The 501,570-nt window shown below is 47.8% G+C and overlaps 1 protein-coding gene, 1 long non-coding RNA gene and 1 pseudogene across 2 annotated transcripts; 1 reads left to right on the forward strand and 2 right to left on the reverse strand.

Annotated features, from left to right (window-relative positions):
* Positions 1 to 102,656: 102,656 nt before the first annotated feature.
* Positions 102,657 to 103,078, reverse strand: LOC126936539 (elongin-C-like; annotated as a pseudogene).
* Positions 103,079 to 112,808: 9,730 nt separating this feature from the next.
* Positions 112,809 to 476,284, forward strand: GRIK4 (glutamate ionotropic receptor kainate type subunit 4). Its single transcript, XM_050759371.1, has 21 exons — positions 112,809 to 112,961; positions 136,625 to 136,729; positions 143,178 to 143,309; positions 288,760 to 288,924; positions 301,456 to 301,553; positions 305,844 to 306,009; positions 317,898 to 318,076; positions 322,849 to 322,902; positions 348,398 to 348,559; positions 360,193 to 360,345; positions 361,266 to 361,370; positions 386,637 to 386,744; positions 393,719 to 393,922; positions 428,140 to 428,253; positions 440,733 to 440,842; positions 444,626 to 444,799; positions 448,797 to 448,962; positions 450,324 to 450,549; positions 455,150 to 455,278; positions 469,549 to 469,667; positions 473,411 to 476,284. The coding sequence occupies exons 3-21, from the start codon at positions 143,228 to 143,230 to the stop codon at positions 473,765 to 473,767; spliced, it is 2,871 nt and encodes a 956-aa protein (XP_050615328.1). The 5' UTR covers positions 112,809 to 112,961; positions 136,625 to 136,729; positions 143,178 to 143,227; the 3' UTR covers positions 473,768 to 476,284.
* On the reverse strand, positions 297,085 to 305,202 carry LOC126936596 (uncharacterized). The gene is made up of 3 exons (XR_007719451.1): positions 305,048 to 305,202; positions 301,410 to 301,537; positions 297,085 to 297,604 (listed from the first exon to the last, which is right to left on the reverse strand). It is a non-coding gene; the product is annotated as an uncharacterized LOC126936596 (long non-coding RNA).
* Positions 476,285 to 501,570: the final 25,286 nt, after the last annotated feature.

Below are 501,570 nucleotides of genomic sequence, written 5' to 3' on the forward strand. Positions count from 1 at the left end.
CCTCTTGGTGCCCGCTTGTGTTGTCAAAATGAGGCTGGCATCGTTTGCCCCAGGGAGGCCACGGGCAGGCCCCCAAAGGCAAACGGTGTCCCCATCTGTGCAGCCCTGACTTCTGCCTAAAGTTGGAGAGCAGGGAGACCCGATTGGTGAGGGTGATAGCTGTGCCGTGCTGTGGGGTGTCGGGAGAGAGCACGCAGACGCCTGAGTGCCGAGTCACAGTGGGCATATCGGGAAGGGCACAGCTGGGAAATAGAAGGCCAGGCTAGGATTGCTGCCTCAGTTTCCTCTCTATAAACAAAGGCATAGAATAAACTCTACGTCACGGAGTTCCCAGTTGAGTTGATAGTCCTGTGAAGGCCCCCAGGAGGAAGCGGGGAGGGGCCGGCCCCTAGCGCAGAGGAGTCGCAGTGGTGGCCTGGGAGCGTGACTGGGGAGTAGACACAGGTTTAGAATTGGAGTTTAAGGGCCAGAGTTAAAGAGGAGGATTTAATGGAATGAGAAATCAATAGCCCAGAGGAGGTTAAGATGTGTAAGTGAGAGACTGGCTGCAAGGCACACTTAATGAAAAAGAAAAGTTTAGGAAGGCTTGGAGGATAGGGCACATCTGGAGGCAGGGGAAGCCGGTGTGGGTTGGTTTCCGCTCTCCCTGTTCTCCGGCCTGGGGAGGCTGCTAAGAAGGGAGGTTGGGTTCCAGGAGTGAGTGAAGGGCACTCCCTGTGTCTCCCTCTCTGCTGGGGTAGTCTGGGTGGGAACCTCCGTTGCTCCCCCTGAGGCTGTGTGGTACAGTGGTTGGCCTGGCCACTTTCAGGTCAGATACATAGGACAAATCCCAGCTCCCCCAGTTCCAGCGGTGCAACTTTGGGCACAAAGCTGTGCGAGCCCACCCTGGCCTCCATGTCTCTCGGCAGCTGTGCTGAGCAGCCGTCTGTGGCAGCAGTCGTTATCAGTCGTTATTACTGTGTTGCCTCCTCATAGCGTCTCTTCTAACCCAGTCCAGTTCCTAGACTCTACAGAATAGTGTCTGTAGCACGGCTGGTGAAAGGATGGGGATTTGGGAGCAGCAAAGCTATTGTACTTTTTTTTTTGTTTTTTAATTAGAAAAGTCTATAGTGGGTTTAGTCCAAGCCCCAGAGAGATGAGGGGCCCAAAGCCCAGGGTGTTTAAGTCACTTGTCCACGCAGTGTAGCAGGGAAGTGGCAGAGCTGGAGTATAAGCCCAGGCCTCCAGGCTTCCCAGCTTGTGTATTTTTAAAGTTTTTTTAATTATTATTTTTTTTGAGACGGAGTCTCGCTCTGTCGCCCAGGCTGGAGTGCAGTGGCACAATTTTGGCTCACTGTAAGCTCCACCTGCCAGGTTCACACCATTCTCCTGCCTCAACCTCCCGAGTAGTTGGGACTACAGGCGCCTGCCACCACGCCTGGCTAAAATTTTTTAAAATTTTTTTGAGATGGAGTCTGGCTCTGTCGCCCAGGCTGGAGTGCAATGGCTCACTGCAACCTCCACCTCCTGGGTTCAAGTGATTCTCCTGCCTCAGCCTCCTGAGTAGCTGGGATTACAGGCACCCATCACCACCCCCGGCTAATTTTTTGTGTTTTTAGTAGATACTGGGTTTCACCATTGACCAGGCTGGTCTCAAACTCCTGACCTCGGGTGATCCGCTGGTCTTAGCCTCCAAAGCGCTGGCTTTACAGGCATGAGCCACTGTGCCTGGCTTAGCCTGTGTCTTTTGCTGGGTCTTGTGGCCCTCCATGCAGGAGCGAGAGGGCTGGAAAAGAGAGGCTTCAACAAATTGTTTGGTCCAATTGCAGCATCCAAACAAAATTGGACTAGAACTAAGCAGACGGATGATTTTGATTCTTTAAGGCACTAGACAGAGGACTCCTTAGGGGCACGGATAGGGCCTTGTGCTTTTGTCTCTAACACTAGGCTGACACATAGGTGTGAATTCGACAATGATGACAATAATCATAGCTAATAATTATTCAATGCTTATTATGTGCCAAGTACAATTCAAAGTGCTTTCCATATATTATCTTAATCTTCCTAATAACTGCTATGAACTGAATGTTGGTGTTCCCCCAGAATTCATGTTGAAATCTTAGCCCCCAAAGTGATAGTATTAGGAGGTGGGGCATTTGGGAGGTGATTAAATCATGGAGCTGAGCCCTCATGAATGGGATTATGCCCTTTAAAAGAGAACCCGCAAAGCCCCCTCACCCCTCCCACCATGTGAGCACACAGTGAGGAGGCCCCATCTGTGAACCCAAAAGCCCTCACCCGACACTGAATCTGCCAGCACCTTGATCTCAGGCTTCCCCACCTCCAGAACTGAGAGACACAAACTTCTATTATTTACCATCTACCCAGTTTATGGTATTTTGTTACAGCAGCCCAAATGCACTATGATAATAACTTTAAGTTTATTATACTCATTTTACAGATGAGGAAGCTGAGATTCAGAGTAGGTGATTCATTAGCCCAAAGTCCCATAGCTGGTAAGAAGCAGAGTTGAAATGTGTACCCAGGCAGTGTGGTTTCAAGCTCTGGTGGGAAATCCTTTGTGTGCGTGCATGCATGCTTGTGGGTGCATAAGTGTATGGGAAGTATGCACTAATCCCTCCCTAGTTCTGAGATTCTACCTCTGGCTACCTCACTACTGCTTTTTTTTTTTTTGAGATGGAGTCTCATTCTGTCGCCCAGGCTGGAGTGCAGTGGCGCGATCTTGGCTCATTGCAACCTCTGCCTCCTGGGTTCAAGCAATTCTCCTGCCTCAGCCTCCTGAGTTGCTGAGACTACAGGCGCCCACCACCACACCTGGCTAATTTTTGTATTTTTAGTAGAGACAGGGTTTCACCATGTTGGCCAGGCTGGTCTCAAACTCCCGGCCTCAGGTGATCCACCCGCCTCAGCCTCCCAAAGTGCCGGGATTACAGGCATGAGCCACTGCACCCAGCCTACCTCACTGCTACTTCTATACTTTGATTCCTCATCTCTTAGGCAAGGAGGCCAATGCTCATTTCCAGAACCAGCACCCTCAAGCCAGTCCCAGCCCATCCAGGCATCAGCAGGCGTGGAGAACGGGCGGTGGCACCTCTATGCATTTTGGGACTTGCCTTCCCTTGGCCTGATTTCTTTGATCCCTGAGTGAGAGGGTCACTGGCTGTATTGGGGAAGTGATTAAAGAGCCACCTCCTGAATCATGTGCCATTCTTTTCCACCATGGAGGCCATCCAGGGAAGGGCCTGGTGTGGAGGCAGGAAGAAGGCGGCGACATCAAGCATTGATGAGACCCTCTCCTGGGCTGCTGAGTCTGAGTGCTGAGTAGTGCTCAGGTGAGACAGGACTCTAGGAGGTTAAAAGCAGCCCTGCTCCCACTGGACCAACCACGGTTGTGTCCACTCACCACCTCCTCCAAGGGCCTGGCTGGCTGGCCTGGCTGCCCCAGGTTAATAGCCGAGGATTAGAAGGCGTGGAATCTGACTGGGGTCTTGGACTCTCAGCCATAGCAGCAGAATAGGGAGTCTCTTTGGAAGAAACCCGATAGTAGCATTGTTCGAGTCATGGTCGTTATTGCTCCTGACAGCATCTCCCCCAGCCTAGTTCAGTTCCTAAGATCACAACAGAACGATGGCCCTAGCAGGGCTGGTGATGGGATGGAAACGGAAACATCGCTCTTTTTGGAGGCAGCAGAGGCATCTTCAGAATTAAAGAAGACAAAGGTGGGTTTGGGCAGGGCACAGGGTATGCAGAAGAACCTGTAGAGTTATTTCCAGGTGAGAGGTCAGCACAACTCTGCCCTTGTGCTGAAGCCGCAATGCTATTTTCTTTTTTTGTTTTGTTATGTTTTTTGTTTTTTTTGAGACAGAGTCTCACTCTCACCCAAGCGGGAGTGCAGTGGCATGATTACAGCTCACTGTAGCTTGAACCTCCTGGGTTCAACTGATCGTCCCCATAGCTTGGGACTACAAGCATGCACCACCACGCCTGGCAAATATTTTGATTTTTTTGTAGAGATGGAGTCTCACTGTTATCCAGGCTAGACTCAAACTCCTGAGCTCAAGTGATCCCTCCTCTTGGCCTCCAAAAGTGCTGGGATTACAGGTGTGTGCCACCACACCCGGCCCACAATACCACTTTCTGATGGTAGTCACATACCCAAAGGCTTATTAGGTTCTTGGTGATTTGTACCCTCTGCCCCAAAGTGCTCACAGGACCACAAACCTGAGACACAGAAGGGTGGTTAAAATTATTGTCCCAGACTCTCGGAATTTCAGTAACTAGCTGAAACCCACATAGTTTGATTGGACTCCTACCCCTTGCCAGGACTCCCACCCCTTGCCCAGGGCTGCGTCTGCCACCCTGTGCCTTCCAGTTTGTGCGATGGTAGAGGCAGTGGTCCCTGGGAACACCTGCTCTTCCCAAGGTAGAGAATATCACGCGGAAGAAAGCAGCATTTGTCAGGTAATGATATCGCCTGTTGTACTGCTGGGAAAACTGAATGCAGCCCAGGGAATCCTAGAATCTTATTCTTGAAGGCTCTCGAGATCATTGCATTTGACGTCCTACCTGAGCTTCTATTATCTCCCGTGGGTGGTTATCCCGCCTCGGCTGCTGCCACCTTCTCCTCCTCTTCCTCTTTCTCCGTTTTCCCCTTCTTCTGAAAGCTGACATCATTGAGTACTTACCACCTTCCATTCACTGTTCTAGATGCTTTGTATGTATGAAGTTGATTCTCCAGCCAACCCTATGAAGTAGGTACTTTTGTTGTCTCACTTTACATATGAGGAAATAGACCCACAGAGGTTATGTAGCTTGCCCAAGATGACACATGAGCCAAGTAATAGAGCCGGGATATGAATGAGGCAGGCTGGGCAGTGCTCTGGAGTGATCCAAAGGCAGGCCATCCTCGAGTTGGGTGGCTGTGAACGAGGGAGCAACACGAAAGCACCCAGTGCCCTGTCGGGCATAGGGAATGTGCTCTGTCAGTGCAAGTGATTTCTAAACATACTGGGAGGTTTTACCTTAGATTGAGCCAAATCGACTTCCCATGGATTGTTTTTTTTCTTTCTTTTTTGAGACAATGTCTCGCTCAGTTGCCCAGGCTGGAGTGCAATGGCACGACCTCAGCTCACTGCAACCTCCACCTCCCGGGTTCAAGCGATTCTCCTGCCTCAGCCTCCCAAGTAGCTGGGTCTACAGGTGTGTGCCACCACACGTGGCTAATTTTTGTATTTTTAGTAGAGACAGGGTTTCACCATGTTGGCCAGGCTAGTCTCGAACTCCTGACCTCAGGTGATCTGCCCACCTTGGCCTTCCAAAGTGCTGGGATTACAGGTGTGAGCCACTGCGCCTGGCTCCCATGGGTCTTTGTTCTGCACCCTCCTTGGAACCCCATTCCAGCCTTCTGAATGTGAAGCTACCTAATGAACAAGAAGCAAAGCCAACTTTGTCTCTTCCTACCTGAGTTTCCAAGACTCTTTCCCAAAATGAAATCCCCTGGCCTGGGGGGCCTAGAAAAGAAATGTCCAAGGCTGGGACCTGCCTCATGAGGGAGATAGATCCTTGGCCACAGGGCTGCGCTGAGGGGTTGTCACACATGTGTTCTTTCGCACATGTTTCCAGAGTGCCTCCTATGTGCCAGGCACAGCCACAGAGCAGCACAGGTGGGCCCATCCCAAGGCTGGACCCTTGCAGATGTGTGCACAGACACCTGCCGAATCTGTCAGATGCCAGATTGGTGGTGGGGTCCTGGGGGCAGGAGCCTGAGGACTAGGCAAACTGTTGCTCCTCTGCTGCTCCTAGGAGGCTGGGTGGGGATGCAGACATCCCATCAGGGGGCCAAAATTTCAGTTGACCCAAATCTAAGAGCACAGAGTAGGCAACTAGATGGAGGAAGCTCACCAGTTTATTTGTGCTAAAATAGCACCAGCCGACTCTCCTTTGAAAAGTAACAGTCCTGCCAGAGTCCAGAGTAAATAGGCCGGAACATGAGATCTGCCAAGTGGGGTGCAAATTGGCAGTAAACAAAGCAATCGGGCTGTCTGAGTAGCGGAAGTCAGCTGAGAAAGTGCATTTCTCCTGTGCGGAGCTGCGGGGTGGCAGCTGCTGGGCTCTCTCTTCCCCTCACCTCCTTTGGAGAGGGGAGTGGGAAGGGGGATGTCAAGAGCTTGACCTTGGGCTCTAGGGTGGAGGAGGAGCTGACTTTTGTCCTGTATTCCTGGGCCAATAATGCGGCTACTTCTCTCGCTGCTTCTCCAGTTGCCATCCTGCGTTACTGCAGGTCCTCACACCAGCCCTCCATGGCAGGTCTTATTATTCCCATTGGACAAGGGAGAACACAGATGCCCAGAAAACCTGAGACACTGGCACAAGGTCACACAGCTGAACCTGGGCTTTGTGGGTCGGTGTTGCCTGGGTCTACCTTCGCCTCTTTAGCCACTGCTTCTCCGTGTGGCCAGTGCCTTTCTAAGGAACTTTCACCTCCCAGCAGGGGAAGAACCTGAGCAGCCCAGCTGGGAGATGATCAGGGTGGGGCTGGTAAAGCAAGATCAGGCCACCTTGGATGCTTTGGGGAGGTCACCAGAGATCATCATCTGTCGCCCCACAAGGCACGGGCTCCACTGCACAGGGCCTGTTTGCTTCTGCATTCTTTTTTTTTTTTTTTTTCCTGAACGGAGCCTTGCTCTGTCACCAGGCTGGAGTGCAGTGGCATGATCTCGGCTCACTGCAACCTCTGCCTCCCGGGTTCAAGTGATTCCCCTGCCTCAGCCTCCTGAGTAGCTGGGACTACAGGCACGCACCACCTTGCCGGCTAATTTTTTGTATTTTAGTAGAGACGGGGTTTCATCATGTTAGCCAGGATGGGCTCAATCTCCTGACCTCATGATCCACCCGCCTTGCCCTCCCAAAGTGCTGGGATTACAGGTGTGAGCCACCACGCCTGGCCATTTCTGCACTCTTTCCCCAACAGCTGAACAGCACTGGGTGCTCAGTATGCATTTAGTGGGTGAGCGGCTGCTTTGGTGAGCTGCTTGTCTGCAGAGGCCCTGGACTCTGGAGCCCTAGACTAGGATGAGCCTTGGCTCTGGAAAGCTTGGATGGGCCGCCTTCGACTCGCAGGTGTATGGGATTGAAAAGTCGGTTGTGTGATCTCAAAACACATTTCCGCAGTGGATGACAGGACTGGTTTCTCAGGTTAGTGTAGCCGGCGATGGAGCTGAACTAGTACAAAGAGTAACCCTGGGCCTTCCTGGACCTTGGCCCCAAGCACTTTACCCCTTCCTCGAACCCAGATGAGCCTGGCATTAATGGGTCAAGGGGGACTGTACTGGGGTGACTGGTGAGAGCAAAGGTGGCATTTGGGGTGACAGCACTAACTTCTGGATCAGGCTGTGGGCACTGCAGCTGCCATGAGTCAGGAAGAGGCTCTGGGAACATGGACTGGACCTGGGGTGCTCCTCCAGACATAGCCAGTGTGAGCTAGGGGCTGCGTGCATCATGGGGGCATTTATCCTTATGCGGAGTTAGTTATGTGGCAGAGCACTGGGCAGCTCAGGATTGGGTGCTGTGGTGGCAGAGAGCCCTAGGAAGCGGTCGCCTTTGTGTGGGGATGACAAAGCTCCGTGTGGTCTGCAGGGTGAGCTGAGGTCCTGTGCCACCTTCCGTCTTCTTGGCTTCTGGAGCCCATTAGGGGCTGCAGCATGAATGTCCAGTGGCTCTGGACCTCCCTGGTCAAGGCTGCTGGGCAGGCTTCCCCTTCTTACCCTTCTCAGTGGATCCATGGTGCCTGCAGTGCTGGGTCGAAAGAAGCCTGAGGCCAAGTGTGGGCTCCCTGGGAAGGGGCCCTGGACTCACTGTGATGTCTGACATGGCCACAGGGTACCATGGCTTTGTCAAGTCAGATTGAGTCCAGCCATCTCATTTTACAAGTGAGGGTACTGAGGTTCAGAGAGGGGAAGGAACTTGCCCGAGATCATGTGACTTGAAGAATCGGGGTTTGAAATGGGGTCCCCTGGCCCCTAGTGCCTTTGGTCTCACACTTTTCATTAGACGAACTCACCAGGAGCCTCTCATCAAACCAGGGGAACATGTGCCCTGCTCCCCACCTGACCTAATGCAGTGACCATCCCGACCCCAGCTCCCAGCCAGCCCCATTCATACTGGGGAGGGTGTGGAAAGAGCTGCTTTTCTTCTGGGTGTTGTGACTCTGAGAGGCATGTGGAGAAGAGACCAGCAGGGGTGTTGCAGAAACCGTAGCAGGCAGTCAACACACACCCATAAGACCCGCACCAAGGTTAGCCTCATGCTAAGTCCCCGTGTCTAGGCTGGGGGTGGGGGCAGAGCTGATGGCTCTCTTCTGAGCCATCCAAGGAAGCTTCCTGGAGGAAATAGGGCTTTGGGGAGGAGCGGCCTTAACTGGGGCACAGGGAGAGGCTGGTTTGATGTGTGGGAAGTAGCTGGGTGACGGGAGGGCTTGGACAGCTGGAGTTAGAGTCCCTCTCTCTACTCACTGTGTGGCCTTGAACAAGTTTGTTCATGTATCTGAAGCCTCTGTTTGCTCAGCAATAAAATGGGGACAATAGAAAACCTAATCTCACAGGGGTTGGGGAAGACCAAATAAGATACCGTCTATAAAAGGGCTTCTTTTTTTTTTTTTTTTTTTTTTTTTTGAGACGGAGTCTCGCTCTGTCACCCAGGCTGGAGTGCAGTGGCCGGATCTCAGCTCACCGCAAGCTCCGCCTCCCGGGTTTACGCCATTCTCCTGCCTCAGCCTCCCGAGTAGCTGGGACTACAGGCGCCTGCCACCTCGCCCGGCTAAGTTTTTTGTATTTTTAGTAGAGACGGGGTTTCACTGTGTTAGCCAGGATGGTCTCGATCTCCTGACCTCGTGATCCGCCCGTCTCGGCCTCCCAAAGTGCTGGGATTACAGGCTTGAGCCACCGCGCCCGGCCGAAAGGGCTTCTTAAGTCTGAAGGTGTTTTCAGTACATACTGTGTGATTTTATTTATATAAAGTTCAAAAACAGGCGAAGTAATCTATGGTAATAGAAGCTGGAATAGCAGTTAGCCTTGGCAGGGGGCCTGAGAAAGGACCTCTAGAATACTGATAATGCCTTGTTTCGTGATCTGAGAGCTGGTTCTGTGGAAATTCCTTGAGCTGCACACTTATGTGCACTTCTCTTTCTTTTTTTCCTTCGAGGCAGGTCTCACTCTGTCACCCAGGCTGGAGTGCGGTGGCATGATCTCTATCTCCCAGGCTCAGGTAATTCTCCTACCCTAGCACCCACCCTCTCACCCCAGTAGCTGAGTCTACAGACATGCACCACCATGCCCCACTAATTTTTTATATTTTTTTCTTTCTAGAGACAGTGTTTCTCTATGTTGCCCAGGCTTGAACTTCTGGGCTCAAGCGATCCTCCCACCTTGGCCTCTCAAAGTCCTGGGATTACAGGAGTGAGCCACTGTGGCCAACCATGTACACTTTTCTGTGTAAACAGTACACATCAATTTAAAAAGTTTGTTTTTAGGCCAGGCACAGTGGCTTACGCCTGTAATCCCAGCACTTTGGGAGGCCGAGGTGGGTGGATCACTTGAGGTCAGGGGTTCAAGACCAGCCTGACCAACATGGTGAAACCCCGTCTCCACTAAAAATACAAAATTAGCCGTGCATGGTGGCACACGCTTGTAATCCAAGCTATTTGGGAGACTGAAGCAGGAGAATCACTTGAACCTGGAAGGTGGAGGTTGCAGTGAGCCTGAGGTTGCAGTGAGCTGAGATTGCATCATTGCACTCCAGCCTATGCAACAAGAGCAAAACTCCATCTCAAAAAAAGAAAAAAAAAGTTAGTTTTTAAAGTGCTTATCACAGTCAGGTTATAAATGGCTAAAGGTTTGACAACATATCCAAGAGGAAACCTGGAATGATGTTAATAAAAATAGTAGTTGAACACTTTAGGCAGAAGAAACATTTTCTCATTTAAACCTCAACAACTCACATTTTACAAGTGGGGAAACTGAGACTCAGTGAGATTGCAGAAGTTGCCCAAAGTCACACAGCCAGCCCGTGGCAGAGGGTGTGCCCAGAGCCAGTGCTCAGTCCTGGGGAGCCTGGAGGACACAAAGGCAGGTGGGGTTGCCCTGACCCCACCTCGTCTTGCCAGGTCTTTAGCTTCTGGAGCTGTCTCATCTTTGTGGCTCTGCCTATGCCGGGGTCCTGCCAGGCCTCAGCTTTCGTGGAACGTGGAGAGCAGCCTCAGCTCCCTGCAGCCCCAGGGTGGAGATGGTTCCAGAGTGGGAGGAAGCAGGGGCAGGAGCTGGACAGCATCTGTCTGCAGGGTGTGCTGGGTGGGGACCCCGGGGCAGATGGTGTTTCACTCACTTAAAACCCCTCAGGGCAGACCCCTGCCAGTGAGAGAGGGAGCATGGCAATGCTTTTCCCAGCAGAGTAGGGGAGCAGGGAGCTGCTGCAAGTTCCCCCCTGCCTCCCTGGAGCCCGTACTGGGGATTTATCTCCTCCCAGAGACCTCACTGTGCCCCAGACACTCGCACTTGCATCCCCCAGGGGTGGGCTGGGGGCTGGGAGGAAGACGAGCATTCAGGTGCTTTTGTTACCTTTGTGATGTGGCTGAGCCAGACAGCCTAGCTCACACTAAGCCACCCCTGGCGTGTGGCCTTGTCTGGTGAGAGAGAGGTGGCATTGTGCTTGCATTTATATGCAGCTGGCAAAGTAGATACAGCCTCATTGTTGTCCAAGGTTTCCAATCAGGTGGGGAAAAAGAGGGCCTGGTGGTCCCACTCAGGGGTGGAGGAAGAAGCTTCTTTACCAGCTGAGCCAGCCTCACCTCCTCTGGGAGGCCTGCTCTGGTTAACCCCTTCAGCTACTTTATGCTGGCCCTCAGGAGGGACACATGTGCTGTGAATAGAGCGAGCTCATCAACAAACAGGTCCTTTTATTTTATTTTTTTGAGACAGGGTCTCACTCTATTGTCCAGTGGCGGGATCTGGGCTCATTGCAGCCTTGATCTTCTGGGCTCAGCCGGTCCTGCCGTCTCAGCCTTTTGAGTAGCTGGGACCACAGGCATGGGCCGCAATGCTGGACTATTTGGGGTTTTTTTGTATTTTTTTGTGCAGACGTGGTTTCACCGTGTTGCCTAGGCTGCTCTTGAATGGCTGAGCTCAAGCAGTCTGCTTGCCTCAACCTCCCAAAGTGCTGGGACTACAGGCGTGAGCCACCACGCCCAGCCTAAAAAGTCCTTCTTGCTTATAATTTTTTTTTTTTTTTTGGGAGACAAAGTCTTGCTCTGTGGCCCAGGCTGGACTGCAGTGGCACGATCTCAGCTCATTGCAAGCTCCGCCTGCTGGGTTCATGTCATTCTCCTGCCTCAGCCTATGGAGTACCTGGGACTACAGGCACCTGCCACCACGCCTGGCTAATTTTTTGTATTTTTAGTAGAGATGGGGTTTTACTATGTTAGCCAGGATGGTCTCTATCTCCTGACCTCGTGATCTGCCCACCTCGGCCTCCCAAAGTGCTGGGATTACAGGCGTGAGCCACCATGCCTGGCCCTATAATTTTTTTATATTAAGTCTGTCTTAAATATGTTGGTCCTGTCACCCCTGTTTGACTGGATGCTGACTGATGGCAGGGACTATGGGGGACCCTTCCTTCCTCTGAGCCTGTCTTAGGGATCCCATCTGTATTAGTCTGTTTTCATGCTGCTGATAGAGACATACCCGACACTGGGTAACTTATACAGGAAAAAGGGTTTAATGAAGTTACAGTTCCACGTGGCTGGGGAGGCCTCACAATCATGGTGGAAGGCAAAGAGGAGCAAGTCACATCTTACATGGATGGCAGCAGGCAAAGAGAGAGCATGTGCAGGGAAACTCCCCTTTTTAAAACCATCAGATCTTGTGAGACCCATGAGATCTATCATGAGAACAACATGGGAAAGACCTGCCTCCATGATTCAATGACCTCCCACCAGTTTCCTCCCATGACACTGGGAATTGTGGGAGTTACAATTCAAGATGAGATTTGGGTGGGGACACAGCCACACCATATCACCATCTATTGAGCAGGTGCCTGTCTACAGCACTCTAGTTTCCCAGGGCAGCTTTGGCTCCCTGCCTCAGGACCTTTGCACTTGCTGTTCACTCTGCTTGGAACCCCTCCTTCCACCTCCTCTCCTTCTCTTGCTTCACTACTCCTTATCCATTCCTCTTCCAGGAAGCCCTTTCCTGATGCCTCTCTGAGCCTGCATAACCCCCCACCCCCACCCTCATGTGTTCTTGCAGCCCCAACCCTCCTTCCCTTTGGAGCACTCCCACCTTGCACTGTAACCTACAACTTGCATTGTAGCACTGAGCTGTGGGAGGCCAGGCATCAGGCCACCACATGCACACCTGTGCCACACTTTAACACAGTACCTGGCTTACAGGAGGATCTTTCCAAATGTTTGTTGAAAGAAGCAAAGCCATTGAGCACCAAAGAGAGGAGCAAGCCCAGCCGCTGTGCCCATCAACATTGGAGGGATTCCCCTTGGCTGAGACCTCCTCCAGCTAAGTCTGAGCCCCTAGCAGCTACTACAGGGAGGAGCCTACAGCCCAGCCTGGGCACCAGTGACCACATCTGTTTTGCACAGCACTGGGTTCCTGAAATCTGCACAGAGATGTAACATAATAGTGTCTCTCAGAGGTGCCTGGATAGTCACACATGTAAGTCCCCTGTTGGGAGTGGTGGGGGAAGCAAGAAAAGTGCTGTCCATCACTTATCCTTCTGTGGAACAATGTGGAGATGATTTCAATGTATCTCTTGACTCCTGATAGGGAGTAGCCTCCCTCGCAACCTACCTTTTCCACCTCAGCCACCATGCCCACTATGTGCAAGTACCCTTTTAGTTGCTTTCACATCCAGCATTCATTTAATCTCCCCAACAACCCTGGGAGGCAGCTGCTGTTGACCCGTTTTATAGATGAGGAGACAGAAGTTCAGAGTGGTTAAGTTGGCATGCCCCAAGTCACACAGCTGGTAAGCAGTAGAGCTAGGATCCCGTTCTCCTTTTTCTAGCATTACAGCTCCACTTGCCTTTCCTTCCTGGTGGCTCACTGGCCTGCTTAGGAATAAGGGTGCCCCAAATGTGAGTCCTATGAGGCCCCCTGTTCTTGCTTAATGCCTGAGAGTCCCTGACCTTGGAAATGCCTGTGTGCCAACCACAAGGTGCGGGTGTGGAGAAATGTCTGCCTTTGACAAATAGCCCTGTGGTCCCAGGACATGCAGGGCTAATTCAAGTGCAAACAGTGTATTAGTATTTATTACTCATGCTCCACTGCTAATAAAATTTGAGTTTAAAAAATAATGGTGAGCAAATGAATCGGTCGATGGCCTGTGGGGAGAGGCTCCAGGGGAAGAATATTTCATGGAGAAGAGTGACAGAAGCCCAAGCTATTGCAGGCTCTAGAAGATGGGTCCTTGCTGGGGTGGGGGTGGGGGTAGGGGGACTCATCCTGGGGGCAGCTCCGTACTCTGGTCCAGTTTGGTGAGTCGTTAATCTGCACAGTAAAATTTGTCAGGAAGCACATTTGCCAACGGAGGCAGCATCTCCAGGCTGAGGAGGTGGCTGTTGGCTGGGTGAATAGCTTTCAATATCTATTTCAGTCATCTTTGCTTAAAATCCTTAATTTGGGAAGCCATTTCCTGCAAAGTCCCAAAACTGGGTTCCAGACGGAAGCCTCTGTCTTCGACAACTGCATGATTACGGGGCGGGCTGGGTTCTGCCACGCCGGGCTGAGAATGGGGTTCAGAGACCTAAGAAGGTTCTAAGTCTCTGAAAAACCAAGAGGCCTGCTACAGGTTCCGTGATGTAGGAAGACAGAGATGGCCCTGCGTTGTGGAGGGGACTCAGAGCTGGATGGCATTTTGGGGTGAAGAGAACTCTGATGTTAGATCCCTCTTCCCTACAATGGATGGTACCTGTGTCCTACCGATGTCTCTGGAGCATCATCGGCTGGAGAAAATGCCAATTCACAAACAGGAGACCTGCTACGGTGTGACTTTGAGCAAGTCATTTTACTTCTTTGGACTTAGTTTCCTCTCTGCAGAGTGGGGGTGATGAGTCCTTCCTGGTTCCCTTCATAGGCTCAGGAGGGGAAGGATGGAGCTGTCTAAGCAGAAGGGTGTGACAGCCCTTTAGATATTTGGAGACAGCTCTCATGCTTTCCTTGAGAGAGTGCTTTGCTTAAGACTAGACTTTTGGAGGGCTTAGAAAATGTGGGTGGATTTGCGATTCTTATATGTAAATGCTACCTTACAACCTCTTTCAGAATTCATCCATCAAGGCCAGAAAGATCACGAGTGAAACTCAGAGCTTGTCGTGCCTGGTTCATGCATGTTTGTTTATGGAAGGAGAAACGACATTTTCCTTCCCCACATCCTCCTTTCATGTCCTCTGCCCCTGCCACAGGCACCTGCTCCGTAGCGCTGCCCAAATAATCATTTAGACACCAGGAGTTTCCAGTGCTCTGTACATGTGCTTTCCAGTGCTTACACCAGCCTCGGGGTGGGTGCCAGGATCATCCCTTGTTACTGGATCAGGAAACTGAGACTGGAGCAGTGAGGGGTCTACCCAAGGTCATAGTTACAACTGAACTCAGCCTGTTTCTTTTTTCTTTGTTTTGAGACTGAGTCTTGCTCTGTTGCTCAGGCTGGAGTGCAGTGGCGCAATATCGGCTCACCGGAACCTTCACCTCCCAGGTTCAAGCAATTCTCTTGCCTCAGCCTCCCGAGTAGCTGGGATTACAGGTGTGTGCCAGCATGCCCAGCTAATTTTTGTATTTTTAGTAGAGATGGGGTTTCACCGTGTTGGCCAGGCTGGTCTCGAACTCCTGACCTCAGGTGATCCGCCCGTCTTGGTCTCCTAAGGTGCTGGGATTACAGGTGTGAGCCACAGTGCCCAGCCCACCTGTTTCTCTTAGCAGCCTGCAACCTCATGGTTCTGGCCCGAGGATGTCATACCAGTGACCTTTCGGTGTCCCTGTGGAGCAGGTGGCATCCCTTCTTCTCCCCTTTACTCCCAAATGGAGACCTTCCCCCTGCTCCCACCTCTGGATGTGAGACGGGGGAAGGTCTCCACTTGGGAGTGCACCTGGCAGGTGCACAACTGAACCCAGAGCAAGACAGCCACAGGTGGAGCCAGGCACCTGTGGCTACTCAGGCCCTGGGCTGCTGGCGCAAGGGTGATTGCATAGTCCTGAGTTGTGCTCCTGAGTCCTTGCTTGCTCCTCCCTAGTCCCCAAAGTCACCTGGCCTCGCTGCTCTGAATGTCCATCCCCCAACTCCATGCTGGGTTCTCTGCAGCCCCCTGGGCCCTACCCCACCCCCAGCTTCCTTTGATCTGGCTGGCCTTGTGCCCAGGGGTTCGCCCTGGGTATAGACCCAGGAGTCGGGTGGCCCTGTGGTGTTGTCAGGGAATGTCCCAACAGCTGAGAGGCATTGAATCAAAGTCCTCTCAGAGGGGAAAGGGTATTGTTTAGACATTTTGTGTAAATTAGTAATATTGTAACCATTAATTGAATGTCTATTGATTGCCTGTCAGAGGTTTGATTTAATCTGTCCTTCCCCCTCTGAGCCGGCTGCCTGCTTAAATAGTTTGCTCGCTTTGCCTGGTTTTTCGTTTCTCTAGTGTGGACTGTTTCCCCTCAGCCCCCAAACCTTGGTTTCATTTCACTGGCTTCATAATTAGCATCTTTTGCTTTCTGGTGCTGGCCTTGCTCTCCCTGCAGCCACTGGTCCCTCCCAAGTGGACACCTGTGATTCATCCCTCAACCAGAGTTTTCTGAAGTATCTGGAGACTCAGGACAAAGACAGAGTCGGCCTGTCTTTGTCACCTTTCTTTCGGGGTTTTAGATGCTTTGGGCGTCTCCTTGGAAGGGAGCGGGAAGGGCAGTGCCTGGAGACTTAGGGGATGAGCCCGGTAGGGCTGCTTGCTTCATTCACTCAGTCATCCATCTATTCAGGGGATATTCTTTGGGGCACCAACTCTACACCAGGCCCTGTGTTCAGCACTAAGGGGACACATTCCTGAGTTCAGCACCTTGTGGTGGAGACAGAGAAGTAAACAGATGATGCAACGCGGTGTGATGTGCCAAGGTGGAGGCTAAGGGTGGGGGGCCCAGAGACATGGAAGAAAATGGTAAAATCAGATGTGGCAGCATGGAAGGCTTCCTGGAGGAGTTACCTACAGTGCAGTGGGAACTGCATTTCAAGAAACGAGGAGGGATTAGCCTGACAAAGGAAAGGGCAAGAGCCTCCTAGCAGAGGGAAAAGCACATGCTACAGCTGGGTCAGAGGGGACTTCTAGAGTGAGAGATGGCAGAGAATAAGGTAAGGGTTAATAATATCTACAGAATGATAATATACTGCACACTCCCTAAGCATCGGGCAGGGTTGTGAGGGCTTTCCTTGTATTATCTAGCTTATTCCTTATTACAACCCTGTGTGCAGGTACTGCTAGCATCCCTTTTTGTAGCTGAGCCTAAGATATGGGCACAGGCAGTCTGATTCAGGGGTGCCGGCTCCCCCGGTGCCCCTGCTGCTTCACAGCTGTTGTCTGGCTCACGGATGTGACACCAGGGTTGGGTCATTGTGGCATCCCTACAGAGCTGAATTACGGAGGGTCTTACGTGTACGTTCAAAAGTTTTAACTTGGCTGGATGTGGTGGCTCACACCTGTAATCTCAGCACTTTGGGAGGCCAAGGTGAGTGGATCACTTGAAGCTAGGAGTTCGAGACCAGCCTGGCCAACATGGCAAAACCCTGTCTCTACAAAAAATCCAAAACTTACCCGGGTGTGGTAGTGCATGCCTGTAATCTCAGCTACTTGGGAGGCTAAGGCAGAGAATTGCTTGAATCCGGGAGGCAGAGGTTGCAGTGAGCCAAGATTGTGCCACTGCACTCCAGCCTGGGTGACAGAGTGAGACTCTCTCAAAATGAAAACAAAAACAAAAGCAAAAAACGTTTTAACTTTATCTGGAAAGCAACTGAAAGCCACTGAAAAATTTTAAACAGAAATAGCTTGACCAGATTTATTTTCAAAAATAAAAATGATGACTCTGGCTGTAATGTGGAGGATGGTGGCCCCAACACAGGCTGGAGGCTTGGAGGCACCCACTGAGCCTGGCAGTGATCCTGCCAAAAGGGCCGGGCACGGGGTGACAGAGGGGAGCGTGGGCCCAGAAGCACGAAGGAGGTGGGATCGCAGGACACCGAGGGGCTGGTGGATGTGGTTATGGGTGGTAGGTGGAAGGCAGGTCTTTACGTGAGGCTGAGATTCTTCATTCGGGGTAGTTTGGAGTCAATTACCAAGACACTGGAGGTGGGAGGACCAGATTGCAGCAGAAGGTGACGGATTCAGTTCCGTTTTAGGCTGGTTGGCTTTGAAGTGACTGAGGGACATCTATGTGGAATTGAATGCACACACCCAGAGCCCAGGATAGAGACAAGGGGTGTGGCTGGGGATTTTGAAATTAGGGCAAGTAGGAAGCACAGGGGCTTCGATGAGCTCCCCTTGAAAGAATGTTTAACGCGACCAAAGAGGAGCTGATGACGGAGCTCTGAGAACCATGCACACTGGCGCCTGAGTCCACAAAAGAGACCAGGAGGAGCAGCCACGGGTAGCACAGCCAGGAGAGAGGTTGCTCAGAAACCCAGGCAGAATGGGGGATAGTCCATGGTGGAAAGCGCTACAGTAAGTACAGTAAGAGTCAAACAGTGTCTAGTGGATTGGGCCACTGGGAGGTCATTGGTGCTCTTCCTGGGTGTGGGAAGGAGGTGACTGCAACAGTAGAAGATCATTGGATAGGCCCAGAGGGCACATGGGGACAGACAGATGGCCTCTGCAGCCCAGCTGGGGAGAGACCAGGAAAATACCTGGGAGCAGAGGCAGAGATCTGAGGAGGCACTTCCCAACGGCGGGCACTCAGCAGGGATGAAGAGGTTAGGGTGACCAACCATCCTGGTTTGCCCAGCTCTGAGGGACTTCCTGAGACACGGGACTTCAGCGCTAAACCCAGGATGATCCCAGGCAACCCTGATGGTTGGTTGCGCTAGGAGAGTTGACTCCTTGTAGTAAGCTGGCCAGTATTCAACAGCGGGCTCTCCTGGGGGAAGCCCTGACTTGTAGGGTTTGCTGATTTCCACGGTGTAAATACCATGGTCAGTTTTAAGCTGCCAACATGACGTCACTAAATGCGGAGCTGGGAAGAGGTGCGTGCGGCCCACTCTTGTGAGCCTGTCTGAGCCGGCTCCAGCACACCGGGGAGAGAGCCTGGTGGGTGGGCAGATGGGGGCCCTGAGGAGGTGGGGGATCCAGGGAAGAACCCTCTGGGACCAGAGGGAAGAGGGAAGGGTGGGTTGTCTGCAGATCTTTGCAGGGAGGGTTGGGGAAGGCTTGGGGGCATGGCCACACCATGGCCTTGGTGGTCTCAAGGAAGGAAGAGAGGAGTGTGAAGGGGGAGGTAAGAGGGAGGTAGGGAGGGAAGAAGGAGTTTGGAAAAGCCTGCAAAAGGAGGGGGTAGGCAGCATGCCAGGACCCCCCACCCAGGCCCCTGGAGCAGCATTGAGGGCAGGGTGGTGACACTGTCCAGGCACCACACTGCTGGAACAGCCTAGAAGTGGGCGTGTGGGAGGGAAGGAGCTGGCTAGGCGGGGTGTGTAGGGCAGGGTCGCTAAAGGACAAAGGAGCAGGACAGCTCAGGATCCCAGTTCTACATCCCTCACCTCACAGGACTGTAGCGAGGATTAAATGAGTTAAAATACATGAAACACTTACTACCTGAGCAAAGGCAGTGGTCTAACACATTATTGTTATTACAGCAGCAACTCGGTGAACGTTGCCTTTTTTATGTGTATATCTGTGCACATTTGCATTGCTGCACCTTTTCCTACCTTGCTCCCACGTAGCGTGCAGTCCTTAAGATGTGAAAGGGACACTGTGCCTGCCCTCAGTCGGCAGGCATCACTGTACTTTTTCCAGGGTAGGTATGCACGTGCATGAATACAGTCCCAACATGCTTGACTGGCTCCTCCTGACCATCTCGCTGCACATAGCTCATGCTGGGCCCAAGCCAGGGGTCGGAAAAGATGAGAAGATAGACACGAGTGAACTCTCCTATCAGGCTTGGGGGAGCAGTGGAAGATTATAAAGCCATCCTTGAAGTATTGTGCGTGACATTAAGAAGGTGAGAGGTGCCAAAAATCAAGTCAGGCAGATGTTTTCACAAAGAGCAGAAAGGTAGATTAAAAAATATTCTAAAGCAATAAGTGTTCGGCTATTTTCCTGCAACAATTCGAAAGAGTGTCTGAAGCAGATGGTCCTGCAGCTCTGAGAACACAAAGAAGAGCTCGCAGGACCAGCAGCAATTCCTGAAGGACAAGTCAGGCCCAAACCACCTCATTTTCTCTGTTTCAAAAGCCTTCCGTGTCTAAGTGTCTTAGTCGAGGGGTGTCCTAATTTCAGCGAGGCTTAAGCCAATGCTTGATGGTGTCTGTATGGAAAAGGTGAAAAGCTGTACATCGCCCTGGGCTGCAGACAGGTGGATGCAAAGCTGGTTGAACAATTGGACCTGGAGCCTTGATTACAGATCAGGGTGGGCATGGAGAGAGGTCACATTCATCTCTTTATTTATTCAGGTACTCGCTTAATCACGTGACAGATATTAACCAAGCCCTTCCTTTGGGTCTCTGGTGCCAGAGGGTGTCGTCCTTGGGCCTGTTCTGGTTGGCGTATGTATTGACGGCGCGGGTGAGGAGGGAGAAGGTGGATTATCCAGTTGATATGAGGCTCAGCGGGGAAAGAAGCTACCCTACCGGGTGAGTGGGGAGTGATCAATAGGCAGAACAATGGACCCACACCAACAAGCTGGAATTAACCACCAGCAAAGGAAGAGTCCTGCATCTAGAGTTCTAAAAAGTCAGTTACATAAACAGAGCATGGGAAACCTGATTGGCGGAGGACTTGGAGGCAGGCTGACCACCAGCTCTGCCCGGCCCAGACCCCTGCTGAGGAGGTGGCCAGGGGTTGAGGCCTAGGCTGTGCTCCCCATGCTCCACCCTGTGAGCCTGTGCTCTGGGTGCACTGTGCCCTGTGCGTAGGGCCTCACTCTGAGACACGGTGATAAAATCCACAGTTCTTTCAGAAGAGAGCTGGCAAGAGGGCGAGGGAGCCGAGACCTGTTTGCTGGGAGGCGTCCCCAAAAGACAGAGGACTCAGGGTAACTGATCCACAGACTCAGCGGGCCACAGGAGAGCCTAGCTTATTCATGTTGCTGTCCCTTACTCTTCGCCCCCAACTAGTGGACACGCAGGACCTCTTGTCTCTTCCATAGCTCTATTGTCCTCTCTTGACCTGGCCCACAGGTTCTTTAGGAATGAGAGATTGGGAAGCACGAGAGCCTTGGGGTTGTGGTCAGAGGTGGAAGCTCAGAGATGGAGATATTGAAACTCTGCAGAGAGCCTCAGCCTCTTAGGAAGCTTCAATATCAAAACTACTATCCTTAATAGGGATGTCTCCTTCTCTTTATTGGGCATGAACAGAAGGCAGATAGATGGGTGTGTGCAAATGAGATATCTGGGATCTTGCCAGGCAGCTTCTGTACTGCCTGGAGGAGTCCTACCTGGATGCCCACAGTGAAGGAAGCAAACACACATGCCTCCTGGAAGCTCCCCGAAACCCTGAGGCGGAATTAATCATTCCTTCTTCTTAGGCCTGCAGACGCTCTGCACCCACCCGTGTGGCGGGCGCTCACAGTGCACTGGGGATGGGCATGCGCCTTCCTCCTTGCCGCTCTGTGCAGCTTCCTTTACCTACAGCCTCAGTCTTGGCCCGGTGCCACCCACAAAGTAGACGCTCGTAATGAATGAAGGGATCTGTTGTAGAATAAATATATGTTCTTCTGTGTACCGGTTGGAACACATACTTGTTTGTTCTTATAAAAAAAAAAAAAAAAAAAAGAACCAACAAACAAACCTTGAATGAGTTTTCCTTGTGGAGGAGATAGACCTAAGGTGGAGGGCAGGGAAGTGTCTATATCCTATGACAAGAAAAACCACGTGGCAAGTCCATGATGTGTGGCCATGGCCGAGGTTTAAAGAAAAATATTTTCTTCGTTATTTAGCTTTAATAAACAAAAGTGTATGACAGCCCCAGACTTTCTTATGCTGCACTTTCTAACGAGGACAGAAGTCTGTCCTGAGGAATACAAAGAGGCTTGCTTTCCGGCCTGACCTGCTCACGGCCTCTGGAGCGGCACACATCCCACCCCTCCCGCCGTGTGCTTGTCCCCAGGTTGAGGCTGCTTTCCAAGACAGGGCCGCGCGTCACTTGGGTGTCAGGGCAGTGGGAGACGACCTGTTTCTGGAGATGGCATCTCCTCCGGGGGAAGAAAGAGGGGAGAACAGCAGTCAACTACAGGTGGGAAACTTCAGGGAACTCAAAAACGTCCAGGCGACCCCTAACCCCCGCTCCACCAAAGTGTCTGATTCCCTCCTCAGGGGCTGTACATTGTAAAAGACCTACTCTCTCAGCACAGGCACATCCAACCATTCCAAATCCTTGAGACTTAACATTCCAAGCAGGTTTCCCTTTTCTTTCTCCGTGAGTTAGAATCAATTTTCACATTAGTAATGAAATTGCATGTATTGCATTAGCCATTATCATTGGCTTCCTGGCCGCTTAGGGCTGGCTGGGCAGACTGCCTCGGGTCCCTTCTCTGCCTGAGGTGCAGCGGCGGGCCGGGTTCTCAGGGTTGCTGCTGGTCTGAGATCTTGAAACTGGCCGCCCTCCTGGTAACTACCTATCTGTCCTCAGAGGAGGAGGTCAGGAGAAGCAAAAGGTTGGATTTCTGCAGTGGCAAACCAATGCAACACGTTGACAAGGAAGTCTAGAGGGTGACTCTGCTGATGCCAGGCTGGGGGCTCAGGGCTCTAACTGTATTTCAGGGATGACTGGCATCTTCCCAAGGGAGGTACCAGAGAGAAGGTCTAGTGTCCTTGTTGGGCCAGGGACCAGACTAGACATTTCTCCTCTCTTTACTCTCCAGGTTGGGAAATTCCGTGAGAGGGAAGGAAAGTGGGGCTGAGTACCTGCCCCCAGAGCTTCTTGGGTGTATCCAAGGCCAGGGCCACCTCCAGAGCAAGTGAGAGGCACCCAGCCGAGCCTGCAGCTGGGGGGAGCTCGCTAAGGTTTTGGAGGCAGCACAGGGAACACTCTATTAGGGGAGGTACCCCTCAGAGGGACCAGCTCGCTCCCTGTGGGAGGAGAGGACAGCCCCTTTGGTGATGCTGGGTGGTTTTGGGGGGCCTGTGGGACAGTCCTGGACCTGTTGTCCAACTTGTGTTCCCTCTGTCCTCAAGAGCTTCTGAAGAACAGGTCTGGGCAATCCCAGGGCAGACCCCCGAGGGTGAGCCGGGAGCATTTTTAACCATCAATGATAACGATCCCTTACGTTTGTATCCACTTCATAATAGGTCACAAAAGGAACCACTTATGCGAACATGATCTTATTTGCTTTTCACAACAGCATGAGGAAAATAAGCACTATTTTCCCCTTTGCAGATGGACTCCAAGTTCAGTGCTCTTCCCAGGACACACAGCTGTCCCATGTGGCCATCTGCTGTGAAGGAAGCTGGCCAGGGAGTTAATTAGTATTTTAGGTTCAACAAATCTTATTTGATCTGGAGTTTAATTTGAGCAGCCCTCAGCAAAGTTATTGCTATTACCAATGTCTTTAAACTGGTTAAATATTTGAAGCCATGTCAGCATCTCCCAGCTGAACAGGGTCACCAAATACATAAGCAAAACGCCTCCATTGGGGGCTGGACGGTGAGTTTCTGCAAAGAAAATGTGTGCCAGGATGGTTTAATGGAGCTCCTAGGGGGCTAAATAGGCAGCCAGATAAAGGGAACCAGGAGCTATAATCTGTTTGGCTTTCAAAGGCCTTTTCAAGGTTACCCACCAAAGGCAATGTTAAAATAATCGAGTTACCGCGGGGCTGGGGCTAGGACTTTGTCACAGATGGAGAAGCCGTTTGGCGACAGGCAGTAAGTCGTGGGACTTATGGGACCAAGAAGGGAGTGTTTCCTGGGCTGGGGCTGGTCTTAGGTTTATTGAGCATCTATATAAATGACGGGAAAGGTGCTCACAGGGTGACTGCCAGGTTTGCAGGAGCCTCTTCCAGGCCTCTAGGGAGACATCACTGAAAGGCTTCACTATCCTGGGCAAGCAGCCGAGTAAGAGGAGGGCAGCTTGGATGTGGGAAAGTGCACTGGGATGCTTTTAGGGATTAATCATTCAAACCAGAGTGCAGGGTCTGAGCCATCTGACAGATCTGGCAAAGGGACAGGGGCATATTACCAGGGCTTCTTCCTTAGGATCCTCATGGGAGCTTAAAACTTGGGGCTCGGCTGGGCATAGTGGCTCATGCCTGTAATCCCAGCATTTTGGGAGGCCGAGGTGGGCAGATCACTTGAGGTCAGGAGTTCGAGACCAGCCTGGCCAACATGTCAAAACCCCATCTCTACTACAAAATTAGCCGGGCATGGTGGTGCGCACCTGTAATCCCAGCTACATGGGAGGCTGAGGCAGGAGAATTGCTTGAACCCGGGAGATGGAGGTTGCAGTGAGCCGAGATCATGCTACTGCACCCCCGTCTGGGTGACAGAGCGAGATTCCATCTAAAAAATAAATAAAAAACAAAAAACTGGGGCTCACTGACACCCAGGGGGTCATTGGTAGAGTTGAGGGGTGGGAAGCCTTCAGAGTTACATGCAAAGATGTGAATACAGTAGAGGCATTTTTGGATACAAGAACAATAGCTTTCATCAGATTTTCAAAGAGGACTTTGGCCCCAAAAAATACCAAGAACAGCCAGGCACGGTGGCTCATGCCTGTAATGCCAGCATTTTGGGAAGCTGAGGTGGGAGGATCTCTTAAGCCTGGGAGTTGAAGAGCGATGATCACAAATCATTGCATTCCAGCCTGGGTGACAGAGTGAGACCCGGTCTCTTAAAAACAAAACAAAGAACAGCTGTTTGTGTGCTACACGTGGCCCTCCCCAACCTGCCCCAGCCCCTCTCTCCAGCATATTTTTACCACATACTGCCCTGTAGCCTGGGGCCCTGGCCCTGGACTGAGGTGCAGCTACCGGAATGTGCTGTGCTAGTTCACACATCTGGGCCCTTGCCGGTGCAGCTCTGTCTTTGCCTCCTTACCCACCTGCTGAACTCCTGCTCATCCTCTAAGACCCAGCTCAAGTCTTTTCTGATCCATCTCCTTAGAGCAGAGCTGACTGCCCCCTCCTTTGAGCCAGCATCAAACTTTGAACAGTTATATTGCAGCACTTATCACACAGTGTGTTGAAACGATTTATTCCTGTGTCGGTTTTGCCCAGAAGATTAGGTACTTCTTAAGGGCAGGAGCTGTCCTATCTATTTCTGAATAAGCCTTTTGAGTAAGTCTTCAATAACATTTGTCGATTGACCTGGATAAGCTGTTGCAACCAAAAGGGCCATAACAGGTAGGTGTCAGGAAAAATACTCTTTTTTTTTTCTGAGATAGGGCCTTGCTCTGTTGTCCAGGGTGGAGTGCAGTGGTGTGACCATGGCTCACTGCAGCCTAACCTCCTGGGCTCAAGTGATCTCTCACCTCAGCCTTTCAAGTAGCTGGGACTACAGGTATGCCATCATGCCTGGCTAATTTTAGTATTTTTTTGTAGAGATGGAGTTTTGCCATGTTGCCTAGGCTGGTCTTGAACTCCTGGGCTCAAGCAATCTGCCTGCCTTGATTTCCCAAAGTGTTGAGATTACAGGCATGAGCCACCATGCTTGGCCAAAAAAATACTCTTAATTGAGAAGATAAATGGAAAGGTATCCCATGTTTTGGAAGATATCCCATGGATTAGAAGAATTAATATTGTCAAAATGTCCATACTACTCAAAGTGATTTACAGATTTAATGTAATCCCTATCAAAATTCCAAAGGCATTTGTTTTTACAGAAAGACAAAAAAAAAAAAAAAACCCTAAAATTCATATGGAACCATAAAATGCCTCAAATAGCCAAAACAATCTTAAACAAAGTTGGAGGCATCATATACTTCCTGATTTCAAACTACATTACAAAGCTATAGTAATTAAAACAATATGGTACTGGCATAAAAATAGACACATAGACCAATGGAACAGAATAGAGAGCCCAGAAATAAATCCACACATATATGGTCAACTAATCTTCATCAGAGGTACTAAGAATATACAGTGAAAAAGGACAGTCTCTTCAATAAATGGTGTTGGGGAAACTGGATATTCACATGCAAAAGAATGAAATTGGTCCCATATCTTATGCCATACATAAAAATTAACTGAAAATGGATTAATGACTTAAACATAATACCTGAAATCATAAAAATCCTAAAAGAAAACATAGGGAAAATGTTCTTTCACATTAGTCTTGCCAGTGATTTTTTGGGTATGATGCCAAAAGCATATACACCAAAAGCAAAAATAAACAAGTGGAACTACATCAAATGAGAAAGCTCCTGCACAGCCAAGGGAACAATCAACAAAATGAAAAGGCAACCTGTGTCATGGGAGAAAATATTTGCAAGCCATATATTTGATAAGGGATTAATATCCAAAATATATAAGGAACTCCCACAACTGCACAGCAAAATAACAACCCAGTTAAAAAATGGGCAGAGGATCTGAATAGACATTTCTTCAAAGACACATAAATAACCAACAGGTATATGAAAAGATGCTCAACATTGCTAATCACCAGGGAAACACACATGAAAACCACAATGAGATGACATTTCACAACAGTTGGGATGGCCATAATAAAAAAAGACAAAACATAACAAATATTGGTAAGGATGTGGAGAAAAGAAGACCTTTTTATGGCCCCTTTTCACCAAAGGACCATAAAGAGGAAACTGAAGACCTAGGGGAAGGGGAAACTGAGGTGTCTTGAGCACAGCCTAGGCTCTCGGCATGTGCTTGGTGTGGTCCATTGTCACAACAACCTGTGCTGCAGGGTTCCTGCTCTCTCTAATTTGTGAATGGGGAAACTGAGGCAGGGTGCTTGCGCAGCTGGCTGAAAGCCTCATATCTGGTACAAGTGTACCCCTGTACACTGTTGGTGGGAATGTAAATTGGTAGTCATTATGGAAAACAGTATGGGGTGGGAGGAGGGATAGGAGCTGAAAAAACTATTGAGTACTAGGCTTAGTACCTGGGTGCTGAAAAAAGCTGTACATCAAACCCTGTGACATATGTTTGCCTGTTTAATAAACCTGCTCATGTACCCCTGAACCTAAAAGTTAAAAACCTAGGGCCGGGTATGGTGTCTCAAGCCTGTAATACTGGTACTTTGCTGAGGCAGGTGGATCACAGGAGGTCAGGAGTTTGAGACCAGCCCGACCAACATGGCGAAACCCTGTCTCTACTAAAAATACAAAAAAATTAGCCGGGGACGGTGGTGTGTGCCTATAATCCAGCTACTCGGGAGGCTGAGGCAGGAGAATCACTTGAACCCGGGAGGCGGATGTTGCAGTGAGCTGAAATCACACCACTGCACTCCAGCCTAGGTGACAGAGTGAGACTCCATCTCAAAAGAAAAGAAAAGAGTATGGATGTTCCTCAAAAAATTAAAAATAGAACTACCATACAAGCCAGCAATCCCACTTCTGGGTATTTATCCAAAGGGATTGAAATCAGGATCTCGAAGAGATACTACATTCCCACGTGCATTGCAGCACTAGTCACCATAGCCAAGAGAGCGTTCCTCTTGGAAGAATGGAATCCAGAATATGTGGTCCATACATGCAATGAATATTACTCAGCCTTAATAAAGAAGGAGATCCTACCTTTGCAAAAACATGGATGAACCGGGAGGACACTGTGCTAAATGAAATAAGCTAGGCACAGAAAGACAAATATTGTTATGATCTCACTTATGTGTGGAATCTAAAATAGTTCATAGAAGCAGAGCGTAGAATGGTGGTTGTCAGGGGCTGTTGGGGAGGGGAAATGAGTTGTTGGTCAGAGGGTACAAAGCTTCAGCTATGCAAGGCCAGTCAGTTCTGGAGAGCGGCTGCACTGCGTAGTGCCCATAGCTATCATTACTGTGTTCTATACTTAGAATTTGCAGATAGGATGGATCTGATAGTAAGCATTCTTATCATACACATATGAAAATAATCATAAAGAGGGTAAGAGAAACTGTGGGAGCTGATGGATGTGTCTGTGACCTTGGCGGTGATAGTAGTTTCACCAGTGTATACTTGTCCCCAAACTCATCAAGTTGTATACATTAAATATGCATGACTTTTTACACGTCAATCATACTTAATAAAGTGGTTAAATAATACTATTATTTTTTAAGATGGAGTCTTGCTCTGTCACCCAGGCTAGAGTGCAGTGGCATGATCTCGGCTCACTGCATCCTCTACCTCCAGGATTCAAGAGGTTCTCTAGTCTCAGCCTCCTGAGTAGCTGGGATTACAGGCATGCGCCACCACATCTGGCTAATTTTTTTATTTCTAGTAGAGCTGGGGTTTCACCACGTTGGCCAGTCTGGTCTTGAACTCCCAACCTCAGGTGATCTACCTGCCTTGGCCTCCCAAAATGCTGGGATTACAGGCTAAAGAGTACTATTTGTTTTCAACTTGGACATTTCAGCACAGCTGTTATTAGGAAGTTGTGTCCCTCCACCCCCTACCTTGTGATGTTTCCTAGGGTTGAGTTACCACAGGGACACGGAAAGGAGATGTCCTGTGGGCCGTCAGAGCTCTGGTCCTAATGTACATGTGAGAGGTTAAGGCTTGATAAGGAGGGTTGGGAAGAATCGACAGATTCTTCAACGGATTCACTGAAGCTGTATTTGTCCTTTTCCACCAAGGGACCATAAGAGGAAACTGAAGACCTACAGGCAAGGGGAACTGAGGCTTGTTGAGCACAGCCCGGGCTCCCAGGGTGCGCTCGGTATGGTCCGTTGTCACAACAACCTGTGCTGCAGGGTTCCTGCTTTCTCTAATTGGTGAATGGGGAAACTGAGGCAGGGAGCTTATGCAGCTGGCTGAAGGCCTCACAGCTGGCCGGAGGCAGGGCCAGCCCTCTCTGCTACAGTGGTCCCCTCAAGCAGCGTGGGTGTTGCTCTCTCCCATGGCTCCGTTAGGGGAATTGTCATAGAACCTGAGAGGGGTGGACAAACCAGGGGACATCCAGGCCTGGCCCGGGGGTCACTGGCCGGTTTCCTGTGGCTCTCTGCAGCATTCCCACGATTCAGCCACAGCTTTGAGCCCTTTTGTGTGTCTCTTACTACAAGTCCTTATGTAGTCAAACCAGAAATGGAGCTCTTTCCCTCAAAACTGCCTTATCTCTAGTCGTTAAGAGTGTTCATTTGGCTGAAACTATATTAAGTGAATTTAATTGAAGGTTATTTTCCTAAGATACATTTTTTTTCTTGTTATAAAATGATATGGGCTCATTGAAGACAGTTTAAAAAATACAGTGAGGTAAATGTAAGAGGGTGGAAATTGCCAACAATCCTGCCATGTAGCCCATTATCAATAACAATAGTAACTGGCATGGAATGAGTAATTGCCGTGTTATAGTGAGTGCTATTCGAAGTGTTTTGACATATGATTATTGTCAACCTTTCTTTAATGTATGAGGAAAACAGACTCAGGGACGTTAAGTAACTTGACAAAGGTCACACAGCGAGGACGTGATGAGATTTTAATATACACCATTTGACTCTAGGGCCCAGGCTCTTGACTACCTCTATCTTGTGTGAAACAGCAGTGGCAGTGGATTTTAAATGAAAGGGAGGAGAACGGTTGATTGAGTTTCACCTGCCCTGGAATCCAGAAATCTTGATTATAATGGTCAGGTAGGGAGCACCAGTTTTAGGGATCTTTGAATAACAACACCTAGACGTTCTTTAACTCAGGCTTGATGGAGGCTGAGAAAGAGTTACTGAGAACTGCAGAGGCGTGTGCTATGCCCTGAGCGCTTTCCTGCATGTTTTCAGAGAGCCACGGGCGGCACCCAGGCTCCACCCTTTCCGCTCTGACCAGATTGCTTCACACTTCTCCTGGCTTCTGCTCTGTGGGTCAGTGCCCTCGGTGTGGCTGGGTACCCTTGGTTTCTCCCCTTGATGTCTCTGTGGCTCATGAACCAGAGAATCCATGGTCTGTGTGGGTGTCGGCCCTGAGGTACAGCCATTCTCTGTAGGGCTGCATCCTCCATGGGGGAACCCCTGTGTGGAAGAGACAGGAGATTTTAGCAGCAGGGACCCTCCTTGCAAACCAGCCCTTGCAGTGTTGGTGCTGCCGCTCCTGCTGAATTGGTTTGCCCCTAGTTGCTGTGGGTTTGCTCCTGCAGTCTCCCTTAAAGTCCCGGGTTAGTTCTCAGGACTGCACCTTGAGGGAGACGGGCCAGAATGAGATCTGCTCCGGAAAAGTGGTCAGGGGCGTTTTTCAGTTGGGAAGGATTCTCTCTGGAATGGCAAAGGGCTTCTCAAGGGACCGCGCCTGCCTGTGTCCTTCTAGGTGGTGGAGACTGCACCTGCTGGGCTGGGGCAACATGGCTTCTGTGCCTGCCCCTGCAACAGCCTGATTCCTTCTCCCTAGAGATCCACCTAGAGGAAGGTGGAGGCAGTCTGGATGGGAGTCCAGCACTGTGAGGGGCTGCGCACAGCATGTCCCCATGGGAGTCCTGCCCCAAAGTGCGTCCAAGGTGAAGGATGGAGTCTAGGGAACGTGTACTGTGTGGAGAGGGCCTGGGACATGCTTCTGGCTCAGCTCTCTCGTTAGCCTTGAGTTTTAGTATGTCACTCCCCTCCCTGAGTCACAGACGCCTCCGCCCACCTCCTGAAGTCCCCCGACTCCTGAAGTAGCCACTGTGTGGCTACTAGGAGTAAGGAGGGAATTTGTGGGGAGCTTCAGGCCCAGAACTGGGCATGAAATGGAAATGCAAGAAGATGATTCATAATCTTGCTAGAGAAACCAAATGCGGCTTTGCTTCCTTTCTAATCCCACCAGGTTCTGGGGCTGAGCGCAACTTAAGAACAGCAAGGTTGGGGGGTTGGCATTGCCTGATTGTCCGGCTTAAGCCTTGTGCATACAGAGCTCCGTGTGCCTCCCTGGCACCCTGCCCCTTGGGCTCTGGCAGCGCTTCCTCCACACCCTCCTGTCTCGCATGCCTCAGTTCCTTTGCATGGACAGTCCCTTCGACTCGAAGTCCCCTTCCCTCTCTTCCCTCCACTCATCCTCAGGAGCCAGCTCAGTGGTCATTCCTTCCACAGTGCCTCTCCTGGGAGACTGTCCTGGACACACTCACCCTCCTCTCTGCCTCCAGGGTACCCTGGGCCCTCCTCTATCGTGGTTCTTGGCATCTTAGACTGTGAGCTCCCAAAGGCCAAAGACCTTGCCTTGGGCGTCTGTGGATGTCTCGCCCCTAGCACACAGTGACCTCAGCGGGTGGGCGAGTGGCTGCACGGGTGGAGTACAGAGGGATGAGTGAACGGCGTGGTGAGATGGAGCAGGGCTCCTTTAGACTCTGGTCGGCGGTGACCACATCCTCACACAGGCATAAAATCTCACCGACACCTTCGAGGCAGCAGTTAATAAGGGGAGGGAGAAAGTGTTTGAGGGACTGGCACCAGGGGAGCGAAGCAGGCAGCAGTTAGATAAGGGGAAGGAGAAAGTGTTTGAGGGGTTGGCACCAGGGGAGCGAAGCAGGGAAAACTTCTTGTTTCCAGACATTCAGGGATTTTTTTTTTTTTTTGTCCTGACATAAACACTTGGTTTTTCCATGGAAACGTCTGACATGGGAAATCAGAAAACCTTTCTTAGGGAGGGACCAGACATTACATGAGCTTGTCATCATTATTTTTTAATTAAAAGACAGCAACTGCCTAGTGTTTGGTAAATTCAAGCCCCTCCCCATAGGTCTACTAATACGCTGAAATCTGGGTTTAATGTGCTGAATTTATTTTTTATAAGAATCTGTTACTGAACCTGCTCGGTGGAAAGAGCCTTGTTAGAGCTTTAAGAACTCATTAGCGGGATAAATATGCTGGCTGTGAGGGGCGTCTGCAGCCCAGGGTTGCTGGGTACCTGCCAGGGTGGGCGGGGCTGCCCGGCCTATGACTCAGAGGGTGGCTGTGGGAGGGCACACATGGGAACTGCTGTCCACAGGGTGAAGGAAGCTGGGAGAATGCATGCATGGGCACCCTGCCTAAAGCCTGTGTGTGACAGTGATCACCTGTTACTGGCGTTGGTAGGTGACTCAGCCCGAATCGATTGCAGGCCTGCTGGGCTCTGAGGCCCACGCTGTCTCCCTTGCGCTGCCTGGCACCCAGGGGCTCTCGAAGTATGAAAATAGACACCATGCGTGACACATGATAAATACTGGCTACAGCAGGAGTAGGACCCGGTACCATGGATGCTTAGTGAGGGGTCTTGAATTCTGATTTGGGGGTGGAGTAGGCAAGGATGCACAGGGGCCATGTGGGCAGAGGCTTACTTACAAAGTAGATTGTGCGAGTGGAGACGTAGGGCAAAGAGGCAAGGGGATTGCAAGGAGAGGGGACGGCCCCAGCAAAGGCATGGTGGCCTGGAGACAAGGGGTGTGGTCAGAGAAGGGCAGGGTGCCTCGCTCAGCTGGCCATCAGCTTGCAGGGGGAGTGGGAGGAGATGAGGCTACAGAGGCACCTTGGTCTCCACAGCCTGCTGAGGGATTCAGACTTCCTCTTCTAAGCACTGGGTTTTAAGAGTGAATGGCACGACATGATCCTTTTGACATTTTGGGAAGAGACCTCTGATGGCAGCTGGGAGGATTTTGGAGAGGGAAGATTTCTGTGCCCTGTATGACAGTTCCAGAGCAAACACCCCAGCGCAGAGGCACATCTGTCCATGGGGCCGCCTACCTCAGCTCCGAGACCCCTTCATTTTATACATGACACCCTAAAGTCCTGAGAGGTGAAGTAATCCATCACACTCACTCAGCAGAGGGGGCCGAATCTGCAGGGGAGAGAGGGCTGTCTTGCACCGGAGAGCACTTCTGCTCAGGGGCACGTGTTCCCCGTGAAAGTCTGAGACCATATAGTGCCTGTCTGACGTGTGGGGCTGGCGTGGCCTCAGGCAGACTCGGCCTAGCTCCAGGCAGCCCCAGGACACAGCACCTCGTGCATGACCAGGTCTCCCCTCTTCCTGGCTTTGTCATCCCAGGCAGCTGTGGTATCAAGGGGGCTCTGAAGGATGCCTGTTTCCCGACTGTTCTTTTTTTTTTTTTTTCGGAGAGTCTTGCCTTGTTGTCCAGGCTGGAGCGCAGTGGCACGATCTCAGCTCACTGCAACCTCTGCCTCCTGGGTTCAAGCACTTCTCCTGCCTCAGCCTCCTAAGTAGCTGGGATTGCAGGCATGTGCCACCACACCTGGCTAATTTGTGTGTGTGTGTGTGTGTGTGTGTGTGTGTGTATATACATATATATATACATATATATACACACACATATACACACACACACACACACACACACATATATATTTAGTAGAGATGGGGTTTCACCATGTTGGCCAGGCTGGTCTCAAACTCTTGACCTCGTGATGCACCCACTTGGCCTCCCAAAGTGCTGGAATTATAGGCGTGAGCCACCACGCCTGGCCCTGGCTGTTCTTTAATAGAAGGAACATGTCCTCATGTGGTACCATTAGGTGGTCAATGTGGACAGACACACACACTAACAAACAAGGAGTGAGCCCTTCACAGGGGGGCTCCAGTGGCACCTGTGTGCAGGTCCCTTTCCTGGAAGAGGTGAGGGTGGAGACAGGATGGGGAGGGGTACAGCAGGCATCCCCTCCCGGCACCTGGCTAGGGGATGTGCAACAGTGAGATGCTTCTCAGCTCACAGCAGGGGCCTGGGACAAGACAAGCAGAGGCTGAGGGCCAGTCGTGGGCCGCTGGGAGATCTGGGGTGCAGAGAAGGAGTGGGAGAGGCAGGCAGCCGCTGCAGAGAGGGGACACAAGGGAATCCTCAAGGAGGACAGAGCCCCCAGGGACCAAGGAATCAACTGAACGGCCAGGCGGCTGCCAGTCTAGCAGCCCCTTTGTGGCCCTTAGAAAAAGGCTACGCTGGATATTGAGATGTGAACCTGTGAGGCAGACGGCAGCCTCAGCTATTTTGCTATCAATAAATTACCCTTTATCATTTAAGCCAGTTTGAGTTGTGTTTTCTGTCACTTGCAAGGGGTTTGGCTCTAAGTGCAATGAAAAGCCATTAAAGGAATTTGAGCAGAGGGATGCCATGGTCTGATTTACATTTTAACAGGATTTCTGTGGCTGCCTGGTAGGGGGGAATGGGCTGCAGAGGGTCAGGAGTGGGAGTGGGAGGCTATTCAGGAGGCTGGTGCAGCGCTACAGGGGGAAGAAGGGGCTTACACCCAGGGGTGGTGGCAGAGTGGACAGATGCAACAGTGCTGGTGCCTTTGGACCTGGCGTCCCAGGTTGCTGCTGCCGCCAGGGCTGAAAGAAGAGGTGGATCAAGGATCTGGAGTGAGTGGGAGGAGGATGGGGCTGTTAGGTGAGACTGAGTAGGAACAGGGGTTGGTAGGGGCGGGGTGAATTGGGGGTGGGGTGGCGTTCTTCTTTGAGCCGATGCTGATTAGACAACTCAGCAGAGAGATGGCGTCAGCAGTTGGATACCATCAGTCTCTCGGCCAGGTGAAGGGTCTGGGCTGGAGATGTAATCTTGGAGTCATCAGTGTTTAAGAGGAAAGGAAGAGGCAATGTAGGAGGGGATACAGATATTGAGGAGGGGCAGAGGATGGCATTCTGGGGTATGCCAATATTAGAGTTGGGCAGAGGTAGGGAGCCCTGAAGTGGACATGGAGGAGGAGTGGCCAGGGAGGAGGCAAGCCAGGGGGATGTGGCGCCACACAGAGCACAGAGGCCAGCTGAGTCCTGAGGCCCAGGGAGTCACACGGGAGAAGCATACAGACGTGAGTGGAGGGTTTGGCAACAGTCAGGCGGTCACTGGTGACCTGATAAGAAGCCAGACTGGGCCGGGCGCGGTGGCTCAAGCCTGTAATCCCAGCACTTTGGGAGGCCGAGACGGGCGGATCACGAGGTCAGGAGATCGAGACCATCCCGGCTAACATGGTGAAACCCCGTCTCTACTAAAAAATACAAAAAAAAACTAGCCGGGCGAGGTGGCGGGCGCCTGTAGTCCCAGCTACTCGGGAGGCTGAGGCAGGAGAATGGCGTAAACCCGGGAAGCGGAGCTTGCAGTGAGCTGAGATCCGGCCACTGCACTCCAGCCTGGGAGACAGAGCGAAACTCCGCCTCAAAAAAAAAAAAAAAAAAAAGAAGCCAGACTGAGGTGGTTGGAGAGTGAGTGGGAGGAGATGAACGGAGGAGCGGGCACAAACTGTTCTTTGAGGAGTGCTGTGCACAAGAGCAGGTGCACAGAGCGGTGGCTGGACGGGCATGTGGGGCTGAGTGGGGTCTTTTATTTGTAAGGGCAGGAGACAGCGGAGCATGCATGAGTGCACAGTGATAGGAATGATCTAGTGTGGGGGTATTCATGGATAACTCAGAACAGAGGGGTGACTTCCAGAATGAAGGCCTTGAGAAGGTCAGGGGCTGGGATTCACGAGACAAGTGGTTTGGCTTCTGATGGGAGCAGGAACACTTCTCCCAGCGTACATGGAGGGAGGGCAGAGAACATGAGATGAGAGTGAGGGAAGCCGGTAGATTTGATGGTGGGAAGTTAACGAGTTCCTGTTTGCTTATGTATGTGTATGTTTTCATCCCCGGTCCCTGGCTCATAACTCCCATAGCCCTTGTTACTGTAAGCAGAATCTCTCTGTCTCTGACCTTCTCCTGCCCTCTTTTCACCTGCCCAAGGCGAGACTCTGATCTGACTATGGGTCATGAAGCCCTCATTCCAGAGTGGGTCCCGCCCTCATACCCAGGAGGAAGGAATGCTACACAGAGAGGCCAGGAAGAATCTGAACAGGCGGACGTTTTGCATCCACATCATACCCTTTTTGTCCAATTAAATTTTTACATGGTTGTTGGCCGGGCGTGGTGGCTCCTGCCTGCAATCCCAGCACTTTGGGAGGCCAAGGTGGGCGGATTGCTTAAGACCAGGAGTTCAAGACTAGCCTGGCCAACGGGGCGAAACCCTGTCTCTACTAAAAATACAAAAATTAGCTGGGCATGGCGGTGGGCGCCTGTAGTCCCAACTGCTCGGGAGGCTGAGGCAGGAGAATCACTTGAACCTGGGAGGCAGAGGTTGCAGTGAGCTGAGATCACACCACTGCACTCCAGCCTGGGAAACAGAGTGAGATTCTGTAAAATAAATAAATAAATAAATAAATAAAATTTTACGTGGTTGACAATCACGTCTATCCAATGACGTCTCCTTAAAAGGCCCAGGAGGAACTGGGTTCTAGGAGCTTCTGGATAGCTGAACATGTGGCAGTTCCTGGAGGGTGGTGCCTGGGGAGGGCATAGAAGCCCTGCAGCCCTTCCCCCATACCTCACCCTACACGTCTCTTCATCTGTATCCTTTGTAATATCCTTTATAATAAACTCTAAACATAAGTAAGTGTTTCCCTGAGCTCTGTGAACCACTCCAGCAAATTAATCAAACTCAAAGAGGGGGTAGTGGGAATCTCAACCTGAAGCTGGGTGGCCAGAATTTCCCCTGGGATCTGGACTTGCACCTGGTGTCTGAGGGGTGGAGGGCAGTCTTGGGACTGAGCCCTCACCCAGTGGGATCTGAGTTTATCTCCAGGTAGACAGTTTTGGAGTTGAATTGGAGGATACCCCATTGGCGTCTGCTGCAGAGCTGATTGCTTGGTGGTGGGGAGAACCCCCCCACCCCCTCCCCACACATTTGGTCACAGAAGCCTTCTGTGTTGGGGATTGTTGGGATGAACAGCAGAAGAAAAATAATTTGAGGGTTTTCCCCAACATCTTGTTTTCTGATGGATGGAGAGACAAGGCAATGAGCTGAGGGTGTGGGGAAGGCTGAGGCGCAGGGAAAAGTGTACTATGGCAGCGTGAGGGAATAAAGTGACAACTTTGCTGCATCTGTAGGAAGGGCACAGGACGCTGTTGAGGGCCTGGCTAGAGGTTGTGGTTGTAAGTTGAAAATGCAAGAAGTCAAACTGGCTTTGTGGTTTTCTATAGGAACCTTCAGTTGCTGGTGCAGGCGTGGAGAGGGTGGGTAGCTGGGTTTAGCTGGGCTTGGGATTTAGCCAGGAGAGTAAAAAAGAAGGGAGAGGCCAGGCGTGGTGGCTCGTGCCTATAATCCAGATCATACCCTTTTCGTCCAATTAAATTTTTTTTCCCAGCACTTTTGTAATCCCAGCACTTTGGGAGGCCGAGGCGAGTGGATCACCTGAGGTAAGGAGTTCGAGACCAGCCTGGCCAACATGGTGAAACCCCGTCTCTACTAAAAATACAAAAATTAGCCGGCCATGGTGGCGGGTGCCCATAATCCCAGCTACTCAGGAGGCTGAGGCAGGAGAATCGCTGGAACCTGCGAGGCAGAGGTTGCAGTGAGCCGAGATCGTGCCATTGTACTCGGGGACAGAGCCTGGGGGACAGAGTGAGATTCTGTCTCAAAAAAAAAAAAAAAAAAAAAAAAGGGAGGAAGGGGCAAAGGATTGGGGGTTATCTGCAAGGGAGAGCTTAGAGTGGGCTGCAATCACGCATCTCCAAGTACCTTCTAGATAGAAAAGACGCTGGACATAAAGATTTGGGGCCATCAACCCATAGGCAGTAGGTAAGGGGTTTGGATGAACTTGCCCAGCCACTCACTGTCTGTGGAGTGACAAGGAACAAGGCCAGTCATGAAACTCTGAGAGTCAGTGTTGGAGGGTCCAGGACAGGAACCTTCTGAAGAGACAGGGGAGCAGGAGGAAACCAGGAGATGTGGCACAGGGGACACCCAGAGGAAGGAAGAGTGGGAGGAGGGGCCAGCCCTGTCGTGTGCTCCTAGGAAGTCACGGGGGACTGGGATCTCTCATTCCAAAGCCACTGCTGACCAAGGAGAGAACATTTGCAGAGGAGAAGCGGGGAGTGGGCTAGAGTGAAGAAGGAAAGGGAGAATGTGGAAAGAGAGGGTGGAACAGAAGGGATTAGAAGTCTCGAACTTACAGGAACTTGACCTGGGCCTGGAAAAATGAGAAACTGGTTCATTTTCCAAGAGGTTATAGGGAAAAGAAGGTTTGACCTGAACTCAGGGGTTATATCTGGAACTAGCAAACAGCACTTGGCCTCCTCAGGGCCTGGAGCTGTGAGCAGAGAGAGCCCTGTGGGCCTGGGGAGGGGAGGAGAAGTTAAAAGGGGTCAGGGAGCAGGCCGGGAGTGCGGACTGCAGTACTGCTGGATGCAGAGCAAGCCCAGGAGCCGTAAATTGCCTGCCTGGATGTCACTTGTGCCCTGAGATGTTTCTCTCCGGAGTAGAGTGTGCCGTCTCAATGCTAACAGAGTGGAGTGGGGGCAGAGGAGGACTGGGAAGGTTCAAGTCACAGTGTCGAGGTCAGGCTTTAAAACAGGGAAGCCTCCTGAGACTTGGCAGGGTTTTAAAAAAACAAAACAGAGAAACTACTTTGGAGGCTGATGCAGATGAGACTAAGATGGATTTGGGGACACTTATGGATGATGTTAAAGGTTCCACACCCCCACCCACTCACACCCCCACCCACTCACACCCCCACCCACAGCATCTATAGTAGCCCAGTACTGTAGGCACCCATAGGGCTGCATGAGTGAAAGGTAGGTGAATATATGAAGTTTCAAAACTGGAGTTGGGCCCAAATGGGACCAGCAAAAATATCTGTTAAGTCTACAGATGAGTTTCTGAGCCCAGGATATCATCGGTAGAGAAGGTTTGTGTTCTAAAACAGCCCCGGATAGATGCTGGTGGCAATTCATTATCTTTAGCTGTGAAAGCCCGTGCAGCCTCTCCCGGCATGGTGAGCGCAGGTGGGGTCAGGCCTCAGCACTGGATGACGACGTCTCCCAACCTTGCAGCCCCTGCATGGGCTCCTGCCTCCGCTTAGGTTTTGTGTTCCTCCGAGTTTCCTTCCACACTCCCCAAACTGGTGAGTGGTATGAAGTCAAGGGGAGAGGTTTGGCTTCCTTTTCCTTCCAGTCTGTCTCTCTCTCTGTTTTTTTCTTTTTCTTTTTCTTTTTCTTTTTTTTTTTGAGCCAAGGGCTCGCCCCGTCGCCCAGGCTGGAGTTCAGTGGCACGATCTCTGCTCACTGCAACCTCCTCCTCCCGGGTTCAAGCGATTCTCTTGCCTCAGCCTCCAGAGCAGCTAGGATTACAGGCGTGTGCTACCACGCCTGGCTAATTTTTGTATTTTTAGTAGAGATGGGGTTTCACCATGTTGGCCAGGATGGTCTCGAATTCCTGATCTCAAGTGATCTGCCTGCCTTGGCCTCCCAAAGTGCTGGGATTACAGGCGTGAGCCACCACACCCAGCCCCTTCCAGTCTCTTGAGAGTCAGTTAGAGAGTCCATGAGCATCTGTTCCCCTCTTTTCAAATGAGGAATGTCTGTCCCGCCTGGTGGGTGTGGTGAGGACCGCGCTGGAGGAGGTAGGGAGAGGGAGACCGCAACCACGCTCCCACACAGGCATCCCGGAACGGTAGTCCACGCGAGTCCACAGAAGCTGGTTGCCTCTGAAGCCTGTGAGGCATGAGAAAGCACTCTGCAGCCCGAGACCACAGGCTGCTGCCCAGATGTCCTCTGGGCCATGCACACGCAGGTCACCGTGTTATCTATCCATCATTCCCATGACTTCAGGCTTAACTCCTGCAAATGGAGACGGCAGGCCCCAGAAAGCTCTATGCTTTTTGCTGGCTGTCCGAATTCAAAGCCCAGCAAGCGGCTTCCTGTTTATGCATTAGGTCTGGGAGCTCTCATGACTGGGTGTTGAACCAGAAGCCACTGTGAGGTGGCAAGGGCCAGATGAGAAGTGGAAACGTGGCTCTGGAGCTGACACAGCAGGCGTAGGTCTGGCTTTTGTTTCTCCAAGTCTGATTTGCATAGAGCTTGCTAAAAAAGCTTTCTACCGGGCTGCTTATGTACTTGCCAAGCCAACACTCACACACTTTCTCCTCTTCACTCAGTAAAATTTGCTCTGGGGCTGAGGCTGCTGCCAGATGCACACAGCGGGTGTCCTCTCCCTCACGGTCCGCCTGCCCTTCCTGACCTACCCACTTCTGGAGAGTTTCTTTTTTTTTTTTTTTGAGACGGAGTCTCACGCTGTTGCCCAGGCTGGAGTGCAGTGGCGCGATCTCAGCTCACTGCAAGCTCCGCCTCCTGGGTTCACGCCATTCTCCTGCCTCAGCCTCCTGAGTAGCTAGGACTACAGGCGCCCGCCACCGCGCCCGGCTAATTTTTTTTTGTATTTTTAGTAGAGACGGGGTTTCACTGTGGTCTCGATCTCCTGACCTTGTGATCCGCCCGCCTCGGCCTCCCAAAGTGCTGGGATTACAGGCTTGAGCCACCGCGCCCGGCCTCTGGAGAGTTTCTTACTTGGCAAATGCGAGTGAGACGCATCCAACGCCCAGGAGGTGAGGTGGAGGAGGGGCACAGGGGAGGTCTGCCCTCCCTCTGCCCAGGGCCCTTTCGACTTCTCAGGAAAGCTGTGAGTGGCACAAAGTTTGCAAATTCCTTTTTTCCTTCGTCCTTGTCCTCAGAGGCCTTGGGGCTTCTTCCCACCGTCATTATTGATGCCCCTGCCACCGAGAATCATGGCCATGCTGGGGCCACGCGTCTTGGGAGCAACAGAAACTGGCTTGTCTTGGATGTGACAACTGGGGCAACGAACAGGTTGACAAAGGCACTTCTCACTACAGACAGGTCATATTTCTCATGGTTTACTTACATGTTAGACTGTCGGCTACTTGAAACCAGTTCTTCTCATGGAAATACATTTTCAGGAGGTGGCAAGGTTGCCATGCCAGCACACAGAGCGCTGTCTAACATGGGTTAGAGGAAATGATCAGCTGGTAGGGATGGCAGGTCTAGGTCAAGGTTTACATTGAAGAGAAGATGGCGGGGAGTGCGGGTAAGCCTGGGGGAGGGAAGAATCAGTGTCCCTGGGTCCCTGTCACAGCACGGTCCAGGAGGGAATTCATGCATGCATGCATTCACCCTTGAGTCCTTTCTTTATCTCACACCCCATTTCCAATTCCTCAGTCTTGTTTGTTCTGCCCTCAAAAAATACCCCAAATCTAACCACTTGTCACCTTCTGCTCACTCCTAGCCTCATCCAGACCACCCGTCCTCTCTCCACTCCCCCAGTCTGTTCTTCACATCACAGCCAAAGTAAAGCTTTTAAAATGCAAGTCAGATCAAGTCATCTCGCAAGGATAACTCCACGTGCATCCTGGAGGCAGCACCTACCTGCCCTCCACCCCCGACCCCAGTCAGTGCCACTCACCTCCTGCCACTCCAGAGGGGTGCGTTTAGGGTTTCTTGGGTGCGCCCACATTCTTTTGGATCAGCCTGGTTATCTTTCGGCCCACCTGATCTCTCCAAGGCCCCAGGTTCCTCAACGTTCTGGGTAACACCTGTCTTGGGAATGGGCTTAACCCCTGTTCTTTGCTTTAGGAGGGGAAAAACGTGCACTCTCCTGTCACCTCCTGCATATACACAAGAGGAACACGCTTTTAAAACTGTGCTCCATAGGTTCATAATTACAGTAATCCATCTCCTCTCCGCTCCTTCCTTAATTGTGACTGGCAGTCACGTCCCCGCCCCCTGTGTCAGTTGAGCTCAACTCTGCACGGGGCCTCTCATTCCTCCTCATTAGTCACTCTCCCTCCCCTTGCCTTGTCACCCTTACCTGGGTTCTGGCCTCCCTCCTGACAGCGGGCAGCTGCTTGCCTCCCCTTCTTGGTGTGAGCTAACATCCCTCCTGAGCTGACCCGTCCAGTCTCCTCTTGCCCACAGAAGGCACCGACCTCTGACTCCTGCTGCAAAGTTGTCCTGACTGAGGCTTCAGTTACCCCGACTCAGGGCAGGCGGCTTGTCCTTGGAGCCTGCTTGATGGCGGCATTCGGGGACTCAGGGCTGACTCTCTTTCTCTTGTGGTCCATTAGTGCATTGGAGGACCGGATAGAATTCAGAAGGAGCCCCTCCCTTGCCTCTCTTGTCCCCCCACAACCCTTCGAGGACTCTAGTGTTCAGCACACCGTCCCTTCCCTCTACCTGCAGTCTTTCTGCTGCACACCCTAGTTCTGCTGCCCTGGGGGAAGGAAACGGCACCTCCTGCCGTCCAGTCTCCTCTCAGGCTGCGCCTGCCCTGGCCGCTGCTCTCCTGCCCACCGCAGCCTCTTCTCTTGACCACTTGTTTATGGTTTCCCAGCCTCTCCTGCTGTCTGGGTGATGAGAGTACCCAGCCAAGACAATCTGAATTAATTTTGCAAGTAAAATTTCATCAGACGACCTATCTAGCGCTTCCCTAAATCAAGACATATTACATCTCGTGTGTGCCCTGAGCCCATTCATCATCTTAAGTCAGCCCCTGAAATGCCAGCCAGGCTCAGGCCGAAAATGAGCAGCATTTTCTTCTGAAAATGCTGGAAGGGGTCTTCTTTATCCCCACATTTGCCACGAGAGAGGCTTCTGTCTGCTGTTTTGCTGGTGATAACATCAAGAAGTCATTGACGGTGGTCCTTAGAGTCAGAGTCAAGGGACCTGAAACAGAATCCCTATTTTGACACTTACTAGCTGTGCAACTTTGAGCAAGTTACTTAACGTCTCTGAGCCTCAGTTTTCTTATGTGTAAAATGGAAATAATATCCACTTGAGAGGGCTATTATGAGGTTAAATGAGATAAACCTACATGAAGTGTCTGTACTATAGTAGGTACTCTATAATGGGAGCTCCTTTTCCTCCATATGAAGTAAGTTAAAACCCTCAGGCTGGGCGCGGTGGCTCACGCCTATAATCCTAGCACTTTAGGAGGCCAAGGTGGGTGGATCACGATGTCAGGAGATCGAGACCATCCTGGCCAACTTGGCGAAACCCTATCTCTACAAAAAATACAAAAAAATTAGCTGGGTGTGGTGGTGGGCGCCTGTAGTCCCAGCTACTAGGGAGGCTGAGGCAGGAGAATCGCTTGAACCCGGGAGGCGGAGCTTGCAGTGAGCTGAGATCACACCACTGCACTCCAGCCTGGGCGACAGAGCGAGACTCTGTCTCAAAACACAAAGCAAAACAAAACAAAACAAAACCCTCACAGATGTGTTCAGTTCTGACAGTTGTGCTGATAAAGAGGTATTTATACACAACATAAATGATGGAAAATTAACAAGTGAGTAGATTGTATACAAGCATCAATTGCATGTATTTAGTTTATAGAGAGCGTTGGGGGGCATTTTAGGTTCACATTGAATGTGAACAAGAGTTTTCCCCTTGTGGACATGGTATGGGTCGCATAGATTGGTCCCTCTCTTGTGTCTTACTCTTTTTCTTGCTCTGGCTCATTACCAGTGAATGTTGGTTTTACCGAGACTGCTAAGATCCTTGATAAGGCCTCACCATGGTGATGCTGAAGGACACTCATATTTTTGCTGTGTTTACTCTTCCCATCACCTTCCCTGGCAGCAACTGACCAGAGCCATTTAGGACCAGGCCAAGGGAGTTGGAGAAGGCTTCTCTGTTCTCAGCTGGGGGTTGGCTACTGAAAACTTAGATTAGGACCCTTTCTTGAGAAGCCTGGGAGTGGTGACCGGCGTGGCATAGCAAAGGCCTGCTGCTGAGGCTACTAGGTGGCAATTCTGCCCTACGCTTGGCCTCCAAGGAGCTGGGGAAGTGAGATCTGTGGTTTCCCAGGACAAGCTTTGGAGGGGTCCCAGACTCCCTCGCTTCGGCTAATCTCTTGCCTGTGGATGAATGGGCTCGTGGGCACCAGCATCCTGGTGACAGCCATCCTTTGTTGGGTGCTTACCCATGCTGGACACTGAGCAGAGTGGGTCAGACAGAACCTATTCCTGTCCAGCAGGGGCTCCTAGTCCTGACCAGCTGGACGTTTCATTACACATTGGAATCTGAATTTCAGCTGGCATCTCAGGAGAATGTAACTTACCTCTTTCATCACCAAAACATTAAAAAAAATTATTTTGGCCACTTAAATATTTCTATCCAAATGGACATAAGAAAAGTATGCAGGCCTTCCAAAACAGCATGCACGGAACACGGTTTGATCATTTTTTCATTACTCAGGGTCATCATTATAAACACCAGCTACTATCCTGTGCACTAACAGACACTTCCGGGGCAAGTAGGTGATTCTGTTTTCCCGCACACCAAGTGACCCAAGACAGCCGACTTCCTGAGTTCTTTATTAATCAGCTTTTTATGTTTTCCTCTTCATTTTATCAGTTGCCTCTTACTTTTGCCAGAATGCCTGCCTCCTCTGTGTTCTGCATTGAGTGCATATTAACTGTATCCACATTACACCAGCAGCGAGAGGAGACAGGCTTAGAGGGAGGCCTGAGAGGGTCTCTCTGGTTCGTTCTGAGGTCTTCTGGTTTCCTTCTGTATCTCAGGAGAAAGTCGAGTCCCTAGCAGCGACATTCTTGTACTCCTTGTGTTGGTGCGGCATTGTTTTGAATATATGCCCAGTTTTCCAAGCAGATTTTTTTTTTTTTTTTTGAAAGATCTCACTCTATTGCCCAGGCTGGAGTGCAGTGTTGCGATCTTGGATCACTGCAACCTCCACCTCCGGGATTCAAGGGATTCTCATGCCTCAGCCTCCCAAGTAGCTGGGATTGCAGGTGTGCGCCATCACGCCCGGCTAATTTTTTGTGGTATTTTTAGTAGATACGATGTTTCACCATGTTGGCCAGGCTGGTCTCAAACTCCTGACCTCAGGTGATCCGCCTGCTTTGGCGTCCCAAAGTGCTAGAATTACAGGAGTGAGCCACGGCGCCTGGCCTCCATGCAGATTTTAAGATCATGATAGAAAGGGACCTAGCCCCACATTTGTTATTCTGGCCACACAGCAGTGCTCTGGGTGTAGCAGGGACCCTACACAGTGTCCTCATTGAATTCATCAGTGAGTCTCCTTCACAATGATATACAGAATTAAATTGAATATAGTATGTTTATGTGTGTATATGATATACATAAACTTGTATACAAGTCTGGGAAGAAAGAGTGTTTCCATCAGGCACACACAGAGACAGTATGATAGTAAGAGTCAAATTGAGGTTCTAATTTCAGCTCCTCCATTCATTAGTTGGGTGGTCTTAGATCATTCGGTGCCTCAGTTTTCTCATCTATAAAATGGGATAATTATAGTGGTTACCTTATTGGGTTGTGAGGATTAAGTGAGATTGTGGCTGTTAAAATTGCTTAGCACGGTATCTGGCACATAATAAGCATTCGGTGATGTTAATGACAATAATTAAAAAGCTTTAACATTTGTTTCAGTGGAAGAGCGGTGGGGATGGTATGATCTCGTGGGGAATTTTCTGTGGGTCCTTCCTGTCTGCCAAGGATTTCATCTTCCTCCTTCCCCGCTTCCACGCCTCTGGGAAGATCTTTATTTGGCCTCAGCCTTAGATGGATATTAATGCGGAAATGTTAGGGCTGGAGATTTCCACAGCCTTTGAATAATAGACATTTGGAAAATTAAATATTTCTGTCAAGTGTGCCATAAATCTTGGCTGTTTAGGAAGGTGAGAAATTAAAATTTCAAGACAGCCAGGGAGGGAGTGAGCCTGTCCAGTCCCCTGGTGTGTGGTCTCCGGGTAAGGAGGGGTGAGGCAGGGCGGAGAGGTGGGGCAGGAGCAGGCCCTGGGTTTAGGGGCAGCCAGGGGAGGGTGGGTTGCTGGCGGGTCATCAGCCTGGCTGACTTTGAAATCCAGAAGGTTTTGATGGAGCGTTTCTCCCTGGTGTTCTAGAAGATAGCTCTGCATCAAGGCGCCTGATGCCGGGCTTTGAGCTTTCGTCTCCCTTCTCTCCTTCAGGCTTTTGCCTCTCTTCCTGCACGCCCACCAGCAAGGCCTCTGCTTGGGAGGAAGCAACATGGTGCTGGTGACAGGCAGCACTGTAGGTTCCTTCTGCTGCTGGAGACGTGGGGACTAGGGTGGCGTATTCCGGGACTCCCCAGAATTCCCTGTGGGCATATCCCCGATCCAGCAAAGGCAAAAGCGATGAGAGGGTCTCATATATAGAAAGGGTATCCCAGGCCACACCTTCGGGGGCAGCCCATGTATGCCTAGGGGTCAGGAAACAGCAAAGAGAAGGCGATGTGGGTAAGGCCTCTTTACTACCACATGATTCTGTCCTCCAGAATGTGGCCACCCCCACATCTCCTCCCTCTCTCCCAAACCCCAAGATGACCCAGAGGCTCTAAGCCACCTTCAGTCTTAGCTGTTTTCTTTTTCCTGCCTTCTTCTCCAGTCATGTATCGGGATCTGACTCCCAACTGCAGCACTCTACACATCCGATGATGGGACTGTGACTTGGTCAACACTTCTTTGTGGCCCACTTGAAAAGGGTGCCAAATAAAGCAAAGAATATCCAGGGGGGTACGGCCAAGGTGGTGAAGAGCCCCAGAAGGATGTCGTGTTCTTCCTGTCATCATTCATTAGCTCAACAATTAGGAAGCAGTTGTTAGAATGTGCCAGATGGGCTGACAGTGAGGGAATACACACAATAAGCGGAGGGAGAATCTGCTCACCATGGGCCAGGCGCTGTGCTAAGTCCTTTAAACACATTGATTCACGTAAGCCCAACAGCCCTAAGATATTACCGTTATCCATTTTAATAAGGAAACTGTGATTCAGATAAATTATGTGACATCCCAGATGGAAGAGCTAACAATCAAACTGACATTTGACTAACTCCAAAGCTGAGACTTTTAATCATTTGCCAATAAGGCCTTGTGAAAAAGTCAACAGGGACCCAGGCCTTGCCCCTAAGAGGCTCACAGTCTAGTGAAGAAGCAAAGTATATTTGGGAGGCTAACTCAGTCTTGGATGGATGGCAGGGAGCTGGGGAGGGCTTCCTGGAGGAGGTGATGCCTGAGCTGAGCCTGGAAGGATGTATAGGAACCAGTCAGAGGAAGAAGGGGAGTTAGGGTATTGTGAGGCTGGTGGGGGCTGGGGAAGAGCTTGCACACACAGAAGTGAAGACTTGTGTTTGAGTCATGGCAAGCAGGCTGGAGCCAGGGTGCAAGGGGAGAGAAGCTGGAGACGTGACAGTGATCAGGTCATGGGGGGCCTTGTATACCAGGCTAAGGGTGCCAGGAAACGGCTGGGGAGATTTATACAAAAGGGAACAGGTTGAGATCCTCTGGTGGTGGTAGGGCAGTGTTGGTGAGAAATGTGTGCAGCTTTGACTAATTTGAGAGACTTTCTAGAAGGTAGAACCCACAGGACTTAGTGATGATTGGGCATGGGGGGTGTCATGTGTGGAAAAGGGAGGAGCCAGGTCAGGGGATCAGAATGGGCAGCCAGCCCTCTTATGCAGGGTCCAGCTGCCTGGTGGCAGTGGGGGACCCCATTTTGACCTTCTGGCGGAAGCATGATGTCCACTGGGCTGTGGATGTATGTGACTGCCGAGATGTCAGTCATGCAGGCTGGCACCCTGCTGGTCCAGCTTCCAGAACAGGGATGGTGAAGTGCATCCTTCCACTTCACCGTCTCCCTGGGGAAAACCTGGGAATGAGCTCCCTTCGTTTGTCAGTTGCAGAGGAAGTGGGCTCTTTCTCTATTAGACATACTCGCAGTGTCTAGTATCAGCCTCTTTGTCCGTGTGGGATAGGGATTGCTTGGCCGGTAAGCACTGTGTTTGGGTGTAGCATCTCCTAGGATACTAGCATGTGGCCATTTGGAAGGCGGCTGCCTGGCAGCCCTCAGCCTAGCTTCAGGAGAGGAACTATGGGATCCAGCTTCTCTGGGCTCCAGAGAACAACTTCTGGGGCCTGGAAGAACCCTGTGCCCAATGACAAGCTTGTAAAAGGAGAGAAACAATCCCTATGTATTTCGTCCCTGGGAAGGAAGCAGGGTGGACAGCGGTCTTAACTTTCTGGAGCAAAATGTGAACTTTTGCGAGCTGAAGACCAAAAGTGAATTCAGCTTTTGAACTCGCTTTTTTAAAACCAACCTAGGCCAAAGGCTGGGAGAAGGCAGCAGCGGCCGGCCCTGGGTTACAGGTGGAATGGATGGGTGCTTTGCTCATGGTCCAGCTGGTCTTCCCCCAGCTACTAGACCCCAGGAACTTATGGAGCTCCGTCCTTGGAGCCTCCTTTCAGGAAGTTAGATGTGGCACTCAGGGTTAGTAGGCTCTGAGTTCCCCTCCACTCCTCCCCCGGGCATTCAGAAGCCTACCTCCTGAGCTACCCAGAGCTCTGGAATCTCCACCTGCTTTTTCACTTGTTTGCACCACTTCTGGCGCCTCCCACACCTGGGGTCGGTTGTGCCTCCAGGCCTGCTCTGAGCACAGTCACCGTCTGGGCCCCTTCCCCAGTGACACCCCAGGCCTAAACATTATCTTCCCATCGCGGAGGAGGTGTTCCCGGTGGGTCTCATGAATTTAACACAAGCTGCCAGAGAGCCTTTGAAAGGCTAGCGGGTGGGTAGGGAGGCAGCTTGTGTAGTGGGGAAGTTGGGGTGGGGGAGGCAATGTCCCGGAGGAGTGGCTGCTGGCCTGAGGAAGGGCCCGGTCGCGCAGGCGGCGGCTAGCGCTGGAGCCCCAGCCAGCTCCCTCTCCCCACGTGCGCGCTAGGCCTTGGTTACTCTGGCAACTCGCCCCGCTCAGACGGCACCAGGCAGCTGAATCCAGCCCCTTGTTACGGGGGAAAATGCTCTCATTGAAGCGCCGGAGCGCAGCTTCTGCCTTTTATTGCAAGCGGCGCCACCGGCTTCCATTTGTAAACTTATTAGTGTGCGCTCGCGGGGAGGGGGCTCGGGAATCCGGGCCCGTGCGACTGGCGCCGCATGCTAATCAGGGGCGCCCGCCCCGCCTTGCCCGTGGCTCTCCTTTCTCGATTCCCCGACGTTTCGGGAGGAGTGGGGTCGGAGCGCAGGGCTGGGAAGGTCTTAGGACCCAGGAAGGAGACGGGTGCCTCCCGGAGAGGACCCCACCCCCTCCGAGGTCCGGGCAGCTCCCGGTCTCTCCCTGGGGTGCCGTAGCCGCCCTCGACCCAGCTTCCCGCAGCCGCAGTCGTTCGGGGCTGGAGGTGGCCGGGCCTCGGTGCCGACGCCGCGAGGGCAGCGCCCGCGGCGGGAATGCTAATGCGCCCTAAAGGGCACGGCCGCCGCCGCAGCAGGTAATTAGCTGGACCGCAGCGGAGCGCGCGGAGGTGGCTGCTGGTTGCAAGGGCTGCGCCCGGCTCCCGCGTGGGCCGGCGGGCAGCGCGTGGGCCACCGGAAGCGGGCTGATTGGACCCGGCTCAGGACTTCGCACAAGGGCAGCTCTTTGTTTACAGCTCCTCTCCCAGCTCCCCGCTTGCCTTTCGCCCACCGCCTCCCTTTTCCGGCGATCTGCTCCGCCGGCTGTGGCGGGGGGTGTCCTGTGTAGCCGCCCCCCTCCCGTCCCGGCCTCGTGCTCCCGCTGGGGACTGTTTGCGGTGAGTCTGTCGCACGCACGTCAGGGCCGAAGCAGTGATGCGGGGCAGCGTGGGAGGACGGGCTGCGGAGCCCGCGTCATCCTGCCCGTGGGGAGCGCTGTGCCTGCTCTCCTGCCAGCGCGCCCAGCTGCCCTGGCCGCCGCCACGCGGGACTGCCTGCCATGTCGCCATCGGCTGCTGACCTCATTAGGCCTCATATCATGGAGGAGCCGGCAGTTGAAGGACTCTAAGAACCAGAGCTAAGTGGCTGCAAATATATTGACAGCCTCCCTAGAAGCCCACTTTCCAATGAGCTGCTGCATTCCCTCCTCCTTTAATTAGCAGGAAGGCGCTGGACAAGTTGTTACAACTGCAGGGAAAACGATAAAAGATGGCTTTGTATTAGTGTGGTAAATTTTATTAAACCGGGAGAAAGGGTAACTGAAACATGACAGCCGTGTGTGTAGTGCCTCCTGAATTTGTAATAACCCAATCTTGTTCTGAATCATCCCTGCGTTGGCTGAAGGAATATAAAGCGTTTTACAGATCCAATATTGTACGAGGTACAACAGAACACAGCCAAATGGGGAAGGACAGGTAGGAGAAGGGGGCCTCCAGCGCTGGGCAGCGCTCACGGTTAATCAGAACAGAGTAGAAATACAGGGTCTGTCTGCAGGCTTTGTCTCACTAATTACTCCTGCCCCCTGGCTCTTTTCTACATCTCAGTCCTTCCGCTTATAATTCAGAGGTAATACCTAGCCACATGAGAAGACTTAACTAATACCACGTTAGTTGCCAGGGAATGGACAAAATCATCTTTTCCTATAGAGAGTGAAAAGCAAGACAGGAAATCTAGCAGAAAGGCTTGAGACACACGTGGTTATTCTGGGCTTGGGGTGCGACGTTGGTATTAGGCTGGAAAGATGATGCTGTTTCCTACCCCTTGAGCCATGTTGAAAGTAGGCATCATTATTTCTAGGATAAAAATCTGAGCCAGGCCCGCAGAGGTTAAGTTTTACGTCCAAGATACAGTAAATGGCAGCCTGGATTTGTACTTTGCACTTTAAAGCCTATTCTTTGTCTATTACCCTAGGCCTCAGATTTTATTTGACAAATGAAAAGGCAAAAAATTCTTCATTTGTTGAGGCCGTTTAGTGAGCAATTGTGGCTCTTGAGCTGTAAGGGATTTCCAGAGATCTTCTGATCTAGGCAAGATATTCTTTATTCTGCTTTTCAGAGGAAGTCACTGGAGTCCAGAGACATTAGGCACCCTGGTCCAGGGTCATCCAGCCAGGAAGTGACTGAGAAAGGAGGCCAGACTTCAAATTCCTTCTGACTAAGTAAGGTCTCAGGTGTCGGATAAGCCCATGCTGGTGTTAAAGCAGACTATTTAAGGTGATTGCTAGCTAATCTGTGGACTAAGTTGAGCCAACATATGATGTGGTTTGAACCCTCCAGATTTGGAATAAAGAAGGTGCTTAGCATATGTGGCACATGCTGTTCCAACAACTTGTAAACCCTTTTTCGTCTTGAGGTTCAGTTTTCTGACTGGGTAGTACAATAAAGTGGCTTCATTACTGGTGAGCAATTAATGGGTTGACATCAACTAAGAAGGAGATTCTAGGGACATATCACAATATTGTTTTCTTGTTTTTACCTCGACTTTTTTTTTTTTTTTTGAGATGGAGTCTCACTCCGTTGCCAGGCTGGAGTGCAGTGGCGCCATCTCGGCTCACTGCAATCTCCACCTCCCGGGTTCAAGCGATTCCCCTGCCCCAGCCTCCCTAGTAGCTGGGACTGCAGGTGTGTGCCATCATGCCCAGCTAATTTTTGTCTTTTGTATTTTAGTAGAGATGGGGTTTCACCATCTTGGCCAGAATGGTCTTGATCTCCTGATCTCCTGACCTCGTGTTCTGCCCACCTCGGCCTCCCAATTTTTTTTTTTTTTTTTGGCCCCCAACACAGGGTCTTGCTGTGTTGGCCAAGCTGGAGTGTAGTTGCTCTTCACAGGTGTGGTTGTGCTGTGCTGCTGCCTTGAACTGCTGGGCTCAAGTGATCCTCCTGCCTCAGTCTCCTCAGTATCTGGGACCCCAGGCCATGCCATCACACCCAGCTTGTTTTTTGTTGTTATTTTTTTAGAGATGCGATCTTGCTTTGTTGTTCCCCAGGCTGGAGTGCAGTGGTGCGATCATGGCTCACTGCAGCCTTGACCTTCCAGGATCGAGCGATCCTCTCACCTCAGCATCCCAAGTAGCTGGGGCACACCCAGCTAATTTTAATTTTTTGGTAGAAATGGGATCACTCTTTGTTGCCGAGGTTGGTCTTGAATTCCTAGGCTCAAGCAGTCCTCCCACCTCGGCCTCCCAAAGTGCTGAGGGTACAGGTGTGAGTCACTGTGCTGGGCCTCCAGTCACTCTTTGGAGATGTGAAGGCTGACATTTAAGTCTCACTTCTCCTCTCATGCAATCCTTCTTGCCAAAGATGGAGTTAGACCCTCAGAGGGGTTCCCTCCCCACCCAGCAGTAATTAACATGTCCCTTTTCCCAGCATGGAGAGGAAATGAGCAAAACCCTTCTGTTAAAAAAAGAAGACAAAAATATGTAATACAACCCCAGGCTCCAGTTTGGGTTTGCAAAGTGGAGAACAAAACAGAACCATTTTCCAGGTACTTTTATGTTATTGCCTCTCTAATGTGCCCCAAAATATTTTTCAAGTGATTCATCTACAATCCAATAAGAACAACGGCTGTTGCCATTTGGATGAAAGGAACCGAGGAGCATTAGTGAGCGATTTGATTTTATGAAGGGGAAGTGGCACAGGTGTTTAGAGCCATTTGCTTGAGGTACCAAGGTCTATGCCCAGAGCATCTGCAACTCCAGGCAGGGCAACTGGCAGTGCTGCAAGCTGGATAATAGACCTACCAGGCACGCCCCGCCCCATGGTTAATATGGGAAAGGGCTACTCGCAATGGAGGCTTTGAACTTCAGTGCATTGGTCCCCACCACTCAAGGATCTCTGTAAGGTCTGCTGATTTAGAAAATTGCTGTTATCAATGATGATAATATTAATAATTCACATTCATAAGGGACTTTCTAGTTTATAAAGCTGCCTTCCATCCATTATCTAACTTGATCCTGATAACCACTCTTGGACTGGAGCAGATACTATCATCCTCATTTTACAGGTCAGAAAACTGAGGCTTCAAGATGTTTACAGCTTTGTCCAAAATTAAGAAGCTCCCCTTCTCTCATGCCCCCATTTCTGTGTATGGGTATTCCTTTGTGAATGTCAGGGGTTGTTGTTGTTGTTGAATTATAATTTGAGAGAGGGAAGAGTAGCTTCCCTAAAGAGTAGTGATGCATAGAGTCAGTTTGGGGATAACAGTAGGGTCATTAGCCCGGGAACAGGAGTGGCAAGAGGGACTCCACAGTGGCAGAGGAGAAACTCCGGGCTCTGCTCTTGCGAATACAGACTTGGAGGAGGCTGGGTGTAGGGAACAGTGGTGGCCCCTATGTGGTGGGTGGGGAGCTAGGTGGGGTGAACTGGGACCTGAGGGAGGGTCTCATCTCCCATATTCCCAAAGGCCACATCTGCTAGATGCGTATGCCTCTTGTTCCTTTCCCATTTGTATTTCCAGGCTGTTCGAAAAAGTCTTATTTAATCATTCTAGTCTCATTAGTTGTGCTTCTTGGAATTAAGACCAGGACCCATTTCCATAGCAAAGGAGTTACATAGAACTCTCCATAGCAGAGTTACATGAAAATGGTGTTGGCTGCCCTGGGAGCCCATCCTGTTGGTGGCAACAGTGAAAAGTGAGAGACCGCCAGGGCGAGATGAAGCTTAGGCGACGGGGATCAAGGTTGAAAAGGCTGCAGCTTTTCTCATGTGGGGAACCTTGCTCTACTGCCAACCACAGAGGATCAGGAGTTGGGGATTTTAAAAAGCTGTTGTGATAATTACTCCTAGTTTGTAAGTCAAATCGTATTTTAAAAGGCTTATAACCATATTCACTATTTCTCTGTCCCAACCGTCCTGTCCCCCAGCCTCCCTTTTTTTGAAATAATGGCTTTCAACTGTTTAGCTGCTTTTTTCTGAGATTTCCATATCTCTCTAGTTGTAAATATGTGTGCATTGCTATATTTTAATGTATCATTGTATACATTATTAGTTAACTTTCTGTTTTTGCTTTTTGAGAGGGTGACTCACTCTGTCACCCAGGCTGGAGTGCAGTGACCAGTGACACAATCACGGTTCACTGTAGGCTCAAACTCCTGGGCTCAAGGGATCACCGCGCCTCAGTCTCCCGAGTAGCTGGGACTACAGGTGCACCATCACACCTGGCTATTTTTTTGTTATTACTTGTAGAGACAGGTCTTGCTATGTTGTCCAGGCCGGTCTCGAACTCCTGGGCTCAAGTGATCCTACCACCTTGGCGTGCCAAAGTGCTAGGATTACAGGTGTGAGTAATGTGAGTCAATTATCTATTTATGGTCATGAGGATTTAGTTTCTTATACTACCATCCCGTCTGACACTTACCTTCACCCATATGTAGTATTTAAACTTTAGTTAAATGAATATTCAGAATTTACATTATATCTATGTGAATATTATTTACAATTATTGTGTAACAGTTGTTTCCTTACCTCTCATTTTGTTCTGAAGTTGGTAACTGCCTTGTTTTATCATTTGCTTAGTTTTCTTTCGTACTTACCAAGAGCCCCTCAGAATGATTTTCCACAAGGTCACTCTCTCCAGGTGATCAGTCAGCCCCTGTGTCTTGGAGCCTTCACTCTTGGACGCTTCTGTTCTTATGTATGGACTGCTTGCCTTCTCGGCCTGGTGCCTGGCTGCTTTCCTGGGACTTCCCTCTTCCGCCCTCCTCCCTGGACTCCTTTTGCCTTTCCCTGATGTACATTCCCTGTTTCCGAGACCTTGCATCTTCTTCTTTCTTGGTTTACTCCATTGTTTTGATGGAGCGTGCTCTCCAGGAGTTTTCTCAGATTGAAAAGCTGTGCAGCAGCTGAGGACGTGGTGACGACTGTCCTCTGCATGCCGCTGCATACCCTGCAGTCTGGCTGGTTGCCTTCCACACCTGTGCACAGCGGTCTCTTTTCCCCTGGTCTGGATCTCCTGTTTTCGGTAGCCCACATGTTCCTTTCGCTTAGGTTAGTCCCTTATCTTGCTGGAAGATTTTGATTTTTTAGGAAAGCTGATTGGTGGCAGGACCCTCCTGCATGCCACACTAGTAAGTGGCAGAATTGTGACTCAAACCCAGGTCTGCTGGTTTACCTCAGGTGTTCCTCCTCCCTCAAGCTATGATTCTAACTCCTCCTCCTGTGGGGGCCCAGGAGCCGCACCCTCCCCTGGCTCTCACCACCCCTCATCCACCTGGCCTGGCCCACCCCCCTCATGTCTCCTCTTCGTCCTCTCTTGCCAGCCCCCATCGTGGATGTCTGTCTCTCTGACAGCCTGCACCTTTGCCTAGGCTGTGTCTAGGACCTGGGTTGCCAGGACAGAAGCCCCAGGTCTGTGAGGTGACCTAGGTTCTTTAAACTTTCCCAGGTGAACGACCTACTTGGTGGTGGGGAACATGTTGGGGAACATGAGGACTGAGGCCATCACTGTGGCACAGCCCTGCTTGTGGTCCTTTGGCAGGAAGTCACCAGAGGCATCCTGTCTATGTCAGCTGGAGCTGCTGTAACAGATCATTCTACCGTAGACTAGGTGGCTTAAACAACATGCATTTCTCACCATTCTGGAGGCAGGGAAGTCCACGATCAAGGTGCCGGCAGATCCAGGGTCTGAAGAAGGCCCCCTTCCTGGATTGCAGATGGCCATCTTCCTGTCGTCTTCTCACATGGCGGAGAGCAGAGAGAGCAAGAGCAAGTTCTGTGTCTCTTCTTTGAAGGGGCACGAGTCTCCTTCGTAAGGACTCCACCCTCCTGACCTAATCATATGCCAAAGCCTCCATCCCTTAATACTTCAACACCAGAATTTTGAGGGGGTGACAAAAGCGTTCAGTCCATAACACATCCCCACTACAATATGCCTGATAGCCCTTGTCCAGAAAAATCTCCATCTGGATCGGGCAGATCAGGGAGTAAAGCTTTGGGGAGAAGATCAGGTGGGAACTCACCTGAAGTCCCTTGGAACGTGAGCGTGTCGAGGTGGGGAGTGGAAAGAGGGCGCGCCTGTCTACTTCGTAGGCTATCTTTGGGAGGATTTGCCTGGCCTGCTTTAAGGAGGCTGCCTCCTCCTGTCTGGGCTCTTTCTCTCCCTCCCGTCTTTACAGTCATCACCTCCTAAAGCATTGCCTTTCTTGGGAAGTTTTCCAGGCAGAGTGGGAGCAAAATGGCAATTCATGCCAGAAGTCATGCATAAATAAAATCCACAGATAATTCCCAAGCCCTGCTTTAGCCATTAGCTTCAATCTCTCTTACCCGCTAAACCCTCTCCCAGAACTGCTAAAGGGAACAGCACTGATGGATTTGTATCTTTCCCCTTTTCAGTTCCACTGTTCCCTTCTTCTTCTGATTGAGGAACAAATTAGTAATGAAATGACCCAACTAAGGCCATTAAATATTGTGCAAGAAGATTGGAAAGCCAGAGGCGTTGGTAATCTCTAAATTAGACCATCGGGCCCAAAGCCGTTGAGAGGTAACCATACTGCATTCACTCATTCATTCATTCATTCATTCACTCATTCGTTCATTCAGTAGTCTTTTATTGATCTAATACAGTTCTAGGCCCCGGTGTTACGAAATCACAGTGTCTTTTAATTTGAAGTTTTTCGAATGTATTTAAAGCAAAGTGTTCTCTTGTGGATTGTAGTTACCTTGAGGCCATGAGCCAGGCTGGTTTGGCCAGCTTGGTGTGGTGTCCTGGGTGTTTCACTGCTTGGGTTGAAGGACAAGTGGTCTGCTTAGAGTGAGTCCCATAAATGTTTGTTGTTGATGATGGTGGTGCTTGATCAATAAAGTTAATGCTGCCATTGTCATCAGGGTATAAATCTTTAGTTGCCTGTGTGAGAATTTCTCCTTGAACGTGATGCTAAAGATGTTTAATCAGACTCTTCACAGCTTCCAAGAGCTGGGCCATGATGAAAAAGACCTTGGCACGCGGCTGTTGAGGGGAAGCTGTGTCCATAACGAGGAGTCAGTCGATTAGTCATGGCCCCATATACCCACTCCCAACCTGCGACCACCCCCACCACTGCTGCGGACCCTTGGCCTCAGCTGTCCTTTGCTCTGGCTTGTGGGTCCCTGGAGGTCCAGCTCAAATTCGTCTCACCGGGTGGGAGAAAGAGGTACACAGGGGATGGGGAGACAGAGTTGGAGCACTTGGGACTCAGAACGGTCACTGAGCAGGTAGACAAGGGCTGGCAAGACACATGGGGAAAACTAGGACCAGAGAGAGCAGTGGGGTGTGGCCGGACTGGGAATCAGCAGGTGCTGGTCCTGGCTTGCATAGACAGTGTGTGGATGGGCCTGACTCGAGCCAGTTGGGCACAGAGCTCCAGGATTTGGGGCTCAGGGACCCTCTCCCAGCCCTTCTGGAGGTGGCCTGGACTTACAGCCAACCCAGGCTCTCCTTGGGTCCCTCTACATCCCAGAGGCCCACACAGAGCCTGGCTGCAGCAAGGCTGATGGCAGGGCCTTCGGGCTCCTGCGGATTCATCTGGCTGACTCCAGGCTTGGGACTGTGACCCCAGGAGGGCCTTAGAGTCCTGAGAGCATCTCCTGACCAATCAGTCCTCTCTCCCCTGAGACCGACACCAGTGACTCGGATAGAGTGCACGCTATGAAAGGTAGCATTTGTTGTGTGTCTCCCTCCAGCCTTATCCATGAGCTTCTTAAGAGCAAGTCACACACCTCCTCCCACGTTCCAGGTGCACGGTGGGGCTCTGTCATGCTGGTTGAATTGAGCAGTGGTTGTGCTGTGTGATTATGCTGAATGTACAGGGGACTGTGCCGGGAGCAGCCATCCACGATCACATCGCTGGGCTGGATGGTCCTCCTTGGTTTTAGGTCTTCTCCCAAAGAGGGAATGGTGGAGGGATGATCATAACAATAATAGCCAAAATAGCAAACAAGTCGCAGTACCAGGGGCTGTGGTGACACCTTATGTATATGGTCTCTTTAATTTTCCCAGCAGTCCTATGAGACGGGCACTGTTACTTCCTTTTTACACATGAGGACATGGAAGCACCTGGCTCACTCTCCTTCATTCTTCAGGCCAACATCCCCTACCTCCATAACACTGCATTTTTGATACTTCCTGGCTTTTGATGATTTGTGTCTCCTCCCTGCTCTGTAAGGGCGGGGGCTACACCTCTCTTGCTCACTATTGAACCCATGGTGCCAGGCACTTAGGTGGTATGGAGTAGATGCTTAATAAATGTGTTTGAATGAAGGAATGAACCAATTCTTAGAGCATCACTTGGTGTCTACAGAAACACTCCATCTGTGGGGAGTCTGTGGGGAGGGGAGGCGCTTTCCTCTGTGTCTCCCTGCAGTGCCCACCAAGCCGAGAGGTGTCCCAGAACCAGGCATCTCTTTAATAAGAATTCATTTAGCACCTACTGTGTGCCTGAGTCTACACTGAGTGACAGGAAAGGGAGCCCTGACCTCAAGGAATGTCTAACATTGAGGACATGGGATCTAGAGACTGTCTTCTGCAAAGGACTCCCTTCACTTGGACTTCTCCTAAAGCTGGGTCATGTGTTGAGAATGCATCCTGCGCAGCCTTCTAAGAGTTCTGAGAAGAGAAGAATGGGCTCCCTGCTCAGCAGGCTTCTCAGCTCCAGAGGACCCCGTTGTGGCCACCATGCCTGAGGTGGACCGGTGGAGGTGATTCGGTTATGCACGTTCATGCTGGGATCCTTCGCACCCTCCCTTTGAGGACATGAGCATTTTGGCAAATTCTGAAGAGCACACGTTTTCCGCTTAGCTCAGTCTGTGACGGGCTTACGGTACCTTGGTGCTACTATCTTTCCATTTATCATCTCAGGCCTCCCTGCCCTCTTCCTGCCCAGCCTTTTACCTAATTTAATTTTAACACCTTATTCAGTGACTTCTCACGGAACTTGTCTGCATCGTTTTACGTTTCTTCCCTCTGGCTCACGGGTCCTCTCACCATCTATCTTCCAGGCTTCCTCCACCCCTCAGAACATTTTGCAAGAAATACAAAGAGCTTTCTTTCCACTGTGCATCTAGGCAGGTGCTGGCCACCGCTGAATGGGGTGTGCTCCTGAGGGTGTGGGTGTGGGTTTGGGGTGTGTGTGTGGATTTGGGGCATGTGCCTCCCACACCTACCCGGGCACAAGTGTAGACCTGATTCCTGCTCTTGCCCCATTCTCCCTCCAGAAACCACAGGTCACTCTGACTTCCTGCTGGGCATCCCTACAGATGTTGGTGGCCCCCTCCTGCCTTCTCCTTGTGCTTATTAACCAAGCAGCAGAAAGCCCCCCGGTGTTGGGGAGGGACCCCGAGGAGCGCTTGAGGATGATCCAAGGCCAGGCGTGGTAGCATGTGCCTGTCATCCCAGTGCTTTGGGACACCGAGGCAGGAGGATCACTTGAGCCCAGGAGTGCGAGGCTGCAGTGAGTTATGATCATACCACTAAATTCCTAGGTAACAAAGCAAGATCCTGTCTCTGGAAAAAAAAAAAAAAAATGCCATCTAGACAGCATCCTGCTGCATGCAGCTGGAAGATGCAGCCCCTTTTATTTTCTGGGAGGCAACCATAGGAAAACAAAGTGTGAGTGGCCATAATTTACTGGGCTCCTGGGTAAATTTGTATTTCATTCTGATTATTGAATGTGTCGCCTAATTGCAGCTATAAAAAGGAATAGTCCATCTTCCCCATGAAAGCCCGTTGCTGGCTGATTGTTGTTTAATTAGTTGATTCCAGTGGTCGAGGGGTGAGTTTGGAATTACAATTACAACTGCTATTATTTCAGGGAGATTGCTGAATTAATTAGTAGGACAATAGGATTCCTTATAGTTGACATCTTAAGAATCCACAATGATAACTTTAAAAATGGTTGCAAACATGAAAGTAGGTGATAGATTTGTCTTCTCTGCCAGGTGAGGCTAGACTTCAGGCGGACTACCCATTTCTGTTCCCCTCCTGGGCTTGGAGAAGAGTACAGCTGCTCTTGACTGGTGGGACCTTTGCTGGCTAGGGGTGATGGGAGAAGCAGAGAGGGATCCACGCACCTGCGCTTAGCCTTCTATGACCTGGGCAGGTGGAGGCCAGAGGTAAGGTGGGATGAGAGAGAATAAATACAGGAAGGAAATGGCTCAGCCAAGAATGTGTGGGGTTTAACGCAGTGTCGATGAAGAGCTCTGCTTACACATCTGATGGTCGTGGGCAGCCACCCTAGACAGGGGCAGGTGGCAGTGCCCTCAGAGAGGGCCCAAGAGGTAACAAGGCCTCAGTCATGCTAGGAGCTCTGGGAGCTGGATGGGTCACCATAGTGGAGCCTCTGTTCCCAAGGCCTCTATGACCAGCAGCCTGTGCTGGGCCCGAGGCACAGCTGGCTGTTGTTTGGTTCTGGGTGACCTCCAGCCTTCTGGTCAAGGTCTTGCCTTAGCTCCTGCCCAGGTTGGGGTGGGGAGCTGGAAGGACTCAGCTCCCTGTTCTCCTAAACTTGCCCTCTCCTTCACTTTCTTATCGTCTTTCCCCTCTCCCCAGGAGTCACCAGAAGCATCTTCTCCTCTGGATATAAAAGAGAAATACTGCACTTTAGCTGGCTTCAGCAAGAGAGGTGATAATGAGAACATAAGAGAAACTGTTTATCCGGGTGGTTAATATTTGAATAATCCTGAAGGTCATATGGCATGTTTCTTTCAAAGAAAGATTCTATCCTCACCTCGGTGCATGTGTGGAGGGCAGGGCAGGCACGGTGCCGTCCTAAACTTGCCTCCTGTGGAGTTGCTGTGGTCTAGAGACATATGTGGAGCTTGGGGTGGAGGAGAGCCAGGTGGGTTTCTGAGGGGGTGAGTGGCCTGTGGCCTGAGAGGGGTGTGTGGAGGGCAGAAGTCCTATGGGAAGAGTGGGATGATGGAGATCTCTTGGGTTAGAAGGGGCTGCTTCTGGTTCTGAAGGCAGTTGCCCAATAAAAGACGGAAGGGAGCCCATTCCAGACACCTCGGGGGGTTCATCTTTTCCTTTTCTCCACCAGCCTCTTACCCTGATCTTCCAGGGCTAGGTGTCCTCCAGGGGCCAAAGGGGCTGGGGAGTTTCTTGGAAGGCAGATCGTTAAGATTTAATGGGACATTTCATGCCAGGCAGAGGGATTATAAAATGCAGCTAATTTAGAGAGCCAGGTGACCACAGAGTCATTTTGCCTGTCGTTGGGAAAGGCCAGACATGAAATTATGCCAGTCCCTGCCCTCCCGTCTTTAGTCCTCCCCAACTACACCACTGGGCAGCTGCTGAGTTGGCCCAGAGTATCGGCTGGACAGAGCCCCTCCCTGCTGGTGGCAAGGGCAGGTGTGTGTTTAGCTGGCTGAGGGCTTAGTGAGGAGGGTGGTGTTGGAGCAGGGTCTATGCAGCCACAAGCCCTTGCAGTGCTTGGATTTCTCAGCTCAGCCCCAGGACCATAGCCACAGCCCAGACTTCCTTTCCTCCATCCCCTGTAGTGGCTTCTCAGAGCCTTGGTCTGGCAGGGTCCTTTCCTTTCTGTAGAGTGAGTTGGACAGTTGAAGGAAGTGAGTTGGAAAAGGGGTAGTGGCAATTGTGTATGTGTGTGTGCCTGTGTGTGCAAGCATGAGACAGAGACATAGAGACAAAGGCAGGGAGATGAGGCAGCAACAGGGAGGAGGAGAGAAACAAGACCAGAGGGCAGGGAAGTAGAAGGGCACCTGTTGCCTTCTCTGGGGCTGGGCTGTTTGGTTGAAGTTGATCTCAGCTGTGTGTCTTTAGCCACAGGTGACAGGAAATGAGGACATGGAGGGATAGATGTGGGCACAGCCCAGGGAGAGGAAAGGGGAGGTGAGAAGTTACAATAGCAGTGGGATCCTCTGGGGCCCTTGGGCTGAGATGCTGATTCAGTGCTGCCCAAGAAGCCGGAGTTTAGAGCTGCCCCTAGATGTGCAAGGGAAATAGCCATGGACGTGGACACCAAGAGGTTCTGCCACACACAACATGCATGACCTCTGTGAGGTCCCATAAAAATGAGGATACCATTGCCAACCTTACAGGCAACACAGCTGAAGCTTCTGGTACATACAGGGCATCCAGTAAGTTTGTGTTCCACCTTTCCTCCCTCCCATAGTGGGGGATACACTCAGTACAACTTGGTGGAATTGGATTCCAAATCCCAACAGCCACTCAGCCTCTGCCCCTCGGCCTTGGGAGCTGGAGTCAGGCAGAGCTGAGGGTTGGGCCCAGCTGGCCAGTGATCTCCCATCCCGGCCAATGCCCCCGCCTGGTCCCTGGTTTCTGGTATCACCCTGCTATGCCATCCCGCTTCCTCACTTGGCTCATCTCCACATATACTCAGAGAGGGAGGTAGGGAGGGTTGCAACTGTCCCCAGCCCCATGGGTGGCTGGGTTTGAGCCCCGACTCTGCTGCTAACCAGCTGTCAGAAGTTGCGGGTTAAGTAGTGGGGGTGAGGCGGGAGTTCCTGCAGACAGGGCCGTGCTTCTGCCATGTGGAAGCGATACCGTGTCCCTCTGTGAGTGCCCAGGAAGGCTCGGAGGCATGCTCCTACCTGAATATGACAGCCCAGCTCAAGTGGTGTTTATTGAGCGTGCACTGTATGCCAGGCCCTGTCCCAGCACTGAGGATCCGGCTGTGAACAAGGCTGTGTGATGGTGGAGTGGGGACAGCCAGCTGTAAACAAGGATGATCGGGAAGTGACAGCACACGACAAAATAACCCTCCCCCCTTTTTTTTTGGATGGATGAGGCATGGGGGTGCGGAGTGATGGGGGCAGGTGCTTTGTAGGGTGAACTGAGGAGGTCACACTTATGTCAGCCCCTTTCAGAAGGAGCCAACCACACGGAGTTCAGGGCAGAGCCTTCCAGGCAAGGGGAACAAGGCAGTAAGGTGGGGACAGGCTGAGTGTCTTCGAGAGAATGGACAGATGGCCAGGGTGGACACAGGGCTGTGGAATGAGAGGAGGTCACAGAGCCATGCTGGCCTTGTGCGCCAGGGAAGGAATTTGGATTTTATTCTAAAATAAGATGACTTTGGAGGAGTTTAAGCAGGCGAGTGACAGTCTGATTTATATTTGAAAAAGTTATTTTGACAGCTTATAAAGGATAAATCATAGGAGAGGAAGAGTTAAGCCATGAGTAGCTGTAGGCTGGGTGAGAACTGACAGAGGCTTGGACATAGTATGGCCTTGGAGGCAACAGACATGTGTGGGTAGGTCCCGATCTGTATAGTTTCAGGTTTTTACGCACAGTAAAATTCCCCATTTAGCATAAAGTTCCATGACTTTTGACAAAGTCCTGAGTTGTGTAACCACCACCACAATCAAGATATGGAACATCTCCGTCACCCCTCAAATTCCCCCGCACCCCCGGCAGTCACCCTCCCTCCCCACCTCCCACCCTTGGCAACCGCTGATCGTGTTCAGAATGTCATATAAATAGAATCACATAGTATATAGCTCTCTGAGTCTGGCTTCTTTCACTTGGCATAATGTGTTTGAGATTTATCCATGTTGCTGCATATGTGAGTAGTTCATTCCTTTTTATTGCTGGATAGTATTCCATTGTGCGGAAATGCCGGTTTGTTTATTCATTTACCCGTTGAAGGACGTTTGGATTGTTTTCAGTTTTTGACAATTTCAAATAAGGCTGCTGTACACATTTGAGTACAAGGGTTTTTTTTTTTTTTTTTTCTTTCTTTTCTTTATTTGTTTATTTATTTATTTTTTTGAGACAGAGTCTAACTCTGTCACCCAGGCTGGAATGCAGTGGCGCCATCTTGGCTCACTGCAACCTCCACCTCCTGGGTTCAAGCGATTCTTCTGCTTCAGCCTCCTAACTAGCTGGGATTACAGGCGCACACCACCATGCCCAGCTAATTTTTGTACTTTTAGTAGAAACAGGTTCCTCTATGTTGGCCAGGCCAGTCTCAAACTTCTAACCTCAGTGATCTGTTCTTACCAAAGTGCTGGGATTACGGGTGTGAGCCACCATGCCTGGCCTCTTTTCTTTTTTTTAGAGACAGGGTTTTGCACTGTCATCCAGGCTGGAGTGCAGTGGTACGATCATAGCTCCCTGCAACCTCTACCTCCTAGGGTGTAGTGATCCTCCTGCCTCAGCCTCCCCAGTAGCTGGGACTACAGGCATGAGTGACTGCACCCGGTTTTGAGTGCAGGCTTTGATGTGAACCTAAGTTTTCATTTCTCTAGGGTAAATACTTAGATGTGAGATATACTGGATTCTATGGTAAGTGTATGTTTAACTTCCTAAGAAGCTGCACACCTGATCTCTGTGGTGGCTTCCTATCACCAATGCATGAGAATTCCAGTTGCTCTGCATCCTCACCAGTATTGTCCTTAAAACAAATCTTACAAATTTTGTTTCTCCATTTTATGAGGTATATGGTTGTATCACATGGTAGTTTTAATTTGCATTTCCCTAACAACTTAAGATGTGTCTTTTCATCTGTTTATTTGCCAACCCTATATCTTTTTTTGGTGAAGTATCTTTCAGTCTTTCGTACATTTTTATATTGGTTGTTGTTATTGCATTTTGAGAGTTCTTTATATATTCCAGATACAAGTCCTTTATCAAATGTGAGATTTGCAAATCGTTTCTCCCAGTCTGTGGCTCGTCTTTTCATTCTCTCTCTCTCCTTTAGATTACAAGACTAAGTGTACTTATGAAAATAGAACAAGGATTAAAAACATACATAATTCCTTGATCACAGACACTTCCTTTATTGTCATTTGGAGAACGGTTTCAGAAGACAGTCTCTTTGAGATTCTTATTTTGATGGTCCAGATTTTGTAGTTTCTTGTTTTTAATTGTAGTAAAATACACATAACATAAAATTGCTTATCTCAGCCATTTTAAGTGTACAGTTGAGCAGTGTTAAGTACCATCACATTGTTGTGCAGTCAGTCTCCAGAGCGCTTTCAATCTTGCAAAACTGAAACTCTGTACCCCTTAAATAACAACTCCTCATTCCCTCTTGCCCTCAGTTCCTAGAGAACACCATTCTGTCTGTCTCTGCGAATTTGACTACTCTAGATGCCTCATGCAAGTGGACTCATGTAGCATTTACCTTTTTGTGACTGGCTTATTTCAGTTACAATGTCCTCAAGGTTCATTCATGTTGTAACATGTGTCAGAATTTCCTTCCTTTTTTTTCTGAATAGTTCATCATGTACAGTTTTATTTCAGTGAATGGAAGATTTTTCTTTTCTTTCTTTTTTTTTTTTTTGAGATGAAGTCTCCCTCTGCCGCCCAGGCTGGAGTGCAGTGGTGAGATCTCGGTTCACTGCAAGCTCCAGCTCCCAGGTTCAGGCCATTCTCCTGCCTCAGCCTCCCGAGTAGCTGGGACTACAGGTGTCTGCCACTGTGCCCGGCTAATTTTTTTATATTTTTAGTAGAGACGCGGTTTCACCGTGTTAGTCAGGATGGTCTCGATCAGGAGATCGATGCCTTGATCATGATCTGCCTGTCTCGGCCTCCCAAAGTGCTGGGATTACAGGCGTGAGCCACCGCACCCGGCCTGAATAGAAGATTTTAAACACTAAGAATAGTTTGTAGGCAGACTTGAGAAAAACCTAGTAGAAGTTTCTTATACCATGAGCATCTATAGGGCCATCCAGATACCCAGGCCTGAAAAGTAATAACAGTCTGTCTTTTTTTCTTAAATAATATGTATATGTATACATATACATATACATTATACATATGTATATATGTGTGTATATATAAAACTTGTATTTTAGGTTTAGGGGTACATGTGTAGGTTTGTTATATAGGTAAATTGAATGTCATGGGGGTTTGGTGGTCAGACTATTTCATCACCGAGGTCATAAGCATAGTGCCTGATAGGTAGTTTTTCAGTCTTCTCCTTCCTCCCACCCCCCACGCTCAAGTAGGCTTTGCTGTCTGTTGTTCCCTCCTTAGTGTCCTTGTGTATTCAGCATTTATTAGGTTGGTGCAAAAGTAATTGCAGTTTTTGCCACTAGTAGTGTATTAGCACCCACTTATTAGAACATGCAGTGTTTGGTTTTCTGTTCCTGCATTAGTTTGCTTAGAATAATGGCCTCCAGCTCCATCCATGTTGCTGCAAAGGACATTATCTTGTTCTTTTTTTATGGCTGCATAGCATTCCATGGTGTATATGTACCACATTTTCTTTATCCAGTCTACCATTGATGGGCATTTAGGTTGATTCCGTGTCTGCTATTGTGAATAGTGCTGCAGTGAACATAAGCATGCATGTATGTGTCTTTATGGTAGAAAAAGTTTTATTTCTTTGGGTATATACCCAGTAGTGGGATTGCTGGGTCAAATGTTACTTCTGAGTTCCTGGAGAAATTGCCACACTGGTTTCCACAATAGCTGAATTAATTTACATTCCCACCAGCAGTGTATACGTGTTCTCTTTTCTCTGCAACCTCAGCAGCATCTGTTATTTTTTACTTTTTAACGGCCATTCAGACTGGTGTGAGATGATATCGCCTTGCCGTTTTGATTTGCATTTCTCTAATGATTGATGATGTTGAACATTTTTTCATGCTTGTTGGCCATGTATATGTCTTCTTTTGAAAAGTGTCTGTTCATGTCCTTTGCCCACTTTTCTTTTCTTTTTTTTTTTTTTTTTGAGACGAAGTCTCACTCTATCACCCAGGCTGGAGTACAGTGGCGCAATCTCCACTCACTGCAAGCTCCGCCTCCCGGATTCACACCATTCTCCTGCCTCAGCCTCCCGTGTAGCTGGGACTATAGGCATCCGCCACCACGCCCGGCTAATTTTTGTATTTTTAGTAGAGACGGGGTTTCACTGTGTTAGCCAGGATGGTCTCTATCTCTTGACCTCGTGATCCGCCCGTCTCGGCCTCCCAAAGTGTTGGGATTACAGGCGTGAGCCACCGCGCCCAGCCCCTTTGCCCACATTTCAATGAGGTTGTTTGGTTTTTGCTTGTTAATTTAAGTTCCTTATAGATTCTGGATATTAGACCTTTGTTGGATACATAGTTTGCAAATATTTTCTTCCATTTTATAGGTTGTCTGTTTGTTGATAGTTTCTTTTGCTGTGCAGAAGCTCTTTAGTCTAATTAGTTTCCATTTATCAATTTTTGTTTCTGTTGGAGTTGCTTTTGGTGTCTCCATCATGAAACCTTTGCCAATGTCTATGTCCAGAATGGTATTTCCTAGGTTATTTTCCAGGGTTTTTATAGTTTTAGGTTTTACATTTAAGTCCTTAAACCATCTTGAGTTGATTTTCGTATTTGGTGTAAGGATGAGGTCCAGTTTCAGTTTTGTTCATATGGCTAGCCAGTTATTGAATACCATTTACTGAATAGGGAACCCTTTCTCCATTGCTCGTTTCTGTCTACTTTGTTGAAGGTCATATGGTTGTAGGTATGTGGCTTTATTTCTGGGCTCTCTATTCTGTTCCATTTGTCTATGTTTCTGTTTTATGTACCAGTACCATGCTGTTTTGGTTACTGTAACCATGTAGTGTAGTTTGAAGTTGGGTAACATAATGCCTCCAGCTTTGTTCTTTTTGCTTAGGATTGCTTTGGCTTTTCAAACACTTTTTCGGTTGCATATGAATTTTAAAATAGTTTTTCCTAGTTCTGTGAAGAATGTCATTGGTAGTTTGATAGGAATAGCATTGAATCTGTAGATTGCTTTGGGCAGTGTGGCCATTTTAATAATATTGAGTCTTTCTATTCATGAACATGGAATGTTTTTCCGTTTGTTTGTGTCATCTCTGATATCTTTCAGCAGTGTTTTGTAATTCTTGTTGTAGGGATCTTTCACCTCCCTGGTTAGCTGTATTCCTAGGTATTTTATTCTTTTTGTGGCTACTGTGAATGGAATTGTGTTGGCTTTCAGCTTGGACGTTGTTGGTGTATAGAAATGCTACTGATTTTGTACATTGATTTTGTATCCTGAAACTCTGCTGAAGTTGTTTAATAGCTCTAGGAGTTTTTGAGCAGAGACTATGGGGATCCTTTCTCTTGTCTGATTACTCTGGCTAGGACCTCTAGAACTATGTTAATAGGAGTGGTGAGAGTAGACATCTTTGTCTTGTTCCAGTACTCCAGGGGAATGCTTCCAGCTTTTTGCTCCATTCAGTATTATGTTGCCTGTGGTTTTGTCATAGATGACTGTATTAGGCCATTCTTGCATTGCTATAAAGAAATACATGAGACTGGTAATTTGTAAATAAAATAAGTTTAATTGGCTCACAGATCTGCAGGCTTTATAGGAAGTATGGTGCTGGTATCTGCTCAGCTTCTAGGTAGGCCTCAGGAAGCTTACAATTATGGTGGAAGTTGAAGAGGGAGCAGGCATGTTACATGGTGAAAGTAGGAGTGAGTGAGATAGAGACAGAGAGGTAGGGGGAGGTGCCATACACTTTTAAATGACCAGATCTCATGAGAACTCACTCACTATTGTGAAGACAGCGCCAAGCCACAAGAGATCCACCCTCATGATCCAGTCACATCCCACTAGGTTCCACCTCCAACACTGGGGATGACATTTCAAGTGAGATTTGGGCAGGACGACTATCCAAACTGTATTAGTGGCTCATTAGTTTGAGGTGTGTTCCTTCAGTGCATAGTTTGTTGTGGTGGTTTTTAACATGAAAGGATGTTGAATTTTATGAAAAGCCTTTTCTGCATCTATTGAGATGATCATATGGTTTTTGTTTTTAGTTCTGTTTATGTGATGAATTACATTTATTGATTTGAACCAACCTTGCATCCCAGGGATAAAGCCTACTTGATCATGGTAGATTAGCTTTTTGATGTGCTGCTGGATTTGGTTTGCTAGTATTTTGTTGAGGATTTTTGCACCTGTTAATATGTTTATCAAGGATATTGGCCTGAAATTGTCTTTTTTTGTTGTGTCTGTGCCAGGTTTTGGTATCGGGATGATGCTGACCTCATAGAATGAGTTAGGGAGGAGTCCCTTCTCTTCAGTGTTTTGGAATAGATTCAGTAAGACTTTCCTTCTCTTTTAAGGTTGAATAATATTCCATTGTATGTTTATACCCCATTTCGTTTATCCGTGTATCTGTCAATGGACCCGTGGGTTGCTTCCACAATTTGTTCCACAACTTGTGAATAACGGTGCTGTGATCATGGGTATACACATATCTCTTTGAGACCATGCTTTAAATTCTTTTGAGTTCTTTTCATTCTCTCTCTCTCTTTCTCTTTTTTTTTTTTTTTTTGTGAGACAGAGTCTTACTCTGTAGCCTAGACCAGGGTGCAGTGGCCCTATCTCAGCTCACTGCAACCTCTACCTCCTAGTTCAAGCAATTCTGGTGCCTTAGCCTCCTGAGTAGCTGGGATTACAGGAGTGAGCTACTGTGTCCTGCCCTTTTGATTGCCTTAATTGTGCCTTTCGAAGAGCCGTAGTTAATTTTGATAAAGTCTAGTTTATTATTTTTTCTTTTATAGATTGTCCTTTGGGGATTGTATATGAGTGTTGCCTAATCCAAGATCACAAGTGTTTTCTTCTACTCTGATCTAGTTTGAGTTATTTTTGCATATGGTGAGAAGTATGGATTAAAGTTCTTTTTTTTTGGCAAATGGGTATCCAATCATTGTAGCACCATTTGTTGAAAAGTCTGTCCTTCCTGTAAATCTGTTTTTGAGATAGGATTGACAGGATGTGATTTTGGATGTGGAACATGAAGGAGGGGGAGGAACTAATGGTGACTGAGTTTTGGCTTGAGAAACTGATTGGGTCAGGGTGCCATTTCTAAGATGGGAGAGTCTTGGGGAGAAGCACCTTTAGCAGTTGGGAATTCACAGTTGTGTTTTAGAGATGCCCATGAGGCATAAGAGTGCCCAGGAGACAGCTGGACATATGAGTCTGGAGTTCAGGACAGAGGTAAGAGCTGGAGATACGCATTTTGCAAAGCATTGACACACAGAGACAGGTGTTTGAGCTGACGCTTGGACATGTGTTGAATACAGCCATGGAGCTGTAGCTGAAGCAGGAGCTCTGGGTGGAGTACATGGGGGAGTAGTGAAGAGCCTTACGGGAGGTCATGTGAGTGGGTCTTGAAGGATGAATAGGAGTTTACCAAGAGATAATCTAGGGGGTGGTTTTTCAGGGGAAGTACCAGAATATGCAAAGGTTTAGGGGCATGAAGTGTAGGGTGTTGAGGAAACAGAAAAGAGTTTGGAGCAGCTGGGGGAAAGGTGCAGGGGGAGGAGGACAGGTGATGAGGCTGGAAGAGAAAGCAGGGCCAGTTCAGGAAGGGCCTTCATTTAGGGAGAGCGGTTTGGACTTTCCCACATAGACACTGGGGAATCAATGAAAAGCCTGCTGTAAGGGAGTGCTTATTGCTTCCTTCCTCAGAGGTGTGTTTTAGGTGTATCACCAGGGCCTTGGTGTGAATTAGAGGAGATAGGAAGATCAGCGAGGGCCTCTCATTCACTGCCAGATGCCGAGTGTGTGGACTCAGCGGTGCTTTTAGGGATGGGAAGTGAGAGGTGACAATGGGACATTTGGGTGACTGTCCTTGTCCTCCTCTTGTAGTCTCCCTTCCCTCTGCCCCACAGCAAGGCTGCCCTTCCTCCAACCTGGAGAGTGTGTTTGTCCCTAGGGATCCCTGATTCGATCAAGCCCCAGGGTGCCGAGAAACCTCTCCCTGCTTTAGCCTCTCCATTCCCGATGTGTGGTTGGGATCAGGCCCTGTGGTCATGCTGCCCCAGGCATAGTAGTGAGGGGAGGTCCAGATACTGGCCTTCAGTGGACTGGCGTCAGGTCTGATGCCTCATCCATTGGCCTAATCAGACCCTGTCAGCCCTGACAGGAATACAGATGTGATGCTGCTTCTTCGCTCTGTCTGAAATTGCTTTGTAATAACAGTAGGAGTTAGAGAGGCATTTTTATTGATTAAACAATCGAGGCGATTTGTCTTTACAAAACTGAAAATATAGAGGTGTCTCTTTCTCTCTCTGTATGCATTACACATGCTTATTTATTAGAGGCGGCAGTCTCTGCTTGTAATCAAGCTGATGTTTATGATGGGGTTGTTTTATAAAGCCAGGCTGAGATGATATAAGGGGAATTGGAATGTAAAGAAGTCCTAATATAACGACATCGACAATCGGGGTGAGAGGCCCCTGGGGAAGACACCGCAGCCGGTGTGAGTGCGTGGTTGGGGGGAAACTTGGAGCCACTTTGACATGGAAAAAATCTTATAATGTCACACGGAAAGGAGACCGTGAGCTTTGGATCAAATGGCTCAGGGTTTGAATCTTAGCTCTGCCATTTATTGCATATGTCACCTGGGAAAAGTTACTTAAAATCTGTGACACTCAAAATAGGGATAATGGTATCTAATGAGATAGCATATGTGAGTTACTTGGCACAGTGTAGACATACGTAGTTATTATCATGATGTCTCCAGAATGGAGTTCTAGATAGGAATGGGCATGTTAAGGTGTTTGGACCAGTAACTTGTGAGGGGAGCAAGTCAGGAGCTGTTTAGGATTGATTTTCGGGCCCAGCCCATTCATCCCAGACTCTGTTTGCAAGGCCAGCCTGGCCATGGCTCAGCCAGTGGGATTTTAGGCCTGCTGGACTATGTGGTCAGGTACCGGTCAGCTCTGGTGCTGAGTCAGTCTGCGGGGTGGCACAGGCACCGGAAGGCTGATGAGCTGCTTTTTGAATTGGGTGGGAGGAGCAGGGACTTGTTGGACAAGGATGCCACTGCCGGAGCAACTACCCACATTATTAAGAGATCTTTCTAATTCCATCCTGATATGGCGTAATTATTCCAGTTCTGCAGGGCTCAGTATGAAAACCGCTGTCAGTCACTTGGCTGCCGGGATTTGTCAAACTGTATTCATGAATTTAATTTATCACCCCAGACTGTGAGCTGTGGCACACTGACTGGGGGTGGGCTGCAAATTCAGGAGGGCAGGTGTGTGGGCGGCCAGAGGGGCACGAGACAGAGATGTCCAGAGCACCTGTCTCTGCTGGTGTATGGCTGGGCTTGGCCTGCTCCTGGGGCCACCCAGAATCCAGGGAGAGGTGAAACAGCTTCTGGCCCTCTGGTTTCTCAGTACCCCAGTTCAAGATCTATTTGGGGGAGGCTTCTTGGAGTATGGTGTTCTTGAAGTGGGAGTTTTAGGAAGAGGTGATCATCCTGCTAGCCAACTCCTTTCCTTTTTGCCTGGCCACCGTCATCCAGCACATATCTGGTACTTACTGTGTTCAGGCATAGAGGGAACAAGGCAGTGGGCCCTCTATGGTCTCAATGGGATGGGGAGACCACAGGCACGACACAGGGTCTTTCCCTGGCTCGTTTTTGAGTAGGTTTTCAGCAGGGACTTACTGCGATCCAGACTGGTCAGGAAAGCCTGACAGCAGGAGTGGGGTTTGCGGGAGGACTCAGTTGAGGGGTGGTGGCCCGGAGGCATCCCAGGAGGTCAAGGGTGTAAGTCGAGGGACCACACATTTGGAATAATGAACGGAAGAGTTTGGCAGCCGGGGAGAGTGTAGGGCAGGGTTCTCAACATTTTGGGCCACATAGTTCCTTGTCGTGGGGGTGCTCTCCTGTGCACTCCAGGGTGTCCGGTAGTATCCCTGGCCTCTACCCACCAGATGCCAGTAGCACCCCCTGTAGCCCCCAAGTTGTGATAACCAAATACAATTCTAGACTCACTGCATGTCTCCTGGGTAGCCAAGGTGTCTCCAGTTGAGAACCGTCGGTATAGGGGACAGAGCTAAGAGTGCAAATGTTGGCTGGGTCTGGAAAGTCTAGAAGAGACTTGGCTTTCAGGTCAAGAAAGTTGGGACTTTATTCTAGAAATAATGAGGAGCCTTTATGAGCAGATGGTGCAGAGAGGCTGTGGTATCAGGAAACTGCCAAGAAGTTTTGCTCAGGATAGAACTACCTTCTCTGCTAAGGGTTGGAAAAATCAGATGCCCTCTGGGCTCCAGCTGAGTGGTGACACGCACCAAGCAGGCCAAGCTGAAGGCAGTAGTCGCTAAACATCTTGTAATAGGCTCAAGAATTTGCATTTCTAACAAGTTTCTAGGTGACACCGATGCTGATACTGCTGGTCTGTGGACCACACCTTGAGAGCCACTGCACTACATGATTTTAATTTACTGCCTAGGCCAACCGTAACGCAGTTGGCAGGCTGTAGGTATACAGCCCTTATTTCTTCCTAGTAGAAGTCAAAATCCTACCTTGGCCACCATCTAAATGCCAAGGGCTTTTCTAGGGAGGACTTGATAGATTGGATACACCTGCTTTTGACTCAAGATCCAGCTTGGGAACTCCTGCTGGCTCAGCCCTCGGAACCTCCACGGTGCTGGCCACCCGTGTCTCACTATAGCAGTCGAGTCTGTTGAATTAGATGCAACCCCTACAGGACAGGGCTCAGGACGCTGGAAATCTGAACAAAATCCTTCAGCCAGCAGCCACCGTTTGCTCTGGGAGCATTCCGTTTGCATTCCTTGGTTCCTGGGGGAACTCAGAAAGCAAAGCGTAACCCTCCCCGAACCCTCAGGTCTCTCACCACCCCCTGCCTGTCCAGCGCCTCCTGTCATCACAGTTCCCGGCCTCAGCAGGAGACAAGCACATTTGTCTCTTTTCATATATATTTTAAAGGTATTGATAGCCAAAAAGGCCAGAGGGACACACACAGTGCTGCTTGGGCAGCTGGCATTTTCACACTTCTTTCTCCCTTCACTCCTAGAAGGCCAGAGCAGGAAAGGACCTCAAAGGTCATTGGACCCAATCCCTTGAGGCCCAGGGAGGGAGGTGAGGGTTGCAGGGTAGCACAGTCAAAGAGGGGCAGAGGCAGCTTTCAGTGCTTTTGACCCATGTATCCTGCTGGTTCAAGGACATAGCTGTGTTCAAGGCCAAGGTCTGGAGCTGGGAAGGAGGGTATGTTTCAATGCGTTTTTCATCCATGAAGGATTCCTTTCATTGCCTTTTTCTTCTTACTCTTTAGTATTTCAACCAGAGCCTTCACCTTACCCTGATCCTGCGCCCTACTCCTGACCCTGCACTTTGTCCCTAACTCCTTGCCTTCACCTTGACCTTATACCTTACCCCTGCCTCTACTTCCTCTCATCTGGCCCCAGGAGGCCTCCACCTGCAGGCCTTAGCAATGAATTCATTCTGCCTGAGCAGAACATTTCCTCCCAGCTGCAGGCTTTGTCTGAATTGGAATGAAATCGTCTTGCAGACTCTGCTCCCTTACCTGGAACTAGCGCTTGGCCTTACATGTCAGTCTGGTGGCCTGGGTCTGCAGCCCTAAATGAGTCCTAGTGATGCCTCCCTGCACCCTGACATCCAGGTGCCCCCTGCTGCTGGCGTAGCATTGTGATTATTGCTATATTTCTAGGCTGAGCACAGTGCCTGGAATGTAATTGGCATTCGCTTCAATTGTAGAGTGAATAAATGGATGAATAAATATGCTTTGCTCATTCCCTTGATTTGGACTCAGGCCTCTTCTTTGGGAACCCCAAGGCTCACTGTATGGTGACTCATGCATGACTCAGGGATTTTAGGCCCCTCAGAAGCAGCTTCTGCCACAGGGTCGTTGCCTCTAGGCCCTGGCTAGCCTTTCATTTGTGGAATGCTTAGTGTATGCCAGGCACCTTGCTAAGTGATTTATACAGATTGTTGATTCAGCAACCTCTGAGATGGGTACTGCTATCTCTGTCCTCCTGGCAGGTTAAATGAAGCTGTTGAGGGTTAAGGGACTTAACGAATCCTCGGCTTCCTCCCTTCCTGGGGTTTCTGTAGGCCGACTCTCACCTGAGGCCCAAGACACTCCCAAATGATGATGGTCATTGCCAAGAGGTGTTATGTGCAGTGGTTAGATCACAGGAGATATGGCTGCTTCACCTGCTTCCTTCTCACACTGGAAGCATAAACTGAGGCAAGTCACCATACTGCGCAATCCAGCCACATCTGAAAGAATAGGACCGTGGTGTCTGAATTTGTGGTCCCTGCTTCCCTTGCACATCTCCTCCCTTGACTGTGGGAGATACCCAGCTGGCATCTCCCGCAGTCAAGGGAGGAGATGGACTTGGGCATGGCTGTGCACCTGGATGTCAGGGTGCAGGAAGGCATTTCTAGGACTCGCCTGGGGCTGGTGGATGCCCCTTGACCCTGCCTCCCAAGCCTGTAGCTGGGCTGTGATGCTGGCAGATGGGCCTAGGCATGACTGTGCTACTGGTTGGCAGGGAAGCTGATACCTCAATAGGGCACCATCCCATGGCCACCTTCTCAATCCAACTCCGTGCCATGTTCACTCTTCCTCTTGGTGTCTTCCCACTAGCCATAGCAGTAATAAAGTTAGAATTTAACGTAAAAGTGTGTTGTAAGGGTTAACTGTAGCATACACTCGGTGTGCACCCCACCTGCCTCCTGCCTCCTCTGGTCTTTTCGCCTTCTCCCCTCTTCCCTCCACCACAGCCTCTTCTCAGAAGTTCTCCTAGTCAGTACTAGGGATGAATTCACCCAGCTTTTTCCTCTGTCTCTTTGTCCTAGACAACTCTGTTTTGTGTGTTTGCCTGTGGATTGATGCTCATAGACAAACATTTGGGTATAAGTGAAGTGCTGATGCTTGCATTTTTATAATATAAGCTGCACAATGCCTAGTCCATGCCTCTTCCTCCTGCATCCCTCCTCCTCTTCTTGCATCCCTCCCTCCTCTTCTGTATTTGCATCGGCACAGGGTCTGTTATTCCCACCGGATGAGTCAGGGGAGAGATCTTGGAAGAGTAATTAATTTGAGCAGATGTGTGTCAATGTCTTAGGAAATAAAATATGTCAGTACAAACCACCTGTGCAGGCTCCACTTGGGTCACAAAGCCCTGGAATGTGGGTGGACCTCTCTTTAGGAAAATCCAATAGGTGGAGGTCATTTGCGTCACAAAAGACCTCGCTTTACTGAAAAAGATTCGCTGCTGGGGTCCTTAAAATCAGAGCTCTTTTGGTTTATGTAAGTGTTTTCCAGGTCATTAAGTACTTGACAGAGAGGCTTTAGGGACTGGAAAACTTTATGTTCAAGCTTAAGAATCAGTGCCAATTACAGATCCTTCAGAGATGATGATGAAGCAGCCCAGAAATTGTGCAGAAGTCCATGGGGAGATGCAGTCTGACCTGCTAACGAGTGTGTGCACACGAGTCTTTGGAGATGGCCGCCGTCCTACGATGGCCAGGCCCCCCCGACGTGATTGTGCCTGTTTTTCTTTAATGACGAACCCTGAGAACAAGAACGAAGCTGGCTGTGTTAGTTTCCCAATTGATCCTCTCCTCTGCTCGGCACCGCATTCCCTTGGGCTGGAAGATTTCCTAACTGAAAATCATAGTTCAATGCAGGGGCCTTTTAAGATTTTTTATCGAATGATGTTGCTCTAGTAGACTCCCTTTCTACTCCCCAAAGCTTGGATTTCCTACCTTCTCTGGCTTCAGATCTCCCCCGGCACTTCCCACACCCTCCCTCTGAGCGCGGCATCTCACCTCAGCCTTCACGGAGGAAGCCCCAAGACATCAGACTGGAGCCCCTTTTCACCCTGAACTCTGCAAACCCGCCTGACCCCTCACCCACATGCGCCCCTCCTGCAACTCCGAGGGCCTGGTCCTCTGCATGGCCGCCTCCCAGCCCCTCACCTTCTCAGGGATCTCACCCTTGGGTCATTCGAAGCAGGGTAGGGATGTGCTCTGTTCTTTTGGTCGTATTTGAGAAAGCTGGCTGGGTGTGGTGGCTCACGCCTGTAATCCCAGCACTTTGGGAGGCCCAGGCAGGCAGATCACCTGAGGTCAGGAGTTCGAGACCAGCCTGCCCAACATGGTGAAATCCCATCTCTACTAAAAATACAAAAAATTAACCGGGCATGCTGGCACACTCCTGTAATCCCACCTACTCGGGAGGCTGAGGTGGGAGAATCGCTTGAACCCGGGAGGCAGAGGTTGCGGTGAGCCAAGATCATGCCATTGCACTCCAGCCTGGGCGACAGCGCGAGACTCCGTCTCAAAAAAAAAAAAAAAAAAAAAAGCTGCCCGCAGTTGTGCCTCTTCTTCTCCTGTTCCATTTCTGCTCCCTTTTGTAGCTAAACAACTCAGAAGAGTTGTGGGCCCACACTGCCTCCACTTCACCTCCTGGTCACTCTCCTGCCCGCTTCAATCTGGCGGCCACCCCACTAATCCACTCAACAGCTTGTGCAGGTCGCTAGTAACTTCCATGTTGCCCAATCGCGTGGACACTGCTGTCCTCATCTTGGTTCTTAGTGGCATTCGACACTTCCTTCCTCCCTTGAGACACTTTCTCCAGGCTCTGAACACTCCATTCCTCCTGTGTCCCCACCTCAGGTCTGTCTTTCTCATGTCCCTTTCTGTTGACTCCCCCTTTACTCCTGTCTAAATGTCGGATGTCCCACGCCTTGCCCCCCGCCGCCTTCTCTAACTGTGTATTCTCTTTAAGTGAGCTTACCTGTTGCCACACTTTCAATACCATCTATACAGTGATGACCTCCAACTTTCTCTCTTGAGTGCAGCTCTAGCAGTTCCATCTATCTACTTGACTTTTTCATTTGAATGTCCTCCATAGATCCTAAACGTGGAAAACCACTTTATTCCTCTTCCCAAATATGTTTCTCCCTCTTTCCCCATCTCAGGAAATGGCATGATGGTTCCCCAGTTTACAAGACCAAAAGAATGGGGGTCATTCCTGATCTGTCCCTTCTCTCACTCTCCACATCGCATACCCCACCAAGTCCTGACAATTTACCTCCAGCAGGTGCCTCAAATGTATACCCTTCTCTCTTTCCGCTTGCTCTGCCACCCTTCCGTCCAGGCCACCACCATCTCTCTCCTGACCTAAGACAGTAGCCACCTAATTGTTTTTTCTCCTTCCACTTCTCTTGCTCCTTGTTCTTCACACAGCACAGCATTTTAAAAACTATGCATTGCAAATACATCATTTAAATTGTTTCGTGCTACTCCTGTGCTTAAAACCTTTCAGTAGCTGTTCATTACCCTTAGAATAAAATCCTGCTGAGCGCAGTGGCTCATGCCTGTAATCCCAGTATTTTGGGAGGCCAAGGCAGGCGGATTGCTTGAACCCAAGAGTTGAAGACCAGCCTGGGCAACATGGTGAGACTCTGTCTCTTAAAAAATATATATACAAAAATTAGCCAGGCATGGTAGCTGTTGTCCCAGCTACTCAGGACCTGTTGTCCCAGCTACTCAGGACCTGTTGTCCCAGCTACTCAGGAGGCTGAGGTAGGAGGATCGCCTGAGCCTGGAGGTTGAGGCTGCAGTGAGCTGTGTTTGCACCGTTGCACTTCAGCCTGGGCAACAGAGCACAACCCTGTCTAAATAAATAAATAAGTAAATAAATGAATAAATAAAATCCTAACTCCTTGCCATGCCTTATAAGGCCCTCATAATGCCGTATAAGGTATGATCTGGCTCATCTAATTCTCCAGCCTCCTCTTGCACTCTCTCCTTGATCAGTTACCCTCCTAACAGCTGTTTCCTCCCATCTTCCATGTTAGCAGAAGCCTGATTTTGTTCAGATATAGGGAACATTTTTTCCATGAAAGAGATGGTGATATTTTCAGGGAAGGTGTACCCTCCTGCGATTCACCGCAGTTGGGCCACGGTTAATCTTGGCCGTACCATGACTCCATTGCCACTGATTGGGGTAAGTGGTGGGACTGAAGAGAACGTCTGCTGGTGGCTGTGGGAAAGATGGGCTGCCCTCATACGAGAGTGACGCGTGAAGAGGAGATGCCTGCATGCGTCCTTCCTGCTTTAGGGATGTGGGAGGGTGAGGTGCCACCCCCAGCGAGGAAGACACTGTCCACATACTGAGGAAGGCAGATGGAAGGAGCAGGCCTCTAAAGCCACAGTTGAGTTTCAGGATCAGCCACAAAGTTGCCATCCTCCTCTTTAAAGGGATAATGAATGCTTCTCTAGTCTCAGCCACATTTATGAAGGCCGTCTGTTGCGTGTGGCTGAGCACACACTAACCGGTATCTTTCCTCCCGCTCGCCGTGTTCCACTCTCCCTGGCCTTGCAGCCCGTGGTCGAGCCACGCCCTTTCCTGCCTCTCCACGCCCACTCCTGCAACAAAAGAGTGCTCCCTTTGTTTGGAGCACTCTTCGTCCCGCTTTTCACACATCCTTTAAGTCTCAGATTATTTTCACATAAGGGTTTCTCTGTCCTATTATTTTCTTTATGTCTGCTTCTTGTTAGTTTCATCCACAGCCACTAGCACATTTTGAAATTATTTTTTCGGTGTACTTTTTTTCTTTCCCTCTAGACTATAAGTTCCATAAAGGCAGAGACTGTATATATCTTGCTCACCTTATAAGGTGCATGGCAGAGGGAAGGTGCTCACCACCTGTTTACTGACTGAGGGCGTGAATGGAGGAGTGATGCTCATCTTCCTGACCTTATGCTCTGCTGCTTGATGACCTCTCACACTTTCTACTTTAGCCACACGGAATGGTGGTTTCTAGAATGTTCTTTAGTCTCTGTCACCTCTGGGTCTTTGCATGTGCATCTCAGTTTGCTGGAACAGCTCTCCTCCTTCACCCAGTCACCTCCTACTCTTCCGTAGGTCTCGCCTGAGCTGCCACTTCTCCCTGGAAGCGTCCCTCCACTGACCATGTGCCCTTGGGATCCTGCTCTCAGCAGGCAGAGCACCTCCCAGTTTGCACTGTAGGCCCCTGATGGCTTTTTTTATTTATTATTTTTATTTTTCGAGATGGAGTCTTGCTCTCTTGCCTAGGCTGGAGTGCAGTGGCATGATCTCAGCTCACTGCAACTTCCACCTCCTGGGTTCAAGTGATTCTTGTGCCTCAGCCTCCTGAGTAGCTGGGATTACAGGCGTGCACCACCACGGTCAGCTAATTTTTGTATTTTTAGTAGAGATGGGGTTTCACCATGTTGGCCAGGCTGGTCTCAAACTCCTGACCTCAATGATCTGCCTGCCTCGGCCTCCCAAAGTGCTGGGATTACAGGCATGGGCCACTGTGCCTGACCAGGATGGCTTTTTAAAATCACCATATCCCTAACATGCAGCCTGTAGTAGGTGCTCACAAAGTATTTGTTGAATTAATTCCTTTGATTAATATTTTTGAATGCCCACTGTGTGTCAAACATTGTGTTAAGTGTTGAGAATATAAAGATGAATAAGAAATTGTCTCCATTCTTATTCTAGAAAGGGAGACAGGTCTATTAACCAGTAAATAAAATGCAACGTGATGAGTGTGGTAAAAGAAGCTGTGGGAACACTGATGAGGGAACAATGAAATCTTCCAGGGAAGTAGAAGATGGGGTGTTAGGGAGACTTCAGAGAGAGGTAGGAGAAAGATAGAGTGGGGTTCAAGCCCGCAAAATGATTTCCAAAGGGGAATGATGGATGTCTGTGTCTACGTGTCTAGGTCTATGCCTTTGTCTATGTGTCTATGTTGAAGTCTATGTGTAAGTCTCTATGCCTAAGGCTCTGTCTCTCTGTAAAGTATATGGAGAAGGGGCCATGCTGGAAAAGTAAGGGAGAGTATGTGTAGGGAAAATGAGGGCAGAGAGTCTGAGAAGTCTAGCTTCAGCAGCTAGACTTTTTTTTTTTTTTAAACAGAGTGTCACTTTGTCGCTCAGGCTGAAGTGCAGTGGCGCCATCTTGGCTCACTGCAACCTCCACCTCCTGGGTTCAAGTGATTCTCCTGCCTCAGCCTCCCGAGTAGCTGGGATTACAGGCACGTGGCACCATGCCCGGCTAATTTTTGTATTTTTAGTAGAGATGGGGTTTCGCCATGTTGGCCGGGCTGGTCTCGGACTCCTGACCTCAAGTGATCCACTCACCTCAGCCTCCCGAAGTGCTGGGATTCCAGGTGTGAGCCACCGTGCCTGGCTGAGACTTGTGTTCCATCCAGTTCTCCCTTCACTTGGGGCTTCTGTATATGTAAGCACTGGGGACCTCGGGACCCCTGGCTTAGTCAACGGCTGCTCCCAGAGCTGGGAACATGACAGCTTCATGCCAGGGCAGCCCCAGGTAGCTTTGTTCTTGGGACGCTGAATGCCAGAGGCAGCTCCACTCACCTTGCAGGGCTGCTCCCTCTCCGCCTGGGTTCCAATCTGGTTCTTCTCCTCACCTGCTGGGTGACAGGGGCAAGTCCCTTCCCGCCGCGATGGGGTGCCGATGTTTCCCGCAGAGGGTTCTGGGAGGATGCGGTGAGATCATGTATGCAAAGCACCTCTCTTGGGGCTGCACGCGGTGGGAGCTGGGCAGTCGCCAGTTCCCTCTCCTTTCTCTCCCTCCTCGACTGACTACCCAACAGGTGAAGACCTGCCCTGCTCTCTGACCGAGCCCCGGGCACCCCCAGCTGAGCCCCGTGGCAGGCAGCAGAGTCTCAGTGTCACACAAAGGCAATTTCTCTAGCTGCTGCTTTTTAAAGAACAAAAAGCAAATTGCCTCTCAGTCTTCCTTGGCTGCCTCAGCCGTGCGCTTTGCCAGTGTGTGTGCATTCAGGGATCCGTGGGGGTCCCGAGGCGGTGGGCCGCGCGTGCTGCCTGTTCCGAGCAGCCCCCACTTTGTCTGATTTCCTAATACAGTGCAGCATTCGAATTTTTCTCTAAGCGCCTGAAAGGGAAAGGGAAATTGTGACTGTGGATGAGTCCCTCTTTAGCGGCCTCCGTGAGATCCCCCCCAAAGTTGTTCTCCAGCCCAATTAGAAACCTGCCTGGCTTTAGGAGCGGGAGTGCCTGCCGATGAAGTCTCCTGTTGTGGGCCCTAATTTTTACTTACAGAGTTGCTGATGCGGTGAATGTTGGATGAAACATCTCTTTCCTCAGAGCGATGAAAAACTAAGTGCCTCAGCGACAGAGCCAAGCGACTGTTTTAGCAACAGACTTCCCCTCCTGCTCTCCCTTGGTCTGGCAGTGGGAGCTGGTCTGGGCCTTTTCTGTTGTTTCCACTCCTGGAATCAAGGTGGAAGGTGCCTCGACCATTGAATTTGGCTGGTTAGAAGAGAGACACAAGCATCTATTGATGTGTCTTGCTGTGCATCTGAGCTTTTGCATCCATTCTCTCATTTCCTTCTCACAGCAACGTTATGAAACGGCTTGCTGTGCCCATTGTGCAGATGAGGAAACTGAGGGTCACAGAGTTAGTGTCTTGCCCAAGGTCACATGGCTAGCAGGTAGCAGAAGGGTGGTTTGAATTCAGCCTCCAGTGCAGAGTTTGTGGTCTTTCTCCACTGGCCCCAGGGACACTTCCTGGCCTGAGGGGTGGAACCTGCCCACGCCCTGAGGAGCCAACCAGTTCTTTTCCTTGACAGAAAATGGTAGAGTATGGTGGTTAACTTCCACCATATGACACATCTCCCCAAAACTTACTGGCTCAAGACAATGAACTTTACTTTTATTCATGGCTCTGTGTTTGGCTAGATGGCTCCTTTGTTCTTGGCCAGGTTGTCTGGGGCTGCAGGAACTGGGATGGCCTCACTCAGTTTCAGCTGTGGCAAGGAACACATGGCCTCTTGTCTTCCAAGAGGCTTGCCCAGGCCTGGCCTCTTCCCCACACGTTCTCCATGTCCATGTAGATGTAGACAACCATTCTTCCTCTTTGAAAGTAACTGAGCTGGGAGCTTGGACCCTGTTTGTCTTGCAGAAGAGGGAAGCCTGATGCATAAGTACTTTTTACATCCTCTGTTATTTCACGTCTGTTAATGTCCAGTTGGTCAAAGGAAGTCATATGTCCAAGTCCAGACTCAAGGGATGGACAATGGACTCCTTCTCTTGATGGGAGGGGCCAAGAAGCCCCATTTCAAGGGGTGTGCCTGCAGGAACGGGGAAGGCTTTGTGGTCATTCGCAGCTGCTGCAAAGGGTAACACCCACTCTTCAAAGGCCGTTTCACAGCTCCTGGTCCTATAAACTAAGGGCATGGAGAGGGGGCTTGCTGAGCTTCCACATCTGGACAGGATATCACGAGGCTGTGCCAGACAGATGCCTCATTTTGTTGGTTTGGTGCGTGTGTTGTTGTTGTTTTTAAACAAGCAGAGAATGTGAAAACATAGCTTCCCTTTTGAGTTGATCCTTGTTCTCACAACTAGTCATCACTTTTCATGATTGTTATTAATATTTCCCTGGACCAGCTGCTGCAGATGAGCCTGGAGTGCATGTTTGGAGTTGGTGGTGGGGAAGGTCCCTGTTCTGGGCTTGAGGCTTCAGGGATGGAGGAGGGGACATTAGTGCCCATGCCTGCCCTCTTCTTGGGCTCAGAGTGTGCCCTGGTTTCTCCACCTGGACTTAACAGAGTTTCTGCCGTCACCTGGGAGATGAAGACCAGAGAGTTTTAGGTCCTTTGAAGGAAGGAGCGGTTCAGAAGAATGAGTCAGTGATGGAGTCTCTAGATGTCTTGCCAGCTCCATCTCAGCTTCTGTATTCTCGGCCCCCTAGCCTCCCTCTTGTGCTTCCAGGGACATAGTGCCCTGTTTTCAGTGCAGAAAGTGCTTTGATCAGAGGCTTGTGAAAACCAGTTTCAAGGCTGCCAGCTTCGGGTATTCCTGGGGTGTGGGCCTCAGTTCCAGGTTGCCCTGAACTCTCCTTTTCAACAGGCAGAGAAAAGGCAGTAGGAGCTACAAACACCTTGGGCCTTGTTCCCCAGCTCAGCCTTCTCAGATGACTGACCCAGGAGCAAGTTAAATACAGCACAAGGGAACCCCTGCCCCAGGGCCCGTGACATAAAGGTGAAAGAAAGGCTTTTGGTGCCTCTTGCAGCCAGAGTATGTTTGAACATTAGAGGCTGGTTTTAGGTTTGACTCTTTCTCGTGTTGGCATGAGCACCTAGCATGGGGCCTGGCGCATGAGAAAAGCTCTAGAAGTGACCTTGCCATTCGCCCACTCTTCAGGTGGCCAAAGCCCTTGGGTGGAAGGTTCCAGGGGGGGTGGTGCGGGCAGCCCTGATTCAGGTGTGTTTGGGGAAAAAAACCTGAGGCCTGCAGAGTTTGTGGTCTTTCTCCATTGGCCCCAGGGACACTTCCTGGCCTGAGGGGTGGAACCTGCCCACCCCCTGAGGAGCTAACCAGTTCTTTTCCTTGACAGAATATGGTATAGTGGTTAACTTCCACCATATGACACATCTCCCCAAAACGTACTGGCCTCCCCAAAACACCTGAGGCCTTTTCCTAAGACCTGCAGAAAAATGAGACTCTTAAAGCTGCTGCTCGCACGGTGGAAGGGTACCTCCACACCCCAGGCTTCCAGCTTCTCAGCGTGGCTGATTCCTGGTGCACCGTCAGCCTTTATGGGTCCCATTAGAGCAAGAGAGTAAGAGGTTTTATGAGAGTTTTTCCCCCTCTGTCTTAAAAAAAAGAAAACTAGAGTTTTCCTGCAAATTAAACAAATGTCAAATCAGCTTTGGTTGCCTGAATGGCAGCCTTCCAGAAGCAGTGCCTCAGGCTCACTCAGGGAACTACTGGTTCCTACTCTCTGGGCCTCCCAGCAAAGCCCACCTGGGTTTTGTTCTGCTCCTTGAACAGAGGGCTGAGGAGGCATGCTGCTCTTTGTTTTCCTCCTACAGTCAGAGCTGGAGGAGATCCTGTTCAGGAGTGCAGAGGAAGGGGTCTGGGGCCCCGCTCCCCACCAAGAAGGTCTTCAGGGGTTCTGGGAGCCCCTGGCATTACAGGCAGCGTTGCAAATATGTAGGGAAAGTGAAATTGGAAGGGGCAAATCTGTAGCTTTGTTCCGATTCTCAAAGCAGTCGGTGACCTTCAAAAAGATGAAGAACTCATGAGAGGCTGGGCACAGTGGCTCACACCTGTAATCCCAGCACTTTGGGAGGCTCAGGCAGACAAATCACCTGAGGCCAGGAGTTTGAGACTAGCCTGGGCAACATACTGAGATCCCATCCCTACAAAAAATACAAAAAGTAGCCAGGTGTGGTGGCATGCGCCTGCAGTCCCAGCTGTTCGGGAGGATGAATGGGAGGATCACTTGAGCCTGGGGAGACTGAAGCTGTAGTGAGCTGGATCGGGCCACTGCACTCTAGCCTGGTGACAAAGTGAGACCTTGTTACAAACAAACAAACAAAACTCGTGAGACCTGTTACAACACCTGCATTTTGGACAAGAAGAACTTTGTCCCGGGGCTGGGTGTGGTGGCTCACGCCTGTAATCTCAGCACTTTGGGAGGTCGAGACAGGTAGATCACTTGAGGTCAGGAGTTTGAGACCAGCCTGGCCAATGTGGTGAAACCTCATCTCTACTAAAAATACAAAAATTAGCCAGGCACGGTGGTGCACTCCTGTAATCTAGCTACTGGGGAGGCTGAGGCATGAGCATCAGTGGAACTCGGGAGGTGGCGGTTGCAGTGAGCAGAGATTGCGCCACTGCACTCCAGCCTGGGCAACAAAGCGAGACTCTGTCTCAAACAAAAACAAACCCCAAAAGAACCTTGTCCAGGAAGGCCTACACAGGGCAAATGACTTGATGATTCAAGTCACACAGCACATTAGTGGCTTTTTGTTTAAAGATCAGATCCCTCTGTTTGAGGCCGGCGGGGCGGGGGGTGCAAAATTGAGGAGGGAGGCTTTTTCTCATTTGCAAGCAGCTTGTCTCTTAATTGACTAGTTTTTTTTGGTTTTGTTGTTGTTGTGTGTGTGTGTGTGTTTTTTTTTTTTAAGTTGGAATCACTCCCAGAAGTAAAGGGGCTGAGATGAGCAAAATAAATAAGGAATAAGCAGGCTCAACGTGTGGGGGAAGTATAAAATACAAAGCAACTGAGTTTGGGGTGAAACTGACTCAGAGCTGAACGGGAACAGAAGTGAGCTGTGCCCTGTGTGTTCCTGGTCCAGGCTTAATGAGAGGAAGAGAGCAGCATGAAGGATAAAGAAGCCAGGTGAGCTTCTTATATAGTTTTCTGGTACAGTGGACTAAGGGGCTTCTTTTTAAATGGGGAGCCTGAGGCTTAGGAGTGTCCCCTGACTCCTGCAGGTCTGGAGGATTGAAATGGAACCCTCACCTTCTGGACCATTGATCTTCTCTCTTTGATTCTGCCCGAGTCCCTCTCCCCAGCTCAGTCCCAGCCAGGTACCCCGGGGCTGCCTTCCCGGGGCTCTCATCCTCCTCTTTCATCCAGCGGCTCCTTACAGCATAGTTCAGGAAGCCCCTGGGAGCCAGCTCCGTAGATTGCCCCCTCTTCCTTCTTTGTTGCCTTTGACAAGCTGTGGAGGCCCCCCTCCTAGTTTCTCTGAAATGATAAGAAGGTTGAAAACATCCTTTTGCTATTCTCAACTGATAGTTTTTTTGCTCCGGGAGCCAATCTCCATTTAGTGGACAAATAGAGCCCTATAGGAATTGATTACCATCCTGCTGGCTCCCGAGGGGACTGTTCAGGGAGTGCCAGCCCCTCTCTGGGAATGGGTGGGTAGTCGTAGGAGGACCCACCTGAAGAGGAAGGAAGGAATTGGCCTGGCAGCTTCTAGACATTCCCTCAGGCCCACCTCATTTCAACCCTTTTGGATAGGCATTGATAGCCCATTTTGCAGATGACTAAACCAAGGCACAGAGAAGTAAAAGAGCATGCTCCAGTGTTGACAGAGGAGGCTCTGAACACAGAACTGGCTGAGCCCAAAGCCCATAGTCCCGATTGAAGGCCTATCTGGGTATGAGGGTATCTGCCTCGCCTTACTTTTCTGGCTGCATTTTCATTAGTATCTTCTTCTTCTTATTATTATTATTTGAAACTGAATCTTGCTCTGTCATCCAGGCTGGAGTGCAGCGGTGAAGTCATAGCTCACTGCAGCCTTGGACTCCTGGGTTCAGGTGATCCTCCCATCTCAGCCTCCCCGGTAGCTGAGACTGCAGGTGTGCACCACCAGGCCTGGCTAATTTTTTTATGTTTTGTAGAGATAAGGTCTCACTATGTTGCCTAGGTTGCTCTCGAACTCCTGGCCTCAAACAGTCTTCCTGCCTCAGCCTCCCGAAGTGTTGGGGTTACAGGCGTGAGCCACCACACCCGGCCAGTGTCCTCTTAATATTAAAAGTATGTCCACTGTGTTGAGTGCTAGATCTGGTGATAGAGGCCTGAAGGCAGGAGAGAAGGAGGAAGGTGGCAGAGGGATGATCTTCCGATGGGGCATCTCCAGAGCTGAGGTCGCAAATGGGGAGACTGACTCCCCCTGGCAGATAGGTCATGTGCAGACATGCTGCTGTTTTGTTTGGCTTGGCAATGACTTTCGGTGCCTGTGGGTAGGGCAGGCATTTTCCCACGGGCCACAGGCCCACCTCTCCCTGCTGCCACACGCCTGCCAGGCTACACTTCCTTTATTGGCTTGATCGGCTTGAGAGTGCGAATCTGCATATCTCTCCCTGATTCCGCATTCAGTGACATCAGGCTGGCAGCTTGAAATTGGCCAGCTTGGGTGTATTCCACCATAGAAGTCAGCAAACACTGCAAATCAGGGCTTTTTATTTCTTCAGTTCGTTGTTTATTTTTTGAGAGCCACTTTACCTGCACAGTACTGCCTGTAGGCATTTTCTTTCAGCCCTCCTTTGAAAACTCTCTCCAGTTTGTACTAGGCATGGTCATCCACCTTGCTTTATTTAATTCAGTCTCATTTACGCCTCACGACAAGGCTGCCATGGAAGATGTCCCTGGCCCCATCTTGAAGGTAAAGAAACACATGCCGGCCATAGGGGCCGGGGCTTGGGTTCAAAGACAAGTCCTTTGCCTTCAAGCATCATACCCCTTGATGGGGCTTAACTTCTTGGTTTTCATTTCGGGGGAAGGTTTGGCAATATCTGAGGACATTTTTGTTGCCACAAGTAGAGGGGGTGCTACTGGCACCTGGTGGGTGGAGGCAGGGGAAGCTGCTAACATCCTACAGTGCACAGGGCAGCCCTGCCACAAAGAATGATCTGGTCCCTGGCTGGGCGCGGTGGCTCACACCTATAACCCCCTTCCTTTGGGAGGCTGAGGCAGATGGATTATGAGGTCAGAAGATCGAGACCGTCCTGGCTAACATGGTGAAACCCCGTCTCTACTAAAAATACACACAAAAAATTAGCCAGACGTGGTGGCGGGCATCTGTAGTCCCAGCTACTAGGGAGGCTGAGGCAGGAGAATGGCATGAATCCAGGAGGCGACGCTTGCAGTGAGCCGAGATCTCGCCACTGCACTCCAGCCTGGGCGACAAAGCGAGACTCCATCTTTAAAAAAAAAAAAAAGGAAAAAAAGAAAGTGATCTGGCCCTCTTCGTTTGGAAGCTGACATCCTATCGTGACAGGGCAGCCCCGCCGCAAAGAATGATCTGGCCCCAGATGCCAGCGGTGCTGAGGTGTGGGGAGCCCTCGCTCAGCAGGTGGTGCTCCCTGGGCATCTCATTGCTTTTCCTATCTCAGGAAGGCATGAACTAAATAAAGTTAACACTCATCTTGGTCAGGAACGGGGAAGCACCATTTGGGCAAAGCTAACTGTGCTACCAAGGTGGCTTTCCAGATGGGCCGGCAGGCAGGTTTAAGACCTCACTGGGCTTGTGCCCAGACCTGGGAGGTTAAAGTCAGGTAGGAGAGGGTCACAGTCATCGCCCAGCAGTGGGAACTGTGACTTGAAGACACATACAGACAGGGGAGGAGTTCATGAGAAAAGAGAACACGGGAGTGGTGAGAAACAGCAAAAGCCCTGTCCCAGGAAGGGGCCAGCTGGCTCCTATTAGCCATAAGCCAGAGCTGGAGAAAACAGAATCAAGATCCAGATAGGTTTACAGGGCTGCATCAGTGGTTCCCAAATCTGCCTCTTTGTCAGAATCATCCAGAGAGCTTTAATAAGAAGAAACAATGTATATGGCCAGACCTTGTATCAGACTTATTTGGAATGGCCGGAAGTGGGGCCTGGAAGGCTGATATATATATATATATATATATATATATATATATATATATATATGTATGTATGTATGTATTTGAGAGAGGGTCTCACTCTGTTGCCCAGGCCAGAGTGCAGTGGTATAATCATGGCTCACTGCAGCCTCGACCTTTTGGCCTCAAGGAATTCTCCTGTCTCAGCCTCCCGAGTAGCCGGGACCACAGGTGTGCACCACCGTACTTGCCTAATTTTTAATGTTGCCCAGGCTGGTCTTGACCTCCTGGGCTCAAGCAAGCCTCGTGCCTTGGCCTCCCAAAGTGTTGAGATTACAGACATGAGCCACTGTGCACAGCACAGCCAAGTCTGAATTTTAAAAAACTTTCCAAGTGATACTGATGACTGACCAAGTTAGGGACCCCTGGGAAAGATGAACATGTTACTTGTCAGTGATGGCTGTTAAATATCAAAACGAGTATTTGAGGGAGGCTAGGCACCAGCATCACTCATGCAATAAAGTGTTTGAAGACTTGACACTGCTCTGCCCTTACAGCAGTAGGTGGGCCGGTCTCCTGCCCTCTCCAAGTGTACAGAATAGAATTAGGCACAGGGGACGAAATCTCTCTTAGCCTCATTTTCCTCATCAGTTAAATAAGACAAATACTACTTACAGCATGGGGTCTTTGCGAGGATGACATGAAGAAGCAGTGTGACAGCCGTCAGCAAGTTCCCGGCTTACTGTCCGGGTGGGGTGCGTCCTCTGTAGCTCTAGTCCAAGGCTTTTGCTGCAAGAGCTTCCTTTTCCAGTCTAAATTCTATGTGGATTGTGGTTCTACCTTGTGTCAGGGACGTTCCGGGCCCTGAAGGATATTGAAGTGAGGGAGGCTTAGTCGTCTTCCTCAGAGAGCTTACAGCATGGCAGGGAGGTAGATGTGTAAAACCGCCTGCCCTTTAGCCACGCTGTGCACAGAGCTTGCCGTGGGCCTGGCACAAGAGGGGTCATGGGTCAGGGAAGCTGCTTAGACAGAATTCCAAAGAAGTTACAGGGTTTTTGCAGGATGGAGAAAGTTCTTTGGGTGTGCCAGGTGAATGAGACTGGTGGGCAGCAGGGAAAGACTGCGCAGACGGTGGCTGGGGAGAGGGCGTACCTGGGGTCTCTGTGCCTTTTCTAATAGGCTCCTGGTTCTTGCCCTCTTTTGCTCTCTTTCCTCCCGTCTCCCTTCCTGAGAAATGATACCCATCAGGTGCAGACACTTGAAAAAGTTCATCTGCTTGGTGCTTGATTTATCAATCAAACCTTCAGTAACTGATTTCCAGTCTCGTAAAATATTAAATACGTCCATTTATTGAATATCGCATTTTGATATGTTTTCACGCCTCATTTGCCACTGAAGTCAAGAACAGATTCACATTTTTCATGGCGTGGGGCCCAGATTTGTCCTTGTACAGTGTTTTATTATACCCCTCCCCACGCCCCTCTTCCGCAGACCCGCACTCCTCAGCGTCTCACTTGAGCAGCCACCCTGATGGCCCAGTTGGCATGGACCATGGCAAGCCCAGGGCAGAATGGCCACATATATCATCCCCAGGGAGAGTTATTTACATAGCACTGTAAACATTTGTGGAAGGAAAGACAAAGTCTCTATCAGACATCTCTAGATTCCGCATCAGACAGTGGCCAAACCAGGGGTAGAGCCCGAGGGGAGAAACTGTGACCTCCCACAGGCCTGTGAGCACACTCATTCCATCCATTCATCCGCTCATGCTGGCAACTGAGGTTTAATGAGCACCTACTAAGTGTTAGGTACTGAGCTAGGCCCTGGGGATTTTAAGATGGAAAGCTGTTTTGCATGAGAGTGCCGCAGGTGTGGTGGGAAATGTGTGTCGTTAGGAGCTGTGAGCATGGAGAGGAGGGCACGCAGTTCTCCCACAGAGGCGACTGGGGGTGACGGGGCCGTGGAAAGACTTTAGAGAAGGAACAGCCTTTGAGCTCAGGCTTCAGCTAAGAATGAGTTTGCAGATGGCAGAGGAGGATAAGGACGTTCCAGTCAGGGCGTGCTGCCGGAGCAGCGGCATGGGGGGGAATCTGCATGTTTTGGGGCTGCCTGCTATTCTGTATGGCTGGGGTTGGAGGGTTCCGGAGGGGCCTGGTAGGAGTTAAGAGTGGCCAGGAGGTAAGGGCAGGTCACAGAGGGTTTAGAAGCCGCAAAGGTGAAGGAATTTGGGTGGTCTGGAGATTGCGAGGGAATGCCACAATTCATTGAGATGAGAGGATGGTTTGGAGCAGGGCAAGACCAGAGGCAAGGATGCCAGTTGGAAGGCTTGGCTCAGTGGTCCAGGTGAGAAATGAGGAAGAGGAGGAGGACAGGCTTTGGGAAACATTCAGGAAGTCAATTGCATGGTGGTGACTGGTTCAGTATTGGTGGGCCCTTAGGCTACGTTTCCCCAAAAGTACACCCTGAAAAAATGACTTGTGTTGTAACGGGTTTGGTTGAGGAGTGATCACGGGAATCAACAATGGTGTAGTGAGGCAGGGAGGGGCACCTGTGTTCAGCATCACAGCACATTGGTGTGCAGGAGGCCAGGAGAAGGCCTTCATGCAGAGAGCCCAGGTGCTTGCAGCTCGGGAAAGGGGCTGGGGCAGGGCCCTGTGGGCATCTGCACGGTGGGTGGGGGAGGGAGGAGTCAAGGCTGATTCCCAGGACCACAGGTTGGGTGGAGATGCCATTCAGATAGGAAGAATTTGGGGGAGTGGCCATTGGGGGCAGAAAGAGGATGAGCAATTCAGCTTTGCCATGTTAGTTTGGGGTGCCTGTAAGCCGGCCACATGGAAGCACCCAGCAGGAAGCTGATTGATGGAGTGTGGAACCCAGGAGAGGGGTGTGGATGTGAGACACAGATTTGGGCTTTATTTGGGTAGAGATGCAGCCAAAGCCACGGGCCCAGATTATGTCACTTATAGTCACTTAAGAAGAACAGAGAGCAGATGAGAGAGGAAAGAACTGGGAAACATAGGAATTTATGGAACAATCTGGGGAAGAAAGCCTGGCAAGTCAACTGAGGAGCAACTAGAGAAGGTGGAGGGAAAAATGAGGGCAGGTGAGACCCCGGATTCCAGGGGGTGGTTGCCGGTTGGAAGAGATTGGAAAAGACAGTTGCTACCGAGAGGAGTCAAATCAGTTGAGGGTGCAAAAGCGTTAATTGGGCAATGAGGAGGTCATGGGGCTTTTGCAGGGAATATTTTCAGTTGAGTGGTAGGAGCAGAAGCCAGAGAGGCAGCTGTATGAGATTTTTGAGCAAAGAAGTGTCAATGTCAAAGTGGCATTTTAGATTATTCTGGAAAATGTGTGTAAGGTCAGAGATAGGAGAGCCTGAGGTCAGGAGACCAGCAACGAGGCTGCTGCAGGCTTTCAGCCAGCTGGGAGTGCAGCAGTGGGCTTAGAGAATGTGGGAGGCTTGCTTGAGCCCAGGAGTTCGAGACCAGCCTGGACAACGTAGTGAGACCCCATCTCTACAAAAAGTACAGGAGGAAAAGGAGACGTCTGGGAGGAGGAGTGCAAGGAAGACTTGCTAGGGCTCAACATCGCTAGGCTAAGGGGACACATTTACAAAGGATCTTGGGGCCAGCCCCACTGGCCACACTCTACTCTGTGTGTGTGTATGTGTGTGTTTGTGTGTGTGTGTATTTTTCAGGGCTAAATGCTGTCATTGGTAATAGTTTCTGCCCCTACCCATGCTGAGAGGTGACCTTGGTTGTGATCCTCACCCCTCTAGGGCTTTTTCCTCATTGTGGAGGAAGCAGTGACCCCCCGTCCCAAGTTGTGAGACTCACAGGAATGATGCCTTTCAAAGCACTGCATAGGTTGTGAGGAACCATGTGGGTTTTTAACTACGGTGCAAACAACCGTCTAGGGCTTGTGTCTCTGCAGGGCCCAGGAGGTGCCCCAGAAGCTGACCTGATACCTCCTGCCCTGATCCTCTGCCCTGCTGGGCCACAAGCCCCCAGCCCCACCCTTCTGGAAGCACCTGTGTGTCCTGACCTTGGATGCTGCTTCTTCAAGGTGGATAGGCCCGGCTGGCTGGCGGCCTGTGGACAAAAAGTGACCTGCCAGCAGGAGGCTTTTCTTCTTTCCTCTTCCATTCAGAGCTAGTCTGCAACCCACTGGCAGGGAGAGTGTTGACTCTGATTTGCTGAAATACAATAGCAGATTGATTTTGTAGCCACCAGCGCCTGTAACAAATTCCAAGTGAAGTTTGGATCGCACGATTGTGGGGTAATGACATTTTAATTGCATGTCATATTTAGTCTGGCTGAGTCTCAGAAGCCTGGGGTGGAGGCCCAACCCTGCGTGCTCCCAGCGCCTCCCCTCCTCCTTCAGTTGGGCCTGTTTGGTCCTTCTCAGAGTTTACTCTCCTTCCCCCAGCCCCTCCCACCTCAGGGATCTGGGTGCAGGCAGGTGGCGGAGAAGTCGAAGACAGTCCTGGGCTTGCATCTGTTTCAGATATTTTTTGTAGAACTGTTTGTTTTTGCTGTCTTGCTGTGTTGCCCAGGGTGGCCTCAAACTCCTGGGCTCCCGTGATCTTCCTGCCTCGGCCTCCCAAGTAGCTGGGACCATAGTCGCATGCCTCCACTCCTGGCTGTTTAAGATATTTTCCCCCTTTCACCTTTCCCAAAGGTAGCTTTCCCTACCTTTGTTTTTTCCTCTCTGCTTTCCCTTTTCCTCCATCTTTACACATCTTTTTTTTTTTTTTTTTGACAGAGTTTTGCCTCCTGGGTTCCAGCGTTTCTCCTGCCTCAGCCTCCTGAGTAGCTGGGACTGCATGCATATGCCACCTGCCTGGCTAATTTTTGTATTTTTAGTAGAGACGGGGTTTAACCATATTGGCCAGGCTGATCTCGAACTCCTGACCTTAGGTGATCCGCATGCCTCGGCCTCCCAAAGTGTTGGGATTACAGGCGTGAGCCTCACGCCCAGCCTGCACATCTTAATATCTTAATGGACCTGCCTTCTACCCCCTTCTCCTATTGCTTTTTCTTTCCTCTTCTACACTTGGTTTTCGTATCCCTCCTTTCCTCGGCTCTCTCCACTAACCTGCTGTTTGATCTTGGGCACGTCACTTCCCCTCTCTGAGCCCCAGTCCTCTCATTTATGAAATGCAGGGTTTAGACCGATTGGTCTCTGTGAGCCTTTGACGTGCATGTGATTCCTCCCTGTGAGAATCCCTCCTTCTGTCGCATCCGCTTTCTCTTCTCTCTCACTTCTTGGTCTCGCTTTGTTTTTATGGCGATGCTGGGAGCAGGAGTCTCCCATCTCCACAGTACAGGTGGAGGCCTGGACTGCCTATTATGATCCGTGAGCCTTCCACAGGAGAGGGACTCGGTGAGGAGCTGATTTGCTCCCTTCCCCCAGAACAGCCAAGTAATTGAAGAAAACATGAATGTTAATGATGCATTTAGCATTTGGAAGTTAGAGGGGTGATTAATATGTTGTAAGTTGTATATTAACACCTTCACAGTGGCATAATGAAGACAAAATAGGCACTCAGAGATGAGATTGTTTATTCTTGTGTGCAGTGCTCCTGGATGCCAGCCCCCTAAGCCTCGGAACACGTAGCATGGCTGTGTGTGGCCGGGAGGGGTGGGTGCAGGGACGGTGTCTGGCTTCGTGGTTTCTGCTGATGAGCTCTCTCACCTGTCTTGGGACTGGCCCAGGCAGCCGGAGTGGAGGGTGGAGAGCACAGTGGGCCGGGGGGCTTGGAGTCTGTGAGAGACCAGATGGTAGGGGACACTGTCATTCAGGAGTGGCATGCCCCAAAGATAGTGCAGCATGTTCTTTGTGGTCTGCAGAGCTCACTCTAAGTTTTCAAAGGAACGACAGGATAGGAGAGGTGAAGGAAGGACTCAGGAAATAGGAAATGCCTGCAGTGTCTTGAGCTTCAGGAACTCTGGGATTTGCCCATTCTGCCCTAGGAAGGTCCCCCTCCCCAGCAAGGGGATCCTTGCTACAGGTTGTGCCTAGTGAGTCACAAGCCTGGGTGCAAGCAAAGCATGTTGATTGGAAACCCTCTGACCGGGTTCCATTTTGGTGCTCAGGCCTTTTACATGAGAACCACAGAGTCTCAGAATGTCAGCTCAGGAAGGGCCTTGAAAGAACATCCAGCCCATGTCCTGTCGTTTTCAACAGGAAACCAAGACCCAGTGAGCGGACAAGACTTTGATTTGGACTGACAGCTTGAGGTAGAACCAGGAGAGGATCACTTCACCTTCATTGAGCCTCTGGGACTCTACAGTGAGGTGCAGAGATCTGGGGACTCTGGCCCCTCAATGACTCACTTGGCCCATTTGTCCAGGAGGCCACACAGGAACTCCACCCAGTAGCTCCAAAGTGTGGAATAGCAGATAGGATATAGAGAGATTTGAATCTTAGTTCTGCTGATTACTGGATGTGTGGCTGTGAGAAAGTGGTTTCATCTCTCTGGGCCTTAGTATCTCCATTTGTCAAAGAGGAACAATAATATTTAGTATGTAGTATAATTGTAAGGATCACTTGCATCCTAAACACACACACTAAAAATTGATTAGCATTAGCATGTGCGTGTCTGCATGCATGCACGTGTGTGTGTGAAATACCAAGTACAGTTTCTGGCAAAAGACAAGGCGCTCAAAAAATGGTGATAATGGTGTATCACAATTGTTACTGTTATCGTCATGATTTGCTTTCGTGGCTGCAGCCTGCACACCCAGCTCTCATCTGTTCTTCAAGATTCATTTTAGTCACCCTTCCTCCGTGCATAATCCCTCACTGCCCACTACCCTGGTCTCGGTTCAGCACCCTCTTGTGTGTGGTATAACCCTTCATCCATCTCTCGTCGGTGGAGTTTGCTTGTTTCTCTCGCCCATCTGACTATAAGCTCAGTGGGGGCGGAGACTGTGCCTCCTCCCTTCCTCCTCAGCATCAGTGTTCCTGAATGTTCATTGGATGGATGAGTGCTCTAACTCCAGGCCTGGTGAGCCCCACCTGGGATGAAGCCAGTGGGTGTGAACCTGCCAGCTTCTAATTTCTCAAGATGAATCCTGAGTTCTTCTGTGCAGTGCAGGGAGTGCTGTGCTTTTGGGTTGAGGGCACCCCCTCCTAGTAACGGAGAGTCGGTGACCCACCTTACCTCCTTGCAGGGCCGATGGTAACTCGAGTCCTGCTGCTTCTACAAAGCCTTCCCTAGTAATTCCATCTTTTCTGTACCGCTCCTGTAATACTTAATTCATTCTTCTCCTAACATGCTTGTCATACTTTACCTTGTCCTGTAATCACTTACTTATGTGATGTATTTCCTTTGCGATACACCTCGTATCTATCCCTGTGGGACAGCTCGCCCTCCCGTGAGCCACCATGGTGTCCATCTGTGGTAGACTTTACCATTGGTAGAGTTTAAATGGTACTTTGCTGAATGAATGAACGATAGATTTCCTACTGTATTTGTAGTGGAGAAGCCTGTTCACTGAAGCTGTTATCTCTTTGTAATGCTAGTTTTCTCATTATACATTCTACATTCCATGAGAGCAAGGATTTTACTAAATACTTATGTGTCTTCATAATACTGGGCAGATAATTTAATGGGTAATTAATTACTGATTGATTTGCTTAAATTTTCTATCCTATTAAGACTTTTGAGGCAAAAAAAATCTTATTAGCCTTGTTAAGGGGTGCTAACATTTGAAAGATTTGACTAAGCCTGAGTCCCTATGATGAAACGTATAGCATGTGCGATTCCCCATGACAGGTGGAAATCCAAAGGGTTTTTCTGATCATTTCCTGACAGCCACTGATGACTTCATTGAAGGCAAAAGATCTCAGTTAAAGGGAATTAGACCTGACACTAGAAGTTGTCAATGTAGCCCTCATTATCGGGCTACTTTGTGGTGGATGGGAACTGGTTTTGGGGCTTTGTCTATGACAGGAGAGTTCTCCCTACTCACTCTGGGTGGGTCAGACTGAAGCCATACCAGAGCTCTGAGCTTCCACCATGTATAGAGCCCTGAGCGGGGCAGGGAACACAGGGACAAAGAGAAATGAGGTGGGTAGGGGAGCAGGGTCACGAGCACATGGTGCAAACCCGGGTGTGTGTGTGAGGAAAAAGCATTTCTAACCAATGACCCTTGCATTAAGCAGGGCTCTGTGTGTGAGGTGGGGATGCTGGGATAAAGAGCCGTTTGAGGCTGGAGGGCTGGTCTCTGCCATTGGGGTCTTGGCTGGTGAGAATGAGGATGATCACTAATATCCGTATGTAGTCGTAACTCAGAGAGCTCGAGTGCTGGAGCTGGAGAGAGCAAAGTTCACAGCTGAGCCCAGCTGCTTCTTAGCCGATTGGCCTTGGGTAAGTTCCTTATACTTTCTGTTTCTTCTTCTGTTGCGTGGGGTATCATAATAACTGCTTCCTGCTTCTCTGTGTCTTGTACAAGAAGGCATGCACCCACCGTGGGACTAGCACTCAGGTCTTGTCAGTTCTTGTCCTGTGCTTTCTATACTCTTCAGCCGAGGGAAGGGGGACTGTCTGCTTAATTAGCTGATGTTGGGAAGAGCTCTGGAGATACAAAGCTCTTGATAAGAGCCAATCCCCTTAATCTGTGTGGGGCTGATGTGTGCATGTGTTGTACAAGGCACATAACACTGGGGGGATTGACCAAGAATGCAGGGCAGCACATGGAGTGTGCATGTGTTTGCGTGTGTGCATGTGCACACATTGTTCATGCTCCCCTCGAAGGTGCTGCAGACATGATGTGCAGGGATTCATGCCTCAGACGAGGCTTGGAGGAGATGCCCTCCGTGTTTTTCCATCCCAGAAATGCTGTGATTCTATTCTTGGTTGGAAGGTGGCTCCAGGTCCTGGGGCAGGGAAGCTCCTGAGCTCTGCAGGGGCGTCTGTGTGGTCCAAGGGAAGGATTTAAGAGCCCAGAGTCAGGTGCGGGGTGAGCTTTCTGCACACTGCCCTGCGCTCTGTCTCAGGATGCTAAGGCATTTAAAAATTGTCCTGATAATCCTTCTGGCAAAGTTGCCAGCCCTGCTATAGCCTAGAAATGGGGAATCTGTGAACTCAAAGACACGCTGTTCTGTTTTGACTCAGCAATGGATGATCTGTTCTCTCCCGGGAGTTTGGTCTTAACCCTAAGTTATCAGTTGGTTCACCCTCGCCTCTGTTCCCTCCCCTCTGCATATGAAAACTCTGCCTGCATCCTCTCTCGCTTCCTTCTGGGAGCCTTCCCTGCAGGCAGCGATGGGGACAGGCCCTCAGTGCAGTGCCTGGCCTGCCCCCCATGTAGGCGTGGCTCCCCCAGAAGCAGACCCCAAGTGAAGAGAGAAGTAAGTGTAGGTGGTTATGTAGTTGGTGGTCCTGGGAACCACACAAAAAGGGGGTTATGGGTTTTTAAAAGTGCACTCATTTGCCTGATAGAAGAGTGGAGAAGTGAGACAGGGAACGGGAAGAAGACCATAAAACTGTGGCCACCCGGGGCCCAATCCCACTGGGGCACAGTGGGAGAGTATAGAGCCTCCTGAGGGCAGGAGGCTCCTTGGCCACTAGCTAGGGTCTAGCACTTGGGGTCTGTCCCATGTACATGGGCTGCATGAGCTCCAGAGACCAGAAAGTTCTTGGGTGAGCCAGAGGTGCCTGCATCTGGAAGGCCCCAGATCAGTGAATGTGAGAGAAGTGGACATGGCCCTATGGCTGCTCCTGGCCAATCTGAACTACTGCATCCTAGACCCAGGCTTGCCCATTGCAGTGAAGACAGCTCCTGTGGCCATAACCCCACTCAGATGTACATGCCAGCTACCCTCAGGTTCTAGGAGCATTTTTGCAATTTTTATTTCTTGAAGGCACTGGTAGTGATCTGATTTATTAAAACCGTAAGTTGGCTGGGCGCGGTGGCTCACGCCTGTAATCCCAGCACTTTGGGAGGCTGAGGCATTCGGATCATGAGGTCAGGAGATCGAGACCATCCTGGCTAACACAGTGAAACCCCATCTCTACTAAAAATACAAAAAATTAGCTGCGCCTGGTGGTGGGCGCCTGTAGTCCCAGCTACTCGGCAGGATGAGGCAGGAGAATGGCGTGAACCCGGGAGGCGGAGCTTACAGTGAGCAGAGATCGCACCACTGCACTCCAGCCTGGGCGACAGAATGATACTCCATCTCAAAAAAAAAAAAAAAAAAATCTTAAGCAAATATGCATTCATCATGGGTTTCCTTTGTGTCAGGCACCATGCTAGGTGCTTTTTCTGCATATCTCATCTTGGTCCTTTTGATATCCCATGAAGAAGGTGTTGTTATTCTTATTTTCTATTTGAGGCAACTGAGGCAGAGAGTGGTTAAGTGAGTTTATGCAGCTTGTAGGAGGCCGATTGAGGCCCTGAACCCAGTACCATACCATCTTTCCTGGCTGCGCTCACCGTCTGAGAGCTTGGTTCTGCCAAATGGCGCTTCACTAAGCATTGAGCAGGCTGGGTGGGCTACTTCTGTGGGCCTCCTTTGTATAGACACCAAAAATGAGATTCAATCCAACTAAATGCCTGTTAATTATGCCCCAAGACTACGGATTGAAGGGTACTTGGGCCTTGATGGATGGAAGCTGCCTTTAAGTCAGACTCAGAGAAATGTTGTAGCCCCTCACCCTTTGATGAATTCGTCTCTGCCTGGCAGGGCCTGGCAGCTGCCCGGGCTCTGGCTCTCTTCTCTATTCCAGGAAGCCCAGCCATGCCAGCTCTGACTTGTCAGTCTTTTTGTCCCAGGGAGTCCCTAGAGACCTCTCAGTAATGCATTCTACCTACTGGGCTTGGCTGGCACGCTTCCTGCCCCTAGGGCCTGGTACGTGACTTTGCCATCAGACTTTGTGATTGCAGCTTGTGGGCGGGGGATCCCCAGGATCCTCTTTAACTGGGTGCTCAGTTTTCATTTTAATCTGACAGCTGAAGAGCTCTGGAGTAGGAGCCAGGATATCTTTTTTTTTTTTTTTTTTTTTTTTTTGTTGAGACAGAGTCTCGCTTTGTCGCCCAGACTGGAGTGCAGTGGCCGGATCTCAGCTCACTGCAAGCTCCGCCTCCTGGGTTTACGCCATTCTCCTGCCTCAGCCTCCCGAGTAGCTTGGACTACAGGTGCCCGCCACCTCGCCCGGCTAGGTTTTTGTATTTTTTAGTAGAGACGGGGTTTCACCGTGTTAGCCAGGATAGTCTCGATCTCCTGACCTCGTGATCTGCCCGTCTTGGCCTCCCAAAGTGCTGGGATTACAGGCTTGAGCCACCGCATCCGGCCAGAGCCAGGATATCTTGATTTCAGTCTCACTCACTGCTTATGTGTCCTTGTACTTCTCTTCTCTGGGCCTAGTGTCCTCAACTGCTAAGTGATGGGATCTAGTATCCCTTCCCGGCCTGAAATCCCAGGAGTTGGGGAGAAGCAGGAATTGGGTTACACAGAGGTGAGAGGGTTACCAGCTGATTTCAGAGGGTTGTCTCCTCCAGGACCCAGCTGTCTGCTGGCTGACGGGTCAAGAACCTGGGATCCATTACATTAGATCAGTCCAAGAGACCTTGGATTCTGCCAGTCCTATGTGCTTCTTAAAATCCGTGGCCTTACATCTTTGTGGGAGTGGGGAGGGGGCAGAGGGAAGAACTTGGGAATTGTTGGATGGTGGGAATGGGGAAGAGGGCTGTGGACTCAGCCATATTTGAGCCACGGAGTCTGGTCCAGCCCCAGGAGCAGAGGGGCCTGTAGAATGGGCCATGATGGATTGTGACTACTCAGCTTGTGGGTCAGTAATCCCTTTACTAAGAGATCCCCAGGTGCACCTTAACTGGAGCTCAGTCATAAAGGCAGCAGTGGAGAATGGAGCTTTCATAAGGGGTCCTGAGGAAGAGCCTATTAGATTGTTCTTTCAAATTGGCCGTGACAGACATGTTCCTTAGAGAGCCATTATTTTCAGACGGAAACTGGATACTTTGGTCTGGAAGATTTGACCCTAGGCTATTCAGCCAGGACAGATGGAATAGGAAGTTGGCCCTACAGTGCCTCATGGCCAAAGTGCTTTGGCCATGAGGACAGGGGTTCTCTTTGGCTCACTTAGGACAGGGGTTCTCCTGGGGAACCTTCTCTGAGCCCCGTGAATGTTGGCAAAGTGTTATGTGTATGTAGTGATGTGTGTTTCTCTGGGCAAGAGCATAAAACCTTCAACCAGAGTCTCAGAATGATCTTTTGTCTCGCAAAAGGTTAAGGTTAAGAACCCCAGTCAGCTCTATGAAAGCAGGGCTATGTCTGCTTTGCTTTCCATTGTTTTCTTAGTACCTAGCTTAGGTAGCTGGCACTTAGTCGGTGGTTAATAAATAATGGCTGGATGAATAGCTGACTAAGAGGAATAATGGTTCATGACTGGGGAAAGCTTTTTTATTATATATTTATTTATTTTTTTTGAGACAGGATCTAACTCTGTTGCCCAGGCTTGAGTGCAATGGCACGATCTCAGTTCACTGCAGCCTCAGCCTCCCAGGTCCGAGTGATCCTCCCATCTCAGCCTCCTGAGGAGCTGAGACCACAGACATGTGCCACCACACCTGACTAATTTTGAAATTTTTTGTAGAGACAGTGATATCATTTGGATCAGTGGGGCCTGGTTGTAGGTGATTGGATCATAGAGGTGGATTTCCCTCTTGGTGCTGTTCTTGTGATAGCGAATGAGTTCTTGTGGGATCTGGTCATTTAAAAGTGTGTGGCACCTCCCCCACTCTTCCTCCTGCTCCAGCCGTGTGAAGTGCTCATTCCTGCTTTGCCTTTGGCCATGACTGTAAGTTTCCTGAGGCCTCCCCAGAAGCAGATACTGCTGTGCTTTCTGTACAGCCTGTAGAACTGTGAGCCAGTAACATCTCTTTTCATCATAAATTACCTAGTCTCAAATATTTCTTTATAGCAATGTGAGAATGGAGTAATAACAAAAATTGGTACCAGGAGTGGGGTATTTCTATAAAGATACCTGAAAATGTGGAAGCAACTTTGGAACTGGGTAATAAGTAGAGGTTTGGAGAGTATGGAGGGCTCAGCAGAAGGCAGGAAGATGAGGGAAAATTTGGAATTTCCTAGAGACTTTTTGAATGGTTATGACCCAAATGCTGATAGTGATATGAACAGAGATAGCCAGGCTGAGTATGTGTCCAGATAGAGATGAGAAACGTATTGGGAACTGGAGTAAAAGGTCACTTTTACTATGTGTTAGCAAAGAGCCTGGTTTCCTTGTGTCCCTGTTCTAGGGATCTGTAGAACTTTGATATTGAGAGTGATGATTTAGAGTATCTGGTGGAAGAAATTTCTAAGCAGCAAAGCATGTAAGATGTTACCTGACTGCTTCTAATGCCTATGCTCATATGTGTAGACAAAGAAATGACTTAAAGCTGCAACTTATATTTAAAAGAGAAGCAGAGCATGAAACTTTGGAAAGTTTGCAGCCTGGTCATGTGGTACAAAAGAGAAGCCCATTTTTAGGGGAGGAATTCAAACAGGCTGTAGAAATTTGCAAAAGTAAAAAGGGGCCAAGGGCTAAAAGCCAAGACAGTGGGGAAAAGACCATTGTGGCAGCTCCTCCCATCATAGGCCCAGAGGCCTAGGAGGACATAATGGTGTCGTGGGCCAGGCCCAGGGCCCTGCTGCCTTGCACAGCATCAAGACACTGTTCTTTACAGCCCACACTCCAGCTCCAGCCGAGGCTCAAAGGGGCCCAGGTACAGCTTGGACCACAGTTTCAGAGGGTACAAGCCATAAGCCTTGGTGGTTTCCACGTGATGTTAAGCAGGCAGGTGCACAGAGTGCAAGAGTTGAGGCTTGGGAGCTTTTGTCTAGATTTTGGAGGATGTATGGAAAAGCCTATTTGTCCAGGGAGAAGCTTGCTGCAGGGGTGGAGCCCTCATGGAGAACCTCTACTAGTGCAGCAGTATGAAGGGGAAGTGTGGGGTTAGAGCCCCCACACAGGGCACTGCCTAGTGGAGCTGTGAGAAGAGGGTCACCATCCTCCAGACCCCAGAATGGTAGATCCACCAGCAGCTTGTACTTTGTGCCTGGAAAAGCTGCAAGCACTGAACTCCAGCCCTTGAAATCCACTGTGGGGACTGAACCCTACAGAGCCACAAGAGCAGAGCTGCTTAAAGCCTTGGGAGCCCACCCTTTGCACTAGTATGTCCTGGATGTGAGAAATGGAGTTGAAGGAGATTATTTTGGAGATTTAAGATTTAATGACTGTCCTGCTGGGTTTCGTACTTTAATGGGGGCTATGGTCCCTTTCTTTTGGCTTATTTCTCCCTTTTGGAATGAGAGTTTTCACGCAATGCCTGTACCCCCATTGCATCTTGGAAGTAACTAAGTTGTTTTTGATTTTACAGGCTCATAGGCAGAAGAGACTTCCTTTGTCTCAAATGAGACTTTGGACTTTTGAGTTAATACTGGAATGAGTTAAGACTTTGGGGGACTGTTTGGAAGGCATGTTTATATTTTCCAATATAAGAAGGACATGAGATTGAAGAGGGGTCAGGGGTGAAATAATATGGTTTGAAGCTGTGTGTCTGCCCAAATCTCAAGTGGAATTGTAATACCCATTGTTGGAGGGGGGTCCTGGTGGGAGGTGATTGGATTGTGGAGGCGAATTTACCTCTTGGTGCCGTTCTCATGACAGTGAGTGAGTTCCCATGAGATCTGGCTGTTTAAAAGTGAGTGGCACCTCCCCTACTCTTCCTCTTGCTATGGCCATGTGAAGTGCTTGCTCCTCCTTTGCCTTTGGCCACGATTGTAAGTTTCCTGAGGCCTCCCCAGAAGCAGATGCTACTGTGCTTCCTGTACAGCCTGCAGAACTGTGAGCTAATTAAATCTCTTTTCATCATAAATTACCCAGTCTCTGGTATTTCTTTAAAAAAAAAAAAAAAACTGAAAAGAGTTAACAGTGTATTATAATTTATTTTATTTGACAATCTAGGAAGTTCGCAGCCACCAGCAGTTCTAGTGCAGTTTCAGGTGCAATTGGGAGTTTGGGAATCTTGGTGGAGCTGTTAGTGTAGTGAACCTTGTATGTAAAATAACATGCATACTTTTGATAGCACATGTGAAGGTACCTCTCTAATACTGACCTCATTGGTTTTGTTCTCAGCAAAATTGACCTGGGCCACTCAACATGGCTTTATCATGCCTGATGTTAATGCATACTCTCTTGTTACAATAAATTCATGGCCATCAGATGATACTGATTTGACATACATGGCATCAGGACCTTCATAGCCACCATAGGTTTTCTCCTTGCCATCCATTTTGTTCTTATGAAATTCTACTTTGCTTCCTCAGGAACTTTAGTAGTTTCTCAGAGTTCTTTTTCTGCCCCAGCTCGAGGAGCCACCACAGCCCAGTCCCCATGTACCACCCCGTAGCTACCATAGCCCAGTCCCCATGTGTGGCCACAGCCCCTGTTCCAGGGCCACTCCCCCACCCTCAGCTGCCTCCCTGTCCTCAGGTATTTCTTTATAGCAATACGAGCACAGACTAATACAGATGGGGTCTCCTTATGTTGTCCAGGCTGGTCTCAAACTCCTGGGCTCAAGGGATCCTCCTGCTTTGGCCTCCCAAAAAGCTGGGATTACAGGCATGAACCACTACACCTGGCCCGGGAAAGCTTTTAATGCAGCTTTTCATAGCCTTGTGGAAAAGTTCTGGTTTAATTTTTTAAATAAACATTTATTAGTATTTAGCTCCAATCACATCAGGTATTGTAGTATTATTACTAGTACCGCTACCACCCCCACCACCACTATTATTTCCTCGATGACTACCAGACACTATTTATTAGGCATGCATGGTGTGCCGGGCATTGTGCTCAGCCCTTTGCAGTATGATCTCATTCAATCCTTACAACCATCCAGTGAAGTAGATATCATTACCCGCCTCTTACTGATGAGGCTCAGAGAGCAGTTAAGTTACTTGCCCACAATCATGCAGCAACAAAGTGGAAATGCCCTAATTCTAACCCAAGTCAGCCTGACTCCAAAACCTATATGCTCAGCCATTATTTAATCTTTGGGGATGGGTGGTTCAATGCTGAGAACAAAGACTCATGTACCCTGGTCACAGCTTGTCACACACAAACCCCAAGCTCAAAGCCTCTGTGAAGTAAGAAAGGAACACGTTCATCCTGAGTCTTGGGTAAGGTCAGGAAGGCCACTTGGGGTGGGCATGGTGAGTCTGCAGGGTCAGTGGATGATCTTGACAACCTTCTCCTTAGTTAAGCCTTTCACACGGTCCATTTTCTCCAATCAGCTGAGTGTTTGGAGACCGGCAAGCCCCCCTGCTGGAGAGGATGAGGGAATCAGGCACTTTGGAGCTGTTAGGGAGAAATATCTAAATCATTTGAACAGGTAATAATAGGATAGTGTAAGCTTGTTTAGTGCAGGAAAACTCATTGTAACAGAAACCCCCTCCCAGCTCATCAATGGGCATTGCAGCTAAGGAATTTTCTGTGAAGTGGGCACAAAGAAGACTTCCCCAGAGCACTGGCAGTGAGGTGAGGGAGGGTCTGGGCCATTAGGAGCCAGAAAGAGTGGTAGTCCTGGCATCCTCATGGGCAGATGTAAGACTATGGGAGTTGGGTTAACGTGCTTTTGCCTTAGACTGGGAGTTCCAAGGTGGAGTCTGTCTTATCTCAGGCATGTAATAACTATGTAAATTTGCCAAGTCATCCTTCTTTGGGCCTTATTTTCTTCCTCTCTAAAGTGAAGGCACTTATTGCATGATTTTAGTCAGTTTTGACATGTTGTCATCCCTAGAGACTTCTCAGCTGCAGCGACAGGACAAGGGGGTCTTTGTAATGATTAACATGGGTGTGGGGTATAGCTTGTGCTTGTCTTTATGCATGTCATTTATGATTATTATTATTTTAATTTTTGTTTTTTGAGACCGAGTCTTACACTGTCGCCGAAGCTGAAGTGCAGTGGTGCAATCTCAGCTCATTGCAACCTCCACCTCCTGGGTTCAAGCGATTCTCCTGCCTCAGCCTCCTGAGTGGCTGTGACTACAGGCCCCCGCCACCACACCTAGTTAATTTTTGTATTTGTAGTAGAGACGGGGTTTTTCCATGTTGGCCAGGCTGGTCTGAAACTCTTGACCTCAGGTGATCCATCCACCTTGGCCTCCAAAGTGTTGGGATTACAGGTGTGAGGCACCACACCCGACCTTATTATTATTTTTAACTGACAAATGTGCAACCACCACCAACACTGGGATGTGGTACATTTAATCTTCACAACAACCTCATGAACTAGGTGCTATCACTACCCCCATTTTTCAGACAAAGACTGGAGGCTTAGAGAGGGTAAGTGACTTGTCCTAGGTCACACTGCCTTTAGGGGGCAGAAGTGAGACACTTATCTGGGTAGTTTGACTTCAAAGCCATGCCTTGAACCACTGGGCAGACTTTTCTCATTTTTTTGAGCAAGACTCACAGCAAGAAATACTTTTCCAAGCCTAACCCTGACTGTCCACAGATATATGCATATCCAGTGGAAATACTTTGTACTCCATGCCCTGATAGTTCTTATTTTCCTTGCTTTTGGCTTTCTCTTTTGGGAGTGTCATTATTGTATTAGTTTCCTGTGGCTGTGGTAACAAATGACCAGAAGCCCGGTGGCTTAAAACAGCAGACATTTATTCTTTCACAATTCTGGAGGCCAGAAGTCTGCAGTCAAGTTATCAGCAGGGCTCTGCTCCCTCCAAAGGCTCTAGAGAGAACGCGTTCTCTGCCTCTTCCAGCGTCTGGTGGCTTTGGCTGCTCTTTGCTGCAGTCTCTGCCTCTGTGGTCATGCTGCCCCTTCCTCTTCTCTGTGTGTCTGTCATACGGATACATGTGGTGCACCTGGGGTCCCCCTGATAACCAAGTGTGCTCCTCCCCTCAAGATCCTTTGACTTAATGACATCTTTTGCCATGCAAGGTAACATCCAGAGGTTCTGAGAGTTAGGTCATAGGGGTCGCCTTTTAACCCACTACAGTTATGGTCTTGTGAATTTTTTACAGATTAAGTGTATCTCAGTCAGTTCTCCTAACTATTCTTTTTGCATCTCAAATTGTCCCATCTTTGGCCTGTAGGAACCCCTTGGAGCCAGCCCCTGTACTCTTTTAAATTTTGTATTATTTTTCAGACAGGGTCTTGCTCTGTTGCCCAGGCTGGAGTGCAGTGGTGTGATCATGGCTCACTGCACCCTCATCCTCCTGGGCTCAGGTGGTCCTCCCTGCTCAGCCTCTGAGTAGCTGGGGCTACACCCAGCTAATTTTTTGTTTTTATTTTTTTGTAGAGTATGGGGTCTTGTGATGTTGGCCAGGCTAGTCTTGGCCTCCTGGGCTCAAGTGATTCTCCCGCCTTGGCCTCCCAAAGCACTGGGATTACAGGTGTGAGCCACCGCACCCAGCCTCCTGTACTCTTCAGGCGTGACCCCATCAGTCCGTGAACAAGCCCATGCTCTCTGACACAAGATGTCACAGGCTTGTGTGTTCCTGCCCCCCAACCAGGAATTCCTCCAAGTCACCCTGATTTCTTTCAGTAGGAAATGACATTTCTGTTATTTTCCATTCTCTTCTATTTCGTTAAAGAAAAACACTGATTACAATCTACTAAATTGGTTTCATGGACCTACTTATGGGTTATGACCCATAGTTTGAAAAATCACTGTCCTGGGCTATTTTGCCTTTCTTTACTTTCTTCATAAATTTAGGAAATTCCTTCCCATCAGAAAGTGGGGTACCCTCAAAGGCAGGGTCAAGTGTTCATCCACGGGCTCCTCCATGGCTCCAGGATGGGGTCTGCATACAGAAGGCCTGCACCATGCAGCCTGCAGCCAATCCAGGGACCCTCAGAGCCCCTGCTGCCCTCTGTGGCACGCTGCTTCTCTTCTAGGCCCTCCCCCTTCCTCCTTCTCTTTCCCCTTCCTCCTCCCTCTCCCTTTTCCTCCTCCCCTTTCCGCCCTGCCCCTCTCCATCACTGCCTGGCCTTCATTTTGCCATTCTAAGAGGCTAATGTGAAAATTGCTCACAGATGGCACAAACAATATGAAAAAGAGCCTCTCTCTTCATTAGAGCAACACAAGATAGTGTTTTTAAGTGATTAAATTGTTATAGCAATAATTATGTTGAAATCCAAACATCTCATCATACTGCTACAACCTCTCACCAAGGGCTCTTGAGGCTCCCTTGGGGTTTGGCAGGGGCCACCCCAATGGAGAGCCCAAGAGTGGACTGTTTAGGCCTTTCTGGACCTTCCCTATGGGGCCCGGTGGGGCAGAAATATCTGAGTAGTGTTGGGGCCTCCATTGGTGCCCCCTCCCTGTAACCAGATGTAGAGGTCCTGGCCCCAAGCCAGGCTGTAGCTGAGTTTGTCTTTGGTGGCTATCCCATCCCCATTGGCCTCCTCCTTGTCCCATAGCCACTCTGCACCCTGAGTAGCCGCAGGTGCTCCTAGAGGGCTGTCCTGCTTGCCCCTTCTTGCTGGCCACCTCTTGCTCTCTCAGCACCTGCCCAGAGTCAGCTGGCACCGAGGGAAGAAAGTGGACTGGGTGAAGTCCTCTGCAAGACACGATTGCAAGACAGACACTTCATCTCGTACCCTGCCGTGGAGTCTGGGCATTCTCTGGAGCACCTTGGGAATTGCTCTCAACCTTGTTCTTCCTCCTTCTCCGTTACCGTAGAGCCTCGTTTCTTCCTTCCAGGGCTGTGAAACAGCTCCCACCTCACCTCCTGCCCTTCAGCTTCTCTCCCTGCTTGCTGCTCCAGGAAAGAAAGCATAGAAAGCTACACAGAAATAAAGACACTTTCATGTATTTGGTTATCTTGGGGGGATGGGGTGCAGATTTAAGAGATTTAAGAGAGACCTAGAGAAGATGAAACGCACCTGGTATGAAAATTACAGACTGGCAGTCTTGCGACCTCATTTTAAATAAACATAAAAATAAGACTTAAGGCCAGTGGCGGTGGCTCATGCCTGTAATTCGAGCACTTTGGGAGGTTGAGGTAAGTGGATCACATGAGGCCAGGAGTTAGAGGCCAACATGGTAAAATCCTGTCTCTACTAAAAATACAAAAATTAGCTGGTCATGGTGGCATGCACCTGTAGTCCCAGCTACTCGGGAGGCTGAGGTGGGAGAATCTCTTGAACCGGGAGGTGGAGGTTGCAGTGAGCCGGTATCACACCACTGCACTCCAGCCTGGGTGACAGAGTGACTTAAGTTTCATGTAGTGGTTGGTCAAGGCAGTCAGGAAAGAGGGAAAGGAGGAAAAGAGGGAGGTCAGAGCAAAGGCAGTGGGGAGGGAATGGCAAATGAGCACCCAGCCAGAGAGGGGACACAGAGAGAAGCAGAAGGGAGGGAGAGCAGACTCTGGAGAGGCGGAGAGAGAAGGGCCATGATGTGAGGCAGCAGCTGGTCACTTACTCACAGGCCCTCCTGAACTTCATTTTGGTTTCAGGATTCCAAGTGTTGTTGCCCCTTCTCACATCTGAGATGCTGATTAGTCAGCTCTTCCATGGCTCTTTGGATCTTTCTGTCTGTTCCTTTCAGTGGGCATAGCTCATTTTTCCAGTGGAGGAAACAGTTTGGTCTGGGTTTCGGTGGGAAGAAGTCATAGCTGGCTTGTGTGCTCTTCCTGTCTTACCCCCGGCTCCAAACAGAGTGCCAAGGTGTGGTGGAAACTGCATGTGTTTTGGGGGGAGGGTAGGCAGCTGGCTGGGTGAACCAGAACTTCCAGGTGGCAGCGATGCATTAGAGGAAGGACTCATGGGGGATAGAGACAGGGGCAGATGCAGTGTGGGGAGGTGTCAGTGATGGCCACCCCTGCCCCACCCCAGGCTCTGATGCATGGAGGCTTCCCAGTCCCTCTTCTATTCAGATTCTACTTCTGATAAGGGACCTGACTAATATTTGAAGAAATATAAAAGGCCAGCTTCCTCTGCTGGGGTAGGATTACATCAAGGAGGATGAAATTAAAGGCTTTTCATGGAAAGAGATCTCCAGGATAATTTGATGGAAGACTTTAATAATTTCAGATTCAAAGTGTCCCCCCATCCCAACAAAAGATGCTTTAAAAAAAGGATTCATTGATTTGGGGAGTCACATAAAAATATTATGTGCATGTATTTCAATGGGCCTTGCCCCTTTCCTGTGTGCTGGTGACAGATGATCCAAGTCTCTGCCACCAAGGGAACAGAATGAAGGCTAGGGAAGGGGAAAATGCGTTAAAATGACTTAGATGCGACCTCAGGAAGAACTTGGAACCATTTTGCCTGCTTTAACTGGCTTGACACACTTTATTGGAGGGAAACCGATGCGCTCTCCTACCCTTAGACGAGAGAGTGGCATGTCTTATGTGAGTGGGGAGGTGAACTCTTCAAGGGGTTGTGCTGTCTCAAAGCCGCATAGGGTGGTTCTAGGACCCAGGATCTTTTGGCCTAACCTTTGGTCTCCTGCCACACCGACACTGCTTCCAGGGTGCACTCAAGTGTCAAGCTCACCTTGATCCGGGCTTTCCCCAGGGAACAGTAGGCTCCTAGGCATCCCAGAGCTCATTCCCTCTGTCCTTTTGCCTGAACGCCCCGTTTGGATCCAATCTCAAGGACTCCACAGCTGCTGTGCTGTCATCACTCTGGACACACGATGTCTGGAAAACTCTTGCTGGACTTCTAGTGCTTTCTCCCTTGATCAGGGCTCATCAGGAGGATGACAGACTCACATATCAAGGGCTTTGTAGGGCAAACAGATGCAAACGTTTGCCTTGTGATCTGCCCTGAAGAAACATGGCTGATGTGATTGACAGAAAGCCAGCCCTAGTGGTGGTGAACACTGATGGTCAGCACACTGGTTCCTTATGTGCCAGCTGACTCCACGGAGGCCCAAGGGGCTCCTCCACTGCCCAAGGCCCTGGGCAGAGGCCATGTGGCAGGCAGGCCTGGCCCTGTTTGTGCTGATTTGTTCTTGAGAGTCCTGGGCTGTGTGTCTGGGGTTGCACAGCTCCGTGTCCCTCTGTGTCACCAGCCCACTTTATCTACTGTTGGGTTCCCAGGGCTCAGCACAAAGTAGGACTTTCATTAATATTGGTTGATGATAAACATTATGGAGCCCAAGTTAATCCAGTTCTTCCTTCATTCACAAGAAATTATAAATCTCACCATTTACTTACAAAACTGATTTTAGATGGAAACCTGAAATTTCCTGGTCTTCCCCAAAGGAGAAGCCACACAGTGCGGTGCAAGGAGAGCACCAGGCTAGGAGTAGAAACCTGGGTTCTGGTCCCAGCCCTGCTTTGCACTGGCCCTGTGAATGTGGGCACTTCGCCTCCCCAGAGTCTCCATGTGCCTCTCTGCACGTGTCAGGTGGGACTGTGCTAGTTCCTTCCAGTTCTGATATTTCCTCTCCCTCCCCCTTGATATTTCCTGCTCAACCCTGTGCCTCCCAGAGCACACCAGGCTGGGAGGTGGAATAAGCCTGGCAGTTCCTGAAGACAGTGGTTTCCTGGGGCCCAGGAGGCAAGCCTTGCTGGGGTGAAACTGTCAACATGGCTGCTGCCCACTCCCTGAAGGGTCTAAGAGCAGGATGAGCTTGTGGCTTGGGGCGCCGGTGCAGCCCTGCTGGAGCTCTGCAACATGGTGAGAGGTAATATATGTGACGTGCTTTGAAAGGCACAAAGGGCTGTATCAGTGTCAGCCTCCAGGGAGAGGAGGCAGCCTGTGGCAGGGTGCTAATGCTCCGCTGGTGGCAGAGGGTGTGCTCCCAGGAGGGTTGTTATCCAGATGGCTCAAACATGGTGAGAAACTCAGAGGCTTGGTGAGCTGTGAGGTAGAGGAGACTGAGTCACTCTGTCCCTGTCACCTGGCCCTTCATCTGACATCTCTGGCCCAGGCCACAGATTGGAGTGCTATTTTCTTCTGTGCTTAGAGGAATCATCAATTTTTCCCCAGAAATGTATCTTTAGCCATGGCCCCAGGAGCCCCCAGCCATCCCCAGCACTACTCCTTACCTTTTAGCTGCCCTTTTCCTTGGCTGAAACAAGGATGTGACTCTTGACATGCTTATTTGTGTTCCCTGGGCCTCCCTGACCACCAAACACCCCTCTGGGTAAAAACACACCTTGGAGATTATAGATTCCCTGAAGCCAGGAGCTGTGCTCCTGAGGGCCCTCCTGACAAAGTGTGCCTTTTGCAGAGAGGGAGGGCCATGGAGAGGTTGATGGTCATGATGACACAAGGGTTAGCAGTGCCTCCCTGGGGTCCTGGCGTGTTTCAGTGATGGGTGGAGGAACAGAAGGGACATCAGCTCCTAGGGGCCTGAGGAAGGCAATTTCTTGGGACCCAGGTGAGTCCAGAGGTCGTGGCCGTGGTTTCAGCTGTGGGGCGGAGGGACTTCTCCAGCAAGGGTAAGAAACCTCATGCTCAGTTCTCTTGTTTTTTCTTATACCATGAAAAATAAATGTGAAGTAAAGAGGGTTTCGGGGAAAGATCCATCCTTCTTCCCTCCCTCCCTTCCTTCCTTTTTAAAATATTTATTAAGCAAGCAGTACTTGCCTTATGCTGTACTAGGACACTCAAGAGTGGAGAATGTGTCTGCTGCCCTCCTAGGAACTCGCAGTCTAGTCAGGGAGATGAAATCACTGCTGAGCAAGGCAGCAGAAGGAGGCACGCAGCCGCTGATGGAGCGGCATAGCCATTCAGACCTGGGTGAGCTTTGGGAAGCCTGGTGTAGCCACGGAGGGCATTGTGGAGGAGGTGGCTCAGAGCTGGGCCTTGAAGGATGGGAAGAAGTTGGAGAGGTGGGGAAGGTGGAAGGAAGCATAATTGAGAACAAAACTGGTGTAGGGCAGTTGTTGATGATCTGAGTTTGAATCCTGTCTATACCATGAAATATCCATGTGGCCTTGACAATTCACCTTCCTATGTGAGCTTCAGTTTCTTCATTTGAAAAATGAGGATAATAACAGTATCTATCTCCTAAGGTTGTTTGAGGATTAAATGAAATAAAATGTGAACTACCTAGGGCCAAGGTTGTTCTGAGCACACACGTTTTCAAAACGCATTAGCTACTACTGTCGTTCTTGCCATGCTGGTGCGACTGCCTGACTTCTGCCTTCCAGTTGCTGCTACTGTGTCCTCCTGCCCTCCCTGCCTTGACCCTGCTCTGATGAGAGGGCACCTGAATCTCTCCTCTGGGCCACATGTGCACCTGGCTGTGTGCTTAGGCTTCTGACCAATCCCCTATCCCTAAGCAGAGGAAGCTAGAGCCCCTCCAGCAGGTGTGAATTGAACCCAACTTCCCTCCTGCTCTTTTCCGATTGTCCTCCTAGGCAAAAAGTTTCCCTGCCAGGACCGCTGTTGTTTGTATTGACAGCTTCAGCCACCCTTTCCTTCCAGCGGCTCCCCAGCTGGGCGGCTGTGGAGTTGGCCTTTTGCTAGGAGAGGGGGCTGTGATGCCCTCAGAGGCATCTGCCCACCCCCTAGGGAATCTGACATTTTGTCTGCACCAAGGCGGGGGCCTCTCTGCTGATGGGGCCTGTCCCAGCTGTCCTAGTGCTAATCCAGTTTCATTGCACTGGCAGTTGGGCTGGCAAAGCTTGGGTGCAGGATACCCAGCACCAAGATAAAAAACACCTGGCATTTCTTTGTGGGGGAGAGAGGGGCACCGTGGGCACCAGGCAGGAGATGGGGTCTGGGAGCCCTTCTGAGCTCCTTCTGCAAGTGAAGTGGCTGGGAGGGTTTCCTGTCTTCCTGCCTAGCCCAGCCCAGCTGCAGGCTACAGAGTCATCCTCTGCCTTGCCCTGTATGGGGACCCTGAACCCCCTCTTACCTGTCAGCCTCTGGGGCAAGCAGAAGGCCCCACGGCCCAGTGCCAGAGCTAAGCCCCTTGGGAGTAGACAAACCAGGCCTCCTGTGACCTGCTGTTTAACTCAGACAAAAGACTGCCTGACTATTTGTGGTGTGTTTCTGAAGGCAGATAGAAACGTGCTTGAAGAAGAGCAGTGAATAAGAATCTCTTTGGGTTGCACGTGCTCCTGGCACCCACTGGGAAGAGGAGGCAGCCCGGGCTCTGCACTGTCAACGGTTCTGCTGATGGTTCTTAGCAGCAGCCATCTCCAGCCGTTCCTGCTCTGCCAGGAAAAGGTGAAATGCAAAGAAAAGCAGACACCTGCCTCCTCTTCTAAGGGCATTGGGCCGAGCTCTGGGTGGCTGGACGCCGTCTCAGGAGCCAGGTAAGGGGGAACTCTCTTGGGAGAGGGCTTCTGTGACAGTCCATAAATCCATGTTGTTTTGAGCACAAATGAGCAAATGATTTAAAATTAGCGTAGTCTACTTCAGAACTCTACGTTTTTGTCCCTTTCGTGCAACACCATTGGCTGCTGATGTCGGACAGCGTGATGTGTTGGAAAGTTCGCTAACCAGGGTTCTAGAGTCCTGACTGGGTTCTAGAGTCTGGGTTTCTACAGTCCTTGGGCAAGACCCCTCTCTTGCTGGATCTATTTTTTCTTCTGTAAAATGAGAAAGTGCACCTGGGTGATCTCTGGGTTCTTGGAGAAGCACTCCAGCCAGGCAGTTAAGAATGTGTGTGTGGGCTGCACAGCATTGGTGGTCCTGGGTCTCATTCCATCTCTGTCATTTACAAGCTGGGTCATGTCTCTCAGCCTCAGTTCTCTCATATGAGGATGGGAGTAATGCTAGTGCCCACCTTTCAGGGATATTGTGAGAATGATCAGAGATGCACACATAGCACTTAGCACGGTGTCTGGCTCCTACACAGCACTCAGTACAGGTCTGCTGTTTTGTTTCTTTCATTGTAATGATCATTGTCGTCATTTCATTGTCTCTTCTAGTTCTGACAGTGTTGGCTGTGCGGCTCATTGGGGATTTCCGAGTGCTTCTCAAGCTTTTATTACTTGAGTAACTTGTCAGAAGGCAGATGCTGACTCTAGGGTCTGAGGTGGGACTTGAGTTTCTACATTTCTCATGAGCTCCCTGGGGATATGGATGCTGTTGACCACAGGCCACACTTTGAGTAGCCAGGATGTGATGCTACTAAAGCATCGATGCCCAGTGTAGGCAGATGTGTCACCCAGGGCCAGGCCTCCGAGTCGATGGGAGCCTCTTAGGGTCCAAGGAGAGAGTGACAAGCCTGGTAAGCTCAGCAGCGGCCGCCTCCCTGCCTCCAGGAGAGTAGGCAGCACAAATGTCTCATCAGACAGGAGTGAGAGGGGACAGAGGCCTTTGGGGGCAATGAGGTCAGGAGAATCTTCCCAGCTGATTTCATGAAAGGATTTTAAAGATGATTCTTACCTTGAACTCCTAATTTTCTCATCATTTAGGACTGATTATTAGGACTGCCTCATGGGCTTGTCTCTCCAATTATGCTGAAAGCCCTTCGAGGACAAAGGTCTTGTCTCAAATCGCTGTTTACCCCAGAGCTCCTACTACACCACTGGGCTTGTAGGAGGCACATGGGTTCCATCTGCCCCACAGACCCCCAGCCTTGGAGCTTGGTAGGGGTGGGGATGAGAACACCAACTTGGAGTCAGGTGATCCCAGGTTCGAAGTCCAGCATGATCATATACTGTTGAGCAGCAGTCAGGGGCAAGTTCCTTACCCCCTCCAAGCTTCCTCATCTGGAAATGAATGGCAGTACCCACTGCTGTGGACTGAATGTTTGTGTCCCCCTGAAATTCGTGTGTTGAATCCTATTCCCCAGTGTGATGGTATTAGGAAGTGAGCCTTTGGGAGGTCATAGGCGTGGAGGCCTCATGAATGGGATGTGTGCCCTTGTATGAGAGACCCCAGGGAGCTTGCTCTCTCTTTCCACCATGTGAAGATACAAGAAGCCGGCCCTCTGCAACCTGGAAGAGAGCCTTCACCAGAACCTGACCATGTCACACCTTGATCTCAGACCTCCAGCCTCCAGAACTGTGAGAAATAAATTTCTATGGTTTATAAGCCACCTCAAACTACAACACCCACCTTATAGCTTTATAAGGCTGAATAGAGATAATGAGTAAAGAACGTAGCTCATGGTGGGGTTCTGCTTCCATGCTCCATGTCCCCTTCTCCTCCTCTCTTTCTTCTCCTTGTCCTATATCGTTGGGCTGGACCGTGCCCTCTGAGAACCCTGGAGGCGCTTAGAGCTCCATGCTCAACTCCGAGGGCCTCACTGTGCTTCCTGTTTCCAGGCTGGCTCCAGGTATGAGAAACAGAAGTCTAACACTTGTCCCCGTTTGTCTCAGCCACCTTCTTCCTGCTCTTGCTGCTCCGTTTATCTGGCCGAAAACTTTGCTCTTCCAGGAATAGCACTTGACTCACAGCGTGTCCTGGGGATGGGTGGAAGGGCACCCCCAGAACTGAGGGTTCCTGATTCCGGGAATCTCCTGCAACCCCTTGCACGACCACCAGCATCCCCAAGAGGCTTCTGTGTGCTCTCAGTGGACAAGTCTTTCTCCACCACTGGGGAGACTGGAGTGTGTTTCTCTGCTGCAGAGGACACCCAGCGTGGGGCCATTGACACCATGACCTTGTTACTAGCTCACGTCTTAACCCATCTTGGAGTTCACAGATCGTTTCCTTTGGCCCTCACAAATAAGCCACGAGGTGGGCTGGTTATATCACCACCCATTTAACAGATGAGGAAACTTAGAAGGCACGTGATTCACCCAGGTGCACAGATGATGGCACCTTGGTCATCTGACCCTAAGTTCACTGCCCTTTGCCTTGAGTGGCAGCTGCCCACAGGGCCACCAGCGCCACGCAGAAGAGTAGAGTCAACCAAGAACATTATATGTTCAGTAACATTGAGTTCAGAGTCTTCTTGGCCTGGAGCTTCATTTAAGATGAAGTGCCATCAGCACAGTAATTATCATTATGGGCATGTTTAAAGTACTGAAATGGCCATATCAGGCTTTCAGAGCCCCGTAAATCTGAGACACAGTGAGTGCAGGGCCAGGCCTCGTAGGACTCTCAGGCCTTCTCTGTGGGGAGCGGAGAGAGCCGTTTCCTGGGATAAAGAGGACTCCCTACAGATGCCTGCCCCTCTTAATCGCTGCCCAGGCCTTGTTCTGTTCACGTGAGCACGTGTGTGTGATCACATGCACCTGCTTTGAAAGCCTTTGACTTAGATGTTGTCAGGACGTTGCTCTGTGTCTGAAGCTAGGCTGCCACATCTGCTGTTGATGGTGTTCAATTAGGGACCGGAGAAGCCTTTAACTTTTATTGTTTATTAACAAAGATAAATTTGAAGCATCAAAAGTGTACTGAGTTGGCTTTTTTAAGTAAAAAGGGAAATGAAGGGACAGTCCCCTCAGATGAAAGGGGATGGGCTATGTTAGCATTAGAAGGCCCCTGAGTCTGGAGAGGCTTGTGGGGGAAGGGAGGGTTTCTCCATTTCCCTGTTGCTACTGTGGGGGTTTGCTGAGGAGAACCAAGCATAGGCAGAAGGGAAGCGTGGCTGGGCATGGAGATTTTTTGAGATAAGGACCCTGCTTGCGGCACATCTCCTAGTGGGATGTGTGAAAGACGATTGCAAACCTCTGAGCTGATGCAAACTGAAGATCTGTGAGCATGGGGGTGGGAGAAGGGCTCTTGGGGAGAGAGAGCACGGTGATTAGTAGGAAAGAACTTGGAGGTGGCCAAACGTAGGTTCAAATCCTGGTGTTTCCGCTTCTGAGCAATGTAACGTTAGAGCAGCGGCTGCACCTTTCTGAACCTCATCTCTAAAGTGGGGCTCTTTAGACCTGCCTCCCAGTGTGTGTGCAGATTAAGCACGATAATGTATGTAAAGTGCTTGGCGTCCTGCCTGACGAGTTGTAAGCTGCCGAATAAATGGCAAGAGGGGGCCTCTGGTGCCCTGTGTTTCCTGACGCACTCTCTCTGTCACTCTAGCCTCGTTAGAGCGTTAGTTGTTGAACATGACAACTAACGTGTACTGAGACCCTACTCAGTGCCAGGGCTATGCCTGAAGTTCTGCAGCAAACAGGAGGTGGAGCTGGCATTCAAACCCGGCTTTCCCCATTCCAAAGCTTCCCCGACACCACCCCGCCACCATCCTGTGGCGCCACTTCCCAGGTTCAAAGGCCTCTACTTATAACACAGAGTCCTCTCCTCCCGCAAGGGTTCTGCAGCTTCTGCCAGGGTCTTGCCTTGGCCTTTCTGGAAAGATCCCTCCCAGACACCAAAGACTCCCAGCCTGCCAGCCTGCCTACCCCAGAGACTTCAGAGAAACTCTGTTCCTCTAGGGACCTGCTCAGAGTTGAGTCTGTCAGACAGGAGACCTGCTGCTCTGTCTGGAAATCCCAGTGATCTGGAGACAGCAGATTTGGGAATAGAAAAGAGACAGAGAACGGAGTCCGGAGACAGTGGGAGGTTCCTTGCGGGAGCTCTCCAGAGACCCTCACGGGCAGGAGGGGGCGATACCCCTTGCCAGGGCTTCTCTCCCTCCTCTCTGCCAATTTTCCTGCCCAGCTCACGGAGTCGCCAAGCATGTGACCTGCTTGCCTGCTTGAGCAGGTGGCCAGACTGAGCATCCATCATCTCCAGGGAAAGCGAGATGCGAATGTCCTCCTTGCACTTCAGTTGAGCTTGGCCTTGGCAGCCGGGGAGCAAAGCCTGGGAGAAGACAGACCAGGGAGGCCAGAGGACCTTGAGCAGCTGTGGGGCTTGTTTCTTGCCCCCTTTCCATTTTCCAGGCAGAGGAGATAGGAGGGCAGCTGAGTGTGGCCCAGGATTCCCAGCTGAAGCTTCATGTTAAGGTCCCTGCAAAGGGTCAGGTTCCTCCTCTGCCTGCCATGAACTCTTCTCAGAGATCATCTTGGGTTAGGAACCAAGCACATCCCACCCCAACCCCTTCCCCACTCAGAAGGGGAGAAATGTTTGAATAATTCTTGGAAACACGCTACAGCCGCCCAAGGTGCAGAGTCAGCTATGCAAATGGAGAGGTGTAGGTCAGAGTCCTGTTTGTGTTTTGAAGTTGCAAATTCCCTGGCAAGCCTTGCGCTGCACCCTGAGTCCTGCGTGCTGCTGTCACCCAGGGCCTTCCTGACATGCAGTGAGCCGAGGGGTGTTGGAGAGCGCCCCCAGCCCCACCCCATAGCTCTCCTTGCTCCTGCTCCGGATGCCTGGTGATAGTTACTATTTTGAGTTAAAGCAATTATGTTTTATTAAAAAGGAAGTCCCCCAGGGAGGGGTAATACTGTTGAACCGCTATCAGTCATGGACAATTTAGTACGAATTAATTAATCGGATGCTTTCCTGTTGCCTGCAGAGTGAACGGCGTGTGATGAGTGTTTGGAAAGGGCATGAGGTCACCAGGTGATTCAGGAGAGAGAGCAAAGGAGCGAGCCAAGGGCGTTCAGGATAAGCATGCCCTGTGGTTGCCAGCTTATCTCGTTTGCCTTTAAAATTATTTTAGTAAACATTTTCACAAAAGTATATCAATCATCCCAAAAATGCACAAATCATAAGTGTATGGCTTTGAATTTTTAGGAAGTGAACACACCCTTATAGCCAGCACCTGGGCTGTGAAACAGTTCCTACTTGCTCCTTTCAGACCCCTAGCCAGCCACTGTAACCCCCAAGGCATCTGCTATCCTGACTTCCATAGATACATTTTGCCTCTTTTCAAACTCTGTGAGCATGGACTTCTTCAACATATCTACCCTTTGTGTCTAGCTTTTCCTTCGTTCAACGTTTCTGTTGGTGAGATTCACCCATGTTGTTAAAGTTTGTTCATTTTCATTATTGTGTAGTGTTCCATTGTATGAATATACTACAGTTTATTCTATGGTTGGTGGACATTTGGATGTCTAGCTTTTGACTTTCATGAATAGTGATGCTTTAAATGTTGTTGGCCATATCTTTCTTCTTCTTTTACATCTCAGGTTATGTGCTGTTCTCCTGGGAACCGTCTTCTGACCCCCACCCCTGGGGAGCAGGGGTGCCCCTCCTTTGCCCTCCCATGGCACTCTGTTGTAATCCGGGAAAGATGAATAGTGACATTTTCAGTTCCTAGGCGAATGTCTGGCAGTGGAAGATGCTCAAAAGCGTTAGTTGAGTGAATGAACAAATTTTATGTCACAGTTTTGCCCAGGGCTTCTCTTGATACCTAAGAAAAGCAGTGTGGGGAGGCTGTGTTGGGGGAGGCTGTGTTGGGAGCCTTGGGGATCAATTTGGATTCTTCCCTAGCAAGAGTGCTACTCTTGGCCGGGTGCGGTGGCTCACACATGTAATCCCAGCACTTTGGGAGCCAAGGTGGGCGGATCACGAGGTCAGGAGATCGAGACCATCCTGGCCAACATGGTGAAACCCTGTCTCTACTAAAAATACAAAAATTAGCTGGGTGTGGCAGCGTGTGCCTGTAATCCTAGCTACTCGAGAGGCCGAGGCAGGAGAATCACTTGGGCCCGGGAGGTGGAGGTTGCAGTGAGCCAAGATCGTGCCATTGCACTCCAGCCTGGGCAACAGAGTGAAACTCCCTCTGAAAAAAAAAGAAAGAGTGCTACTCTCTGGGCGCTGGGCTCCACCTGGGTCCTGATGTCCCTGAGAATGGACTGGAGGCCATGGCCATGGTCAGAGGTGTCTGCGAGTTTCCCACAGTGCCCCCCGGTGACAAGCTGGTGCAAAACCAGCTTCTACCTGCTTCAGGTCTCTGAGGACCCCAATGCCATGGGCCTCCCCAGACGTAGGCATTGGATGGCCAGCAGGAGGGAAGAGTCATGAAGAATAGAAGAGAAGATGTAGGAAGAAAGAGAAGAGGAGGGAAGGAGGTGAGAGGGGGAGAGAGAGAGAACCATGAACACATATTTTTCCCCTTTTTTCCAGACGCCAGGTGGGGGGCGGGGAGGAAGTCAGACAGGCAAGGAGCGGGTGTTCTCGAGGGAAGCAGGTGTCCTTATGTTGGAGTTGTATTGTTTTCACCAGCAAGTGACACAGTGGAAGCAGGAACAGGAGCCTGTCGAAATCCAATGTCAGGGTGCCCTGGTGGGATAGGCTTGTTTTTTTCCCCCCCTGGCACTTGGCAAATCCCTTTCACAGGCAGAGTGAGTGGCTTCCTGGCCTCTCTGGCTGAGCAGTGCTGATTGAACAGGTTATTCTTTATTCATACACCTTTTGCTGAGCCGCATAACAAATGCGCTGTAAATTTCAGTGCTTTAGAGAGCGCCTGGATACATAAAGAAGGACTGCTTCCCCTAGTAAAGTAGAGGCTGCTCAGATTCCACAAACAGCGAGCCATTTGAGGTACAGTTGCTGTGTTTCCAAAGTAAATATTACTTCTTAGAGAAGATTCATACCCAGAATAATTATTTCTTGCAGTGATCTGAAGCTGAAGCTGGTTTAAATGTTCATTTGTCTCTGCCCAGGTTTTTTCCTAGTGGGGTGTGCCAGGGTGCTTAAAGCCCACACCACAGAATGCCCCTTCTTTCTCCTGGGCTCCTTTCCTTACAGAACCATACCTCTCCCACCCTGAGTTATCTTATTCCTAGTGTGATGGCATCTAAACCCTCAGCTTATGCATATGTTTATTATTATTATTATTATTATTATTGAGAGGGAGTCTTGCTCTGTCATCCAGGCTGGAGTGCAATGGCACAATATTGGCTTACTGAAACCTCCACCTCCTGGGTTCAAGCGAGTCCCCTGCCTCAGCATCCCAAGTAGCTGGGATGCTACTTGGCACCCGCCACCATGCCTAGCTAATTTTTGTATTTTTTAGTAGAGATGGGATTTTGCCACATTGGCTAGGCTGGTCTCGAGCTCCTGACCTCAGGTGATCAGCCCGCCTTGGCCTCCCAAAGTGCTAGGATTACAGGCATGAGCCACCACACCACTCATGTTTTATTATTTATTTAACAGTTACATAGCACTTACTATATGCCAGGCACTCTTCTAAGCTCTTTGACAAATACTGACTCACTTAAAACTCTTAAAACTCTACAGAGAGGTAGGGTTACTACCTCTTTGGAGATACAAATTAGTATCCCCATTTTCCAAATGCGGGAAACAAAGCGCAGAGAGGTTAAGTAACCTGCATAGGATCACAAGCTGGTTGGTGGTGGAGCTGGAATTTGTCCTCAGAGTTCATGCTGTTTATTCTCATGCTCTGCTACCTGTTAGTGATATCTTCTTCTTCTTTTTTTTTTTTTTTTTTTTTTGAGACAGAGTCTCACTCTGTTGCCCAGGCTGGAGTGCAGTGGCACGATCTCGGCTCACTGCACGCTCTACCTCCCTGGTTCATGTCATTCTTCTGCCTCAGCCTCCCCAGTAGCTGGGACTACAGGCACCCGCCACCATGCCCAGCTACTTTTTTGTATTTTTAGTGGAGACGGGGTTTCATCATGTTAGCCAGGATGGTCTCGATCTCCTGACCTCGTGATCTGCCCGCCTCGGCCTCCCAAAGTGCTGGGATTACAGGCATGAGCCTGACCCAGTGATACCTTCTAAAGTGGCATGGTGAGCAAGGGCCTGGCTTTTTCAGGGATTAGAACTATGTTTTCTGTGCCTTAAAATCATTTCTATCCAAGGTGGCCCTTGACCTTACAAGAGCAGGGGTCAGGCCGAGAGCGATAATCCCACACCTGATCACGCCTGTAATCCCAGCACTTTGGGACGTCAAGGTGGGCTGATCACCTGAGGTCAAGAGTTCAAAACCAGTCTGGCCAGCATTGTGAAACCCTGTCTCTACTAAAAATACAAAAAATTAGCTGGGCATGATGGTGGGCACCTCTAATCTCAGCTACTCGGGAGGCTGAGGCCGGAGAATCGCCTGAACCCGTGAAGCAGAGGTTGCAGTGAGCTGAGATCGCACCATTGCACTCCAGCCTGGGCATCTCAAAAAAAAAAAAAAAAAAAAAAGCAGAGGTTGGTGTCTGGCCAGTGGTCAAAGCCTACAAAGCACAAGCTTGTCCTACGATTCAGCTGCATCAGGGGCGCCGTGGACAGAGGTGGAAAGGTTAACTTGGAGCTTATCCTGGAACCATCTGAGCTCTGGATGGGAAAATCCCTGAGGCCTGCTTTTGTGCTCTTCATCTCGCTACACACACAGCACAGGTGCTCGTGGCACCCTGGGCTCACCATCCCTTGCTTCCTGCCTTTTCCTATCTCTAATCTCCTGGGGAAGTCATGCCCCTGTCCTGCAGTCTCTCCTCTTGGGGTCGGCTCCTGTCTCAGGAAGTGGCTCCATCCTCTAGGCAGGTGCTTAGTCTGGAAGCCTGGAAGGCATCCTTGCTTTTTCATTTCTCCATGACCCACATCTGATCCCCAGGTCCTGTCAATTCTACCTCCTAAAATGCTCGCAAATGCAAACGTCTCTTCCTCTACCACTTCTACCTTCCTCACGTCGCCCTTATCTGTCTCCAGGACCTCTTCAGTGTCCACCCAATAGATGTCCCAGACTCCAGACTTAACCCCTCTAAAATTCTTTTCAGATTGTAGTCAGAGTGATCTTTCCGTAAGAAATTCTGGTTATGTCACCACTTTATGTAAAACTTTCAGTGGCTCTGTGGTACCCCTAGAATACAACCCAGACTTCCTAGCGTGGCTGCTGTGGAGCCATCTTTGACCCAGATCCTGTTCCCCCAGGGTAGCATCCCTTGCTGCCTTTGGATCAGGAAAGATCCCTGTCTCCTGTCCCCTCCAGATATGGGCTCATCCTCCTCCCACCCCTCTGCTTCCCATTTGTTGCCAGAAAGGGGTCTTGATCTGGACCGCAAGAGAGGATTCTTGGACCTCATGCAAGAAAGAACTTGGGGCAAGTCCATAGAGTAGCGTGAAAGCAAGTTTATTAAGAAATTAAAGGAATAACACTTGTTGCCGGGAATTTGCTTTGTTTACTGCTGGTAATCTAGCAATCCTAGATCTCAGAATCACAACAGTAGTAACGGGTCATTTCTTCCCAACTTACTCTATGTTCAGGTGTGGAATTTCTGTCTCCCAAGAGGAAATGTGACTTCACTTTGGTGCCAGTGGACAGAAAATTCTACTTGTACTACATAGGAGACATTTGGAATGTACTTAATAGCTGGTTTTTACACCTTGATTTCAAGGTGGGAAGAAACGGATTATGAATCTCTAATAAATTTAAATCTCTTAAATCAGTAGGTACTTAATATTTTTTGATTTAATTAATGCCCATTTGAATTTCATGGGTTCTATTAATTTAAAAAAGTATAGGACCCCAATCCGTCACCATCAAATTGCCCTTGCACTTTTCCAAGGTATAATATGGGGTTTTATGCAAAATTCAAGCTACCATGTAACTTTCTTTTAACCATAGCAAGGAGGGGGAACTGTTTCCTACCTTCTTTACATGTTGTGCATTGTTGTGGTCCAAAAATGCTAAACCTTTTTTTTTTTGTGATGGAGTCTCACTCTGTCACCCAGGCTGGCGTGCAGTGGTGTGATCTCGGCTCACTGCAACCTCCACCTCTCTGGTTCAAGCAGTTCCCCTGCCTCAGACTCCCGAGTAGCTGAGATTACAGGCACATGCCAGCACGCCCGGCTAATTTTTTTTTTTTTTTTTTTTTTTTTTTTTGGTATTTTTAGTAGAGATGGGGTTTCACTGTGTTTGCCAGACTGGTCTCAAACTCCTGACCTCAGGCAGTCTGCCCACCTTGGCCTCCCCAAGTGCTGGGATTACAGGTATGAGCCACTGCGCCCGGCCCAGAAATGCCAAACCTTTTTAAAGATGGTGCAACTTTGAGTCCGTGGCTTGACTATACAGGCTTTGAACTTCGTGGCATATTCACTTTGCCATATCTGCAGGAGAGCTGTTCTATTAGAAACACCTCAGAGTTGCAGATATCACATGTGAATGATATGGTTACTTTAAGAAATGTCTGTATTGTATTTGAAGACTGTTTGTCATAAATCTGAAATTTGAATCTATGTATTTCAATTTGATATGCTAAAAAGTCCTGAATTAGTGTAAATATTTTTTTTGTTATAATATTGTAATCTTGGTTCAAAAGTTAACTGAAAATATAAAACCCAAGTGATTTCTATATAGTAAATTGAACTGTAAAGGTTAAAAAAAAAAAAAAAAACTAAAGGAATAAAGCTTGGCTACTCCATAGGCAGTGCAGCCCACATGGCTGAGTGTATTTATAGTTGTTTCTTGATTATATGCTAAGCAAGGGGTGGATTATTCATGAGTTTTCTGGGAAAGGGGTGGGCAGTTCCCGGAACTGAGGGTTCCTCCCCTTTTAGACCATATAGGGTAACTTCCTGATGTTGCCATGGCATTTGAATACTGTTATGGCGCTGATGGGAGTGTCTTCTAACATGCTAATGCATTGTAATAGGCATATAATGAGAAGTGAGGATGACCGGAGGTCACTTTTGTTGCCATCTTGGTTTTGGTGGGTTTTGGCCAGCTTGTTTACCGCATCCTGTTTTATCAGCAAGGTCTTTGTGACCTGTATCTTGTGTTGACTTCCTGTCTCATTCTGTGACTTAGAATGCCTAACTGCCTGGGAATGCAGCCCAGTAGGTCTCAGCCTCATTTTACCCAGCTCCTCTTCAAGATGGATTTGCTCTATTTTGAACACTTCTGATGCTTTGGCTGATTCCAACATTGTTTGGGTCTCAAATGTTCTTTCTTCTGAGGATTCTTCTCTGACCACCCCCGCTTCCCAAGCCTGGTTTGGGCGCTCTGTCCCGGTGTTCCCATGGCAACCAGGAAACACATCCTCTCTGATCACACCGTCCACTTTATATTGGGATTTGATGGCTACCTGTGTGTTTTTCCCAACACACATTATCTGTCTTGCACACGGCTATGTCCCCAGTACGGAATACAATGCTGAGTTATGGAAGACATTGTTTTAAAAAGTTATTAGCCCGGTGTGGTGGTGTGTGTCTGTGGTCCTAGCTATACAGGAGGCTGAGGTGGGAGGATGGCTTGAGCCCAGGAAGTCAAGGCTACAGTGAGCCATGATCATGCCACTTGCCCTCCACTCTGGGCAAGATGTAGTAAGACCTCCATCTGTAAGAAAAAAGACAAAGCAAAACGGGTCACTGAGCCAGTACTATCACGAAAAGAACATTGACAGAGCAGCTGGGAGATGCGGGTAATGGAACCTGTTCTGGGACAAACTCTGGACCTTAGTAAAGTCATTTTCCCTCTCTGGACCTTTTTTTTTTTTTTTTTTTTTTTTTTTTGTATCTGTGAAGTAAGGAATATATACTAGGCAGTCCCCAAGCTCCCTTCCAGTTGTGAGGTCCTGGGACCTGTCTTCTGAACCAAGGCTTCACTCTTCTCATCTCTCTTGACTTTCCAGGCTGTGAGGCCCCATCTTCTCCCTCTCCTTGACGCTCTTGTCTCTTCAGGATGTGCTGGGAAGCACAGCCTGGCATCCTGCCTTCCGCAGGGCTCAGCCACAGCCAGCAGCGGCCTTGGGTTCTCCTTGTGTCCAGGATGAGAACTCCTTGAAATTCTGTTGCCCTCCTCCTCACCTCATCTGTTTGCTGTCAGAATATTGCAAATAGGAAGCTTCTCATGCTGCCTCTGTCTCTGAATTATTATGATATTCAATAGAGAGGCATTAAATCTACGTGCTTCTGAGGCTGCACTTCCCCCAGTAGAAACAGGAGATGCCTGGCTGCCATGGCCCCCTCCCAGAATATACCCAGCCTCTACCTGCACTGGGAGTGTTTAATCTTAACACCATGACTGCTCAAATGTTTCCCATATTCATTCAGCACATTTACTGAGCACCTACTATATGCGGCAGGCGTTGTTCTAGGTGTTTGGGACCCATAAAGAGCAAAGCAAACAAAATCCCTGCTCTCTAGGAGCTTGCGGACTCTTGAGCAAGCGTATAGAGGGGAAACCCATATAAATAAGAAATAAGGCTGGGCGCAGTGGCTCACGCCTGTAATCCCAGCACTTTGAGAGGCTGAGACGGGCGGATCACGAGGTCAGGAGATCGAGACCATCCTGGCTAACCCGGTGAAACCCCGTTTCTACTAAAAAAAAAAAAAAAATACAAAAAATTACCGGGCGAGGTGGCGGGCGCCTGTAGTCCCAGCTACTCGGGAGGCTGAGGCAGGAGAATGGCGTGAACCCGGGAGGCGGAGCTTGCAGTGAGCTGAGATCCGGCCACTGCACTCCAGCCTGGGCGACAGAGCGAGACTCCATCTCAAAAAAAAAAAAAAAGAAGACATATAAGTAAATTATATAATAAGCTACAAGGGGATAAGTGCTATGGAAAAAAGAAAAAATAAAGCAGGGTAGCAAGGATGAAAGCCCCCTGAGAGTTAGAGATTGGAGTCAAGGCCTGGAAGAGGGTAAGGGAGTATGTCTGCTCTTTGGAGGAATGTGTTCTAGGTCCAGGGCAGAGCTCAAGCACAGGCCCCGAGATAGGAATGTGCAGAGTGTACCTGAGGCACCGTGGGACCCAGCGTTACCTGTGGACTCTGCCCGTCAGGGTATCTGTCAGAGCACAATGCCTGGAGCTTAGTAGGCCCACCACTGATACTGGGGGTTAGCCTGCAGCCTGCTGGACCTGCAGCTGAATAGCTTATGACTTGTCTGAACAGTGCCACTTATTAAATCTAGCCTGGTCCTGTGGGAGGAGCTGGCAGGACTGAGTCTGATAATACTGTTTGCTACTTGGCTCATCGCTCATTAACTTTGTGATCCTTGGCAAATTACTTAACCGCTCTGAGTTTCCGGCTTTTCTTCTTTGAAGGAGAGCTCTGACCCATGCCTCTTAGGGTTGTTGTGGGATTTGATGAAGTGACCATGTGGAAGCAGCTAACTCAATGCATGTTGCAGCCGGGGTGCCTAATAATGTTAGTTCCAGTGAATCCCTTCCCCTGGTCTTTGGGCAAGGTATTTATTTTCTCTGAGCCTCAGTTTCCTCTTATAGAAAATAGAGTATAAGAGTCCCTGAGCGGCCTACTGCATACACTTTAGTAATTATCAAGTCTAACAATACAGATAATAGTACTTTATATATAGATGACAAGTTTTCAGGGGAGAGGGTCTGTGTGTGTGTGTGTGAGAGAGAGAGAGCGAGAGAGAAAGTGTGTGTGTGATTGTGTGTATGTGTGTACAGTTCTGTGACACAGGGTTTTTAAAAATTATTTCATAAATGTTTCAAGGACAAGGATACTGAGGATACTGTGTTTTTTACAAGATCTTTTGCCTCGCATACATTAAGTGCTCAGTAAATCCTTGTTGAATGAATGAAAGAGCAGTGAGGAAAATGCTCTTTGCTAGATTAAATTTGGGGATCAGAAACAGTAGAGCTGTTTGCTTCTAGGCAGTGGGAATGTGGTACCATTGTGAGTTATATTTATTGATAACTATGTGCCAGCCACTGTATTAACTATTTGCATAAATAGTCAATAAATATAATTCACTATAATAACAGTCAACTATTTCTCATTTGAAACTGCAAATAGCCCCGTGAGGTAGGTACTGTTATTATTCCTGTTTTACAGACAAGGCAGCTGAGGCTCAGAGGTTAATGTCTTGGTCACAGTTAGTAAGTGAGGAAGCTGGGATTGGAACCCAGCCTTCCAGAAGGAATACCTATACCAGTTGCTCCAGAGGCTGCCTGGGATATCGCTGCCTCTTTCCGTGGCCTGATGTCTCAGGAGGAGCAGGAAGGATGTTCTTGCAGCCAGGCCAGGAGGAAAGTCCAAGGCTGTGAAGTCACCGCTCAGGTCATCAGTGAACGTTCCAGTAGAAGGGGAGAAGGCCAAGGGGTTGCCCTTCCTTGCCTGCAATAGACAGTGAGGATGATCAAAGACAAGGATTGTTCTCTGCCTTGTACTTGAATTTGTCCTTTTCCTTTTGGTCTTAGAGCATGTTAAGAACTTGGTGGAGATGGCTGGACACAGTGGCTTACGCCTGTAATCCCAGCACTTTGGGAGGGCGAGGCGGGTGGAGCACGAGGTCAGGAGATCGAGACCATCCTGGCTAGCACGGTGAAACCCTGTCTCTACTAAAAATACAGAAAATTAGCCGGGCGTGGTGGCAGGCACCTGTAGTCCTAGCTAGTTGGGAGGCCGAGGCAGGAGAGTGGCGTGAACCCAGGAGGCGGAGCTTGCAGTGAGCCAAGATCGCACCACTGCACTCCAGCCTGGGCAACAGAACGAGACTCCATCTCAAAAAAAAAAAAAAAAAAAAAAGAACTTGGTGGAGATATGAGAGCTTTGGTCCTTATGCTTCCTTCTTAGGTGCCTAAAACCTGAGGATGCATGTATGTATGGGTCTACATATATGTACATGCATCAATGATGTACATGTGTATGTACGTATGTATGTATGGTATGCCTTGTATGTGTGGATGTGTGGATGTGTGATATGTATATGCATATATGATGTATAGTGTGTGCATGTGTATGTATGGTGTGTGTGTGTCTGTGTGTGTCTGTCCTTCAATACCAGTGTGAGGATCTGTTTCTCTGCAAAGCGCCTTCTGACCGTGCCTTGGCAGTGCTGAGAGCTCTCAGCCTGGGCCCTGTTCCTTGACTGTGTGACCGCGGTTCCCAGCCTGTGCTGGGTGACTAATGTCTGTGCCTGCCTCCCCTAACACAGTCAGCCCCTGGAAAGAATGTCTTGTGTCATATTAGTTTTCGTTTCATATGCCACAGCATGTGGAATGCATGTTGAGTGTGTAGATGAACAAATGAATGAACACTTGGATGGCCTCCATGCCACCACTGCCTACACTGACCTTGGTGAGCCTGTTGTCTACTCCTGATCACTCATGTCGGGGGCTTAATATCAAGGAGGCTGCCTTCCTGTGGTTGGACCACCCGGATGGGACTTCAATGCCAGAAATCCTTTGCATTCATGCGGACACGGGGAGCACCTGTGTCCCTGTGCATGGTTGGCGTAGGTGATCTCCCCTTGCTCTCAGATCTGTTGAGGAGCTGGGCTGGGCAGCCATCTGTGGTCTGGAAGCACCTTTCTTCTGTGGTTCCTGAGAGTTCCCTATCTGGCTCCGCCTTCACGTTCCCTTGCCTGCTGGCTTCTCCTTGGGTCGGCTGGAAAACGAAAGCATTGGGAAGTTGCTTTTCCCTGTGGTTAATGTGTTCCATGCCCGCTGTGTCCCCCTGCGATCAAGTTCCGGGCAATTACCCTCCCGCCGGGTTTTGTTGCTGAGCACAGCAGGTGGGCCTTGTTTGTAATTCACTTGCACCATTAACGCTGGGTTAGCACCATAAGGGCGACTGATCCATTCCGTGCCCCCAGCCCCAGATGCCATTCCATAGCAGGGATGTTAGTTGGCTTTGGGGGTCCAACTGATTCTCCAGATTAAGGCATTTGAGAGGCTTAATCCATTGGCTGTCACAGAGCACTCACAATCATCCACGCTAATGGAAAATCTATACCCAAGTACCAGTCTCCCCAAATCATGGTGATTTGGCTTTGGACAATAATAGCAATAATCACAATAACAGCTGTTAAGCATTGAGCACTTGCTATTTGCAGACATACTGCTAAGATCGCAGCTAATCTTTGACAGCAACCTTAGGAATGTCTAGCATTTTCTCCACTTTATGAATGGGGAAACTGAGGTTTCTAGAGGTTAATAACTTGTCCCAAGTCACATGACTGGTAGGTAAGCAGCACCCAGGCCCTGGGAGCTCTGTTTAAAACAGACGCAGAGCTTGTGCTGATAACCACTGCCTTGTACTGCCTCCTTCTGGGAGTTTTGTGAAGTTTTGTGAATGGAGGGAGTGGGGGGACATCTCCCTCTTGCCATCCTAATTATTTTTTTTTGCTAGCATTGATATTAAGATGAGTCACTGAGTAGGGGGAAGATGAGTAGGATTAAAACATCCTCTGTAGGTTCACTTTTATTAATTAATCAATCATACACTCATTGAGCTCCAACTAGGTGGAAAACATTGTCCCAGGTGCTTTGAAGAAAACAAAGATAAATCATTCATCTGTTCAATAAATCTGAGAGATAGGGAGTCAGACATATCCTAGAACATAGGATGGGGGGTGAATTGGTGGGGCGCGTTGGAAGAAGAATGCTAGGAACTGACCAACCACAGGGGTCTGATTTAGGAAAAAACCTTCCTTAATTCTCACTGCGTGTTATCAAACCATTTTTCACGTGTAACATCCCTGCTCATTGAACAGCCCAGTGAAGTAGGCAGGGCAGATAGTATGTCTCCTATTTTATGGGAAAGTAAGGCACAGAGAGATTCAAGGATCTGACCACAGTTACCCAGGGAACAAGTGGCAAAACCGGGTTTGAACACAGGCCTTCTGACTCCAAGTCCAGACCCTTTACTACAAAGACACTCCCATTAGAGTCTAACATTTGGGGATGGGTGGATCCAGACTCGTCAGTATGTCTGATGTCCCACATCCTACGGAGACTGGCTCTGGACCTGCCAGGGCTCTGCTTGCCTTGGAGAACCACCATACGCTCCTACCCAATGTGCAGCTGCTTGGACATTTTCTTTTCCAGTTTGTGGGAAAATGTTTGTGCTCTGCTGTTCAAGTGGAATCAGCCCAGTTCGCTTCAGGGTCAGTTTTCCCCACATTCACATCCCCCCACATGTTGCTAGGTGTCTGTCAACTTCTCCAGGCCATCGGGCACACCTTGGTCTCATGGATTTTTTGAGAGCACAGCTCTGGTCCTGGCACTCTCTTGCCCAGAAACTTTTAATGGCTATTTGTTGCCTGGAGGATAAATCCCAAACTCCTTAACCATGGCATTTGAGGCCTTCCAGAATCTGACTGCAATATTTACCCATCTCTGGGCCCCTCAGACACAATGGGCTCCTGCCAGATTTGGTTTTGTCACCATCCTTTGGACAGCCCTTGCTTTCTTTCCCCAGCACTTACCTGGAAGGTCTCCCCGCACCCAGCACATGCCTCGGGGCTCAGCCTGTGGCTGACATCTTCCAAGAGTCTTGCTGCAACTGCCGGGGTCCAGGGATATTTTTCTGCCTGCCTTCCAACGCTGTTCCTTGTTTTGTGACAGAGGCCACCCTGATTTGTGAAAGCGGCTTCACTGTGGCCGGGCATCCTGAGTTCTCGCAACCTGTTTTACTCTTCACACCAGGACATCATACTTCTCCAGGGAGCTTCTTGAGGGAAGGCACCACCCCGAGGGTCCCCGTGGCTGCCAGTGCCCAGCGTGGAGCTGGGTGGGCCCCGAGCATGTGGGTACGCTGGCGCAGTGCCATAGACCTGTGAGATCTGCTCGTGTGGCAGCCCCTTGTTGGAGGAGGTATAGTACCCGCAGCCTTTCTCTCCCTTCTGGCTGCCAGAGCTGTGTTCTTGGGTGTATGTGCCCCCTCACTGAAGTCCCATCCCTGTTGAGAGCAAGGATGACCCATTTGCTTAGCTAGGGAGGTTGAGGATTTCCTCAAGGCTGCCCTGTGACTATAGAAGGGAGGGGGCCAAGTCTTCAGCCTCTGGACTTCTAACCCAGGGCCCGGAGATGAGCCTGGCTTTGCCTGTGGTTTCTGTGGCATCTCTAGGCCACTGGCAGAGGGAAGCTGATGGGCCCTAGACGGGCTCTCTTCTGTAACCTGTGTCAAATACAGATGCCCAGGGCAGCCTCTGGATGGGGTGTCCTCTGCATGCCTGGCCCCCTTAGGAGACTGAACTTAGTAATTCCCCAGAGTTCCTCCTTCCCTGAGGGAGGGCCTGAGATCCAGCCAAGAACCAGAGCCAGGGGTCTTTGAGGTGAGAATCATGGCTATAGGTAGACTCGGGTGAATACTAGCTGTGGAAGAGGTGATCCTGGTTGGAGAAGTGCAGGTCTTGGGGTGAACTCCCAGGGTTAGCGCTGAGCTCCAGCTTTGCTCTGGGCAGCCAGAGCATAGGCTGTGGAGGAATGTTCCAGAGAGGCCACCAGAGACCTAGGCAGGCCCAGCATTCACTAACACTTGAACCTGGGCATAGGTGTATTAGCCTCACTCTGCAGAGGAGGGGATCCGGGCTCAGGGGGGTTAAGGAACAGGCCCAGGTCTTGGAGCTAGGTATTGAGAGAGTCAGGATTCTTTATTGTGTTTTTAATTATTAACCAGACTTTTTAAGTGAAAAAAAAAAAACCAAGTCTAACCTCTCAGTTAAAAATGCAAACAATAGAGAACACTTGAGAATGAAAAGCAAGTCTCCCTCCTACTCTGACTGGAGTCCTATATCCCCTCTCTGGGGGCAGCCAGCCAGCAGCCAGTTTCTTCTCCCTTGGCCCCCGAGGGAGCCTGGTGCCAGGGCCTTGCCCCCAGCGGATGGGAGTCAGTGCTAACTGGGCTGATGGAAGGGGAGGGGTGGCTGGGCCCTGCATGTGCCCTTAGGCAATTCTGAGAGACTCTTCTGAGTTTGGATGACTCTAGTAGCATAGGTCTCTCTCTGAACCTTCAGCAGGACGCCGCTCACATTGCTGTGGACCTATCTAGCTCTGCTGCCCTCTGCCCCACACCCCTGGGAGGGCTGAGGTGGGCTGGTTCTGGGTTTCTCCAAGGAATGCACGCATCCAGGGATAGCTCCTTTCTCACCTGCTCTGGCTAAGACTGAAGGAAAAAAATAGGGCCTACTTTCTGACGTTGGTGGATAAGACAGCAAAAAGCGCTGATGTGCACCAGAAGTGACTGTGGACAGGACAGATGTAATGGGGTCTCCACTTGGGCATGCTGAGGCCAGGACAAGGGACCGGAGCTCTGTGTCTGTGCCCAGCAGCTCTCAGCCTCAGGACTTCCTCTTTGTCACGAACAGCAGTTCTAGTGCTTTCCTCGGGCTTTGACCTGGGTACCATCACCTGGGAGTCCAGCACAGCCCTCGCTGGCTTCAGATGGTGGCATTCTGCCTGCATGGCTCATTATACAGCTGCCACCCATCCCACCCTCTTCTCCAGCCTGAGAAGCCCAGCTCTTCTCAGTCCTCCTTAGGGAAGGTTGCAGCACACACACCCTCACTCCAATGCACAGACAGTCATCTGCAGAACTGCTTATCTCCTCCCAAACACCCAGAGAGATGCCTTGCAGAGGAGAGAGGGTTATATTTATCTGGAGGTGATTAAAATGCTGTCCTTAAAAATTCTTCCCTCCAAGTTGGTCTTCTCTCCTGCTCACCTGATTCCTCTGTGGGCACCCCTTCTGCAAGGTCTCTCTGCTCTAAGTGTGCTACAGACGGCTTCCGAACTGAGCTGTTTTGTTTCAAAGCCTTGGCTCATGTGGTCTTTGCCAGGAGCGCATGTCCCCCAGGGCCCAGCCTGGTGGCCTCAGATAAATGCCAGGGATATTTGTCACCATTCAGAGCCAGTCCTGCCCATCCCATCTAGCCTGTGGGCCTCACCTTCCACCTCCCATGGCTGGCAATGAGCTCCTTGTCCTCCCACCTCTGCCCACCTCCCTTTCAGTGTACAGGAGGTGGGAGCTATGGGCTCCTTGCCTTTTCTGTGAAGGATGCTGAGTCCAGTTCAAGGTTCATGGAGAAAATCGGCCCTCAATGCAGAGCCTTATCCTAGACCAAGGGGTGCAGAGGGAGAGGGGACAGGCTTTTGTCCTTATGGATGCCACAGCTAACGAGGGAGACTGGAAATCCACACAGCAGGTATGCAGAAAAGGAGCTCTAGCTTTGTGGGTTCAGCAGACTCCCTGCGATTTCTGAAACCCACTGTGCCATGTCCCGTCCTAGGCCTCTGCCCTCCTCACGTGTCGTTTTCTCCATCTTGGCCTCGTCCCTGCTGTTCGCATCCTCCCTCCCAGGACCTGGCTAACTCAAGTCAAACATTTCACCCTCAGGGAAGTCCTCCCTCCCTGCTGCACTGAACCCTCCTGTTCATTTCCTTCACAGTCTGTAATTATGGCATCAAGATACCTGACTATCTGATGAGTGTTTCTTAATATCCCAGACTGTAAGCTCTAGGAAGGCAGAGAATGTATGTATCCCAGGACCTGAAAAATTACCTGCCACGCAGTAGACACTCAGTAGTATTCACTGAATAAAGTATAAATGTATAGTGCCATTAAGTGTGTTTATGTGCTTTGACCAGTCTTGGGTATGGGAACAACATAGATCCTTTGGCCGCAAAAGCACTTTACTCATTTGCAAAGTGATTCTACATCCATGATCTCATTGAATCCTATTAGCAACCCTGTAAGGAAGATGGTACAAATGTCATTTCCCACCTTACAGCAGAGGAAATGGAAGCCCCAAGAGGTTATGTGATGGGTCCAAGGTCACACAGCTCTCTACTTGCAATCTGCTGATTTTTCTCCTCTGCCAGATGGACTGACTTCTTCAGGGAAAGCTTTAGGGATGGGGTGGATCTGGACCTACACTTTGCAGGTCAGAGGGCTGTGGATTAATTCCAGCAAGCAGGCATGGGAGGCCATGTTATTGGGGAAAGATGAGGATGCCATCAGAGTGTCTGTGTACAAGGCCTGGAAGGAAGCACTGAATGGGGTGGAGAGATGAAAGGCAGTTCCCATTTACTGACTGCATTATACCTGAGGTCTCTTGAAGCAACCTTTCCAGGGAGCCATTGTCTGCAGTTTTACAGTTGTGGAAATAAAGTTCTCAGAGGTTAAGCTGCCAGCTCCAGGATACATAGTGACAACTGGCATTGGAAGCCAGGGATATCTTATCATGTCTCTGGGGAGGGGCCATTGTTTAGAGGTGCATTAGGGGTCTGAAATCTGTGTGAAATGTAGAGAGGAAACAAGACTTGTAATTACTCATTCCTCTTGCTCCTTGGTGCCTGAGCATTTGGCATGACTGTCTCTAGTCCTGTGACCTGGTTCCTACCACGTACCCACAGTTGTAGTGCCCAGGGAACGTCCTCCCCACAAGTCGGACCCGGGCTGGGTGGTCAGTGCTGCTGCTGCTCTTCAGTTTATTTAGATGAGTCAGACCAGGTCCAGCTCCCAGCGTGAATGCTCATTCCCCTGGCTAACCTGCCGTGTCCTAACTCATCACAGACTCCTGGGAGCATCTCCTTATGGGAATTCCTAAAGGCCGAGGACACCTGGGCTGATCTTTTGGCTAAAGGGTACTCCCAGATGCATTCTTCTGTTGCCAGCCCCCTTATTCAGCAAGATGTGCAGGTGATCTGCTTGCATTTAACTTGATTTGTTCTCCAGCATCATTATGATCGTCACAATCACATTCCTACATTTCCTCAAGTGCCAACTGCGTACTGGGTTCTGGGACATGCAGAGAAGGTGGGTGTAGTGAGTGATGGGTGAGAACAAGTTCCTGGAGCCAACGCCCAGTTCCTCCATTTCCCTGCTGAGTGACCTTGGCAAGTTACACAACCTCAGTTCCAGGTCTGCAGGTGGGGAGTACGGCAGTTAGGATGACAGTATGTGCTTCGTAGGCTTCTCCTGAGGAGTAAATGAGTCTGAAGTAGTACTTTGCATATAGTAAATATTCAATAAAGATTATATTATCATAGAGTTCAGTTCTTACAACTGCAGAATTCCCAGAGCTTCTAAGAACCTTAGAGATCATCTAGTCTAATTCCCTCATTTTACAGAATGAGAGACTGCAGCTCAGAGAGTTGGCTCCCAGAGCTGGTGAGCACCCAGGTTCATGATTCCTGGAACAGTCTTGCATCCTGGCATCTCCCTGTTTGTTGTCAGGGAGAGAGGATACCTAGAAAGTGCTGCCCAACTGCATTAGGCCACAAGGGTTGATTCTCAAGGAGGCCACAGAGGCTGAAGCAGACTCACTCCCCTGTCATGGCCACCCCCTACCCCTTCACACTCCATCCAGGCTGCTGGCTACTGCTTGGAGTTTCTCCTAGCCAGGGGAAAGTCAGGACAGCAGAGAAGCTCACATCCATTTTTTGAGGAGCCTGTAGCACCAGGAAGAGTAATCAAGATCTTGTTGCCCACAGTGGGGAAAACACTTGTCATTAATCTGGCTGCCCCTCTGATTCCCTCTACCCTCCCTTCCACCCCACACTGACTGGTGGCTGTCAGCCTCCTCTCTGACCCACCTCGGAAAATCACAATTAATGATGTAGTAGCCCTGTGAGGATAAGAGACACGAGCAGAGGGACTGCTGACAAGTCAGGAGAGGAGAAGCTATTTGCACAACTGGGCCAATGGAGTCCAGACAGCATGTGCACAGCCAGAATACCGTGAGCTGTCTGCAGGTGGTGCCTGTCTGTGCTTATGAACTGGCTGCTGCTCATGAAACAGCAAACATTTATTAAACTTCTAGTCAGTATAGACATAATAGCAGGTGTGGCAGGTGATACATGCCCCAAAGAGATGTTCCCCTGCTTTAAAAAATGCAAAGTGAAATAGCCATTCATTCATCCATTCATTCATTCATTCATTCATTCATTCATTCATTCATTCATTCATTCATGCATTTGACAGTATGTGTAGGCTGCTGCTTGCCAGGCGCTGTCCAAGGTGCTGAAAGAGAATAAGCGTGTTAAAGCCCCTGCCTTATGGGGCTTGTATTCAAAATACAAGCATGGAACCAGGGGGCTAGTCTCTTTCCATTGAGAGAGATGTTAGAGGATCTTCTAGCTTGAGGAAATGGATCCAGTCTCGCAATTGTAAAAAACTGGAAATGAGCTTCCCCTTCTGGGAAAAGTGGAGACACCTGATTTTTGGTGTTAAGGTAAGGACACATCGCAGGCAGGTAAATGGTTAAGCAGAGGTGAGAACTTGGGAGCCTCAGCTCTGAGTGCGGTGCTCACAGTGCATCTTTGAGGCCCTTGGGGGACAGCATGTGATTAAATGATGCCCCATGAGCGGCGGACAGCGAAGGCTGGAGGGTCAAAGGAGGAGAGCCTTCGTGGGTAGAGAAATAGTACCTAGATTGTAAATTCCTCATCTTCAATGGCACCAAATACTACTCACATGTAAATGCTTTGCAGTTGACAGAGTGTTTCCACATACGTTCTCTGATTCGACTCTTTTATTATTCCAACAGATACTTTCTGAGTGCCTACTATGTGCCAGCCTGTGCTAGGCACTGAGGACACAGGTGGAAAAGCCCAAATTGCTCCCTGCTCTCCTGGCGCTTATCACCCCAGAGGTAGGCACTGCCATTCCCATGTTACTGGTGGAGGAAAAGGCAGGCTTTGAGGGGGGCAACTGCTCATGAGCATTCATTGTAAGGCCCAGAGCCAGACCGAGCCCAGCTTCTGTCCAATCTGGGCCTTCCCTCTGCACTCAGGATCAGCAAGGCTCTTGTCGGGTGTTGAGAGCAGGAGTCTCAAATAGATGGGAATTTCTGTTTTTGAACTCTCTGTCTTCCAGACTACCTAAAATATGGGATTGAGGCCCAACTCTGTCTAGGTGGGGACTGTCAGAGGCCCTCTGAGGTTGGAAGCTGTACTGACATACCTGCTTTCAACCTAAATTCTGCCAACACTGCTGAATTCAACTGTAGTCAAAGCAGGGGCCTAGGATTTGTGATTGCATATGATTAGACACATACTTCAATTTGAACCCAGCATTGCTGTTTTTGTTGCATGAGCTTGGATAAGTTACTGAGCCTTTCTGAACCTCAGCTTCCTCATTTGTGAAATGGAGATGCAATGCCATCTTACAGGGTGAGTACATGGTTGCGAAGAGTTAGTATTTATTATTATCATTATCATTATTATTATTATTATTATTGTTATTATTTGAGACAGATCTTGCTCTGTCACCCAGGCTGGAGTGCAGTGGCACGATCTCTGCCCACTGCAACCTCTGCCTCCCGATTCAAGCGATTCTCCTGCCTCAGCCTCCCGAGTAGCTGGGATTACAGGCACCTGCCACCACACCTGGCTAATTTTTGTATTTTTAGTAGAGACAGGGTTTCACCATGTTGGCCAGGCTGGTCTCAAACTCCTGACCTCACGTGATCCACCCGCCTTGGCCTCCCAAAGTGCTGGGATTACAGGTGTGAGCCACCACGTCTGACTAGTATTTATTATTGAGTGCTTACTCCGAGCAGCAGTGCACAGCATCTTATTATGCAATCCTTATAGCAATTCCACGAGGGAACTATTATCATCCCCCTATTACAAATGAAGACATCAAGGTTTAGAGATGTTAGCTGACTTGCCCAAGGTGTGCAGCTAGTACATGGCAGTGTAGGACTCAACCCTGTCTTCTTACCTGTGGCAGCCAGACCAAGCCCCAGGCACCGAATCAGAGGGCAGTACACATTTGCTTCCCTCCCCTTCTCAGCATATATTATCGTGATTCCCCTTTGCCTGCATCTGCGGCATTATGTCTGCTTAGCTTGTTTGTTTTAATTATGGTGCATATACAAAATGCACACACCAAACTGGGAATTTATTTCATATTGACCCCGTCTGTTCATTTCATTCAGCCAATATTATTGGAGCACCTACTATGTGTCAGATAGGGTGCTGGGTACTTGGTGCTGTCCAGACAGCATCGTCGTCATAGGTAGGATGTATGTCCCAGTGAGGCGTGTTAGGGTATGGTGGCAGCAGATGGGGAGGGGATCACAGAAGCCTCAAGGGGAGGCAGTGAGCTGAACCTGGAAAACACAGCTTGCAGTCCATCAGGGGATGGGACTGCATTCCAAGCAGAAGCACCTGCAGCGGGCAGAGGGCACAGTGAAAGCACACAACTTTTGTTGGGGAGTGGGGCTTTGGCTCTGCTGGGGCATCAGGTGCCGTAGGGTACAGGGTAGGGACAGGTGAGCAGGGCCAGATCATGGGAGGGTTTATCTATTAGAGTGAGGGGATTGCCCTGATCTGCTGTGCAATGGAGAGCTCCCCAAGACTTTAGTGCAGGAGTGTGTCATTATCAAGTTTGTATTTCTGTAACAAGCCCCTGGCTGCTATATGGAGAACCAAATGGAGAGAGAAAGACTAGAGGATGGGGGCCCGAATGACGATGCTATTGCAGAGATGCAGGTTGTTGCTGACAAATGTCTGTACTTGGACAGCCGGTGGTGACGGAGAGAAAAGTGTGGTATTTAGGAGGCAGCGCTGTCAGGATCTGGGGACTTATTAAATGTGGGGGTGTGGGGACAGAGAAATCTAGGCTCTCAGCCTTCTGGTTTGGGTGACTGGTGGATTGTGGTGCCACCTACTAAGAAGAAGTAGGAGGAGGAGCAGGTGGCGGGCGTGGTGGAGACTACGCCTTCTCTTTAGGACAAGGTGTTTGTGATGTGTTGTGGGATCCCCAGGTGGAGATGTTATGAGGCAGGTGTGCAGTCATAGTGTTCTGGGCTTGAGCTGTCGATGTCAGTGCCACAGCATGCAGGCAGGTGGAGGAGAATACACCATGGGCAGGGGAGAAACCCCCCATGGAGGGTAGTGGTCGTGGAAAGAGCGTCTTGGTGCTCTAACTTCAGGATAATTTCGTTTTTTGCCCCTGAATTATTAAAATATTTTCAGTTAATGAGGGATGCACTGTTAGTTCCTAAGACTAGATTTATCTGAATGTTAAGCTGAAAATAAGACCCCAAATGTCTTTGTGTTTTTTTGATGAAGAATCTAAAAGCTTCATCTTTCTGCTCTGTAGCAGTTAAGATAGAAAAGCTAGTGGAGTGAGAGACCTGTCTAGCCTTGGCTCTGCCTCCAGACAGTTGTATGACCTTCAGCTAGACACGTATCTTTTCTTGGGCACAGCTTCCTCATCTGTAATAGAGCTTGTTCCGTGGATTAACTATGATAAAAACTGTGCAAAGAATTTTGCAAGCCACTGAGCCTTACAGACATGCAACATGGTGGCTCTTTTCATTCTTGTAAGGTTTAAGAGGAAATTATTTCTCATCACTGTGTCTAGGGGGTCACAGAGCTGAGGCCCAAGAGCAGCCCAGGACCTGAGCCACTGTCATGCTTAAATGTAGTCTCGGCTGGGCGTGGTGACTCACTCCTGTAATCCCAGCACTTTGGGAGGCTGAGGCGGGTGGATCACCTGAGATCAGGACTTCAAGACCAGCCTGGTCATCATGGTGAAGTCCCATCTCCACTAAAAAATTAGCCAGGCGTGGTGGTGGGCACCTGTAATCCCAGCTATGTGGGAGGCTGAGGCAGGAGAATTGTTGGAACCTGAGAGGTGGAGGTTGCAGTGAGCCAAGATCGTGCCACTGTACTCCAGCCTGAGTGACAGAGCAAGACTCCATCTCAAAAAAAAAAAAAAAAAAAAAAAAAAAAAAAAAAAAAAAAGTAGTTTCCAGGATCCACCAGTGTTTGGGGCCGTGAGCAGCTACACTCAGTTCCTCAGGCCTGCACGAACTGAACTGAGTGTAGTTCTGTCATCAGATACAATTTACACAGGGTAATCTGACACCTGTTTAGCAGTCTGCATAATAATTATGGTGCAGCATGCTGATCAGGCATAAATGGAAGGCATTTGAGGTAAGTGATTGTATTTAGTAGTACTTTTATATAGCCTAATCAGATTATTACAGTTTTTTTCTCCTTGTTCATTCATTTATCCACTCAACAAATATTTATTAAGGCTGTATAATATACCAGGCACTGTTCTAGGCCCTGGGGATATAGTCCAAACAAGATTCCTGTCCTTGCCCCACCTCTATTGAGCTAAAATTCTAGTAAGAAGACATAAAATCATTGAATAATCCACTTTATCCATAATGAGTAAGAATGTCTAGCTTCTCCTGAGACTGTGTTTGCTTTAATCTATCCCTGCACCAACACCCATGAATTAAAGAACAAAGATTCTGGGCCTGATTTGCCAACAGCGGAGTTGCCTTCACCCCCATCCTTTACTCTTTATCTTCCTCTGTCTACCCCTAGCAGGCGATTGCTTGAGGTCTTCCTTCCATTCATTGAACAAATATGTGCTATGCACCTATTATGTATAAATAGACTCTGGGGATGCAACAGGAACTTGGACACAGTCCTTTCCCTTAAGGAGCACGTACTGATCCCAGGCGTAGACGCATAAAGACAACAACAGCGGCAGGAAAAGTGCTGCTCTCGGAGCCATGCCAGGATGCTGATGGCTCACAGAGAGGCCCCATTCTGGCCATAGCAGGGGCGAGCAGAGGGGTATTCTTTGGGCAGAAGGGATGCTCTATGCACAGGAAGTGACAAGGCTCTGAGTGTAGATGAAATGTTGAGTATGCTGGGGGAGGCGGGGTGTCTCTGAACAAAATTTTTTTCTGAGGCATAACACACATAAGGAAAAGTGCACACATCATAAGTTTATAGCTCAGTGAGCTTTCATAAAGTGAACACAGCTCTGTAACCAACACTCAGCGTGAAAACCAGAGAACATCACCAGCACCGGTGAGTCCCCTCATGTCCCCTGCCAGTCACCACCCTAACCTGAAACTGGACTTCCAACAGCACAGAGTGGTTTGATCTATTTTTACACTTTATATAGACAGAATTATTCTGTCTCTAGAATGTGTAATCTTTTGTACCAGTCTTTTTTTGGCTAAATCTTATATTTATGACATTCATCCATGCTGTTGCATGTAGTTGTTGATTATTCATTTTCATTTCTGTATAACATTCCACTGTGTGCATATATAATATATTTCTCCATCATGCTGCTGGACATTTGGGTAGTTTGCAGTTTGGGAAAACTGGAAACCACCAGAGTGCTGCTATGTATGCATGTCTTTGGTGATCATATACCTGCATTTCTGCTTGATACATACCTAGGAATGGAGTTAGTGGGTCATTAGGCTAGATGTAAAGCTCTAGTAGACCAGTTTTCCAAAGTACGTATTTCAATTTACGCTCCTACTAACACTGCATAAGAGTTCCAGTTTTTCCACATCCTTCCTAACACTTGCTGTTGTCTTTTTTTTTTAAATCATTATGGTAGGTGTACAGTGGTTATATTATTGTGGTTTAAAATTTCATTTTCTTGATACTTAATGAGGCTGAGCACCTTTTCAAATGTTTGTAAGCCATTGGGATATCTTCTTTAGTAAAGTGTCTGTTCAAACCTTTGCCCATTTTCCTATTGGATTGTCTGTCTAGGGGATGGAGGATAAAACTTTTTTTTTTTTTTGAGATGGAGTCTTGCTCTGTCGCCCAGGCTGCAGTGCAGTGGCACGATCTTGGCCCACTGCAAGCTCCACCTCCCCGGTTCATGCCATTCTCCTGCCTCAGCCTCCCGAATAGCTGGGACTACAGGTGCCCGCCACCACGCCCAGCTAATTTTTTGTATTTTTGGTAGAGATGGGGTTTCACTGTGTTAGCCAAGATGGTCTCCATCTCCTGACTTCGTGATCCGCCCACCTTGGCCTCCCAAAGTGCTAGGATTACAGGCGTGAGCCACCGCGCCGGGTCGAAACATGTTAATGCTACTCTCCCAACCCAGGCACCTGGGATTAGCATATCCAGGTGCTCATCAACCGCACCCTCACCCCAGTGAAGCAAGCAGAGCTGGTCATCGGCAGACTCTGGGTCTAAGTGGGGGCCAAGGCATGGGCTGCCTTGGGGAGAGGCAGCCCCTGCAAGGTTCTGGATTTGACATCAGAGGCCCACCCACCTCAGGAAGGAGGAGAGGGATTGGTAGAGGATGGGGGTGGGGCTGGTTTTCAGGGGTAGTAGAACAGATGTGGAAAGCAGCTGATAACCTGGGAGGTGTGTGTCTGCCCTCCATATTTGCTGGGAACAGACCTCTCCCATCTGGGCCAGGGAGGACCCGACATTTGTGTAGCACCTCATTTAGGCCAGACCCTGAGCACGGTGGCTTCTCCGATGTTACCTTGATTCTTCTTTAGTTCAACTCCACCAGGAGGGGTTGTTATACCACTTTTACATGTGAGGACACTGAGCTGAGACACAGAGGGGCCCTCATGAAGGCCACACAATTGGCAATTAGAGGAGCTGGTCTTGAACCCAGTTCCCTCTCACACCTCTCGTCAGTGTGCAGTGCCTGTGCTGCATTTGGGGCAATGGAGTAATCCTCCCATCTCTCCCATCCCTTCCTCTTCTGCTCACCCATGGCTCCAATTCCTGAAGAGCAGATGAGGTTTTTGTTTGTTTGTTTGAGATAAAGGCTCGCTCTGTCAGCCAGACTGGAGTGCAATGGCGAGTAGCGCGACCTCAGCTCACTGCAACCTCTGCCTCCTGTGTTCGAGTCTGTGCCTCAGCATCCCGAGTAGCTGGGATTACAGGCGTGCGCCACCCTGCCCACCTAATTTTTGTGTTTTTAGTAGAGACAGGGTTTGCCATGTTGGCCAGGGTGGTCTCGAACTCCTGGCCTCAAGCGATCCACCCGCCTTGGCCTCCCAAAGTGTTGGGATTACAGGCATGAGCCACTGTGCCTTGCTGAGAGCAGATGAGGTTCTTCATTTCTAATGGCATGCCATGAATCATCCAACCACAGTTACAGCAACCTGCCCCATGTCGGCTGAAGTTAGAACCTGAGCCTTCTTTGAGCCCAGGGTGTAGGGAGGAAAGACAAAGGGGCCTCTCCGGCTCCGTGACTTTCCCTGGTAGCTGGGGGTCACTGGGATGGTGGGGCAGCTGCCTAGCTGGAGCCTGGGACTCACGTGCCCCCCACCCCCTCTCTCGCAGAGTTATGTCATGCCCAGGCCAGCAGGGGGCTCCATGAGGATTCATAGAAGATGCCCCGCGTCTCGGCGCCTTTGGTGCTGCTTCCTGCGTGGCTCGTGATGGTCGCCTGCAGCCCACACTCCTTGAGGATCGGTAAGTGTGGTCTGGCTCGGGGCAGTGCCCCCATCCACTATCCAGGTGTCCACAAGGGACATGAGAGTGCTGCACAGGACCTGGGGAAGCCGCCCAGCCTGTGCACTGTGCCCTCCCTGAGTGTGGCTGGGGTGAAGATGCAGGTGGTGGGGGTGGAGGCAGCTGACAGGTGACCACTCAGATCTGGTCAACCTCCCGACCCCCCGGCCACTGGAATAAAGATGCTGATAACTTGCTGGTGCAGTCAATGTAGGTTCAGCCTAGCCGGTTAAGAGGCAGCTGTTGGGGAAAAAGGAGGGTGAGGATGGCCATGGGGATTCCAAATCTAGGGCTGGAGATGGGAGAAGAGGTCCCTTCTTTCCTGTGGTCAGTCCAAGAAGGCTTCCTGGAGAGCATGCTATGTCCACAACTTGGAAGAAGCCAGGAGTCTGCTGGGGTGGCCTGGCTGCTTGGAAGGGCCCTTGACATTGGATCTGCTTGTCGTGGCCTGGCTCTGAGAGGGAGGGCAGGGTCATGTGAGTCTCTCCCTTGCCTTGTTGCTGCGGGACGCCCACTCTAGGTGTGGGCAGGCGGGCTTCCATCGAGCCCTCAGCACCCCATCCCTGGAGGGGCGGGCCTGGGAAGTTGGGTGCCTCCTCCCTGCCAGGACTGAACAAGCCTTGTCAACTGCAGGTTGAGGCTCTCCAGGTCCTAGGTCCTGGAGACACAGCCAGCCACAGGGACAAGGACACAGTTCAGTCTGGCAGGCACAGCATGGTCATCTGATGGCTCAGCAACAGAGAACCCATGGAATTAGGACAGATGTGGGGTGTTGGGGATCGGGGGTGTCTATGTGTTCATGGAGGGATGGGGGTTAGTGTGGACAGGTGGGTGGAGCACAGCAGTGACAAACCCAGAAAGGTAGGTTGATGGCCACAAGATGACCCATCCAACAGCAGAGCCCCAGGGGTAGGATTAAGTGACAGCCCTAGAGGAACTCAAATACCAGGCAGGTTACTCCAAGGGATAACCACATGAGGCCCCTCTTCCCACACTGCAGATGGGGGTAGGGGTGGGGTTGGGAGTAAAGGCAGGAATCTAGATCTTAAGTTGGAGCCTGAAAGCGTTAGAGGCTGACTTAGAGCAAAGATGGCATGATGCTGAATCTCAGGGAGTTGACTTAAAGCTCCCAAATTCCTCCAGCTGCATTCAGGTCGGTGTGCTGGTGGTGGTCAGGAGGCCATGGTGTGGGCAGAGGTGGGCGAGCCACCGAGACCTGGCTAGGCCAGGTGTCACAGGCCAGAAGCCCAGCCTGCAGCTCTGTAAGCTGCTCCGTTTTACCTTGCGGGCACAGTTTTTCATGCAAATGCAGAGGAGCTGATTGGAATCAGAAACGTGGACAGGTGACTCAGTTCTCCCCCTCACCCTGCCCTCGACACACTGCTCTGCATGCTTAAAAAAAAGAAATTAAAAAGCAAAATTTTCCCTCCCAGTTCTCCATTCATTTTTACAGAAACTTCAAAACCTAATTCAATTCTGCTTAGCAGCAATGCAAAACGGTTCATATCCTTAAGATGTTTAATTTATAAGATGCCTATAGTTATTCAGCGTTTACTGTGAGGTTTTCTCCCCCTCTAAATGAGTGAATAAAGTAGCAACCCATCAATTTCCGTTTGTCGCTGATCGGAAGCGGAAAGGAATTGAGGCAGAATCGGCAGTGCCTCATGGCCTCGCTTCTCCTGACACTTGTGCTCCGAGAGGGAAGCAGAAAGCAGAGCTGACAGGTCCCTCTCTTGGCTGCCACAACAGAGGGCTTCAAAGGGACCCCTCGTGCTCCCAAACCCATACTCTGAACAATGCTTGTTCAGTTCTTTCAAGACTGCTGGCCCTCGGTTTTGGTTCATGCTAGGCCACTTCCAGCCACTTTCCAGCCACGGGCCCTGCTGGCTAGCAAGGTCAAACCGGGCCTAATCTCCTGCAGAGGCCAGGAAGCAGAGTTAAGACAACAGAAAGAGAAGAAAAGAAAAACGCAAACAGCAGTGCCAGGACCTGTTCTTCCTGTCTCCTTGGTTAGCCTGAGTGCCAGGAGCTTTTCAAAAGTCTCCCAATCCTTATGGATGGAAAGTTGCTAATTACGTGGACTCCAGAGGGGATGTGGAGTAGGGCAGGGATGGGAAGAGAAGTGGGTCAAGAAAACACAAGTAGCTGTGCTGAGCAGCAGGCAGCCTTGCACGCAGATGGGCCGGGCTGGCGTTAACTGTGCTGGGGTTTCTGGGGTCCTTGAGAGGCTTACGGGAAGGGAAGGGGCTGCTGTGCCTCTCGCTTTCCCGGGGGTCACTTTTCCTTGCATTTGGGTTTTTCTGGGATTTTCCCCAACCCCAGCCTCAGAATGCGTGGCTCTCTGAATGGGGCTGCATGAAGAGACCAAGAATCTGAGAGATAAATCGCCCTGTTTGCTCCATCCTCAGCCCCACTTGTCTGCTGGTGACAATATGGATGTTTGGAAAGAGGCGGCCGAACCCATTACCCTGCCTTGTGACGGCTGTTTTTCATTCAAGTGAGGCACAGGGCAGGAGATACAGCCAAATTGTCTATTACAGTGTTTGGTGTTTACCCCTCAAATGAGGTTTTGGGTAAAAGAAAGGGATTTTATTTATGGCTGTGAGGCTGGCTGCATAAATTCCCCAAACTCTCACACATATGTCAACCCCTTCCGTCATCGATCTTCTGAAAATGTTTTCTGATTTTGCTTCTGTCCCTCTGGGTCCTCTGAGTGATGACTGTGGAGCTACAAGTTAATAAATGCCCTGAGAAGACCCCACCCCATCTTTGCACCCCCTTCGTTACTTAAAGAGACCAGAAAGCATTGTCATTCTTAAATTCAGAAGGGACTATAAGGATTCATTATCTAACCTGCTCATCTTGCAAATGAGGAAACAGGGCTGCAGCGGGCGGTGGTTTGGCCAAGGTCGCCTGGCAAGTAGGGGCCTGGGTGGTGGCAGCTGGCAGTGGTGCTGGCATCCTTGACTCCTCGTCCAGTGCTTTCTTCTCCATGCACCCATGGCCTCCCTTAGCTTCTGAGAAGCAGAATCACCTTCAACAGTATGTGAAGGTTATATTCTCCTACAGTTTTCTCCATTCCTGTTGAGAAAACTTTTCAGACATTAGCAAATGTGTTACCTTTGCCCCTAACACCTTGGGACTCATTAAGTATTTGTTAACTGAATGAATGCTAGGCTCCAAGCCTATCTCTTGTTACTCCTTCCTTGGCTCTGTATTTTAGCTACACTAAACCACTCCCTGTGAGCCAAATATGCCAGGAAGATTTACTCTCAGCTTTACCTATTCCCTAGCTATCCCTATAGTGCTCTTCCTCCCATTCCATCTTCTCTGTCTGGAAAACAAATCCAACTCCTCCTTCTACTCCTTTTCTTTTACTTTGTCTTCCTCCTCCATCACCATCAGCTTAAATGGCTCTTCCTCTGCAAAGTCCTTTCCCGTTATCATCCTGTCCATAAGAGGGAGAATTCATCTTTTTCCTACCATTCCCCCATTCCCCCAGCATATAACATCTGTTCCAGCACTTGCCATGTTATATTCTAAAGATTATAGCACTTTCCCACTAGACTCTGAACTCCATGGGAGAGTGACCCCCTAACACAAGGGCCCAACACATGATACAGAGAAGTATATGGCTCCAGCTCAATGAATGTGATGGATATATGAATCCATGGTCCTTGCAAGACTGGGTTTTCCAATAACATGTTTGGTACCATTGTTTTAAATGGCACTGTCTTACCTATGCATAAAGAGGTAAACTTATTGGAGAAAGTAGAAGAGAAAGGAGAAAGAGGAAAAGGAGAAAATGTTCATCTACCTGTCTTACTTAAAAAAGAATAGGAATGGGCTGAAGATCCTGGTTGGGTTCTAATGAAAGCTTTGGCAGTAATAATAAACTCAATGGTACAATTATTCATTCATTAATTAACTCAACAAATATTTATTGAATGCTATGTGCCAAGCACTGAGGATGCAGTGCTACACGATAATAGCCAAAATAATAACTCCCATTCTTTGCCTGGCACTGGGCTGAGTATTCCCCATATCTCAGCCTGTCTCATTGGAACAAACAATCCCCTGTTATAGATGAAGAAACAGAGACTCAAAGAATTTAAATAACAAATCTAAGGTCACACAGCTACTGAAATTTGAACCTGTCTCCAACGCTGTCTCTTCCTGCTCTTCTAGAGCTGATGAACCCCTGGAAGCATTTGGGATATCTCATTATCGCAGCCATCACATTAAATATATTGTGTTCTGCTGGTAAGGAGCTGAAAGATGGAATCATCATTGCTAATATACTTTCTTGCTCTTTTTTGACACTTTTTACCTCCAAAGCATTTCTTAAAGGGCACAAAGTCTAGTTGAGAGATGAGGAAACTGAGGCATGGGGATTTCAGGGCTCATTCCAGGTGGCAAGGGAAGTTCTGCTCAGCATGGGTGTATTAGACACATCAGCAGGTAATTGTAGCAATTGAATCTCTCTTGTTTAAGGTTTTCCTGTGTGGTAAAGCAGCAAGAACTTGGATTTATTCGACACTCTGTCTTACGAGGACCCCCCAGGCACTTTACAACTGTAATTTTTTTACTTAGTTGGTTTCCCCCAATGAGCTTCAATTCTGTACAGAGAATGTTCAACATAGAACATTGAAATGTTATAAAGATAAAGATAATAGGAGAATTGGAGGAGACAAGGGGAAAGGATAAAAAACACCAGTTTCTCATCTTGTTATGCTGTGTATTAAATATATCTGATTCACCGAGATTCAAATATACCAGCTGAATTCTTTGCCTTGTTTGTAGAGGATTCACCATGGGTTTGTTTGAGTAGTGGGCTCCTCTGATAATGTTAGCACATGATTTGATTTACGAAATTTTGATCAGCATGCAACTTTTCATCTCGTTTCCAAATTGAGTCACCCATATAGATAATCAATTGGTCTTTCACATTAGTGACAAATAGAAATTGATGACTTTCTCCTTCATCTGTCACCTAGAGGGGGAATATAGAAGGATTTCTAGGACATAAGTCTCTCCCCTGGTAAGCACCTTAGGGAGGCTGTGTCTTTCTTATTCATGTCTGTATTCCCAGAGTCTAGCACAGTGCTTGGCCCACAGTAGTGGGCTTAGTAAATGTCTGCTAAATGAATTCACTGTGGCAAGTTTTGAATTTTGAGCTGACCTGTCAGTTTGTAAACTTCTGTTCCCCCAGGAATTGGTCAAGGTTTAAAAATGCCAACCAATGTTATTGTCAGCCCATAAAATATATAATTAGGAGAGTAAATATTTTACCAAAAGAAAAAAAAGTCCGCGTGTGTGTCTGCATACACTTGTGCTTATGTAAGGCTATCTCTCCTCTCCTCCTTGCTCCTCCCCTGCCACCAACACGTTTTGGGGTGGATGAGGGAGGTGTGGCTGTAGTGAGAGAGATATCCAGGCTGGCATGCTGTTGTGTCATCCGTCTTCCCTTGGTCCTCAGGAGCACCACACAGGGTGCTTTTGGGATGTTTGTTCTCTCTTTTGCCCTTTCCAAAACCCATTGTGCACTGTAACTTCGTCCGTAATCTCTTCTGCTGAGAAGTTAGAGATGAATTAGGCCTAGATATTCCATTTTACAGATAAGAAATCCCGGGGTCCCAAAAGGTGAAATGAATTGGTGAATGCCCTTTTGGCGGTGCCAGGACTCCTGACTCCCAGCCACCTGGGTGACATTCGTGCCATGGTTTGTGGTGAATAACGTGTTCTTACACACGTTAATTCAGTTTCCCCAGTGATCTGCAAGGCAGGTCGAAGTGCCCATCTTGTGGAGAGGAGCCTGAGGTGCCCAGGGTTGTGACTTCCCCAAGCTTGCACAGGTCAGGAAGAGGGGTCACATCAAAGGAGATGGACTCAGAAGCATCTGAGGACAGCATTGGGGCAGGGTCCTGAATAGCCTGCTGGCAGTGTGTTCTCGATGTATGAGATCCGAATGCCACCAGGGGCCAGTGTGCCGATGCCTGGGGGCTCACAAAACGAGGCCGAGCTAAAGAGAAAAAGCACATAGGTAATGGCAGCGAGCGTTAGTGAGTCTTGCTTCTCTATTTTGTTTTCTTAAGCATATTGGGATTGATCACTGGCAGAAGTGTCAGACATGAAGGGATGAGGCTATTGTTCCATATCTGAAGTCTTAGGTAACGGAGCTGATTTCCATATCATTTTGGTATGTGGCTGCCTGTGTTCATTTCTGCTAGAATGGCCTGAGTATCTCCAGGTTTTCAACGAATATTATGGGCTGATGGTATCTATTCGGTTGGATCGAGCAGCATGGCCAGTGGACCTGACTGGCAGTATTGGATTCAACAGGGATGAACATCGTATTGAAAGAGTGATGGTGATATTTCATCAGAATTTCAAAAGCCTGTCTCCAACTCTGTGAAGTCATTTACAAAAAGTCTTGGGATGTGGAGTGAGTCACTAGCAAGCTCTATTTTGGTGGGGGGGGGGTGTTGGGAGTGGAAATTATGGAAAGAGGTTTTGATTCCATGTAAAAAAGTGTTTTCCAGGCAGATGGAATGGGCTTTTCTGGATACCAAGGTCCCCATACCCGGAGGTGGCCACAGATAGGTTGGACAGGGATTTCAGCCTCAAATGTGGTATTGGACCTGTTACCTCTAAGACCCCTTCAGTCTGGGATCTGGTGATACAGTCTTTTCACCTTTGGTCTCTTCTCATCCTTTCATGGGGAGGCATTTCATTATCATTGTGTCCTCATTAATAACCATTAACAAGAACTTAGAATTGAGGCAACCATCTGCCTAATTTAAGCCATGACCCCATTTGGCTCCAATCCTTTGGATAAGCCAGGTAGGACCTAAGAACCCTGCTAATTCTTTCGTTCTGTTGATGTAGACCTGGGCTGTCTGGGTGCTTCCTTCCTCCCTGTGGCCACTGATGGTGGAGCTGAAGAAGCACAGGCAATGTGGAAGCTGCTGCTAGACCTCAGCCGAGTGCCTGCGTGGGTGGGACGCGTGCGTGTGCATTGCCAGAGCCAGCACATCCCACTGACAGCCTCGCGGCTCGTCAGCAGGCAAGACAGTGGTCACACTTAGCTCTCATTAGTCTGGATAAACAGGCACACGTTCTCTATCGGCTTTACGGGGGCTGGGGTTCGGCTGGGGGGGTAGTGTGGGCAGCAGGGTGCTGCAGACAGCTGTCAGGCTGCCCAGCAGCCCCTCCATGTCCCATTGGTGTGTGTTTCCTCCCATTGAGCTGAGATATGGTGCCTGGGCAGCTTGTGGTGGACCCAGCCAGCGAGGCCCATTAAACCCACACTGATGAGGGGTGTTGTGGAGAGGACACTGACCAGTCAGGTTCAAATGCACACGCAATGGCAAACACAGTCCTCTAGCGGGCAGACAGTGCCACTTTGCTGGATGCGAGAGGCACTGTGACTCGGTCAAATGCTCAACCCTGACTGGGGGGTCTCTGGAATTGAGACTCTATCTGTCTGCCTATGACCCCTTTAGAAAAGGTTCACCATGTCTGTAGTCCCAGCTACTTGGGAGGCTGAGATGGAAGGATCACTTGAGTCCAGGTGTTTGAGGCTGCAGTGAGCTATGGTAGCACCACTGCCCTCCATCCTGGGTGACAGAGTGAGACCCTGTCTCAAAGATAGATAGATAGATAGATAGATAGATAGATAGATAGATAGATAGATAGATAGATAGATAGAAAGAAAGAAAGAAGACAGATAGATACGTAGGTAGATAAGTACATACATAGGTAGGTAGATAAAGAGGTAGGTAGGTAGATAAGCAGACAGGTAGACAGAGAAAGAGGTAGGCAGACAGAGGTAGGCAGATGAAAGAAAAAAAAGGAAGGAAGAAGGAAGAAAAAGGAAGAAAGGAAGGAAGAAAGAAAGAAAGAGGAAGAAAAGAAAGAGAAAGAAAGGAAGAAAAAGAAAACAAAAAGGAAAGAAAATAATTGAAAAGAAAGAGGCTTACCTCTCTGAAACCCTACCCCAGGGCAGATGTCAGCCCCAGCCCTTTATACTCCTGTCACTCCCTGTGTTTCAGGTGGTGAATCAGCCTGAACGGGCTTGACTGGTCATCTAGGGTAGTCCACAAGAGGGTCCCCCATGTCTCCCTCTCCTCTCAGTCTCTTCCGCCTGGACTCACCCAGGTTCCTTTAGTGGCTTTTCATATGATTGAGGAATGGAGTCAGATGTGTTGTGGGGAAACGCTGGAGCTGGTTCCCGGGAGGCTCTGGCACAGTGCACACATTAACACCAGGAGCGTGGGCTCTGGAACCAGACCGCTTGGATATGAATCTGAGCTCCACCCTTCACTAGTTGTATGACCTTGGGCAAGAACATAATTTCTCAGTGCCTCCATTTCTTCATCTATAACATGGGCTAATAGTAGTCCCTGTTTTATGCTTTTATAAGAATTCAGTAAGTTCCTGCATAGAAGCACTTAGGATGGTTCAGGCATACAGTAAGTGCTATGAAAGTGACATCTATAATTGATGATAGACTACTGGGCCAGCCTGTTTCCGTCTCTAGCCTTTGCCTGCCTGGATCACCCTTCCCCATGCCTCCACCAAATCTTGTCTTTTCTCTTTTTTTAAACCCTGCTTTAAATTCACCTTGTTCTAGGAGATGAGAATCCCCACCTTGTCTAGGGAACTTTCCCTTCCAAAGCGTGGGTGTGTGTGTGTTCACACACTCATGTGTGGGTTGCACTCTTTCTGGGCACTTACCCCGTTTCTGTACAGGCATTTTTTGAAACGTTATTTGAATTTCATCTACCCTGGGAGGCTAAGAGCATCCTGAGGAGAGAGCTGTCTTTCCTACCCTCTTAGTACGGTGGACTCCACACAGGAGCACTTGTCCCAGGTATTGACTAATGGAGCTGAATGATTCCCCCTTCTTAAAAACCTTCCTTAGCTGCTGTCCCTCTGCAGTGGGCTCTTGATTTTTCTTCTTCCTTTTACAGCAAAGCTCTGTAAAATAATTGCCTATTCAAGCTGTCTCCATTTCCTGTCCTCTCTTTCCCTATCAATAGGACCGTCTCCAACCAGACTTTCAGTTCTGGGCATTGATACCCAGATTGCTAAATCCAGTGATCCATCCCCAGGCCCCATCTTACTGGACTTAGCAGCAGCATTTGACATAGTATTTTCCTCCTCCTTCCTTGAAACACTTTTTCGCTTGGCTTCTAGACCATGCCCCATCTTGTTCTTGCCCTGTTTCTGGCCCTTCCTTCTCAGTTTCCTTTGCTTGTTCTTCCTCATCTCTTGATCTCTGAAGATGGATATGCCTCAGGGCCCAGTCCTTAAACCTCTTCCCTGTGCATGCCCTCTGCCTGATGATCTCATGCAGTCTTAGGGCTTTAAAGGCATTGTTATGCTTGTGACTCTCTAATCTCATCCCCAGCTCTGACCCCTCTCCAAAACTCCAGATTCATCCCCACTGGGATGTCTAACAGAAACTCAGATTTGGCATGTCCAAAATCAAGTTCTTGATTTTCCCCTCCATGCCTGTTTCTCCTACTGTCTACCCATTTCAAAAATGGTAATGCCATTCTACCTCTGTGGACATAGACTCCAAACCTTAGAGTCATCCTTGGTCTCATCTTTCTCTGATACCCACAGCCTCTCTATCAACAGTCCTGTTGGCTCTGCCTTCCAAGTATATCCAGTACAACCCAACGGCGTCTCACCACCTCAGCAGGCGCTTCCCTTTTCCAAGCCAGTATTATTTCTCCCTGGATTACTGCAAACCTTTCCTGTTAGTTTCCCTGCCTCTTTCTTGCCCTCTCACTTTTCACTGTCAAAATGGCAGCAAAAATGACTCTTTTAAGATGTAAGTTGGATTGTGTCAGTCCACTGCTCCAGTCCTCCGCTGACTTCCCGTGTCAGAATAAAAGATGAAGGCCTCACAGTGGCCCACGGGGCCGTCCATGAACTGCCCTTTATTCTGGTGAATTTTATTGTCATTTCCTACCACCCCGCCTCTCACTCATGCCACACACCACCCCCAGCTCCACCAGCTTCTTTGCTTTTCTTCAAATGCACCAAGTGTGCTCCTGCCCCAGGGCCCTTGCACCTGTTGTGCTCTCTGCCTGGAACACTTTTCCCTTGGATATCTGTGTGGTTCACTTTCTCATGCCATGCAGGCAGGTCATGCCCTGACCATCCTCTAGCCCCTGCTCTGCCCCTGACACTTTCTGTCCTTCTTCTCTGCTTTCTTTTTCTTTTTCTTTTTTTTAATTTTATTATACTTTAAGTTCTGGGATACATGTGCAGAACGTGCAGGTTTGTTACATAGGTATACATGTGCTATGGTGGTTTGCTGCACCCATCAGCCTGTCATCTATATTAGGTATTTCTCCTAATGCTATCCCTCCCCTTGTCCCCCACCCCCCAACAGGCCCCAGTTTCTGATGTTCCCCTTCCTGTGCCTATATGTTCTCATTGTTCAACTCCCACTTATGAGTGAGAACATGCGGTGTTTGGTTTTCTGTTCTTGTGTTAGTTTGCTGAGAATGATGGTTTCCAGCGTCATTCATGTTCCTGCAAAGGACATGAACTCATTCTTTTTTATGGCTGCATAGTATTCGATGGTATATATGTGCTGCATTTTCTTTGTCCAGTCTATCATTGATGGGCATTTGGGTTGGTTCCAAGTCTTTGCTATTGTGAATAGTGCTGCACTAAACATACGTGTGCATGTGTCTTTAGAGTAGAAAGATTTATAATCTTTTGGGTATATACCCAGTAATGGGATTGCTGAGTCAAAGGGTATTTCTAGGCCGGGTGCCGTGGCTCCCGCCTGTAATCCCAGCACTTTGGGAGGCTGATATGGGCAGATCACGAGGTCAGGAGATCGAGACCATCCTGGCTCACACGGTGAAACCCCGTCTCTACTAAAAATACAAAAAAATTAGCTGGGCGCGGTGGCGGACGCCTGTAGTCCCAGCTCCACGGGAGGCTGAGGCAGGAGAATGGCATGAACCTGGGAGGCGGAGCTTGCAGTGAGTCGAGATCACGCCACTGCACTCCAGTCTGGGCAACAGAGCGAGACTCCATCTCAAAAAAAAAAAAAAAAGTATTTCTAGCTCTAGATCCTTGAGGAATCACCACACTGTCTGCCACAGTGGTTGAACTAATTTACACTTCCACCAACAGTGTAAAAGCATTACTGTTTCTCCACAGTCTCTCCAGCATCTGTTGTTTCCTGACTTTTTGATGATCATCATGCTAACTGGCATGAGATGGTATCTCATTGTGGATTTGATTTGGATTTATCTAATGACCAGTGATGATGAGCTTTTTTTTCATATGTTTGTTGGCTGCATAAATGTCTTCTTTTGCAAAATGTCTGTTCATATCCTTTGCCCACTTTTTGATGGGGTTGTTTGTTTTTTTCTTGTAAATTTGTTTAAATTCCTTGTAGATTCTGCATATTAGCCCTTGTCAGATGGATTGATTGCAAAAATTTTCTCCCATTCTGCAGGTTGCCTGATCGCTCTGATGATAGTTTCTTTTGCTGTGCAGAAGCTCTTTAGTTTAATTAGATCCCATTTGTCAATTTTGGCTTTTGTTGCCATTGCTTTTGGTGTTTTAGTCATGAAGTCTTTGCTCATGCCTATGTCCTGAATGTTATTGCCTAGGTTTTCTTCTAGGGTTTTTATGGTTTTAGGTCTTACTTTTAAGTGTTTAATCCATCTTGAGCTAATTTTTGTATAAGGTGTAAGGAAGGGGTCCAGTTTCAGTTTTCTGTATATGGCTAGCCAGTTTTCCCAACACCATTTATTAAATAGGGAATCCTTTCCCCATTGCTTGTTTTTGCCAGGTTTGTCAAAGATGAGATGGTTGTAGATGTATGTTGTTATTTCTGAGACCTCTGTTCTGTTCCATTGGTCTACATATCTGTTTTGGTACCAGTACCATGCTGTTTTGCTTACTGTAGCCTTGTAATATAGTTTGAAGTCAGGTAGCATGATGCCTCCATCTTTGTTCTTTTTGCTTAGGATTATCTTGGTTATATGGGCTCTTTTTTGGTTCCAAATGAAATTTAAGCCTGGCGCAGTGGCTCACGTCTGTAATCCCAGCACTTTGGGAGCCCAAGACAGGCAGATCATGAGTTCAAGAGGTCGAGACCAGCCTGGCCAACATGGTGAAACCCCGTCTCTACTAAAAATACAAAAATTAGCTGGGCATGGTGGCAGGCGCCTGTAATCCCAGTTAATCGGGAGGCTGAGACAGGAGAATCGCTTGAAACTGGAAGGTAGAGGTTGCAGTGAGCCAAGATCACACCACTGCACTCCAGCCTGGTCAACAACAGTGAAAGTCTGTCTCAAAAAAAAAAAAAAAAAATATATATATATATATATATATATATAAAAAAGAAATTTAAAGTAGTTTTTTCTAATTCTGTGAAGAGAGTCAATGGTAGCTTTGATGGGAATAGCATTGAATCTGTAAATTCGGGCAGTATGGCCATTTTTACGATATTCATTCTTCCTATCCATGAGCATGGGATGTTTTTCCATTTGTGTCCTCTCTTATTTCCTTGAGCAGCGGTTTGTAGTTCTCGTTGAAGAGGTCCTTCACATCCCTTGTAAGCTATATTCCTAGGTATTTTATTCTCTTTGTAGCAATTGTGAATGGGAGTTTTCTCGTGATTTGACTCCCTATTATTGGTATATAGGAATGCTTGTGATTTTTGCACATTGGTTTTGTATCCTGAGACTTTGCTGAAGTTGCTTCTCAGCTTAAGGAGATTTTGGGCTGAGACGACAGTATTTTCTAAATATATAATCATGTCTTCTGCAAACAGAGATAATTTGATTTCCTGTCTTCCTATTTGAATACACTTTATTTCTTTCTCTTGCCTCATTGCCCGGGCCAGAACTTCCAATACTGTGTTGAATAGGAGTGGTGAGAGAGGGCACCCTTGTCTTGTGCCAGTTTTCAAAGGGAATGCTTCTGGCTTTCACCCAGTCAGTGTGATATTGGCTGTGAGACCATCCTCTAGCCCCTCCTCTGCCCCTGACACTTTCTGTCCCTCTTCTCTGCTTTATTTTTCTATAACATTCATCATCATCTGACATATGGGTCCTATTGTTTATTGTCTGAGTCCTCCCATGGGGAAAAACCCTTGTTTAGTTCTCAGATGTTTCCCCAGCACTTAAGACTGAGTGCTTGGCATATAGTAGGTGTCCACTAAATATCTACTGAATGAATTAATGATGGAGACCCAAGGGAGCTTTAAATTTGAAAGCTTTTGGAAGGCATACATGGGCGGTCTCACGGATACAGAGGCAGCCCTTAACAAGTGCTGCTTGCTGAGGACTGTGCAGTGATGCCGCTGGCTCCCTGTCCCTATATTCTCTGATCCCTGCAGCCAAACCCCAGGTCCTGAGGCAAATCTTGTTCCTGTTTGGAGGAAGCCCAAGCCAGCAGTTTAATGACTCAGCATCAACCTGAGTTTTGACTGTTGGTCTTACTTTGTCCCTCAGATCCAAATACCAGGTTCATGGCATATAGTCCACCAGCCAGCACTTGTGTTTCCCCTGCAGTGCCTAAGTCTTCTCATCAGGTCTGTGACTTCACTCTGATGCTCTGCCTGTGTCCAGGCTCCTCTGGGACTATGGTCAGACCTTTTTGTCTCAGTCTTGCAGGAGCCTGGAGACCGGAACCTGGACCTAGCATCTCAGTTGGGACTGCCCCTGGCCTCCAGCTCTTTCCTGAAACTGCCATTGTTGGTAGTTTCAGGAAACTGGAGAAGCTTTGACCAGTTCTGACTATTCGCTTTTCCTTAGATTCACAAAATCTGCATGCTGGCAGGGCCCTCAAATAACCCATTCCTCCTTTGAATCGTTTTGACCATTGGTTTTTCTGTTGAGCCTAACTCTATCTCTCCGTGCCTACCTTTCTAGCTCTGCCTGTTCCTCGGGGCCATACAGAACAGGCCTGGTGCTCTTCCCTGTGATGGCCCCTCTGAGACCTGCAGCACTATCATTTCATGGCTCCCAGCATCTTCTTTCTTCCAGAGATGTACCATTAGTGCCTTTGATGGTTCCTTCCATCTCATGGTTTGGATCCAATTCATCAACCTGGTCACTCTCCTCCAAATGAGTTTTCTTTTTTCTCCGTCCGAATTAGGATGTGATCCCTCAAATCAGAAGCAGGGACTCTTTTCACCTGCTTTTCATCCACCATAGGTATCTGCTCCAGCCTGGTGGGGATCTGGCCTCTAGGTTCAGAGCCCCTTGTTGAACCCGTTCCCACCCAGTTGGCTTATAGTTGCAGCCTGGGTGGGGCTCCCTTCTGGGTCTGGAGTTCACATTCAAGTCTTCATAGCCCAGGCATCCTGGAATATGTCTGGCCTGGATCCAAAATTTGTGTGCCTGAATCCCACTTACTAGCCAAGTGCCTCTCTTTGGGTTAAAGAGAGCCAATCTAGATCTCGACATGTGCCTATAAAACGCATCCCCCAGCCCTGGCTCTTCAAAGCTTGGGCTTTGCTCTCAGTACCCAGAACCAAGGCTGCTCTTTGAAACCCCTGCAGCAGGTTGCCCTGTGTGTAAATATCACTGCATCGAAGGGCCAAGTGCTGGGAGCTTCCCTCACTGGAATCACCTCCTTGGCTTCCTCCAAGCTGTGTTGTTCTCATCCTTTCTAGGACATGGTCTTTCGAGCATGGAGTGACACAGGTGGGGGAGTGAATGCCACTTCTCTAGCAACAGTTATAAATTTCCCCTAGCGGCAGGGATCTAACAACGTGAGACTTTGAGCTTTCAGCTCACAGATAAAAGAACAGGGATTTTCCCAGCAATGACAGAAAAGGGAAACATATAGCCCTGGGGGCCCCAGCAGGAATCTCTGTTAAGGAGCTGCTCCAAGGGGGCACCAACCAGAAGCTTGAGTAGAATTGTAATGGGTGGCCCCAGACCTCTGGCAGCCTCCCAGAAATCTCAGGCATGCAGCCTGGAGAAGAGGGAGAACTTTCCAGAGGCCACAGTTAAGGAATTTTCCTTGCACCTCCTGGAGCTGCTGGAGCTTCTGAATTAAAAGGGCCTTTATCTGGAAATTATGGTTGAATGCCAGTTTCCCCTGTAGAGTCAATTTGGAAAACCTAAAGCACTAAAGGAATTAAGTTTGCTAAGTGGAAATAAGTGGAGTTGGTGGAGATGAAATTGGATGTATGTAAGTGAAATCATCTGTGGATTGCTCCCTTTGGCGCTTTCCCTTTATTTAACCAAACTCTTCTTCATCTGCCATAGGAATGATCTCCCAGAGAGCACGATGGCCCCTGGGAGGGTCCCATGGGGAGGCAGGGCCACCTTCTCTGGGAGAGTTGCTGCAGTTGGCTTATAGTTGCAGCCTGGGTGGGGCTCCCTTCTGGGTCTGGAGTTCACATTCAAGTCATCATAGCCCAGGCATCCTGGAATATGTCTGGCCTGGATCCAAAACTTGTGTGCCTGAATCCCACTTACTAGCCAAGTGCCTGGAGGCAAATTACTCATCCCATTCTCACACTCAGTTTTCCATCTTTGGACTGGAGATAACAGAGTTTATCCTTAATTATTGCATTAATTGAGAGGATATAGGTGAAGTAGCATGCACAGTGTGTGGCATATAATAAATATTAGTTTCTATTTTTTTGTTTATTTAAGAAAATAGTAGTTTGCTCAAGCAACTATATGGCATCATAGGGTAGTGAGACAGGTATGAGCTTTATTGATGTACAAAACTGCAACTGAATTGTAATTTCAGCATGTGATCTCAGGCAAGTTATTTGGTCTCTGTTTCCTACTATGAAATGGGGATACTAGTACTCACTTTATAGAATTGTTGAGGTTTACATGAGCTAATGTATGGAAAATAGCTAGGACAGTACCTGACAGTAGGAAGTCTATAAATAACAGTTATTATCAATCATTCTACCATAATTATTATCACTGTAGTTTTCCATTGCTGCCATGACAAATTTTCACAAACTTAGTGGCTTAAATAAGACAAAATTATGATCTTATAGCCTGTAGGTCAGAAGTCTTAACTGAGCTAAAGCTAGGATTTTAGTGGGGTTGCATTACTGTCTGGAGGCTGTAGGAGAGAACCTGCTCATTTGGGTTGTTGATGGAATTCATTTCCTTGTGGTTATAGGATGGGGGGCCCCGTTTTCTTGCTGGCTGTCAGCTGAGAGCCATTCCCAGCTTCTAGAGGCCACTGCATCCCTTGGCTCCACTTTCCTCTTCCTCCATTTTCAAGGCCAGCAATGGTGGGTTGAGTCATTCTCACCTCACAAGCTCACTGAGCTCAGCTGGGAAAGGTTCTCCAATCTTAAAGACTCATGAGATTCGATTGAATCTCCCAGGATAATCCAGGATCGTCGTCTCCCTGCCTCAAGATCTGTAACCTTACTCACATTTGCAAAGCCCCTTTTGCCATGTGTCTTAGTCCATTTTGTGTTGCTATAAAAGAACACCCAAGGCTGGATAATTTATAAAGAAAAGAGGTTTATTTAGCTCATAGTTCTGCCGGCTGGGAAGCTCCAGGGCATGGCCCTGGCTTCTGGTGAGAGCTTTCGTACTGCATCACAACATGGCAGAGAAGGTCAAAAGGGGAAGCAGATATGTGCAAAGAGGGAAAAACCTGAGGGGTGTCTTGGCTTTCTAACAACCCACACTCTCTTGGGAAGGAACCTATTCCTGCAATAAATAATCCTGTTGCTTGAGAGCAAGAACTCTCACTCACTACAGAACAGCACCAAGCCATTCATGAGGAATCCACCCCCACAACCCAAACACCTCCTACCAGGCCCCACCTCCAAGCACTGCCACATTAGGGATAAAATTTCAACATGAGTTTGATGGGGACAAACAAACCATGTCCAAACCATAGCACCATGGAAGGTAATGCATTTGCAGAGACTGGGTTTTAGGATGTGGGCATCTTTGGGGGCCATTATTCTTCCTACAACAACCGTTCTTCTAATGTGGGAGGCTAAGCCGCTGGAAAGCCTTCTCATGAGCAGTTCCATGTGCAAGGACTGCACACTTGGAAACTGTCCATAGCTCAATCCTTGGCCCAAGTTGCCGTATTCCTGTTACCATCAACCATTTTGCATAAGAAGCAGGCATCTCAGAGCACCGAAGCTGATGCGGTTTTTTCAATGGACAGAGGGAACTGGACATGTTGGCTCTTCTATTACTGCAGCTGAGACTATGCCACCAGAGAAGAGACAGCTAGGAAGGGGCTGTGTAACAGGAAGTATTTTATCACGTTGATTTAGTAATCTCGCCACTCCTAACATGTCAGGGCACTGAAGGAGTAGCCAGCGAGCTGAATGTGATCTGAGGCTGTGTCACGTGGGCTCCGCTGGGCTCTGCTCAGAATGATGTGTTTATTTCCTGCCATGGGGTCTAGAGAGAATAACGTCCCGCCGCAGTCCCAGCAGACTCTCTCTTATTCTGCCTGCCATCCTTCCAGAAGGGCACAGATCTATGTGTGCTTTAAGAAGCAATGTGGTGTAGGAGAGTACTGCTGTGTGTGGAGAATGAGGACACCTAGGATCTGAAGCTGGTCCTGCCTGTTCCTCTGTCCCCTGATACTTACTTAATACTGACAATGCTCTGTTTAGGGCTCAGCTCTATGGAAAATACAAAGAAATAGGATATTTTGTTGGTACATGTTCTAAATGTGGAAAGGCCAGACTCTCAGACATGAAGGAACTAGAGGGCGATACGAAATAAGGAAGTATTAAGTGCTGAGACATCAGCTCTGGGGTTAGGCAGCGGTGACTGTGGTGGTCCAGGGACCGTGAGGACATTGCCATTTTGCGCTTCCTTTTCCCTGTTTGGTATTTCTTTTGTTGCTGCCTAGAGCAGAGTGAGTGAGAGGGCAGTGGACCATCCCTTTAAGGGGCTGTGCATCACAGGAGAGGGGATGACGTTCATGTTTATTGAGCATCTGCTGTGCCCATCACTTCCAGAAGTTGTATGATTAATTTTTATAACAACCTCCAGAGGTCGGTTTGATAATGTCTGCTATTTGGGTGTGGAAACTGAGGCGTGGAGGGACCAAGGTCATCCATGCAGAACATGGAAGATGCTGGATTTGAGCCAGACTCCCTGGAGCACCAACCCCATGCTCTATCCATTACACTAGACTCCTCCCTGTTGTGCTCCCCTCTGCAGAGACCCCAAGGCCTCTGGCCAGTGCCTGTGGCTCTGGAGGTGCGAGAGAAGATAGGTGTGATTGGGGTCTGCCTGAGACCCACGGGACAACCTCAGTTTCTTTAGGGCAGACCCCACACCTCGCCTCCCTTCTTGTCCCCCACCTCTGCTGGTTTCCTTTTCAGACACTTGAGAGAGAGAAATTAACTTAAAACGGAACCACAGGGTTAGTGCTAAAGGCACCATTAGGTTAAAATTGAGAGCAGAGGCTGTGGTGCTCAGAAGGGCAAAGTCTGCATGCTGGCTTTATTTATAGTCACTTATTTATTAGATTCTAAATGATGTTTAACCAGGAATCATATGGCAGTGATCTTTGATTACTTATGCGGCTAATAGCTGAACATATATTATTATCGCTATTTATTCAGCCAGCTAAGTGTACCGGGTACTTCTTTTTCAGGAAAGCACCAAGGGAAGGGGCCAGGATAGAGGACTGGCTTGGCCGGTGGTCCTACAGACCAGGCGAGGGGCTCCACTAGAAGGGTGTTTTTTTTGTTTGTTTGTTTTTGTTTTCGAGACAGAGTTTTGCTCTGTCGTCCAGGCTGGAGTAAAGTGGCGCGATCTTGGCTTATTACAACCTCCACCTCCTGGGTTCACACGATTCTCCTGCCCCAGCCTCCCATGTAGCTGGGATTACAGGTGTGTGCCACCACATCCTGCTAATTTTTGTATTTTTAGAGAGATGGGGTTTCACCATGTTGGCCAGGCTGGTCTTGAACTCCTAACCTCATGATCCACATGCCTTGGCCTCCCAAAGTGCTGGAATTACAGGTATGAGCCACTGCGCCCAGCCCGTTTTGTTTTGTTTTGTTTTGTTTTTTTAAAGAGCCAATCCTTAAAATAGAGGGAGTAGGGGTGGGAGTGTAGAGAACACCCTAAAGGGAAAGAAGAGTTTGAAATAAGAGTTGGGGTTTCTGGAGCTAGAAATATCTAGCTTTATAATAACAGCAGCATTTATTCAGTATTTATTATGTGCCAGGCAGTATGGTAAATGCTCTTCAAAATGATTAATCCTACCACTTCACAGATGAAAAACCAGAGGCTCAGAGAAATTCATAACTTAGCTGGTGTTCAAATCCAAGCCCTGTCTGCCTCTGGAGAGAGCACATGTCCATTATACTGCCCTGCCCTCTGTCAAAGTCAGTGCCCTTCTTCTTTTTTGGTTAAGTTTAACTTTTTGAGTAAACAACCCAAGAAAAGAATGGAAAACCTAGTACCCCCGGAGCCCAGGGAAGAGTATGGAGAATGCAGCTCTTGGCTTCTCCGTTCTTTTTCCCAGTGCCTTGCTGCTCACTCGGAAGGAGCTGCCAGTGGTCCGTGGAGCATGGCTCATGCAGAGCCATCTAATACAGGCCTGGGGCCGGCCACTCGGGGTGGGACAGGTCATGGCATGGGGCCTCCCTGCCTAAGCCTGAATTGCGTGGCAGGCAGGGTGTCTGCCTAGAGTTGTGATGGTGCAGGGAGAGGCTGGGCAGTGCCAGGCCCAGAGGTACCAAGATGGGAACCTGTAGTGTCTCCACCCTCTGGACACATGAGGAAAGCAGGGACCCTTCTGGCAGGGAGGACTTGTCTAACTGAACCTCCCCTGCCCATCTCAGACACGCTAACCCCTGGGCTCTCTCATGCCTCCCATCCTCACTCTTTCTCAGTTCTCTCTTCGCAGGAGGAAGCTCAAACTCCTTTTCAGGGCATGGGAGGCCTTCACAGGCAGGCTATAGATGATCCAGGTGGCTTCATCTTTCAGCATCACTCCCCATCCCTGTCCCTACCATAAACACTCAACGCCCATGAATTCTGTGCTGCAGACGCTGGAGTCCCTAGAACATCCTCGCCTCTCACATCGCTGGGCCTTTGCTGCCTCCACTGCCTGGAATACTCTTCTTCTCACCTTGTCTGCCCAGCAGAATTTTATTCACCATTCAAGGCCTTGCTTATATATGACCTCGTCCTCTGAAGGCCTTTCTCTGATGACCCTTTTCTTTTCTTTTTCTTGAGATGGAGTCTCACTCTGTCACCCAGACTGGAGTGCAGTGGCATGATCTTAGCTCACTGCAACTGCCACCTCCCAGGCTCAAGTGATTCTCCTGCCTCAGCCTCCCAAGCAGCTGGGACTACAGGTGTGCTCCAGCATGCCTGGCTAATTTTTGTATTTTTAGTAGAGATGGGGTTTTGCTGTGTTGGCCAGGCTGGTCTCAAGCTCCTGACCTCAGGTGATCAACCTGCCCTGGCCTCCTTAAGTGCTGCGATTATAGGTGTGAGCCACTGTGCCTGGCCTGATGGCCCTTTCCATCTCCTCCCAGAGTGGATCTCTCCCTCTCTGGGGCTTCGGTGCCACCGCATGGGTGACTGCACCTCAGCCTCACCCCATGTGGCATGGTGACATGAGTTTCAGCATCAGTCTCTCAAGGCAAAGACTATGTCTCATTACCTATGACTCCCTCGGCCTTGCTCATAGTAGGTGTTCAGTAAACATTAGTCAAGTGAATGTAGGAATGACTCATTCTTATCCTGGGCAGCTGTGGAAAAGGTGTTTGTTTCAATTGGGGCCACATACTCACTGGCTTTGAAAATGGGGACATCAGGGCAGGAAACAGGGACTAAATGCGCCAAGTTACGCAACCTGAACTAGGACAGCAAAGCACCTGGAACATGCTGGATGGAGGCGAAGGGAGCTGGATGTTTGTCTTCGAGTTTGGAAGAGAGGAGAAAGAGACCTTGGCCAGCACCAAAGGAGGATTTCAGGGCCTCTCTCCAAGGACTCTCTCTTCCCTGTAATACCAGCGTTGAGTCTCTGGCCTTTTCAGTTGCAGCAAAATATATCACGAGCAGCCACTGACCTTTAGGAGGACTGTGTGTGCTTGGCCCAGCATCACAGCGGCCCCCTGCACTGCCTGGCCCTGATGCCCGACTCCATCCAAGGAAGACCACCCCACAAACAGGGTGGGCTGGCCTCAGGCCTTTTCACCTTTTTACCCCATTTCTCAGTGCCCTTCCCTTCATCTCTAAGACACAGCCAGTGGCTGCCTGGGCTTTAGCCAGATGTCAGGAGACTCAAAGACAGGATCGTCAAAAAGAAAGGGATGAGAAGGAAGACTAGAGAGGGCCTGGGGGGAGGGGCCAGGGAAGATTGTTGACCAGGAAAGCTCAGGGTGCAGGAGGGAAGCACAGGAGGAGGGTGAGTCCCGGGCTCTGAGTCTGGAATTTGCAGGGCTCACAGCTCTCCAAGCCTCAGTTTTCTCCTACTCTGGCCTCCGAGGTCCTGCCCAGCCTGGGATTCCGTGTTTCTGTACTGTGCCTCTGTCTCCAGGCTGTAACAGGTGCTGCGCCTTCAGCCTCCCTCCTGTCCTCCTCCTCTGCTGTTTTCTCTCCCTCTCATCCTTCTGCCCCACTAAGTATTTACTCTCCACCCTGGTCTAGATTATCCCCTGGTTAAGTGCCACTTAGCTGCTGGCTGCCTGTTCACTCAGTTTTATAGATGCATTTGGTGAGGCACAGAGGCCAAGGCCTGATTTTGGAGAGGAAGCATAATGAGAACAGAGAGCAGCGGCGGCGGCCCACTTAGTTTGGATTTTAATAAAGTTTCCAGCTAACCTAAATCATCCCCGTCACAGGTGGCCCAGCAACCACTGAGTACCCCAGGCTGGGAACAGGCAGGAAGGGGCAGAATTGGGCTGGAGGGGACAGAGATGGACGGAGCCCTGTCGGAGAGGAGGCGCTGTCCGTAGCCGAGGGTCCCCCTTGACAGCAGGGGCAGGGCCATTTCAGAAGTGCTCGGGGTAAAGGCTCTCCAAGGGGAGGCGTAATGCCTACTCTTTCAGCAGCTGTTAATTAGCTGCAGATGATGAGATAATTCATAAAAATTAGCGATGATTTCCTTCATTGTGTTAATATCACCGGGCAATAAAACTGCTGTTAAGGATGACTTTTCTCAGCATCGAGGAGCGAGATGTCAAGGAAAAAACAGCCCTCCCTGGAGGTGGAGGGAGGAAAGGAGGAAAACTGAGCTGGTGAGACAGTGACAGGGGCAGTGATTTCCAAGCTTGGGCTGGAATCCTCGGAACCAAGTCAAATTGAAATGCAAATCCTGGTGTCTCTCAGAGCACAGGCTGGGAAGAAATGCATTTGGTGGTGTCACCTTGGCGGCCGATGGACAGGCAGACAGGCGGGGGGAGGGCTTCCCTGCTGCTGGCAGAAGGCAAGATGGCGGCAGCCAGAGGCACCGCGAGGCTTCACTTAAGCAGGGAGTGGGCCTGGGCCCCCAGGAGAGTCCTTTGAAGAGGAGACACACTTGTTTATTTGGCCTGTACCATGGTCTGGCCTTGACTCCCCCCATTTGCAACTCTTGATGCTTTTTCTTTGTCTCACCAAGTGCTGCCCACACTGGCCTAGTGTCAGTTTCTTGAATGCATCAAGAGCCTTCCTGATTTAGGGCCATATCCATGCATGCTCTTGTCTCGGCTAGACCACTATTTGCCCCCATTTTTTTTTTCCATCTGACCAACTCCTATTTATCCCACAGGTAAAATGCCATTTCTGCAGATGAACCTTCTTTGGACCGTATTCCCAGTGCCCAACACAGTTTCCATCTTATACATGGGAAGTGGGTTGGAGAGATATGTGGCCTCTTCCCTGCTTAAACCCTTCCCCGTGACCACATTGCCTATAGGTCCAAGCCTCTCCCTACCTCAGCAGCCACCTCTCCATGCACCTTCTGAACTTTTCTCTGCTTGATGATCCCTGAACATGACGCACTTTTCCACCTCTGTCACCACACTCAGAAGGCTTTTGTTCCAAGTGTCTGCCTGGTGAATACTTACTCATTCCCTAAAACCCGGGTTAAGTGTCGGGTTCTCCGTGACATGCTCCCAGATACTGCTCCCCCTCTCTCTTGTTGCTCGTACTCTCCTTGTGTGTCATCATGCCTCAGAGATACCTTCATTGTAGCAGACTTACTCACTGGTCTTTCCTGGGCTTACTGCACTGGTTTAAGAGCATTGACTAACAGAGTGGACACTCTGTAAATTGTTGCATGAACAAATAGATGAATGAGTGTAAAGCTAAAAATGGCTTTAGGTACTATTTAATAATCCAGACCAGAGATGATGTTGGCTTGGGGGGTAACAATGGAGATGGTGAGAAGTAAACAGATGTTTTTGAAGTTGAATTGACTGGTCTTGGTAGTATCTGGATGTGAATGATGGAGAAAAGCTTAAGAATGACCAAGTAGGCAGCCAAAGTATCATTTATTGAGAAGGGGAAAAAGGCAGGAGAAACCTTAGGGTAGGGGCGGGGAGATCAAGAATTCTATGTGGCAAATGTTAAATGAGAAATGATTGTAAAACATCCAAGTATAGATATCAGGGAGTCAGATGGACATAAGATATTAGAAGAAGAGGTCCCAGATGGTGACATAAATGGAGAATCATTGGCACATAAGTAGTATTCAGAGCCATGGGACCAGGCCGTGTCCTAGGGAGAGAAGGTGTGGAAAGTTGGATGGAGAGCCCAGCACTGAGCAACCTAGATGTTTGCTCAAAAAAAGAAATATTTGCAAAATAGACATAGTGTACTGAATGCATAATGAACTGTAGGACTAATGTATAGACCAGACTTAACCAGCCAAAATATTTTAACTGGCAGTAAAGAGTGAAAAGCTGTGAATTTTGTGTCTGAGGGGCATGTTGGTCAATGATGAGGCTAGCCGTAGAAAAGTAAAGAAGGGTCTTAAGAGACCAGCAGGTTTTAGATAAAGTCTAAATCACCTGACACGGTGATTTATCTTAGAGGAGTGAATAAAGTGCTTTTTAAGGTGTGAAGGAAGTCAGATGGGATGGAAGGGAACCTCTGAGTCAGTACTTCTGTGGAAGATGACATTTAGATCTGCTGCCATCTGTTGGTGAGTGTGGAAAGGAGCTTGGAGCTTAGTCTTCAGGTACTGGAAAGGAAAGGTGCCAAGAAGAACCACGTGTTGACACCTCCCTCTCTGGAGGACAAGTGAGCTTTAGTCTAGTTCGTTGTCATTAAAAATATGGCCCTCAGACCAGCAGCACTGACATCACGATCTAGGAGAGTGTGAAAATCCAAAATCTCCAGTCCTGTCCCAGAGGTACTAAATCAGTGTCTGCATTTTCAGCAAATCCCCAGGTGATTCTCATGTTCATTAAAGTTTGAGAAACATGGGTCTAACCCTTGTCATGTAGGGCTCTTCTGGGATACCTCCCAGGTCTACCTGCACCCCTCGCCCACCAGATATTCTGATTGGTGGGACTAGGATGGGACTTGCAAGTTAACATTTTTAATAAGTACCCTCAGATGATGCCTGCTGTCAGACAAGGTTTCAAAGCTCTGCTTTAGGCTGTTCTGTTGCTGTGCCCCGTGTCCTTGGGGCAGGCCAGCTTTCTCTCCAAGCACACACCTGGATCTAGGCATTCTTCTATCGAACTCATTTTTTTTGAAGACCACAAACCAAATGGCATTTTCTTGGTCTTCCTCATCTCGTCCGCCTTCACTTTTGCAGCAGTTGCAGTTCTGACCACCTCCTCCTTTTTGAAGCTCTCTCTTGATCTTGGCTTCCATTAGGCTATGGTCATCTTTCTCAGCCCTTATTGCTAACAACTCCTTTCTTGTCTCTTTTGCTGATGATTCTTCTTCCCTAAGCCCTTTGTACTTCCCTCACCCTTTCCGGGCAATCTTGTGCCCTCCACGGAAGTAAACAACTTTCAAATCGTCTGCAACCCTACCTCTCTCCAACTCCAGCTGTGCGCAGAGTTCAACATGTGTTGATCTACTCAGGCTGTAGTTTTCAGCTGAGGGATGTTGGGTAAATTGATTTACTTTTGAGTCTCAGTTTACCTTTAAAGTGGGATTAATTACATCTGCTTCAAGGGATTATTTTGGACACCAAATGGGATAATGTATGTAAACTACATGGCACATAGTAAGCGCATAATAAATGTTAGTTTCTTTAAAAAAAAAAAAAAGTATGATACATCCATCAGTCTGAACCCAATTTTTCATACCTTGCTACATTTTTATTTTTTATTTATTTTCTTTTTTGAGACGGAGTCTCGCTCTGTCGCCCAGGCTGGAGTGCAGTGGCATGATCTCCACTCACTGCAAGCTCCGCCCCCCGGGTTCACGCCATTCTCCTGCCTCAGCTTCCCATGGAGCTGGGACTACAGGCGCCCGCCACCGCGCCCGGCTAATTTTTTGTATTTTTTAGTAGAGATGGGGTTTCACAGTGTTAGCCAGGATGGTCTCGATCTCCTGACCTTGTGATCTGCCCGTTTCGGCCTCCCAAAGTGCTGGGATTACAGGCGTGAGCCACCGACTACATTTTTAAAATGTGACTTTGGTCATACTCAGCCCTCTGCTTAGAATATCCATTTATTTGTCTTTCAAGGCCTAACTCTGTTGCTGCCTCAGCCATGAAGTCTATTATCAACCCAATTCCAAATCAGCTTTCACACAAATACCTGTACTTCTTTAACTGTGCCTCTTATGGTACCTAAATCACTGACTACCTTGTATTGTAATTATTTAAGCACATGGTATCTTTCCTAAAAACTGAAAGTTCCTTTTAGGCCAGGCTCATGGCCTTATAATAGTTTTATTCCCCAGAGGGCCTCATACAGTGCCTGTGTACCATACCAGGGAAGCTCACAAGTCCTGCTGTTAGTGGATGGGCTGCATCACGTCGATATGTGAAGGCTTGCACGTTACTCTCCATTAAATATGCTAACAGAGGAGAGCAGTGATGTGGAGAATCCAAATAACAGGCTGTCTCAACGCTATTGCCGTTGGCTTTGGAAAGCATTTTGGTATTTCTGCTTCAGATTTACCTTGCTGATTATGTTTTATCAGCATACATTAATATGACCTTGCGTTCCATGAGTATACACCACCTGGGAAACCGAAGGTGGTGACCCAAGCATAGGCAGAGCAGCGGGAAAAGCTAGTTTAGGGTTTTCAGTTTTCCAGGGATAATTCACAAAGTGCATTATTAACTCCAACATAAGTAACAGTGAGTTGGCTGTTGCGCTATTATTTCCCTCTTAGCTTTCTCTGGTTAAAATCCTTTATAACAATTAGTCAAGGGCAGACTAATCACCTGACATTGACATAAAATACTTCTGGTGATGGAGCAGAAGCACCGTTTTGAATTCATGCTAGACTATTATGATAATGATACCTTACATTTGTATGATTAGTAATTTATAAAGAGCTCTTGTATACATTATTTAATTTTGTCTGCTTGACGCTTATGTAAATAGAGTAGATGACATTATCCCATTTGACAGATGTGGAAACCAAGGCTCAGGAGTAAAGCGGCTTCTCCAGGCTCTCTTAGCTGGATACAGGCAGAGTCAGGGACCATGCCTTGGTCTTTTCACTCTTGGGTTCTGGTGCTTTTTCCACTTTACCATACTGCTTTAATGAACCTCCAGTTCTTTAAGATGTTTCTTATTCACTTCTAGAATTTCCAAGTGGTTATTTTTTGTTGTTTTCAATTTCTGGTGAGATTATTTTCATCTATTTTTTATATTTTCTTTCCATTTGTTGGAATACATTTATCACATTTAAAGTCCTTTTCTGTTAACTTGTCTGTTCAGATCACCTGTGAGTCTATGTCTGTTGTCTGTTGTTGTTTTTTCCCTCTTGGATTTTGGTCATATGATCCTACAGCTGGATCTGCTTAATAACTTTTTTATTGAATGCCGAACATTGTATGGGTTGTACATGCTGTGATCTTCCTCAAGAGGCGTTTTACTCATTGCTAGACAGAGTAAAACCAATGATCTTATTCCAATTAAAGCCTGAACTGAGTCCCTGCCGGGTTGTGTTTTGGTCAGATTTAGTTTACCTCGGGCTCACTCCTTTCTCAGAGCAGAGCCACCATTAGTTGAGAGCCTCCTGTGTTTACTGGGTCCCCTCCCCAGCAGGTCCTCAATTCTAGTCTTGCTCTTCAGTGCCTCAGAATGGCCAGAAAACACTCTGCTTTATAGAGGCTTTCAGCTGAGATTTTTTGGCTTTCTCCTCCATTCAGCTTCAGAATTCTATAAATGACTTAAGGAGAAAATTGGGACCCTATATTGAGGACCCTCAAGTCCTTAATTTTCTCTCTCTAGTCCTCAGGCTGCCAGAGCCATGCTGGCTTCTTTGTCCCCGAGCAGCAGTCTTTGCTTCCTGCAAACCCTGGGTTCTCAGCCTCTCATCCTGGGCCTAGAAATGACATACCCTCCAGGAAGTGATTACAGAATATCAGTTCACCTCTTCACACTTTCCCCCCTCGGTAACTGTATCCTCTCCCAGCCTTCTTGCTCCAGCAGGTCAATGGTGCCTTGAAACAGATGATTGTTGTATTTCTTCTAGCATTTCTAGTTCTTAGTGGAAGCATTGATCGGCCACAAACTATCGCACCCTACCCCGAAGAGGAAGCCAGATGCTTACTATTCACACATAAAAGCCACAGGATTACAAGAGCGATTCTTAGCTGGATGTCTCGGTAGCTGGCCAGCCAACTAGGAGCAAACACTGTTTAAGGCATTTCCTTGAGTGTCCGGGCTGTCCCACCATGAAGGCGGCAGGGAAATGGGTGGGTGTGTAACTGCGGACCCAGGAAGAAGGCATTCACTGGGATGAGGAATGAGTGTTCAGCAAGCCCAGGAGGCCTCGATACTCCATCAGGTTTCTAATGATTTTGTCAGAGTCTTAATCCCATGGGTGAGCAGCAGCATTTTGATATTAGCAAACAGATTGTGTTTCAGCTCAGATAACCCAATATGGAGTCCTGCATGAGAGCCGAAAATAATTAATCACGTTTTAATGGGGTTGAGAGAGGCTAGTCAAGGATGCTTTACATTGCAAATAGAGCGATGGGGCTCAGAGGGGGCGTGAGATGTAAGAGAGAGATTGAACATGGGAGTAGCCCATATGTATGCCAGAATGGAGTTGCTTATGGATGTGGTATGGAAGAAAGAGAGGTTGTATGTGCAGACAGCGTTGTATGGATATTCCCTTCCATCACAGAAACCTTTCTGTACCAGGTCTGGGGAAAATAGAGATAAAGACCAAAGTCCTACCCTTCAGGACTTCACAGTCTGATGGTAGAGGCTGAGAAGTAACCAGATGATCAATAACAACAGTCCTAGGTGCTCAGATGGAGGAAGGCCCCTGCTGTGTCGGGAGCACCAAGCCGAGTCAGGGCTTGGGTAAGCCACATGGATGGGTGGAGGGCCTTCTGGGCAGAAGGAACAGGTTGAGGAATAGTGCTGCTACAATACTGAGATAACACAGACATCATTCCATGGAAACTGGAAGTTTCCATTGCCTCTGCCCTTACCCTGGTCAAGCCTTCATAACCTCTTGCCTGGCAAGAGCCTCCTACCTGCCTCCCATCCCTCATTTGAGCCTGTTCTAAATGTTGAACCCATGCTTTTCTTCCCAAAACACAGACCTGACCGTTGTTGACAGCCCAGGAATTTCTTAGGGTTTTTCTTATTTATGAAATACCAACTCCTTAGTGGGCAGTGTCCCTTCCATGATCCAGCCATACCCACCCTCCTTTCCTTCATCATCTTCCTCCATTCCCTCCCAACCCTACACTGCACCCCTGTTCTAGAGTTCACTTGACCTCTCCGTATTGCTGTAAACAACCAGCACTTTCTTCGTCCCTTGGCTTTCTTTATGGTGTTCCTTGTGCCTGAAATGTCCTTTCCTGCTGTCTTCACCTGATGAAAAGTCTACCCTTTACCTCAGACCCAGATCACATATCACCTCCTTTCTGGAAACTTCCCTGATCCTCCCAGTTCAAATGAATAATTTCTCTTCTGAGTTACCTGATAGTTTCCTCCTCTGTTAAAATAAATCACACTCTGCTCATCTCATAGCAGCTTGTGTCTCTGTCTGTTGGTAGTTACTCCCACACCCCCGCCAGGGCAAACTCCTTGAAGGCAGGAGAACACCCTTTCATCTCCGGGGTCTCCACCGCAGCTCCTTTGGTGCCTTGTGCCTTCCCGGTGCTTGACAAATATTTATTGATTGAATGAGTAAATGAGTATCGAATGGGCTTGCCACGTGTTTTGCTCCAGGTGTCTCTTATTGTAATTAAAGTTTTTTTTTTTTTTTTTTTTAAAGTCAATTTCAGGCAAAAAACAACATAAATTTTATGTGAGGTTTGAGAAGGACTGTAAAAGTGATTTATGGTTGGATAGGAGATCTGTGCAAACAGGTTAGGAAAATGCTTAGAGTCAGCTTCTACCTGCACCCCTCATTACTCCAGACCCTAAATGTGGAAGCATAGCTGCCCTGTTGTCCTGGGGCGTGAGTGGCTTTAGTGTCTGGTGTTGAAGTGCTGAATAAAAAATGCTCACTCCTGAGAGCATGGTAAGATGTTTATGGGTAATGTTCACATAGAATGCCCTGCAGCCTGATGTTCAAGAATGATCTTTTGTGTGGGTTGTGCTTCTAGGCACATCTGCACCAGTGGTGATAGCTTTTTACTTGTCCAGCCACATTCTCCCACGGCAATCCTTGGCAAAGCACACACGGGGCTGAAACCTGTGACCCTGGCCTCCTAGTTTCACGCTGTCACCAGCTGAGCACCCCCGACTGCAGCAAGAACTGGCTGCGCCAATCTCTTTTTACTCCAAGAGTGAAGCTGAGCATGGGCAGCCAGGCACCTGGAGCCAGGCCCCTGCCTGTCGTGAATTGGAAGCCGGGTAACAGTAGTTGAACCTGCAGAGTGAGAACACCACCTGAGCAACCAAGGTGGGTCCCACAGGGGCAGTTTCTCCCAAATGGGGACAGGATCCCTGGGACCTGTGGCTTTGCTTTCTGATGACTTTGCACCAACAGCCAGGTGTCTTATTCCTTACCCTCCTCACCAGCCAATGTTCCCAAGGCCCAGATTTAACTTTCTCTTATTTTAGTTTCAGGCCATTTCTTCTTTTAATGGTGTCCCAAGCTGCCTGAAATAATTCTTGCCCTTCTTTTATGTGGCTCTGTCTCGCATATTTATGGGAAGTTATCATGTCCTTGTAGGCCCTGGCTCTCTAGGTTCCACATATTATGTTCATTTAACCTCCCTTTATAGGTCAAGCCTTCTAATTCCTTTAATCATTTTTATTGCCTTTCTTTGCATTCAGTCTCCCTCCTTGGCTTCTTTTCAGAACAAGAAAGCCAAAACTCCATAATGTGTTTCAAGAATGGTCTGAAGAGGGGGGGCAGTCAGGGACCCCTGTTCTGGGGTGCGTTTGCTGATTTCTCTCTGGTGACGCTGTTGCATGTTTCTCATTTTATCCTGGCATATACTGTTTCCGGTTCACACACCCTAAACCTAGTCTTCTCTTGGAATGGTCTTATTCTCACTGTGGCCCACTCCTCAGGCCTGGGATGGAGGCTTGGGAGACATTAAGAGCTCAGAAGTTAAGGTTGGGAAGATTGGGGGTGGAAAGAGGAGGGAGCCAACAGACACCAAGCCCCTGCGATGTGACCAGCCTTGTGCAAGACGCTTTGATGTATGATTTCAGGGAACTCGCACAGAATCATGTGAGATGTATATTATTACTCCATCTTTGCAGTTAAGGATACGGAGGCTCAGCATTGTTAAATAACTTTCTCAACAGCATATAGCTAATAAATAATAACATCTAAGATTTGGACACGGGCTGTGAGATGACCCCCAAAAGTATTTTTTCCACTCTATGCAGCCTCCTTTAAAGAAAATACAGAGGAGTTTGCAGTGGGAGCAGTGTAAGAGCAGCATTTAGGTGAGGGGACGTTTCCCTCATCCCCACTGAACCCAGGTCCTGGAGACCAGTGGCTTTCTTCTGGCATGGCCTGAAATGTTAAAACTCACTTGATTTGTTCCGATTGCCTCTCCCTTTATCCTGAACTCGGCTTACTTCCTGCCGTGTATGCAGTGGGGCTCATGTGCCTGCTGATCCCCTGCCAGTGGCCTTAAGGGGAGTATTTGGGAACTGCCGTACGTTCCCCGTTCCCAAGCTGGATGGGGAGCATTCTCCAGTTTAGAGTGTGAGAATTTTCTCCACTGCTGGATGCTGCCCCAGTCCTTTGCTGTGTCTGAGCAATACCCTCCGATGATGTGCATGTGGTTGGATTGGACTGAACACGGTCCCTCTATGGGTGATGCCCGTTCTCTCTCTCCCTGTGCCCAGCCAGCCAGGGGAGGATGTGATGGCTGCTGGGCCCAACAAGGCAGAGTGGCCAAGTGTCAGTGGTACCCGGCATGACAGCTGTCTTCCTTGCCACTTGCTTGGGGGCAGGAAGACATCTATCTCTGGGGAGGTGACCAGAGCCTGTGATGACCTGGGGCAGGCCCAAGGAAAGCTGACTCCAACCATCCAGGGCATGCTCAGCACCACGAAGATTTTTAAGGATCTGCTTCTCAGAATTAGCCCCACCGGAACACAGTTACATGTTTAAAACCTAAACCATTGTCTTTGTGCTGAGTGCTGGGGATACAGAGATGGGTGAGACATGGAGCTTGTGTTCAAGGAGAGAGCAGGCTAGTGGGGGAGGCGGTGCATAGATAGATACAATTCATGTGACCATGGCGGGGATGGAGATTTGCACTGTGGAGCCCGGGAGTGAGGCATCAAACAGCCTAGAACTGGAACGATGGAGGCAGCCGTGGTTTTTGAGAGACACGTCCCTGGAGCTGAGTTAAAGTTGGCCGGATGAAGGGGAAGGATGCTTCAGAGGAGCGTTACAAGGAGGACAGTTGGGGAGACGAGACTGCAGAGGAACCCAAACCACAGAGACCTGCTGGGCCCTAGTAGGAAGCTTGAACTTTGTTTTGGAGAAACAGGCAACTCTTTTTTTTTCTGAGACTGAGTCTTGCTCTGTCACCCAGGCTAGAGGGCAGTGGCGCAATCTCAGCTCACTGCAACCTCTGCCTCCTGGGTTCAAGCGATTCTCCTGCCTCAGCCTCCTGAGTAGCTGGGACTACAGGCACCCACCACCATGCCCAGCTAATTTTTGTATTTTTAGTAGAGATGGGTTTTCACCATGTTGGCCAGGCTGGTCTTGAACTCCTGACCTCAGGTGATCCACCCACCTCGGCCTCCCAAAGTGCTGGGATTATAGACGTGAGCCACTGCACCCGGCCCAGGCAACTCTTAAAGAGGGGTTTTAGGTAAAGAGGGTGTCTTGGCAATTTACATTTTATTATTATTATTATTATTATTATTATTAGAGACAGAGTCTCTCTGCTGTCAAGGCTGGAGTGCACTAGTGCAGTCTCGGCTCACTGCAACCCCTGCCTTCCAGGTTCAAGCGATTCTCCTGCCTCAGCCTCTTGAGTAGCTGGGATTACAGGTATGCACCACTACAACCTGGCTAATTTTTGTATTTTTAGTAGAGACAGGGTTTTGCCATGTTGACCAGGCTGGTCTTGAACTCCTGACCTCAAGTGATTTGCCTGGCATGGCCTCCCAAAGTGCTGGGATTGCAGGCATGACCACTGCGCCAGGCTGGCAGTTTACATTTTAGATCCATTAGCCCAGCAGTAAGATGGAGGATACAGCTTTAAAGAGAGACGAGTTAAGAGACTGTTGGAGTAGTCTGTCCATCCATTCATCCATCTGTCTATCAAATAGTCCTTTCAATAAATATTTCTTGGATACCTAGTACGTGTCAGGCACTGGGAGAGTCCTGGGTATACAGAGGTAGGTAAGAAAGACAGTCTCTGCCCACCAGCGGTGACATAGAAGAGGTAAGGAGGTCTGGACCTCTCTCGTAGAGCAGATAGAGAAAGGAAGATAAAGTAAAAAGTCCTTTTGGAAGCCGGTTTATCAGGATTTGGCCATGGATTGGATGTGGGTAGCGAGCATGAAGGAGGCGGCATATGTAGCTCCCATTTTCCACCTTGGAAGGCTGTAGTGGCTGAGCCAGGAGGGGCTTCTGCTATAGCATCTTCAGCCCCTTGGTTAAGCACAGAAGCAGAGGAGAGCAGTGCATCTGCCGTGTAGATGCAGCTCTGAGACTAGGGCGCCACCTTGTCTCAGCACCATTTTCTGTCAGCCCAGTTGCCTTTCATTTCCTTCTGTAGAAATTCAGGAGCTGCCTTGGGTGACTAGGCGGGCCACCAACCAAGGGAGACATTCAGCAGGGGGCAGATGGTGAGCTGGGGTGGACTACAAGTGCCCACAGCATCTGGACGAGATGTTCAATAGACAGCTGGATGCATAGGCCTGAAGCATGAGGGAGGGGTCTGGGCCGGAGGAATTGCTTTGGCACTGTCAGCAACAGAAAGCACGTGAGCAGATGAAATTATTGGGGGAAGAGTGCAGTAGGGAAAAGAACCCTGGGCTAAATGTCGAGGTATCTTAGTCTGAGTCTTAGATTTGCCATTCATATCCTGCAACCTAAGACAGGCTCTTCCTCCTCTCAGCCTTGGAGGCCCTCATCTGTAGAATGAGATGATCAGATCAGTGGTCTGCAAACTTAGTTTTTAGTGGTTGAACCTTTTGTTCAAATAAAATCACACACAGAATCCCAACAGCGAAAAGTGAGCTGCTCTAAGAGTAGAATGTCAAGAGATTGGAGGTTGAGCTCTGTTTCCCCACCCGACCCCCAACCCAAACTCAACATTTCACTGCAGCCACTGAGGGTGCCCTGGGGGGCATACTTTGGAAACCGGAAATGTGCCCGCTTCCTGAGGTCCCTGCTAGCTGGCACTTACTTCTAGGAGCCTGGTTTACAGCCCAGCCTTGGGTGCAGGAGGTGAACACTGAGCCTTAGGCCTCCTGGGGTGCAGCAGAGCTCCAGGGGGCCTGGGAAAAGAGGCTGTCTGGAGCCCGCTCGACCTGCAAGTGCCCGGGTTCCTTTTTGTCTTTCAGTGGCCTGATTAATATCTAAGCCCTTTAATTTGCTTCCCTTTATAAAAAGAGGAAAACAGGCAAGCAGCACAGGTCATAAAATACTGCAGCCCGTAACGCTTCCCATCGGCTCATGCGGCTCCACTTCCTCCTAGATTGTCATTCTCGGCTTCACTGTGGGAACCTCATTATTTCCTTTTTCCCTTGAGCGCATTTAGGAAGGTATTAAAAAAAGAATCCCGAGCCTCAGCCTCAGCCAGTCCTGCTGCCTTTTCTCACTCCTTTCAAAGCCCTGTGCTACTTACAATCCATACTCTCAAAGACGGGGAGCCAGGGATGCCCCCAGCCCGCCCTCCCCGCTGGAGGTGGGAGCCTTGGGACCCAGGAGCGTGGGGGGTGTTCATTCTCATGAGCTGGGCTGTTTCTTGCTGTGACTTTGCCAGCTATAGGGCCACCCAACAGGGCTGTGAGTAGGCTGAGGGCCTTCAGCTGCCCATGGAGCCCAAGCTCTCTTCCAGCCCATCCTGGCATCGGGCGGCTCTCCCCCAAGCCCTGGCCCTCCCTCCGGCTCAGGTGGCTGCCATGTCCTACCATGAAGGGCCTTCTGTGGCTCGCCAAGGGATTGCTTCGAAGACACACATGTCACGCAGGTCTCTGTGAGAAAGACAAACTCTGTTTCCATAGAGGAGTGCCAGAAAGGTTTCTTTGCCCATATCAAGATGTTAGCATTTCAGCGCCAAGGACACTTGAGGCCATACCTGTCAGAACTTTCATTTATGCAGAAGAAGAAGAGAGGTCAGCCCGCGGGGTCTGGCCTACCCACTGCCTCCCAGGCCTGGATGGCTGCCACGGGTGGGAGGCAGGGCTGGCCAGGGCTGTCTTTGCCTTGTTAGCGAGGCTGAGATCTTGTTTGGAGCTGCAGCAGCAGTAGGCCGACACCCCTGTGACCAAGGTGAGAGGCAGTGTCATTAGCAGGGCAGCCTGACTGGATATTGATTGGCCCTGCAGAGGCCTGGCAGTTTGGCAGATGGAGCCGCCATGCAGATAACTGAGCACAGCCAAGGACCTAACTGAGTGTAGCCTCTGGAAGGAGCATTTGAAGTGACAAGACCAGAGTGGCCCTAGGGGACCTTGCACCCCTCACACAGGCCTGTTCGATGAAGCAGTAGGAGGAGGGCCCAGGCTCTCACGTGCCTCCACCCAGGGGCCTGGAGACCTTCTCTTCCTAAGAGGACTCCACTTCTAGGAGCAGGTCCCCAGCTCCCCCCACTCTGGCAGAGGATCTGGGCAGCCTGCCTCTGCAAGATGGGGTAGGGGCCTTAGGAGTGCCTCTGTCACTTGTCCTATAAATGACAATAGAGCTAACAATATCTAATTGCCTATTAAAGGAGAAAGCAGCCCTGTAGATGCTGCAGGCTAATTAACCCTGGGAGTGCAGAGTGAGAGGAAGAATCTGCAGGGGTTGCCTGTGAGCACATATGCGCTGAAGTGTGTCTGTCCCAGTGGCAACCAGGAAGGAGATGTGTACTGTACAGCAGATCTTACGCTAGCCACAGAGTCCTGTTTGGTGGATTGGGTGGGGCAGGGCCCACCCCAGCTCAAGAGTCCAGAACATCAGACCTGAAAAGAGCCTCAGACTTTCAGGGAGAGCTTCCATAGGGAAGGTGAAGTCTGAGCTACGTTTTGAGCAAAATGGTTCTAGATAGAGGTGTTGGTGGGGGGTCATGTGGTGGAGGAGGCTGTGAAGCTTAAATCTGGGGAGGCCCAAGGTGAGAGAGCTGGGGTTAAGAAGGGGGTTCGGAGCCCTGAGTTCATTGGTGGCTTCCTTTTATTTTCCTTTGGAAGAGAATAGAGGCAGCCAGAATGGGCCTGGGGTTGGGAAAGGGGGACCTGGAGGAAGCTGGTGCCACAGACCAGGTGAGAGAGGATGAGGGTCTGGCCAAGGCAGCGGCTGCAGGGGTGGACATGAGGGAGAGGTGGGAACTGAGGGCGACTCCCTCAACATGGTACCATTATGTCCGGAATTGGTGGGTTCTTGGTCTCACCGACCTCAAGAATGAAGCTGTAGACCCTCACGGTGAGTGTTACAGTTCTTAAAGATGGTGTGTCCGAAGTTTGTTCCTTCAGACGTTTAGATGTGTGTGGAGCTTTTTCCTTCTGGTGGGTTCGTGGTCTCACTGTCAGGAGTGAAGCTGCAGACCTTCATGGTGAGCATTACAGCCCTTAAAGGCAGCGCGTCTTAAGTTGTTTGTCCGTCTTCCTTCTGGTGGGTTCATGGTCTTGTTGGCTTCAGGAGTGAAGCTGCAGACCTTTGCGGGTGAGTGTTACGACTCATAAAGGCGGTGTGGACCCAAAGAGTGAGCTGCAGCAAGATTTATTGTAAAGAGTGGAAGAACAAAACTTCTACAATGCGGGACCCCAGCCGGTTGCCACTGGCTGGCTCAGGCATCCTGCTTTTATTCACTTCTCTGGCCCCACCCACATCCTGCTGATCGGTCCATTTTACAGAGAGCCGATTGAACTGTTCTGACAGGGTGCTGATTGGTGCATTTACAATCCCTGAGCTAGACACAGAGTGCTAGACAGAAAAGTTCTCCAAGTCCCCACTGGGTTAGGTAGATGCAGAGTACCGATTGGTGTATTTACAAACCTTGAGCTAGACACAGAGTACTGATTGGTGTATTTACAAGCCCTGAGCTAGACACAGAGTGCTGATTGGTGCGTTTACACTCCTTTAGCTAGACACAGAGAGCTAGACATAAAAGTTCTCCAAGTCCCCACTAGGTTAGCTAGATACACAGTACTGATGCGTGTATTTACAAACCCTGAGCTAGACACAGAGTGCTGATTGGTGCGTTTAGGATCCCTTAGCTAGACATAAAAGTTCCCCAAGTCCCCACCAGACTCAGGAGCTCAACTGGCCTCACTCAGTGGATCCTGCACCCAGGCTGCAGGCGGAGCTGCCCACCAGTCCCACACCATGCGCCCACACTCCTCAGCCCCCAGAAGGTTGATGGGACTGAGCGCCCTGGAGCAGGGGGTGGCGCTCGTTGGGGAGGCTTGGGCTGCGTGAGAGCCCACTGCAGGGGTTGGGGGGTGGGCCCAGGCATGGCGGGCTGCAGGTCCGGAGCAGGGCTCTGCGGGGAGGCAGCTGAGGCCTGGCGAGAACTCCAGCACAGTGCCGGCACTGCTGGGGGACCCGGCACAACCTCTGCAGCTGCTGGCCCAGGTGCTAAGCCCCTGACTGCCCTGGGCCCGTGGCCATGGCTGGCCGCTGTGAGTGCGGTCCGCCGAGCCCGCGCCCGCGGGAACTCACACTGGACGGTGAGTGCCTCACGCAGCGCTGGTTCCAGTCTGTGCTTCTCCCTCCACACCTCCCCCACAAGCAGAGGGAGCCGGCTCCGGCCTCAGCCAGCCCAGAGAGGGGCTCCCACAGTGCAGTGGTGGGCTGAAGGGCTCCTCAAGCGCCACCAGAGTGGATGCCGAGGCCGAGGAGGCACCAAGAGTGAGGGCTGCTAGCACATTGTCACCTCTCACCATTGCGCATGGGAGCGCCCACTAGAGGGCCGGGGCTCTGCTCTTTGCACCCTCCTTGCCAACTGGCTTCCTAACTCATAGGCTGTCAGAGTCCAGAACAGGTCCAGCCCCCTCATTTTCCAGAAGATAAACTGTGCTGTGGACAGAGATATGACTGTTTTGGGGCAGCCCCACGTCTGGAACCCTGGAGGCCAGCCCCTTATCCAGTGTCCTTGTTGCCACACCCTGTGATGTTTGTATGTTTCCTGTTATGAATGGATCTGCCTCTGCTGCCTCAGCTCATCCTTCAACCCCTTCACTTCCCAGCTCTTTTCCTCTGCCTTCCTGACTATATCACTCCAGTCCCACCCCAGGATGCTCCACCCTGCCTGTGCTTCAATATGAGTTAAGCAGCAGGTTGTGTTCTTGAAGGAGGGACCATGAGAGAGCCTTTGGTTGGCTGTGCTGATTCAGGGGAACAGTGGCAGACAGTCCTCAGCATCAGCTAACCCCAAATCCTGAATGCCTCCTGTGTTGGAAGTGGGTTCGCTAAGTCTGACCTATGAGAGTTTATGTGGCTGGGTGCAGTGGCTCACGCCTGTAATCCCAGCACTTTGGGAGGCCAAGGCGGGAGGATCTCCTGAGGTCAGGAGTTTAAGACCAGCCTGGCCACCATGGTGAAACCCCATCTCTACTAAAATACAAATTATACTAAAATACAAAAATTAGCTGGATATGGTGTCATGAGCCTGTAATCCCAGCTACTGGGGAGGCTGAGGCAGGAGAATTGCTTGAGCCTGAAAGGAGGAGGTTGCAGTGAGCTGAGATCGCACCATTGCACTCCAGCCCGGGCGACAGAGTGAGACTCCATCTCCAAAAAAAAAACAGTTTGTGTTCCTTTAGCACAGTGGATGGCCAGAGGAAAGGTAGCTTCTGAGGCTCCAAATGAGCTAGCAATGGGCTGCAGAGCTCTGGAGGCTTTTATGAAGGCATGATCCGGGTATGTTGGCCTCTGCATACTCCCAGGGCGTGATTTATATGGGGACGGTGTGGAGAGTTGGGGCTGTCAAGGCAGGGCTGGTCCTTTCTGGGAAAGGCTGGCAGTGGTGAAGGGAAGCCAGAATGGCCTCGATGGAGGGTCGCAGCTCCTGCACCTGCCCTGCCGCCTTCTCACATCGCTGATGCACTGCTCCTTACCTCCTCCTGCTCCAGGCCACCATCTCCCCCTTCCCGAGTCTCTGGGGGTGGGGTGGGGTGGTTTGGCCAGAGCTAAGGTGACATCAAGACAGGTGGGCAGTGTGCCAAGAGGTGTCCCCCCGGCTTTGTGTGGTGTGGCGTTTCTCCACTCAACCCTGTCCATTTTACAAGTATTTTGAAAAAGCTTACTTTACTCTCTCAAGATGAAACCTAGAGAGAGTATAACCTTTCTAAGTACATGATTTTATGATTTTAAAAATATATAATGTCCTAAATATAATATAAAGGATGAATAAAAAGAAAATAACATAGTAAAATTAATTTCAATGTATAAATCCTTGGGCATTACTACATATAACAGGGTGAAATATCCCCTGAGTTTCCAGAAAGCTCCACAGGGTCCCTGTGAAGAACCAATGGCTTTGCAGTCAGAGAAGTTTGGGTCTGTCTTCAGCCACTGCTGGCTGTGTGACCTTGAGCAGGTGAGTTAGCCTCTCTGAGCCCTGGTCTCCTCATCGGTAAATTACACAGAACTATGACTGCCCCTTGAGTGGATGAGAGGCACTAATGAGATGCAATATCTTAAAGTTCTATACACAGGGCACACTTTTCCCCTCCCACTACCTTCCTTAGTAATGTTCACAATACCCTTACGCCTCACCTTTGTTCTGTCCTTCACCTTTGAAAGCGATTTTGCCTCCATCATGCCATCGCGGCCTGCTCTCCCCTCCCCTTGACTCTGCAGTTTCCTGTGCTGCCAGCTTGCAGTGCAATTCCTGCTGCCTCCCTGCCCTGAAGCTCTGCCCCCATCCACTTTGCACTCCCAAGCCTCTGACTTTCCTGGGGCTTGTTTGGCTGTACCACCCAGCAGGGAGGTGTAACACAGATCTTAGGAGCCCAATTACCCCCACTCTAAGTGCAAACATTTTTCTCTATTGTTGGTGCATTAGATTAATTAGGATAAGTGGGCTCTTGGATTTCGTTGGTCCCCTGTGAGGCCTAGCTCCAGGTAAGTGTCCTTCATAAATGTTTCATCACTCTCCCTGCCATAATTGTTAAAATGGGGATAAATTCTATCTGGTTCTATTCGGGGATGATCTCCTGCCCGTGTCTGTTTGCACCTGTGGCAGCCCCCCTACACACTGCATCTCACATGTCATACTTCCCGTTGCCACTGGATGGTGATAGGGCAAGCTGCTTCAGTCCATCACAGCTGCATGTGAGCCTCTGGCCCAGGTGGCAAGGTGAGGCCAGCACACTGCCCACCTGCCTTGATCTCTCTTGGTGGCTCACAGTCCCAGCCCTACTCCTCCAAAGCCTGGATCAAATTGTCTGCTTTAAGGAAAGATCAAACTAGCTCCTCCAGGGGTTCTGCTCTTGAGCATGGAGGGCTGGTGGTCACGGCCATGACTATAACCTGCAGAGCCCCATGACAAAGCAAGTTTTTAGTTCCATGGCCTCCAGTCTTCAGTTCATTCAACAAATAAATGTTTATTTCCTGCTATGGACCAGGTACTGTTCTAGGCATTGAACATAAATTGGTGAATTGAAACAAATAGGAATCCCTGCTTCATGAGGAATATAAACAGTAAGTCAGGTGTGTGCGTGTGTGTGTGTGTGTGTGTGTAATCTGTGACTGATAAGTATTAAAGAGAAAAATAAAGCAGTAAAAGGGATAGGGAATGTCCAAGGGAAAGGGTGTTTCATTGTAGACAGGGTGGGCATGGAAAACCTCTCTGAGAAAGTGACATTTGAGTAAAGACTTCAAGGACGTGAGAGAAGAGCTGCACACATGTTTGGGGAAGAAGATATTAGAGAGAGGGAACAGCATGTGCACCCAGAGGCAGGAATGGGCCTGGCCAGCTCGGGGCATGCTGGTATAAATCATGGCCAGTTTGTACCAGCAAGGGCCGCAGCAGTAGGAGATAGTCAGAGATGTGGGTGTGAGGGTCAAACCACAGGGGTTCTTTAGGGTAAATGGGAACCAGGTAGGACGTTTGAGCAAAGTAAGGCCATGATTGGACTTCAAATTTTTTACAAAAATAAACTTTATTGTATATATTTGAGGTTTACAGCATGATGTTATGAGATGCATAGCGATAGTAAAATGGTTACTACAGTGAAGCGGGTTAACATGCCCGTGATCTCACATAGCTGGTTTTTTGTGTGTGTGACAGGAGCTGCTAAAATCTACTTATTTAACAAAAACTCCTACTATAGTTGCATGCCACATAATGAAGTTTCCATCCACAAAGGGCCACATATATGACAAAGTTCCTATAAGATTATATTACTACCTTTTTTTTTTCTTTTTCTTTTTTTTTTTTTTTTTTTTTTTTGAGATGGCATCTCTCCCTGTCACCCAGGCTGGAGTGCAGTGGTGTGATCTTGGCTCACTGCAACCTCCGCCTTTGCCTCCTGGGTTCAAGCGATTCTCCTGCCTCAGCCTCCTGAGTAGCTGGGATTAGGCGTGCACCACCACACCCAGCTAATTTTTGTATTTTTATTTATTATTATTATTATTATTTTTTGAGACAGTCTCACTCTGTTGCCCAGGCTGGGGTGCAGTGGTGTGATCTCAGCTCAGTGCGACCTCCACCTCCTGAGTTCAAGCAATTCTCCTGCCTCAGTCTCCTGAGTAGCTGAGATTACAGGTGAGCACCACCACACCTGGCTAATTTTTGTATTTTTGGTAGAGACGGGGTTCACCATGTTAGCCAGGCTGGTCTCAAACTCCTGACCTCGTGATCGGACCACCTTGGCCTCCCAAAGTGTTGGGATTGCAGGCGTGAGCCACCGTGCCCGGCCAATTTTTGTATTTTTAGTAGAGACGGGGTTTCACCATGTTGGCCAGGCTGGTCTCGAACTCCTGACGTCAGGTAATCCGTCCGCCTCGGCCTCCCAAAGTGCTGGGATTACAGATGTGAGCCATCGTAGCCAGCCATATTACTGCATTTTTACTGTACCTTTTCTATATTTTGGTGTGTTTATATACACAGATATTTACCACTGTATTACAGTTGCCTCCAGTATTCAGTAGAGGCATATGTTGTGTAGGTTTGTAGCCTAGGAACAATACGCTGTTTCGTAAAGCCTAGGTATAGGAGGTTATACCATCTAGGTTTGTGTCAGTCACTCTGTGATGTTCACACAATAACTAAATCACCAAACAAAACATTTCTCAGACCGTATCCCATTGTTAAGCAATATGTAACTGTACAATACAGTTCTATTAACTTTAGTCCTTATTTTGTACACTAGATCTCTAAACTTGTTCTTCCTGTATCTCTGCTATTTTGTGTCCTTTGACCTGTACCTCTCCAATTCCTACCCCTCTACCATGCCCAGTCATAGTAACCATTGTTTCTTTCTCTATGACTTTGAACTCCTTTTCTAACATTCCTCATTTAAGTGAGATGATACAATATGTCTCTTTCTGTGTCTGGCTTATTTCACTTAGCATAATTTCCTCTAGGTTCATTCAGGTTGTGGCAAATGGCAGGATCTCCTTTTTAAGGGTGAGTAGTATGCCGTTGTGTACATACACCACATCTTCTTTATCCACTCATCCACTGATGGACACTTAGGTTGTTTCTATATCTTGGCTAACGTGAATAACGCTGCAGTGAACATAGGAGTGTGGATATCTTTACGAGGTGTGATTTCATCTCCTGTGTGTGTATACCCAAAAGAGGGATTGCTGCGTCATATGGTAGTTCTATTTTTAATTTCTTTAGGAACCTCCATATTGTTTTCTAACTTAGATTTATTTATTTATTTATTTATTTATTTATTTATTTATTTATTTATTTATTTTTTTGAGACAGAGTCTTGCTCTGTCGCCCAGGCTGGAGTGCAGTGGCTATATCTCAGCTCACTGCAAGCTCCGCCTCCCGGGTTCACGCCATTCTCCTGCCTCAGCCTCCCGAGTAGCTGGGACTACAGGCGCCCGCCACCTCACCCGGCTAGTTTTTTTTGTATTTTTTTAGTAGAGACGGGGTTTCACCGTGTTAGCCAGGATGGTCTCGATCTCCTGACCTCGTGATCCGCCCGTCTCGGCCTCCCAAAGTGCTGGGATTACAGGCTTGAGCCACTGCGCCCGGCTATGACTTAGATTTAAAAGGGATCACTGCAGTTGCTGCACTGAGAATAGGCTGAAGGGAGATCCATTTAGGAGGCTCTTGCAGTAATCTGGGTGAGAGAGGTTGCTGGCTTGTCCAGGATGCAGCAGTAAAGGTAGTAAGAAAGGTTGGAATTCTGGATAGAGTTTGAAGGTAAAGTCAACAGAATTTCTTGATGGTCTGGATGTGAGATGTGTGTGAGAGAGAGATCAAGGGTGACTCCAAGGTTTTTTTTTTTTCATTTTTTTTGAAACAGAGTCTCACTGTTGCCAGGCTGGAGTGCAGTGGTGTGATCTCGGCTCACTGCAACCTCCGCCTCCTGGGTTCAAGCAATTCTCTTGCCTCAGCCACCTGAGTAGCTGGGACTACAGGCGTACACCACCACGCCTGGCTAATTTTTGTATTTTTAGTAGAGACAGGGTTTCACCATGTTGGCCAGGATGGCCTCGATCTGTTCACCTCGTAATCCACCTGCCTCGGCCTCCCGAAGTGCTGGGATTACAGGCGTGAGCCACCGTGCCTGGCGACTCCAAGGTTTTCACCTTGGTACCTACGAGGGTGGAGTTGGCATTTGCTACAGTAGGGAAGGAGATTGGGCTGGTTTGGGGGTAGGAGGTGTCTGAGCCGAATCTTGGTATGCCAAATGTGAGATGCCTGTTAGACAACCTGTGGAGATGCGAGCTGGCAGCTAGAATGTGAGTCTAGAGTTCAAGTGACAGGCTTCTACTGGAAACGTAAATTTGGGAGTAATCAATATACAGATTGTGCTTAAAACCACGAGACTGGGTTTGTACAGACAGAGAAGAGGACGAGGAGAGAGCTCGGGGGCGCTTCGAAATGAAGAGGTCAGAGGGATGCAGAGGAGCCCACTGGGGAGAATGAGAAGCAGCAACCAAGGGGCGGGAGGAAAGCTGGGTCAGCATGGTCTCCTGGAAGCCAAGGGAAGAAGTGATCAGTGTCACAAACCTCTTGAAAGGCCCAGGGAGACGAGGACTGACAGGTGGGCTCACTGCTCTGGGGATTTTTGTTTCACTTTGTTTTTAATGCTCCACATTAAAACAATATCCCATGGGTCATGGCCTGAGGTCATTTCTATCTGAATAAAGCCTGAGGCTCCAGCCCTGCAGAAAGCAGGAAGGAAGATGTATTTGTATGGAAAAGAAAAGAGGAAATTACCATCACACTTTTAAGTTCACTGTCTTGTTTTATTTCCATAAGGCCTTTTAGGGGAGTATTTGTAGTGCTTTTCCCAATTTAAGATGAAGAAAATGAGATGCAAAAAAGCAACATAGCTCTCTTTAGTTCAGAGGCTTTGAAATCAGTGTTGGTCAATAGAACTTTCTCGATGATGGCAATGTTCTGTATCTGCTTTGTCCAGCATTGAATCTGTGGGCTACTTGTGGCTACTAAGCACTTGAATTGTGACTTTTTGGCTAGTTTTAAAATTGCATTTGACTTAAATTATTCTAAATTTAAATATAAAGAACCATCTATGGCAAGTGGCTAACTTAATGGATGGAACGATTCTAAGTGGTCATATTTACACTATATTTAAACCCAGGTGTTCTTATCCAAGGCCTGGGATCTTTCAACCTACCCTCTGCTTCCCAAGAAGGTGGCAGAATGTTCTAAAGGGGGCTGGGTTAGCTTGAGGTGATGAGTCTTGGAGGGTGGAGTTTGAGAAGGAGATAATATATGTGACCTAGGTGTGGTCTAAAGTTCTAGGGTCTATTAGCCGGTTTACAAGCTCTCTGAAGTCTCCTGAAGCTGTTTCTTCCACCGTCAGCCCAACCCAGGCTGTAAGGCTGGGCTTACAGGAGTTAAGGGTGAGGACCTAGAAGTAAGGGTGAGGACGGGAGGGTATATCTAGTATATGGACCTCTTATAAATCCCACCATCTGTCAATTTCCTTCATAAAACTTCCCCTGTCCACTCAGCTGTATCTCTTGAGCAGCGACTCATTTAAATTCCTTTGAAATACTGTTACTTAAACTCGTTTTTGGACACTTAGAATGTACCTATTATTACTATCACTATTTCAGTTATGTCTGTGTGCTGTTTTCTGAATCTCTTTATAAACTTCTGGAGGCAGGTGAATTATCTCGTTTCCTATACATGGTAGGTACAAGATGGGTTGGTATAAAGAGCATTCGTCTTGATCATCTTTGGTAACACTAAAGCCGAGAATGATGCTTAGAAAATTGTGGGACCTCAACAGATGTCTGTTTAATAATCGAATGGCTAAACTTAGAACTGTATAGTTTTAGTTTAGATTTCTTTTTTTTCTTTTTATTTATTTATTTATTATTATTATTATTATTATACTTTAAGTTCTAGGGTACATGTGCATAACGTGCAGGTTTGTTACATATGTATACTTGTGCCATGTTGGTGTGCTGCACCCATTTAGTTTAGATTTCTGAGTTTCCATTCACTAGCTTTGTGACCAAGGGCGAAAAGCTAAGCTCTTTGAAACCCAATTTGCTCATCTATCAATTTGTTCATCTATCAAAAGCAGTGTATTTGTTGTGTTTTCTTGAGGGTCAAATGAGATAGTAACCATAGAAGTTTTTGCACAGTGCCTGGCGCATAGTAGGTGCTCATTTATTAAGTGTTAATGTTTCTTTACTTTTCTTAAGATGATATATATTTGGTTTATTCTTCGCTAGACTGTGGTCTTCTGCAAGTGGGGATTGTATTTTACTCACTGTTGTCCTCCACAGCCCTCACTCTTAGGTTCTTAGGAAGAGCTATTGGATTTATTGCTTGCTGGATACCTCTGGTCCCAGCTCAGGAGATGCAGCTGAATGAGACATGACCCAGGGCCAACAGGGAACATTTGGGAGTGCCCAAGCTTACAGGAGTCACAGCCGCTATCTCAGCTTAGAAGCCTGCACGTAATTTATAGTCTCATTGCTTCTCTTTCTCAAGTGGCCATTGAAATTCTTTAGATTGCAGGGCTGTGACGGATAATTCCTCTACTAGAATATAAGCTCTGTGAGGATAGACACTTTTGTTTGCTGTTGTGTCTGAAACAGGGCTGGGGCATGAGACCCACATACCATGTGGTCGGTAAATGTCTGATGAAGGAATGAACACAGGTGGGGCATGAGAAGTAACATTGTAGAACGTAACTCTGTGAACTTTTTTTTTATTTGTAAAGGGCCAAAGAGTAGGTATTTAAGACTTGTATACTATAATGTCTCTGTTGAGATTATTCACCTCTGCCATACTAGCTCAAATGGAGTCACAGACAACATATAAACAAATGAGCAGGGCTATGTTCCAAAAAATGTACTTTACAAAAACAGGTGGCATGTGGTTTTCCAGTTGTCCTAGAACCATTTGTTGAATAGACTGTTCTTTCCCCAGTGAATAGTCTTGGCACTCTTGTCATAGGCTTAATTGGCCATAGATGTTTGGGTTTTTCTGGACTCTCAATTCTATTCCATTGACTGTATGACTGTCCTATGCCAATAACACACTGTTTTGATTACTGTAGCTTTGTAGTTAGTTTTGAAATCAGGTACTGTGAATCCTCCAACTCTGTCTTTTTCAATGTTGTTTTGGCTGTTCACAGAGTCCCTTGCAGTTGTATATGAGTTTGAGAATCAGCTTTCCCTCTTTTCTTTTCTCTTTTCTTTTCTTTTTCTCTTCTCTTCTCTTCTCTTTTCTTTTCCTTTCTTTTTTTTTTAAGATAGAGTTTCACTGTTGTCACCCAGGCTGGAGTGCAATGGCACAATCTCGGCTCACTGCAACCTCTGCCTCCTGGGTTCAAGCAATTTTTCTGCCTCAGCCTCCCAGGTAGTTGGGATTACAGGTGCCTGCCATGACGCCGAGCTAATTTTTGTATTTTTAGTAGAGACAAAGTTTTATCATGTTGGCCAGGCTGGCCTCGAACTCCTGACCTCAGGTGATTTGCCCACCTCGGACTCCCAGAGTGTTGGGATTACAGGCGTGAGCCACCACACCTCTCCCAGCTTTTCCATTTCTATAAAAAGCCACTGGAATGTTGATAAAGATTGCATGGAATCTGTAGATCGCTTTGGGGAGTATCGCCATCATAACAATATTAAGTCGGCCGGGCGCGGTGGCTCAAGCCTGTAATCCCAGCACTTTGGGAGGCCGAGACAGGTGGATCACGAGGTCAGGAGATCGAGACCATCCTGGCTAACACAGTGAAACCCCGTCTCTACTAAAAATACAAAAAAAACTTAGCCGGGCGAGGTGGCAGGCGCCTGTAGTCCCAGCTACTCGGGAGGCTGAGGCAGGAGAATGGCGTGAACCCGGGAGGCGGAGCTTGCAGTGAGCTGAGATCCGGCCACTGCACTCCAGCCTGGGTGACACAGCGAGACTCCGTCTCAAAAAAAAAAAAAAAAAAAAAAACAAACAAACAAACAAAAAAAAACAATATTAAGTCTTCCAATTCATGAGTATGAAATGTCTTTTCATCTAATTGAGTCATCTTTAATTTCTTTCAGCAATATTTTATAGTTCTTAGTATACAAGTCTTTTACTTCCTTAGTTAAATTTATTCCTGGGTATTTTGTTCTTTTCAATGCTATTGTAAATTGAAATTTTTTTTTTTTTTTTTCTTTTAGTAAAAAGTTAGCATAGACAGTATTTCTTTTTTTTTTTTTTGGTTTTAAAGACTTTGGCCAAAATAGTCTGTTTTGTTTTATTAATTTTTTTTTTATTATTTCTTTTTCAGATTGCCCATTGCTGGTATCTAGAAACTCAACTGATTTTTGTACATTGATCTTGTACCCTGCAAATCTGCTGAATTTGTTTATTAGCTCTAGTAGTGTTCGTGGATTCTCTGGGATTTTTCTGGGGGCCCCAGCATCTCAGGCTCCTGTCTGACATTCTCCTTTAGCTCTGATGAGGCTTCTAGGACATCCCACTCCTAGGCATATCACCCTAAACACTAGAGGACTGCTTTCCAGCGTCCGGCCTGCTCTTGAGTTTTCTAGAGTTCCACGGACCCTGGACGGCCACCGTGACCAAGTCCATTTGGTGTCAGCTCAGGAGAGATACAGGAACCTCTTCCTGCCCGTTTGCAAGAGTTTGATGCTCTGTCCTGAAGTCCATGCCTCTCCTAGGAAGGGGCTGTGGGTTCTAGGGCTGACCCTGATCTCTGCCTGTAATTCTTTCTAACACATTTTTATCACCAACTCCACCCTTCCAGCTGCCCTATGTGGAATGGATTTCTTGCCTTGTCTATGTTTAGACCCAGTTTCTTCTGGACTCCTGGCTGATGCAGCCCCGGTGCTGTGTCTCCACCTCTTCCGTTCTGTGTTGGCCTGCCGGGGCTCTGTGAGTGTGAGTGTGCACATGTGGGTGTGACATGGGGGAACATGTGTCCGCCCTATGTCTCTCCCCTCTTGCAGGCCTGGAGTCCTTGCATGGAGCCTAGGGGTAAGTCATGTAGAGAATGAGATGGATGGCTGGACTTCCAGGCGAGGGGCTGTTGGTGGACGGTATGCTCCGACATTTTAGGAGCACAGGGGACCCCTTAAAGGACTGGGTTGATTTCTGGCCTAGAAAACATGTGACCTATGGGGATCTTTATCACCTAAGACATATAGGTAGTGTGCTGCATGCAGTGTCAAAGCAATATGTGAGGCTGAGAGAAGGGAACGTATGACCAAGACCAAGCAGTGACTGGGGATGGCAACTGGTTCTTACGCCCTCTGTGGCTGCTGGCCCAGCAGGCCTCCTAATTTCTGGTTCCTCGTCTGCAGATGCACACTACTTGGTGGCTGTGTCTCCTACAAGCACTGTCTTTATTTGTTATGATCACCATATGAACGGATCAGGTGCTGACAGTGGTGCCATGGTGCTGTGACCTGACACCATGTCAGGCACCATGAAAGGAGCAAATAGCTACCAATCCTCTCTGACTTGGGCAAAGATTCTGCAACACCTCAGAGCTCCTGGGATGACCACGCAGAGCCTTTTTGTTTTCATCAATATCGAACCACCAGGCTTGGATGAGCTGTCAGGACAGGGCTGCTTAGGAGGATATGGCAGTGTGATGGCCATTTACAGAGGCCTGGAGGCAAGGAGATGGAGAAAGTAACGAGACAAGAACCCCGGCGAGCCATGGAAGGGAGGCTAAGTACATGAGTCAGAACCACACACTGTGGGAGCTGGAGCCATTGATGTATCAGTGTATCACTTCACTGGCTGGGACCCACACTTGTGGCCGCCAGTCTGCCAGGCACAGCCAGTCTGCTGAGGGTGAACCATTGAGGGGAAAGTCTGAGGAAGCACCTGCCAGTGTGGGTGAAATCAATTCTGAACTCTGTCCGCTAGCAGATCCTGCACATTTATCTGTCTACACATGGACCTATAAATCCATGTGGCTCTGTAACCTCAGAGGCCCCTTTTGATGACTGCCAAGGGTAAAGGAAGTAATCAAGAGGCTGGACTCCCAGGGCCTAACCAAACTATTTCCAGTTGTCTATTACTCTATAACAAATCATCTGAAAATATAACTTAACACAGCAACAATCATTTATTTAGCTTACAAATCTTTACTTTGGGCAAGGTTCAGTAGGGAAGGTTCAAAAGGCTAATCTCTGCTCCATGTAGCATCAGCTGAATGGGCAACTGGACAGGAAGCTGGAGAACCCAAGATGGCACAGTTACGTGGCTGGCAAATTGGTGCTGGCTACAGGCTGGAGGTACTGTCAGAACTGAGGGTCAGGGGTCTTTGTTCCTCTCCACATGGACTGCTGCATGTGGGCCCCTCTGCACGCTACTTGAGCTTCCTCACAACATGGTGGCTGAGTTCTAAGACTGAGCAACCCACAAGAACCATGCAAAAGCTGTTTTGCCTTTTATGGCTGACCTAGCAGAAGTCATTTGGCATCACTTGCACTGTAGTCACAAGCCCACCTATGTTCAAGAGGAGGGACGATAGATGCCACCTCTTAATGGGAGGAATGCCAGAGACACATCATGAGAATACCTGGGATGGGAGATAGTGTGGTGGTCATTTTAGGAAAACATAATACCATCTCCATATGAGCCATAGAGAAGGAATGGCCATATTTTGACATTACCACATGCTTAGAACCCTAGGGACTTGTAAAATGGCAGTGGGTACAAGGGCAAGATGCTGAGGAAGTGAATCTTGCCATGGGCACGTGGAAAGATCCTAACTGTAGTGCCTGATTTGTTTCTACTCTGTGTGTGGTGGTGGGGGGAGCAAAGCTTTTGATCTGCTTCCTTGATGTCTGTGAGGGACCATTTGTGAGAAAAACACATCCCCTCCCACCTCTAGCTCAGCTCTGCAGAAGTCCCTAATGAATAATCCTCATCAGAGAGAGACCAGAAATATCCTCCTACTTAACAGCCAGGCAGAGACGGGGCTGAGTGTGGGGCTCGGAGGTGCTAGCCCTGGCAGCTGGCAGGCTGGCCAGTGTGGGTATTTTTCCTTTTGGATCTCTGGGCCTTGGAACAGAGCCACATCCAGGGAGATGCCCCCAGACTGGTGCTCTCTAAGGGAACGTGAACAGGCTCCAGAGGACAGAGGCAGCTGCTGGTTCCAGAAATGAGGCTGCCCCTGTAAAGGTTAATTACCCTCAGTCGGGCTGGGCCAGAACGCAGTTGCCGAGACCCGCTGTCTTCCTGATATTCTGCTCGCAGGCTGCACCAGCTGAAGTCTTTGCTTTGCACAGGGCCTGGCTGCTGGGAGGCCAGGACTGCTACACAGAGACACTCCTCTTCCGTCTCCCACCTCTTACCCCTCCCGCACTGTGAGAGGTTGGGTTTTGCTTGCAGGACTTCAGCAAGCGGGCTGGCTGCTTTCTGACGGCCCAGAGCATAAGCAGAGGCAGGGCAGTAACCTTTACCTGGTCTGGCCTGGAGACATTTATAAAATCCAAGAGCTTGGGGACAAATTGTGTGGACGTGAGATGTATAAATAGCCCTCAGGAGAACCTGCCAGCTCAGGAGTCTGGAGTCCTTTCCAAGGCATATTTTTCAAAGGGAGGGCCAAGGATCACCTATTTAAAATCTTACCTGGAGACTCTATTAAAAATGTACACTTCAGACCTACTAAATCTCAAATGTCTGAATCAGGCAACCCAGTGAGTCACAGGAATTCTAAAGTTTGAGACCCACTTCTTGTCCCTACCCCCATCTAGAATGCCCATTCTAGATCTACTTTCTACCCCCAATCTCATGGCAGTTCCAGTCACGTCTGTTGAGCATCTACTCTATGCTGTGTGTTGTGTTACGTGCCGGAGACATGAGGATAAATAAGACATGGTACCTGCCACGGAGGGGATGATTGCTTTCAGAAGTCCCTGCACTAGGTTCTATTATCTGAAAATAGGGGTTCAGCTCCCCAGCCCTTCTCCTTACCTTTTGCTGCAGTTTTGGAGTCACTTCCTGAGGGATTCTCTGCAAATACTTACTAGCTTATAGAAAATAAAAGGTCAGTTTGATAGGAGTACTGGAGAATTGGTGCCATCTGGTTTTGCAATGTGGGATTTTAATAATGATCATAGTTTACTTTCATATGACACCTCTGACTGTCCCTGCAAATAGACTATTCTATAAGTGTTTGTTGCATACACAGGATGCTTTGGACAGCTGTTCACCCACTTCCCAAAGCCTCCTCCTTTTGGAGGCTCTTTTAGGTTTTCTGATTATACCAAAGAGAGTCCCAGTTTTTCTGAACTAAAAAATCAGAGTAGTGTAGAAGACAGAGTCCTGGACAAGGAATAAAATGGCCGGGATGCTCTCGGCCACCTGTGAGATTCCGAGTGTACCGTTCTGTCTGTATTTTTCCACCTGCCACATTAATATATCACTGTCTGTATCATCGGGATAAAGTAGCTAATGCAGGCGAGGGTGCTTTGGAAACTGAGAAGCAGCCACGCACATACAAAGCATCGTGATTCATGACCAGAACGCTGTACCTTGGTTTCAGAGTTGCTTGTAGGTCCCAGCTGAACAGTAGTCAGCGCGAGACAAGGCGGAAACAAAATGAAATGACTGACACCATGTCAGATCTTAAATCCTGGATCCACAAATACAGAAGGTTTCCTGTATTCCAATTAATCCTTCTAGTAACTCGGAGAAATAGGTAGGACAGACGTTATCTGTACAGTGAGGAGATTGAACTGGATATTTTCTGGGACCTCTTCCATTTTTAAAATAGAATAATTCTATCACTTTGCCAGATGAGAAAGTTGAGATGAGCTGAGCCAAGTCACCGGGAGGTTAGGAGGTCTGGCTGAGACCACATGGCTCATGCACGGCAGAAGTCAAGATACAGCTGGGGCCTCCTGGTGGACCCCAGGGGCGACTCTTCTGATCGACTGCACTGACTCACTCTGGCCCCTCTGTAACCACGTGCGTATAGGTTCTGAGTGTGGCCTGCTCTGTGGGCAAAACGGGCCCCCATTCCAGCTGTGTGAGGCAGCAGTGGTGCGGGCCCTTTCTTCTGGGCACCAGACTCACAAGAGTCTTTTTTCACAGATTGGAACGCGCCCCGCGGTTTTCCTGTGCGGGGGTCAAAGGCGATCCCTTTCTCCAGGGAAGAAAGCAGACCTCCTCCAGACTCTGTGCCCAGAGGGTCTGGGGCTTGACCTGGAGCCTTGTACATGGCCCTACTCCTCTCTGAGCTGCCTTGCTACCTCAGGAAAGAAGAATAAGCTGTTGCTCATCACCATGTTAATGTTAATGATTTGTATTATTTTAAAATCTGTTTGTGTGCCTGGAGGCCTCTTTGCCAGAGGCCCAGAAAGTAAGGAAGTGGGTAAATAAATTAACTGGGAGTCTTCAGCCGACTCCAAAACTGTCATTCCCAGAAGGCAGTGCAGAGCTGGAACACCAGGCGGCCCGGCCAGCCTCGCTTGCCTCTGTGAAGTGGGCAGGGGGTGTGGGCAGCTGCAGGGCCCTACTCTCCCGTTCCGTCTCAGGGTGGGCCATGCTGAGCCCTCCCATTCCGTCTCAGGGTGGGCCATGCTGAGCTTTAGGAGGCAGTGAGCTCCAAGTCAGTGTCTCTGATGAATGCTGCACCACAGCTTGTTATGTCAGGGAAGCTCGCCTTCCTCGAGAGACATCAAATATTAATGGCAGCAGCAGAGGCAGAGGGTAAATGAAAGCAAGTTGTAAACGTTCCTTTTAAGGGCAACAGTGGGTGAGAGTAGAATGAGCATTTCAAGAGCAGAGCAAAAGCATTAAACCTTGGGTCTTAACTTTCTCAGTGGGCTCACCAAGGTGGGACGAGATGCTCCTCACTTCATCTGCTGTCCCAAGTCAGAGACCTCCTGGTCCCCATCACCTGCCTCTGCCACAGCCCAAGGTGTGCAGAGAGAAGCAAATTCATCCTGGCGGGACCCATCTCTCTGGCCTGGGGATCGCTGCTGAGTCACACCCCGGAATGGGTCATGCTTCTCTTCAAGGGGTGTCTCTCAGGATAGCCCAAGTTCAGAAGGACAGGCTGTTTCAGAATCTAAGAGCAGAGACTCCCAAGGCAGAAAGGGACCTCCAAGAGCCTAACCCATCTCTTTTGAATCTGTAACCACCTGGCAAAAGTATACCAAACAGATTGATCCCTAACGTTTTCCAGAAAAGAACTTCCCAAAATGTCCATTTCAGGATGATCCAATAGAAAGAGGGAAGCTAATGTACCCTGAACCTGCAGAGGGGCTTTTGTGGCTGGAGAGGGCTGGAAATTTCTCCCCAGTGCCCTGAGGCCAGGACAGAAAGGCTTTAAAGCTGACACGTATCCCAGAGGAGACAGGAGGTGGGTCTGTATGGGATGCAAAGCTTGGAAGTCCTAGCAACTGAATCCTACCCATTCTGTGGTCTGAGTAGCTTCATTCAGAATCCAATTCATTCATATATCCGTGCACTCAGGAAATTATTGTTTTACGCCTGCACTGTGCCATGCACTGTGTGAGGTGCTATGGATGCAATAATGTGCAAAGCACGCAAGGTCTCTGTTTCACCCAGCTTACATTCAGCAGGGAAATTAAATGGACGTGTCAATGAATAATGACTGTAAAGTTGGGTGAATACTCCAGTAGCACACATACAGGGTGCTAAGGGAACCTGGGGTGCAGGGGCACCCAGCCGACCCTTGGGGTTAGTAGAAGGCTTCTCAGAGGTGATGGAGAAACCAGGTCTTGATGTCCAGCCATGCGGTGTGCTGGGGCGAGGGCTGGGAAGAGAGGGGGAAACGTGGCAGAAAAAGAGACCAGACAGGTAGGATTTAAGAGAGGAAAAGAAACCAGGCCTGCTGGCCTAGGAAGGACCTTAGCCAAGCAGTCTGTAGCTATTTTCAGCTCCATTAGGAAAATCTCCTCCAAACTCAGTCATTTCTTGCCTTCCAGAGGCAGTGTCAACAGAGGCCACCCACCCTTCTGTGCTTTTCTTCTAAATTTATCCTCTGGCCACGCGCAGTGGCACATGTCTGGAATCCCAACACTTTGGGAGGCCAACGTTGGAAGATCACTTGAGCCCAGGAGTTCGAGAACAGTCTGGCCCCTGTCTCTAAAAAAAAAAAAAAAAAAAAAAAAATTATCTTCTGCTTAAATTCTGCCAGGGACAGGGAGCTCAGTGCCTGGTCGTCAGTTTTTCCTAATGTTGAGTCCAAATCTCAGCCTTATCACTCCCTTCTGCTGGCCGTGGTTGGCCCTCCTGGGCCTAGAGAAGGTAGTCTCCAGATTCTTCACGATGGCCCTTTATACACCTGAAGTCAGCAACAACATTATGTCTGATCTTCTCTTCCTCAGAAGGTGTCTTTCCTGCCCTCTCAGTCCCTTCTTACGTGATTTGATTTTTACCCGTGTCACTAGCCTGGATCCCTTCTTTTCCTGGTCTATTATCGTCCTTTTGAAAGAAATGACAATAACTGGTTACAGTTTCCCGCGTGAGCCCGGCTGGAGCGGGGATGAGAGAGGCAGTGCCCCACTTTGTCTGAGACACTCTGCTGTTATTCACACAGCCCAAGGTTGCACTTTTTTATAAGCAGCAGTTTGTCACAGCTGGCTCATGTCAAGTTTGTGGTTCTAAAAACAAATGAAAAAAACAAAGCTTATGTTTTCCTCTTTTAATAAACTTGGACAAGTCAAGTGTCCCCCTGTTTATAGGTCTGCGGTATTTCTTGAATCCAAATGTAAGACTTTATATTTTCCATCCAAGATTTCACTGGATTGGTTTCTCTCAGTGTTCTATTCTGCTGTTCATCGGTTGTTTGGATTCTGCCACCTGACATGCTAAGCACACCCCCTCCCAGTTTTGTGCCCTCTGCAGATTTCATCAGCATGCTCTGTGGGTTGTCATTCCTGGCACCTGAGCAGCCCCCCAACCCAGGCAGGTAAACTCCATGAAGAGAGCAGGAGGAAGACAGAGGGGGGCCACCCTTGCGTCACTGACATTGGGCTCTTCAGTCATTGTCATGTTGTAATTGGCAAATGCAGAAAGCACCAGCCTGTTTTGTGCTTAGAGCTCTTTACTAGGCGAGGTTTAATTGCAATGGGATTTATGACCGTAGCTTGTAGGAGGTAATAGATGTAGCTGTGTCTCTTTTATCTTCTCTGGCTACAGAGGATTTTTTAAGGGAGGAGGAAAGACAAATGGGGCTGGAACTGGGAAACTCGGTGAGGTAGAGAGGTGGCTACAAGTGACTTGATGAGTCGCAGTTGCTAAGGTCGCCCTAAGAGATGTACAACATGAATATTCATAGTTCCGTTCACTTAGGTGACTGCTTTGCTAGCCTTATCTCTTCACAGCAGCTTTGGCAGATAGGGAAAGGAAGGCTCAATTCTCCATTTTACAGAGAGGGAAATTGAGTCGAGAGTGGATTTGCTGCTGATTCAAAGTCCCATTGAGAGTCATGAATAGAATTGGGGCTGGAATTGGGGCTGGAATCAGGTCTTGTGCTCTGCTCTTCCTACCACAGAGCACCTGCTCCTCCAGCATTATTCACAGGATTTCATCCCGGCTCATCACTCATTCCTCTTCCATCATTATTTAAGAGATAATGTCTATGACAGCACATTGTAAACTAAAGTCTAAAGGTGCTATCCATAGTTGCTGTTGTTATGACTGAGGACTTGCTGTGTGCAAGACACCATGCGGATGCAAAAGTGTATGCTGTACTCTCCCAGCCTTTCAATAGCAGTGACTTTAATAATGTCGGGAATTCACCCAGTCTGGAGGCTCATTGTGACTTACAATCCACAGCTCTGGGGTTTTGGAGAAAGGAAAGTGGTAGTGCATGTGTCTATTGCAACCCAGAGTAAAGATGAGGGGCTTTCAGAAGGAAAGGACTAATCTTTTCCCTCCTGCCTTCCCTTTCTTTATCCATTCATGGTATTTAGTTTTTTCTTTCAGCAGTTATTTTTTGAACACCTACTGTGTGCCAGGCACTGAGCCATGTGCTAGGAATCTAGTGGTACATGGGGAGAGGTGGTTTTTGGCTTCTTGGAACTTAAATCTCGTGGAGGTTAGGGAGAGGATACAGAAGATTAAGCACTTACTGAAAAGTATCAAATTTGTCCTAATGGAGGAAGCATGAAGTACTACAGGGTCCCACAGCAAGGCCCTGTGACCTGGTCTGGGAGTTAAGGACGGCTTCCTAGAGGAAATGGCTCAAGCTGAGACCGGAGTTTAAATAAAAGGTAGATGTGACTCTAGATGAAGGGGACATGGAACAGTGCTTTTCTCAGGGCCTGGGTCAAGAGAGAACATGATTCTTTTTGAAAATGTAGGGAGAAGGGGGAGGTGGGAAGAGATGAGCCTGGAGAGGTAGGAAGCGGTCAGATGATAAAGGGCCTTAGGAGTCTTGTTAAGGAGGGTTCAGCTTTAGCCTAGTATAAGGGAAAGCTACTGGAGAGTTACAGGCAAGGAGGGACTTGATCAGATTTCTATTTTGGAGAGACTCCTCTAGCTGCAGAGTAGAGAATGCATGGGAGGAAGCAGGTGTTTTGGTGTGGGTCCTGCTGATTCTGAATTGCCTCTGGGCTTTGCAGTGGAGGTGTCCACCCTGTAGGTAACTACCTTCACCCATGGGACTGGAGCTCAGAAGACAGGTAAAGGCTGGAAATAGGAATTCACTGTATCTCTGCTGGCACTGGGGCACTAATGCTGGTCCTGGGCCAGGTGCTGGGATTCGGCTTATCTGTGGAGCAATAACTGAAGCCAAGGATATGTGTGATCAAGGGAGGGAGAAGGGGCCCTGGGGCACAGTCCTGAGGAGTACCAACCTATGAGGGCAGGCAAGGAAGTCGACCCTGCAAATAATTCAGGAAAAGGAAGCCCTTTTGGCATCCCAGACCTGTTTGAGCATCCGTTGTCTGAAAGTGGTGGGTCATGTCTCATAAAAACAAAAAAAAAACCAAAGCAAAACAAAACAAAAGCAATTGGAAGCTCATGAACCCCCCTAGAGGTTGGTCTGTGAACGCAAATGAGGACCCTTGGCCTAAAGTGTGTTCCGCCCCCCCATGTTCCTTTCCTCGTCTTTCCTGTTTGTCTGATTCCAACACTCCCTCTCTCTCCTCTTTCCCCTCCATGTTTCCTTTTCTAGACATTCGTTTTCCCCACCAACGCCTTCCCGGTCAGGTATGGAGAACAACGTTTGCAAAAGGCTTGGGGCTTCTCAAATTCCTGTGGCCCCAAACCTTTGGGAAGAAAACATCTTGTGTTTGTAGCTTCGTTTCACACCAGGCCCCATGGGCGCCGCACCCTCTCCCTTTAGTGGGGCGGCTGGACTGGGGGCAAATGTTCCCACTTTTGAGATAGAACTGGGGAGACTGAAGCAGAAAATAGGACGCAGCCTCCTCTGGGTTCCAGCCTTAATTTAATTCAAATGAATTAAACATACTCTTCCTGAGCCCCTTCTTGGTGGAAAGCACAGTGGATTCCAGGTAGGGGAAGTGACCCAAGCAAAGGCTCATCCTGAGCAGAGAGTGGGCTTCTATGTAGTTCAGGAACTGGGCATGTGGGCAGTGGGGGAAGGCGGCTAACAGGCATGCTGGAACCTGACGTCAGCACTCCTAAATGCAGGGAGGGTACGGAGCCTCTGTAGGCAATGGTGAGCTGGCTAAGGCTTCTGAACTGGGAGTGACCCTATCAGAGCTGAGAAGAAGGAGCCAGAGCCTGATTGGCAGAAGCCCAAACCTGGATTTCTATAGTTATAAAGCTCATTCACTACCTGACATGATTTTTTGGGGGGGATCGGGATGGGGATGGAGTCTCACTCTGTTGCCCAGGCTGAAGTGCAGTGGCACGATCTCAGCTCCCTGCAACTTTCACCTCTCGAGTTCAAGCAATCCTCCCACCTCAGCCTCCCAAGTAGCTGGGATTACAGGCGCCTGCCACTGCGCTCGGCTAATTTTTGTATTTTTAGTAGAGACGGCGTTTCACCATATTGGCCAGGCTGGTCTCGAACTCCTGACCTCAAGTGATCCACCCACCTTGGCCTCACAAGCTGCTGTGATTAGAGGTGTGAGCCACTATGTCTGGCTATTCTCTATGTGAATTGAGTGACTGCTATGCGCAGGCTCAGAGCTATGGTACAAGAGGTGCAAAGATAACTAAGATGCAGTCTTTGCCTCCTAAGTGTTGGCAGCCTGGCTAGGGAAGCAGAAACTGAGTCTAAATAGATGAGGAGGAAGCCCAGGCCCCCAGCACCCCTGACCTGACATTCACTCTGCACAGGAATCCTTCCAGCAGTGAGAGAAGAAGGAATTCTTCTCTTCCTGAAGTTTCCAGGAGAGACAGCCTTTTCCAGCTGCCACCGCTCTGCTCATCAGAGTGCTAAGGATGGATCCGCAGGGGAGGGTGGTTCTGCAGCACGATTGTCCCTGAACTCCATTTATCAGCTCAGGGCCCTGGTAATAAAATCTATTTGCACAGCCATGGACTGAGAATTTAGCTCAGAGGGTTAGAGAGGGCATGCTTAGGGATTAGGATCCAAATCCTCTAAATATTTGCTGTGGGGACGTCTTCATACCCAGGAGGGGAAAGGATGCTGAGGCTGTGGCTGCTGGTTGCTCTGACAGGCAGTTTGGGGTCCAGCCAGGAGATTTTTGCTGCCGACGGAATGCCTGTAAATGGAGGCCAGGTGCCCTGTGCTCATCGCAGAACTGGTTGCCTTTGGTCACCTTAGTGTGAGCCTCAGGCTGGGGTCACCTGGCTAGGCTGTTGCAAGGTAGCTAAGGGCTGGGACAGAGGAAGCAACTGCATGCACCTGAGTGGCGGGCAACGCTGCAGGAACAGAAGGGCAGCTGCTGTGGGGCGCCCTTTAGCAATGTTTACACTCTCACGAGGTGAGATGTTACTGCCCCCTGGGCCTTCTTCCCTTCTTCTCCTGTCCCCTGAACCTGCTCACAGACGGCAAGCATGCCCAGGATCAGGCAGTGCTTAGGGAGTGGAGAAGGATGGGCCCACTGTCTCCTTTGCCATCCTGCCAACACACATGTCCCAGCCTGCATAGAAAGAGAGCACAGGGCCAGGAAACCTGAGCCCTAAAAGTTAAAAGAAAAAAAAAAAACAGGTTGGGGGGAGGGCTCCAGAACTTGATGTGTGAGGTTGACTGTATTAGCTGACCTCTTTGGTCCTCATTTCCTTACTTATAAGAAGGGAAATAAGACTCCTCCTGCTTCCTGCATCACCAAGATGAGGAGAGGAGGCTACATGGGATGATGGAAGAGAGGGCCTGGGTGGGGAAGGCCCACTGGGGGTGTGCGGGATTCTGATCAGGAAAGATCAGCCCGGGGCACCCTTCCAGCTCTGGGCTTTGTGGGCAGGAACGTGCTCTCGCTGGAGCTGAGGCTCCACTGGCTCAGGCCTCCTGGAGGCTGAGCAATTGGGGGATGGGGAGACCTCCCAGCAAGGCTGGGGTAGGAAACCACCAGCTGGCACCTCCCTGCCCGCCTCTCTAAGCTGAGACAGCTGTGTGTGGCAAGAGGGCTTGAAAAGATTCTGAAAAGAATAAAGTCAGTGCCGTGGTTTTCCCCTTAAGTGTCTGTCTAGACACAACATCTGATTCCAGGAAAGGATCCTAAGTCATTTGCTTGTTGCTTTGGGTGCTGAGAAGCCTGACTTCTCCCTCCTGCCATCTTCCCTCTCTTCTAGGGTCTTCCTTCCTCTCTCTCCTCAAGAAGAGCAAAGACAGGACTCAGCCCTGGAGCCACAGGACTGTAGTTCTGTGCTGCCCCTGGAGTTCCTAACATGTCCCCTCAAGTCTGTAAGTCCATCAGGGACCTCCCAGCCACTTCCTCCTCTCCTTGTCTTTACCCAGGCATTCTGGAAACAGCAGAAAAAGCTCCAACTCCTGGTAGACTGAGGAGTATGTGACCAGCGTCTCTGAGTCACGGAGGCATCCATATTCAGGAGAGGATACTTGCCAGTTTCCATTTTCCCCGAGGACAGAGCAAAAAGAGATAGGCTTAGGCAGCCGCAAGTGGATTTAGGCTGGGTTAGACAAGAGATTGGTGACGCTGGAAAATAATGTGGTTCCCTGCCACTCTCCTCTCTAGTGTTCTAAGCCAGGGACACTTAACCTCCAGCCACAAGTACAGCCTTGCCCTGGCACGGGACCAATCCTGTCCCTGAGATGGAAGGAAGGAGGGAGAGTCCAACATGTATTGAGCATTGTCTGTATGCTGAAGCTGAGTGAGGCACTTTCATATCCAAGTCACCTTAGGTCGGCAGGTGGATGTCCAGAGCTGTGGGTCTGCTGCCTGGGAGGGCCAGCCTGGCCACTGTTGCCTGTCCCCAGCCCAGGACCTGTCAGTACCAACCTTGGTCCTGCCTTGACTTAGTCTGGGTCCATACCTCAGGGCTGCTTGGACCTTTAACCCCTTCCCTTCATACTTGCCCGTTCAGTCCCTTGCTGACTACAATCAGAATGGTTTCAGGACTGGCTAAGGCCTGTTTTTAAGAACAAGAGTTGTTAAGCATAGGAATGGTTTGCTAAGAGAGAAGGTGGCCCTCCCTTTTCTAGAATAAGGTATAGAATAAGGCTTACAGAAGTAAAACAACAGGTTTTACGGTTATTTTTTTAGATACACATTTACTCTTTATTTTGGTAAGTTGCATAATTGAGTCTTTTTTAAAGTGTATAATGAATATTTTGAATTTTAAATAAACAAGATTTTAAAGAAATCCAACAAATCAGAGATCTCACATTCTTCTGCAGAGACACCATCAATAATTTCATAGCATTTTATGCATGCTTGGGTGAGTCCATTAAAAGTAGGGTTTTTAAAATAGTAGGTTATAGCAACTTCTACAGCCATACACAAAGTGGTATTTCCTATAATCTCGTCTAGATAGAGGCAGGGAACTGAAGGTAGTGTATGTGAGGGGTTAACCAGGTGGCCTCCTTCCAGAGATAACCTGGTAGAAGATGAAGGTTTTAGAGTGAGACAGATCTAGATTCAAATCGCCCTTGACACTCACTGCCTGTGTGACCTTGGGCCAGCTACCTTCCCTTGGATCCTGAGTGCTGCTCTTCTGGTAAAGTCAGACAGTTGATGATACCGACTTCCTAGTTGTTTTGAAGATGATCTGAGATACAGTCTGTGAGTCAGTCTCCTAGAGGCCTGCTCCCCACAGATCATCACTCCCTTCCTCTTACCTTTCCCCCTTTCCTTCAGGCCTCAGGAGTCCAGAGTCATTCATACACACTCCTTCTCCCACTATAAAGAAGTATTTAATCTGAAATGAAAGTTACATAAGCTTCTCTCCTGCCCAATTTTCAAAACAAGAATTTCTAAAATACAAAGCTAAGAGACAGTGACTAGCTTTATTCCAGAAGGATCCTTCTTTTTATGTAAAGGTATTTGCCAGGGCACTTCTACTGCAAAGCATTTTTCTCTCCACGTTAGCTGCTGCTGTTATCCATTTGACAGAGAAGCCGAGAAAAGAGGCTGAAAGCTAATGGCTTAAAGGTTAGGAATTTTTGTTTCCTAAAGATCAATTCAAGAGAGAGATAAGGTAGATTATATATATATATATCTGTGTGTGTGTGTGTGTATGTATATATATATATATATATATATATATTTTTTTTTTTTTTTTTGGGAAACAGATTTCGTTTGTAAAAATTCAAGCTGTTTCAGGACATAACTTTTACGTAAAGCAAACTACACCTGGAATTAGGGAGCACTGCCCTGCCTTACACCTAGAATGTGGAGCATGTTGTGTGTGTTGTCGGGGGAGGTGGTAAAGAAAGAGAAAGGAGGGGAGAGGGAGAGATTTCGAACCAAGGGCTCATTGGCATGACCATTAGAACAACTTCTGCTGGTCACAGTCAGCACATTAAGGTCTGCTGAGGCGGGATTGGTCATGAAATCGATCAGCACTGCATTTTGTGTTTGACCCTGGTTTATTGTAGACTTTTCTGCAGACATCCTTTGATGTGTGTTTGGCTGTGAGCAAAGTAATATAGATTTTCCCATCGCATTCCAGGTCTCAAGGCTGACTCCCTCAAGTCCAGCACGTTTGGGGTGGGGATAAGGAGCTATTTGGGATGGTACCTGGGCCTCCAGATGCCAGGCCTGGACCATGTGGGAGGTAGGAACTGATGATGTTGATGTGTCCTGCTTTGATTAAGATTAGCTCAGGACTGAGAAGGAACTAAGCTTTCAGATGGGAGCCCTGGTGCACAGCCATGGGTAGTTGGAGATCAGGGAAATTGGGGAGGGGAAGAAAGTGCTGGCACCAGGATAGGCAATTGTGATTTGATATTTATTCTGTGAGGGTGGGGGTTAGGGAGGAGTAGGGAGGGAGGCAGATTTAAGAGTTTAGCTATATTTTAAGAAGTTAAGGGTGCAATACAGGTTGGAGGGGAAAGATACTGGAATTTTTAAAATGAATTGAGAAGTCATTGCTCTGTGTCAGCATGTGATGGAAAGGTTAGAGGAATGGAGGGTGAGGGTGGAGGGAAAAGGGAGAGAGATGAATGCAAAGACAGAAGAGAGAGGGACAAGAAGTTAAAGATGACTCTAGGTTCTAAAAGCTGGATGAGTTTGTTTATTCATGTATTCATTCATTCATTCATTCATTCATCATTCATTCAGTTAAGAGTAACTGAGCAGCACCAGGCAGGGCGCTACACACTGGAGGGAAAAACATGCTTTTCTGGAGGTAACTGTCTAATGAAGGGTTTATGGATACAAAAATGGGCAATGACAACATCTGTGGGAGCATGTTGGGGTCCCTGGTTGGGAGCTACAGGGAGTGGTTCAAGGTGACATTTTAGAGCAGGTGATCTCTAAGCTGTGAGCCAGTCAACAAAATCAAATCCTTAGACCATGGAGGGAAAACAGATGTGGAGGAGGCATCTGGTTGGCAAGCAGACATGATTGATGACCTTTGAGAGTGCAGTTTCAAGAGAATTAGAACCGTGGCAAAGGCAATGTTTTCAAGTATTGTGCATTAATAGAAAATTCGAGGTACAGTAAGGCCAGCAGATCAGGGACAATTGCCATTGAAGAGATAGTTTGTTCCTCACAGTTCCCAAGAGAAGGGGCCATGCCACGCCACGGCGGGCCACATGGGATGTCCCAGGATCACTCAGGAGCAAGCAAGAACCTTTACTGTGGTTTCTGTGGGAAGGACCAGGTGAAGCAAGTCAAGCAGATTTAGGGTGGGCTTGTTTGGATAATTCCAGCAGCTCTGGGGTGTAGGTGCCATCCTAGTTGTGTGGTACCTGGCCCAGGGGTGATTAGGGCAGGTGACTGGTGGTCCAGAGTGGGAGACCCAATCAAGGAAATGGTTGGGGTATGGGCTGTGGATTGGTTGGCTTGTTTTCAGAACATGCCCTTGTGTTCCTATCTCTAGGAACTGGTTAACCCTGAGGGGAGGGCCATCTGTCCCAGGTCACCAAGACCCCGAGACATCAAAGCATCAGAATACAGAAAATGAAAGACACGGTTAGTACCAGCAGTTAAGTGAATGATCACTGATAACATTTACAGGACACTATGTGTGAGGCATGGTTTATATGTTTTAACTCACTTCTCATGGTGTCTTTAGGACTTAAGTACTACCTTACTGAGGAGAAATCTTAAGCTCAGAGAGGTTAAGTAACTTGAGGTAGGTTACTTGGCTAGTCAATGTCTGGGCCTGGGGTCCAGTGCAGCAGGCAAGCTCCCAGGCTGGTAGTCTCAGCTCTGTGCTCTGCAGCTTCTGTAGTGGGTGCTGAGCAAACCAACACACAAAGGGTGTGGATCCCTCATTCAGTAATAGCAACTTTAATTAAAGTTAAAAATTTCTTGCATTTATATGTGGCATTCTTCTTTTAAAAACTTCCCATTTGATTCTACTACTTCCACCATGATGGAGGTAATGGTGTTTTAGCAGTAGGATTAATTGAGGATCAGAAAGATTTTGGGGTCGGATGCGGTGGCTCAAGCCTGTCATCCTAGCACTTTGGGAGGTGGAGGCGGGTGGACCACTTGAGGTCAGGAGTTCTGACCAACATGATAAAACCCTGTCTCTACTAAAAATACATAATTATCTGGGCGTGGTAGCACATGCCTGTAATCTCAGCCCCTTGGGAGGCTGAGGCAGGAGAATCACTTGAACCCGGGAAGCGGAGGTTGCAGTGAGTGGAGATTGTGCCATTGCACTCCAGCCTCCAGCCTGGGTGACAGAGCGAGACTCCATCTTAAAAAAAAAAAAAAAAAAAAAAAAAAAGATTTTGGGGCTTTTCCAAAGAGGCGTCCTGATGCAGTCTGGAAGGCTGCCTCCCGACTTGGGCTCTTCTGAAAGGGACTCGAATTTCTCTCTCTAGGCAACACCAGCAGGCCCCCCGGCTAGACATTGCTTTTCCTTCGTTTGCATGTATACCAAGTGTCCCCAAGTTTCAGGGAATCTTTTGCAAGCCCAGTTACTGTTCTTTCTATAAAGAAGTGGTGAAGAACAGTCTGTGCTGGGGCCTTTGGAGCATGGAGTGAACCCAAATGAGATTCACTTGGTAATTATGTTTTCCTTAATGAAGTTTAAAAGAGATGGTAACTAATAGGGCTTTATCCTGACACCAGCCATTCCTCATCTGTAAATGGTGCTTCGTGACAGAACCACATGTGAAGGATTTTGCAGGGTTCAAATTCCAAAGGCTGCAGTGATCTGGAGAGGTTGAAGGAAGGTACTGAAGTTTGGGTTATGTGTCTCGTCCTCTGATAACTGGCCTTTCCCTCCTCAGTTCTGGAGGTGTGTAATGGGCTTCAGTTGGTAGTAACTCTTTTAAAGGTTCCACGGGGGTTTCACTGGGAGGCTGAGCTCAGCTCTTAGCCTGAGAAGGCCCTCTGGAGGTTTGTAGTGCAAAGTGTCTGCCTTCATCCCTGAAAGGTGATTGTATATATACCATTTGGAAAGACAGAGCCTTAGGTGCACTGTAAATGGGGCAGCAGAGTAAGGAGGGAAAGAGAAGAGCCCCTAGGAGGGAACTGCAGTGGACTGAATGTTTATGCTCGTCTGAAAATTCGTGTGTTGAAATCCTACCCCCTCTATGTGATGGTATTTGGGATGTGATAGGTTAAGGGTGGAGCTGTCGTGAATGGGAGGGATTAATGTCCTTACAAAAGAAACCCGAGAGAGCTCTCTCTGCTCTCCAACATGTGAGGACACAATGAGAAGATGACCATCTAGGAACCAGGAAGCAGCCCTCCCTCACTGGACACTGAACCTGCCAGTGCCTTGCTTTTGGACTTCCCAGCCTCCAGAACTGTGAGAAATACATTTCTGTTGTTGAAGCCCCCAAGCCTGTGGCGTTTTGTTATAGCAGCCTGAAGGGACTAAGACAGAGACAGAAGGAAAAACATAGCCCTTGAGAGTCCCTGTGCTGCTGCCACTTAGAAAGAGGACCTTGTCAAGTTCGGGAGTTTGCAGCAAGAACAACCATGACTTCTGATTTGTCACCAAGTCGTCTCACCCAGACCTGCTGCCATCTGAACTTCCTGACCACCCCCTGCAGTAGGCCCTTCCTTCAAAGGACCTATTCTTAGTGATTTCCACCCACCACTCTTCCAGGCCTCATTCCCAGCCCCTGTGCTTTGCACTGACCCCTCCCCAAGAGGGTGGAGAGCTGATAGGCCTCCCTTGAGCATCACCTGCCCTGAGAGGTATCCTAGTTTTCTTTGCTGTGAGGGTGACAAGCTACACCAGGACTCAGAAGCCCTGGATCTGCCATTAACCAGCTCTATGGCCTCGGGCAAATCGCTGAATCAAAGAAGGTCAAGACTCACAATCAGGAAACTGAAGTTTAGAGGAGAAAGTTAGTTGCCCAAGGTCACACAGATATACCCAGATGGTAAATTCCAGGCTTTGGAACCAGACCTTCAGCCCAAGTGTTGATTTGCTCACATGAAGTCCCATGTAAAGTTTCTCGCATACCATGTTTGCCTCTAAAACAGGGCCAGTTAGTGTGCCTGGCCTTCCTCACAGTGGATAGGACATCTGAAAGTGCTTTATAAGCTGTGACACTCTAAACCAGTGGTTCTCGGTGAGGGTAGCACCTATTTTTTTTTAACACTTTAAAAATTGAGGTATAATTTACATATAGTGAAATTCACTTTTTATGAGTGCACTTTCTATGAGTGTTGACGAATGCATGCAAGCATGTAACCATCACCATAATCAAGATCTGGAACCATTGCAGTGCCCTGGAAACTCCCTTGTGCTCAGCCCCCTCTCCTCACCTCCTGCTCTTGGCAACCACTGATCTGTTTTCTGTCCCATGGTTTTGACTTTCCTAAAATGTCATATAAATGGAATTAGTATGTAGCCTTTCGACTATCTTCTTTCAGTTAGCATAATGCATTTTACAGTCATCCATGTTGTTGCCTATATCACAAGTTTGTTCCTTTTTGTTTGTTTGTTTTTGAGAGACAAGGTCTTGCTCTGTCACCCAGGCTGGAGTGCAGTGGCATGATCATAGCTCACTGTAACCACGAACCGCGGGGCTCAAGTGATCCTCCTGACTCAGCCTTCCAAGTAGCTGGGACTACAGGTGCAAGCCACAGCATCCAGCCAGTTTTTTTTTTTTTTGAGACGGAGTCTTGCTCTGTCGCCCAGGCTGGAGTGCCGTGGCGCCATCTTGGCTCACTGCAAGCTCCACCTCCCGGGTTGACGCCATTCTCCTGCCTCAGCCTCCCTAGAAGTTGGGACTACAGGCCCCGGTCACCACGCCCAGCTAATTTTTTGTATTTTTAGTAGAGATGGGGTTTCACCATGTTAATCAGGATGGTCTCGATCTCCTGACCTCCTGATCCGCCCGTCTTGGCCACCCAAAGCGCTGGGATTACAGGTGTGAGCCACTGCGCCCAGCCACCTGTTTGTTTTTTAATACTGGATAGTATTCCACTGTTCAAATGGACTACAGTGTATCTATCCATTCACCAGTTAAAGGACATTTGAGTTGTTTCCAGTTTCTGGTGACCATGAATAAGGTTGCTATTTCACACTAATATAAACTGAAGAGGCATTTTGTCAGTTTGTTAGGTCAACTTTTTTTTTTTCTCAATGATTGGAGAAGGAATGTTACTGGCGTTGAATGTGCCAGGCCTGGTACTGGGTACCCTCAAGATTCAGGACAGTCCAACACAATGAAGGCATTTCCTGCTTCCTCCAAGACTTCTACATGTTCTGCTGGACCTTCGTGTAAGTGGTAAACCTGTTTATAAATGTCTAAGCCTAGAAACTAACTATATTTCTTTTGTAAATTCAGAGTAATTTTTGTCAAGGTTTAGTATGCATTGAATTTTCCGTTAATATAACTACTAAGTAAACTGATAAGACTATACTTCGTTTCGTTCTGATTTTTACCAAAGTTGTGCACCACTTTGGAGAATCACATCACCTTCGTCACTCTTGCCAACTTGGCTTGTGGTATTTGCGTTGCTAACACAATACTCCTGTATTCGTCTGAATTTGTGGTTGCTGTGTTTATAGTTATTCTATATAAGGGTGCAAACATCTGAGTCTTTCATTATGTCTTCTAGTTTAGTCTTGCTCAACTATTTGCCTAATAAAATGCTACTCTATTGCAAATTTTTTTATTATTCTTTATATAATTAGGGATTATGTGGATTTTTGAAAACAATTAGGTATGCAGTTACGAATAAATTTTATTTCAGAATAGAAAAGGGGCCTTACAAAGTATCTATTATAAAAAGAGAATTTTGTTTTGAGCAAGAGTTGAAAACCATTGCTCTTTACAAGAGTTAGCTGGTCTCCATATCCAGCAGCATAGACAGGGCCCATGTCCTGAGTGAAAGGTTTAGGTTGGTGGCTGGTAATTTTACGAAAATATTCATGTTCCAGAACTTGCTATGGCACAGGGCTTAGTTCTGTTACTGAAACACCAGGGCTTCAGTCTAGGTCCTGTTGTTTGCCACATAGAAAGCCAGTGACTGAGCTGACTAGTGTTGCCAAGGAAGAAGCCTTTAATCAGGTGCTGTAACCAAGGAGATGGGAGATCAGTCTCAAATCCATCTCCCTGACCAACTAAAACTAGGGGTTTATACAGCAGGGAAGAAATGTAACAGTGTGTAAGAAAACAGGAACTAGGGAGGGGCAAGCAAGCAGTCTTGAGGAATGAGGGGTCTGGTATCTCATTTCCTGGATGTGGTCATCTGGTGAGTTTCAATTCTTTGATTCTTTTTTTGAGAGCCCTGGGGGTCATTTCTTGAGGAAGAACTCAGATAAAACAAATTAAATTGCAAGCTTTAGGACCAGAAGGGTCATTTTCTATGTTTATAAAAAAAAAATCTGTGGAACTATTGGGTCACTTTCTGTTCCCTTGGCCATATCCAGAGGCATTTGGAAATATACTTGGCAGGCAAATATTGGTTGGCCACTTATTATGTACCAAGTGTTATCCTTGTCCACAAAGAGAATTCTAGTGATGGTGGTGGTGGGGGTATACAGACAGACAATATTTATATATACAAATAAATGAATAAGATAATTTCAGGCACTGACGAGCGCTAAGACAAAATAGGTAGCACTTAGGGTATTCAAGAAGGCTTCTCTGAGTCACACCTAACAGTGAGAAAGAGGCAGTGTTACAGAAACCTAGCAGAAAGGTATTCCAACCACAGGGAACTGCAAAGACAAGTACCCTGAGATGGGAAGCATTTGAACATGTTTTGGGGATGAAAAGAAGTCTAGAGGTCAGGAACATAGAGATTATAGAGAGAGTGGAGGAAATCAGAGAGGACAGCATGGACCAAATTATGTAGGGTCTTGTAAGCCGTGGTTAAGTGTTGGAATGTTGTTATTTGAAGTAGAAAGCCTTTGGGATCTGTTAAACATGGGGATGATATATCTGAGTTATGCTTCACAGAGACCACTGTGGCTGCCCTGCAGGGAGAGTAGAGGCAGAGAGACCAGTCAGGAAGCTCGTCCAGAAGTCCAGAAGAGAGATGGTGGAGGCCTAGGCCAGGGTAAAAGTGGTGACGGTAAAAAGCAATTGAATTAGAGATGTATTTTGGAGATAGAATACTCCACATCCATTCATCACGTCCATTGGCCAGGGCCTATGGACGTGATTAATTTTGGAATGTAGGGAAAAGAGACTGACTACTAAGTTTTTGGCCGGAGCAACTGGGGAGGAGGTGGTACCATTTATTGAGGTGGGGAAAATTAATAGAGATGGTATATTTTAAGGGGGAAATTGGCCTATTTTGGCTAAGTTAAATTTGAGACATCTATTAGACATAGATCATGTCAACTAATAGTTGGGCATAGAAGTTGAGAGATGCAGGCTGGAGATAAACATTTGAAAGTCATCAACAGGATAGCCTCTGGTAACATAGTGGCAGTGGTGGCAGCATGGTTTGTGGATCTTCCCAAATCCCCACATAAAACAAATGAAACAGCATAATAACAAAACAAAAAATCCATAGGCAACATTTACAATAGAACTAGGTGATGGAGTATTTCCATGAACTTCCAAATACAATAGGGTGGGGAGAAACAGCAAATAAAAGACTTGTCTGTTATTTGTGTCCAAAAATGAAAAGCAGAAAGAAGCAAGGGAAAGACAGGCCTGAGAACAGGAGAACCACAAAATAGCAACAGATTTTCACGGGAAAACGTGATGGGCCAATTTGAGTATAGGAACTGCAGTTGGGAGGGGTTTGGCCCGCTCCAGTAGTAGGTATGTACAACAAGTCCACCACATGGAACAAAGGGACAAGAGCAGCTTCGTTCCTGCATATTCTCCAAACTGACCTGTCAGGGCTTCCTTCCAGAGTTCCCACTGAAAAGAAACCACTGGGAATGGAATAGAAATTGAACAGGGTCAGGATAATAAAGACTAAACAAAGAGAAAGTCCAGATAAAAGTTGGGGAGGGGAGCAGAACCAGGAAATCTCAGAAAGGAAGCCACCAGAATTTTTTTTAAACACCATATGAAACAACAGAAATGGGAGCTCTGTGAAATTAGAAAGGATATATGTTAGAAACCTCATTCTAAAGGCTCGGGAAAACTTATTTTACATAGAAAGGAAATGATTGGATCCAACTTTAATAAAAGTTACTGTAAGAAAGAGAGAATGAGATGAGTAACAACCTGCTGAGCATGAAAGCACACCAGAAACTCATGCTCAGAGAAGCAGAAAAAAATAAAAACCTATGGCACACTGTGTCACCGTGAGCTCAAAAGCATTTTAAAATGATAAAAGACATGAAAGATAACATAAATCGGAAGTAGAAAAACTTAGAAATGGGATGCAGATTCAAGAAAGAATTAGAAATAGAAGGAAAAAACGTTATTTTATAAATGAAAATAAAACTGTAAGGAGCACAAGAACCAATAAACACTATAAATAATGCTTATGGGAAACAAAAGGCACAAAGGAAGGAAAATTTTAAAATCAAAAAGAAATTAAGAATGTGATAAATATGGTTTGAGAGAAAAATGACAAATATTGAAGATAGGCAAGGAAGATCTAATATGCGAACAATAGGCATCCCTGTGAAGCAAAAACCAAAGTAACAAATCCTAAAAATTATAATTCAAAAAGCCTCATGAAATTAAACATCTATAAATTTAAACTTGTATATTGAAAGAGCACACTGTGCACCTGAGAATATTAACTCAGAAGAACCAAGACATATTTTAGTATTATAACTGGGTTTTAAAGAAAAAGAAAAAAAATACTTTGGGCATCTAAGCTAAAAGAGTAAGTGACATATAGGAGAAAGAAAACGACATTGTCATCTGACTTTTCTACAGTCATATGTTATAAGAAAATGAAATAACATATTAAAGATATTCAAAAAAGAAAACGTGAACATGAGCCAAGGATTTTATATTCAGTAAAATCGACCTTCAAGTGTGAAGAACACACACTTATATTAACATAACATGTAAGAACTGAGAGAATATTGTTCCCAAGAGCCCTCCTTCTGGAATCTGCTAAAGAATGCATTTCAGACAACCAAATAACTAGAGAGATGTTGACATAAAACCAATGGTGAGCATTAAACAAGATTGAGAATTAATAGGGATATATTATGATCTAACAATATAGATATAGTATTAAAAATGGGGAGAATAGAGATGGTATATGCAAAACATTTTAAACTTTTAAAAATATCTTTTCACAATTTTATTTTTAATGTTGTGGGTACATAGTAGGTATATATATTTATGGGATACATGAGGTACTTTGATACAGGCATACAATGTATAATAATTACATAATGGTAAATGGGGTATTCATCCCCTCAAGCATTTATCCTTTGTGCTATAAGCAATCCAATTAAACTCTTTTAGTTATTTTTAAATGTACAATTAAATTACTACTGACTGTAGTCACCCTGTTGTGCTAGCAAATACTAGGTCTTGTTCATTCTTTTAAACTATTTTATTGCACCATTTAACTATCCCCACTTCCCCACTACCCTTCCTAGCCTCTGGTAACCATCCTTCTACTCTCTTTCTCCATGAGTTCAATTGTTTTGATTTTTAGATCCCACAAATAAGTGAGAACATGTGAAGTTTGTCTTTCTGTGCCTGGTTTATTACACTTAATAAACACTTAAAATACATGGTCTCCAGTTCCATGTATTTTGTTGCAAATAATATTATCTCATTTTTTTATGGCTGAATAGTACTCCATTGTGTATATGTACCACATTTTCTTTATCCATTCATCTGTTGATGGACACAAGTTGCTTCCAAATCTTGGCTATTGTGAACAATGTTGCACTAAACATGAGAATGCCGATATCTCTTTGATAACATTGATTTCCTTTCTTTTGGGTACATACCTAGCAGTGGATTCCTGGATTGTATGGTAGCTCTATTTTTAGTTTTTGAGGAATTTCCACACTGTTCTCCTTAGTGGTTATACTAATATACATTCCTACCAGCAGTGTGTGAGCGTTCCCTTTTCTCCACATCCTTGCCAGCATTTGTTATGGCCTGACTTTTGGATAAAAGCCATTTCAACTGGGATGAGATGATACCTCACTGTAGTTCTAATTTGCATTTCTCTGATCATCAGTGATGTTGAGCACCTTTTCATGTGCCTGTTTGCCATTTGTACATTTTCTTTTGAGAAATATGTATTCAGATCTTTTGCCCATTTTTTAATTGGATCATGAGACTTTTTCCTATAGAGTTGTTTGAGCTCCTTATATATTCTGGTAATTAATCTCTTGTCAGATGAGTAGTTTGCAGATACTTTCTTCTATCCTGTGGGTTGTCTCTTCACTTTGCTGACTGTTTCCTTTGCTATGCAGAAGCTTTTTAATTTGATACGATCCTTACTTGTCAATTTTTTCTGTCTTTGCCTGTGCTTGTCAGGTATTACTCAAGAAATCTTTGCCCAGATCAATGTCCTGGAGAGTTTCTCCAATGTTTTCTTGTAGTAGTTTCACAGTTTGAGGTCTTAACTATGAGTCTTTAATCCATTTTGATTTGATTTTTATACATGGTAAGAGATAGGGGTCTGCTTTCATTCTTTTGCATATGGATATCTGGTTTTCCCAGCAATATTTATTGAAGAGACCGTCTTTTCCCCAATGTACATTCTTGGCACCTTTGTGGAAAATGAGTTCACCAGGTGGGGCACGGTAGCTCGTGCCTGTAATCCTAGCACTTCTGGAGGCTGAGGTGGGTGGATCACTTGAGCTCAGGAGTTCAGGACCAGTCTGGGCATTATGGCAAAACCCTGTCTCTACAAAATATTATACAAAAATTAGTGAGGTGTGGTGGTGTGTACCTGTAGTCCCAGCTACTTGGGAGGCTGAGGTGGGAGGATCACTTGGGCCCAGGAGGCAGAGGTTACAGTGGGGTGCAATTGTGCCACTGCAGTCCAGCCTGGGTGAAAAAGTGATACCTGTCTCAAAGAAAGAAAAAAGAGTTCACTGTAGATGTATGGATTTTTGTCTGGGTTGTCTATTCTGTTTCATTGATCTATGTATCTGTTTTTGTGCCAATACCATGCCTTTTTGGTACTATAGCTTATAATTTGAAGTCAAGTAATATGATTCCTCCAGTTTTGTTGTTTTTGCTTAGGATAACTTTGGGTATTCTGGGTCTTTTGTGGTTCCATATACATTTTAGGTTTTTTTTTCTATTTCTGTGAAGAATGTAATTGGTGTTTTCACAGAGATTGCATTAACTCTATAGATTGCTGTGGGTAGTATGGACATTTTAAAATGATTGATTCTTCCAATCCATGAACATGAAATATCATTCCCTTTTTGGTGTCCTCTTTAATTTCTTTCATAAGTGTTTTTTAGTTTTCATTGTAGAGGTCTTTCACCTCTTTGGTTAAGTTAATTCGTAGGTATTTAACTTTATTTGTGGCTGTTTTAAATGAGATTACTTTTTTATTTCTTTTTCATGTTGTTCAGTGCTGGCATATAGAAATACTACTGATTTTATATGTGGATTTTGTATCCTGCAACTTTTCTGAACCTGTTTATCAGTTCTGATAGTTTTTTGGTGGAGTCTTCAGGTTTTTCCAAATACAAGATCGTATCATCTGCAAACAAGGATAATTTGATGCCTTTCTTTCTAGTTTTGATGCTATTTATTTCTTTCTCTTGTCTGATTGCTGTAGCTAGGACTTCCAGTACTGTGCTGAATAAAAGTGGGGACAGTGGGCATCCTTGCCGTGTTCTGGATCTTAAAGGAAAGGCTTTCAGTTTTTCCCCATTCAGCATAATACTAGCTGTGGATCTGTCATATATGGCTTTTACTATGTTGAGGTATGTCTCTTCTATACCTGTTTTTTTTGAGTTTTTTTTAAATCATGAAAAGATGTTGAATTTTATCAAATGCTTTTCAGCAACAATTGAAATGATCATATGGTTTTTGTCCATCATTCTTTTGATATCATGTCACATTGGTTGATTGTCATATGTTGAACTCCCTTGTGTCTCTGGGATAAATCCTACTTGATTATGATGAATGATCTTTTTAATATATTGTTAGATTTGGTTTGCTAGTTTTGTTGAAGATTTTTACATCAGTATTTATTAGTGATACTGGCCTGTAGTTTTCTATTTTTGATGTGTCTTTGTCTGGTTTTGTTATCAGGGTAATACTGGCCTCATAGAATGAGTTTGGAAGTATTCCTTTTTCCTGTTTTTTTGGAATAGTTTGAGTAGAATTAGTATGAGTTCTTCTTTAAATGTTTGGTAGAATTCAGCTGTAAAGCCGTTGAGTCCCAGGATTTTCTTTACCGGGAGACTTTTTTATGGTTTTGATCTTATTATTTGTTATTGGCCTATTCAGGTTTTGGATTTCCTCCTGGTTCAATCTTGGAGGTTGTATCTAGGAATTTGTCTATTTCTTCTAGATTTTCCAATTTATTGCTTATAGTAGCCACTAATGGATCCTTTGAATTTCTGCAATGTCAGTTGTAATGTCTCCTTTTTCACCTCTGATTTTGTTTGTTTGGATCTTCTTTCTTTTTTTCCTAGTCTGGCTAGAGGTTTGTCACTCTTAAAAATCTTTTCAAAAAACCAACTCTCTGTTTTGTTGATTTTTTTGTATTCTTTGTTTCAGTTCCATTTATGTGTGCTCTGATCTTTATTTCTATTAATTTTGGGTTCAGTTTGCTCTTGGTTTTCTAGTTCCTGTTTTTTGTTTTTTGTTATTTTGTTTTGTTTTGTTTTGATGGAGTCTTGCTTCGTCGCCCAGACTGCAGTGCAGTGGTGCAATCTTGGCTCACTGCAACCTCTGCCTCCTGGGTTCAAGTGATTCTCCTGCCTCAGCCTCCCGAGTAGCTGGGACTACAGGTGTGCACCACGACACCCAGCTAATTTTTGTATTTTTTTTTATAGAGACAGGATTTCACCATATTGGCTAGACTGGTCTTTAACTCCTGAGCTTGTGATCCACCCGCCTTGGCCTCCCAAAGCTGGGATTACAGGCGTGAGCCACCACGCCCAGCCAACTTTTCTAGTTCTTTAAGATGCATCATTAGGATATTTATTTGAAGTTGTTTTTCTTTTTTAATGAGGCACCTACAGGTATAAGCTTGCGTCTTAGTACTGCTTTCACTGTATCCATAGCTTTTAGTATGTTGTGTTTCCATTATCATTTGTTTAAGTAAATTTTTAAATTTCCTTTTTAATTTTTTCATTGATCCACTGGTCATCATTCAGGAGCATATTGTTTATTTTCTGTGTGTTTATGTAGTTCCCCAAATTCCTCTTGTTATTGATTTCTAGTTTTATTCCACTGTGGTCAGATAAGATGTTTGACATTATTTCAATTTCATTGAATGTTTTAAGGCTTTTTTTGTGACCTAGCATATGGTCTATCCCTGAGAATGATCCACATGCTGGGAAGAAGAATGTGTATTCTTCAGCCATTGGATGAAATGTTCTGTAAATATCTATTAGGTCTATTTATTCTATAGTGCATATTAAGTCAGTGTTTCTTTGTTAGTTTTCTGTTTGGAAGATCTGTCCAATGATGAAAGTGGGGTGCTGGGGTGTTGAAGTCTCCAGCTATTATTATATTGGGGTCTCTCTCTCTCTTTAGCTCTAATAATATTTGCTTTATATAGCTGGGTGCTCAAGTGTTGGGTGCGTATGTATTTACAATTGTCATATCCTCTTGTTGAACTGACCTCTTTATCATTATATAATTACATTCTATGTTTCTTCTTACAGATTTTGCCTTGAAATTTATTTTGTCTAATATATGTATAGCTACTTCTGCTCTTTTTTGGTTTCCATTGGCATGAAATATCAGTCTATGTGTATCTTTATAGGTGAACTGTGTTTCTTGTAGGCAACAGATTATGTGGTCTTGTTATTTTGTGCATTCAAGCACTGTGTATCTTTTTATTGGAGAATTTAGTCCATTTATATTCAATGTTATTATTGATAAGTCAGGAATTACTGCTGCCATTTTTTTTTTCTGGTTGTTTTGTGATCTTTTCTTCCTTCTTTCCTTCCTTTCTGTCTTCCTTTTAGTGAAGGTGTTTTTGCCTGGTGGTATGATTTAATTTCTTGCTTTTTAGTTTTTGTATATCTGTTGTATGTCTTTTTTTTGGGCGGGAGGGCTTACCTTATATAAGGCTTGCAAATAATATTTTATAACTCACTATTTTAAATTGATGACAACATTGAATGCATAAACAAACTAACAAGCAAGAAGAAAATAAAAACTCTACATGTTAACTTTGTCCCCCTGCTTTTTAATTTTTTGTTTCTCTTTATGTCATATTATACTATGCCTTAAAAGTTGTTGCAGTTATGAATTTTTATTGGTTCATTGTTTTTGGAGACGGAGTCTTGCTTTGTCACCCAGGCTACTAGAGCATAGTGATGCGATCTCAGCTCACTGCAACCTCTGCCTCCCGGGTTCAAGTGATTCTCCTGCCTCAGCCTCCCAAGTAGCTGGGATTATGGGCCCCGCCACCATGCCCAGCTAATTGTTGTGTTTTTAGTAGAGATGGGGTTTCACCGTGTTGGCCAGGCTGGTCTTGAACTCCTGACTTCATGATCCACCTGCCTTGGCCTCCCAAAGTGCTGGGATTACAGGCATGAGCCACTGCGCCCAGCCCATTGTTTAGTCTTTCTACTTAAGAGTAGTTTACATCCCACAATTCCAGGGTTATAATATTCTGTTTCTCTGTGTGCTTACTATTGCCAGTGAGTTTTGCACCTTCAGATGATTTCTTATTGCTCATTAACATTCTTTTCTTTCAGATTGAAGAACTACCTTTAGCATTTTTTGTAGGAGAGGTCTGATGATTGATGAAATCTCTCCGCTTTTGTTTGTCTGGGAAAGTTTTTATTTCTCCTTTATGCTTGAAGGATATTTTCACTGGATATATTATTCTAGGGTAAAAGTTTTTTTTCCTTCAGTACTTTAAATATGTCATGCCACTCTCCCCTAACCTGTAAGGTTTCAACTGAAAAGTCTGCTGCCAGACATATTGTAGCTCAGTTGTATGTTATTTGTTTCTGTTCTCCTGCTGCTTTTAGGATCCTTTCTTTACTTCTGGCTTTTGGGAGTTTGATTATTAAATGTCGTGAAGTAGTCTGGTTCAGGTTAAATTTGCTTTGTGTTCTATCACCTTCTTGTACTTGGATATTGATATCTTTCTCTAGCTTTGGGAATTTCTCTGATATTATCCCTTTGAATAAACTTTCTACCCCTGTCTATTTCTCTACCTCATCTTTAAGGCCAATAACTCAGGTTTGCCCTTTTGAGGCTACTTTCTAGATCTTGTAGGCATGTTTTATTCTTTTGTCTCCTCTGTCTGTGTATTTTCAAATAGCCTGTCTTCAGGCTCACTAATTCCTTCTTCTGGTTGATCAATCCTGCTGTTAAGAGACTCTGATGTATTCCTCAGTATATCAATTGCATTTTTCTTTTTTTTTTTAATTTATTTATTATTATTATTATACTTTAAGTTCTAGGGTACATGTGCATAACGTGCAGGTTTGTTACATATGTATACTTGTGCCATGTTGCTGTGCTGCACCCATCAACTCGTCAGCACCCATCAACTCGTCATTTATATCAGGTATAACTCCCAATGCAATCCCTCCCCCCTCCCCCCTCCCCATGATAGGCCCCGGTGTGTGATGTTCCCCTTAAAAAGAGCCTAGGCCTGGACTCAGGGACCCCAAGAAATATATAATTCCTGCTTGATTCTTTTCAATTATTTCAGTCTATTTGTTAAATTTATCTGATAGAATTCTGAAATTCTTTCCTCTATTATCTTGAATTCCTTTGAGTTTCCTCAACACAACTATTTTGAATTCTGGTTTTGAAAGGTCACATATCTCTGCTTCTCCAGGATTGGTCCCTGGTGCCTTATTTAGTTCCTTTGCTGAGGTCATGTTTTCCTGGCTGGTCTTGATGCTTGTAGACGTTTGTCAATGTTGGACATTGAAGAGTTAGGTGTTTGTTGTAGTCTTCACAATCTGGACTTCGCAGTCTGTGCTATTCTTCTTGGGAAGACTTTCCAGGTATTCAACGGGTCTTGGGCCCCAAGCCTAGTAATGCTATGGTTCTTGCAGACTCACAGAGTTACCATCTTAGTGGTCTTGGATAAGATCCAGAAGAATTCTCTGGATTAGTAGGCAGAGACTCTTGATCTCTTCCCTTAGTTTCTCTCAAACAAATGGCGTCTTTCTCTGTGCTTAGCCACTGGAGCTGGGGGTGGGGTGATGGAAGCACCCCTATGGCCACCACCACTCAAATTGCCCTGGGTTGTGCCTGAAGCCAACACAGCACTGGGTCTCACCCAACGCCCATTGTAACCAGTACTTGGTTCCCACCTTTGGCTGATCAAGGCCCTGGGACTCTACAATCAGCAGGTAGCAAAGCCAGCCAGGTTTGCATCTTTCTTTTAAGGTGACAAGTTCCCCCAGGCCCAAAGTGGGTCCACAGATACTGTCTGGGAGCCAGGAATTGGAGTAAAGAAACCTTAGAAATCTACCTGATGTTCTATTCTTCTGTGGCTAAGCTGGCACAAAGTCCTTCCCACTCTTCCCTCTCTTTTCCACAGGCAGAGGAGCCTTTCCTCATGGCCTCCACCACCATTGGCCCATGGAGAGTTCTGCCAGACCACTGCTAATGTTCCCTTAAGGCCCAAGGACATCTCAGTCAGGTTGTGGTGAATACTGCCAGGTCTGGGACACAATCCTAAGGCCATTGAGCTCCCTTCTGGCCTAGGGCAGGTCCAGAAATTCTGTCCAAGAGCCTAGGCCTGGACTCAGAGATCCCAAGAGCCTGTTTGGTGCTCTATCCTCCTGTGGCCCGAGCTAGTAACTGAAGCCAGCACATCTCTGAGTCTCACCCAAGGCCCATGGTCTATATTCCTGGGTATTACTGTTGGTTATTCAAGGCCCAAGGGCTCTTTAGTCAGCAAGTGATGAATGAATCCTGCCAGGACTGGGTCCTTCCCTTCAAGGTAGCAGGTTCCCTTCTGGGCCACGGTATGTCTAGAAATATCTGGGAGCCAGGGCTGGGAATGGGGGCCTCATGACTCGGCCCAGAGTCCTGCCCTACTGTGGCTGAGCTGGTAACAAAGATGCAAGACAAAGTTGTCTTTACTCTTCTCTCTTCTCTCCTCAAGCAGAAGGAAGGAGTCACTTTTGTTGCTGCCAGCTGTGCTGAGTGGGGTTGGGGGACCAAACTTTCACTTGGTCGCTTCAACTGGTGTCTACCTAGGTCATGCACTGCTCCAGTCCACTGGCTCTAAGGCCAGCACAGCATCAGGACCTGCCTAAGACATTTTACACTGTTTTGGTCATCATAATTTACTGGTAGTGGTATCAGTATTGTTATTGTTATTCTGAGGCTGTTGTTTGTATAATGTAGGATAAAGCAAATGAATAATTAGAACATTTATGGATCATTCTAATTCTATTATTTCTGTGTTCTTGAGGACCAGAATTCTCAGTTCAAAAGAATGGAAATACATAGTTGTATAGAAGAGGTAAGGTTGTAGATCTGGACTTGACTTTGAATTTTTAATTATATATATATTCTCTCTCTCTCTCCCCCCACCCTGCCCACCTCTGTTCACTGAAAAAGGCCTAGAAAGTATGACCAAGAAATACAATGAGCCTCTTATGCCCAGATGTGGTTGTGATATATCATTTCCCATTGAAAGAAGGCAGGGCATCTTGGAGAAATGGCTGATCCCAGGTCTGGGCAGAAAATGTACAATATGAGCCCAGAACAGGTCATATAAAAAGGACTTAGAAGCCAACTTAAGGAGATTCCCACTAGCCAAAGATGACAACTTGAGCTTTAATAAAGATAGTCGTTGCAATGGATTGGAACCCATGTTTAGACATGGTCTAGTATATTTATATTCATGAGTTCATAATGACATTTTAAAAATTATCTAATTGGTTGTCTTCTGAGGATGGCCAGACACCAGTTTATCTTGAAAACTTAGTAAATACAAGGAAATAAGCACTTTTCTTATCACTACTATTTGAATGCATTATTTGAAAAACCAAATAATAGATGAGGGGTAGCATCTCTGCATAAAATTATTCTGCTGATAAATGAAATCTAAATGATTTATGGATCCAGAGTCTAGACATTAGATGTTGAGCACCAATAGGTGCTAATACTAAAAACAGAGCAAAAAGCAGGCATTATGTGTTCCTAATGAAGTGCATAGCTTTGGCTAAAAGAATTGAACTTGAGCCTGATCAAGCCTCAGAATCCAGCTGTCAGGTTCAAGAATACAGAGACAGTTCAATGTGTTGAACTGCACACAAGTATGCTGGCCACAGAATCTAGACTGGGAGAAGTTCCATCAGGCAAACAAACAAATAAATTGTAAGGAAAGGAAAGAGATGAAGGAGGAATCTGTAAATTAAAAGAGAGAAGACATAAAGTTTCAAAAACTAGGCAAGACTAGTGTCTGGGAATGCACTTGGGTGATAAATCATAAAAGAAAAAAACAAGGAAGTGATTAAAAGTCAGGGAAGTCGTTACTTTTGGAAAGGAGGTAGAGGCTGTGGTTGGGATGAGGACATGGGGGCTTTCTGGGTGGTTGGCAAAGTTCTGTATCTCAACCTGCATAGTTATTATGAAGTGTTCACCTTATAATGATTCAGTAAACCATTTATATTGTGTGTGTTGTTTTCTGTATCTATGTTTTGTTTTACAATAAACAGGTAAAAAAATCAAAACCAAAAAAAGTCATGAAAACATAAGCGGAATTTAAAGCCTTGGGAATAGATAATTTCATTTGGGAGAGAGGATAGATAGGGCAGACAGCCCAGGACTGAGCCTTGGGGGCACTCCAGTGTTTAAATGTCTGGTAAGAAGAGGAGATTGAGAGGGAGCCGCCATGGAGGCAGGAAAACAAAGCAGTAGCTATAAAGGAACAGGTGAATGAGGTATCAGGGAAGAGAAGAAAGTATTTCAAGATGGAGTAAATGCTTTAACTGCTCAATGCTGCTGGGAGACTAGAGCGAGCATAGATTACCCATGGGCTTTGGTGCAAGGTAAGTGATTGGTGACTTCAATGAGCACTGTCTCAGAGTGGTGGCAACAGCCTAGCAGAGTGGGTTCAGGCGAGGATGGGGAGTGAGGTGGAGGCAGTGGTTTCAAGGGAACCTTGAGTGATGCAAAAGAGAGGGCAAGCGATGGGTCAGGAACACCCTCGACTGTCTTAGTGCCAGACAAATGCAAGTCAGACTCAGCCCCAATGGCAGGGCACTCTGCTTGGAAGATGAGCTACATGGTGTGTTCTGCTGAAGTCCATCACCCTTCAGCCCCTGCCTCCCACCCACCCTGTCTCAACGCGCTGCTCTGCCCAATGCATGATGCTGAAGATAGACCTGCAGCAGGGCAGGCAGCAGCCAGCTGCTGTTCTACATGCAGGGCAAGCAGGGCCTGAAGGGCGGGAGGCACCACACTTGCGGGCAACAGCAGCCAACTGCTGAGACAGGATGCCAAGCAGATCAAAGCCGTCAGCTGGGATTTCTGATCCCCATCACCACCTGCCTTGGCAAAGTTGAGAGAATGGATTCTCCCTGTGTCTTGTTCGTGCCTTCCCTCTGAAGCTCAGTCACAGCCATTTCTCATCCTGGTGAGATGGGGGTGGAGAGGCTGGCACCTGAAGATGAGGCAGGCCAGGGCGGTTGGAGATGCAGCTGGTGGTGAGCGGACTCTGTCTTGTCGGCAGAGAGGAGCAGAGTAGCCTTTTGTTCATTCCAAGATCAGAGCCAAAAAGTTGAAGCGGAGAAGTTTCACAGCAGGGCTGGATACTCTCTTCAGAGCAGCCTGGCAATATAAAAAGAGCATTCGTAGCCCTCAATCCACACCAGCCTGGTGTCCTCCCTTCTTAGTAGAGTTTCCAAGGCTCAATACCCCCTCCTGTAGCCACCTGCCCTGCCCATGGGCAGAGGCATTCTAGTAGGATGGCATGGTGTTAACCAGCCAGGCTTGATTTTCCTCATCTATATGGAAATAATAATAGTGCCTACTTGTAGAATTACTATCAGAAATGGGTTCCTATGCTTAAAATGCTTAGAGCGGTGCTTACCACACAAGTGGGGCTAATCTTAGCTGATCTGGCCCCCTTGAGTTTCCCATGGGCTCTGCCTGCCTTCCTGCCCTCTGTGTCAGGAACTCAAGAGACATTCCCACAGGGCTGAGCCTGGGCCTCTTCTAGGCCTTGCTTCATGGACCAGAGCTCCCTTGGAGGTGAGAGTCTATACATTAGGACTGCTCACTGCCCAATGAGGTTAGAGTTGCGGGGACCCTGGAGATGTTTTTCTAGGTGAGAAAACTGAGGCCCACAGGAAAGGAATCCTTTTCTACTGCTTCTAGAACTTTCTGTGTCATTCTGTGTTTCTCTTGAGACAACGTGTTTAGACATCTCTTATTTTAGCATACACCTATCGGAGCAAACTTCTGCCTTGCAATATGGGGCACTTTGGAGGCCCAAGATCTAGAGGTGAGTGTGTGACTCGGCCTTTCTGTGCTCAGGTGACGGTGCTCGGTGTCAGTATGCATATGCAGTTTCTAGCATTTGTGATGGATTTACACTGATCTGGTACAGTCACACATCTGTCTCATATCCAGAGGGCAGGCCTAAACTAGAGGTGACTTTCGTGGCTCCAAACAGAGTCCACTAACAAGATCACACACAGACCAAACCCATTACCCTTGCCCTAGGACTGCGCTCCAGCCAGCTGACCTCACATGCCCCAACCTCATCCACCAGGGCAGCCCATCTGGTGGCCAAAGGCTGTGTTTGGGAAACACAGATGGCTGGTTTGCATGCCACGGAACAGCTTGGGATGTGGACTACATGAACAATTGGCTGAACTTCTGCAGATTTAACCAGATGTTTGGCATCACATAGGTGTAGATTGCCTCTCCTTCCCTTCTGAACCTACTCTCCACTTCAAGAATTTTAATAAAATGCCTGAGCCTGGCTGTACTCTGCAGTCGACAACTGTTATACCTGAGCATAGCATGGGGTTGTAGTTAGGCTGCTGGGGAAGTCATATGCCAGCCATGCACCTGCTGTTGATGTGAAAACCAGCGGAAGCTAGACAATCACAGCCAGGCTCTCACAGTGGCAGTAGCTCCCAGCCCCTCCTTCTCTCACCCCCACATGAGTGGCAGAGCCTTCAGCTAGAGAAAGGATAGGGACTGAGGCATCCCCATAGGAACCTGCTGACCCCACATTACCCAGAGCTGCCCCATGGCCCTGTCCCAGCTGGGACTCTGAGCATCATGCCCCATCATGCACTCCACCCATATAGGGCCCCAGCTGGCAGAGGGGAGGTGAACTGCCAGGAAGGAATCCAGCATTGCCTGGTAACCTGGGAGGAACTGTCTCTGGCGTCTGCCTGGGATTCTGGCCTCCCTGGGTTGGTCCAGAGGAGATTACCCCAGTCTCTGTGCTCCCATGGAGCTGAGTGACTAGTGAGGAATGGGAGCATTGTCTCTTTGCTTCTCTTGCCCATCAGTCAATCCCCCTCCCGTGAGTGCCTCAGTTAGTGTATCTGTAAAGTGCGGTGGCCTCTCCCACCCTTCTCCTGGCCATGTGTCTGCATAATGCTTTATTATGGACCCTCTCCTGGGTCATTCTCACCTTACCGTAGAGACGAGGCATGTTTATTTGGTTTTATTTGTTGCAAGAGCTGAGACTGCACTGAGTGTCCAACCCTACCTCATATTTCTGGGGTCTTCCAGCTGGACCAGGGACCTAAGGGAGGAGGGGCCTCAGTAGACCTATGGATAGTGTGTGTGAGGGGCAGCTTTCTGGCACCTGCTCCAGAACTCCACTGCTGTGCTCTCTCTCTCCCTCGTGTGATTGCTAGCACTGAGAATTTACCAGGTGTCGGGGTCTTTCTGAACCCCTGTATGCATTTACTCGTTTACTACTCACAATATCCTCCACTTTACAGTTCAGGAATTGGAGGCATAGAGAAAGAAGTTCAGAAACTGGCCTCAGTTTACACAGCTGAGAAGTGGCAGAACAGGGAGTGTGCTTTTTTTTTTTTTTTTTTTTTTTTTTTTTTGAGACAGATTCTCACTCTGTCACCCAGGCTGGAGTACAGTGGCGTGACCTTGACTCACTGCAACCTCTGCCTCCCAGGTTCAAGCGATTCTCCTGCCTCAGCCTCCCGAGTAGCTGGGACTACAGGCATGTGCCACGACGCCCAGCTAATTTTTGTAATTTTAGTAGAGACGGGGTTTCACCATGTTGGCCAGGATGGTCTAGATCTCTTGACCTCGCGATCTGCCCACCTCAGCCTCCCAAAATGCTGGGATTACAGGGATGAGCCACTGTGCCTGGCCCTGGCAGTGTGCTCTTAACCACTGTGCAATGCTGCCTTTCTGCAAAAACAGCAAACGTGTAGATTTCCTTCCTCAGGTGGCCTTCTGTTTGTGTGAGTGCCCCACAGGGGACCTTAACTTTTCAGCTTAAATATAAAATGCCTTCTGTTTTCATTCATGGATATCAGTATACATGCACACATACATACACAGGCAAGCACAGACACACTCACACCAGCCAATTGTCATTACCCTGCTCTTCATTCATTCTTTCCGACCAGCAAAGCCCAGTGGGCCTCTATGGGGTAAGATGTAGTCCCTGCCCTGGGCGAATTCTCTGGCTAAGAGGAGACATAGATCTGTGAATATGCAATGGCTCTAGGGTAGCTGCAGCAATAGAGGTAAATTACCATGGGGACACAGAGGAACAAATATGATCTGGGAATTTGGAGACTGGGCTCACATCTCAGGAATTAAGGAAAGGTTTGGTCAAATTTACAAAAGAAAAACAACCTCATAGTCCGGGCACGGTGGCTTATGCCTGTAATGCCAGCACTTTGAGAGGCTGAGGCTGGTGGATCACCTGAGGCCAGGAGTTCAAGACCAGCCTGGCCAACATGGGGAAACCTCATCTCTACTCAGAATACAAAAGTTAGCTGGGCATGGTGGTGTGTGCCTTTAGTCCCAGTCACTTGGGAGGCTGAGGCATGAGGATCCCTTGAACCTGGGAGGTGGAGGTTGCAGTGAGCTGAGATTGCGCCACTGTACTCCAGTCTGGGCCACAGAGCAAGACTCCGTTTCAAAAAAAGTGGGCAAAGGACATGAACAGACACTTTTCAAAAGAAGATATACATGCAGCCAGCAAGCATGTGAAAAAAAAGCTCAATATCAGTGATCCTTAGAGAAATGCAAAACAAAACCACGAGATACCATCTCACACGTGTCGGAATAGCTGTTATTAAAAAGTCAAAAAATAACAGGTGCTGTCAAGGTTGCAGAGAAAAGGGAACACTTATATACTGTCAGTGGGAGTGTAAATTAGTTCAGCCATTGTGGAAAGCAGTATGGCATTTCCTCAAAGAGCTAAAAGCAGAACTACCATTTGACCCAGCAATCTCATTACTGGGTATATACCTAGAGGAATAGAAATCATTCTACCATAAAGACACATGCATGTGAATGTTCATTGCAGCACTGTTCACCATAGCAAAGACGTGGGATCAGCCTAAATGCCCATCAATGACAGATGAAAGAAAATGTGGTACATATATACCACAGAATACTATGCAGCCATAAAAAGAATGAGATTGGCTGGGTATGGTGGTTCATGCCTATAATCCCAGCACTTTGGGAGGCCAAGGCGGGCGAATCATGAGGTCAGGAGTTCGAGACCAGCCTGGCCAACATGGTGAAACCCCGTCTCTACTAAAAATACAAAAATTACCTGGGTGTGGTGGCGGGCGCCTGTAATCCCAGCTACCCGGGAGGCTGAGGTAGGAGAATTGCTTGAACCCAGGAGTGAGCAGTGAGCGGAGATCATGCCACTGCACTCCAGCCTGGGTGACAGAGCACGACTCTGTCTCAGGGGAAAAAAAAAAAAGAATGAGATGATGTCTTTTGCAAGAACATGGATGGAGCTGGAGGCCATTATGCTCAGCAAACAAATGCAGGAACAGAAAACCAAATACCACATGTTCTTATTTATAAGTGGGAGCTAAATGATGAGAACTTATGAACACAAAGAAGGAAATAACAGACACAAGAGTCTATTTGAGGGTGGAGGGTGGGAGGAGAGAGAGGAGCAGAAAAGATAACTCGGGTACTGGGCTTAATTACCTGGGTGATGAAGTAATCTGTACAACAAACCCCTGTTATGTGAGTTTACCTATGTAACGAGCCTTCATGTGTACCTCCAAACCTAAAATAAAAGTGTTTTTTTTTTTTTTGAAAGAAAAGTTTTGGTAATCTTGGAATTAGCCACAAAGAAGACCTGGGTTCAAATCGCAGCTCTGCCCATTACTGCTTGGGGAATTGTTGCAAAGATGATGTACTGAAGGATTTGGCACAAAGTTCAGCACATACAAGGTCTCATAGATGCTTTTTGAAAATTTTTTTCAGCACCTTGCTTTGTTACCTTGAACAAGTCAGCTGACGCTGTCGGGCCTCAATTGTCTTATTTATAAAATGGGAGCAATAGTATCTGCCTTGAGTATCTTTAAAGCTGCTGGTAAAGAGAAAACTATGTACTGTGGGTGGAAGGGCTTTAATATGTGAACTTTGATCTTCATTGTAACGAGTAGCACAGCGAGGCTGGTGTGGGAGTCATGCACCGGGAAGCCAGAGGGCTGTGTTAAGGGCACAGCGACAGAATCGGTCCTCTAAGGTGCGCAGGTGACAGATCCTAGAGACGGAGATGGAGCTAAGTCCTGTGTAATTCTCCCAGCACCCCGGTCTCTCTCGTGAAGTGAGTGCGAAGCACTTTGCAGTGATAGAGTCTTTTAGAGATGCTTCCTAATAACAACCTACAAGCTGTCCAGGGGGAACGAGGCTGACAGGAACGTTAATGAGGCTGTCGGGTGTCTGTTAAAGTTTGGCGCCATCAGACTCTGCCGGCACAAACAGCTGCTGGGACTTGGGAATGTCTGGAAACGGCGTGGGGCTCGGGCTTCCATTTTCCCCCGGGCCTGGATGCTGGGCACAGCAAGACCCACAACCCCACTGTCCCTGGCCCTTGTCCATTACTTAGCCTTTTTGTTGTTCGTACGTTTTACTTTGGGGTTTTAATGAGTACCAAATAGGCAGGAAGATAGAACTGAAAAGCTTGTTCTCTGGCTGCGTACAAGAAGGACGACAGGAGTAATGTCGACTGCCATTCACCCTCTGCCAGGCCCTGGGCAAAGGGGGCAGTCGTGGTGTCCCAGCAGCTGACTGGGCAGCCAGAGAATGGAGTGTTCCCTTTCCCGGAAGAGGCGTAAAGAGGAAGCAGGAGGAGATACGGGTGGGGTAGAAAGTGTGGGGCAGTGCAGGGAAGAAGGGGTGGCGTTTGTATAAAAAGACTCACAAGGAGATTTATGTGGAAGTTAGTGCTGGAAAAAGCAACAGTTCTATGTAGAATATTAATGGAATCCATTTTCTTGCCATCTCCTGCAGGAACACTTTGGAAGTGCAAGGGAAAAAAAATCGCTTTGCAGTAATAACTGTTATTTATATAAGAGAACAGCATTGAATATATCAGAATGTGAGGTTTCAAGGTAATAACTGGACCCTCAGAATCATCATTATCCATTTAAAAGGCAATTTCTGGGCTTGGAAATTGATAGAAAAAAATGGCCCAATTCTACCACGGTGGTAAATAAATCTGTGTTTCATTTTTATGATTTGATTTTGTTCTGAACCCGATGGGACTTGATGACTGAGGGGAATTGAGTAGGGATGTAAATGGGAATGACCTTCCCAGCTCATCTTTGCTGATGTCCAAACATGACAGCTGGGGAGAGGCCTCCAGTTTTCATCCTGGTCACAGCTAGAGGGAAAACAGTGGAGACAGAGGAGGTGACTCCGGCCAGAGTCCACTGGGCATCTTCTAGAACGCTTACTCCTGGTTCCCATGATTCTGCCTCTCTCACCTGCCAAGTTAACCAGCATGGATGAACATTCCTCTGGCTTTTTTCTATTTATACTAAATCTATATTTTTTTTCTCCAAAAAATGGAGAACGTTCCATACCTACTGTATTACAATGAGCCCATTTCACTGTATTGTGAACAGCTTTCCATATCAGTTCATATACATCCATCTACTTCTTTTTAAAAGCCGTGTGCTTGTCCTCTATACTATCATTGAACTAACTTTTCCTCTTGAGATGGACATATGGGTTGTTCCCATCCCTGTGCCTGGGTCTTTGTATATTTGCAGGAGGATTTCTGGAGAGTAACTCCTACAAGTGAAAGATTTGGGTGAATGGGTGTGAACATGTTAAAGCAGAATCAGTTGGGCATTGTTGACCTTGAAAAATGAGATGCAACAACGTTTGTCCTGTAGGTCGAATGGATTCTCATTATGTCAGACTACTGCACAAAACTCGGAAAGATCTTTTGGGAATTGGTGATTTTGCTCATTTAGGGGCCAGGATGAAGATTGAGAAAGAGAGAGAGCTTGTTTTGGACCATAGAACAACATTTAGCCTCACTCCCACTGAGGGTGGGAGTGTTGTGACTTGAGAGGTATTCAGGAGGGTAGTGATAAGCCCCTTTGCAACCTCAGCTAGTGATAATAGCAGCTACCATAGAGCACTGACGATGCATGAGGCACCTGGGGCTTGCTGTCCAACCCAGCATTGTGATTCCAGCTCTGCTTGTAATGAGTTTGGGACTTGGGGATGTTTTTTTAACCTCTTCCTGGGTGAAATGCGACCATCACAAATACTTCGCAGAGTCACTGTGAAAAGTAACTGTGATAGCTCTTGCAATATTACTTTCTAAAGAATAAGGTGCTTCTTAAACGTCAGTGTCTTTATTAATCATGCATTTGAGGTTGATTTAAAGCTGATCAAAGTGTTCCTTTCCTTTCCTCCCTACTCCACCACAGTGCTCAGAGCCCTGGGACCCAGAGAACAGAGATGTGTTCGTTTCCTCTTTGCTCTTTGACCTTGAGAAAGTTATTAAGCCTCTCTAAGCTGAAGCTTCCCTTTCTGAAAACTCAAGGGAGGCACAACTGTGTAAGAAGCTCAGCCCTGTCATGATCAGCAGCTCTGCTGATTTTTTAGATGGGGTATGGGACAGTTAGATGTGCATAGGTAGGTAGGTGGGACAGGTGGATAGGTCATGAGAGCAAGATGAGAAGAGCGAACTGTCCCTTCCTCCAGCCCCCTCTTCTGTCCTAGCCAGGTGGGGAGGGCTCTGTGCCCTCAGAGCCCAGGGTCAACTAACACAGTGTGGTGACTTCAGAAATGCCTTAGGAGAGGAACTGTCCTAGGTAGCAGACGGGGAGGAGCTTCTGCTTACCCAAAAGGGGAAATGCAGACTCCATTTCTATTCAGCCACAATCCATTCCAGAGAAATCAAGAAATGTTCATGAGCTGCAAGCATTGGACGGCAAGGTCTCTCTGTCATCATCAGGAATGACAGATTCCTCAGAGAAGAGGCAGAGCTCAGGTTTCCCATCTTCTCTTAGCACATCACTCAGTAGGATTTCAAACACAGACAACTCTTGAATGAATGCATGGAAGCAAAGGTTGGAGGATGGGATAATTCAGCACAGTGGTTAAGACTATGGAGTTGGAATCCTGGGTCCACCACTGGCAAGCTGTGTGACATTGTGCAAACCACATCCCTTTCTGAGCCAGGGATGATGGGCTTGCTCTAAGAATTAAATGAGATCATCCCTGGCTTTTATTTTTTTGAGTAAGCACTCAATAATTGGTAACTCTGTGAGGTGTGACATCCCTGAAATAAGAGGTGCATGCTGTTGCCAAACTCTAACAAGCAATTCAGGTCCACAAACTCAAGCCTTTCTCAGTATCAGCAGACCTACTGCCTTGATGTTCTAACAACCCCTAATGAGTATAGTGTGATCATCAGTTAAATAAACAAACAATTAGTGAGTGAGCAGCAGGCTCTTCCTCAGCACATCCTATTAATCCGTTGGTCTTTAGTTCACATTTGTTGGAAGCTGATTAACTGCACGTCCCAACAGGCACTAGACAACTGCAGTTCTGAGCCAGACCTACGCATCCCCAGCCTGTCTTGACTTGCCCCAGTCTCCTCCCCTCCTAGGGGTGTGACAAATCAAGTCAATGTTAGCGGTGATGAAAATGTCTGGAAGGAAGCCAGAAGTGGTGGAAAAAGTCCAAAACCCCATAAACGGATTACCCTAGATGTAAAGTCAGGAGTGCTAAGGTGGTTTGAGGCTGATGAAAAGCTTAGACAGATAGCTAGGACTTTAGAAATTGCTTTGGAGGTCTTCAGAACAACACGAGGTGAAGGAGGGAGGAGAGGCTGCCAGGGTTCCTTGTTCTATGCGCCGTTCCCATTTGTGGTATTTCTGCTTAGTGATTTATTTTGAGCACGGCTCAGTGGTACTGTTCATATTTTTGGTATTGTGGTTAATATTGTGAACATTATTGTCAAATAATTTTAATCAGAATTTTATCAAAGTGTCTAGAAAGTGGGCTCAGGGCCTGGTCCAAAATCTTTTAAGCATGTGCATGGCTTCGCACACGTGCAAACCTACGCGCGCACACACCGGTTTTCAAGCCTCACCCTCTCCAAGTGTGCTCTTGAAACAAGATTCAGGGTGAGGGCCGCGATGAGTAAACTTGACTGTTTGTAACCCAAGCCCATGATCCAGCAACTAAGTGGTTTAATTACACTTATCACTGCCAGGCGCCTCTGTGGATTAATGTAGCTAATTCAATATCCTCTCTAAGAAGCACCACCGGGGACTGTGATTCTGCTCTGAAGAGCAGCCTTCAGCCTCTCTGTTCACCGCCAAGACCTTGGCTGGGGAGTTGATGTTTGTCTCCCAAGGTGGTCTGTGGGAAACTGGCCGACAGGTTAAACCCTCCTCTCTCCGTGTCTCCCTCCTCGTCCAGCATTTGGCTGTTGTGTCCATTGGAAACCTTCCCAGACTCTCCCTTCCTCCTCCCATCTCCTTCCACCCCCTGCCGAGCACTTTTAATTTGCTTGGAATAATTGATTCTGTCTTCTTCTTGCACCTCATTTTCTCCTCACTTTTATTTATCACCTTGAAACCTCTCCTTGATGTACGCAGGCCCCATGTCTGTGGGGACATGAGAGTAGGGTGCTGCTGTATAGCGGGCGGGTGAGGGGACAGCCTCTGCTACCAGACCTACCGTTTCTGCTCTCCCACAGGCACTGGTGACCTCATGGCTGTGTCTCCAAGTCGAGGAAGCACCTGGCACACAGGAGAGGAATGAATAGCTGTAGAGGAGAGTGAGGAAGGAATGAAACATGCCTGTGTTTTGCTGGCTCTAGCATTTGCACCTGGTTCCCCGCCGCCCCCCCCCCACCACCCCGCTGATGGCAAATGGGCTCCCTCTACACCTAGTGACCATTCACAGTGGTACTCAGCACCCAATCCCTCTGTAAAGCCCTCCCTGGTCACCATTCGCTCTTTGCATGAAAAAGATAAGGTTTCTATTGAAACCACAGGACAGCGAGTTGCCCAGGGCCCTTTGGGAGTTGAAGGAGAGGCTGGGCAAGCGGCGGCCTTCCATCTGCCCAGGACTGTTAAGGAAATCTACCTGTCGTTCCTGGGTAGCTTTTCTAAGGCCTCCTCAAAAGTGGTGGTGCTATAGCCACAAAGCCAAGTCAAATGAATTAGAAATGGGAACCCGTTAACTTTTTGATCCAGGCTTTATGGCCATTTTTAAGTTATTTAAGCTACTATCTCCTCCTCCATCTGCTGATCTGTGAGGATTAGAAATTGGCTAAGGTGGGTACATTTAAGCAGGAACAAGAAAGCTCTGGTGGGTTTGGGTATAGCAGAGTTGGATCCCTGCTTGGCCCTATAGTACTATTTTTTTGACCTCAGGGGAGTTCTGCCAACATTCCCCCCCCCAACCCCATTCCCAACATCCTCGCAGTCTTCTGCTCATCTAACTGGGAAGACACAGATCACTCTGGGGCTCCAAAGTAGGTGATCTCTGGACACTGGGCTGTGGTGCCAGGCTAGAAAGAAGCCCCCTCCTCTCTTCTGTGGCTAGGGTGCCATGGGCAGGTGTTGGGAGAGGGGACCGGCAACAGGGCCCCAAGAGCCTCTATTTGCCCAGCTCACATATGGTGTTGAGGAGCTACAGGGAAGCCAACAGTCCTACTTCTGTCCTTGTGCCACCCACTTTTGTGGAAACCATTGGGCTGCTGGGCTCAGAGCAATCTGTAGAGCTTTCTAGGCAGAAAGAGAGGCTCCGAGACAGAACAGAGGAACTCCCCAGAATGAATCACACCAAAAGGCCTGGGTTCATCCAGCTGCAAATCGAGGGTGTAGGCAAGCACAATAAGCACAGCCTCCGAGAGGACAGACGACAGGGAGATGGTAAATAATGCCAGCGCTGCTTTGCGGTAGGGAGCCCTTTCGAAGGCCAGTTGCAGAGAAGGGGCCCCATAGCACAACCTTCAGCATCTCAGCCTTGGTGGGACTCCACGGAAGGGCTGATGGGCTCGGCAGTGGTGAGGACGGGGGGGGATGTTTCAGAATCATTTTGAAATTTACTTTTATGCTATTAATATTTGCTGACAGAGAAATCAATCTGGCAGTGGGTTCTGAGTTTAGGGTTGTTTTCTATGTATGCAAGAACCATTTGTTAATGCGCTTTGTTAGCTTTGTGAGAGGGAGAGAAGGGAGTCCAGCAGCCTTGGGTAGAAAATCCCACAATTTTAGCACTGGAAGGAGCCTCAGAGGTCCTGGTATGGCCGCGTCGTTTTACAGGTGAAGAAACTGAGGCAGAGAAGGAAAGTGACTTGCTGGAGTTCACAGGCTACTTTGTGGCAGAGTTGAGACAGGACCCGTGGCTCTTGACTCCCAGGCTGGCAATGGCAACCCTGAAAGAAGGGGTGTTAAGCCTGAGTATCAAATGTTTCTCATTTGGTCCCTGCACGGTAGTCATTAAAACATGTTCATTGAATTGAAAAAAACAAATTGCCAAGGCATAGTCTTGGTATACCCTAATCCTGCCCTGGTTATAAAAAAGGGATCTTCATTCAAACTATCCTAGAAATCTCTTTTTTTTTTTTTTTGGATGTGGAGTCTCGCTCTGTGGTCCAGGCTGGAGTGCAGTGGTGTGATCTAAGGTCACTGCAGCCTCTGCCTCCCGGGTTCAAGTGATTCTCCTGCCTCAGCCTCCTGAGTAGTTGGGATTACAGGTATGTGCCACCGTGCTTGGTTAATTTTTTTGTATTTTTAGTAGAGATGGGGTTTTGCCATGTTGGCCAGGCTGGTCTCAAACTCCTGACCTCAAGTGATCTGGTCACCTTGGCCTCCCAAAGTGCTGGGATTACAGGCATGAGCTGCCACCCCCGGCCTGGAAACCTCTGTTTCTATCATTCTGTTACTCCCTCATCTAGAACACAGGCTCTCCAAAGTGAGGTACTCAATGTTCCATTTAATTAATGTAATAATAACCTATCGATGAGCTATTCTCACTGGACTGAGTACCTTGGACAGATGCTTGCACGGAATCTTCACCAAATCAGAAAGTAGGCATTGTTATCCTCATCACAGACGCGGAAGCGGAAACTCAGAGAAATTAAATTCAGATCACACACTGGGTTTAGTGGTTGTGTCAGGATTTGAACCCAGATCTGTAGGCTCCTGAGGAACACATGTGCAGTAAAGCCTTTTGCAACGTGAAAGTTAATTGGGGAGGGGGTTCCTGTCTGCACACCTGCATCTAAGTTGACCTGTGTACAGGGGACACAGGGTGGGAAGACCCCAGTGTTTTTTTTACCTTGGCACAGCCCCCGAGGCTTGCTCACCACCCAGACCCCCTACTTCAAGCACAATTAACAAGCTCTCCGTGGCCAGCTCAGAACCCGTGGCTGGCAGGGGCAAGCAAAGCCTTGCCAGCGGGAAGCACGTGGCAAGGAAGCTGCCGGGCAGAGGGCAGAGGATGAGGCAGGATGTGCCACAGTGCCATTCCAATATAAAAGAAAAGAAAAAGGAAAGAAAAAAAAAGCCTTAGTGGTTCTTGGCTCCAAATCCCAATTTGCATCTCATCTGGGAGTTATTTGCATAGGAAGTCCTATCGGTAGCTTTATGAAATAAATAAAATAAACGGCCGATAAGGCTGCCAAGCAGACTCCCATAAGCCTGTGCTCTGAGAGGGAAGTGATTGCTTTGTTGGGTTCTGCATAGAGTCCCCAGGAGCCCCTCGCTGCCCGGCTCTGGGTGGGTTCGGGGGAAGGGCAGGTTTCTGGACCCAGGCTCTGGAGGAAGCAGACAAGTCAGATACACCGTCGGACAGGCACCTGGATGCAATAAAAGCAGCCCCGTGTTCCCACCAGGAAACGATCCTGCAGGTTTCTCTAGACCTTCTGTGCTGGCTTGACGTCAGCAGCATCTTCAGGGAAGGGCCTGCTCCTTCCTCCCCAGGCCTGCTGGGCTTCCAGGCTGGCTCCTGTGCTCCCCTGAGCAGCAGTGCTCAGTGCTGAGTGGGAGGATGATCCTGGGAAGCTTCTCCCGATGAATGTTCCTGGGTCTCCTTGACAAGTCTGCTGTGGTATGTCAGGAGGGGAGCCCAGGAATCTGCATCACCAGCTTGCGGCTGGAGGGTGGGGAGACACCCTCTGAGGACCCTCTTCCGAGGTGGGAGCTGCAGGAGCTATTAACAGTAAGATGCTGGGCGTTCTCGACAGGGTGACAGGGCAGCTGTGCAACCCACCAAGCCCTGGCCAGCACGCTCCCACAACCTGTGAAGAAGAGATGATCAACTTCTTGTGACCAGTGAGGAATAGACGCTCAGGACAACTGGGGCCTGCCCAGGGTCACTCAGCCAGGGAGCAGGAGGTCTGATTTAAAATCTAGCTCTTCAGTCCCAAAAGGCTGCTGTTTTTAGGAAGAGATCCCTGCAAATGAAGCCATAACTCTACTTGCAGAGTTTTGAGGCAACTGGGCCAGAGCAGAGTCTGTAACCTTGCTTGGGGAGCCATCTCAGCAGAGCTCCCCCCGTGATCTGATACTGACGTCCGGAGGGGCAGAGCCACAGCCAGAGTCACACAGCCAGACAAGGTGGGCAGGCCGCCGTCTAAGAGCTGTTGCAAAAGCCAAAGTGACCCCAGCTTGGGTGGGAAATGGAGAGATGCACCCCTTGCCTGAGCCCAGCGGGCTTTCTCATAGTCAAAGAGAGTTGAACAGTGTTGGCCTGGTGACCCTTAAACTTCATCTAGTTTATGTTTTTTCATTTCTTTTAAAGTTCTCCCATTTTCATTAGTTGATTTTACCTTCCGCCCTCCCTGCAGCTCTCAGGGAGGAGGGAGCACGCAGCTTTTTAGAGGGGTCAGGGTGGGGACCCAGTCTCCTGCCCCCCCTGCCCAAAGCTGTCTGCACTGGCCTTGATCCTCTTTTGCTCTGCTTGAGGGCCACCTGTTGTCACTGTTTGCACAGCTGAGGCATGAAGCATGGCAGTGATTAGTGACCCACAGTGGGCTTCTAAGCCTGTTCACCCCCTCCGCAGTCAAGTCAGAGGAGGCTCCCTCCAAGCGAGGGATGGAGGCAGGAGAGCACAGCCGTGGGCCTAGGCTGGAAGATGGCCTGGAGGTGCCTCCTCCTAGGCCAGTCCCACCCCCTCCTTTGTGGCTTTCAGGGTGCTCAGCTGGGTGGGGACTCCCAAATGAGGCTTCACTGCTCACCTCATCTTGTCCTTTACAGGAGAGCGGCTGAGCACCAATGGGTGGTTTGGAGAAAATGGGCAAGAAAGCTCTGGAGTTTTACCCAACTTTATTCAGAGCAGAATAGAAATGCAGGTGAATCTGAATAATTTGGTGCGGGATCTGAGGGGCCTCTGGCTTAAGGCTGGGGAGCAGAGGCAGGGGCCAAAGCCTGGGCCAGCAGTTGAGCAATCAGACAACACAACTGTGTGTGTGTGTGTGTGTGTGTGCAGGGTGACTGGGGAAGACAAAGTGAATTAGGGTGGGAAAATCAAACAAGTCAGGAGACACTAGAACGTAATTCTACCTTTGTCACTCACTAGCTGCGTGGCCTCAGACAAGCAATTTAAGTGGCCTTCAGTTTCCTGTTCTGTAAAATTGGGATCGTGCCTATCCCAACAAGTCCTCTATAGATTTTAGGAGACTGTTTCCCTGATGGTGTTGAATTTGAATGAGGGACTGCATACCCTATTTTCCTTTTTTGGCAAAACAGTCGTCATTTTCAATTCAACAAACATATGAGGAGCTTTCTACATCCAGCCCAATCTTAGGTGCTGTGGGGGATACAACAGGTAAGAGATGATGCTGGCCCTTGTCTTTCAAAATTAGAGGCTTGAGAATAATGAAGACATCAGAATCTGATTTTCCTTTTTGTTTTGTTTTTTAAGCAGCTGTGCTGAGATGAACTTACATAACATACCATGCACCCATTTAAAGTACACAATGTAATGGTTTTTAACGTATTTTAATGTATTTAACCGTTAGGCAAGCTTCATCACAATCACTTTTCCAACTTTTTCAGCACCCCAAGAAGAAACCCCATCCCCTTGAGCTATCACTCCTCACTGTCCCCATTCATGCCAGCCCCTGCCAACCGCTCATGTGCTTTCTGTGTGTCTGTGGATTTGCCGATTTGAGACATTTCTCTCTTTTTTGGAGACAGAATCTTGCTCTGTCACTCAGGCTGGAATGCAGTGGCATGACTTGGTTCACTGCAACCTCCGCTTCCCGAGTTCAAGCGATTCTCCTGCCTCAGCCTCCCAAGTAACTGAGATTACAGGCGCCCGCCACCTCACCAAGCTAATTTTTGTATTTTTAGTAGAGATGGAGTTTCGCCATGTTGGCCAGGCTGGTCTCGAACTCTTGATCTCGTGATCTGCCTGCCTCAGCCTCCCAAAGTGCTGGGATTATAGGTGTGAGCCACTGTTCAGGCCCTTGAACATTTCATACAAATGGAATCAGACAATGGCCTTTTGTGTCTGGCATTTTTCACATGGCATAATGTGTTCAAGGCTCATCTGGGTTGTAGCATGTGTCAATAATTCATTTCTTTTCGTGGCTGAATAGTATTCCATTGTGTGGCTCTACCACATTTTATTTGTTAATCAGTTTATAGATACTTGGTTTTTTTCCACTTTTTGTCTATTGTGAATGATGCTGCTATGAACATTCATGTATGTGTTTTTAGGTGGACACATGTTTTCAATTCTCTTGGATATATACCTAGGAGTAGAATTGCTAATCATATGGTAAATCTATATTTTATCCTTTGGGCAACTCCAGACTGCTTTCCAAAGTGGCTGCCCCATTTTACATTCCCACCAGCAATGTATGAGGGTTCTAATTTCTCCACATCCTGTCTCACATGGTTTTGATTTGTATTTCCCTAAGTCTAATGATGTTGAGGATCTTTTCATATGCTTACTGGCCATTGGTATATCATCTTTGGAGATCTATCTGTTCAGATCTTTTGTCCCTTTTTAATTGGGTTATTTGTCTTTTTATTAAGTTGTAAGAGTTTGTAAGAGTTCTTTCTATATTCTAGATATAGCCGCTTATCATTTATGTGATTTGCAAATATTTTCTCTCATTGGTAGGCTGTCTTTTTACTTTCTTCACAGTGTCCTTTGAAGGGAGACATCTGAATCCAAACTGCAAACGATGTCAGTGTTAATTACAATTAAACCTCATTCATTTGGACTCTGGTAATTTGGAATGGGTCCAGGACAGAGGTTCAAAGTTTATTCTTTCAACAGTTATTGAGACTGTCTATAGTCAAAGACTGTTCCAGGCCCTGAGGGTAGAGAGGTGAACAGAACTGAGTCCTGCCTTTACAGCCACAGTGTGTGGTGAGGAGAACACAGTCACACCATGGGAGCCAAGGGCCTGAGCGCTAATGGCAGAGCCAGGTGCTCAGGGAGCCCTGGGGAAGGAAGAGCTAACTGTTTAAAAAGCATTTACTCGGTGGCTCACACCTGTAATCCCGGCACTTTGGAGGCTGAAGTGGGAGGATTGCTAGAGCCCAGGAGTTCAAGCTGAGCCTGGGCAACCTAGTGAGACCTCATCTCTACAAAATATTTGAAGAAAAAAAAAATAGCCAGACATGGTGGCACATGCCTGTGGGCTTAGCTACTTGGGAGGCTGAGGTGGGAGGATCACTTGAGCCTGGGAGGCCGAGGCTGCAGTGAGTGGTGATCACACCACTGCACTCCACCCTGGGTGACAGAGGCAAGCAAGACCTTGTCTCAAAAAAACAAAACAACAACAACAAAACACCGAAGATAATAAATAATAATAGTAACAACAATAAAAAGAATTTACTGGGCAAATCAACAGTGAAAACAATTTAGGAAAATAGCCTGCTTGTAAAGGTCCCTCAAGCCTGTTACGGCTTTTATTTCTGTGCTAACAGACAACGTGGTTGGCCTTGCCCTCCTACCCTCCAGGGAGAGTTGGGGCTCCTGGAATGTAGAACATTTTGTCATCTCATGATAACCTCATAGGTAAACTGTTATTGTCGCCATTTTCAGATCAGGAAACTGTAACTTGGGGAGGTTAAGTGACTTGCCCACAGTGACAATTACTAATTGTTGAGATTAGGATTAGGACAGAGGTGTTCTGTCTCCAGCATCATGAGACTCTGTTCTGTGTGTTGGACTCCAGACCTGACTGGATCCCAGCCGTGTAAGCTTGGTGTCCCTCATCAGGTAGGACTGATGCTACCTGCCCCAGGATGGTTAAGCACTTGGTCACCTGCACCACCCTAAACCAATATATGGCATTGCTGTTGCAACGTTGGTTTCTCCAGGCTACACCACCCTTAGGAATAATAGTCTGAAGGTATATTTTCATTTGTCAGACATGTGTGTGCCCACTCTAGATACTATGCTCCCCACCCTCCAGCAAGATTGCTGGGACCCCATGTCCTAGCCTGCTCTCGCCCCTCTGTGGATCCCAGGGCCTCCATGCCCATCTCTAACTCTTGATCCTTAAGGCCTCTGTGGTGTCCTGATGGGGGTAAAATGTTCCCCAATGCCCTGTGCCACATTCTGCTCTACAGGGAAGGAAACTGGGCTGCCTTATATGCCTAGTTTCCAAAAGAAAACCCCTGTCTTGTTTTTGGTTGTTCTTTATTGCAAGCTCTCTAGGACTTGGCTCAAAGGGCTGAGGTCCGTGAGCCATACTGGACTCCAAATTATTTATCTTCCTGCCAACTCTTCATACCTCTGAAACCAAGTTTACCATCACTGCCTTTTGTCTCTTGTACGAATGGACCCCAGTCGTCTCATCCTGTGGATCTTGCATATTTTCCATTGATCCATAGGGGACATGGAGCTCAGATCCTGACACTGAGACTCTTGAATGTTTTTATTATTTAAGAGGCAGGGAGTAAGTATGGGGGAGCATCCAGGCCCTGAGGCTGGGACACAGGTGGGACTGTCCCTGGCAGCTTCTCTGCAGGCTTTATGCTGCCTGGATAACCCATCTCCCTTCCAACCACCTCCCACTGTGCTGCGCACCTGCAGCCAGCCCAGCCAGCCTCTGCTCAGCTTGCCTCCTGCCTGAAGAACACAGGTCTTTTCCTGCTCTCGAAAGAGGTGCAGGATTTCACCCATGAGTGAATCGAGTGTGTGCTCATCAGATCGATGGCCCGTGAGTGTCTTTGCTCACTGACACAGCAGCAGCATCGTGAAGCTGCCTCCTCACTGAGCAGGGTAAGAGACTCCCAGAGGTGGCCTGAGAGGTTTTGGAGGCACACATTTGGCTACTAGGAGCCACCAGTCCCACAGAGATACTGCTGGACTCCCTGAAAGCAGCCTCTAGGGAGATAAAAATGTCAAGGGCCACGGGGCAGCATATTCAAGGTTGTGTCTGCTGGGCCACGATACCTGCCTTGGGGCTTCCAGAAGGTGGTGTGACCAATGGGAGTAGCATGGGCTTTTAGCCAAACCTCAGCTCTCTCTCTCTCTCTGGCCGTGTCTTTGGGCAAGTCGTCTGACTTCTCTGAGCCTCAGGTGCCTTATCTGTGAAATGTGGATGCTAGTACTGCCTGTCACACAGTGGGGTTGGGAGGCAAAAAGACTTAGAGTGTGGAAAATAGCAAGGATGACATGTGGCCCAGGGAGGGCTCAGGAGCCATTAATATCTCTTTCTAGAGAATCTGTCCACCTCCACAGCTATGAAAGGTAAAAGAGGTCCCAGGGTCTGGCAGAAAGCAGTGAAACGTCAATCTCTTCCAGTCCCCTATATTTTATTTTTTTGGATTTCAAAATAGGGCTTGGGCTCTAGAAATACAGGTTTGCTGAATTGGGCATGGAACCACCAGTTCTCCTTTAGTGATCGGGGGCCGTTGCTAAGTCTCAGTTGTCTGTGGAGGAGAGTTTGGATTGGAGAATTCCATGGGATTCCTTCCCTCTGGGCCTCGGAGGGCAGGATCACTCTGTTCCCACCCTGCACAGGGTGTTTTGGGAAAACAGGAAAGGAACCTGAAGCTTCACCTTCTCCACTGGAGCTCTCCTTGGCTCTGCCTCAGTGAGAGACTGCAAATTATTTACAGTCCATGGGATTGACGACATGGAGACTGATAGCCAAGCTTCTTGGATTGGTTTTAGCTCCTAGCCCAGGAGTGGGCATTAGGCTGGGATGCCAAGTGGGGATCACTTGGCCCCGAGGTGACCCCTCTGGATCCATCTCCCTGGGCATTCCTTAAGGCTCAGTGCAGCACAGTCTATGCCCCTCACACCACTCTGGAAGCAAGGTGGCACAGGATCCCATGCAGTAGAACAGTGGGTACAAGACCCTACAACCCTCTCTTTCACTCCGCTTCATTGTGCCCATCCTGAGGACCTGGGGGGCCTCTGTGCCTAACATCTGTGATTCTGGAGTGTTTAGCAAATCAGTTGCTTTCTACCAGATACCTCGGAGGGCCTCTTCATGCTCTGCCTCTACATTTGTCTTTTCCCAAAGGCCCTAAGCCAGTAGGTTTCAAAAATTTTTTTTTTTTCTTTTTTCCAGCTCTGGAGTCTTGTAAGATGCTACTTGGTTTAGAGAAAAGTGTGCCGTCATCAAATACGTTTGGGAAATACTGCATTTTATATATATTCACCTCTTAGAGGCTCATAACCAGGGCCCTGGCACTGCCCACCTCCCATGGCACCATTACAGGGTCAGCGCTGTAACAGTGTCTCTGAGAAATCATGTAGTGAAGGCCACTGCTTAGAATTGTCTAAATGATTCTTGAAATTATTTAGGTATTAGACCTGAAACTTCTAATAAGAGGGTGATCATCTATTAATAATACATAGTCTATACAGGACACTGGAGTGAAACATTACAGAAGAAAAAGGGAGAGGGCAGCTAAAAATAATCACCAGCTGTTAATTGGTCTATAGTAGACATCAATAAATGGGAATGTTTTGGTGTCTTATCTACCTGCTTCTCATGGGACACTGGTATTCCATGAAACATAGTCTAGGAAATGCTGCTCCTTGTGCAGTTTAGTCAGCACCTAATTGCCAGGCACTGTGCTAGGCACTGGGGATACAGTAGAGAAAAAGACAAGCATGGCGTTGGCTTATATCCAAGACTAGCAGGGAAGGCAGGGATAAACACATAATAATACATAAGTGATGTGGGATCGAGGGTACTGCGGACAAGGGATGGTGTATAGCGCAGGGATATTACTTCGTCTAGGAGGCTACAAGATGGCCTTCCTGTGACATTGCCATGTATTTTGAAGCTTGATAGATGAGTAGTAGAAGTTAGCCAGGCAAGGGCTGGGGAATGGAGAGCTTTCTGGGCAGAGGGAACAGTATGTGCAAATGGTCAGGGTCAGAGAGAAGCTTTTGGTTGCAAGTCACAGAAAACTAAATTGAAAGCAGCTAAAATGCCAAGAAAATGAATTGGCTTCCACAGTAGGAAGTCTAGAGGCAGGCGGCAGCCAGGGAGGCTGTGAGCATTGTTTGTCCTGGTGGCTCAGGGACATCGGATTCAGGCTTTCCCGTCTCTTTACTCCACTGTTCACAGCCTCAGCTTTCTCCCAAGATCGGCTTTCTCTCCAAGATTGGCTTCTCCCAAGATTGGATTCCCCTTGTGTTGTATTGCGGGCTATCAGTAGCATTTTTTTTTTTTCAAGTCTAACATGAAAGTAAGAACCGAAGTCTCTTCCCTCAGGTCTTAATGGGGCCAGTCTGGCTCACTTAACTACCCTGAACTGATTATTGTCATGGGGGAATGCCTGGCTCTGATTGACTTAGTCTGGGTTCTTAAAAGCAAAGCAAAACAAAACAAACCAAAACACTGGTAAGGGAAATGGGATTACTGTGATTGACTTAGACCCAGCGATTGGCAGAGTTTTTCCATGAAGGGCCAGATAGTAAATATTTTAGACTTTGTGGGCCATATGGTCTCTGTTATGACTTCTTTTTTCCTCGGAATCTTTTTTTAAAATAAATTTTTTATTGTATATATTTGAGGCTTACAACATGATGTTAGGGGATACATATAGATAGTAAGATGGTTGCTATAGTGAAGCAGATTAACATGTCTATTATCACACATGCTTTTTATGACAAGAGCAGCTAAAATCTGCTTATTTAACAAAAATCTCCAATACAACACACTTTATATTAGAGATTTTTGTTAAATAAGTAAATTTTAATCCCCACGTTGTACATTAGGTCTCTAAACTTGTTCATACTACATATCTGCCTTTTTGTATTCTTAGACTTATGTCTCCCTATTATTTCTTCTCTACCTTATCTCCACCTGTGATAACCACTGTTCATTCTCTATGTATTTGAGTTCTTCTTTATAAAAATATTCTACATATAAGTGAGATAATGTAATGTTTGTCTCTCTGTCTAGCTTATTCACTTGGCACAATGTCCTCTAGGTCTGTCCATGTTGTAACAAATAGCAAGATCTCCTTTTCTAAGGTTGAATAATAGTCTATTGTGTGTGTGTGTGTGTGTATATATATATATAAAAAATATTTTCTTTTTTTATTATACTTTAAGTTCTGGGATACATGTGCAGAATGTGCAGGTTTGTTACATAGGTATACATGTGCCATGGTGGTTTGCTGCACCCATCAAGCTGTCATCTACATTAAGTATTTCTCCTAATGCTATCCCTCCCCTAGACTTCCAACCCCCGACAGGCCCCAGTGTCTGATGTTCCCATCCCTGTGCCCATATATTCTCATTGTTCAACTCCCGCTTATGAATGGGAACATGCAGTGTTTGGTTTTCTGTTCCTGTGTTAGTTTGCTGAGAATGATGGTTTCCAGCTTCATCCATGTCCCTGCAAAGGACATGAACTCATTCTTTTTTATCACTACACAGTACTCCATGGTGTATATGTTCTACTTTTTTTTTTTCAGTCTATCATTGATGGGCATTTGGGTTGGTTCCAAGTCCATGCTATTGTGAATAGTGCTGCAGTAAACATATGTGTGCATGTGTCTTTAGAGTAGAATGATTTACAATCTTTGGGTATATACCCAGTAATGGGATTGCTGGGTCAAACGGTATTTCTAGCTCTAGATCCTTGGGGAATCACCAAACTGTCTCCCACAATGGTTGAACTAATTTAGACTCCCACCAACAGTGTAAAAACATTCCTGTTTCTCCACATCCTCTACAGCATCTGTTGTTTCCTGACTTTTTAGTGATCATCATTCTAACTGGTGTCAGATGGTATCTCATTGTGGTTTTGATTTGGATTTCTCTAATGACCAGTGATGATGAGCTTTTTTTCATATGTTTCTGGGCCACATAAATGTCTTCTTTTGCAAAGTGTCTGTCATATCCTTTGCCCTCTTTTTGATGGGGTTGTTTTTTTGTTGTAAGTTTGTTTAAGTTCCTTGTAGATTCTGAGTATTAGCCCTTTGTCAGATGGATAGATTGCAAAAATTTTCTCCCATTTGGCAGGTTGCCTGTTCACTCTGATGATAGTTTATTTTGCTATGCAGAAGCTCTTTAGTGTAATTAGATACCATTTATCAATTTTGGCCTTTGTTGCCATTGCTTTTGGTGTTTTAGTCATGAAATCTTTGCCCATGCCTATGTCCTAAATGGTATTGCTTAGGTTTTCTTCTAGGGTTTTTATGGTTTTAGGTCTTACGTTTAAGTGTTTAATCCATCTTGAGTTAATTTTTGTATAAGGTGTAAGGAAGGGGTCCAGTTTCGGTTTTCTGTGTATGGCTAGCCAGTTTTCCCAACACTATTTATTAAATAGGGAATCCTTTCCCCCATTGCTTGTTTTTGTCAGGTTTGTCAAATGTCAGATAGTTGTAGATGTGTGGTGTTATTTCTAAGGCCTCTGTTCTGTTCCATTGGTCTGTGTATCTGTTTTGGTACCAGTACCATGCTGTTTTGGTTACTGTAGCCTTGTAGTATAGTTTGAAGTCAGGTAGCATGATGCCTCCACCTTTGTCCTTTTTGCTTAGGATTATCTTGGCTATACGGGCTCTTTTTTGCTTCCATATGAAATTTAAAGTAACTTTTTCTAATTCTGTGAAGAAAGTCAATGGTGGCTTGATGGGAATAGCGTTGAATCTATAAATTACTTTGGGTAGTGTGGCCATTTTCACGATATTCTTCCTATCCATGAGCATGGAATGTTTTTCCATTTGTTCGTGTCCTCTCTTATTTCCTTGAGCAGTGGTTTGTAGTTCTCCTTGAAGAGGTCCTTCACATCCCTTGTAAGTTGTTTTCCTAGGTATTTTATTCTTTTTATAGCAATTGTGAATGGGAGTTTGCTCATGATTTGGCTCTCTGTTTGTCTATTATTGGTGTATAGGAATGCTTGTGATTTTCACACACTGATTTTGTATCCTGAGACTTTGCTGAAGTTACTTATCAGCTTAAGGAGTTTTTGGACTGAGACAATGGGGTTTTCTAAATATACAATCATGTCATCTGCAAACAGAGATAATTTGACTTCCTCTCTTCCTATTTGAATACCCTTTATTTCTTTCTCTTGTCTGAGTGCCCTGGCCACAGCTTCCAATACTGTGTTGAATAGGAGTGGTGAGAGAGGGCATCCTTCTCTTGTGCTGGTTTTCAAAGGGAATGCTTCCAGCTTTTGCCCATTCAGTATGATATTGGCTATGGGTTTGTCATAAATAGCTCTTATTATTTTGAGACATATTCCATCCATACCTAGTTTATTGAGTGTTTTTAGCATGATGGGGTGTTGAATTTTATCAAAGGCCTTTTCTACATCTATTGAGATAATCATGTGGTTTTTGTCATTTGTTCTGTTTATGTGATGGATTACATTTATGGATTTGCATATGTTGATCCAGCCTTGCATCCCAGGGATGAAGCCAACTTGGTTGTGGTGGATAAGCTTTTTGATGTGCTGCTGGATTTGGTTCATTAGTATTTTATTGAGGATTTTTGCATCGATGTTCATCAGGGATATTGGCCTGAAATTTTCTTTTTTTTGTTGTTGTGTCTCTGCCATATTTTGGTATCAGGATGATGCTGGGCTCATCAAGTGAGTTAGGGAGGAGTCCCTCTTTTTCCACTGTTTGGAATAGTTTCAGAAGGAATGGTACCAGCTCCTTTTTGTACCTCTGGTAGAATTCAGCTGTGAATCTGTCTTGTCCTGGGCTTTTTTTTTTTTTTTGGTAGGCTATTAATTACTGCCTCAATTTTAGAACTTGTTATTGGTCTATTCAGGAATTCAGCTTCTTCTTGGTTTAGTCTTGGGAGGGTTTATGTGTCTGGGAATTTCTCCATTGTTTCTAGATTTTCTAGTTTATTTACATAGAGGTGTTTATAGTATTCTCTGATGTTAGTTTGTATTTCTTTGGGATCAGTGGTGATCTCCCCTTTATCATTTTTTATTGTGTCTATTTGATTCTTCTCTCTTTTTTTCTTTATTAGTCTGGTTAGTGGTCTATCTATTTTGTTAGTCTTTTCAAAAAACCAGTTCCTGGATTCACTAATTTTTGGAAGGGTTTTTCATGCCTCTATCTCCTTCAGTTCTGCTCTGATCTTAGTTATTTCCTGTCTTCTGCTAGCTTTTGAATTTGTTTGCCCTTGCTTCTCTAGTTCTTTTAATTGTGATGTTAGGGTGTCAATTTTAGGTCTTTCTTGCTTTCTCCTGTGGGCATTTTGTGCTATAAATTTCCCTCTAAACACTGCCTTAGCTTTTTCCCAGAGATTCTTGTATGTTGTGTCTTTGTTCTCATTGGTTTCAAAGAACTTATTTATTTCTGCCTTAATTTCATTATTTACCCAGTAGTCATTCAGGAGCAGGTTGTTCAGTTTCCATGTAGTTGTGGGGTTTTCAGTGAGTTTCTTAATCCTGAATTCTAATTTGATTGCGCTGTAGTCTGAGAGACTGTTTGTTATGATTTCCATTCTTTTGCATTTGCTGAGGAGTGTTTTACTTCCAGTTATGTGGTCGATTTTAGAATAAGTGCTGTGTGGTACTGAGAAGAATGTATATTCTGTTGATTTGGGGTAGAGAGGCTGTTAGGTTCACTTGATCCAGAGCTGAGTTCAAGTCCTGAATATACTTGTTAGTTTTCTGTCTCGTTGATCTGTCTAATATTGACAGTGGGGTGTTGAAGTCTCCCACTGTTACTGTATTGGAGTCTAAGTCTCTTTGTGGGTCTCTAAGAACTTGCTTTATGAATCTGGGTGCTCCTGTATTGGGTGCAAATATATGTATTTAGATAGTTAGCTCTTCTTATTGCATTGATCCCTTTACCATTATTTAATGCCCTTCTTTGTATTTTTTTGATCTTTGTTGGTTTAAAGTCTGTTTTATCAGACACTAGGATTGCAACCCTGCTTTTTTTTTTTTTTTTTGCTTTCCATTTGCTTGGTAAATCTTCCTCCATCCCTTTATTTTGAGCCTATGTGTGTCTTTACAAGTGAGATACATCTCCTGAATACAGCACACCAATGGGTCTTGACTTTTTATCCAATTTGCCAGTCTGTGCCTTTTAACTGGGGCATTTAGCCCATTTACATTTAAGGTTAATATTGTTATGTGTGAACTTGATCCTGCCATTATGATGCTAGCTGGTTATTTTGCCCATTGGTTGACACAGTTTCTTCATAGTGTTGATGGTCTTTACATTTTGGTTTGTTTTTGGCAGTGGTTGGTACCAGTTGTTATTTTTGTTTTGTTTTGTTTTGTTTCCTTTTTAGTGCTTCCTTCAGAAGCTCTTGTGAAGCAGGCCTGGGAGTGACAAAATCCCTCAGCATTTCTTTGTGTATAAAGGATTTTATTTCTCTTTTACTTATGAAGCTTGGTTTGGCTGAATATGAAATTCTGGGTTGAAAATTCTTTTCTTTAAGAATGTTGAATATTGGCCCCCATTCTCTTCTGGCTTGTAGGGTTTCTGCAGAGAGATCTACTGTTAGTTTGATGGGCTTCCCATTGTGGGTTACCCGACCTTTCTCTCTGGCTGCCCTTAACATTTTTTCCTTCATTTCAACTTTGGTAAATCTGACGATTATGTGTGTTGGGGTTCCTCTTCTCTAGGAGTATCTTTGTGGTATTTTGTGTATTTCCTGAATTGGCATGTTGGCGTGTCTTGCTAGGTTGGGGAACTTCTGGATAATATCCTGAAGTGTGTTTTCCAACTTGGTTCCATTCTCCCTGTCACTTTCAGGTACACCAATCAAACGTAGGTTTGGTCTTTTCACATAGTCCCATGTTTCTTTGAGGCTTTGTTCATTCCTTTTCATTCTTTTTTCTCTAATGTTGTCTTCACACTTTAAATAATTAAATTGATCTTCAATCTCTGATATCCTTTCTTCCGCTTGATCGATTTGGCTATTGATCCTTGTGTATGCTTCACAAAGTTCTTGCGCTGTGTCTTTCAGCTCCATCAGGTCATTTATGTTCTTCCCTAAATGGGTTATTCTAGTTAGCAATTCCTCTAACCTTTTATCAAGGTTCTTAGCTTCCTTGCATTGGGTTAGAACATGCTCCTTCAGCTCGGAGGAGTTTGTTATTACCCACCTTCTGAAGCCTACTTCTGTCAATTTGTCAAATTCATTCTCTATCTGGTTTTGTTCTTTTGCTGGCAAGGAGTTGTGATCCTTTGGAGGAGAAGAAGCATTCCGGTTTTTGGAATTGTCAGCCTTTTTGTGCTGGTTTTTCCTCATCTTCGTGGATTTATCTACCTTTGGTCTTTGCTGCTGATGACCTTTGGATAGAGTTTTTGTGTGATCGTCCTTTTTGTTGATGTTGATGCTATTGCTTTCTGTTCGTTAGTTTTCCTTCTAACAGTCAGGCTGCTCTTCTGCAAGTCTGCTGGAGTTTGCTGGAGGTGGTCCAGACCCCGTTCCAGCAGAGGCTGCAGAACAGCAAAAATTGCTGCCTGCTCCTTCCTCTGGAAGCTTTGTCCCAGAGGGGCACCCGCCAGATGCCAGCTGGAGCTCTCCTGTATGAGGTGTCTGTCGACCCCTGCTGGGAGGTGTCTCCCCATCAGGAGGTACAGGGGTCACGAACTCACTTGAGAAGGCAGTCTGTCTCTTAGCAGAGCTGGAGCACTGTGCTGGGAGATCCGCTGCTCTCTTCAGAGCTGGCAGGCAGGAACGTTTAAGTCTGCTGAAGTTGCGCCCACAGCTGCCCCTTCCCCCAAGTGTTCTGTCCCAGGGAGATGGGAGTTTTATCTATAAGCTGCTGACTGGGGCTGCTGCCTTTCTTTCAGAGATGCCTTGCCTAGAGAGGAGGAATCTACAGAGGCAGTCTGGTTGTAGTGGCTTTGTAGTGCTGCGGTGTGCTCCGCCCAGTCCAAATTTCCCAGTGACTTTGTTTACACTGTGAGGGGAAAAACGCCTACTCAAGCCTCAGTAATGGTGAATGCCCCTCCCCCACCACCAAGCCTGAGCATCCCAGGTCGACTTCAGACTGCAGTGCTGGCAGCAGGAATTTCAGGCCAGTGGATCTTAGTGTGCTGGGCTCCATGGGGATGGGATCCGCTGAGCAAGACCACTTAGCTCCCTGGCTTCAGCACCCTTTCCAGTGGAGTGTATGGTTCTGTCTTGCTGGCATTCCAGGCGCCACTGGGGTATGAAAAAAAAAGTCCTGCAGCTGGCTTGGTGTCTGCTCAAATGGCTTCCCAGTTTTGTGCTTGAAACCCAGGGCCCTTGTGGTGTAGGAACCCGAGGGAATATCCTGGTCTGTGGGTTGTGAAGAACGTGGGAAAAGCATAGTATCTGGGTCAAATAGCACCGTCCCTCACAGAGCAGTCCCTCACAGCACAGTCCCTCATGGCTTCCTTTGGCTAGTGGAGGGAGTTCTGCAACCCCTTGTACTTCCCCAGTGAGATGACACCCCACCCTGCTTCTGCTTGCCTTCCGTGGGCCGCACCCACTGTCTAACCACTCCCAATGAAATGAACCGGGTACCTCAGTTGGAAACGCAGAAATTACCTACCTTCTGCATTGGTCTCACTGCGAGCTGCAGACCAGAGCTGTTCATATTCGGCCATCTTGCCGAGGAATCCATATATTATATTTTCTTTATCCATTTGTCTGCCAATGGATACATAGGTTGCTTCCACATTTTGGCTATTGTGATTAATAGTACAATGAACATGGGAGTTGAAATATCTTTATAAGGTGGTGATTTCATCTTCTTTGGGTATATACCCAGAGAAGGGATTGTTGGGTTATATGTTAGTTCTATTTTTTTATTTCTTAGTGAACCTCCATACCATTTTCCATAAGGGCTGTTACCAATTCACATTCCCACCAAACAGTGCACTAGAGGTCTCTTTTCTTCACACCCTTGCCAACACTTGTTATCTTTTGTCTATTTGATAAGAGCCATTTTTACAGTTGTGAAGTGATATAGTGGTTTTAATTTGTATTTCCCTGAGGATAAGTGATGTTGAGCACTTTTTCATATATCTGTTGGCCATTTGTATGTATTCTTGGGAGAACCATCTGTTTGGTCCTTAGCCCATTTTTAAATTGGGTTATTTGTTTTCCTGCTATTAATTTATAAGAGTTTTAAAAATAAATTTTGGATGTCAACTTCTTATCAGATATGTGATTTGCACATATTTTTTCCCAGTCCGTAGGTTGCCTTTTCATTTTGTTGTTTCTTTTGCTGTATAGCACCTTTGTAGTTTATGTAGTCTCATTTATTTATTTTTGCTTTTGTAGCCTAAGCTTTTGGTGTGCTGTCCAAGAAAATCATTGCCAAGGCCAGTGTCAAGGTGCTTTTCCTTTGTGTTCTTTTCCAAGAGTCTTATGGTTTCAGGTCTTACATTTATGTCTTTTATCCATTTCGAGTTTATATTTGTGTATGGTGTAAGATAAGGGTCCAATTTCATTCATTTGCATGTGGAAATCCAGTTTTTCAGCAGCATTTATTAAAGAGACTGTCATTTCCCCATTGTGTCTTCTTGGTGCCCTTGTCAAAAATCAGTTGACTGTTTATGTTTGGATTTATTTCTGGGTTCTCCATTCTGGTTTCATTGGTCTGTGTTTCTGTTTTTAGCCAGTACCATACTGTTTTGATTACTGCAACTTTCTAATATAATCTTAAATCAGGAAGTGTGATGCTTCCAACTTTCTTTTTCTTTCTCAGTACAGCTTTGGATATGCAGGGGTTTCTTTTGTGGTCCCATGGAAATTGTAGGATTGTCTTTCTATTTGTGTGAAGAATGTCATTGGAATTTTAATAGGGGCAGCATTAAATCTATATATTGCTTTGGATAGTATGGGCATTTTAACAATACTACTCTTATTAACATGGAATATCTTTCCATTTATTTGTTTATCTTCTTCAATTTCTCTCATCAACATCTTATAGCTTTTGGTGTAAAAATTTTTCACCTCCTTGGTTACATTTAGTCCTAGACATTTTGTTTTTTGATGCTATCAATTTTTTTGCAATAGTTTTCTTGGTTTCTTTTTCAACTAAGTCATTATTTGTATATAGAAATGCTGTTTTGTTTATTTTGTGTACTGAAACTTTACTGAATTAATTTATTCTAACAGTTTTTTTGTGTGGGTTAAATATTTCGGGTTTTCTACATATAGGATCATGTCATCTGTAAATAGAGATCATTTGAATTTGGATGCCTTTTTATTTTTATTTTTTCTTATCTGATTGCTCTGGCTAGCACTAGTACTTTTCATACTATATTGAATAGAAGTTGCATGGGCATTCCTGCCTTGTACCAGATCTTAGTAGAAAAGCTTTCAGTTGTTCCTCGTTGATTATGAGTTTAGCTATGGGTTTTTAATAAATGGCCTTGATTATGTTGGGGAATTTTCCTTCTATACCTAAACTGTTAAGGGTTTTTATCAAGAAGGGATGCTGAACTTTGTCAAATGTTTTTCTGCACCAATTGAGATGATTGTGTGGCTTTTATCTTTCATTCTATTAATGTGATGTGTCATGCTGATTGAATTGCATATGTTAAACCAGCCTTGCATGCCAGGCATAAATCCAACTTGGTCATGATGTATAATCTGATTGATGAGTTGTTAAATTCAGTTTGATAATATTTTATTGAGGATTTTTACATTAATGTTAATTAGTGATATTGGCCTGTAGTTTTCTTTTCTCGCAGTGTCTTTATCTGGCTTAATATCAAAGGGATGGTCTTGTAAAATGTATTTGGACATATTCCCTCTAGCTCTATTTTTTGGAAGAGTTTAAGAAGCACTGGTAGTAATTCTTCCTTGAATGTTTGGTAGAATTCAGCTCTGATGCCATCTGGTCCTGGGCTTTTTTTATTGGAAGATTTTTAATTACTTCAGTTTCTTTATTTGCTATTGGTCTGTTCAAGCTTTCTGTTTCTTCCTGATTCAATCTTGGTAGGTTACATTTTTCTAGGAATTTTTTCATTTCCTCTAGGTTTTTCAACCTCTAGGTTGACAAATAATTGTTCAAATTGTTCGTAATAGTCTCTATGATTCTTTTATTTCTGAGGCCATTACAACTTTTAAACTTTGCCATTGTAGCACAAAAGTAGCTGTAGACAACACATAAATGAATGAATGTGGCTGTGTTTCAATAAAACTTTATTTGTGAATATTAGTATTTTAATTTTATGTAATTGTATGTGTCATGAAATATTTTGGCTTTTTCCCAAAACATTAATAATGTAAAGACAATTCTTTTTTTTTTTTTTTTGAGACGGAGTCTGGCTCTGTTGCCCAGGCTGGAGTGCAGTGGCCGGATCTCCACTCACTGCAAGCTCCGTCTCCGGGGTTTATGCCATTCTCCTGCCTCAGCCTCCTGAGTAGCTGGGACTACAGGCACCCGCCACCTCACCCAGCTAGTTTTTTTGTATTTTTTAGTAGAGACGGAGTTTTGCCGTGTTAGCCAGGATGGTCTCGATCTCCTGACCTCGTGATCCGCCCGACAATTCTTAACTTGCAGACCATTCCAAACCAAGACATGCACACACATACAAGCAAAAAACAGGTGGCAGGCTAGATTTAACAGATCATAGTTTGCTGACCCCTGACTTACACTAATAAGAACTCATTCCTGGAACAGGGTTTCAGTCCCTAAATTATGTTGCTGTTGTATAATGAAGGAGACATGGAATGGATAGGGAGTCAACTTCAGTATGCTCTACTGACAGCTTGGTGTTTTTGAGGGTCTGCAAGAAGCGTAGTTTAGCTGGGACTGTGGACAGTGAGGCTTATAACATCTATGTGTTGCTCCATGGTGGACAAAGCCTGCACCAACAGTTTCTGGGCAACACTTCTCCCTACCTGGGAACTGCCATGACTCCCTCCCAGCTTAACCAATATATAATTAATTCTTCAAAATAATGGCAATGGGCTGAGAAACATTTCTCTCACTTCCAGGTAACACCCAAACCCATACATTTTAGCAGGGTCTTCCTGCTCTTACTTTTGTTCCTAGACCCAGAGGAGTTCTGCAATTAGCCAGTTAGTCAGTAAGTAGTCACTGAAACACTCACTAGGTTTGCAGTCCCCAGGGGTGCAATAGGGAAGCAAAGGAATTGAATGATCCTCCTATATAGTCAAGGCGTGGCGTAGAAGACAAACACACACTAATCTTCCCAAATTCTACAGCACAGATCTTCCTGGGTGACGGTGGCATGATAAAATGACCTTAACTCCCAGCATCTGTTTATGCCACACAGTGAAAGTTAATGAGGGCTGACCCTCAGCAAAACTGGGAAGTCACCCAAAGTTAAGCTTCTGGCTCCAACCATCCTTTCTGAAAACACCTTACCTCTTTTGGTGGCAAACTGTTTCTCAGTCCCATCACTGTATCAGGCCCTGTCTCTTCTCTGACCTTGCTCCATCCTTTATAAACAAAGATCTGCCATTGGCCAGTCCTACTTGAGGCTGGCTGACAAAGTATACTTTCTTTTGGATGAATTTCGTTTAATTTTTCTTTTATGCTGTGTATGCATTTGAGTATTTTGTGCCTAATTCTATATTTTATGCAGTGAGAGCCTTTGACTCTGGGGAAGTGCCATGGTCTCAATGTTTGTGTCTGCCCTCCCCCCAACTTCAAATTCATGTATACTTAACTTCTAATGTGTTAGTATTAGGAGGTGAGGACTTTGGGACATGATTAGATCATGAAGGTAGAGCCCTTCTGGTGGGATTAGTACCCTATAAAGGAGGTCCCAGATAATTGCCTTGCTCTTTCTACTATGTGATGATATAGCTGGATGTGCTACCTATGAACAAGAAAGCGGGCCCTCACCAGACACTGAATCTGCCAGCACTCCATAACTGTGAGAAATGAATTTCTGTTGTTTATAAGTCACCTAGTTTATGGTATTTTGTTATAGCAGCCCAATGGACTGTGACAGAAAATTGGTCCCAAGAAGTGAGGGTGCTGCTCTAACAAATACCTAAAATGTGGAGTCAGCTTTGGAACTGGGTAATGGGTAGAGGCTGGAAGAGGTTTGAGGTGTGTACCAGAAAAAGCTTACCTTGCCAAGAACAGACTGTTAAGGGTGATCCTGATGAGGGCTCAGAAGAGGAGAACCATAGAGAAAGCTTCAGTCTTTGTAGAGATTAGCTAAGTGGTCATGAACTGAATGTTGGTAGAAATATGGAAGATAGAGGCCATCCCAGTGAAGTTTCAGACAGAAATGAGGAATATATTATTGGACAACGGAGGAGTGGAGGAGAGGACATCCTTTTTATAATGTGACAAAGAATGTGGCCGAAATGAGATCACTATGCTCATATAAAAGAGGCCCAGAGAGCTCCCTTGCCTCTTCTGCCATCTATGGTAGGAGCCATCTATGAGCCAGAAAGCAGGCCCTCACCAGATGCCAAATCTGCTGGCACCTTGATCTCAGACTTCCCAGCCTCCAGAACTGTGAGAAATAAATTTCTGTGGTTTAAAAGCTGCCTAGTCAAAGATATTTTATTAGAGCATCCTGAATAGGCTAGCACATGCTAAGAGTATCACGTCAAAGCAGACATGTGGTGGGATTGATTTGGAGCTGGGAAAGGAAGAGGGCAGAATCACAGCAATACTGACTCATGTTTGGGCTTCACGGTTCCATGAGTACATATACCATTGTTTCTCACACGACCCTGAGAGAGAGTAAGGCTACATAGTGCTATCACCATTATGTCCATAAAGAAACTGAGATTCAGAGAGACTGGCTCTTCCAGAGTTGTACTATAGTTAGCATTGGTAGGACAGGGAGTTGGCTATGTCAAAGCACATGGTCTGAACTGAACTATGCTTTGTCCTCCCCCAAACCCTGGCCAGCCTCACCTCTCTCTGGGCCTGCTCGTCAGGGCAGCCATGAAGATAAGCCTAACTTAGAACTTTAACAAGCAACTGATTCACCTAGATTATCCCAGGGAACTATTGAAGGTTCTTTTTTTGAGCTCCTAGGGGTGGTAATGAGTATTGGTAAATGAGTAAATGGTAAATGAGTATTGTACATCACTAGCTTTTGTTCATTCATTTATTTAATTAGATTTGTTGAGGACGGGCACGGTGGCTCACGCCTGTAATCCCAGCACTTTGGGAGGCCGAGGCCGGCGACTCACGAGGGCAGGAGATTGAGACCATCCTGGCTAACACGGTGAAACCCCGTCTCTACTAAAAATACAAAAAATTAAAATTAGCCGGGCATGGTGGCGGGCACCCCAGAGGCTGAGGCAGGAGAATGGAGTGAACCCGGGAGGCGGAGCTTGCAGTGAGCCGAGATTGCGCCACTGCACTCCAGCCTGGGCAACAGAGCAAGACTCCATCTCAAAAAAAAAAAAATTAAATTTATTGAGCACCTACTGCATGTTAGTTTCAGTAGTAAGTACTGGGGATGACAAGAGGAGAACTACTGTATATTCCCCATCCTCTGTTATCAGGCAGTGGTTAAGGGCCAGGATGGAAATTAGGGCAGGAAACAGTGGCTTAGTGCCTTCAACTCAGGCTAAGGAGGTCAAAAAAGGAGGTGGTCTACAAGCTTGCACTAGGTTGGTAGGTGAGAACAGGAGGGGTGTGTGTATGTGTGTGTGTTACATGGGAGAAATGAGAACATTTTATATTCTGGGGAGAAGGAGAGAAGGGAAGATGGAGTTTTGGGAGAGAGGGCATGGGAAGAAATGGGAAGGAATGGGATCTAGCATGCTGCTGGAAGGATTGGCCTTACACGGGAGGGATACCTCTTCCCTCGGACAGAAGGGAAAGTGGGTCCAAGTGCTGGTGTATTCATCCATTCACTCATCTAGTCATCTAGTCACATTAACTCATTAAATATTTATTGAATCCTGTGATGAGCCAACATTACTATGCTAGGCAATGAGGATATAAAGTTGACAATTATAAATTAAATATGTATTTGTTGAGCATCTAGAGATTGAGTACTATTCCAACAATAATAGCAGTGTGTATTGAGGATTGATCATATGCCTGTTTTTGTTTGAAATTTTTTGCGTATTTTATTTAATCATCATAAACAGTAGATGTTGATATTTTCACTTGTTTTTGATGGTCAAACTGGGACACAGGGATTAGGTAACCTGCACAAGGCCACATGGCTAGGAAGGAGCAGAGACAGGCTTTGTGTCTAGTCAACCTGTGGTCTGAAGCCCACCCTTGTACCCATCGAATGTTCTGCCTCAAGAAGCTTGTCTAGCCCAGTGGGAGCAGATAGACACACAGACAAATAATTAAAATACAGCAGATTTCTATTTCCGACAGTGTGGTTGACTAGATAATATGAAAACTCCTATCAAATACCAGGAAATGCTGGATAAAATATAATAACAAACCTTTTTGAGAAGCTAGCTGAGCAAGAAGGAGCGACAGGAAAACCATCAGGGACCGAACACGGAGAGAAAGCTGAAAGCTGAAGTGGTGAGTGTGCGAATGGATGCGGTGGCAGCCTGGAGTGGGGAAGTGGGGGTGTTGCTCCTCAGGAAATTCAAGGGATTTGGATTTTATCATCCAAGGAAAGATAGGAAGCAAGGCCTTGGAACTGTGTCAAGCAAGAGTTAGAATTGAGAATCCCACACAAAGTTAGTGCTTTCAAGGCCATGCCCTCGGTGAAATGAGGACTATAAAACAGCCGACTCATAGGTAGAGGGGATAACCTGGGCTCTGAGTTAGAAAAAATAGTTCCCGGAGACTTTATAACCACAGACTACTCTCAAAGAGTTAGAAGTTTAAACTTATACCCTCTGCTGGTCCGAGAATTACCAAGTTAAAACATTGGTATAGAAAGTGGTCACAGGCTGGCAATGCTCCTGAAGTTTCTGACAGAAGCAAAACAAAACCCTCAAGTGAACAAACCATCTAACCTGGCCACAAAGGATTCCCACAGAAAAAGTCCCACTGACAATGAGCTCGCAATCCAAAGTTGAACAACAAAGAGGAAAGCAGCCGCTGCAAATGAGAGTCAGCAGAAGCAACAAACATTAGGATTAGACCCTCAGAAGGTACAGCTAACAGTATCACCAGACAGATCTGATCATAGCACCATCTAATCATTTTTTCATATTGGAAGGATGCTGAGGCTAGGAGAAAGAGCTCTGCCTGGAGGAGCCAGAGAAGGCCTCCCCAGGTCACGTTTGAGCAGAGACTGAAAAATTGGTAGGAGTTTGCCAAAGGGAGTTCTAGGGAGGTGGCTTTAGGGTTAGAGAGCTGTGTATTTAGGGTTCTTTAGAGAAACAGAACCAGCTGTGTGTGTGTGTGTTTGTGTATGTATTTGTGTGTGTGGAGAGAGAGATTGAGATTGATTGATATTAAGGAATTGGCTCACATGGTTATGGAGACTGGCAAGTTCAATCTGCAGGGCAGGCCAGCAGGCTGGAGACCCAAGGAGGGTTGTAGCTCAGGTCCAAAGGCAGAAGTCTGGAGACAGAATTCCTTCTTTTTCGGGAACCTCAGTCTTTTTTTCTTCTCTTAAGTCCTTCAACTGATTGGATGAGACCCAGTTACATTGTGGAGAGCCATCTGCTTCACTCAAAGTCTACTGATTTAAATGTTAATCATATAAAAAATACCTTTGTCTAGACTGGTGTTTGGCCAAACATTCAGGCACTGTAGCCTAACCCAGGTCCTGATAGTCTGCATTCTCTGTGAATGGGGCGGTGGGGTGATCTGTGGAGGGGAGGGATATCAGGGTGACTGGGAGGCTGAGGGGAGTGGGGACTCTGAGCTGGTAATGGTTAAGTCCATGGACAAGGCTGCTGGACCGTGTGGGGGCCCAGCTGAGGGTGAGGGAGTGTGTGAATACATGCATGAACAAATAGAAACCTAAATGACAGCAGAGGGCCTACTGATGCAGCATGAGTGACACTCTGCCCCAGGGGTGGGAGATGAGATAAAGATGGGGCTCGGTGCAGACAGGTGTGTGTGTGGTGTCAGGTGCATGGGGGCACCCAGTAATCATTCCTTCCCTTCCCCTCCTCTGCCCTTGGCATCCCAGAGGGGCAGTTTATGTTTTCAGCACTTCTAACTCACGTGAGTTGGTATTTAAGGAGGGCCTTGTAACATGGCTCCTTCTTGTCCACTGTCCTGGAAAACACCCTGGGCCTCTGTATTTCTTCTGCCTCTGGTCTGCTGGCAAGCCCAGAGCTCCAGCTGTTAAGAACCTGCCCTCCGTTGAAGAATCTGGACTCATACACATGAAATGGCACACAAGCCATACAAGAGAGCCCCCCTAAGTGGTGAAATGTCTGATGACGGGGAGGAAGAGGAAGGACCTGAGAGACATGGCTGGGTTGGGCAGCAAGAGGTCAGGGAATCAGGCAACCTGGGTTCTGGTCCCGACTCTTCCCTTTATCACTGATGTGACTCGGGTAGAGTCCCTACCTCTCAGACCTTACAAGGCTGTATTAGGATTTAACATGTTCATGAATATTGGAAGTGTTCTGGAAAGTATAAAACATGACCATAATGACAGGTACTATTTGGAAATGCTTACTACATGCATGGAACAAAGAAGAAGAGAATATACAGTGTATTGATTAGGATGGGGCAGGGGTGAGATTTTTACAAATTATCCTAGCAGGAAGACCTTGACTAATACCTGTCATATTCAGAGCCTGTGGCTAGCACTTTCTTTGCAGTTTCTTATTTAAACCTGATGACAATCCGACAATCCTGATGAGAACTCTTGGTTCAGACCAAATAACTTGCCTAAGGGCAAAAACTAAATGGTCTAGCTGAAATTGGAGTTTGTGAGAGCCAGGCTTATGGCTTCCTTACTGCATGGTGCTACCTCTTGGGGTATTTGTGAAATACTTTTATTATTACCGCTGGGGTCAGGCTGAGCCCTCTTTTGCCACCTGGTTGCCCCTAGAGCCTCCCCTGGCAGGCTGCATCCTGCAGTGGCTGATTGGGAAATCTTCCCTGAGAAGGCATCTCTCAGTTTGACTAAGGACCTGGGCACCTACGACCCTCTTAAAAGTGTTAATAACACTTAATAAACGTGGTGGAGAAAGGTCAGCCTCCCAGTGTTGTGCCAGCAAGAGATAAACCTGCCCAGAAACATCTGCTCTCTGTTATTGTTGTGCAGGCGCGGCTGCACTGTCCTCTGATTAACTCATGAATTAAGTGGAGGGAAGCAGTAAAACTGACTGCGTGCTCACATCTCTACCGCACCTCTGGGACCGCGTGGGCCAGAGTGCCAGGTGGGGAGAGCTGCCAGCCCCAGGAGCTGGAGGAAGGGCTGTGTCTGGCCTCGCTCAGAGGGAAGCTGAGTTTCAGGCATTCTTTCCGCCTGCTGGGCGTTTGAGACAAGGAGTTGGAGTTCCCCATCTTTTTTGCCTGACCTCATTGGGAATCTCTGATTAGTAGCCTTTGTAGAAGGGACAACCTGCATGTCTACTGTAGTCTTTGTCCTGAAGGCAGGAGATCACTGGATGCTCTTGGAGGGGAATTAAGCTGTAATAACAGTGTATTGCTTTGTAACAAGTTATCCCAAGACTTAGCAGCTTAAAACAATAACCATTTGTTGTCTCACACAGTTTCTGAGGGTCAGGAATGTGGGAGCTGCTTGGCAAGTGTTTCTGGCTCAGGGTCACTCTCAAACTGTTGGGCTGAGGCTGCAGCCATCCCCAGGCTCGACTGGGGCCGGAAAGTCCACTCCCAAGCTCACTCAAGGTGTTGTTGGGCCTCTCAGTTCCTTGGTGCCTGTTGGCTGGAGGTCTTAGCACCTGGCCGTGTTGGTCTCTCCATAGGCCTCTTCACAGCAGGGCAGCCAACTCTCCCCAGAGCAAGAGACAAGAGAGAGAAAAGTCCCCTTACATGGAAGCAGCAGTTTCAGAAGCAACATCCCATGACTTCTGCCATGTGCTGTTGGGCAGATCAACCCCCGCTGTGTTCAGGGAGTCACAAGAGGGGAAGAGGGGTGTGAATACCAGGAGGCAGAGGTCACCAGGCATCCTCGGGGGCTGGCTATGACAAAGGCCTGGCAGGAACCCGTGCAGCTCGAGTCATGTAGGGAACTAGAAACTTCACCCTCGGGTCTTCTCTCCCATTCTAAAAACACCGATGCAGATTTCTTCAAAGTTTATCTTCGAGATAAAGTCCAGGTCCCTTTCAGTGGCTTGCAAGGTGCTTCACAGCCCCCCAATACCTCTCACCCGTTTTCTGCTCTTTTCTCTAGTCACCCCCAATCCAGCTACACAAACAGTTTGGTGTCATTTCTCTGTGACTATGGACCTGCAATTTCCCTTCTCCAAACAGTAGATTTCTATCTTACAACTTGGTTTAGCCCATCTCCTCCTTTGTGAAACCTTCCCGGGCAACTTCCCAGAAAGATGGGGGTTCTCCCAGTGCCCCATAGTCACTTCGTACCTCCGCTCCAGCGGCCATCCATGTCTTACTTGGGAAGTAGTGAGTGCGTGCCCACTGTGTGCCCGGCACAGGGCTGGGGCTGGGAGCACAGCAGTGAACAAAACAGACACAATCCCTGCCCCTGCTGTAGCGGGGTCTGACAGACAGACAAAGAAGCCAAGAAGTATGGACTGTATTGGGTGTTGATATACAGTATGGACAAAAGGACAGAATAGGGCTGGGTGCGGTGGCTCACACCTGTAATCTCAGCACTTTGGGAGGCCGAGGTGGGTGGATCACTTGAGGTCAGAAGTTCAAGACCAGCCTGGCCAACATGGCGAAACCCTGTCCTTACTAAAAATACAAAAAGGAGCCAGAAGTGCATGTCTGTAATCCCAGCTACTTGGGAGGCTGAGACAGGAGAATCGCTTGAACCTGGGAGGCTGAGGTTGCAGTGAGCCGAGATGGCACCACTGCACTCCAGCCTGGGTGACAGAGCCAGACTCCATCTCAAAAAAAAAAAAAAAAAAGGACAAAATAAAGTAGAGCAGGGTAACGATGAGGTGGGGGTGTTGTTTCTTACCCTGTACTCAGGGAAGGCCTCGCTGCTCAGGTGACAAGGACCGGAGACCAGTAGTAAGTGAGGCATTGAACTGGGAGGATATCTGGGGATAACATTCAGTGCCTATCATGGTATAATTATTTGCTTTTGTTTCCACACAAGTCTGTAGGTTCCTCGAAGGCAGGGACCATGAATCCATCAATTATGTCAATTGCACATCTCCACTGCTTAGCATGGTAGAGGCCTGATGAATGAGGAATGTGCTTTTAATGTATAGGAGTTGAAAAGTGTCTTTGAGAGACAGGATCGGGACCCCAACAAACTTCCAGAGGCACTAGGACGCTGACTGGGGGAGAAACATGAGAGCAGATAAATTTGTTTTGTGGATTAAAGACTCGTTCCGTTTGTATCCCTAAGCCTTATAGACAAGGTGAGATGAAAATAAATTTAAATGAAGACTTTAGTCTGTATTTAATGATACGGTTATTAGGCTGCATTTGGCAACGTGTCACCTGACATAAAGTTTTAAAATCGGCTTTTTCAAACACTAAATTACCCTTTGGGTCTGCCAGCTCTAATGATAAATAAAGCAAAAGCTGACCTCATTACCGTCAGATTCATGGAGTGGGCTAACATTTGGTAGATTAACCAGTTCTGGATGCTGAGAAATGGAAGGCCACCAAATGACAAATTCTGGTGGAGAACTGGGAGCTGGAGTCACATTTGCAGCCCAGTTCATGACACAGGGGTCGATGAGCCCCTCCTTCAAATCAGTGGGGCCTCAGCTCTTTCTGCATTCTTAGAACAGGGCAGCCTATGAATGCCTTTGTTTGGCTCAGGCAGCTCTGAAGTACCAGACAATAAGGAGGCCAGGTGGGAGAAAGAGCTAACTCAGAGCTGGTGTGACATGCCTTTGTGAGTCCACAGGATGCAGAACTTCTCAGACTCATGGTGGGGCTCCACATGAGGCCCCCTGCTGTTCAGCCCCCGCTCTGAGAGCACCTTGACTGCTCTCCTGTCGGCTGGGGAGATGAGCACCGACCTGGTGGGACAGATGCACCAGGACCTCAGTTGTGGGTTCGTTCCTTCATGAGTGAGGGGCAGGACTGCGAGAAAGATGTGATGGACTGAACATTATTTCTGTCCTCTGAGAGGTCCCATGGAGGTGTGAGTCCTGTGACAGACGGGGGACCGACCAACCATTCTTGGAGAAGGGCGTACGCAGGCCTTCTGTGAGCCCGGGCAAAGGAAGGTGAAGAGAGAAGCCTCCATGTCATGTCTGTCCTTACCCTGAGAAACCAAGCAGAGTGAGCTGGTCAGGAGCTGGGGAAAGGGCAGCTAGTGGGTGGGTCCTTTCAGAGGAAAGGGCATTTCGGGACGGCATCCCCTTTAAAGGGCGAGTACCCTGGTTGGGGGCATGGTAGAAGAACAAGGCGAACTGGGCAAGGAATCAGCTGACTGGTAGCCAGGGGCAAGAAGGCCTGGGTGCCACAGGTTGGCAACTAGACCATTCTGGAACAAGGGGGAGGCTACCTTTCCAGCAGTGGGAGTCTGCACCCAGAAGTCACATAGACCTGGATTCAAAGTCGTGGTGAAATTGGTCAAGTGATTTAAGGACTCTATTTTCTTTATTATCATCTGCAAAATAATAATAATAAATAATAATAATGCCCACCATATAAGGCAGAAAATGTTGGTTTTCCCTCTATACCTAAATCATGAGGCAGGAATCGTCCTCACATCAAATCATGGCTTCTCACTCTCTCCTTGCCTGTTTTCTTTCTCTTAGCTAGCCAGGTAGTATTTCTACATCACTTAGCATGTGAAAGGTGATTTACTTTACAGAACATTCTACAAGCATTGTGATACACTAGACAGAGCGTTGGTAGAGCAGGAGATCTGATTTTTAGCTTTAGTTCCTCAACATGTCTGCCGTGTGTCCTTGAGTTGGGGCAGCCTATGGATGCCTTTGTCTGGCTCAGGCAGCTCTGAAGTGCCAGACAATAAGGAGGCAATTTTTCTGGACTTCAGAATACTCATCTGTGAAGTGGGAATAGTACTATTTTACTCTAATCTCCTAGAATAGCATGAGATACAAATGAGACACATGTGTGAATGTGCTTTGTAAACTATAAAACAGGACTTCGTGTATTTTAAAATTATTTTTAATTTTGGTAAAATACACATAAAACTACTGTTTTAACCAATTTTTAGTGTACAGTTCAGCAGTGTTAACTACATTCACATTGCTGTGCAACCGTCACCACCATCTGTCTCCAGAACTCTTTTTGTCTTGCAAAACTGAAATTCTGTATTTATTAAACAATAACTCTCCTCTCAGCTCCTGGCAACAACCTTGATACCTCATATAGTGAAATCATACAGTGTTTGTCTTTTTATGTCTGTCTTATTTCACTTAGCATAACGTTTACAAAGTTCATCCTTGTAGTATGTGTCAGAGTTTCCTTCCTTTGTGAGGCTGAATCGTATTCCGTTGTATGTATGTGTTTTGTCGACCCATTCATTTGTGGCTGGACACGTGGGTTGCTTTCACCTTTTGGCTGTTGTGAATAAGGTTGCTGTGAACATGGGTGTACAAATATCAGTTTGAGTCCCCACTTTCAATTATTTTAGATATATACCCACAAGTGGTATTGCTGAATCATATGGTAATTCTATTTCTAATTTTTTGAGGACTTAACATTATCCATTTTTTTGTGTGTGGTTTTTTTATTTGTTTGTTTTTGTTTTTTTTTTTGAGATGAAGTCTCACTCTGTTGCCCAGGCTGGAGTGCATGGAGTCCAGTGGTGTGATCTCAGCTCACTGCAAGCTCCGCCTCCTGGATTCGTGCCATTCTCCTGCCTCAGCCTCCCGAGTAGCTGGGACTATAGGCACCTGCCACCACACCTGGCGAATTTTTTGTATTTTTAGTAGAGACGGGGTTTCATTGTGTTGGCCAGGATGGTATCCATCTCCTGACCTCATGATCCGCTCGCCTCGGCCTCCCAAAGTGCTGGGATTGCAGGCGTGAGCCACCGCGCCCTGCCCGGTCTGTGTCTTCACAAGCCCTCTAGGTGACTCTGATGGGCGCTCAAGTTGGTGCAGAGGATGCACCAAGCGGATGAAGCTGGCAGTGAGTGGGGTTGGTCTCTGGAAGCCTAGAATCAGCTTCAGGACTTTGGGCTAGGTTTAGAACCCTCCGGTGACTGTTCTTCACACCTGGAATAAGACAGATTCTCGCCATGGCCCTTGAGACCATGTGACAACCTGTGTGTCCCTGCTCCCTGTGCCTCCCTGCGTTCTTCCCCTCACACGCGCCACTCCAGCTGCTGAACGCCGGTGGCTGCCAAGCTCCCTCTTTGCTCCTCCAACTTGGCATGTTCTTCCTCTCTCTCCCATGGCTTCTTCCTCCTGATTCAGGTTGCAGCTCAGGTGGCACCTTGTTAGCGACATCCCTTCCCTGACCACCCCCCATCATTCTCTCATACTTCCTTATTTTTTTTCCTTATTTTTTGTAGCGGTTTTTTGCTACCTGAAATTATCCTGCTTTTATTTCCTTACATGGGCACTGTCTGCCTCCTCAGCTAGAGCATAAGGTCCTTGAGTCTGGGTCTCTTTCCCGTCCACCAGTCTTTTTCCGATGCTTGGAACCAAGCCTGGCACCTAGTAGGTAGCCAGTATGACTGGTTCTTTTTGTTTGTTTGTTTGTTTTGAGAGGAAGTCTTGCTCTGTCGCCCAGGCGGGAGTGCAGTGGCCGGATCTCAGCTCACTCCAAGCTCCGCCTCCCGGGTTCATGCCATTCTCCTGCCTCAGCCTCCCGAGTAGCTGGGACTACAGGCGCCCGCCACCATGCCTGGCTAATTTTTTGTATTTTTAGTAGAGACGGGGTTTCACCGTGTTAGCCAGGATGGTCTTGATTTCCTGACCTCGTGATCCACCTGCCTCAGCCTCCCAATGTGCTGGAATTACAGACGTGAGCCACCGCGCCCAGCTGCCAGTATGACTTTTTTACTTAGTGGACACTGGGATGCTCTGAAGTGGTTCTGAATAGTGAAGCAGCCCCATCAAAAGGTGCCTTCTGCAGGCATTCCTCCTATGACTGTGTGTAGGGGGTGCTGGAGCATTAGGGCTCTGAAATGAGGTAAACTGGGGGCACCAACAGTTGTGATGTGAAAAGGGTCCACGCCAGTGGTTCTAAGCTGGGGACAATTTCTCCCCCTCTCCCTCCTCCAGTGGACATTTGGCAGTATCTGGAGGCATTGTTAGTTGTCACAACTGGGGAGGGTGCTACTGGCATCTACTGCATCCTCACAAGCCAGGAGGGCAGGTTTCTGCCTTCCAAAGAGTGCATGAGGCCTCTTTATAAGGGCCTTGATCACACTCATGAGGGCGGAGCCCTTGTGGCCTAACTACCTCTTAAAATCCCCACTGCTTAATACCATCACACTGGGGACACCTGAAATTTGAAAAGAGACACGTTCAAACCATTGCCCCAGCGATGCTGCTAGACTCCCTACAACGCACAGAGCAACTCCCACCACAAATAATTACCCAGCCCCACATCAATAGTGCTGAATATTTCCAAGTTGTCAGAGTACGATTGTGTCCCTCTCTGTGCCTACGGTGTGACTTTAAATCTCTTTGGCAACAGAGTGGGAAGACCCTGAGAACAGGAGTTCCTCTGAGAATGTGCGTGCATCAAACTCTGTTTCTGACTTTGTTTTCTGCTTGGCGCTGCCTCCTGCTCTGTCTTGCTAATCCTGTATTTCTGTTCTCCCCCTTTCTTGCCTTCCTCCTCTTCTCTCCTGCCTTCCTCTTTCCTTCCTTCTTGCCTTCCCCGTTCCCTTCCCTCTTGTCTTTTTCCTCTTCTTCCTTTCTCCCTCTGCTCCCTCTCCCTTTGTCTCTCTAACAGCCCATTATGAAGATTTGAAGTTTAGTAGGTTTATGGTCTCGGTCCTTAATTTTTAGAGTGGGTAATTGCGTGGGCTCTGCTAAATGAAATTTACTAGCTCTTCCCTTCCGTGGCATATGGCATCGGAATGGGACTGCTTTTTATCCCCTGCGGTGAGTGATATTTCTTCCCCCTCGTCCCCCTATGCATTTTGAATATTCTGACAACAGCCAACTAAGCATCTCTTTCAGGCAACAGCTCTCAAGGAAATTCATCCAGACAGCGTACGTTTACCCAGAAAAGAAGACCAAGGCAGGTTAGTTTCAAGGAAACAGGCAGTTTAGTGTCCAGGAAAAATACGATGCATAATATGGGATTTTGAGGGAGGACAGACCTGAGAGGTGTTTGTTTTGCAAAGTGCTTGAAAGGATGTTTGAGACTTCTGCAGACAACTAAGGAGGCAGTGTGTTAGGGAGGTCCCAGCCTCAGGGAGGCTGAGGGGATGGGGAGCGAGGCAGGGTTCACACCCACATCCTAGACGTGACCTCCACCAGGAGGCACTCCCCAGCGTGTAGAACAGTGACTTGATATTAATACATATCTCTTCCCTTTCACCTTAGGAAAAGGGAAACAGACAAATGACAGATTACCTGCGTATTATTTGAAGGAATGATCACAGGAATATTTTGCTCTTGCCCCGGGGTGGGGCCCTAGCTTGGACTCAGAGCCCCCGTGTCCTCCTGAATAAAAAATACTCCCTTCCCTGTTCTGGCTCCTTCCCTGGGGGATGATGACAATGAATAAAAATACCCATCACTTGCGCTTTGATCTCCTGGGAAAAGAGACAGATAACTCCAAGGTGGAAACCATCAAAGTAATGGCCCTCCAGATTTTTCTACCCATATTCTTGCAAAGAACTCAAAGCCATTCTAATCTGTCATTTCCTTCTGCTTGCGCTTTTCCTTGGTGTGGTCAGACCTCTGGCTCCCATGGTACTTGTCAGTTTTGATCGGAGGCCACAGGGTCCTGTGTTATAGACTCTAGCGGGTATGATGCTCATTTATTCACAGCTTTGGCTAAAATGTAGAGATAAGACCCTCAGTGGTGCTATGGCTTAGGGTCGCCCTGTCTAGAATCAGGGAGGTGACATGATATAATGGTGATATAACATGATGGAGATTGACAGGTGGGTCAGAAGACAGCATGGAGTGATCTTGGTCCAGGGGTGAGTGGATTCTTGAGATGGTACCCTCCAGCTGCCCCGCTGAGCTCAAGTTTCAGAGTCTGCCAGGAACCTAGTTTGTGATCTCCACCCTCCCTCCCCTGCCCCATCACTGTCTCCCCAGTTCTTCCATGAGTCTTTGAGAGCAGGGGCCAGAACTGCTTCATGTCTTCATGTCTTGTGTTCTCAACAGCATCTATCCCACTTGTGCCTGGCGTAAGGTCGGCGCTCAGTAAATGCAAGTCAAATTGAATTATCCCAGACAATGAAGCTGATCTGGGCTGGGTCTCCCCCGGAGGTAACAGGCAGACCTTGCCTGGTGTCTCTGTCTGCACTAGACCCATTAAGGCTCCCAGCAGCCCCCATCACTCCCGTCCCTTCTGCCTTCATTCCCGCTCTGTCCCATAAGTCGTCCAGAATGCTGTCACTGGCAGGCCATTAGACAAGACAAATGGGCAACTCCAGCCCACTGTTCCTTTCCTCCAGCCTGGCTGTGTGTGCAGTGAGCCATGAGACTGGATATCCCGGGCACCGAACTGCCACAGTCATGCATCTGGGCTGGCCAGAGCTGGCTGGTTGAGCTTGCCCAAATGTAGCTGAGGGCTCTCCATGACTGCTTTCAAAAGAGAACACATGAGGACTGTCTTCCTACCCAAAAGAAAACCTACAGGGAGGTGAGCCGGTCCACAGAGAGCAAGGAACTGTTTAAGGAGGCTAACTGGGAATATCAAATCAGGTATCCAGAGACCTTACAAAGTGGCCATATACATAGGGCACTAACTGCAGATAGAATTGCTGGTGATGCCAGGGACTTTATTCATACACTTTGTTTCAGGAGTCATGTTCTTTAGCTAATTGTGGGAGTGTGAAAGGTGAAGGGATAGGCTAAAAGGTGAACCTTGTGAAAGTCCAACAGCTCATATCAGGGTCAAGTGCTTAACGTGCCTAACATTTGCCTGGCTCTGCTGAGTTGTATGGGGGATACAGGATAAGAGGAGACTCTGTTCCTGCACTTGGGGTGTTTCCGGTTTAGACAGCAGTCCCGCAGCACAGGGAAATGGTTCTCTGCAGCGCCTGGGCAGCTTGGTTCTGTGCACGCCTTTGCATCTCCATGCGCATCCTCCCGGCGGCTCTGTGCTCATCCCCAGCTCACCTGCCCTCCCGGCCCTTTTGGCACACACAGAGCCGCCACTCAGCGGGGATGCCAAGCCCATCACACTTCATCTGCCCTGTCAGAGTGCTTCCTTCCAACCCATCTCCAGAGCAACTGCTTACTCCAGAGCGGCAGCTGCATTTCCCTCACTCCCCAGTGCAGCCTTCAAACATTTCCCCCATTCTTGCCTGGTCCAAGTCCTCCCCCGCCTTGTGCCTGCTGTTCTCATGTAGGGCTCCCAGCCTTCCTCTCACCGCTGCCTTGCTCTGGCCTCATGATCCTAGTGCCCAAAGGGCCATCCCACTTGTGCCATTGCCTTGGGGATCCTCGGCTGCCTCCCGTCTGATGGCCTTCTCTCCCACTCCACGTGACCATCACAGCTGCACTCCGAGTCATGGCAGCCCTAGATCCTCTGCTTCTGAAACCATACATGTCCGAATCCCACAGTCTGAAAACAGCATCTTACCCAGTCTCACCGTCACATTCCCCTGCTCCCGCTCTTCCGTGAATCCTGGTATCCACATATTCCACACATATGCAGCCTTTCCTTGCTGCTGGGGCTAACCCATTGGACAGCTTTTTCTGGGTGTTACTCCCTTTCCTGTCCAGTGGAAAAGGCCCAGCCCATCACCCCTGCCAGGTCCCGATAGCACCTTCACTCATTAGTCCCCAGTCCTGCCCACCCACCTGATCACCTTCTACTCTTAGTTGTGACATCTGCCTGCCTTGCTTCTGGCTGTGCCCTGAGGCTGCTTTCAGAAACACACCAACATCTCTTCATTTCAAGTGGGTCCAAACAGAAATGCATTTGCATATCAGAGCAGCTATTCCAAGCCCTCCCCTGAAGCCACTTTCCTTATCTTTGTCAGTCTTGCTAGTGGAAGATGAAGATGAGACCTTTCCTCTTTTCAGAGAAAATAGAAGCCATCCAGCTCAGCCTCTCTCAACACCCCCCACCCGAAGCAAATATTTATTTACAGCTGTATCTGTCAGCATCAGTTAGACCTGCACTACCCAGTGTCGTAGCCATTAGTATTGAGCCCCTGGAACCTGGCTCATCTGGATGGAGATGTGCTCTAAATATAAAATGCACACTGGATTTTGAAGTTCTGGTATGAAAACAAGGATACAAAATACACAAATGATTTTTATATTGACTAGATATTAAAATCATGGTATTTGACTGGGTACAATGGCTCATGCCTGTCATCCCAGCACTTTGGGAGGCCAAGATGGGAGGATTGCTTGAGGCCAGGAGTTCAAAACCAACCTAGGCAACATAGTAGGACTTTTTTTTTTTTTTTTTACACACACACACACACACACACACACACAAAATACAAAAATTAGCCTGGCATGGTGGTGCTCACATGTGGTCCCAGCTGCACAGGGCTGAGACAGCAGGATTGCTTGAGCCCGGGAGGCCAAGGCTGCAGTGAGCCGAGATCACACCACTGCACTCCAGCCTGGGCAGCAGAGCGAGACCCTGTCTCAAAAAAACAAAGTCAGAAACAAAACATAGTGTTTGTGTAATTTGGTTAAGGAAAATATTAAAATTAATTTTTTAATTTCACCTATTTCTTTTGATGTTATTTTATTTTTTGAGACAGAGCCTGGCTGTGTCACCCAGGAGTGCAGTGGCGCCATCTCCACTCACTGCAAGCTCCGCCTCCTGGGTTTACGCCATTCTCCTGCCTCAGCCTCCTGTGTAGCTGGGACTACAGGCGCCCGCCACTGCACCCGGCTAATTTTTTTTGTATTTTTAGTAGAGACGGGGTTTCACTGTGTTAGCCAGGATGGTCTCGATCTCCTGACCTCGTGATCCACCTGTCTCAGCCTCCCAAAGTGCTGGGATTACAGGCTTGAGCCACCGAGCCCGGCCCTATATTTCTTTTCTTTCCTTTTTTTTTTTTCTTGAGACGGAGTCTCACTCTGTTGCCAGGCTAGAGTGCCGTGGCACAATCTCAGCTCCCTGCCACCTCTGCCTCCCAGGTTCAAGCGATTCTCCTGCCTCAGCCTCCCTAGTAGCTGAGACTACAGGTGCGCACCACCACGCCCAACTAATTTTCTTTTTCTTTTTGTGTATTTTTAATAGAGACAGGGTTTCACCATGCTGGCCAGGATGGTCTCAATCTCCTGACCTCGTGATCCGCCCACCTCAGCCTCCCAAAGTGCTGGGATTACAGGCATGAGCCACCATGTCCAGCTGCCTTGCATTATATTTCTATGGCTCAGCTCTAAGTGGGAATATAGGCTGAGCCATGAAAACAAAGGGACCTGAAAATGCAGTAGCTCCAAAATCAAAGTGTTTTTCTCTCACACATAAACCTGGAGGTAAATAGTAGTGGTCCAAGGATGGAGGGTGGCGGGCGGCACTGCCATCAGCAGCACGTGGTCTCTATATGTTCTTGCTGTCATTACCAGCCAGCAAAAAAGGCCGGGAACATCCAGGGCAAGGAGATGAACTGGATGTTCCGGTCACTTTACTTCCATTTGCTAGTCCAGGTTTAGCCCATGGCCTCCTGAGTTCAGGGAGGCTGGTAAGTGTGGTCTGAGCTAGGTGGCCGTGTGTCTGTGTCAAACATAGGGTGACATATGATTAAAAGGAAAAAAAGGAGAAGGCACCCATGAAGGGGGAGCTGTCCCTTCTCTCACCTCAGATGAGCCTGTGCGTGTGTTCCAGGCTCCCTCCAGCTGCCTTTTTGCAGGGCTTGCTTCAGAAAGTGCTCCTTTCTTCTGACTTTCTCTTTCCCTTCCCACTGGCTCCTCTTCTGGGCCCTTCTCGTCTTAATTTAAACACCCTTCTTTGGAGGGTGTGCTTCCCTCCGCCGATTGTCCTAATTACGCCCCCTCCCTTCCCAGACCGGCTACTTGGTTCTCTCCATTCACTTCTCAGCCGCTCCTCCACCTGCTACCATCTAAATGCTGCCTAACCTCTCCCCTGGAGGTGCTCTTGCTAAAGTCCGCGGTGACCTCCTAGTTGCCCAGCCCTGTGGAGAATGCTCAGTCCTTGTTTTGTCTGACTTCTCTTCTCCTTAGATCCTCTGATGTAACCATTGCTTCTCAGTCTCTTTCCCTACACTCGCCCAAATGTTGAGTGTCCAGAGTTTTAGCCTGGTTCTTCCTCTCCGAGAGAGGAGAGGAAGGTGTCATTATCACCCTGACCCTGGGGACTCCTGGGTCTCCGTGTCTCCAGCCTGGATCATTATCTGGAGAGCCAGACCAGTAACTTTTTCTGTTACTAAACAGTGCGCCCCAAACTTAATAAATACCACACCAAAATCATCATCTTTGCCCTTCTCCAAAAACAAAAAAGAAAAATCTTCCTCTCTATCCCCCTGCATTCTTTATCTTGGTCACTGATGTCACCATCTAAATTGTCAGTGAAGCCAAGAGCCCTCTTACCTCCCCCCAAGCCCCACTGAGTTTGATTCTGCCGGATTTATCTCACTAGAATCTGCCTCTTCTCTCTGATCCTCTTTCCCTGCCCCACTCAGTACCTGTCTCATTTCTCTTTCCCAGACTATTGATCTTCCCAACTCGTATTTCAGTTCTCACTCCAGTGTATCTTTGAGAGTGATTGCCCTAAAATGCAAATTTTATGATGTCATCGCCTGTCGGAAGCCCTCCTCTTGTCCCTCGGCACCTTCTGGACCTTCGGGGCTCCATCCCAGTTCTCCAGCGAGACACACAGGTTCTTCATGCCCTGGCTCTTTTCTTCCCATCTGGCTTCCCTGCCAGGTGCTCAGGCCCCTCCCACTGGCTGAGCCAGTCACCCCACACTGGAACATGCTTTGCTTCCTTGCTTCCCTGGGAAGCTCACTCCCCTCCTTCAAGGCTGACTCTTGCGTGAAACCTGGCAGGTAGTAGTCACTTAACACATGTGCGTTAGATAAATGTGTGAGGCCTTCCCTAAAACTTGCCCCACCGCCTGGAGTTTGGTTTCCCTTTATCTGAGCTTCCTTAGAATTTTGCGATTCTCTCTATGGAATCGCTTCATTGTACAGTAAAGTCTGGCTCTGTCCCCTGACCCCAGGATGCCTTCCAGAGTCAAATGACCCCATCTTAGTCACCTGTGATTTCCCAGCACCTGAACACCTGGTTCATGGTGGAAACATCTTAAGATTTTGTCATATCACTTACCATATCGGGTTGTGGCTATTTGCTTGTGTGACCATGTCCTTCTCTGGACACTTTGAAAGCAGAGATACATTTTATCCTTCTCTGCATACATAGTGCCTTGCTTAAGATAGGTGTTTAATAGGTATTTGAGGAATTAATAAAGAAAGGAATGATTGAATGAGTGAATGCATTACCCATGTCAATTAGAAAGCAAAATATTAAGTACTAAATGAATCGTGCACACAATAAGTGCTTTGTAGGATTTGAGGAGGGTGAAAGTGTGGGCTGGCGCAGTTCAATGCTTACCTGGGGCACGGTGGGAATGGGGTATGAGAATGAGGGTTATTAGGTAGGATTTGGACATGGGTTTTAAAAAACAGCTGAGAACTTTCCAGGAAGAGACCACCTGAACAAAAAAAACAGGGCAGAGCAACATGGTGTATTCAGTGTTCAGCAAGGACAATCTAGATGTAGCTAAGTGGTCATAGAATTCAGTAGAAGGTGAGTCTGCAAAGGCATGTTGGGGCCAGACTGTGGAGGGCCTGAGGGCCAGGCAGGTGCCTCTGCAGTGGAGAGTAGCTAAGTTGGTGCAAGAGAGACTGGAGGCAGAAGACAGTGTAGACGTATTACAAAAGAAAGCGAGGAGTGGCGGCAGTGGGAACAGAACGGGGGCAGTGGGTGGGAGGCAGATACCTCAGCAGTCTTTAGTGGGTGAGCAGATGGAGGGGCTGTAGGGACAGGGAGAGTGCAAGGCAGCTCCCCCAGGGATTTGCATGAGACCAACTGGTGCTATGAAGTGAAACTGGGAAGCCAGAAAGAGCCCCCGATTCAATAAAAAGATAATGAGTTACATTTGGGATGCAGAATTTGGACATTTGGACATTTCTTATTAGTAGCCAGAAAAAGGAGTCTGATGTGTAGATGAGAAATTGGGGGTAGAGATAGAGATTTTGGAGTTATCTGCATAGGGCTGATAGTTGAAAATTAGTAAGTTTCTTAAGGGAGAAATTCCACAATGAAGAGTGGCCTGTGGACTAAATCCAGGGTGTAAAACTGGGGGACAATTACATAGTGTCTAGCATTACATAGGAGAGGAAGGGGAGCGAGGGAAGAGGTTGGGGCATATGAGAGTTCTGGTTCTTCCATATCCATGTCAGCAATTGGTATGGTCAAGCTTTTTAATTTCAGCCATTCTAATAGATGTGTAGTAATAGATCATTATGGTTTTAATTTGCATTTCCTCAGTGACTAATAACGTTGGACATATTTTCACATGCTTACTTGCCACCTATACAACTTCTTTGGTGAAATGTCTATTCAAATCTTCTGCCCAGTTTAAAAATTAGATTGTTTTGTTATTATTGAGCTTTGAAAGTTCTTTACATATTCTGGATACAAGTCCTTTATCCAGCATGTGCTTTGCATATAATATTTTCTCCCCACCTATGGCTTGTCTTTTATTCCGATCTTTTGAAGAGCATACATTCTAAATTTTGATGATGTCTGCTTTACCAATTTTTTAATTTTATGCATTGTGCTTTTGGTGTCATATCTAAGAAATCTTTGCCTAACTCAAGATCAAAAAGGTTTTCTTCTAGTAGTTTTATGGTTTTAGGTTTTACTGTTATGTCTATGGTTCATTATTTTTGTTAATTTTTGCATATAGCATGAGTAAGGATTGGGATTTCTTTTTTCTTTAACATATGGATATCCAAATGTTCCAGCAAAATTTGTGTAAAGACTTTTTTCCCCACCGTACCTTTGTTAAAATCAGTTTTCCACAAATGTACAGGTCAAAGTAGTAATTATGAAGGTAGGAATAGAAGTTGGCATAGAATCCCTCAAAAGCCAAGACAAGTTTGGCTCAAACATTCATGAAGTTCTCCTGTTGTCAAGCAAGGTCAATGCACTGGGGATAGGAAGAATTAAACCCTGGCAGTTGAAAACTAGATCAATGATGGGCGTACATTATAGGATACATGGGTTTCTATGAAAACACATTGTTGTGCACTTGCTCAGCCTCTGTGTTCAGGGAAGGCTTCCTGAAGGTGGGGATGTCTGAGCCGAGATAGTCAGTGAGCAAAGATGAGAGTGCAGAAGGAGGAGTGAGCAAAGGTGTGCAGGCATGCAGCAGCATCGTGTGTGTGTGTGTGTCTGTGTGTGTCTGTGTGTAACGGGTGCTATGAGTAGTTCACTGTTTCTAGAAGGTAGACAGGGATGAGCAGGGAAGCACAATATAAGGTTTGACAAAGAGTCAATTCAGATCTTGTGTGCCGTGCCAAGGAATTCCATTTATTTTGAGGATGGAAGCTTTTAAAGCAGGGCTTTACACTTCAAAGTGCACACTCTGGCAGCTATGAGAGGGTGTGGTTGAGGAGCGCCAGGTGGTGGTCGTGCCAGCCTGGGGGCAGGAAAACCAGATAAGAGTTAAGAGGTTGCAGTTAAGTCGTTGAGATGAAAGGACCAAAGTAGGGTGGTGGTGGTGTTAAGACTAGAAAGAAGTGGACTGGTTTGAGAAATTTTCAGGAAGTACAACCAGAAGCAATTGGAGACTGGTTATTGGGAGGTGAGGAACTGGGTGAAGGCACGATGCCTGGGTAGCTTGTGTTGCTATTAACTAAATGTAGGAATGTAACAGGAAGAATGTAGGAGGGAAGAGGTGGGTTTACTTTGGGTCTTCATAAGTTTGAGATGCTCTTCGGACACGTTCATGGAGATGTCACCAGGCTGTTGAATATAAGTAAAACATACCCATGGAGGCGGCTGTGAAATAGATCCATCGGGAAGCTCCTGGGAGGACGGCAAGAGGAGGCCTCTGCAAAGACCTTGGATGCACCATTGTTTAAAGGGGAGGCAGAAGAACATACCTGGAGGGAACAGTTAGAGCAGTGGGAGAACCCTAGGAGAGTAGTTTCATGGAAGCCAAGGAGGATGATTAAATGAGGTAACATATATGCTGTTCTTAGGACAGCACCTGGCAGGTTGTAAGTTGTATTGCCAGCTAGTGATATAATTAGACACAGAATCAAAAGTTCACCAGTTTTGCAAAAATGAATGTTGATATTGACTTGGCAGGTGCAGTTTGGGTGGAGTGGTGGGGACGGAAGGCACAGTGCAGTAGCATGGGGTGAAGTCAGCAAATGTTGAGTAGTCATTTGAGAAGCCTGGCTTGCATTGAAAGTGACAGAGAAGGGAGAGCCAGAGGGCACAGCTGGTCAGGGTGGTCAGGGGAGGGTCTGCATAGGAGGGGCGGGCCTTGACTGTTAGCACAGGGGAACCAGCTGGCCTGGGGGAAAGACTGAAGAAAAAGAAGGAAGCCTGGTGAGGCAGAGTCCCAGGGGAGAGGAAGGCAGGATGTGGGGAGTCTTTTTTTTTTTTTTTTTTTTTTTTTTTTTGAGACGGAGTCTCGCTCTGTCGCCCAGGCTGGAGTGCAGTGGCTGGATCTCAGCTCACTGCAAGCTCCTCCTCCCGGGTTCACGCCATTCTCCTGCCTCAGCCTCCTGAGTAGCTGGGACTACAGGTGCCCGCCACCTCGCCCGGCTAGTTTTTTGTATTTTTTAGTAGAGACGGGGTTTCACCGTTTTAACCAGGCTGGTCTCAAACTCCTGACCTGGTGATCCACCCGTCTCGGCCTCCCAAAGTGCTGGGATTACAGGCTTGAGCCACCGCGCCCGGCCGGATGTGGGGAGTCTTGAGCCCTCGTTACCTGAGCTTGTTGGGAAGGTGTGGGGCACAAAGTCAACCAACTCACTGAGAGTGGCCTCAGTTTAACCACTGTGTGAGCTGAGAGCCAGGGGCTGAGAGCAGGGTGATGGTTGGAGGTGAAGGGTGGTGTTAGGGGTCGGAGCCCAGCAATGGTTACAGGTGAAAGGTGGTATTAGGAGCTGAGAGCAGGGCAATGGTTGGAGGTGAAGGGCAGTGTTAGGGGTCAGAACCCAGCAGTGGTTACAGGTGAAGGGCGTTGTTAGGGCCTGAGAGCAGGGTGATGGTTGGAGGTAAAGGGCTGTGTTAGGGGTGAGAGCCCAGCAGTGGTTACAGGTGAAGGGCGGTGTTAGGGTAAATGGTTTGAGAGGAAGGGCAGTGTTAGGGACTGAGAGCTGGGAAATGTTTAGAGGTAAGGGGAGATGTTGGGGCTGAGAGCTGGGCGGTGGTTGGGAGGGGAAGGTCAGTGTTAGGGCTGAGAACTGGGTGATGGTTGGAAGAGAAGGGTAGTGTTAGGGGCTGAGAGCCGGGCGATAGTTAGAGGTGAGGGGAGATGTTAGGGCTGAGAGCCGGGTGATGGTTGGGTGAGAAGAGCAGTGTTAGGGCTGAGAGCCGGGTGATGGCTAGAGGCGAGGGGAGGTGTTAGGGTTGAGAGCCAGGTGATGGCTAGAGGTGACTGGAGGTGTTAGGGCTGAGAGCAGGGCAATGGTTGGAGGGGAAGGGCAGTGTTAGGGCTGAGAGCCAGGTGGTGGTTAGAGGTGACTGGAGTTGTTAGGGCTGAGAGCAGGGCAATGGTTGGAGGGGAAGGGCGGTGTTAGGAACTAAGAGCTGGGTGATCGTTAGAGGTGAGGGGAGGTGTTAGGGCTGAGAGCCGGGTGATGGTTGTGGGGGAAGGGTGGTGTTAGGGCTGAGAGCCGAGTGATGGTTAGAGGTGACTGGAGGTGTTAGGGCTTAGAGCAGGGCGATGGTTGGAAAGGAAGGGCAGTGTTAGGGCTGAGAGCCGGGTGATGGTTACAGGTGGCTGGAGGTGTTAGGGCTGAGAGCCGGGTGATGGTTGTGGGGGAAGGGCAGTGTTAGGGCTGAGAGCCGGGTGATGGTTAGAGGTGACTGGAGGTGTTAGGGCTGAGAGCAGGGCGATGGTTGGCTGGGAAGGGCGGTGTTAGGAACTAAGAGCTGGGTGATGGTTAGAGGTAAAGGTCGGTTTTAGGGGCTATGTTGTCTCTTCTCCGGAATTTCTATATTGAAGCCCTAACCCCTAAGACATCAGAATGTGACTCTATTTGGTGTTGAGGTAAGAAAGTTACAATGAGGTTGTTAGGTTTGGCCCTAATTCAGTTTGACTTCTGTCTACATGAAGAGGAGCTCGGCACACAGGCAGGCACAGAGGGAAGAAAGACCACGAGCAGGTGCAGGGAGAAGGCGCCATCCGCACACCAAGGAGAGAGGTCTTGGAAGAAACCAGTCCTGCCCACACCTTGATCTTAGACTTCCAGCCTCCAGAATTGTGAGGAAGGGAATTTCTGTTGTTTAAGCCTTCCAGTCTGTGGGGCTTTGTATTGGCAGACCCAGCCGAAGCTAAGGTTCTGTGGTGTGGGAGGAGCTGACTGAGCATGCTCCAAGGCTGGTAGCAGCCCAGCCTGGTGCCCCAGATGGGGACGAAGGTGTGAGTTGGTGGCGGGAGCAGCTGCACAGTGGTGTGATTTCCTCCAGCAAGAGGGATGACCAAGGACAAGGGGCTGAAGAGCGGGACACAGAGGACAGAGGTGCCAGATGAGTGATGGGGTGGGCTGTGGCTGGGCCTCCGAGAGCAAGCAGCCGGGGTCAGCTGGGGAGCAGAGCTAACGCGCTCCCCAAGGTGCAAACCATCACTTTTTCTTGTTAACACAGGGCTCTATCCGGCTGAGCCAAACAGCCACAGGCAGTGTTATAGATACTGCCTATAAAGACTCTCCAGTAAAACCTCTTTATTTTACCCCTTAAAAGGGTAAGAGTTACCGAAGTGCATGGAAATCTTCAGCAGCGAGGCTCTGGAAGAACTGAGGGATTAAGGAGGCTGCTTTTTCAACCTGAGGGGTCACTTCTGGGCTGCTGAGAATTTGTGGAGTGTGAGCCAGCCCCAGTCCAGTTTACCCAGGGAGCAGGAGGAACACAGCCAGCCCTGGGGGACCCTGGAGGCCTCTGGCGGGTCATCCACCCTGTGGACCCCTGTGTGTGGGGGCTGTTGTCAGTCCACTCATTGCCTGACGCTGACTGCACCATCGCCAGGCTCCACGTCTCCTACTGGCTGTAGGGGATGAAAAGACAGGCGGCCTTGAATTTTTCATTCACTCAGCAACCATTCATGAAGGGCCTACTCTGCGTCCAGAATTGTGCGGCTACGGAGATGAATCAGGTGTGGTCCTCACCCTGAAGGAGCTGAAAAGATAGACAAATCAGCATAATGAAAAAGTGGCTTGTGTCTAATGAAGGGTGCAGAGGAATTTCTGTGGGAGTTCAAAGGAAGGGGAAATTAATTTGGGATGGGGAGTTTGGGAAGATTCAAAGGAAAGAGGGATTACTCTGGGTTTTTAAAGTACAGCTGTCTCGGTATCCACTGGGGATTGATTCCAGGACCTCCCTCTGATACTAAAATCGAGGACACTCAAGTCCCTTATGTAAAATGCGTAGTATTTGCATATAACTTATGCACAGCCTCTCATGTACTTTAAATCATCTCCAGAGTACTTCTAATACCTAATACCGTGTAAGTGTTATGCAAATAGTTGCTATACTGTATTTTTACTGGTATTATTTTTATTATTGTACTGTTGTTTCTTACTGTTTTTTTCTGAATATTTTCAATCCATGGTTGTTTGAATCTGCAGATGCAGAACCCACAGATGTGGAGGGTGGATTATACGAGCAGTTGAGGGAACTCACAGGTACCGATAGAAGGATAAATACCCCTCCAAGGCAGTGTGCAAGGAATAGCCTGCTGGAGTGGTAGGAGTTTCTCGGGAAATCCGAGGAGAAAGGGAGCACTGTGGCTAGTGGGTCAGAGGGGGCTTCCTGGAAGAGGTGTCTGAGGGAGAGAAGAGCCCTGGTAGGGAAAGGGAGAACAAAGGACAGGGACAGCGTCGGCAAAGGCATGGAGGAGAGTTAATGGGCCAGTCCAGGACTGTACATGGAGGCTCTGACACCTTGTTGGGGGTAGAGAGGATGCTGTGACCACAGAGGTATGTGGCCAAGACAGGACAGAAGGGGCCTGAGGCCATGCCAGAGACTTAACTGGGACAGCTCTTCAGAGAGTGGGGAGATTCTGAGGACCTTGAGCGGGTCAGCGGCTGTATGCCCTCTTGGGGTCGCCACAGCCACACTGATTAGGGGTGAGCTGGAAGGGGCTGCAGCGGGAGGAGTCCCCTCCAGTGTTGACACAAGCATGTGACAAGAACATGGAGAAGAGTTTTAGGGGTGGAGAACGGCACAATCAAGGGGTTCCCCTTTTCTTGGCATGAGCCTTAGAACTCAGAACTTGGCAGAGGATGAAGTGCTTGGGGCTCCTGGGGAGAAAGACTCCATGGAAACGCAGGGGATCCCAGCTTCCTGGGCATGCTGGAGGCATCTGGAGTCCACCTGGGTTGGAAGAGTCATTGTGCACTGAGGCCTCATGGATGGAAAGAGGGGGAAGCCCCAGGTCTCTGAACGCGTCTCCCCATTTCAGCTCTGCCCTTGCTGTGGCCCCAGATCTCCCAGCCTCACTGTGGTGCGGCGCTTCTCTGCAGGGCAGTCCCCAGGGCTGGAGGATGTGCTGGATCATATTGTTCCTCATTAGGCAGCAGCTGGGACTCGGAGCATCCCAGCCCAACCAGGCAGCCAGGCCTAGGGGACGCAGCGCAGGCCATGAGCATTCGCTGCATATTAAGTCTTCAGCAAGCTGCTGTCCTTCATCCATCTGGTCCCCGCTCCTGGGACTACTAAAGAAGCGTGCTGTTTGGTAACTGCCTGTTGAGGACATGCTTCTCTGGTGTCCCAAGAGAGCCTGAGCCTCCACCTTGTCTTTCATGTCCGCAGCTCTAGAGTCTGAGTACCTGGTGTCATCCTAATTATTACGATCCTCATATGTTTCCTGCCAGCCAACCACTGGTTGGGGCCATTTCCAGCCAGAGCTGAATCACTGTTGAAAACCTAATGAAAAGTGGTCCCTGAATGGCACGGGGGTTGGGAGGTAGAGAGGACAAGATTTTAGATCTTAGTGAGTTGGCAGTGACCTGCAGAATAACTTGGAGCACAGAGTTCTGAATTAGATGCTGTGGGCAGGGAAAGAGGAATGGGGTGAAGAGAGGACCTCATCCTCCCCTTACTATAAGATTCCCACGTTCCCTATTTCCCACCTGCTTATTATCCCTCTATCTCAAGGTGTGTGCAGTGATGCTCTGTGAGCCGACTGTATGCTGTTACATGGCAGACTGGTGTCCAGGCCACCATAGCAAAACACCGCAGACTGGGTGGCTTACACAGCAGAAATGTTACTCAGTGTTCTGGGGGCTGGGAGTCCAAGATCACGGTGTCAGGCAATTCGCTTCCTGATGAGGACCCTCTCCCTGGTTTGCAGATAGCCATCTTGTTCTATCCTCACGTGGCAGAGAGAAAAAGAGAGTGAGCTCTGGTGTCTCTCTCTCTTTTTTTTTTTGGAGATGGAGTCTTGCCCTGTTGTCACCCAGGCTGGAGTGTAGTGGCACAATCTCAGCTCACTGCAACCTCTGCCTCCTAGTTTTCCTGCCTCAGTCTCCCGAGTAGCTGGGATTACAGGTGCCCAACACCACACCTGGCTATTTTTTGTGTTTTTAGTAGAGATGGGGTTTCACCACGTTGGCCAGGATGGTCTCGAACTCCTGACCTCAGGTGATCCACCCGCCTCAGACTCCCAAAGCGCTGGGATTACAGGTGTGAGCCGCTGTGCCAGGCTTTTTTTTTTTTTTTTTTTTTTTTTGAGAAAGAGTCTTACTCTGTTGCCCAGGCTGGAGTGCGGTGGTATGATCCTGTTGGCTTACTGCAGCCTCCGCCTCCTGGATTCAAGTGGTTCTTGTGTCTCACCCTCCCCAGTAGCAGGGATTACAGGCACACATTACCATGCCTGGATAATTTTTTTTGTATTTTTAGTAGAGACGGGATTTCACCATGTTGGCCAGGCTGGTGTTGAACTCCTGACATCAAGTGATCCGCCTGCCTCGGCCTCCCAAAGTTCTGGTACAGGCATGAGGCACTGGTGTCTGTTCTTATAAGGACACTGATCCTATCAGATCAAGGTCCCATCCTGATGACCTTATTTAAACCTTAGTTTTGTCCTACAGACCCTATTTTTTAAGGCAGTAATATTAGGGGTTAGAACTTCAATATATGAATTTGGGGGGACCTGCTGAAGTCCATAGCACACTCTTGAATGTTTACTTTGCCAAAACGAAGTGGGAATAGATGGAACTGCTAGGCTCCAGCGCAGACCCTTTGGTGTGTGCTGCCTCCTGTGGTGCAGGTGTAATTGTGGCCTTTGTACACTGATGAGGCAGAGGCAGGCCCAGCGTGACTCTGAAACATGAACAACTACATCAAAACATTCCCAGTTCCCAGACCTGCAGCGGACATGCTCATTTTCTGAGAGATTATTTTACTACTTTATTTATCTTATTACAAGTGATTGTTAAATAGTTAGTAGGTTGTAGATGGAAACGTTGTAACAGTGAGCTCATTTGGCCCAGAGGGAAGGATAGCTGCCTCCACAGTCTAAACACCGTGTCACTGGGGTGGAGGGAGGACAGGGAGAAGGCAGGAGGGGAAGTTCCCTGAGAGAGTTTTCAGAGGTCCAGGGGCAAGCCTGTTGCTATTGGTGTTTTAGGGTTCCTTTACAGTCTGTAAAAGGAGGCTTCCTTTACAGTCCCTAGAAGGCTCATGCACGCTCCTTAGCGCACCCCTGCTTAGCAGCAAATCCTTGAGTTTTTTTTTTTTAAAAAAGGAAGACAAGCTGTGGCCAGGGTGCAGGGTCTGGAGTCAGACTGACCTGGGCTCATCTCCCTCCTCTGTCATGCTTCAAACCTGTGAGAACGGGCAGATCATGACCTCTCTGACCTCCAACTCCTCGTGTCCAAGTGAAGATAAAACATCTGCCTCACGGAATTGTTACAGAGATTAAGTGAGATAGTGTCCACTAAGTGGTTATGCTGACATTGTAGCTTAATGTAAAGCTCGTGTGTCATGGATCCAGTGTCTGTCTAACTTATGCTGGATGGCACTGCCAGTTCCTGACACTTTAGATGTCTCTTTTCCTTCTTCTACAGCTTGGCTGATTTTTTCCTATTTTTTATATATATATGTTTTGAGGCAGAGTTTTGCTCTTGCTGCCTAGGCTGGAGTGCAGTGGCACAATCTCGGCTTACTGCAACCTCCAGCTCCCGGGTTCAAGAGAGTCTCCTGCCTCAGCCTCCCGAGTAGCTGGGATTACAGACGCCCGCTACCATGCCTGCCTTTTTTTTTTTTTTTTTTTTTTTTTTGCATTTTTAGTAGAGACGGGGTTTCCTCCATGTTGGTCAGGCTGGTCTCGAACTCCCAACCTTATTTGTCTGCCTCAGTCTCCCAAAGTGCTGGGATTACAGGTGTGAGCCACCATGCCCAGCCCCTATGTATTTTTAATAGCAAAACATTTTTTTCCCACATCAACTCTTATGTGGAACCCCACCCCCTAAAATGGATGCAGGTGGAATTGTGATGGTTGGAGCTGGTATGGGGCTGGAGATCCCAGGCAGCCTCCCCTCCACTTCTTGGAGGAACTCAGGGGCCTGCCAGGGAGCACCATTTGAGAAGCATTCCTCTAGGCTGCCCTGCTTCCTTTCTAGTTCCAAGGTTGTCATTCTTTTATGCCACGGTGTGACTGTCTCGGTTTCTACTCTCTCAGTAGCCACCTCAATCTAGTCATGCTTCCCTGAGGTGGGGGTGTGGGGGTGATTTAAATGTTCCCAGGCTCTTCAGTCACATTTATGGTGCTGTGGTCACTTCTACAGGTGACTGATCACCCAGGTGTGCGTGGACTTTGCTAGTTAATTCCCAGAAGTCCACTAGATTGCCTCGGACTTGGGTGTACCTCTGTAGCCCCATGCATGGCCAACATGAGTAAATGACATTTAACTTTTATTATTCAATGAAGTTATGCATGTAAATAAATCCACAAATCAAGGAAAAAATGTTTTGCAATATTCTGTGTCCTGATGTTGGGTTTGTGGGATGGATTATAGTGAGTATGGAGCAATGCACAGAAAGGACATCATAGAACCTGGATCTCTGTGTCCACCAGACATTCAAGGGCCATGTGTCAGTGAAATTTATTTGGCTTGATTCCCTGTGTTGCTTTTCTGAGTTCTCAACCTCTGAAAGATAAGGTTGATATTTCTGTTATTTCTGTTAATATAATGGCTTTATTGAGATATAACTTGCATACCACATAATTCCTTAAAATGTATAATTTAGTGGTTTTTTCATATATTCACAGAGTAGTGCAACCATTATCACAATTTTAGGAACATTTCATCACCCCCAAAAAGAACACCACATGCATTAGCAGACACTCCCCATTTCTCCTAACCCTAGGCAACCACAAATCTTTCTGCCTCTGTGGATTCAGCTCTTCTGTACATTTCATATTCATGGAACTGTCCAATATGTATTTTGTGTGTGTGTGTGGCTTTTTTTACTTAGCCTAATGGTTTGTTTGTTTTTTGAGATGGAGTCTCGCTCTGTCACCCAGGCCGGAGTGAGGTGACACTATCTCAGCTCACTGCAACCTCCACTTCCTGGGTTCAAGTGATTCTCCTACCTCAGCCTCCCGAGTAGCTGGGATTACAGACATCATGCCACCACACCCGGCTAATTTTTGTATTTTTAGTAGAGACAGAGTTTCACCATATTGGCCAGGCTGGTCTCAAACTCCTGACCTCAAGTGATCTGCCCACCTCAGCCTTCCAAAGTGTTGGGATTACAGGCATGAGCCACTGTGTCCAGCCACACTTAGCATAGTGTTTTTAAGGTTCATTCATATTGTAGCATGTATCAGTACCTGCTATTTTTTATCATTGAATAATACTCCATTGTATGGGTAAACCACATTTTATTTATCCATCAATTTATGGACATTTGGGTTTCTTTTTGGCAATTATGAATAATGCTGCTTATATTTGTGTACAAGTTTTTGGTGATCTTCATTTTTGTAACATCTGCATCAAGAGAATTAAGAATCTCTGTAGCTAGATTTATTGAGTGCCTACTGCATGCAAGATACTGTGTTGAGCCCATGCCATATCCTGTAATCTTCACAATAGCCCAAGGCTCTCTCCACTTCCTTAAAAGTGAGGCAACTGAGGTCCCAGAGCTGTGGAGGGCTGGAGCTGGGATTGGACGCCAGTTGTCTGTGATACCATAACACTTATCCTTAACACTGCTCCCAGAAGTTGGGCAACTGTTGGTATTACACCACTGCAGTCATCCACACTGAGTAAGTCACACTGATTAAATCTGTGTGCTGTGCCACTTCCATACATTATCTTAGTGAATCCTCACACCAACCCTGTGAGGTTGTCCTACTCTTTCTAATGTTCAGTGAGGAAAGAGGTTCAGAGAAACTAAGTAGCTCACGTTGGCAGCATGGCCCATCGGTGTCAGAGCCTGGGGAGCCAGCATTCAGCAGTGTCTGGCAGCTGCTCCTTGAGACCACAGCCCTCCCTCACAGACCTGGCATCCTTTAACCCTCTCTCACCTCAGGGAGAGTTTCTCATATGTTCCGAATACCATTTCAAAGGACAGCCACTACCTGCCTCGCTTTGTACAATGCCTGCTTACCTGTGTGCATGGAGACAGGTATCCAAGTATCAGGATGCCTGGACCTGGGGACCTCGTGCAGAGAGGACCCCTAGTGGCCTGCTCTGGTATTACAGGGTTCCTGAGGCATGCATCCACGTTAGAATTCACTGCTGTATACCTGGCTGCAAACCGAGACCCTTCAGCTTGGACAGAATTTGCCCTGGGGGACGGTTCTGAGCATGGCAGGATGGAGAGAGACTTGGGGCGCTGCCTGGAAGAGGAAGGTGGCAGCAGGGGGAGGCTGGAGAAGGAGGAGGGTGACAGTAACGGTGGAGTACCAATTGTCTCCATGTGGTTGCCTGCCCACAGCTGCTATCTTGGACGACCCCATGGAGTGCAGCAGAGGGGAGCGGCTCTCCATCACCCTGGCCAAGAACCGCATCAACCGCGCTCCTGAGAGGCTGGGCAAGGCCAAGGTCGAAGTGGACATCTTTGAGCTTCTCAGAGACAGCGAGTACGAGACTGCAGAAACCAGTACGTAGACTGGGCAGGGCTGCCTCTTCCGTTGCTGAGGGGATGGATGAGCGGTGGTGTGAGCTGCACCCATCAGTCACCAGGCCTCTGAGATACCTGATATCGATATTTCCAGCGGAAGGAGAGGAACTTGAACCAGGAGGTCCTGTGAAGCTCTCAGCCTGGATGAGATTCCCAGGTTTTGTTGCGAATCACGTGTGGAGTAGAATTAAGACAGGATACCCATTCATTCATTCATTCATTCATTCATTGCTTCATATATTGATTGATTCATCTTCTGGACATTTTGTCCACACGTCCCTGAATGAAATCTCGTGTGCGATAAGAGAGACGGCCAGCCCGAGGGTATCTTAGCCACTACACATCTGACTGCTTACCTTGCTTTCTTATGCTAAGGGCGGTGTTGTGGGAGAAACTGGGACTTGGGATGGAATTTGACCACTCACTCTCTGGGTAACCTCAGATAAGTCAGTAAGTCACTTATCCTATCCTATCCAAACCTCAGTTTCTTCATCTTTAAAAGAGGAATACTAGGCTCTATTTTGCAAGTCTTGTAGGTTGTTGTGAGGTTTGTTTGTTTGTTTTTTGAGACAGAGTCTTGCTCTGTTGCCCAGGCTGGAGTGCAGTGGTGTGATCTCAGCTCACTGCAGCTGCCTCCCGTGTTCAAGTGATTCTCGTGCCTCAGCCTCCCTAGTAGCTGGGATTACAGGGGTGTGCCACTATGCCCAGATAATTTTTGTATTTTTAGGAGAGATGGGGTTTCGCCATGTTGGCCAGGTTGGTCTTGAACTCCTGACCCCAAGTGATCCTCCTACCTCAGCCTCCCAAAGTGCTGAGATGACAGGCGTGAGCCACTGTGCCCAGCCTATTGTGAGATTTAAATTATTTTAAATATAGGAAAATCTGTGAATTGCGGTGTTTTACAGGTGTACGTAGTAGGTCGCTCAAGTCACATATATGGAGCCCCTACTATGTGCTGGGTACTGCTTTTAATTCTCACCTAAGAGTTAAGTGTTATCCCCTCCACTTTAGAAAAGAAACTGAGGTTCGAAACCATTGAATCATTTGCCAGACCACAGAGCTAGTCAATGGCTGAGCTGGTCCTGGACCCTGTGTGCCCAGCGCACAGTCCACGACACCTCCCTGCAATCCTCCGGCCTGCTGTTCGTATTACCTTGACAACTTTACAAGACTAAGCCCAAGTTAGTGGGCTGGTGGCTTGTGGCTAAGCTAGAAATGGAACAGCTCCAGTTCAGAGGGCAGGAGAAGAGCCCCTCAAATCAGAGATAATAGTATCTATTCCCTAAAACTTTGAAGAGTCCCCATCTCCTCCCTTTCTAACTTATTTCAACCTTTGACCACCCTCGGTGGCAAAAATAAGTAAACAAAACAAAAGAACAACTTGCTCAAATACATCTGTTCTTCCATCTGAGGATCCAGCAAAGCTCCAGCCTGGGCTGTTAGGGTTGCAGGAAAATCAGTACATCCACACCGGCCCAAGCATCACATGTGGGGTATTGTGAGATCCAGAAAAGGTAAGAAGTGAGGCAGGCGGTGGCTCTGGAGACTCCCTAGCCTTTCTCCCTCTCACAGCTTCCTTCATGCTCCTGTGCTGTTAGATCCAGGCTCTTCCCTCTCTCTTAGTTTGGGTTCCCTGTTTTATTCATCATGTACTTGTCCATAATGACTACCCAGACCTGATGTACTCTCTGTTTATTCATTCAGAAACTTTTATTGAGCATTGACTCTATCTCAGGCATAATTCAGGATATCAGGCATTGGGAACAAAGCAGGAAATAAGACAGATGTGCTCCTGCCCTCAGGTGGTTTTCAGTCTCTCTTTAGGGCACACATCAGTGGCAGCTTCCCCCAGTGCCTCTTAGTGTGTGTCCCCAAGGTCTGGCTCTGATTGGACCAGCTCGACTTGCAGTGGGGCCAGTCTCACAAGTTGCAGGTGTTGGCCAGGCTGCCTAATAACTACCTTTGGAGAGAGTGTCTACTCCTGGTCCCTCCTGGTCCTATGACTGAGGGAGGGCCATACCATATAGAACAGGGCCATTGAGGCCAACAGGATCTATAGGCACAGATTCCTCCCCAAGAAGGCATGGAGGAACAAGGCCAGAATAGTCGCTCATGTATTCATTCAGTCAATAAGTGTTTAGTGAGTGCCTATTATATTTTATTCTAGGCCATGAGGATTCAGCAGGGAACAGACAAGAATCCTAGTTGTCATGGAGGTTAATTTCCAGTATAATGGAAGGGAGATTCAGATTTCCCAGTATCTTGCAAATGAAATCAGAAATGCCAGCAACAACTCCTTGTGAACCCCCAGTCCAGTCCACAGTGTTTCCTTGTCCAGGGGGCCAGGTCTCAGACAAGGGTCCAGATTTCTAAATAGTTCAGTAGTCCATACTTTGAAAAGCCAGCCCCTCTCTTCTTTGGTTCTTTGGGGTTTCTCTGGCAGAAATGAGGGAGCCAAGATTTGCCCATGATGGATGGCATCATTAGCAGATGTAAATTTCCTCTTTAGTGACCCATGCAGCCTGACTTAGTAAAGTCAATATATCTAAACTATTGAGCCAGATCAATCAGGGAAATAAAGGAAACGGATATCTTTATTCCACCTTATAGAACTTTGGGCATCTTTTTAATGGGCTTCTTTTAGGCACCAGGTATTTTCTTAGCAAGTGGCCCTCAGTTCAGTTTTTACATCTCAGTGTGTTTGAGGTATGATTAGCATTTGTTAGAAAAGGGAACTTCTGGAACTTCCCACTCCAAAGGCTTTTCACCTGAAGCCAGAGTGCTCCTCCGCAGTGGGTTTTAAACACTACCCAGGTAAGGTTCATTGAAAGGCTCCAGCCCAGTTCTTTCCCTCCCAAAGTAAGGGGGCAGGTGGGTTGCAGCTTAAGCACCTCCCACCTGTTGGCTATTGCACGGTGGGGCAGCGATTGTGTTTGGGGAAGGAAGGGAGGAGGGAGACAGGATCTCTGGGTGGAGGAGAGCCCACAGCACTGTGATCCTTCCTTTGGTGAGGCTGTGTGGTATACAAATTCAGAGCATGGATTTTAGAACCAGACTGACAAGGATTAAATCCTGGGTCTCCCATGTATTAGCTGTGTGACGTAGACAGGCTGTTAAACCATTTTGTGCCTCTGTTTCCTCATTCATAAATGGGAGCGATGGTAGCATTGCCTCATAGGGTCACGGGGAGCACTCCCCGCAACAGTGTAGGTGAAATGCTCGGCACCGCACATAGCAGGCCTTCAGGAAGTGGCAGCTGTGGCTTTTGTTGTTGGCTTTATTCTCTCACCCCACATTTGAACAGGCTTCCTCCCAACTTATTGCCAGCCTCCCCCTCTCTCTTCTGTTTCAAAGTTCAGCCCTACTTATGTGGCAGCACTGTCTCCAGGGCTGTTCTCCAGTGGCCTGCCTAATGTCAGCATCCATCGTCATTGGATATTCCCCTTCCCTTTCTAGTTTTCTGGGCTTGATGCATCTGATAGCTCTGAACCTTTGAAAGTTGTGCTGAGCCTCCTCAAGCCAGCTGCTGCCCAATGCCAAAGGCCGTGGTTTGCCCTGGGCTAGTGGCCCGGGGCTAATTCGCATTGTTAATTTAAAAAAATGCAAGTGGATCTGGGGTCCTGGACAATTGCCCTAACCCTACACCTGTCACCCTGTGGCCAGGAACTCTGCTTCAGGGGGATGAAAGAGACCCTAGTGATGATGCCTTTGACTGTGGAAAGCAGAGGCTCTGATTGAAGTTGGGGCTGTAGCACTCTACCAGGGCACAGTTGTGCCTTACTTTGAGTAATGGGGATTTCAGAAAGCTCCGTCCACATCACACTTAATGAATCCTGTTCAGGGTGGGAGAGTCAGTTGAGGGAAGCAATGGTTATTTCAAGAATCAAAGATTATGAAGTGTATAGAAGCTAACGATGCTGGAAGCCAGAGGTCAGCCCCCTCGTCTGATGGTTGAAAGCGAGGCTCCGAGATGGAAAGTATCACACGGGGCATTAATTAATAGCCAGCCTGGAAACTGGAAAGATATGAGGAGGAAATCACCCCCTGTTCTCTTGGGTTCAAATAGACAGATTTTCATATAATGGGTTTATTTAAAGTGAGGGTCACTTGTAAAGCTTTCTCCAGCCTGCATCTGACATCCCCCACCTCTGCTCTTCCACCATTATAGCCCCAGGCTCTTCATGTTTGACTTTCTAACTCCTTCTACACAGCCCACAGATCTAAAATAACAGGGATGGACAAGACTTATTAGGTCAGCTCCTGTCCCACCTGGCCCTTCCTTTTTTTCCACCCGTGTCTCATCTGAGCCTCAGCCTTTCTTCTGCAGGGAGCTACCACAAGCGTCGCCCTCCTCTGTTCCTACAGATCAGCGTTTCTCCTGCGGCTCATGTATTTAAGCACCACCCTTTACCATTCAAACAACCCGAGGCTCCGTCCCTGCTGCTGCTGGAACCAGTTTGAGGTTTAATTTCCTGCAGACCCAGAAGCAGGGGCTTCCCTGTCAACCCCTCACCTGTGCCTCAGTTTGTCTCTGTGAGGCCAAGCATGCTATCAGCTGTCCACAGTTTCCCCTTGAAACTAGAGGCGCCCTGGTTATCCGGGCCTCTCGTGGCTCCAGCACTCAGAGGGAGCACGGTGCATAGTGTTCCGGCTCCCCGTGGCTGCACCTCCTGCACAGGCTTCTGAATTTCTCTCAGGCTCCACGAGCATGACCTCTGGTGATTCAGAGCTGCCTCTAAGAAGTGAGGGCTAGCATCCCTCCTTCAGTTCAACAGCATCAATTGAAGTTGGCTTAAGGAAAAAAAAGTAAGAAGCCAGAAGAGAAAGGCATGCAAATAGTGATGAGTCATTCAGCACACATTCCTTACTCCCCTTCTCAGAGCTACCCACATCATGGGCATGATGTGGGCTCAGTCATGCATTGAATAGCTGTACTTAGAAATCATCTGGTCCAACCCCTTCATTTTACAGATGGGGAAACTGAGGTTCAAGATCTTCTCCAGGAAGAAGTTCAGATGCACACATCTGCAAAATGACATCGTCTTAGGTGGCTCTCCAGAGAATGTACCAATGAGTGGCTCAGACAGGGGAGCAGGAGGTCAGAACTAGGAGGTAGGCAGAGCAGGCTATGGGGTCAGATGAGGCCCCTGGCCATATCTTAGAATGTTGGTCGATGAAGAGAGAGAAGAAGGCATTAGGTAGATGGCATAATAGCATGAGCAAAGGCTTAAGGCAGAAAAAAAAGGGATGCATTGGGATGCAGTGACAGACAGTATGGCTGAAACAGAGTGTACGTGGGGGCAGAGGAGAGAGCCTGGCTTCAGTGTAGAGGAAGTTCTGGAGTTGGATGCACCAGGATTCTAATCCTGGCTCTACCAGCATCCTGAGCTTCTCTCCTATGCCCAACAGTCCTCTTCTGTAAAGTGGGAATAAGAAGAGTTCTCACTTCATGAGGTTGTTGTGAAGATTAAATGAGATGGTGCTTAGAAGACTTAGACCAGTGCCTGGCATAGTGTGTACTCTCCATAAATGTTACCTAGTAGTAGTGGAATTAGCATAGTGACTCCTCCCTCTCAGGGTTGCTGTAGGAATTCAGGTGGCATGTGTGCCTGGCACTTGGAAAGCCCCAGTAAATGGTATTGCTGCCTACACGGTATCTTGGGACCAGGTGAAGGCTTTGTGTGATACGCTGTTGGTGAGGAAAAGTGATGGCTGTCTCGAGTTCTTGGACACCAGGGGGCCCGTCATGGGGCGTGGCACTCCCTCCCTCACACATTTCTTCCTCGGCTCCAGGGCCAGCAAGGCCAATCCATTTAGTCCGCTCTCTACTCCCAGAGAGTTCAGAACGGAATGCGTTCCTGACAGCTTTAGCACAAGAGAGGAGATGGTTCTTCGGAAGTGATTGAGGCAATTGTTTGCCTTGCCCTGGGACACCAGGGCTTTACATGTACTCTGTGCAGTATGAACAGGCTCAGAGGGAGACTGTACCGTCTGCTCCACTCAGGCTGCAGCATTGGGAAGTGCTTCCACATGAAGGACTCCCAGCCTCTCTCCAGTGCACAGCTCTGTGGGCCCTGCGGGGCCAGGGTTGTTTACCACCTGGGACCAGAGAACACTGAGCAGCTGCTTACTGTCAGGCAGGAGGATCTGGCCCCTGGGTCCATCCAGGAAGCTGCTCCTTCCCTGGAGGGGGCTACAGTCAGTGGCACTTACCATTAACCCCTCTGAACCATCTGTGACACAGCCGCACCCTCCCCTCCCTGAACTGCTCTCTGTCCAGAGGAGGGACCCTGTGAAGACACAGGAAAGGAGGAAGTTCCACAACACCCCTCATGCCACCATCCCTGTCCAGCCTGGGCTTCTAAGGAGTCTCCAATCCATGCCAGTGCTAGCATTTTGAGAAGAAGTTCCTCCATGGGGCCACCATACCCCATCGTGGCCTTTTATTCCAGCAGCTGAGCCTTCCAACTCCTCCGCTGCCTGAGAGGAAGAGGTAAATGCATCTCCTTCCCTTCCTGTGCCTCCTGCAAACTGCTCACACGGCCAAAGCTTGCAGAATCAGCGTACAGGGGTTCCAGAGCTGAGGCCCTTTATAAATGATTTCCATTTCTACTGAGCAGGGCACCCTTCATAGGGAACAAAAGACCAATTCCCAGATCCCAGGAAATCCCTGGGCCGTAGCCGCTGGTAAGACCATAATTCAGTTCCACTGGACTCATTTGGGATCATTTCAGTTCAGTTGAGCAAACATCTATTGAACAATTTCTTTTTGCCAGGGCTGAATAGACACGATGCTAGTTCTCAAGGCCGTTTATGATCCACTGAGGGAGATGGACACATTGACAAATGTGTTTGAGGAGCTCAGAATGGCAGGCACAGGCCCACAAACCCTTGAGGCCTGAGGTGTGTAGAATCCGGAGTGAGACATGGGGAAGGTTGAGGGGCTGGGCATGGTGGCTCATGCCTGTAAATCCCATCACTTTGGGAGGCTGAAGTGGGAGGATTGCTTGAGGCCAGGAGTTTAAGACCAGCCGGGGCAATGTAGTGGGACCCCATCTCTACAAAAAATAAAAAATTAGCCAAGAATGGTGGCATGTACCTGTAGTCCCAGCTACTCGGGAGGCTGAGGCAGGAGGATTGCTTGAGCCCAGGGGTTCAAGCTGCAGTGAGCTGTGATTGCTCCACTGCACTCCAGCCTGGGTGACAAAGTGAGACACTGTCTCAAAAAAACAAACAAACAAACACACAAAAACAAAAGAACGGTTGTGTGGTGCATGTACCATATATAAAGTTGAATCTCCAGTAATCCCATACTCAAACACATGCATGCTTACATTCAAATACTCACACATTGTAAATAGCTTTATATCTGTCTGTTGAGATCAGATTTTGCCAACAACTGAGTTTGATGAAAAACATCAAGTTTCAGAGCCTTTTGGACTTTGGAATTGGGAATAAGGAATCGTGGCCTTCTCTGAGAATTTATTTTCAGGAGGAACTTTCCTCTGTTGGGACCCAGCGTCACCAGGGTGCTTGGGACAGAGGCTGGCCAGGAATTCAGAGAGTAAGGAAGCTGCACTGTCTCCTAAACGCAGCTGACTCAGAGCCACAGTGTGCTGTCAATATAGGGAGGGAGAGAGGCCTTCTGGCCCAGGAGCAAGATCTGAGCTGGATGCTGAAGTGTGAGTAGGAGTTTGCTAGGCAGAGGGCAAGAGAAGGCCTAGACCATGGTAGTCTGGAGATGCTAATGAATCCTTTCTCAGATAAATGTTTTTAAATGAATACAAACATTTTTATTAATAAAAAAGGACAGAAAATAAACAACAGAAATCCGATAAAATGGATAGGATGACTGTGAAAACCAGCTATATGGAAATGCAGTTATATTTTAGTAGTGGTATACTAATATATGTGCTTCTTCATTAATGTATTAAATAGCCAAGCCCAGCATCGAGTCTAACTACTACCATAATTTTGAAGTAATAATGAATATAACTGGTATTTCAAGATATCCTTAGCCCTGAAGTGTGATACGAAAACTTTGGTGATTTCTGTGGGAAACAAAGTCACAGGTGCTATTAACATACTGTGGTTTATTGCCTACATTCAAAATGGAAAGAAATGCTACATTTCACTTAGGGGTTAGAGAAAAGAATGATGCAATTCCCCCTGCAAGTGTTCACAGACCCCTGACTTCTACCCACAGACCCCAGGCTACAGGTTAAGAACCCCTGGTCTAGAGATAACCATTTGGGAACAGGATCAGGCAGGAAAATATGTACAGAGTATGTTCTAGGTGAGCTGGCATGGAGCGGGAGACGGCACGGTGGGAGAAGAGGCTGCAAAGATAGGACTTAAGGAGACCAGAGTCACTCGAATTTTACTTGCTCGTCAGAAGAATGCTTTTATTATAGCATTGTATTTTTTATAATATGTTATAAAAAGGAATACATGCTCATTATAGAAAGTAGTGAAATGAAAAAAGGGAAGAAAATAACTCAGTGTTCCAATGGCCAAGGCAATCTACAAACATCCCAGTTAATTGCCACTTGCTGGGGATGGCTGTGTGGTGCAGTGGTGAAGGGGCTGGTCTTTGGGGAAATGGGTGGAGCTGTTGAATCTCGACTCTGCTCTTTAATTTCTCTGTCTTGTTTTTGTACTTGTAGAATGAGAATGACAGTAATAGTACCTATTTCATCAGGTCATTTTGGGAATTAAATAAGTCAGTTCCTGTAAAAGTGCTTCGAATGGGCCATAATTAACACTTAGTAAATGTTGTCTTTAATAACATCTTCTCATAATCATTCCTCAATGTGTAAGTATTCTCTGTATTTGCTTAGCTGTAGCCTTCGTATAGATATACATATAATTTTATATCCTGCTTCTGTCTCTTAGTATTATTACATAAATATTTTAATACTATTATAAACTGTTCATAAGTATTTTAAATGCCTAAATAATATTCCATTTGGGCATACCACCCACATGTTATATAGCTGTTCCCTTATGATTATACATTTAGTTTATTTCCCGTTTTCCATGGAAGGTGTTGAGGGGGCCTCAGTGTGGTTCAGCAACTGTTTATTGGCCACATGACTCTGAGTCAGGTCTTGTTCCAAGTATGGAGGACACAGACGTAAATAAGACAGGTTCTCTGCCTTGGGGGAGCACTCCTATGTTTTAGGACTATAATTTGCCCCACCGTTTAAAGAATGGATTGGAAATGAAGAATCCTGGAGACAGAGAGATCCCTTAGAAGGGCAGGTTATAAAGAGGGGTTGACCTTGAACCATGGCAGTAGACGTAGGAAGGAAGGGCTGGCAGAGAGTGAGCAGGTCAGATGGTCGGAACCTGGTCCCTGGCTGGTAAAGCAGGTGGACAGCTTTAGTGAGGGAAGGCAAGAAAGAGGCCAGGATGACTGTGGCTTTGAGCTTGAGGAGCTAAGAGGAGTAGAGTGGACAAGAGCACTGGCTTTGGTGCTAGGTTGATCCCCGAGTTCAAGCCCAGTCCGACCTTATATTACCTGTGTGATCTTAAACAAGTTACTTAAACTTTGTAGGCCTCAGTTTCCCCAGCTGTAAAGTGGAGATAGAAATGAATTTTCCTCATAGAAGTATGGAGATCCAATCAGACTGTGAAAAATATATAACAAATCTGATACGGGGGGATAATAAGAAAAGGGTCATGTAGCGTGTCAGGTACCATTCTAAGTGTTAAGTATTAATTCACTTTAATTCTCACAGCAACCTTACAAGAGAGATGCTGTTAGTATCTTGTAGGTGAGAAAACAGGCCCAGAGGTTTGGTAATTTGCTCAGGGTCTCACAGCTAGTAAGTGACAGAGACCCAAACCCAGACAGCCATGCATCAGACTCCAAGCTCTTACAGAACTGAGTGCGAGATGCCAGAGGGAAGGCCCTGTGGCAACATCCAGCAGGTGGTTGGAACTTGACTTTGTGACCCAGCACATAGATGAGAGTGCAGGGTCATCTGGGCAGAGACAAGGGTGGAGGCCGTAGGCAATGGTAAAATGGCCCAGGAAGAGTGAGTCATGGGTAAATCCCGAATTTGGTGGGTGGGAGAAGGAAGAGGAGTCAGCGCTGAGAGAAAGACTGACTAGAGAACTGGAGGAAAATCCAGATTGGATGGTGTTAGGAAATTCTAAAGAACAATGCAATCAGAACAACAAGTGCTACAGAAAGAGAACAGGATGAGAAGGGATAACAGGTCATGGTGACCTTGGAGAAAGTGGATTCAGCAGACGAGGTGGGCGGGGGGACCTCCACTGTAAGAGGCTGAGAAGAGCTGGGTGTAGGAGTGGCTGGCTGCAGGGGGCAGTGGAGACAAAGTAAGTGGCTAGGAGAGAGGAACATGAACCCTGGATGTGGGTCAGGAGACTTGAATCCAGATGCCAGCTCTGGCCTTGATTAGGTGTGTGACCAGAGCGGAGGCACTTCACATCTGTAGGGTGCTGTGTCCTTACCAGTAAAATCAGGAGATAAGACCCCACTCCCACAAGGCAGTTGTAGGGATCTGATGGGATGATGAACTTAAAGCACCTAGCAGGCTGTAAGAGTTAAGTTGGCTGAGGTCACATGAGATAACCCCCATGGAAATAGCTTGGACTTTGAAGAGGCTCTTCAGAGATGAAGCCTGATCATCACCCCCTCGGCCAGATACTTAGTACTGATGAGTCTTCCAGTCAGCTGAGATTTTGGGATGTTGTGGGATGCCTGCCCAAGCCCTAAGCTAAGAGAAGACTCCGAGATCTATAGTTCATATGGTAAATTGCAATGCTGGGATTTGAACCCTGGTGTTCACCTGGCTGTGTTGGACTCTAACCCAGGAGAAAGCATCCACATGGCAAGTGTGGCTTTGCAGCTGGTTCAATAAGAAACCTTGTACTAGTCCCTTAACCTCAATTGCTAGCCCAGGGAAATTGCTCTGCCTGACTCCTAATACGAGTAGGAAGAAAATACATATGGAGTTAAGCCTTGAGTTTTGCAGACAAGGATGCAGTGGGAAGCTCAACTGCATTTTCTGAGGGGCGGCCCCTTGGCTCTGATACCCTAGTGTGTGCACTGAGAATTCTCTCCTGTCCTCTCTCCCTGCGTTTCCCTCTTTCTCCCGTCCTCCCTTTCTCAGTCTCTAGCATTTTAAAATCTTAGATTCTCTCCCCCTCTTCTGATTACACATCCCATTCCTTCACACATTCACTCAGCAAATCTGAGCTGGGCTTCCTACTTTCTAGAAGATACTGTGCCGGACACTGAAGAGGTGAGAAGTGGGGATTAGGAGTAAATGTGGCTCAGTTCCTGTTTTTAAGAGGTTTGAAATCTAGTGAGAGGAGAGTTCTAAACAACAAAGCAAAATAGATACAGTGTCTTAGACTAGAGGCATGAACCCCAGGCCTTGGGAGCTGAAGGCAGTGTTAATTCCATCTAAAGGAGCCCAGTGGCTGGGTGCGGTGGCTCATGCCTGTAATCCCAGCACTTTGAGAGGCCAAGGCAGGTGGATCACTCGAGGTCAGGAGTTCAAGACCAGCCTGGCCAACACAGTGAAATCCTGTCGCTACTAAAAATACAAAAATTAGCCAGGCGTGGTGGTGGGTGCCTGTAATCCCAGTTACTCCTGAGGCAGGAGAATCGCTTGAACCTGGGAGGCGGTGGTTGCAGTGAGCCGAGACTGCACCACTGCACTCCAGCCTGGGTGACAGAGTGCGACTCCATCTCAATAAATAAATACATAAATAAATAAGCCCAGGAAGGTCTAAGGAGAAGGTGGTGTCGGAGCTGATCCCGGACAGGTGAGCAAGTGTTCAGTGCAGGAGGGAAAGGCCAGATCCCAGCCATGCTGGTCTGTCAGGACGGGACCTGCTCTGCCTGCGGGAGGGAATGTGCCAGGCTGTGGGACGAAGTGAACGGTGGGGGCATTGACAGATGAGACTCCTTTCTGCCTCTTGCTCTGTCCCTGCCTCCCATCTTCTCTCCTCTTTTCTTGCCTCTGCTCCCTTTGACTTGAGCTGCACCTGCTCTCTTCCTGTCTGTGTCATCCTCGCCCTCCTTCGTACCTCTGCCTGCCTGCCTTCCTCCTCCTATACTCTCTTTATATTTGGGAGGACTAATGCAGCAGCTGTGCTGGGGCTCCCCCTACCCCCCTGCAGGCCAGGCCGGGCCGCGGGATGGAATCTGCAGGTTTGCTCCATTAGCCTCTGTCCTTCAGTGACAGTCCAGACAATTTATACACCCTGTTGGCTGTGGCCGTATGTTGTCATAACCTGGGTCATTTCCTCATTTAATGCCGTCCATAAACTCCAATAAAACTGTCCTGGAGCCCAGTCGTCCAGGGGAGAAGGAGAGACTCTGGGTTTGGAAGCGTTGGAGCAGGGGCCTGGGGAGCGGATGGGTAGGTGGTGAGGGGGCAGCGGGTGAAGAGGAGAGGACTGGGCCGTGGCCCAAGCCTGACCTGATGAGTGCCTTGCTTCTTTCCCTGTCCCTGCCGCTGGCTGCAGTGTGTCAGATCCTCCCCAAGGGGGTGGTCGCTGTCCTCGGGCCATCGTCCAGCCCAGCCTCCAGCTCCATCATCAGCAACATCTGTGGAGAGAAGGAGGTGAGTGGTGAGGCAGGGCTGGGGAATATCCGTGCGCTGGAGCCTGTGCCCAGGGTCCAAAGATACGGTTGATTCTTAAGGGCTGGAAGAGCCTGTCAAGGCTGGGTTGGTGTCATTAGTAACAACAACATAAATACAAATACAGAAGCAGTGGGCTTGCCCTGCTCCAGGATGTTTGCATGGAGGGGTCTGGGAGGAGGTGTTTGACAGCAGGAATTTGAAGCGGAGCTCCTCCGTGTCTTAGGGTTCCATGGCGGTGCCCCCAGCGGCCTCTTGGTGGTGGTGGGTAGAGGGAGAGGCTGGAGAGGGTGGTGGGCATGGCAGGCCAAGCGGGCAGACGTCTGAGCGTCCACTCTCGTGTCCACGTGAGCAGCTCCTGTTCATCTGTGTACATATCGGGATTCCGGGGAAGGATGCCTTCGAGGAAGGCTTTGCTACATTTTATTGCTAAAATAAAGTTTGAAAGCCTCTGTCATATAAGTTATCTAGAAAAGAGATTTTATCTTGCTTTCTTCCTCATTCACCAATTCCAGTGTTTGCTTCTTCAGGCAGCACATTCTTCCTCAGATGTGACTCGAACTGGAGGCTCTCCAGTTTCAAAGTGTTGAGTCCATTTTCTCTAGTTCTGTTTCCATAGGAGAAAAAAATGGTAGGGGACAAGTTTCAGAGTGACTGCCCCCCTCCCTATTCTGTTAGCTCTCCCCCTCCTTTCTCCCCAGAGAAGACAAACTCAGAAATTCAGAGATTCTGTCTAGTGCTGGCATCTTTCCTGGTCTTTCCTGGATCCATCAATCCTTCCCCTTCAGATATATCCTCAGGAGACAGTGAGAAAGTGGCCCCTTAGCCCCTGTCTGCCCCAGGGGCCTTCCCGCCAGGTCCTTAGGGAGCAGATGGAGCTTGGTGATCAGGCATGAGGTCAGGGCCTGGGTGGGGTCGGGGGCAGGGACATGAGAGGAAGGCTCAGTCTTGCTTCTGCCCTAGAGGCCTGGAGACTCAGCCTTCCAGAAGCTCTAGTCTCAGGAGGACCCAGTTCTTAGAAATAGGGGAAGCACTTGCTGCAGGAGGGACTGGGTGCCTCCTCAGTGAGCCGCCCCTGCCGGGGCAGGAGCAACAGACAGGGCTCTGCCCACCCCACACCTGCTGGGAGGAGCCTACCCCTCTGATACCACCACTATCTCTTACGATCCAGGGCTCAGTGAGTCCCTGAGGCTTTGGGCGGAAGAATATTTATCTTCCTGATTTTATGAGCCCACTCTCAGAATAGTGTGCACATTTAAGTGCCGCAATCCTAATCCTGGCTGCATTGGTCCTGCTCCTCCAGTAGCTGGGCCTCTCTCTGTAGACTGTGCTCCTGAACCTTCTTACGTGGGCTGGGGCTGACAACTCCCCATCCTCCTCCCCCTCACATATCCTCAAAGACAACTCTGAGGCCAGCCCAGGCCACAAAGGAGCTCTGTTCTGCCAGGTCCCTCCCAGCCTCTCCCAGCCCTTGGCCCAGGAAGTTAGACCTCATGTGTAATTTACATCTTTCTTGCCACACTCTGAGAAACAGCTTAAATCTATGGCAGGTCGTTATTCTAGCGGTGGCTCTGATCTTCACCAAGTGGGGCTGCCAAGACTTCAGCTCCCCATCTTTTCTCTTCTGCATCCTCTTTTTCTTTCCTCCTCTCTCCCTCCTCCCGCCCCGACACGGTCTTTGCTGTGCATCACAATCCTCCCCCAAGCCCCGCTCCAATATGGCCTTCTCTTGGGGTTCAGTGGCTATTTGATCTCAGCCAATATATCCTTTAACCCTGTGTGGCATTTCAGGCCAGAGGCCAAGCCCCTGATCTGCAGCCAACTCCTCTGCCCCTGTGCCAGACCAGCCAGCCAGACTGCACTGCACTGCCCTGGGAGCGGCCAGACGCTTACCCGCCTTTGTCTGGTTATGTTTCTTCTAGAGCAGCCTTTCCTCTCTGCTCAGATTATGCATTTATTTTAATGTTTTATGAGACTGAACTGCCTTACGCGGATTCTCCCCAGCTCCAGGGAAAAGCAATGGAGTTCTCACCCAGGAGTCCATTCCTTTAAGTGCTGCTGACATCTCTGCAGCCCTTGTGGCTGGCTGCCTTCTGCCTTGCTGCTTCTCTCTCCATTCTGCTCACCTCTTCTTGTCCCACACACACCTCCGTGATGGCTTCCTGGGATACATTTGCAGTTGCACATTGAGTATAGATTGATCTTTGTCCTAGACAGGGAACCACAGGACCAGGATTGGGCTGGGCCATCCCTGCCTGGACCCAGTAGAGCCCAGCGGGCTTCAAGGAGACTGTGCTGGGCACTCCCCGTCAGGTCCCCTTCCTCAGCCCTCACCCCCTGTGCGCACAACTCCAAGAGCTTTGTGGGAGCTCCTGTGTTTGGGGAGGAAGGAGAAAGGGCCTTGCCCAAGCACTTATTATTCGTTAGATATTGAGCTATTATACACCCTACACACAGGTGCACATTTTATCCTCCCAGAGCTCTAAGAAGCACCTGTGGTTATCTCCATTTTAATGACATTTAGACAAGTTAAGTGGTTTGCCTGAAAATCACATAGTGGAACCTGGATGCAAACCCAAGTCTGTAGACTCCAAAACCTGTTTGTTTTGACCTTCCTGAGTCTTTCCCATCCATCTCTAGGATCTGGTGGATTCAACTCTGGAGGGCTCCACAGTACTAGGGGGTGCTAATGGGTTGTGCTCTATTGGGTTAGCTGCTAATGGAATGTGGTAGGCTAGAGGGTTACGCAGGGACAACCTTGGTCAGAGGTGCTCAAACATTCAAACCAGCCAGCCAGGCTACCCTGCCTGCCCCTGCCCGGCCTTCCCCTCTATCTTGCCCATTTGTGACCTTTTCCTTTCAAGGTCTGTTTGTTATTCACTTTAGACAGAGTGGATGGGATACAAAATACAAGCAGGAGGAAAGATCCCTTACAACACAGATCAATTTCACTCTTTAGAATTGCCTTTCATAACTCACCAGACTCTCCCCAAGTCTGCGGTTTTCAGTTTCTGCTGGAAAATATTGGTTGCCCTCTCCCTATGGTTCAAAGGCTAATCCTAGTTGAATTCAGAAATTTTCTCCCTAGTTTCTGCTAAATCTTTATCCTCCTCCCACCTCAGTCTCAGAGGAGCTCTGGTCTCCAGCTGACTTCTCCCAGAAATTTAAAAGGATAAAGTAGGAGAATCCTACAGAGACCATCCCAACATCTTCCCAGACTCTTGGCAGGATAAGTTCTGTGCTGGAGTAGGCAGAGACAATTCGTCCATCATTTCTGAATAATCCATTCTGGAAGCCAGTCTACTCACCACCAGGAAGTTCTTCCTGCTGTCTACTATCGATCTTCCTTGCTTTAACATCTATACACACTGAGACTCAGCTTCAGCTCTGTCAGCTCTGAACACCAGGGGTGAGGGTGAAAGAATAAAATCAAGGTGGATGGCAGATGATTACATTGTAACTTTCCTATTACCTACCAAATAGCCTAAGCCGCCAATAAAGCAGCCATCACAACCTCTTAAGATCTTTTCCTGGGAGAAGAGAGGCAGAAGGCAGGACGGTGGGTCCTGGAAATGTCAGTAATAGATGCAGAGGGAAGCTGACACTGTCCTAATGAAGCCAAACCAGGTATTTATTTACCTGGCTGTGTTCAGAGGTTCTCTAGATGGTTTCTCAGCCTGCAGGGCTTCCTTCCTCCACGTGCGCCCGTGTGAGTCTGTGCAGGAGCCCATTCCTGCCCTACTTCCTCTCCCTGGGCATTCTCCACTGAAGTTTGTTGGGAGCTGGTTACTCTACACCTGTTGGCTGGGCTGGGCTAATGGGACTCTTCTCTTAGTCCCAGGGTAGCCATTTTTCTCTTTTTGCCATCTCTGCTCTGATGTATTAACTACAAATAAAATATTCTAAGGATTATGCTTTCAAGAGCCAACTGTCTGTCTGCCCAGCGGCAGGCAGTTCCTCTGAGAATAAAGATCGATTCTTTTGCCTTCTCAGGACCACAGACCCCAGGTTGCAGACCCACGGTACATTCATCCGGGTCTCTGGACAAATAGTTTTCTGTCCCGGGGCTGCTGCTTTGAAGCGTCATCAGGGATGTCATCTCTCGTCTTCCTCCCACGGAGTGGTTCCCTGGGAGCTCCTTCTCCCGTTGGTGTCTGCTGAAGGTGTTACATAAAAGAACCCACCCTCTGCAGCCTCAGCTCACTCATCCCTCTTTCTTTCTTTTCACCCACCTGGATCCTCCCTGCTGTCCATTTTTGCTCCTCTCGCCAGGTCCCTCACTTCAAAGTGGCCCCAGAGGAGTTCGTCAAGTTCCAGTTCCAGAGATTCACAACCCTGAACCTCCACCCCAGCAACACCGACATCAGCGTGGCTGTAGCCGGGATCCTGAACTTCTTCAACTGTACCACCGCCTGCCTCATCTGTGCCAAAGCAGAATGTAAGTTTCCCCAGGCTAGCTCCGCCCCAGACAGTCCAGTCTTGTTGATTTTGGCCTGATTCCCTGTGCCCCTGGCTGGAGACCCTCCAGGAACGGGAGGTTTCCTTCAGATCCAAAGGGCTGTTAACCAGTGGGTTTGGACGTTCCTGTCCTTGTGTGTGTGTGTGTCTGTGTGTCTGTGTGTGTAAGAGAAAAAGAGAGAGAGAGAGAGAGAGAGAGAGAGAGAGAGAGAGAGAGGAGAGATGGGGAGGGAGTCCATCCAGGAGTACTATTTGCCAGGACTCCCTGGGCATGAGTGGAACAGAGGGGAACTAGGTTACAAGGAGACTGGCCAACCGCCAAGCCTTTTTGCATCTGCAAACTCAATTCCCACATTCTCAGCTTCATTGTTAAGGAGATACAAAAAGAGAGAGAGGGAACATATAAAATTGGATGCATTTGTACTTGATGGGCTGAAGAGCTTCTTCCCCTGGAGAGCAGGTTTTGCTGATGGAACAAGGTCCAAGGTCAATTCCTGATAAAGCATTTTTTAGCAAATGCAGGTTTTGGAAATGTGTTTTCTATGACTCTCAGACAATTTGTGACATAAATTTAGTGTTTATGAGATTTAGCTAATTTAAGCCAGCACCTTCCAGCAAATCTGTGCATCTGTGTGCTCCCAGCGGCAGCTGTGCACCCACATGTGGTCAAACAGGTGCTGGCCACTGGCTACTGCTGGAACCCAGTGCCTGAGCCCCAGGCATCTGTGTCCTGTGCAGCTCACCTGTCCAGGGCTTACCCTGGGGGTCTTTATGGGTTACACTGCAGAGTGATTCCATCTTTATTAGGGCTCCTTTCTATGGCTTCTCAGAACTGCTCTGCCTTCTCAAGTCCTTCCTGCATCCTGGAATCCCCACAGTCTCCAAATACAAAAGCCACCACTCTGTTAAGAGTCAGACCCACCTACTTTCCCAGATCTCTGTGCCTGGCATTTGCTTTAATTCATTTATCTAATACAGATTTATTGAATATTTACTCTGTGCTACCCAAGAAATCAAGGAATGGAGTTCCAACTCTGCTGTGACCACCCAGGGGATTGGAGGTGTTGGATCTCCCCATTTCAAAGTTGAGGAAGTTGAGACTCTAGGAGGTGAAATGACTTGCCCAAGGCCACACAACTTAAGCATCAGGGCCCAAACTCAAATAAAGGCCTCCTCACTTCAAGTCAAAAGCTCTTTCCAGAGCCCTGCGGTGGATGCAGAGAAAATAGGGCCCTTGCCACTGATCTGAGAAGGCCCAGAGTGGTTTATGCTAAGTGTCAGATGTGCAATATGGCCAGTCGAGAAGGAGAAGGTCCCTGAGTACAGGGTGCTAGATAGGCTTTGGGATGTGGGCAGGGCTTCAACTGGATCTCAAAGGATAAAAAAGATTTAGAAAAGGAGGGAAAGGAGATAGGGCATGCCAGATGAGGAGCAAGAGAGGGAGGCAGGAATCCTGATGCTGTGCCTAGGGGGCATAGGTTGGAGCCTAGAGTCCATGCTGGATAAAGATGGAAAGAGAGGCTGGAGAAGGGAGCAGAGATCCTTGTAGCAGGCGAGGAACACAGACTTGGTCCTGTGTCATCTGCAAGCCCTTGAAGGTCACTCTCCGAGGAGCGTCTTCTGCGGAGAGGCCGTTCTCATCATGGGTGTGCCCTTGTGGAACAACTGGTTTTGGGTCCATGAAAAGGGCAAAGGAGTTGGGAGCTGGAATTAGACCCAAGGGGCTGGGGACCCTCAGACTTGGAGAAAGAAAGTTGAACCCAAAGCCTTGTTCAACAGGCAGGCCCTGAGTGGCACCAGCAAGTTGGGTGCATTCAAGAGCGCTCCAGTCCATCACTCAGGCAGTCAGCAGGCATCTTCGAGCATCTCCTGGGTGCTGGGCACCCTTACGCTCTATGTACGACATGAAAGAGCAACACGCAGTCTCTCTCCTCAAAAATGAAGCAGACTTGATGGAAAACTAAGCAGGGTCAATGTTCATGAAGCAATTAACACAGTAAAATGGGCGCAGTGGCTCACACCTGTAATCCCAGCACTTTGGGAGGCCAAGGTGGAAAGATCACTTGACGTCAGGAGTTCAAGACCAGTCTGGCCAATATGGTGAAACCCTATCTCTACTGAAAATACAAAAACTAGATGAGTGTGGTGGTATGCGCCTGTAATCCCAGCTACTCAGGAGGCTGAGACATGAGAATCACTTGAACCCTGGAGGCGGAGGTTGCAGTGAGCCGAAATCATGCCACTGCAATCCACCTGGGCAACAGGAGTGAAACCCTGTCTCAAAGAAAAACAAAAAACAAAAAAACAAACAAACAAACAAAAAACAAAGAAAGAAAGAAAGACAGTAAAATGGTAATTGAGGTACACTGGAGTTCTCCAGCAGGGCTTCCATGAAGGGGGTTTGGCAAGAGATCAGTGAACATAGATTCTAACCCCCTCAGCTAGAGAAGAAGAAGGGAGGCCCAGAAGGTAGCTTGGTTTGACTAGAGTCTCATAATTAGTAAGTGGTATAGCTTTGATTTGAATCCAGAGTCTCTGGATCACAGTCTAGTGCACCATCGTCATTACACCTGTATTTGTCAAATGGGTTTCCTCTGGATCTATGTTGACCAGTGCAGCAGCTGCAAGCCACATATGGCTATTTAGTGTACATATGAACTCATTAAAATAAAATAAAATTAGAAATCCAGTTCCTCAGTCTGTCTCGTTACATTTCAAGTGGTCAGTAGCTGCGTGGCTGGTGGCTGCTGTGTTGGACAGCACAAGTGTGGAACATTCCCATCACCGCAGAAAGTTCTACAGGACAGCTCTGCTTTGATGATAAGTGTTTTGTGGACCAGGAGTTTTATCAGAAAAATAATGTTTGGATAACCCTTCATTCTATTTCCTCCTAGTGGAGGAAGTTGACGATACACATTAGCATGGGCACGCTCAGATGTCTTGTGGCCAAAACAGGTATTTGCTTCATTTTCTTTGAAATAAGTTTGACCATGAGCGGAAAAAGAATGCTGATCTTTCAACCTGAAGGATGTTCCCACTTCAAGCAACACAGTAGGAAGCTCTGCATTCCACTCGGTGGTTCTCCTCCTGTGGCGCCCTTGGACCTTCGAATGGTGTAACAGGCTCAGGGGTTCTCCCCTAGAACTGACTGCCACGAGACCATTTTGGCAGGACTGAACTGGTGTACTCTGTGTACACAGCGGGGTTATTAAGAGACCGAGGGCACCCGCAAATGTCTCCAGGCAAAGATTGTCCTGCAGTCTTCCTCAATGCTGGTACAATATCTCACCAACCTGACAGGAAGTTCTTTTTGTATCTAGTCACAATCTGGCTTGCTTTTAAGCTGAAGTTTTTCTCGTCTGCTTCAACTCTTACTGGGCTTTGGGAAACAGGTTGCTCAGATGTTTGCTAAGCATCTACTACACACTAAGCACTATGCTAATTCTGTTGCCTCCCAGCCCAGGGCTCTTCCCATTAGAATTATGACATTCCTTGACATTCACACAGTTTCGTGCAGATGGCAAAGCACTTTCACTTAACATCTCTCCATTTTACCTCCCTCCTCCCCAGTCATTCCAGAGCTGAGAAAACAGAGTCTTGGAGGTATTAAGGGACGCCAGGTCACACAGCTGGTACATGGCAAAGCTAAGACTTTTTCTTAGTCCTCTGATCCTCAAGCTGGCTTTTCCCTCTCCATGAGCCCCTTCCACCATCATGGTCTGCACAAACAGAGCAGTGGTTCGAGGGTGGCAGGTGCAGTGTTCAGGGAAGGGCAGAGATCTCTCTGAACAACACACGCCCTTGTTCCCTTGAGCAGGGGTGCAGGACAGCTAAGCATAGACGAGGTTCTGGAGCAGATGCACCTGTCCAGACACAGTAGGGGCCAGCCCACATCCCAGCAGACTTGGCAGGCACGAAACAGATTTGCTGGAACAAACTCACTGAGGCTGCCGAGGGACTCCAGTCCCCACCCTCCAGGGCCAGAGGAGGGAAGGTGGAGCAGAGCAGAAGTTCAAGGGCAAAGAGGATTAAAAATCTAATCAAGGGATGAGAAAATGAGGAACCAAAGGGAAATGCAGCTCAGAGCTCCGAAGGAGACACTCTTCCATCTTCCTTATTAATGCAGGGCCAAGAGATGCTGTGAGTAGAATTAGGAGCAGAATCTAATTCTATTTTCCAGCCATCAAAATTAGGCATAACGGAGATAATTCCATGGAGAATCATGCCACTTACTCTCTTGCTTCCCAAAAGTAGATTTTTAATAAGCAGGTTTTGGACCAAGTACAGTGATATTGTATATTACATTATTTTTCTTTAATGAGAAAAAAGAACATTTACAAGTGTCTGTTTCCTGCTGAGGCTGGGGGAGGAACTCACAGAGCCTGAGGGAGTTGGCTACTGGGGGGCTTCCAAGGAGCGTTGGGGCTCACCACTATGGGTGCCCAGGGCCTGTTGATCAGATCACCTAGCCCTGCCACGGATCCACCTGTTGACCTCAGGCAAAGCCCAGAGCCACAGGTATAATATGCTGTGTATTTCCCTGCTATCTGCTATCTTCCTGCATGGCTCAAATCTTTTTTTTCCTCCTCCTCCTCTTCCTCTTCCTCTTTTTCTCTTCTCTTCTCTTTTATTTCTTTTCTTTTCTTTTTTTTTTTTTGAGACAGAGTCTCACTCTGTCAGCCAGGCTAGAGTGCAATGGCACAATCTCACTCACTGCAACCTTCATCTCTCGGGTTCAAGTGATTCTCTTGCCTCAGTCTCCCAAGTAGCTTGGATTATAGGCATGCACCACCACACCCCGCTAATTTTTGTATGTTTTTGTGGAGATAGGTTTCACCATGTTGGCCAGGCTGGTCTTGAACTCCTGACCTCATGATTTGCCCGCCTTGGCCTCCCAAAGTGCTGGGATTACAGGTGTGACCCACCGCGCCTGGCCTTATTTTATTATTATTATTTTTTAAATGCTTGCTTTTGTGTTTCTGAGTGTTTTTGTTTGTTTGTTTGTTTGTTTTGAGATAGGCTCGCTCTGTTGCCCAGGCTGAAGTACAATGGTGCAATCTCTGCTCACTGCAACCTCTGCCTCCTGGGTTCAAGCGATTCTCCTGCCTCAGCCTCCCGAGTAGCTGGGATTACAGATGTGAGCCACCACGCTCGGCTAACTTTTTCTATTTTTAGTAGAGACGGGGTTTCACCATGTTGGCCAGGCTGGTCTTGAACTCCTTACCTCAGGTGATCCGCCCATCTCAGCCTCCCAAAGTGCTGGGATTGTAGGAGTGAGCCACTGCACCTGGCCGCTTTCTGAATATTTTAACGTCCTTTTTTGTGGTTACATGGCCTATGTCCCCACATCTTCTGCTACTTATTTTCTACCTGTGAGATCTTGGGAAAGTGACTTTACCCTCTACCTCTGTCATCTCATCTGTAAAATGGGGGCAGTGAGACCTCCCTCCCGGGATGGCTGAGGGGATTAAATAGGATGACACCTGGAGAGTGAATAACCCTGCGTCTACACCGAGGAAATGCTCGGCACACACGAGTTTTCCTTTCCTCCCTTCCTCTGATCTCTTTCAAATGAGGCATGGCCAGACCCGGGAGCAAGAGTCAGCTGAGGCCGGGCTCTGTCCTCATACCAGTCTGTGTTCACCAAACGTGGCCCAGGCTGCTGGAGTGGAGCAGACTTGGATCTCGAGGCAGTCCCTGCCCTTGGGGAGGATGTGCTGCCAAAGAGAACGGCAGGATACCGGAGTCAGCCAAGCTGCACCACCACTTGGGAGCTGTGTGACACGGAGCAGGTCAATCTGCCTCTCTGAGCCTTAGTTTCCTCCCGTGTAACAAGGCGATAATAATGTCTATTGAGGTAATTGGATGGGAAAGTAACTGGGCCCAGAACATGATACCACATTTAATTACTGTTATTTTATTCTGCAACTCTGGTTGTGATCGTGGGGGTGGAGGATGGGGAGTAAGTAGTGAGACCCAAGGCCCTGGAAGAGTAACCAGGACGGTTGTGGGCCTTCCCTGTGCCGTCCCCCGGAGGCCCTGTGGAAGGCCTTTTGCTTGTAATGATTCAAAATTAACCATGCAGCTCTGAGCTGATACCAGGAGGGTCACAGTCCTCCCGTTACAGAGCAGTTACTACGTGCCCAACACCATGCTAAATGTTTTTATATTATCTCATTTAAATTTTAGATTCTCTTATTTAAACCATATAACTCACAATAACCATACAAGATGGGCCCTGTTAACATTCTCATTAAATGCAGAAGAAAAGAGAGATTATCTCCATTTTCAAGGTCACATGATTCCTGCTACCTTCTCTCCCAGCTTTCCTAAAGAAGAGAGAAAAGTGAGGGACCATCTTTCCTATAGTACAGGAGGACCGAGACCATCCCATGTATCAGAGACCAGAATGTGGAATCAGATAACCTGAGTTTGGATCCTGGCCTGTCCCGGGACCTCTGACCCTATGATCTCAGTCACTGAATCTCTCCCGCCCCAGCAATTCTATCTTGACTCAGGGATAATAATGCCCACCTCCCGGGGCAGTCGTGAGGATGAAATCAGTTGTGTATGTGAAGGAATTTAGGAAACGCTGAAGGTTATTCTCAGAGCAGGGATGTCTACCAGGTCCCGGTGGCTGAGGCCCAAGCTGGAAACACATCGTGAAATCAGGAGGCTGATGGGAACACGAAGGCCGGGGTCTTCCCACACCCATTCTTGCCATCGTAGAAGAGACAGCCTCGATGGCCAAACAGCCACCTACGGTCCGCCTGTGAGCAAGAAGCCTCAGCCGGCTCCTCTCTCCCTCTCCTCTTGCCCCGCTGGTCTCCGCTGCCTGTTCCTGGAGCAGAGCTTAGGTGTGGGATGGGACAAATTTGGGATGCAGGTAAAATACATCATTCCAGAACTTGAACTTGTTCTGTGCCCCTTCCCCACCTAGGGACACCTTGGACCCTCATCTTGTCCCTCTGGTGAGGGTTCGCTTCATGGAAGAGGTCCAACAACCACACACCCTGAGGCATGGGCACCTGGCAGGGGGAAGGGGAAGGTTTAGGTTTAGGACACTATGTGCCATATTGAATTCATACTATCTCATTAAATCCTCACCACAATCTGCCAAGGTCAATACTACATGAGCTGCTTCCCACAAGGTTAAAAAGTGCTGGTCCCAGACCAAGGTGCTACTCCAGCTAGTAGAGAGGGAAGGAAGCTGGTTGAAAGAGATGTTTATTTTTATAGTATTTTTTGATACAAGGGTCCTCTGTGTCCCCTGCGAACCCATCACTTAGGTCTTCGTGTCCTTGTCCTGCAGCTGTGTCCACCCCGGCTGTGCCTTTCCCTGCCTTGACATCCTCCTCCCACCCGTCTTGGCCCCTGCCTTCCAGTTCCAGAAGCCAGCCTCCCTTCTTCCTCCCAGAACAGCCTGCCTGCCGAGTCTCTGATCGATCCGTCCCGCTGCATCCTGAGCAAGGCTAATAGGTTCCCTAGGCCCCTCTCCGCCTTAGACTTGGCAGGCAGGCAGGCCTGATGCTGGGCCATGGTCCCGAAGGAGAGGAGAGTGGGGGTGGAAGTGGATGGGATGTGGGGAAGAGAGCAGCTTTTAACCCCTGTGATGGCAGCTGCCTTTGGTGAATCCCTTAGTTCCATTAAACAGATAAAGGTGAGGAGAATGACAATTCGAAAATGCCAAACTGCCCTGAAAACTCAATATTCTCAATGTAACTAAGCCACACTTTTCCTAATGTAAATTTCTTCCACTGCCTAGAATTAAAAAGTATCCTCTTCTGATTCATAAAATTAGAGCATCTCTGGGCTGGAAAGACATCAGTGTTTTTCTAGTTCAAATTTTCATCCACTGGTTTAATTCCGTCTACAGTGATCCTCAAGAGGGGCTGCAGTCTTTCCTTGACTACCTCCAGTGATGGGGAACTCACTACCTCATGGGCAGCCCACTGCATCATAAAGGAAGGGTTATTCCTTATGTTGAGCTGGAGTCTGTCTCCCTGTGACTTCCACTCCCTCATGACTCCCGGGTTTAATCCTTGAGGCTGCCAAGAGCTAGCCTGCCTCGTGACAGCCCTTCCCACTCTCCCTCCGGCCAGGCACCCAAGTCAGCTGCTCCTCAAGTGACATGGCGACGGTTCCTGCCTGGCACTGCTGCTCCCCTGACCCGTTAGGATGTAGTTACTTTCTTCCCCCAGAGTCTCTACATCAGTCCAATCCAGCAAGCACCATGCACCCTGCCTACCCTGGGGATGTGCCGGGAAGTCTGAAATGGGTTCCCTACCGAACACTGAAATCATTTATACATAGACTGTATATTATAAATATATACACACACATATATGCACATATACATACATACGCATATATGTGCTCTCAAATACTTTCTATGGTTTAAAACCAAGTCTATCTTTGGTGGGTTGGATAATCCTGTAAGAGGTGGGAGAAGTGAGAAGGGGGTGGAGGCTGGAGAATGGAGAGAAGGTTTCAGGAAGGAGATGGGATAAAGGGCAGTTGGGGGTGAGTGGGAAACAAGATTTATTAAGCCCCTTGTAGTTACCATCCTCTTGATGACCCTGTAATGTAGTCACTCCCCTTATTCCACAGAAGAGGAAACTGAGGCACAGAGGGGTAGGGCCATTGCCATAGTAACCTGCCTGGCAGTGCTGGAGTTGGCACTCACGTCCCAGACTGGGTTCTTTGTGCTGAGCCAGGTGTGTCCAGGTTGGGAAACAGAGCAACTGACTAATAGGCAATTTTGGGCGGGATGCGGACCTCCCAGAGGACTCGCTGCCGCCGCCTCTCTCCTCTCCCCGCCCTGCGTCTCAGCACACAGAGCATGTTACATGGGATGGGGAATGATGCTATTCTTTGTTTAAAGGACAGCAGAACTCTCCAAGGGGTAGCAGGCTGGGAATTGATTGGAACAGGTCCCCAGTTTATCTGACATCTGGGGGCTCTCTTTCCCTGGGAGTTTCGTGCACCTGCCATTTGCAAAGGAATAAAGCATTCCCGGCGGCCTCTGCCAGGCATCACCATGCTGTGCATAATCCTGCTGTCATTCCCCAGCCTTCCCTGTCTCGTCCCACTGAATTTCATTGCCTGTCTGAAGAATCCCAGGGGATTTGGCCTCTTTCCCAGTCAGGCTCTAAAAATTATTCCTGCTCCATTCTAGGACCTGGGTGGGGGGTTGCATCTGCCACCCCTTACTTGTTCACCTCTCCAACTGTGGGGCACCGTCACCCACAGCCTGCCCAGGAGACAGCTGAGACTCCGGGTGCCCCAGCTCTGTGGCCTCCCTGCACCTCCTTGTTGGAGTGTCTTTTGGATCAGGCACCCTGACCTTTGTCCAGGCAGGAGGTAGCTTTTCACATCGTCTCTGAGGAAGAGGCGGTAAATACTCTCTCCATTTTACATATAGGACAAAATGAGGTTGCCCCCTAAAAAAAAAAAAAATTCAGGCTGCCAAACAAAACGGGGATGTGATCTGAACTTCATCGTCAACTTAGCTGCGAGTGCCGCCACCCTAAACTCCTGAGGGCAGGGATTGTATGTGACCCGTCTTCTCTGCCTGGTGTCCTATTGTTGGTTGAACAGACGTGTCCTTGCCTGACTCTTCAGCTGCCTCACTGTGCCTGCCCTTGGAGCACTTCTGGGGATGGGTAAATACAAGAGTAACATGGAGACCATACATCCCATTTCCCGGCGGTTTCTCATATGATCACAGTGAGTTCTCATCCTCCTTTGCCCATTCTACAGATGAAGAACGGAGCCTTGAAGAGGTTAGACAACTTCTCAAGGTCACGTAGCTAAGGAGGGCTGACCCTGAGCTTGAATCCAGAGCTTCAGGATCAGGATTGGCAGGGAGTAACCTGCAACGTCAGTGCCACTGTTGTGGGGGCCGGTGGTGAGGGGCTGTGAGGGCACAGACGGTGGCGGCAGAGAGTCTCTACAAGTCTCCCTTGAAACCCTGTCAGGGAAGAGAGGAAAGGCCAGTTTTGTGGTTTGCACAGCTGGGCTGTTTCTGAAGCATCTTTATAAATAACAGGCCTTCCCAGGGCTTCTCCCCAACCTGCCACAACCTCCAGCTCCCTAGAAAGCCTTCTCAAAACAGGTGACACGAAGACGGGTTGGCAGCACCTTCCCAGAGCTCCTGTCTCTATCAGGCCAGGCCCTTGGGCTCCAACTCCACTATCCTCTCCTTCCTGTGAAAAAAGAAAAAGCACAGACACACACCCACATCAGCTTCCCTCCCCTAAGTCCTGAGACGCGTGTCTCTGGGCCTTCCCGGGCACTGTGCCTGCTGCCTCCAGCTGAGTTTGTCCTCAGAGGCAGCCTGGTGTCATGGGAAGAGGGATGGATGGAAATCAAAAAACGGAGATCAGAATTCTGGTCCCAGCTGTGTCCCCGTGTCTCTGTGTGCTGAGCAAGTCATGTCACCAGTCTGCAACGCGAGGAGGTGGGTGGGAGGCTCTTCCTCCTTTTGGCCTGGGCAGTGAGGAACCTGTGCAGGAAAGAGTCTTCTGGGGTTGTAGTCAAGCCATCCCTGGGTTGAATATCCCATCAGCCAGGACAGAAACCAGCAGCACGGGCCCTTGGACTGGTTAGAAAGCCACCTCTTCCCTCGCCATCCCAGTGTGTGAGGCCAGTTGCTCGTCCTCCCTCTACCTACGACTCTCCTCTGTGCTGGGGATTATACTACTTTATGGGATTGTTGTGAGGACTTCCATGAGATAAGCCATGGAAAGTGTTTAGCACATTAACTGGAGCACAGTAAGCATTTGATAAATGTTGCCCTTCTCATTGCTTTTGGGAGCAAACGCCTACATGATGTCTTTTTCAATGGGAATGGAGACCACACTCTGCCTCCTGCACCCCCACATCACCCCATCCCCCACACTTCCCACCCCCACCCCATACACACATACCCTCTCCTGGCTGGCATGCCTTTCCAAAGACAAGGCAGAATTAAGACCCTCTTGTCTCAGTGACGTCATTCCGGAACCCCTCCTCCCACCAGGGCCCTAGGCATCAAATAGCTGGTGGGTAGGAGAGGAGGGAGTGAGGGAGGGCAGGGGTAGGTCCTTGGTGCACAGTCCCTTTTTTCTGTTTTGTTCTGGGCCCAGATTCTTGCCTGCTGGAGTGCAGTTCAAAGCCTGTTCTCTTATGATCATCATAATATTTTGTCTTAATGCAGCCACGAGGCTCTGAGGAGTTCAAAGCGTTTTGCTAGATCTGTTTTCTGGGCCTTGGGATCTTAGGGAATTGCTCCTCCACCTCCAAAATGAAAACAAAGGCTCTTACAGAGCCCAGTGTAACATTTATGAGGGTTTACCGTGTCCGAGGCTCGGGCTTGAGCCCTTCACACGTGGCCTCCTGTAATCCTTGCCTTGGAACTGAGTGCTGACTGCTGTGATAATTCTAACTTCTCAGATGAGGAAACTGAGGCCAAGACAACTGGCCACATGGAGAAGTCCATGGATTAGAGAAGCAGACTCAGGCCTGGTGGTCTCTGAATCCAGGTCTTGGTCTCTGTGCATACTGTCCAGCTTTTGAGGGTGGTGAGGAGGAGAGGGGATTCTCTTATTCCAAGGGAGCTTCTGTCTCTACCTTGAAAGAACATTCTCTAGGGAGTCGGGGGAGGTGATGGGCTCTGAAGTGTTCTTTTATTTAGATGTGATCATTGAAGCCCAAAGAGGCTGAGAAACCTGCTCAGGTTATGATCTGGCTCCTTAATGCTGGCAATGGGGCCAGACCCCCCAACCCCACTTCCAGCACACATCTCCGTGCCTTTCCATTTCTGCCCAGGTGTCTCTAGAGGCAGCTCTGTGGACCCTCAGGGGCTTCATCCTCTCTCCCCTCCAGGCCTTTTAAACCTAGAGAAGCTGCTCCGGCAATTCCTTATCTCCAAGGACACGCTGTCCGTCCGCATGCTGGATGACACCCGGGACCCCACCCCGCTCCTCAAGGAGATCCGGGACGACAAGACGGCCACCATCATCATCCACGCCAACGCCTCCATGTCCCACACCATCCTCCTGAAGGTGGGAGCCTCCCTCTCTCCCCTCCCCTGCTGAGCTCCCACCCTCCGCACTCCTTGCCTTGAGGGTCCTCCTGAGCTGAGGCTGACGGAGCCCCGGGCCGGACCTGAACTCTGACAAACCTCTCCCTGTGCTTCAGTTTTCAATGGGCGGTTCCCGAAAACTGAAGAAAGCAGGGTGAGGGGATGTCGTTTTCAGCACTGGGGCAGCAGGGCAGTAGGCAGCGGAGACACCTAGATGCTGCCAAACTTAGACTCTGCGAAGGGCTCTGCGGAGAGGTCTGTGGGTTCCTAGGAGGGGCTAGGGTGGGGCACCCAAGGGGCTTGGGCAGAGGCTGTTTGCCAAATGGTGTAGAAATGTTTCCGTAGTTTCACAATAGGACCGTCACACCAGTGTGTCCTGCTGAATGCCAGCTCTGTCTTTAATCTGACACGGTCCACAACAGTTTACACAGAGCTTCTGTGCAGTCAGTCTCCTGGCCTAGAGCTCTTAGCAATGACGTGAGGTAGGTATAATGTCTTCCCCCACAGATGAAGAAACTGAGACTCTGGGAGATGAACAGATGCGTCCAAGGCCCAGCCCTGAGTGGAGCAGGGCCGAGCTTGCACAGCCCTCTCTTATCTGCAAATCAGGTAGTGTCTCCTATGCTCCTGGAGTCGGAGGGGCAGTGCTGGCGCCTGAGTCAGAACATGCACACTGGAAACCAGAACTGTGTGAGTGAGGCTCATCCAAGAGAGAGAGAAATCAGGAGCCTAGGGGCCCCACACAGGACAAACAGCTGGAAATAGCTGGGCAGCATCAGAGTCACCTGACGCCAGTTCCTGGGCTGGTGGCTGGGCTGGGCATGAACCTCGGAGAGAGCGGGCCCCGTTTCCAGGCCCCTTGGCGGCTCCCCCAACCTCTCTAGGCGCACTGGCTTCTTCTAATGCCATTTTAATTGCACATTTAAACACAACCTGCCATCTTCCACTAGGGCAGCGAGGCTCCTCGTTAACCTCTGCCAAGCTGTGAGGAGCCCGCAGACACTCAGATGATTGTCTCCTCTCCTTCCCCCCTCCCTCCCCGCTGCCCCTCCCCAGCTCGTTTTTGACTCAGAGTTAATAAGAGATTTGAATGAGTTCTCTCAGTACCGAGGGCTGTCCCTTCAGCCCGTTGCTATAGTAATCTTCCAGAGCTCCAAAGCCATGTCTGTCTGTGTGCGTATACCCAACTCACATTCTCTCTCTTTCTCTCTCTCTCTGACACACACACTGACACACACACACACACACACACACACAGACGGTATCTCTTTCTCTCTCTCTCTCTCTCACACACACACACACACACACACACACACACACACACACACACACACACAGAAACAGAGCATTTTTCTCTTTTCGTCTTTTTCTCTGTCTTCCTTATGCCTGGAGCTATGATCAATGAAGTCATTAAGGGTGGAAAAGCTCCTCCAAGTTTCACGGGAGGAGAGGGGCCCTGTTTAGGGAAGGTTGGGAGCAGGGAGTGCGAGCTTCAGCTTAGCAGACACATGTCCCTTGTGGAGGGTAGCTCAGAATACACAGGTCCCCCTGCGGTAGCTGGAGCCTGCCTGAACAGCCCTGGTAGAAGCCTCTGGGGGCCAGTCTCTTGCCCTCCGTGGCTCCCAGCGTCTGATGTTGCACTATGATTTTTTTAATTCGAACAATATTACTAGTTCATTGTTGAAATTTTTTAATGTATGGAAAAGACAGCACATAGAAGAAACTAAAAATTATTAGCAATCCTATCACCCAGAGCTGTTTAACCACAGTTAAATTTTGATGTCTGTTTTTTTCTGCTTTACAGACACATTTTCCCCCCAAATTATTGTCATACTGCACAAACTTTTCTGTAAGCGCTTTTTGTCCCCACTTCATTCTATGCCATGCATTTTCCCCATGTCATTAAACATTTTTCTAGAAATATTTTAATGGCTGCCTCATTTCCTATCATACAGATGTCCCATAATTTATTTAAACATCACTTTATTGTTGGAGATACAGGTTGTTTCAAATCTTTTGCTACAATAAATAATGCTGAGATGCACATCTTTGTACATAAATCTTTATACACATTCGTGAATATTTCCCCAGCATATATTTCTAGAAGTGGAATTACTGAGTTAAAGGTATGCATGCTTTTAACGATTCTGATATGATTTGCCAGATTGCGTTTTAGAAAGGCTGTAACAGTTTACACTTTCTCCAGCAGCGTATAGGTGTCTTATAGCACCCTTGCCAATATTGGGTATGTTAATTAAAAACGCTTTGTAGATTTGCGTGTGTGTGCGTGTGTGTGTGTGTGTGGCCATGCTTTTGAAGGAAGCTCTGCCTGTAGTGTAGTGATCATTATTAGCAAATGGTTCTGCTCGATGCCTCAGGGCTGTCTTTCCTGAGCCCACCTGTCAGCCCCAACTCCTGTGACCTGGGAGCTACACTGATGAATGAGCAGCCAGGCTTCAGGAAAGCCTGTTCCCTTTTCCCATTTGCCTTCCCAGGCAGGCAGGTGTTCCATCAGGCCTGGCCTCTGTCCTCATGCTTCCCTGGGGTTCCGTACTCCCCCCTCCAGGAGGGCACAACAGGGCCTCGCAGGGCCTCAGCAAGGGTGGGAAGCAGAGTGGGCAGAGAGCACACGGGGACTCTGAGAGACTCGGTGTGCACGTGGGAGCCCAGCCCCCGGAGCTTGGCAGCACTCTGCCACCTCTTGATTTCAGGAGGATTTGCAGAGTAATCCCTGATTTTATTGAGCGGCTGTTCCAGCAACAAACTCCATGTTTACCCAGAAATCAGGCCTTAAAAACCAAGGATCTCTTGTCTTTTATCTCTAGGACAGCAGATTTCACAAAATGGGTTTTAGCTCCCGACTGTGGCCCCTCCCGGTCCCTCTGCCCCCAGCCCGTCGCTGTAAGCAGTGGGCTCCCTCAGTGGGTCGCATCCGTCTAGGCAGGGGCGAGATGCAGCAGCACTTTTACTTGGACTGTGTGATTGTGTGTGTGCAGTGGGGCATAGGATGGGTTGGTCATCTTGCCACACCATCCTCTTGAAAGTGGAGGAGGAAATATAGCTTGGCCTGGAGGAAGAAGGAGCCTCACCAAAGAGGCCTTGAGCTCCATTGTGCCCCGAGACTCCTGCTGCAGCCCCTGAGCCTTTGCCCTCCAGCTTCCCATTGGAACAACCATGATAGAATTACCCCCAACCTGTTCCTCAGGGAGCCTGCGAGGGTTCCTGTAAGAATGACCGGGCACAGTGGCTCACGCCTGTAATCCTAGCACTTTGGGAGGCCAAGGCGGGCAGATCACTTGAGGTCAGGAGTTCAAGACCAGCCTGGCCAATATGGCGAAATCCCGTCTCTACTAAAAATACAAAAATTAGCCAGGTGTGGTGGTGGGTGCCTGTAATTTCAGCTTACCTGGCAGCCTGAGGCAGGAGAATCACTTGAATCTGGGAGGCGGAGGTTGCAGTGAGCCATGATCGCGCCAATGCACTCCAGCCTGGGTGACAGAGGGAGACTCTGACTCAAAGGAAAAAAAAAAAGAATGCTCACAAAATTATTTGAGTTCCTTGGGAGATAAACACTATGTAAGAGGAAAATGTAATCATCCTTGGTCTGGTTTCTCTTCCATCCACCTCAATAGTCATGACAAAACGGTCTCCCAGTGGCCCAGGGCTACAGGATACATTAGGAAAATCTAGCCAACTGTCAGGAGGGATGAGGGCCCTGGAGAGAGCGGAGCTCATTATTTACCTGATCTACATGTCAGTTTCTATAGCACCTGTCACACTCAAAGCCAGGCACACTGACAGGGAAGGTTGGCTAGGGGTATTTATGACGGGTACAAAGATCAGACAAAAGGGAGACTCTTCTGATGTAGCAATTCTCAGCTGTGGAGTGATGTCACACTGATGCGCTGTGATCAAGGGTGAGGCATGTCACAGGCAACTGACTCCTTACTACGAATAAAGGACCCAGGTTTGCAAATGAGTCACTTGTTTCTGACGTTACCGCAGGTTCAAGAATACCCTTATGAGTCTGCCCTGCACTCTGACGGAGTGGAGTTCGTTTTCATTGCTACAACCTACGGACTCTCTTATCTATGCCCGAAGAGAGATGTGTTTGTGGTTCCATCAATGTAACAGTCCTGAAGGGGGAGTATAGTTTGGATATAAGCACTGCAATTAGGCTGCCTGGATTTGCTTTTATCTTTTCCGGTAATGAGACATGTGATCTTGTACAAGTCACTTAGCTTTTCATTGTTTCAGTTTCCTCAGCTGTAAAATGGGGTTGGGGAGGAATAATAGTGCCAACCTCATAGAGTTATCCCATGTAGAATGCTTGAGAGTGCCTGACACATACTAAACAGTGGGTTAATGTTAGCCATTGTTATTGTTAATAGCTGTGGAGATCATTATTGTAGTCTGTTTTATTATTTGCTTCATTTCCCTAAAAGCCTTTTTGGTTTCAGTAAGATCTGGCTATAACCGTGGGAGTATGTTGTGTATAAGAACATCAGCTACTATGCGTGCCACTGCATAGTGGAGGTGGAGAGGTGGAGAGACCCTGCTCTTGAGACCAGAATTTCTCTGCTCCATCCTCCAAGATCAAGGGCAACATAAGAACCAATCAAGATGTTCTGTTTTGCCTGGTGCCAAGGGGCAGTGGGCCAGACAAATGGCAGACACTTGGAACCCTTACTGCTCATTTGCTTCAAGTGAGTTTTTGTTTTCTTCTCTAATCTCCTTCTCTTTGCCTTGCAGGCAGCCGAACTTGGGATGGTGTCAGCCTATTACACATACATCTTCACTAATCTGGTAAGGGGCTCTCACAGCTCGCCTCCTTGGAAGAGAGTGTTGTCAGTGGTCAGGATTGGTGGATTATGAGGGACGAAGCCCAGGAGATGAGGAGTACGGGAGATAGAAGCAGAGTAGCAGAAGCCAACCAGAGAGGCAGGGCATCCTGGAAATCCTCATCCCAACAATTGTGAGCCACAGGAGAATGAGGATTTGGGGAATCTAATGCTGCCATTCAAATGCCACTAGCTACATAAAGCAAATTCTGGGCCGTAGTATGATGGAGGAGCCACCTCAATAGGTCCAGGAGGAACGAGTCTGGCCTGTAGTCCAGTCTCTACGTGGACTTAGGGATCAGGTGTCCTAAAATGTCCTGTGAGGTTTAGGAGATGTCAGCCCAGAGAGACAGGCTTGGACTCTGAGATCCTTGTTCTTTTCCAGCTGTCGGTGTCTATGAACAGTCCTTTCCGGGGGCTGCTGTGGGAATGTTGACCCTGTAGCATCCGACAGGCCTTTGTTCTCAGAGTTGAAACAGACCTTAGAGGAATTCCGTGTGACCTTTCTTCTGGTATAGGGACTCCCACAACAGGCTTGCCAGGAAGTCATTCAGCCTTTGCTTGAACTTGAGTAGAAATGCCTAGTTCACCACCACTGTCAAAATACCTGCCCCATTGTTGGCATCTTCATTGAAGTCTAGCGTGCATGTAGATGAAAACCACACATATTATATAGGCACAGCTTAAGAAAACTTTCTCCAAGTAAGCACACCTGTGTAAGCAGCACACAGCTCCAGAAATAGAGCATTACCAGCACCCCAGAAGCCCCCCTCATGCCCCTCGAAACATAAAACAGATGAACTTCTTTGTTTCTTTTTTTTTTTTTCTTAACACTGCTGCTATAAATTAGAGCATTAATATGGAAAAAGGGAAAAAAGGATTAGACTCCCAGAACAATGCAAAAACATTTGCTTAAAGTAAGGAGGCATCTGGGAGAGCCTGGGCAAGTTGGCAGAGGAGCAAAGAGAGATGAAAGTACAGTTGTGTTCCATTTCGGGAGCCTGGGAAATAGAGGGAGGAGAGGGAAAAAGCAGGCCAGTGCCAGCCTGCCAGACAGGCTCCCTAAATTAGGCCGGCAACATCAGTAGAGGAGGAAGGAACTGGGCAGCGAGGTGTCACTGGGGTGATTTAGCAGATGGAAGGAAGCCATTCATTTAGAACATGAGTTCCCAGGACGGTCACCAGAATAAGGTGGAGTTGCTTGGCTTAGAGGTTTTTAAGACAGCATCCTCCACAGTGTACCACTATTTCCCATTCATAGAAATCGTAAGAACAATGGTGACGATGTTATCTAGTGGAAAAAGCACTGGCCCTTGAAGTCAGGAGGCCCGAGTCAAGTCCTGGCTCTGCCTTATGCTCGCTGTGAGCCTTTGGTTGAGTTGCAGTGACTCTGAAACCCTGTTTTCTCATTTTAAAACTGGGAATATAAAACTTTATATGGAATTCTGTAAGTAAAAATTTATTGTAAATATCAAAGTACTGTATGTTTCTAAGGCATTATATTTAGAAAAATACATATCTCTATGATGCTTTCAGTTTTCAAAGAACTTTTCTCCTTTTTGGGTGGCCATGGATGAGATGAACTTTAGGAATCAACAGGACTCATGGAATTAACAGTTTGTAAGTTTGCAAGGGGAAATCATGATGAAAAGTAACTGAGTGATGCTGACTGAATAATAGTCAAGAAAACGACAGCAGAGCCATTGCAAAAGTCTGCCAGTGAGAGAATATTCTAGAAGCTTCTCATGAGTGCTTTGGCTTTCTAAAAGGGACAAACCTCTAATAGGAGTAAAGAAACTTTTTAGGACCACTCTTTCTGCCCAGCTGCAGTTGGTGTTTTTTTGTTTGTTTGTTGTTTGTTGTGTTTTGTTTTTGTTTTTGTTTTTGCTTTTTTGAGACAGAATCTCGCTGTGTCACCCAGGCTGAAGTGCAGTGGTGCCATCTTGATTCACTCCAACCTCTGCCTCCTGGGTTCAAGCCATTCTCCTGCCTCAACCTCCCAAGTAGCTGGGATTACAGGCACACACCACCACGCCCGGCTAATTTTTGTATTTTTAGTAGAGACGGGGTTTCACAACATTGGCTAGGCTAGTCTTGAACTCCTGACCTCAGGTGATCTGCCTGCCTTGGCCTCCAAAAGGGCTGGGATTACAGGCGTGAGCCACCGCATCTGGCCCAGTTGGTGTTTTGGGCCATGGAGGGAGAGGCTTCATCCAAAGGATAATGAGTTGTTTTCTACATTTTCCAGTCCCTTCTCCCCAATACAGATGCCAAGTGGGTTTTCATTCTTATTTCTTCTTTCTCTGAATCCCTTGGAGATCTCCACCATGTCTCATCACTCTGAATTCTGCTACAGTGATGCAGTAGGTCCTCAGATCAGCTTTTAGAGAACAAGCTTGGTAAACGGGAAGGGTACGGACTTTGGCATTAGGTACTCATGACTCAAAACTTTTGTTTGACTTGCTACTGGCTGTGTGATCCTGTGCAGGTTGCTTAACCTTTCTGAGCCCCAGGAACCTCTTCTGTAATTAGACACTAATAGCACATGCTTTGGGAGATAATGTACACACAGCAACAGACTCACAGTACAAGTTTATTTAGGAGAAGGTGTTATTTTAAGAAGTCCAGCTTATGCCTCCCATGGGCTCAAAGGAATGGAAGATGCTTATTTTGCTCCCCAGCCATGCATTGCCTGTGAAAGTGACTCCTAAAATGCCATTTTATTTATTTCCAGATAAGAAATAGGACTAGGTAGTACGGTTTTTGTGTGTGACTGAACCTACCATTGTAGGGTTTATTTGTGTCCGTAATTACTGAGTAATTGATCAAATGCCCATACCTCACTCCCATCCAGGCATAAAGAAAAGTGGTGGATTTAGGGCATCTATCATAAATGAATTAGGTTGACTGCTGTGGATTCTGTCAGTTGATTAACCATCACAAGAATTGGGACAAAATTATCCATCATGAATTGAACTTCTAAACCATCAGTTCATTTGACCCTATAGAAACACAATTTCTCTCTCTGTCAGGGTCTAGCCAGCAGAAGAGTGAGTGTGCTAACCCTGAACCTTGGGTGACAGAGGTGACTGATGCAATAAGAGGAACTGAGCCAGAGAGAGCGGAGGCTGCTAGAGGTCACACGGCGATCACAGGCAGAGCTGGAAGAAGCTGGGCAAGTCCAGGGAAGGGCCAGGTCTCTGGTACAGGGGAAGCTGGGCTCAGTGACAGGGTGACAGTGAGGTGTCAGGCAATGAGAGAGACACTTCTGCAGGAGGGGAGGGAGCATCAGACAGGGACAGCCCCTCTCCAGAACAGAGGAGGAAGTCAGTGACAGGAAGTATAGCGATGAAGGCACACAGTCATAGGAAATAGTGAGCTGACATCTGAGCCTTTTATTTATATTATCTATTTCAAAGTGAGATGTGGGTGGTCGGCACTGATGTTAGAGACTTGATAAGTGAAACAGCATCGTGCCACTGCTTCTGGTTCTAGTGGGTCAGGAATCATTCCCCTCGGAGCAAATCTCTCATCAACAGATGGCAATGGTACCTGGTTAAGGTGGGAGCCCTGGGGCAGAGGGTTAGCTTATGAGGTCCAAATCATGAGAACTTGACAGGTAAATTGACAGCACATGTGGTCAGGCACACGAAGAGCAACTATGAGGAAGTAAGTCCTGGCAGGTAGACTGAGGCAAGGGGTCAAGAGTCCAGGCCAAAATGAAGTGGACCCATTAAGGAACAAATTAAGAGAAATAAAATTACTGTGCCAAGTCATAAAAGCATGGCAACACAGAGAACTAGTTTCTGCCCTCATCCAGAAATCAATCTGCCTGCCTTTGTTTGCAGTTTAGTGGCGTTAATTATATTCTTAGTGTTGTACAACCATCACCACTATATATTTCAATTTTTTTTTTTTTTGAGACGGAGTCTTGCTCTGTTGCCCAGGCTGGAGTGCAGTGGCATGATCTCGGCTCACTGCAAGCTCCACCTCCTAGGTTCACGCCATTCTCCTGCCTCAGCCTTCCAAGAGGCTGGGACTACAGACGCCCGCTACCACACCTGGCTAATTTTTTGTATTTTTAGTAGAGACTAGATTTCACCATGTTAGCCAGGATGGTCTCGATCTCCCGACCTCGTGATCCACCCACCTCGGCCTCCCAAAGTGCTGGGATTACAGGTGTGAGCCACCACGCCTGGCCACCACTATATATTTCTAAAACTTAATCAAGCCAAACAGAAACTCTGTACCTGTTAAGCAATAGCTCCCCATTCCCACTCCCCATGGCCTCTGGTAACCTCCATGTTTTTTTCTTCTCAATGAATTTGCCTATTCTAGCTAGGTGCCTCACAGAAGTGGAATTATACAATGTTGATCTTTTGTGTCTAGTTTATTTCACTCAGCATAATGTTTTCCAGGTTCATTCATGTTGCAGCATGTGTCAGAAATTGCATTTCTTTTTTTAAGCTTTGTATTATTGTGAAATATATATGACATAACATTTGCCATCTTAACCATATTTAAGTACACTTTTCAGTGGTATTAAATACATCCACATTGTTATGCAACCATCAATACCATCTGCCTCTGAAACATTTTTTACCTTTTCAAAATGAAACTCTGTACCCATTAAACACAAACTCCCCATTCCTTTTTCCACCCAGCCCTTGGCAACCACCTTCTAATTTCTCTCTGCATGGATATGACTACTCTAGGTATTTCATATAAGTGGAATCATATAATATTTGTCCTTTTGTGTTTGACTTTGTTTAGGGTTCATTCATACATCAGAATTGCCTGCCTTTTTAAGGTCGAATAATAGACTATGTGTCTGTAGACACACACACCAGATTTTGTGTATCCATTCATTCATGGATGGACACTTGGGTTGCCTCCACCTTTTGGCTATTGTGAATAATGCTGGCATGAACATGGGTGTGCAAATGTCTGTTCAAGTCCCTGCTTTCAATCCTTTTGTGTATATGCCTAGGAGTGGAATTGCGGGTCATGTGGTCATTATTCGTTTATTTATTGAGAAACCTCCAAACGTTTTCCAGAATGACTGTACCATTTTTCGTTCCTGTCAGCAATGTACAAAGGTCCCGGTTTTTCTGCAATCTTGACAATGCTTATTATTTTTCATTTTTAAAATAATAACCATCCCAATGAGTGTGAAGTAGTCAGATGTGTTTTTTATTTCTATTTGAAGTGTGCAAATTGGAAGAAGCAAGACCACATGACTGAAGTTGAGAGTCCTGGTGATTAAGAAGCTTTATAATGAGAGAAAGTAACTGATGTATAAAAATTGCATCCTTAAAATCAGTCAGAAGTGGTAAAAATCCCCAGTTCAGGAGCTTATAAGCTGAGGCCTTTGGGGGTTGTCTGTCCTCATATGTAAAATGTGAATAATAATAACATCCATCTTTTAACAATCTTAGTAAGATTTAAAAATTAGCTACTGATAACACTGAACCAGGTAGGTAATACTAGCTGCTATAACAGATAAACCCCCAAATATCATAGTGTCATACAGTGGAAGTAAATTTCTTACTCAATTGAAATTCCAAAAGGGTGTTCCTGGTGAGTAGCATTCCGTAAGGTTATTCAAGGGCCCAGTCTTCTTCTGGTTTATAAATGTGTCCTCTTAGAGACCAGTGTTAGGAAAACAACATGGAAGATCATACATGGGAGGGTTTATGTGTCAGGGCTGGAAGTGACACATATTATTTCAGCTCCCAATTCCATTGGCTAGAATTCATCACATGGCTACACTCACTTGTAAGGGAAGCTGGGAAACGTAGTCTAGCCATGTGCCCAGGGAGAACAGGAAATGGATTTAATGACCACAAAACAATCTCTGCCACATTATTAAATTGTCAATCATCATCACACATCTATATCATGTATTACTAAAAAAGAAATTAGCATCCCAAGCCCTGGCTTGTCTCTTTAGAGGATAACTGATCCTAAAAGTGGAGATCAGCACTTAGTTATAAGGATGTCAGCTCCCTGTGTTCTCTTATCCAAGGAGGGCATGCATAGGACAGTTATAGATGCACTGTGCTTGTTCTGCTCTTTAATCTGCAAGGGAGTCTCTGTCTTCCAGTTGGCCTCTGGGTTTGGTTGGGGAAAACCTTTGTTGTGCAAGATTGATGGAAGTTTGGATAAAAGACATAAAGAAGTAAGGGCCTCTGGGCAACCAGTCTACCGTTGAGACAGCAGGGGTGGTTGATGCCACAAGAGAAAAGATGAAGGAGGAAGCTCAATTTGAGCTAATAAATCTGGAGGGATTATCCAGCTACTAATGAACCCAGAGAGATATGCAGTCACTGCCTAATAGAAAAGATAAAATCACCCCAATCTATTGTCAGAGAACATAAGTGGGCCCTGTGCCAAAGGCAGGAGCTGCCATCTCGGCAGAGAGAAGTGTTGAGATTTAAGGGTAAGGGTCAAAAGTCAGGGACTGCCAATGAAAGGTGGGAAATAATTGGACATTGGAAGCAGGAGGCTGTGCAGTCTGCTGGTCACTGAGCTGCTACGGCATTGCAGGTGGTGTGACTAGCTGGACGCCATTGCCACCATTTCATTGCCATGCCCCAGGCAGGGCCAGAGCTCCCTGCTCTTGGCACCATCACTGTGCTGGACGGTAGGCTGCCATTTGTGGGGTGTCAACAGAGGCAGTGGTCACCCAGAGTTTTTCTTTTGGGGAATCTAGAGAGAAGGGACTGAGAGCTGGGTATGCCATGTTAGAAGGCAGGGGGAAGGAGTACGCCAGCAGGAAGCCTCATTATTATAGAAGGCGACGCCCTGGACTAGTGGTGAAGCAGCTGTGGCTTCAAGTTCCAGACCTGCTACTAACTAGCTGAGTGCATGGCGATATCAATGGTTGATATTTATTGAACACTTTCTGTGAGTAACTGCTAATAAGTGCTTCCCAGTTATTTTCCCATTTAAACCTCAAAACAACTCTAGCAGGAGGCACAGTGTTATCCCTATTTTAGAGATGAGCAAGTTGAGGCTTGCTTGAGACTTATAAAGCATTGGTATCTTGATCAAGGTGATCAAGTCAGATCACGAATCCAGGCAGGTAGCTCTTAACCTCTTCACTCTACCGCTTGCTTGAGACTTATAAAGCGTTGGTATCTTGATCAAGGTGATCAAATCAGATCACGAATCCAGGCAGGTAGCTCTTAACCTCTTCACTCTACCGCCTGTATCTGGGTGAGCCATTTTACCTTGCCTGGCTTCAGTTTTTTATCTGAAAAATTGTGAGGTTGTTTTAGGTGATCTCTAAGGGCCTTTTCAGCCTTGGACCTGTTTCACTTCAGTTCACAATGCCTTGGAGTTGGGGACGTTCCCTGGGGAGAGGGGAGAATGCCCCATCAGGTTGGGGAGTTCGTGTGACTTGTGGAAGCAGTTTCTGTTCACCCGACAGCTCCTCAGATTCCCAAACTATAGTCAGGTCCAAGTGAGTCCTGCAGAAACAACCCCTCCACGCCCCAGTCTCTGTCTTGCTTGGGCAGAAAGGACATGTGCAGCCAATTTTCCTCCCCTGGGTTCATTTTATTGTCAGCAGACCTGAGCCTATGTTTATTTTCCCAAAGGTTTATCAGAGAGATTAACCATAAGTAATTTGAAATTGCTAAAATTATTACAGAAAGGGGACCCAGGTCAGACAGAGAGGGAAAAAATAATTGATTCCAGGAGGAAGTGAGAACGCACACAGCCCCACTCTTTCACTCCTTGCTTTGGCAAGCTGATGCTACTCATCTTCTGGGTCTTACTTAAATGTCACTTCCCCCAGCAAGTCTCCCTGACACCCCACGAGGTTACGTCTGCTGTCACACGCTCTCCCAGCACCGTGCGTTCTGGGTTTTGTAGCATTCATCTTGAGTGGGAATCCCTTTTTCTACGCTAACCTTTCCACCAGACTTAGAGCTTCAGAAAAGCGAGATGAAATCAGTCTTGTTCATCACCGTAGATCCAGTGGCCTCCTGCATGGTAGGCACTCAATAAATATTGTATGAGTGAATGGAGCATTCCGTAGTATCTGGAGTTCTTGGAGTAGAAGGGCTGGCTAAGTGAGATAACTCATCTCTTTACATCCCACAGGAATTCAGTTCATCCCAACTAAGCCTCAGGCACGAAGGAAACTATCTGCATTTCAGCCGAGGAGAGCTGGGCCCTGTTCCCTATTCCCCAGGACCCCCTGGTACTTGAGTAGCCTACCTGACAGCTACTCCATCTGCAATACCCTTCCTCCCATTCTGAGCTGGACAGATTTGAAGTTAAGGTTGTGCAGGCCCATGCAGGGTGGTTTAGTTCAGGATCCAAGAGACACAATTTCAGGGGTTCTGCTGAGTGAGAGTGATGTCAAAACCTGAGGCCCAGGGTTGGCACCAAGAATGATCATTGAGGCAGGGGAGGGCAGAAGAGTGCAAGGACAGTCAGACTGATTGTGCCAAGTGGTCTCTCTGTCACCTGGGACTGTTTCCTTCACTGGCCGCACCATGCCCTGGTCAGCCTTGATCATGTGGTGTCTTCGGGCCAACACCTGGCAGCTGACTCATGGAGCCAGAAGCCAAGGGTCTTTAAAACAAACCTCTCCTTCAGGTTATAAAGGCCATTATGAAGTGATCTAGTCCTGTCTTCTGTCCCAGTGGCTTGGCATATGAGGTTGGGTGAGCCTGATTACTGTGTTGACACTGAGGATAGAGATATGGTTTAATGGAAGCTGCCAGGGCCTCAGATCAAAGAGAACTTGAGTTCCTATCTGGGCCCTGCCATACATGTGGCAAGTTACTTAACCTGTTGGCCTGTCAGTTTTCCCTCTTGTAAAATGGAGATAATAATGCTTATCTCATAACATTATTTTGTGAACACCTTGGGAAGTTTCTAATCCTGAGGGTTGTTAGTAAATATTATTTCCCTTCCCTCTTTTTTTCCTCACTTCCCTGTTGAGTATTTCCATCCTTAGACCTCAGTTTCCTGATTTACTGCCTCTAGCTTTCCAAAACTCTACAGCTGTTATCAGAAACATTTCAATTGGCCTCTCACCTAGTTGGAACTATAGTTCCCAGGATGCTTGAGCCGTTTCCACATCTTTCAGTCCTTCACGGAAAATGCAACAGGCACACTTGAACGAATACACGCACATCCCTATGCACACTTCTACACACACACACACACACACACACACACGCACACAGCCAGAAGTTATAATCCATCAGCCAGACAACTTTCTAGTGCCAGAGCAATTGATTCCAAAGTGTAGTTTATTGTAAAATTATTAAGAGTATCCACATATTTCAGCTTTGTTGAGCCTTTTAGGAGAGCCACTCTGCATAATATAGTATACTTTGGTGAATAAATATGTTTTTAGTGCAACTAGAAAAAGAGTAATGGAGTGAAAGCTCCTCCTGTGTCAGTGTGAGCTGCCAAGGTACCACCCCACCAAATGCAAACCCTGAGAGGTGGCAGGTCTGGCGGTGACAGGTGTCTCCTGGGTGTACATGGGCACAGCAGTTTCTTACAGAGATGCTATTGATCCAAAACTGTGTTTTCCAAAGCTGCTAACCTTCCTGTACCTGTTCTCTGCACATGGTTGTTGGAAGATGGAGGTATATTCAGAAGGAGAAACAACAGAGAGAATCACAAGGGGATTCAGGAGGCATTGACTGCAGATTTATTTTTTGCATTGTGGAAACTGTGGCTGACAGCTTGACGTTCCTTGGTCCAAGTTATAGGATTATAAAATGATTAGCCAGCTATGATTAGGCAATTTACCTATAGAAAATGCTACCATCAACTACATTTATTCAGCAAACATCTATTAAGTGCCTGCTGTATGGTGGGAGATATAAGGACTAGGAGGATGTGATCCAGCAGGATGTGAATTGAAGAGGTCTGCATCTATTAATGTGAGGTGTGCAGCTCAGAGGAAGGAGCATGTAGTTCTTCTTTGGGAGTTTGGATGACGGTTTACAGATATGGCTTCCCTTAATGAAGGATGGATTGGAGATGGCAATTGGAGAGTGACATGTAGGCAGTGGTAAGTTATGGTCCTTTTTGTGCCTGGAGCAGGAGAGTGGGATGGAGAGAGGTGGAGCCAGAGCCAGCCAAGGGAGTCTCAAGTGAGATGATGTCCTGCTGCTACGCACATTTGCCGGACATTTCAACATTGGAATTGGCATCAGTAGGCCCAGGGTCTTGTCTTGGCTGTCCCACTGACTGTGTGATCTTGGACAAGCCCTTTCTCCTCTGGAGACAAGCTGGAAGGTCTCCAAAGACCTTTCAGCTCTGAAATTCTGTTGAGTTTATGGATTGGATGAATACGTAATGAACAACCAGATGAATTCTCCTGGCCAGCCTGTTTTCCAGATGAAATCGGCCACCCTCCTCTTCACGGTTTTTCCAGTGTCCTCGTCTGGCTGGTTCATCCCTGCAGTGCACTCAGCTGTCCAGATACCCCAAGGTGGGGAAGCACCCGTGTCTTGTGAGCTATCTCAATCTCTTACCACTCCCTTACCCAGAAGTACCTGTCCTGTGTCCTCACCTGCTCCACAGAGCCCAGGGAGATGATGGCGCAATCTGAAAATCCAGTTCATGCCAAGGTGCTAATGTCCATGACAACATTAAATTCTTTCGGATTGTTGAGAGCATCTAACTAAATCTCATCCTTTTACAGTTGAGTAAACAGAACTGAAGAGGGAAAGTGACTTGGCCAGGCTCTCACAGTGAGTCAGGAGTAGAGAGAGGAGGTCTCCTCACTCACACAGTTCACACATTCCCTAGACCAGTATTAATTGAGCACTTACTGTGCTATGTGTCGGGTGTAGAATGAAGAATAAAATTCTGACCTTCCAGGAGGTCAGGGGAAGAAGAACACACGCCGATTATCATGAATCAGTGGGTTTAATAAAGTGATGAAGATATGCACAGGGTATTATGGGGCCATCAGAGAAGGGCCTCCAGACTAGCCTGGCAGGTTCATCAAAAGCTTCCTGGAATAGGCCACATTCACAGGGCCTTGGAGAATCAATGGGAGTTAGCCAGGTAGAGAAGGACATTCTAAGTGGGGGATACACACAGTTAATGGCTCATGCATCCCAGACAACATTTGCTTTTTAACTAAGGCCTTAACCAAGGAAGCAGATTGCATGAGAAATTGTGGAGCTTGTAAGGAAGGTATTTTGGGGGTGGGGAGAACCTTTCAGAGCTTTCATATTACTCCACACGGTCAGCCAACTTACTGTCCTATGTAAGGCAGGGGAAGAGGAAAGGCGTGAGTCCCAAGTGGACCTGAGTCAGCACCTTTAGCTTGGTGGTGGCTTGTTACAAATGCCTGTCCCAGGCTAAATATCCTAAAATCCCAGACTCAGGGATTACCACTTGGATAGCTGTCAACAAGCGTCCCTCTTCCAGGCTGTGAGCCCTACTGGCTTAAAAAGAGAATGGAAACCAGAGCTTCCCTAGGGCAGGAACAGGGAGGTTAGACCAGTCCTAAAGGTGGCGTAGCCTTGGTTTGCTTCCGGTGCTAGCTAGGAAGAAGCATCTGAAAGGTGAACTTTATTCTGCCAGCACTGGAGTGCATCCCTGTTCCTGACCCTGGAAGCCTTCTCGCCCTGAGATCCAAGGCAGGAGAAACTTCCTCCTGGAGGAGGAGTGCTGCAGGGAAGATGGCCGGGAAGCCCTTAAGGGGGCAGGGGATGTAGTAGGCACAGGTACAGACTGACTCTAAGATGCTCCATGCCATCGATGAACTTCATCCGGAGCTCCAGGCGGCCCCAGGTGGGCAGGGCTTACCTCCTGTGCTCTGTTCACCTTTCTTCTTGCCAGCATGTATAGGCGGCCGCTCTTTCCTCAGTACTTCTGACTTTCCCTCTCCTTACGCTAACAGTACCTAGCACAGACTCTGGTTCAGGGGGCATTTGAATCAAGCCACTGCCTTACTTGGCTGGTGGGTATGTGGCTGTTCACCCAGTCCTATTGGGCTAGAGGAAGAGGAGAAAAAGGTATCAGAGATGAGACCCTTCCCTTGGCAAGCTCAGGTGATCAGAAGAATGGCTCCAAGCTGCATGGGAACTTTCCCCAAGAGTACCCCAATATTAAGCTGTTCGATTTGGGTCCCTTCATCTGCTCTCCACCCACAGCAAGAGTGGGTCTCAGCTGGGACTGATGAATCAGTATATTGGGGGGAAACGAGGCATTATTGTCAGTTATCCTGGAAGAATAGCCAGACAGTGTACCCGGCGGATGCAGGATTACTAAAAATGAAAATTAACCAATTAGTTCTTTATCCCACCCAGAGCTCGGGTAGGGGAGGAGGAGCCAGCCCCTGGGCCTTTCAGTGAGATCTGGTTATCCAAGGTGAGGCAGGAGTTTCCAGATACCCTCAGTTCCTAACCAAGGGGGACAGGGGGTGTGAGAACAGAATGAGTATTGCCAGGAAATCAATAGAAAGTGAAGAAGCATTTAGTTTCTGAATGCAACAGCACCTGAACTCAACAGGGGGTGTTGAGACCCTGGTGGAGGTGAAGAAACTCTTGTTTTGCATCAGAGGAACCAATTATCAGACAACCCCTTTGCTGATGTTTGACAAATAGCATGACAGGGAAGATAAGTCCCACGGGGCTCCCAGAGCCGAGTTTGAGATATTTGTGTAGCATCCATTTAGTAAAAATTGAAATGCATTGCTTGTATCTGCCCCTGACACACAAACACACACACACACACACACACACACACACACACACACAATTTCTATGCCCGTGTGTATTGGTGACTGGGTGCATCAGACCGTGCATATAAAATACATCAAACTGAAATAAGAACAAAGCCCTGGAGACTCCTGTGGTTCATTATCTCTGGACACATAATGGAAATGCTCGCCTTTGACTGCCCAGGCCTTCTACCTAATAGAGCTTTGGGAGAAGAGGAAGCTGCCTTGACCTCTGTCACAAAGTTGTTAAAGATTCCGAAGTCTCATTAATTTAATGAGAAATACCTCGGCCTTCCTTCTGTCTACGGATCCAGCGATTTCCAATTATTCACAATCAAGAGAGTCTAATAATAAAAATCTGCCCATTTCCCAAAGCTGGTATTATCACAACAGGCGTTGCTGGCTCTGAGTACCAGCAGTGTGCCAGACGCCATGCCCAGCACCTTCCACTCAAGATCTTTAACCCTCAGAATAACACTGCAAGGTGGGTGTTCCGGTTCTACACAGTACGAAAGTGAGGCTCGGAGATGTTTAAGGGTTTTCACTCAATAAGTGGCGGATGTGAGAATCTGCTTTTTACCTCCCAGCCCACATCTTGTACTTGTCAAACTGATCTTTTTGGCTTTTCTGTGCTGTATTGGTTTTCTATTGCTGTGTAACAAATTGCCACAAAGTTAGCACCTTAAAACATCAGCATTTATTAGTGCAAAGTCACGTAGGTCAGAAGTCCAGCATGGCATGACTGGCTCTCTGCTCAGGCTGAAATCTGAATGTCACCGACTACGTTTTCATCTGGAGCACAGAGTCCCCCTCCAAGCCCATTCCTATGGTTGGCAGAATCTACTTCCTTTACTTCCTTGTGGTTATAGGAATGAAATCTGTTTTCTTGCTGGCTCTTGGCTAGGGACAGCTTAGCCTCAAGAGACCATTCTTGGGTCCTTTCCCCATGACTGCTCCATCTCATCAACAGGGAACCTCCCTCTAGTCCAACCCCTCGCTCACTTCATATCTCCTCGGCTTCCTCTTTTGCAAATAGTCAGTGAAAACTCTTTGCTTTTAAAGGACTCTTAGGTCAGGCTCATCTGGATAATCTCCTTCTTTGAAGCCAACTGCGTCATATAGCGTAACCTAATTGCAGAGGTAAAATTCATCATAGTCACAGTCCTGGAGAGTGTGTGTGTGCGTGTGTATGTGTGTGTGTGTTTCTTGGGGGTCATCTTAGAATCCTGCCTACCACACATGCCAACTGTGTAAATTAGTTTACTTATTTTCCTTTCTCCTCTACCATCTGGTGAAAGGGTATACAAGGAGAGATCTGGGGCCAGGGCACCGGGAGGAAAGTGCTGGAGACACTTGAGGCAGGAAATCCATACATCCCTTGATCATGCAAATGATAAACTCTGTGTTGTCTCTGCTGGAGCAAGGCAGAGCTCAGGGCAGGGCCCATCCCTTGCATCCTGATGATGGCCTATAAGCCAGCCCCTGAGGGAAAACTGACAGCCAAGGCAAAGGGGCAAACCAAGGCCTCTTGAAACTGCTGTGGCTAGCAGGGAGGCTGGTGGCCCTGAGGAATTTGGGCCCTGCTGAGAAGTGTGTTTGAGATTTAATGAATGTTTGGAAAGCAGAGGGAGACTGAGAATAAAAGGCATTATGGCAAATCGCATTATTATTATTATTACATTATAAGTGCTATTGTATTACAAGCACCATTAGGAGTAGCAATTGCTGTTATTATTAAGCAATCCAGCTTCTCCATCCTCAGCGTCAGGCTCCACTCCATGTCAAAGGCATCGACAGCTCAGTGAATCACCATCTGAAGCTTCCCTCACGTTCACAGCCCAGTGGCAAGCCTGAGGCCTGCCCATCCCACTGAAGCCTCCAGCCATAGCTCACGTGGTAGATGCCTCTCCTGTGAATTCCAAAGCTGGATTTTCATCTTGGCAGAGAGTTAAGATAGTCCTAAAACCATTCCTGATCATAGTGCTCTCTTGCTTAAAACCCTTCGGTGTCTGTCTCCCCATTACCCTCAGGATAAAGTCTGAACCCTTTAACATAACTCCGGTGACCTCCCGTTCCCACTGCACACCCCAGCCATACTGAAGGACTTGCAGGTCCCTGAATCTGTCATAAGCTCTTGCTGTTCTGGGGCTCTGCACATGCTGTGGTTTCTCTGTTCATGAAACTCCTCTTTACCTCTTTATCTGGCTGACTCCTGCTCAGCTTTCGGGTCTCAACTTGCAGTCAACCCTCAGCTCAGGAATATCAGCAGCAATTCTGGTAGAAGAGACCACTTTATACGTGCCGCACTGTGTAATTAACCACACTTCAGGACTTGCCCTCCACCTGCTACTAAGTTTAAACATCCTGAGGACAGGCATGGGGTGTGCTTATTGTTCTATTTCTAGTGCACAGCATGATGTGTGTTCTCAAGGAGACCTTCATGTTTTTGTTGAATGAATGGAGGAATGAGTGAAACTAAGATCTAAAAAGTGTCCAAGAGCTGAAAAACTGTTATTATTTGATCCTGCTGCCAATATGGAGCACGTAAATTAGTCAGGAGCAGAGGCCACTGATTGACAGCATCACTCATCTTCCTAAACAACTCCTTGTACCCCTGGTGAGATGGTGGGGCTGGGGGTGCCTGGGATCTCTGCATGCCTGATTCTAATGTGTTGGGACCTGGGAAAGGAGAGGTTTAGTACCTGATGTATAAACAGGAGGCCTGATCGGTGAATCCTGATCCGTGCTTGAAGAAGAAAGCAAGCCTGCAGAAAAGCGGTAGCTCACTGCAGCCTAAGGGGAGAGCCCGAGGTGTCCACCAGTTCTCATGTCAATTTGACCTCCTGAGGTTTCAGCTGCACAGTTAACCACACAGTTAATAACTACTTATTTCGCACCCAGAGACCCAGAACAGTCTTGTAGATTAAAAAAATGAAGACAGACCCAGCCGCTGCCGAGGAGGTAAGAGGGCTTTCCTCCTGGCCTCTGCCTTCCTCTTCTGGGAATCGTATGACTGAAGGCTTTGTAAAGGTAGTTCTACCCTGATGAGTGTTTGCAGGTGAACATTAACTAATTTAATGAATGTGTATTGAGCACTTGCTAAGCACAAGGTACGGTGAAGGGGATAGAGCATTGAACAAGATGGAATATGGTCTGCCTTTGAAGTCCTGTTTGTGGACTCATGTTGGGAAAGAAAAGCAGAGAAAAGACAGAGTTCCCGGGAGGAAGGGATGTGCATGTCCAGGTTATGGGGCTAAATGAATACGAAACATGCAGGAAGAAGAATCCAAAGCTGGGAGATTTAGGACCAATCTCCTATTAAATGAAATTCATTGACAGGTATGAATTAGCCTCCCAGCTGCTACTGTCTTCAAAGACCTATTACACAAAAAGCCATCTCCCAGCCTACACAGATAGCACAGGCTTTGATGCAGATAAATAGACAGACAGGTACCACAGTTAAGTGGGCTTAGGAGGGAAGGAGAGGATGTAAGCGTGCCCAGGAGATGTTGGACTTCTGGTGGCTCCGGGGCTTTCCTGCAAAAAGGCTAAGAGGGGACTTCTGAGACAAGGGTCTGGGGCCTGGTTTCTGCGATGCATTAGATCCCAAGGAGCAGTGAATGGATCTAACTATGAAGAAGAGCCTTGGGCAGGTGAGAGGGCCAGGCTGCCAATGGGGTGAGATGAGGCACAGCCTGACAAGTGCTCCCTTCCTAAATGTTTTCAGTCAACAGCCTTGACTTCTTTCTATATGGGGTGCACCAGAGTGAACACTGATAATGTAAGTGCATTTATTTCAAATGGCATCTAGTCCTTGGAGAGGTAGCTTTGAACAAACTCGTGGTAAAAAGCTCCAAGTGATGACAGGTATGTAGATGAGGTGTAATGGGGGCATGATTGAGTGGCCACTTCTGCCAGGCTTGAGTGATGGAGGAGGTCAAGGTGGACACTGAGGAAAAGGTAGACAGGAATCATAGCATGAAAGGACTTATATGTCTAGCCAAGGGTTTGTAGGCAATAAAGGAGTCCTGTATGCAATAAAGGAGTATTCGGTGAGGGGGAAGTTCATGATCAAATTTGGAGTTTAGAAAGATCACTCCAGCAATAACATGGAGAAGGAACTTGGAGAAGTGCAAGACTAAAGGAAGAGAAACCAGTGAGTCCATAGTCTAGGACCCAGCTGGTGAGGATCTGATTTGAGGTAGAGATGATGGGGTGGAGGGCAGGGATCAGATTCAAGAGATGTAAAGAAATTAAAATGTCCTCAAATGACAATAAATGAGTGCATACCTGCTTACATGAATGAGATGGGGACAGTGAGAACATGGAAGTGGAGGATGCATTCTAAATTCTAGCTTGATTGACAGGTGGATCATGTGACATTCACAAAGAGGGAACCAAGGGAGGGAAGCAGATCCAAGTGGGAAGATAAAGAGTTCAAGTTAAAGAGTGATACAGTCTTAAGGCTATCTTCCTCCTTTTCAACTTCATAATAATATTCTAAGAAATTAGAATTGTTTAGTGTTCTCAGGACTCCTGGGGTGAGAACATTTGAAGTTGTCAATCATTAATAATCTCAGGGATGGGGTATGCCCCAACACCACCTCCTAGTGGCCTAGCCCGGTGCTGAGCACACGGTGGGGAAGATAGAATAAGGGAAGATAGAATAAAGGAAGATAGAATAAGGGAAGATAGAACAAGGGAAAATAGAATAAGGGAAGATAGAATAATCACTGGTCTTCTTTGCCAAGGACCTGGATCTTAATTCCATATCTGTCTTAGGGGCAAGACATTTAACTCCTGGTCACCATGGTTTCCTCTTGTACCACATGTGAACATGAATAAAACCTGTTCTGTCCACTTCCAATTACGGTTGGGAGACCCAAAAGCAGTGCATGAAAGTGCCCTGTAAGCTTCATTCAGCCACATCCATGGAAGCATTTGATGTTATACTCAGTAATAAATTGATATTTCATAAATCACTTTGACGTGGGTGACATGAGGCTGCCAGCCTCCTCTCCCAGGCAGTCAGGGTCCAGGGCTGAGCATGGAGCAGAGAGGATCAAAGGCTGAGGCTTGGGTGAAAGCAGGCAAGACATGAGGGACTGCTGGAAACCCCACTGTTAAGGGGGTTAAGGATTTTAAACACCACTGTTAAGAAGCAGAGCCGGTTCTGGAGTGAAGAGGCTGCAAATAGGGACAGTTAAAACCCAAATGGGTCCAGGTGTTCACATTCGGAGAGATTTCAGAGGTCATAGAAGTGTTGGGGTGACACCTTTTATAAGTTGCCTGTGGCCCTGGTGGGAAGGGAGCTGTTAAGGTTCTTGGCTACCTGGGGCTGAGGGCTTTATGCAGACGCCGGAGATGGCCACCTTTGTGGCGTGATCTGGTGGGCTTCAGGAAGGCCTCCGCACACTGCCTTCCTCACAACCTGCTAATGATCCCTGAAAGTACATGAAACATGCATTCCTCGAGCTATTCTATTATTACTTCTAATAATAGTAATAACTCAAGGAGTCTGTATCATGCTTCCAGTCTGCACAGGGCTCTCCTATATATTATCATTTTTGAGTCTCACAATGGCACAGTGAAGTCTGATTTCCCCCATTTTAAAATGAGGAAACTTTTCTGATTAAAAAAGATAAAAATAAAGAAATTAAAAGATGTTTTTTAAAAAGATTGGTTTTTGGAATGTGGGATTTCAGAGAGGAAAATCTAGGTGAAAATGCCCACAGACAGTGTATGATGTAAAATGCCGCGACTCCAGACCCATACTCACTCTTTCCAGCATTATTATTCTCCTAACCATTTAATTGAGCCCAGAAGGCAGTTTTTGGTTTCACTGATTTTTCTAGGTGCCAGGGACACAGCGGTGAGTGAGACACTCCATTCTGCCTTCCAAGAGTTCACAGGCCAGCGGGGAAGTATTTGAGGCTCAAATAATGATGACCGTGGAGAGATTTTACTAGGGGTGGCTGAGGCTGCTGGACAGCTCTCAGCAGAAGTTGGCCAAGTTCACCAAGCTGCATTCGACTGCCTGTTTCTCTGAGCCATCGTAGCCACACAAGCCTGCAGTTGTACTGCATTGGCTTCGAATTCCTTCCCACCTGCTGCACCTGGTACTTGCTGTGACTCCTTGTCTGGGTTCCTCATGCTGAACAGATGCGATGTGAGGCGAACCTCAGCTCTCCCATGTTCTCGGTGAAGTGCTCAGTTTTGCCTGGCACACAGTTGGTGGTCAGTAAATTGTAGGAGTTATTATTAGAATTACTGCTTTCTTGTGATTATTCATGGTTGGAAGATCTGGAATTTCAACTAAAGGCATCTATCTCAACACAAATCGCCACACCAAGCAATTAGGATCTTATGGTGACTTATTTTCTTTTTCGAGACAGAGTCTCTGTTACCCAGGCTGGAGTGCAGTGGCACCATCTTGGCTCACTGCAACCTCTGCCTCCCGGGTTCAAGTGATTCTCCTGCCTCAGACTCCCGAGTAACTGGGACTATAGGCACATGCCACGCAACCACGCCTGGCTAATTTTTGTATTTTTAGTAGAAACGGGGTTTCACAATATTGGCCAGGCTGGTCTTGAACTCCTGACCCCAGGTAATCCACCTGCCTTGGCCTCGCAAAATGCTGGGATTACAGGTGTGAGCCACTGCGCCCAGCCTGTGGTGACTTATTTAGCAAAACTTTTCCCATTTGACAAGTAGCTAAGAGTCATCTCTTTCCAAGCAAAGAGGAAGAGAAAGAGAAAGGCAAGACCTCCAGGCCAGATCTTTCCTTTTGGCAGGGCCCAGCAGTTCAGGGGGACCAGGAAAAGGGAGGAGAGTGGGGCAGCGCACCCACTTTGGTGACACCGGCAGCACGGAGGATAGATTGCACTTGGACAGAAGAGGACTCCCAGGCCGCGAGTGCCTGTGTGCCAGGCACTGCTCATGGATTACCCGTGCAAGGTAGATGCTCTTACCCACACTTTACAGGTGAACACACCGAAAGTTCAGAGACCCGCCTGAAATCAGCCAGCCAGTATGTGGTCAAATGAGGGTTTGAAACCAAGACTGCCTTATTTCAAAACTTGTGCTTTTTCTAATACATGCTGCTGTTTCGTGATGAGATTGCCACATTGCACAATGCCAAGGGGCACCATTCACATGGTCATCAGTATAAATGGAACCTGGGAGTTGAACAGTATGGTGGCTAGGTATCCCAAAATCACAGGCATGATCTCCATTAAATAGCAGCTATTGCAGAGGAGAAATGACGAGGCCTGGTGGGATTAGAAAGGAAGGGACAGCTTCAAGAGACATTTAAGAGATAGGTTTGACAGAATTGGCAGTTGACTAGGTGTGGAGTTAAAAAATAAGGGAGTCAAGGCTGTCTGAAGTTTCTAGCTTAGGTGCCTGGGAGAATAGTAATGCATGTATTGGTTAGGAAGGCAAAGGGGAAGGGGCTGTTGGGCAGAAAACATCACGGAATGCCACTTCCCCTACTTACCCATCTGGCCTGAGTTAGGAGACGAACTTGATTTAAGGACACCTCCTGGACCTGTGCTTTGGTTTCTTGCTTTTCTACTTCAGGTCAAACACAGAAACTTAATCTGGGTCATTAAATGTCCTTGTGCTTTTAGCTGTAGTTGACTAACCTCGTCCTGTCCCCAGGGTTGACTAAATCCAGCCCCCAGTGACAGGACTGGACTGCTTAGCCCAGCTGAACATGTCCTCAGGGCACTGCTGCCCCCAGACCTCCCTTGCAGAAGCTGCCCACAAGGTCTGCCCAGCCTTTCCCTTATCCCTCCATGTTCCCAGATACCAGACACTGAAGCTCTGTATTTCTTGGCACCAGACCCTGTGTGGTGTAAGGCATGGTCAGCCCCTTGCAGCCATGGTAATCTCACAGTTTCACAGGCCCTCTCTTCCTCTCTTCCTCCAACAAAACTACCTCAGCTCTAGGACCTCTGCTTGTCTGAGCCCATCCCCAACTCAGCCCCTACGCAGAGCCTGTTCTTGCTCCCTGGCCCAGGTGATGAATAGGCAGTAGACCCATGAAGCTTCCTGCAGCTCACGGTGAATGGATGCCTGTTGGTAAACCAGGACATTGGACATGGCACATCTGCGGCAGAAAGTGAGGGGTGCCCTTCCATGTAGCTCTCAAGCCGTTATCCATGAGGCCTTCCTTCATCCCAGGATAACATCCCCCTGTATCCACTTGTGGTTCTGACCTGACCTTCAACTATAGCTATTTGGACCCTTCCATACCATTGTATACACAAAGATTTGCACACATGTATGCACATGTGCACACACACACACACACATGCACACAGTTTTAAAAATGTTTTTCATGTGAAAGCCCAGTGATAAGAAAGCAAGCTGTCAGGATTTTTAAAAATACAGTAATGCAATTCACAGGCGACAGTCAGTGGTTAGCACAGCTTCTACGCATGTTTTTACACCTTCTGGAGGTGTGACAGTGTGTGCTCGGTGTTAGAGTTGGCCACAGTGAGACCCAAGGCATTAAGATGTCGTCAATCAACTGTCCTCAAAACAGCATTGACCAAACAGCTTCTAGGTATCAAGCACTCTGTAGCTGCAATGTGAAGTTCAAAAATGAGGCAAATGTATCTTTACTTCCTGGAAACACACAGCCCTCTGTAGAGAGAGGCCACGTGTGTGAACAAAGACTGCAACACGGGGTCTGTCACAAAGCCACCCACACGTGGAGTCGTGGAAGACCTGGTCCTGGTCTCTGCCCCACCACTTGGCTTTACCAGGTTTCATTTGCTCTGTGCTTCACCCTGGTTTGGGACAATGGGAGTCGACGCTTGTTGGGAGCAGGGACCCTCAGGACATCCCTTCCTGGGACATTTGTAAGAAGAGGATCAAGGTCCCCATGAGGACCTGTTCCACCTGAGGGACTGCTTCCAGCCCTTTCTGTCATTGTATGAAGGTTACAACCAGCCAGGCAGTGTGGCTGGGGCGGGGTTGGGGAGGCACAGTGGGAGCCTAAGTGAGCCAGGTGTGCATTCCTGGGTAGGACTCAAGATGGGTGGGCAGCAGAAACTGGGTGAACTTTAATCCCTTCCATTCCTGAAATGTGTTAGTTTTATGAACTATCTGTCTCCACAAAATGCCCCCACCACTTGACTTTGGATTTATAAGAAATGTTTCTCTGAATAGATGTAGAGTAGCATTTCCCAGATTACGTTCTGAAGCATGCTACTGCCAGGCACTCATGGATTTTGGAGGAGGAAAAAAAACCCACGGTCCTGATTTGTTCCATGGTCAGTGTGTTTGGGAAATTCAGGGTTAAACAAAATGAAACCAGCTGCTTCGCTGCCGTACTTTTTTCAGCCTTTAATAGGCTAGTGAGTATTATGAATCTTGAAAAGGCAGATATAATGTGCATTGTTTTCCAGCCTTATTTGAGCATGGAAACTTGTCTTCATGAAATTTCTGGAAACCTAATGCCCTGAGGAACACACTTTGAGAAATACTGGCACAGAAGATGTTCATTGTTTGTAAACTAGCGGTGGTCAGCTATTTCCCATGTTCTTTTAGACAATAGTCTTCAATAGCAGCAGGAAAGTCTAAGTTTAGATGAAAAGAAGAATTTCCTAACTGTAAGGATTCTTAGATACTAGAACCTTAGAGTGTCGTGGGAAATGGCAGTAAAAGAATGTGCCCCTCCCCCTTCCTTGTCCTTCCACAGGCTATCCCATGAGTCATTATAAACAGAACAAATTATCAAGGAAACTTCTGGAATCTTTTTATCTTTTTATCTGGTTTGGCCTTTGAAAGTTGCGTATAATTGAGGGATAAGAAGATAGGAATAAAAAAGCAGGAAGACAGACTGGCTGACTTCTGGGTAGACTGTCTCTAAGTGTCTGTAATTAACTCATTCATTCTTACTCCACCTAGAACATGCATTTGAAGGGAATACCTTCCTAACTTAGGTTTCCAAGACAAGTGGAACTGAAGAGGCAGAGAGCCAGAAGCTGCCCCAGATTTCACTGTGGTCTTTCAGTAGCTGTTGTATTTGCCAAATATGATGCTAAGCTTTGCATGCATCTTACTTGTTCCTTGAAATAACCTATAAGGTTGCTAATATTTTCTTTTTTAAAAACGAGTATCTGAAGCCCAGAAGGTTACAGACCTTGCTTAAAGTCATACAGCCAGTGCGGTAAGGAACCTGGATTTGAACACCAAAGCCTGAGTCCACTATATCACCCCAGCTGCCACTGTGAATCTGTGAACATCCAGGGCCTCAGGGCTTCCTTAAAATGAGCCTCCATCCATCAGGCTATGCATGTGGGGAGAGGATGGAGTTGAGCTGATGTGTCTGCCCACAATGATAAGGAAGCCAGGGAAGAGGACATTTTCCAGCCCCTGCCAACTGTGCCCAGGTTTGCCCACAACAGTCTGGCTCTGCCCCAGTCACTGCACCCTTGCCAAATGAATCTTCTTCTCATTAGCCGTCTGCCCCCTTGTGCCTACCGATAGCCCACAGCACATGGGCAGCTGCCCTGTTAGAGAGATGGGAGATAATATCAGTGTAGGAATCAGTACATTCTCTGGCATGTCCTTGTTCCCCTAATGGGAATGTGGCAGGATCCAAAATACACTTAATCCTTATCCAAATCCACTCTGTCAGGCATTGGTGGCTTCAAAGGAAGCTTGGTACCTCCAGTTTGCACGTGTAAGCTAATGAATCCAGGCTTTGGGCAGGTGAGCTCAGGCCTGCAGCCTGAGACCTTGGCAGTGACTGGAGCTGTGTGGCAAGGACACAAGGGTGGTGCCAGGAGCCTACAGCAGCTAAGTCTTCAGAAGAGGAGACTGCCTGGAGGAAAGCAATATTTCTGCCTGCCTGGCCAGAAGGAAAGCCCAAGGCGCTTGCCATCTGTCATGTCAGGCTGAGTAGCTGATGGGCTAGTCCTTGGGTCTGGAAGTCCTGTGTACCCCCACGGTGTGGAGCTGTGTGCGAGGCACTTGGAATGAACATGCAATGAATGTGATTTTTGTGTGAAAAGGTGGCCTGACACACATTTGAAGGCATCTTTCTGGGAGCAGGGATCAGTGAGCTGGATAATCTACACCCTCTTGACTGGTTTCGCTGTACAGGGCCCAGGGAGATCTTGGGGGCCAGGGCTCCCAGCTCAGAGGAGGACACTGCCCCTCTCTATAACTCTAACTGGCCTTGGTGCACTCACACCTGCTGACTATCACTTGGCCCCACCCGGCTGATTGCATGAGGACCATGGGTTGCAGGGAGAACGCCTTTGAGCTTCTAAATATCACTGCCTTAGATGGGGTTTCCCTGACTGCCTCATCTAAAGTAGCAGTCCCTCACCCCAAGTCCCATCCCCCTAGCTATACGAAATGATGATGAATTTGTTTCCTGACTATCTGTCTCTTCCACTAACTGCAGGCTTCCTGAGGGCAGCAAGTGTGTCTCTCTCATCCGTATCCTCCATGCCTAGAACCATGTCTGGCACATGATAAATGCTTAAATGTTTATCAAGTGAATGCAAAAATTAGTGGTAAATGAAGGCACCACCCTACCCACAAACCCTCAGGTTGAGGTTCTGGGAAAGCAAACTTGGTTTTGGCATTCCCCCGCTGACAGTTCCCTTGGGTTCCATCACACCTAGGACAAAGGGCACATTCGCAAGCCTGGCATCCTCACTCTTATGGTCTGGCGTCTGCTGACTGCCCCAGCTTCGTTTCTCACCATCCCTCTCCCAGGCCCCCTTGTATCCAGTGTGCTAACCCATGCTTCAGGTGTATAAGACTTAGGGTCCCACTGGAAATGCAAGCTCCTGGGCCTCAGCTCCACAGATTCGGGTTCAGGTGGTGTTAGGTGGGGTTCAGGAATCATCCTTTTTTTTTTTTTTTTTTTTTTGAGATGGAGCTTTGCTCTTCTTGCCCAGGCTGGAGTGCAATGGCACAATCTCAGCTCACTGCAACCTCTGCCTCCTGGGTTCAAGTGATTCTCCTGCCTCACCCTCCCAAGTAACTGGGATTACAGGAATACACCACTACACCTGGCTAGTTTTGTATTTTTAGTAGAGATGGAGTTTCATCATGTTGGTCAGTCTGGTCTCGAACTCCTGACCTCAAGTGATCCGTCCGCCTTGGCCTCTGAAAGTGCTGGGATTACAAGTGTGAGTCACCGCACCCAGCCCTATCATTTTTTAAAAAGGAACCTGGATGATGCTGACGGTAGAATCACACTTTAAGAAGTGACGTCTTCATCAAAGTACAAGTACAGCACGGGCAGTTGACTGAAAGGGCCATGCACTTTCTCAGCTCTGTGCCCTTGTATATGTGGGGATTTCTGGCTGGAGTAGCCTTTGACCACCCACAGTTCTCCACCCAGAAAATGCCTATATATCCTTCAAGACACCGCTCAAGCATCCCACTTCCCGTGGAAAAAACCCCATGTGCCTAGTGCTGCCTCCACTGGGCACATGGCTTTTTTCTTTCTTTCTCTAGCTAGTGCATCTTGTATATACTTGTTTAGAGATCATTCTGCTTTTTTTTTCCTCCTCCACCCTCCACTATTACAGTGTTAACTCCTAGAAAAACTACTCTCATTAACTCTGGACTCCTAGGTCCCAACAGACTGTCTGGTGTTCTCTGGACTAGAATGAAGTATCCGGACATGCTCTACTGAAGTCCATCCCTCACTTCACCCTTTCCTAACTATGTTCTTATTTCTGATGCTGGGTCTTTCCAGGAGTTCTCACTCCAGAGAATGGACAGCCTTGTGGATGATCGTGTCAACATCCTGGGATTTTCCATTTTCAACCAATCCCATGCTTTCTTCCAAGAGTTTGCCCAGAGCCTCAACCAGTCCTGGCAGGAGAACTGTGACCATGTGCCCTTCACTGGGCCTGCGGTAAGTACCCGCCAGAGCTCTTCCTGGTGCCCCTTGGCCTCTGCACATCGCCCCTCTGTGGACCAGCCCCTGGGCAACACACCCTCCTGGAGTCCAGCCGTCTCCCGCTCCCGTCCCAGCTCAGAAAGGGAGGTAGAAAGTGTGGGAAGTGGTTGCAGGGGGTGATGTTTGGGAAGCAGTGAGCTGTAGGCAGCAGGGAGAGGCTGTGTGGAGGTACTGGGTTGTCACTTAGTGAAGTCTGCAGGTCCCCCGCGGCCAGACTCTCAATAATACCATTGCCGAGAGCTGCCTGAGTTTAGGATCCAAGAATCGTTTAGAAGGGCCTTTAAGCTGATCTACTCCCTCATTTTTCAGATAAGGAAACTGAAGCCCAGGCTGGAATGGGATGTGGAGTGGGGATGTGGGGGTCTTGTTCAAGGGCAAACATCGAGGCTGTTGCAGAGTGGAACTAACCCCAGGACTCCTGGCTCCTGGTCTGGTGCTCTGTCCACCCCCTGGCCACTTCCTGAGTCAGGGCTCATCCGGAGTGGCTCCCCTCTGCCCAGTCCCTGTGCTTCCTCTCTGCAGTTCTGGCCCCTTCCGGCACGTGTAACGGGAGCAAACCTTTCCATGGCCGTTCTCCACTGAGTTGGATGTTCTTCTCCGTGGGGCAGGCCAAGAATATCTGCTTGTGTACATTTGTTAAGAGCCAAGTTCTCAGGAGACTAGGATTGTGTGGCTTTTTATGCCCTGCCTAGCCCCATTATACACGTTATTTTATTTTTAAAAGCTCCACGAGGCAGCGCTTGTGATGCTCACTACAACTTCCTGAGGCAGCTACTATCAGTATCTCCATTTTACAGATGATAAAACCGAAGCCCAGAAAGGTTAGGCAAATAGCCCAGGGCCACACAGCCAGTGAGCAGAGGACCAGGACCAGAACCCAGGCCGTATGGCTTTACTGTTTATACTTTTAACCTCCGTGCCACTTTGCATCTCTCTAGGACTGTCATTTCCTTGCCATGCTGTACTGTAATTGAGCCTGGCTAGATGGAGGTACAGTGATGCATGCATAATGACATTTTGGTCAGCAATGGACAACTTATATGATGGAGGTTCCAAAGATGATAATAGCACATTTTTCTTGTCCCTTTTCTATGTTTGGGTATGTTTAGATATGCAAGTACGTAACACTGTGTTACAATTGCCTACAGTATCCAGTACAGTCATACCATACAGGTTTGTAGCCCAGGAGCACTACGCTATACCATATAGCCTAAGAGTGTAGTAGGCTATAGCATCTAGGTTTGTGTAAGCACACTCTCTGATGGGCACACAATGAAGAAATTGCCTGATGATGCTTTTCTCATAATGTGTCCCCACTGTTAAGCAACACATGTCTGCAGTTACTAGGTATTTGTTGAGTGAATGAGTGAGTGAGTGAGTCAGGCGGAATGATGAGTTATAGATAGAAGTGGAAAAGCATCAGGTCTAGGAGATGGCAATGGAATTAGGTACACTCCTGGAGTGGGAAATTCTCTGGTGAGTTTTAAAAATAGGAGGGATGCCTGTCTTTGATAAGATATGCCCAGAGGCAAAGGCATATCTAGACATCTGCACACTTGGCGTCTAATTAGTGCTTAGTCAACATGGTGACCTTGGAGGCGGGCTGCGGAAGCCAGGGCCTGGACTTAATGACCTTTCACAAAACTCTGTGCTTTTATGATCATGTGGCCTCGTGGATGTCTTAGGAAGGAAGGGATAGCTAAGGAGGTCAGAGCTCATGGAAAACTCAGGAAGCTTTGATCCAGGGAATGGGACAGGAGGATGGGGTTTGAGAAACAGAGTTTCATGAAGGTTTATGGAACCCATCCCAATAAGCTATTTTAGACCTAAAATAGGCAAAAATCCATGGGAAGGACTGGGGAGGGCAGCTGAAGGAAGGAGTGATGCCCATTAAATGGTTTGAGGGACAGAGAGGGACATCTCAAAGCACAGTTTCATGTGCAGGATCAGACTCAACCCCCAGCAGCAATGCAAGCCCTGTTCTCCCAGCCGAGTCTGCTGTTCTTACAGTTCTCATTCCAGTATTTTAATAGGTGCTGACCAATTTGAAAGGCTTGCAACACAGTATCAAGAAAGGAAAAAAAAAAAATCTGTCTCTTTCCCTTCAACCCAAGCCTCACCACATTTGGCATCTGGCCTAGTGAAGTAAATGGTCCTAGGCCCTATTTCCTCATTCTCTCTAAGGGTGTCTGCCTTTGCATTGATGCTCACATTGGCCACGAGCAGACAAATGAGGGTCCTTCGGTTCCTAGTGGGCTTCTTTGTAAGGATCCAGCACAAAGGCCAGGAGTGCCTTTCAGAGAGCTGTGGGTCAGCGCTGCCATGGTCAGGCAGGCTGAAAAGATCACTGGCCTTGGAGTCACAGAGCCTGGAGTCGAATACTGGCCTAGACGCTTTCTCACCATGTGATCTTAGGTAGTGATGTAACCCCTGTGGGCCTCAGATTCTTTTACCATAATTTTAGGTGAATTATGCCTGACTGTCTTAGAGCATTATTGTGAAGATGGAATCAGATATGATTCTATCTTCAATTCACAGTTATTCACCAAGTAAGTTAATATAACAACCTATATATGCCAGATGCTGGAATAGGCATTATTAAATATATCAGGCAGCTTTTGCTATGTAAATGCTGTGTAACAGCCAACTCCTAAATCTCATGATACACAATAAATATGCATACAGTACACATTTATAAAGCCCGTGGACCTGTGGGTCAGCGAGGGAGCCACTCGTCTAAGCTGGCTCGGTTGGGCAGCTCTGCTGCTCTGGATGAGATCTCTCAGCATGCATGGGTTGGCTAATCCAGACTGGGCCTACTTGGGGCCAGTACCTCTTCCCCTGGACCAGCAGGCCAGCCCAGCATATTCTCCTGGTGATGACAGAAGGACAGCAAAGCAAGTGGAAACACAAGGACCTCTTAGTCCTAGGCTCCCAGAAAGGCACACACTCATTTTCTTGGCCAAAGAAAGTCACACACACAAACTCCATGTTAGGGAGTGAGGAAATGTATTCTACCCTTTTAAAGGAAAAAAATGCAAAGCCGCATGGTAAAAAGTCTGAATATCCAAATACAGAATGCGTCTTAGTCCGTTTGTATTGCCATCAAGGAATACCCGAGGCTGGGTGATTTGTGAAGAAAAGAGGTTTATTTGGCTCCTGGTTCTGCAGGCTGTACAAGAAGCCGGTGTCTGTTTCTGGTGAGGGCCTCAGGAAGCTTCCATTCTTGGTGGAAGGCAAGGGGAGGGGGCGTCTGCAGCTCACATGGCAAGAGAGAAAGCCACAGAGAGAGGGGAAGAGGTGTCAGCTCTTCTCAACAGCCAGTTCTTGTGGGAACTGGAGTGAAAAGTCACTCGCTCCCGTGAGAAAGGCACAAAGCCATTTGTGAAGCGTCCACCCCCTTTATCCAACCCACCCGGGTCACTGCCACATGAGACTTGGGACCAAACAAACCGTGGCAGAGTGGGATGAAGGGCTGGCTCCATCACATAGTCACACAGTGAAGATCAAAGCCACTGTCCTCCAGATGCACCATGCAGGAGCAGGGTTCACCTCCACCTCTGGGAAGGTGACTCCTGGGCTTATGTTACTCTCATGGAAGCGGAGGAAAGCCCCTGAGTTCTGCCTGCAGAGGTCGGGGAAGGCTTGCCGGAAGAAAGGGAGGCCAGTCATTTGCTGCTCATCTGTGTGCAATACACCAGGCAGGGTCACGGCATCCCAGTGGAGCAGGGGCGCTGTGCTGACTCGCTCAGTGGACTGGAGAGGGTGTCTTGTCATGAGGATGCTGCCCAGGGCCGTTTAAAAGATAGAAACCCTGACCTCGTTTATCTCCTTCCCAGTCCAAAGTCAGACTTCCGAAGGCCTCAGCATCTTATGCCCCGCAAGAATGCTTGGGGGGTATTCAGTGAGTGGGGGTGTTCTCTGAGGCTCTCTTGGTGCTGCTGGTGGAGAATAAGAGTAAAGATGGGCTGAGCTGCGCGGGCTCGAGGCTGTCTCATGGGACTGTGCGAGGAGCATCTATGTGGACCTCAGGCCTACAGCTGGTCCTTGTGCCGGTCACAGATTCTGCGTCTACTTTAGACAGCTTTCTCTCAGCCAAGCCCCTTTGGTTTTCTTGCCAATAAAATGGACAAGTGTTCTTTCTTCCGGAGGACAGCAGGGCGCCCACCCCACTGGGTTTCACCTGGGCACAGAGCTGAAGACTCCTGTAGCCCTTCCCATGAAATTATCCCGCCTTCTCCTATTTTCCTCCTCAGGGCATCCTAGTAACAGTTAAGAGTGGTCATGTAGCCCTTTTGGACAAGTGGGGAAACTGAGGCATGGAAGTGCTGGATGGCACATCAAGGGTCCCCCGAGATCAGCACTCCAATATAACCTGGAGTAGAACCTACATTTGTCTCCCAGTGCCGGAGAACCTTCCAGCTACTGTCTCTGTGGCCTCTGAGAGGGAAGGGAAAGTATTCCAGACACTCTCATCTCAGCGTGTGGAAAGGAAGCTCACGGCAGCAACAGTAGCAACACACCTTTCTCAAGGCTTCTCACTTTAGCAACCAGCTTTTGAAAAGTGGTGCCTCTTCCTGTCTCTTTGGAGGCTGAGAAATTCACAGCACAAACAGCCCAGCTCTTTTATGTTCTGGGGAGCTGGAAGGCGAGAGGGAGTCGGTTCCAGGAAAACAGTCTGGTTCTGTCCCCGCCATCGAGCGTTCTACAAAGGCTACAGCTCCAGCCTCAGTGGGGACGTTCTCTCTTTCTCTTCCTCTTCTCCCCTTCTTTACCCTTTTCTCCCTAGACCTTCCTTTCTGTTTCTCTCTCTCCACATGATGTTCCCCGCTCTTTCTTCACTCTTGGCACTTTCTTCTCTCCACTGCCTTTTTCTCCTGACTTGGGTAGGTGTCTCCCGCTATTCCTAACCTTCTGGATCAGTCCACGCCCCTAAGCCATACCTGCCAGGTGGCCCACAGGAGCTGCAAACGTGCTTCTGCCTGAGACAATGCAAGCAGAAGACGGGGTGTCGCAAATGGAGACGCACACCCGCTAGCTTCACACGCCGTTCCCATTAATCACGCGGCAAAGAACAAAAATCCTGGAAAATCACTAAAATTACAGATGGCTAGATTAAGTAATTAGAATTTAGGCTAAAGCAGATGTTTGTAATTAAGTGTTTATTTCATTGAATAAAATCCAGATTGTAAGAACTATTCCATGAGATTTTAATGGTTCCTGTCCTGGTTTTATATTGGGGGGTAGAGTTTAAGCTGCGGAAGTTCAGAGACAAATTGGCATCCGGGAGGATCCTGGGAATCCCGTCATCTGGGGCGTGGAGAGAGATGAGGGTTACAGGTGTGTATTTAGGAGATATTCTTATTTTCATATCATGGGAGGGGGAAGGAACTCAGCCACAGCTCCCTGAGTCAGAATTGATTCATCTTAATTTATACAGAGCTTTGCATTCCCCTAAACAATTTGCAAACAGCTCAAAAGAAAATAACAATGAAGAACCAAATGAAAATATAAAAACAAGAGAATCGAGGGTTCATTGCCAAGCAACGTTTTGGTGCCAAGGAAGAGGAGAGGATTTTAAATGAGGACTGAGCCATTTGGGGGATTTAGTATTTAGAAGAGACAGGGACAGGAGAAGCAGAGACAAAAACCAAGAGGCGTGCACACACAGATGAGGAGCGGAGGCCGCAGAAAGGCAGAGAGGAAAAGGAAATGGAATAAGAGAGCAGAGAAGGGGTGGAAATGGAGCGAGGCAGGGGGGCGCCTCCTTCCCCTGGTGGGCCCAGAAGTGGAGACATGGATGGAGGGCTTTTCTTTTTTTTTTTTTTTTTTTTTTTTTTGAGATGGAGTCTCTCTTTGTTGCCTAGGCTGGAGTGCAGTGGCACGATCTCGGCTCACTGCAACCTCTGCCTCCTGGGTTCAAGCAATTCTCCTGCCTCAGCCTCCCAAGTATCTGGGACTACAGGCACGTGCCACCACACCTGGCTGCTTTTTTTGTATTTTTAGTAGAAATGGGATTTCACCATGTTGGCCAGGATGATCTCAATCTCCTGACCTCGTGATCCACCCGCCTCGGCCTCCCAAAGTGCTGGGATTATAGGCATGAGCTACCACGCCAGGCCCGGAGGGCTTTTGTAATAGAAACTGCTTCTCCCTGACTGTAGCCCCAAATGCTTTCCAGAGCTAAATGAGTAAGTAATAGCGGAGGGAGAAAGCAATTAGGAGAGGGAGAAAGATGCTTTGGGATGGAGATCTGAAACAAGATGGAAAAATTGATGAGGCAGAGAGATGACAGGCTCGCACACCATCAGAGGAGAAATTGGGTGAGGGCAGGAGATTGGTGACTGCGAGGAGAAAGCTGCAGGCACAAGGGTTGGGAAGTGAATTCTCAGAGCAGTTTGAAGGATCCAGGTGAGAAGTGTGAGCAGATTGCCAGGAGCCTGTAGAAGAGAGTGGCCTGGTGATGGGTGGAGGAACCCGAGGAGACTGCACTGGGAGAGAAGACGTTTGGGGTTTAGAAGGGGTCAGCTCTGACCAGCCCAGGCTGAACCACACAGAGGAACCGTAAAGCCCAGAGCCTACGGGGGACTCGTCACTGGTTTCGCCCCTCTGAAGGCCACGCACAGATGGAGAGGAGACCAGAACCTTGAGGATTTTCCTTCCACCTGCTCCCCGCGCCCAGCATCCCTAGCTGGCATTAGTACTAGAAGCACTCGAAGAATCTTGAAGGCCTTGGAGTTGGAGATGCCAAAGAACATTGCCAACAGGCATGCATGGATCTCTCAGCATCCACATCATGCGCTAATAAGAGAGCATCAGCCAAGGAAACCATGTCCCAGACGGAGTGGGAATAGTGGCAACCATGTAGCAGGAACAAGCTGGGGGCTTGGTGGGAGGATGTGAGAAACGGCGTGGCGCTTTCTCTGCAACTGTACCGTGATGAGGGTCTCTTGGGGACCGGCACACAGCCTCACCGGAGGAAGAGGGGACCTGGGGAGGGGGCCCGTAGACTCTGGGGCCTCGTGCAACAATGCCTCTGCGAGGAAAGGGATCCCCAGGGCCTTGGTACCAGAGTACTCTCGGCAACAGAAACCCTGTATTAAAATGCCTTGTGGGAAAACGGAAATGTGTTATTGCGTGGCTTAGCAAGATTCCGGAGTGATGAGGTTGGAGACCAAATCTTTTCCATCTCTGCTGTGTCCCTGCTTGGTGCCAGCTTCATGCTCAGGCTGGAGCTGGGCTGGCTGCAGCAGTCCAAGCATCCCAACCAGACACAGACATGTCCAGAGGAGAGAGAAGGAGCGTCCTCTTAGGAGACAGGAAACTTTCCTGAGAAGCAAGCCCCTCCTTCCAGGCCGCTGTTCATGGCTCATTGTTCCAATGGGGTCACTCACACAGTCCCAAATCACATATTGGCCTGGGGACCTTGGACCACCCAGGATTCCCTGGGACCTGGGGCTGGCTCAGCCTCCTCTGAAGCTCCTTGCAGCTTGGGACAAGGAAGGATACCTGAATAAAATGGGAGGAAGAAGGGGAGAATGGGTGCTAGGTAGGCAGCCAATGGCTAATGGCTCTTAACTGAGGGGCTAACGTGAGGACAAACAGCCAGTCTGGCCAGGAGGCAAACTGGGTGATGGCCCCAACCCAGGGCATTCAAGAAGCCTGCCCACCACCCCTTCCTGCCCGCACCCTGGCGCCAGAGTCCCACGCTCCCATCTGCTGCTGAGAAGGCGACAATGAAAGATTGCCCAAAGTTGTCCTGGGAGATGAGGCATAAGAATAAATCTGATAGAGCAATGACAGCCTGGGCTTCTCAGCGGGACAGAGGTGGAGGACAGTGCTGTGGAGAGGGGAGGAAGCCAGGCTGGACAAAGGGGTGCCGGGCCTCCAGGCCTTGCTTTGTGACCTTGGGCAAGAGAAGAATGTCTTGTGCCTCAGTTTCTTCATTCGTAAAAGAAGAGAGTCAGACGACTTTTTTTTTTTTTTTTTTTCCTGAGATGGAGTCTCACTCTGTTGCCCAGGCTGGAGTGCAGTGGTGAATCTTGGCTCACTGCAGCCGCCACCTCCCAGGTTCAAGCGATTCTCCTGCCTCAGCCTCCCGAGTAGCTGGGATTATAGGCGCGCACAACCACACACGGCTGATTTTTTTTCTTTTTCTTTTTTTTTTTTTTTGAGACAGAGTCTCTCTCTGTTGCCCAGGCTGGAGTGCAGTGGCATGATCTTGGCTTACTGCAAGCTCCGCCTCCTGGGTTCATGCCATTCTCCTGCCTCAGCCTCCCGAGTAGCTGTGACCACAGGTGCCAGCCACATCGCCCGGCTAATTTTCTTGTATTTTTAGTAGAGATGGGTTTTCGCCATGTTAGCCAGGATGGTCTCGATCACCTGATCTCATGATCCACATGCCTCGGCCTCCCAAAGTGCTGGAATTACACGTGTGAGCCACTGTGCCTGGCCCCTGATTTTTGTATTTATACTAGAGATGGGGTTTCACCATGTTGGCAAGGGTGGTCTCGAACCTCTGACCTCAAAGTGATCCCCCTGCCTTGGCCTCTCAAAGGGTTGGGATTACAGGCATGAGCCACCGGGCCTGGCTGGATGAGTTGTTTTCTAGAATGCCTTCCAGCTCAAACACTCCGCAATTTTGGGAATCTGAGAATGATGAGATTAACTGGGAGGCAAGGGAGAAGGTGGGACAGAAATTGGTTTATAGTATCATTTAAATAGCCAAACAGAGGAATCTAGAAGCCGATTTCAGTAGGGGCAGCTAACTTCCCCTCAATTTGTCTAAGCCAGAAAGAGGGAGTCTGCAGCATTAGTTTGTGGCACGTGAGAGGCCCATTAATAAAAAAGCCACATGTGCTCAGGGGAAAGCGAGTTACATGGAAGGACAAGGACGGTCGTAGGCTTGCAAAGGAGCATTCGCTGCCATGCAGGGTGAATCCAATGAAGAAGGAACTGAGGGCAAAGGGGAAGAGCAGGGAGGTAGATAAGAGAGAATGGAAGACAATGGATGGAGGGACTCGGGAGTGTGGCGTCTCAGCCCAGCTCATCCTAGCTCAGCAGGACTGCAGAGATGTCCACTGTTCCCCATGGTGAGAATTGGGTGCCCTTTGTTGCTTAGTCTTTGGGTTCCAGGAGGCTCCGGGACCCAGGGACAGACAGGAGGGGAGTTGGAGCAGGGGGATACAGGAGACTCGATGGAGGCCGAAGGCAGTGGCCTGATCCAGTGTCTCTGTGGAGAGTGGGAAGGTGTTGAGCTATGGTACCTGCCAGATGGTAGTGGCTGAATAAAAGTGGGAATAAAGCAAAGAAGCAAGGCAAGGAGGGGAAGAAGCAGCAAGAGAGGAAGGGAGAGAGGGAGAGGGAGGAAGAAAGCATACAGCAGCCAGGTGGTTTTGTGATGCAGGTGAACTTGGACTGGACTAGACAAACTTTGTTGACTGTTTTGCTCTGTAATTACCTTTTAAAGAGATTATCCAGAGCTGGCTCACCCAGTTCCCCTCATAGGCCTCCTGGCCAAACATGTAGCAAAACTGGGTAGGAAATAAGGCCATCCACCATGCCTGTAGCCCCCTGTCCTTACCACTCCCTGGAGCCTTGCTTAGTTCAGTCAACACCTGCTTCCTGAGCACCTGCTGACATCTGTCTGGAGCTGAGAGCACAGCCCCTGCCCTCAGGAATGCTATCTTCTGACACTGGCCGTTTGCAGAGCACTTTTACAGACTTCTGAGGCAGGGACTGCTGCTTCTCTTTTACAGATGCAGAAATTGTTGCTTACTTGGAGGGATTCACGTGCCTGGGATCACTCAGCACATAGTGTAGGGCTGGGATCTGGACTCTGGGTTTGGTGTTCATGCTTTCAAGGTCTTTCCCCAACACCTCGCTATCTCACACTGCTTACACTGCCTGGGGAGCTTGAAAACCCTGCGACAGCATCCCTCCATCCAGCCTTGGAGGGGCCGGTGTCCCAGGGCTGGCTAGGAAAGAGGCAGGCTGTAAGCAGTCGGTCCCATGGAATGTTGCTCTCACAGGGTCTCCCGTGGGACCCTCACAAGGATGCCATCAGTTGAAAGAGGAGGCTTGGAAGGGGCAATGTTGAGTCGCCAGTGATGGAATGTCTGGTTTCAGTGAAGGAACTTGCTTGGTAATGGGACTGTGTGTGGACTTCTAGCCCTGTAACACCACTCCTCCCAGGAGGCCTCCACCTGCCTTCCTGGCCCCCCTCAGGGCCCTGGCACAGTACTGAGTATATAGTGAATTGCACTTACTAGGGTTTGTTTGTTTGTTTGTTTGTTTGTTTGTATTGCCAGGGACCCCGCATACATTAACATAGTGTAGTATTATCTCCTTAGATTGCAAGCTCCTCAAGGACAGGTGGCTTCTGTCTTTCCACTCCTACCACCTCCACCAAGATACCCAGCTTTCCCCTCCCCACAGGCTGTGAACATTGTGTCCATTTATTGGGTAGTGGGCAGATTTCAGCCAGAAGTTAACTCAAGTCAAGCAGATGTCTTGGGGGCCAGTCACATGACAAGCCCCATAAGAGATGCTGTGCAGAATGTAGAGATTAAGGTCCTGTGTGTTCTCTACCCTGAGAAGCTTGCAGTTTAATAGGGAAGATGAAAACGTGGGCACACAACTGTGCTGACCTCTTCCCTGACTTTCAGGCCCTGCATGGCATGACCCCTGTCACGTGTCTGATGGATTGCTTTCTCCAGCCCCACCCCTTATCTCCCCTCCCCTCCCTCTAGGAATGGTCCAACTCTCCACCTTCTAGTCTTTGTTCCTGCAGTTCCATGCTCTGGAATGCCTTTCCCTCTTGCCAGCAACTCCCCATCCTTCAGTGCTCAGTTCCAGTGCAGCATCCTCCATGAAAGACTTTCTCGATTGCCCAACCAGATGTTTCCCTCTTTGGAACCCATCCCCGGCAAGACCTTTGTGGACCTGCCACACTCTGTCTCATGTTCCCCTTATTCGTGCCCTGTCTCCTCGTACCTCCCTTCCCCATCCTGCTGTAATCACAGGAATAGGCTCCTACTCATCTTTGGGCTTTGAACTTACCGTGTGCTTCATACCTACTCATCAAGTTGTACAGTACAAAGTGGACTAATATGAGGCACATTTAGGAAGAAACAATATCGTGGGGTCTTGCAGGAGGAAGTGACCTTCAACTGAGCCTTATAGAATGGGCAGATGGGGGGCAGTGGCCAGGTTCCTTTCTCTTCTTGACATAAGCAGCCCTACCCGCCTCTTGAGGATTCCTGGGAGCAATGGCAGTTGCTTATTTCCCTGGAGCAGAGAAAAAAGGGTACACTTGAAGTCATTTGGGGCCCAAAGGGCCAGCTCAAGGCTTGAATCGCAGAGCAGCCTTTGCCACTATTATGTGTCTTGGGTGAGTACCTGACTATTGGATGCAGTAGAGCTGGCCCAGAGACAGGACATGGGCCAAGGGCGATGAAGATGCACTCTTATTTCCCTTTCTTTTGCTTTCTCTTTTCTTCTTCCGTCCTCTTCTTTTCTCCCTCCCCTCCCTTCCTTCCTCTACACCCATCACTCCCTCCCTCTGCCTGCTTCCCGGCCTCTCCCAGCTCTCCTCGGCCCTGCTGTTTGATGCTGTCTATGCTGTGGTGACTGCGGTGCAGGAACTGAACCGGAGCCAGGAAATCGGCGTGAAGCCCCTGTCCTGTGGCTCGGCCCAGATCTGGCAGCACGGCACCAGCCTCATGAACTACCTGCGCATGGTGAGGAGCGGCTGAGGCCCTACAGGGCCGTGCCCAGGCTGGTGGGGTGGGACACGTGGTTCAAGGTACAATAGTCCCTCAACTCCAGGCTTCCCCAAAACGTGCCTTTTATTACAGCCCCAGATAAATCAGTGTTCTCTAGTGACCCCAGTTGAATGGATCATGAGCCACATTTGTTCCCTAAGCCCCAATAACCACTGAGAATCCATGGAAGTTTGTTCAGAAGGCAACAGCCCTTGAGCCTTATGCTGTTAATGGGCCCCTGAATTCCAGACTTAGCACCTGGCCTGTCTGCTCAGCAGTGTTCTCAGCAAAGCTCCACACAGCTGGGAAAGGGTGGTGCTGATGGAGACTGGCGTCCCTGTGGGAGTTGCAGGCTCAAGACTTCTAGCTTGGCTGGGTTTCCCATTGTTGTCCTCCCCAGCCATGCCTCCTCTGGTGGATGAATGTGGATCTCTACCCCACACAGAAGACTTCTGTCAGAGAAGCCTGCTGCAGCACAATGTCTCGCACTTTGCATTTAGAGTTAGGTGGAGAGTCATCCTGACTTCCTGTGGGCCTGGGGGTGGGTGAGCGCCTGCCCAGAGAGGATGAATGCTGTGGACAGCCAAGGGTCTGGAGGAGGGGCCGAGAGGAATGTGAGCTCAAGTTAGCACCATGACTGGGTTGGTTTGTGCAGTTGGTATGGCGTTATTGGGGAAGCATTCTTCTCCTACTCCAGGCCAAGCCAAGTCTGAATTGTCTCTGCAGACATCACATTTGTCATCTCAAGATGCCTTGGCTGTGGGTGGGCAGGAGAAGGATCTTAACTGCTTTGCCTCTTCAGGGCATCCTTAAATAGCCCCTGTGTAGAAATCTTGCTTGGGGGCAAGTGTAACCTGGGGCCTGTTTGGTGCTGTAACTCACTCTCTCTTGGACAGGTAGAATTGGAAGGTCTTACCGGCCACATTGAATTCAACAGCAAAGGCCAGAGGTCCAACTATGCCTTGAAAATCTTACAGTTCACAAGGAATGGTTTTCGGCAGGTAAGCACAGCTATGCCGTGGTGATGGCAGGTCCTCCTCTCTGTTCCCTTCTCTGACCCCAGCCCATTTCATGGATGCCTTTGGTGTTTTGGATGGCCTCCTACTCCCAGTTATCCCCAAGAGCAGCAGGTTGGATCCTGGGCGAGGCTCCTGGCCTGCACCAGCCTCCCCCTTCCTGCCACCAGATCAGTCACTGTGGCTCAGGGACTACACCCCCAGCAAAATACCAAGAGGGAGAGAACTGGGATGAAAGGGGAGGCAAGGGGGTGTCATGTAAGGGAGGAATTCCCAGGGAGGATTTTACTCCCTGAGTCTGACCCTAATCCTGGAGCCCATTTAGACTCCAGGGAGCCTGCTGGCAAGGCAGAGACTGTATCTCATGTGGGCCAAGGAAACCTTCAGTGTTGGAGTGCATGGCTGGGTGTCTCCTGTCTGCCCTTCTCTGACCAACCCACAACTCCCACCCCCATGCCAATGGCACAGCCCCTCTCCTGGCCGCTCCCTGCCTGCTCCGTCATTGCAGGGATGCCTTGTCCTTCATAGTTCCTTTCAGGTCCCCACTCCTTTGCTCATTCTCCACCATTACCCTTTTTCACCACCACCACCATCATCATCATCACCACCACCACCATCATGATCATCATCACCACCACTACCACCATCACTACCACCACCATCACCACCACCACCACCACCACGATCACCACCACTGCCATCACCACTACCACCACCATCATTACCACCACCACCACCACCACCATCACCACTACCACCAACACCATCACCATCACGACCACCATCACCACCACAAATGATCACCACCACCACCACCACTGTCATCACTACCACCACCATCACCACCACCACCATCATCACCATCACCACCACTGCACCAGTACCATCACACAACCATCACCACCACCACCATCACCACTACCAACACCACTATCACCACCACCACCACCACCACCATCACCACCACAATCACCACTACCATCACCACTACCAACACCACCATCACCACTACCATCACTACCACCATCACCACCATTGCCACCACCACTGCCACCACCACCATCACCGTCACCACCACCATCACCACCACCACCAACACCATCATCAACACCACCACCATCACCACCACCACCACCACATCGCCACCACCACCATCACCACCACAAACGATCACCACCACCACCACCGTCATCACCACCACCACCATCATCACCATCACCACCACTGCACCAGTACCATCACACAACCATCACCACCACCACCACCACCATCACCACTACCAACACCACCATCACCACCATCACCACTGCCACCATCACCACCACAAACGATCACCACCACCATCACCACTACCACTACCATCACTACAACCATCATCACCACCAAAACCACCACCATCACTACCATCATCACCACCACCACCACCATCATCACCATCATCACCACCATCGCCACCACCACCACTGCTGCCACCACCATCACCACCACCACCAGCACCCTCATCACCACCACCATCACCACCACCACCATCACCATCACCACCATCATCACCATCACCACCACCACCATCACCACCACTACTGCAACCACCATCACCACCACCATCACCACCACCATCATCACCATCATCACCATCACCACCACTGCACCAGTACCGTCATACCACTACCACTACTACCACCATCATCACCACCACTACCATCACCACTACCACCACCACCACCACCATCACCACCACCATCACTACCATCATCACCACCACCACCACCACCACCATCACCACCATCGCCACCACCACCACCGCTGCCACCACCATCACCACCACCACCAGCACCCTCATCACCACCACCATCACCATCACCACCATCATCACCATCACCACCACCACCATCACCACCACTACTGCAACCACCATCACCACCACCATCATCACCATCATCACCATCACCACCACTGCACCAGTACCGTCATACCACTACCACCACCATCATCACCACCACTACCATCACCACTACCACCACCATCACCACCATCACCACCACCATCACTACTGCCATCATCACCACCAACACCACCATCACCACCACCACCACCACCTCACCACCACCACCACCACCACCACCACCACCACCACCACCATCACCACCACCACCCCCACCACCATCACTACCATCACCACCACCATCATCATTACCACCACCATCACCACCACCATCACTACCACTGTCACCACCATCACCACCACCACCACCACCATCACCACCATCACCACCACTGCATCGGTACCATCACACCACCACCATCACCACCATCATCACCACCACCATCACCATCACCAGCATCACCACCATCACCACCACTGCACTGGTACCATCACACCACCACCCCACCATCATCACCACCACCACCACCATCACCACCACCACCAACACAGCAACCACCATCACCACCACCGCCATCACTACCATAACCAGCACCACCACCATCACTACCATCACCACCACGACCACCATTACCACCCACCACCACCATCACCATCACTACCACCATCACCACCACTACCGTCACCACCACCATCATCACCACCACCATCAGTACCACCACCACCACGATCACCACCACCAGCACCATCACCACTACCACCACCACTGCCAACATGCTCACCACCAGCACCACCACCACTGCCACCACCACCACCAACACCACCGTCATCATCATCACCACCACTATCCCCATCATCACCACCACTACCATCACCACTACCATCATCACCACCACCACCCCCACCAGCATCATCATCACAACCACCATTGTCATCATCACCACCACCACTACTGTCATCACCACAACCACCACCACCAATATCATCATCACTACCACTGCAATTGTCATCATCATAGCAGCCTCCATTTATTAGGCTCTTGCCATGGGCCTTATACCATGTTAAGTGTGTCATATATATTTTCTCTTTTAACCCTACAAAATAGATACTTTTTATTAGTCCCAGTTTTATACTTGAAGAAACTGAGGCTCAGGGGAACTGAGTGACTTATCCTTGAACAAACAGTAATGACAGAGCTGGTTTTGGACCCAAATAGATCTACCTCTAAAGTCTAAGTCCTTAACCATTACAACAAATTATGCATCAGAATCGCCTTGGAAATGCATTAAAAACACAGATTTTAAAACTCTACCTCACAAGAGGCTAGTTGGGGAGGCCTATGATAGGCCCTGGGAACTGATGCAGTCGTCAGGCCCCCAAGGTGATTCGAATGAAGCCCTACCCCGCGGAGGCCCTGTCACATCTGCCTCCTGCTTCTGGGTCCCCACATCTGATAGGCTCCGATCAGCCCTCCTTAGAAGTCCAGTGGAGTTCTTTCTAGGAGATCTTAATTATGCTGGGTCCCGAGGTCAGGTCACCCTTCTTGGAAGGCGAGGCAGTAAAAGGAAAGAGTCCCAGACAGAGGGGAGCCCAGAGTCCTGCTGCTGACTCTCAGCAAGGCCTCGTATCTCTGGGCCAGAGTTGCATTGCCTGTAAGCAATAACAGCTACCACTTTGCATAATTTCTCAAATGGGAGCAGGGTTAGGTAGGCAGCCAGAAACTACGGGGATGGCGTTTCACAAAATGGCCATTTTATTCATCTAACAAGTCATATATTGAGCGTACACTATGCATCAGGTACCATGCTGGGCCTGGGGGAAACGAAGCTGAAAAAGATTCAGCCCTTGCATGGAGAGAGTGCTCACGGTCGGTCCAGGGAGCCTGACATAGAAAACCGTAAGTGCAAATTTGGGTTATTACACTCAGATTGTGCCCTCAGGCTTCTAATTACCTGAATAGGTGAAGCTGCCAGCCTGTGGAGAAATTGTCAGACACACTTTTCTCTGAGTCCCAATGTGCTTGGGGGATGTGAAGTGAAGAATATTCATTCATTCTTTCAAGACATCTTTGTTGAGTGCCTATTATGTGCCAGACTCTCTTCTAGGTATAGGTTTTTTAAGACGAAGAAAGCGGCTGCTTTTGTGGAGCCTGTATTCTAGTAGGGGACAGGCAGTGGGCAAACAAATGTATATGTGACATAGTGTCAGGAGTGGTAAGCGGAGAAAGAAAAAGGGGACAGGAGAAGGGGGTGGAGATGATAACAGTGGAGGAACAGTTAGGAGAACATGATGCTCACTCCATAGAAAGCCTGATCCCAGGCTTTGAAACACTCCCCTTAGACCTCAGCCCTGCTTTGTGAGTGCTTCGGGGAAAGAGCCCACTTCCAGCATCCCTCCATCAAGAGACACCTGCAGTGGCAGAGCTGGCTGGTAGCCCTGATCCCACTCTCCACTTGAAGGACAGCTGATTAGGCTCCAAGTGCCTCTTCATCTTTATTCTGCTGCTCCAGCAGCCGCTGCTCAGGCTGGCTTGTGCTCGCCCCGAGGCCAGAGGACTGCCTGAGTTATTAAGAAACAGCGTCATCAGCCCCAGCCCCCAGGGCTCATCCTTCAGCCCCCGACCCAGGCCAGCAAGGGATTGTGCCCTGAATCCTCCATAGCGGCTGCAGTTTCTTCGGCAGCGGCACACATGAGCAGTGCAGGGCGAAGCTTCTCAAATATATACGTGCACCAGAATGACTGAGAGTGCTTCATAAAAATTGAACGCTCCCAGGCCTCACAGCTATAAAGTCCAGTTTGGTGAAACAGGATATATTCCAGAAATCCGCATAATTTTAACCAGCACCAAGATAGATGATAACAGTGCAGGTGGTCCACAGACTACCCTTTGACAAATACTGTCCTAGTAGAAGAGTGTTCGTGAACTGCAGCTTCTACACAGAGATTTTTTTCTTGACCTCTCCACATCCTACCCCCATCTTTTTGAGCCAGTGTTGGATGGAATCTGCTGCAGAAGTGACCATTAAAGAGGATGTGCTTTGACCTTCAACTACTCTAAGGGACACATATATTTGATTGGACTTGTAAAGTGGATGATCATTATTCTCTTTATGTCCTGCCCCCTCTTTTTTTTCAACAAATCTAGTGAGCGTCCTGCTGCTTCCCTGTCTGGTGTAGGTGCCGTGAGTACCAAGTGAAAACTGTGCGTGATGTATCATGGACACAGATGTAGCTTCGCAGCTTTGGTCCCCAGGTCCCTTCCCAATCACCGCCCAATCTTTGCCTCTTGACAGGTGTCCTTCCCCTGCTTATTACAGGATGAAGAAATGGTTTAGGGAGTGATAATTAATTGGGCCTCTCTTCCAGGGTGGGAGGAATGTCAATATCTCTGTGCGAATACTCTCCCAATTCCATTCAAGGTGATGCTGGGCAGGGGAGGAGAAAGGGACAAGGAGCAGGGGAAATAACATCTTTTGAGTACTTTTTGCATACCGGACATCACATGAGCACTTTGCCCAAATCGCTTCCAATCTTGAGGACAGCCCTTCAAGGTAGATAAATTCACATTTCACCGATAAGAACACGGGAGCTCAGGGGGCCGAAGGAGCTTGGTCCTGCTATTAGCAAGGACTTCAGGCAGAGCTGGAATTTATGCTCAGGCTTGTCCAACTGCAAAGCCTGTGCTCTTGGATTCCCCCACTCCTGGCCATTCCTCACTTTCCTGGAATCCCTAAAACCCCAAATCAAACTCCTTTAGCCGGGTCTGTTGTTCTGCTGCCACCTGCTGCAAACCAGGACAGCGCCTCGGTCCTGATGACCGGCTGGGCTGGGCGTGCCTTAGGAATGGCGTCTTCTCATTGGGGCTTGGTTTTATTCTCTCTCTTCCTGTCTGGGTGAGTGACCATTAAGAGCTGGTTTTGATTATTTAGAAAGCCTCACGCGGGGACCTGGTGGGTTGTAATTGGTAAAACATCTGAACCAAATACCGCATTCTCTGCCGGTGGCTGATTAAAGGATTATTACCGTTTTAAAAATAGTCTGTCAGAACTCAGGGTTGTTTTCTACTATTTTAAAAATGACTGTTTTGATTCTGTTCGGAGAGGGTTTTCAGTCTTGAGACTGACTTTGTGGAGCTTCTGCTGGAGACTGCAGGGTCAGGGACAGTTCCCTGTTGTGCCCTGTCAGTGACATTTCTGAACCTGGACCATCTCCCAGTTTTGGCTTATGGGCATAGAAGTTGACAGTGTTGTTTCAGCTCCGCCGCCCAGTTTTTGCGCATGCAAGATCTCCATTGCCCATCTCATATCCTCCCTTTTCATGACGCGGAAGATGGCCTGGACAGTACTAGGAAAGTATACTCTCCCTTCCGGATTTGGGAGAAATCTTTGGAAGAGGCTGGGAAAGAAGGAAGCACAGCATTAGAAGACCCTGAATTTCCTTCATTTAACTTGGTCTAAAGATCAGAGATTCTGAGCAGCCCCCAAGCAACTTTGTTAGTGCTGTAACAAGATGAGCGCACCTTTCATCTGAGGATCGGAAATGGCTTAACAGGCTCTAATTAAGCCTTTGAGGTTTGCTATTCCTAGTTTAAGATGCAGATCTAAACTTTTTCTATTGGCTCACTGTATATCACTATGTGGATACCTCAGTTTCATTTCTCTGAGCAATGAAGGTCGTAACCTTCCAGCGTTTGACCTGGGTGAACCCAAGAATTATCCAAACTAGAATTGCATGGCACAGTCTTGTGCTTGCCTGTGGTTACATAGAAAGCCGGCTCTACTGACATAATCGCTAACATTTATTGTCACCTACGTGATGTGCTGTGCTGAGTGGTGTACGTATGTATTTAAAATTTCTCATCATTTCATCAACCCTGCAGGAGAGCTATTCTCTCAGCTTGTAGGTGAAGGAATTGAGACAGAGAGAGAGGAAGTCATGTATCCACATTCATACAGCCAGTAAGTGCCAGATTTAAGAATTGGGTCTGAGTACAGCTGCCTTCAAAGTCCAAGGTCTTTCCACTATACAGAATTGCCCCAGACCATGTTGGAAGGGACCTTCAAGCCCTTCATGGATTCCTCCAACCCAGTGCAAGAACGTTTTCCATTGTTGCCCTGAAGGAGATGACCACCCAGCCTCTCCCTGAGCATGTCCTGGGCTGAGGAATTCACTGCCTCTCAAGGGACACATTCCAAATTCTTCCAGGCACTGAGTCAAAATCTGCCTCCTAATTCTGCCGTAATAGGAACAGTCTGCTTCCTCTTTCTTACCAGCTCTTCAAATGTTTTTCAAAAGTTTGATTTTACTTCATTCACTTATTCTTTCATGCCTGAATTTAGCATAGAATTTTTGAGCACCTTCTCTGTGTCAGGGGCTGGGAATGCAAGATTCATGAATCATGGTTCCCCCAAGAGCTCATCATCTTTTGGGGAAGACAAAAATTGCAGCCAGGTCTTACTGTACAGGGCTGATGTTGTCATGCTCTTCCATTTTTTCCTTTCTCAGGCAGTAGTTCCCAGCATGACATGGCTGCCACGTCTCTCACCACTAGTGCTTTTCAGTTTGTCTAGGTTGTCTATTAAAACACAAGGCCCACATTGAACACCACACTCCAGATGGGGCTGAACAGCAGAGCTGAGAGCACTGGAGAGTTACGAGTTTCCTCAGACTGAACACCACATTTCTGTTTGCCGCGTTAGCTTTCTTACTGGAATTTGTTTTCCAATTTTTTATTCATTCTGAACTCTGGGCCTTGGGATCAATTAATTATTCCACTTACCTTTCTCCCACCAGATACGCAGGGTTCTTTTCCTGTGAACTTTTCACAGAGATTACACCTGAGCCACACTTTCCTTAGACCACAGATTTATTTCACACTGTTCCTACAGAGCTGGAGAAACTGGCAAGGCAGCGAAGGAGAGGGCCAGTAATAAGCCTTGTGAGCTGACAGCCAGACTTTTGTTTTCCAAAGCTTATATCAACCCAGCTTTCAAGGGGCTGATTTGAGTTCTAACCCGAGGAGGAGGATGAATGAAATGACTTTCCCGAGTCACCCTTGCAAACCAAGAACTCAGGGATCCAGTGTCGTCTTTAGAAGGCTCAGAGAATTCAACCCAACTCCTTGAAATTTCTGCAGGTCCCACCCGTTGCTAGGAGGTCAGGCTGCCTCTCTTTAATCTTCTCTCCTGCCATCCTGCCTGACAGAAGCCCACACAGAGGCAGCTCTGCCCCCTTTCCGGGGGAGTCGGGATCCTCCTGCCTTGGCAGCGGTGGAACTTGCTTTGCTGCACTCGGAAGTCACGTAAAGGCAGCTGCGTTTCTTATCGTGACCCTGTGCAGCCGAGAACTCCGGAAAATAGCTTCTGTTGCTCTGGTGGGAATTTTAGCAGACCTGCTTCTCTGGTGGGAGCCACTCCTGTCCCCATACCCAGGCCCCTTCCTCCATTTCAAAAGCAAACAAACCTAGAACAACAGAAAACCATCAAAGCGCCCTGCCTGTCAGATGACATTCTGCGCTGACATTGCCTTCACATGACATGGAAGAATAGTGAGGAGGATTTCACACTGTCCATGGAGAGGTACCCCCGGCATCTGTGCCCTTGACCCCAGCCCCTCGTATTGTGAGCTGACCCCATCATAGCTCCAGCCCCTTCTGCGCTAAGGAGAAGGACTATTAAGGCTCAGACAGGTTGCGGGGTGGAAGCGGGAAGGTAGCTCTGAGAGTACTGTGATTGCTACTATCTAATGCATTTTCAATTTGAGGAAGGAATTTACCATAAATATGCAGATCCTTTGAAGCTGCTTCTGCCGGAGCCTGGCTTAGAGCGCTGGAGCCGGCTTTGATTGTTGGGAATCGGCAGCCTTGAGTGCCAGCTCTCCGGCTTGGGAATAGACCTCTGTGGGCCAGCTGGGGAGGCCACTTGACAGGCGATTCCCCCAGAGCCAGTGGGAGTGACTTTACCTTTGATGAGGAAACTTTGAGGCGGCAGATCTGGGTGGAGGGAGCAGAAAGAGAGATGGGTGGCTGAGGGGCTGCTTTGAAAGTTACTGAGAAGTCACTTATTTCTTCTTTTTAATTAAGGATCCAGGAGAAGGGGAATTGGAATGAGGTTTAAAATAGTTGACAACATCTCATAGAATGTCAAAAATTCTTAAGAGTTGGAGGTCAGCGAGTCCATCTTTCCTACCGGAGAACACATCTGTGAGAGCGTCATTCCTGGGCTGAAAAGCCCTTGGTGGCCCCCATTTGCTTTCAGGATGGCAGGTGTTGGGTGTTGCATACGTTTGAGTCCCCTCTTCTGCACTGGCCCTCCCGACTCTGCTGCAGCAATACTAGGTGCTGTGGCAATCAGGCATGCCAGGCTCTCTCACATGCCCGTGCCAGTGCACCCATACCCAATCCCATGCCTCACCTGGCTACTCCTACTCACGTCTCCAAAACTCAGCTCAGTGAGGCTTCCCTAACCCCCAGCTCCTGCAAGCACCGGTCCAGAGCTCCATGTATGTGCTCCCTCTACTTTTCACACTATTATTCAGTGCTGGGGGCTCCCTGAGCCAGCTGAGAGTGGTGCTCAAGGCAGGCTTGGAGAGCGAAGACAGGAGTGAACAAGGGACTGGTGTGTGCACAGCCCACCTCCCTGGGCCCTGGGGAGGTGTGCAGGGGGCACACAGATGTGCTGTCCAGGCCCTAAGGAGCTCATAGCCAATGGGGACACCAGAGCCCTGGGGACCTGAGGATTTTGTCGTGAGAGTTCTGTAAAGCTGCTGTTCGCCACGTTGTTCAAGAGAGATTTCATATGACAAAGCTCCCCGCTGACAACTGGAATTTGAAAATTGAAGCAGAAGGCCCCTCCAATCACTGATATCTTCCCCCTTTCCATTTCTTGCCATCGTCCAGGAACAGTGCTCCCCTCCTTCGCTCAAAGGCTCTGAAATACTTTCTCCTATGAGTGACTCAGGCTCTCCTGTCCACTCCAGGGACAACGGTCAAGGGGCAGATGAGCTGGCTTTGGCAGGGTGTAACCTGAAGGGCATTTTCTCTCCTGCCTTCCTGGCCCACATAAGTCTGGTTCTTTCTCCCAAAGCACGGGGACTTCCTGCTTATCAGCTCTGATGGGAAATTCACTGACTGCAGAAGCTTATTCACACATCAGCCGGCAAACAAATTAGAGCTACTTAAATTTTCGAGCTGGGGGCCGCTTTTGGGCAGAAGAACAAGGTTTTAAAGTGCTGCATTTTAAATGTATTTCTCATAATGTGCCCGATCACGCTTGTGCCTGAGATCAGTCTGGGGAAGTTTGCCAGTTCCCAGTGACTCTTCCGTGCCTCTTCAGCCAGCTCATGCCTGGAAGAGCGGAAGAGGCGGACCTGCTAATTCGGTCTCAGGAAGCAGCCTGCGTCAGTCAGCTCTGATGGGAGGTGGGCCAGGCCACGGGCCAGAGGTGTGGGGTTTGCAGGCAGGCAGGCCTGGGGAAAGAATGAAGGTGGATCCAGGGAGGTGAGGGAGCCACATTCAGCAGCAGGCAGTGTGGGGCACTGGGAAGAGCATAAGGCTTCATGGTCAAAGGCTCAGGGCAGAGTCCCAGCTCTCTCCGTTTCTGTTCTAGCTTTCTGTTTCTCAGTTTCCTTCTCAGTCAAGCAGGGATGGTGATCATCATCATATCTGCTTTATGTGCATCATAAAATTATTGTGAGAGCAAAATGAAACATTGTTTATAGCTGTTCTTGAGGATTCTACTATATTTGCAAATTTTAGTTCTGTCATCTCACGCAGAGATGACTATCTATGTATCTGTCTACCTTTGTGTGTGGTGTTCCCAGAATCTCGCTTCTACTGTGCCTCAGGGCAGAGAGAAGAACAAAGCGAGGTCTAGCAAGATGCCCAGGGCCAGGTCACTCTGGCTGTAACCACACAAAGACCGGCCCGTGCCAGCCAGATAGGACGCACACCAGCTCTACCAGGCTGGCCACTCGGGGCTTCAGGATGGCCTCCCCACAGCCTCTGCCTCCCCTGCCTCTCTCCTTCCTCCATCCCTGACCCCTCCTTTTTCCACTCTCTAATGTGGCAGCCTTGCTGCTTCCACCTGGCAGTGGCTCTGGTTGGGTGTGAAGCCTAGGGAAGCAGAAGCTGTGATACCACTCCTATGAGAATCCCAGCACCTCAAAGGCCTGCCTGACAGAGCCCTGCTCAGACAAGCGCTGCTGACAACCCCAAAACTAAAAATTCCCCATGTAGCCAGAGCACAGCAAGGCCTGCGCACATGCTAGCTGCATGCTGCGAGCCAGCTTCCAGCCAGGGGCAGAGCCGGGCCATGCTCAGGCCTCGCAGAAAGCTCAGAACTTGTGTCCTCCCCTGCCCTCCAGCATTCTGCTGACTTCAATGTCCTGAGTTCCAGAAGGACAGCGAGTAACTGGCTTCCTTCCACCCAGGCACTTCATTAAAATCATGAGTTCAGTTGGCATCTGCCACTCAGAGCGCAAAGTTTTGTTATTAATACAACCGGCTTTCCCAAGATCCTTCTCCACCTGGTGCGTTTAACAAATGAAGCCAGGCATAGCCTGCCTGTGTCATGTTCTTTGGCAGTAATTTTCTTGTAAGATGAAAAATCTCCAGCATGCCTGAGCTCTCTGATACATTCTTTCCTCAGCAGCTAATTCGAAATACCTTCTAGCTTCCTGGAGGTAAGAGCAGGGTGTGCAGATGTGTCCTCATGTTGGCGGATCCCGCCATGCACTCCACACATGGCAATTTGAGGAAGGCCAATGTGATCGTCCCCCAAAATGTTTACAAGGGAGTCTGTGAGATTTTCGACTATGCAAGAAAAGAAAAGGAAGTTGTGATGTAGGCAACAGAAATTCTTTTTTTTATTTTTTATTTTTTCTGAGACGGAGTTTCACTCTTGTTGCCCAAGCTGGAGTGCAATGGCACGATCTCAGCTCCCTGCAACCTCCACTTCCTGGGTTCAAGCGATTCTCCAGCGTCAGGCTCCTAAGTGGCTGAGATTACAGGCGCCTGTCACCACAGCCGGCTAATTTTTGCATTTTAGTAGAGATGGGGTTTTGCCATGTTGGTCAGGCTGATCTCGAACTCCTGGCCTCAGGTCACCTGCGTGCCTTGGCCTCCCAAAGTGCTGGGATTACAGGCATGAGCCACCACTCCTTGCCAGCAACAGAAATTCTTGAAATCACTTAGTGCTTCTGTCCAAAAAGAAAGAAGATCTGAGCATCCTCACAGCTCATCTCTGGCAAATTTAACTTCAGAAACCATGAGCTAGGTGAGAAGTCTATTAAGTTCATACAAACATCATTCGGGGGTGGCATTTTTAGTCAGAGCTGACTGGGGTGGACTGAGCTCCACTCCTGCCCTATTATTTTCGCTGTCACTGGAATCTCTGAGAACAGCCAATGTGCTTTTATTCTCTTTGGCAGGAGGAGCAGTGAGGGCTAGACCAAATTCTGCTTCCTATGCCAGACACTGGGGATTAGGGATGGAAGTCTGGGCAGGTCTTGGCACAAGCTTCACATTCGAGAGCAGACAAGTACGGTTGATCCTCATTATTTGTGGATTCCATGTTTGCAAATTCGACTACTTGCTAAAATCTATTTGTAACCCCCAAATCAATACAGTGCTTTTGCAGACATGCACAGAGCAGCAAAAAATTGGAATCACCGATGTGCACGTTCCCAGCTGAGGCTGAACAAGGCTGCACCGTGTCTTCTTTTTTCAGCTCTCATACTGTAAACAAGTGTCCTCACAGTCCACTGCATGCCACATCTTGTCTAGTTTTGTACTTTTTCTTGGCAATGTTTCTGTTTAAAATGACCCCTAAGCATAGTGCTGAAGTGCTATCTAGTGTTCCTACCTACAAGAACAGTGATGTACCTTCCAGTGAAAGCACATGTGTTAGGTAAGCTGCATTCTGGCTGAGTGGGCTTGCTGTTGTTTAATGTAGATGCATCAACAATATATATTAAGCGAGGTGTCTGCAAACAGCAACACATGTAAAACAAAGTGATTGATTGATTGATTGAAGAAAACAATGTGACCAGAGGCTCACAGGAACCTAGCCCTGTATTTCCCATAGGAACAAAAATGGTTCAGTATTCCCTAATTCAGTGTTTGTGGCAACTTTATAGAACAGAACTACCATGAATAATGAGAATCACCTGTAGTGAGTTTCAGCCAGGAGAGAAGACCAGGAATGAGCAAACGTATGAGTAGCTGAAGTTTTCCTACAATGGCCTTTTCTCTGCGTTCACTGCCCCATACTGCTGTTCTCCTGTTTTCTCAAAATGAGCAAGGGCTTCATTTCCTATTGATGTCCTGCCTTTCTCCTGGTTCCCCTGATGCAGAAGTAGAATCCAGATCTTATATTCCTGGGGTCAAAAAGAATAATAAAGGTCTTCTAGGCCAGCACTCTAATTGGCTGCTTGGATTCTGGCAAATGGATTATCATAGAGTCTGTTTGAGTGCCTCCGGTGTCAGGGAACTCATACAGGAACAGTATATTTCATCTTGGAACGCTCTTATTCTTAGAAAGTTCTTCTATCTATTGGGCAGAAATCTTTCTTTCTAAAGCCTTTTTCCTTTTTCCTTAGTTGTGTTTCTTGGTTCCACACATCTATTCCACCCTTCCCGTCACTACCTTCATTTCATGGAGCTGTTTTGTGGCAGATTGGAGAGGAGACTTCCTTGTATCCCTCATGTCGGTGGCCACCTGCTTCACCTTCATGCCAGGGAAGCAGTGCTGCCCGTCGCCTCCTACCGTCACCTGTCTGAGGCCTTCTGGGGCTGCCTGCTCAGACAACTGCTCAGACGAGAGCTGCTGACACTCACAAAAGTAAAAAAGAATAAACCTGTCTCTCTCAGGCTCTGCCCCAAGTCACTTTGCAAATTTACCTCACTTTATAAATATACTCAGCATTTTCAGGAATTCCTCTTTGAACTGGAAGGGGCAAGCCTATATCCTTCTTTTATAGGTAAGATAACTAAAGATCAAAAGAAATGACTTGCCCAAAGGAACTTTCTAATTCAATTCAACAGATATTTATTGAGCACCCTTTTAGGCCAGGCACTTCCCTGGAAGCTGGAGCCACAAAGCGGAATTTATTCATGCATCCAGCCAATATGTAGTAAGTGCCAATTTCATGCAAGGTATTGGGCATATGATAGTGAACAAGACAGAGTCTCTTCACTCTGGTACAGGAGAGGGGTGTGAAACAAATAATTACCTAAATACCTATATGATTTCGAATGTGATGAGTGCTACAAAGCAGTAGTTCAGGGCACTATGCACAAGTCTGTGACGTGGATCTTGATGGAGACAGAAGACTGGGAGGGGCCTCCCTGAGGGGTGACATTCAGGCTGAAACCTGGTGGATGACTGGGAAACCCCAGGGGAAGGGGAGTGTGAGGAGCCTGAATGGGGCCACCCAGAGGTGGTTGTGGTAGATGGCAGAGCTGGTTGGGAAGCCAGAACTCCCACTCTGCTTATTTCACTGCCGCCCAGCCTCCCTTTCCTCAAGCTTTATTTATGTATCCTCTTCTAAGTACGTAACTCAGAATCAAAGACAAGGGACAGCAAAGGCCACCTTCAGGGATATGGGGTCTCAGGCAGGAACGCTTGTGGCAAATGACAATGGATAAAGGATAAGGATTCGAATGTTTACTAAATGTTTAACTATATAGTCCCAACCCAATATAGTTAATATCTATTAGTATTAGTATCTATATCTATTAGTATCTATATCTAGTAGCATAGCGGACCTGCCTGGGTTTGAATCTGCATTAACTATGGAGCTTTGGGCAAGAAATCCAACCTCTCAGAGCCTCAGTTTTCTTATCTGTAAAACAGGGATGATGGCAGTATTTCCCTTGTAATGTGGTTGGGAAGATTAAATGAAATGACAAATACAAAACCTTTAGTCCAGTACTTGGCATATGGTTAGTGTTCAAAAGTCTTAGCTTGTATAATTTTCTTATACTGTAGTTAGTCCTTCAGTTATAACAAGTGACCAGGACTAGGAGTTCATTGATGCAAAAAATATATATTTCTTGAGAACCAGTTATGTTCCAGGTACTCGGCTAAGGGCTGATGATAGAGTAGTGAACAGAGAGAGTGTCCAAATGTCTTATGCCAAGCACTTGCACACTTCTTGAGCATGACTTACATTGGGGTTGCAATTCAGGATGCACATAAACATCCATCTATATGTAACTGAAACCAAAGCTTGTGAAACAAGTTACCCCTGCTATGTGCATTACACCCTGATCTATTCTAGGTATAGATTTGCTTTTTAAAATGCATGTCTTGACCCACTGAATTGATTTCATGGCCCACTAATGGGTTGCAACCCACAGTTTAACAAAATACCGCCTTGGACCAACTGAGTTGCGGGCTTAATAAAGCCCAGTTAGAGTTCACTTGATGTCGAGTCTTCTCAGCCTTCCCTGGACTTGTTTTTGATCTCTTACCCTTGGCATTTACCATTGCTTTCTTTTGATCCTGAATTTTCAGCATTATTCTGCACAAGCACACATTTGATGGTTCCCTCTGCTACTAGAATGCAGCCTTTGGCCAACTCCCTTTGTTCCCCAGATCACCCACTCCGGGACTCAGTTGGGCTCTTGCTTACTCATGACTCAGTCTCCTCTGTAAATGAAACTTTTATGATTGGAGATATTAGATTTAAATGCAGTAAGCATTTACTCCTTCGTGCCAAGGTGTTCACCACAGAGGCTAATATTACAGACCTTTTTAGTTGGTTTTATTTCAAAGTACAGACGTATATAATGTAAGAGACTTTGAAACTCTAACAAACTCAGTTTATTCCTGGGATCCCTGGCCATAGTGTTTTCACCTGAATGTCACTTTTCTGGCCCATATGTCAAAATCATTTCTGTGCACTCATGAAGCCACAAATAGATTATTAATATGCATCTTTCCTAGTGAGAACTTCAACTTAGTACCCTGAACCTGAGAGTGAAAAAAAAAAAAAAAAAAAAAAAGTCATTGGTTATGGTTCATCTGACTTTGGATGTCCCTAGAGAACAAGGATCTGAAATAGAATAAAATAGAAAGAGCTTACTTTTCTTTCTTTTTTTTTTTTTTTTTTTTTTTTGAGATGGAGTTTTACTCTTGTTGGCCAGGCTGGAGTGCAATGGTACTGTCTTGGCTCACTGCAACCTCCAACTCCTGGGTTTAAGTGATTCTCCTGCCTCAGCCTCCGGAGTAGTTGGGATTATAGGCATGTGCCACCACACCTGGCTAATTTTCTGTTTTTAGTAGAGATGGGGTTGCACCATATTGGTCAGGCTGTTCTTGAACTCCTGACCTCAGGTAATCTGCCTGCCTTGGCCTACCAAAATGCTGGGATTACAGGTATGAGTCACTGCACCCCGTCAGAGCTTGCATTTGAATAGGCCTTGAGACTTTTGCCACATCTGTAATTGCCTCAGATCATCCTAATAAGGGGAGAAGGGAAGGGGAGCTATTTTTATCTTACAGGTAGCAAAATCAACTTCCCAAGACCATGTAGTAAGTTGCAGGGTGGAACTTGAACCCAAATCTCCTGACTTCTGGCCAGCTCCATTCCCACCAAATACACAATGGTACTGTTAAATGGTACTGTTACCTTATGTTCCCATGGCTTATTGTGGCTCATCAAGGGCCATCATGTACATTATCTCAGTTGCTTATCAACAACAACAACGCTGTATTATGGGTAGGCAGATTCATTTCTTTTCAGATGGAGAAGGTTCAGAGAGGTTAAACACCTTACCCCAGCTCATACAGCTTACGCATGGGAGAGGAGGGAAAAACAATGTGGGTCCTCTTGTACCCCCTGAATCCCCTTGTGCCAAGCTAGCTCCTAAGCAACCACTGTGGGCCCTGGTCAGGATCACTCATATGGGCTCTTTGAAGTGACTCCCTTCAGGGCTGTATTCAGTAAACAAGTTCATGACGATCAGAGAGGAATGTGGGAAGGCCCAGGTTTGAAGGTCAAGACAACATACACCTGTCCTAACTCAACCAGATGGTATAGTAATAAATAGAACCTAAGTTCCAATCTCAGTTTAATCTCCTGGTAACTGTGTGACCGTCACCAAGTTGCTTGACATCTCTGAGTCTCACTTTCATTCATTCATTCATTTATTCAACAGAAACTGGTATGAAAGTGGCTACATTAAGCATTATTATTGTTGTCTGAAGTACCTCCATTAAGCCTACATTTCTCAGGTGGGAATAATAACAAGGTTCTTGTGCAGAATCAAGGAAATTTATGTAAGCAGAGCACATGGCTGAGTGCCCAGAAAGCAAAGGTGATCAATAAGTGTTTGCAAAACCGGAGTCTGAAGCCGAAGGACTTACCCTGCCTTGGGGTTACGGTGGCCTCCCTAGAAGAAGCTGGATCCTGGCAGCGCTGAGTGCAAAGAACAATCGTCTACATGTACATAAAATATTAAATGTTATAGTGCTGCGTGCACACCCACGGATGCAGGCAAAGATGTGAGGAAATCCCTCGAGGCTTTAAAAATGAATCTCTTTTTACCTACTTGAGAGGGAACAACGTGGCAAAATGACAGCCCTGTGTGATTCTAGGCAGGAGTGAGAGCTGTGAGCAGGCAGGATTGCCAGGGCTTCCCCTCCGCGGCAGGGCCTGCAGGTCCCAGGGATGACACCCAGGTGAGCCCATGGGCCTCCAGGACTGGTCTACAGGAAAGGGCCTGAGGGCTCACTGACTGCAGCCTGGAAGGAGTCCGAGTCACAGAGAGAGGAAAGGACTTGGCAAAGTTCATTTCATCCCTGCTTACACGCCAGGCACTGTGCTATGCCTGTTCCCATCGCTGTCTTGACTCTAAAACAAAATAGCACAGTGGTTAGGAGCACATGCTTTGGGGATGCAGAAAGCACGGGTTTATATCCCCATCTTGGTACTTAGCAGCATGTGACTTTGGGGACATTCGTGACCTAACCTTGCTGAGATTCAAGAGGTTTAAGATCTGTAAAATGAGTACAAAATAACTCCCTCTTAAAGATAGGCTGAAGGTTAAATGAGATACTATAGGCAGTGTTCCTGGTGTATTCACTTAACTTGATTTTATTGAGCATCTGTGATAAGCTAGGCACTGTGCCAGACTCGGGATAAAAGGGCAGGCAAAGCTGGCCATGATCCCTACTCTCGTGAAGCTTATTATCTAGTAAGAAAGATAGGCCATAAGCAATAGTCACATCCATGAAGGTTTGGAAGGAAAAGAACGTGGTTCTGGGAGGAGTCTGACTTTGAGGGATTAGCAAGGAAAAGCTTCCTGGAGGAAGGGACCTTTGAGCTGAAGCCTGAGGGGATTAACAGATGTAAAGTAGATCAAGATTTGGCAAATTTTTTTTCTATGAAGGTCCACATGATAAATATTTAGACTTTGCAGGTCACATGGCTGTGAGCGAATCTGCTGTTGTAGAGGAAAGCAGTCACACGCACAAATGAAGGGGTGGGGCTACGTCCCAATGAAACTTTATTTCAGAAAATAGGGAGTGGGCTGGATTCCACATGTAGTCCAGGATTTGCCAACTCCTAAACTAGCTGAAAGGGCCTGTGGGGCAGGGGTTCATGTGGCAAGGAGAGTTCCAGACAGGGAATGGCATGTGCAAAGGCTGTGGCGGGAAGGAGCCTGTCGCACTGGAACGCAGGAAGACGGTAGCTGTGGCTGCAGCACAGGTAAAGCTGGACCAAAGAGCATGAGAAGAAGATGGAGAGTGGAGAGTGGGCAAAGGAAAGACTTGGGGCTTTGCAGGCTATGGTAAGGGGTTTGGTCTCTATCCTTGAGCCAACATGGTAAACAACTGAAGGGTTTTAATTGTTTACCAACATGGTAAACAACTGAAGGGTAAACAATTGAAGGTAAACAAAAGCAGGGACTGGCATGTATGTGAGATTTGGTAGTGACAACGGTTGCTGCTGTGTGAAGAACAGAACAGAGAGGCCCAGAGTGGATTCTAGTCCCAGGCAAGGTCAGTGGGGATTTTGATTAGGGTGGAGGCTGGGGAGGGGTGAGGCTCGAGGAAGTTAACTGACTTGTTCAGGGTCACCCACCTGTGGCCATAGTACCAGGTACTAATGCGGGTCTCCTAATGCCAGGTAACACACTGCAGCCTCTGTCAGGAAGCAGCAGAGGGCCCCTGTGGTTCTGGCCCCTGGGTGCAGGACTTTCTGTCGTGCATTGCTGCACAAGTGACGAGTTTGCTTATGTTGACCTGGGGTCACGCAACAGACCAAATCCAAGTCCCTGACACTCATTCAGTTGTGCAGTCATCACCTTTCCAAAGAACTATGGGTAGCCCCTACCGATGCCACAGAACCATTCACTACAGCCCTGTGACCCCATCAGCCCCCTTGTCTAGGCTCTCCTTACATTTCTTTCAAGCTTGGTCCTTAGCTGCTCTACCCAGGGGTCCTGCAAAGACAGAGGCTCAGAGACAGCAGTCCTAATAGGAGCAAGAAGTGATGGCTCACAGTGAGAAAAGAAACAGACACTATGAGAAGCAGACAAATTAACTTATAAAAGTGCAGAACTGCAGGCAGTGGCCCTCCACATTTCAGTAACCCCAAGGGTAGCACTGTATCATGGCACAGTGTAATAACTGGCTTGGTAATGATAACACTGCATATTAAGGTAGACAGGCTCCCTGTTCAAGAGGACAGAGGAACGTAATAATTCCTTTAGAAAGGAGTTTTGGAAACAATGGTTTTGAATAAATAATTAAACTCTCCGAAATTTTAATGCTTAAGGAGCAAGATCATTATTAATTTATATCCACCTGTGTCTCTTGGGGATGCTGGGTAAATGATACACGTTGTGTACGTGCAAACACATCCCATATCGATTATATTTACCTACGTTTTAATATTTGTCTAAGCACTCCTATCATAAAATGTTTCTTGTAATGGCATTAAGAATCTGTAGGTAGAAGGACTACACATTTGTTTTAAATATTGTGAAACCAATTAAGCAGCCACTGACCTTGTTTTGAGTCCTATTTTTTCTCCTCACCAGCTCTGCGACTTAGGTAAATTATTAACGTATCTGGACCCTGCTTTCCTTCTGAATACAGTGGGGTGGCAATGGGATTAGTATGCACGACCTTCTAGTGCCCAGCACAGAGCCCGTGTGAGTATAGCGGGCAGCAGTCAAGTGCTAGAGCCGGCTCGCCCCAGCCTGCAGGAGTCCGTTGCACACATCCGTTCCCAGCTCTGTGCTTGGTGACATCATGTTGGCAGCTTTAAATCAGCCATAGTGGGTGTGTTTACATCACAGAAACTGGCAAATGCTACACATCAGAGCCTTTTTTTTTTCTTCCCAGGAGAGCCAGTTTGTAACATTTCCTAACTGACCGTGGGCGGGCATTGAAGCACTGTTAATCTCTGCACCCTAGCCCTTTGCTGTCATCCCGTTTGTCATCTGAGTTGGTCTTTCTGCTCTGCTCTAACGCAGCCTACCCTACTCCTAGAATTTCTGATTTAGTCATTCTGGGGTGGGGCCCAAGAATTTGCATTTGTTTTCATTTTTCATTTTGGTTTTTAAATGTCCATCTCAGAGAAGAAGATAATTTGCATTTCTGGGAACTATGCTTTGAGACACCAGCCTCATCTGCCTAATCAACTAAAGCCCATAGTGTGAAACCTTACGCAGAGCACGCGGGAGATTCCACCTTCCGCCTTGGGCAATGGTATTAAAAACTAATAAGGGTTGACACAGTACTTTGCCCATACACCATCTCCCTTAATCTTAAGAACCCTATGAGGTGGCCGGGCGCGGTGGCTCAAGCCTGTAATCCCAGCACTTTGGGAGGCCGAGACGGGCGGATCACGACGTCAGGAGTTCGAGACCATCCTGGCTAACACGGTGAAACCCCGTCTCTACTAAAAAATACAAAAAACTAGCCGGGCGAGGTGGCGGGCGCCTGTAGTCCCAGCTACTCGGGAGGCTGAGGCAGGAGAATGGCGTAAAAACCCGGGAGGCGGAGCTTGCAATGAGCTGAGATCCGGCCACTGCACTCCAGCCTGGGCAACAGAGCGAGACTCCGTCTCAAAAAAAAAAAAAAAAAAAAAAAAAAAAAAAAAAAAAAAAAAACCCTATGAGGTAATAATTACTATTTTCATCCCCATTTTATAGATGGGGGAAACAGGCTCAGAGGGATTCACTAACTTACCCAAGTTCACACAGCCCTTCAGCAGGAAGCCAGGTTAAACTCCTCTCCAACTTTGCATCAGTGGCTCTGGTTGTGCAGCGCCCAGGGTTGAAGTCCAGCTCGAACTCTGCATTCCGAGGGTGCTCTGGCAGGGCCACCTCAGCCCAGAGGGGTGCTTTTGTCTTATTGGTATTAAGATGCTGTATGTAGGCTAGCAGTGGCCCTGTCCAAATCCATACTTTCTCCTCCTCTACTGCAACCCCTGGGGCCTCTAAACGGTGGAAAGGCAGAGCAAGTGCAAGACAGAAAGTATAGAGGGAGCCAAGGAGAGACATTATTTGAAGCAAAATCAAGCCTGCACATGTGGGCATGTGGAAGCGGCTTACAAAACAGCTGTTCCTACAGGAGGCTTGGGGGGCAGGTGTCAGCGGGGTGGAGCAAAGGGATTTGGCTGGAGGCAGAGCCACAGATTGTCAGTGATGAAAGAGCTGTATCTCCTGCCCACTTCTGGCACGTGTGTGGCTTCGAGGGTGCCCAGTGGGTGGGGCAATTAGCCTGTATCCCAGGGCGCCTGGCTCTGAATCTCCCTTTCCCTCCCACTGCCTTTCTGCAATTAGATTGCACTGGATAATGGCTGCCAAGCCGCTTTGTTGGATCTGATGAGTTTATTAATTTCTTGGGGGCTAGTGGGAGGGTGGGTGGGGGATTCGTTTCCTGACTGGAGCTTGGGGGCTAATTAGTCTCTTTGCTGTGTCCCCAGAGGAGGGAGCGGGGAGGGCGCGTGGTTCAGGGTGTTGGATCTGGCTCTGGCTTTTACCTGTCTCGTGGCTTGGGGAAGACCAAGGAGTCTGGGGCTGGGCCTTCTTTGAACAAGTGGTTAGTGAGGATTAGACCCCTGGAGAACAGTGGAGGTGGGAACGGGGGTAGCAGAGAGCTGAGGCCTTACTGGCTCTGTTGTCTGAGGTTTAGGATGACAGAAAGGACTCTAAGGAGTTCAGTCCTGTTCCAGACATCCCAGTGCTGACATCTAGCCCAATTGCTTTTTCTGTTCTTTCTGCCTCAATATAGCCCCTCCCAACCTAGGAGACCACTGGGGACCAATTCTATCCATTTTTCAGACAGGGAAACTGAGCCTCTTTGAGGACAATAATTTCACCTGGCTTTGTGGCGTGTCGAGGCCAAGGAGAAGAAAGCTATGTATTTGGACTTAATGCATGGTGGGGGCCCTAGAAGCCATTCCCTAGTTAGCCTGGCCTGCTTAAGTAAGGGCACATTCGTATCCCCACCCTAAGAGACAGCAGCAGAAACAGGAAAGATCACAGAATTAGGAGTCACAGATCTAGGTTCAATCCCGTGCTACACCTGCCAGCCAGGGGACCTTAGGCAAGCCATTAAACCTCCCTGAGCTTCAGTTTCTTCTTAACTAAAACAGAAACGCATGTAACTACTCGAAAGGGTTGATGGGAGAATTCAGAGATGATAGGCTTGACACATCGAACACATCAGGTGTCCAGTAACTATTACCCTTTTCCCTTTCATTTGGAAACCTAACAGTTCATCCCTCACCCCTGCAGAGAGGAGGAGGAAGGGGAATCTTGGACCATAACATGGCCTGGCTGTTCCCTTTAAGAGACAATAGGAGCTCCCAAGGCCAGAGGAGGGCTCAGAGAAAGAGAAAGTGCCTTCTTCCCATGCCTCACCCACAACAGCAGTCTGTTGAGACAGTGGTCCCCCCCCACTCCCAAGGCCAGGCCCAGAGCAAGGGTACAAGCATAAGTAAGGCCAGCACCTGCTGTCCTGAGCCACACTGGCTGCTCATGGGGGAGACACACAAGTAAACAAGCATGTGCAATTGAATGGTGGAGGAGTCAGACAGGATGACCAGGCAGCCTTCCTCGGGAAGATTCATCTGCGCTTAAGAGTGCAGGGCTTAAAGCTCAGGCCTCTCAGCTGACAGGCTCTGTGACCTCAGGCAAGTTGGGTGGGCTGTTTTGCTTTGGCCTCCGTTTCCTTATCTGTAAAACGGGGCTTGATGTATGGATGTGTATGAGGCCTTGCTTGTAAACGGCAAAGGAATGTGAACACGCACAGAACCATGCTGCCCTTGCAGAGATGGGGACAGCTGCCCACCCTTTTCCAGGTGGCATTCTTGCAGGGCATGGACGGGAGCATTTGGTCATCTCCCCTTTTCCACATGAAAGCCCCAACTGTAGAGACCATAAGGCTCCTGCCTGGAACTGGAGGTCCACGAGAGCTCCCAGCTGATGGTCGGGGGTGGGCCTGGCTGACCCTGCCGTCCACACGCTCCACCTTCTCCGGACTGTGAAGGCAGGGAGCTGCTCCCTCTCACTCTCAATCCTCTGGCCCCCATAGGGTGGGAGCGGCGGAAAAGGGTGCAACAGGTCTTTATTGTTGCTGGAAATTCCGTGAAAGAACCCAGGGCCCAGCTCTGCGGAGTAGAACTGCGTGGCGTCTGTGGAACTCCTGTGGGCCTTCCAGGGAAGCTGCTGCTGCTGCCTGCAGAAGCCTGGCAGAGAAGGGTGTGTGCGTTTCACTGGGTTTTTAGCCAGCCGTCTCTCCTGTCTGCCCACCTAAAAACACTCAGCAACAGCAATGATTTGCCAGGGGCTCCAGTTAGTAGAGATATATTGGGATTTGATGTATATAGAGATGTGTGTGTGTATTTTTATATGTATAAAAAGAGTTATGGCCAGGTGCAGTGGCTCACGCCTATCATCCCAGCACTTTGAGAGGCCAAGGCAGGAGGATTACTTGGGTCCAGGAGGTCAAGACCATCCTGGGCAACATAAGACCCCATCTCTTTTTTAAAAAAAAAAAATTAAAAAGAGAGATCCATTGGGAAAAACAAGCAATCTGAAACCTCATTGCTGTTGAGTTTAGGTTTAGGTTACTTTCCAGAGTGAAGAACTGAGTAAGTTGTGGATTTTTTTCACCTGGTGGTCTTTGAGACAATGAGACACCCAACAGTAATATATTGTACGTTTAAAAACTTGGTAAAGAGTACATCTCGGCCGGGCGCAGTGGCTCATGCCTGTAATCCCAGCATTTTAGGAGGCTGAGGCGGGTGAATCATGAGGTCAGGAGTTTTGAGACCAGCCTGGCCAAGATGGTGAAACCCCATCTCTACCAAAAATACAAATATTAGCTGGGGACAGTGGCAGGCACCTGTAATCCCAGCTACTCAGGAGGCAGAGGTTGCAATGAGCCGAGATCACACAACTGGACTGTAGCTTGGGTGACAGAACAAGACTCCTTCTCAAAAAAAAAAAAAAGTATGTCTCATATTAAGTGTTTTTATCACAATAAAATAAAAACAGAATAAAGGAAACAAAACACAATAGAGAGAGAAAACAAAAGACAACGTGGAAGGAGAGCAGCATGTATTGAATGCCAGGTTAAATACATTCTTACAATGACCCAATGAGGTTTCTATTATTATCCCCATTTTATAGGTGAGGAAACATGCTCAGAGAGGTTCAGTAACTTTTCTAAGGTTTCATTGTTGAGATCTGTGTTCCTGGATCTGGGTAAATAATGGAACACCCACTGGCACATACATGAGAAGCTCCAGGAAGGCAGGACACGCATTACCATCCCCATTGATAGATGGGGAACTAGGGCTCTGAAAGACGTGAATAACTTGCCTGAGTTCTCACAGCCAGTAAATGAGTCAATCTGGACTAGACCTGTTGAAGTTCATTCATTCATTCAGCCATCCAGCAAACATTTATCAAAGGACACAGTTCTCTCCAGTATAGCCTTCTCATTCTTATTTTGATACTCAGAAATGATTGAAGGCAGGCCGGATCAAAAAAGCTCTACAGCCCATCCCTGCCCCAAAATAATGTGATTCCACATGTTCCGTTCCTTTCTGTGTGAGAGAACTTCACCAAACTGCATTCGTTCCTGATTTATTTCTCCATTTTCCTCTCCCACCTCTCCCCCACGTCTTTATTTCTTTCTTCCCTGTTACAGCCCCCGCTTCCCTCAGCCCCCCAACCCTGGGTAATAGTCTCCCTGCTGTAGTCCAGCCCCCTGCTCCGTACTCCACACCCCTCCCTGCTCACATGCAGCACAGCCGGAGGCAGAGGTCAGTCTCTTGGCTCCTTCCAGCCCTGAAGGCCGCCATTTCTTCCCAGTCCTCTCCGTTGGTCTCCTCAGATCGGCCAGTGGCACGTGGCAGAGGGCCTCAGCATGGACAGCCGCCTCTATGCCTCCAACATTTCGGACACTCTCTTCAACACCACCCTGGTCGTCACCACCATCCTGGTAAGTGGGCTCTCCCGGGCTCCCAGCTGCAGCTCCCTGGGGTGCCTCCCCGGCTCTAAGCACTCACAGGCTGCCCCTTGAACAGAAGATGGGAGCTCTAATCACAGCACCGAGCCCAATTTCTGACAGCGTAATTACACTCAAGTTGCTGTTTCTTATGGAAATGATATTTGATGTGTTTCAGAGCAGCTGGGGGGAGGATCGGGGTGGAGAGGCACCACAGTTTGTGGATGCCTCTTGGGGGCACCCTGACAGCTGGGGCAGCTGTGCAGGGGCAAGGGAAGGGGACCTGTGACACAGAGCGGGGAGCTGGATTCAGACCCTGGGGACCCCTGCCCCTTCGCAGCAGCCCACCTTGCTGGGGGGTGCCTGCTGTATACAAAACAGGACCGTCCCCCACCACATCCTGAAGCGGACATGGAATGTCTGTGGGTTTACATGGCCTGTTTCTTCATTTCCAGGTGATGAAAAGAGAGCTCTCAGTCTATAGGGCAAGAGGCCAGGTGCAGTGGCTCACGCCTGTAGTCCTAGCATTTTGGGAAGCTGAAGTGGGAGGATTGAGGCCAGGAGTCTGAGACCAAGCTGGCTAACATGGCGAAGCCCCGTCTCTACTAAAAAAAAAAAGAAAAGAAAAAAAAGAAAAATTAGCCAGGCACGGGGGCACACGTCTGAAATCCCAGCTACTTGGGAGGCTGAGGCACGAGAATCACTTTAACCCGGGAAGCGGAGGTTGCAGTGAGCCAAGATCGTGCCACTGCACTCCAGCCTGGGTGACAGAGTGAGACTGTCTCAAAAAAATAAAATAAAATCTGTAGGGGAAGAGACCATTTGCCCTTTTTTTTTTTTTTTTTTTTTTTTTGAGACGGAGTCTTGCTCTGTCGCCCAGGCTGGAGTGCAGTGGCACGATCTCGGCTCACTGCAAGCGCTGCCTCCCGGGTTCACACCATTCTCCTGCCTCAGCCTCCCTAGTAGCTGGGACTAGAGGTGCCCGCCATCACGCCCGGCTAATTTTTGCGTTTTTAGTAGAGACGAGGTTTCACGTGTTAGCCAGGATGGTCTCGATCTCCTGACCTTGTGATCTGCCTGCCTTGGCCTCCCAAAGTGCTGGGATTACAGGCGTGAGCCACTGTGCCCGGCCCATTTGCCCTTTTTATTTGATTCTGTTCTATTCAGTAATTGCCAAGTTCACCCTCCCTTCCCTGCCCCCCTGCCATGTGCCAGGTTCTGTACCCAGTCCTGGAGACCAAAGATGAGGAGGACTCAGTTCTATTCTCTGTCCTGAGGTTGTAAGTTAGTAGATGGGATAGGTCAAGTGCATATATGGTCAAGGTATTATTTGTCTTCCCCTCTGAAGGCCTTATGTTTAAAAGATTTGTCAATTAAACCAACTACATGTATTAAGTAGTCATTAGTTTGTTCCTCCCCTCCCCCTTTTAACTAATCTAAAGCATTTTTCCCTGCCTGGCCCAGCATCTTATTAGCAGGAGATAGCCAGTGGTACCACACTGATATCATTGCAGCCCAAAACAAAGAGGCGATGCATGAGTTCGCCTCCTCAGCCTTATCATTGCTAACTGTGCAAGGTCTGCAAATGTGTCCATGTCTTTTAGGCTTTTGGAGATAATAAAAAGAGTTCAAGGACCTCCATCACTAGCTTTATGAACTGCTGGGGCCCAGGTGCCCTGGGCTGAAATGATTGATCTACTGTAAACAGGAGATAAAAGCCGGAAAGAGGCGCACACTTAGAGCTGTGGAGTTTTGAGGAGAGAGAGGTCCCTCCCATGGGGAGATCAGCAAAGCCTTCAGGAAAGAAGGGGCATTGACGATGGGCTCTGAAAGACAGGGAGTAAGTGGGGAGGAGGACATGAATGAAGGAGGGCATCGTCAGGTGTTCAGGAAAAGCAGAAAGGTACAGGTTTTCCTGAGAAACAAACACTGGTAAGAAAGGGAAGAGGCATAAGCCAGAAAAGTGGGTTGGGTCCATAGCGCTTAGGAACTTGAATGCCAGGCTATTAAGTTTCCCTTCATTGTCATGAGATGGAGTCACTGAACATTTTCATTCATTCATTCATTCATTTATTCACGCGATGACTGTTTATTGGGTGCTGCTATATGCTGGGCACTGTTGTAGGTGCTCAGAGTGCATCCATGAACCAAAAAGACAAGAATCCCTGCCTATAAGGAGTTTACATTCCGGCAAGAAACGCGTGACAGATAGGAAAGAGCAATGTTGTCAAACAGTGAATTAGAAGGCTGCAAGGCTGAGGAAAAGGAGCTACAGCTGTGAAGGGCCTGGGGTGCTGGGACGGTCTGCGGTGTTCGTACCCAGTGGTCAGGGTGGCCTCTCCGAGAAGGGCAGCATTGAGCAGAGACCTGGTGGTGAGGACACAGCAAAGTGGTTGCCTGGGGAGGGGTGTTCTTGGCAGAGGGAGCTGTTGAAGCAAGGACTGAGAGCGCAGTTCCAGCCCCCAGGGTTTCACCCACACCCATCTCAGCTCAGCCTTAGCTTATCTGAACCAGTGTGAAAATGCCAGAAAGATGAGAGGGTTGCGGTGTCGCTGCCCAGCAGAGAGCAGGGAAGAGCCTGGCTGAGTCCACTTCGGGGGAGGATGTGCAGCACCCCGTGTGATTGCTGGGACCTCCTTCCCGCTGTCTTCTTAGTCTCTAAAAACTTCTGGATCTGTCCTCTTCTATCCATCCTCAAAGCCCCTGCTCTAATCCAGGATCGGGGCCCCTCTACTTCTTTCTCTGGAGCCGCTCCATACTCTGCTGGCAGGCTCCCTTCTTTCTCTGCCTGTCCCCTGACCCTACTGTCAGCATGGTCATTTGAAAATCAGAATTGGCCTGGCATTTCCTTCCTTATAATCCTTCAGCCACTGCCTAGGCCCTGCTGCCCCTTAGCTTGGGACATAACCCTTTGTAATCAGGCCCAGCCCACCTCACCTTCTCCTCCCCATGCAGCGTGGGGTCTAGTGCCACTGGATGGCTCAACACCTGCTCGCTGCATCCTGCTCCTTCCTGCCTTGGCGCATGCTGTTCCTTATGCCTGGGTTACCCTTCCCTCTAATTTCTGTTTCCAGCTGGAAATGCCTATGCATCCTTCAGTGCTCTGCTCAGATGTCACAACTCCCACAAAGTCTTCCCTGCTGTAACTCCTGTCCTCTCCTTGTCTCCAGCATTTTCCCTGGACCCTCCCATTTCTCTTATTAGAGGTTGTTGTTTAAAGCTCTACCTGCCCTTCTAGGATGAGAGCTCCTTGAAAGTAGAGGGGCTGACACAGAGTAGGAGCTCAATAATTAGAATCTGAGTGAAGGAAGTCCTTCCTACAGGGTAAGGGTGTCCCTTAAAAGCCAACAAGACTTTGGGAGGGAGATGAGGAACTGACTGGGCTGTACCTCCAGCCTCTCAGAGCTGGGAGTTACACCGTGCTTGGACTTCTGGCACAGGTCCACGGCTATGCCAAGTCCGCAGGGTCCTGTTGCTAGTCTGGGAAAGTCACCCTGATTTGTGTGTGTGTGCACGTGTGTTTATTCACATACATGCACGTGCTCACGAGGGGTGGGGTGCAGGCCGGACACTGGTGTGTGAGGTGACACTTAACAACATGGTAAGTACAACTCAAACAACTATTAGCCTTGGTTCTTAGCTTGTGCGTGTGTGCTACAGTGGCCGATCCGAGCCGATAGATCTCACCAGGAATGATGATCTTAATTCAGTCCCCGGGCGACCATTTGTGCGTTTTCCCTGGCAAATGAGAATCCTGAATGATTTATCCCTTAAAACTCAGCACATATCCATGTTGTCTCCCCGCTCTGGTCAAGGCACACTTGGGAATGTGTGGATGATTTATTGGTTAATGCCAGCAAACACATGGAAGTGGCTGCTGCTCCCATTCCCTGAACACCTTTTCTGTACCAGACCTTGTCTTCAGCATTTTGCCGCATTCTCACCTTGCGTTCACAGCACCGCTGCTAGCACTCAAACCCCCAGCATTCTCCAAAGTGGCAGTGAGCCCTAACCATCCCCATCCTTGGGCTTTCCAATGCATCTCCAAGACCTTTGAATATGTCAATAAGTTTTAAATTAACTTGAGACTAGCAAGTGTTTGGGAAGGAGCATTTGTGTCACCCCTTGGGACAATTAAAGATACAATGGTACATTACCAGTCTTGAGATGGAAACTGCCAGCCATGCCCTGTCCATGAAGCCATTCGTTTGCTTCTTACTCACATGACTGGTAAGTGTTTAATGCTGAGCCAGGTAGGGGAACCAAGCAGGTGACGAGTCCGTCCCAGGCCCCACTCCCATTCCACCTAGAGCAGGTGCAAATCAGAAAACACTGGAGGGCGATTGTGTGGGTCCTGGCATGAGAGCAGGGTAGTTCTGAGACATGGGTTGGCACAAGAGGAGGCAGTGTGACTCTGTGGACAAAGATGAGCTAGGTGAGGCGGAAGATGGGGCAGCATGTGGAGAGTTTGTGCAGGGAGAAGCCCTTGTGCTGAGGACGGCGTGTGTGGAAGGCAGGCCGACTGGCCCTATCTCATTGACATGACTGGACTCATTGTGAATCAGAATCACATCACCTTCCACTCAGAGCTCCTGCTCCTTGACATACGACCTTTGCCTTCCGGCTGCCCACTTCATCATGCCCACACCATCACACCCACACTCTGCTCTCCTGCACAGTCCCCCCATGACCTTGGGTCTGTCTGGCTCTCCATCTTCCCCAGCCTGGAAGCACCTCTCAGAGTAAACTCAACCCGTCAGGCTTTCAGCACTTTCCTCTCCTGGCTCCTAGAATCGTGGTGTGCAGGTTTCTCCACGCACACCTGCACCCAAGCCTGATTGTCCCTCCCACCCCTGCTCCCAGCTGCCTGTCTGCATCCAGCCTCCCCCTCTGCAGCTGGACCTTGGTAATCCCTGAGCCCAGCTCTCCTCTCTCCTGTCGCATCCCCTGAGTGGCTCTGCTGAAAATCTTCCCACACACCAAGCCTCAAGCCTATCTGCCCCACTTTCAGCACAACTCTGGGGCCAGCACAAGCTCCCTCCTCTCTGTGAACTCACCCACACCCTCTACCTCACCTCCAGGCTCAGGCCTCAGCCTCACCCTGCCGCCACCCTGCCTCCACCCTGCGCTTCCTGGGCCCTTGCTCCACCAGCTAACATGGCTCTTTCTTCCTCTTTTCTCCCCTTTTCCAGAGATTTTCCCTTCCTGCCTATAAATATACACTGGACTGTCCCATCCTAAAACACCCTCGCCTTCACCTTTCCCACACCCTGCTGCCCTTCAAGCCGCCCTCAAACGTAGGGAGTCACAGAATCACAGAACTGGGTGGGCCCCAGGACCCTCCAGTCCTGCTGTTTGCAGTGGGGAAGGAGCTTGGAAGAGAGGCGATCTGCCCTCTCTGTGCCTGCCGCCTTGCCTCCCTTAGCTCCTAACCTGTCAAAATGCTGGACCACCCTCACTCCTGCGGCACTCGCTCACTCCTCATCCTACGGAGTCCTGCTGCCCCCACCTTGCCTGCCTTCAGAAGGTCAGCAGTGACAAGTGATCCACACGCTGGTTCCCGGCCCTGCTTGGTCTGTGAGAATGGTGGGAGTGGCTACATCCTCTGTCTTCAAATTCCCTCCTCCTTGACGCTAAGACCACGTTTCCCTAATTTTCAGCCTTCCTGGCTGCTTCTGTGTTGTCTTCTGTGGTTGCCCTTCATTTCCCCACTCCCTTAGACCAGGTTCTCTTCAGGGCCTCCTCTTCTTCCTCTTCTGCCCTTTCTCAACTCTTCCCCTTGACAGTCTCACATATTCCCTAGCTTCAGCCTTGATCTCTGTGCGACGTGTCCAATCTCTGGCTCCTGGCTTACCCTCGCTCCACATTTTAAACACCCAGTGGGGCATTTCTGCCTGCATAGCCTGCCAGCACCTCAGATTCAACCTGTTCCAAATCCTCCTCCCCTCCAGGCATTCGAGCCCCCCATGATACCACCCGCTGTCGGTCATCTACCGGGCTCCAAGGCTCTGAGGACCCACACCCAACCAGCCAGTCATCAGGCCTGCTCCTTTCTGTGTCTCTTACATCCTTCTGGCTTTCTCCAGTCCAACCTGCGCCCAGGATTCAGGGTCTCATCTCAGAAGAGGGTCTGTCCTCGCCCCTGGATGCTTCCTCTCCTACTACTTAATATTCCTTGCTCACAGCCTTGCGTCTTTAAAACGCGTGATGTTTCCCCTCTATACCTTGTGTAATGTGCAGCCACCATATCCTGGCGTCTGAGGCCCACCCTGACCCTAATCCATCCGTCTACATTTCTCCTCCCATCTCGCCCCTGCCCACAACCTGTGCTCCAGCTACCCTGGAAGGTCCATCGTCCACTGAGCAGCCACTCAGGATTGTGCCCTTGATTGTGCCTTCCCCTGGCCCATGCCTTTCATTCGCAGCCCTTCCATCTCTCAGTGTTCTGCCTCCTCTAGAGCCCAGCTTGGATCCCACCTTCAGCTTGGAGCCTTCTCTGGACATCTCACTGGAGATATCTGCCCTCTTCCCAATGCCCTCCTTGGACTGCAGTTGCTCATGTACCTGTTCTTACCTAGCCTGCTTATTGCAGACATCCTTATATCTCTGATAATACCTAACCTATGTAGGTAGATCTGCCTGGAATAAAGCAGGGGTAGAAAAAAAAGAGAGAGATAGAGGGTATGGTCAGATGATGACCTTAAACAAGATGAAGCAGCTTGAGCCTGACCCTCCATGCAGTGGGAACCACTGTGTGTTCCTGACAATAGAAGCACCCTGAAGGACAGCTTTAAGGAGCACATCAGGGAGAGGAACTGGTCATCACGCCAAAGTAGCCCATTACCCACGTCACTTTCCTCCTTTTGCCCCATCTCCTCCCCAGCCCTCTGTGCCCCGGCCCTCCCCATCACATGTGGCTGAGACACCAGGGCTAAGATGAGAATGACAGCTGCCCAGTTTTGCTGCAGGAAAACCCGTATTTAATGCTGAAGGGGAACCACCAGGAGATGGAAGGCAATGACCGCTACGAGGGCTTCTGTGTGGATATGCTCAAGGAGCTGGCAGAGATCCTCCGATTCAACTACAAGATCCGCCTGGTTGGGGATGGCGTGTACGGCGTTCCCGAGGCCAACGGCACCTGGACGGGAATGGTCGGGGAGCTGATCGCTAGGGTAAGGAGGGGACAAGTGATCTGGGCCTGAGGGTGGGCTGGGAGGGATTGGAAGGGCATAAGGTTGTGCTGCACGCTCATGAACCCTCCATTTGTTCAGTCAATCATTCATGCATTTGTCATTTATTTGTCCATTCACGCTATAAATCTTGCCTGGGCTGGCACAGACATGCAGTCGTGGATAAGCCTGCAACGATCCCACCCCGTGGCTTTCCCAGTCCAGAGCCTGTGACAAGTCATGGAGGCTTTGACTGGTTAACACAGATTAGGGAGTTTGGGTTCCATTTTTGATGCTTTTTGATTGTTCTGATTATTCTGTGGCTCATTAGCACTCCCTGGCAGAGCTTGAACAGGCCCTGGGAGAAGAGAATGCACCCACATCAGCTGGCTTGGATGCTTGAGAGATACTGCCAAGGGAGACGTGGCTAAATAACAGGGCAAAGGGATTGACTGGCAGAGGAGTTGGTCACAGCTACAGTTATTTTCTTTCATCTTGTATTATCTTTGGCTGGCATTCATGTCCTTTTACGGGCCGAGGGCCAAGGTGCACTTGGATCTGCTGTAGATTTTCAGGGTGAATGTGGAGACGTGATTAACATGCGGGTGAGCGTTGGAGAATGTCAGACATCTGTTAGGTTAGAGCAGGGGTATAGAAAGTTCTTCCAGGGGGAAATCTCTTGTTTTCTTTGTACACACTATTAACAACTGTAGAAATTAATTAAGGCATTGCTAATTCACCATCCATATTTCCATAACTGAGTTTTAATGATCAGGATAGGTGATGAGGACATAATGCAGAGAGCACAGACCTGGGTTCTTGGTGTGACCTTGATCCAACTCTTTTCCCCTCTGGATTTCAATGGTAGAAGGAGCTCCTGCAGCCTCCCAGCACGTGCTGATGTGTAAGGTGTTTTACATGCATTATCTCTAATCCTCTTTAAACACACCTTTTAGCTGGTTGTTAGTCCCACTTTACAAATGAGCCATCGAGCCCAGAAAGCTTGAATGACTTGTCGGGAGCTATACTGTCAGCATAGGGCAGAGCTCAGATTGGAACCCAGATCTTTTTCTTTATTGAATTAATAATATGCTTTAAACCCTTTATATCAAACAAACTTGGAATATAAGATAAATTTTTAAAATCCTACTTTTCAATGATAAAAATACTAGTTGAGGTATTAAATAAACAGTCCTTGACATGGGATTGGGAAAAGTCCTATGTAGATGAGAACTGTGGAAAAGGTGTTTAAGAACTGAGGAGGGAGGATCCTTCAGGAGTTTGCCTGACGGAATATGGACGGCATCTGCAGTGATCCAGCAGGGTAAAATGGCAAGCCTTGTTCTGGGAATTCTGAATGACCCAGGGCGACTGGAGTCCAGAGAGGGCTGGTTCAGAAGTGAGGCCTTGCTTGCAGAGAGGGGCTTGCAAACAGAGGGCCAACAAGTCAACAGAAGGTTGCAGAAGGCCTAGGGATCCCTGGACGACTGCCACAGGGTTGGGGATGGCAGGGCGAAGCCTTTGGCAGAAAGCCCTCTGCAGTCCTTGAGCCTCAGGTTTTGAGATTCCAGCCTGATGATGTACATGCTTAAGTGGAAGAGGATTTGTGTCTTTCTCTATTTAATCTTTCAGACCCACTCCTGAAACATTCTTCTTATTTGGTGTCCACTGTGAAGGTGCAGCTCAGTAGTTAGACCACAGAAAGCCGAAATGCCAGGCCTTTTCTTTACCTTCTTCCTGATGTCCTCATTCACCTTGAGCTGATTTCTTTGGTCTCCTTGGGCTGCCTGATGACTGGTAGGGTGACTTCAGGGATGGCGGTGTCAGTGCACAGCCATCTCCTTTTTAGCCCCCTAATGAGCTGTGACAGACTGGAGGACAAGAAGAGGAGTCTGGGACTCTTAGACATGCAGCCACACACCGAGTGACTTGAGCAATCAGAATCTTAGAATTCACCCCAGATCTTCTTTCAAGCAAAAATACTGCTGCTTTGGTCTCATTGAGACTTGGCTACTTGACATGAACTAATTAATTAACCCATTAATTCAATAAATATTTATTGAACATCTTCCACTCTTGTAGACACTGGAGATACAATGGGGGACAAAATAAACATGGACACAGCCTTCACAGATCTTTTGGACTAGTGAGTGAGACGGAGATCAATGAATGGCCGCATTCTTGTGTAATTTCAAGCTGTGATAAGTGATAAGTGCAGGGGAGGCAGAGTGGAAGGAGTTGTAAGAGAACATCTAGAGGAGAATAGAATGCACTGTGGGCGCATAAGGGGGCTGTAGGGGGAAGGCTTCCCTTGGGATGTGTGTGCTGGCTTAGGGAGGATGGGTGGGAGTTTCCTGGGCAATGAAAAGGTAGAAGGCTGAAGGCTGTTTGTGTGCCACTGGGGTTGGTCCTGGGTGGTCATTGATAACACTGGGACCCCACCATCCCCAGGTTTGAAGGATTAAGATGTTTTCCAGTATGTTCCCCTAGGACTGTGGTAGCCCTCAGGCCTGGATCCCTTCTTTGTGACCCCTTTCCCAAGCTGCACAGGAAAATTCCAGTGGCTATAACAGCAAGCAGAGGCTCCTGTGAGGCCCCTGGGGCTATTGAATGTGCTGGCTGAAACAGACCTTAGAAACCATTGCATCTAAATCTGTCCCTTATACAGATGAGGAAATGGCAGCCCAAGGAGGTTAGGTAACCTGATAAAGATCACACAGCTAGTAAGTTCAGAGCCAGCATTTAAGCCCTGGTCTGTCTGATCTCAGTACTCATGATCTGAGAGAACACAAATCTTGATGTTAGACAGACCTAAGCTAAAATTTCCGTTTATTCATTTACTAGCCATGTGTGCTTAAGTGCATTATTTTATCCTTTCCAACCCTGCCCCCACAGCTCTAGTGTTCATCTGCAAAGGATTTTTTTGGTAAAGATTTAAAATAACACGCACACACACACACACACACACACACAGAGAGAGAGAGAGAGAGAGAGAGAGAGAGAGAGAGAGACTATTTGGCATACAGGAAGTATGAGAGCTGTCTTAGGCCAGGCTCCCTAGAAAACAGAGCCCAAGGTCAAAGCTTGCATGCTAAATCAGGGAGTACAAGTACACAGACAGAGGTGAGGGAAAGGGGAAGGTGGCAGGCAAGCGGGGAGAGTATGCAGAAGGAGTGTGTTAGCTGCTGGTCATAGCTTTGTATTAAGCACAGCTGACTGCTCAGCCTGCAGAGGCCCTATGAAACTATTGCCTCACTAAACAGTCCACTGCAAGGAGGAGGAAACTTGTGTCTGTGAGTCCCATCTCTCACTGACCGAAGTTCACACCACAGGAAGTCACCTCCCCAACACTTCTAGGTTGTGTGCCCAGACCCTTTGGCCACCTTCAAAGAAGTTGGCTCCCAAGACACTGGTAACAGCACTCGAGGTGCAAAGCATAACATGTAGGCTGATCTAGCAAGTGGGTGAGAGCTGTGACCCTCTCCTTGCCCACAGCCTGGCCTGCAGCTGGATGCGCCAGTGCAGGTCTGGTTACCAAGGAGTCCAACGTGTCCTTGCATCACAGCAGCCCAAAGAAGCCTCAGGGATGGAGGCTTGAGGACACGGTGCAAGGAGTGAGGTTAGGCAATACAAAGGTCAGCCAGAGGAGACACCATGGACTGGGCCAGGCCAGCAGGCAGAATACCACCAAGGCAGTGGCAGAACCTGCTGAGCCTCTCTCCAGTGAAGACTGGAACTTCCCTTTGTGAATCAGTAGAAGGCAGTGGTGCCGGGTCATCTTCCTGGAGGGTTATTGGTAACAATGTGGGGAAATCCTCATGGGCGTGCCTGAGCAAACGTGGGTATGAGCTTTGGCCCCAGGAGTGATTATCTTAGGGACACCAGGCTGTCTCTCAATGCCCTTTTCTTGTTCAAGAGGTATATGTTTGCTAGTACAAAGAATAAAATTAGGCCAATGGTCAACAGCTGAGAGTGAAAACCATTGTAACACATTGGGTAAGCCTAGGATTTCCTCTTGGGGGTCCAGGGATCCTGCCTAGACATTGGCCATCCTGCAGGCATGGCAGCTCTCCAGGGGCTCTCACTTATCCAGCACATGTGGAACTTGGGGAAGAAAGGGAATGTGTACAAAGATGAGGTGCCAGGGTGTGTATGGACAGGGCTGCCCACCAGTTTCCCCTGGACAACAAGCAAGGTTCATGTAACTGAAACTGCAGCAGAAGCAATGAAAGTTGATATAAAGGAGAACCTCCCCAGCGAGGGGCTGGGGGTTGACCAAGGAATCTCTTTCTTTGGAGAGTTTGGGGAATATAGTGACTGCTTGTATGTCTGAGTGATATGAATTGAAGTGTAGAGGCCCAGGGTTATCTCCAGTGGAAGCTGTAGAGGCTTAGTCTTTTCACATTTGTTATCACCTGCTTACCCAAAACAGTGGGTGCTGTGGTTTGAATGTGTCCCTCTAAAGTTCATGTGTTGGAAGCCTAATCCCCAATGCAACCGTACTGGGAGGTGGGGCCCAATAAGAGATGAATGGGTCATGAGTACTCTGCCCTTAGGAATGGATTCATGTCATCATTGAGGAAGGTTAGTTACTGGAAGAGCAGGTTGTTATAAAGTGAGTCAGGCCTCTGGTCCCTCTCTCTGTCTTGTGTGCTCACTTCTGCCATGGCTGACCTTTACCAGCTGACAATGCCATGCTCTTGAACTTCCCAGCCTCCAGAACTGTGAGCCAAATAAACTTGTATTGTTTATAAATTGCATAGTCTGTGGTATCCTGTTATAACAGCAGAAAGCATACAGAGACCATGGACTTAGACACGTGGCCATGTATTCACTGTGGAGGAGAATTTAAGCATATTTTCTGCATATTCATGAAAATCATCAGAGCATGTCTTTTGGTGTAATCCCATTAAAAGGGGAAGTGTGGTTGGAGTGGGAGCAAATGATTCACACAAACTGGGCCAGCTGGGTGGCCTCTCACCTTGGGGCTATGTGTGGGCAGTGGAGATGAGAAGGGTGGTTGTTTGGGAGGCTGTCAGGTTTGAATTTGTTTTGCCTGGTCAGCTCCTTCACAGCTAAGCCCACAGAAGGCCTGAGCAGCAGTGATTTTGTATCTCATTGGAGGTGTGCTTGGCAGAAAGGAGACAGACTGGAGTAGCTTGAAGAAGCAGATGCCCCAGGACTAATCCCAGGGGCCCTCTGTATCATGCCAGTACATTTACATGAATGTATAAACAGTTTTGGTGAAACTGTTCAAGGCATTCAGGTACAAAGATGAATTGATAGTCAACTCAAGAAGGCCACTCTTTGATAGGGGCCTCATGTGGGTAAGAGCAGGGTGAGAAGGACTATGATGGGAAAGTGCAGGGTGCAGAGAGAAGACTGGAGGAGGGCTCTGCACTCTGCCTGTGACACGTGGGGAAGGACCCTGTGGGAGGTGATGCTAGGCCTAAATCTTCAAGGATGAAGAGACATTGGCCATCAAAGAAGAAACATGGAGAGAGAAGAGCATGCCAGTGAGGAGAGAGTACAAGAGCCAAGTCATGGGGACTTGAAGGTGCAGAGGTAGTTTCCATTTCAGGAACCACACAAAGGTGGGTCTGCCTGGAACAGAACATGGCAGTAAGGGAGTGTGGCCTGTGGGCAGCTGTCATTGGTGAAGGGCCTGTTTGAGCTGCAGCATGAAACAAGTGGGCAGGAGGGCAAGACTGGAGACAGGGGAGCCGGGAAAAAGGCTTTCACTGTTGCAAGAAAGAAATGGTGAGAACCAAAAGTAGCTTGGGAGTTAGAGGAAGGTACAGATTCCAAAACTCTCTTTAAAGATAATAAGCTGGGCACAGTGGCTCACGCCTGTAATCCCAACACTGGGAGGCTGAGGTGGGTGGATCACCTGAGATCAGGAGTTTGAGACCAGCCTGACCAACATAGTGAAACCCCATCTCTACTAAAAATACAAAAAGTTAGCCAAGTGTGGTGGCTCACATCTGTAATCCCAGCTACTCGGGAGGCTGAGGCAGGAGAATCACTTGAACCTGGGAGGTGGAGGTTGCAGTGAGCCGAGATTGCACGCCATTGCACTCCAGCCTGGGTGACAGAGTGAGACGCTGTCTCAAAAAAAAATAAAAAAGGTTTTTCTCTTATACGGCAGTAGACATGCTTTTTGAAAAATAGATAAGGTTTAAAAAGCTAAAAATTATTTGTAATTTCACCACCCAATAATACCCATGGCTATTTCTGTATCATGCCTTCCAATTTTTAAATGCATATATGTTTTACACAAGTTCTTTTTATAAAAAAGAGGTTATACTATATGCAGTGTTGTGTAACCCATTAAAAACTATTTAATAAAGAAATCATCAGGACTAGGGGACCCAGTGGATGTGGAATGTGAGAGAGAGGGAGGATGTAGGATGACTCACCAGTTTCTGACTTGGACATACGGATGGTTGGTGGTGCCTAGCATTGAGGTGGAAAAACAGTTCTGGAAGGAGAGAGAGGATGCATTTAGCTTTGGAAATGGCAAGTTTAAGGTGCCTTTTGGACATCTACTTAGAGACTTTCAGCAGAGAGTTGGCTAGAATGGGCTTCAGCAGACTGAAGGCATAGATTCTAGGGTGAATGGATGGGAGGGTGCGACTGAAGATATGAGTAGGGAGGAATCTTTCAGGGAAAAGAGCACATGTTCAGGAGGGAGGAAGACAGGAGCCTGTGAAGGCAGCTGAAAGAGAATGGGTAAAGAGGATTTCTGCCTCTTGAAAGGAAGTACAGAAGAGCATTTCCCAGGCTGAGCAATACAGGGGTCACAGGCAAATGCAGTTTCAGGGGGTGACTGGATTGAGGTCCAGTGGCAGTGATTGAATTGTGAACAAGAAGAGTGAGCGGAGGAGATGGAGACAGTGGCCTGGGAAATACTCATTAAAGTCAGGTGGCTATAAGGGAAAGCAAGATAAAGGGTTGTAGCTAGAGGGAGCTGTGGAGCTGACAGATTGATTGTAAGTCAAGATGAAATCCCTTATGTAAGCAACTGCTCAGAATTGAGAATGCTTCTCTTATGGATTGGGGAAATGCAAGGACATTCATGTGGCTGGAGCAATATTGGAGTTGGGAGTGTCAATAAAAGGTAGGCGGGATGGAGGCTGGAGGTGATGGAGTGTTCAGAAAAGGGTTTTGGAGTTTTTGTCAAGATGCTAGTACTTCTTCCCACAGCTGGTACCTGGGAACCAGCGCCGTCAGGCAAGTATCTGTCTGGGCGTTGTCTTAAACCCTTGACGTTTGGGCAGTGATTGAATGTCTACAAACTGCTTTCACAAGCATTAGCTCTTTCATCCTTTACAGCAGCACTGTGAAGTAGGTATTATTACCCTCATTTTAGAGCTAAGCAAACTGAGGCTTCAAAGGACAAAATGATCCACCCAGTGTCCCACTGCCAGTTAGTGGCAGAGGTCTGGTGAAACTTAGGCACCTGAGACCAAGTCCATGGCAGCACATGGCCTTTCCCTGCAGGAATTACAGCCTCATCTCCCTGCAGCCACAGTTGACATTCACTTCTGAGATGTCCTTCCAGACAGAGGATGGGGAAGGTGCCCAGAACTTGATACCCAAGTTCAACTCTGGCCCGTAAAGAGATTGCACTCCATCTGTAAAGTGAGAGAGCCGGGCAGATGACTTCCAAGGCCCCTTCCGCTTGGTAGGGAGGCATTCTTGGTCAAGCACTGACCTGTAGTACCCTGGAAGGCACTACAGCTGCATTTTCCATCCTCAGGGCCCTGCTTGGGAGAGAGTAAAACACATTTGGGAAGAGATAGAGTGCCCCTCTAGGTTCACAGTTCAGAACAAAGTACCCCGTTGGCATTCAACTCCATGTTGGCAGAATGGCACATTTAAGTTCAAAGAGAAAAGGGCTTTGGAAGGCTTAGATTCAAGGCTCATAAGCCTTGGATATCAAATAGCTCTTACCAATGACATTTTGACGAATTAAGTGTAAATGAAGCTGAAATGCCTCATTCCGTTTTTTCTCCTGGGTGCCCAGGAGAAAGGATTGTGGAGGAAGCTTCCCGGAGGCCTGGTGGGCTGGGCCGTTCGTGGCCTCAATCCACCGGGAAGGTTGTCCGGAGACATTTTGCTGAACTAAAAAAAATAAAAATAAAAAATACAACTGGTCCTCTGGGATCACTTTTCACCTTGAAGCCAGAGACTATTTCAACTGCAAGTAGGTCACAGAATTCTACTGAGCATTCTTTAAAATAAAGATACTGATCCAGGGGCCAAAGTGCAGTGTTCCACTCCTTCCCCACATGACAGCCAAGCTCAGCGAGGGCTTTGCTTTACCTTCCCCATTGAGGCTTAGTTTCTGCATTTATCCAAATCTGAAAGAGATGAGCTTCCGTTATAGTTCAACCATTCATTCATTCATCAAAGTGCCTGCTTTCTGACAAGCACCGCTTGGATGTGAGGAATTGCCTATAAGGAGTTCAGGATCTACTCAAAGAGACGGGCAGGTAAACAAGAATTACTGTATGGTGAGACACATGCTATATTAATAACAGTTATAATGATGGTAATAACCACGGCTGACAGGTATGAAGTGCTTCCTATGGGCCAGGCACTGTTCTGAGCACTTGACTATATTAACTCAAGCCTCACAATAACCGAATGTGGCAGGTGAGGTTGCAAAACAGTTAAGGAACCTGCTGAAAGTCCCATGAGTAGTGAGTGGCAGGGGTGGCTTTGATAGAAGTTGAGTGAGGTATGGTTCAGGAGCAGGGAAGAACTCACCAAGGAAATGACGAGTGAGCAGAGCACTGGGGATCAAGAAGGATCGCCTTGGCAGAAAAGGATATTATATTCTAGGTGCAGTGGACGGTGAGAAATGTACATTGCACTGCCATTGGTTCTGGACAACTGGAGCCAAGCACGAGAGGGGGTGGAGGAGAACAGGGCTAAAGGCAGGGGCCAGTCGTGATAGGATTTATGTGTTTGGATCTTTATAAACTATGTCCAGAGTACTAGTGGGAGCTGTCTAAGAGCAGGTGGTTTGTTTGTTTTATTCAAAGAGAGGAGTGGCATAACTGCCTTTGGTTCCAGAAGGTTACTCTAGCAGATGAGAGGGGAACGGATTGGAGGTGGGAAGACCAGATGCAGGTTTACTCATTAGACAGCTGTCCAGTGATCAGGAGAATAGAACGGGGTCTGAATTAAGCAGTGACGGTGAGGATGCCCAGGAGAGGATGGTGGCTGTGTGGGGACTTCAGCATTTGAATCTGGGACGCAGTGAGTGCAGGGAGCTCCCCTTTCCCGTAGACCTTCAAGCATGGGTTAAGGTCATCCTGCTTCTCGGGGGCGAAGGGATGCGCTGTTTCACCCTGGGAAGGTCCTTTCTACGATGGCTCCTGGAGAGATGCATGCCACGTAGCGATCCCTGCATGCAACCCACTGAGACCTGGGAAGGGAGGAAATCCATCTTCTCCGGCTCATTATTCACAGACAGGTGTACTTGAGAACAAAAGGGCCAGCGCTCTGGACTGCGCCTTAGCCACAGTCATGTTCGTGTGCTCTCTCGACAACACTCTGCTTCGTTGTGAGTTCTCAAAAGGTTCTTTTCTGTCACTAGCAGTCCTTTCACTCACCTGAGAAAAGGGCAATAATGGCAGTTTCGTGACTGCAGCCACCCCGTTTTTCTTCAGAGATGACCCTATCGGCTGCGAGGCTGCGGCTGGGCTCTCCCATCTCGTCTTCCTCTCTCCCTCTGTTGGCCTCCCTCTCCTGCATTCCGGAGTGAGGTGCACACACCTCAGAAGACTGCCGCTGGGCCTCTGGAGCCACAGCTGCCAACCATCGTATGAGCCCAGCCAATGCCCTACCTGCGCTCGGTGGAGGGCTCTGCTGTGCCTTTCCGATTCACTCCATCCTCTGGCTTCCCTTGGCTTGTATGGGATCTGAATGGGGATCTCATGTGCTCTAGACCCTTGCTCATATGTCTTCCTAGTTCAAAGCTGAGCCACCAGGAGGGAAGGGAGTAGAAGCAGGAACACTATAGCTCCTGACAAGGCCAGACACCATGTAACAGCTCTACACTCACGAGTTCATTCGATCCTCACATGGCCCATGAGACAGGCATTATTACCCCATTCCACAGATGAAGACACAGAGGCTCGGAGAGTTCCATAATTAACCCAAGCTCAGACACGCAGCAAGTGGCCAGAGCCCAGACTCAGACCCCAATCTTGGGCTCTTCTCACTACACCAAAGGGGCATGTGAGAACTGGTGTCTGGAACAGAGAATGATTTGGGTAGCATTGTCTTGTTCTCTGCATCTGCCTCCTAGAAGAATGGGGAGGAAGGAATAAGTTGGCCCAGGAGAATGGTAATCAAGGAGGTGGCTCTGAGTGGCCAGTTTGACAGGGACATTTGGATGACACTTACATCCTCCACCCCTTATCTGGAAACTGGACTTATTATGACCACCTCCTTTTTCAGACTAAGAAAACAGAGCCCCAAGAAGCTAACGCCCAGGAATGCTAGGAGTTGAGGTCAGATCTTTTTCCTCTAGGAGCCTTTCAGCTAAAAAAGCAGACAGATGGCAAGCAGAAGTTATTTTAATGTGGTCATACAGGATAAGTGCTGTATTAGACATAGCGAAGTACATCATAAATGACTAGGAAGGTAGGGGCAGAAATGACATCTGAATCGGGACAACTGGACTGGATTCCTAGTGGAAGTAAGACTGGCAATTCTTTGAAGGAAAGCACAGTGGCTTATGCATCTTGACATCCTTATGAACCTAACACAGTGCCTGAAACACAGTGAAGTGGTAATACAGGTAATACTAGGAATCCCTAGTCTGAAAATCCAAAATCTGAAATGCTCCAGTGTCTGAAACTTTTTGAGCTTCGACGTGAAACCACAAGTGGAAAATTCCACACCTATCCTCATGAAGGGTCATGGTCAAAAACAGTCAAAACTTTGTTTCATGAACAAAATTATTTAAAATATTGTATGAAATTACCTTTAGGCTATGTGTCTAAGGTGTATATGAAACAGAAATGAACTTCGTTTTTAGACTTGAGTCTCATTCCCAAGATACCTCATTATGTTTATGAAAATATTCCAAAATCTGAAAAGGTTGGAAATCCGAAACACTTCTGGTCTCAAGCATTTCAGATAAGGGGCACTTGCATTCCCCTAGGGCTTGCTTTCTTTAGTAGGTTTGCATCAACCCAAGCCTTAGAAAGCCAGGTTTTCCAGCCAGGCGCGGTGGCTCACGCCTGTAATCCCAGCATTTTGGGAGGCCGAGGCGGGTGGATCACCTGAGGTCAGGAGTTCAAGATCAGACTGGCCTACATGGAGAAAGCCCGTCTCTACTAAGAAATACAAAAATTGGCCAGGCATAGTAGTGCACGCCTGTAGTCCCAGCTACTCGGGAGGCTGAGGCTTGAACCCGGGAGGTGGTGGAGGTTGCAGTGAGCCAAGATCGCGCCATTGCGCTCCAGCTTGGACAACAAGAGTGAAACTCCGTCTCAAAAAAAGAAAAGGAGGAAAAAAAAGAAAAAGAAAAGAAAAGAAAAGAAAGACAGACTTTCCATTTGTGAGTCAATCAGCAGACAGTGATTTAACACCTATGTGCCAGTCACTGTGCTGGGGTGTAGGGTAAAGGAACAGATCAGGTTGGGTTCTGTCTCTGAAAGCTTACAGTCCAGGTGGTAAAAGGCAAGGGGGACATAGGCATGTAAGATAATTAAGTGTGTGTGTGAGTACATGGCTGGGAGCCCCAAGCAGGGCAGGACTAAGGAATGACATCGGAGCGCCACCCGTGAAGGTGCACTCTGCTTAAATCACTGTTTCCAAGAGAGCAGTCTCCAGGGCCAGAGAGAGTCAGCTATAGATTTGAAACAGACTTCAGAATTTTCTCTGCCCATCCTCAGATCCCCATGCTGGTTATTTTCCACGGAAGGAGTTGCTCGGGGAGATCTGGAAGGGGCCAAGTTCAGTTAGGTTCAGTGCTCCCTCAGCAGCTTCCTATTGGGAACTCCTCCAAACCCCAGTGGGCATCTCAAAGCAGCCTGGGAAACTTGTTGGAAGGTTCACTTCTTGGGAATTATTTCTGCCTTGCCCACTGAGCGCCAGCTGTTAAGGGGAGTGAAGAGTCTGCAGAGGAAATGAAAATGTATTAATTAAGGCATCTGAAAGCCTTCTAAGAGATTGGCTTGCTGTTAAGCAGAAGAGACAGGCAGTAGGAAATTGATTTGGGTCAGAGGCAGGAAAGGAAACTATGGACAACGTGATCTTAATGTCTTCTAAGAATTAGCTAGTCTCGATTCCCCAGCCACGCAGCAGAGGTGAGGATGTTACCTGCAGGCTTGGCCAGACACCAGACTCTGGTCTGAGGCCAGGGATGCTTTCAGGAGCTCCAGTTCAGCACACAGGGACCAAGCCCCCTCTGCCTTGCTCCCCTTCCCACCCAGACTGAGAAATGCAGCTTCTGAGGATTCCCCAAGCCTGAGTCGCTGAACTTGCCAGCGCTGGTTCTCTCACTCACCTTCCCCTCAGGAGTGAGAATCCTATGCCTGAACCCGGGGCGACAACTCTGTTGACCCACTCTGATGTATTTACCATCCTCAACCAATAGTGCCTGCCCCTAGATGCATTGATTCCATATTGGTTGTGCCTTCAGCTTGAACAAGACACAGTTTTTAATTTCATAGAGCTCACATCCTGTATACATAGAACCTCCAGGTATGGTTTGTGCAGGTTAAGACATGGTGAAGGAGGAATGGGTCGTGAAACCCAGCCCTCACTCTACTCACCAAGCATGTGCTCTGGGATGGGATGGTATCCACTTGTTGATTTTTTTTTTCCTACAAAAGTGCCTTTAGCTTGCCAAGCCATGTGCCCACTAAGTCCGCTCAGAGGGCCAATCTTTATAATTCATACAACGTCCCCAACTATACTGGGAATGAGACCCAGTGTATAAGTTAGTATGAGACCTTATCTTGTGATATATACAAAAGGGAATCCTATGCAAAATGATATGGGAGCACAGAGAAGAAAGGAAGTGTTTCAGCCAGAGGAAGCCAGGCAAGGCTTCAGAGCAGAGCTAATGAGAATTGTCGCCAGTGTTTATTGAATACCTACTACCTGCCAGGCATTTATCATGCATCATTTCCTCTCCACATAACAATCTTATGTAATAAATGTTGTTATTCATATTTCATAACCAAGACGCCAAGGTTGACTTTGACTTCACAGAGAAGGCCAACTCAGGGTCGCACAGCTAACAAGTGATTGATCTGGAATTCAAAGCCAGACCCATCTGACATCAAAGCCCACGGTCATTGTAACCACTGCAGTGCCTCTCAGGGAAGTGCAGTCAAGTCAGACCTTGATAGACAAGTAGGAATCTGACAAGCAACAAGGAGGAGAGAGTTGCCAGCAGAGGGAACGGTGTGGGGTCTGAAATGTATGCCAAGTTTAAGGAACACGAAGAGTGCATTGTGTCCACGTCAGGCTGGAGAGGGCAGTAGCTAGAGGTGATGCTGAAGAGGCAAGTCTCGGCTGGGTGGTGACCATCACTTAGACCGTGGGAAGGAGCTGAGACTCCATTTTAAAGAGAGTGGAGAGTCACTGGAGTTTTTAAAGAAGAGGAGTAATATTAGATCTTTGGTGTAAACTTTAGAGCAGTGGTTCTCAAAATACTGTCCTTGAACCAGCAGCATCAGCAGCACCTGGGACTTGTCAGCAATCCCAATTCTGGGGCCCCATCTAGACCTACTTAACCTGAAACTCTGAGGTGGGACTCAGCCATTTGCAACTTAACGGGCCCTCCAGGTGGTGCTGATTCGAGCTCAGGTTTGAGAACCACTGATTCCCAATGATGCTTGAGTTTGAGAGCCCCTGGTGCCCAGTGCAGTTGAGTGGATGGATGGCATGGGAAAGAACTGGAAGCAAAGAGACCAGTGCAGAAGCTACTGAATAATTCAAAGGAAGGCTTGAATGATGGTCGGGGCAGTGAGAGTCAAGTGGCGGTGATGGATTCAACAGGCATTTCAGAGGTAAAAGGGATGGAGCCTGGTTATTGAATGGGGAGACAACAGGGAAGGGAGGGAGAGGGAAGACTCCAGGCTGACTCATGGTCTCTGTTTGGGATGACAGATGGATAGGGAAGTCATTAATGGCACACAGGGAAAGAGTAGCTTTAGATGGCAGAGATACGGAATTAGACATGGGCATAGGAAGTCAGTAGGTAGGGGGAGTGAGGAAGGCTGGCAAGAGGCAGAGCTGGGCCCGAGCCCCATTTGGAAGTTGTCAGCATACGTGGTAATAAAATGGGAGGGATGTGCCCACCCCTGTCCTCACACTGCCTTTCCTCCCGACCAGACACCCGGGTACAAATCACTTGCTCTGCCAGCTATAAGCTGTGTGGACTTGGACGAGTCACCCAACGTTTCTGAACCCTGGGGTCTTCACCCTCAAAACGAAAATAATAGTACCCACCCCAGATTACTATGAGAAATAAATGGAATATAATTCCTCTAGCATGCTCGCACTTTGTGGACTCTCTGTGAGTGTTCGCTCTCTCCTCTCCTTCCCTCCCTGCGTAGGGCTCTGTTTTCACCTCCTCTTCTGGCCTGGAGCTCAGCTCCTCAGCCTCACCTGCCTCGGTCCCCAAACATGCTCATCTTCATGCAGTTCTGCCTGCTCTCCTGGGACATGCTCATCCAGGCCCCAGTCTTCCCTCTCCCAGGCCGGCCTGGGTTCATTCCTCTTGCCATGCAGACCACAGCAGCGTCATTCATCAACACAGACGCACCTGTGTCCAGTCTTGATCCTACTGGGGAGAGGCGCAGCAGCCTTCCAAAGTTATATGTGCTGTTCCAACCCCCTCTCTTCTTGCCCTCTGCAGGTAAAGGAGACACAAGCAGCAGATCTTCCCCCCAGGAGGTGGGGGTGTCTGGGCCCCCTCTTATTGGCATCCAGGAAATGGCAGTGGTGGAGCACCCACTAGTCCTCTTGGGCTTAGAGAAATATTATCTTGAGTTGGAAGCCAGGGTCTGTCCCAGAACCATAAATTAGTATCTGAATCTTCCTGGGCTACCATTTGCTCACATCTTCAATGAGCATAACCATTTCCTCTATGCCCTGCCTGGCACCAGCCACAATTTCACCAGTATCCCTTGTCTCTGGAAGAACTAATCCAGCGTCCTACATCTCTGCATCTCCCCTCATGTGCCCCACACTCACTGGCCTCCTCTTGGTTCCTTGGATACAGCATGGTCAATTCCAGCATGTGGCCTTCACATTTGCACTTCTTTCAAAAACCTGTTTCCCAAATCTCCAGTCTGCTGTTTCCCAAATCTCCAGTCTACCGTTTCCATGTCATTGTCTCCATCGAAGCCAGGCGTCCCCTCCTCTGAGAAGTGTTCTTTCTCTGCCACCCTGAAGGACCCCCATCCTCTCATTTAGTCACCTTCTACCACACTATCCTGTTTTATGATCTTCAAAGAAATTATTACTGTCTAAAACCACCTTGCTTATGATGGGACTATTTGTTTATTGACTGTCTCCGCTCACTAGAATGTAAGTTTCCTGAGGTCAGGAACTAGAGCTGTCTTCTTTATCCCTCTACTGGTAGCATTCAGAACAGGACCTGACACATAACACTCAGCCACCAGGGGATGGGTGGATGGATGGATGCTGTAAAGGCATGTGGAAGAGAATTAACCATCCCAGCGTTGATGCCAAAGCACTTGGAGCCTGGAACAAACAGCCCAATGCTGGGGACCTGTTGTAGGTTTTCAGAAGATCCTTTTGCTAACAGGGAAAGCACAGCAGCAGTCCAGGTGTACTGGTGCGTTTGGCAGGTTGGGGCTGCGGGAGGTGGCTGCCCTCCCATCTGCGTGCACTTCCTTTGATCCCCGCCTCTCGCTCCTGCCTCCACCCTCCAGGCTCCCACAGGTGGGCCTCCAGCTCACCCCACTGCATGCACAGCCCCACCCCACTTCCCAGGGCAGTATCATCTTGAGAAAGAATAATGTAAGCAATTCTTGCCCTCCCTCCTCTCTCCATGGGGTGGAGAGGTCCAGGGGGAGTTGTCTGACTCTAAGATTGACCCTCCAGTCTCCAATGTTGTTCTCCAAGTTGCAGCGACTCCTTGCTTCACTTTTTAAGCTGTCAGCCTAACTGGGTATTGGTGCAGCCCCTACCACCCACACATCTATGGTCCAACTGCCTTTAGGATAAATCATCTCTATCAAGCTTGCGGGCTTTCTTTCCTGAAGTATGTGTGTTGGTGAGGCAAGGCGGCAGCAGGCGGGAAGTCACAGAGCAAGTGCCCACCCCACCCATCAGGACTTTGGAACCATCTCACCCAGACTCCCAACACTGTGCTCAACCCCCATGGCTCCCTGGGTCACCTTGGCCTGTGCCTGCTCCACAGATAGGACTGGCCTCATTACTGTGTGCCAGGCACAATGCCAATGCTTGCTTTACAAATGTTCTCCTATTTAATCTTAGTACAACCTTACAAGGGCAAAAGTATATTGTTGGGAGGCCGAGACGGGCGGATCACGAGGTCAGGAGATCGAGACCATCCTGGCTAACAGGGTGAAACCCCGTCTCTACTAAAAAATACAAAAAACTAGCCGGGTGTGGTGGCGGGCACCTGTAGTCCCAGCTACTCGGGAGGCTAAGGCAGGAGAATGGCGCGAACCCAGGGGGCGGAGCTTGCAGTGAGCTGAGATCCGGCCACTGCACTCCAGCCTGGGTGACAGAGCGAGACTCCATCTCAAAAAAAAAAATACATATATATATAGCCCCCGTTTTATAGATCAGAAAACTGAGACTCTGAGGTTAACTAACTTGTTCAAGGTCACGTGGCTGGGAAGTGGTAGAATTAGGATTCAAACTCAGATGGATCAGTGTGTTCTCCTGACTGCCATGCAGAGCTGTCCCCAGCACTTGCCACCTCTCGCTTACAGGGTGGTACCTCGGTCACCCCATCCTGCTGCTTTTGCTCCCTGCCCTACCCCACAGCCAGGCCCTGCTCATCCCTTGCCTTTCTGTGAATAGATAGTCCTGCTTCAAAGAATTCCAAATGTGGCACCTCCCTCCATCTTCCCTCTACCCTCTGGCCATCCCTCACCAGAAGGTCTTTGGTGTGTTCGATGTGCATACTGCCTGGCTTGGCCTTGCCAACTCACAGTTCCTGGCCAGGATCATTATATGTTCTGGGGGGCTTATGTACAGATGATTTTTCTTGCCATCCTATAGCTCGTCAGGAGCAACTGACATCCTCCCGTTTGTCAGCATGACGGTCAGGCCTGGCTTAGTTGTGCCCATGGCGGTGTTGGCAGTTACAGAGGCAGCCATCTGAGAGCCCTGTTGTATTACACCCCTTTCCAGAACCTATGGAATTATTCCTTATCTTATGCAGCCTTCAGATAGGCTGCTTCACGTGATGCCAAATTCCAGCCCTAGCTGTGTCCGCATTTGCTCTTGAGGCAACAATACGAAGGCCCAGATCCTTAGAAATGGCAGCGTGTAGGCCGGTCGATGCATTTGGACTGCACTGAAAGGCACTGTTGACTCTTGCCAGACAGATCCCTATCCAGATCCAGGAGACACCCTACACAGACCTGCCATGTCCTAGGTGGCGGCAGAACAGTGGGTCAGAGGCCTGGGAGGCTGTCAGAGGGTGGCAAACAGTGGGACACCAGGACTTCAAAACAGATGCTAGGTGTGGCCAGTGAGACCAGCAAGTGTGCAAGCTGGGGTTAGTCTGGCCAACAGGGAAGGGGAGTTACTAGGAGCAAATCGGATAGGAGGGCTCAGCCTTAGAAAAACTTACCAGGCAGGATGGTACTGCCCAAAGCAGAGGCTGGATCTCTGGGGCTCATGCACAAAGGATGGAGATGAGATGCCAGAATCAGGAACAGCATCATAAAAAGAACAGCAACGAACACGTATTGAGCACTTGCGCCATGCTAGGCCCAATCCGTTCACTCATTTAATCCTCAGAACAAACCCATGAAGCAGAAACTGGTACTATTCATACTTTACTCATGAGAAAGCAAGTTCAGAGAGGCTAAGTAACTTGCCCAGGGTCACACAGCTACCCAGAGGCAGACTTAAACCCGGGACCCCGTGATGACTTCTCTGGCCTAGTGTCAGATTCTGGTGGGTAGTTGATCCATGCAGCTTTGTCAGGGCATCACTGTGGAATCTGGGACAGACTGGTCCCTCTCCCTTGGGCTGTAGGGACCTCTCTAGGGTGATGGTTGGCAAGTCCTGGAGGGTGATTACAGCTCCCAGCAGGGAGGCAAGTCTTCCCCCTGGGCTTTGCCTGGCGTTCGCAGCAGGCAGAATTGGCTCCTCTGGGAATTTCACAATCTGTTAAGCTGTTTGTGCCAGACAAGGGATCTGGACTCTTCTCCATCCAAATGAAAATGAAAATCCACGAAAATATCCAGATGTGCATTTTACCCCTTCTTGCATTAGAATCACCCAGATGTGTAAAGAGAGGTGCACAGGAGGTTGGCCAGGCCTGCGTGTGGCTCCCTTGCATGTGTGAGGTCACCACTGCAGCAGTCAGTACAGTGGCAGCAGCCCTGGCTTCCCTTCCAGGCTCCTTACCACAGAGTCAGCAGAGCATTTAGTGGCAGGCTCAACAGTGGCCATTCTCTCTTCTACTTGGGAAAATCACTTAACTTAAAAAAAATTATATTGAAATAGACATATAGAAAAGTGCACAAATCGTAAGTGTCGGCTTAATGAATGATCCCTGTGTGATCAGTCACTGTCCAGATAAAGAAATATACCCTTAGCGGCATCCCGAAGACCCCCTTGTCCCCACCCACCTCTTTCCTGTTTCACTCTCTACACCTTTCGTCCACCCAAAGGTAAGCATTATTCCAAATTTAACACCACGTAAATTCTTGAGTCTCATTCTCCTCATCTCTGAATAGGTTACTGCCAACCTTAGACATTGCTGTGGGTCTCAAGTACGATCTGTGAAAAATAACTTTTGGGGTATGACTCTTGATGGGCATATGAGCCATGTCAACAAGTGGGACACCGCTCAGAAAAAGGCCACATACGCCTTTATCACCCAGGAAGAGTGGCCAGAGGTTCACAACAATGTCTCCAGTTCTCTTCCTCAAAAAATGGCAGGGATTCCCGAGAAAATGCCCTGCTGCCCTTTGCAGCAGTCTCAACGTGTGCACATGCTGATTGGAAATGAGAAGGGGTCAGATGCCGTCCACTTTGTGGATCTGATTGGTCACATCACTGCTCACTCCCTGGGGCGGTGGGGCAGTTCAGAGCCGGGGCCTCCCTTCCTTGTCTCTCAGGGGCTGTAGGGGACGGGGGAAGAAGTGCGAATAGAGAGGGGGCACAGAGGAGGCCTCTAGAAGTTCTCTATGGCTGTGGGCACTGCTCCCAGAAGTTGGTGGTACTTCATTTCACCCAACACAAACAGTCCTAGTAACAGGCCTGTGAATCTCACCATTGCCAGTTACAGGGCTGACAAGTGGGAGGGAAAATGAAAGGAAGACAGCGCCCTGAGCCAGTGGCACCGTCGGGCTCCTACAGCGGCAGAAGGCTCTTGCCCGGGCTTGCCCAGGCCGGCTTTACACAGGCCCCTGAATGGGCCTGGAACCCATAGCCTCGAAATAAGTGTAGAGCTGGTTAGGCCAGCACAAGCCCTTGCTCATTAGTTCAGGTCTACAGGTTGGATCCCCATGTGGGCCAGTTAGCTTTGCCCGTTGTCAGCAATCCAGAGCTTAACCAGCTGTTTTGGCAGCCAGCGGGGATAGGAGACTGTCAGAAGAGGGTGGACTCACTGGTGAAAATTCAGTGCCCCTTGTCCCATGGCTTATTGGTGACTGCAACGTGGACCGGAGGTTTTATCAATAAAGGGTGCATTTGGGTTAGAAATGAGCATATCGGTCCAGCATAGTGGCTCATGCCTGTAATCCCAGCACTTTGGGAGACTGAGGCGGGTGGATCACCTGAAGTCAGGAGTTCACAACCAGTCTGGCCAACATGGTGAAACCCCATCTCTACTAAAAATACAAAAAAATTAGCCAGGTGTGGTGATGTGCACCTGTAATCCCAGCTACTCAGGAGGCTGAGGCAGAGGAGTTGCTTGAACTCAGGAGGTGGAGGTTTCAGTGAGCCAAGATCACACCACTGCACTCCATATTGGGCAACAGAACGAGACTCCATTACAAAAAAAAAAAAAAAGAAATGAGCATGTCTTCCTGAAAACTCAGATAGGATTCAATTTATTTTCTTGATTAGACGTATAAATTGTTGGTCAGTCTTCAGAAAGTCAGGTGTGATGGCGATGGTAGTAGTGACGTGAGGAAGTGAAGCTCAGGCCTCTCTGGGCTTTGCCATGTACCATAACCTGTCTGGACCTTTCTCTCAGTTCCCATTCTCTTTCACACCTCAACTATATAAACACTGACATCTATAATGCATATTAGTCTTTTAATCATGGGATTTCTTTGTACTCCCTTCAATACCTACATTGAATTTTCTGAAACAATAATTTAAAAATAAATAAAATTGAAGTGAATCCTTTAAGTTGTAACAAAATAATAAAAGCTGACACTTCTGGAACATTCCCTATGTTTCAGGCACTGTTCTAAGTGCTTTTTATATATTCCTTAATTTAACCTCCCCAACATACCTACAAGGTATGTAATATTACTAACCCCATTTTCCAGATGAGGAAACTGAAGTACAAAGAGGTTAAATAACTGGCATAAGATTATGCAGTTAGTAAGCAGCTGAGCTGGCCCTAGAGTATGTGCCCTTAGTCAAAACATTCTACTACAAAATTATTCCACCAGTTGAGAGCCAAGGATGGAGAATAATGTTAATTGAGCTCCTCTCTCTTGGATTTGTCTATTCAGTCATTCAATTATGACTTCATTCAGCAAATATTTATGTAGTGCCTGGCACATGGCAGGTTCTTGACACTGGAGATGTATGGTGATTAAGGTGGACGAAGGTCACTCCCTCCTGAAGATGGCACTCTAGACAATCAACAGGTAAACTAGTAAATAAACAAGACAATTTCAGGTCATGATTTCTGCTGTGAAGAAAATAAAGCAGGTTAATGAGCCAGAGTGTCTCGAGGAGAGGGCCCTATTAAGTGGGCAAGCAGGGAAGGCCGTGCTGATGGCCTGGTGCCTGAGCTGAGGTCAGAATGGTGAGAAGCCAGCCGGGCCATGGCCAGGGCAGAGCATATGTGGAGGGGAAAGAGTAAACTCCAAGATCCCAAGGTGGAAAGTGAACTTGTCGTGTTCAGAAATCAGGATGGGGGTTAGCATGACTAGCTAGAGTGTGGTGAGTGGACTGCCGTATCACCAATGCCTGGTGGTCCACGGTAAGGAGTTAGGACTTTATTGTCTATGAACTTGGAAGTCTCTGGGTTCTTTTCCTAGGGTCCACATACACCCATGGTCTGAGGATAGTACTGAGAGTCCACAAAACTAGAAAGGAAGAATTGGCCAGACGCAGTGGCTCACACCTGTAATCCCAGCACTTTGGGAGGCTGAGGTGGGCAGATCACTTGAGGTCAGGAGTTCGAGACCAGCCTCGCCAACATGGCAAAACCCCATCTCTACTAAAAATACAGACATTAGCTGGGTGTGGTGGTGCGTGCCTGTAGTCCCAGCTACCAGGAGGCTGAGGCAGGAGAATCGCTTGAACCTGAGAGGCAAGGTTGCAGTGAACCCACGTCACATCACTGCCCTCCAGCCTGGGTGACAGAGTGAGACTCTGTCTCAAAAAAAAAAAAAAAAAAAAAAAGAAAAGAAAGAAAGAAAGGAAAAATTAACATCTATATATTTTTCTAAGTTCAAACAGAAATGTAATATTTCCTTCGATTATGAATGTGGTCAACAAAACTTCGTGGTATTAACCACACCTGTGACTTTGTCACCAATGGTATTAATTTAGTGTTGCTATTAGACCTACTTCCAGCTCTTGTTATGTAAAGAGGCACAGATACCACTATACCACAAAAAGGTGTACACAAATTTTTATAACTGAATTTCTATGTAGTCATTTTAAAACATTTTAAAATAAGAGGTGAACAGGTATCAACAGACTGTTAAAGAGGTCCATGGCATGAAAAAGATTAAGAAGGTGGGCTGGGCGTGGTGGCTCACGCCTGTAATCCTAGCACTTTGGGGAGCCAGGGCAGGCAGACTGGTCTGAGATCAGCAGTGTGAGACCAGTCTAGCCCACATCGTGAAACCCTGTTTCTACTAAAAATACAAAAATTAGCCAGGCGTGGTTGTGCACACCTGTAATCCCAGCTACCCTGGAGGCTGAAGCAGGAGAATGGCTGGAACCTGGGAGGTGGAGGCTGCAGTGAGCCGAGATCACACCACTGCACTCCAGCCTGGGTGGCAGAGTGAGACTCCGTCTCAAAAAAAAAAAAAAAGAAAAAGGGAAAAAAAAAGAAAGCAAGAAGGCAACGTGGAGAAGAATGGGATCATCTGCTTTAGCTTTCCCAAAGACCCCTCTGGCTGCAGTGGGAAGAGGGGATTGTAAGAAGCAGAACCGCATGTGAGCTCTGTTTACACAGGGACTTGGATTTAATCCTCACCACAATCATAAGAAGTATACGTTATTTTGCCTGTTTTAGAGATGAAGACACTGAAGCTCAGATTTCTGGTAGTAGCTCAGCTGGTGAACGGCAGAGCCGGGATTCAAACACGCATCTGCCTGACGCCAAAAAGCAAGAGGATTCGTGGGCCAGTGAACGGGAGCCTGTGATGAAAGGGTCAAGGGTAAACAGTATCTGCTTGGCCTCCTGAGCTAGCTTGGACCTCTGTGCCACATAATTTCACCTGCAAATGAACCGCCAGCCCCTTCTTTCCTTAGCGCTGGTTCTTTCCTAAAATCTGCCCTCCATACGCCAATAACACAGCCCTGTGCCTAGCCAACTAAATATTTCATGGGGACTTTAATTTAACTCTAAAGAAATTCATCCAGCCCCGAGAGTAAGCTGTAACCTCGAGAAATAGCACTAGGGAGCACTTGGACCTGCGGATGACATTGCTACTTCCCCAGGAATGCTAATGCTCCGCTGGGCCTCTGCCTCTTCAAGCATTGCTGTGGATAGGCTTGGCCCAGTGAGCAGGAATGCTTTCTACAAACATGGGCTCGCATTGGTTAGCAAAGACACGGTGTGTGTGTGTGTGTGTGTGTGTGTGTGTGTGTGTGTGTGTGTTGGCACAGGTGAACAATTGGGTGCTATTTACTGTTCCCTTATTCCCTGATCTTTGTTCCTATATCCTGGTTCTGAAAGAAGGGAGAAGTGGTGGGCTTGGCATCCAGTCTCCTCAGTGGACAAGGACACCAAATATTTTGCGGGTGCCATGTGACCCCTAAGAGTTTCTCCTTGTCTCCAGCCTGCGGCGGATGGCGTGGGCAGACAGCCTGACTCATGTGGCAGGAGAGCAGATGTGTGTGTTTGCGTTCCCAGGCATGTGACGCCGAAGTATAAAGGATGAACCCTGCAGATGCTCGTGTGGGCCAGTAGTGGGAGTGAACCTCCCTGCCTTCTTCTGATCCCATTGCGCTGCAGCTCAGTGACCCCAGTGAGTCCTGGCAAGTTCCCTGAGCATCTCAATAGGTGCGGGTTGGAGGGAGAAAGCTGCCCGCAGGCGAATTGATCAAAAGACAGGAAGTGAGCAGATAATCTAATTTGAAATGGACTGAGATGCAGATGTTATTCTGCTCAACTGCACAGCACAAAAGGACTGGGGCCTAGGGAGAATTTGGAAGCAGCTCCGTGGAGCCAGTCTTCCGGCCTCTGGCTCAGCCTGGGCCTGGCATCTCCATTCCTTCCCGGACTATAATTAACACCCCTCCGCTGACAGCTGCGTTAAGCCAGGTTGGAGCAAGGGGCCCTTCCTCTTCTGGTTGGGCGGCCCACATGACGCTGTCCAACGAGTTAGAGGGAACCGGGTCTGGGGCGGGGCAAGGGGAGAAGGGCGCCCTCTAGTGGGGAACCTACGGCTTCAAGTCTTCCTTAGGCTGGAGGATGAGGACGTGTGTCGGATCGCATCCGCAGCATGACCTGACTCTGGTTCTAATGTTCCATCCTCCTGACAAAAATCCCTCCTGCACACAGGCATCTGTCAGAAATCAGCCTGCTTCAGCTGCCAGCAAGAAGGGGCTCGAGGGTGGGCCACGTTTAGGGGGGTCCCCGCCTTGGCTGTACTGGCTCTTCACTAGGGACTGATTGTGTGCCCTCTTGGGGAAAGTCACTACGAACCGTGCTGTAAGAAGAAAGCCAAGCGCACAGTCTGAGAATGTGTACATGGGGGTCTGAAGCTAGCTTTCTTCATGTCCTAGCTGTGTGTATTTGAGCAAATTATGAACCTCTCTGGGTCTCAGCTTCTTTGTCTCCAAAACAGGGCTAATGGGAGCTTTGAAATGGTGTTTATGTTAATTTTTTTTTTTTTAAGATTTGATCCCTGCTTCAGAAAATTTATCTAATGTGGAGATGAGATATGCACACAAATGTCAACAGCAGTAATAGTAAGAGCTAACATTTATTGTGAGTTATCTGTGTCAGGCCTAAGCTTTGTGTGGGTTGCTCATGTGATTCCCATAGAAGCTCCATGGAGGTGGGAACTATCATTATCCCTACTTTATCGATGAAAAAACTGAGGCACAGAGAAGTTAAGATCACGCAGCTCATAGGTGGCAGAGTTGGAGTGAGTCCAGGCCTCCTATGCTAATACAAGGAAATTTATAGTATATGCCACGGCGGGTGGCACAAGCGTTGCCTTCTCTCTTTGGTGACAGAGAAGGGAGGGCTTATGCCTGGGAAGATGATCAGAGAAGGCTTTATGAGGATGGTAAACTTTGAAAAGACCTTGAAGAGAGTAGGTGGAGTTGATGTTCGGACTTTTGATGTGGAGTAAATATAACTGCAGAAAAGTATAAGGTGTGTTGAGAGCCAGCTGAGCTGGCCTGGCTGCAGGGGAGGGGCAGTGTCTGGGAGAGGATCGATGGAAATGGGGCCGAACTTGCAGGAGTAGGCAGACCACGAGGGCCAGACTCCCACACACTGGACTGCAGAGGAGTGGGAGTCGTGAATAATTTCTTAAAGAGGGAGGACAGGTGCAGTTGTGGTGGTGCATAAGTGAGTTTTGCTAGAAATACTGAGCACCCGCTTTATTCCAGGTAAAATGTTTTGTGTATTATATGTATTATTTCCTTCGTCCTCATAACATCTCTGAATGGGCAATTATTATCCCCACTTTGCAGATAAGAAAAACGAGCTGGGAGAGAAATCACACCTATCTAAGGTCACACTGTTAGTAACTGGCAGGGCTAGGACTTGAACCCAGTTTGGCTTGGTGCCAGTGACCCAGGCAATGTAGTCACAGGTCAGAGCAGGTGGAGGGAAGCAGAGCTATGGCTTTGACTTTGGCCTTATTAGGAGAGCCCCTGCAGGAACTGGAGAGAATGGCAGGCTAGGAGACTTGGCAGCACAAGGACTTAAGCACCCCTTGGTCACTGAACCATGGAGGTCATGCTGACCTTGGCCGGAGTGGCATTGGTGGAGTGATGGGGTGGAGACCACATTGCCTGGAGTGTGGTGATATACACGGCAAGCGAGTGAGGAGAAAAGTGCAAAGGGCCCTTTCTTGCCTCCCTTCAATCTTTTTCTTCGCTAGAGCCGATTGAATGTGCGGCAAATTCGGCATGCAGACTCTGAAGCCAAATTAAGTGGGTTTGAATCCTGGCTCTGCCACTTACTTGCTGTGCAACCTTGGGCAAGTTACTTGAACTCTCTGTGCCTCAGTTTTCTCATCTGTTCAATAAGGATAATAATAGTAATGAGTAACCTGTCTCATAGAGGTTTTGTGGGTACTGAGTGAGGTAACATGTAAAGGGCTTAGTTCAGTGTCTGACACATAGGAAGAGATACGGGTATTAGCTGTATTGATATTACAAGTCCGATACCGTAGGACATTCACTGTAGAAAATACTTTAGGATCTTCTGACCGCTCTCTGGGGCATTGCATCCTCTCTCCCTGCCTGCCTCTCCAGCCTCATCTGACAGCACGCTCCTGGCCCTGTGTGTTCTAGCCACTCTGGCCTTCCCACAGCCCCTGGAAAGCACCAAGCTCCCTCCTGCATCGGGGCCTTGACACACGCTGTACCTTCTGTGGGAATACTCACCCAGGCCTTCTCACTGGTCACCCGTGTTCAGACAACTGAGTCTCATCGGGGGAAAACTCCTGTGGACCTTCTAGGCTCTGCCCAAGCCCTGTTCCACCTTCTCATGGTGCCGTATATAACCCCTCTATAAACGCACTATAAACACAGCACACGTGCAATTTTACAAGGTTTGTTTTGTTTTGTTTTGTTTTGTTTTGTTACAATCTGATACCTGTTCGCCTCCTCTATTGGCCTGCAATTTTTTTTTTTTTGCTGTCAGGGACTGTGCCTGTATCTGTTCACCATAGTATCCCAGCACTTTGCACGCTGCCTGGTGCAGGGCAGAGAGTCAGTGGAGAGCTGCGAGGGTACACTGAGCATTAGCGAGGAGGAAATAGGCGGCGAGAGGGCAATGGGCTCTGCAGGCAGCCCCCGCCCACGCTGAAATCCCCCAGTGAGCTCAGCAGCCCCATGTTACCCTCAGCCCATATCCTCATCCAGAGCCAAATGTGCTTTATCCCTCCCGGGAAAGCCAGGCTTGCTGGGCACAGAGCTGCTTCCTATCTGGGTGTTCACAGATAACGCCAGCCTCATTTTCACAGCCTCAGGCCTGGCCTTGCTTGAAATTCCATAAGCCTTTTCAATATACAGGGGATCTCCAGAGACAATTACCTTGGAATGAAGGTTTCCAGGAATGCTTGTTCTGGGTAGCGTTTTCTCATCCCAACTGTAGGCTCCTAAAGCTTCCCAGAATTAAGTAACACAATTATAGAGTTAAATGACATCAAAGAATGGGAGGCACTCTGCAGCCCCAGCAGCAGGTGAAACAGGAGACGTGGAGGCCTGACTTGCAGAGTTGAAGAAAGCTGCCTGCATGGAGAGGGGGCAGGGGCAGCTGGCCTCCCCAAGGGCAGAAAGCTGGGGTGAGGGGGTGCCATGTAAAAAGGTCAGAGAAGAAAGATCTGGAAGCTGATCAGAGATAGAAGAGAGGATCTGAAAGAGGATTCAAAGGGAGCTGGAGAGGCCATGTGATTCATTCTCCCCAAAGGAGAATCATGTTTCGAGGAAGGGGCTGGGGAGAATGACTGGCTTTCCAAGCTAGGTACTGGATTTTTCCCAGTTTTCCAAAGGACAGACAGCATGAGGTATGGGAGGCCTGGACCCCACATGGGTCCACAGAGACAGAGTCACACCAGAGAAGCACATTGTGTCAACATAGTTGTGTGTGTGCTCCAGGTCACCCGGGAAAGGCCGCAGGGGGCGGAGTGGGGGACGCGGTGACCAGTTAGGGCTGCACATACACGGAACAGGCCTTCCTGCCTCCAAACATGCTCACAACTCATCATAAGGTCTCCATAAGCCCTTGCTAAGATGATCCTCATTGTCAAGTTCAATAGCAGCAGCAGCAGCAGCAGCAGCAGCATTGTCATCCCAACAGCAAACACCTACTGGCTACTTACTTTGAACCAGGCCCCATGCTCAGCATTTACAGACGTGGCCTCATTCATCTTCTCAACAGTTCTAGGAGCTAGATACTGTATTATCCCCACGTTATAGATAAGCAAACTGAGGCTTAGAAAAAGTTGAATAAATGACATGCCCAAGGTCATACAACAAGTAAGTTGAGTGCGAGTCCAAGTAGTTCTAGGCCACGCTGAAAACTAAGTCCAGTTACCCCCTCTACTGCCTCGCTAGCCCCTTATTGATAGGGCAGCACTCTACACTTTTATGATTTATAAGGCTCTTTCACAACCAACATCTCTCTTGACTCTCACATAACATTGATAGGCAGGTATTGCCCCATTTTACAGTGGAGAAAAATGAGTTCCAGAGAAGGGAAGTGAGTTGCACATGGACATTTGGACGTCAAGGAGCAGAGGCATTGGCATGTCTCCTGACCCATCCCACCCTCCCATTAGCATGGCTGTGTGTAAGGGAGGGTAACCAGGCCCGGTGGAGGAGGCAGGCCTGAGGCTGCAAGAGGTCATAGCCGGGCACGGGGGCTCACGCCTGTAATCTCAGCACTTTGGGAGACCAAGGCTGGTGGATCACGAGGTCAGGAGATCGAGACCATCCTGGCTAACACGGTGAAACCCCATCTCTACTAAAAATATAAAAAATTAGCTGGGCACGGTGGCGGGTGCCTGTAGTCCCAGCTACTCGGGAGGCTGAGTCAGGAGAATGATGTGAACCTGGGAGGCAGAGCTTGCAGTGAGCCAAGATCGCACCACTGCACTCCAGCCTGGGCGACAGAGCCAGACTCCGTCTCAAAAAAAAAAAAAAAAAAGAGGTCAGCGCCATGGTGCTAGGGCACTGCTGAGTGAGAGGGATGGAATTTTGCCTGAAAGGCGGCAACAGCTGTCTGAAAAAGAAGAGAAGGAGATGGGAAGGCTTTGCTGGCTTCTGATGGTCCCGGATCTGGTACTGCCATTAGACTGCTCCTCATGCCGTTCTCAGGAAGCCGAGTGGGAGCAGCGGGCCCAGGCAGATGCAGATCACAGCCTTGTTGTGAAAGCTCATCTTCCTCCCAGCCAGGCTCATGTCCCAGGAGAGGACCAGTGGCCACACCAAGCCTTCAGGCGTTGATAGAAATGGTGGCAGCTGCATGGCCCCTATTAATCTCCAGGAGGTCAAAGAGAGTATGTTTTGGAAGTCACCTCCAGGCAGGCTCCTGCCTGCCCTCCCCTTGTAAACTCTACAAACATCCAGGAGATAAAAGAGGGGGCCTCTCAGAGGCAGAACACAAAGCTCTTCAAAGAACACTTACAGTCAAAAATAGGGAGAGGAGACAGAAGTCTTTCTCTCGGAGGGAATGTATTTCTGTACCCCTGTGCGGGCGCACATCCGCCCCGTGCCACAGCCAGGCACATGGGATGCATGGAGCACTCTTTGCTTCCCTTCACCAGTCTTTTTCTTCCTCCGGCAGACCTACCCTGTGGCTCTAATGGTCCCAGCCTTTTCTGGTTTTCCATCCCCCCTGGGTTATGATTTTAGACCTGCCTTCCCCAGCTGGCCCCTTTCTGAATTTCTTTCCCTAAAATCAAATGTCCCTGCTAGCGGCTGCTCTTCACTGACTAGTCTGGTCATCAGTTTCCTCCTCAGAGTATTCAATACTGCTGACCGCCATCATCCGCTTAAGCAAAGTGGGCGCCACTCGTGTACGTTCTGCCTCTTCTAGTCAGGCACATTAAAGCCGGGGATTTGACAGCCGGAAAGGAGCTTGGAGAACCTCTGCTTGAACCCTTTCGTTTTACAGTTGAGGACACTATTCTGGACGGTGGAATAATTTGCCTAAGGTCATGATGAGGTTGTGGCCCACAAGTGACAAGAGTCACGGTTCTTTTTGGTTTAAAATTTTAAAACTTCGGGAGGCCGAGACAGGTGGATCACCTGAGGTCAGGAGTTTGAGACCAGCCTGGCCAACATGGTGAAACCCCATCTCTGCTAAAAATACAAAATTAACCGGGCGTGGTGGCAGGCGCCTGTATTCCCAGCTCCTTGGGAGGCTGAGACAGGAGAATCACTTGAACCCGGGAGGTGGAGGTTGCAGTGAGCTAAAATCGTGCCACTGCACTGCAGCCTGGGCGAGACAGAGCGAGACTCTGTCTCAAAAAAATAAAAATAATAAAAAATAAATAAATAAAATAAAAATGGTATTTACTTTGAAGCATTCAGAATGTCAACCAAACAGCTGCCACTTTCACTTTTTTGTTGTTGCAATTACAGAGCGGTACTCAGTTAACAGAACGACAGTTATCATGTGTAAGCTTCATCGGAGTCAACTAAAGATGGATAAGCCACCGCCCCCATACATAACTACTTTGTGCTGTGCACCAAGAACCTGCTTTAAATTTTTGTGCCAACTTACAACCCCATATTGTGTCAGGCAAGGTTAGTGGCCATTAAAAATACCACCAAGACAGGATTATCTAAAGACACATTCAGTAGTGTGTTAACTAGACAAAAAAGAAAAAAAAAAAGACACTGTACAGTTAAAAAACAAATCCTACATAGCCTTACATTTCACTTATTTTCTTCAAAAGGAATGGGTTTTGTATGGGGGGTGGGTGTCAAATGCTTCACATACAAGAAAAAATGCTCTAGAACCAAATTCATCATCATCACCCTGGTCTTCATTTTCTTCATCTTCCTCCTCCTCCTCTTCATCTTCCTTGTTTTCCACCTCTTCCTTTTTTTCCTTGCTTTCTTCAGCCCCGATAACTCGCTTTTCTGCTGCATCGGACTTTCCTTTAGCTCAGTTTGCAGCAATATCCTTTTGGCATTTTTCCTCCAGCTTCACAGCCCTCTTTTCATATGGCTGCTAGTCATCTGCAGCCGTGTTAGTCCACATCTGCCAGCGCCTCTGCAGCATCACCAACGGACAGGCCAGGATGTTCTCCTTTGATTTGAGGGCAGTACTCAGGAAAGAACAAGATGAAGGTCAAAGGAGGCCTCTTGGGTGTGTTAGGATCCTTTAATGTTTTTTCTGTCTCCCCTTTAGGAGAGATACTGGTTTCCTTTCTCTTTCATAACAGGCCTTTTCCACCTTTGCCCTGTCCGCAGATTTTCCCTTCTCTTTAGCAGACATGGCCTTGCAGCACTGAGTACTTCTGAGAAAACTTGGCAAAGCTGACTGAGACAGCTGGGTGCTGCTTCTCCTGCTCCTCCCAGCAAGTTTGCACAGACTGTGCACCTGATGAGATTTTGCCTCTCAGCTTCTTAGGGTCTTCTTTGCCTGTGTTTAGCTATTTGTCTTCAGCAAGGCACAGAGCTGCCGATTGCCCATCTGGTTCTCACTTGCCCTGGTGCTGTCTCGATGGAGCTCAGTGTACTTCAGTGGCTATGAAAGCAGGAGCAGTCACCAAAAGCCAGGTCTTCTGATGTCCTGTTCCCTGCTCTTTCTGCTGGAGAGCACGCCCACCCCTGCCTGGCCTGGCCCCCACCTGTCCCCCTAGGAGGCAGAGGAGCAGAAGGGCTTGGATGAGTTGTCATTGAACATGCCCCTCAGCATTCTACATGCCCCTCAGCTTCTTACACCAGTGACTCCTGGGTGGAATTGCAGTCCCCCAACTTACTAGTTTGCTTTCATGGCACATTATCTCTTCATCTGAAGGCTGCTTTATAGCATAATGTCTTTTGTTTTGTTTTGTTTTTAAGACGGAGTCTCTCTCTGTTACCCAGGCTGGAGTGCAGTGGCATGATCTCAGCTCACTGCATCCTCCATCTCCCAGGTTCAAGTGATTCTCCTGTGTCAGCCTCCCCAGTAGCTGGGACTACAGACATGCACCACCATGCCCAGCTAATTTTTGTATATTTAGTAGACAGTTTCGCTATTTTGGCCAGGCTGGTTTCGAACTCCTGACCTCAGGTGATCCACTCAGCCTGGCCTCCCAAAGTGTTGGGATTACAGGCGTGAGTCACCGCGCCCAGCCAGAATGTCTTTTTAACTAAGGTAAAATAACGAATGCACATGTGATTGGAATAATCTGATCCCATGTGACTGTTGCTGATACCCCAGTGCGTTCAAGCTAAAGTAGGTAATTGCTCCTCTATGTTGAGACTATGATATTAAGTGCAAGAAACTACCATCACAAACCCTTCATGGCCTCCTTTAGCTTGTCGCTGCCCTTTCCTGTCTCCTTCCCTGCCTCCCTTACCCCCAGCGTCCTCTTGACTGGGGACAAAGGAAAGAAAGACTGGGGCCGGCAGGAATGTGCCCACAATGTGCGCATGAAGCTGGTTCCCTGTTTGTAGGGAAGTGTCAGTGAGTGAGTAGACAGAAATGCGCTCTCCAAACATGGGGCGCAAGCTCTCCCTCGGCGTGTGCTCATTCTCTGTGTGCCCAGGGAAGAACCCTGTAGGGAGCTGCTGCCCATTTCCAGATGTGTCTCCATAGGGACTTGCGGAATTGTGTTGGCATAATGTCACTGTTGGCCAACTTTTATCGACTTGTGAAATGATTTCCAAATTTCAATCCAAAGTTTGCCCTTTGGGAGGAAAGCAGGGTGTGAGGAAAATAAAATTGAGGATAGAGTTGTTGACTTTGGTTCATTGATATGGATTTTTTAAAAAACAACCAGAGAAAGGAGCAGATGCCACTTTTACCTCTTGCCCATTTCAACACTTTTAATTTTTCTGATCTTGCCATCTTTCCTCCAGTTTCTTCATTGCAGCCCACTTAACTCTTGTTTCCGCCCCTCAAGTTTCAGGTAGGGCTTGGCTACCAGTTTGGTTCGTTTCTGTTGCCTGACACCTGTGCTCAAAAGCTGAATTCAAATCAGTGCCTCTGTTGTGGAGGGGCTGAGGCTCCGAACGGCCCAAGCAACCCTCTAAAGAGTCCCCTAAATGAAGGCGCTAATAATCCTCTAATCAAACCTCACTTTGAACCCAAGGGTCGATTCACTTGCTAGCAGTCATCAGCACTGTCTTGGAGAAATACAGAATGAATCATTCACATGTTCTATTTTCATCTGCACCCTAGTTGCTTTTTAAGGATGACCTCACTGTATAAGGCTCCAAGTTTGTTAAGCTGTGCTGGATCGTGTGACTGCTTTATGGGGTGGAACCTGAATTGGTGATGGAGGATTGGAGTTGAGGTGGAGAAGAAACTGACCTTTGCCAACGAATTTATCCTTCCCGTACACACATCATAATTCCCTGGTGTGTAAAATGTGGGCCTGTCTCCCTGCGTTCTTTGCAATGTTTGTACGTAGTCATTCAGAACTCATTAGCCTGTTTGTAGATTGTTGGACCACACTTCACTTTCGTATTTCATCTCTTGCATCAGCTGATCTCCCAGCATTAGAAAATGTAAATCGTTGTAGGCTAGTCTGAGACATAGCGCCCAGGTCATAAAAATATGGTTCTTAACAATTAGTACAGTATAAGGTAGAATCATCAGGGCAGCTTTTTACAAATATAGCTTCCGGGGTCCTACCACCAGAAAGTCTGATCCAGGAAGTCTGGGATGAGACTCAGGAATTCACATGTTAACTGACCCAGCAGGTGATTCTGAGGTCGGTGGCCCCCTAGATAGCATTTTGAGAACCACCATCGAGACTCTTCTTTGGGTCTACTAATGACACCTGAAGTTTCACCTGGACAGCGACGTAAGTGGCCGGTGATCCAGGAGGCCTGAATCCTAGCCAGCCGGGATGAGCTTTGTGACGTTGGGCCACTTGCTTGGTTTCCAAGTCTCTGCTTCCTCACTGTGGGACAAATGGGGTTGCATTAAGGTTTTTCTGATTTCTGTGGTTGCAGCATTTTTACTTTTCATTGTAGCCCCCTTCAGCAAAGTTTCTTACACACCACAAGCACTCAGTGGAGTTCTGTCAACTGAACAGAACAAACACTACTCAATATTGAGAATGGGCCGGACATGGTGGCTCATGCCTATAATCCCATCACTTTGGGAGGCCAAGGCGGGCAGATCACAGGGTCGGGAGTTTGAGACCAGCCTGGCCAGCATGGTGAAGCCCTGTGTCTACTAAAAATACAAAAATAAGCCAGGCATGGTGGCCCACGCCTGTAGTCCCAGCTACTCGGGAAGCTGAGGCAGGAGAATCGCTTGAACTGAGGAGGCAGAGGTTGCAGTGAGCTGAGATTGCGCCACTGCACTCCAGCCTGGGTGATGGAGTGAGACCCTGTCTCTGGAAAAAAAAAAAAAAAAAAGCTATTGAGAACGCAGGAGCCCAATCTGCCAGTTTCCTCCTCCCGAGCCCCTACCCTAGGACACTTTGAGACCGTCTCTGAACAGTCTAGTAGTGATACCCCCGTTTTTAAAATGGTTTATGTATTGAAAGGGATCTAACGGCAAGTGAACATGAGTTATAGCTTCAATATCCATGTACTTTTATGAGTGATCATTCAGATCTGTATGCTTTGTTGACTTAGAGCCACTCCTCAAGCAAGAAGCCAGACCAGCATCACATCTCCAATAGCAGTGACGGTTGCTGGTCGCAAGTCTCTGTACCTCGTCTCCTGTGGCCACCCGACTGACAGGCTGTCTCTGTTCCTTTCAGAAAGCAGATCTGGCAGTGGCAGGCCTCACCATTACAGCTGAACGGGAGAAGGTGATTGATTTCTCTAAGCCATTCATGACTCTGGGAATTAGCATTCTTTACCGCGTTCATATGGTAAGAGACTTATTTTATAAGCATTTATGTCATTAAAGTTATTTGCATGCAAACACTGAGTTATACGGGAATAATGAATGACTCACGGAAATATTTAGATTTCAAGACTTAAATGCAAATGTGCTGGGCTATTTTTTCTCCTATCAGCTGCACAAACTTGCAAACTGGAGGGATGGAAGAGTCATGCTTGTGGGCTTTCCAGTAAAAATTGCTTCTGCCTCTCTGAATAGCGATGACCAAGAATGGTCATTCAATACTTGGTGGATCCTGTGTTGGTGATTGGCCCCGTGGGTCACTTTGGTCCCTTGCCTGCAGCCCAGATAAGCCACCCTAGCATTTCTCAAGCACGTTGCCAACTTCCAAGTCCACCTATGTTCACTTCTAGTGTTGCAACTGGCGAGGGAATGTAGATTCTTTCTCTTTCAATGATCTGTCCTGGAGAACAAATTGTAGATAATTTAATGTCATTTATATCTGGCCTGCCCTTTTCTGCATTCCATGCCCCCTATCAGAAAGACTCCTCTGGTAGGCCAAGGTGAGTGTCACAGTGAGTTTGTGAGAACACACCAACAGGCAGCAGAGTACAGACACGACCTTCAAGTATACTGGCCGGTGGGAAGAGCAGAGGAAGAGTCACCCTGGCTGGGTCCCATCCATCAGTAGATAATCATTACAGTGCCAGCAGATAGCTGACTTTGCTAGTTTACCTTACTGGACCAGAAGAGCCTTCCTTTCCTCTTGTTAGCTGAACTGGCTCTAAGTGCAGAGCGTCATACAGATTTGCCCAACACGCTAGTCACTCTCAGTGCCCGTGATTCAGCTGCCATGGTATGCTCCAGAACAGAGCCTGTACCTCAAGGCTGCCCAGCAGGGTAGAGACCAAGAGATCACCCAACATGCCTGCTGAAGAAGTGACCCCTTGCCAGGCCCCACATCCCAGCTCTAAGAAAGGGGGATTGTCCACCTTTGCAGCTCCAGCCTATGCTCCCAACCCTGTAATGGGGGTTGTTGTTAAGGGTTGAATTGTGTCCCCCCAGCCAAAATGTATCTTGAAGTTTTAACCTCTAGGACCTGTGAATGTGACCTCATTTGGAAGTAGGGTCTTTGCAGATGTACTCAAGTGAAGATGTGGCCATACTAGATTAGGCTGGACCCTAATCCATTGTCTGGCGTCCTTATAAAAAGAACGGAATTTGAACACAGACATGTAGAGGAGAATGCCATGGGAATTCGAAGGCAGAGATTGGAATGATGCATTTACAAGCCAAGGAACACCAAGTATTGCTGGCAACCACCAAAAGCTAGAGGAGACAAGGAAGGATCCTCCTAGAGTCTGCAGAGAGAACCTGGCCCCACCAACACCTCGATGTGGCCTTCCAGCCTCCAGAACTATGACATGATAAATTTCTGTTGTTTTAAGCCACCAGTTGTGGTACTTTTTTATGGCAGTCCTGGGAGATGAATACAGCTGTGTCGTTCTTATTTTAGAAATGAGGAAACTGAGTTGTAATCAGTTTAAGAACATGGGCAAGGCCACATGCTAGTAAGTGAAAGAACAGGGTTCAAACCAGGAATGGTGTGTTTGAAGCCTGTGCTTTCTACAGGACAGCAGCTTGCCACCCTCTTGTGTGTGGTCTTTGAATCACTTGCGTAGGGCACTTCTGTGCACCCTTTTTCTCAGTTGGTCCTCAAGATGGTTCTTTGGGGGAAAGAGGGCAGGTATGATAATTCCCAGTTTACAGATATGGAAACTGAAGTCATGCTTGGGGCTAGTTCAGGGCTGAGCCTGGAACCCAGGCCCCTTATCTCCAGGAGGGTGTCTTGCCATCGTTACATCTGTTGGTACTCACTGGGCAGTCTTCCAGCCAGCACCATTTCTGGAGCTCCCCTCCCCCACATTGACCCCTGGAGTCAGGGGACATCCAAAAGAAATGGAGACACACAGCCTTTGTCCAAACTACCCTGCTGTGGCCTGTGGTAGCCATACCACTAGGCTCTGGCCTTGATGTCTAGATTCCTGGAGGGAACTAATGCCCTCCCGGCGACTCAGTGGCCCATCAGGAACCATCTGGTGGAAGGCACCTGACCCCAAATGTTTTCGCCACCGGGAAACACCTACTGCTAGGCTGCCCTCCCCACCTAGGGCACCACTGTCCTGAATACCAACTCTGAGCAGAAAGAAGCCACAATTCACCAACCCTCTGGACATCCCAAATTGGGTTGTTGACTAAATATTTCCTACCACCTGAAGACCTGTATGAGTTTCCCTGCATTCGTTTCTGGGATGTTAACTTTTCTGTGTCAACTTGGCTAGGTTATGTTGCTTAGATGCTTGGTCAGATACTAGTCAGGTGTTTCTGTGAAAGTATTCGTAGAAAGGATTAACATCTACAGTGAATTGACTTTGTAAAGGAGAGTACTCTTGATAACGTGGGTGGGCCTCGTCCAATCAGTTGAAGGACATAAGAGCAAAACCTGAGGTTACCCAAAGAAGGAATTCTGCCTTAAGTCTATCATATAGAAATCCTGCCTGAGTTTCTAGCCTGCCTGCCTTTTGCACTTATCAGCCCCCACAATCCTGTGAGCCAATTTCTTAAAATAACTTTCCCTGTCTCTCCCAATCTCTCCTTATCTCTCTCCCTCTCTCCATACACACAAACACACACACCTGACTGCTGGGTGAGGATTCCTCTCCTCTCCTGGCCTCCACACTGAAGCACCAGGATGCCACGTGGCTGCCTAGATCTGATTGGTGACAGGGGGCCAAGCAAGAAATGAGTGCTGGGATAAACAGCTTACACTAAGCAGAACTGACAGTTTATACATTTATTCAACAAATATTTATTGAGTGCATTCTGTGTATGAGACACCATGCTTAGAAAGTACCAAAAAGTCAGCTGAGGAGAGAACAATCCCAAATTGACTAACCCAGGGGATACCTGGTTAGAATAAGTCTGAGATGAACGTTGTTATGTCTGAAACAGAGGAGGCCTTAGGAAGATCTGCTGTGGCTAAAGGATGAACTGGTAGAGTCCACCCCAAGAGCCTAATTCTAAAATTACATACTCTATCTCTAATATCATAATGTTAAGGTAATGAAATTAAACACTGGGTGTTCGTTCTTTTGCAATTTTTCTCTAATTGTTATCTGTGAGCAATAATATGGGTAATTTAATCAAATTTATGAACTATAAGGATCAAGAATGTCTATGTTAGTTCTATGTTCATGAGGTCACCTGACTGATGAGTTATTGTTACTAAAAAGTGAGCATCTGGTGGCAATCAAACCTGTGTGCAAATGTAAAAATAATTAACCTAGAATGCCTAGTTAAGAATTGTTGCTGAAGCCTCCAAAATAATAAGTAGTGGCAAGTATGTCTCTGAAGTCTAAAGAAATCATTTGTGACTTTCCAGCGATCTAAGATTATCTAGGCATTTTCATGAGCACAGATCATCAACAGTTGACTGTGGGATATTTACCTTCTTCCTAACACCGGGTATAATCTCTGTTTCTGTTCAGGCATCCTTAGGACCAAAATAAGAATGTTTTGCTCTTTTTACCACCTACTCCCTGTTACTCACAGGCTGGCTGAGGATTCTGGCTTTGGCGTTTGTTACTGTTTTTCCACCCTGCTTTTTAAAAGTCTCTCTTTCTTTCTCTCTCTCCTCTCTCTCTCTCTCTCTCTCTCTCTCTCTCTCTCTCTCTCTCACTCTCACTCTCCCCCTCCCTCCCTCTCACCTTCCCTCCCTCCCTTCTGTCTCTCTTTCTCTCTCTCTTTCTCTTTCTCTTTCTTTCTCACCCACCTTAAATGTCCTTTTCTATTCTTATTCTTCCATCTCTCCCTGGATAATCTCACTCCCTCCCAAATCTGTGAATCTAACCCTGGCTGCTCCCCCGAGTTCCAGTAGTGTATTTCTGACACATTTCTTCACATCTCCATCTGGACGTCTCACAGGCACCCCAAAAACTGTGTCACAAACTGCATTCCGTGTGTTTCTGACTCACACTTATCCCTCCTTCCCTGTGCCCCATATCAGGTAATGGAATTTCCATCCAGTAACCTGAGCCATCCTTAACTTTTCTTACCTTACACATTCTATTGGTCATCTCACCTCCCAAAGAGTTCTCAAATACACTGCGTATCACCACTTGTGCCTTGGTTCAGGCTTTCCTAATCTCTGCTGCCATTCCTGCAGCCTGTATCCTCCTTTAGGGCAAGGCATTTCTTGCCCATTACTGGATCCCCATCAAAAGGCAACAGTCATTATATGCATTCACTAAGAAACAGCAGAGTGAGAACCATGGACTCTGGACCCAGACTGTCTGGGTGTATTCCCATCTTTTACAGTTATTAGATGCATGTCACATACATCTCAGCTTCTTCATTTGTAAAAATGGGTTGTCATGCAAATTAAATGAGAATACGTATGTAATACATTCATAGCAGTGCCTGACATATACACAGTAAAGTGTTAGCTATTATACTCAAGAAATGTGTATTAATTGTTCCTTCATAATCTATTTGCAGCCTGGGTGTTGGTTTAAAAAAAAAAATGTAATCATATCAACCTCCTACTTGAAATCATTCACCAGCTGCCCATCACTCACACAAAAAAGTTCAACTTTCTTACATCCAGGTCTTTGCCTGCAGGCGCCTTTGCCCCTTGCTGCTCACTGCTCTTTTGTCAGGTCAGACCCTTCCTGCCTCCTCATGTAGGTTCATGCTCATCTGCTTGCCTCTCAGCCAGCTAACAAACTCTTGCCTGGCTTTCAATACCCAGCTCAAATGGCACTTGCTCTTCCATGTGGCTCCCCTAGATGGAGCTGCTTGCCGTCTGCCTATGCTTCTATTATAACACTTTTAGGCTGCATTATATTATTCTTTGTTTATCCCTCTCTCCCTTTGTAGCCTCCAATGGGAGTTATATTAAGGGAAAGGTACCCTCTTTTCAGACCATAGATTTTTATATGATTTTTGGTATGGAAAATGGGGTCATCCTAAACATGCAGTATTTACTTAACAGGAAGGAAGGAGGGCAGGTCATAAATCCAGTGATCCTGTGGGCAGTGAATGCTATGCTTTCCTTTGTGCTCCTGATTGGGCAGCACTGAGCCCCAGGAACCTGAGATTCTATTAGGGAACCCTACAGGGCCAGTATTCCAGGCAGCAGGACAAGTGACCCAAATAGATTTTTTTTTGTCTTCTGGCCTTTACCCCTGTAGGTCTCGAGAACAAAAAGAGGTGGGAGGCAGATGTTTCAGGCAGCCTAAATGCAGCCTTTGCTCAGGTCTGGCTGTAGCTGCCACCTGAACTCACTGCTCGCTTGTGCGCTCTCTCTCTCTCTCTCTCTCTCTCTCTCTCTCTCTCTCAATGCCTGCATATTCCACACACAACATAGCATCCACCTGAGAAGGTATCAGAATCCGTGTCTGGGGCCAGATGGGCTTCTAGGCTATATATAGATGGTCCAGCCTTTAGCCTTTGTTGTCCCCTGGTACCTCAAGGATGGGAACCAAGTGGCAGAACATCTGAAGTTCAAGACTCTTGGTTTCCCTGGCGCATCAGCTCATCTCCTTGTAATAAGTTTAGTATTTGGTATGGCAGTATAATTCCAAGGACATTTTGCAGTCAAGGGTTTTATGGCATTAATGCATACTTTGAGCTCTCAAATATACCTGTGAATGGAGGGGAAAAGAATATGAAAAACCAAAACCATTTGTATTTGACATTAGAGTATATCATGTAGTTTTCTGTCTCTTTTTTTCTGCAGCAGCAATTTACGTAATGATGTTTTGTTCAGATTAATATTAAAGTGAGTTTGTATTCCTCAAGCACACCCTGAATGTTATAGCAAGGCATCATCAGAGTGTGGTAGAAGCCAACCTGGGATTCAGTGTTTGGCCCATAGAACCCCCACATGAATAAATCTCATCCAAACAGTTCATTGTTGCTGGGTGCAGTGGTGCACGCCTGTAATCCCAGCCACTTTGAAGGCTGAGGCAGGAGTATCACCAGGGTTCGAGGCTATAGTGAGTTATGACTGCACTGCAGCTTGGGCAACAGAGCAAGACCCCACCTCTTAAAAAATTAAATAAATTAAAATAAAAACTCAGTATTGACATCTTCAAGGAAATTGGGAATATGTGTAAGATGGTGGTTTGTTGACTCACGTCTCCTAATTTATAAAGCACTTTCATGTACAGTCTCTGGTTTAATGGAATAATGCCGTGAAGCAGGTAGTAGGATTCTCATTTTACAGGACAAAATTCTGAAACTCTGTGAGCCCAGTCAGTGCAGAGGAAAGAGGAAAAGCAACACAATGTTGCAGGGGGCATTGAAACCAGGTTTTTGGTCTCCAAATCTCCATACATGTCCAACTACCTGTCTTTATGGTATCATAGGTGTATTTCTTTTGGTGTCAATGCTATGCTTTAGGTGATTTTTCAAGATCCTTTCCCATCTGAGGGTACTATCTCTGATCACAGAGAGGGTCCCAAGCCAGCTAGAATATCCGAGACTCCCTGGAAAATGTGAGCTTACCATTTTCCCTCCATACCAACTTGTTCCACCTTTGGTTAACAAATGGGAAAGTTTTATACTCTGTTCTTTTTCTCTTCTTAACTCTTAGCTAGAGTCTTCTTTCTCAAGGAAAAGAAAAATCAGACAGTGTTTAAAAAGTGAGGGAGAAATAGGCTGGGCGCGGTGGCTCACTCCTGTAATCCCAGCATTTTGGGAGGCTGAGGTGGGCAGATTATGAGGTCAGGAGTTCGAGACCAGCCTGACCAACATGGTAAAACCGTGTCTTTACCAAAAATGCAAAAATTAGCTGGGCGTGGTGGTGCACGCCTGTAATCCCAACTACTCAGGAAATTGAGGCAGGAGAATCACTTGAACCCTGGAGGCGGAGGTTGTTGTGAGCCAAGATTGCAACATTGCACTCTAGCCTGGGTGACAGAGCAAGACTCTGTCTCAAAAAAAAAAAAAAATGTGAGGGAGAAATAAATGCTGACATTAAATTAATGCATGACATTGCTGGATATATTACCTGTTTTTCAAGAAGGTCTGTTTCGTTTCAGAAAGACTGTCTAGGAAAATGGAGAACAATGCTAAGTAAACCAGTGAATCATTTCTAATACTGCTTAATACTCTGTTATAAGAAAATGGAAAATGAATAGAGTTCTATTCCTTAAAGCTAAGTAACATGATAGCCCATATAATGGAAATATGGATCCCTGAATGTATAATCATATTAATATTAGTTATTTACTGAGTGCCTCTCTCTGAAGAAGCTCAAGGTGTGTTATCAACATTATTTTAGTAATTCTCACGGCCCCTCTTCATGTGGATTAAGGTGCTCCGTTCATGGTGCTCCTTTCTATGGGAGAAGATAATGGCACCCAGATAAGTTGAGTGGCTTGCCTAGCACCACCACTCAGCAAGTCCAGGTCAGTGCCAGGATTAGAATGTAGGTCTCCTCACACCAGATTTTCAGCCAGTAAGTGAAAACAGATACACTAGCATGTGAGTTCTATGGGCAACAGACCCATCTGGGTGCTTTACATGGATAGGAATTAATTACTTGCTTCCTTTTTTCCTCTTGGAGTCAGAGATGGAAAGCGCATGCTAAACCAAAATATCAGCAGGACAATCCATTGCAGACACACTGAGGGAGGCCATCCATGGGATCCTGCTGAGGGACAGGAAGAAATCACCTCCTCCTGCCTCTCCCAGGAGTCTTGGAGAGACTGCATTCTCTTACCTCTTCAACCCTGGACAGTGTTTGAGTGACCATTGGGCACTGCTGGGAGTTGACTATATCACAAGCAACCTTTCTATAAATTGCCACTTAGTTCTAAAGACTGTAAAAAAGCACATGAAGGACCCTTTGTCCTTGGCTATGCTGGGAGGGGCTGGAGTTTCGGGAAAGAAGAGAGCTGGTATCATGCATTTGTGTAGGGAAATGGTGGCTAGGCTACAGAGCCCTAACACAGATCCAAGAGAACCTGCCACATGTCTGGTCCACTCTGTCAGTGACTTCTTTGGGAAGGCTGAAGAGGGATTGAGTTCTAAAGGTTGGAATCACTGGCTTTTCAGAGTCCTCCTTCCAGAAGAAAGCCTGGTATTGCCCTAAGTGCTTCTCTGGAGAGCCCTAGAGGAACTCTCATGATGCATATATTATAGCTGTAGAAACTCCAGGAGTTCTGAAAAGTGGCTGTAGCCAGATAGCATTCTTCCCCAAAGCATCTTTAACATGTGTCACCATAAGAGAGAAAGTATAGTATTTCTTGTCCGTTGAGGAAGGCATCAGTATAAAAGGAAGTTCCCGCCTTTGTAACACACCATCTCCCCACTCCCCCTTCACTCACGGCTACCATTAGACAGAAGAGGAGTGAACATACATATAGCTCTATGTGTTAACTCACTGAATTCTCAGAACAACCCCATGAGGTAGGTGTTATTATTTCCTGCATGTTACACAGGAAGAAACAGAGACCTAGAGGTTACCCAGCTTATCCAGGATTGCGTGTCTTGTAAACGGTAGGGCCAGAATTCAATCTTGCACAGACTGGCTCCAGAGTCTGGGTTTTATTCACTACCTGTCCTGACTGCCTGGCTCTGGTGTCCCTGTGAATCTGGCTTCAGACTCTGGGAAAGCAATTGCATTCTTCCTAGAACGTCATTTCTTCCAGTATGTATAGAGTGAAGTATCAATGAGCTAACAGATTATTTTGAAGGATAAGAGGAACGTTGGGCATGCAAGGGGGGTTTAATGCCACTTCACAGCTCCATGGATAGCCCCACTACTATCGTGCAAAGGACCTACACACACCAGGATTGTGGTCAGTTGATGACCAGCCCTTTGCATCTCTCCCTCCGTCAAAGAGCATCAGGGATACTGATTGACGGTCAGTCTGATGCACAGTCCAAACATCAAGGGACCTAATTCTAATTTTGCTGCCATCTAATTTTCAATTTCATCAGCAGAGCTTGACCTGTCTTCAACATTTGGGGCATAGACTATATATAACCACCAATCTACTTCCAAAGTGGTTGTATTCACCGGAAGGAACTGGCCAACTCACAGTCAACAGAGACATGTATAAATCAATACAAATGCCTATAAATACAGCAGAGTCACAATAAATGGTGATGGGTATAAATAAATAATGTTCAAGAGTACTCTAAGAGGGTGTGTAGGTTGAGAGTTTGCTGGCATTGGGGAGAAGGCGTGGGATTAATTAGGGAATTTATTGGAGTAAATAAAGATGTGAAGATGAAAAGGAGAGGAAGATGCAGTACAGCTGCCATTTGAATGAAGGAGAGTGTGGCATGCCTATGGCACAGCTTGATGAATGAGCACCAGACAAATTGAAGCCATCACCAATGATTTGAGCGAGGCACTTAACCTCCCTGGGTCTCAGTTCTTCCATCTGTCAGTATGGAAAATTGGGTATTGAAATCAAGAGAACATAGTGAAGCACTTTTAGTTCTTCAAAAGAAAGGCATCACCATCATACCTCCTTTGAGCTAAGGAAAATCAATTATTTGGAAGAAATGCCTATGGCATATGACACCTGACTTGCCCCAAGTGCCAGTAACTCATGTCTTTTGGGAAGAAAGTGATCTAAACCATCCACATAGAAAAAAATTGTGGGCACTCAGAATCTTGCAAGAAACATACTTCTCTTTGGCATCATAGAAACAGCATGGATTTAGCCTAAGCCAAGGCTGTATAAGCCCGGACCCAAATCTCAAATGACTGCCCATTCCTTGCTCTTCTGGTTGGCGTCAGTCAATCACAAGTAGAATCAGATGTTGCCTTGCCAACGTGATTGGTGTGTTTCTGGGGGAGCTTTGTTCATGTCTTGGTTTTTGTTTGTGTGATGTTCTCTGTTTTATAACTTTGGTCTCTAGGAATTTTTCCCACAGCTGTGCATCATTCCTTATCACCTATAACCAAATATGGCAGCTTTAAATAGTGCTGTCATTTTCCTCAATTTCACCTGTTGTGATATAATCAGGTATAGATTTCTGACACTGAGCATCTAATGGGGTTTCAGAGTCAGAAAGCAACAGTAATAGATTTTTCAGTTGAGAGACAGATTGAAACAGTCATAAGTGACAGGGCACATGGAATTCATGCACATTTACTCAGAGAAGCTCTGGGGTCAAAAAAGACCCCAGGAGTGGACCACGCTAGTGATTTCTATTGCAGTAGGTGTATAGGCATGATCGGCTCCTTTACTGATTCCGTACTCTGTATATGGATCCTGCCCTCTCCGTGTCTTCCTGTGTCTGCCTCTGGCTCTTAGGATGATGAAGGAAACACAGTCAAGCCGTGATGGACACAGGAATGATTAACTGGGGACTTGGATTCTGCTGCTCTGGAGTCCTTTGCCTTCTGTTAGAGGATTTATGTAATGACGGGATGAGACAAGCTTAAATGATCTCCTCATTCTTCTCCTGCTCCCTTCCCTAAGTTACTGGGTTTTGTCCCCCATTTGTTTCATTTTTCCAATAATACCTGAGTGTTGTCTGCAGACTGAGCATGGATCCACAGTGGGTCAAAGAACTTGCAATTGGTATCAAAGGGCAGTTCCATGGTCTGAGCCCATACTGTGAAAGAAAAACAGTTTCAGATAGACCATATGAGAGGTCATTGTCATGCTGCTGAAAGGCCACAGTGCCCAAGAACAGCTGCCGTTTTTGGCAGAGGATGAGTCTTCGCGTCCTCTCCGTGTACCCTCCGGCTCTTGTCTCAAAGAGGAAAGTAAAACTGCACCGCAGGTAGAAGGAAACACAGTGTGCCCACTGGCTCCCTAAGAAGGAAGGGAAAAGCGTCCAGAAGAGGAGCTGGAAATCACCCATGATGGGGGCTGTGCAGATACAACAGGAGCGTGCAGAACTGTCTGCTCCCACCTGCCTCAGATGCAGCCGTGGAAACAGCTGTTGTTACTTGGAGTTTCTCAGCTTCTTCCAGCTTCCCCTGAATAATGAACGCTCAGAGGGCTGGTCGAGTTTAGCTCGGTATTGACATAGGGAGTTCCTTTTTGTGTTTCTGGGAACCCCAGTGTAAAAATGACATACCTTGATAGTGACAGTAGGTTGCGCCATGGCCGATATGATCTTGAGCTTAAATGCTGACCTGTTCATAGAACCCTGAGCTTAGTACTGATTTTCAGTCCTATCCATGGACTTCCTGGATTTCTGGCCTTATAGAATCATAGCATTTTCCATTTACAGTAGTCCTTAGAGCGCATCTAAGTCCAGTGGTTTTATAGTAAATGAAAGAAACCAGCCTGGGACAAGACAGGGTAGCAGCACGGAGCTGCAGAGAACGTGCCCTGTCTCCAGTGGGCAGCCCACACTCAGCTTCAGCCAATTGGGAACTTGGACTCAGTGGTGTCAAGATCGCCCCATTTTTTAAAAAGCCAGAAATCTAGATTTGTATGTGAAGTTACCTAATAATTTAACGCTGGCAACTAATACAAACGAGGTAGATGCTACAGGGTAAACCAAGTCTGTGGGCTGTATGCGTCCATAGGCCACTGATCACCTCGGATCGTGGTCACCTCGGATCTAGTCCCACTCCAACTGAGGCCAGAGAGGGGTGGGGACTTGCCTGAGAGCACACGGCTAAAGACGTGGAGCAGATGACTTAACTCCATCCTTCTCATTCCCTTTTGTTTTCCCGTGAAGAATGGTGGCGAGCTTGGCGCCCAGGATTCCGTTCCTGGCTCCATCATCTGGCTCACAGGACTCTGGCCAGACTCATCCCTGGCCTTGCAACGTGTTTTCCCACAGTGCAGTGGTGTGAGCCCTGGGCTTTGAGTCAGGAAACATGGGCTTGTTTGGGTCCCGGCTCTTCCACTTACATGCTGTGGAACCTCGGGCACATCTCTGACTGCCCTCGGCTTTGGCTTCTTCACTTATAAAATGAGAATAATAACTTATGCCTCCCAGGACTGTTTTGAGGTTGACAGGGGAAGGTCTCACTGTGTGAGATCACTCTGCAAACAAAACCCAGAGATTCCGGTTGTATTAGCATCCTTGTGAAAAAGATGTGAGTGTCTAAGAGGGATGCTGTGGTCGAATCCAGCAGTGCAGACAGCAGCAGCTCAAAGGTGCTCCCTGAGTCCATCCTCGACTCCCCATGGAGGACACAGGGTGGTACTTCGGGGCACTGAGGGTTGTTCCTCTTTGCCAGCACAAAGCCTGCCTCATCCCAGGAAGTGGCATGGCCCCTGCTGCTGTTCTGTGTCACCTGCTGAGGTCAGGGCTGGGTGGTGGTGTTTGCCCAGCCTGGCTACACCCTCATTCCCAGTGTCATTTAAGCCAGTCACCCAGAACCCAGAGAAATGGGAACTGGGGCCAGACCCATACTCACTACCTCCTCTGCCCTGCCCTGCCCTGCCTGCCCCAAGGTCATTTTGACTGAATGTGTGCGGTGAATCTTGTTTTTCTCTCCATTTCCAGGGACGCAAACCCGGCTATTTCTCCTTCCTGGACCCATTTTCTCCGGGCGTCTGGCTCTTCATGCTTCTAGCCTATCTGGCTGTCAGCTGTGTCCTCTTCCTGGTGGCTCGGTACGCTCCTCTTCCCTTCCCTGTCCTCACACCGCCACCTCGTGTCCACTTCTGGGAACTGCATGGGGAGGGGGTAGGGAGGAGGAGAGGAGTGGGTTGGGAAGATCTTGGTGCCAAACTAGAGGGACAGGAGAAGGACTGGGGACCTGAAATGCTCTCTGCCCCGCTGTCGACCTCATGCTGCCCATCCAAACGTTCCCCACTGTGCACGACCCAGACAGGTGGCTTGGCTTCTGCACCTCTGCCTCCTGTCCCTCCCACTTCCCCCCAGAGCCCCACCCAAGCCCCCTGCTTGTGTAGGAGCCCTGGGAACAGAGGAGGGGTGAGGGTGGCAGGAAGATGACTCCCATTAAGCACTATGCATTTGGCTGCCCTGGCATCAGTCATTGCCACAAAGGATCTGCCACAAAGTGCTGAATGACAAGAAACAGAGCCTGCGAATCTGGACTGGGGGCACTGGGGGCTGCAGTGGAGCAGGCCAGGAAGAAGGCCTCCTATGCAGACAGCCTGGGTCTGCCTGTGAAAACACAGCTGCCCTGTCGAATGCGAACCATGGAGGCTGGTGGCGGGAGGCAAGGAGACGGGATGGAGAGAGGCGTTTTCAAGAAGTGCTGAGTTGAGACACACGGGCCAGACCTGGGAGTGGGGAGAATAAGCCCTGCCCGATCCCCAGGAAGCCAGGGGCTGCCCTGACCCTATGGAAAAACCCGAGGAGCAGCCTGAGGCTGTGGCCTCCCAAGAATGTGCACAGAAAAGGTAGTTTCGCTCGAGGCCACAGGCTATTGGACCAGCCTGAGCTGCAGGAGAGCCAGCTTAACCCTCCAGAAGTGGAATGAGCCCTGGTGGCTCCCAGGCCACTCACTCAGGTCCCTGGTGCTGCTAGCCCTCCACTTACTGCGGTGGAGGCTCACAAAGGGCTGTTATGTGGGAGCCGAGAGCTACTCAGGAGGAGCTTCTGGGAATCTGTCCGTGGCTGTGTTTGCAGGTGTCTCCTCAGTTGTTACCTTTGCCTCCAGGCCACAGCGGCAGGGCAGACCGTTTTAGAGTGCACATCCCATCTCTGTGGCATGGGTGGGGTCTTCCCCTAGGGCATGTTCATTCACTGGACTGAGGGGGGCACGCGGGGATGGAGCTGCTGCATGGTGAGCCCTAGGGAACCACCGGCTACCTAACCCCTGGGGGCACTTCCCAGCCTGCCAGAGAAGGGTTGCATCAACCTGTCTGCACATACCTCTTCCAGTGGAGACCAAGCTCCCCAAGATCAGGAAGGTCTTTGGGGCCAAGATGCAGCCAAAAAAGACAGGCCTTGCTGACAACCTGGTCATTTTCAAACGTGGCAGAGTTTGCTGCTCAGGTGCCACCAAGCCCTCCCGGGCCTGTAGGCATGGCCACTGTTGAGTATCTGCTGTCAGTGACGGCCTGTGAGACGGGGAGCTAGCACGCTGTCTGACACCTTACCTCTCCACTTTGCCACACTGCTGCCGCGTTAGAAGGCTGTCTACGTGAGCCCTGGCGCCACTGCTCTGTAATTCACACTTGCCCCTTGGATGTGAGCCCTTGTGTGTGACATGCCACAACACCCAGGTCACCTCAAGGGCCCTGAAAAGTCTTGGGGCTTGGTGAGCAGATATATACACGCCTGCTTCAACACACCTGCAGCAGCCTGGAGCTTTCAACCAGCCCTGGGGTATTACACTGCCCCTCTTCCCTCCCCTCCACATCCAAACACACTCCCTCCAGCATCTAGCATCATAGAAAGGTTAACAGAAAATGTGCTAAAGGGCTAACCATACGGCCTCTCTCTCCTCACTACGCGCACACACACAACACACACACACACACACACACACATACACACACACACACACACACAAAATACTGGAGTCTAAGGTATTCTGCATTAAGGTAGTGATTTTCAAACATGGTTCTATGGACTGCAAAGGCTCCTGGGAGCAACCAGAGCCTTTAGGGGTGAAATGACAAGAGGCTGGGCAGCCAGAGCCCTGGGTCCCCAACTCCTCCTCATCCAGACCAGCTCTACTTTTATTTCTTATATATTGTACTTCTGGGTAAGATTTTACAGGGAAAAAAAATATCTGAAAACGACAGCTCTTTGGTAGCCATTCCCAAGCAAGCTGACTTCAGAGTCCCGTAGGGAGCTTTTAGACATTTGAATTCCCCGGTCCCATGACCTCAGAATCTCTAGGGGAAGGGCCTGAGAATCTGTATCTTTGAAGTTCTGCAGATCCCACCAATGGTCCATAGGCTTGGGAGCCCACAAAGTGGGGCACCAGAGTGCCAGCCAGCTCCTCGGGACCCGCACAGAGGGACAGAGCACATCTCACCGGTCAAGGGGCCAACGCTGACACGTTTGTGTTGTACTCGGGGCAGAGGGGAGGCGCAGATGGAAATGGGAGGCAGCGACAGTGGGAACACTAAGTGCACATCAGGCCAGGTGCAGGAAAGAGCAGTGCGAAGATAACACCGAGCACACAGCACCCCACCCGCCTGGGCGGTGCACACCTGTGCATACTGTTTCTCTCGTCAGAGCTGGAAGACTTTGAGTACAAAATGGGCTGGGGCTGCAAGCATGTCCCTGGCGGGTGGGGGAAGAGCGGGCATTCTGGGCATCAGAGGGGCCATTCAGAGAGACACCAGTGGTGAGGCTGAGAGGAAAAGCAGGGCAGTGTCCCCACCTCACCCCAAGGCCCAGAGCTTAGAGCAGCCCTCCTCAGCCCCATGCGTGCATTACACTCACTGGGGAGCTTTAAACAAACACTGATGCCCAGGCCCCACCTGAGCCAATGAAACCAGAATATTTGGGAATGGAACTCAAGCAGCAGCAATCTTTTTTTTAAAAGCCTCTGGGGAGGTCTGAAACACAGACAGGGGATAGCCTGGCTTTAGACACCAATCAGGCCAGTGGCTGTCAGTGTGGACACTGGCCCGGTGGTGTCAGCATCATCTGGGAACTTAGGAATTCTTAGGCTTCACCCCATACTTACCGACGCAGAAGTTTTGGGGCTGGGCCCAGCCATCTGTGTCAGCACACCGGCTTGGTGGTTCTGAGGTAGGCTAAGGCTGGAGGACCACTCCTCTAGGCTAGGGGTCTTCAAACCGTAGTTCTCATCACCCTGTCAGTGGCAGTGACAGAACAAGCAGCTTCCCAGGCTGTCCACCTCTTGACACTCCTAGCCTCAGGTGCTCCACTTTCATCTTTTTTTTTTTTTTTTTGAGACAGGGTCTCACTCTGTTTGTCCAGGCTGGAGTACAGTGGTGCGATCTTGGCTCACTGCAGCCTTGACCTCCCGGGCTCAAGTGATTCACCCATCTCAACCTCTTGAGTAGCTAGGATTACAGGCACGCACCACTACACCTGGCTAAATTTTTTGTATTTTTAGTAGAGACGGGTTTTCGCTGTGTTGCCCAGGCTGGTCTCGAACCCCTGGACTCAAGCAATCCGCATACCTCGGCCTCCCAAAGTGCTGGGATTACAGGCATGAGTCACCGCACCCGGCCATCCTCTATTTTGTATTTTGGAGTTCCACATCAGAATTTATTGAGGGTAAAAATGTCTCTTTGATTAAAAAAAGTTTGAGAACCATCAACCCAGTTCAACCCGCTTCATTTTTTTTTGGTTGCAAAACTCCAAGTCCAGCAAAGGGAAGTGTCTTGCCCAAGGCCACAGGCCAGTCTCAGAGATGAGACCAGCCAGAAGAGCCTGCCTATGTCCCTTCACACCCCGCCTCCGTGGCACTAGTGTATGTTCCTTTTCTCCCACAGGTTGACGCCCTACGAGTGGTACAGCCCACACCCATGTGCCCAGGGCCGGTGCAACCTCCTGGTGAACCAGTACTCCCTGGGCAACAGCCTCTGGTTTCCGGTCGGGGGGTTCATGCAGCAGGGCTCCACCATCGCCCCTCGCGCCTTATCCACCCGCTGTGTCAGTGGCGTCTGGTAAGGCCCCAGGCAGAGGTGAACCAGGCCAAGTGGGGTGGGGACACAAAAGGGGCCCTCTGATAAGCCGGCTCTAGCTGCTAGAGCCCCAGAGCTCTCTGCCTCTTACAGCAGACCCACGCAAGGAGCCGAGTGCTTTCTGCCAACTCAGAAGCTTGGGGCAATGGATGGGGCCTGCTCTGTGCCATTTGGTCCCCTTTCCCTTACTCACTCTCTGGGGTCTGGATGCAGAGGGGAACAAAGGGAGGAAGGGAGAGGAGGTGACCAAACAGCCTTGCTGAATTTCAGCAAAGCAATGGTAACTTCCTGACCTGAAAATGACCTGAGGTTTGAGAAGGCATATTCAGATTTATGCAAATATAAGCCTGCTGGCAGGAAGTCCCTGCAGGAGGAAGCCAGCCTGGCTGCCACATCACGCCCCCTCTACCAGCCTTCTGAGGCTTTGGGTCTCTGCCCCTGGCTCTGGGGGCTTGCTGGCCTGTTCACCTCAGCAGGTGTGGGAAAATGCAAACTCTTGTCGTTCAGAGTTGAGCAAATGATTCAATGTGTGGGAAAGCTCTTTGAAAACTTGAAAGTGCTACATAAACATATGGACTGGTCATTGTTATTAGACCACTATGGGGGCAAAGGAAAAACAAGATGAAACGTGTGTGTGTGTGTGTGTGTGTGTGTGTGTGTGTATAGCCTGGAGAGGCATGTTTGCAGAACACAAACATGCCTCTTTTGATCCTTTTTTGATCCTTTTTTGATCCTTTCTTAAAGATCTGCTGTGGGTTTGGCTGCCATAGCGTACAGGACTTATGACCTTGGTTCTCTCCCTTCCTTCTCACCCTGTTTAGCCAAAGGAAAAGGACAGGTGATGTTTCCACCCTTGAGTACTGGTGCCCAGAGTGGGTGGTCTGGACAGAATTACTGGAGGAGCCACTGGGCTGTTAGGAAGGTGAAAATGCAGCGAGACAGCCACGCCTTCCTGTCTGGGGTTTCCATTTTCCCTAATAAACAACAAATGTAGCAGGATTTAAACTTGGGCGAGATGCTCGCCTGTTACCAGATAGTTCGGAGATGTCACTGAGTAGATCACCATGGAGAATAGGAGCTCAGGTCCCCAGGAAGAAGGATGGACAGTCCCAGCAAGGAGAGTCACGGAAGTCCCACAACATCCGGGAACCTGGGCAGAAGCCCTGGGAGAGGAGCGTGCCAGGATGTTCATCTTCTCCCTGGGGCTTTTCCTTCCGGGGGTGCCTGCTCACACGGATGGATGCAGCTAGGGCCCCACTGCCCACTTCATCCGCTTGTCAGCTCCACCCTTACCCCAGGAAATCCCTCCTCCAGGACCCAGCCGTCCTGCAGGTTGCCCTGCACTGAGGGGAGGACTCAGCACTGCTTTAAATAGCTGGCGGCAGGTGGCTTGGTCACTCTGTTCCAGAGCGTGTGTGGGAAGGGGCTCAGTGCAAATGCGAAGCCGCTGTGACAGGCCTGTGCCAGCCCCGACTCCAGGTGGTCAGTGTGCTTCTCTCCCAGCACACTAACAGTTCCTAGTTCTTAAATCAGGGCCTCAGTTTGGTCCGTTCTGTGGAGGAGTGGGAGGTCAGAAGACGGGGCCATTGTGGCCTACCTTGACCTCCTCACCCAGAGCATGAGATAGAAAACACCATGTTGCTGGAGAGAATGCCAGTTTGACAACTGAAAATGCCCTTTGATACAGGAGCGAGGCTGCACTGACCCCTCCGGAAGCGGGCATCATTCCCTTTCTCAGCAGAGCCGATGGCCTTGCACTGAGCCGCTTGTGCCCTCTGACCAGTTTCCTTGTGACCAGTGGCCTAAATAGCCAGCTGGGGTGTAGCCAGAGTGTAGCCAATTCTGAGTCATGTCCATACCTAGGGCTCATTAACCCCCAGCACACTCCACCACAGCTAAGCAGCTGCAGAGCGCTGGCTTCCTCCTGGGGACCGCCCTGCCCCAGGCCTTTTCTTAGGGATGGTCATGAGAAGCACCTTCCAATAGGGCAGAAGAGCTGAAGCAGGAGCAGGGAAAGCAGACCTTGGGCATGGAGGGACACCTGCTACTTACAGGTCACAGATAGAGAAGGCAGAAGGAGGTAGCCAGGTGATTTTCATCCCATTTTCAGTCTGATGGTCTCTCTAGACATTTCTCTATATCTCACATCCCTCTAGTCCTTTACAGATTGCTGATCACTCATGACATATTACTTCATTTTATCTCACAACTCTCCAGCAACAGGCAGAGCAGGCATGATCATCCCCATATATTTATTAGACAAGTAAATGAGCTTAGAGTAGGTGAGTGGTTTTCCCCACGGTCTCACAGTGGAACACAGCCAGAACCAAAACCCAGTTCACTTGCTGGTGGTCTGCCATGTAGACGTGCCCATCGGGTCAGAGGAGGCCCCTGTTGCTTCACTCCTGGGGAGGCAGCCAGCAAGAGCTCTTGGTCACAGTGGCAAAAAGGGCAATGGGACCTGCTGCTCTTGAAAATCGACCCAGCAGCAGCAGGTTGCCGAGTTCTGTGTGTTAATCACTATGCATTCATCATTAGTGTGTCTATAATGGATAAAGCCTTATGAACTCAGGCTCCACTGATTCAGAATTTGTGATTCTCCATCCCAAACTGTGCTACGATCTCTCTCTGAGCCCCTTGGGATTGGGATGTAGCTCCATACTGTTGACCAGATGGGAGAAGGCTTGTTTAACCTACTAAAATGAACACACAGGTTTTAAGGGATTTAGGATATATGCTGCCTGAGCTGCAAAATTATTCTAATTTTAAATGAGTTCTGTCTACTCAGTAAAACAATCTTCTAATTTGAAATGGCATGACAATTGTAAGAATATTTTCTAATTCCAGCCTTTCAGCAGTTCAAAGGTGCTTTTCACTAGGTCGTCTTTACTAAAGATTTTCTGTTACAATTTATAGAACTGATTTTAAAATACGAATTTATCAGATGGCACAGGGGCTCACACCTATAGTCCCAGTACTTTGGGAGACTGAGGCAGGAAGAACTCTTGAGCCTGGGAGTTCTAGGTTGCATTGAGCCCTGACTAAGCCACTGCATTCCAGCCTGGACGACAGAGCAGGACCCTGTCTCCAAAAAAAAAGAATTTATCGGCCAGGTGCGGTGGCTTACGCCTGTAATCCCAGCACTTTGGGAGGCCAAGGCAGGTGGATCACAAGGTCAAGAGATGGAGACCATCCTGGCCAACACAGTGAAACCCCATCTCTACTAAAAATACAAAAATTTGCTGGGCAGGGTGGAATGTGCCTATAGTTTCAGCTCCTCAGGAGGCTGAGGCAAGAGAATCACTTGAATCCAGAGGTGGAGGTTGCAGTGAGCCAAGATCGCGCCACTGTACTCCAGCCTGGCAACAGAGTGAGACTCCGTCTCAAAAAAAAAAAAAAAAAAAAGAAGAAGAATATATCAAGGTGTTACTTGGCAGGTTGCTTCACTTCTCTGAGCCTCAATTTCCCCACCTGTAAAATTGGGATAAGAATTTTGCCTTCCTGAGCTGTAGGGATTAAGTGAGATAGTGGATGTAGCTCGTGGTAGATGATCAGTGCCTGGCAATGCACATTTGAAGGTTGGCTTCAACACGAGGAGGCGAGGAAGCCCTCCTGCTCTAGCTCTGAACAGAGCCCTTGGAGCTGGCACGCGCAGCTCATTCACTGGCTCATTTCTCACAGTGTCCAAAACTGTCTCATGTGCATGGACTATACCTCTTTTGAATAATAACCCAATAATCATCTCCTTTAGGAAATAAGAAAAACAAATCAGCTGTCTTCTTCCAGGCAGTGCTCACCAACTCGATTCATTTCTGTTGACATCATATGCCCTGCCTCCTTTCTCTTCCCCCACTAAGCTGAAAGCTCTTTTAGAAGAAAGATGCCTGGTCTCTCCCATGTCACAGCAGGACTGGGGTTGGGGGCCAAGACTCCAGGGAGTGCCCGGGCAATGATGACTTCCTTGTCTTTTCCTACATAGGTGGGCATTCACGCTGATCATCATCTCATCCTACACGGCCAACCTGGCAGCCTTCCTGACCGTGCAGCGCATGGATGTGCCCATTGAGTCAGTGGATGACCTGGCTGACCAGACCGCCATTGAGTATGGCACAATTCACGGAGGCTCCAGCATGACCTTCTTCCAAGTAAACCCCATTTGGTTGCTCACCAACATCGGGAACTGGGCAGAATAAAGTTGAGATGTTTGTCTGCTGGAGATAAAAACATCTCTCGTCATCTCATTATCTCTTTTGAACATATAGTTTGGAAGTCCACATGGGGTTCATTTATCTGTTGCTCCACAAAATACACCTGGAATGAGGTCCCAAAAGAACTTTGTGTTAATATCAGCCGGTGCCAGAGTGGTGATACTTGAGATGATTTTAGGTCTAATGTGGTGGAACTATTTTTTCGTTGCCATAGTTTCATATTTATATTAATGGCCATTAGAAAAAAAGTATATATATGCAGTGAATCAAACTTGTAGTTTTATTTGTATTACTGCATAGAATGGGGTTAACGTATACATTTACATTTTAACAAGTGATTTAAATCGTATAGGTAGTATTTAGAGCAAGATTCATACACGAGTGACTGAAGTTTGAGGAACACCAGCTTAAGACAAACTGGCTTCATTGATTCCAGACTTGATAGGTATCAGATAGGGACCTGTTGTCTTCTTTGAGTTTCCCTTGCAAGGCTCAGGAGAAAGCCCTGCCACAGCGATGTGTTTGCTGTCAGCAAACTGATTGATCGCCAAGACTGACAGCCAGACCAGATGGAATAGTGGTTTTCATGTGCCTCAAGCTCTCTTGGGAAGCAGGTTTCCCCTGGAGTTAAAAGGTGTCTAACCAACCTAATATCCAAGAAGTTCATTTTCACATGAAACAAGTCCAATGCCTTCAGCTTTCTGTTTTCCAGGCAAGTCTCAGTGCCTACTGGCACAGAGAGCAGTGAAGTCATCGTGCAAACACAGGGTTTGGATAGACCCCCAGAGTTCTCTGACTTGTTATTATTTGTAACACAGCAGCCAGCTTCGTATATGTGATTGATCAACTGGTTTAGGGTGGATAGAAAATAGTGAAACTGCTTCTTCAAATGGTATTTCTGTATAGTCCTAAATGAACCTAAGTTCACTGCCCCAAATTGAGGGACAATGAAGGTACCCAACCAGAATTTCAGTTCTACCGGAAAATGGAGGTTGGCAGTAGAAGAGCTCTTGAGGGTAGATGAGGCAAAACCAATGACCAAATCAGGGCCCTAGTGCCCTGTTGCTTCCTCGTCTTTCTGTAAAAGGTATCAAAGGCACACCTCCCTCCCCTGCCATTACACAGTGACAGTGAACATCTTGTGTTGAGAGACAGAAAGGGAAAAGGTTCTTGTCTGTGATTGGCGGGTAGAGTAGAGGAAGGGCCAGCATCTTAAGGTGCACTTTGATTCCCTCTCTTTTTGAATCAACGTTTCCTTCCTCTTTTCCCAATCCTGCTTCCTTTTGTTCTTTTCCCAGAATTCCCGCTACCAGACCTACCAACGCATGTGGAATTACATGTATTCCAAGCAGCCCAGCGTGTTCGTGAAGAGCACAGAGGAGGGAATCGCCAGGGTGTTGAATTCCAACTACGCCTTCCTCCTGGAATCCACCATGAACGAGTACTATCGGCAGCGAAACTGCAACCTCACTCAGATTGGGGGCCTGCTGGACACCAAGGGCTATGGGATTGGCATGCCAGTCGGTATGCGGGAGAGGAACAGCCTCTTTGGGTAGCTTTGTCCAGACAGGGTCAGGGTAGATCAAACCACTGAAAGCAGCATTGAATCCAGTAACCCCTGTTGCTAGAACCAGTTTAACAGTGACTTTAGATGGGCATTCTAAAGTTGTTGTTGTTTTTTTTTTTTAAAGCAAACACACATATTTCTTTTACTCAACAACCAGTGCTCAATCCTTGATTATTAAAGAGTTAGTTGATTAGCTACTGATTGATTAACTGACTAATTTAAAGGGCTAATACTAATTATTAAAGAGCATTGATGCCTTTGGTGTGTATTTAGGCCTTTTGTTCCTCTTCTTGCTTGCTACCCCTTGGCCATTTCTCTGTTGATTGCTATCTCTACTAGCAGTGGAAAGAAGGATGAGATGGTGAAATTCAAATCAGTTAATTTTGCTATTTGTTAGCGTCACCAGTGAAAAGTTTACTTCTAAAGGGGACGGCCATGATTAGATGAAATGGCTTTTAAATTATTTGTGGATTTCACTGATCCAGCTACAGTAGGTTGGTGTGGGTCATTGAGAAGGGGCGGGAATGCTCTGGTGTTTGGCCTGCTGACTGGGTGTCACCCCGTCTCATTCTATGAATAGGAGGGTAGAGATGTTTGGCTTCCAGAAAGGTATCCTGGCTGTGCTTTTTAAAAGGACATTCACACTTTGGACTTTGAGCCTTCACCTGCTAACAGAACCTCCCCAAGAAGATGAGGAGAGGACATGTTTGGCTGCTGTGGTGATTGTGAAGGGGATCTGTATGTTTCCCCAGCCCCTTCTGACATGCACCCTTCCCCCTCCACACACCCCATAGAGAGCCCGTGCTGTAGAGGGTTGTTCTTGCATGAGGGTGTTCTTGTACAAGGCAACAGGGGAAGAAGCGGGAATCAAGGCCATCAGTCTCTGGGAGAAAATTGGCATACGGTATGCTCATCTTTGTATTTACAGTACACATCCCTGTTGTTGATCTTTACCTTAGCTCAAAACTCTGTAAATTGCAGGATTCACTCACACCTGTGGAGTGTAAAGAGCACAGGCTTGGAGTCAGGCAGACCCCGGGACGTGTTCTAGTTACTGGCTGTGGTACCTTAGATGCATTCTTTAGCCTCAGTTATCTAATTCATAAAATTAGGTTTCTAATACCTACCATATGGGGTTGGGAGGATTAAACCTGATAATCTAGTTAGGTGCCTTACCTTAGTGTCTCACACTGAGCCTGCCTTGGGGGATATTAGTGTCCTTCTCATCTCTTCTATGGTTTCCTATGTTATTACACACACACACACACACACATATATATATATGTTTATTTATTTATTTATTTTGAGACAGAGTCTCACTCTGTCACCTAGGCTGGAATACAGTGGCACTATCTAGGCTCACTGCAGCCTCTGCCTCCCAGTTCAAGTGATTCTCGTACCTCAGCCTCCCGAATAGCTGGGACCACAGGCGTGTGCTACCATGGCCAGCTAATTTTTGTATTTTTAGTAGAGATGGGGTTTCACCATGCTGGCCAGGCTGGTCTTGAACTCCTGACCTCAGGTGATCTGCCCACCTCAGCCTCCCAAAGTGCTGGGATTACAGGCATGAGCCACCACTATTTGACAAAAGCACATGACTTAAATTCTGATCAGAAACCAAGAAAATGAACATAGGTAATAATATGGTTCATCCCTGAACTCTGTACATTATGGCACTAGGAGTTCTGTGAACTGTGAACTGGAGGCTTCACTCCGGGTACTTATAAACCTCCACACCCTCTATATGCCATTATATTTCACTGGTGTCCACTAATAATACAGATTATGGACCCCTTTGAGAGATATACTCACTGACATTTTGTTTCAAGATGATAGTGTGAACTGCAAAATGAACTTAAGGCACACCTTGATGATACTCTAGCAATTTAACACATTTTACCTAAATTTCAAATGCTTCCAAAGTTTTCGTGGAGCAAAACAATGGAGAGTTGGGGTAAGACAGACCACAACTCTAGAAATTTTCATCAATAACCAAGGAAAAGTGAAAGGAAATGCGTTTGCTGTATATCTGACATGACACTGTTTTCACATTTTATCTCACTTCATAGACCCCTGCAAGATGTATGTGGTTATTCCCATCCTGTAGAGGACAGAACTCAGATTCAGAGCTGACAGATTACTTGTCCAAGGTCACAGAATAGGTAGAGAAGCTGGGTTTGAGCCTAGGATGCTTGTCTCCAGTCCAGTAATTCATTTACCAGACCATGTTGCCAATGGGTCCTATCAGCTAGAAAGGACAGGATAGGTGGGAAGGTCTACTCGGAGCTAGCCCAGCTTCCCACATGAAGCTGGAAAGAACATTACACAGTTCATTGATGAGCCAGGATTTAGGTCCAGCTGGGGGTATGCCCAGGAAATACAAGCATGTATATCATTCTTAAGTGGAATGTAAGAGCCTAACTATGGAATAAGCAATGTGGTTGGACCCAGGAAAATTAAGAGAAACAAAACAAGGAACAAGATGGAAAATTAATCAGGTGGCTTAGGAACTAAGTAGGCAACCAACGAGTAAGCAGAATAGGCCTTTCATGTGGCCCCTGATGTGTTAGGAGGTTGGGTTGAACATGCCTTCAAACTGCTTGAACTGCCTTGCTGGGCTAGACCATTCTCTCTAAACCTGGAATGTTCATTAGCCTCACCACCTAACAACCTCTGTTAGACAACTCGTTCATGTGTCCATTCACTGCAGATGTGTAATAAGTACTTACTGTATTTGAAGCTCTGCTGGTGTTTGCCCAAATCACTTGCACACATTCAGTGCTGCAGGCTTGGGGTTCGGGTCCAACTATGTGTAAGATGTGTAATAAGTACTTACTCTACATGAAGCTCGTTGGTGTTTGCCCAAATCACATGCACACATCCAGTGCTACAGGCTTGGGTTTGGGTGTCCAAGCAGAGTTGTATCTATAGTAGGGAAGGTTCTACCGTGGAGCCGTGGGCTGTCACGGTTGGAAGAGATCTGGGAGATGTTCTGGTTCCTTGCCTCTTAAAGTGTGGTCCATGGCCCAGCAGCATGGACATCACCTAGGGGCTTGTTGGAAATGCAGACTCTCAGGCCCCACCCCAGGCCTACTGAATCAGATTCTGCAGTTCAGCAAAATCCCCAGGTGATTGCAATGCACGTGAAAATTTCAGAAGCACTCATCTGTTTGTTCCAAGCTCTGCCTGATCCTTCAGAGTAGCCTTTCTCCTCTGGGGCATCTGTCCACATCCAGCCTTCATAGAGTTTGGGCAAGGAAACTGGGCAGCTTAGTTGTTTTCCAGCCTCTTGGCAGCTTTTTCTTAATAATCTCAGGCCTCAGCCTGTGCTGAGACATTGAGCTTTCCATGGTTTGATTTAAGCCTGTTTTTGTGATTAAACCTAAATTCTAGAACCAAAGCTCCTTGGCAAAATTGCATTAGAAAAATTAAAAAAGAATAGTACTGAACAGAAAAAAAAAACCTTCTTTTGAGGAGGGAAGGAGGAGTGGGAGAAACAGGGTGATGGACAGGCCAGTGGGTTCTCGTGCGCTCAGAAGGCAGCGCTGAGGATGGGGAACACCTGGTGACCTGATTCTCACACTCTGGTGTGGCTCTTCTCTCACTGATTGGTTACTTCTCTGGATAAACAGTTGTCAGGTGTAACGTAGTGAGAGTTACAAGTGCCTAAGAAATTGATTCACTTATTTATTTTTGAAACGGAGTCTCACATTCTGTTGCCCAGGCTGGAGTGCAGTGGTGTGATCACTGCCCCTGTCTCCCAGGTTCAAGTGATTCTTCTGTCTCAGCCTCCTGGGTAGCTGGGACTACAGGTGCGCACCACCACACCCAGCTAATTCTTGTATTTTACTAGAGATGGGGTTTCACCATATTGGCCAGGTTGGTCTTGAATTCCTGGCCTCAAGTGATCCGCCCTCCCAAAGTGATCTCGGCCTCCCAAAGTGCTGAGAATGAGCACTTTCTCATTCTCATTCTCTGTGCTTTTTAAAAGGACATTCACACTTTGGACTTTGAGCCTTCAAAGTGGCATGAGTCACCGTGACTGGCCATGAGAAATTAATTTAAATAAAGTAGAAATTGGACACACCTAAGAGGTTTGTGTCACAGAAGCACAAACTCTTTCCTCCTGGAGGTGGATTGGATACTTTGCAGCCAGTGTCCTGGGTGTTGGTGGGCAGGTTGTTTAACCAGAATAGACCATCTTTTTAATTTAGAAAGTGGTGGTGTCCGGCTGGGGAGGTGGATGGTACGACTGCCTGGAAAGCCTTTCCTTGACCCATCTTGGGGTGTTGGGCCATGGGCTGGATGCGCCAGTCAGCATGGAGAGAAGGGAAGTAGAAAAACCTGAGAACCCCTGCGTGAAGCCAGAACGCCGCACTCTCCCGGGGAAGTAGAGAGCAGTGGCCCCAGGGGCTCGCCCCATCCGCTGCATCTGTCTGTCCCCTCTCGAGGTGAAAGCAGGCAGGGTGGCCAGGAGGTGTGCCGGGAAGGGGAGCAGAGTGACCCCTAACAGGGCATTCACAACCTGTGTCCTGGGCTCTCCTGTGACCCCCGCAGGCTCGGTTTTCCGGGACGAGTTTGATCTGGCCATTCTCCAGCTGCAGGAGAACAACCGCCTGGAGATCCTGAAGCGCAAATGGTGGGAAGGAGGGAAGTGCCCCAAGGAGGAAGATCACAGAGCTAAAGGTAAGGACGTTCAGGGCCATCCTCCTCCTGCCCTAGAGGACCAAAGTAGCTTGTTTCTCATGTTCAAATTCCAGGTACACATAATGACTTCTAGGACCCATCGCGAACCGCCTTGGAAGGAACCTAGGTATAAGCTGGGCTGGCAGGGGGTCAGGTCTGTCCCAGGGTCTTGCGTATCACGGGCACCCAGTGTCCACCTGGCTTCCAAGTCCTAGAGACTCTGCCTCCATGGTGTTTCTTGAACCCAGCTGCCTCTGACCCCTAGCACCACGGCTTCTACCCTGGCCCGTGCTGCATTGTCTCACACCTGTGTAATTACAACCGCCTGGTTTTAGTTTCCCATTCTTGCGTCTCTACAATATATTCTCCACTACTAGCTAGAGTGATCCTTTTTAAAAATGCAAATTCGATGTCAGGATTCCCCTGCACAAACCTTCCAACGGTTTCCCATCCCACTGGGAATAAAATTCAGGGCCCTATATGATCTGTTCCCCTTCAACCTTCCTCTCTTCTCTCTGGTCCCCAAGCCTCCCATCTGGCTCTTCCACCCCAGGGCCTGTGCACCTGCTCCCTCCTCCTGGCCTCTCTTTGAAGAGCTCTTCACTCCTACCCTACACATGTCTCTCCATCACCTTAACCCCACCTTATTTCCCTTCTCAGACCTCATCGCTACCTGATATTATATTTCTTATGTATTTGTTTACTTTCCACTTTCTCTACTAGAATGTAAGCTTCATGAGGGCAGGGTTGGTCATCACAGGGCTGCCCACAGAGCTGGACATGTGGATATTTTATCAAATGAATGAGCGAATGTTAAATTTGGCTAAATAGAAAGCAGTCCCTGACTAAGATGTTTGGTTAAGGAGTGTTGAGGGTGCCTGAGCACCCAGGATTTTCTGTAGGGGAACACTTACCCTAGTTTGCCCAGGATGGTATAGTCTTGTTTCTATCTGTTGTAGATCAGTTAATGCCTATTAATTATTTCTAGACAGCTTTCATTCTCAAAGTGGCCTGGTTTAGACAATAAATCATATGGTCACATACCATATCTACTACTCCATCTACTGCAGCCTTGTTAAATATGCAACAGATTTACCTGTCCATGTTCTGCCTGAGGAAGACAGCTGAGGAACAGAATGAAGGATATCATGTGCTTGTCTTTTCTGCTCAGCATGAATGATTGTCCCTAATGAGACAGCGAATGAATAACTATGTGATTCTCAGTGTCTAAACGTGGATCTCTATCTTGCAAGAAGAGGTCTCAACAATATGGATATATGGAGCAATTATTTTTTATAATTTAAAGGAAATGCTGCTCTCAGAGGAACTGAGTGAGGCCACACACTTCTTGGCTCTTCATTCCCCAAAGGCCAGATCTGACCATGGGGAAAGCAGTGGACATGAATGGACACAGGGCATGGGCAGACCTCATTTCAGTCCCGTCTCCACCGACCGCGAGTCTGTGAGTTTCAGCACATTAGTTAACAGCGCTGAGCCCTCATTCCTTTATCTGTAAAATGAGTTCAGTAAGTAACACACTGTAGGGCTGCTGTGAAGGGAGAGTGAAAAAGCACAGAGCTTGGCTCCTCCCCGGGCCCAGTGTATCGTAGCTGTCACTGATCTGCATCCTAGCACTGTACTCGGCTGCTCTCTGAACTTCCGGGCTGTCTGATTCCATCAGCTGCCTGCAGGGGAGTTATTTTCAAGGGTCAGCCGGATATTCCATCAATAGGGATGTGCTGAGTGACAGTGAGGTGTCCTAGCACATCACTTCACACGCCTGGGAGTAAGAAAGCTCTGCAGACTTACCAGCAAGCATCTTAAAGTGACTTCTGGAAACAAAATTAACTTACTGGAAGCAGTCAGCACACAATTACTGACACTTGCCAAATTACAGTTAAATGCTAGGGGGTGAAGTGCGGAGATTACTTCTGCTTGTTCAGAGTAATAGAAAATGGGGGATATGCAGAAAAAAGTGTCAAGACACTTCTGTGGATTGGATAGAATGAACTAGATTTTGAAGATGCCCAGGACCTCAATAGGGCAACAGTGTAGGAGGAGGGCATTGCAGGCAGATAAGCACCTTGAAGACGGGTGTGGAGCAGAAGTCAGCGCAGTGGGCAGGGCTGTGTGCAGGGGCTGTGGGTGGTCCAGATGGAACAGAGAAGAATTCGCATTTGGGGAGTTGGATTGTGTAATCGGTTTGTACTAGGGAAGGTGTGGGTAGCAAAATGCTCCTCCACTCCCTCTCCGAAAAAAAGAGATGGATTGGAAACATGTGGCTGGACCTGGAATAGCTAAAATAAAATTGGATTATTGTCAGCATATGTTAATGTTGCTCTGTGATAACAGTGAGCTAAAGGATGGCAGGAAAGAGGGCCATCTCACCTCCGTCTGCAGGGAAACAGTAGTAGTGGTGTGCTCTGCAGCTGTCTAACGTGGAAATGGGGAGGTGAACCTGGGGCCCACAGCAGAGGACCTTCTGCTAATCGATCCTTCCTCTGATTGAGAAATGAAATAGAAGAAATGTCTAGGTATCTGTCTTCCTAGAAACCCTTGATCTCCCTCTCCCCTCACCACAGTGGGTTGGGGGCCTTCTGTGACTTTGGACAGAGCCCTCAACACACTATGCTGCAATCTTGGTCTCCTCTGCTCAGTTGCTGGCACCTTAGACCCAGACTCAGTCTCATTTGCTTCTGTGGTCCTAGCCTCCCCAACAGAGCCAGGCACATAGTAGTTACCCAGTGTTTGTGGGATGTGTGATGAAAACTGCCGCTAGCTGTCGGAAGCTACCAATTGTTGTGTTCTCCTGGGTCATGCTAACGTGACTCATGAGACTGTGCTTGAAGTTACTTTCCCCAATAGCCCTCGCACCAGGAGCTGTCCGCTCACAGTCAGTTGTTCCTGCCTCTGAACAGCTGACCGAAGGCATATGGTGGTGCAGAGGTGCTGGAGAAGAGAGAGGCCTGAACGAGCAATTAGGGCACAATGAGAGGTTTGAATAGTGTCCCCAAGCTGCGAATGTGCGCATCCATCCCTTCTCCCTCAGGCTGAAGGGCTCTTCAAAAATCAACACTTAAGACATTTATTTTCTGTCTGTTGACATTTTTCCCCCCTATAGACAATAAGCAACTCAAGGACAGGGACTGTGTCTTATTAATTTTTGTGTCCTGATGCCCAGAACATCACCTGCCATCAGTGTTTGATGAAACAATGAACAATTCATTTACAATCGATAAATGAATAGGTGAATGAGCAAGCATCTCAAAGTCCTCCTGACTTTGGAGAAGGAAAAGTCTGGAAAGCCTTATCTTATGATTGTTTCCTCTGAAACGGGAGCCCAGCACCCCAAATGTTGGCATGGAAAGTATTCATGTAGCTCTCATTGCTGCCAACAAACAGCGTGGTAAACTGCTGTGTACCAGGCACTGTGCGGGGCTCTGAAATTACCAAAAGGAACACAACCTGCCCTTGCCCTTAAGAGGCTTAGAAGCTAGAGAGACGCACAGATGGTTGCTGTAATGGTTGCAGTGTGGGAGAGTTTTAATAGCGGTATAAAGAGAATGTCTGGAAGCCCAGAAGAGGAAGTGATGAATTCTGCGGAATGGTCAGGGAAGGTTTAAGGGCACATGGCCCGGACCTGGAAGCATCCCGTAGGAATGGCTGCTTTAGGACTGCTGTGAGGCACAGGTGTTATGCTGAGAACTCGGTCTGAAAAGGTAGGATGAGGTTGGACTTAAGAGAGAGTTGAAAACTGGGTAAAGGTATTTGGACTGCAACCAGTCTGTCTCACGCATTTTCACAGGAGGAACCAAAAGCAGAGGAGACCAAATGGGAACTGCTGGGGATCTAGGACATTGTCTAAAGCAGCCTACTTGTTCGGAATTTCCTGAAAATCTTCTGTTTTGTCCTAAAAATACATGTGAATTTTGCATCTTACTCTGTAATATAGGCATGTTTATTTAATGTAAGAATGTTTTTTCCCACCCAAGCCGTAAGTAAAATCAGTGTCCCAGGAAGATGTCCTAACAGCATGCCACAGCTTTGCCAGACTCCTTGGCACAGCAACAGTGCCCTGGACTGGGTTTGGGAGAATTGGCAGTAGCCATCAAAGGTTCTGGGGTGAGATGTGGCACACGGAAAGCAGGTGTGGTGGGACGGAATTCTAAGCTCTTGGTGGCATTCATGGTCCCAGGGGATAGTTATTGCCTCGGGAGAAACCAAGTCAAATTACTGGCTTTAAGTTCCAAAATAAGTTCTTAAAGCTCACAGCAGACATAATGTCCTTGGAGAGCGAGGTTTTTGATTTGCTAGAGAAGTATTTTGGAATACAAAGGTTAATTCCTAATAGAATCTGGGCAAAAAGTTGATGCTAGAAGTAGGAGTAAAAAAAAAAAAAAATTAGAAATAGAAAAACCAGGCCACCAACTCTGCAAATCAGATAAAAGGATGCCCTGGCCAGGACAGGAGCTTCTGAGCAGGAAGTGACGTGTAAAAATGTGCTTGGTCCTTGCCCTCCTGGGAGCCGGCGAGTGGCAGATAGCACTCCCAGAATTAGCTGGGTATTCCAAGCGTTCTAAAGAGATTTTTACTTGTGCAGGGGCTGTGGGTGGTACATGTGGAGCAGAGAAGAATTCGCATCTGGGGAGTTTGGCTGTGTAATGAGTTTGTACTGTGGCATGATGCATATTTCTGGAGTTTAGCAAACCCCAGAAATATGTGCCATGCCTCAGTGAAGTGGGGGACATAAGAGGTGGCACATAGGGACCCACAGCAGAGGGCCCAGTGAAAGGCCTGAGTTTTCCTTAACTCCAGACAAAGATATTGGAAATCTAAGTGGACTACAGCATAAGACCAGACACCTATCCCCACCCCAATACAATGACACAACCACAAACCTGAAATACATCCCGGAAAGAAGGGGGAATGGAGAAGACACTGGATTTAAGCGAATTTAAACATGAAATGACTGAAAAGTCTCTATGTTTTTGCCCATGTGGTGGAAGTGGAAGTTGGAGGTGGAATAGAAATACAAAGTTATAATTGTTGCAGTTGTTGGCCTTGGAAACAGTTCCGCATCCACAATAGATTAGATGGTTCCACAGTTTTGGAAGACTGCGCTGACAGTGGAGTTCAGGGTGGAGGGAGAGAGGAGGCAGAGAGGGAGATCAGGCTTCCAGGAAAGATGGAAAGAAGTGAACAGGAGGCCTCTCTCCACTGCACTTTGGGACCAAATGTTCCCTGGCATGAAGAAGAGAACTGAACAGATGAAAGGGAAAATAAACAGTGGAAGTCATCCTGCCCAGGTCCCAAATGCATCCGAAGATTTCTGGGTGCTATCAGCCAGCCAGTGTTAACTTGTCTCTCTACGGTCATCCTTTGGAACAAGAGGGTGAGCTGTATTAATAAGAGGCAATGTTTCAGAGTGGGGCTGTGTGGGAGATGCTATGCAAATCACTCTGAAAGCCAGGACTTCAGCTACTGTCCCAGCCATAGCTGCTAGTGCCAGTTTAATGTGGTGGCCCCATTTGTGCCATGGCTGGAGCCCAAGCAAACATTACTCAGAGAGGCTAAGAGGCTTCTTGGCCAAGCGAAACTGCATGTGACTTCTTCCAAACCAAGCAAGAGCCACTAGCCTGAAACGGAAGGTGCCATTGCTTGATCGATCTCTCTCGTAAATTAGCTGTCAAACTTACTGTGCTGTGTCATTCATTGTCCAAGGGATTTGGAAAAACAGGACCAACATGACCCAAACATCTCTTCCATTAAATCATTTTTTTTTTTTTTTTAAAGACAGATTCTCATCCTGTCACCCAGGCTGGAGTGCAGTGGTGCTATCTTGACTCCCTGCAACCTCCAGCTCCTGGGTTCAAGCAATTCTCCTGCCTCAGCTTCCTGAGTAGCTGGGATTACAGGTGCTTGCCACCACGCCCAGTTAATTTTTGTATTTTTAGTAGAGATGGGATATAACCATGTTGGCCAGGCTGGTCTCTAACTCCTGACCTCAAGTGATCTGCCCCCCTCGGCCTCCTAAAGTGCTGGGATTACAGGCGTGAGCCACCGCACCCGGGCTTTACGTCTTTAAGTGTTCACCAAGAATTGAGACCTAGGAACATTGTTTTTCTTGTGTCTCAGGCTGAACAGAGGGCAGTAGCTTTCACCTGCTTTCCCAAGCAGCTCCTAGGTGATCTTTCTTTTTTAGAATTTCAATCAGTTGGCTTTCACGTGTGCTTAAAGGAAGGAGAGAAATATGGAATGGGCAGAGAGGGATAGAGGTGAAAGGAACTATGAGTGGGTCTGTTTTTCGGAGACCTCTGAAACTGAGAGTGGCTGCAGTTTTAATTAGAATGTACCAGACGACGCGCCAGTGCCTAACATAATCCTTTTCTACTTTGTTATCCTATTAAAATGCGAGAAATTTCAAAGAAAAGGAACTGGTGCTTACCCCACTTCTAATCCAATATTACAGCTCAAACATTACTGCCAAATCCAGAGAAGAATCCTAACATTGTGATAATGCCACCAATCCCGAGTCTTTGTGCCAGGTCTTGCTTGCCTCTGGTAAGAGCCACAACATTACCCCTTAGCTTCCTCGCCCCCTCTGACTCTCCCTGCCCGTAGCTGGGTGACTGTCCACCTCCCTACCTCGCTAAAAAAATGAAACAGCAGATCCTGTGGAAAACTGGAGATTACAAAAAGGAACAGGCTCCATTCCAAGCTGTTTCATTTTCTTCTGCCTTTTCTTTTCAAAAAACATTTATTTATTTATTTTCTCACTTAGCTGCTATAAAAAGAAATATCGCTAGCCACTCACAGATGCCGGCATCCCAATTCAAGGAGATTGGATTACTGAAGTCTTTGCAGAACAATTGCTAGACAAAAAGGTGGTTGGTGAACTCCAAGGAAATTAAATACCTTTATCTTGAAAAACACGAGCTCACAGTCGGGCTTCAAAGGAACATAAATACACCACCAGGCTGTGAAAATCAGGGTTCCCTTTCAAAAATGGAAAAGAGGCCAGTGGCATTGACTCACAGAACCCTTAGAAAACAGGAAGTTTGCTGTCTGGTACGGTGGGAATGGAAGTGTGAGACATCTCAGCAAGAGTGGGGGTGAGTGATGGGGGTGGAAGGGGCCCCGGGGATGCTTCCCTCTCTCTTTCTTCTCATAGGGTCCAGCGTAGTTATCCTGGTTCTCTGGTTTCTCTGGAGAGAGCCAGGGCTGGAAACCTGAATGTGGGAATTTAGATAGTGTTTCAGAGAGATGCCGTGGAGGAAGCCTCTCTCTGATCAAATTAGATCTATTTTTGAGAGAGAGAAACTCCAGAGGGATTTCCAGAAACCATGATCACAGCAGAGGCAAAGGGTGGCCCCATGAGTCTGCAACAAAGCAGGTCGAATTGTTAAGACTTCAGCTCACTGTTGTCTGGAAACTGGGCCGAGATTAAGCCAACAAATCATCGATTCAAACATGTGATGTCATGTTCTGAAGGACAGAAGGGGATTTTATAAGCTGAGCTGTAGCTCACACATAGACCCCCTTACCCCTGCCCTGTGTCCCTCTAGAGGTTCCCAGGAATGTGTTCAGTCATTAGGATGCCAGGTTGAGTTCTGTCATCGCCCCGCTGCAGCGTGAGTGGATGCCGAGTGACTGGGAGAGGTGGTGTGGAATTGGCCGGCAGGGGGGCCTGGCTTCAGTTTAGATTCGGGCACTTCCACTTGTCAGCCGTGGAACCTTGGGCAAGTTACCTAACTCCTCTGTACCTTGGTTTCCGTGTCAGGAAAATGCAGGTAAGCGTAGTGCCCATTTCACAGGGTAACTGTAAGGATTGAGTTAAAACATTTAGCAGGCTAACTTTGCTCATAGTAAACACTCATAAAGGTCAGCTTTACATATATACAGAGCGTTAGCTTTGGAATCAAACTGATCTAGAATTTACATTAGTTATGAAAACATGGACAACTTAAGTTCTCTGAATTTCTGTTTCTTTAACTATAAAGTGGGGACAATGGGCCTTCTCTATGGTGTTTTTAATGATAATTGAATGAGATAGCAAATGAAAAATGAGGTACTTGAGCTCATATTTTGATGGATTATAAGCACCCTCCCATAGCTTGTGTTTTGATAAATTGCAAAGTTTATCAAATACCTCTCCCATCCCTCTTCGGGTTTGAGTCCCTTTTGCCTACTTTTCTCCCATTATTCTTTCCAGAATCTGCTAGGTCTAGTCACCAGATGCCTTGGTGAATGCAAGACGAAATGTCAAGCTTACCATTTCAACATGATGAATCACTTTGCATTTTCTGGGAAGGTCATGTAAGTCAGTTTATACCTGGGCACATGAAGTTGCTATTTACAATCCCTGGAGATCGGACTATTTGATATACTTGCATGGCTATAGGTGAATATAGTTCTGAAATAGAAAGTGCTTGAAAGCCTTATGGGTCCAAGAATTCATGTTCTTGTCCAGTGCTCTTGATGAGCCAATGTGGCACAGAGCTTTAGCACCTAGCATAGTGCCCAGCTCATGGAAGCTTCTCAGTCAAGATCTGTTGACCAAGGTCAAAGAGCAAATACATTGTCTCTTGCCGGGATCTCGTGGCACTAGTCAGTCCTCTCTCTGTGCGAGTGGATTCTCTGCACCTGCCTCCATGGCTTTTATGGTCTCTGCCTTTTTTCTCAGTCTTCCCTCACTGTTTGTTCAAAAGGAGCTTTTCCTCTGTATTTTAGTTGCAGATTTCCACAGTGCTTCGTGGAGATGTGTGAGGGTTTTACGGGCTAGGACACAAGTGTACCTGAATCCAAGAAGTGGTTATTAGCCAGACGGAACCAAAGGAAGAGCAAGTGGGTGGGTGGAGACTCACATCTCTTCACAGGTGCTCTCTTCCAGGGTGCCCTTCCCGTTCTTAGTTCAAGAGACAAAGAACATTATTCGTTTGCATTTGTGAACTATCATTTTGTGGGCAAAATATTTGTGGGCAATCTGCGGGTGACACCAAAGTTAGTATTTAGCCAACCAGGAGTTTGTGGGGAGAGCGTGATTCTATTTCAGTGACTGCAGCTGATTGCTGGGGCCTAGCTGAGGCTCAGAGACTCAAGTGTCAGGAGAAAGTCCCAGTTTGTAAAGCCATCTGCCTGCATGGCTTATGCGTGGTCCCATCTGAAGAAGGGAAGGAAAGAGATGACTAGATGGCTTCCCAATCCCCCTTGCCGGTGCTGAGGCATCTGTGAGTGCCACGTGGGCCTTGTAGGCTGGAGGGAGTTCACATCAAGGGCCCCTTCTGATGAATGTTGATGTGCTGTGGAAGGCATTTGACTTCTAGAGAATGACTGATGACAGTGTTAAATGGAACTGCTGTGCTCTCCGAACTCTCCCTTCCCACTCCCCACTCCATCTGTTTTTCAACTCTGACTCTGCCAGCAATCTATTCTTGCTTCCTCTTTCCAATAACTTCCTCAAGGCACAAATGGTATTCAAGCCTTGCTTCTGTGAGGAGGAGGCCACTCAGCCAGGAATCAGGACTCTGGAGCCAACACCCATGATTAACATGCTGGCCCTGAAATGCGAGAAGCTAGGAAAGAAAGACTATGGGGTGTTTCAGTGACTCATGGTTTCTGCCAGCCTCCTGTTAAACCTCAGCTCCCCCAAAAGCTTTCCCTGATCTAATAAAAATTGTTCCAGTGCAGACCACATGCCTGTTGATAACTGTCCCAATACCCCCACCCAACACAGGCAGTCCATGTTGTGAATTGCCCATGTCAATATTCAGTCCCCTTTAGCCACCACTCAGTACAGTCTGGGCCGTCTTCCTCTATGACCAGGCTGGAGCACTCAACCAGAGCTGTCACGTTTTACCATTATTTCAAACCAAATTTAATTAGAAAGGAATACATATGGGTCCAGAGCTTTTGGTAATGCAGCCCTCTACATCTGGAATTCTTTGTCCTCTCTCTTTCTGCTCATTCTTTCCACAAACATTTACTGAGCTCCTATAATGGGCCAGGTACCATGACTGTGAGGTTGTAGAGTTGAGCAAGGCATGGTTCTTCCCCTCAAAGAACTCGCAGTGTAGTGGGAAATCCAGATATATAAACTAGTGTATTATTTTATGCATAATAGTGATAAACAAGGTATTATTAGTAAAACACAAAAGTAGTATCACTAAAAGTCAGGTAAGAGTAAAGAAGGCAGCCTGGAGGAAGTGACCTCTGAGCTAAGTCTTAAAGGAAAGGTTGAGTTTAGCCAGGTGTGTGTCTCGGGAGTAGGGGTAGGTTCCAGGCAGAGGAATTAACAGGAGCAAAGGTATGGAAGGTAGGAGCAACGATGCTGTGTGCTGGGAACTATAAACAATTCTGTGTTACTTGAGAATGTGTCACAGTTAGATTTTGCATTTCAGAAAGATCAGTGAGGCAACTGTGTAGTATGCAGAGTTGAGGAGGAAATGGCTACAGGGAGGGAAATAGTTTTAAAGGCTACTGCAATAGTCCAAGCAAGAGATGGTGGGTGCCTAAACTAGGGAAGTGGCAGGAGGAATAGAGAGAAGGGTAAGAAATTTAAAAATATTCAGGAGGCAAAATCAGCAGGATTTGGTAATAGCCAAGACATGGAGGAGGGATAGGAGACCAAAGGTAGGAAAATGAGAAGAAAATGTGCCCCAGGCCAATCAAAGGAGATTGAGGAGATCGGAAGAGAGTGATAAGAAATGGCTTTATAAAATGCCAAGACTGACACGTGACTGACGATTCAAATGCTAACAAAGGTCATGCAAGATTAGGACTAGAAAATTTCCATTAGGCTAGAAACAAAATGTTCATTGGTGACCATAGCAAGGGTGGTTTTAGTGGTGCAAGACAAAATTGCATGGGATGAAGATTGAATAGCAAGAACAAAAGAGTATTCAAAACAGAATTATTTTCTCCTTTAGATATCATAGACAGAGTTACTTGGAGCTTAAAAGCTTTTTGAGTGTCCAAATTATGTTTGAGGTCTGAAAAAAATTACTGGTTTCAGAATGCAAAAAGGAAACTGCAAAATTAAATTAAGACATGTTTAATTAAATATCTCCAAAATGTAACATTGTTTCAACTTCATTAATCTTTAAATTTAATGTTCATAAAAACTTCATTACATGTAGAAATAATTTATTGGTTATATTTTTAATTTTGCAACATTCTTTTGTATGTATGTGCAATGATTGCTGAGAAATCACAGCCAATTTTAAGTTAACTGTATCTTGCCACTCAGTAGTATCAGAAGCAAAAATTTTTTAATGCATTTAACGTAAGATGTGGGTGCATTTTGTTCTACTTGCTTTTATGTGAGATGGGTCCTCCAAATGTAAGTGATTTTAAGGGCTTTTAGAAGGTCTTAAAATAGTTCTGATGTAGACAACTCTCAAAATCCTTGGCCATGGAAGGAGAGAGAAGTGTTGGATTATACAGAGCTGGAGACAGTAAGGAGGATTTCTTTGTCTTTAAGGAGGGAGAGACATGAGTATGTGAATGTACTGAGGGAGAGAGCCAGTGGAGAGAAGATTGGAGGAGGACCAGGGAGGTGACTGATAGGGAGGCAGGGGGCACAGCTGGAACACAGGTAGCAGAAGAAGACCTAAAGGGGAAAGAAAACCACCTCTACAGAAACAAGAGGAATGTGAGACCCTCTGCAAAGGGGCCCTTATCCTATTTTCTTTTGTTTTTTGTTTTTGTTTTTGAGATGGAGTCTTACTCTGTTGCCCAGGCTAGAGTGCCAGGGCACGATCTCGGATCAAGTGGCAGCCTCCGCCTCCTGGGTTCAAGTGATTCTCCTATCTCAGCCTTCCAAGTAGCTGGGATTACATGCCTGGCTAATTTTTGCATTTTTAGTGGAGACGGGGTTTCACCATGTTGGCCAGGCTGGTCTCGAACTCCTGACCTCAAGGGATCCTCCTGCCTTGGCCTCCCAAAGTGCTAGGATTACAGGCGTGAGCCACTGCACCCACCCCCTTGTCCTGTTTTCTATCTCAATCACAACTATTGCCAAGTGATGGGGGTATCTTGTAGAATCTCAGCAGTCACTTGGGGACTCCAGTTACCTGAGCAGATGGCCGTCCTTCATGTCACCATTGTCATTTCCCCATTCACGAGGGATGTCCACCCAGCCTCCCTCCACAGGGGCTGGCCAGAGAAGGTAATTCATCCGTGTCGCACAGATACACATCCTAATACTCCAGTTCTCACCACCCCTAAATCTGTGGGCTGAAGTATCTGCCTACAAACCCTAGCCAGCTCCTTGGTACATTCCCTCTTAAGTGTCCCTTTTTCATCCCCTCCTTCTTGTGGCTCTTGATGCTCCCAGAGTGAAAACCTTCTACCCAAATGGCCCAGATTAGGGGGACAGGTGTTAACACAAGATGTGGGTGCATTTTCTTCTACTTGCTTTTATGTGAGATGGGGCCTCCAAATATAGGTGTTTTAAGGCCTTTTTGCCCATTTAAGCACCTTCCTCCTGGAAGGTAGAATTGAGTTTTTAAATGATCCCCTATTTTTTATTATTCAAAATAGAGAATTCCCGCATTCACACAGGTACTCAAGAGTTGACTGTGGACCTGCAGATCAGAGTGTATAGTTCATTTGGTGCGTTCATCATGTGAGTCCTCAGCGTCATTCTAAGCAGATTTTCAGTTGTAGGCAGGGATGGCTACTGCACTGTTATTTTAAAAACAAAAATCAGGCATCCACTTAGGACTTTGTGAAAGGAAACCCTGGGCGTCCTGAAATGGCCAGATAGGGCTATTTTTCCAGTTTTCCAAGGTGCAAAAGGTAGCGTCGATTTCTGCTCTGGCCCTGTGACTCCTTTCATAGTACCATGCAAAGTTGACTGCCCCTGACACTGACGAGGCTCCGTGTTCTGTGAGGACACTACCGACTGCACACTCAGATGTGCAAGCATTCCTGAAGAACACGGGACACAACAGACCCTCCTGGATGAAAGATGCCTTCTGATTTCTGATTGTGGCCCCAGTTGAATCAGGTGTTTTGTGTTTGAGTTTCTCTAATGCCAAAAAAAGCATTTAATTCCATAGCTGAACTCAGTGTTTGACACAGTGGAAATGAAACAGCCACATCATATCCTGTAAGTATGTATTGACTATATACTGTGTGCCAGGTATCGTGCTTTGCAATGAGGACATGACCAGAAACGATGTCTGACTCCCAGGAACTTACAAACTTGCGCAATGCTTCTAAAATTGCCAATTTGTAAACTATTTTTAGGAATGGCTAGAAAAGAATCACCTGTGAAACTTCTGTGAAAATACAGATTCCTGGGCCCCATGTCCAGAGATACAGATTGAGTAGGTCTGGGGTAAGGACTGGGAATCAATATTTTCAGCAAGCTTTCTAGGCAGTTCTGATGGCAACTGGTTTGTGAAGCACTCGTTTGGTGGGATAAAAAGTTTTACTTTCCAGGCTGGGCGCAGTGGCTCACTCCTGTAATCCCAGCACTTTAGGGGGCTAAGGCAGGCGAATCACCTGAGGTCAGGAGTTCGAGATCAGCCTGGGCAACACGGTGAAACCTCGTCTCTACTAAAAATACAAAATTAGTCAGTCCTGGTGGCACATGCCTGTAATCCCAGCTACTCGGGAGGCTGAGGCAGGAGAATCGCTTGAACCTGGGAGGCGGAGGATGTGGTGAACCAAGATTGTACCATTGCACTCCAGGCTGGGCAACAAGAGTAAATCTCCGTCTCACCAAAAAAAAAAAAAAAGAAAAAAAAAAAAAAGTTTTACAAATAAGTATTTTAGTAACATGTTGACAAAGATAGGTAAATAGAATTTTTTCTATCCATGGTTTGGTCAAAACAGTTGCTTTTATATCACATAAATACAATATTAGGAAGACTGAGTAAAACTTTTATGAAACTGTTAGAACTGACAGGTATTTTGGCGTCATGTCTCTCTCTATAAGCTGTCAGAGTTTGCCTGAGCCCTTTTCTTAAAAGGTCCCCACCTCCCAGCCCCAGACACCCTTTGGTAGGCTTCTTGCCAGTGTCCTTGATTGACAGCAAGATCTCTCTCTTCCATTTTATTTCAACTATGCTGCATTTTTTTCCAGATAGATAATTAAATATCTTCAAGGACTGGGTGTCTCTATGTCAGGTAGACTCATGGGTGTCTACTTGAGCATCTACAATACTCAAGTTCTTGTTTAAATGATTTTAGCATTTTTGATACAATGATTGTGTCTTTCTGATCTTTTACAATATTTTTTATTTGTTATCACTTTCTTACAGGCCTGGGAATGGAGAATATTGGTGGAATCTTTGTGGTTCTTATTTGTGGCTTAATCGTGGCCATTTTCATGGCTATGTTGGAGTTTTTATGGACTCTCAGACACTCAGAAGCAACTGAGGTAAACTTTCAAAGGGGTGTGATCCATAGTGTTGGCAGATGGGGTGAAGTTCATCGACTCATGCACATATAAAGTCATTTCTGACGCTTCCCACAGGAAGTGCAGCGAAGAGAATCCCAGTGCCCAGCAGAGGGGATTTGGCTCAATGCTTCAGTACTTAGTAATTATGCAGCTACAGAAGGGGCACTTAACCTCGCCGGGCTTCAGTTTTCTTTGAAACAGCCCAGCCAATACGCATGCGAAAAAGCTTTTATGAACAACAAAGCCGTCTAGAACTATCCTTTAAGATGTAGTTGAGAAAAATAGGTGAAAGTACCAGGTTACTACGGAAAAGACAACCTCAGTCCTTCCATTTCGAGTATGTTTTTGCCTTGCAGGGAAAGATCCTTAGAGATATCCCGACTCAAGAATTTTATCCAAGAATTTTATCTCCCTTCTCGGGGATTTTGAATAAGTTCAGTTCCCCAGCTGTGGCTGAGGGACAGGGTGAACATAAACTTTACCCAGCTTCAACAGTTGGAGAAGAGGGAAGAAGATGTTATCCTGCTCTTCTTCCAGCCCACCCCAGGGAAGATATATAAATCCTTACATGTTAATTGCATTATTAGATTTTTTTTTTAAAGTTACATTAGCCTCTATCTCAGTCTCCCAACTCTGAATCTTCCTAAAACCTTTCCTAATTGGCACTGGGGAAATATCTCACAGCAGGACAAACAGTGCCGCTGGAAGTCTATGGAGTCTGGCCTCACATGGGGCCTTAACACAACACTGCCTGCCAGTCCTGGTCCTCTGTGCTCAGCCCCTTTGCTGTCTCCTTGTAGGACTTCCATGCTGTTGCCCACTCCTCAAGCTTCTCTGCTTCTGCATGCATAGAGCTTCATTTTACTTCCCATCTCCCAAGAAATCAGGAGTGGCCAGCCCTGAATTAAAACCCCCACTAAGCATCTCCCCACAGCTCAGCCACCCTGCAGCTGCAGCAGATAGCCCAGTCCTTCTGCTGTCTCTTCCTTGATCCTGTCTTTCCTCAGCTACTCCAGGATTATCCTCTTTCTCCCCTGTATTTTTTTTCTGCCTGTTCTTTCTCCAATCCACAATTATGAACGCGTCTGCCGTCTTTCAACATAATAGGAAGATTACTATTGCTTGCTCTATCCCTCTCCTCTTCCAAACCAAGGGGATCCAGCTGAGAGAATCTCAGTCTCTATCTCCTCACCCCCATTTTGGTCCGAAACCCAGGGCAGCCTGTCTTCTCCCTACCCCTGCACTGAAAGGCCAGTGCTTAAAGGTCTGACCCCTCTCAGTGGACCAAACCAAAGAGAATCTATTGGGCCTTATTGGACTTCGGTGTGTCTCTTGATGATGGGGATACTTTTTTCCAGAATCCCTTTTCCCTTGCCTTGCATGGCACCCAGATTCTTGGTTCCCCTCGTGTTGCTGTCTCCAGCTTTACTGGCTTTCTCCTTTTGCCCACCCCTTAAAAGGTGGCAGTCTTACTTATTCCCTAAGACCTAGTTTAAGTGTTCCCTTCCTCTTGAATCCTTCCTCATTTCTCCTGCTGTGTCTCAGCAATTGGTCATCCTCCTTCTTCTTGACACCGCTGTAACCTAGGCATGAACCACTTACACACCACATTGCAATTATTTTGGTATCAGCCCCCAACTAGAGGTTGAGCTGCCTGCAGTAAACACTGTGTCATTTATCCCTATGCTTGACACACAGTAGACAGTCAATAAATCTACATTATTATATTATTGTCACATGTAATAGATTAGGCAGGTGGTACTATTTTTATTGTAGTTATTATTAGAAGAAGAGAGGTTAGGTGACTTGCCAAGAGTCTCTGCTATTTAGTTAACAATTGATGGGGTCCTATAATCCAAGTCGGGAAAACTAATGTAGGCCATATTCCATTAAGTGACATCACCTCTCTATAACCGCTTCACATTTTGTTATTCTCCCCCAAAGCTCACCCATGGTCTGGAAGTACATTGACAAACTCAGCAAGTAGTTGGAGCACTCCAAATAGCTAAAATAAAGAGTCACTGCTGTGTTAGCGATTTGGTTATGGTAGAACAACTGTCCCATTTATAGAATTGGAAGAAAGAACGTGAAAGAACTGAGGACTTCTGCTCCCATATGGTCTAGGAAAGTGTCCTTTCAACTCAGAGTAGGGCACTCAGCAGAGCATGTGCAGGCTTGGAGTTGATAGGTATTGGTCCAAATTCAGAGTCAGCTATTAGTCAATTTTTGGCAATATGCATAACTTCTCTGAGCCTCCATTTCTACATTTGTGAAATGGATATAATAATAATAGTAATCGTAGTAATACAGGCCCATCAGCCGGGCACAGTGGCTCACGCCTGTAATCCCAGCACTTTGGGAGGCCGAGGCGGATGAGTCATGAGGTCAGCAGTTCAAGACCAGCCTGGCCAACATAGTGAAACCCAGTCTTTACTAAGAAATACAAAATTTAGCTGGGCGTGGTGGCGCGTGCCTGTAATCCCAGCTACTGGAGAGGCTGCGGCAGGAGAATCACTTGAACCCAGGAGGCGGAGGTTGCAGTGAGCTGAGATCGCGCCACTGCACTCCAGCCTAGGCAACAGAGCAAGACTCTGTCTAAACAAACAAACAAACAAAAAATACAGGCCCATCTATATTCTCTTTTTTTTTTTTTTTTTGAGATAGAGTCTCACTGTTGCCCAGGCTGGAGTGGAGTGCAGTGGCAGTATCTCAGCTCACTGCAACCTCCGCCTCCTGGCTTTATGTGATTTTCCCCACTCAGCCTCCCGAGTAGATGGGATTACAGGCACACACCACCACACCCAGCTAATTTTTGTGGTTTTAGTAGAGACAGGGTTTCACCATGTTGGTCAGGCTGGTCTTGAACTCCTGACCTCAAGTGATTCGCCTACCTTGGCCTTCCAAAGTGCTGGGATTACAGGTGCCCAGCCCTCTCCTGTATTCTTCATCCACAGTTCTGAAACCTAAAAAGCTGGGAGAGTTCCAAGTTCCTTGTAAGTTTGATGCAAATGCACTCAGTGGTGACTTCGCTTGACTGATGTTTGTGGCCTTTATCACACACGGTGTGAGTGTACGTACATATTGCTACAGGAATATTAGTGGGTTTGCATTCAAGTCTGCCCCAGACCCACTGGGTGTGATACATACCATACTGTTTGTGCATTGTATTACCCTCCTCTTGTTTTTGTTATCTTGAGGATACATCCATCTCCAGCTATAACCGGTTGGCTAAAAGAAACAGGAATCTTCAGCCTAAGGAACAGAATGTTCATAGAGACATGGTAGCCTTTTCAGATACTTGAGAGACTGACATGTGGTGGAGGAATTATTTATTTGGTAGACTTCAAGGTCCAAATTTAGCTGGGATCAATGAATGAAAATTTCAGGGACAGAAATTGTTAGCTGGGTAAAAGGAAGCAGCATTTAATGGAAATGTGCAAAAAAAAAAAAAAAAAAAAAAAAGGGAGATCATTGTCTTTGAAGGTGTTCATCAAAGATTGGAGACCAGCTGGTGGGGCTCTTGAATATTATGGTATGGAGGGTGTTTGGACATTAAATGGGAGTGGAGTGAGGAGATGGACTGAAAAGCCTTTATTATCTTCATACCTAACATGACACGATTCTGTGACCGCTGTCCCCCTCATCCCCCATCCCAGCGAACTAGCAAGGGGCCCGCGGTGGCTGGTTGAGGGGCTGGGCCCTGACCTCGCTATCTCCTCCAGGTGTCCGTCTGCCAGGAGATGGTGACCGAGCTGCGCAGTATCATCCTGTGTCAGGACAGTGTCCACCCCCGCCGGCGGCGCGCGGGAGTCCCGCCGCCCCGGCCCCCCATACCCGAGGAGCGCAGGCCCCGGGGCACGGCGACGCTCAGCAACGGGAAGCTGTGCGGGGCAGGGGAGCCCGACCAGCTCGCGCAGAGACTGGCGCAGGAGGCCGCCCTGGTGGCCCGCGGCTGCACGCACATCCGCGTCTGCCCCGAGTGCCGCCGCTTCCAGGGCCTGCGGGCACGGCCGTCGCCCGCCCGCAGCGAGGAGAGCCTGGAGTGGGAGAAGACCACCAACAGCAGCGAGCCCGAGTAGTCCCGGCGGCCACAGGACGCAAGGAGGCGGGGCGGGGCGGGCACTGCTGTCAGCCGCGAGCCGGGACTTGTACAGCGTCGACACCTCTCCGGATTTCGGAGCCAGTCACTTTTCCAAAAGATCAAGGAGCCTGACGCCCCAGCCAGAGACCGCGCCCGGTCAGGCAGCGGGGTCCACCCGGAGACGTTGCACCCAAGTGGCAAAGGACGGCCCTCCCTCCTGGGCACAAAGACACATCTTCTCCCAGCGGGCCTTTCCCTCTCGCCAAAATAACAGAGTATAGGGTGGGGGGTCCCTACCCAGACCAGTCCAATGAATTGGTGGAATCATCAGCTGAATTCCCCCTAGTCAGAGGCCAATGTACCCTCTGTCTAGTTCTTACCGAAAAAAAAAAATTAAACTAAACAGGGAAGTTTTTCATTTCTGGATTTGTATATTTTTGTTAATGTTCTTTTCCCTTTCCTCCTCTCTGTTTCTTCTTTGTCATCTTCTCAGTTATGTTAATTTGTTTTGTGTTTTTTGGAGGGGGAGGCTGGGTTAGGGAATGGAAGCCTAAATAATCCCCATTTCTTCTTCTTCCTGAATTTTGGGATATTGCGTTACCAGTGCATCCGATTTCAGGTGCTTAACTCTCCTTTCTGTATGGTGATTGGGGGCCTGCAGGAGCACAAGAGAAGGGGTCTCGGGAAGAGTCAGATGGAGAGTCTCAAAAGCATTGAAGTAAAGTTGTAGATGCCAAAAAGCAATTAACTCATCGGATACTCAGAGAGACCTTGAAACGCCTGGGATGTCAAGGGTTAATCTGTCTTTTCTTTCCCTTTCTCTTTCTGACTTTCACTGTTACTGTGTTTGATTTGATCTTTTTGTGAATGTAGTCTCTGAAGACAGACAGGGGAGGAGAACAGAATGCACAAAGTGTCCTAGGACTTCGTTTAAGGAGCGGAAAGAGTGGGTAGAATTTTCCCATACCATGGCCTTGGCTTCCCGTGGAACATGCTGTTCACAGAGGAGGAAGGACTGGGCCACGCCGTTGGTATGGTGCATACTTTGTCAACTGCATCTCTTTTCAACCAAACTCAGTGGCTGCCTATGAAGCCAGACCCCCAAGACTATCAGTCATGGATTGGGTAGTTTCTTGCTACTTAGATGTGAGACCTGGGTGCAAGTGTATGTGTGTGTATGTGTGCGCGCGTGTGCGTGTGTGTATTTATTCCATAGAAAGACCTTAAGTAATCAAGAATTTGCTAGGTTCCTGGGAGAGAGGTGGAGTCTCCTAGTCAATACACAGTCCTGGGAACCAGGAACTCCTGAGTCCTAACCTCAGCTTGAGCAGTAGCCCCCCACCTTGTATGACTTTAGGTAAAGCATTGAACTTCTGTTCCATCCACCAAATAGGAGTTACTGATGCTGTCCAGGTTACCAGGTGACTGCTAGTGACTGCTCTCCATGTGAGAAGTTTGCAGAGTCCAGAGCACACGTGTGATGGGAGGGGCGAGGCTTTCTGCAGCTGCTTGACCTTTGCTTGACTTCACCAATGAGGAGTTTCACGCAGAGAGTTCTCATTGGCTGATGGAAAACAAATTCTATGCAATTTCCGGTTGTAAACTTAGCAAATTCAGAGAGAGAGAAACAAACAGCCACTACCACCACCTCCACCTCCACCACCTTGAATGGAATTGTCCTCACTTTTGTTGCTGTTGCAAATGTACTAAAATAAAGACATCTTTGGAAGATGACGAGCTTAATTCATGTTTTTGCCATTTGGGTTGGTCGGCATCCTCTTTATGCCAGGACAGTTAGTTAGGGCTGCCGTCCTGGGGGCCGAACGGTACCCTGATTATTCCTGTGAGGGATACTCATTTTGTCCTCACCTGACCTCACTCATGAATTTGAATCCTTTATCTTTTTTCTCTTTAACCATCAAATGACAACAAGCTGTGCAAGACACGTGGGTCTTTTTTTTAAACCTTGCCTTGATCCTCGTGGAGAAACATGGATTTGGTGGGAAGGGCACCTGAAGGCCGGCTGACCACAGACCCCAATGGTGCCACTGTGCTCCAACCTGCAGCTCCATCTCATGCTTCTGACAACGTGGTTCCTACTGTCAGATCACATTTGGGGCGGGAAGGGTGGTTTTTTAAAAAAACTCGTTTTTATGAGCAGGCTATCTTGATCAATAGCAAACTTTTTTTAATGGATTAGTGAAATAAATGTCCCTATGCATCATTTATAGTCTGTTTCTTTCTCCGTGTGGAATCAAGATAAGACTGCCAGCGCTAGATGGTTTCTGTTAGCTGCTGAGACAAGGGCCGCACCTCGCTCGAGCTGGTGGGTGAATTTGCAACCAGCTAGTACCCTTCCTTGGTTTGTCTCCACTTTTTATCTGTTGGTTGTTGGCTTTCTTTTCCATTCTGTATTTTCTATCTGACTCTGTATACTGTATAAAGCAGTTTTTTCTTGTCTGTTTATCTTTCTTCAACTGGAATATTTACAATAAAACAGAAACAAACCCTGAAATGTTAGTGATGGATGAAAGCTGTTTGGGTTTAGAAAGTATGGTTTAGTGTGTCTAATATCCAGGTACTAGACTTGAAGAGCAAATAAAATCATAAACCCACTCTCTGTCTTCCCCTCCACCTGCCCTCTCTCTCTCCCTCTCTCCACCTCCCTCTCTACTCCCCCACCCGCTTTGGCTCTTTGTTCAGATCCCAGAAAAGTCTAGGTGGCTTCTTTCAATTTTTAGTCCTAGGAGCCAGAGCCAATCCACCCCCCATCCCCAAAAACGGATACATATGTTAATGAAGTTCAGGATTCCTAGGGTTTTGTCTTCCTAAATGCACTTTCACAGAATAGTCATCTATTGATACCTAGGGTAACTCTAGTCAGATATCACCCCAGATTCCACTGGGAGCTTGAAGATTACATCAATTAAAATATAATACTTTGCTTTATTTCTTTTAATTGCTTTGCAGGGCCCCAACCGTCACAAGATCTCTACCTCAGAACCCAGGTAGAGTGTAAGGTGAGCATGGAGAGGGCCGAAAATCTTTTGGCTTCCTCTCATCCACTGCTCATATGAGAATATTCTTCCTGGGAACGTGCCAGCCAGCTCTCTTATTGGTTAGGTGAGACTGAAATATCATGATAACCAATCCACCTGGGGCCACTCTGTGAAAGTTTCTTAGTTTTGGATTCCAAGGAGTTTAGTTTTCTTTTGGAATCCAAGGGGGAGCTTCCCCATGGTGTAGGAGTCAAGTACACAAGGCCAGAAAAGGGCTGGGGCGTTTCAGAAACGCCAGATTGGTGGTTTGAGAGAAGCTTGAGAGACCGTTTGTGGCCCTCCCACCAACGGGATGTTCACAGCAAGGTAAAACAGTCTGGAAATGATAAGGGAGATTTGAGTGCCTGACTCGTTGGGGTAATAACAAAGCTCTCTTGGGGTAATAACAAAGAGGCCTGTTTGGAAAATTCAGAGAAGGAATCCTTTCATAAAGATTTTGCTTATAGCTAATGCTTCCTGTGGGATCTTCTCAAAGAGAAATTAAAGCGACCTGAGTAATTCCTTTGCCTTTCCGGGAATGGTGACTTTCTCCCCACAGGCGACTCCCCAAAGTGGCCAGAGAGTGCCCTCAGGAACTGACAACCTGCCCATCCTAAGGTTTGCCTCAAAGGCTGGGGACAGTATGCTCTCCTAAGACTTTTCCCATAGGGGAAAAAGTTGTTACTGGGTGTGGCTTCCAAAGGGAAAAAAAATCCGAATTTTAGAGCCTACATGGTCAACAAGCTTGTTGTAATTTGAGGGCAATCAAGCAAGAGAATCCACCACTGCTGTTAGAACATTATCATTCAAGTTTTATGAATTTCATACTAATTTCCAAATCTGGAGAGTGAATGAAACAAATACGAATGTTAGCATTTGACAAACAGCAGAAGTAATGCTGAGATCAAGAAAGAAAGAAGTCTACGAAGGCAATGAAGTAAAAACTAAGCTCTCTACCAGAAGTGGCAGAAAATTGAGGCCCCAAGAAGGGTCATAAAAAAATTCAGCATATACTATATCCGTAGGTTAACTAAGCATATGCATATAAATATTTCAGTCACCAGGATTTACATGTCACAATGCATGTCAGTGCATTGTGAATGATGGGTGTAGCAACTGAGGGCTTGATCCTATTTACAAGTTAGACTAGATACAGATGGTGGATTACAAATCCCTCTATCATCTGTATTTAGGGCAAAAGATTCTCCTGTAGAAAATTAGCTAAAGCTCCTGCCCACTCTTCAGTATTCCTTGTGCCCAATCAAATGTTGTTTCTTGGTTGTCAGGGAACACTGGCACTTTTCCATAGATTGGTAAGTGACCTGGAGAGGGTATTACCTAGCACCCCGCACCACGTTAGATTTTGCCAGAAATAAGACATAGAAGCAGTGATCTACACTCCGCTTGAAGGAAAAAACTAACCTGTAAGAAACGGAAAAAATATCACACAAAATATAGCAATAAAAGTGCTAGAGTGTGTGGTTTGGAATACTAACCATGTAGAAATTCAGAGGAGCTCAAGATTCTAAGTAGTTGAAAAAGCAAAGGAAGGTTGGGTGGAGGAAGCAGGACTGTTTGCGTGTTTGGGTTGTTAATTAATTTTTTTTTTTATGTCTGGGAAATAAGATCTTGCTCATTGCCCTTGGAGTGAAATATGGTTAATTCATGTTGATGAATTCAGCACCACTCTGATAAAAGATAGTTTGTTATACCTGTTGTTTTGTTTTTACCCACAGCATCCCTTTTTGAGGAATTCTGGCTTTTAAACGATGCTTCTTCCTGTTTGCTGCCAACACTAGAGATTCTCACCACTGTCTCATCCCTTCATTTCTTTAAGTTGTATTAGTGGAATTAGCTGCAGATACAAACAGCCTAGCCCTACAGAATACAGAAAGGCTAACTGAAACAAGCAATGAAACTGTCTGAAGTGGATTGGGAGCTCTTTTTAGAAAAAAAGATCAATGATTTTTAAAATTGGAGGGAAGGAGTAAGAAAACAGGACCGAAGGTGTGGAGCCAGTGTAAAAATTAATACAGAACCAAACGTCCAAATTTCTGCTCTACAGGAACATTTAGAACTGTCTTCCTTTTCAGTCCTTTTAACCATCCTGTTAGTCACAGCACAAGGAGTCTACCTGGAAAGGTATTCTCCTTGGATTGTTCTGATTAGCTTCTTAGTAGCTTTTCCATTAAAAATAATAAAATGTAAGTTCCGTTTCCATCATCTGTAATCCTATAGCACCGAATGGGCTACAAAAGCATTTTAAATCACTAAGATTGGTCAAATGTGAAGGTCAACGGAGAGAAGTCACAAACAGGTGGACAGCACAGGCTGTCATTACCAGGAGACTGTGTGCCCTCAAGCTCAGGTGGTGACAGAACTTTAAAACCTGCGTACAGAGGATCAGATGAGAAATAGTTCAGTATAGAGAGACTTGAAGTTATTTTTCTTTGCTGATTTTTCCCTTATATAAACTAAACTGGTGTGTATGTGTAGTAATTTAGCACAGACCTACAGGTTCCTGCCAGAGTGTGTGTGTGTGTGTGTGTGTGGTGTATGGGTGTGTATATGGGATGTGAGTGTGTGATGTGTGTGCATGAGAGTATGTAGCAGTTTAGCATAGACCTACAGGTTCCTGCCACTGTATGTGTGTGACATGTATATGAGTGTGGGGTAGCATATGTGTGTGTGTGGTGTGTGGGTGTGTATGTGTGTGTGATATGTGAATGTGTGGTGTGCAAGTGTATGAATGTCAGGGTGTGTGTGGTGTGTGTGTGAGTGTGGTGTAGGGTGTGTGGGCGGTATGTGGGTGTATATATGTGTGTGTGGTGTGTGTATGAGTGGTGTAGGGTGTGTGGGGGGTATGTGGGTGTATATATGTGTGTGTGGTGTGTGTATGAGTGGTGTAGGGTGTGTGGGCAGTATGTGGGTGTATATATGTGTGTGTGGTGTGTGTATGAGTGGTGTAGGGTGTGTGGGGGGTATGTATGAGTGGTGTAGGGTGTGTGGGCGGTATGTGGGTGTATATATGTGTGTGTGGTGTGTGTATGAGTGGTGTAGGGTGTGTGGGCGGTATGTGGGTGTATATATGTGTGTGTGGTGTGTGTATGAGTGGTGTAGGGTGTGTGGGCGGTATGTGGGTGTATATATGTGTGTGTGGTGTGTGTATGAGTGGTGTAGGGTGTGTGGGCGGTATGTGGGTGTATATATGTGTGTGTGTGGTGTGTGTATGAGTGGTGTAGGGTGTGTGGGCGGTATGTGGGTGTATATATGTGTGTGTGGTGTGTGTATGAGTGGTGTAGGGTGTGTGGGGGGTATGTATGAGTGGTGTAGGGTGTGTGGGCGGTATGTGGGTGTATATATGTGTGTGTGGTGTGTGTATGAGTGGTGTAGGGTGTGTGGGCGGTATGTGGGTGTATATATGTGTGTGTGGTGTGTGTATGAGTGGTGTAGGGTGTGTGGGGGGTATGTGGGTGTATATATGTGTGTGTGGTGTGTGTATGAGTGGTGTAGGGTGTGTGGGCAGTATGTGGGTGTATATATGTGTGTGTGTGTGTGTGTGTATGAGTGGTGTAGGGTGTGTGGGGGGTATGTATGAGTGGTGTAGGGTGTGTGGGCGGTATGTGGGTGTATATATATGTGTGTGTGGTGTGTGTATGAGTGGTGTAGGGTGTGTGGGCGGTATGTGGGTGTATATATGTGTGTGTGGTGTGTGTATGAGTGGTGTAGGGTGTGTGGGCGGTATGTGGGTGTATATATGTGTGTGTGGTGTGTGTATGATGTGGGTGTAGGGTGTGTGGGCGGTATGTGGGTGTATATATGTGTGTGTGGTGTGTGTATGAGTGGTGTAGGGTGTGTGGGCGGTATGTGGGTGTATATATGTGTGTGTGGTGTGTGTATGAGTGGTGTAGGGTGTGTGGGCGGTATGTGGGTGTATATATGTGTGTGTGGTGTGTGTATGAGTGGTGTAGGGTGTGTGGGCGGTATGTGGGTGTATATATGTGTGTGTGGTGTGTGTATGAGTGGTGTAGGGTGTGTGGGCGGTATGTGGGTGTATATATGTGTGTGTGGTGTGTGTATGAGTGGTGTAGGGTGTGTGGGGAGTATGTGGGTATATATATGTGTGTGTGTCATGTGTGAGAGTGTGGGATGTGTAACAGTTTAGAGTAGACCTACAGGTTCCTGTCACTGTATGTGTGCGTGTGGGGTCGAGGTGTGGTGTCTGTGTGGGTGTATTCGTGTGGTGTGTGGGTATGTATATGTGTGTGAGTGTGGTGTGGTGTGTGTAGAAGTTTAGCACAGACCTACAGCTTCCTCTCAGTGTGGGAGTGTAGGGTGTGTGTGTGGTGTGGGTGTGTATATGTGTGTGTGATGTATGTGTGTAGCAGCTTAGCAGAGACATATAGGTTCCTGTCTGGGTGTAGGGTGTGTGCACCAAGTGGGTGTGTATATGTGTAAGTGTGCAATGTGTGTGAGTGTGTGGTGTGTGTGTGTAGCAGTTTAGCACAGACTTTCCGGCTCCCGTCAGCGTGTGTGTTGTGTGTGTGTGGTGTGTGTGTTGTATGATGTGTGTGTGTGTAGCAGGTTCCTGTCCATGCCCCTAATGTCCCTTTCAAAAGACAGAAGACTTTTCCCATTATTGCTTCAGCCTTTCTCCGTGCTTCTAGGTAACACCGCTGGCTTTGGTCTTCTGGCTTTGGAGGCTTAGTTCTCACTGAACGGTCTTCGATGTAATTTATTTCTAAGCTGAACGCAATGTAGATGCATGAGGTGAAAGGGGTTTTTCCCCATTCCCAGATGAGTGATAAGATGCCTGAGCTGACTTCTTTTTTTTTTTTTTTTTTTTTTTTTTGAGACGGAGTCTCGCTGTGTCTCCCAGGCTGGAGTGCAGTGGCGTGATCTCGGCTCACTGCAAGCTCCGCCTCCCGGGTTCACGCCATTCTCCCGCCTCAGCCTCCCAAGTAGCTGGGACTACAGGTGCCCGCCACCACGCCCGGCTAGTTTTTTTTTTTTTTTTTTTGTATTTTTAGTAGAGACGGGGTTTCACCATGTTAGCCAGGATAGTCTCGATCTCCTGACCTCGTGATCCACCCGCCTCGGCCTCCCAAAGTGCTGGGATTACAGGCTTGAGCCACCGCGCCCGGCCGCTGACTTCTTAAAACTTATTCCCACTCTACCTCCATCAGCTGCAAAAGAAAGTCCCTCTAGCATTAGTAAGTGACTAGAAAAAAGTGTTGTGCCGATAGTGTGATAGAACACAGCCAGAAAGAACCAGAGCAGTGCAGGCCAGCTTTCATTTACACTCCATTCTTATCAATAACCTCATCATTTTAAGCAGAAAATCATTTTCAAAAAGCTCAGACAATGAAATTGTTCAAATTTGGTTGAATTGGCCAATAAAGTACAGAATTCAGAAACATGCTTACTCAGGTAGCCTATCTCTTGTTTTGAATAAAACAGCAAATTTGCTAAAGCTGTCATTATTTTCAGAGGATTCAAAGGTCTCCCCGATTGGGCCCCTGCTGATCTTTCAACCTTCTCCTGACACTTCTTACCTCCCTTCCACCCCACACAGCAGTCAAACCGTATCCCCCACTGCCCCATATTGACCCTCCGCATCCCATGTTCTGGGCCTTTGCTCTGGAAGTTGCCAGCTCCTGGAATGCCCTTCCCATTCATCTCTACACTGCCAAAGCCTACCCATATTTCAGATCTAGCTTAAATGCCACCTCCCTTTTGAAGTCTTCATTGATCCCCATCACCAAGGGAGTAAACAACAACCTCTCCCTCTCCTGAACATTCTCAACCCTTTTTTTCTACGACCCTTATCACCTGCTACGTTAAATTATATGTGACACATATGCTGGCCCCCTTACTCCCACCTACCAGAGTGAGGTCTTTAAAGTATAGAGAAAATCCTTTTTCCATCTTTTATCTTTCACAGTGCATAGGATTCCTGGCACATACTTGGTTTCCATGAATGAATGCATGAATGAATGAGGCAAATTCAACTGAGAGCAAATGCACATAAAAATGCAGCAGGTGTGAAACTGAGTGTCAGGGATATGCTAATACACCTTTGATTTAAAGCAACCATGCAAAGAACTACTTAATAATTTATACCAGACAAAAATATGACTTCATTTACTTTACTGGGCATGAACCTAGTGCGGAGAGAGTTGATAATATGTGTAGAGTGGTTCAGAGTTGGTTCCAAACGGTAGGTATGAGGGAATGTTTTCTTCGCACTGCCTGCATGCCTTCTACACAGGTTAGAAGAATTCAGTCTTCCAACTCCCAAGCCAGCTTTGAAAAAATCAATCAGCCTTCTCCCTTCTCTCTTCATTATCCTCAAAAAGTGATCTGTGCTCCAAAATAAAATTACCAAAACTTGGTTACTGGGCTATCCATTTTCATGTAAGTCCAGCAAGGTGGTGCTTGCTCAGAACGGATGCAGTCTTGACCAAAATCATCAAAATCAATCTATGTTTCCTCCTCAGTTGCCAGGAAAACAGACACATTTCCCCTTGGTGATTTGCTTTTAAAATGTGAAACATCATCATGGTTTGAAGGACAACAAATTATAGCTCTGGCATTTAGAGTGATTACCATATTGGGAAGTCTGGCCAGTTTTGACGAGTTTAGAAAAGTGCTACAATTTTTCTAAGTGTTAGTGTTTGGCTTGAAAACAACAACAACAACAAAGGAGAGACACTGAGGGAAGGAACCAGCATTTCTCCAGGATCTCCTACCTGTCAAAAACATTTATTTATTTAATCCTTGTGATAGCCCCATGAATTAAACGTTACTTACGGGAGAGAAAATGAAGATTTCTGGAAGTGAAATGACATGCCCAGAGTGCCACAGTTAGTGAAAAAGCTTCAAGATGAAGGGCAAAGATTAGAGCCCCGTTCTCTCTGTTTCCATTTCCAGGATATCTTTTATTGCATCACATCACCTGATCCCAGAAACGAGAAAACCCAGGCAAGGTTCCAAATATGCTTGGTTTTTTGAGAGCTAGGACTCTTGCTTTTTGTTGTTGAAGCAGACAAATCACTTTGATTCTATAACTTTGTTCACCCCTAATCTTTTACATTCGTTTTTGAAACAACCTGCTTCCGTAAATGCTCAGAAATCACCAGTGATGCTAAATATACGACTTAAGAGATGGCATTTGGTTGGTCGCGGTGGCTCACGCCTGTAATCCCAACACTTTGGGTGGCCAAGGCGGGCAGATTGCTTGAGTCCAGGAGTTCAAGACCAGCCTGGAAAACATGGCGAAACCCTGTCTCTACAAAAAAAAAAAAAGAAAAAAAAATACAAAAATTAGTCAGGCCTGGTGGCGTGCACCTGTAGTCCCAGCTACTTGGGGGGCTATGGTGGGAGGATTGCTTGAACCCAGGAGGCAGAGGTTGCAGTGAGCCGAGATCATGTCACTGCACTCCAGCCTGGGTGACAGAGTAAGACCTTCTCTCCAAAAAACAAACAAAAATAACCGACTTTTACTAGAAGAACAGTTTTTATTAGGTTCTCTGACAATGTTTCTTATTATTAATAGCAATGAGGGTTTATGGTTTTAGTATAGCACACACCAACTAGCCAGGACAGTCATTGACATAAGCTACCAGCTGCTCTGGTTTTTCTTCCAGAGAAAGAAAGCAATGTTCAGTGAGCAGACATAAATATCTAGTTGAGGAAAATTGTACATAGGCCCTTAGAGGTCTAGAAGTTTGCCACCCAGATTGGTAAACCAGAAGGACCTTCCCACAGTCAGTGGACCAATTTAGTTTATTTCCCTACCATTAGGACCATACCCAAGCCATCGAGACTACAAAGGTAATCTATCAATTGAAATCCATAAAACTTTATTAAATGCTACATTTGAATTGGTGGGGAAGGAGAGAGTTTTGTGGGTACGGCTGAGAGCTATGAAGATGGATGAAGCCATGTGGAAAAGTTTATAGACTTTTTCTTCTCTGTAGCCCCTAGAACTAATGGTGCATATTGCTGAGATAAAGAATAACGATCAATGAAAAAAAAAACCTTTAAACAAAGTAACAAGCTCCTTATCACTGTAAGATGTGAGTTAATGTTCTCAGAGATACTTTAATACATTAAGAATATCAGAGATTATTTTATTTTGTGAGAGGTCAGACTAGGTGACCTGTTATTATGATAATCATATAACAGTAGTATAATAACAATAATAGCTGCTATATTTTCTCAAGTATTTAATAATTTCCAGATGAGGTACTCTGTTTCATATATATTATTTTAATATTCATAGCAGGTAGATAGTATTTTCCTTATGTTACAGAAAAAAAGACTATGTCATTTGGTCAGCATCAATGTTGAAGTCAGTGGTGGAATTAGGATTTGAACACAGCTGCCTGGCTCAAAAGTCTCTTTTTCAGTAAAAGTCTTTTCCAACCCACCCTTGACATCTTATGATTATCAGGCCATGGGGCCTGCCCTCAGACTACCATTTAAAACAGGAGACAAAAGTACCAATATGTGCCATGTAAGAGAGGAGACAAACTATAGTGCAAAGGGGAAATAATATGTAAAACAAAAACATTGTCTCATTGAAGAGACTGGAAACACAGTCAGAAAACGATAGAAGAGATTTCTTTAATAATGAAAGATATGACTACAAGAGGCATAACAGCAAATTAATCAACTAACAAACTGATATTCAACAAGTATTTATTATACAGTCCAAAAAATGTTCCTTCAACACCTACTATGTCCACGTTTCTGTCCTAGGCACTGAAGGATACAGAAAGCAAGGCCCAATGGAAGGAAGTCACTTTCTGGATGACTCATTTGGCCCTGAATCTTAATTTGCTTTTTTGACATTTTTGTTATATATTGTATTGGTACTCAATTTATAGTTTGAGGGTTTTTTTTCCACTAATAAAGTAATACTCATACATTATAGAAAATTTAGAAAATCCAAAAAGTAGAAGAAAGAAACAGAATACCCCAAATGCATTACCTAAAAACACTAGTGACATTTTTCTTCTAGTCATTTTTTTTTCTTTTTTTTGAGATGGAGTCTCCGTCTGTTGCCCAGACTGGAGTGCAGTGGCGCGATCTCAGCTCACTGCAAGCTCCCCCTCCTGAGTTCACACCATTCTTCTGCCTCAGCCTCCCGAGTAGCTGGGACTACAGGTGCCTGCCACCACACCATGCTAATTTTTTGTATTTTTAGTAGAGATGGGGTTTCATCGTGTTAGCCAGGATGGTCTCGATCTCCTGACCTCGTGATCCACCTGCCTCAGCCTCCCAAAGTGCTGGGATTACAGGCATGAGCCACTGCGCCCAGCTCTTCTAGTCATTTTTATGTGTTTTTGAGTCATTGTGTTCTTACTGCAGGCTACTGCATTATTATCTTTCCATGTACATCAAGCTTATCCAACAAGACTGTGCGCTACTGGAGGCAGAAGTTAGGGAGCACACGTCTCTGGAGCCCCTGGAGCACAGACACACAAACTTTGCACAATGCTCTCAGTACAGCAGGTGCTGGAATAATGAATGGATTGATCACTCATTCATTTATCAATTAATAAATGAGTGAACACAAAAAATATAAAAACAAATTTCTTGCCCTCGAGGCATTTCCAATCTGTTTTGAAAGTCAAGTCTATTTGTGCAGCCTTCTAACCCGAGACAATGTGTGATTAAATGCTGAATAGTAGTTGTGAGATACTCTTTAGAAAGAAGTGGTATGTGGTGAGGAAAGATGCCCTGGGACAAGCCTAAAGAATCTGAGATTATTTTTTTTTTTGAACTCTCCAATAAGCCCCCAACAGAAATGGATTAGTCGATCTCAAGCCAGTTCCCATTCTTCTACCCGGTGCCAAGCGGTCTCCCCATTGACTGTCTCAGAGGACCCACTGTATTCTACACAGGCAAAAGAAACCAGAGCTCCTCTCTCTTCACAAGGGGAATTACCCAGCTAGGGTTTCCTCCCAGCTCTGGGACAAGGAGGGAATTCTAGGCTACATAGCCATGCTGTGGATATCTTTCTCCAGTGGGTAAACTTACTAGAAAAGGGTTTTAAAACTTTTTATAGTTCTGTCTCTCTTTTAAGTTTAAGTCTGCTCAGGTGGAAGTGCTGAAACAGTACTCTCTACTGCCTAGTTATCTGATAATTGTGGTCTCAGGGCCCCTATTACACAACTTGTGTTGAAGCGTATTGGAGCTGGGTAACTTGCCTTGGCTCTGCTGGGCAGCAAGAGAACAACACACGGGGGACCTGGGGGCTCCTCAGATGGCCTGTATTCAATTAATAGTGCCCAGCTAATCAATAGGGGCATAGCAATCAGGTGGATGTGAGCAGGGATGGAGTTGAGGGATTTTTCAAGTAATCCTATTGGAGAATACGCTGAGCGTAAAGAAATGTATAGTATCAAGCTGCATTTGGCATGCTCCAGCTAAGGCAGTGGCAGCCTGTCTGACGGGATGTCCACTCCTTTGACAGCTCTTTTAATTCCAAATGAAATGAAAATTCCCTTCTTAGTAATCATTAAGGCTCCAATTTTATTTCCCATTATTAAACCATGAAGCTGGCCAAAACATTTAAATTAAGCAAAATGAAGAGATTTATAAGCAAATTGGACACTAGGTGAAAATTCAAGCCTGATCGCTAAGATTAAGAAAGACACAATAACCACATTATTGGGGGAAAAAAGCAAATCTCAGAGTAAACAGGAAGAAATGTTCTTTCTTATTTTCCCCAAAGAACCAGCTCTTTCAAATTGAGTTTTTAGATGATAATTTCATGCTTGGTAATACCCACATGATTTGAGAAATGTTGGAATAAGACTTAAATGGTATTTTAGTCTCTATGTAGAACTAGAGAAGTATGTCAGATTGATAGCCCTCAGCAGCTGACAGCCTCCTATGGAGAAATAACACTGTGCTGAGAACAGCATGAATTATTTCAGATCCTTCTTGCCCTAAAGACAGAACCCTGCTAGGTGGCCAGTGTGCAGGTCAGAGATTAAACTTGTTTGATCTTCAGTTCCTCCATTGAGACTACCATGCCGGAAGGAAGGATGCTTCCAGCTAGCCAAGTGTCCACGGGTAAGGGACATGGCTGAGACCCCATTCAAATTCCTTATCAGAGGCTGCCTTCTTCCAGGAGAAGAATGCTGTTGCAGGGGCAAATTTGAAATGGTAACTGAGAGATGAAAAGTTCCACAGTCAGCCACCCAAGCCAGCAGCTATTGGAGGCATTTTAATTTAAGACCAAAGCATGTCAAGGAGATCCATAATACCATCTATAGGTCCTAAGTCTCTTTCAGTTGTGAGGAGAGATAGTTGCCTTAAGGGCAGGTGAGGACATCAATTGTCCCTGGGGACGCTCAGTGAAAAATCCATTCACTTTGAATTGAATACCATAGCTTGCCCTGAGGTGGATGTAAAGGTATGCACTGGAGGTTAGTTTTAATTACTGCAAGATTCTGCTGTTCTCAAATACAGCATTCCCCCATACACCTGCTGTGGTACCTGAAATTGCCATCAATAGAGTGATTTCTTTCTGTTAAGGAGGTATAATACTGAGTTCATCATTGTAAGTCAGTCGTAGGCCGAGCGCGGTGGCTCACACCTGTAATCCCAGCACTTTGGGAGGCTGAGGCCGGCAGATCACCTGAGGTCAGGAGTTCGAGACCAGCTTGACCAACATGGAGAAACCCCATCTCTACTAAAAAAAATACAAAGTTAGCCGGGCATGGTGGCACATGCCTGTAATCCCAGCTACTCAGGAGGCTGAGGCAGAGGAATCACTTGAACCCGGGAGGCGGAGGTTGCGGTGAGCCGAGATCCCACCATTGCACTCCAGCCTGGGCAACAAGAGTGAAACTCTGTCTTTAAAAAAAAAAAAAGTCAGTTGCTCCCCAAGAGCAGAGGTCAGGAATGCGACAAGGGAGAGGTCAACTCCTGGACAGTCACACGAGGCCTGGGGCCAGGAGACCCACACCAAGGATCCTGGGGTCTGAGAGTGTGGAGGCACCAGCTACTGGAAACCTGACATAGGGGTGAGGTAGGGGGGTGGAGAAGCAAACAGATATTTCTTTCATGTCTATTGTGTTCCAGGCCTAAACTAGCCACTTTTATACAAGTTATCGTATGTAATCATCAAGATTAACTCTCTAAGGTAGTCTTGTTACCCTCATTTTAGAGCTGGAGAATTGGAGTCTCAGGGAGTGTAAGTACTTTGTCCAAGTTCACAAACTTCTCCCAGCACGGATCTGAGCTCAAGTTTGCCAGAATTCAAAGATCCTGGTCTTTCTGGGACAATATGCTGGCTCCCTGGAAATAAAAGAATAAGAAGCTCATTTCACAGCTGAGTCAGCTAAGATTCACCTTGCCACAGGGGCCTCTGTGGGAGATTCTAAGAGCCCCCACAGTCTCACTTAATAAAATCTTCCAAGATTGCAATGGAGGTGGAATCTCTACATGAGAATGGGAGTCTGGATATGATAACCAGATTTCAATCCCCTCAAGACTCATCTTGCCCTTGGAGTCTTGTCACAAATCACTGTTGCCATCTTTGTTTAGGGTGCCACTTTTGCTCTTGCACAAATGAAACTCAAACTGACTTAAAATTTTTCCTTGATTCCCTGTAGCACAGCTGCAACAAAGCTGAAATGGTAAAGTAAGGCTAAACGAAAAGGCCCAGAGATAACAAAGGAAAATAAACACAGATTAAAAGGTAGCTAATTAATTGAGCTTAAGAGTTGTGATGGCTCTCCAAGGCATGGTCCATCCTCAGAGGGCCCCTGCACAGGCTCCTGCCTGCTTAGCTTCTAGCCTGCCTCTGTGGCAGAGACCAAAGTCCCCATCCCATCCCACCCCAAGCAACTTGGAACATCTTAAAGCATGTTTGTGTTTCTGCAAGTTCAGGCCATTGTCTAAAGCCAACCCTCAAATTTCTAAGCAAATGCTTTCCCCATGCAAACAAGCACCAATCTGGAATTATTTATTTTGGAGTAGCACCAAATTCATAACTCAACACGAATAGGAAAAGGTTATGCAGCATAGGAAAAGAGGAAGAACTTTTTATGACTTGTCAAAATATGAATACCAGCAACTCCCTTTTATTTTATTTTAAAAATGTATTTTAGAGACAGTGTCTCTGTTTGTCACCCAGGCTGGAGTGTAGTGGTACCATCATAGCTCACAGTAGCTTCGATCTGGACTCAAGTCATTCTCCCACCTCCGTCTCCCAAAGCGCTAGGATTACAGGCATGAGCCACCATGCCTGGCCTCATTTTTATTTTAAATATAAGTGCTCATTCGCTGGGTATGGTGGTGTGCCTCTGTAGTCCTAGCTACTCGGGAGGCTGAAGCAGGAGGATTGCTTAAGCCCAAGAATTTGAGGCTACAGTGAGCTATAATTGCACCACTGCACTCCAGCCTGGGTGACAGAGTGAGACCCTGTTTCAAAAAAACAAACAAACAAAAAGTGCTCAAAGCACTGTGGGTAATTGATTTCTTTTATCATAGTCATTGGGACCTAATTGAATAAATTCTTCTCATGAACTTTCCACTTCCTTTAGAACAAGGCTATGTTCTCACAAAGCTACCAAGTCAGCTTTTGTCCAGAACTTGAAGACTTTCAAAACAACAATGAAATAATACGTCACATCCATCAGGTAAGCAAAATAAATAAACAAAAATCTGATAGTACCAAAGCTGGTAAGGAGGTGGGATATAGGAAACTTTCATGTATCTGTCTCTGGTAGATGGTAAACTGGAGAACAATTTGGTAATATCTAGTAAAGGTAAAGTGAGGAACATTTATGAATCATCAATTCCATATCTTGGAATATACTCTAGAAAAATTCTCACAAATGTTCACAAGTAGACGCTGACAAAAAATATTCACTGCAATAGTTGGTAACAGCAAAACAGACGCAACCAAAACACCTAGAAGCAATTTAAAAAGTATACCAATGAAAAGACAGATTTTGAAAACTATGACTTAATCAATACAATGCAGCAATTCACAGTAGTAAAAGTGAATGGACCAGCTCTACATATTTCCATATGGATAAGTCTTTACCATACAAGATTGAGTGAAATCTCCTGTAGCTCAGGTGAACTAAGCTGTCACTCAAGTTCAGTCATTGACCAGGAAAAACACTTTCTCAACCGTCCTTTCAAAGCAATGTTTTTAATCATATGGACATGGCCTCAGGTATTTTAGGAGGCTGAACTATTGATTTTATGCCAGCAAAGAAACTTTTCCTAAAGGGTCTCATGATTTAGGTGCACCTGTGGTATGTGGAGGGAGCCATTTGTACTATCAACAGTGGAGTACAACAGGTACGAGCAGAAAAACAACCCAAAAAGTATCTGCTGATCGCAAGTGTATAAAAGGAGCAGTAACCCAGTTAAAGGAAGGGAGATAAGTAGTTTTTTGAATCAGAATGTGTTAGTCAAAGGAAATCTGGAAGAGAGTCTTCAAGAACTCAGATTGCACTGTTGCTACCAACACAGTAAAAGGTTTGAGAAGTGTTTGTGTTTTTCTTTACTAGAGTATTAAATATAATCAAAGGATCAATAATCTGAGTTTCTACCCAAATGATTTGTAGTCCTATGTGGTATTTGGAAGAAAGTCATCCAAAATAGAAAGTGCTCACAAGAAATCAGGGGGAAAAATCTTCCCAATTAAAGCGTGGATGTATACAGGTGGCATGGCACAATGGAAGGTCAGAACTGAGTCAATTCTGCCTCTACCACGTATGAGCTGGTGGTGTTTTGGGCAATTCATTTAATGGTTCTCATCCCCAATTAAAAAATAAAATAAAATAGAACTTCTTACAGCTTTGCTGGGAGGCTTACAGAGGTAACACATGTAAAGAACATATGTACAGGGCTTGGTAAATAAGAAGGGTCCAAGAAATGGTAGAGATGATAATGATGATGAGGACCAAGAAAAGAAGAAGAGGAAGAGGAGGAGGAGGAGGGGGAGGAGGAGAAGAAGGAGCCCTTTTTTCTTTTTTTGAGACAGGGTTTTGCTCTTGTTGCCCAGACTGGAGTGCAATGGTGCGATCTTGGCTCACTGCGGCCTTTACATCCTAGATTCAGGCAATTCTTCTGCCTCAGCCTCCCAAGTAGCTGGGATTACAGGCACCTGCCACCACACCTGGCTAATTTTTTTGTATTTTTGGTAGAGATGGGGTTTCACCACATTGGCAAGGTTGATCTTGAACTCCTGACTTCAGGTGATCCACTTGCCTCAGCCTCCCAAAGTGCTGGGATTATAGGAGTGAGCCACCATGCCTGGCCAGAAGAGCCCTTTTCTAGGCTACTGTCAGCTACAGCCTCCTTCAAATATTTATGGTGCTGATGGGAAAGGAACAAAAAAACTATGCAAATGGATCAAAAGTCTATAAAGCACGTAGTGGCGAAATGTAGTTTCTTGCACTTAGATGATAACTAGCCACTCTATTTTACTATTGTAATTTTTCTGGCGTTGATTTACTTTATTGTTTGCACAATATTGATCAGCAGAGAGCTGACTATATGGACTACGTTATACGGGACCCCTGCAGAATTAGTCTTATGGAAGGACCCTTTGGTAAGATGTTATTAGCTAAGATGGAGCCCAGTGAAACTCATTAGCACCATTGTAAAGACAGTTTTTGACAATGAGGTTCAGTGCATTGCATCTTACACGGTCCATTCCCAAGTCTCTGGGGAAAATACCTATCTGATCTTAGAGCCACAGACAGCTAAAAATATCTTGAGCAATTAGTTTTATCCTATAGATACTGGGAACTGACAAGGTTCTTTTCCTTTTTTGAATCAATATCTGGAGAGCTAAATTTGAGATCTATTGGTTAAATGCGTTATGTCATCACCGTGTGCACTTTTAACCCTGCTCTGGAGTTCTCTTTGTTCCTGTCCTTGTTTTTCTTCTCCTTTCACCCTACTTTTAGCTAAAAAGCACACAAATATATAGATACACAGATACATATACCTACACTACAACATAGTGCTCCAGACTGATCTATAAAAGAAATTAAGCAAAATATTGTCACTCTGGGTGGTTTGAGAATAGATTAATACAGTGCAGACTAGTCAAAAGTTTTGTTTTTCCCATAAAACCTTCATATACATGTTTAAATGCAGCTCTTAAAAAGGCAGTTAAGTTGTTAACCCTCACCTAGATCCTAAAGAAGCATTTTCCCCAATACATCATTTCTAATATACTGTTTTGCACCTCAGGAATTGAGGTGTTAAAGTGCTGCTTGAGACATGCTGGGAAAACTCCAGAAAATAACTTGCAAAAATAAAAACAGTTCAAGAAAGCAATTTTATGTTCCATTTTCCTGGTGGGATACCATCTGGGATGGGGCAGCACTACTTATATGTAAGCAAAAATCTACGCTGTATGCTGAAAGAAAGACAAAAGCAACTCCAATGCGAGACACTAAGCAGGAGTGCTCAGGAGATTATTTTCTGGGGCTGAGAGTCAAGGCCTTGCACTTTTTCAGTCATCGTCATCTTTATGCGTGAAAGACCATCGTAACACTTTTTGCCTTCCTTTTGCTCTCTGGCGCGTCTGCTTTTATTTTTAAAATTATAGATATTAAGCCTCGCCATGGGTTCAAGGGTACAACTTAGCTCACTCAAATTACGCCCCTGTCCCTGACTAAGAGGAGTGCACAGAATTCAGCATTATAACCCGGAGTGAGGTGAGGGGGCCTCAGCTCTGAACCACGTGCGCTTCTCTTAGGAAAGGCACATTGACACTCCCCCCACCCACCCCCCCCCCCCCCCACTGCCCCCACCGCCCACCGCCACCCCCCCACCCCAGTAGGGAGTGTTTTGCTTCATAACTCTTGGTAATTCTGTCAGTTTGTTTTTTGCAATTGTTTCTGGGCCAAATCCTGGTGAGGTGCTATGAAGATGGATGTGACTTCATGAGGAAAGAATGTGAATTTTTAGCCTAAAAGAAAGGTGAGGTAAGGTCCCTTCTTTCATGCTTTCATTTTCCTCCAAATGCTGAATTGACTTTTCTTTCCAGTTGCATAATTAATGAAGAAGGGAGGGCAGAGTCTTGTGAAGAAGTCTGGAGACACATTTCTCAGCAGCTTGTAGGATTAGGATTAGCTGCCATAAAACAGGACACAGAAGCCCCCATTCTTCCCTGAAAAAGATAGAACATGTGGCTTGTGCCTTATTCCCTTCAGGACACGTCATTCCAATGAGAGCCAGATACAGCCTAGTAGTTAACACGTTGCCTCTGGACTCAGGCTTCTGGATTCAAACCCCAACTCTATCACTTTATAATGTGTGCTTTCAACAAATTGAAGCACTTTAACTTCACTAAGCTAATTTTTTCAACTATAAAATGGGAATGACAATATGTGTATTTATTTCATAAGGTGGTTAAAAGAAAGTGTGTTTTTAGAGCTAGGGTCCTACTCTCTCTCCTAGGCTGGAGGGCAGTGGCACAAATACAGCTCACTGCAGCTTTGAATTCCTGGACTCAAGGAATCCTCCCACCTCAGCTTCCCTCCCAGGTAGCTGGGATTACAGGCATGCACTACCATGCCTTGCTAATTCTTTTTATTTTTGTAAATATGGAGCCTTGCTAAGTTGCCCAGGCTGGTCTTGCACTCCTGGCCTCGAGAAATCCTCCCACCTTGGTCTCCCAAAGTGACATGAGTCATTGCACCCAGTGTTTGTAAGGATTAAGTAACATAATCTCTATAACACATTTAGGGTAGTACCCATGCATATGCATATTAGGCACCAAAAGATGTTAGCCATCATTATTTATAGGGTCAAAATCACTTTAAATATGGTTGATCCACAAATTTTTCATTTTTATTTAAAAAACCCTTTTATTGAAAAAATATTCTTCATGCTCCTGCAAAATAGGGTCATTGTTACACATTTAGTATAAAGTGATTAAAAATTAGTATTTTTAAAATTATAGGTAGTGATCCATATTTGTTAAAGTAGCACTATGTATTTAAGAACTGTTGTTTATTCAGGGTTTGGTGCACAGTGGGATTTGCAGACCCCTTGTGAAGAACTCTCCAGGACCCTCTGAACCCCTGAGTCCATATCTAGAGAAATCTTGCCTCCCTGCAATCCTGTGTCTGGTAGAGCAGTAATCAGTGACATGGTAACAGGTATCCACGACAAAGGGCTCCCAGGCCAAATATGCTGCACAAAATATACTTAAGCCATTATTTTCTTTTGCAGAACTTTGTGGAGCATTTATAATGCAAATGTGTACAGTGACTCTCTAAGAGGGTGATATGGGATGGTGCTTTTCACAGACATTTTTGACAAGAGCTGTGGTATGTGTGCATACATGTGCATGTTTGTGTGTGTAAATCGCCTGTAGCAACTTGGGAACATGAAGGCTTGAAAACGCACCTTTCTTGGACCTCCTCTTCCTGCATGTCAGTGGCTTGTAAAGCTTCTCTTTTGCTTTAGTACTACTGTTTGCCGGCACTGCTGTTGACCTCCATGTTACCCATTCCAGGTACTACAGAGCTGCCCCTCTTCTTAGGATACTATGATCCTTTGAATGAGCTCTGCAACGTATTGCTTCACTCTCTGATATTGCAAGCTCTTCTGTGAAGAAAGTTGGAGAAAATTCCCAAGGTATGGCCTAGAGGGGTTTGATCCCATCCCTGCCCAAATCTCATCTTGAGTTGTAGTTCCCATAATCCCCATGTGTCATGAGAGGGATCTGTTGGGAAGTAATTGAATCATGGGGATGGTTACCCCCATGTTGCCATTCTTATGATAGTGAGTGAGTGCTCACTAGAGCTGATGGTTTTATAAGGGGCTTTTCCCCTTTTGCTTGGCACTTCTCCTTCCTGCCATCATGTGAGGAAGGACATGTTTGCTTCTCCTTCCACCATAATTGTAAGTTTCCTGAGGCCTCGCCAGCCATGCTGAACTGTGAGTCAATTAAACCTCTTTCCTTTATAAATTACCCAGTCTTGGGTATGTTTTCATTAGCAGCATGAGGACAGACTAATACACCTGTATAAGCTTTCCTCCCTTGCACACCACAATATGGTGACTCAAAAGGATCTGAGCACCTTGACTCTTATCTCCTCTCAGGTAATTTTTTACTCATTCCGGAAGCTGGGAAAATCTTTCCTCACTTATTTTAGGGTGCTTTAATTTCAATATCTTCTTACCCCACTGGCAACAAGAATACCAACTTCTCATATAATAAGACTCCCAGCAACCTGTTCCAGAGTTTCTCAAGTGGACAAACATATTGACCTTTTTCCTATTTTTCATCAATGACATATTTATAGAGTGCCTATCTGAGCTAGGTATCTGTAGAGATACAGATAAGTATATTTTGGAGGTAGACAGCATTTGGTAGAGTCAAAAATGATTCCATCATACTGACTTCTTTAGTAATTGGTATGGAAAGTGATACTATTTACTAAAATAGGGAAGATTAGATTGGGAAAGGAGCGGGGGGGACTGAGATTTCTCTCTGGGGCATGTTAAATTTGAGACGCATATGGGCTATCTAAGTGGAAATATTTAATAGGCAGTTGGATATGCAAGTCTGGATAAGCAAGTCTAGTGGTCCAGAGATGTCTGAGCTCCTTATTGAGAATTTATCAACATGAAGATGTTATTTAAATTCAGGGCAATAGATGACGTAACCTAAGGAGAAATTGGAGTGAGAAAAGAGAGAAGCCTTAGAACTGAATCCTAGGCAACCTCGGGGCTTGCCCTGCAAGATGGACAGAGAACAATACGAGGGCACTAGAGTTGGGGATATTTGCAAGGGAGTGTTTGGACAGGGCCCCAGGTTCTGTAAATTCTTGAGCCTTGTCCTGCCATAGCCATATAACCAATTCTTCACTTCCCTTTCCCCACTCTAATACTTGCTGTACATATGTATCAAATATATACACATACACATACCATATATACACATACACACACCACATATACACACACATGTAAGAGACAAGGACATTCTTTACTTTTGTGAGGCCTTTGCCTTCTCCTTGACAAATTCTGGGTCTAATGGGGTTACATACAAAAAAAGACACTTATAAAAGCTATAATAGAAGAATGAATAAAGGATTTGGGAACATAATGGAAGCAGCAATTCAATTTTGCCTGGTAGGTGGGGCTGTCTTCACAGATAAATGGACATATCGTGTCTTCTCAGATTTAAAGACAAGAGCTTTCATTTAGGTCTCAGTCTCCCGAGTAGCTGGGACTACAGGCTTTTAGCCAAAACCTGGAGACAACCCAAATGTCCAAGGGTGGAATGGATAAATAATTAGTGTTACTATAATATAAGATACTGTGTAACAACAAAAATGAAGAAACTATAGCTACATGGACCAAAATAGATGAGTCTCATAATGTTAAGTGAAAGAAATCATCTCGTTTGATTTCATTTATTTAAAAACGGGGAAAAATAAGCTACACTATTAGAAGTCAGAACAGCAGTTAAATTAACTTGGGGAGAATTGTGAGTGTAGGTACCGGGGCAAGTCTTTGGGAAACTGGCAGTGTTCTATGACTTAAATGGGGGGTTGTTACATGCTTATCTGTGATAATTCATTGAGCTGTACATTTATGTACACTGTGTGCACTTTTCTGTATGTCTGTTATTCACAATACAAAAAATTATGAGGGATTAGTGAGGCTTGTAGCAATTTGTTGCAAGTGATCTTAATTAATGTAAGGTCTTCTTGAAAATTAAGCTTTATACAGCTGATCTGTCTATTGCAAATTGCAAAAAAGCAAATTAAGAGTTGTTTTTTAAAGATCATATTCTGCCCAGTAAGGAAATACTGATCCTTCCTAAATAATTCTAGGTATGACCCTCCAGTTTAAAATTTTAAAAATATTTGCCATTTGCTTGGTCACTAGGCTTGGCATGACAGTACAGCTCCTGACAAATATGTGAAAAATGTTGACCAAAATAAAATATAGAATCTGAGAATTGCAAAATTTAAAGGGGTCATCCATTCTACATTTTTTTTGACTTAGAATTTGTGTGTGTGTGTGTGTGTGCATCTGATGAAATCTGGGACACTTCCTCTTAAAAATGCATACATGTGTCATATACACAATATATATAATTTCAGGTGGTTTGCCATGATAGTTTATCCAGATATCACAGTTTATCTCTGTTATTTGGTAGATAATGCTCTAGGCAGAAACAGTCCAAGAAGCAGAGGTGGTTAGTGGAGAAGCCAGGAATGGTATTAAAGACACAATCACCAAACCAGCCATTATTCTTTCAAGTGAAGCAGTTGCTTTTCTCTTCCCCTGTGTTCCCATCTGTGTACTATTGTTGTTCACATTAAATTCTCATATAATTATGTCCTTATCCTCTTGTCTACTTGGGAAGAGCCTTCAGCTGTGAAGATAATTCCCTTATGCCCTTTAAAAAAATAATATCCCGTAAGTTGCCATGTATCACTGTTATCATTCCAATTACATTGTAGAGACCATGCCTTATTTATCTTTGTTTTCCCCAAACCACCTAGCTGAGTACAAGGAACACAACTCTTACAAAACAAGCAATTTTTTTAATTAAAATGACATGCAAATATCTGACTGAAACTTCATGACAGAACTATATCTCATCATACAGGGTCATTGTGAACTCAAACTCAAATTCTGATTTCAGACTGACCTAAATGTGAATTTGGACTCGCCTTTTACTAGTTGTATGTTGCTGGGTGTATGACTTAGCCTCAGCCTTAGTTGGCAAATCTGATAGCACTAAACATACTTCATAAGATCATTGTGAAGATTGAGGGAAAAACAGTAATCTACATAAAATGTCTGAAGCAGTGTCTGGCATAGTAAAACCTTAGAAAGTGGCTGTGATTTTTGTTATGGCATACTCAATTCTGAATTAAACATCCAGTAGGAGAAACATAGACTGAGAATCTTACAAGACTTCGAATCTTCTGATCCAGGAATTGTTTACACATTGTTTTAATAGATTCTGCCTTTGCTCAACCTATTCCAATGACAGAGAATTAACTAGAACTGACTAAAGCAGCTCCAACTCTCCCGAAGTTCTTCCTTATTATTAGGTTGCACAGTATAAAATTGCCCTTTGTAGGTCAAAGTGATCAAATTATGAATATTTTTTTGGCTGGGCTTATTGACTCATGCCTGTAATCCCAGCACTTTGGAAGGTAAAGGTGGAAGGATCGCTTGAGGCAACATGGTGACATCTCATCTCTAGAAAGAAAAAAAAATTAGGGAGGCATGGTGGCACACACCTGTAGTCACAGCTACTTGGGAGGCTGAGAAGCAGGGATCACTTTAGCCCAGGAGTTTGAGGCTGCAGTGAGCTATGATTGTGCCAGTGTACTCCAGCCTGGGTGACAGAGAGAGACCCTGTCTAAAATGATAATTAATAATCATAATATCTAATAAAATGGCCACAAATCTGCCTTTCTGTTATTTTCTCTCAGTTTAGTTCAATGTCCATTCTCTCCTTTTCCTATATGATAGCCCTTTAGAAATAATGCAGAATCAATAGTGAACATGATAGACCTACTCCTGCCTTCATTGAGGCTTCCATGCTCACCAAACAAACAACAAGGAAATAAGCTGTCTCTGAGATATCCTCCTGTCTAAAGGAAGTGAAAGAAGAACATTTGAAGCAAATGGTTTTGTGGAGGGAATTCCTATAGAATATATCATACAGGAAGGTTTGTGAGTACAGAGCAGTGCAGTTCAATAGAACTTTCTGTGATGATGAAAATATTCTGTATCTGCCCTGTCCAATATGATAGCCACTAGCCATACATCGTGATTGAGCACTTGAAATGTAACTAGTGTCAAGTGACTGAGGAAATGAAACTCTAATTTCACTTAATTTTAATTAATTTCAATTTAAATAGCCACATGTGGCTAGTGGCTACCAGATTGAATAGAGCAGATACAGAAGAGCAAACAACAGTGAGAAAGGAGGCTGGAAAAGTGGGGTCCAGATCTGGAAAAATTTTGAGAAGTACATTAATAATAATAGATGTTATCTTGAGACCCACAGAGAATCTTGAAAGGGTTTTAAGTTCCAGGTAATAACACAATCACATATGAGTTGTTTGTTTTTTGTTTTTGTTGTTTTTTTTTTTTTTTTTTTTTTTTTGATATGGAGTCTCACTCTGTCACCCAGGCTGGAGTGCAGTGGCATAATCTCAGCTCATTGCAACCTCCGCCTCCCAGGTTCAAGCAATTCTCCTGCCTCAGTCTCCTGAGTAGCAGTGATTACAAGCTTGCACTACCACACCCAGCTAATTTTTGTATTTTTAGTAGAGATGGAGTTTCACCATATTGTCCAGGCTGGTCTCGAACTCCTGACCGCTTGATCCATCCGCCTCAGGCCTCAGCCTCCCAAAGTGCTGAGATTACAGACATAAGTCGTAGAAAGATAATTCCAGCTGTCTTGGGGAGAAAGATGGGGAGGTGGGTAGAGACATTGATCTTGTCTTTAGAAGTTTATCTATAAGGGGAAAGATGGGAAAAGAGGCAGAAAAATGATTGGAGGATATCTCAGCGATAAAAAGAAGTGTATAATTGACCACACCCAGCCACATACAATACTCATATGTGTATTTATATACATTGCACATAGTATATGTTAACAGTAATAACCCATATTTCTTGCTTTTTTCCTAGTTGCTCACAGGGCAACTAGCCTCGTAAGCATTTCTGGGTGTCCCCAAAGGTACCTGAGCTCAGAAGTAAGTCTGTCAACAGAGTATCCATGCAGCATCCACCTTGTACATTTCACTCTGCTCTTCTGATGGTCCTCACCACTGAGGCTACTTTTGACTGTGGTCATGCCAATGATCTGAGTGCTCCCAAAGCCAGTAATTCTTAAATTGCCAGAAAGGCACTCTGTTCTCTGTGGAAGGGGGAGTAAAGCCCCCTCCTAAGAAACCTAAGATACAATTCTTGGCTAATCATCCCCTTTATCCCCAGAGCAGTTTCTTTATCCACGTCCTTCTGGCTTTTTATTTCCCCCTCTAACCTCTCTAAGCCCTACCTAGGGGATATGACAAAACAAAACAGAATAACAAAATAAGTCTCCAGGAACTGATGATGGTAAGCTGCTATTGGGTCTCTCCTAAAGAATTTTGTTTCCCCTTTCTAGAAACCAATGCAGACGTGTGCATGCACATTACATCCCCCACCTCTTTTCCGGCACACACCACACAAAAGCACATACACTGTATGCACAAAGACATCTTCATCTCCTAGCACTTCGGGGGATATTCCCATACAAGGCTGAATTCACTTTGGGATGAGCCAGCACCATCCCTATTCCATGTATGTTTCTGCAAAAGAAATGGACAAAGGAGTACCTCAGCAATCACAGCTCAACAGTCAGATATAATAATACTAAGCATGGAGTTGGAGCAATAGCGTGGCATAAAGTGAAGTGCATGGACCCTGATGCCAGCCTGACCTGGATTCAAATCTCACCCTGGTCACGTTTACTAACTGGGTGGTCTTGGACAGATCACTTAAGCACTCTGAACTTGTTTTCAATTCTATAAATACCATCTCTTTGGAGGGCTATAAAAATTAAAAATCGCACAGGCGCAGCGCCTGTACCTAGAAGGTGCTCAATAAATGAAAGCTGCTGTTACTACATTGGTGTTGGAAGCTCGGGATGCTACTTGTGAAGGGGGCACGGAAGAAAGTTCAGACTGCCACCATACCCTGAGGGCTCATCTAGTATAAT

This window comes from Macaca thibetana, chromosome 14 (genome assembly GCF_024542745.1).
Source record: "Macaca thibetana thibetana isolate TM-01 chromosome 14, ASM2454274v1, whole genome shotgun sequence".
Classification (NCBI taxonomy): Eukaryota; Metazoa; Chordata; class Mammalia; order Primates; family Cercopithecidae; genus Macaca; species Macaca thibetana.

What these genes read in the sequence shown, in the direction of transcription:
- GRIK4 (XM_050759371.1), top strand. Translation starts at nt 143,228, where the DNA reads ATGCCCCGCGTCTCGGCGCCTTTGGTGCTGCTTCCTGCGTGGCTCGTG. An exon ending in GTACGAGACTGCAGAAACCA is followed by an intron (nt 288,925 to 301,455) that starts GTACGTAGACTG and finishes CGCTGGCTGCAG; the next exon opens with TGTGTCAGATCCTCCCCAAG. An exon ending in GTCCTCTTCCTGGTGGCTCG is followed by an intron (nt 440,843 to 444,625) that starts GTACGCTCCTCT and finishes TTTCTCCCACAG; the next exon opens with GTTGACGCCCTACGAGTGGT.